This window comes from Clavelina lepadiformis, chromosome 3, assembly GCF_947623445.1.
Source record: "Clavelina lepadiformis chromosome 3, kaClaLepa1.1, whole genome shotgun sequence".
Lineage (NCBI taxonomy): Eukaryota > Metazoa > Chordata > Ascidiacea > Aplousobranchia > Clavelinidae > Clavelina > Clavelina lepadiformis.
In genome coordinates, this window is record NC_135242.1 from 8,661,997 (window position 1) to 9,173,380 (window position 511,384).

At 35.9% G+C, this 511,384-nt stretch overlaps 49 protein-coding genes, 3 long non-coding RNA genes and 1 other non-coding gene across 92 annotated transcripts; 28 read left to right on the forward strand and 25 right to left on the reverse strand.

The window, feature by feature from the left end:
• The first annotated feature begins 1,151 nt into the window (after positions 1–1,151).
• On the forward strand, positions 1,152–16,656 carry LOC143448256 (ecto-NOX disulfide-thiol exchanger 2-like). Of its 2 annotated transcripts, none has more exons than XM_076947899.1 (14): positions 1,152–1,735; positions 2,352–2,508; positions 2,586–2,681; positions 3,187–3,318; positions 3,775–3,978; positions 4,099–4,211; positions 4,396–4,492; positions 12,921–13,027; positions 13,396–13,441; positions 13,744–13,847; positions 14,743–14,842; positions 15,007–15,084; positions 15,761–15,846; positions 15,982–16,656. In XM_076947899.1, exons 1-14 carry the CDS (start codon positions 1,601–1,603, stop codon positions 16,102–16,104), a joined length of 1,578 nt encoding a protein of 525 aa, XP_076804014.1. In that variant the 5' UTR covers positions 1,152–1,600; the 3' UTR covers positions 16,105–16,656. The 2 variants fall into 2 exon arrangements, with proteins under 2 accessions (XP_076804014.1, XP_076804013.1); XM_076947898.1 differs by having other exon boundaries at positions 1,153–1,735; positions 15,004–15,084.
• LOC143448255 (actin-related protein 8-like) lies at positions 16,656–22,227 on the forward strand. Of its 2 annotated transcripts, XM_076947897.1 has the most exons (13): positions 16,656–16,797; positions 16,904–17,077; positions 17,172–17,354; positions 17,450–17,622; positions 17,788–17,890; positions 18,256–18,371; positions 18,563–18,692; positions 19,758–19,877; positions 19,966–20,109; positions 20,627–20,721; positions 20,805–20,914; positions 20,988–21,063; positions 21,987–22,227. In XM_076947897.1, the coding sequence occupies exons 1-12, from the start codon at positions 16,693–16,695 to the stop codon at positions 21,029–21,031; spliced, it is 1,497 nt and encodes a 498-aa protein (XP_076804012.1). In that variant the 5' UTR covers positions 16,656–16,692; the 3' UTR covers positions 21,032–21,063; positions 21,987–22,227. The 2 variants fall into 2 exon arrangements, with proteins under 2 accessions (XP_076804012.1, XP_076804011.1); XM_076947896.1 differs by having other exon boundaries at positions 20,805–21,063; positions 21,987–22,195.
• Positions 22,226–25,552, reverse strand: LOC143448258 (signal peptidase complex subunit 1-like). The gene is made up of 4 exons (XM_076947900.1): positions 25,434–25,552; positions 24,118–24,177; positions 22,621–22,707; positions 22,226–22,508 (listed from the first exon to the last, which is right to left on the reverse strand). The coding sequence occupies exons 1-4, from the start codon at positions 25,458–25,460 to the stop codon at positions 22,380–22,382; spliced, it is 303 nt and encodes a 100-aa protein (XP_076804015.1). The 5' UTR covers positions 25,461–25,552; the 3' UTR covers positions 22,226–22,379.
• A 4,492-nt stretch (positions 25,553–30,044) lies between these two features.
• LOC143450706 (uncharacterized) lies at positions 30,045–32,122 on the forward strand. The gene has a single exon (XM_076951358.1). The coding sequence runs from the start codon at positions 30,110–30,112 to the stop codon at positions 31,685–31,687; it is 1,578 nt and encodes a 525-aa protein (XP_076807473.1). The 5' UTR covers positions 30,045–30,109; the 3' UTR covers positions 31,688–32,122.
• Positions 32,123–33,218: 1,096 nt separating this feature from the next.
• LOC143449258 (myo-inositol 2-dehydrogenase-like) lies at positions 33,219–39,785 on the reverse strand. Its single transcript, XM_076949374.1, has 9 exons — positions 37,581–39,785; positions 37,385–37,508; positions 37,057–37,127; positions 36,203–36,311; positions 36,022–36,143; positions 35,214–35,300; positions 34,724–34,860; positions 33,862–34,021; positions 33,219–33,688 (listed from the first exon to the last, which is right to left on the reverse strand). Exons 1-9 carry the CDS (start codon positions 37,663–37,665, stop codon positions 33,543–33,545), a joined length of 1,041 nt encoding a protein of 346 aa, XP_076805489.1. The 5' UTR covers positions 37,666–39,785; the 3' UTR covers positions 33,219–33,542.
• Positions 39,786–40,747: 962 nt separating this feature from the next.
• On the reverse strand, positions 40,748–44,596 carry LOC143449257 (RNA polymerase II-associated protein 3-like). Its single transcript, XM_076949373.1, has 10 exons — positions 44,234–44,596; positions 43,825–43,950; positions 43,606–43,722; positions 43,135–43,262; positions 42,722–42,843; positions 42,457–42,530; positions 42,265–42,378; positions 41,713–42,194; positions 41,350–41,444; positions 40,748–41,157 (listed from the first exon to the last, which is right to left on the reverse strand). The coding sequence occupies exons 1-10, from the start codon at positions 44,381–44,383 to the stop codon at positions 41,078–41,080; spliced, it is 1,488 nt and encodes a 495-aa protein (XP_076805488.1). The 5' UTR covers positions 44,384–44,596; the 3' UTR covers positions 40,748–41,077.
• A 7,194-nt stretch (positions 44,597–51,790) lies between these two features.
• On the forward strand, positions 51,791–52,867 carry LOC143448204 (NADH-quinone oxidoreductase subunit B 1-like). Its single transcript, XM_076947817.1, has one exon. It carries the CDS (start codon positions 51,915–51,917, stop codon positions 52,653–52,655), a length of 741 nt encoding a protein of 246 aa, XP_076803932.1. The 5' UTR covers positions 51,791–51,914; the 3' UTR covers positions 52,656–52,867.
• A 398-nt stretch (positions 52,868–53,265) lies between these two features.
• On the reverse strand, positions 53,266–66,553 carry LOC143448203 (uncharacterized). 2 transcript variants are annotated; one of them, XM_076947814.1, is made up of 15 exons: positions 66,178–66,552; positions 65,780–65,938; positions 65,196–65,429; positions 64,906–65,063; positions 64,618–64,819; positions 58,592–58,691; positions 58,385–58,520; positions 58,245–58,313; positions 57,440–57,660; positions 56,691–57,346; positions 56,293–56,427; positions 55,977–56,068; positions 55,789–55,909; positions 55,336–55,488; positions 53,266–55,224 (listed from the first exon to the last, which is right to left on the reverse strand). In XM_076947814.1, exons 1-15 carry the CDS (start codon positions 66,307–66,309, stop codon positions 54,952–54,954), a joined length of 2,841 nt encoding a protein of 946 aa, XP_076803929.1. In that variant the 5' UTR covers positions 66,310–66,552; the 3' UTR covers positions 53,266–54,951. The 2 variants fall into 2 exon arrangements, with proteins under 2 accessions (XP_076803929.1, XP_076803930.1); XM_076947815.1 differs by lacking the exon at positions 58,245–58,313 and having other exon boundaries at positions 66,178–66,553.
• A 1,850-nt stretch (positions 66,554–68,403) lies between these two features.
• Positions 68,404–82,956, reverse strand: LOC143448438 (tetratricopeptide repeat protein 21B-like). The gene is made up of 32 exons (XM_076948196.1): positions 82,887–82,956; positions 81,382–81,511; positions 81,099–81,209; positions 80,718–80,884; positions 80,417–80,547; positions 80,015–80,167; positions 79,735–79,849; positions 78,695–78,763; positions 78,025–78,141; positions 77,609–77,797; positions 77,318–77,518; positions 77,067–77,196; positions 76,494–76,651; positions 75,937–76,078; positions 75,772–75,857; positions 75,627–75,686; positions 75,297–75,404; positions 75,086–75,156; positions 74,941–75,013; positions 74,599–74,709; positions 74,375–74,494; positions 74,141–74,284; positions 73,728–73,904; positions 73,452–73,565; positions 73,010–73,102; positions 72,355–72,500; positions 72,084–72,239; positions 70,698–70,872; positions 70,041–70,136; positions 69,833–69,961; positions 69,213–69,333; positions 68,404–69,076 (listed from the first exon to the last, which is right to left on the reverse strand). Exons 1-32 carry the CDS (start codon positions 82,911–82,913, stop codon positions 68,931–68,933), a joined length of 3,966 nt encoding a protein of 1,321 aa, XP_076804311.1. The 5' UTR covers positions 82,914–82,956; the 3' UTR covers positions 68,404–68,930.
• On the reverse strand, positions 82,953–88,168 carry LOC143448439 (calcipressin-3-like). Its single transcript, XM_076948198.1, has one exon. The coding sequence runs from the start codon at positions 84,892–84,894 to the stop codon at positions 84,280–84,282; it is 615 nt and encodes a 204-aa protein (XP_076804313.1). The 5' UTR covers positions 84,895–88,168; the 3' UTR covers positions 82,953–84,279.
• A 12,700-nt stretch (positions 88,169–100,868) lies between these two features.
• Positions 100,869–126,194, forward strand: LOC143450321 (uncharacterized). Of its 12 annotated transcripts, none has more exons than XM_076950808.1 (22): positions 100,869–101,973; positions 102,118–102,392; positions 102,556–102,728; positions 102,936–103,156; positions 103,588–103,745; positions 104,216–104,304; positions 104,389–104,659; positions 114,610–114,978; positions 115,879–115,950; positions 116,479–116,572; positions 116,680–116,882; positions 116,962–117,150; positions 117,357–117,491; positions 117,943–118,068; positions 118,170–120,843; positions 121,200–121,261; positions 121,326–121,549; positions 121,689–121,953; positions 122,152–122,251; positions 122,854–123,177; positions 123,482–123,682; positions 124,787–126,194. In XM_076950808.1, exons 1-22 carry the CDS (start codon positions 101,175–101,177, stop codon positions 125,596–125,598), a joined length of 7,836 nt encoding a protein of 2,611 aa, XP_076806923.1. In that variant the 5' UTR covers positions 100,869–101,174; the 3' UTR covers positions 125,599–126,194. The 12 variants fall into 12 exon arrangements, with proteins under 12 accessions (XP_076806923.1, XP_076806925.1, XP_076806924.1 ...); XM_076950810.1 differs by having other exon boundaries at positions 116,740–116,882; XM_076950809.1 differs by having other exon boundaries at positions 116,479–116,563.
• Positions 126,195–128,839: 2,645 nt separating this feature from the next.
• On the forward strand, positions 128,840–134,375 carry LOC143450555 (cholinesterase-like). Its single transcript, XM_076951154.1, has 8 exons — positions 128,840–128,970; positions 130,193–130,834; positions 130,947–131,140; positions 131,519–131,754; positions 131,829–131,980; positions 132,071–132,905; positions 133,011–133,204; positions 133,531–134,375. The coding sequence occupies exons 1-8, from the start codon at positions 128,895–128,897 to the stop codon at positions 133,653–133,655; spliced, it is 2,454 nt and encodes an 817-aa protein (XP_076807269.1). The 5' UTR covers positions 128,840–128,894; the 3' UTR covers positions 133,656–134,375.
• Positions 134,376–134,735: 360 nt separating this feature from the next.
• Positions 134,736–139,928, reverse strand: LOC143450549 (cilia- and flagella-associated protein 100-like). The gene is made up of 12 exons (XM_076951149.1): positions 139,632–139,928; positions 139,197–139,378; positions 137,770–137,956; positions 137,360–137,591; positions 137,125–137,236; positions 136,936–137,046; positions 136,796–136,862; positions 136,500–136,672; positions 136,189–136,340; positions 135,722–135,904; positions 135,350–135,599; positions 134,736–135,211 (listed from the first exon to the last, which is right to left on the reverse strand). The coding sequence occupies exons 1-12, from the start codon at positions 139,678–139,680 to the stop codon at positions 135,098–135,100; spliced, it is 1,812 nt and encodes a 603-aa protein (XP_076807264.1). The 5' UTR covers positions 139,681–139,928; the 3' UTR covers positions 134,736–135,097.
• A 2,252-nt stretch (positions 139,929–142,180) lies between these two features.
• On the forward strand, positions 142,181–148,461 carry LOC143449639 (transmembrane protein 26-like). Of its 2 annotated transcripts, none has more exons than XM_076949910.1 (9): positions 142,181–142,297; positions 144,932–145,077; positions 145,211–145,376; positions 145,565–145,688; positions 145,837–145,971; positions 146,085–146,216; positions 146,301–146,495; positions 147,156–147,354; positions 147,450–148,461. In XM_076949910.1, exons 2-9 carry the CDS (start codon positions 145,059–145,061, stop codon positions 147,845–147,847), a joined length of 1,368 nt encoding a protein of 455 aa, XP_076806025.1. In that variant the 5' UTR covers positions 142,181–142,297; positions 144,932–145,058; the 3' UTR covers positions 147,848–148,461. The 2 variants fall into 2 exon arrangements, with proteins under 2 accessions (XP_076806025.1, XP_076806024.1); XM_076949909.1 differs by lacking the exon at positions 142,181–142,297 and adding an exon at positions 144,633–144,827.
• Positions 148,462–148,692: 231 nt separating this feature from the next.
• LOC143450560 (uncharacterized) lies at positions 148,693–150,171 on the forward strand. The gene is made up of 5 exons (XM_076951159.1): positions 148,693–148,876; positions 149,247–149,374; positions 149,479–149,596; positions 149,666–149,793; positions 149,876–150,171. The coding sequence occupies exons 1-5, from the start codon at positions 148,842–148,844 to the stop codon at positions 149,938–149,940; spliced, it is 474 nt and encodes a 157-aa protein (XP_076807274.1). The 5' UTR covers positions 148,693–148,841; the 3' UTR covers positions 149,941–150,171.
• Positions 150,172–150,420: 249 nt separating this feature from the next.
• LOC143450559 (ankyrin repeat domain-containing protein 42-like) lies at positions 150,421–155,879 on the reverse strand. Its single transcript, XM_076951158.1, has 11 exons — positions 155,741–155,879; positions 153,948–154,114; positions 153,435–153,542; positions 153,169–153,288; positions 152,970–153,093; positions 152,636–152,848; positions 152,268–152,450; positions 151,814–152,038; positions 151,578–151,704; positions 151,350–151,497; positions 150,421–151,078 (listed from the first exon to the last, which is right to left on the reverse strand). The coding sequence occupies exons 1-11, from the start codon at positions 155,748–155,750 to the stop codon at positions 150,977–150,979; spliced, it is 1,527 nt and encodes a 508-aa protein (XP_076807273.1). The 5' UTR covers positions 155,751–155,879; the 3' UTR covers positions 150,421–150,976.
• A 1,244-nt stretch (positions 155,880–157,123) lies between these two features.
• LOC143449099 (acyl-coenzyme A diphosphatase NUDT19-like) lies at positions 157,124–159,674 on the forward strand. The gene is made up of 8 exons (XM_076949169.1): positions 157,124–157,330; positions 157,452–157,546; positions 157,725–157,975; positions 158,066–158,173; positions 158,271–158,436; positions 158,551–158,669; positions 158,828–158,919; positions 159,060–159,674. Exons 1-8 carry the CDS (start codon positions 157,198–157,200, stop codon positions 159,284–159,286), a joined length of 1,191 nt encoding a protein of 396 aa, XP_076805284.1. The 5' UTR covers positions 157,124–157,197; the 3' UTR covers positions 159,287–159,674.
• A 2,510-nt stretch (positions 159,675–162,184) lies between these two features.
• LOC143449644 (uncharacterized) lies at positions 162,185–167,655 on the forward strand. Of its 2 annotated transcripts, none has more exons than XM_076949916.1 (9): positions 162,185–163,314; positions 164,006–164,211; positions 164,354–164,524; positions 164,598–164,730; positions 164,922–165,401; positions 165,643–165,778; positions 166,180–166,299; positions 166,533–166,688; positions 167,073–167,655. In XM_076949916.1, the coding sequence occupies exons 1-9, from the start codon at positions 162,255–162,257 to the stop codon at positions 167,362–167,364; spliced, it is 2,754 nt and encodes a 917-aa protein (XP_076806031.1). In that variant the 5' UTR covers positions 162,185–162,254; the 3' UTR covers positions 167,365–167,655. The 2 variants fall into 2 exon arrangements, with proteins under 2 accessions (XP_076806031.1, XP_076806032.1); XM_076949917.1 differs by having other exon boundaries at positions 164,009–164,211.
• Positions 167,656–167,867: 212 nt separating this feature from the next.
• LOC143449645 (ATP synthase F(1) complex subunit gamma, mitochondrial-like) lies at positions 167,868–170,434 on the reverse strand. The gene is made up of 8 exons (XM_076949918.1): positions 170,322–170,434; positions 170,053–170,090; positions 169,714–169,845; positions 169,389–169,587; positions 169,139–169,285; positions 168,977–169,041; positions 168,236–168,391; positions 167,868–168,142 (listed from the first exon to the last, which is right to left on the reverse strand). Exons 1-8 carry the CDS (start codon positions 170,363–170,365, stop codon positions 168,042–168,044), a joined length of 882 nt encoding a protein of 293 aa, XP_076806033.1. The 5' UTR covers positions 170,366–170,434; the 3' UTR covers positions 167,868–168,041.
• A 7,742-nt stretch (positions 170,435–178,176) lies between these two features.
• LOC143450092 (metallo-beta-lactamase domain-containing protein 1-like) lies at positions 178,177–179,236 on the reverse strand. Its single transcript, XM_076950503.1, has one exon. It carries the CDS (start codon positions 178,854–178,856, stop codon positions 178,254–178,256), a length of 603 nt encoding a protein of 200 aa, XP_076806618.1. The 5' UTR covers positions 178,857–179,236; the 3' UTR covers positions 178,177–178,253.
• A 269-nt stretch (positions 179,237–179,505) lies between these two features.
• LOC143450091 (uncharacterized) lies at positions 179,506–182,093 on the reverse strand. Its single transcript, XM_076950502.1, has one exon. The coding sequence runs from the start codon at positions 181,423–181,425 to the stop codon at positions 179,785–179,787; it is 1,641 nt and encodes a 546-aa protein (XP_076806617.1). The 5' UTR covers positions 181,426–182,093; the 3' UTR covers positions 179,506–179,784.
• Positions 182,094–183,670: 1,577 nt separating this feature from the next.
• On the reverse strand, positions 183,671–210,175 carry LOC143450090 (disks large homolog 2-like). Of its 6 annotated transcripts, none has more exons than XM_076950497.1 (26): positions 210,020–210,175; positions 209,541–209,672; positions 209,233–209,384; positions 198,396–198,527; positions 197,545–197,586; positions 197,425–197,466; positions 197,213–197,337; positions 196,971–197,069; positions 196,368–196,483; positions 196,111–196,247; positions 195,602–195,908; positions 194,436–194,583; positions 194,076–194,232; positions 193,859–193,961; positions 187,912–188,073; positions 186,938–187,014; positions 186,716–186,841; positions 186,530–186,626; positions 186,345–186,389; positions 186,181–186,225; positions 185,903–186,004; positions 185,595–185,767; positions 185,392–185,501; positions 185,221–185,312; positions 184,993–185,129; positions 183,671–184,767 (listed from the first exon to the last, which is right to left on the reverse strand). In XM_076950497.1, the coding sequence occupies exons 1-25, from the start codon at positions 210,045–210,047 to the stop codon at positions 185,023–185,025; spliced, it is 2,856 nt and encodes a 951-aa protein (XP_076806612.1). In that variant the 5' UTR covers positions 210,048–210,175; the 3' UTR covers positions 183,671–184,767; positions 184,993–185,022. The 6 variants fall into 6 exon arrangements, with proteins under 6 accessions (XP_076806612.1, XP_076806610.1, XP_076806613.1 ...); XM_076950495.1 differs by having other exon boundaries at positions 194,436–194,586; XM_076950498.1 differs by lacking the exon at positions 198,396–198,527 and having other exon boundaries at positions 194,436–194,586.
• Positions 210,176–212,050: 1,875 nt separating this feature from the next.
• On the reverse strand, positions 212,051–221,287 carry LOC143449390 (uncharacterized). 2 transcript variants are annotated; one of them, XM_076949570.1, is made up of 22 exons: positions 220,969–221,287; positions 220,423–220,743; positions 220,127–220,207; positions 219,607–219,708; positions 219,409–219,494; positions 219,165–219,268; positions 218,965–219,090; positions 218,649–218,797; positions 218,273–218,455; positions 218,050–218,188; positions 217,108–217,224; positions 216,730–216,871; positions 216,433–216,510; positions 216,240–216,340; positions 216,053–216,160; positions 215,746–215,865; positions 215,084–215,590; positions 214,719–214,980; positions 214,534–214,637; positions 213,911–214,002; positions 213,468–213,791; positions 212,051–213,348 (listed from the first exon to the last, which is right to left on the reverse strand). In XM_076949570.1, exons 1-22 carry the CDS (start codon positions 221,164–221,166, stop codon positions 213,166–213,168), a joined length of 3,627 nt encoding a protein of 1,208 aa, XP_076805685.1. In that variant the 5' UTR covers positions 221,167–221,287; the 3' UTR covers positions 212,051–213,165. The 2 variants fall into 2 exon arrangements, with proteins under 2 accessions (XP_076805685.1, XP_076805684.1); XM_076949569.1 differs by having other exon boundaries at positions 218,965–219,096.
• A 2,129-nt stretch (positions 221,288–223,416) lies between these two features.
• On the forward strand, positions 223,417–231,462 carry LOC143448542 (kinesin light chain 1-like). The gene has a single exon (XM_076948341.1). It carries the CDS (start codon positions 228,394–228,396, stop codon positions 230,362–230,364), a length of 1,971 nt encoding a protein of 656 aa, XP_076804456.1. The 5' UTR covers positions 223,417–228,393; the 3' UTR covers positions 230,365–231,462.
• A 6,119-nt stretch (positions 231,463–237,581) lies between these two features.
• LOC143449743 (creatine kinase S-type, mitochondrial-like) lies at positions 237,582–241,338 on the forward strand. The gene is made up of 7 exons (XM_076950054.1): positions 237,582–237,902; positions 239,680–239,818; positions 240,025–240,261; positions 240,362–240,573; positions 240,659–240,730; positions 240,866–241,017; positions 241,134–241,338. Exons 1-7 carry the CDS (start codon positions 237,684–237,686, stop codon positions 241,336–241,338), a joined length of 1,236 nt encoding a protein of 411 aa, XP_076806169.1. The 5' UTR covers positions 237,582–237,683.
• Positions 241,339–241,454: 116 nt separating this feature from the next.
• On the reverse strand, positions 241,455–247,949 carry LOC143449744 (ceramide-1-phosphate transfer protein-like). Of its 3 annotated transcripts, XM_076950057.1 has the most exons (8): positions 247,895–247,949; positions 247,565–247,641; positions 247,311–247,390; positions 244,102–244,277; positions 243,806–243,986; positions 243,576–243,724; positions 242,406–242,582; positions 241,455–242,310 (listed from the first exon to the last, which is right to left on the reverse strand). In XM_076950057.1, the coding sequence occupies exons 2-8, from the start codon at positions 247,638–247,640 to the stop codon at positions 242,283–242,285; spliced, it is 867 nt and encodes a 288-aa protein (XP_076806172.1). In that variant the 5' UTR covers position 247,641; positions 247,895–247,949; the 3' UTR covers positions 241,455–242,282. The 3 variants fall into 3 exon arrangements, with proteins under 3 accessions (XP_076806172.1, XP_076806171.1, XP_076806173.1); XM_076950056.1 differs by lacking the exon at positions 247,895–247,949 and having other exon boundaries at positions 247,565–247,884; XM_076950058.1 differs by lacking the exons at positions 247,311–247,390; positions 247,565–247,641; positions 247,895–247,949 and adding an exon at positions 245,255–247,228.
• Positions 247,950–251,125: 3,176 nt separating this feature from the next.
• On the forward strand, positions 251,126–254,166 carry LOC143449745 (phosphoglycolate phosphatase-like). Of its 2 annotated transcripts, none has more exons than XM_076950060.1 (5): positions 251,126–251,462; positions 252,106–252,178; positions 252,468–252,578; positions 252,790–253,262; positions 253,447–254,166. In XM_076950060.1, exons 1-5 carry the CDS (start codon positions 251,432–251,434, stop codon positions 253,650–253,652), a joined length of 894 nt encoding a protein of 297 aa, XP_076806175.1. In that variant the 5' UTR covers positions 251,126–251,431; the 3' UTR covers positions 253,653–254,166. The 2 variants fall into 2 exon arrangements, with proteins under 2 accessions (XP_076806175.1, XP_076806174.1); XM_076950059.1 differs by having other exon boundaries at positions 251,129–251,462; positions 252,103–252,178.
• Positions 254,167–255,986: 1,820 nt separating this feature from the next.
• Positions 255,987–258,907, forward strand: LOC143449746 (phosphorylated carbohydrates phosphatase TM_1254-like). 2 transcript variants are annotated; one of them, XM_076950061.1, is made up of 6 exons: positions 255,987–257,012; positions 257,071–257,122; positions 257,381–257,447; positions 257,523–257,639; positions 257,967–258,439; positions 258,580–258,907. In XM_076950061.1, exons 2-6 carry the CDS (start codon positions 257,092–257,094, stop codon positions 258,780–258,782), a joined length of 891 nt encoding a protein of 296 aa, XP_076806176.1. In that variant the 5' UTR covers positions 255,987–257,012; positions 257,071–257,091; the 3' UTR covers positions 258,783–258,907. The 2 variants fall into 2 exon arrangements, with proteins under 2 accessions (XP_076806176.1, XP_076806177.1); XM_076950062.1 differs by having other exon boundaries at positions 255,994–257,122; positions 257,529–257,639; positions 258,580–258,904.
• A 1,627-nt stretch (positions 258,908–260,534) lies between these two features.
• LOC143449739 (choline dehydrogenase, mitochondrial-like) lies at positions 260,535–264,334 on the forward strand. Its single transcript, XM_076950050.1, has 11 exons — positions 260,535–260,724; positions 260,849–261,017; positions 261,113–261,372; positions 261,634–261,830; positions 262,343–262,502; positions 262,594–262,706; positions 262,789–262,962; positions 263,051–263,198; positions 263,319–263,425; positions 263,495–263,620; positions 263,821–264,334. Exons 1-11 carry the CDS (start codon positions 260,619–260,621, stop codon positions 264,004–264,006), a joined length of 1,746 nt encoding a protein of 581 aa, XP_076806165.1. The 5' UTR covers positions 260,535–260,618; the 3' UTR covers positions 264,007–264,334.
• LOC143449747 (small ribosomal subunit protein mS25-like) lies at positions 264,105–267,321 on the reverse strand. The gene is made up of 5 exons (XM_076950063.1): positions 267,173–267,321; positions 266,724–266,998; positions 265,195–265,301; positions 265,022–265,109; positions 264,105–264,594 (listed from the first exon to the last, which is right to left on the reverse strand). Exons 2-5 carry the CDS (start codon positions 266,945–266,947, stop codon positions 264,381–264,383), a joined length of 633 nt encoding a protein of 210 aa, XP_076806178.1. The 5' UTR covers positions 266,948–266,998; positions 267,173–267,321; the 3' UTR covers positions 264,105–264,380.
• On the forward strand, positions 266,031–266,185 carry LOC143450936 (5.8S ribosomal RNA). The gene has a single exon (XR_013114829.1). It is a non-coding gene; the product is annotated as a 5.8S ribosomal RNA (ribosomal RNA).
• A 1,992-nt stretch (positions 267,322–269,313) lies between the features above and the next one.
• On the forward strand, positions 269,314–273,962 carry LOC143449751 (uncharacterized). The gene is made up of 6 exons (XM_076950066.1): positions 269,314–269,939; positions 270,489–270,607; positions 270,934–271,041; positions 271,176–271,240; positions 273,027–273,107; positions 273,412–273,962. The coding sequence occupies exons 1-6, from the start codon at positions 269,861–269,863 to the stop codon at positions 273,476–273,478; spliced, it is 519 nt and encodes a 172-aa protein (XP_076806181.1). The 5' UTR covers positions 269,314–269,860; the 3' UTR covers positions 273,479–273,962.
• Positions 273,963–279,476: 5,514 nt separating this feature from the next.
• LOC143449742 (uncharacterized) lies at positions 279,477–292,204 on the forward strand. 2 transcript variants are annotated; one of them, XM_076950052.1, is made up of 8 exons: positions 279,477–279,662; positions 284,439–284,593; positions 284,821–285,304; positions 290,001–290,104; positions 290,193–290,494; positions 290,588–290,736; positions 290,940–291,069; positions 291,201–292,204. In XM_076950052.1, the coding sequence occupies exons 1-8, from the start codon at positions 279,555–279,557 to the stop codon at positions 291,329–291,331; spliced, it is 1,563 nt and encodes a 520-aa protein (XP_076806167.1). In that variant the 5' UTR covers positions 279,477–279,554; the 3' UTR covers positions 291,332–292,204. The 2 variants fall into 2 exon arrangements, with proteins under 2 accessions (XP_076806167.1, XP_076806168.1); XM_076950053.1 differs by lacking the exon at positions 279,477–279,662 and adding an exon at positions 282,801–282,884.
• Positions 292,205–292,247: 43 nt separating this feature from the next.
• LOC143449750 (ankyrin repeat domain-containing protein 49-like) lies at positions 292,248–295,835 on the reverse strand. Its single transcript, XM_076950065.1, has 4 exons — positions 295,639–295,835; positions 294,631–294,769; positions 294,170–294,266; positions 292,248–294,033 (listed from the first exon to the last, which is right to left on the reverse strand). The coding sequence occupies exons 1-4, from the start codon at positions 295,782–295,784 to the stop codon at positions 293,870–293,872; spliced, it is 546 nt and encodes a 181-aa protein (XP_076806180.1). The 5' UTR covers positions 295,785–295,835; the 3' UTR covers positions 292,248–293,869.
• Positions 295,836–296,804: 969 nt separating this feature from the next.
• On the forward strand, positions 296,805–304,276 carry LOC143449741 (RNA-binding protein RO60-like). Its single transcript, XM_076950051.1, has 13 exons — positions 296,805–296,863; positions 297,459–297,549; positions 297,801–297,987; positions 298,130–298,260; positions 298,362–298,566; positions 299,175–299,269; positions 300,155–300,289; positions 300,387–300,553; positions 300,767–300,884; positions 302,236–302,399; positions 303,106–303,172; positions 303,508–303,663; positions 303,897–304,276. The coding sequence occupies exons 1-13, from the start codon at positions 296,850–296,852 to the stop codon at positions 304,053–304,055; spliced, it is 1,689 nt and encodes a 562-aa protein (XP_076806166.1). The 5' UTR covers positions 296,805–296,849; the 3' UTR covers positions 304,056–304,276.
• Positions 304,277–306,031: 1,755 nt separating this feature from the next.
• On the forward strand, positions 306,032–313,025 carry LOC143449738 (mannan-binding lectin serine protease 2-like). Its single transcript, XM_076950049.1, has 15 exons — positions 306,032–306,389; positions 306,519–306,765; positions 306,877–307,054; positions 307,135–307,296; positions 308,016–308,119; positions 308,252–308,347; positions 308,469–308,622; positions 308,695–308,883; positions 308,974–309,088; positions 309,597–309,700; positions 310,554–310,722; positions 310,962–311,138; positions 311,247–311,400; positions 311,940–312,148; positions 312,730–313,025. The coding sequence occupies exons 1-15, from the start codon at positions 306,385–306,387 to the stop codon at positions 312,935–312,937; spliced, it is 2,271 nt and encodes a 756-aa protein (XP_076806164.1). The 5' UTR covers positions 306,032–306,384; the 3' UTR covers positions 312,938–313,025.
• Positions 313,026–313,609: 584 nt separating this feature from the next.
• Positions 313,610–315,858, forward strand: LOC143449749 (hematopoietic prostaglandin D synthase-like). Its single transcript, XM_076950064.1, has 4 exons — positions 313,610–313,788; positions 314,849–315,051; positions 315,354–315,449; positions 315,570–315,858. The coding sequence occupies exons 1-4, from the start codon at positions 313,656–313,658 to the stop codon at positions 315,732–315,734; spliced, it is 597 nt and encodes a 198-aa protein (XP_076806179.1). The 5' UTR covers positions 313,610–313,655; the 3' UTR covers positions 315,735–315,858.
• A 3,502-nt stretch (positions 315,859–319,360) lies between these two features.
• Positions 319,361–322,730, reverse strand: LOC143449753 (uncharacterized). The gene is made up of 3 exons (XR_013114612.1): positions 321,789–322,730; positions 320,458–320,581; positions 319,361–319,640 (listed from the first exon to the last, which is right to left on the reverse strand). It is a non-coding gene; the product is annotated as an uncharacterized LOC143449753 (long non-coding RNA).
• A 753-nt stretch (positions 322,731–323,483) lies between these two features.
• Positions 323,484–328,183, reverse strand: LOC143449752 (small ribosomal subunit protein uS14-like). Its single transcript, XM_076950068.1, has 3 exons — positions 328,048–328,183; positions 323,798–323,897; positions 323,484–323,576 (listed from the first exon to the last, which is right to left on the reverse strand). Exons 1-3 carry the CDS (start codon positions 328,107–328,109, stop codon positions 323,568–323,570), a joined length of 171 nt encoding a protein of 56 aa, XP_076806183.1. The 5' UTR covers positions 328,110–328,183; the 3' UTR covers positions 323,484–323,567.
• A 7,907-nt stretch (positions 328,184–336,090) lies between these two features.
• On the forward strand, positions 336,091–349,341 carry LOC143449737 (potassium voltage-gated channel protein Shal-like). Its single transcript, XM_076950048.1, has 7 exons — positions 336,091–336,349; positions 343,604–344,687; positions 344,848–345,010; positions 346,441–346,545; positions 346,721–346,813; positions 347,071–347,360; positions 348,102–349,341. The coding sequence occupies exons 1-7, from the start codon at positions 336,298–336,300 to the stop codon at positions 348,844–348,846; spliced, it is 2,532 nt and encodes an 843-aa protein (XP_076806163.1). The 5' UTR covers positions 336,091–336,297; the 3' UTR covers positions 348,847–349,341.
• Positions 349,342–354,938: 5,597 nt separating this feature from the next.
• Positions 354,939–363,986, forward strand: LOC143449736 (creatine kinase, flagellar-like). The gene is made up of 26 exons (XM_076950047.1): positions 354,939–355,057; positions 355,132–355,159; positions 355,358–355,494; positions 355,618–355,740; positions 356,005–356,162; positions 356,256–356,449; positions 356,582–356,822; positions 357,003–357,130; positions 357,279–357,364; positions 357,498–357,674; positions 357,788–357,905; positions 358,033–358,133; positions 358,298–358,407; positions 358,478–358,620; positions 358,732–358,855; positions 359,055–359,157; positions 359,222–359,363; positions 359,478–359,619; positions 359,726–359,843; positions 360,721–360,855; positions 361,346–361,550; positions 361,667–361,791; positions 362,179–362,317; positions 362,493–362,657; positions 363,002–363,103; positions 363,335–363,986. The coding sequence occupies exons 1-26, from the start codon at positions 355,021–355,023 to the stop codon at positions 363,456–363,458; spliced, it is 3,405 nt and encodes a 1,134-aa protein (XP_076806162.1). The 5' UTR covers positions 354,939–355,020; the 3' UTR covers positions 363,459–363,986.
• A 4,494-nt stretch (positions 363,987–368,480) lies between these two features.
• LOC143449339 (voltage-dependent calcium channel subunit alpha-2/delta-3-like) lies at positions 368,481–386,149 on the forward strand. The gene is made up of 29 exons (XM_076949494.1): positions 368,481–368,721; positions 368,832–368,913; positions 369,067–369,189; positions 369,262–369,370; positions 369,946–370,086; positions 372,928–373,126; positions 373,295–373,445; positions 377,253–377,327; positions 377,619–377,708; positions 377,930–378,043; positions 378,184–378,312; positions 378,513–378,608; positions 378,683–378,810; positions 378,945–379,067; positions 379,140–379,257; positions 379,352–379,519; positions 379,603–379,801; positions 380,004–380,103; positions 380,268–380,375; positions 380,453–380,616; positions 380,896–380,975; positions 381,189–381,263; positions 381,493–381,642; positions 381,873–381,925; positions 382,892–382,984; positions 383,091–383,183; positions 384,118–384,236; positions 384,401–384,480; positions 384,546–386,149. The coding sequence occupies exons 1-29, from the start codon at positions 368,564–368,566 to the stop codon at positions 384,744–384,746; spliced, it is 3,519 nt and encodes a 1,172-aa protein (XP_076805609.1). The 5' UTR covers positions 368,481–368,563; the 3' UTR covers positions 384,747–386,149.
• On the reverse strand, positions 373,570–376,648 carry LOC143450830 (uncharacterized). Its single transcript, XM_076951550.1, has 5 exons — positions 375,793–376,648; positions 375,023–375,683; positions 374,781–374,929; positions 374,562–374,680; positions 373,570–374,454 (listed from the first exon to the last, which is right to left on the reverse strand). Exons 1-5 carry the CDS (start codon positions 376,418–376,420, stop codon positions 373,774–373,776), a joined length of 2,238 nt encoding a protein of 745 aa, XP_076807665.1. The 5' UTR covers positions 376,421–376,648; the 3' UTR covers positions 373,570–373,773.
• Positions 386,150–386,233: 84 nt separating the features above from the next.
• LOC143448318 (uncharacterized) lies at positions 386,234–388,373 on the forward strand. The gene is made up of 3 exons (XR_013114451.1): positions 386,234–386,256; positions 387,727–387,910; positions 388,237–388,373. It is a non-coding gene; the product is annotated as an uncharacterized LOC143448318 (long non-coding RNA).
• Positions 388,210–416,368, reverse strand: LOC143448317 (uncharacterized). 5 transcript variants are annotated; one of them, XM_076948001.1, is made up of 72 exons: positions 416,044–416,368; positions 415,470–415,631; positions 414,951–415,116; positions 414,301–414,436; positions 413,091–413,345; positions 412,619–412,695; positions 412,417–412,536; positions 412,170–412,332; positions 411,834–411,969; positions 411,528–411,685; positions 411,294–411,403; positions 410,350–410,524; positions 409,605–409,803; positions 409,201–409,368; positions 408,803–409,053; positions 408,536–408,674; positions 408,225–408,413; positions 407,941–408,110; positions 407,757–407,847; positions 407,473–407,632; positions 407,054–407,195; positions 406,695–406,807; positions 406,390–406,547; positions 406,126–406,265; positions 405,620–406,016; positions 405,385–405,519; positions 405,129–405,289; positions 404,661–404,865; positions 404,252–404,427; positions 403,856–404,018; positions 403,579–403,777; positions 403,287–403,453; positions 402,920–403,100; positions 402,483–402,672; positions 402,280–402,351; positions 401,953–402,113; positions 401,515–401,693; positions 401,212–401,339; positions 400,917–401,104; positions 400,210–400,369; positions 399,832–399,946; positions 399,555–399,715; positions 399,319–399,435; positions 399,013–399,143; positions 398,815–398,911; positions 398,588–398,719; positions 398,184–398,513; positions 397,891–398,038; positions 397,708–397,815; positions 397,447–397,589; positions 397,319–397,369; positions 397,055–397,213; positions 396,841–396,954; positions 396,497–396,741; positions 396,174–396,378; positions 394,586–394,795; positions 394,210–394,510; positions 394,022–394,127; positions 393,198–393,339; positions 392,977–393,093; positions 392,634–392,893; positions 392,271–392,526; positions 391,526–392,138; positions 391,207–391,376; positions 390,925–391,004; positions 390,650–390,797; positions 390,425–390,529; positions 389,991–390,346; positions 389,690–389,889; positions 389,424–389,572; positions 388,817–389,050; positions 388,210–388,573 (listed from the first exon to the last, which is right to left on the reverse strand). In XM_076948001.1, the coding sequence occupies exons 1-72, from the start codon at positions 416,340–416,342 to the stop codon at positions 388,431–388,433; spliced, it is 12,585 nt and encodes a 4,194-aa protein (XP_076804116.1). In that variant the 5' UTR covers positions 416,343–416,368; the 3' UTR covers positions 388,210–388,430. The 5 variants fall into 5 exon arrangements, with proteins under 5 accessions (XP_076804116.1, XP_076804115.1, XP_076804117.1 ...); XM_076948000.1 differs by having other exon boundaries at positions 404,661–404,862; positions 408,225–408,416; XM_076948002.1 differs by having other exon boundaries at positions 396,497–396,702; positions 408,225–408,416.
• Positions 416,369–426,526: 10,158 nt separating this feature from the next.
• LOC143448507 (serine/threonine-protein kinase B-raf-like) lies at positions 426,527–442,945 on the reverse strand. 2 transcript variants are annotated; one of them, XM_076948284.1, is made up of 19 exons: positions 439,571–442,945; positions 438,289–438,390; positions 434,081–434,276; positions 433,870–433,982; positions 433,608–433,717; positions 433,329–433,446; positions 432,892–433,049; positions 432,208–432,277; positions 432,022–432,123; positions 431,502–431,526; positions 430,918–431,067; positions 429,999–430,093; positions 429,662–429,864; positions 428,571–428,747; positions 428,363–428,409; positions 428,139–428,266; positions 427,921–428,043; positions 427,674–427,808; positions 426,527–427,533 (listed from the first exon to the last, which is right to left on the reverse strand). In XM_076948284.1, exons 1-19 carry the CDS (start codon positions 439,655–439,657, stop codon positions 427,378–427,380), a joined length of 2,295 nt encoding a protein of 764 aa, XP_076804399.1. In that variant the 5' UTR covers positions 439,658–442,945; the 3' UTR covers positions 426,527–427,377. The 2 variants fall into 2 exon arrangements, with proteins under 2 accessions (XP_076804399.1, XP_076804400.1); XM_076948285.1 differs by lacking the exon at positions 430,918–431,067 and having other exon boundaries at positions 439,571–442,882.
• Positions 442,946–449,775: 6,830 nt separating this feature from the next.
• LOC143448501 (uncharacterized) lies at positions 449,776–468,450 on the forward strand. 6 transcript variants are annotated; one of them, XM_076948272.1, is made up of 26 exons: positions 449,776–449,963; positions 452,513–452,701; positions 456,371–456,482; positions 457,135–457,319; positions 457,402–457,561; positions 457,718–457,761; positions 457,914–457,966; positions 458,047–458,228; positions 458,541–458,659; positions 458,870–459,088; positions 459,267–459,371; positions 459,498–459,670; positions 459,769–459,982; positions 460,073–460,181; positions 460,360–460,663; positions 461,479–463,406; positions 463,605–463,679; positions 463,863–464,122; positions 464,599–464,745; positions 464,829–464,909; positions 465,057–465,138; positions 465,326–465,538; positions 465,679–465,818; positions 466,116–466,244; positions 466,577–466,765; positions 467,030–468,450. In XM_076948272.1, exons 2-26 carry the CDS (start codon positions 452,609–452,611, stop codon positions 468,026–468,028), a joined length of 6,315 nt encoding a protein of 2,104 aa, XP_076804387.1. In that variant the 5' UTR covers positions 449,776–449,963; positions 452,513–452,608; the 3' UTR covers positions 468,029–468,450. The 6 variants fall into 6 exon arrangements, with proteins under 6 accessions (XP_076804387.1, XP_076804390.1, XP_076804392.1 ...); XM_076948275.1 differs by having other exon boundaries at positions 465,341–465,538; XM_076948277.1 differs by having other exon boundaries at positions 449,777–449,963; positions 465,114–465,138.
• Positions 468,451–468,673: 223 nt separating this feature from the next.
• On the reverse strand, positions 468,674–473,137 carry LOC143448502 (uncharacterized). Its single transcript, XM_076948279.1, has 6 exons — positions 472,935–473,137; positions 472,641–472,718; positions 471,127–471,302; positions 470,691–470,832; positions 469,269–470,479; positions 468,674–469,175 (listed from the first exon to the last, which is right to left on the reverse strand). Exons 1-6 carry the CDS (start codon positions 472,990–472,992, stop codon positions 469,089–469,091), a joined length of 1,752 nt encoding a protein of 583 aa, XP_076804394.1. The 5' UTR covers positions 472,993–473,137; the 3' UTR covers positions 468,674–469,088.
• Positions 473,138–473,407: 270 nt separating this feature from the next.
• LOC143448651 (sphingosine-1-phosphate phosphatase 2-like) lies at positions 473,408–481,988 on the reverse strand. The gene is made up of 6 exons (XM_076948469.1): positions 481,424–481,988; positions 480,376–480,547; positions 479,991–480,080; positions 479,688–479,820; positions 478,992–479,112; positions 473,408–474,519 (listed from the first exon to the last, which is right to left on the reverse strand). Exons 1-6 carry the CDS (start codon positions 481,843–481,845, stop codon positions 474,225–474,227), a joined length of 1,233 nt encoding a protein of 410 aa, XP_076804584.1. The 5' UTR covers positions 481,846–481,988; the 3' UTR covers positions 473,408–474,224.
• A 1,452-nt stretch (positions 481,989–483,440) lies between these two features.
• Positions 483,441–486,103, forward strand: LOC143448650 (uncharacterized). Its single transcript, XM_076948468.1, has 2 exons — positions 483,441–484,081; positions 484,162–486,103. The coding sequence occupies exons 1-2, from the start codon at positions 483,781–483,783 to the stop codon at positions 485,532–485,534; spliced, it is 1,674 nt and encodes a 557-aa protein (XP_076804583.1). The 5' UTR covers positions 483,441–483,780; the 3' UTR covers positions 485,535–486,103.
• Positions 486,104–489,481: 3,378 nt separating this feature from the next.
• Positions 489,482–495,437, forward strand: LOC143449005 (solute carrier family 13 member 2-like). 3 transcript variants are annotated; one of them, XM_076949018.1, is made up of 16 exons: positions 489,482–489,621; positions 489,728–489,851; positions 490,760–490,888; positions 490,952–491,088; positions 491,174–491,294; positions 491,446–491,476; positions 492,599–492,655; positions 492,728–492,774; positions 492,906–493,039; positions 493,336–493,458; positions 493,565–493,651; positions 493,756–493,860; positions 494,247–494,487; positions 494,556–494,661; positions 494,790–494,983; positions 495,101–495,437. In XM_076949018.1, exons 3-16 carry the CDS (start codon positions 490,790–490,792, stop codon positions 495,272–495,274), a joined length of 1,656 nt encoding a protein of 551 aa, XP_076805133.1. In that variant the 5' UTR covers positions 489,482–489,621; positions 489,728–489,851; positions 490,760–490,789; the 3' UTR covers positions 495,275–495,437. The 3 variants fall into 3 exon arrangements, with proteins under 3 accessions (XP_076805133.1, XP_076805134.1, XP_076805132.1); XM_076949019.1 differs by lacking the exon at positions 489,482–489,621 and having other exon boundaries at positions 489,714–489,851; XM_076949017.1 differs by lacking the exons at positions 489,482–489,621; positions 489,728–489,851 and adding an exon at positions 490,369–490,537.
• LOC143449004 (tyrosine-protein phosphatase non-receptor type 11-like) lies at positions 495,266–502,166 on the reverse strand. Its single transcript, XM_076949016.1, has 15 exons — positions 502,024–502,166; positions 501,305–501,427; positions 500,975–501,169; positions 500,650–500,812; positions 500,300–500,521; positions 500,089–500,185; positions 499,489–499,568; positions 499,168–499,326; positions 498,594–498,725; positions 498,089–498,202; positions 497,815–497,920; positions 497,580–497,731; positions 496,776–496,862; positions 496,593–496,693; positions 495,266–496,411 (listed from the first exon to the last, which is right to left on the reverse strand). Exons 1-15 carry the CDS (start codon positions 502,041–502,043, stop codon positions 496,294–496,296), a joined length of 1,869 nt encoding a protein of 622 aa, XP_076805131.1. The 5' UTR covers positions 502,044–502,166; the 3' UTR covers positions 495,266–496,293.
• Positions 502,167–507,080: 4,914 nt separating this feature from the next.
• Positions 507,081–508,593, reverse strand: LOC143449621 (uncharacterized). The gene is made up of 2 exons (XR_013114596.1): positions 508,128–508,593; positions 507,081–507,978 (listed from the first exon to the last, which is right to left on the reverse strand). It is a non-coding gene; the product is annotated as an uncharacterized LOC143449621 (long non-coding RNA).
• Between the last annotated feature and the right edge of the window lie 2,791 nt (positions 508,594–511,384).

Below are 511,384 nucleotides of genomic sequence, written 5' to 3' on the forward strand. Positions count from 1 at the left end.
AAAACTTACAAACTCCTTTCAAATTGGTTGCCACTTTTTCACCGGAAAAATTGTGCGTTTAAAGCTATTTTTTACAGTTTCTTGTTAACATAACTTAAATGTTACAAAGTGACTATTTCACTGGCATTTGTTTACCGAAGTTGCTGAATTACAGTAAGGTGACCGTCAGATTTTCCGTGATATGTCCATTGCTCTTGTTTTCGACGAAGGGAAAAAGGCTGTGCAGTGGTGTCATGGTTATCGATGGTGCTCATGTGCTGGAGGTCTTGAGTTCGAATTTTCAGATCTTGCTAATGTTTGACTTCTTTATATGTTAAAATTTAATTTTGATTTAATTTAGTTAAGAGAGGTGAGAATTTAGGTCGGAAGGGGTTAGTTTTAACTTAATTTAGACTTTGGGTTAAATGTCAATTTAAGTTGAAAAATAGCGTATATTTCAATTCGCAACCTACCTTAATAATCTAATCATGAGAAATGAGAGTTTAGGTCTGAGGGATTAGTTTTAGGTTAAATTTTACTTTGGAAAAATTAGTATGTTGTTTTAAGTTGAAAATAGACCATTCTGGTGTTATTGTCTGGGTGGTAAGATTTTTTCAATCGCCAATAATTAACAATGGAAGATATCGACCCACTTTGATTCTTTTTTAATTTACAAGCGTTTTGGCCATTGGATTGTAAAGATTTCGTTCAGGTGAGTTGCAAATGAATTTTTACGCATAAGAAGAAAATTTGAGAATACGTTGCCTATTTATTTTTCAGTGGTTTCAATCCTACAAGCTGAACTAGTTCGATACAAAGTCATGTTACGTGATCAGTGTAGGATATGACGTAAAATGCATAAGAGTTTGCGTGGTATTTGCGGCGTATTTGAATGTAATAATTCGGTTTTTATTTACTTCTGTTTAATTATTTTAAGCTTTGCTTGACATGCCAATTGAAATTAGCCTGTGGCCGCACCACAGATTACACGGAAACTCTTGCGCATTTTACATCCCCTTCTCCGCTAACCACGAATCTAGACATTATATCGGACAAGTTCAGTGCGTAGGATTCAAACCAATGTAAAATAAGAACTAGGCAATATACTTTAAAAAAATTTTTATCACGTAAAGGAATTCATTTGCAACTCACCTGAGTGAAATCTTTACAATCCAATGCCCAGAATGCTTGTAATTGAAAAAGAATCAAACTGGGTTGACAATTTCCATTGTTAAGTATAGGTGGCGGCCGGCTGCCGTTTACCGAAGTAAGACAATACCAGTTGCATAACCGGCAATTAGGCGCTGCCTAAATGTTATAAGTAACCTAAACCTAACTTAGTATACTAATCTACATCTAACTCTAATAAAACCTTAAATAGCTAAAGTCAACTTTTTGCATGCCCATTTTCCTAACCTAACCACCTATCTTTAACAACAGGTTGCTCGACCTACATACTGTGAAATATTCATTTCGTCTTTTTCTACTAAAATTTTCTTGCATGGTACTTATGCTATTGTATAGGTATTTATGCTATACATCGATGTTGAGAAACAGAACTCAGTCAGTTTAGAAATTTATATTCTGAGTTTTTCAAGCAGACCATAAGCAAAGTTTGTGTATGAACAAATTCTTCCGTTTACTTAATAACATGGATCGCAGTTCTCGGTATGCTTCTAGGAAAAACAGGTTTGATGATTTTAGCTATAGTACCAACCGAAGTCCTGGAAATGATATGCAATCATATTCCAAAGATGTAAGTTTTCATGAATATCAGTCGTCACGTTAGCAATCTTTGTTCATATTGTTATGGTTTGACCTGTTCTTTTAAACAATTATGATACCTTTTAATTTCTAAAAATTTCTTTGAACCTATAATTAAAACTTTATTATAATTATGTTTACTTATTTATGACAAATATTGTTACAGTGGAAGCTCATTAGCTCAACTATGCATAGTTCAAGAGCTCAGAAAACTAAAGAGAACACTTAATTCAATAATTTGAATTATATGAAGTTTGCATAACTCCAACTTTAGACAACTCAGGAATTGAAACTGTATCTTAAATTATTTAATTAGTTTCTTCAACCTAGAGTTCAAGCTTTAATTGCATTTTATTGAACAAAGATTAAGCAGATTAAGTAAAGAATACTCAAATTTTCTTAATTTTTAAACTCAACTTTCAAATTTAAAGAATTTTTGCAAATTAAAAAACTGCAATATTTACAAGTATACTATTTATAAAAAATTCCCTAAAAGATTTATATACTAAGGATTTTATGGCATTAATCTCAACAGATTAAAAACCATGAAGGTTGTAAGAAATTAGCAAGAAATTAAATCTAATTAATCTTTTGTTTTCAATGAATAGAGAAGAATTTCAGTACTGCGTGATGATACCTCCAGGACCTTACAAACTGATGAGTACAGAAATAAACCACCTACTCCAATACAAGCAAACTACGATGATGATGATGATGGCACAATATATTTTTCGGATTGTGTTTTGCTTCCTCCAAACCTTGATGGTTTGCTGACTGTGTTTTTGTTGGAGTGACATAAATTTTTTTGTGTGTGATGATCTTCTTGTAAGGGCATTTTTTAGATAAAGCGATGGTACCTAAAACTCCTAAACCCAAAGGTTGCAAAACAATATACATTGGAGGAATTCCTGATGTTTTATGCAGAATACCACGTCGTTGTAAGCTTGCGTTGTTTAAAATTTATTAATAACAAATATATATAACAGGGAACTGTTAATCTTTTGTAGCATTCTAGTATACTGTTGCATAATTTTTTGACAGCAGCCAAAACTTTACGATATTTTGTTTGTATTGTAAGATTATTTCAAGATTCATGTAGCAGCGGCCATTATACAGTGCTGATTAAGGGTCAGCAGTGATTGTGTTTTTATGACATTTTACATAATATCGATTTTCTAATTTTAGGATCTTTTGACAATTTAATTTTAGGTAACTTTCATAGTTTTATTTGTATAACCACTGCAACAAAGAAAAGTAGAGGAACTATATCTAAGGATACGCAAGACTTGACTTTGAAAACCGAGAATGATTTTGATTGCGCTTCATTATTTTAGGTTTTGGTTTGGTCGAAACATTCCTTTTGTCTAAGTTGATTGTTGTGTATGATAATGTGTTACGGTAATATGCTAAATATAATCCCAAGTGCTGCTTTTTATGTTATAGTGGAAAATATTTTCAATGAAGTCTTTACTGCAAATGGAGGGGAAATCGAGACTGTGCGCCTCCATGGTAGAAGTTTTTGCCACATTCGTTTTATGGAAGAAGTCAGCATTGAAAAAGCAATGACTGTGTGTGGTGAGTTGTTTCTTCTTATAATTCAATATCCAGTAAAAGCTACTGCAGTATCTATGTTTAACACGTAATGCTTGGCTTTCAATTACTACTGGAAAGAGATTTGGGCCATCGTCATAAAAGTTTGCCAATCACTGTGTTAAATATTTCATTCACGGGTAATTGCAGAGACATAGTAATTTCAAATTGGGTTCAACTTTTTGAAACACCCTGTTTATGCTTATAAAGAAATGAAAAGTAATACTGCACCATACTGTGTTTTTATCAGATTACAAGTTAAAGTTTAATTTACAAAATCATGTGAGTTTGGGTTTAACTTTTTAAACAACTTGAGTTGTAAGAACATCAACAAGGCGCAGTTGTTTGATAATGTGATGCATGAACCACACAGTTTTATTAGGATTACATTATCAGTTTTTGACAGTAACAAACTTATGACATTAGTTTTATATATTTTAGGTTACTATATGGTGGTACAGCAAGGTTATGAACCCTCCATCAAATTCCGAGTTACGATTGATTACTCTGTATCCAAAGCTGATGCTGATGACTATGAGAAAAAAAACTTGATATCTAAAACGCTTAATGTGGAGCTAAAAGATTTGCCAAATATTCCTATTTTTACCAGTTCTTCATCAGACATTTTAATGGCTGACCTGAAAAGTATGATACTTATCATCATTTTCAATTAGTTTTTTGATCTTGTACTTGTAGGGTTTCTAATTATTCTTTATATCATTATGATCATTATATTCATAATGCTCATAGCTATCTGCTTTGCAGAGACAGAAAAATTGCATAATTCTGTAATTGTACTGCGGTACTGGATGGAAAAGTATCTAGATCGACACACCGCTGTTCGATTTTTCAATCTCCTACAAGTTAGTAGCAATCAGGTAATAAACAATGCAAAATAAAATTTGACATGTTGAGTACAAGCAGTTAGCATGAAGCACTGTATCGTTTTAAAGTGATCATTTTTTCCAAAATATAATATCGTGTTGTGTTATTTCACAAATTGGTGACTATTTCTATGTATTTCTTATAATATAAGGTTTATTTGGATTTGATATGTATTAGATACGGCAGTTTCAAAAAGAAAAGCAGCAAATGGAAGTAGATTGTAAAACTCTAGTCGATGGTCACTGTGCCAAAGTAGAAAAAATGAATAAAGACTGTAAGTTTTACTTATTTATATGACTACAAACGTATGTTGAGTTAGTTCTGTTGACTAATTAGCTTTGCATTTAACAGAGCATTAATTATATTATTTAATCAAGTACGTTTACCAGGTCAAGCAGATTTAAACGAATCAATTTTAAGTTTCAAATTTCAGTTTCTGTCATCAGATTTAAACATGAATAAATGCGATTCAAATCATGACCAGCAAAATGCTGTTTTTGTGGAAGATTTTTTGTGCTCAACTTGACTTTAAGGAAGCTTTTTGTTTTAATGTTTGTGTTTTTTTGTGTGCAAATAATTTTTATCACTTGGTTTATAATTCTTTCTTATGGTTATTAAGGTTGAAATAATAATTTTTTGACTTGTTTTTTTCAACAGGATAAAAAGTAAATTTGTATGAAGCAGTAAGTGTAGATATCTGCATCTTGGCTTCGCAATCATTAACCCATGATGTATTTCCGAGTGCATATGCAATAATAGTTGGTATAGGTACTTTTCAAAGTAGCGTAAGGATGGTTTTGAGAAAACCAGTAATGGATGTTTGACACATGCCGGCTAACGCCAACTGCCACTGTGTCACGCCATTTGGGCATTTGCCCTTTGAAATTTTCCTTTATCCTTCACTGCATGCTTTGAATTTTTTTGCCTATTTTTACAATTATCTTGTCTTTTTATGAGGCATGTGCAATAGGCACAGAAGGTAGTGCAATACACACAGTAGTAGAGTGCAAATGGATTATGTTACTTGGTCAATTCCTTTGAATACAGATTTTATTTTTGTTCTGTTGGTTATGTCTATCTGTGCTTGTAGTAGCGGAATTACTTCAGCCAAAGCCTGATGCGTGACTAGGTTTAAGTGCTGGCCATAAGGACTGGTTAGATGTTTCCCCCTGTCTTCTCTTGTGATGCTGGGGCAGCTCGTCATATTAAAGTCTGATCATCAAAGACTGATTTAGATCCAACAAATTCTCTTTGGACACCACCGACAGATTTTAGCTTAACCCTAGGACTACCACAGGGGTCAATTGACCCTTTTGCAATTTTATTTTTTATTTTAACAAGAAGTGTTTTCTGCTAGGAACCTCAAACTTTTTTACTTTTATTCTTTCTGGGTATTTGACACATCATCAACACGACAATCGAAAATTTTTTTCAAAACAGGTGTTTTGGAATGAAAAACGGTGAATTACCACAGGGGTCAATTGACCCCTAAGCCGAAAATATTCATTTGTTCAGTTACATTTCTAAACAACTTTTACACACAGGTGTACTACACGTTCCACAAACAAACTTTGAACAGTTAGAACATTGTACCCTTGTTTTGTTTGACTGGCATATTTTACATTTGGTTCTTTTATTGAGTGGTAATTCTTCTTCAGCATGTTCTCGTGTGCGTTTCAGATGAAAAACTTGGGGAACTGTACGTCTTCTGTTTTTCTCTGCTAGGCACAGCTTTTCACCCAGTTCGATAATAAAATCCCTTCTCTTTTTAATTGTTATTTGCACATCTTTGCATATTACGTATGCATCCAGTGTCACAATGCCCAACAAGTTGAAAAATGCATCAAGTGGCCATCTTCGATATGCTGCCTTAGTAGAGTAAGCGCGGAGCACTTCATCAGCGGTATCACCCTTACTAGCGTTGTAGTCTAGAATAGCCCTTGGTTTCTTCTTGGCTTTATCATCTACCTCCATAACATTGTGAAGTGAAGAAAGTAGATACACTACTTTATTCTTCTTCGCTTTATAACTGAGAAGCATAATATTTTCTTGGGAATGTGTGAAAACAAATTTTGAAGTGTACAGTGGCGTATTTTTTCCAAGCTGAACATCAGAGGGAATTTTTCGGCGATGGGATCTGATAGTGCCAATAATTGTAGTGTTTCTCTCAAGTAACTTCCTAGCAAGAGCCAATGATGTAAAGAAGTTGTCAGTAGTTACATTGAGCCCACAGTTCTTGTAAGCTTCCATCAACGACAATACCACATGCTCCCCAAGTCCACCTTCCCGGTCTTCTTTTTCAACAAAAGGAAAAGCTTGCAAAACGTAGTAGGTCGTAATATCGCACAACATCCAAAACTTTATACCAAATTTCGCTGGCTTTTGAGGCATGTACTGTATGAATGAGCATCTAAATGCTGATACGAATATAAATTGATACAGAGAGTACAGATATGGTAATTGTATGCAACAACAAGTATATGTAGCCTTACCTTGATCTGCAAGGGAAAAGTTGCTCATCGACTGTAACATGTGAATGAGGAAAATAAGACTTTTGGCAGTTGTCCATCACTGCATTCCACAAATCTCGAATTGCCGCAAACTTGTCAGTTGTCATTTTGTCAAACTTGTCATTTTGTGTTGGAAACTCAGTTGCCCAAATGGTACCATCACTACTGACTATCTTCTCTCTGTTTGGCGAAGTAGGGACATCATTTTCCGAACTACTTTCTTCTTGCACAACATCTTGCTCTATGTCAATCTCACGTATGCTTGGTTCTGGCTCATCAAAGTCTTCTTCATCTGAGTCTTCATCAACTCGAAGAATTCGAAGAACTTCTTGTGAATTATACCTTCTATCTGCTGTAAACCTAGACATAGTAGAAAACTGCACACTACAAATTACAATTTAGCATTTGCCCTAACAGTAGCAACAGCGTGAAAGTCTGAAACAAAAACCGGTGTCTCAGACTAATAGCTACAGAATGTCTGTAGAACACAGTAAAGGCCGCTATCTAACGCTCAACTATGAAATTTCAGATACTTGCTGGCTAGGACTGCTATAAGATTACCGGTATCTTTCAAGCAACTTTACAAGGCTATCAACTAGATTAGTTTCTTGCTGCTTGTTATCAATGACAAATTCCTTGTCTTCCGCAAAGTTTGCGCCGTCAAAAAGGCTCTGCATTTATCTCAAAATGACGATAAGCACTTCAAAAAACTAAGCAAATTATTTTAATACAGAGAACATTGACTTCACACAATGATATAGTTAGTGTCCCAAGCGAAACAATTAAAACAGCGTGAGGTCATTAAAGACAAAGGTAACAATGTCTAATCTAATTTCTATAAAAATATATGAGAAAAATGGTGATATTTCCTTAAAAAGCCTTCATATTAAACGCAAGGGTCAATTGACCCCTTTGGTAATTCTCGAAGTAAAAAATTTTGGTAGTTCTAGGGTTAATTGGGTTCTATAAAAAGTCCCTACTGTCTATATTATCTGTTTATTACAGAAAGAAGATCATGACAGGTAAAAATTTGAAAACGTTGGAATAAAAATAATAGCAGGTGAAATTAGATCTTCTGTCATGGCGTTTTTATTGAAACTGTTTGACCAGTTTTAAAGTTACAGCGATGAAGTTGATCAGTTGTTGGCATGAATACCCATCTTCCTACGTCTATTTTTGCAGGTTACATCTGCCACTTTATTCCTTTGGTTATTATCCATAGTTTATGACCTAAGGTGGAGTTGCAAATTAAAAACTTTCTGGTAAGATTTCATTTATGGTAAGACGATGTTGGAAAACTGTATTGACAACACATGAGTTTTTAATGTAGGAGTCCATTTTAATCTAGGAGGCACCTTAAAATAGTTCACTGTAATTACAAAACAATTACTCCATCTGCTTCGCTACATTTTTACATGTGGGATGTACCCTGAGCATTTATGAGAGACACAATATTTTAGTGTTTCTTACTTGTTTGAAAATAAATTTGTTTAAGTTGAAGCTAATTCAGATTAATTTTAAGTTTCACCTTCGACATTTGTGTTGACATCGTTGAAACATTTTTGCTTATGTTGCTGTTGCCCAAACATATGTAGGTTTTTTATGTATATTTTTCATCAGCATTTCTCACTGGCAGGTTGCACAGTCATTGGTATTGAAATACTTAGTGTTCAACATCCGCCATATAAAAGGGGATAAACTGCAAAAGGTTCCTCATTATATAATTTGTTGTCTGTTGAACCCAACTGTTGTTCAAATTTGTTTCAAGTTTGCTGTTTTATAACTTTTGTTGCTGCTTTGTGTGCATTGCTCTTGCTGGAAGAAGATTCCGGGGTCATGGTAATGTGTAAGCAAGTTAGTATGTTTGCTGCTTTCATAAATTGCCGTCGGAAAGTTGTTTCATTTTCAGGTGAAAATGGTTATGTTGTTAGTGTCATGAATGTCAAGAAAGTATTCGTAAAAGTAATATTAAGGCAGAACCTCAAGGCACAGATGTTGATGAAAATTTCTTGACATTTCTCATGTTATCATGAATATGAAGTTTTGATGCATGTAGGAGAAATCTCAAATGTTTAACATAACTACTTGTATGCAACTTCAACAGAAGCTTTTTCAATTCATACAATTTTTGGTAAGAGATCGTTTTGCACTTGTAGCCTGGAGGACTTTTTGGGTTTTGGAATCAGTTGTAAATTGTATATGAAGAGCAGAATTCTGAACACACCTTGCAAAGATTTGTGTGCTCAAAAGTGACATTTCATTTTTACTTGCAAATTTCCTCGAAGTTGTTTCTCTGGTAAAATGCTTGTCACACTTACAAGTTCTTCAGGCAACCCTTACGTACACTGCAAAGAAAAAAAATTATACTTCAAGTTGTATGAAATAAAGCCTTATGCAAATGATATCCAATGGCTTTATCTAACGCACATTTTGATTAATGAAACATATTGGCCAAATTATATGACAAAATTTTTCTTTCCAGTTAGCAACATATTACCTAACAATTGTTTACAAATTCTTCAAAGTCTCTCTTCATCAGACAGTGCCCAAGCTACTGCATATTATAGTATGTTTATTATTTACTTTACACGAAGTAACGACTATTTCTTGACTATCAGATACCACAAAACAAATGGTACAATGTACCTATAACAGTGAATATTTTGCCAGACAAAACTCCTTTGTTTAAGTCTCTTTTCTTTGTACTATTTTACCAGGCTGTGACACATTCTCACATTTTATGTCAGTCAAATGTGAGCTGAGTAAGAGCTGCTTTTGACTTAAGACTTGAAACATAAATAAAGCAGTTTTTAACTTTGCTAACACCAAGTTTTCTGCTGCAGCTTCGTGTTATACTATAGTTGCTGTACAAATATTTTAAGGTGAATAGCTATGCACCTCAAAAAGTTTTAAGCAACTGGAATTAAATCAAATTTATTTGTTGCCCCCATGCCCAACATATGAAATACAGACATCATTTAGTATTTTAATTTAAGAAGAAAAGTATACCGACGAAGTATACCTACAATGGAATAATCCCACTGCACAATAGGTAGCATTTCAAAAATTATGTTTTATCCAAAATCACTTTGTCTTTGGATAACTTCTTTGGAGTTTTGGTCAGTCAGTTTTGACATGAGTATTAACTAAAATTCAAAGAATTGCCACAATTTTGTGATTAGGATGAGTATAATGTGTTTTGGATTACATTAGTATGTTTGGATTAAGGTAGGTAGTAGGTACACGTCTTAAGCCATCTGAAAACATGATTGAATGATGTTACAGGAACTTTATAACTGTATGTTATTCACAAGGAAGAAAAGATTTTGTTGTACAGCAGGTTATGGATAAAACGGTTTGTAATCGCAGGTTTGTCAGGATACTTAGTTACAAACTTTTTTGTGTGAATCCATTTGGACTGTTTTATTGTTTGTTTACAGTTTTATCCCGTATGTCCAACTTTTTTGTGCATTTTGGTCAGAAATCTTTACACTTTGTCTATTTGGGTAAGTTAATAAACTGTGTTTTTTAGTTAACTTTGAAGATATGCTTATAATGCATAAGTTGTATACAGTGGATTTGTCTACTACTTTGTCTGATACTCAACAGAATCTTAGTGAAATATTTTTTAAATGCACCTTGATTTTGGTATGTAGCATTTGCCACCTTAAACATTAGATAGCGATGGGGCACTTGTTTTGGTTTTTTGTTCATGCAGTCATCTTTTTGCATGCAGATGTGCAAAGACACTTTTCAAGACTTTTCTCCACTTTTAGGATATACTTGTGCATTGGCTTATGTTGTTATGTTGTTTGCAATCAAAAATATTAGCTAGGCAGATATGGACCAGGGGCAGTTTAATTATACCTATAGTGTAAGCTTCTTAATGCAATATATTTTGGTTACCCTGACAACATTCAAACACAACTGATGGAAGTTAAGGTTGAAGCAGCTCAGCAACATTTCAGTTCTGTACTACAAATTTCGCGTTTGGGGAAGGTGGTGTCATTACAGAAGATTGTTAAACTTTTGTGCTACAATTATCATTTTTATCCAATGTGCAAAGCTTTCTTTTTGCTAAGAAAAGTAACATTTTCATCAACAACAATCTTATCGCTTCATTGAGGATTCATAACAAACAGGTAAAATTTTGAGCATAACCCCTAGCATTTGAGGATTTGTTTCATGCCAGTTTTACATACTGATATCACTGTACAGCTCCCAAGAAAAGATCTTAAGATGAAATACAATATGTTTAGTTGTAAGCTATCATGCTAATTGTCACAATTATTCTTACAGAATTCTTGTGAAGATCTGATGATATTATAATGTTATACTTGTTCTATTTCATATGTTTACCAACAAACGATGTGCTAGGTGTTGGCTTTCCTATTAGTTCGAATCATTATTTCTATTACTTCCAGATTACGCAAACCGTTACCATAGCGCACAATGCGTTCTCTTCATATTCAGTCTAGTTTTGCATTGATGTCGAAAACATCTGTTTTTAATGAGTTCTGAAATCCGAAGTTGTTTCGTTGTGAATCAATAATGCAACTATATTCATAAACAATGTCAGTTTGGTTTAAATGCTCAACTCGTCTATCAGATGTTAATGAACACACATTTTAACGGAGTCAGATTAACGAGTAATCAATTAACTATCATAACCAAACCACTAGTTGGCACACTACGTAAACAGCTACGTTATTTTGTAGCGCACAATTTTGCTCATGATTGCTTAGTCTGAATATTCATTATGAATACTGATATTTTTTAACTCTGGAAGTGTGTTAGCTTTGTTTTGCATTGAAGAGTTTGGTTTTTGGAACAACTTATATTGCTTATTTAAGATCGATTTACGATTTACTCTGTTTTCTGGGTCCTGCAAAACCAAAATGGTGTCAGCGTCCTTCCACCTTTACCACATGATAGCGAAACTTGAGCTTAAAGTTAGTATCAAGAGCATGTATGTATCCTTTCCAGTGTCCAATTACTGTGGGGTAACTGCCCCAGGTTGCTCTGACAGACTGAGCCGCTATGCAAGAACCTTACATCCCGGAGAGCTGGATGGAACGACTGGTGAAGTCTAGCTTGGGTGCTTGGAGATGTGTACATCCCAAACCATTGGACAATCTTCCCATCCTTCTGAGCCACTTTGTCTTGTGTTTATTGGGCAACAGAACCACTTGATCTTTTCAACTCAAAGGTTTTCACCTCAGTAAATAAGCAAGTCCAACAGCTAAAATCAAGGCACTCATTTTGCTCAGCTGTACTGCAACTATCAGAACAAACTGAAACGTCATACATCTGTGTTGCTCCTAACTGGAATATGGAGTGGCAGGAAAGGCTTCACCATCGATTCCCATCCCACCAGACTTTCATTGTTCAAGGTGGCTTTCTGCTCAACTTTGTACAAACGGGAACTAGCCAAGCTCTGCGACTTGTCAGTGTTACGCAGAAGGTAAAATTGCAGATCATGTTATATCCGAGTGTTTATCTACTATGCTCCCAATGAAAATACATGACCTGAGTTGTGGATGACAGCATGATCTAGTGGTTATTTAAATCATGCTCTGAAGTCAAGGTGGTCGGCTCATACGTTGAAGAACAATCATTATCCCCACTTTTTGGAAAAAAGTGTTATGTAAATTTTTCCAGTCTGAACACTAGTGGTAAGGCTTTTCCAAATTGGTTTAAAAAAAGGAATTGAATGTGTGTTTCACTCTGAGAAGATATGCAGACGCTCTTGTGCGAAGTTTCTAAACTCTTAAGTTATGCTTGTGTTTTGGGGTATTTTTTCATGCTGTTTTGCATTGAACATTGATTTGTCATGTGGATCAGGAAGAGTTTCCTTACATTTATAGCTAAAGTTTCCTTGCGCCAGGTGATGACATTCGTGCTTGTATATACGGTTATTATTGAAATTGATTGTGTTTGTCTAGTTGCAATACAAATGCGTTTTGACATGACCAGCTGAACATTTCTCCATAAGTCATTCAGGCTCTCAAGTTGAGGAAGAAATAGAAAAGCTCATTTCACAATATGGGTGGTAATGTTTTATGCAATACTGAAAACGGCAATAGATTTCAATATACAACGCTGAGGTTGTTATGTTTGAAAATGTTCATGCATTTGACATGAAGCCATTTCCTGCAAGTAATGTGAATATTTATTATTACCACTCCACAGTCAACCATTTAATGCAAGTCTATGAGCAAGCCCACAAACAGAAGAATTGGGATCTCTTTACAAAACCCCAGCGCAAATCTATTGATGGATGGCTATCTAGTGTAATGGTAGGTATGAAGATGATATTTTTAATGTTTCATGTAAAAGAACTGCCTTTTCAGTGGTGTTTACTTGAAAGGTTCTGATAAAAAGGTAAGTGTTAGAGTTGAATGGTGATACTCTCACCATTACTCTCAACACTCTCAACATAAGCTGTTTGACTGTGTCCTGAAACTGTTTTTTTCCATTAGCCAATAAGTAAGTTGTTATCTAATAGTCAACAACTTCATCGAAATATTGTTGTTACGGCTTGACTGAAAATTCATCCAGATGTATCTAGCCTTGAAATTTATATAATTAAAAATAAAAATTTCACTAAGCATTTTCATGATGAGATTTTTTGTGAAGATTATGCTAATACTAGATTTTTTCATAGGATGCAGTGAAAGCAAACAAAAGAGAAATTACATATCTTCAAAAAGGTGAGTAGAATGAGGAATTGTTTTCTTGGGGATCTGAACAAGCTGAACAATATCATAAGGTGACATAGTCCAACCAAATACTTGCTTAAAGCAAGATGTTAAGCCTAAATTAGTTAAACTCACACATAGATATGTTTTCTCCAAAACATTTTTTCCATTTTACTCTGCTTTACTGATGGTGACTTATTTTGTATGTCTGCAAGTTTGGACCTAAAGCAGATAAACAGATGATTTTAAATTGTATTAACTACAGTATGTTCTCTCCTCTACTTTGTCATTTTTGAAATATATTTGTCACCAAGATTGGAAAAGCAAGGACAAAATTGAAGAAGCTGATAGTTCAAAAGATAAAGCATCATCTGCGCAGATAACTGCCTTACAACAGAATGTGGCTTATATGCAGCAGGTAAGAAGGTGTACCTGTTTATTTTATGACATTATAGCACAAACCAAAAACCAACACATTATATGAATTAAACGTCAATATCACAATTTACTTTCAAAAGGGCAGTTAAATACAGTGGAGTCTTGTCCACTTTAATGGGATCCAAGAAATTGATTTCTTATAGATAGTGCTATAGTAATTTTTAAAAACCCCAATCTCAGGCGTAAAGTTTACAGAGATTTGTCAAACATCATCGCTTTTAGTCAACCTATGCATTTATATTGCCTGGTGAAATTAGGTATCAATCGGTTCTATTTTCCTGGGATTGTATAGATTAGCACAAAGTGCCCCCCTTTTACAAATTTCTTTCTGAAAACATCCTGATTGATTATTTAAACTTTGAACATTGTGCGAGCACAGTTGGTGTTTATAAATTTTATACTAGTCTATATTCCTAAAAAAATTTTCAACTTTGGTATCTATCCATTGAGTTTATGTAAAGCATTACTTAAATATACGTACCAAGGACACAGACTGTGTTTGTAACATAGTCAGCATCTGTAAAGATGTTTTCACTTAGATGTAAATCTTTTCATTTTTATGTGATAACATTTTTGCAAACTCAAATCTAAAAAAATGTATCACATAAAAATGAAAGATTGACATCTAAGTGAAAACATCTTTACATATGCTGGTATAAGGTACAGATAAGGTAAAAAGTTTGCGTTCATTGCATTCACATTTTAACAAAAGTTTGAATCCACTTTGGCAGGTTTTATCCACAGAACGACTGAAAACTAGTGGAATTTTGTATCTTTTTGTCACACGCAAGTTAGCATATAGCTGCTTAGTTTTGGCAGGAGTGATACTGTAACTCAACGACACCTTGAAATAAACTGTTGCGTTTCTTATTTAGCAAATTTGGGAAATGGCGAGGCAGCTTCAGACTAAAGAGGAAGAGCTGAAATCCAAGCAAACAGAAATAGAGAAACTGACCTCTAAAGTGGAAGAACTTGGTATTTTTAATTTTTTTTTTATATATTTAGACACGTAATAAATTTCAGTTATTAAATAAATTAAAAATGTTGATTGAAACATATCCCCAGTGGTTTAATATCACTGTTGGATGTTTTAATGAGGTTAAATTGAGATTTAAATAATTTTTTTTTATTTTCAGAAGATTTACCACCAAAGAAAAAAATTAAACAAGAAAATAACATCGAGACACAAGTTAATCCTGCTTCGGCAAAAGTGATTTGTAAGTACATTTGATGACCAGTGATCACATCGCTTTCAATAAAAATCCCATTTAGTTTGTTACTATAGATTGTTTGAAAGAGAAGTTAATTGTTTTTTTGTGCCATCTATATCTGGTAAAATAATCATAAGTAGTGGCCGAACATGTATAAACACAAAATGGAAGAAAAAAATAGATTGACTGTTGTAAGTTAACTTAACATCTTATTTTTTTTATTGTGGAAAACATTTAAGCAGTCTTTCTTAAGGCCTTTTGAGCTGTGTGTCCGACCTACAAAAGACATGTTTTACTCATAGAAATCATATGTTTTTTCTATGAAAACATTATGTTTCACATGATAATATGCGTTGTAAGCTGGTAAACATACTTATGTTTTACACCTTTTCTTGTTAGAATAAACCTTCTTTGAGACATATTTTAACTAACAGTTGGTTAGGACTAGCTGATAAAATCAATGATATAATACATTTATATAATATACCTAATATATTTTGTTGAGTTATTGTTATATTATATAGCTGCGGGAGTATTTTTCCATCCTGTACTTGCGTAAAGGAAACTACAAAATAAGCAGTCATACTTTGTCCGTTTTGTACTTAGATACTAATTAAAACAAACTAAAGTATTGTATATTTAGTTATTACTTTCAATATAGCACTACCCTTTTTTACGAAAGGTGCTTTGGCAATGCTTCTGCAAGTTTATCCCAATGGTGCAACTTTGGAGTGTATTGAGAGTTATCTAGAAGAATGCAATATCAATGTAAGATTTTTGCTCGCCCTATACTAGTTATAACGTACATTATATAGTGCATAAACCCAGTGCCTTTATACAGAGCAAATCTGGCACCTACAGTACCTAAACCTAGCTTGATGGTTTTTTCTCTTTCTTTGATAGATTAGCGTAGAAGATATGGAAGCAACCTTATTCCAACTGGGTGACCTTTTTCAAAAGCAAATTACTATATCGAGTGGCAAAACTATTGCAAGATGGAAATATATCATGTCAAAGGATCGATGAATGAACATATTTTAAATATGAATAACGTTTTGGCAAAATATCAACACAGAGTTGCCACATAATTGCATTGCATCGGTTCACAGGACAGTAGTTCTGGTTTTATGACGTTTTTATTCGGTCCACAAAAACATGCTTTTTGAACACGTATTTTGTTCTTAGCTGAATATGTACCTTGTGTTTGTGTGCAAATGGAGATGTTTTGTATTAATTTACTATGCAAATCTATTGCATGCAAAATTGTCAAGTAACATTACACTAATACTAATGCTCGTGCCATTGCAACTGAAAAGCTGCGTCATAAACTCTCGTTTTAGTGCGTTCTCTAGAAATTGCAAATTATGTATGTACACAAAACTGCAAAGTACTGTATTTTGATACATAATAATGATATTTTAAGAACGTAAAATACATCTAAACCAGTGAAAAGTGGTTACCATGCAACAAATTCTTTGCATGGTTTCCATGGTAATAGTTTCCATATGACAATATCTTTGAAAAGCTTTGTTTATCAGTCAGATTGTTTTTCTTTTTTAATGATTTTCTACTTATAGATTCTTGTCACATATGTAATTAGCTTATAATGTAACAATGATCTCACTAACAAACAACAATTCAGCCTCATCAAGCCCTGGTGACAAAGAAACAACAACATCTGCGGAGAGTGAAGTCAGCAGTGCAACATTAGATGTTGAGGTAAGTTTCCTTTTCAAAATTTTCTTCAGAAATGTAATGTATTTTATTGTTATAAATTATCATTGGTTGTTGACGTGTTGGTTGTCAAACAAAACTTTTTGTGTAGGCTATCACCCAGCAAGCAAACATGACCATTGTTATACATCCCGGCTCTTCACACCTCAGGATAGGCAGAGCATCTGACCCACAGCCAGTCATGATTCCTCATGTAATAGCATGGAGACATAAGAACCCTGGAACTCAAACTGCAAAACGAATGAAATTGATTAGGGAAGACAATGTAAGAACGTCCAAGTTGCTGTAATGACAGTTTTGAATTAAAGTTGTTACATTTCAATACAATAATTGTATGTAATACTAAAATTTTTTTATAGAAGCCAGATCTAAAAGATTTGAGGAAGATTGAAGATATGTTTTTCTTTACTGGTTGTCTTGAAAGTACAGCTGATGAGGTACGAAAGGAAAACAGCAAAAAGAAACCAGAGAAACTTCAAGAAGGATGTGGTTGGACATGGACTGATACTTCTCTGGCACCAAAATTTCTAATCGGAGATGATGTAAGATTTCACTTTTGAGTATTAAAATGAACCAAAATTTTCTTGTATAAACAGATTGAACGTTTTTATACGTTACATTCTAATTATTCTGGCAGGCCTTATACATTGATGAAGAAGACTGTTATGATTTATTTTGGCCAATAGTTAATGGGCAGCTAAACTTAAAATCAAAAAGTATTACAGCAGTTCTTGCTGACTTACAATGTCTGTGGACTAAGGCAATAGAGAATTTCTTAAGAATTCCTGTCAAAGATATTGGTAAGTACAGGTGGGTTCCCTGTTATTCTTGTGAGTTGTGACACTTTAAACCTTTCTTGATAGGCTGATATGATCATGTTGTCAATTTAACTGCAATACAAGCACACAGGCAGGTTATGAAACACTGAAGTGGCCGAAAATTGAAATTTTTTGTATCATTTTTGTTATCTGTTAGATGTATCCTGGTGATTCCAGACATATATAATCGTGAACACATCAAGAATCTGGTCAATCTACTGCTTGACCAAATGCAATTTTCAGCAATTATTATACACCAGGTAGTATCATATGGATAGTTTATTTGTAAGGTTTTGTTTTTAACCTTTGCAACACGTTTCCACAAGAAAGTTGATAATAGTAATATCTTAATAATAATGTAGTACATAAAGAAACAGTTAAGTTAAGATAACATAACACTTATCCGAAAGCTATGGATAGTCTTTTGCATGAGTTGAACTGTCAGTAACGATACTTACCCACTGACGTTGCGCTCATTTGTGAGCATATTCTGATTGATTCTTGGTTGAATTGTTCTGTTTTCGTAGCATATTCCAGTTGTAATATTTTATACAGTGATCAATCAAGTCTACCACTATACTGATTTTAACAAAGGTTTCTGCTGCTAAAATATAGTATTCTTTAGGAGTCTGTCTGTGCCACGTATGGGTGTGGGGTTGCAAACGCTTGTGTAGTTGATGTTGGCCATCAGAAAACCGCGGTATGTTGTGTAGAGGATGGATTTTCCCACTTTAATACCAGGTATTTGGTGCATGCTGTCTATAAAACATAGGTTGTATAGATCTGCAGCGTGTAATAAACACAAATATAACAATAAGCGTTACGAGTGCTCGATCATGTCATAGGCAAATTCCTCTCAATACACGAGTTTCTTAACTCTTCTGATATGCTATTTCTCAATTCTTTTCGACAAGAATCCATTTATTTTAAAGGCTATGCATGGACATCGGGGGTTGTGATATCACCGGTGTATTTGCTTGGATATTAATGCAGAATAACTTTCCTTATAAAGAGTGCAATGTTGAAAATAGAATGGATTTCCTTCTGCTGGAAGAATTAAAGGTTACACCATGTGCTTTACTTTTGCAGGCCTTTATTGAACACACTTTCCCGTTTTACAATGAAATGTTACGTTTTTGAAAATCTTAAAGTTTATGGCCTTGTATAAAAATTTATTGATAAAGCTGAAACCTTGGGTTGCAAAGATTAAACGGCAGATTATAATAACTACAACTGATATTTAGTTGGCATTATTGGCAGGTTCTTCCAAAATATAAAGGTTCGCTGGGATTGCTCGCTTAAGTCTCTTGGCTCACTTGAACTCGTTTTTAAATCTATTAGATTATTGCTTTACAGTTTTACTGTTGTAGTTATGTCTTCAACGATAAAAGAATTGTCAATGGATGGTTTTCAAGAGACCCTTATTAATAGTTTTACCAGCTCTAAGTAATGGACTTTGTTACTAAAGTGAGTACACGGAATTAAAGAACTATAGCAGGTTGAAAGTTTGGATTGCTTCAGTCAATCAAACAACTTCTCTTGCCCAGAGCCCAATGGTACACTATCCGCAAGGAGTTCAGGTTCTTTTATTGAAATGCCTAGGGTGAATAGGCCTTTGCTTAGTGTCAGCCAGCATGTGCGTGGAACACACTTAAAAATTGAATTGAGTATTTCACCGCATGTAGGTCACGATTAAAGATAAGCTGTTAGATTAGGAGAATGAGCATGCAAAAAAGTTGATTTGAGCTATTTAAGGTTTTATTGGATTTAGATTTTGTTATGTAACTATGTTGTAAAATTTAAGTTTGGTTACCAAGAAAATGTGAAAAATAGGTTCGAACGCACGAATTCTTTGGTGAAATAGCGGCAGCCTTTAAAACTAGTGACCATCAATGTAGTTGTTGTAGTTTCCATACAGCACTTAAATCATGGTATACAGCAACATCACATGGCAGTGTTTTCATAAAAGGCATCCTTTGTTGTTAACTTGTTATGTGCATTCATACGAGTGTCTTGCATACTCACTTGGTGCCGTCTGAATATTTTTCATAGATACCCTATATTATTTAAAAGAATTGATAAAACGTTACTTGCATAACCTACAGTGCTATTGTCATACAATTTTAGGAAACATTTTGCCATTTGGACGTGGACAGAATTGGACCAGAACCTCAAGAATTCAGTTTACGCAGACCTGGACAAATGTCGTTATTATATCCATTCACTCTTGGAGATGAAGCAATGCAGGTGACACACAACAACAGTTTAGTGCTTTAGCTGACTGAAACAAATCTTTCTAAAAACTCAACTTAATTACAGCATAAATTGTTTTTAGGCTCCCATCTCTTTATTTTTTCCCAAGTTATATGGCAAACAATGCCAATCGCTTTGTATTCATTTTCCCACAAAAAATATGGGTGCTTCTGACGACCCATTTGACGAGACATACTTAGCTTCAACGAGAACAAAACAAGAAGAGGTAAAAAATTGGTTGTGCAATAAGCTGTGGGCAGTCGTTACTTGGCAAAAATGTGCCGACGGTTCTGGTACTATTTAAGAAAAGTAGTTCGGTATCATACCTTGTCGGTACTCGGTACTTTTTTGTGTTAAAAATACTGCTGCAAATGCAATGTTTGCCGCTATTATGTCCCCGGTAAAGGTTACTCCAGGTCAAAACATATGTGACGTTAATCGCTTGCAATTTTACTTGACATTTGTAGATTAAAAAAGATCAATAGATTTTAAAATTAGTATTAAGGATTAATTAACATGTATTTTTGAAAACATGCTTGTTAAAATTTTGAAATTATCACGTGAAAAGTACCGAGACCGACTGAAATTTCTTGAAAAAAGTAATTCGGTACAGATTCTGTACTTTTTTTCAAAGTACCGCGGTACTGCCCACCTATGCCTGTGGAAAATGTGGTTTTCCATATGTATTAAAGTTGAATATTACTTCAATTTTTCTGCATTTTTAAGACAAATTGTTTTTAAAGGCTTGGGCAGTGAAAAAAGAAAAGGCTGCAGCAGCTCGAATTGAAGAAAAAATTGAAAGCAATGACCGAGATGAGATTTCAATGATGACTCACAAGTACACCATATTGTGATTGCAGGATCACTTTTTAAATTCCTTTGGTCCATTTTGTTACTATACTTCCTACTATGTTATTACAGAGAAAAGTTAGGAAGAAAATTTTCCATTCCAAAAGAATTCATTGGTCTTGATGATGCTATTGTGTGGAGCATTGAAAACAGTCCAGATTCATATGAAAACGAACTGAAAAGTAAAATGTATAGTTGCATATTAGTGGTTGGTGGTGGACTTGCTAATTTTGATGGTGTTGAGGATTATCTTAGGAAAAGGATTGAAGAAAAGATTCCTAAGTCTTCAAAGAGTTTAGTAGGACATGTAAAAGTTGTAACAAAGCCCAAGGTAAGTTACTCAACTTTTCAAAACAGTTAGTTCAAGGCTAAATTTTCCCAAAAATTTTCTTTTAACTGAGTTGATGAGCTTCCATTAATTATGCATAAGCTGCTCTTTAAAAACTGAAGCATAAGGGCGTATAAGTGCTATAATAAATTTATGAAGAGGAAATGTTCATTTGAATACCAAATAAAACATTAATAATGTTTTGTGGTTAATTAAATTTTGCCAAATATGTGTCACAATGCAAAATCTGCGTACGTTACAGCGGTGTTTGAATCAAGTATATGTAGAACAACTCGTACAGGTACAGTCATTTGTGTTTCTGTGCATGAAAGCTATCTTATATTTTGTATACTGGTGATGGTAAGCTACTGCTCTTAACAGTCAGGTACTGTATTTGCTGTAAAGACATATCTGTTTCGGTTTAGCATGTACTATTACTATTACCAATGATCTTCCTATGCCAAATATTAACGCACGAGCTGCAGCCCACACATTCAAGCCGTATGCTAGAAAAGGAGTGTTTCCATTTCTGTTACAACAGTAGATGGCCATGCCTCCCTATCTTAATTGGCAACGCACAGTCAAAATTCCGTAGTTTAATAAAAATCCTACTAACATTTTAGTAACTTATTTTATGCTTTGGCATTATTTGAGTGCAAGGAAGTTTCACGTGTGCGACATGGTTGAAGTCAAGTTATAAAAATCTTTACTTCGTACAAATTTGCAGTGCCCATTTTTCACCTGTTCTTGTCAAACTGTAAGTCTTGTTTTTTAAATGCAAACAACACTTCCAAATACCTCTATTGTCTATCAATACTTGATTCAGTGCCAGTGATTTTCAATTGTGACGTTGTTAAGTGCTATGTATTTTGGCAATAATTGCTTGGCATAGCAATAGCACTTTGAGCAACGTATTGAAATTTTAGGGACAAGATTCATCAATAATATCTTGGAAAGGAGGAACGGTTTTATCATCTCTTGATAACGCTCAAGAGCTGTGGATAAAGAGAAACCTATGGATGGAGCATGGGCTGCGACTGTTAAGGGAGAATTGTGCATTTATCTGGTAAAATGTTAACCAAAAACACTTTCGGTTAAATTTTCTTAGTACTTCAATTGAAACAACTCTCACAAGCGTAATCGTGAGTAATAAAGACACAACATATTCTTGTGGACAAATTTGAATAGTTCAGTAAGTAGTCAAGCTGTATTGGGTACTAAGGTGACTAAGTAAGTATTACAGTCTTATAAAGCCTGACAGGTATTCCACACTCTTGTAAGACAATATTGCACAGAAAAGCGCATATCAGGGAGTAAACTCAATTCTTTTTTTTTGCTGCTTTGGCAGTCTTGGAAGGAAGTGGTGAATAGGTTGTTGGTTCATCATCTGCAGGCTTTTGCCATTTAATAGGATCTTTTCTATAGAAGCCCCAAGGAGGCAGAGTCACCTATTTAAAAGTTTTTCTCCACGATAAGTAAGGCTGAAGTTAATATTAAAATACAAGAAGAAATTTGCTAAAACTAAATCTATAAGCTTCTTTTTGAATAAAACATACTTACTATAGCCGCCAAAACACAACCAGCACCAAGTATGTAAATGGAGTAAGAGAGCTTTTCACTTGCAAAGCCAATAACGAATCCAATTACCTGCAACAAGATCCAAATACCACCAAACTATTACTTTTTGGTTAGATGCTTAAAGTAGGGGTGTACTGAGGATTCAGTCCGAAACTTAATTTTAAGAAAAAGCAACTGGATTATTTCTGCAATCTAGTATTACAAGTGTTCATATCGCAAAAGTGAATGAAACAGTACCTATACACTGTGGCTTACATAAAGAAATGGATGGGATGAAGTAAAATATACTTAGTTGTAACTTACAATAGAAAGGTACGTAAATTTATGATATATGATACTTAGATTTCCTGTGCAGGCTTGTAGAAGTACCTTAATTATCAGTTTTTGGTTGAATCTTGAAATAAATTCGGCCGAAAACTGAATTTAGGCGTTTTTACCCGATTTGCCGTATCGAATATTCATTGCACCGCTACTTAAAAGCGTCCAACACATTAAATTGGTGTATCGTGCTACTTTGTTTCATTCCAGCATTTTTTATATTTTGACATTTAAACTGCCAGTGTGCATTTCTTAAACTGATTATTTGCACCTTTCTAACATAGGGTGCATTAATTCTGTGCCCTTTTCTCATAAAGTATGATTATATTTAAAAAGTTAGACATTGTTTAACAATCGTTATTTTATTGCTTTCGTAAACTTGATGACTAAAAAGCTTGGCGACCCAAGAGTTGGTGGTAATGACCAACAAATATACTTAACATCCCAATAAATACACATGGTCACCCATTCTTGGGTTACAATTAACGATGGGACCATAGTTTATATACTATAACATAGCAGGCTGACTGAGAATGGCAAAGTTGTTTTTGTCATGCATCAGTGGCAGACTCCCTTTGAGTTAGTCAATAACTTGAACAAGACTGTTTGTTTCCTTTTACTGTGAAGCTACCTAGTGGTCAAACTTGCACCAATTAAATAGAAAAACTAAATAGAATCATTTATGTTCACAAAACATTGGTTGGTAAAAAAAGTTGAAATTTTTGTTACTACAGATAGGTTAATTAGTCTCGTTTTGGACAAGGAAGAAAAGAAATTCAGTGGCGCAATTGCTAGCTATTGGGCCCGTATGCTCAAGGTTTCATATTTAGGTCCTGCCAATGTGTAACTACTTTTTTGGTCATATTTATTTTGGGGGTAATTTAGTCGTGAAAGGTGAAGTTTGGGTTGGATACAACTAGTTTTAAATAGGAGTTATTTCATTTTAAGTTGAAAATTAGCACTTAGTTCAATTCGCAGCCTAGTTTAGTTAGTTAGTCATGGGAGTGAGAGGGATTAGGTTAGGTTAATTTACTTACACTTTGAAAATATTAGTATAGATGTCATGTTTCAAGTTGAAAATTAGCAAATAGGCTTACGGTGCTAGTTGACCTAAAATGTATGGAAATCAGTTAATAATCCAATGTTATATGAAATACTCACCCCAAAAATGACAATAATTTTCTGAAATATTTGTTCAGCTAATTTTTGACCGGAATAGTCCTGTAATATAAAAATAGCAATAATTATATACTTATAATAAACTGGTTTATTTAATAGACTTATAGGATTAAACATCGATGTTGCAAGCAGTAATGCCAAAATTTCCCCCTTTGAACGATTTCTGGTCAGAAACAGCCAAACGTTTTTTTACGTAGCATAATAATGGTTGAATGATTAGGCTAGTTATATTGGTCATCACGGCAAGATGGCGGCTAAACCCAGACTGCAAACTATAGTAAGAGCACACCCGAGATTTTTCTCTAAAACGGCATTGCACACCAGGGCAAACCGGTGTCTCCAAATACAAGGAAAAAAACGGGAAACATTGATGGATGGGCTACTCATTGACGGGAAACATTGATGGGCTACTCAACTGGGGGACCGCGGTCCGAATGCGGACCTTTTCAGTGTTGAATCCGGACCTTATCTGTCTCAGCATTTACGCAAATGAAATCGTTCATCATTAGTTTTGTTATTCCTGCTTATTCAATTAATCAGCGAGTGTGTAAGTGGTAGCTCAAACTAGTCTTCTAGCGGTTTTTGTTAATAGGTCGTTTGTCAATCGGGGCAATCAATGAAGTCACAATGATATTTGTGACTTCATAAAGGACACGAGTTTTTTAACAAAACCAAATCCATTATCGTTGATTTGCAAAAACAAAAAAACAGCAGACAATAGCACAATTTCAAACAAAGCCTTGTTGACGTCACAATGCACAGCTGCGAGTCAGCGTTTTCAAACATGAACTTCATAAGGAATAAATTTCGCATCTGTATGACCAATGAAACCCTTCACCACTGCCTTTGACTCGCTCTCGCTACTTTATAACCAAGATTTAAAGAACTAGCAAGAAATAAGAAATGCCAAATCTCCCACTAGCTGTGACTAACAGAACAATAAATAAATTTCGCTTATTGCTTTTGCTAATACCACTTTACCGGATTTTGTATATACCGTATTTCATGTATTGTGCTAAAAAAATCCAGAGATTTTAAAATTAAATTAATACCCATCCAGAGAATTATATTATTTTATATATCGTATTTTAATACTTTTGTAAATGGACCTTTGCTAAAAATAGTTGAGTAGCCCTGGTATAGGGCCACAACTTGCCGGCACAAACACTGGGCAGCCTTAGGCTACAGGTCGCAGTGAACGCCAACTGCTTCCTTGCACAACGAACTGCCACTCTCTGCAGTCCGGCACTAAACCCAACATAGGCTAAAGTAATAAAAGTCTTCGATTCGATACTCACCATATGAACTGGTAAGCTTTCAAACATCTTGCTGAGTTAAAAAAGCCAACAACTACATCAATTTTACAACAACAACCAAGTGACCAACAGCAAGCAGTCAAAAGGAAAAGGACACATATGTTTATAGTTGAGATGTCTATGAAAAAATGGATTGATGTCAGTCAAGCTCTCATTTTAAATTTTGTACTTATACTTTCATTGCAGTCTACGATAAAATTAAACTTAATATAAACTCCGAAACATTCAAAAAAAAAATTGAATCAGTGTAACATACTCCCGTCAGAATTTGGTACATAATTAAACCTGAGCATGTAGTGCAGTGGTTCCCAACCGCGGCTCTTAGAGCCGCATGCGGCTCCAAGGTAGCTTTCTTGCGGCTCTCAATGACCCCTGAAAATCCCACAAAAAAATAAAAAATCTATTTGTAATAATTAGGGCGATTATTTTTTGACTTGTCAAAAAAAGTCAAAAATTGGTCAAAATTTATGGTCAAAATTGTTTACAAATGTTTCATTTTACATCTTACAGTTACACCTTGTAGCCTACTTTATACTGTTGTGAATGGTCCATTGTCTAATTATTGTGAATCATAAACCGCCTCCTGAATCCTAAACCACAATTTCGCCTCGCTTTGACAAAGTTGTTAAAGCTCAAAGCCAATGCCAAGTTGGACATTAAATTGATTTGTGTCATTTTTCTTGTTAGTGTTGCTATTCGTTGGTACATGATTTCATGCTTTAAAATTTGCGTTAAAATTACTTGAGTGATTTCATGCGGCTCCATACGTACTATGAAGTTTGAAATTCGGCCCCGACACCAAAATGGTTGGGAACCACTGATGTAGTGTATTATGGATATCACAACAGTTCCTCAGATCTAAATGAATTAGGATTCCCGATGTCCAAACTTACCGAAGTGCGCAGACGCACATTTTCTGCTGAGTCAAATCCTTTATCAGACAATGAATTTATTACGTCACAAATGAGGGATCAATATTTAGTAGGGGGTCGCTATTTGGTACTACACCGGATTCTCTAGATTGCTTGTTTTTCATGTGTTCCCTTAAGTTTACTGTTTATCAATAGTAAGCTTAATGTTCCAAACATACAATTATTTCTACGTAAATGGCTATATGTTTTTCTTTTAACTTCTCTGGTTCTGTAACAAAGGCAGAAACGTTTCCAGGTAAAACCATGTGAAACCTTGGGGTAGTGGGAAATTGCTTGTGCACAAGTCATACAGTACAACTACCACAACCATATGAAACATTAAAGTTTTCGTTGTTGTATTACTTGTGTGAAGTATTACACAACAAACATATCTGTCATAATGACCGCGTGCACAGGCGGCTGTAGCAATATGAGCGAGGACGATTGAAGATGATAATTCGTTTTTCTTCTGCTTCGATGGTATGAGTTCTTATTTCTCAAACGGCGTGACTACTGTATGTTGTTAGATGCTTAATTCTGTCTATACATATTACTAAATTATACAGTTCCCATTTTATTTATTATCAGACACAAAGGCTTCCACCTTTGGGCACACCTTACTGAATGTTACATTGTGCAGTAGTAACCAGTGAATTCGATAATGTAAAAAGGGGATAGATAGATTGCAAACATTACAACAGTATTTATATGGCACACCAGTTCAAGCGAGGTAATTTCATAGATATCTTATATATAACAACATATCTTATATACAACAACGTTGTTATATATAAGACATCTATGGGTAATTTATCTGGTGTCATTAAGGAGAATTCAAGTCCGGTCAACAAATGAATTACAAGATTTTATTACAAAACAACTCATGACTCGTGACGTAACCGTCACAACCTAATGGGAGAGCTTGAGCGTGAATCTGGGAAAGATTTTGTATCCTTAACGTAGAAGTAACATGAGATGTTTCATGAAATTTTATTATACGTTTTTGAACAAAATAGGAAATAAGATACGATCGCTCACTGTTCACCTCACTCTCCTTTAATCTTTCTCCATACTAACTAATAGTAACCTAGTAGGGCTATAGTTTGCGACAAATTTCGACTAGTCACATGTGAGTGCAAAGAGGCAGTAGAGTAATTTTTGACTTGTCCTAAGCACTCAATGAGGCATTATCATCAAGCACCCGATGACGACCCCACCCGACCTAGACCGATCGCCATCGGCAACCGTTAGTAACTGCCGTTGCACAGGCATAACTTGACGTGGAAAAACGCCTTTAAATACAAAATATTCACGTATAAACAATAACTTTTGGGTAAATAAATGTGGCGCCCTGCCACTGCCCAAAGGTTGGCCACTATCAAACGCTACACTAGAAATAAACACCTGCAGCTCGTGTGATGTAAATTTAACATAATTTAGTTCAAGATTAAGTTATTTTATAAATCTAATCTTTGGCTATAAATAGATTATATTATGTGTATTAGACTATTGCCTAACTTTTTTCATAATACAACATCATCATTTGTGCAGTGTTCAATCAACTTCAGTAGGATTTCTATGATCATTGGTAGCTATGGTTTCGTAAAAGCTTCTGAAGTCAAGGCGGGTAGGCCAGACCTATACCGGTACGCCTAAGTTGTAAGTTACAAGAACTACAATAAGCTAATAGAGTTTTAATATAAACTATCATGGTTTCTTATGGATGTTTAGCTGTGGAAAATGGGTTAATAGAGAATGATGGTCGGATTTGAAAGCTTGTATACTGTAGAGTGTAGATTAAGCGACTGATCAATCATTTTATTTTGGCTACTTCTACAGTAGAATTCGCCTATATCGACACTTCAAGGGGATGAAGAAAAAGTGTCGATATCGGCGAAGTTTCGATATCAACGAATCAAAATAAATTGTTCTTAAATTCCGGTTTTAGTTCAATGTAAGGGCCTGGTAAGGGTTAAATGTTCACTGTAATCAGCGCTGCCGTTTAATTTTATGTTTACGCGTACAGCCGTACACTACGGCAAACAAAGGTAGTTGTAGTTACACGTAATACGCACGCAGACGGTACTTATGCGGAGCAATATGGCGTTACTACAGTAAGGTTTAGTGCAGTATTTACTTCCTTGCCAAACCAAACACAGCTATCCCACATGACAATTTGTGGACACTGCTTAAGTCGTAATAAGTCATATTGACATTGTGATAATTATATCAATTAATGTAATATAAAATTGTATAAAACATACAATTCTCGTCCTTAAGTGTAGTATCAGTAAATTTTAACTCTACGTCACGACAGTTTCCTGTTTGAAGCTGCAACTTATGCGATCGTATTTTGTCATGCCTTTTTTCATGTGTATTTTGGCCTGCTGTAAAAAGTTGTACAGTCGCGTTAACAGTTACCAGTAACATAATACAGTTGAATATAGCTAAGTCTCAATGCTATAACATTAGCTGTTGGTAGAAATGTTGTTGATGTGCCAATGTTCTGTCTATATGTAATCGTTTAAAGAAGAAACAATATAATCAGTTTATACAATCATCATATTTGTGCTAAATACTAAAGAGTACAATTTAAGAGAAGCTCAGCTTCAACTTAGACAAATTTGCTTGTCAGCTTCACAAGACAATCAGCTTTTAGCTGAACAATCGAGTCTAGGGTTGATAAAGCAATTAACGACCTTGAGGCTCATGTATCATCGAGCGCAACAAACATTCAGACAATCGATAATTGTATTGGAGTGACTGGAATAATCAAGTTCAACAACAATAACCAATCATTCCATTACAACATCATAATTACGTCTTAATTACGACCAGGCAACCTAAACTGTCATACGATAACGTCATAAAGTCGTAAGTGGAATTACGTCCCGGAGTGAAAAAAAGAACTACAACTGTCGCTATATTCACTAAAAGTGTCGACACATGCGAATTGTCGATATAGCCAACAAGTCGAAGTCGATATAAGCGAATGCTACTGTATTTTACTGAAAAAAATCGTGCGTTCGAAGCTAGTTTTCACAGTTTTTAGTTAACCAACATAATAACCTATGATCTAATTTTAACTCTAATAAAACCTCAAATAGCTAAAACAAACTTTTTGCATAACCACTCTCTTAACCAAACCGCCTATATTTAGAAACAGGCTGTGTGACCTACTTACGGTGAAATAGACACTGTTTTATTTTTGGTCGTGTGTTATCTTTTTTCCCTTTTCTTAATTTTTTTATTATTCCAGTTTTTATGCTTAAATGTATTTGGTCGGCTGCTGACCTTTATCATTATACCACCACGGCATAGTTAACATCTTGCGTATTAAGCCAGCGCGGCTTTGTCACATTTTTACTGTCTGTTGATTGTGCTGGATGTTTTTGTCCTATTACACCGTAACAGTTTTTGAACCATTTTTTTTCACTCCCCGGAATCGAAAATTATTAAATAAATAAGTTCTATTAAAATTTAGTCAAGCCTTAAAACTTAATTCAGCACACTAGTGTTTTTTTCTTTATCATTGCAGAAATTTTTGCAATCCGCCACAATGTTCTATTTATCTGTTTACTACTATTAACAGAATACTATGCAACAAACTTTTGTTATTTCTGAGACTACCTTTCTGGTTTAATGACTTCTAACATTTTTTTAAATTTCAATATCTAGATGTTTAGATTTTAGCTTATATTTTGACTACAACTGATTTAGTATTCCTGTTATGAACAAGTACGCATTATGGCCCTATCAATACTTACACCACAACCATTTAATGAAGACAATAATCCTGAAGATCTGTTGGCATTTGGGCTGTTTGGTGATGAATATGAAAATTCTCTGAGGCCATCAATAGCTGATAACCTTCAAGTAGGGTTCCTTGCTTCAGATCAATTTACTCAAACTTATGACACTGAAATTTTGGACATTAAACATATGACCGAAACAGTGAAAACCCTTGTAGAAGATATGGCAAGAGCACAGCGTGACCTGCAGTTCAGCAAACAAGTGATGAAAGCTGCATTCGAACAGAAGTTGCAAAATAAAGCATTTGATTTATACACCAAAGTAAATGATAAGTTAAAAGACTTACAGAATATTCATGAAGAGCGGGTTGCTGTGGTTAGAAGAAGTTTCAAACAACAACTGCAAGATGCTTTAGTAAAAATGGCTGCTCAATATAAAAAATATTATGAAGATAAATTGGCTGGTAAATTGGTTCAGAATGATTCCTCAGGTTTAAAGAAGAAAATTTCAGCTCTGCATGCTGAACTTAGTCAAAATCAGTCCATTATACAAATGATGGAAATCCAAATGGAGAAACTTGAGTCTGAACTTCAAATTAAATCTGATGCAACAGAAATTTCAATTGATACAAGCGAAATTGATGCCTTGCAAGAAGAAAATTCCACACTAAAGTCAGAAGTAAATAAGTTGAATGAAAAGGTAGAAGATTTATCTGTGTCATTAGAATTTCGAGAAGAAAAAATAAAGCAGCTGGGATCAGAATTAATGGAAAGTAAAACTGAAACAGAAAATGAAAAACAATCTGCTCGTAGGTTGGCACACCAAGTAGAAGACATGAAAAAACAAGTGAGTGTTGAAAAATTGAATAATTTAAAGCAACTAGATCAGCAAAAACTAGCAATGGAACGCGACATGGCTTCAAAATTAGCTAATTCTGAAGCTCAAGCTGCTAATTCTGCAAGAGAAAGACAAAAGATGATGCAGCACATGGAAATTGAGATGGAAAGATGTCTTTTAGAGCAGCGAAAGAAGCATGAATTGCGATTAGCCGAAGTGATAGAAGAAGCCAAACGTAAAACTCGTGAAATTGAAGATTCCAAAACTCTGGGAAAACTGGCCGAGCAGCAAAAAGCTGAGATTCGAACACTTAGACAACGACTGGCTAAATCCCAAAAACAATGGGAAAAGAAATTCGCTATTCTAAGAGCAAGTTTACACGCATTAAAAGATGAAAGCTACATCCGGTTGCAGTTACAAAAACAAGCTGCAACTCTCAAATATGCCTCAATCAGTTATGGCCCGGAAGGGCCAATCCAGTCCTCAAGCCATACTCCAATGCTTGGGCCGGGGCCAACACAACAGAAACCCTATGTACCCGCACCCAAACCACTGCCTTCCATTAAAAGAGGGGGTCGTTTTTTGACTGGAAAGAAAACTAATACAATTCCAAGTGGTGTAGGAACAGAACCATTCAGTGGTGATGAAGATGATCAAGAGGAAATTGAAGAGAATTTCATTCCTTTACCTCCAAAGCCAAATGTTGGTGATTATATGCCTTCAATTACAAATTAGCAATACCTTAAAAAGTGTAAATCTACCTGATGGACACAAATATCTTACCTATATAGTAAAGCAAGAAAATTATTACCATTTTCTTTTACACATTTTTCATAAACTACTTTTTGTGTTCATTGTGTTGATGTAAATGTACACTATGCAGATGATAAGCATTGTTATTTCAAAAAAATAACGATATGAAATGTTTTTCGGGTGTTTTAGTGTATGTTTTTCTATTTGCCGCAAAGATAAGCCGTTTATTAGTGTTATAATTCAAGAGAGAGGTAATAAAAGTTTTGCTGATGGCTTAAAAATAAAATTCAACTAACCAGTAAAGTTATTAATTTTAACAATTTACTTTACCAGTAAATGACAAATGGATGTCTGATATGTGTGGCAATGTTGATTTCTGAAGTCTAGCTTTATAAAATGCTACAAGCATTAAAGATTTTTTTAAACTGAAGGTTACACCTTTTTGTCTTGCATATATGCCATAATATTTACCACAAAGAACAAATAAGAGGATTTGTGTATACACTGACCCCCCAAGAAATAACAGTATAAACCATTAGTCACTAATTCATTAACATAAATTAAATGTTGTACATTTCCTCGTGAAACTAATGTAGAAAACAGCTGACAACCTTTATCATTGCTAGCTAATAACTATGACTAGTTTAGGTAAGCTCAGCCTTATGAAGTGAAGTCTACGATATTTTAATACATCAGATAGATAGGCACGGGCTTAGTTCTGGAGAATCTTGTGAAAGTTAAGTGCAAAAATTTTAACTCTTTAATGTAGCAAAATATTAGTTTTATCCACCGGCAGTGGAAAAGCTATACTTTCTGTTTAAGTATCATGTATAAAACCCAATGAACAGAATTGGAACCATCATATTTTGGGTTTAGAACATTGCAGTATGTGCAATGTACAATGCTCATCGACAACTTAAGTTGTTACTTAGAGCGTATACAACTCTTGCAAACTTCTTGTGGGAGTTAAACATGATAAACAGAACAAAAGCATGTTGCCATTTACAATGCCATACGCAAGCAGTGGCGTAGCCATAAAAAAATTTGGGGGGGGGGGCAAATATTTCATGAGTTCAAGGGTACTACAAAGTGTTTTAAGACACCGCCACCTGATGTAGAAGCCTTTACACACAAAAATTGGGGGGGGGGGGCATGGCCCCTTTCGTCCCGACCTGACTACGCCTTTGTACGCAAGTACTATAATTATGTTAATTAACTTTTAACATTTTCATGATTTCATAAATCAAATTGAGAATATTAATATTGACTAAATGAAGTTGTCGTAAGGCGTTTCATCAAATACCTCATGCCTTAAATGTGGTCATATCTAGCTAGTTTAGTAAATTACGGGGTGTAGACACCAGGTCTGTTTTGCTTGCAAGCGAAACTTGTCGAACTATCACTGTCCAGCCAGGATGTGGTTCACTGACTCGGGTTGCAGGGGAAATTTGGATCTGGCAGAATGCCTCAGTGATGACAATTACTAAACACAGTTATTTTGACTAAAGAATTATTTTATTAAAAGTTGGTATACATTCATTTTACATATAAATTAGACTATCAAATGACTATGAACTAATGGCAAAAAGACATTGATTGATTTGTTTATAACTACACAACATTCATAGTGAACTTACTTGGCTAAAACAATTTACGAATTAAAAGCGAAAACACTTAAAGCAACTTAAACAGTAAATAATGCATATTAGTAATGAGCAACATGATTGAGTGCATTGCTGTTAGTGACAAATCATATGTGCGCTTTCAATAGAAAAATAAGTAAACACTGCAAATTAAGCCTGCTCTGATTTGTAAAACATTTGCCTGTTTTAGAAGTTTAAATGCCAATATTTGAAAATTTATGCTTTGTGTACTCTGAATAATTGATAACACATCCATTTTTGAAGGAATCCTCAGCTGCTTGACTCAAAATGGTTGCCTGCAGAGTATCCTTTGCTTTAATATCACATTCTTTTTCTTCACCTTTACAAGTACATGAAGTCCTGTTTATACCATCTCAAGCATTATTGTGTTCATATACTAAAATTTACATATCATACTACAGTACCTGAGTTTTGCAAAAAAGGAGCCAACTTACTTCTGACTTTATACCTCAAACATATTATGAAAATTTCTATGATAACTTATTAAATTACCCCTAATAAGTTTGAAAAAATGTTCCAATTCTAAACTGTAAGCAACAGTATATCTGTCATGAAACGAAAAAAATATATCGTCAGAACGCTGTCCTCCATTTAACATTAAGCCAGACTGGCGTGGATTGTCGCTCATCATGCTGCCTTTGTCACCGTATACCTAAACAACCAAAGTATTAGGGAATTAATGGAAAACAATAGCAGCAAACCCATAAAAAGTGTTTGGTTAAATACAAAGTCATATATTAACAGGAAGAGAGCAGAGTCAATGGTTAATTGCGCACTACTGTTCTAAACACATACGCAAATTACAATCTATAAATGATGTTTTAAATAGAAGATACACTCGGTAAAATATGGTATTACATTGTATGTGTTCCAAAATAACTTAAAGTAATTCTACATTTTTATTAAATTATACTTCATCCGCTTTGTCACATACATCCGTGAATCACTATACTGGAACAACATGTTAAATAGGAAAGCAAAAACTCAATTGACAAAAACGAAAGAAAAATATTTTAATAATGCCATGTTGTTTGTATCCCAAACATCCATCTGTGAAATAACCAGTTACATTGATCTGGGCTGATATTGATATTCACTCTTACAAAGAGAACTAGAAAAGTATTAGTACTAGTAGCATAAAGTTCCATTTTAGCTTAAAATATGCACTTATGAAATGGTTTGCTACTGTGCTACTGAAGCAATGTAATATGTATATATAGTATACATACATAAACATATATATTATATACGTAAAGAAACCTAAAGTAACTGTACTGTTGTTATTCTTTTATCGTTATAGACAGTGGCACTTTCTACAATGTATGTATTTTATAATTAGCAATATATACATCACCTGTACTGTTTGATGATATCCATAAACACATTCTCGGGATACGTCAATGTGTGCAATTACACCACTTGGAAATTGTAAAACAACAAATACTGTATCAACATCTTTAAGCTCAGCTATTTCAGGATCATGGCAATGTGCTTTATAAAAATTGATAATATTATCATAAACAATATGCAGTGTAGCTCCTAAATAATTTCCACCATAAAAAGCCAAATAACGTTTCAGTGAACATGCAGTTGTTTTTGTGCCTATACATCACCCACTTGCAAATCAAGCATCACAGGGATTGCACCCCCTGAATGTTAAGCTTTAAAAGAACCTATTTGGGAACGTTATTACATCTGTATTCTGTGCATTAGTGTATATTATGGTACCGTATCACACTTGCTTAAATTACCATATTATATAATAACCGTGACAGTCATAAGCAGCAAAATTCGGTTTCTTTTTGGATGTATTTTACCTAGTAGAATATTGTGCAACTACATACCTAAGGTATATACTGTTGATGGATTCTCTCCAGTTAAATATCGAAGCATGTCCATATCATGTACAATACAGTCATGGAAAATCCCACCTAAAAAGTATAAAATTATTAATTATGTCGGACATCAACTGGACAGAATACAGAGATTACTCTGTATGGCAGTGTCAACAAGATATCAAATTTAACTATGAATCCCAAAATGAGGCTGTTTCATAACTTGATAGAGAGCACTTAAATTTCTATGCAATCTTGCCAAGAAGCTATTTCTAACATATCAACAAAATATTTTGTAACAGCTATCAAAGTTAAGTAATGTGTTATAATTCAGTTTGGTAAACTACTGTAAATCAATCAACTCAATTTTACTTACAATAACTACAATATTTATGTTGCTTTTTCTTATTAGAATATTTAGTAAATATCGCACATATTATTCATGATATTTTTACTTCAAGAAAAATGGACAGAAAATCTCCAGCAAATTGCAAAAGTAAAAGCTTTATCACCTTTGTAATGAGAAATTCAATAATGGATTTTAACTGTTAAATTAACTTTAAACATGAATTAAATATAATATAAGATTTTTAACACAAATTAAATGTCTTTAGGACAATCACACAAAAAATTCCAAAATGAAGAGTTTATGTACAAATTGTTTCAAATTACTGCAATTAAAAGCTATATATACTGTACAATCATACAGCACCCATTTATACATCAAACTATACATTACAAAATCTGCTAAAATTATTTGGTCTACTATTGCTCTTAAAAAACTGCCAAGTGTGTTATTTCATGTAACACATAATACCAGATATTTTTAAATATGATAATGGAGGTCGTGGTGCATCTCTTGAGCAGATTTTTATACTGTGAAGTTTTCCAATATGACTCAAATTGGAATGCATTTTTCTTATTTGCGGGTCAAACCTCCTAAAATATAAAGAACAAGTGATATGTGAGAAATACAGTTTAACAGATACTAAAGGTACCTATTAAATGCACACAGCAAAACAAGACTTTTTGCTTCTGCTATTTTGTAGCATTTTACAGCAGCATCAAACTCGAATGAAAGCGGCTTCTCACACAAGACATGTTTTCCTAAATACATAAACTGGTATAAGTTCAGTTGTTCAAGCTCAGTAGTGTAGAAGTGGTTAAAATATAAATCTTAATTTATGGTATAGTATCAGAAACTTTGTACTGAGACGAAAGTAAGCTTGTGTTAGTGCAAGTACTTACAAACACACTTATTTTTTATTTGGTCCTTTTATTTTTACATCGTATTGTCCAACTTGAAAAATGTTCTTTAAGACCACTCAATAGGAGTAAGCATTATTTATGCTTTGCCCAGGTGTAGTGCCGTTAGATTTCAAACCCAAGTCACATCATTGTAAACCCAGTGGTCTACACACTTCTCTATCAAGTCTATCAGTATTCTGATACAATATCTACCCTGTACTTGTACATTTGTAATAAATAAGTACAATAGCACACATATTGCTGAAATAATCTCAGAACCATAAAAGTATTATACCAAAAAAATGGTTTATTTATATGCAAGTGTGCCCCTAAATAACTAAAGTTATGTGTGACAATTGTTTTTTGCAAAAGCCAAAAATCGTATTAAGAAGTGAGTGGTAAAAAAAGAATAGTCTAAAATCTTGTGACATAAGTGCAAAGACTGTGTGTTGATTGTTGCAACAATCAGCACTGCAAACCACAGGAACAATTCTGATAATTTTCCAGGTTAGGTGCAAAAAGTGTGTCACTGGCATTTCCACTGGAGAATTTAAATGTATATACCAAGCTAATAGATAAATGAATAACAGTTGTCAGTTGCAACCTGCTTCCAAAGTCTGCAGGACAAGCTTTTCATGTGTGTCCGTTGGGGTAGCAATGATAACTCCATCGACTCTAACAATATACAGTATATATAAGAATTAAAAATTTTGCCATATTTAAAAGTGAAAATCCTGTGAAAACACAGTTGTAAATTCGACGACAAAAAATTCAAGGAAACTGACAAACATCAATGTTGGAATAGTTTAACAAATTATTTTTAACTGGATAAGAGATAATACAGTAATATGAATCATTAAAATGTACCACATATGCTTTTAAAATTAGGCTTTGTTAGCATAGTGACTTTCCAAAAGAGCAGGACAAAATACCTCTCCTTATTAATTGTTTCCTTTGCATTATCAACATGAACTGCTTCTGTGGTTGTAAGGCCATGGTCACTGATAACTTTTTGTGCTTTTTGCAAATCCATTTCAATTATGTAAAGAAGCTCCACTAAACATTATAAATGATAAAAGAATAAGTAATAATTTGCTTTTTTGTTTAGTGTATAAAAACTAACATTACCTGTTCTGTTTTTTAAGATGTTGGAAAAATGTATCATTCCCATTCGACCCAAGCCACATAAGATTAAACCAATTTTTTTTGCCATTATTTTACTTGAGTATACAAGAACAAAAATAGTCACCTAGTTGCCTGCAAGACGAAAGGAATGACTAGTGGTAACTTTAGGTTTAACCTTTGTCCGACTGCATGGTTACAATTGTAAACTTTCCAATTTTAAATTAAAACAGTCTTTTTTCTAGAAACCTGAAATCTCTACAATTTTGTGTTAGATTATGCAGACTAAAATTTGGCAAAAAATCTTGACACATTACCGAGATTGAGGATCGAGTTGTTTTTACACCCTTCAGAAGCGGAATATTACACAAACCCCTAACACATTTTGTATCGAAATGACGCCAGAATACACAACACAAAGATAATTAATTTTTCGAATGTTGAGTGAAAAAGATTACAGAAATGATTTATTTGATACAGAAATATGAACTATAACTTAATTGAGGTGGTTTTAGTCCGTTTCACAAGTATACACGTTGTTTTTGTTACTGAGCGTTCGTCGCAAACAGGCTGAACGCAAGCCACGCAGCTTTTCATGGTCTTACGTCGTTTTCGTTTCTGGTGTCTGCAGACATAGCAGCTGCCAACAATCGGTGTAGCTCCATGACTTCCATGGGGTTCTTTGGAGTTAGTTGCTGTCCCTTCTGGTGGTGTCTCAGTGTGCCGTCCTAGCACCATTTCCACGGCAACTCGAATGAAACGGTTTCTTATCACCATCCGGTTGGTAGAGTGAGCTTCTACTGAAGGCATACATAGCTGTTTAAATTTCATGTTTCAGGTAAGCTATGGTATACATAGATCTTTCGGAAACTTTTTCCATTGGTCCTTTTTCCTGAACTCTAGGTTGTGTTCCCTGTAGATCGCTAAACCAGTGATGTCGATCATGTTATAGAAAAACGCCAAAGGTCAACACAATGTTTTCAACCTTTTTCATACCACGACCCTTTTTAACAGCCCAATGTAACTAACGACCCCCTTCCAAAAATTTTGACGCAGGCATATGTGATACATTTGTGTATGCGCAATAGCACAAAAAATATAATTTAAAATAACATAAATTATGATACCACTCTGTTGAAAAAAATACTCATTTATTGAATTGGCATTTATTAGCTGGCATTCTCGTAATAGTGATTGGTAATTAATTGTCATCTTCACGACCCCCAGCAAAAAGCCAAATGACCCACCCGGGTGTCGCAACCCCTTAGGTTGAAAACCACTGTGTTACAGCATAAGGGCACAATAAACATTTGCCACTTGTATCATAGTACGTAATATTAACTAAATTTTTGAACGTATCGATTGGGACAACTTTTTGACAAAAAAACTAAACATTTATAAAATATATGACTAAAACAAATTTGGCTCGACTCTTCAATCTTTCATAACGTCTTCGTAATTGCAATTTTAAGAGATGGCCAAAAGTTTATAAATATATACGGTTGGAAGCTTTGTCAACGTGTAGCCAATGACTTACGGCACATTTAAACAACCAATATAACTTTTTACCAAACTGGAATTCGGCTACAGGTTAAACGTAAGCCTATTTCTGATCCTATCGAATTGCCTGTAACTTTGTTTACTTGTAAGTAGCCTGCCAGAGAAATTGCCCATGTAGGCAACGTTGGACTAAAACAGTCAGGCCAATATGTTTGTAAAATCTCCTTTTACGAGTTCAATTATTAACATTATGATAGGTCTGAAAAAGAGAGCTTAAAGATAACAGGGGTAAACAAAGATTAAAGTAAACACACGATGGAGACATGTAGAAAGAGAAGAGAAAAAGTTTGCACAAACCTGCGGTTGAATGTAAATTTACTGACTAGCCTAAGCTATAGCTTACAGCCAAAATTTCCAGTTACTTTTACCACTATATGCTACTAGTAGGGGAGAGTGGGGCAAGATGATTACTTTTTTTACTTAAGTTGCATTAAAATCTTAAATTTCGAAGATTTTTTAAACATTTAAATGTGATGATAAACAATAATCTTTTATGTTTCTTTTGATACTCCATTTTATCACCTATTGAAAATACTTTGGAAGCTACACACGTTTAAAAAAAGTTAAATAAGGTGATCATCTTGCCCCACCCCTAGGGCAGGATGATCACAACATAATCAATGAAAACTAAAGAATGTTATTACAAACAAAAGATAAAAAACGTGATCGCACACTTAAACAACTGTATACAACTCCAAAATGTTTATAAATTTTTATTCAATCAGTTAATGCCATTGGGTTAAAGGGAGTCAGGTTGGCATTAAAATAAAGTTGATTACTTTTTCTTTGACTCCCGTTCATGAAGTGAGGGGAAGGCAATTTCAAGACAATGTCACAACCGGTGTCGCGCCAAATTTTGTTGGGCATTGTGTCGTAAAAATGTCGCATGACTCAGCGCAAGTGTTTCGATGTATAACCGTGTATTCCTGTAAAATAAAACACAGGATATAGCTTGGCACTCTGAAGGTTAACTTTATATTTTTCGACACGTGCTTTTGCAAGCATAAGCTTGCTTCTCAAGTCTACTGCGAAATCAACTAATGAATGCGCTAACAATCAACCCACTAGAATGACGTAACAATTACTTTCATATTTAACACAACGAAATAAGAACACGTATCACTCTCCCGCAACTTGGCTAAACAGACTAATCACAGAATGCTAATATTCGTGTAGTGCAATGTTAGCTGACTAAATGCCAAAGCGGGACTTTTTGGTTGACTTACCAGGACACAGCCTAAAAAACCAGGACTGTCCCGGCTAAAACGGGACGTATGGTAAGCCTAGGTTTAAGTCGTAGTCATTACCTAACTAAATAGCAACGTGGCCAACTTAACTTAAGGCATGGCAACGGCACACTTGCGCATTGCAGAAGTCTTGAAGCTGACCTTCCATACATGTAAGACGCACAAACAAAGAGCCCTAATTAGTGATGATTATGGAATGTTATTATGATAACCTTTATCCTCGAACAGAGTGAAGTCCTTGCACGAAAACACTCATCAACACAAAAACTTCCGGCCCACGTACAATACTTCCCTTCCACTATCTCATCAAATCTATTACTGCGAAATAAGTAAGTGGTTAGTCAACAAGCTCAGAGTCACACAAAGTCTAGCAAAGTAAAATTTTATCTTGTCAACAAGAAACAACAAAAACTAACAACGACATTCAAACATCATTTGCATTGTTTTGATTTAGAGGATGAGGTTGTTGAAATACATGATATGGTTGCGATCACATTGCGATGCACAAATTAATTTTGTGTTCTTTAACAATTATGAATACTGTACAATATAAATTATACATACAATCAAATTCAACAAAAAGAGATATGTACACACTGCAATGTCTCACTTTCTCACAAAAATAAAATATTACTACACAATATAAGTTCATTTTAGAGGCTTCTTGCCTGCATGAAGCAATAATCATTAGCGCCCTCATAATCCATATAACTTCTCCATTTGTAAACACCTCTCCGAATGCAAAGGATGAATTTTATCAAATAGTTCTTTGATTTCTAAAAAACAAATAAAAGATGGAAAAAACAAAAGCATGACATTATTTATCTCAGTACGTTTTGTATGATCATTGATCAACAACTGATTTAACCATTATGTTGATACTCCAGATTTCAGTAGTGCTTGTTTTATATCAGCCTATTTTAACCAATATTTCATTAATTAAATTCAGACATTAAATTCATGCGTACCTTTTCGATTGCTTGGTGAAAGGAACATAATTGCCATATCAAAGCGCTTCACAGATGTGAGATAAAACAGGAAATCAAGGATAAACTCTTCATTCCTACAAAAAATTTATTTTTCAGAAACAAACTAAGTACAAAGACTAACTCTTGTGACAGCTACACTACTACAGATCCAGCCTCAGATTATGACTTCGATCTGCTAAGTAATACAGTTGGTGCTAACATAACAAACTATTAATCCAGCCATAGTTCTGGTCACTTCATCACATGCAATTTCCTCAAACTGAAGCAAATTCAACCTATAGTCCATGAGTATTAACCAGTAACCACAAACTAAATTTCTTATTTTAATGTAAAATGACTCACCCAATTACATCTTCATTAAAGCTCTTCACAATATCTACAAGTATTTCAGTTTCCAGTTGATCTTTCAGTAAATTTCTAATGTTTTTAGGATCAAGTTGTTTCAAATATTCACATAACAACAAAGGATAAAAATGCAGTTTTTTAACATCAGCTTGAAATTGAAAACATGTTGTTGGCAGTGCTGGTATAGTTGGTTTAGCCTTTTGGCCCGGGAATGTTGGAGTAGTGGAAACGGTTTTGGAAGACTTTTCTTCATGACCGTTTGTCATGATTACCGATGAGTCTTTCTTATCATCAGTGTTATTGTTTGTATCAGCTAAGGATTTGTGCAAATCATCAGATTTATCATTTTCATCCAAGACAAGAATACTTGGATTAGTTTGAGGAGGTTGAGCTGTTTTTTGTGTGGTATCTTTTTCGCCATTTACCACCACATCCAGTTCGTGCCCTACTTCTTCAACTGGGATTCTTCTGAGTGGTTTCTAAAGTGTTCATAATAGTCAAAACTTAAAACTAACACAGCTTAGCAATGGTTGCTATTGGTTTATTTACCTTAGATTGTAAATGCAAAGGTTTATTCAGCGGTCGAACTAAGCACAAGTCAGATTTTGCTTCTTTCTTGGCTTGACTGGATTCTTCGGTTTGCTTAATTTTTGTCTTTTGTTTCTGAATAAATTTTCATTTAATAAAGAACGACATAAAAAACTTCACTTCACAGCTAATATTGAATACTTGATTACTAACTTGCTTTTTAATATTTTCTAGTTCCATTTTAGCCTGCTTGTTTTCTGGTTCCAATTTTAGCACATCATTGAAATCTTTAAGAAGTATTAAAAATAGAACATCCTATATTTTGGATTTATGCTAATCACTAATCAGCTATGATCCAGCGTCATCTTTTCTAGTAATATTCAAAAAATTATCAATAGAAGGTAAAGATTGCTCCTTGCAATTAAAAGATGAACAGAAAAAAACTGAAACTATTCATTAAACGAAACTGAATTTGTACCCTTAATTGCACTTTGAACTTTTCCAAGTGCATGGCGAGCTGCTCCTCTTCGAAGATACGCCTTTACATAAGCTGGATCCAATGAAAGAGACAACGTACAGTCTGCTTCGCTTTCAACATATCTTTAACAACAATAATAATTACACTTCTTAATAACATGTTAAACAAAATTGTTGGTGGCTGAAGTGTGTTAACCCAGTACAGTATATAGTAAAATAAAAAACAAGATATAGGTTGGGCACTCTGAAGGTTAAGTTTATTTTTAGAAGAATGTTGAAGAATCAAAAATAAAGTTAACCTTCAGAGTGCCAACCAATATCTCGTTTTTTTACTTTAAATAAAGTGTCATCTCATTAACCCTGGTATATTTTAAGTAGTACAGTACTTGAAACAAAGCAATACAATTTCCTCACTTTTGCAGTTTAAGATATGCCATGGCTCTGTTGGCTGGTAGTAGTGGATTGTCTGGGTCATACTGCATTCCTCTTGTATAGTGCTCTACGGATTTATTGTAGTTTCCTTTTTTGAAGTGATCATTTCCCTATAAATTAACTATATAGCGTTTTCACTTCATAAATTATTACTAATCTTGAATGAGAGTCATTCATATACGAAAACTTAACTTCCTTCTCAATCCTTACAAAGATTTGACAGTTGGGTGTAACAAATCTTGCCAAACAGAAAAGGCTTGACAAGTTTTTTTTTTCAAATTAACTTTAGGTTCTTACGTAATAACTAGATTATCTTAATAAATTGAGTAAGGCCTGCTTGAGCATTTTGTTCTTAGATTTAAAATTTTGTTTTGTACAAAACTTGTCTAACAACCACACAATAAAAGACACAGACAGAAAATTCTTTTGTGCAAGAATATTGATATATCTAACCTTCTCTTTCTCTTTAATTCCAATATCCCTCCTCTCATGATCCAATTTTTCACCATCTATTTTAGACTCTTGAAAATTCTCTTCATCATCAGTGTCCATCTGTTCTAACATTTTATCCTAATACAATGGAAACAAAAGCATGGTAATTTTACCGGTTTCACAAGTATGTTAGTTATGTTTTTCTGTAATTATCAGAGCACACATGTAAATATTATTTACCACATTAAGCTTATCCCATGCTTTAAAATCATAAGATCGAATTCTTTTTGGCTTCTCTTCAGCAGGTGTATCTTTTGGTTTAGGTTTTGCTTTTTTCTTACTCCGAATAGGTACTACCAACTTTTCCTTTTATAAAGAAAAATGTTATGTTAGATCAGCTGTCGGCTACCTTTTGCATGTCACGGGCCAAATCCAAATCTGTAATGATTTGGCAGGCCACACTTATTTCTAGCGACCAAACCCTTTCTAGTACTGACAGATTTAATTTCGGTAAACCAAATTAATAAGTTCTAAATTTAAATCAATATATGTTTGGCAAAATTCAGGCGTTTTGAAATTATAGAAGATGTTTAGGATAATACTAAAAATGAAAATATGTTATAAAATATGTATTATTTTGCATTCTAACATCATGCTTGGGCTTCATGCTATTAAAAGTCTTATCTTGCTTCTTTATATCCTCTTCCCATGCATCCAAGTCTTTTAAATAATCTTTTAGCTCTTCTGCATTTTCTCGAACTTCCATTTGCAGCTTTAGCAATTTTTCTTGTGAAGCCATCTTGTGGTATGACTTAAAATTGCAAAAGTGAAAAACAAAAATTCATAAAAAGTCAAGATGACCGGATTTGTCTCAGTGAAACTTTGATTGAAATCTTTTTACTATATCTTGCAATCTTCTGAGTTTAATCCAACAAATAATTTAGCCAATGCAAAATAATACTAGCAATGAATAGAGATTCGTAAATCAGTCTCACTACAAAGTAAAAAGATAAATGATGTTAAATAAAAGAGTCTTAATTTAAGTGATGATTTAAATGGGCAAATATGAAACACCGATGATTCATAGTACAAAGCAAAAAGCATACTCAGATTTTAACATGAATAGATGTTTTATAATACCGCATATCACATAAAATTGTGCTTAAAATTAACAATGCAAATTGAAATTTTCTGTAATAATAATGATTATAATTATCGTGATTCTCTAAAAATTAGAATGGGACTGAAACTCGTTTAAGACCAAAGGAATTAATTTCTGAATACTGCATTGAATACAGTCATTTATTTATTTTCTTTGGAAATTAATTCCTGTATCTAGGCTATCTTTGGACAGTCGTCATCAGAAGAAATCCAGTGGAGTAATGGTTAGCGATTGGGCCTGTCGTATGCTGGGGATTTTGGGCTTAAAACTTGCTAATTTTTGCTACGTTTTTGATCAAATATTTTCAAGGTAATTTAGTCATGAAAGGAGAGAGTTTGGGTTTGGAGGGAATAGTTTTCAATTAATTTAGATTTTGTAAAAAAGTTTGTCATTTTAAGTTGAAAAATTGCATTTATTTCAATTTGCAGCCTATCTTAGTAATTTAATCACGAGAAGTGAGATTTGGGTTAAAGAGGATTAGTTTTAGTTTAATTTGCACTATGGAAATATTTGTATGTCATCTTTAAGTTGAAAATTAGCATACATTTTAATTCACAAACTAGCATAATTGCTATTTATCGTATTTGCATTTTCCTAATTCTGCAAATTGCAGCTGGTAAAATAAGTGTCTACTTTACAAAGTAGGCAAATGCCAAATTTGTGTAAATGGATATATAACCGTTTACTTAACACAAGTAAATTTTTCCAAATTCGGTACCTGACAGCCGGTCACCAAAATTCTGTTTAACCGGTATCCGGTGAAGTGTAAGTACTGAAACGCTGATTAGGCATACGACTGCCAGTTATCGATTTTGGAAAAACCAACCGGCATTTTCCTAACCAGCATCTGGTAAAATAAATGTCTACTTCTCCGAAGCTGGTTACCAAAGTCAGAAAATACCAACTTCAGTATTTAACGACAATGAAGCAAGTCTGCGACTTGAAATACAAATATATGCTAATGTTCAACTAGAAATGACATATTTCTTCCAACCATTAAATTAAGATAATTAACTAACCTTTGCGTACCCAAATTCCCTGCTAGAAAGTTTGCTTTCAACAAACCAGATAAATGCGCCAAAAAATATAATGCCAAAATTTGCATGATGCCAATGTAATACTTATACTATTGTGCAAAACAGCAATTTTGTGAAAGGAAATTGGTGCAGAAACCAACTTTCTATGCTTTCTACCCACTTTAATTCTTTTTCAAATTACAAGCGATCTAGGCATTGGATTGTGAAGATTGCACTCAGGTGAGTAGCATATGAATTCCTTTACGCAATAAAAAAAATTTGAAAATATGTTGCCTAGTTCTTATTTTACAGCAGTTGCAATTCTACGCACTAGACTGACAACCCATGACCACTGAGCTTCCATCTCTCTCCAAAAAACAAAATTAATAAACCTATTGATGGGAAACTGTCGGTTAATGTAGTGCGATTTTTCAACTTCTGTAAAGAAATAGTCACTTCATATATTTTTTGTAGTTCAAGACAAGCTGTTAGGTTAGTGTTATTGTGTTATCAATAGTGGTGAAACTAAGCAGGAACACCGTTCCGAATTATTCCTGGTATGGCGTACCAGTACAAGTCTTTAACACCAAGGTGTCGCAAGTATTGAAAAGACTACTTAGCAAAATTTGTCTACAGTTATCAGTTGCATGAAATACGTTACAGTAACACAAAAACTTGGACTGATACTAGCTTATGACTGGTTTGACATATTTTGGAGCATTGGTTTTCAACCTGGGGGTCGTTGGCATTTTTTCTGGGGTCACCAGGCTTTTATAAAGTTGTTGATTTTTCTTAGGAAGTTTTTTAATTTTCTTCCATTTTAACTAAGATAATTTTAATTCATAATTGCCTTCAATTCCTTATCGAAAATGCAACATTTAGATGAAAGTTATTTGACAACAAAGATAATTGTATATACCAAAACTGCTTTAACGAAAAGTGAGAAAACGGTTTTTAATTTTGCTGCATATGGCATAGCTAACTGGTATTGGTGAGCATCAGCGAAGTACAGTTTTTCACGGTAAAAGTGTTTTAACTTCAGGGGTTTGGTGAGAATTTTTACGTGTTTAATAGTCACAGATGGTTAGAACATTTTAGACATTAACATTATTATATTAGCATTTAAGTAAACAACGCTTCACAACGATACATGACGAAAAGCAAAGTTATTATAATAAATATCAATAAATAATTTATTGTTTGTTACATTTGGTGTAACATTATGTTAGATTTCTTGAAGGGATTACTGGTCAAATTTAGTAGTTCAGAAAGGGTCGAAAAAGGTTGAAAACCACTGTTTTAGAGTGCCTCAGAGAGAAAAATGAGATCCAGACTCCAGAGCCATACATAAAAACATGGCTTGAAAAAGAAAGAACAGCTCACTCAACAAGTGGCATGACTCGTCTGCTCGTTAAAAGAGGATAATTACTATAGACTATAGGCTTACATATGATTATGAACGTTTGTGCTGGAAATCTTTCGAATAATATTTTTTGTTTTGAAAATGTATAATACAGAATGAGATAAAGTAGACTTAATCTTGACTGCGTTGTTACAGTTAGGGTTGGGATTTTGGGACGGGATTAACAAATTCCGGGATAGGCCTAATTTGCGTAAGAAAATTATTTTACTTGCACTGCTGGTTATCAATCATGAGGCACATACTGCAGCTGTGGCTGCAATCTAACGGCTTCCGCTTCAAATGCGACGACCCGAGAACTGTAAATGCTTAGCTTTTAATTATGAATCTTTTACTTTACTGAAGTATTAGTTTATGAAAAGCTTATAAAATCTCACTTCAGTACAACTTCTGCGAATCTAGCTTCTTCGGAACAGTAAGTGGCCTTTTACAACACAATCAAAAATCATTATTTCCAGCGGTTTACAGAAATCATTGATTTCTGTGCTATAGTTGATTATATTGGTGATACTGATAACTATGATGGATAACCATGGAACATTCTAACATTTTCTATTGTATGACTCGGCTGTTGTCAACGAATAATACTTGCTAATCAGCACTGTGGCAGAATCTTTTATTGCATTGTCGCCTAGGTTTCCAGATGAATCGAATTATTAACAGAAAAATGTTTGTTCAAATCTATGTGATATCAACATTCCTGACATTGGTTAATAACATTAAGAAAATCGAATATTACATCATTAACAAATTTTATTTTCATAAAAGTAGTAGAGTAGAGGAACCTCTGCCTTAGACCTTGATTGCCCTGCATTGATTACCCAACATCTTGGGTAATTACGAAACATCATATTTCTATGTAGAAACATAATGAAGCGTTAAGTTTTCTAACTCTGCGGTGTGAACTTGACCTTCTAAAACTTTCTTGTACCGAAATAGGAAAAGTCTTGCAACCCGTACCTAGCTTATAATCCTTTGTAAATGTTTTTTAAAGTTTAAATGTAAACTTTGCATGATTTCTGGAACACTTAAAATAAAGTACTGTTAAGTGTAGGCTACTAGCATACCCTGCGTTAGTCCCCTCCAACCTCCTGGTGTTTTGTTTGTCACCCTTATTAAGCTTAGGTCAGTATAATAGGTGCTCGTTATTTTATTGGGTAACATTTTCATTGTTCTCACCTCTGACTCTTCTGATTCATGGAGAGTGTATGGCATGTTGTTTGGCATAATTATCCTGGGAGGTAGACGTCGTTTCGGTCTGGCAGTCTGAAGTACGTTAAGTCACTCCACTATAGGCTAACACAGGTTAGGACCATCTAGTTATATCTGGTTACATGGCGTTTTGAAGAGTTTATTCACTATAGGTTTCGTTTATTTGTCGACTTGGTAGCCGAGTGGTTCGAGTGACGGCCTCCAACAAATATTGCTTGTGTTTCATGTGCGATACCCAGTGGTGCCATACCGTTGTAATGCCCTTGTGCAAGGCATTAGGCACACTTTCTCCTGTTCAGTGAACAGTTCTTTGTTATAAATGTGGCAAGGTGTTCAATTTTTGATACCCACTGGGCAGTGGCGCTATAATGCTCCTTGGCAAGGCATTAAAATCACTTGCTCCTGTTTATTCGACAGTTCTACATTCGGGCAATACTGCATAAAAAATCAAAAAAGAAACAATTTATAATGTGTGATGATCGGAATTTGCACAGATCCTAGCTCGGTTATCGAGGGAAGAGGAATCATCGTTGGGTTTAAGTCATACAATTAGCCTACTTGATCCTCAGTTCGAGAATAAAGGTTATCATATCGTATCCCACCACACTAAAACAGACCAGTATGTTTTTAGGAGTAAATTTGTGTTATTTCTACAGTGATATCAACCAGCTACAAGCGATTCAAACTAGGCAAAAAAGTGATTGTAGATATATTACGTAGTTATATAAACAGCATTAATTACAGCAGTACGACTATATTTTAAACAATAATAAATTTATACATGGGCCATTCCACCTGTGTTGTACGGGACATTTTTGGTAAACGTATGATAATAATCATGTTATGGTAGACTTATAGGGTAGGCCTACATGGTGTGGTATGTTATAATAATCTTTATCCTCCGACTGAGGAAAGTCTTTGCACGGCTTAAGCTCTGCGATGATTTCTCATTGTTCGTGCCCTGGTTACCAAGCTAACCTTTGTGCGAGGTCCGATTGTCACACGTTTTTTATTTTAGGTTTTGATTTTTGAAATAGTATTGCCCGAATATAATACTGTCGAATAAACAGGAGCAAATGATTTTAATACCTTGCCAAAGAGCATTACAGCGCCATTGCCCACTGGGTATCAAAAATTAAACATCTTGCCACATTTGTTGCGATGTCAGCACTCGAAACACTCGGCTACCAAGCTGGCTTGTGAAATTTCTGCAAAGTTTACTGTCAAAATCTGACTCTGATGCAATAGGCCTAGTAATGTATATAAACACACATTAAAAATATAATGTGATTGCTGAAATAATGTTGATTATTCCACTAAGATTTTTTAAAGGCTGATTAAAAATTTCATTACTTATAAGTTAGGAAAATAAATTAAAACTGCAAGTAAAATATAAATGCATACTTTAAATTCTGAGCTTTGGGTTTTGATTTTCAATTAAACCATTTAATCGCATAGTCAGCACCGAAATGAAAAGTTTTGTATACAGTAGAACTTGCATATAATGGACAAGTTGGGACCAGCGATATTCATCTGTTATATACGCATTTGACCCTCGGCACACCACGCAGGTTCGCTAGGTCCCACTGTATTACGTCTCTCACTCCAGAATTAATTACAAGACATTTTCAAGTCAGAAACAACATACTTAGATGTATTTTTTCTGTGCAATATTTCACTGTGAAAATGAAACTTCTTCATTTTGGCATACTGGTTAATACAGTACAGTACACACAATACAAGTGAAAGATTGAATCAAGCGTGAAGAATAACGCTAGCTTTCTTCTGTGACAATAGCAATCGTACTGTCAACAGTTGATTTCTTTGCAATGATGAATGGATTCGTTATATACAAGGAATTTTACATTGTTTTTCTCAAAGGAATTGGAGAATGTATGCATATCCGTTATACGCAAATTGAAATGCACTAAAAAGAATAGGAAACCATCCGGACTAGAATTTTCATCCGATGTATACGGTTATCCGTTATATGCGAGTTCTACTGTATGTTCAATTCTATTATTTTATTTTCATTGAGTTATACACGCGGTATAACCTGCATGTTTAGATAATAAAAAATTATATGTTTGTTGTAAATAATGGTAAAAACACATTTAGAAAAAGAAAGCAATGAAAATTTTAACTTTCAAACCAAAACCATAAACTACACCCATGTAGACTGTTTTTCCTTTTTTAGACGTACTTTTGTATGGGACTTGTCAGGGATGATCCCTCAGCCTGGCAATAGACTTTTTCAGAATTTTGCCTGCCAGTTCTTCTGGGTGCAGTTGTGAGAGAAAACAACAAAATCAGCTGGTTTCATGTCTATATTTCTAGGATTTTTATTTGATTAATTTTTATCAGTTTTACAGCATCTTGAAACCTTCTTTCGTGTGGCTGCTTCAAAGTTATTTGAAACAATTATATTATTGTTGTCGTGGTTAAAGTGAGGGGCAAGTCCAAAACAAGTAGCCTTAAATCAAAGAGTGATTGTCAGTAAATTTACTGGTGAAAGGATTTTTAATAATATGAAGTGGTTAAGCGGTTATTGCCAAAATTTTATCATTTGGCCAGCTATTATTGCGGAAAGTGTGGTCATTATGACATCACCATGTGAAAACAACACACTTATTAACTGAGGTTTGTATTAAGTATGACAGTAGTAGTAGGTTAGCTAACGGGTTTTGAGTTCTGGTTGGAATACGTCTCTGTAGGTAAGTGAATAGTAGCAGGTAATGGATATTTTCAGCATAGGAATGTCATAAATGACAGCACATGAACTGGTAAAGTATTCTAAATTCTACTGCAGTTACTAGTACCGAACTAGGCTAGAGCCCACAGCCAAGACTGAAATGACTGGAGGTTAGCATTTACATTAACCACTTCAAATACACCAGCAGTAGGCTAGGATAGGCTTATTTATGCAAAATGTTCTTGTTATACACTCAAGTACGATATAATTATACCTATTACTATTTACTTGTCAGATACATGAAACATTCCTACTGAGTCATCCCTAATATGTCTATGGTTGTGACCTAATGAGAGCTGCCATCTTCGTCATAACTAACCGATAAATTTGTGTTTTTTACAACTTATTTAAATGGATGTAACTGCTTAACCACTCATCTTAGTACAAATTCTTTCATCAGTATATTTGCTGACAACTACTCTGCTTTGATTTAAGATCAACTTGTTTTTGGACTTGCCTCTCACTTTAAATTGTCAATACATACACATATTGTTACATACTGTCTTGACAACTTGAGTATGTTAGCTTAAGTATACTGTAAAGTGAAAACTAGAAAAACTTTTCCTTTTTTTTGTTGTTGCTATGGTCAGTGACTCTATGGGATCACAAGGCTGAAGAGTTTTTAATATAACTTAGTCGATTTTGTTTTAGACTAGAGATAACAAAAGGAGGAAGCATATAAAAAATCTTTTGAAAATTAGGTGGGATTGGATAGGATCTTCATTTTGGTTAATGTAACATGTTTTAAGGCACAAGCGCATTACGAATATGTCTCTTTCACGTGCCACAAAAATCCTGTTGCCCAATTTATCTAAGTTCCAACCGCTAATCTGTGCACGTTTTATACATCCCTCTGATACTCTTCAAAGTGACAAACCAGCTGATAATGAGCCAGCTCAAGTTTTGCAACCTATTCGCAGTGAGATGGGAAATATCCGTAATGCTCCAAATAAAGGAGAATATATTGCAACAAGGTTAGATGATCTGGTGAACTATGTGAAAACTAATTCTCTGTGGCCTATGACGTTTGGATTGGCCTGTTGTGCAGTCGAGATGATGCATTTTGCAGCTCCAAGATATGACATGGATAGATTTGGTGTTGTGTTTCGAGCAAGCCCTCGTCAAGCTGACCTGATGATTGTGGCAGGCACTTTGACCAACAAAATGGCACCAGCTTTGAGAAAAGTTTACGATCAAATGCCAGATCCCAAGTGGGTGCTGTCAATGGGAAGCTGTGCGAATGGTGGTGGTTATTATCATTATTCCTACTCAGTTGTGCGTGGGTGCGATCGCGTTGTGCCTGTTGACATTTATGTTCCTGGCTGCCCCCCAACAGCGGAAGCTCTTCTGTATGGTATTTTGCAACTACAGAAAAAGATACGTCGTTCTCGAATGGCTTCATTTTGGTATCGGGAACATTCGCCAAAGATTGAGTCACGGCAAGAAGTCCTCAACAACTTGCTTTCATCAGAACCACCCAAACAAGCTCAGCAGGCATCTGGTCACTAACAAATAGCATTAATATACTGCTATAGTAATTTAAGGCATTACAGCATTGGATTTGCTAAGTAACTGTTGTTAATAAATAGTCTATTTATGAAATGTTTGAGTGAAATTTTTTCTGCATCAGATATTTTCATGGTTTGTTTGTTTTAACCTGTAACCTGATTGATGATCTTTACAACTTTTGAACAAATAAATTAAGGATTTTTCAAGTGAAACTTTTGTTGTTGTATCTTGCTTCAACAGAAGAAAATGAAAATGGTTTTGGTTAACACACACTTAACAGGGTGTGTAAAGGTTTTATGTACTTGAGAATATACAAAAACTGTCGGTCGTAATGATATTCAGAATTGCTTTAGCCATCAAGCATGCTATTGTTTTGAGAGAATTCTCTTAACTTATGTGGTATATATATGGTATAGTGCTTTTGCGACTGAATTTAACCTAATTTGTTACGGAAGGTTGGACAACAGAATCTTTGTTTCAGATATTTCAATGGAAAATAGATAAAGTATAGCTGACTAAACTACTTCAAATTACTTGTCTTTATATTAAAATCGGAATCAGCATTTATTTGACTTGTGTTTTAGTACACAAAGGACGGTCAAAAGAAGAGTAATGGTTTCAAATCATTTTATTATACAGTTTTAAAACAGTACAGTACTTAGATACGTTGACATTTGAGATCATGTGAACCTCTTCATACACAATATTTTTCAAAATGAACGGTGCAGAAAAAGTGAATCTTTAACAATATTTGTTTCTTTTCTGTTAGTAACTGTAAAGTTAACATAATTATCTCACAAGTATCCTTAAGAAGTATTGCAAATTAACATAAGCAAATAAAAAGTAAACACTCTGGGAGTTAACAAAAGCAGCACTATCTACAAGCGTCTTTCCAAAAGCACCATCAATGTAAGGAAAAGAATTTTCCTCTAGTCCAACCATGCCCCATAAAACAACATAACACATAAAGCAAGAATGGAACTTGACACAGAGACGCTGTTAGTGGTGAGGTTAGATATTTTAAGTTGAATAGTAAAGCAAACTTCAAACCAAGGTCGGTATCGTATTAACTTTGCTATGGCTAAAAAAATGACAAAGTTAAACGTGGTTTATCTATGCACACCTAAAAGGTCCATTACTACGGAGATATATTTCTGGCCTGACAACATACTGCTAAATTTACAACAGCGTATCAGTCAGATATATGGCACTACGATAAAGAGGTATTTATTTTAAGGTAATGAAGATAAAAGGACAGGCGTTAGTGAATTAATTATGTCACTGAACGCATCATAACTACGTGGGTGAAAAGGAAGAGCACAGTATTTATCCATCGGCAATCCCATTCAAAGCAGTTCTATACACTGCTAAATAAATTATGTATTCATATAACAAGAAAAGTTCACAGAGTATTTTATGGATAACGATACCAAACAAAGAACTCTGTATTAAGTGCTGCCAGTGTTCGTAAAGGTGTTATGTAGTACTGCCTGTGATACAGCTCTGAATTTCAGAATCATAAACAAGTATTCGCCAAAGTCATGCTTAAAAAAAAAACAGGAAAAGTATTGATAAAAAGCTATGTATGGAAATTTTGAAGCCCCATCACTGTAAATGTTATCGATCTTAGCAAAATGAGCATAAACTACCATCACACGTTGTATACCGCACAAATTTGTAACAGGAACAATACTGGAACAAAAAGTAAAACATTACGACGATTGAACTGCTGATGTAGACAAATTCTTAAAAACATAAACAGCATTTGACCACAATGATATTAGGAACGAAGATTAAAAACTACATATGTAAAACAGCGGCAATGGCAAGGTGCACATGCTGCTTCGCCGGTGATCCTTGCAGAGTTTATAAACGGTTTAAAACACATCCCTGTATAATTATCTTCGTGAAAAGGCAGTTAAGTGTCACTTGGAAACGTTAAAACGTAAATGATTTATAACTTAGAAGTATTAAAAGATAATATTTTGAGGTATATCGCTAACGACTTATAATTAAGTTTGCCGAAACGCAAACATAGAACTCGTATACGCAAGTAATGCGTTACATATAAAACCTACAGATATATACATCATTGCAGTGCAAATTAAAACAAAGTCGCAAATAGAACACACAGGGCCAAGTTCCACACAAAATGGCACAGCATATAGAATGGAAAAGTATTATTGCTGATGCAACATGTAGTATTTTGTCTTTGAATGGTGTATCCACAGTATCCGAACAATTTTCCGTTAATCGCCAGATATTGACGGTTTGTGTATTTGCATATTTACTTCTGCTATACAGAAGACATGTCTTGAATGCCACTGTCCTTCGATGACGGAAGATGCAAGCTACTGTGCGTTTTTGGAATGGTGGTGACATCAATGATATCATCATCACATTGGCCGACTGATGAGGCACTTGACGTCACAGATGTTGCCCGGCACATGGAGGAAGCGATGGTTTCAAGACTTTTCCTGCCGTTCATTGAAAGGCCATTTGGTTTACCACCATTTCCTTCATCAAGGAGATTTCTTGATCCGCGGATCATTGAAGACAATGCTCCATCCTGCGGCAAATTAATGTTACTTTAAAAACTGAAGCAGAAAAAAAAAACAGATTGGCTAAGAACTTTAATTAATTAATTTAGATATCAGAGAAAATGATTCTCTTTAGTCACCATTAGAAAAGGCATCCTGCCAGGTGAACCGAGTAACTCTTCCACTTTAGCCTCAGCCTCAGTTCGTTTCTCTCTTTCTTCGAAAACTTGTCCCTGTAGATGATCGAGCTTGGCTTCTTGATCTGCGATTAGCTTATTAAGCTTTTCAATTAACTGCAACAAAAAGTACAAGATTTAAAAACCGTATTGATTTTGAATAATTTTATTTTGTGTTCATCGATCAATTCTTTGTTCGCTTGTTCAAATTTTTACCGTCCGTCTACATATTTTAAGCGCTAGGGCCGGTAATAAAATTATTAATGTCTCTATTCTTCCAAAACATTCATACCAAATGTGCTGTTGTACAGATTCATTTTAATTTTACACTGATGAAAGACAGATGTAATATTCAGTATTTTGCATGCTACATTAGAGTACATCTGTGTTTGCGTTTACTAAAAGAAAATTAAGTACTTTATGTTGTGGATTTGTTGCATCAGTGCTTTCACAAGGAGACCTTTTTGGCTTTTCAAGTTGATTGCTAAACTCTGCCAATGCTTCGTTTGCTTCCTGAAGTCTTTGGTTGTGTTCATTTCTACAAATTTAACCATTAATAGAAAGAAAGACACAATGTAGAATGATAAAGATAAACCTAAAATTACCTCATCCTCTCCATTTCTAGTTTAACTTGTTCTTTGGCATCAGCTGATTCCTGCACAAGTAGCTTGTTGGTGATTTTTAAACATTCCATTTTCTAAAAAAAATACAAAAATCAGTTGGTGTAGTCTAGCACAGGTAGTTCAAATCAATATATTATATAGTAAAATAGTCGCCAATATGTTTATAAAGAATGTTTCAAACAATTTGATATTATTTGTATGTAAATAATACAATATCACATAAATGATATCAAAAACGTTTTGAACCACCTATATATTAGGTCTTTTTGTTATATTAAAAAAATAATAGTCTGCTTACACTTTCAATATCTCGCTTAACTCTCTCCTGAATGTCAAGTTTTTCTTCTGAGCGCGATTTCATTTTAACCACCTCATGCAGGAGTTGTTCCTTGGCTGCTTCGCTGCAATCGCTGTTCTCAAGCAAACTGTGGAACTATCAAAAAAACAAAAAAAGTATTAGATAACTTTGCCCATTCCAAGTTTAGCAAAGATAAATTTGTTGAAATTGCAGTATACTAAAAAATTTCATTGTAATCGAGTCTGTAAATATGACCGATGTTTTGTAAATAACTGTATTGATATTCTATGTGGCTTATTTCAAAATAGTAGGATGCTGATTGCATGGAATGCGAACCTAGTCTTTTTAAACAACAATCAAAACAAAGCAATTTAGAAACTGCCAAAACACACAATTACCATTTTTAACTCCTGAGTCCCTGCTGTACTGATTATAAATGAACTTGACCTGAACGACCACTTAAAATGTTTGTGTGAGTCTTCTAATGGAACAATATGGGGAAAGGTGATTAAATGGGGAACGCCGTTACTCATTATTGACAAGCCTCCTGTTAACTTATGCGACGAAGCACAAGGTATTGACTTGTCATCTTTATACGCTGACATCTTCGTGCATTTAGACTCTGTTGATAATGTTTCCAAAGAATTTGTACGTTTCACAGAACCCTGGGATTTGAATTTCTTATCCTTTACCGAAGAGGACAGTTCCAGCATTGCTGATGCAGCAGCAACGGCGTTGTTAATAGCAATCAGTGGAGGAACTTTATTGCAGTCCGTGTGATGCTTGGTAGAATCGTGACGATCAGTGGCTTCCACCACACTGTGTTCATGTTTGCTTTGTGCATATGGAACCTTAGCTGTTGCACCGCATGCCTTGGTCCTTTTGAGGCCGTTCTCGTTTGCACGACCAGGATCAGTCACGTGATGGTCAGAACTCAAGGCGTCTTTCTTGAAACTGTGTAACTCTGTCGGATGATGCGAGTCCTCACTCACGTGACGAACTGATAAATTCTCGGGAGATGTAATGGAGGACAGTGAACCTCTTAACGGCGGCTCTACAAACAATTATTTGCAAACTTCGTTTAAACCACCACATATTGAAATGAATTAAAACATTGTAGGACACCTGAGGTAGAAAAGTTAATTACCGTCTGATATTCTGGGTGAAAGATGTTTGTCAAAGTTTCTTCTGCCTGAGCTGGACTCGCCTTCTCCCTTTATGATATGCCTGTAGGAGTCTCTCTCCGCCGACTTCGAAGAGGTTTCTCTTCTTTCTTTCTCCATAACAATGCTGGCGGTTCTCTTTTGCTGTTCGGCTGGAGCCAAAGTTATGTTCGGAGCAACTTGGCTCTTTTGCAAAGCGTTGGCCCTGTTAAAACAATTATGTTTATCGTATTATTTTAATATTCGACAATAAATGTGCAGTACAACAAGTCAAATAAGGCTACGTAAGGGCTATTAGTTACGTGCCATATCTTCGGGAGTGTACGCTAAAACGAGAAGAGCCAAGGTCGTTGAAATAGCAGAGAGAAAAAACGAAGACTCGACAATTTATTCAGTTATCCTTGTTAATAGGCATGCGCTCTATCGGTCGCGTGCCTTTGTCTCGCTAGGCACTTCGGCGAATTCCATCAGAGCATGTCTTTTTTACTTACAGACAAACTACAACGCGCGAGACGTCAGCCAGAAAATAAAAGCAAAATGAGCAAAGAGATAAAATAAAGAAAATTAAAATGATCGAAGTTTAAGGAGCATTGCCGCGCTTAGATGAAGTGGACAAACATGATCGACCGCATTGGTAGGATTAAAGCAATTTTATTGCGCTCAGCAAAAGCGATCGGGTCACAACGGAGTGCCACAGCGCTCTTTTCGTCAATTCAAAACCGCATGCCAAAGGCTTTTGGGATGGCAACGTCTGAATAAACTGCAAGTAAATTAAAGCCAAATGCACACCATTCCACAGCGTCCTGTTGGGGAACGACCGCGGGTGGTCCGAACTGCAAATATCCAGGCAAGAGACGCCTGTAACATATGAAATTAAAATATTGATAGAATCCTTAAATGTTTGAGTATGTCTAGTACACTTTGCTTACCTTTCATGCATCATCGGTCCCAGAGCCTTCACAAGCGCTTCCTCGTGTGCCGCGAGATGGTCAGGTATGGATGGAATTCCTATGGGCAAAGTTGGGCTCCAAGGTTTAAACGCTGAAGGCCGAATTCCAAATGGAACTGGAAAGAAAGGCGAGCGTTAAATTGGCCGAAAACGTGTGACTAGATGTTCGTGAGCACGACACCCTTACATCCAAAATACATTGCAGCAGCTCTGTGTTGTGAAAGGAATGGTGTTTCATCGCGCTCATCTTTCAAACGCTTTATGTGCTGGGTCTCATAATCAGAACCCTGAAATAAATTTGTACTGAGTTAAAAAAATTTATTCAATATACTTCATTTAAAATTTTTATCTACTATAGACTGTTAAGTACAAAGCGCAATCGTGTTTGAGAAACCATGCGGACAAGATCCAACCATTTTGCTAATCTTTCCAAGTTAATTCACTAATATCACACGTACAGTATATCCCATCCACAGTTGACTATGACGCGTTTCAAAGGGGTGAGGTTAAGTGATCATTATCAAGCGGTGGCAGCACTTAAACTGGACAGGGTCATCGGGTGTGATTGATAACGGTCATTGAAAAACGGATACAATGACCAGCTACATGGAATGAGGTAGGAAGGTTAAAATACGGAACAGGAACGCGTCAGGGTAAAAACTAAATTCAGTTTGCTTGCATTTAAAGATTGGACAATACAACCAACCGAATCCAGCGATGTACACTCGCACGCAATTAAAACGTAACCGAATTTTGCAAATCCAGGCAAGCACGTTGACAAAATGAGTTTTCCAACGGATTCAATTAAAGATTCTTCATTTCTACGACGCAATATAATTATGTAACTGGAGGTTACAACAATAGTTTTCGTCCAAACGCGCCTGAGCCGAACTCAATACGAACTTAACTTATTAACTACTTTGTTAGACACGTAACAGCACACACACATACACAGCATGCGTGAGGCAAACAAACAAGAGGGTTTATATCAACCAGGCAAAGAACGCTAAACTCTGTTGCCGTCTGGTCAATTGACTGGGCATTGATGGCCGCTGTAAGAGTCGTAAGTGCTTTTTCACCAACGCTACTCGGGCTTTAAGAGCGTAGGTCTGTTTCTCTCGTTCGTCGGCTACCAAGAGCGCTCAAGCCTCTTTTTAATAAGGAAGCGACGTCCTAGTGTTTGCCCACCCATTGAATAAGCCTGTTGGCACACATATCCTATAAGGAAACCCAAAGCCAAGCTTATCGGCTGGCGTTCCCGTGCAAGGAAAGATGAAAAAGCAGATTAGAGACAAAAGCCGTTTATGCGTGATAATTATCAGCGTTTCATCACACACCGTTGTAGACCAGGCAGGTGAAAACTTTTGGCAAACTCCAATTTTGTTACGATGTTTGCTGTCCACTATTTACGTGCACTCAAACAAATTTTAACCAATCGTAGAGCGCAGCGAAACACACCTCCTCTGCTTTGTGTGCAATTATTACTTGCCTTGCGAAGTTAAGCGAACGAAACCAACCGTGGTCTATGTTCGTACCAACCTAAGTACACCAGATATTCTTTCAATATACACCTTTTGCAACATGAACAGTAAAGCTCGCAAGTGCAAGGATGAATTTTTCCGGTGTCGCATAAAAAGGAGACGTACCTAAACCTGCAGTGATCAAGCAAATGGAGAGTTCGCATCCCGTTAAAGGCCATCAAACGAAATAGATCAAAAAGAGCAAAGTTAAATACATAAAAACACATCTTGCAATTCTATGCCATGAAATTTGTTTGGTTGTATAGGTGTTTAACTGCAACGCACTCCACATATAAATGGTGATATAACTTTATCTCTTAAAATGTTTCTGATATTCTCACACCAGTTTCAATAAAACGAAATATTTCAGAAAAACCACTACCTCAGTTAAAACATCGTCACATGGGGCGCACAGGAGAATCTGACTGACAAACTATAGTAATCAATGACCTCGGATATGTGTTCAGTTATATGAAAGATACAACCGTATATGCACGTTTGTCAATATGAGCAACCGGATGTCCAATATAATTCGGTTAGGTCTTACCGATTACCAGATTACGTGACTACTCAGTATTTCGTATAGGCTAAAAATCCCAACAGCAAATGTCAGCGACCTGGAAACGCCAAACAAACTAAAAATGGAAACTGACTGCATTACGGAGTCTCAGGTATAGTATTGTGTTCGGCAGTTTAGGTGTCAAACAAATCGGTTCTTGTCAGTGATGTTTGACAAGGGTTTACATACAACATGTTAGTCATTTCTGTTACAACCTTTTTCAATTGTGTTGAACGCAGACGGCGGCGTCGGAAAAAGTTTCCTATGGGCAGCATTCACAAAGATTTAACATATTAGGGAAAGACGCGGTTCCGAGTTCTAATGTGAACTGACTTGTGAAGGAATTCGCAATAACCGTATCTGTGAATCACAGGTCAACCAGGATCAAAACCGCAGGGGAAATCGCCTCATGACCGAAATGGAAGCCAAAAGGCTACATCCGGTCATTTTGACGCGAATATAGCAAAAGTCTTAATGTTCCATGGGATTGTGGTATCCATGGCGTGGCCAGTTCTTACTCTCTGCGTGAGAAACGTCAATTAACAAACAATGGGCCATGTAGCGAAAAATATGGCATCACGCGACTCAACAGAAATGGACAAATATAGACGCAGACAAAACATGAAAACTCCAAGAATGATACGTTTAAGTTTAGATTTAGATTTACACAGAAATACCAAAATAGCTGAAAACAAAGCACGACGTAACATCACAAATATTCTGTTTCGTTACAAGTCGTGCAAAATATTTCGATTAAAATTATATAGGCCAACATTACTTTACATAAATCCCTCGTTTTATATTTTATGTTTGAATGTAAAGCGTGATTTGATTCTTGCAGTTAAGAAAGCGACATAAAAGATATGCCCGTCACATGACGATAAAAACTTACGTGGGTTGTTGTGGATCATATACGACCCTTAACCATCTGACTGGCTTTGTATACGTCACAACGTGACCGACAGTAATTGATTGATTACTTAACTTCTGAGGACTTATTTGCAGTTAACACGACACCCTAAAGCTGATTTCTCAGCGATCAAAAATGGCGTTGTGTTCAGAATGCAGATCTGGCGGAGGTGGATACAAACTATGACCGCAAAATACGTAAACGTGCCATTTTGAGACCTATAAAATCGAAGACTTCTGCAAAATATCGCGTTTTTATCTGCATCTAACAAGCTAAAATAGCCCGCTTGGTCATGCTAAGGAGTAAACATACAAAAGTTTGCGATAACTACGTCAAACCATTCACGTCTTATAGCGTCAACTACGGAAAGTGATGTTTTCCATTTCATTTCACGTAGCAAAAAGTGTACCGATTCATAAAAATTTGCCTTGACTGAAAAATAAAGATACAGCTAAGTTAGATGTTCATCTATTTGAATCGAAACTATACTATCTCATTTTGAAGTCGTTAAGGCATTAACAGATTGTCAGAAACCCAACAAAAAATTGGTTTTTATAAAATTGCTTACGTTTTTGCCCAATGTTATGAAAGTTAGGTTACCCTGAAAAACACAATACTCGAAATGGCAAAAGTGATATAACTTTTGAACTTTTTAGAATTTTTTTTAGTTTTATTCGAAAACACGTAATACGTAATACGATCACATATATCGTTTGAAATGTCAAGCTGTATAAAATATATTGTATAAGATTTAATTAAAGTCAGGCAGTCAGTAGTATTAGTACTATCAAAATACGGATGTACTGCACTATTCATGGTCAGCCAACTCTAGAAAGCAAAAGAACGTCTTTCAAATCAAACAAAAGCAATATTTAAAAACGCGTCTCAGTGGAAATAGATGCTGGTGAAGTCGTGATGGAACAAAACGAAGGACGTGTTCTATCTAACGAAGTTATACACGTTATAAGGCGGCGATTTTATTAACGAGCCAGTTGGTAAGGCCAACTGTCAATGTTGTTTGTCGACGGTTTGAACATAGCCAGCTGAACATTGCCAACGCATGCTAAAAGTATTTCGTATGGCCGTGCCTAGCTTGGGCAGTACTGATGCCTAAAGCCACGTCTAGATGAACATTTTACAGCGCATCGAAACCACACGGTTTGGATATAACAAGCTCAAATGTTTAGCCCGCAGCAGTTGAAATTGTAAATAGCAGAGAATTCTGCCACGCTTGATCAGTTTCTTTTATGAAAGTCTTCTATTACGGGGTTTGGACAACAAAGCATACATACGAACGACACAACAACCATAAAAAAGTATGAGCAAACACATGTACCACATAAGACTGTATTTCAAAAAAGTAGTTATCATACCAGATATTTCATAACAATTCCACTAACATGGCATAAACCTCAGTGAACTATAAAGACCAAAACGGTTTTTTGAACATAATTAAGGCTGGTAAAACGGGTGCCCATAATAAGATAACTGTATAAGACCAACAACATGTTGAGTTAACAACGGAAAACAAACGGACGTTATTATTTCGACGTAATTATTAAGGTTGTTTCAGTGATCAAGTTATTCTGTTATTGCTACAAAAACAGGTCTCCAGTAAAACCGCGACAAAGCAAAACGTTATACTTTACAGATCGTCGCGACGGCAACTTGGCGAGACTACCACCACCCTTGAAGTGTCAGATTCGTTTGTGGCTAGACGGTATATCGCATTGCTACTTAGGCGCCGTGTAAATGTCACAGGCAGTTGCTAATCTCGCCTTAGCTTTAGCGAATAATTATGTTCGGGGTTCAAACAAGGACCTCCAAACATCTTAAACGACAATAGCAGAACACAGAAATATTTGAAATTTCACTGCCGCCAATTCAAAATCAATATCATTCTTGCAAGGTAATAAACAGGAACAGCCTGGTCTGTTCTCCCATCCATGTTGTTTTCCCTTCCCCATGAAATTTTGCAGCAATTTTCGTCATTGCAGGTGTTGGTGTTGGTAATAGACCAATCGGAATCGGTATTATTCGCGGGTGTTAGGTCCGTAATATTTAGAAAAGTGCTTTAAACAGTGCGGCGGTTAGCTAGTAGTTGGTCAAGGTTGTAATTTTATCAGCAACCAATACTTCAAAAAAGATGGCGTGCTATAGCCTTGTTCATTCACCGCAAAACAAGCCACTAATCCCACGGTAAAGATTACTGAAAATTTCCACGAAAACAAGTAGAAAGACCCAATCCGGAATTTTCCTTTGGATAGGATAAACGTAAACCAAATGGAAGGAATTAAAACGAGTCCAAGTACGAGCTGTTTAGCATGCGCGGACATTTATGCATGCTTAACTGAAATGAACAACTTCCTTAAGATAAGATAAAAAACGACCATGTTTTTGATAAAACGGGAGTCCCTGTGCAGTGTGCATGCAGGTCTACAAGTCACGTTTGGACCTCAATTTTAGCGCGTCAAAAATCATGTTAAAGAATAATTCAATAGAAATTTGACCTAATCAGATTAAAAACGTGGTAATCACATTTAGGCTTACTATTCTATTCTATTCGCATTGAATACGCATGAGAAACCGCACAGTATCCGTTAAGATTAGGGTCACATGACCTAACCTGTGACAGTGTGAATTGCTAACGATTAGCGATCCCAGAAGCTATAGTCCGATATTGGTAATGGTAAACATTAATTGCTCCAATTCGTCATTCAACAACATTGGATTGAGGAAACAAATGTCGTTATGGCGTTATGACGTAAACAATAAGAAATTTCACTCACCGACATATGCGTTTGAAGACTATACTAGGTTCACATTCAGTCCAAAAGTTCAAATTTTTTAAAAATTCACATCACACGCCTGCTCAAAGTAAACGTTCGCGTCGATCAAAGCGTTCAAATTATAACGTTCGGATAAAACGCAGAAATAAGTTTAAAAAACAGCAAGTTGTGGTTGTGCAAATGGTTCCTCACAGAGTTCGCTACAGTTCAATCGCCGGATTTTGACAGCTTCTGTAAATCAGAGATCGCCTCGACAACAATTTTGTCAAAAGAAGACAACAATAAAATTGCACACCAGGAAACAGCATCCATGAAAAAGAATAGCTGTTTACCAATAGCTGCAGGAAGCAAGCGGTCTTCGCCGCCAATCAGAAGTAATAGATGCTGTGTGCGTGTGTCTGGGCATAACAAAGCTAGAAACAATAGCCTACTCACCAATCTTCTTTTGATAGATGTTGGTGAGCCATTGCTGTATGGTTCTGCATCAGGATTCGAAACATCAAACCTTGCTTTTAAGACATTTAAACTCTTCTCCAAATCTGGTCGTTTTACTGAGTCAGTCTCTTTGGGTAAAAGCAAGTAACTTCTCCAGTGGTCTGGGTCAAAACCCCAATGACATGTCCGCTTCTCCAAACCCCTAAAATTCACATAAATAAGAATTACCAGTTTTGACAAAAAAATCCTCCATATTTTAACCTTATCAAAATTGAAAACATTTTCAACCTGTGAGAGTGAGCGACAAATCTTTTTGGTGAAAATGTTATCCTACAATCCATACAGGCAATGCAAGTAGCATCAGGGGAGATATACAAATCGGGATAAAATATACCATCTCCTCTGCCGAAGCACTCATGGTAAACATGTATGCCTTTAGTAGTATCCTAGATATCGAACACAGCTAGGTTGACCAGAGCCATCGCATATTCAAGCAGTTTGTGTGCAAAAATTGTAGTAAGTACATTAAAATCTACAATATTTCACTTCAGATCTTGAACAACATTTAAATAACTTACATTATTCAAGTCATGTTTGGCATTCAAATGATATTCGACTCCGAGAGCTGAAACCAGGCGCTCGGCGTCTGTTTTAGTGATCAAACCACACTGCGTGGTATTGAATGGCAAAATTCTCAAAACCTTTAATATATCCAGTTGATCTGGACTACATCTACTGCAATATATATGCAGTTCAGCACAGGTTCGGTTGATTTCAGAGATGCTAAATTCCCTTAGCACAGTGGTCAATATCTACAAATGCAAGTAGTCATGGTAGCGAATGTCATAAATCATACTGAGGAGATTTCGCTTTTTGGCATTTTGATACTGAGAAAACATTTGCAAAATATTTTTCATTTTATTTTTAAATAAACTGCCATACTTATAGGTAGTATACCATATTCATACCACACAACAGGTAATAAGACAACTCAACTGGCCACATATGCTTGTGAAAAGATGAACAACTTCCAATTGCAAACAAGTACGAGTACAAGTAGGTAAAAGCATCAAATTTTCATTATATTGCAAACTGGTAATTCGTCAAACAACTATGTTTGATTTTGTAATTCATGCAACCAATATCAGCATCAAATTTGTACCTGTGGCAAACACAACCTCTTTTCACCACCAACAACAAAGCAAGATATCCTCTCGCCACCGAGTGTTGTTTCTGATCGCTGTGTCGAAGTATCGTTTGGCATCAGTAACGGAATTTGAATCAGGGGTCGCTGAGGAATGGGAGGCGACAATTTGTTTTCCTAATTGAAAAATATTGTCATAATGCAAAACTTCTTTGAAGTACCATACAAGAAATATAGAGATCATATATACATATACAGATAAATAATAATAACCTTTTTATTTATTAATTTTATATATAAAATCAACAATCATAAAGATTAAAAAAACTCAACCCACAATAGTCTACAGATATTTATTGCATATACCATTGTGGCATCATACAAACTTTATGTAGCAACTTAGATAAAAGGTCCACCTCAAATCGCAACTGTGCAGCAAGAGCTGGATAACCACTTGGGCCACTTAAACTGTCAGCACTGGTAAGCTGATAGCAGTTTAAGGTTGTTTTTAAACTTTCCGAGTAGGACTGACGACGCAAGTTTTCCATGGCTACATAAAATAACTTGTAGCCATATATCCACAAGGACAGACTCTAAAACTTTGTTTTCTTAATCATGCAAGTATCTTATTCACAGTTAAAGTTTCATGTACTTCAGGTCATCAACCGCAATGTAGGCTACAGCACATTACATGAATAAGCTTCAGGAAAATCAACACAAATTGCTGAGCTTTACAAAATCGAATGACATATACCGGTACTTTGCGACTTAGCTGTAGAAGAAAAATTATGTTATACAATCGTACTTGAATATTCAAACTAGGTTACACTGTAAGTTGTCCGAGTCTACAATCAAACTAATTACCGTATTATTAAAATTATCAGACCCTCTCTGGCACTATTTTTTGCACTCCAAACGCAGTAGGCCTTATTTATTCTCGGTGTTGGTAGCTACAGTACTAGGAGAGTGGTCTTAAATCCTACGAGACCTACCGAACTTATTAGCCTACGTATTTCCATAGACCTTTAACACTGGACACTACAAATACATAACTACAATTTTAACCTAATAAAATTTTAATGTGTTTGAAAGCCATCAACTACAGAAACATTTTTGCAGAATCTACGTTAACACACGACACCTTTCCAGTTCTCATTGAACATCACGCATTGCATGACACAACGGCAGATAGTCCGCTAACTGGCAAAAAAATACCATAGCGGTAATATATTGCTGTATACCCTTGAACCACAAACTACAAATATTTGCCTAAATATTTCTCTTTCCCCCTCCAAGTTGTTTACTGCTAGAAACGCGGCAAAGCGTGGCAGTTCCCGCAAAACAACGCACTAACCATTAATTACCATGCCTTGCTTTTCCTTGTTTTCGAACAGCGTATTGATTCCTACGTGGGAGCACCACTACGCTTTCATGCTATTCAACTACATAGCTAACGCAGCTCAGTTCATCTACAGCCAGTCGTATCGTGTATGCCAACGCATTAAACCTTCTCTACACACACTCGGGTAGTGTGCGTGTATGTGCACAAGTCGCGCAATTCCACGAGCGCGACGTCTAGACGCCGCGGTCAGACAACGTCTCTATCGTTGGTTTGGTCTTCTCTGCTGGTTGGTTCACTCCCTAAATATATGTATTTCCAGAATTATTTGTTTAAACTCAAGCGCTTTTGTTTTTCCTTTATTTTCTTCCCGAACTCAGAGTAAACAAGCTGCATTTGGATTGAGTGTTGTCATTGCTACTTTTTTCGCTTTGTTCATGATAACAGGTCGTTTATTAATGTTAGCTTTGACTGCAATATCCTATCTGTGACATTCCCCTGGAAAATACCACATTTTAAGACATAACGATCATTAACTTAATTCCGCTTAAAGTTAGCTACTTCGAAACCGGTTATTACACAAAATTTTCTTCACCAGCACTTTCCAAGCATATGAATATAATAGCAGTAGCTGACTGTCAAGCGCAAATATGCTTTCGTGCATTCTAATTGTTGCGTTGTAAATTGGTTTTTGCATAACGGTGAAGGCAAACCTATGTTCTTCTAACGGCTTCTTTTCTTGGGAATGTTATCAGATAGTAAAGTGTCACCCCGCTTTTTAGTTTCAACTTCAAGCCAATTTCACGGTATGGCAAGGAGTCAAATGTATAAGGGTTAAAAGTGAAACGAATAAAAGCAAAAGAAAGCTTACACGACTTACAGACGCCATCCACTCACTAATCGTGTGTAGGTCTAAGTGACCATTTCTGCGCAAAGCGGATGCACTGAGACTCAGTACGTCGTTCATTGCATTGTTATTGATGGTGTAAGCATTAAGCTGGAGGTATTTTGTATCTTTTGCGACCAAAGCTCGAAATCGTTACCTGCAACACTATGCGCACGATTTTCTAACTAAATTCAAAATTAATATATTTCGCAAGAAATTTTCCAATGCGTTGCGGCCTTTCTTCCTTGAAGGTGTTGACAAGTATCATGAACTCGTGGCAACATGACGTAAAATGTTTGTTGAAGTCTACTAAATAAAACTAAAATCACGTAAAGAAAATTCCTACAGGCTTATACAGGTCACCTTTTGCTACTTTCATTCGCAACGTTAATACCTCGACCTTTTCCAACACTTTCGTAATGTAACGGTTTATTACGTTAAGAAAAGCACCTACAAACCTACACATGGGGAACCTTCAAACAAATCAAAACAAAATACATTAAACAGATTTATAAAAATGAAAATTTGGTACTCGAAAAAAATGTATCAAATATACTAAAAATGATCACAGTAGGTTAATAAAAATTGCTAAAAGACATCAATAATATAGCGATTTCCTAAATTACAGTGAACTAAAAAAAAGACGAGTCTAACATACATAAATATCAGATAATAGTAATTATAGATTCTCTTAGCACAGCATCAATCGTAAAATTGCATTGACCGCAATACAGGCACCTTAAACCTATACATTCCACATTTCAAGAAGAAATAATTACCATTTAAACACCATATGTTGTGCTTGTGTATAACGTTGAATGCTAAAAAGTTAATTAACAACATACATCGGAAGACAAATATGACGGCAATGCCAGGACAGTGCACAGGTAATACACACGCCGTTGTTAAGGATTCGCGTCAAACATATTACCATGAAGGATATATTAGACTCTTATACCGGCACGCGCCTTATCGAGGATATCTTTTTTCATTCTCGGATAGTCGGGATGAAGTGCCAGCACTTTATGCGAAATATCTATGGCATCTATGTTGCGTTTCGCCTTCAAATAGTTGAACGCCAATTTGTAACCTAAAACAGAGATGGAAGTATTTACTTCGCCGACAGATAAAAATTACTTACTTGTGGGGGTTGGACCAACGCGTTTTTACAGAAACACACAAACTTATAGTAGGATTACTTAAGATTCAATATTGTCAGTTGTCACCTATTGCCGGGTTGGACTGATTGCTGTACTCCCATGCTTTCTCGTAGTTCAATGACGCATCTTTATAAGATTGCTCCTTTTCGTAAATGAAGCCCATGTATTCGTACGCAATACAGCAAGACTGTTGAAATAATAAGAAAAATCGTCAACCAACCCAAGAACAGCGGCCATTAACATTTCTGAAAGAGTGTTATCTGATGAACAACTTTCAAGTGGAAATCATGTGACGGTTAATACCAAGAACTGTATCTACAGCAAAGTGCTTGTAGAATGCGTTGTGCTTTATCACTTCAAAATAAACAAAAGGAAATGTTTACTTCAAAGCTACAGCGACCTTTCAAGATCGGAAATAAACAAGGCATAAGACTGCTGCCCGAAGAGCAATATTAAATATGGCGGCTTGGTCTTGTTTACCATCTTATGAAGCTCCGGAAGTCAGCTATGCTACGATTGCACTGGCTCGTTGTTGTGCAGTGAAAATTACGCAACTTGCATGCGCGTGTGCTATGTGTATTCTTAGAACCACCGGCTAATGATAGGCACGTGGATGGTTACGGTAACAGGTAAGTGAACACAAGGGACCAAGAGTAGGGCTTGACAATGCCATTCAATTTTTCTACCTTGTTTTGATCCAAGCATTTTTTAAGCAGTTCGGTTGCCATGTCGTATTTCCCGGCACTTATGTACATGTCAGCAAGCAGCAGCCAGGATTGTTCAAAGTACTCGGCTTCTTCCGATGTCCATTGCATCTGCAAAGTCCAGCAAGGTTATGAAATAAAACTTGTTGACAAAGCGCTTCGTCATGGCGAAACAATGCGCTAATTTTACCTTCGATAGTCGTTTTAACTGATTTCTGGCGCGCGGTATTTGCTTCAGTATCTGATAGGCAATCGCCATCCCAAGCAATGCCGGAACGTAGTCTTTCTGAATATCAAAACGTAATTTAATCATCTTTAAAAGTTTTCTAACGAATGGTACCTGTTAAAATAGCAACTATGACAGGCAACGTTGTGTTGGCCGTTTTGTTTTTCCAGCGTACCAAAACTTGCAAATATCCAGCGCAACATGTAAACAAATCATTTAACTGCATTTTGGTCATTGAACGTGCTTGAGGCTCGGAAAAATGAGCTTGACATTTTCAGATGATCAAGTATCAAATTTTAAGTTTATATCCACAGTTTCTAGTTAAAAAATATTTCTTCAAAGATTGAAGATTGAAAACTGTGCATAGGGAACGGTTTTGCAAACAACCAATCGGCGTCGGCAATTAAATCTAGTATTTTAGTAGAAGAGGGTTAGTGGAGCCGAAATGAGCCATATAACTTATGTTTTTCATCAGTTACACTTCTGTATTTAAAAAGTACGGGTCAAAGACTAATCCAAACAAAACTTATGTAGCAGTAATGGCAACCTTAGCAAACACATATACAGGCGTTCAACCTAAAGTAGCCATTAAGCTGTAAAGCCAGACATGAGTCAAGTCACCTTATTTTGACAAATGTCTAGAAAATTGGCCAAAGCTCTTTCAGCGTTCGGCTTGTGCTTGGTAGAGACCAGAACCATATTATCTAAAACTTGCGCCTTGAACGGGTCAGATGACTTGAATTCCTTCACAAGACGCTCGGCCGTCGATAAGGCGTTGCTGTCTTTTCCTGGCGTACTGCACAAACGCAATTCACGTTATGCGGATGAGTAACATGGATAACACACAATTGCAACATTGAAAATAAGATAGCTACAGGTATGCGCCCAATCAAAAAGTAAGAAATCAACAGCATGGGTTGCATGAACGACAATAAATATTATTAACGTAGATATTGTTAATAATTTCATATAAGAGCTCAATAAATGTGTTTCATTCATTCACCAGTGACACGGAAAGTTTAAGCACCATTATCATGCTCGGCATATACTTTTGATAAAGCAAAACGCGCAAAGTTCGCAGATTCTGATTAGCATGGATATCAAAATCTGTTATTCATAAATCTCACGAATTCAAACTATGTTCAGTTTGGGAAATCCCTATACAAGTAAAACATCAGTATACATCAGTAAAACCTGTCCAATAATTTAATATAAACTACATATACTGTCTAAAACCGCGGACAGCAAATTGATTTTCAGTGTAGCCTTATAAGCGTTGCCTGATGTAGATGGAAAACTGGCTTAAAAACAATTATAGGATTAAACATGAGCGACGTGGTAAAGGCCTTACAAAAATATCGAAATGTTGTATACATCAAATTAATCGAACCTCTATGTGTAAAACTAAATCTCAAGATACTGATATACAGGGTTTCTCAACCGGAGCACTACAGTCCCCTGGGGCCCATGAGGGTGTTCTACGGGGGCCACAAGCAGATGCATCACCAGTGAGCTATACTGTAGTAGTGGTAGTGGTAGTGGTAGTAGTAGTAGTAGGGGAAGAGATGCACGGGAGACACAACTTTGTCATGTTCTTGTGCTTGTTGTGCAAAATTAGCGGTACGAAGGCTACCGCACACGCAGTAGTGAAATAAAAAGTGTTTTGCAACGTACAATCTACATTTTTTATTGATGAGCAGGGACCATGGCTTTTGAGGGCACTGTAAGGGGGCCACGAACCGTGAAAGGTTGAGAACTACTGCCCTAAACTTTCGAAAGAATTTTAGAACGTATCATGACAATAGCAAATGAGGCTGCCAGGCCTAAAATTTTTCAAATGTCGTACATCGTTCACGAAAATCCCATTTATTGCACCATTTCATTAATTCTAGTTTGGTGATAGGAATATCAATCAATGTAGTCATTTGTTCCAACGAACTCGAGGCTATGTTGCCAATACTACATAAATAGCATAAATATTAAGACTGAATCTATATAAATTATCACCTTTCATTAATACTTTCGAAAACCTCTCCGCCCAAAGTTCGCTGATTTGGGTTGAGACAGATTCGAATCATGTTCTCCAAAGCTTTTTCTTTCCATTCCCCGTCGCAGCGGGCCCGGTTGAAAAGCTGCAAGGCTGTGTGTGGTTTACCGGAGTACCTGAGAAAGAATAGACTGCCGAAATATATAGCGCACAATGACACGAGCGGGTTGTAAGGGTTTTAACGGTTTCAAATCAACGACATACAATGTTTTATATGTCAACGCAACTAACCATTCATAAAGCCCTTTACAATATTGATAGCCGGCGTCCATAGCTGCCTTGCCCTCGCCAGCTTTTTCCTCCGCCAATTTGAGGAAACGAAGAGCGGCGTCGAGTTGTCCTCCCCGACGCAGAAGCCCTATCAAGCGAGCAAGCGCCTGCAGGAAATGCGTAGCAGTTAAAAGCTTGAATGCGTCACAAAGCCTTACGTTAATGTGTCGCAAAACCACAAAATAATTTAATCCAGTGGTCTCCTTGCTGAGGTCGCCAACCGTTGGGACGTGCAGCTGCATGAACCGAACGGAAGACTTGTTACGCGCCAGCAGCATACAGTGCTCAAAAGGAAGGTTATTACGTAATAAATTTCTCATGCTGTTGCCCTGCGGACGCCACTTTTACAACACTCTCTGTCATAATCATTTGCGAATAAAATAGCTGTTTACGTGCCAAAACAATAACTATTTCGGAAGTGTTTGATGTCACCAACATTTATCTTAGGTTATATTTGCGCATAAGGAAAGACTCTAGACAGGTATTATCACGCCGATTAAGCTTACGACAATCGACTAATCTTTAGGATAAACTCAGAACAAGGGCAACAAATAAAGAACGGCAGGCTACGACCAGCCATGTCTAAATAGTACTCAGGTTTTCAACGTGTATAAACCTCGTAATGCTCCGGCTTTGCTTCGAGCAGCTGTTCGTAATGGTATATTGCATCCTTGTACTGTTTCTTGCTGAACATAACGTCAGCCAGCATCTACATGAAAAAAATTAAGATCTGTGTAGGAATTTTACGTACAGGAGAACACGGAAATACACAACGTTAGTAAGTAAGCTATACAACACGCTGTTTAATGTTCACTTCAAGCGATGAAATTTTATGAAGTACTAAATTTCCTTCTTTTTGGAAGCATTATATACACGGAGTTGCATCATAACGAGGATAATAGCACTGGACTTTTGAAACAAAGCCGCATAAAACGCCCAATACCGCACAAACCAAATAATTTTTGAAACCTTGCATTTACAGTAGTTTTGCCGAAAATGATTGTTTATGACATGGTTTAGCAAAAAAATAAAAAGGGCCATAGCAATGGGTAACTTACCATGCTCGCTTGGTCTTGGTGATTGGTGGAAACGCGGAGGGCCTGCATGCAATATTGTTGACAAGAATCCAAGTCGCCCGTCTGCAAGTAAAGCTTGGCCAAATCCAGCATAGTCTACAAAATAGCGTATGCGAGAGATGTAGCCCGACATATACATTTTCATTTCTGCTTTGTTACAAAGTACAAGCTCAAGCAAAGTCCAAACGTAAACACCGATATTTAAGAAATGCTGCGCATGACGAATATACTCAATTTCAGTAGAAGACTAACACATACATCAACGTCATCTTCGCAATAGATTAGTGCCTCCTTGTGGTGAATAATTGCCTGCTGAAGATCATTAGAGTGTGTGTACGCATGGTTAGCGAGTTGGCTGCAGATGTTAGCCGTTAGTCGTTTCTGTGCAATAGCACCATCTGGCTGTTCCACCTGAACACGTTTCAAGACACGCGCCTGCAGACAAGAATTTTCAAGTTTATCATAAGCATCTTATGTTATTAATTATTACGCAATTCTTAGAAATACTGCAAAAATTGCTTCCACAGTTTGCATTTTAAAAATAACAATCATTATCTAAACATGTATCGAAACAAGGCTGATCAAGTTTGAGGCCAACTGATATTGACTGACAATAACTTAAGTTTATTTGATATTTGAAGATTTCCAAGAGTATATGATAGATATAGTACCTGCACTTCTCTAGCTTCCTTCAATGCTTGAAGTTCTTCTGCGTGGCGGCTGCTCTTCCGAAACAAGGTTGCTAAGAGCATAAATCGTCGCGTCTCATTCATCTGCACTTCAAGGTCACTGCCAACCTGTTGTTCTTCAGCTGCCTGATATGAAACACCATCAAAAAAAGTATCGATTTATCAGCCTGTAATGATACCAAGTCATTTTTGATCGTAGCACTTCAAGATTCTTGCCTGTTGTAAAACTCTTTCAGCTTTTGTATAGTTCTTCAGTTTCAACAGGAGATCAACAAGTTCAAAACGCAAATGCTTTTGCTGGCCATTGCTGATTGCAGTCTCATAATATGCTATTGCCTGAGCACATTATATTAATATTGTTAACAAATTGTGTCATCCAATTAATTAGCAACGATGCAAAAAGACAAAATTCCCAGCAAAAAAAGAAAATACTGCACAACCTTTTTGTAATCATGGGTTTTTATCATGGCTTGTCCAATTTTACTGGCCAATGCACCATCCTTTGGATTTTTTCTCAAAGCTTTCTCGTAAACTTCAATGGCTTTCTCAGGCTTAAAACAAAACACAGAATGTATTTTATTTATGTTATGTAGTTGACCTTGACTTTGCCAAAATATACAGTTCCAACTTCCACATACTCATTAGAATGCATGCTAATGTTAGACGTTACAATTAATTTAATCAATCATAGCAACTGATTATCACAGCAAAATAATTAAAAGCATACAACAGATTTCAATTGTAAACACATTACAAAAACATATCCAACTATTTTAAATTACCTCTTGAATACTAATATATGCGTCCCCCAACAACAAACAAGAGTGAGTTGAAGGCTGCTGTTCAACCAGTTCTCTGCAAAAGCATCTGTGTTAATATCTGGTTCCTCTCATAAAAGATTATGGATCAATTTCCTTAGAGTAATACCTGTAGCAGCTGGTAAACAATTTCTTGTCTTTGCGATGGTGAAGGTATATCTGGGCCATCTTTTCTTTTGCCTTTAGTATAATAATGCTACTCATATTGTGTAAGCAATGTAAGCTTAAAACTTACAAGTATAATCAGGGGTTGTCAAAATCCAAACAATGGCTCATAAATGAAACAAAACTTGAAAGTGTTTAAATACTACAAGCTTTACCTGAATGTAGTAAGGCTGGTCTGGCTTGATAGCTCTCAACATTGCAAGAGCTTGTTCAATATCACCACGATTGACAGCCAAATCAGCATTAGCAACTCGTACACGAATCTATGTAAAAGATTTTACTGGAGTATTTAGTGAATCACATTATCTACATCTACACTAATTGTTTTTAAAAGTTATAAAACATGCATGTAAAAAATCAATCAAAGAGAGAACGTTTATGAACTCTTTTTGTATATAACGCCAAGTTTGAAAAATTTTTTGCATTTTTGTTCCTGCATTCGCACTGCATAGTTTTGAAAATATTACATGATATGACAAACATACCTCTTCAGATGTTCCTTGGAAAACATTCATTGCATCTTGCATTACTTTTGCTGCCTCATGCTAAAGTTTTTGACAATACCATTCATTTTATTGTTGCAGTAAATATTTTGTTTCTAGGCTGAATACAAAACGGAAAAATACTTACATGTTCATCACTAGCTGTGTGAGCTTCTACCAGCTCCAGAAATATAGAAAGCCTATCATTGCTGTCAATTACAATAGGCTTTTTATCTGAAATGAAATAAATTTATTCACAGTATGCTGAAATATGGTATCACATACGCATACATATACTTGATTTCTGTCTTACTGTGTTTATGTGCAGCAGAAACTGGGCGTTTTACACCTGGCAGGGCAAAAGCCAATTTTAAAGTTTGTACACATTCTACCAACTTTCCACTTTGCTTCAGAGTTCTTGACTTTATCAAATAATACAGGGGATGGTCTCGGATCTAGAAGATTGCAAAAAAGAAACTTTTTCTAAAGTTGTCGTTAATAACAATGCAAAAATTGCATTTCTAGTATGTTGTTTCAAAAATCAATACAAGAGTGTATGTGTCACAAGCAAAGAATAAGCCTATGCCCACATAATCATATGAGCAAATAGCTATGCATACAAAGAACTTTCGTTTCTTCAATCATCATGAAATATGAGTAACAGCTTTATAGAGGATAAATTTTACCATTATGGCTTTTGTATTAAAAAAATATCATGACAGAAATAGATTATTATGTCTTTAATATTCTACATAGCAAAGGTTTCATTTGTACTGTCTAAATAAAACACTTCCATAAACGTTTTTAATTGCAAACAAAGTTTTTAATTTACAGTTTGAATTTGAAAACACTGTCATAATTTCAGCTCACCTCAAAGTTGAAACTCAGAGCAGTTTCCAAATACTGGGAGGTTATAGAGTTGTTGCCTTTATGAAAGTAGATTTGAGCCATAAGAAGGTGTGCATCACCATTTGTTTCATCTTGTTGAAGGCAATGTTTCAGTGAAGATGCCGCACCATCCATGTCCCCTGAAATAAATTCACACTAACTAAAACATAAACATTGTTGATATAAATTTGTAAACCAAAGATTTACTTTCCGGTATGTTACTGATGAGCAAAATGTCATAAGGTGGCAAACCCATGTAAAGGTTAAAGTTGTCAATACATTGGTTAATTGGATTATACAGGTTTTTTATTAGTGGTACAGGGCTGCAAATTACAAAATTTAATAAAAAGATGCCTTGATTTTTTACAGCAAAGTTTGCATTAATCAATTTCTGATAACATATTTCCTTACACATCAGACCGAACCTTTCATAATGTCATTACAAGAAGCGGACTTTGTTGCTGATATCTTGTTTAAGGGGCCCCCATTTTATTGGTTTGCACAACAATCCTTAGTTGTTGTAAAATTTATAACAGCCGATAACATATGTTTAACCTGAAAGAAATTTTGCTTTAGCCAGCAGGTAGGTTGCTTCCAACATTCCAGAGAATACTTTGCAGATAACATCAAGTATTTCAAGACATTTTGTAAGTGTTGGAGGTACAGTTTGACCACTTAAAACTGGCTGCAAAAACAGTCATGTTATGTGTGAACAGTTGTCTATCCATCACAATTACAATAACCAGTACCAATATGTAGCACTACAGGGCAGAGGTACGAAAGTATAAAGTACTCTTCAAATTCACCTGAGTCGGAGACATTTTGAAGAGTTGACGAACAATTTCCATGACTAAGTCTGGATTAAACTGGATAATCATGTCAGTGGTAAAGGTGGACTTCTCCAACATTTGTAGCTTGGTACTCCAAGAATTAAGTAAGTAATGCAGAGTTTCTTCCTGTGGCTTCCCAGATTCATGGGTAAGTACTGCTTTTAAGAATGATACTTCCTAAAAAGTAGCAAAATAAAATACTTTGAACCGACACACTATATACTGTGTATCCCAACAGTGTTGGAGTATAAATATTATGTTACTTACAGGGTCCATTTGTAGTTGAGTTAGAAATTCCAATTGATCTGAAATGTCTTGCAAAGCCGCAGGGTCATATTCTTTTTTTGCTTCATACTCAACTATCTGGCACCTTAACATTCCAACCAGTGCAGCCACACTGGTCTCATCAATGGCCATTGCAGAATTGAGGCACTTCACTGTATCTTTATATTTACCCTGCATGGGGAAAAGGTTATATTCAAAAATACTACTTGCTATCATGAAATATTGCATAATTAGTGAGGCTAAAAACACACAGGCTTCAGTTTCAAGGTTTACTGGATTACATTATTAGATATTTACATATCTCATTTTTCTACTGTAAATTCTCAATTTCATTCCAAGATTATGTAACAACAGTATATTAGGAAAATGAGTACTGAGTATCAAACGATTTAACACACCATGAGAAATAACTGATGAGCAAGTTCATTTGCATAAGATGCGTTTTCTGGTTTCAATGTAACTGCTCTTTCAACTAAAGTGTAGGTTTGTTTGAGAACAGACATATTACGACTGCACTGTAACAAAAATAGAACATCAGGTTATATATATGCATTTCTAAAATACAGTAAAACACATAATAACAAAATAAAAAGGTCATTCAGACATTTTGGGGATGTACAGATACTGGCAGTTTTATCTTAACTTGAAATCAAAGGAGACCATTTCACTGATGCTTTAAACTTGTCAATTAATAGAGAAAAATATTGCACATGCAAAGAATACACAGTATGATTATAGTTAAATATATACTATATTTAGTAATTTGTGTAAGAGCCTTTTTATTACTAGATCTTTTTGATTTCGCAATTTTCAAACAAGTGTGCGCACTCCTGATCTGAAACAACTACAATGAGTAATTCGCCTAGAATTACTCCATTTATATACCATGATTAGGTCAAACTAATTGCAAAAATGTCAACAACGAAGTCTTTCAGTGTAGTACAAGTCCATGCAGGGTAACTTCCATTGAAATATTAGCTCACAAGCAATTTAATATCGATGATTAAGCAAGAATTATACATAGGTAATAAAAAGTACCTTACGAAAAGTAACAAAACAAGCACTTACCACACGAGAAAATAGCTGACCAGATTTTAAATAAAGTTCAGCATTCTGTGGTTCAAATCTATCAATAACCTACAAATGAAAGCATGAAAATTAGGGATCCATGTAATTGCATGGTACATAAATAAGCATAATTAATTACGACTATGGTCATTTAATGACCATTATTCTGGTAATTAAAGACTAACTAGATATTCCAGAACTAATCAGGTGACTAAAAAACAAAAACATTATAGTCAAAGGTGGCAATTATTTATTAGACAATACTAAAAATCATTACATTTATTTTGACACGCTAAGCTCTCCAAACAACCGAAGCGTTGCGTGTAATAGAGCAGCTCCTATCATATATCTACAAGTAATTTAGAATAAAATTTGCCACTTTCCAACAAATATGGCATCACTGAATTTAAGGAAGATCCTACGAAAAGTAAGTTAAAAAGCACTACTAAATCAGGTTCTTAAAAATTGCTCTATAAGACTCCCTAATGCTTAGATAGCCTACATATTTTCTTTGTTTAACTTAACCAATTTTTTATTATAGCCTCTCGTTAAATAACCTATTTAGTTTTTGGCCTTTATATTTAAGCCATTTTTGCATATGTTTTAAGTAATTATGTTCAATATAACTGCAAACCACAAACTTGGTAGAGTAGTGGCTAAAATTCTATTTTTCTAAAATTGTGGCTAAAATGGCTAAAATTCCGTACATATTTTTTAAACAATTTTTTTAACTGAATTGCAGAATGTTTCAAATATCAACATATATTATACTGAAGAAAAGTGTTACATAGAAAAATTAACTTGAAAAAACAAAAGATTTTATAGCAATGGTACAAGTAGAAGTGCTGTTACATTCGAGCAAAATGCCAAGAATTATAAATCACAATGCTTTGAATTCTTTCACGTAGTACCCCACACTTGTAGCTGTCCAAAACTCTTTCCCACTGACTATACTAGGAACTATTTTGATTCCCTAATACCATCTCCGAGTACAGTAGTACCAAACTTAAAATGCCATGTGACATCAAAGTAAATATAACCTGGATCAATTCACTAATTCTGTTGACGGCATCCGAATATTTTCCTTCCCGAGCAATACAATACAAAGTTTGCATTTTCAATGCTTCTGGGTGATGTGAATTGATGGAAAGCAACCTTCACATAAAGGGAATAGTTAATGCAGTTAATATTCCAAAATCATTAAACCGGTAATAAATGTTTGCTATTCTGCAGTTTATTCAGTTATATTGCAAGTAACAACAAATGTTACTAACTCATAACTTTTCTGAAGTATCATAAAAATTATTTTAATTTTAACACCTTGACGTGGTATCAATAACTTGATCCCAAGCTTTATTTGCAAGATGGAGTCTAGTCAGCTCAACAAGTGCAGGACTAAACTTTGGATAACTGATTACAATTAAATTTATTGAATCCAGGACATGCCGAGTTCTTCCAAAGAATGCATATGCCCTAAAGCAGAGAAATTAACAGGTATATTATTAGTGGTAAAGAAATCTGCCGCATAATTTAAGACGTTTTAACAAGAAATTAAAAATTAAAACCTGCTGGACACAAGCCTAGGCTACATAAAATTTGAATTAACATATTCCATTTAAAAATTTATGTGCACACTTAACATACTACCTTGATATAGTATGGTATATACTATGTTTAGTAACAACTGTGCTATGTTCCATAGAAATATCAAATACAGCATACTTTGCTTTAGCCAAATATGCAAAAGGATCACGGTTGGCATCATTTAATGCTGGTTCCAACATTTTCACACCTTTCTTGATCACGTTATGGTTACCAGAGGTTATATCAATCCACGCTTTAAGGACAATACCCTACAAAAACATGTCATGGTCGATGGAGCATGGATCAAATATAGTGAAATGTAGCACCGTAAATATTAGTCATTTAGTGCTGTCCAAGAAACATGCTGATTTCAACTTCTTTCATTATTCAAGCTCAAAAAACGGTAGGCTAACCAGACTATAACACTGGAATAAAATACCTGTCTGAAGTCTGGAAAATTCCTAGCAAGCTGATCTGAGAGATCTTTTGGGCTACGTGAACCCCCAATAAGCCAAACAGTTAAACCAGCAAAGTAAAGTTCCATGTCAGTTGCATTCTTTCGCAGACTTTTGGCTTTTGATTCATATGATGAGATCATGCTATGATCTACAAAACAAGCTTTCAATTTATATGCAGACAAAATTGTAAATGTAAGTATAAACCAAGGAACTAACCAACCAACTAAGTATAACTGACCAAATGGGTCTATTGACTAAGTTTACGATGCTGCACATATTTAAACATTGAGGAATTATGCATCTGTCAGACTGACAAACCCTAGTCTATCATATTTCCAAGCACAAATCTCATTTAGATATACCAGAGCCTCCAGTCATTTCATGCGCTATTGAAAGAGCCAATGCAGCAGCAATTGAAACATTTTCTTTATCCGTAATGGGTTCAAGCTCTCTCATTCCTTCTTGAGTTCGACCTACATATGGATTTAAATAAATACCAGTAAAATATGAAACATGAAATAATGTGAAAATAGAATTTAATTTTGATGCGGGGTCAAATTATAACATCTTCCATTTCATGGCATTTAATGTAAAAGGCTTCAATTGAAAAAACGTGATTAAGCAAAAACAAAAAGTATATGACACCTTCTGCTAACATGCTTATTCCTTTGTAAAGTGTCAAAACTGGATCTGATCCAAACTTTCTGGTCGCATCCAACACAATCATTTGCACATGCCTGTAATATCCTTCCAGCATGTAATAATTAAGGTTAGCCTGTAAAAATAGTATACAAAAGAGATTAGTAGGAATACACTTTGATCTGATATTTAAGAAATACTGTAAACTGAGGTTTTCTTCACTCTTAAGATTAATCGTTTACAATTCAACACCACCAAATAATTTTACACATGGTAGAACTCGCCTAAGTCTCCGTTGGCTAACTTGCCACCTTCTTGCTACTATGACCAAAATAATTGGAATACGTAGTCAGAACACTTTGTCAGCATGATTACATCCTGGCTTAACTTAATCTGCTATGGCTACACTGCAGCCGTATCGTTCAGTTGTCTGCGATCCTTGTTAATGTAACACAACCTTATTGTACGTCACAATGTACATTTATGAAGGACCCAGAAACCTTGTCATTTTAAACCAGTTTTAGTTTTCCTTCTGTTATCAATGATACAGTCAGATGAAGCCGCCTTTCAAGAGATAACAGAATGACGATGAGAATGAAACTAGCTATAGGGCATAGAGAATATCATTTTTATAGGGCAGTTTTGCTTTTGCTATCAAGAGGAGTGTTGTTTTATGTCTTCAGAAAACCATCAACCAGGTTATGATTGTAGCAGCCTAGAGCTGTTAGATACGAGGTAGTGCCTGTTATGTAGATTTAGGCTAGGAGGCTATTCTACGTACAAAATTCTACGTACTCGACAAGCACTAAGTTTTAACCAAAACAATTTTCGGAGTGTTTAATCTAAATGCAAAATGCAATAAAAATTTAGATCTTGTTTTGTTTGCCTACGTCACCACTTTTTCTGTTCCCCTTAAGGTGGCGTCTTATGCAAATTCTACTGTATATACCAGGGGTGGCCAGACCTGCTTCATGCTCGAGCCGCATATAACAAATTCCAGTTTTAAAAGAGCCACAGCACAAACACAATAAAAAACATGAATTTATTCACTCACAACGAAGTGTAGCCATTGATTGACACAGCTTCAATCTGACAGTTTACTTAACTACAGTGTACAAGTTAGCACACTTCTGTACAATAATGTACTTTTTGGAGTGTAATTTGATTATTACTAACAATGAGTCCATTGTTCCTACATGTGATAGAACGCATTGTTTCATAATGGGACCGGGAAAATGCATGTCTAATTCAACAATGCTAATTCATTAAAGAGCCGCAGTTTGGCCATCCCTGGTATATACAATAAGATAAAAGGCAATTTCTAATAAAGTTAATTTTTATTAAATTTTCATTAAATGTTGTATGTCACAAATTTAATAAGCTACTTTTAAAAATGACTAATGGGGGCTTTAAAAAGCAGGAAAATTATATCAATATAAATATCTATTTTTATATACAGTACATCAGTACTAGTATATTCTATACATTGACACTAAACAGTCTATACTTACAAGGGTTTCCAAGTCATCAGAAGCCATTTCAGTTCACAATTTTCATACAATTTACCAAAAGCTAACTTCTAAAATGAAAAAACAGCACAAATAAATTACCAGAAAAGAAGAGTTTTGTAACACTATACGACTGTATAATACATAAATAATACACTGTGTCAAGGCCAGTGGAAACTATGCGAGCACCCTAGGCTATATCCATTTCACTTCCAATGCTGTTGTAAGTGCTTTCTGGAAATTTTATGTCGGCGTCTTAGGTAGTCTCTCAGGTCAGCTAATAGCAGTGCTAGTCCTGCACTGAGTCAAATAATGTGTACAAACGCCAATCCAAAAAAATAAATTAAACTTTATCACACAATCAATTTTAAACAATTAACAGATCTGAAACTAGTAATATAGTCCAAGCAAAATGGCAAGACTCGTATCCAAAATTAAAACCCCAAAATTTTTCAAAGCATGAAATAAAATGTAGGTAACCAGTTAAGTTAGAATTGAGTAATTGTTTAACCTTTTTATCTTTCTTACAAATTGATCTAGTCCGGCTACCACAAATGCTGTAAAACTTCAGTTACGTTTCCATTAACCACATTTGCAACTGAGACTTTTATATTTCAGCAAACAACACCTATTTCTACACAAATGTATTATGAGTTTATCATATTAGTATTTTTGTGTAAATTGGTGTCTATAAAGTATTAGTTCTTCACCAGCATTCAGTAAAATAATCAAATGATTCATAGTGTTAGTGAAACGATTAAACATGGTAATCCAAGATATTGGGGTAAAAAGTGGTTGTGATCCTGAATTAGTCACCTTACCAGGATTTGGCTGCATGTAAACAAAGGAATAATTCAGATTAGAAAAACGTGGTGGATCAACTAATAAGCTTCGTTATCAGCCCAGTTGTTAACTGACGTTCAAATGTATTTTACAAAGTTCTGCTTCCGCACTTAATGCAAACCACTGAAGTGGTGTATGAAAGTAACAACATCAGAACAGTTTATTTTTGCCATCATGTTGAAGCAGAAGGGTAGAATTTGCATTATTAGGTTACCTTATCATTACAGGCAATTTATACTTCTTTGTGGGTTGCAGTTATGTATGTTAAACTTTTGTTCCTTACAAAGCAATATAAAATTAAATGTGAAATCTTTTTTACACTTTATAAACGATGAAAGTATGAAATATAAAGCAAATTATAAATGGTTTGTCTGTCTATGGGTTGTGGTTTGACTCAGAGATTACATTGTGTTAAACCCACCTAAAGCTTTGTTATCAATATGTTCAGTGTTCATGCATACGCCATTGATAACATAACAATAAAAACGAATGCAAGAATGAAGTATTTCAAAAAACAAAAGTCAAAAAATATGCAAAAATTAAAAAATAATCATCAACAGCCTGGACGACGTGTTTGTGGAATTTTCACGAGTGTGGCTTTACCAGCCTGGTTCGAGTCTTCACAGACATGTACTACAACACTTGGAGTGCTGGCAGTGGCTTTGTGAAGTTCATGAGATTCGCCAGGTGCCAGTTCAACGAGAGATGACAGTAAATCAAAGTTAGTAGTAGGCTTATTTTCATGAATAGGTTCCCAACCTACTGGAGGTGATGCAGGTGGTGATATCAGAAACTGTTTTTCAGCTACAGGTGGCAGCAGAGTTGTTGGTGGAGCACCATTTTCTGCACTGGTAGTCTGAGCAAAATATATTTCCATTGCTTGATTTAAAAACTTTGTCATGTGAAGTGAGATTTTTGCTTGGGTAGCTTCTTGTGATGATTCATAGCTAATCCTAACACGACGAAAGCTTGGCAGATAAACAAACTGTGCTGGTCCAAAAGCATCAAATTGTTTTTCAAACTGTCTTTTTGCATTATCAAGCTTGAAGACATTTTCATGAATGTGACAAGCAAACAAAACTGTTGGCATTCCATTAAGTAACTCTGCCAGAAATGTATCATTTAATTCTTCATTGTCTGAGGGTTTACCATCATCAACAGTTTTCATCTTTTTAACCGAGAGGTACAAAAACCTATTGACAATTAATACATCATTAATTCATTCAATTAACATATCAGTATTAATATCATAAAGTAATTAACCACACGTAGTATTTCTGGAGCATCAAGAACCAATACTAATCACTAACAATTTAATAGATAAATCAAAAAACTAGAAATAAAACAACTTTAATTATTAACAGAAATTCAATAATATTTTGATTACTATTGGATCAACTACTGTGATCCAATTAACATGAGAGATACAATTATTTTTGTTACATCAGGATAGGTTAACAATGGTGCGAATTGTTTTTCGAAAAAGCCACATCCTAGCTAGAACTCTGGTTGGTGATCACGTGTCTGCGTGAATAAACTCCGCTTGACCTGACTTCCATGAAGGCCACTGTCCTTCTTTGCCAGAACAAATTGCAGACAAACAGTAGGATAAAACTCAAATTAAAACGTTTTATTCAAAGTAGTGAAACGTAAGACATTCTGTGACATTCTACCAGCACAAGCGTTTATATGATGATAATTATGCGTGAGGAATGCGAGAGGAATGCGTCGAGAAGTCCGAAAAGTTAAAGGGGTAATGCTATATGGCATGACTGTGTAGCTCTAAGTGACAAAAGCGAAATAAAATCTCTTAAAATATTTTTTCATTGGTTTTGTGCAATCCACCATTAACTTTGTATCGTCTTGAAAACGATTTGTTTTAAGATGATTGTTGCACACTTTTTAATGCATATAAATTTAACTTTACTGCCAACTTCCAGCTCTATATATATGTTTCTTTTTTATGCACACATTGCTAGTAAAATCTTAGGGACCAACGTGGCTGGTGAGTGGGGCTCTTTGACCTGGAGTAACCTGTAAGCTATAGCCTACATTCGCATACTCGCATTGTTGTGAGGTAGATAAGATTGAAAAAAAAAACATGTTTTGTTAATATTTTTAACTGTATTGGTTAGGTAACACTCCATTTGCTTGTATATGGAGCATTGCACAAACCCATAAAATCGGCAAGGAAGCCTTTAACTAGGCTAGGTTTAACTACAGTAACGTAATTGGTATGAAAAAGATGCCCGACAAACTAGTATGGTATGTGGTATCACAAACTTTATTCTCGGACTGAGGAAAGTCTTTCCACAACTTGAACTTGGCGATGATTCCTCATCGCTCTAGTTTTGGCTAGCGATCTTGTCTTTGTGCAAGTTCCGATAGATCCACAAATTTTTTATTATTTTTGTATTACCGGACCACTAAACAGAAGTAAGCGTAGTTCAAACCTTGCTCAAGGAACTTACAATAGTAGTGCAACCAGAAATCAAATCCAGTTCGGTATTTGGCCTTTGGTAGTTTAACCTGATGTAATGTGCGGTTAATGCAAAGCAAAACTCTCATGTAATGTTTCAAGACTACGTTAATTGTGTGGTAATTTGTTCCCGTATGGGTCGAATTGGAGTTACAAATGCTTACACATACACGAATTGTTTTACACAATGTTTAATTTCAAAAAGTAGTACCAAGAAAAAGCAAACAAATGATGAAAACGCCAGTCTGCCAAACATTTTATACTTTGGACTGTATCACATGCGGATGAGATTATCATGAACCAAGTGCAAACCATAGTCAAAAAGGTTGAAAAGCACTGATCTAAATTCTTTCATGACTTCCTTCCTTTATAAACGTTTGTGTTTTTAACAACATAGCAACCACAATCATTTTACTTTACGATTATCAGTTCGATTAGGTATACAGTGTTTACAATAGTTTTGCTAACAAAGCTTTTATTAGTTTTTCATCTGTTGGCCATTCTGGTGAGAGCATGTGCAATATCGAGATGTTCGCGCAACCTCCAACATCATATGGAATCAGATATGGCCTACATCATCTCATACTGGCATCACGCAACCATCGCAGACGGCCAGAATTTAAAAACTATATTCATATTCATTGAGCTATGATATTAGAATTAGGTTTCATAATTTCTCGTAATACAACTTCACACAAAATGATGTTTTTAGATACCTTTACCAACATATAGCTAGTTATATTAATAAACATTTTAAATTGTGTCAGGTGTATTGTGAAATACGTAAATTAGCATTACGTAACTAGAACTATGTTGGTTGTCCTTAGCTTTTCTACTGACACAAGTTTATAATATTTAACTCGCCCAATGCTATTGATGGTGTTTTGCAAAAAAATGGAACATTGAAAGCGCGATAAACAACCCATTTTTTTTCTCTGCCCTTAACTGCATTTACAGTGCTTGCAACGATCAGCTTTTTAACCAACGTCACTTCATACTTGCGATGTCACGCAATCACAGAATGCTGCAGGGTCCTACACTTATCTGTGTTGCAATTAACATACGAATAGTACTATGATCAATAGTGCGTGCTAATCCTCACTTGCTAATTGCAAAACTGCAGTGCTTGTAGCAACACATTGCATCAAAATAATGCAAGTAGCAAATGATATAATTATTACATTTTAAAGAGAACTGGAGTTTCATTCCATCTACAACAAATTACCGTACTAGGTAACATTGGCTGTGTACATTAAAAAAAGAAACCCAAAAATTAATCAGATAAATCTTGTAACACACTACAGTTCACATATTATATACTTGTTCATGAACCTTTGAGTATCTATTCAACCTTGTAATTAAATAAATAACTTCGCTACTCTAGCTTTTAGAAGTTGTGAATTAGGGGAGTCCCCTTTTTTAGAAATCTTAAAGTTTGATTGACCCGAAGAATTTCAAAACCTGATGCTTATGGTTAGCATTGAAAAAAAATCAGATTCTAATGTCCAGTAAAAAGTAAGTCAGGAAGGTTCCAAATTAACATAATACAAAAACTATTTACTACAAAGAACCAGCATGGCTACTAAAACTAAAAAACAATTGTAAATATCTTTGTTCGTATTTCTATAAATGTGGTGATTTAATTTGCTAAAACTGACATATATGCAATATTTATACACAGGTCAAAAATAAATGTTTTATATATATGCAGCTACCAAGAAATGCATTGTGCAGTTTGAGTTTCCAAAAGATTTTATAGGTTTACCAACTTCTAGGCATAAAAAGGCGAAATTAATGGTATTGCTAAGAAAATACTATTTTACCAAGCAAGTTTTCATAGTTCACAGCAGTCTGTCAGATTTGTAACATACATGGAATGTAGTTTTTAAGCTCATTATAATCTTACCAGTCTGGCAAACCAGTACCATTTAAAATGGCCACTCATAAATACAGTCGAATCCGCTTAATTCGGACACCGGATAACCCAGACAACCGCTTTATTCAGCCAAAATGCTCAGGAACGGAACAAAAGTAAAAATTGAACGTAAAAAACTCCTGTTAATTCGGACAATTCTCCGCTTAATTCGGACACAGGTTCGCAATTCCTATCGTTAGGTTATGACACAATAAACAGTACTTTGTTCGTTTTACCACAAGATGCAATTGCATTATGAGTGATTATGGTGAAACAATCACGATTCATGCTGTAACAATCGACAATGAACTCATATTAGGCCGTGCAGGCTTCATAGTCGCATAGTCATAGTGTTACACAGTAATATACAGTATTTGTTGAATCATTTGGTATCGAAATACTGTAAGCAATACAACTAACCTGAAGGTATAACTCTTGTGCGTTTTATGCGATCAGTGCCAATTACTGCAGCATAGCGCAGCTGCAATTCATTTATTACGCAACATTACAGTATTTTAAATGCGTTGTTTGCCTTTACGCATGACCATGAAACGAACAATTGATTTTCCGCTTAATTCGGACAAAGCCGTTTCTCCGCTTAATTCGGCCAAAAGTGAGCGGAAACAAAGTGTCCGAATTAAGCGGAGTCGACTGTATAACCAATAATTCACATGTCACTATCAGTAACTGATTGGGACATTTTTTTACCGATTTAAGCTTAAAATTACAGAAATGTAGTGTGCAGCTTATAACAATTGAACTTGCCTATAACAATAATTTGCTTATACCAGCACATATTTTTGATCCCCACAAAATCCCTATGATTTAAAATTCTCAAAGCAAAGTCATGCACACAAAAGGTTGGTGTGGCCTTGGTCTGCTGCTTATTTGCTGTCAAAAACTTTAGTAGATAGCATGGCAACAGCACTCATTAAATTTATATAGACTGTGCTTGCTGCATCCAAACGTGTACTTTAGGGAAAAGTGCGATCTCTAACAAAACAAGGACATGTTTTTATAGGCTCTAAGTTTGTCTCTTTACCGGGAAAATGGCGGTACTGGAAACTAATTGTACTGGAAAATGACAGTACTGGAAGATGATGGCAATCAGTGTTTCCTTTCCTAATTGAAAAATGTATGTAGGCCTATATACTGTATGTAAAATTATAATCTATTAATAATAATTAATGATTTACAATATATGTATTGCAATATTACTGTTTCCAGTCAATTTCTAAACTTATAGACTGAGTTTGTTGTTTGTAGGTTAGCAGCAGAAAGCATTAAAAAGTTGATCGCCAGCAAAATAAATTTTTTGATCTCAAAAGTCATACATTTTATAGTTTGGATGGAAATACTGATTGCACTGTAGAACAACTGTAAAAAACAAAAGATATCATATCATCCGCACATTAGCATATCGTTGATTCTTTCAATGCTTAGATTTTGAACCATAGTTTCCTAAGTCACGTAGCAAATTTTCGTCTTGTAGAGATAAAAAAACTTTGTTGTATGTGCATTGTTTTACATTTTACAGCATTTACATCCGTAAGTAACGCATGGTATTAGAACAAAACGTCTGCCGTCTGTGAAAACAACAAAATACACTACGCTTAAGGAGAAAGAAAGAAACAAAAAACGAAAGCAAAAGAAGGGGACAAGGAGAAAAAATGAGGAAAAATCTTGTACCAAAACCACTTATTGAAAAAGCGTACTGATTTCACTTTGTATCGATATCACTGGCTGACCGATATCACTGGCTGACTGATATCACTGGCTGACTGGTAACCTTTTTGGTGAGGTATGCGGTGGGCTAATCGTTTTCTTTGGACTGAGGAAAGTCTTTGCATTATTTAAACCTGGCAATGATTTCCCATCGCTCGGGCCACGGTTACTGATGAGCTATCCTTTGTGCAAAGTTCCGATTGTCATATATTTTGGTTATTATTTTGGTTTGTTTGGTTTATAATTTTTTATGTAGTAGTATGCTACTGCACGAATTTAAAACTGTTCACCAGGCCCACTGAACAGGAGCAAGTGTCGTTAATGCCTTGCTGAAGGGTATTACAACGGTGACGTTTTAGCACAAAATATACCGGTAGACCTAAACAATACAAAAAAACACTAGCCAGAATTAACTATCAGTCCTGTCTGCCTGTTCCAGAACCACAAACTAACGGGTCTAGTATATATACAGGGTTGCCATCGGTCTGGACTCAAAAATAAGAACGATTAGGAAACGAAAGAATAGCCTAGTACCTTAAACAGGAAAGTCAATCAATGTTCTTAAAAAAAAACTCAATTTTTTTTAATTTTGCTATCTATTTAGTACAAAATGGTATAGACTACCTGTGGTTTGTACATTTGTATAGGCCTATACTAGACCCAAACTGATGAATAACAGAAATGATTGACAAATTAGCCTAAAGTCGGACACCGACTGACATTAAAATAGGTCGGTAATTAACAGATGTTACTTTTTCAGGAATTGCAGAATTACGCGTCCAACAAGAACAAGCTGCCTCAAAACACAAGAAAGTCTGAAAGTAGCTTCAGCCTTCAGCCTTCAACTTTCAGTTTTCAACCAACAAATTGCCGCACAGCAGCAATTTCGCACTAGTGTTGGAATCTTAAAGGAACGGCATCACATAAAAATCTAATACCGAAGGGTTTGTATAAAAATCTTCTGAATCTGGACAACACTAATTTTCGGAAACTGAGGAATTACGGAATAATGCCAACACTAATTTACGAAAAGAGAGGAATTACAGTGTATTTTTTCAATGTTTGTAGTAATTGAAATCGCAAATATACGCGATATTATTTAGCATTTTAGCTTAACCTGTTAACTCCAAAAACTCGTTTTTGTCACAACGTGTTTTGTACTTTCTATAATCTTTAGAAAAAGTTTTTGTCGGTGCGATGACTTATTCATTGTAGCTTTTACAGAATAAGGAAATTGAGGAACGTGACACTAATTTACGGAAATACGAAGTAATTTTTTTCTATTTTTATACCAGAGTCGTAACTAAGTAATCAAACCATATCGTTCTTTATATCGTTGATCAAACTCAGTTACAAGTCAAGTCGAGTCTTTTGGTTAATAAAACTAGAGTCGATTAATATTCGAAACCAAGCCAAACTAAAAACAAAAACCCCTTTCCATCAACCAAAAACGTTTGGGATTATTACAAAATTTGCTTCATTTGGTTGCAACATACGCATTCATAGATAAATAAAATCATTTTAAGTTACACTTTAGTGCAGCTATATCCAACCGAAATACTTCAGTGGGCCAAAAATTACGTCTCTAGTTCAATTCGGGCCGCACATTGTTACCATGTATAACTTACACTATACTAACCACACAAGCACAGTACTAACAACACGCACAATAACGGACGTTATGACACTCGAGCAATTTGTACATGAATGAAGTAATAATCAACGGCACACTTTCATACATATTTCATACATTTCACATATAATACAACGAGACCAACACCAGGGCCGCAAATAAAACTTGAAAAGGGCCGCATGCGGCCCGCAGGTTGGACATAACTGCTTTAATGCGTTCTGACTAAAGAATAAAGATTCGTTTCACTTTAATGCTGAAACGTAATCAAAACGAGTTGACTCGAGTCAAGCCACTGACTCGAGTCATTATGACTTTGGTTTATAGTAATACAATTTGAAAATATACGCGGTATTATTTAGCTTAAGCCTCTTAACTATAAAAATATTTTTATCGCAATGCGTTTGGAACTTTCTGTAATCTTTAGAAAAGTTTCTGACGGTTTAGTGATTTATTTATTGTAGTTTTTACGGAATGAGGAAACTAAGGAACGTGAGAAATTACGGAATATGTTTTTAAGACAGCGTCACCGGCAGCCGGATACCGAAATTGGAAAAAGCTACTTCGGTAAACGGCTAGCCGGTTACGCCATTAATATTTTCTTACTTCGGTAAACGGCGGCCGGTGAAGTAGACACTCATTGCACTGGCGCCGATTACCGAAGTAGGAAAATACGAATGTACGGGAATCGGCAATTGCGCTAATCAGTGAATTGAAATGTATGCTAGTTTCAACTGAGAACCATGTTGGGGAGATAGGGGCTAGTTATAACATTTTTCAATGAAAACGACTCTGCAAAAAATAGTGACGTTTTAAGAAATTGGTTTTGGGCTCAAATTAAACTTTGGTCATTGCTGTGTAGTTGGCAATGCAATAAGTTGCGAAATGATGTATGGTTAATGAGTGACAAGTGTTTGAAAAATGTCAGTCGAGTGTTACATTTTACCCTGGGCCCGAGGTAAGTTGTAAAACGACTTAGGGTAAGTTGTAACAACAAAATAAAGTAAAAATATTTCATGTCTAATCACATTTTGAAGAAGTCAGAATGGTCAACCGAGTTATAAGCACCAACACAGAAAGGAAAAAGTAAACAACAATAAAAACGAAACGAACTGTCTACAACATAGAAAAGATGTTTGCTGGTAAAATGAATTTTACAGTAGTTTATAAGTCTACATGCATATAGCAAATTTTAAAGAAATTCTGAGATGACTGTGTAGTATATTACACTAGGCTATATATTAAATTCGATGCATTACCCCAGACCAGTGATTCCCAACCGCGGCTCCGAGCTAGCCTTCTTGCGGCTCTCATTGCCCCTGAAAATCCCACAAAAAATATAAAAAATCTATTTATAATAATTAGGGCGATTATTTTTTGACTTGTCAAAAAAGTCAAAAATTGGTCAAAATTTGTGTTATTTTTGTTGTTAGTTTTGCTATTCGTTGGTACATGTTTTCATGGTTCAGAATTTTAGTTATAATTAATTGAATGTTTTCATGCGGCTCCATACATACTCTAAAGTTTGAAATTCGGCCCCGACACCAAAAAAGGTTGGGAACCACTGCACCAGACGGTAGAAGAAGATGAAAAATTTGCCACGAACCAAGTGGGCGGAATGTTGTTGCCATTGTTCAATACCTTCCCGAGAATCTCACGAGAAAAAGACCCGTCAAAGTTACTTATCACTAGGGCCATTTTTATTTTGACCTAAAAAAAATTTTTTTTGACTTTATTTTTATCAAATTTTGACTTTATTTTGACCTAACAAAATTGCTTATTTGTAGAGGCCACAATTCTTCCTCCAGTTACCCAAACATAATATTTTGTCGATTTCAGACCCAAACGTAATATTTTGTCGAAAAGTCAAGGTGTTTTATGGATTATAAAAAGTGCGTCGTGTTTTTTGGTGTTAGATTTAGGTAGCTTGTGTTATTTTGTCCTTGTGAAAAGGGCACTTTGCCTCGATTTTCTCCGAATGGTAAATTCTAATAAACAGCAAATTAAACAGGGAAGAAGTAATGTAACCCCCTTCACGCGGCATAAGGATTAATTTATTTAAATACGAAACAATGAATAAACAATGGACAATTTGCGATAAAAGTTACTGCTGATCCAAGTGGGCATTGTGACTTATTTCCTGCTTTTATGGGTTAATATGGTTGAATTGTGTCGCATTCCTGATTTACAATGCTTCCACGAGGATTTTTACAAAAATTACTCTCAAGAAACACAAAAACTTTGTCAAAAGCCATAATTTGACAAATTTTGACTTTATTGTAAATTTTGACTTTATTTTGACCTATAAACTTCTTAGAAACAATCCCCTAGGTGCTGAAAACAATTTTATTCTTTGATTCGTGGTCAGACGAGGTCCTTAAGAATTTTTGACTTTATTGACTTTTGCGGGCCCTACTTATCACTTCAAATTTTTAGATATCTTTCCAAGAAATCAGCAATTACTTAATTAAGCAAAAAGGATTGAAGTAACTTAGTCTAAAACATTTTTAACCAACGTAAAGCATTTTAAGGAAAAGTCTTAAACTTGGGCGTAGTATATAGTACTTGTAGGCTAGTATTGTTGTTGTAGGCTTAACAGTTAATTTAAAGTTCCTTGGCTGCCTCTAAAACAAGCTCAGGAGAGTAGAGGTAAGCGTATAAACAATTAGACACAAAGTTATGGGGTTATGACGAATAACTTTCCGATTTCAATTACTACAAACATTGAAAGAAAATATTCCGTACATGATTCTGTAATTCCTCACTTTCCGTAAATTAGTCTCGCGTTTCTCAATTTGCTTATTCTGCAAATTGATGTTGTCCATTTTCATCGTGGCACATCCCTAATATACAGGAAGCAACTGATGAAATATATCGTCGTACGCTACAGTATAGAGTATAACTTAGACTAACCTACACCTTACAAAACATCATACGGATATAGAAAAAGTAAGAAATTCCAATCGAAAAATTTATCACGTTCCTCAGTTTCCTCATTTCCGTAAAAACTACAATAAAGAAATCATTGGACCGGCAAAAATATTTTTTATAGTTAACAGGCTAAGCTAAATAATACCGCGAAAACTTGTGAATTTAATTACTATTAAAATAGAAAAAAATGTTTCGTAATTTCTCACTTTCCGCAAAATAGTATCACGTTCCTCTGAGGTATGCTGCTCTGCGCCACACTCACAAGTCGCAGAGCTTGTCACTCTTCATTTATTGACTGTTGAGCGGAAACCCCCGACGCCAGTTCGCAAGCTACTGAGCCGTACCCAGGCCATCCTTGAGCAAGAAAGCCGTACCCAGGCCATCCGTTGGAGTGGTAGTCAGCGTCGGTGATGAAACAGTAAATTTTGGCAGCGCTTTCTTATCCTCCGAATTCTATTTATGGTCCGCCCGGGCAGCTGTACTGATGTCTGAGTTTTTGGCTTGTTCTAACAGTTACAGTTCGCGTGGTACAAATGGCAAATGGGTGTATAGATTTTAGTCGTCGGGCCTACTTATATTTTCTGAGGCAAATAACTTCGGGTGGAGCAGAGAATGGCTCGGTTGCCAATAGCAGTTTTAACAAAGACGGCTTGAGAGCCGAGTGGTTCGAGCGCTGGCCTCGCAACAAACATGGATTGTATTCTGTTTTCGACACACAGTTGCGCTATACTGATGTAATGCCATTGGGCAAGGAATTAACGACACTTGCATTCGGTTCAGTGGACCAAATGGACAGTTAGTGGCGAATTAATGCGGGGGGGATGGGGCTGAAACCTCTGGCCCACTGGCAAAAATTAACCCAATGGAATACGTACACCATTATAAAAAAAGCATGTTTACCACAATGTCAAACCTTCACTTGATTAACATAGGCTACTGTCACGCAGGCGGCGAAATGCAAACGTCAAACAAAACATGTAGTTCACAGTATGCAGTATTACAGTATAAAAACAAACGTATAATACTTACTTCTTCAGCTGTAGCTATATGAAATACATAGCTGTGTGAAATTTTCGCATTCGTTAAGGTGGCTAGAAAACTTGATCGGCCACAGTGCTGTACCGATTTGCAAACACGTGACGCCACCAATTGCAGAGTGCTACAGAGTCTTTATACACTTTTATCTATGTGAATTTTTATAAATGTATGTAGCGTCTCTGGTGCTGTTGTGGCTAGTCAGGTTTTTTGAACACGATGATGAGGCTTCACCTGAACCTTAGTAAAACTGCGTGTTCTTCTCGGGAAGCACAACTAACTTACTTCTTCACAGAAGTATGTTGGCCGACGAATAAAAAATGATAAAACTTTAATTACAAACTTATAAACGAATTGTAAAGAAAGGTACTGTAAAAAGTTGAAAACGCATGGATGTGTAATGAAAGTGGTATATGGTACCTTTGCCTGTAAGGTTTACCCACTTACACTACAAAGTCTGTTTCCTTGTGTATATCTTAACAGTGAACTTTGATAGACTTCAGCAATAATGACACAGGAATGACTACTGTATAATCTGATTATATTTGAAGCTTCTTTGAACGAATACATCAAGATAGAACATTGTGACAGCAACTGCATAAAGACATGTTGCGGCGTTGAACGTAGAAACCAAAAGAGACTGAATGAATCAAAATGCACGCACAGGGCAACAATCGATTACGTCACGCAGTGTTATGCTTCACTGATTCGATAGACGAGAATTCTATGTCGTACACAATTTTATATTATATTAAGTGATATATTTATCACAGATGTATAAAGAAAAGTAATCAAAGAAGGCATGCAAATTAAGGAGAAAATCAAGAACATTAAGGAAAATGTCCAAGACGTGGCGCTAGCAGCCACACTACCGAAAACTACCACAAAACTACTAGATATTCCCAAAAAACTACTATTTTATAGTAATCTATGGTGCAACTTAAAATAGCAGGCTGCGAGTGGTGACGTCACGAAAACTCACCATTGAAAATACACTTAAGAGAAATGGGTCTGCTTGAGTGATACTATGCCCTGCAAGATTGGTGGAGCTTTGTTACAACATTCTGAACTTAAAAGAGTTTTCGTACTCTTTCTTTCATATTCTGAACGGTGAGTAAAAGGCTCTACCATTAAATACCATACGCATTCAGATATATCTAAAATTTTAATTAATTTTACTTGAGCTACAAACCCTCAAGCAACGCCTGAAGTTCTCACTGTCCCCGTAATCTCCATGTTAGATACAGTGAAGTGTAAATAACAACACTCTCATAGAAATCTGAAAACGTAATGCTAATTCACCGTTTGGGAGTATGAACTTGGCTAGGTTGCTGCTAGCTAGATTTGTAGTTTGTAAAGTAAGATATGATTTTCATATAGGACAGCATGGATTAAAGATCGGATCGGAACGTTTTAATATCATTATTTTTTGTAGATCTTTCTTGTTTCAGGAAGTGCATTTAATTTCCAAAAATTCTTAACTAAAATCGTTGCATTTTATGAGGTGCTGTTGCGTAATGCGGAATTTTAAGAAACATACCGGTAGCGTACATTAGATTAGCCTATACATACCTAGAGCCTAAGCTTACAGGCTAGCCATTAGATTTACCAAGTCTAGTACTGAACTTACTGGTACGGTACCAGTAGCCTATCGTAGTAATGTGGGCTTAATAGCCTAGGCAGGCTATATTATTTCGATAAACCTAAAATTCTATGAATTCAACAAACCAGCATAAGATTTTGACGTCTACGATTGCATTCACTTCACTTGAGTGCTCGGCAATAGCAGAGTAGCGCATATTTAGACCGGAGAAATTAAAGTTTTACTGGTACTTTTAGCTTACATACGAAGTACCAGCGTACTATGTGCTCCCAGCAGAGAGGCTAGGCCTTTGCGGTTTGCGCAATAGAAAAAAAGTCTAGTGCAGAAGTGAAATTTTGTACTAGACCCAAAAAAAGACTAAGTCTAATATATAAGATAGGCCTAGACAGCCTTTTAGCAATTTGTGCGTTTTTTGCTATGGACTTTAGCCTAATCCATTTCTTTTTTCACACACTCTCAATGCCAAGCAAATGTTAATTTTTTTAAGCTGTATTATTTATTTAATTGATTGGCAATTTATAAATTCTCTCGTATATATCACGATCAAGTATAGGTCAAGGCTATATTGGATAATTGGCCAATTACTCCAGTAGTGTACATAGACCCTCTTCGAGTTATGGTCGAAATCTTGTTTTGGGTGGCAAGATTTTTTCAGTCGTCTATACTTAACAATGGAAAAGTTTGACCCACTTTGATTCGTTTTTAAATTGCTAACGTTCTGGTCATCGGCTTGCAAAGATTTCGCTCAGGTGGGCAGCATATGATTTTCTTTACACATTAAAGAAAGACTATCGGAAAAAGGTTGCCTAGTTTTTATTTTACAGTGGTTTGAAACCTACTTATTGGTTTTGTTTGAAATGAGGTTACATTACGTGGTCAGCGTAACATGCGAGGGGAAATGCATAAAGTTTGCATGGTATCTGCAGCATGTTACACATGTAATTTCACCTTACATTTCAAACAAAGTTTAAAAAATAGACTAGCAATAAATATAAAATGAATTACTTTTATTACATGCTCCACAGATACCATGCAATCTCTTACGCATTTCCCATTGCACGCTTTGCTGATCAGTTACCACATATCTAGACGTCATATCAATCAAGTCTAAAGTTTAGGATTCAAACCACTGTAAAATAAGAACTAGGAAACATATTTTCATTATTTTTTCCTTATTATGAAAAGAAATTCTTGTTTACTTATTTACGCATGTAATCATCATCTTTTGCACTTATTATGCAGATTTCTACCTCAAAAACAGTAAACTTTTCAACCTGAAGTATTCCGGTATAATAGACAACCGGCCAAAGTGAAAGTTTGGCACACACACGAAAGAGACTTACTAACGTGCTCACTTAACTTTTAGATATTCACGCCTATTTATAATAATAAAAAAAAAACAGATTAAATGGGATGCTTAAATGTTGATTTATTATGGATAAAAAATAATTAAGGTCTCAGTGCACACCATCACACTGAATATTTTGTCAGGACTACCGGCACTACATGGCTAACTGGTCTGCTTGTAATGGCTACAGAAATCGAGTAATGGTCTGTATGATAATTGATAATATTCAAGGCTGTTAGACTGTGAATCATTTACTATGTATCAAGCTACCAATTCAAACATCAGCTATATTGAAAATCACTTGAAAATAAACGAGAAGATTGTACCAAATCTTCAGATTAATGCTTATGATGTTCTAGCTTAGTTTGAGGTAGAGCTTTTATTACAGGAAAAGTTTGATGATCCTGGCCTGCGTTTATTTTAAGTTTACTATAGGTTGTGTTTCAGAAAAACATAGAAACAATAACTTATATATAAAGTTATAGAGAATTAAACTAACTGTGAGAAATAAACTTAACAATGCATTGACACTACTGACAACAAGTTTGCAGCAATAATGATAAGCAAAACAATACGACAGAGAATGTAGAAGACAAGGAGCATAAATTCAACTAATTAACCAATGCAAGGACAATCATTACTGATTTCCTTCAACTTACTGTTCTCAGGAGCACATGGTGACTTACAAAAAAATATAAACAATACAATACAATTGGAATTCTCTGGCTTTTTTCATTTATTAAGTTTTTTGTTTTTTTCTTGACAGTTTTTCATAAATTAGGTATGTGGCAATATAAATAATTAAGCTTGTACATAAGGTAAAATGTTTCAATCATCTATATATAGCACTACAAGAACATTATGCAGCTGCTCTTGCATTTGTCTAACAAGTTCAAAATTTTCAACCCTATAAATTTGTATTTAGGGATATACGGAATCTGGTTTTTTGGATTCGGTCCAAAACTGAATTTTTTGAAAAAAAAACACATTATTTTGGCCGAATCATACAATCTAGCATTGCAGTTATACATATCGTAATAGTAAACGAACAAGTGCCTACAAACCGCAGCCTATAAGATCAAAGAAACACGATCTAGGTGACTTATGCAATGAAAGAATTTTAAACCTTGTTTTAAGTATCTTAAATATTTCGTTTTTGGTCGAAAACCAAATTCTAACATTTTTACCCGATTCGGTCGCTGAAATTTCATTGCACCTCTACTTGTATCTTCAATTTTCTGTAGAGTGATTTGTACACAACCTGGAAAACTGCTTTAGACAAACTCATCTTGTTAACAAAATGTTGGTCAGTTTATGGCACCCTGCTTTTTTGCTGTTAGATTTTTAATGTACCTTGTTTAAAAATATATGCATTCAGAAAACATCTCTATTAGGAGATTGTGTAGTAACTCGTTTATTTGGAGGTAGATTTGTCAGCAGTGGCTGGTTAACTTTTTCATTGTCTGGTGATTATCATGTTATATACCAGGGGTGGGCAAACTTGTTCAATGAAAGAGTCACTTGCGGAAAAATATAAACACCAGCGAGCCGCAAAATCAGTAATGATTGTCAATTTGGTTATTATATTATTATTAATATTAGTAGTCATTTTGGGATATTACTTTTTAACTAGAAGACCCATAAAAAAACATGTCGGCGAGGCGCACTTTGACAACCTTTGCCATAGAGTATAGAATCTATACCTGAAAACAATGTCGGATTCTATGTCTAGTGTTACGTCATAAACGAAATGCTGGCCTAAATAAAGAAAAAATAGACAGAAACGTTCATAAACGGTACTCTTGGTAGCCTTTACAATTTTTTTGGAATTTTACGATTCGACTAGAAGAGCCACAAAAAACATGCCGGAGAGCCGCATGCGGCTCGCGAGCCGCAGTTTGCCCACCCCTGTTATATACTATTTCAAAACCTGCTTATGACCAAATCATATGGAGTAATAGCAATGAAGAGATTGTGTGTAAATGCTGCTTGTACAAGGAAGTCATATTATGTTTTGGCAGTTGTTTATTGAAACAGTAAAGTTAGAGAAATGTGTGACATTTCACTTTAAGCTTTTAGTTTAAAGGTCACAATTTCACAAAATTTCTTTGTGCAATTTTACTACCCTGTGACACATTCTCTCATTTTATATTAGCCATATGCAAGTCAGATAAGAATTGACATTCAGAATAGCATCTTTCCTTAAAAATGAATCGCATATAATCCACTCGTAATATCAAAAGACTAGGTATTTACAAATTTTTTCCCATAATGAAACAAATTGGAATGAGCATATTTTAAAAGATATCTAGCTTCTTTACAAAGCTGTGTACCTATTTCTGTGATTGAAAAATTTAATCTTAGACTATATTAGCTTTGTGCAAATGCCCATTTATAACTGTTATAGACAGGTTATGGCTTGACTAACCCTCTATTTTTGGTAGTTGAGTTAATTGCATGCCAACTACTAAATTTCTTCCTGTTTTTGTAACAGTTTGCTACTTTTACGTAATCAGATTGCATACTGTTTTGGCATTCTCATTTGCTTTTCTGTTTGGTACGGAAGAGTAAATGTTTTCAAAAAATGTGGGAGTATACTGTAAAATGGGTGCTAACACAAGTCTTGTCCATTAGAGACAAACTTTGTATTGAGCACAGGGAGGTGTTTGTGCCAAGGCCAAGGAATTGGGAGTGACTGACAGTTGACAAACTTCTCCAATTATTACACTGTGACTTTGTCTGAACAATCTGCAATAAACTGATATCTAGAACTTATTACTTTATGTACCATATAGTACCGATTTGTTGTGCCATGAGCAACGAAGCTATGGCTAAAAATGAATCACCAACTCAAACAACAGCTACAGTCAATGGATGTAGTAAGCATTCTAGTAGCGTCTCTCAGCAAGCTTCAATTTGCAACGAACCAGTGTCAACACTTAATGAAGATCAACCATTTCAGAAAACAAAAGAGATAAACTCGACAGAAAACGAGTTGTATCAGACAGGTCTAAATGCAGCAACTGAAACACACAGTGACGAACATTTTACTGGAAATGGTTTTAATACTGGTAATAATTATACCTTGAATAACTGTGCTTCTAAAAGTGATGGAACAGCTAATAATCAAGATCTAACTGTACCAGTATCCTCTTCCCACCTACACAATATTAATGAAATCTTTGTTACAAACAATGCTGTGCATGATGGTGATAGACCAACAGCTTTGCCTAAAGACAATGGCGAAAAGGTTTGGTCAACTGAAAATAGATTGCCTACAGAAAATAGTATCAATGCCAACATCCAGACTCCAAACACCGAGCAGTTGTTGTCAGTAGAAACTGAAAATTCAAAGAAAAACGCTGATGATGAAAAAAATCATGACATTGAAGAGAAGAAATTGTCATCAGAAGATATCGTTGGTGGTAACCCAAAGCGTGTCACCTTTGTTGATGTTCAAGAAACGTTTTCAACCAATATACTTGATTCAGCACCAAGTTTATCTGGCCATAGACCTAAACCTGAAACCCAAAACCTCGTGCAAGAAGCGCAGACATCCTCAAGAGATTTAACCAATGAAGGTTTTAAATTCTTTAAAAACTTTTTTAATATTAATTATTATATCAATTCTTTTTGTGTTTTAGAAATATATATATAATCTCATTTCAGTCATTTACAAAGGAGCTGCCTATTTGTTTTAAATTATTGGTTTTAAATCCTTTTAGATGAAAAAGAAAAGGTTGCAAGTAGTGATACTCTTGAAAGTGATCAAAAAGAAGTGGAAAGCTCACCGTTGATAACAGCAGAGCCTTCAGTTTCAACATTTTCAACGGAAACATTTGAAAAGAGTGAAGTGGAGGATGAAGGGAAGACAATTGGGGAGTCACCGGACTCAAGGTTTCTTAAATTTGATATAGAGCTGGGAAGGGGAAGTTTCAAGACTGTGTACAAAGGACTGGATACTGATACTGGAGTAGCTGTGGCGTGGTGTGAGCTGCAGGTAGGTTCATTGATATGCACCCTGTTTTAAATCATATCACTATTTAAGTTAGTTTACGTTATAATTATATAACTTACATGGATATTGGGCATTCTATGTTTAGTTTAGATACAGCTGATTGCACATTATCCAAAAGCACCAGTAACAATTTTTTCTTGTTAAGCATCACAAACTTTCAAAAAATGAACGACTGCGATTTCGCGAAGAAGCGGAAATGTTGAAAGGTCTGCAACATCCTAATATAGTTCGTTTTTATGATTCCTGGGACCAGTCACAAAAAGGAAAGAAGTGCATTATACTTGTTACGGAATTAATGACATCTGGAACATTGAAAACGTTAGTTTTCAATACATTCTTGTTTGTAGATATTGTACTAAACTTACTTACATCAAAAGTATTGTTTTTCCACCTAACACTTGCTTTTGTTGTGAATATTCCATTATTTTTTTTATCATTTTATATGGACTTTGGGTACACACAAGTAGGTTATCAGGGTATTATGGGATGCTATTATGTAGTAATGTACATCCTGTCGTTTTTCAGGTACTTAAAACGCTTCAAGTCAGTGAAACCTAAAGTGCTACGTAGCTGGTGCAGACAGATTTTAAAAGGGCTTAATTTTTTGCACACTCGCAACCCCCCCATTATTCATCGTGATTTAAAATGTGACAACATCTTTATCACTGGCCCTACAGGCTCAGTCAAAGTTGGCGATCTAGGGCTTGCCACATTAAAGAGAACATCATTTGCAAAAAGTGTAATAGGTTTGTGCCAAAATTTGATTTAAATAGAAATGTTGCCTAATAATGAAACATTGTTTAGTGTGTTATGAAGCTTAAGAGAAGTGTGTATCTGTCTAACATCTACATTACATAGATTGCATTATTTTTGAAGTCATAAAATTAGAAGTATCATGTGACAACATACCTATGTTTACAATCTCTTATATTTGCATCACATTTTAATTGTAACATAAATTTGGTTGTCTCTGATCACCTTAGTCTAGATGTTGGTGTGTGACTATGTTATAATTTATTACCAGTTAGAAGTTTAGTATCATTGTGACAGAAATGCAACTTGAATTGTAAACAGGTTTATCCTGTTATTCACATCTTAACGTATGCAGAAATGTGAAATGAAGGTGCCGATATATATTTCAGTATCATATATTTAAAGAGGAAATTCTGAATTTCAGGTACCCCAGAATTTATGGCTCCTGAAATGTATGAAGAACACTATGATGAAAGTGTCGATGTTTATGCGTTTGGAATGTGTATGTTGGAAATGATAACGGGGGAATATCCATATTCTGAGTGTAATAATGCTGGCCAAATTTATCGAAAAGTAACTCAGGTAAAAATGCATGTTGATTATGGAAAGTAACCAAATGTTTTTGGAAATCATGCAAAGTCTTGATTTGTTTGTATTTATTTAGGTTTTTTTTTCATTCCTCAAATGCAAACTGATTGTCTGTAGTGCTTTATCAAGTAGAATGGATACATTTTTGTCTTATTTTATTGTTATGTTGAAAGCTTTATTACATGAATGTCCACAAGTTACTAGTTCTATGTATATACTGTATCAAGTGCTGTATAATGAACAACTTATTGCACATTCCTTGCAGAGCTCTGAAAACCTGAAAAACACTCCTTTTCCCATTAGAATAGCTAGCATATATATCAAAATACATGGCATTTGACACATGCTGCAATAGATTGGTGAAACTTGTTTTCATTTTGACAATACAACCCAGAACACATGACCGCACTCATTATCTTGTCAACACAGGAGTGTTCTAGTTAAATAACTGTGTCACTGTTTAGGGTGTACCACCAGCCAACTATGATAAAGTGCAGGGTGAAGAGGAAAAATACATTATTTCAATATGCATCCATCGTGACAAAACAAAGAGGTTTTTATAACATTGAAACAAACCTGTTTATTTTTGTTATTTAGTGCAGAAAAGACTGACAAGTCCTTCTTACTCATTTCCTAGGTATACTGCACAGCAGCTGCTAAATGAACCTTTCTTCGTTGAAGTAACTGGGGTGAAAGTAGTACTGGCATCACAACCCGAATCAAATGCTGCTCCTGAGATGAAACAAGGAGATGCAGACTCTGGAGAATCGAGTCCAAGTGATACAGTTACTTTAAGATTGGTTGTTGAGGATGCCCAGAAACTCAAACAAAAACACAAAAATGATGAGGCTTTGGAGTTTGACTTTGATATCAACAAAGATATTCCGGTTGATGTGGCAAAAGAAATGGTATGGCCAAAATCCAATAGTATATACGCACCATAACCTTGCAAAACAAGTACATATTAAAATGGGCTATGATAAATAACTTGGTGCAAAAATCAATTTATTTTGATAATGTATGTTATGGTGTTATTAATTTGGTTTGCTGCCGTCTCCATAAGTTTACTGGTTTAAGTGTTATGTTGCACTTTGTACGGTATAGTGATGACTTGGTTGTAGTGCTAATCTGAAATTCTGAATAACTAAATATCCTCAGTTGCAGACCTCAGCAGTTTATGTATAACTGTGGTGTAGTTAGAGGTAGCCTTTTTGCATTAACCTACTTTTTGTTGTTGCTTTCAATATAAACCGATGCGGCAGTATGACGTCTTGTAGCTGTATGTGCGAACCGGCAACGGACTGTGGTAATATTTGCGCCTACCAATATTTCCAAGAATGGATTTAAGCGTTATCAATGCGATTCTTGAGTCATCGATTGTTTCTGGAAGATACGCCTAAACACTGGTTGCTCACCACAATCTGACATAAGCAGGTTTGTTGTGTATCATGGTTTGTCTTGTCGGGCAGGTTACCATGCGCTTCTCGTACTCACAGTCGCGGATGTGTATTTCTACAGTTATTCAGTCGGCGTTTCACACCACTGTTTATCAATATCAATAACGTTTGAAAACATATCATGGTTTGGTAACGACGTCGCACATAATTATGTGGATGCTTAGATCAGAATTGTCAAATGTTTAATACAGTTTTTGTTTGTAGCGTATGGTCACGCAAGAAATTTTTCATTTAGTTAACAGACATTTTGTTCGTACATTGGGTTTGACTTAGCCTTTAAAACCTGCATAACTTTTATCCGCGAAATGTTAGTGTTAAAAATTTTATGTACACAAATTTTGGTGGTTGAGAAAAAGTTACACTATTTTATTTTCCACCGCACAGACTTTGCAGCAGGCTGAACAACTTGGTTGATTAATTATTTTGGTCAAATAAATATTGGCCTTTGTTTCTGATTTACTAATACCATCCGTCTTCCTGTTTGAGATCTCATGCGTCATTTTTTGTTACTTTATAATGTTACCACCCAACGCAATGCATGCTTGATCCGGTTTGATGTTTTGCAAATTCTGATTATGAAACGCTTAAAAACTCTTAACCATGATTAGATTTGAGGAAATACTGCTTTGTAATTCCCAAGATGTTCTTTTCGAAGCCGGGTATGAAATTCAAACATTGTTAAAAACAAGTTCGAATTTAAACGCATTTATGATCCGCAGTTTAATCTCAAGCTTTTTGGATTAAACTATTTTAAGATATTAAATTCGTCCGCGGTAAAACATGTATGACACCCTTTCTTTGTCCGTATTTTTTTTGGCTAATTGCCACTGTTAATCTAACATGCCATTGGATCATGGCCGATCTTAAGACTGCGATTTTCTCTTAGCCTACGTCACAAGGGAGGTTATGATTTACTTAGCAATATCGATTGCTGATTAGAAAGTATTATTAGCTGATTAGGTTCCGCCGAGATACAGAATAAGCTGTCTGTTGTCCACAATGTTATCATCGGCCTTTCTTTGAGCTCGTCAATATGAAGGTAACTCACATGGGGCACTTTGCGCTACTTTAATATGACATTCCCACTGTGTCATCGATTGTATATTACTTTTTAAATGAACAAACATGCGAAAAAGACTTACAGTTTTCCAATTTTCGAAATGTACATATTGGTAATATGGTTTAGGGATGACTGTTGTTTTATAGTTGTTTGGCTTTCAAAACCTTAGCATCGCACACATTCAACCTTTCGATCATGCAACAGGTATTAGTTTTTAAACTGGATATATAAATTACATTAAGGTCCCCTGGAAAAAAACCGTATAGCAGCTACATGAGAACTAGTTAAGAGAGCAATGCACGCTCTCTAGTTTTGTTTGAATGCGGCGGAAATAATACAGCCCTGGTTGCCTTGCCCGCGACCGCAGCCAATTAAACGAACCCTTCTTTAAATAAACTATGATCAAGTCATATACAATAACTTCCGAGTTCTTCCTTTGATTCGTATTTCGTACCTCTATTTCTTAATCGTTAGGAGCCATATGCGCATTCAAATGATCCGCTTGTGCCGTCTGAATTCGAATCCACAAATGTCTCAGTCCATGACGTCTGATACGGAATAATGTGACGTTGGTTGCGAGCAAAGTCAGTGCCTTATGTGCCACAATTATAAAGGTGTTATAATTCTGAAATTACCCTTACCATGCGTTTTTTTTATCTCTCAACGTAGCAAATTACATAGTATGTGATTTTCGTATGCTGTATTCGACTAATATGTTCAAAACTCCAGTCGAATGTGACGCAGTAACGTTGCGTACATTCTGTTCTCCGCAAGTGTAGTTGCATGTCCCAAAATGCGCGACGTTATGTATAATTGTGTATAGGTGTCGGTATAGGCATTGTACAGGCGTATGGTAGCCCGCCCTGTATACTGTAAGCATCGGTAATCGAAATTGCAAGTGATTGCGATCCTATACCTGTAATTTAGATCGCTTAATTAGTTTAAAGTTGGATAAACTTTAAATAGCAAAAAAGTAGGGCAAGGTTGTACCCTCAAGGAGCTTTTCGTTGCTAGACGCAAATTGTGTCTGGTGTTGCCACATCAAAATATATCACTGCGCAACCAAGGTCGTACTCGCAGTCTCACTGACACGCGTACAAACTGTTTCTCGATATTTTTCGCAGCCATGCTACATTGACTATGCAGATTTCGTTCTGCGGTTTATTGTACTCAAGAAGTAAGTGGCCTTTTTGTTGTAGCTGTAAAACACATATTTCAGTCAGATTTTGCTACTGCATCACAAATCTGTTTGTGGTTTTCGTTGCCGGCCAGTATACCACTTTTTCCGAAATTATAATTCAACGATAGATATTTAATAATTGGATGCGGTTTTTATATCGTGCCGGGGTTGGTGAATTTACTGTACGAGAAGCTCGCAGTACATTATATAAAAGCATCGAGCTAATATTTGTGTCATAGAAATTCGCTTTCTTTGCGCTTGATCTGTAAAGTATGAAAACTTCGCATTGTGGTGTTTGGTTTAACCTGATTTACTTTCTCATTTGGTTGTTAAACAACAGTATGCATTGTCGGGATACTTCGGTGAAGGCATTGTACAAATATCTCCCTTCTTGCGTCTTTGTTGCGAAATCTATTTCTTGTAAAATATATTATAGTTTTATTATTACATTACCTTAGACTTTAGTTTCTAATTGAATTTTTTTGGGATACTTCTCTTGCCACATTGTTAAAGACATTATAGAAACACCTTTATACCTTGAAGACTGCAAATTACTTCACATGTAATTGTTATAACTTTGTCAAAAGCACCGTTGTAGAACGTTGGAAAGTTTCTCGTTTGAGTAAGGGTCCGAGTATAAGCGTTTTCGTAATGGTCGCCGGCCTCAATTACATGACTCACTCTTTGTTGATATGGAGTCACCCAAATAGATGTGTGTTAAACTTTACGGCCAAGTCTTAATACGATGAATATTTGAATAAGTCAAAAGCTAATCGGATGGTGAAGTATAACTTTACCCGTCTTGCTAGCAGCTACATGAACGCACGATTAATGGTGAAAGGAAACTAGATTAGCGGGAGACGCAAAGGAAATGATTTGCCCGTTATTTCACTGCGTCCTTCGTGCTATTGCGTATCATATCGGTTATGTGAACTTTGTAAAAGCGATGACCGATCAAATCGTGTTTATGCCGCCCTGGCCCACTGCATCCGGCCAACTTGCATGTTATTCATCCAGACACGCTACCTGTCATATCTGTCGCGTGACACTACCAAGTGACTCAGCAGGACACCGGTCAATGCGTTCATCGTTGCGAGTTGCGATATTTAAATCAGTTGGCCTGTGCGATAAATATAACATCGGACTTGATTCATGGTGCTGCAGGATTTGCTGAGATAATAAAAAACACGTAACAAGGGTGATTTTGCTTTGTTAGCAGCTAAGGTTATGTTAACGTTCCCATTGACGTAAGCGGTATATGTTGGGTTTAAATGTGTTTTAAATAACGTGAAGTCGAGCAAACCACTCTGATTTTTAACACCATACTGTAGCTGTCTGTAGGAACCAACTGTTTTTGGTTTTAAAGTTGGTAGTCATAAATTTTTTTATGTTATTTTTGTTGTCATGGCAACACACAATGAATTGCATAATGTCTTGCATTTGAAAACTATTCCGAGCGCGTTTCCCTTAAACAGTCTACAATAAGGCGACAAAACGAAAGCAATATAAAAACCCATATAAAGTACAGTAGCTGAAGAAATGGGCCTATGTGCAGAATAATCGCATTTGGCTCAATTGTGCACGTTTTGTCATGAATATTTTAAGCTGTATTGAGCAATAGCCGTTGGGAGTACGCCAGCTCATGAACCAAAAAATAATGGTGCATGTGTAATTTTGCATTACCAACCCGCATTTTGACAAAGGTTGGACAAAGGCTTTTTAATTGCCTGGGATTAAACTGGTATCTTTATGACGTTTACGTTTCAACTGCAACCTTTTTGTTTCTTTAACTAATGAAAACGATGCGCAGTTCCAGAAATTCGAAATATCGACTCTGTAGAACATTTCTGGTTTACCTCATTTCCGGTAGAACTTTGTTTTCACGTTATGGCCATGAGGGATGTGCTAGTATTAATGAGTAAAAGCATCATTTTAACGTACGGAGAAGAGTAATTTCCCTACAGCGAAGTGTCATAGCCCGTTCGTGTTTTTCTTGGTTCACTTCACGGTTAGTACTAGCTGGAATTTGCTCACATTGGTTAACGCCAGGGCGGACCTATATAGTAGGATCCCAGGTTGGGTAAATCCTAGACAACAACGAACTTAATTGTAAAGCCGGGCACCAAATTTTCGTCCTATATATTCAAGCCACGAATGCTTCGTTTGCTTTAAATACTCATCAGTTTCGTCACAATCATTACATCACATTATTCTCCCGAAGGAATTCGGTTTAATTTATGATCAACGATGTATACCGAGCACAAGTTATGTTAACTAGCTTGCACAATAATTCTACAGTAGATGACAGTTTGGTTTGAGCAAATTGATGATTTGCTTTGGGGGCTTAAGTAAATCACTTTTAGGTAATCGTAGCTGGTCGCTAGAATAAACATCAAAACTTGAACGCGAATGCTAGCTTCTTAGAATGGCTGTGTATGCTGACTTCATCCAAGCAGAAATTGTTTTAAATGGCATTACTTTGTTGAGTAGTTTTCCATCTTAATTATCAAGACATCGTGTCACTTTTATGTATATTCCAAACTGATTAAAATGACTTGTAAATTAATGACTGGCACTTTTAAAACTCTGTTTTGTGGTTAATGTGTAACTGAGCATTAAATGCTTCTGTTGCGAATAGTTTTCTATTAGCCTTAGTTTGTCAGCGTAATCTAAAAGGAAATGTCTACTGGCTTTAAACATCCTGTTGGGCCTGCCATATGACGCGTTAAAACTCGGAGAAGGTGGCACTTAACACTCCAGTTATGCAATTTCATACCGAATGTGTTGGGCGACTCCGTCGCCTAGTTTTTATCATTAAATTGAGCCCCACGTATTTTGTACCGCTCATTTCTAGCCCTGCTTTTAGAGCTATTACGTCACCTAAAATGGACGCTTCTTGTAAACGATTTTTAAATGGATGCTTCCTGCGCCAATCAGAAACGGCTGTTGTTTTGTTATTGGCAAAAACCGTTAGCCATCGAATCTACTGCATCACTCGTCAATTGTGTTCAAGTTATTCTGAACTACTATTGTTATATTAATCATCCTCTGTTGTGTGGCAGAAAGCTCGCCTGCGGCGAATGCAACAGTTCTTTCGTGAAAAATCTTTGGCTTGCTGTGCTTTCACAGGCGTTTTCTACTTGTTGTATCCACCTACTTTAAATTGTTTTCGGGTAACTCTTTGAGTGTGACTTGGACCAATGGCTGTTTCGTCTTCGTAACGCTTGAAACACACTACTTTGGTACTCGGTTGTGTAGTTGGGCAAAGCTAACTGGTGTGGTGTAGTAGGTATGCGAGTGTTACCATTTCGATCTTTTCATAGAAATTAGGTTTCCTTCCATTTGACGTAAGAAAGGTCTACCGGGATGTCGGATTTTAAAAAATTTTACGCATGACAGGATCAAGTGTTATTCCATTACGAGTTGTCAAAAATGTTAAATACATAACCCATTTACCAGTATTGAATTGTCCTATACTTCCTATATCCATCTAACTAGCATTATTAAGGAAAAAACCTTTTAGTCGCCGAAGATATGCATTTATCGTCTAAAATTACATACGTTTGTATTAATGGAAATGGCTTGAAACATCATATCACAACAAATGTCCATGAATACCGCTTTCAATTTCACTTTTAAGACAACATCGTTCGATAGGTGGTGAGTTAAATTTAGCCTTAACGTGATTTAAGCACAGAAATTTCAATCCCTATCGTCGGGTAGAATTTAGAATTTCTTCGCTGAAATGTCTAAAAAAAAATTTGCGAAAACCCATTTCATTTTCAATGCTTTGACGGTGTATTATTTGGTCGTCTGCGACCTCTGACTGGGTGGAAAAGTACCAGACTGGATCTGTTCTTTGGGTCGAATCTATTACATCACATTAAGCTATTCTTTTTCGTTTCCAGAGATGACGTAATTATGTGCGCGTTGTATTACCTGGGCATAATGATAGTAATTGTGTCACGAGAAGTATTTGTATACACCGTTTTTATATCAGTCACGTTTTATTCGTTTTTATTCGCATTATCACCATCACGTTTTATACACCGTTTTATTTGCATTGTATTGTCTCTTCGTGCATGTTCACGTGATGCTGTATTTTACTTATTTATTGGTACACGCGTTTTTAATCGATCTCTTGTGACGTTACCCCGAGGGCCAAATTAGTACTGTGTTTAGCGCCCCACGCTGATTCTATGATTGCGTGGAATTTGGGTAAGTGAGGTGTCGCGCTCGGCTGGACGAGTGGAGTTAGTCTACGTTTGGTTTTAATAAAGTGAAGACCCTTGTTTTTATCTAAGAAAGACTTGTAGAAATGAGACAGTCTGGCTATTCGACTAGCCGTTAAGCGGGGAGCTTACCTGGTAGAGAAAATTTGGTTACAATTGGCGAGCGCGCCAGGATCCCGCAGTCAACGAAACTATTCCCATAAACGTTTGGAAGTTTCACGATGTCCACCATCTATTTTGCTATTCCGCCGCCTAAATATGAGCCGAACGCAGATTTCCTAAGCTTTTTCCATCGCTTCGATACTTATTGCACGACGATTGAAGCGAATCCTGCTTTAAAGAAGCACCTTTTAATTAACAGCTTGGATGAAGATTTAAGCTGGGATGTACGAGGCAGAGACTTGTCGCTTTTCGACTTGGAGTATGATGAGTTGGTGAAAAGAGGTACCGAAGCGAGGCCGCCCGTTTGTTCTACGGAAAGTAACAAATGTCGAGTATTAAATGCAACTCAATTCGATGCCGACAGAGCAATACCTTCGTTGGCTTTCGCTGTACGAAAACGCATATGTGCGGTAGAAACTACTGAAACTCCCGCTCCCGAAGAGCAGGCTGCTGAGTCTACTCCAGCTGAAGAAGCTGCCGAAACTCCCGCTCACGAAGAGCAGGCCGCCGTGTCTGCTCCAGCTGAAGAAGCTGCCAAAATTCCCGCTCCCGAAGAGCAGGCTGCTGAGTCTACTCCAGCTGAAGAAGCTGCTGAAACTCCCGCTCCCGAAGAGCAGGCTGCTGAGTCTACTCCAGCTGAAGAAGCTGCTGAAACTCCCGCTCCCGAAGAGCAGGCCGCTGAGTCCACTCCAGCAGAACAAGCTACTGAAACTCCAGCTCCCGAAGAGCAGGCCGCTGAGTCCGCTCCAACAGAACAAGCTGCTGAAACTCCGGTTCCCGAAGAGCAGGCCGCTGGGTCCGCTCCAGCCGAGGAGGCTGCCGAAACCTCTCCAGAAGAGCTGGCCACTGAGTCAGCTCCAGCAGAACAAGCCGCTGAAACTCCGGCTCCCGAGGAGCAGGCCGCTGAGTCTGCTCCAGCCAGCAAGCAGCGTATTTGGGACGTGGGTTTGTTTCGGTGCAATCACGAGGTGAGCCAATCGAGTGATTTTTGTGCAGTGGAGTCGTCAGCGACACCAGGGGACGGGTGTTCAACAAGCTGGACGGTCGGTTTGGGTTGCGTGGTGCTCATCAACAACGGAGCGCCAGACGATTGACGGGGAGCTGCGAACGATGGTCGTTTGCTCGGATGTTGGATGGCTTTTCCGGGGACGAAAAAGAACTGAACGGGGGGGCGATGTCACGAGAAGTATTTGTATACACCGTTTTTATATCAGTCACGTTTTATTCGTTTTTATTCGCATTATCACCATCACGTTTTATACACCGTTTTATTTGCATTGTATTGTCTCTTCGTGCATGTTCACGTGATGCTGTATTTTACTTATTTATTGGTACACGCGTTTTTAATCGATCTCTTGTGACGTTACCCCGAGGGCCAAATTAGTACTGTGTTTAGCGCCCCACGCTGATTCTATGATTGCGTGGAATTTGGGTAAGTGAGGTGTCGCGCTCGGCTGGACGAGTGGAGTTAGTCTACGTTTGGTTTTAATAAAGTGAAGACCCTTGTTTTTATCTAAGAAAGACTTGTAGAAATGAGACAGTCTGGCTATTCGACTAGCCGTTAAGCGGGGAGCTTACCTGGTAGAGAAAATTTGGTTACAATTGCACACTTGAAATAGTTCTTGAAGACACTTAGACCTCGAGTACCCGGAACCTTGTCCAGGAACGTAATGTACACATTCCATGTTGCAGTTTACGAAATAAACCTGGGCTACATGCACGTCCTTTTAACAACTGGTCAAACATTTTTCAAGGCAAACATCGACCTAGCTAGCTGTTAAAGTCACGTTTCACTGTATGTTTAATGGATAGATTGTATGGAAAGGAGGGAATCTTATTGTGACGTGTTGTATCATGTCCATTGGATAAATGTAAATAGCAGCCAATGTGTGAGTTTGCCATTCAGTACGGTACCGTATTGTTTCTAAAAATTTAGTTCTTGAAAGACTAAAGACTTCTACCTAATAGTTGTTTTTTTAGCTTTTTAAAGCAATTCAAACGCTTGCTGTGATATAAAAACTTGTTTGTTGCATTCTGATTCAAAGCTGTTAGAACTCGCTTTTCAGTTTAGTATGTCTCTTTTTGTAATTGTTTAATATAATTCCGTTGGTTTGTACTTGATATATTCATGTAACTTTAGACATGAATCAAAAACAGAAATGAGCAAAGCCCCATAAGCAAAAGTAAAAATTTTTTTGACTACTGCGTTCACACACGCACACACACATGCGTCATGGTTATGTTGGCTATATGTCACAACATAATTGTAAAAATAGAGCAATAAATGGTTAGCCGATGCCTTCATGTGACATTTGCCAAAGACGAAGGGTACATTGTGCGTTGTATGCACTTAATGAAATGCATCGGAAACCTATTGTTCACACTGGGACTTGCTTAAATTTTAAAGACTGAACAACTAAGATGACAGGTGCTTTAATGTTGTTTACTTTTATACTCCTTCAAAAGACCTACGTATAATAGGTTTAATATTTGTGAAATTTTTCTTTATTAGGCTTTTAATAGTCAATGTTTAAAAACCTTGAAAGGTTGAAAATACCACAGTACCACATTGTATTCATGCGTTGTGTTGATTCATAACGCAAACAGATAAATACCTTTCGATTTTAAAACTTAATTTCTCCTGGTAAAGTTCTCTAATATAGTTGGGTGGGCTCAGTTGGTGAATAATATCTGATCTATATTTGGAAAGTTCTATTTAATATTGTAATGTTATTTTGGTACAAAATATATAATATATATTTAACAGGTACAAAATGGATTCTTGCATGATGATGACGTTAATCTTGTTGCGAAATGCATTACGGCGTGTCTCTCCAACATCAAGCGTGATAGGCGAAAAGAGGAAGAGAAACGCCAACAAGAACGGGAAAACATCGAACTTCAGCAACAAAGGCACCAGCAACAACAAATCCAACAACAACACATGCAGCAGCAATCACAACAACCAATTCTTTCACAGCCACAACAACAGAAGTTTCCTTTACAACAACAAAACCAGTTTCCAACTACACAGGTACTTCAGAACCCACCACATCAGCCAATTCAACAAATGCAGCCGCAACAGCAACAGAATGCAATGAATACCCATCAAGTACAGCATCCACAGTTTCAGCAGGTGAGGCAGCTTTAATTTGCAGTCTTTTATGCATCACTGTCGTCTGCCCATTCCTTGGGTACCTCTTTTGCCAACTTTGTGTATGTTTGTGCTTTTTCCCTGTGCGACTGAAGAGCATGCTTACTGGAGCTTACGAAATTAGTTTACTAATAATGTAAATGCTTCTAAAACTTGTGAAATATGTCCTAAAAATGTGTTATGAAAGTCAAGTAAGTATTTTTGTACTTATCGGCAGAGGTTTTGAGATATTGGTACTCACATAATTTTATAGCTGTGAAGGCAAATAAATGGTTTTGAAATTTTTCTGAACTATCATCTTTTTGTAATGTTTTGGAATCATTTTTGCATTCAAAAGCCTTTAGCTAGCTGCAATAACTATAAAGAGCATGTTTTTGGTGTTACATACCATTGAAAACCTTTGCCGGGCATGTCTTTTAAATGTCATATTCAAATTTTCGTGGCATCATTTTGACATAGTTGGCTAATGGCTTTTCAATCAGGAACAATACCTACTTTTCTCGGCCGAATATATTTTAAGATTGATATTGCTAATACTGTAGTTTACTGAATATGTTCTATGCTAAAATGACATGCAACAAATGCTTTCCAGTACAAACACCCAACGTTTTTACATTAACATACAAAAATTCGTATTTATTTGCTACCAAATTTACTCCCGAAAGTTTTTATTATATTCCATTAGTTGTAGCTGTTTGGCTGTTTTACAGCATGCCGTTTTGACATGAGTGAAATATTCGTGCTTCCATTATGACCCCTTTTGTGACCATAGCTTCTTTTTCTAAGTTTTCACTTTCAAGATACGATAAGAAATTAGTTAGGAAATAAATTATGTGCATGTATATGTTATGTACTTAGCGTGACATGCTTATTGTTGTGCAGCTAAACAACACACACGGCACTGGCTACGTCTCGGCGTGGTCGTCCAGTGTGCAAACCCAGCCAATCTATCAGGTAGACACGAGGCAGCATGTAGTTTCTGCACCTTTTATTCATAGTGATTTTTTACTTAACGCAGTTAAATCAATTTCTTTTAAATGCTGCATGTATTACTGTGGCAACTTTTTGTTGACTATTTCTGTTGTAGTAGCATACTTTATCATGTAAAGTTTTTGTAATGATGTACTGTACTTGGGTGCAGGATTTGTAGTAGCATTGTGGTGGGTATTGCGCTTTGAAATGTGCTTAGTTGTGCTTTCTACAATCACGTGAAAATCTTCCTAGGGTGAATTAAAAGTTTTTTTTGTATCACTCTTCCTAAAATACCAGTTGCTTACTGGTACTCACAAGGTTTTCTTGAAACTATGCAATAAACTAACATATCCATGTATTTCAGCATAAAATTGCAGAATAACAAAGACATTTGGATTATATGTGTTGTCACTGAAAGAATTGTACTCTACACAAAAAATTTAACACCTGTGTAAAACTCACCTTTAATTTGTATAGTGCAAAATTTATTTGGATTTTATTTTATTTCAGACAAGCCAACCTTCTACACTGCAGCCACTTTCTGAAGACTTAAATCTTGATAAATCCAACAATTCTGTATTGATGGTGTCAGCAGGTAATAAAGGTAGTTTCTCCATACTTTAGCACCTAGCTGAAGTAGAAAGAGATTTTTTCTGTTCTCCAGCTCATATATTTCTTAAGAAACAAAAAGAAACATTCTGCCACTTGTAGATTCTCAGCTGCCTTTAACATCAAATGAAGTTGAAAGTATTCAGCACACAAATCTTTCAGAGTCATCTGGAGAACAGTTAAAAGACAATTGCAACAATGGTGCAGGTGAACGATCGCGAAAAGATCATAGAGGTGACAAGAAACACCGACGCCCAACAAAAAATAGGAGTCGTCATGACAAAGTGCGAATTATTCTGATACAGGTAAAAACTTTTTTCGACTGCTTTGTTTTTTAAACAGTCTCACTGAAAAAGCTAACACAGTGTGTTCACACATCTATAGGTCGATGGCATAGACAACAAACCAAACACACCACCAGTGAATGATGGGGTGACTGGCGATGGGGAAAACAAGGATAATGAAAAGCGGGTAGCACCAAATGACGGAGCTGAAGAGGGACAGAATGATGAGGGTAAAAATGACGATGTGCAAACGCTCACTATTGAATGTCAACTTGAAAGTCAAGGCCAGGTATGCATTTTGATTTCCATGTAACTTTAATTTAATAATGATGTAATTGCAACCATTCCCTACTGAAGTTTTTAAGCTAAGTGTTTTATAGCAGTGGAAATGCAAGAAATATTTTCTAATTCAAAAAAATACAGTAACCGTATATATTCTTGACATTGTGGGGTATCTGTGTTGTGTATACAAAAACCATGCCGATTTTTGAACAGGAGGAACATATTTTTAAAGTCGATCTAAATATGGAAACGGCATCTGACACAGCAAACAGATTAATTACACAGAGCTTTCTACTGGAAGGAAATCGTGACAGTTTCACGGAACAGTTGACTATCATTTGCAACAAAGTAAATACTATGCAATTCATAACATTGCTTGCATCCCTGTCAAATTAATCTTAGGCCTTTTATCAGGTGAAAATCATTTATCATTGCATTAGTATGTATAATCTTGCAGCCTTATTACAATTGTTACCCGATAAAAATCAATAACAGAGCTATTTCCAAATGTAATCTGAAACGCTTACTATCAACAATACTGAAACTCAACACCTTTATTAATTCGCGCTTTCTGAATGGCTGGTTGGAGGTCAGTCGTTTCTGATTATAATCTCTTTAATCCACATGGAATGTAGCCTTATGAGCCTTCATGTGAATATTCGTAGCGTGGTGGAGATAGTAGTTAGATTGATTTAAAGCACTGTCAGGGAGAAACCGTGGGTTAAACTACATTAGAATGTGTGTACAGGTCGAATGTATCATTAATTCGAACTCTGCTAAGTATGAAATGTGTCTGCAGGTTCGTGTTGGTGAATTTGACGGTAAACCTCGTCTTACAATTAAAAATCTGAGCGAGATTGAAGAACATCAGTTTGAAGTCGAATGCCAGTTAACGACTTACAACCTCAAAACAGTCACATTTAAGGTAAGACGTTGTTGTCGTGTAATGTTCTGATAATATGTTAACGTTCGTTAAGTTGATAAAACCTTCACAAAGTTGTTGAAATTCAATTTCATGCTTTCTAGTTTATAATCGACGAAGATACACCCGATGAAATAGCGGACAAAATGAATCAAGCAAATTATCTAAAAGAAAAGCACAAAGAAGCTTTCAAAGAGGAAGTCAGGCTCGTTTGTATGAAAGCCAGAAAATTTATTGAAAGTGGCAACATGGACGTGGACAAATTGAAGCAGGAGATAAGCTGCTACGCCAATTCACCCCTTCTTCCGGTTTCCGAATCGGTTTCGGCCACCTCAATACCGGCAGCTGACACAAACGTAAAGGACGGGGACACTCCAGCACCAGCTGCTCGCATTGACGAAATCAACACAGCTGAAAATAACTCAGTTGCGGGTTCGCCCAGGTTAGAGTTGGGAAACGACATTTCACCCGACCAGCAACTAGAATCTGCTCTTGGTTCGCCCACATCTGCCATTCCGTCTCAAGCCAAAGGTGTTGCTGTTGACGTAACAGCGCCAAAGCAAAATACCGATCCTGCTTTAGTTATTGGTAATGGCAACCATACGCCCATCAGTCTGCCTTTACAACGCTCGCCGAGCGGATCTAGTGTAGCCAGCCTTTCAAGCATTGGCAGCGTTACCAGCGCAACCACGACCGGTTCGCAACAAATGAATCAGAATGTAACGATGCCGGGTACGTCTAGCTCGAATACAAGCGGTCAAAAGGCGGTTGGTCCAATATGCTACATAAAGGAATCTGGGTCTGTTATGACGAATTCGGTGAATAGTCAGTTTTCCAATGGCTCGTCATTCCAAGTCACGTTCGCGACACAAGCAAACGACATCGCGTTGTCGTCGTCATTACCGCAATCTGTTTTAAGTGGACAACTCCAACAACACGCACAGAACTACACGAAACCTATGCCGGGCTCAGCCCCACCTGCTCCTGTAGATGAAGCCTACGGCTTCCAAACAGACGGGAAAACGTTTGATGAAATGAAAAACAAAAGTGTGGCCCTAGAAACTATAACCACAGTGCCTGATAACAATACTGCCAGTGAGAGTGGTTATAACAGGGTGACCTCCTACGCGACAACTGACACCGTTTCAAGTTTACCAGACGGAGAATCCATGGCTGGTGAATATGCCATGGACACCAGTGCACCATCTGCAACCAAACCGTCAGTCCCATCGATACCAGTCTCTGTGGTAATTCCACCAAAAGATAAAAACAAAATGTTGAACACTGTCGATTTAGACAAACAACTCACTGCCATTTTATCCCAGCATGCTCAGTCTGCAGCAGGCAGCACAGAGGGGGCCGAAGGGGTGGCCGACCCTTCTCTTGTCGGGTACCCGGTTATGATCCCAGTTGCTGTGACAAACGTTGGCACCGATGTCCACACCAAAATCGAAGACCGAGAGTTACCGGCGTCTTCATCACCGGATGGTTTTATCAGTGGCGTTTCAAGCCACACAAGTCTTCCGGCTGATGAGGGCACAGAGAACACAGCAGTTGCACAAGCGATTCCGCTGTCATCCCTTTTAACGTCACAGGCTAACGACGTATCGGAAACTGCTGTCTTAGATGAATCTCAGGTGGCTGGTAGCACGGCAGTGCCAATAATGGTTGCGTTATCCTCGCCAGTAATTTCGTCACAGACTAATCCTGCTGTTCAAGATTTGAAAGTTGAAAGCTACGCACAAGACGCCGGCGAAAGTCCTCAACCAGTCAACGAACTTAACAAAATGTCCGATTCGGAAAGCGTCGCGGAGTCTGTATCTTCATATCAGTCAGAAGTTCCTCAACCATCTGCTGATATTATTCAAGAGGGAAGTGTCGGGCAGTTTGATGCCAGTTCAACTGAATGCATTTCATTGCCCGGGCTACAAGCCGCAGCCACCGCCGCACCTCCTGCTAATACCGGTTTAAGCCGCTTCCAGGTGACCAAGGTACCTGATGAGATCAGCGAGAATTTCACGCAAGCCATCGAAACGTCGCAGACCACGCCATTGAACATTTCCCAAACCGAACTTACCGTTGGGGATTTGAATCCTGCTGTGCAAAATGACGTCATCATGGAAGGCAGCCAGACCAATAATGAAGCACCTTCGGAAGACGGCGACCAATCACAGCATTCGTCTCGGTTTGTTGGTAGGTTTCAGATCATGCCAACGTCATTTAGCCAAGAGCAGGACGAGTTTATTGGAGATGTGCCGCCTGGTTCAAACCAGCGTCAGTTAAGTTTTGATTCTGACAAGCAGTCGACGCCAGCCAAAGCTTCCAAACCACGCGACGAGGATATATCACAAGAAAGCTTTTTGGAAACGTCGGAAATTTCTGAAACCTCGTATACGAGTGTTACGAACGCACAGCACCTTAGACAACTACCCCAGCAACAATTTCAGTACACAGTATCTCCGCTATATTTTCCGCAACCGTATATGAGCAATCAGTTGATGCAAAACATGCCGTACCATCATTACACCCAAACTTTGCCCACTCAAGGATACCCAGGACCGGATCCAAAGTTTGGCACGTTGGCATACGGCCAGTCTCTACCGTCAACACCCTCTGCCCATTACCAGCCGTTAATGGCCCAGTGTAATTCAAGCTTGCCCGATCAGAATGCGGCTAACCTTGCTGCTTTCCAGCAAAAGCTACAGCACACAGAAGCGGAAAGTCAGAGAAAGCGAACTCTGAGTAGCAATAGCGACCAGAGCTTGTCTTCCAATGCCGGTGAGTGTCAGAAAACTATCGAAACCTGTCCAATTAACGACAATAGCGCAATTGGGCGGCTTAGATTTTTGCATGAAAAATTTAATAATATTGATTGGCGCCGACGAAATCTCGTTTCTTATTTCATTTCTAAACAATCGAAAAATCAGTTTTAACTTGATTCTTGAAAAATTTCGTTTAGTAACAAACGCGTTTCTCTTTACGTTTAGCTTTAACATTCGCGATTGAAATCGGTTGTAAACGGATTGCCATAGTGTTCGGTTCAAAGCAGTACTATATTAGCTATTAATAGATACACTCTCCTGTCGTTCTGTCACCTCTCAGCATTGTGAATCAGTACTTTTTATCTGTTCAAGGTTCTGAACAAGGATTTCAACAAGACATGGTTATGGAAACCCATGAGCAGAAAAACAAGAACGTAAGCTTGGAAAACACTTGACCTTCCATCACTTGACAAATCACTAACGTCGGCTTTGTTTTAGGTCAGCCAAATTCGCCCATCCGAACCAGATCCGATGTCTCTTTCCAACAGAGCAGTGTCGGCCGCCGACCAACTACCAGGCGTCAGATCAATTCACTTGCAAGACAAACGCTTGACCACACTTAATTCACCGACACGATCTCAATATGGTGACCTCAGTGAAGATGATTTGTCCGGTGATAACCTCGAAGAAGAAGATATTGACTTCAAGAATCTTATTAAAAAGTGAGTTGTATTGTGTTGTAGTATATTGGGCAAGGTGTAGATCAGAACCTTCAAGTTGCTTGTCGCAGTGTCAAAAGCTGTTCAAGAGCACCATGCTTAATATTTCGTCTACAACTAAGATTGACGCTTTTTTAAACAGGCACCAACGTGAAATCGAGGCGCTCATACGCAAGCACAGATTTCAGCTTGACAAACTCCGAAAGTCGAAAAAGAAGCAACGCGTCAAGCTTCAAAAGCAAGCTATGGCGACAAACATGCAACAGTTTGTCGCGCTGAATGACGATAATTCTCGCGCGCAAAACTTCTCCGATTCACAGAAGATGGTCAATCCGTCTATCGCCAATGCACAAGCGCTTACCCGAGAAAGGTTGACCGGTGCGTATCCCGGGACTCCCCCACCCCAGGTAGAAATGACAATTGTCCAGTGTTAATAAATAAATAAATAAATAAATAAATAATAAATAAATAATTATACTTTAAACATTTCTAGGTATTTCTTTGTCTTAGAAATAACCGCCAAAACACTGCTAATTAGTTTTGTAATGGCGCTGCACTGCTTTCGACTTTGCTATAGCAATGAAACTTGTATTGTAATATTACAGCATTTTCAACAATTTCCGGTCACCGAACGTGGCCCACCAATACCAAAGCCTGTAGAGTTCGCAACACGATCTAAAGATCACACGAAAGAAGCCGTGCCAGGTAAGGATGTGCGCTACTGTTTGATCAATTTCATTGCCAATTAATCACATCCCACGTTTCTATCATTAACGTTCGTAGCTGGTGCAAGTGATTAAAAAATTTATCTTCACTAACTCGCGCACTTTTTGAGCACATGCTAACCATATTTAACTGTAAGCGATTCGCGTGGGAAGGCCGGCTGTCTATGTGAAGGTAATCATCGATATGAGGTTGTTCGTGTATGAAGTTAAGTGTTGGTCTTACAGTTTTATTTTTATTTTTCTCTTGCACCTTGCTGGTCATCGATGTGTGTCATGTTCGTGTTCGCTCTCATATCTCTTACTTCCCTTTATTTCTTTTCTTTCACTTCCCTCAACATCTAGAACATGATCGGAAGGTTTCCGCTTTTGATGTGAACTTCCATACTTTATTTGCGCTTCAAGAACACTGCAGAGAAATGCAGTTAGACGCTTACGACGACGAGTTGTCAGGACGTCGGCCAGTGCTTTCTCAAATACAGAAAAATGCTGTGTCATCCCAACCGTTTCTCACCCCCACTTCGGTGTCTTCTTCCACAGAGTTATCCCAAGATAGTAGATTCACTCCGTTCCGTATTTCATCAGATCTATCTCACCCGGGAAGAAGTAGTTTCTTTCCTCCTTCATTTAACCACCAGATGAGAAGACAGAGCGACATACCTCATCATGTACACTTCAGGGAGCCTGAATTTCAGAATGTGCAGCTTCCAAAAACAACCCCAAAGATCCAGGTACATGCTCCTGCTCCAGAATCACCTCGAAGGTGGAGTGATGCTGCATTGGGGTCATCAAGTTGCAGCACTCCGCTTAGATCTCATGACCGTTACCCGTCAAGCAATCCGATGCCCTTTCCCAAGGGTATGGAGGTTACTCGGAAGAGCGCATACCCGTCTTTGGATGAGCAATCTGGTATGCTTGGACCGTACTTTATGCTGCTCTGCTATTTCATCATCGCCAAAAAGCAATCTGTTCGCGAGATTTTTGTTTCGTGATGACGCTTTGTTTAATCAGTGCTGGCATGCGTTACGTTTGCAGTGGCTTTATTTCGTTGGCCGCTCAGTGACTTTCCTATAGTTTTATTTACTCCGTTTTGTCAAAGTTTGCTATCGTATCATATTTGACAACACGCACTGCGCAATTTCTGGCAGATTTGTTTATTTTCGTTCTGTGAAAGAAGTAGCACAAACCAAACATGCATTGTATGAACCAACAGGTGAAGTATTCTCTGCATCACACCCATCATACATGCTTAAACGGCCCTCGTCTTTAAAATTGCGCCGCCAGTCCGCTGTGGTGTCCACCATGGCCAAGCCAGTGCAAGAAACTGTCAGTACAAGGCCCTTGACTTGTGACCAGCCCTCGAGGAGATTGTTGTGGAATCGGCAATGGCGCTCGATTGACCAGAGCGAACAAGGTTGTCTGTAGACTCATCTTAGACAGCTTGATGCTTGCGGAATGACTCGTTGGGCTAATTCCAATTAAAAAGAGTTCTTCCAATAGAACGCTTGCGTTAGAAAAGTTTGGTAGCCTTTAGAATTTAGGTTACGTTGTAGTAATTACCTTGCACTTAAATACATTTTGCAGTGCATTGCGCTAGGTACCAAATTCTTTGAGTTTGCAAAGTGCATATTATAATCGTATTTTTGCTTGCTTTGCTATGTTTAACGTAAAGTTTTGATTGACTTTGCGGTTTTGGCCATGCTCTTATCGTGAATTTTCAAAGTGTTTGTTATCACTGAATGGCGTGCTGGCTGTTTCGTTTGTTTGATACTCTGCAAAGTTTTAGTATTAGAAACGCTTCCACGACTGTTCCATCTCTTAGTTTTGAATTTCTCGTAGCCTGTAGTGATAATTTGAAATGTTTTTCAGATGAACAATTTGAAATGTCCATTTCGAGATGGACTGAGTGACCTTTTTCTTTCTATACCCTGGTTAGCAGGTTTCTGGTTGGTCATACACTTTTTTCACTCATTTTGACGTCATGTCGGTCGGCAAATGCTCGTGTTGGCGAGACATTTCCGTCATGCTGACTAAGCACAGTTGCTGTTGATATCATCTTCCCCAGCTTCGTGTTAAAACATTCACTTAACAACAGTTACGATCCAACTTGCTTTCACCAGTTCTTCATACATTACCTGAAAACACTTTTCATTTTAAGCATGCATTGTAGAAAGTGCTAACATTGATTCACTTTATGTGTGACCACATTGCTGATGCAAAATACTTACTAATTGTGACGTGAGTTATGTTGCTTGTGGGCATGTACAATTTGTAATGAATCTACTTCATAATCTTTAAGTAATGCCGCGCAGCAGCATGTTTGCTACAGAGTAGTTGTTTTTATAGATACCTTAGTGAGATAATGGTGACGTTTCTTTGATTACAACGGTTATGCGCACGGCTTTACCTATACTAAGTGCCTATTCTTAGCTTAGATTCGATATGCAAGTAGACTACTGGCATTTTTATAATTTTGTAACATTCGTTCCAATACTTAAACATCCATATCGATTTTTAGATCGTGTGAAAGCAACGGTCGACCAACAAACTCCTGTTTACGCATTTGTCCCTCCTGGTTACCCACCTGCTGGCTATATGGGGATGACCCCTACAGGGACGCCTTTTCATCCTATGCTACGTTTTTCTCAGCCAGAGTCATTTTACAACCCTAGAGAATACTCAAACTCCAACATTCGCGAAAAAAATGACATTTGGAAACAATATGATCCCGGGATGCGACCCGGTAATATCCCGCAGGAAGAGGTGGAATACCCGTACAATAACGTTGTACATGAGATGATGCCTGATCATGGATCACGACAACTTGCGGATGGAAGCAATGATAAGAGCAAGCGTAGCGACAGCGGTTACGACACATCTCACTCTTCCAATCCTCCTCCAACACGAGACCAAACAAATGATGTGGAAACAAATCGAAGGCGCTCCACCAGTGGTGCGATGGCTGCTCCTTATCAACAGTACATGGTCCCGTTGACATACATGACATACCATGGCCCAGGGAGCTTCCGGCCATCTCACCCTGCCCAACAACCGATAGTTCTTCCTCAGCAGTGGGCGCATCAGTTCTTGCAGCAGCCCACTCTTTATCCTCAGATGGATGTGAGGAATCTTCAGCAACCTCCTCCTCAGACAATGGCGCAGAGCAATCCGACCAGTTCCTTCAGAAGCACATCAATTGAAAAGAGTGTCGAACCTGCTTCAACATCTTCCTCTGCTATGAGAATTGCCAGAGGGGGAGGAAAAGAGCTGCAAGAAGAGTGGGAGACATTCAGTAACGCATCCGAGCGTTCCATGCATCGACATTCATGATCTAGCGTGCAATCTATACAACAAGCCACTTCACTGCTACTTGAAGGTTTTCTTCACTCAAAGCCGATATGGATAGATCATACTTATGTGCGTTCATGTTTGCAATAACGCCCCCGTTTTATAAGTTATACCTATATCCGTGCGTTCTTGCATAACGTGCTCGTTTTGCGTTTAAAGTTACGTGTTTCCGTTCGAAGTCGCAATGGCAACAATGCAAATACAGCGTGAGAATAAGTAAATGCTTTTTTCATTTTTCTGGTGAGTTGAGAGAATTGTGGTGAAGTGTATATTCGACCCTTGACTAGTTTATTTCATGCTGTGGCGTCACTGTATTTATATCTATACTAATGTTACTATTATTTCTTACAATAGTATTTGCTTTCTATTTATTATGCACTTTCTCTATGTTGGTTTTTTTCTAATTAACCAGGCTTTAGACGTCGCCATATTTAATTGTATTGATGCACTGTAAGAAACTTTTCCGTTTCTATCCAGTAGTCGTGCATATTCTTTGTAAATCTCACTCACCAGAAAGTTACTCTGCAACTAGCTACGTTGGTTTCGTTTTTTGAAACATTGAAAGTTGTACAACCGTTTTCATTGTCTCGTTTAGGTAAAACGCAGTTGGTTGGAAGCACTAATTAGTGCCTTATAACTGTTAGCAGTATCCTAGTGACCAGTTAGATGTGAACTGCGATGCATGTAGCTGAAAATAAGGCCTGGTAAAGTACCGCGAGACCATATGTAGCTACATGTTGAGTTCAAAGACACATTCGCCAGGACAAAGTTATTAAAACATACAAGCATTTCGCGACATGCAATGATGATGACTGAGGCGTATCAAGCACACATTCTCGCCATGTAGACCGTGACGTTTATTGGAATAATAGCATTTAATTGATGCCATTAATGCTAGCATTGAGATACTTAAAGTTCGTTATATTGTTCCTGAAACATACCCGCTATACTTACGCTTTTAGTCTAACCTTAACTCTAGCAAGGTAACCTGTACTGCCTCAAACCCTACTATTTTTGCTTTTGTATTCGGTATTGAAGTCAATATTGATGAAGTTTATGTTGAAATATTTCTGAAAGGTAACCTTTTTGCTCCGTCTTAGGAGACCTGTTTTCTTAGAATGAACTTCAACCAATTACCGACATGGCGAACATGAATGCGAGTTTTGTTGCTGATTTTGATTGGGATTTCAGAATACCCTAGGTTTTCCGATTTCATACACAGAAAATTTGGTCACCTATATTTAGGATTGACCTATGAATCGTAAAACCGGCGCCTTTGCGTAGACCAGGGGTTCCCAACCGGTGGTACGCGTACCACTAGTGGTACGCGGGAGCTTTTCAGGTGGTACGCGAGCAGCTTTCCGTTGCATGCGATATACAGTATAGTAGTATAACAATTTAATTTTGAGTTGCTAAAATATGCGAACAACACTTTTATTTCTTTCCGTACTAAATTCTCTGCACTCAGTAAGCTACTTTTGTCGATCTTGCTCCCTGCTGTCATTGTTATTAATACAATGCTATTGTGCGAATATTGGATCAAATTAGTTGTTTTGAAAATAGTGGTACGTGTTGACAATCCGTGGTGGCTAAGTGGTACGAGAACATAAAAAGGTTGGGAACCCCTGGCGTAGACAATATCGCATATTACGTGATCCTTTTGTACTAATAACTATAGACAGGTTTAATCTTTGTCGCTTTCCAACTGGTAAAATTTACCCGTAGGAAGCCCACAGGGTCAGCCAAAACATCATGCTTTGTCATCTTTATAGGTTCCTTTTTTCGAAATCTTAAACTAGGATAGTAAAATTTTACTTTGTCTCTTCGTTCTTATTGTTTAGGCTATACTATGACAAATAATAATTCGTTGCTGTATTACTTGTGTGAAGTACTACACAACAAACATCTTCGCCATGAAGACCGCGTACACTGGCGGCCATTGTTACAATATGAGCAAGGACGTTTGAAGATAACTTGTTTTGCTTCTGCTTCGATGATATGAGTTCTCAAACGGCGTGACAATGCTGTTTAGTTGCTTAAATTCTGTCTATACGTATTACTAAATGATAAAGCTCCCATTTTATTTATTATATGTTAATTATCAGACACAAAGGGGCACGCCTTTGGGCAAAGCTCAAACTACATTGCACTTGGTAACAAGTGAAAGAGTAAAAAGGTAAAGGGAATATTGTAAACATTGCAACAGTATATATATGGCACAGCGGTTCAGGCGAAGTAATTTATCTTAACGTCATTAAGTAGAATTTAAGTTTGGTCAATAACTGAATTGCAAGATCCTAAAATAAAATTTCAGCATTTACAAAACGACCAATGACTCGTGACGTAACCGTCACAATGCCAAGCAACAGGGCATAGAGGTTAAACCTTAGCGACCTGGAAAATGAATAAACTGTATTATGTTAAAACTTTTAAAGCTAAACCACTAGCACTGTTACTAGGTGTTATTATCATGTACACGTACTTGCTAAAATTGATCAACTGTAGGTGAAAATGCTGAAAGCTTGTTAGTACCGAAGTTTATTTTATGTGGACTACAATGCCTGTTAGGACGAAATTTATAACTTATTTTTAAAAAGCAACATTCTGAATGATTGGAAAACTTTTTAAAGCTTAAGTTTTATTTTATGTAGGCTATAGTTTATTGTTTAAGCTAGCTTTGGACGGGGCGCGTGTTTATATCAACAGCAACGTAATATCGTTACCGGAATAATTTCAAAATAGCCTGAATAATTTCATAAAAGTTATAAGTTATTCTATTATTCCACATACTTGACTAAAAATAATCTTGACCTTGTTCCATACGGCGATGGTCTTATTCCATTTGTTTAAACATTTTTCCAATGTTGTTATTCCTTTGATGAAATTAATATGAGTGCTACTCTAAAAAGCATACAACAAAAGGATAGGTTTGACAGAACCAGAGCAAGTATTGAAAACACATGATAAAACTGTTTTAAGAAACCCACACTGAAAACGGTAATGTTTGCCCAGCGAACCAAAATAAGTGTTTAACGTTAATCAACTTCGTTTGCTGTGACTATAGGCTCTTACAAATTATGCTTAAATGCGAGATCATAAAGCAGTACGTTCTGGTTTAGTTTGATAAGGTTAAACAACTTTTAATTTCATTTCAGTGTTACCGAAGTATTCTATCGTTGCCGTCCGTCCTTTTTCAATCCCCTAGAGTTAATTTTGACATTTGTGAGGATTGATTGCTAAACACGATCAAGGAAAGGCACCACTGGCTTTTCTTGTCAATGAATTACCTACTGCACAACGTACATGTCCTTAACCCAGCCATCCTTCTGATTGGAAAATGTCAAATGTCATCAGGTCTGAATTTACTCTTAGTTTTCATACATTAGATTGCTACTAAAGCAATCAAGGTTTTATTTAATATAAAAGCACATCAGCAATGCGAGGATAGTTAGATGCATTCAAGTCAATTTTTTCACATAATACTAAAAGTTTGACTTACAGGAGCGTTGTTATAACAAGTCACTTGAGGGTTAGCGGTAATGATCCGTTGCATGCGAGAAGTCTAAGGTTAAGAAGTCAAGTATTTTCTGGTTGATTTAGATTACGTTGACTTGCCACCTGCATTTTTATGTCAAGGTTAATGCGATATCATTCTGTTTCCAAACAAACAAAAAATTGCGCATTCGTTACGGCTGTCAAGATAAACCTGAGCATGGCCGCCATTGTTAAATACAGCATTTTTACACTTCTGTTGCAGTTATAGTTGAACCGAAGGCCGGTTAATATTTCACAAAAATATAGCAAATGGAAAAGTATACTAGTGTTATGTATCTATATCTTACAGCTAAAACTGATGGTGAAGATTTTGAAAACAAAAAATTAGCAGCGGTCCATGAGTATTATGTAAAATAATAGCCTACATGAAATAAACGTAAACGTCTTGTATATAGGAAGTTTATTTAGCTGGTCAGGTTGGGTATATCTCAATACTCTTGTAAAAATCGATGTTTTGTTATTCATAGTTCGTTAATCCAGTATATAGCTATTATAGAGATGGGGTAGTGGCGTGAGTATTAGTAGTTTTGCCGCAAAAGTAAAGCTTCAACCTATCACGTTAAGTTGAAGTAAGTTAATGCTCGTGTCTTGTATTGATTGGGCAATGGGCATATTGATTTTATTTTCCCAATAAATGGCTTGCACTTGCACCAGATCTTAATTGAATTAAATCGATCACAAGTCCCTTTGGGACAGAAAATGATGCTTCCTGCATCTGCTTTTGTGCATTTATCAAGAAAAAAACCATTGAACAAAATTTCAAAAACCGCTGTGAATATAAAAAAGTTTGTGGGCAATTTTTTGCTATATAGCAAATATAGTTGATTTCCGTGGTGCAAATTGTTAGACCAGACATGATATTAAATAAAAAATCTAAAGCGCGTCTACCTGAAAACATTTAGTTGGAGAGCTTTTACCGAAAGTTCGAAGAATCGATGAAAATCATGTCAAAATCAAATTTAGTGGATTTAGTGAATCATCTTACCACCAGGCTTGAAAAAGTATCGCTTTACATTTGCAGTCTACGTTAGCAAGATGAAGTCAAAGATCTATCTACGCTTTGTTTTTGCACTTTTGGCATTGCTGCTTGCAATAGCGATATGCGTCGAATGTAAAAACTCACGCCAGAAAGATGAGAACAGCGAAGCACGTAGAGCTGTTAACTCAAAGGGACGTCTATCGTCAACTCGTGGCCATCAACGAAAACATCACAAGAAACGATTAAAACTGTCAACTTACCTGAGAGATGAAGGACTTCAAAGAGATGTCGCTTTACCACCTTCTTCGTTTGAGGGAAGTGGAGCCGGCACGTCTACGTCCTCTATATCTCACGTGAATAACAATGTACCACATATAAATTTTACCAAGCCAACTAATACCAAGAGCGCAAACAAAACCATTAAGTGGAATACATCGGACTCAAGTGCCTTGCGATATCACACCTTGACTATTAACCAAGGCAAAATCCGAGGTCGGGTAGAAGAGGTGCTGAATAAAGATGTAGGCATTTTTCTTGGGATCCAATTTGGAGATCCTCCAATTGGCGAGAAACGTTTCCTCCATCCTACTCCTTCTCACAGTTGGAATGATACAAAGGATGCTTTGCATTATCCACCAACATGCTTCCAGTGGGAAGACTTTTCTTTTGACAGCTATGAAAAAGGTAAAATTCTTTAGAATGAATTAGCTCAACGATTTGCTTATAATCACTTTTACTTGGGTGCAAGTTTTACTGCGTTTTTTTTAATAGTAATTAATACCCTTATTGATATTAGGGTTTAGAGGAACAAGAATGTGGAACCCCAATACAAAATTAGACGAAGATTGTTTGTATTTGAACGTTTGGGCGCCCATACCAATGGGGGAGGAGAAACTGGCGGTTATGGTGTGGATATATGGAGGAGGTTACTACAGCGGTACCTCTTCACTTGATGTGTATGATGGAAAATGGCTGGCTGCAACCCAAAACGTAAGTGTTTGCTAAACATTTTACCAAGTGAATAGTTGTGAGTGAAACCATTCATCCCAATCGATCTTAAAGATGGTTTGTCAAGACCAAGATGTGTAAATGTTTACTATTAACCTATGGGTAACCTCAGGCTCGTTTTAGCTTTTGCACACAACTGATGGGCCGCTAACTGTTCATTTGGGTGATTTTAGTGAATTGATTATATGTTTGAAGGTTTTCACGGTATATACTCGTTTAAGAAAACATTTAACGCAAGGTTGTTAAGCAAACATTTATCTCTTTCTATACTTTAGGTTACAAATTTCTCTTTTAAACGTGAACGTAAATGATTCAAATTTTAATCCAAATTATAGTGTAAAATGTTGATGCTGATTGTAGGTCATAGTGGTATCAATGAATTATCGTATCGGTGCTCTTGGGTTTCTTGCAACCGGAAGCAAAGATTTTCCGGGAAACGCTGGTTTATTTGATCAGCGTCTTGCCCTGCAATGGGTTCAGAACAACATACATGTGTTCGGAGGCGATCCCGCAAAAGTTACTTTATTTGGGGAAAGTGCTGGCGCTGCAAGCGTTGCTTTGCACGCAACTTCGGAGAGATCAAAAGGGCTCTTTAGGTAATTTGATTAAAAAACGACAGATTTACTGAAAACAGTGGACTTCGTTGACCCTATAAAGACAATATTTGCAGAAACATAATCCTTCAGAGCGCTTCCTCCTTGAGTCCATGGACGTTGCTGTCCAAGAAGGAAGCGAAGCGTCGGGCGGTTAAACTTGCAAGTTTATTTGGTTGCCTCGATGGCCAAGTTGGAATCACAACAAACAAGGAAAAAACATTTGAGTGTAAGATAAATCTTTAACAGTTTCATTATCAAAGAGCTTCGGACTTAAAGATTGTATTTTGTTTCCACATTGTTGTATTAAATTCTACAGTATGTCAAGATGACGGAGAGTTATACAAGATTTCGATTAACGCAACATGCATGCGTGAAGTTGACGCTAAGAAACTAGTCAATGATGAAATGATGTTGGAAGATTGGGGCATAGCTGGTTTTCCTAATGCGCCTGTGTTAGATGGTGATTTCGTTGAAAGTCATCCACACAACTTGGGAACTTCGTTGTTTGTCGATGAAAATATAAACATTTTAGCCGGTTTTAATGCGAACGAAGGAAATTATTTTCTGATCTATTCCGGACCTGGTTATGATTTTTCAACCGAAAGCAAAATTAATAAAAGCGATTTTGCTGCTGGAGTTGACAAGTCTTTGCGCAGTATAGACAATTATGACTGCGGTCAAAACGCCGCTAGAAATCTTTTGTCAACGGCGACTGATTTCAAATATACTGATGGCTTTAAGCCACTTGTTACAGCAAGAATGCAAAGCCAAAAATCAATTGATACGAAATCTAAAAACCAATCAAATGACTCGTTTGTTGATAGAGGCTTATCTGGAGAACTCTTTTACAGAAATCGCATAGATGACTTAGTGGGAGACCTAAATTTTGTTTGCCCAACTGTCGGTTTCCTGGACAAGATTTTGAAACAAGGAGCAGCTCAAAACAAAAATTACGGAGGAAAAATATTTCTTTACAATTTTGTTCAACGAAGCAGTCAAAATCCATGGCCAGAATGGATGGGAGTAATGCACGGATACGAGATCGAATTTGTCTTCGGATTGCCTCTTGACAATAAGCTGGGATACAGAAATAGTGAAAAACAACTAAGTCTAGCAATGATGGAGCGATGGGGCAACTTTGCAAAATTTGGGTATGTTTTAAAACAGAGTGAAATAATCATTGTAAATTCCAACTTATCACTATATGCTAGAGTTGTAATGAGCCTCGTTTGACAAGATATTTTGTGCCTTTGCAGAGACCCAAACGGGAATTTCCCTGATCCTGATGCAAGTTGGTTACCTTACAACAGTTTAACTAAGTCTATTTATTTGATGGGAGATGATGACGTTGCTAATTCTGCTTTCTCCATGTTTTCATCGCAATATATGGAGCAAGAAAGTCGGTGTGCATTCTGGAATGAATATGTACCAAACATGAAGAAAGAGATAGGTAGACTTAATATTCAAATACAGACATATACTCTACTGAAGTAACTAACTCTTAGGCAAGTAAAACGTTGCATGTGAAATTGGCCAAAAGTAAATATTATTTTAGTTAAGAGTAGTTTTGATTTGCTCATAACTTATTCAAATGCTGAGCCAATAATTCGTTTATATGAGATAATCTTATCTTCAATCCGTCATTTTCCAGAAAAGATTTTTGCTATTTTTTACCTAAACATGTTGACAATTGTTAACCCTTTTTATATTTTGCACACACCGTTAGCGTTATGTATACCGATAACTTACGTCTTGAATTATTTTTCAATACTGTAGATCAATTGCTGGTGAGCCCCTTCACGTGCAACGTTATGCAGCCACCTGGCGGTAAAGCTCCTGCAATGCGTGCGCCAAATGCGTTTGTATATTTCCTTGTTATTTCCATAGTTGCTCTATTTTAAATAAGAGATACCTTGGTCGACGCAAAAAAATCCAGGATTTGGCTTAGCGGCATTTGTTTAGGTAGTATAGGCTGTCTCTTGGAACACTGAAATTTTCATTTTACTCAATTCTGTATTTTAACTCTATATAACTTGTATTTGTCAGAATGTACATAACATGTATTTCCGCGTTCCGTGTAGGCTATTGAGTATTTGTCCATCTATTCTATGACTTTATCTGAGTATTATTTTCTTATTGATGGTGTTTAAAATAGTATTTGTAGTGAGTTTTTAAAAGCTTGAGCGATTGCAATTGAGATGTTTGAGAAGGCCATGGGCAGTAAATCAATGGTTATTTCTACAGTCTACAAAACTGAACGCTTTTAGAAACGAAGATCGATGCCGTGTTGTGGATTTACATTATTTGAATAATTCTTTATTCAAATGTACTTATGTTGGGTGTTCAACGTGCGTTTCAAAATTACTTTTATCCTACAGTTAACTTTGTTATTTGTATATCTGAATAACCTCTGATGATGGTGTGTGCTCATTATTATGCATTATCTTAAATTTAACTGTAGCCTACAAAAGTTTGTAGCTTTCATTTAGCGCCGCCGCTGAATTCCCGTTTCGGAAACTGATGGTAGAAAACTTAAAACAGGTTGAGAGCTATGTAGAATCCTACTTATTTGGTTATGTTTTAGTCAATAGATGACGTTCAGTAGTTATCGATTTGGTCACGTAAAACTTTGGCCGTAGCTGTGACCGGTATTAATTCAGATGTCGAAGTCAGTTATTTGCTCTGAAGTACACAGTGAATCTCACGTAAGGAAACCAAATGGATCTTTGCCACTTCTGAACCGATACATTATCCTTGCATTTGGATTGGATCACCTGAGACAAGCCGCCTAACTTAACGTTATAACGCCAATTAACATTCTCTTAAGAAACATTTTTTCAGATATATTCTTTTTATGTCTGATGACTTCTTCATGCACATCAGCCTACGTTACATTAATTTATCAAGGCACCATTTCGTTTTGTCGAATGGCTTGGTAATTGCAAAAGTATTTTGTTGGGGCAACTCTTCCAAAAAAGGCATAAATTGCTTATGGTATTATTTTCAGCAGTAATTTTAAACTTTTACTCGAAATTTAAAGCACAGTTCGCTTGAATCGCTAACAACAGTGGTAACAATCGCTAATAATAGTATAATACCATATTTGCCTCAATACCCAGAATGACATACTGTGGGTGAAATATCTGATTTGAAAGTACCGTTTATGTTTGGCATTAATTTATAGGACGATCACATTAGATAGAAAACCGATCGAACTTCATTTTAGCTCCCCAAATTAAGTCTTGCTCTGTGGTTATAAATACGTCCTTCGAATAGAAAGTCGGTAAAAGGCACTGATATGAGAGGTGAGAGCAGTAAAAACAAAAATATAGAAAGTGATAAGTTATGCGAAGAAGTATGCTTTTTCTTCCTCTTCTTTGTCCTGTCCTTCTTTCTTTTTACTCTCTTTATGTTTACGTTGTGGTGGTTCAGAACGAAACACCAGCCGCTTCCCAGCCTAATGAAAAAACAATATGTGTTAGTTTTGCAAAATTACAATATATAAGGTGTAACTTGTGGCCTGCCATTCTGCTAAAACCTATTTCGTATTTATTCACTCGCAGTTCAAGAGTTAGAAGACTAAAATCAAGCATACTTTCTTTTTCGGATCAGCTTTTGCTCTCTCGAGGGCCTTTCTCACTCTTTCCTCTTGATGTGCTCTCTGTGCGGCAAGTTTCTCCTCTCGCAGCCGCATTCTCCTTTCTTTTTCTTTTGCCTTCTCTGCCGCATCCACAAGTTCTGGTGGCATAACCTCGATGCTTTCAAAGAGGTCTTCCAGTTTATTTTCGATGGTTGTCAACATTTGAAGAGTGTTGATATTGGCCTCATTATCACCTATGCAGCCTCTACAGAAAAAGATAATCGAATAATAATCGAATCAAATGATCTTCTCAACCCACCAGAAAACAAAAGCATCTTATTTTATGAGGAGTGCAAAATAACCTTAATGTTACAGTGGATCATTTACCGATAAACTTCTTCCACTTTTTTATTTAGCAATCTAAGAGTCTTCTCTTGATCTTCAGCTTTGAACTCTCCATATGAGAACATCTTGCATTTGAGCTCAAGATCGTCAGCCTTTTCTTCTTCACGACGAATTGTTGACTTGAGCATCGATATCTGTGATTTCAATATGTCCGTTTCTCGATCCCTGTAGAGAGACAAATATAAAATTTGTTTTTCTGGGAAACTTTAAACACCTAACTTGTACTCTTGTTTAATGAGGAATCGGTGGTTAAATTTAGATGTGATTGATTGCTATGACAAAGAGTCGGGACCTAGACTAAAAATTCACTATAATTATCTTAGGTCAGTAGCAATGAACACGCGTAAATTAACATAATTCATCTTCATGACAAACCAAATGGAGAGATTAATCAATCTAGAAGCGTAAGTGTTTGGTATAACAAATAAAAGTAACTTCACAATACATACATTTTAAGTTTAGTTAATTTAATTGTTTGTTTCAATTCCTCCATTGCTTCTTCAGTTTCTTGGCTATTTGTAATCAAAGACAGATTTTGTTCTTCTAATTCTTGGAATATGTTTAACAATTGGGAAGGATCAGTAAAATATAGCTCAGGCTCCTAAAATTACAGGCTGGTGTAGGTAATTAACTGAAGTATACAGCATCTTTGCGATATCTATTCCTTGTAGTTACTATAACAGTACCACAAATAATAAATATTGAATATGCTGACCTCATTTGAGATTATCTACTTATTTTTTTTAAAGATAAATTTTACCTCATCACTATCTTCCTCATACACACTGCCTTCAACAGACCTGACGCTTTCAGAATCTGTGATACTTTTAGGAGTTGAGAGGGTTTTTCTTCCACTCATCCCACTTCTTAAAATACTGCTTCGAACTCTAGTGTGAGAAGATGTCACTCTACTAGAGCCTCGACTTTCAACATCTGATTAAACGTGATAGCATTAAGATAAAACGAAATGTACAAAAATTGCACGCAGAATTCTCAACGAGCAAAACCACATGAGTTGAAATTCAGCATAATTATGCACGTAGCAAAAGTGGTTACCTTTTCTGCTTGCTGTGGAGGCAACTGACTTTTTTTCAACATATTGAGCATGAGTCGGATGGAGTGCCTAAAAATATTGCTAAAGTGTTATTAAGCAATAAAATCATTGTCACATGAGAGATGAGGGTTCTTGGTCTTACCTGTTGTGCTTCCTTTTTAATCCGTCTTTTCTCTATTCTAATGTTTCTTTTTTCTTCTTTCCACTCGTTCGGAGTCAATTTTTCTAAGAATTCTTTGTAAAGCATATATTCCTGTAGGAAAAATTAACACATTTTATCTTGCAAAAGATTATATCAGCAAATGGTAACAATGCCGTAAATGTAAGATACCTTCAAAGTTTCCTCGTGTTTAGATATGTCACTTTTAATTGCCATCATAATGGCATTATTCTTTTTAATTTCCGCTACTTTCTCCAACTTTGCTTTCGTCTCCGCTTCAGCTCTACAAGAATTTTTCTGCATTATTTAACTTCATTAATAAAATAAATGCAACAGACTTTACAACATTTAAAGTACAAAATTATTTTATTTCAAGTGTTTAAGACGTTTAAACAACAGCACATACATTTTTATAGCTTCTACAGAATTCTTGTCATTTTCTTTTAAAAATTCATCAAACATTGCTGCATCTTCTTCAAGAAAATGTTCTGCCCTTTCCAGTTTCCTTTCTTCTGCGGCTGCAAGTTCTTCCAATTTTCTCATTTCATCTCTTTTCACTCGAAGAGAATACTGGACCAAAAACATCTCTCTCTTTTTGCTGACATATTCAGCTAAATCCTCCTTTTCTACATTTCGATCTGTTGCAGACACCAACAATTTAATGCCAATAGTATTTTACAAAACATGCAACTGAGCACAATAATATCACTTTTCAATTAAATAATTGGACACATTGCATTTTTAATCGTTTATTTTTTAATTCTGCACATCTTTAATTATTAATAATTATTCACCAAATAAGATTCAATTTATCACCTCTTGTAACTGCCATGGTCCATCCAGGATCATCCTTGAGTGCCATATCTTGCATCTCATCTGCTGCATCAGTATCAATTGCATCTGTGGCAAGCGCCGCTTTTCGCATTGATGCTGTTTTTGCATTAACTCGTGATGCGTATGTAGTTTTTTCATGAACATGCAAACTTCTTTGTCGATCTCTCTCCTAATTAATAAAAAAAAATTGTCATACAAAACGAAATTCAATCAAATTTTAAAAATATATTTGAGGCACATATTTCAAAGATTTTACAAGTAGTAAAATAAAATTTCTTGATCATGCAATAAACTTCTGCATGATCATATAGTCGAGTTCATCTCAACCCCTAAGTTGAGACTCAAAATTGGTTGACCAAAGGATAAAGGTGGGCAGCCATGTAAAATTCGTAATTCTTCTTTCATGGTTTAGAATTATGTTAAGCAATTATGGTAGCTTAAAATACAATATACACTAGGTAAGAGTGAAAAGTTGCAGTGTTTGAGTCATCATATTTTCTTTGTTTGTAACCAAATTATTATATAACAAAAAATCGGAATTGTTAAAACAGTAGTAAAAAACAGTAACAAGCCTCCAACTAAAAACCTAATTTTTGAAAAACATAACAAAGACATAATACCACACTGTCAGCAACATAGTGCAGTTTTCACAATGAGCAATAACAACACTTTTGCTTTATGTACAGTATTGCCATAACGTGCAGTTTACTTGTTTTGATTTGATTGTTGTTACTGTTACCTTCGTGACTATCTGATCTTCTGCACCAATATTAATCATTCTTTTAACAATTTATAGCAAAAATTAAGTAAATAAGAAGTTAACGTATTGATACAATTTGAATTAAACAAGACAAATAAACCAAATACATTTGTGTTTGTTTTCGGAGGTATCTGGCATTTCAAAGTTGCTTAGGAATACACGGCGTCTCAAAATTGAAACTTACAAAAAGAATTTTTATTCTAAATATGATGGCAACGAGTAGTACTGTATTTTTATGCGCTTGTGGTAACTTTGTGAGCAAAGACAACTTACTTCATACATGCTAAACGCAATTGTTTAATAAATGTTGTCGTGAGGTAGGTCGCTAAGTTTGTTGCACTTCGGTTGCAACTGTAAATGGTTGAGAAGCACTGATGTAGTCAGAATGAAGCATGATTCAGAATGATTCATTATTCATAAAACAAAAATTGCATGGGAACATGGCTTGATCCTTGCCTTTTTTCTTTCCCAAATTCAATTAATCAAAGGCAAAAAGTGGTCAATTAAAGATGTAAGTTAAAATAAACCATTCTAAGAATAAATCTAGAACCTAAAAACTCGCAATCATTTTGTTTGCAGATGTTTTGAGCTCAGTGAGAGAATGAGATAACTACCATTTCCCAACAAATTTCTCTTAAACTTTACTTACTTCTTTCTTTCTTTGCCTTTCTTTGTCTCTCAGCATGAAAATATCTTGGTCAGGAGGAACTTTAAATGGATTGTTATCGAGAGATTCATCATCAATTAGTGCATCTGCTGATTTACTGGATGACACCGACTTTGCTGACTGAGGAAATGTAACACGACCTGACTGTCTTGATACCACACCTCCTGAAATAAACAATTACAAAATGTTATTAAATAGCTGCAGCTATAATACATAATTCGAAACTTGATCTATGCAGGAGGAAAAGTGTTTGAGGTAAAACAATAATAAGTTATATATCTGCCTTTAATGTATTACAAGCATGTCAGAATTAGAACTAACATAATTCAATATAATAATAAATCATGCAATATACCTTATATTACAGGGTATACAATATAATTAATTGGAAAAGTCTAATGCTTAGTTACTTCCTACTTGAAGAAGTGGCTGAACCAGGTGATCTTCCACTGGATACCTCAGACATATTTGGTACTTAACAGCCTTTATAGTTTTTGCTAAATTTAACCTGTAACTGGAAAAACTGAAGATAGTGTAGTTAGCCTGAGGGGTGACATCAGTTTAAAGGTGTCAAATCTAATCCAGAAACATAGTACAGCAGTTGAAAAGTGATGATGGCTCAAATACTTCTTTCAGAGACAGCTGAAGGCTCAGTGTTACTTGTAAAACATATTGTAGCTAAATTACCACAAAGCTAAGAACGGTAAAATTGAAACATTAGCACCTAGTTTGCACGATGCAAAAGCTTGCTATTTACTAATTAGACATACTTTAATTTTAGATCTCATTTTAATCTAGCTTTATATTACAGGAGACATAAAATTACAGTTCATACAATTTGTAACCCATTTTAAAGAAGAATCTGATTAATTTTGTTTTTAAAACTCAAAAGTTCACATTATTATATAATTATAATTTGTCCCAGAATGTCCATTAAAACTATGTGTAAACTGTCTAAGGAAACGCTAACCTCAAAATCTGATTCAAAGTTTTGTTAACTTACTTCAGTGTTTTGTTAGCCCCGATGTTAAACTGTGCTCATTTTCTTAAAATTACTCAAACCACTAAACATGACAGAATAAAGCATCCACAGACATGTTTTTGGGCATATAAATAAATTTTGGGTGTAATGCAGAAGCACACAACTGAATGACAATACAACTAGAGTAATAGATGTGGTTGTACTCTTTTGAACAAAACCATAAATTTAGAAGTTTAATCATGCTGTCTAATAGTGAAAACAAAACGCCAAAACAGCACCCAGTTATTTTTTTGCAAATGTGTTCCATCGATAAAAGTATATTGATGGTTCCCTTAAGTTTTCAGTAATACTGTTATACACCGGTAAATAATTACACGGTATTATTATTGGTAAATACACCAATTGAGATTGTGATCATAGAATATCAGTATAATTCCAAATACATTTTTTATGCTTTTACAAACAAAATTTGTAGGTTATCGTTCAGTAGTTTTGCTGATTTTATTGGCATATAAATTGTTAGTAAATGATCAATGGGTTATAATCTATTTTTATTTAACTGTTTTAAAAAAACAAAATATCTAATAAGTCACATTATTTTGAACATAAAGCCGGCATCAAAACTATACTTAGGCCTATATCAAATAGTTGAAATTTGAAAATTGTTTAAAAGCAAAAGGCTTCAAGATTTTGGCATGGCAGCCTAGTGAACGTAAAATTTGAGATAAACCCGTTACGGTAAATTTTTTAATATGTTTGTTGCCTAGCCCAAGAAAAAAATCCTAAAACTCCGTGAAGATATAAAGGTTGTCAGCCCCGAACGAACGTTTAACTCTCTAAACATTATTTAGGCTATTTATAGGCTACCGTTCAGTGACACAAAAATAAACAGGAATGACAATTTTTCATTACATGTATTATGCAAGAAACGGGCTAACTATGAAACCTAGCCTAGTCCAGCTCACACAGTCCTGCAGTCACACTAAGACTCAAGACTTATCAAACCAGGCTTAGCTTGCTGCAACTCTCGGTATCCATAACAACAATTTCTCTCGCCAAAGGGAGCTCTTTGCATTAGTACTGTTAATAATTACAAAATGAAAGCCTAAGAAATAAAAATACCCCATTAAAAATTTCAACAAAGTTTTGCCAACAAAAGATAAACTACAGAGTTTGATTCAAAATGACAGTTAACAATTTCTGTAAAGCTAAAGCTGTAAATACTGATAGTATTTATGTACAACCAAACAACAAATGATATCACAAAATTAGCGGAAAAAAAGTAAAATTAAATTGTAGTGAGAGTGCTGGTGAAAGATGAAAAAATTATTAAAAGATAAGCAAAGCTTATCAGTTAAATTGGCCTTAATTCCATAGAATATTTAGAAACAGATCTTTTAATGCACTATACTTATTACCAACACGTTTGATTTTGTTTTACTTTAGCTACTGTGGCAACCCCAGATAGCTTAATTGCGATTTTTAGTGCACCTCAAGGGGAAAAAGTGAAGATGCACGTTATGAATAATAGATATTCAAATGCACTTTTTCGCTCAATGTCTTCGGATTTTTTTGTTGGTTTGTTTTTATCTTAATCTTGTTTTCTGCTTTTGCGTAAAATTAATCTAGAGACAGTAGTAGGCAACGAAGTAGGCTAATCTATAGATTATATCATGTCATGGCCGGATACAAGTGGCGAAATGGCGATGTATACCCTTGCATGCGCCTACTTTCACATGAAATATTCATTTAAATAGAAAGTCTTTATTTTCTTAAATAAGTTTTTTTTACGTTGATTGAAGCTTCGAAACTTACCACCTGTTCTATCAGTTCAGTTTATAATATCAAGTAGTGACAGGTGCTGGTGACAGGTGAAGTCCTCCGTAAAGATGTATTCTGTTGAATGCAATAAATTTTTCTTTACAAATGCTAATTGGATTTATTACAGTCAGCACTTTGTTTTCAATTTCATTTTAATTGATAACGTTTGCAGTAGGTTGAATTGAAATTTAAAACTGTAAGTTTCGTTAGCCTATGTTTTAATTTTTTGATAGTAAAATCATCAGCAGAAGGTCATCTTCCAATACATCAAAAATTAAAAGTAAGACACTATCTGATATGAACTTTCTGTAATTAGTGATCGAAGCATGCTACGATTTATGTTACTACCAATTTCTGTGTAAACTCTCTGAATTAATGTAGCCTAAGCCTATTTTGAGCTAAAATTAATGGAAAAGTTTTAACCTGTTTTATCATAACTTTTTTGAATTTAGCAATATTAAGGTTCAATAATACAAAATATTAATAAAGATAAACTGTTCGATACTAATCTACGCATATAGGGTGAGTTTATATTCAAATTCCAATGTCAATATATCATTCTCGGGCTTAATTACCGGGAAATTGTCAGATGTCACGTGTCAACAGGTATCAAACTCTTGCTAGTTCACGATGAACCCGCCGTACACCTCACTGTATTGGAATTTATTATTAACGTGTTTACTGATTGGTCGGTTTTTGATAATTGTTTTACAGTGTTGCCTACAGTGGGACAGGTTATGTGGTGTTCCCACTGTTGTCTTATTGGCGTTAACACCCATGACAGTATTCACATTAAATAACGCTTCAAATGCCTTATCTGTCTAGGACTCATTGCTCGAAAGCGTTTATGCCTATACCGATTTATGTTGTTATGGTTATTGGTTAATATAAGCAATATCTATTACAGCAGAAAACTTTCCAATATGCTGCATATTAAAATGTTTCAAAACATCGCAGAGCACGGCAACCGTGATGAGGAAACGTCAAATTATGAGTTTGTTATAACTATAATGATATTAGACCAATCATAGGGTGTCCATCGACGCCATTTCCCGTATTTGCAAGATTGTTTCTGAATTGTATATGATTAAGTGGCGATTAGATTTCAACATCTCATTCATAGTGATGCACAAATATTTCTGATTGTTGATGTAACAATTTATAAAATTAGCAAATATTTGACACTGGTGATTAATTTTTGTACCAGATTTCCCTCATTATCGACTCATTATCCTGAGTCAAATCAAGTCAGTCGATAAGTAGCCATTTGACTAGAGTAAAGTCGAGTCAACTATAAATACGATTTGAGCCTAGTTAAGCTACGTAATGAAGCACTTTGAGATGAAGTGGCACAACTTGCGCTTGGTCAGACTGATTCCCGTTTCTAAAAGCTCCCGTTTTTCAGCCAAATCAATGATTTATATGTTGTTGAAATATATGATATATATTTTTTTCGTAAAATATCCTATTTTTACAGAAAAAGTTTTGGCTGTTACCAGCACAGTAAACAACTATGAACTCGAGTCAAATCGAGTCATTTGAAGAAGTTGATTCGAGTTTGTTCAGTAGCTCTGCTGGTTAAGACAACACTTTCCCCAAGTTGGAAATCGGGATAATGCTGTTTTCCCTACATCATATACATTTTTGGCAATTTTCTTGTTAGATTACCAGATAGCTTTTTAAAATTGTAAAACCGCAATGATGTCTTTGTGGCCTTGTCTTTGCCATCAGTGAAGTAAAAGGCGGGTGAGTAGTGATATAATTGCCCAGGCCCAGGATTGGCGTGTAAACAGAAGCACTCAATCGCCATAAAAGCTGTGTCCTCGTTCTTGCAAACACTTCGTTCGTCGTAAATGTTTCATCACTTTCTTTAAATTTTAATCACTGATCGCTATTGGGCGTCGTAGAACGTTGTTACAATCTCATTGTCACGCGCGTGCCACTTCAACAAAAATTGCACGCTATGTTTGTTTTAAAAATTTCCTTCGCAAAATTTCAATTAAGCCTTTCAAGCAGACCTGTTTAAAATGCTGTTTAATTTTCCATGCAGTCACGCAATCACTCACAAGCATATTACAAATATAACGAATTACACAATTTCGTGGGGCGTAAATAAACATTGAAAAACGTGTGAAAATGATGGATTGAGAAAACCATGCGGGATATAATCAAAGTCTTTTTGATACATGCAAATGTGCAATTTCAATTTAACAAGGAAGATCTGACTCAACTGTGTCTGAGGTGTGACACAGAGGTAAAATTTTTGGAATAATCGCTTGGAAGAAGCTAACACGTGTAATTATACTCACTTAAATACATTACATTGTAAGTGCATTAGTCACTTGTGGAAGAAATTCATTAATTGACCTTAAGCAACTTTTAAACGTGACTGTGTCGATGCAAAATGCAAAATGTTTACGCAATTAAGTTTGATTACGAAACAGTTCATGTGGCATAAGGTAACGTATTAGATTATCATCACAGCAAATTCGCCATAAGAAAGATTTTTAATTTTGATGCAAATTGTTTCACATTTGCGACATAATCTGCTATAGGTCTACGTTTACTTATATTGCGGTTGTTTTGGTTTATCTAAGGTGCTGTTTTGCACATGCATGCATTGCTCTTTAGTCAGTGTAAGCTGAAAGCAGTTTTATGAATTATTAACTTCAATGAAAAAATACCAAAATATTTAGTACTTTTGATTGCTTAAATATACATGGTAAATGTGTTTCTCAACATCAATATACTGTAAAACCAGTAAGTGTCACTGTGTCAGGAGGAAAGACTTGATAAAATATGGAAAACGGGTGAGCTTAAATTTCATGAAAGACTAAATATAAGCCTATTACATCAAGCAGTAGTTCTAATTGTTTTTTAAATAATAAATAATAAAACCATAGTTTGTTTATAGGCAAAAGAATTCAGACATATTCATACCGGAGACAGAGGAACTTTCGGTTGATTCTAAGCAGAGCAAACCAACTTCCTCATCACGAAAGTGCATAAAAAAGCGGGACCCTTGCCACTGCTCTATCAAGATGAAGGACATTATACTAGGTTAAAAACAAAACTTTTTAATCTATTTGTAACCGTATAAGTAACAGCAAATTTTCTCCAATAAATTCTTAAGTATGAAAATCAGTATAGCTGTCATGAGATGTTGACTTACTATAAATTGTGTCTCGTTCAGCGCTGGTCACCCGAGCTTTATTTGCTGCACACGGTCTTGTAGGAATATGGCAAGCACAAAGCGAATGGAATGACGTAGCTTACTGGCTTCTTCTAGTTCCAGTTGGTGTCCTTGTACTGGAAGCTCTCTTTACAGTTGGAATTCGCGGGGGTGAAGAGTATAAGTGGTCCGTTTATATAATATATTTAATCCTGTAATTATTTCCGTATATAGCTCATGTGTAAATCTACAGCATAGGTAAATCTACGTTTCATAGGATTTGTTTTCTTATAAAAAAAAGTAAAAGTAGATATGATATGACGAAGAAAAGAAGAATTTAGCTATAAGATTATTTTAATCTGCTTTTGTTTTTAGGATAAGTCCGTGCGTTCTTATCTATCTCTGCGGCGTCGTACCTTCAATCTGGTTTCTTGAGTTAAAAAATTTCGAAACACGACAGGGTTATCATTACTGCAATGATCGATATTGGGGAAAATTGGTAAAAAGTAGTTGATATTTCACTAATATTTTTATACTCAAATGTGAACGTAAATCTGCATTATTACATCTGCAATTGATGAAAACGTACAGTATTGACAGAAACAAAGTGTATGCTCTTTGTATTGTGATTTGTAAATATTATACAGACTGAACCAGGATGTAAACGGGAATTTTCGCTTTATTCTGAATATGAAATCGACCAGTTCGTAATGAATAACACTTGGTTGCAAGACGCCTGCAAATCACAACTTCAGTATGTTTCCAAGAAGAATAACTCATCGGTAATACTTTTAATGTTCACCTGCAAATAGACATTTTCAATGTGGTAGACGATTATATAATCGGTCCAATAAAACAGATTAAATAAATTCAGATAAATGGCGTGTTTCTACAGCTGTTCACGACCAATTTCCCTACAACCATTCCCCTGTCTAAAGAGGCCACCATGGACCCGGGTCAAGATCAAGGAATTGGCGGGGAAGTGGTCAACTCTATTGAGAACGTAGCGAAAACGATAGACCAACTGGCAAGTGTGGTTGTTTTCTGGGCCACTTTTCACTTTAAAGTTAACTAAATGTGTAGAAATACTGACTTATTGGCCAAACTGTAGTTTGAAAACGTGAACGTGTTCAACGATCAAACATGGGTGCTTGTTCTTCATCAACTGTTACTTTTCATCCTGATTATCGGAAGATGGCTGCTACCGACAGGTGAAGGAATCTCGAGAGACGAGTTATCGCAACTTCTCCTCGTTTTTATCGGTGTCGGCGCCGACATTCTCGAGTTTGTCACGGAGACTGTGAAGGTATGCTTTTTGTAAATGTGATTTTTTTAAAACAAATTTAATTGGTTAATTATATAAAAATCATTCTATAGTGAAATTTTTGTAGTCTAAAACGAACATGATTCCTGCGACCGTGACTTGACTTTTGTTATTCCATACATACGTTATAATTTATTGCATCATCTAAATTCGTCAATTGTAGATGAAATCGACATACATACTATGTGATAACATTTGCACGTACTGGATGTGGGATATCATTCATTCCACTACCCATGTAGAAAATTCATTAAATTTTAATTACATTTGCCTGTATAATGTATATACTTTTCACGCACAAGCTTAGACATTCCCCTTGTTATCTTTTAAATTGCACTATACTCATGATTTAATTATTAATAATATTAATTATAAATTATATCATAACCTCATTACTCTCACTTTACTCATGAACAGTCATTCCTTAATTATTCAAAATGTCATTAGCTGAACTATATATAAAAACCACTGCTATTGAAATCCCATATATATCTTCACTTACTTTTTTCCTGGCCTGCGCTGGCTTACAAATTGATTTATCAGCCGTAAGTGTATTTCAAATTTATGGATTTTGATTGCGTCAAACATTCTACTGATATAGTTTCTCTCCATAACAATGTTTTTGGTTTTGCGCTCTAACAGGAAAGGGCAGTGCGATGTGACAAGGTTTTAGTTATCTGCATTATGGCGTTTTGGTCTTGGAGTACCTTACAATTCACACTAGTTCTTACGGCTGCCAAAGCTCGACGCACTCGCGCGGTCGGATTATACAGCGGAGCCGAAGACACCAGCAGGGTACCGTCACCCATAGTCGTAGTGGAAGAGGAAGTGGAAAAAGAAGGTCTGCTGATGAAATATCAGTTATCTCATCCTGTTGAAAATCGTTTGACGTTAACATTATGTTTTTTTCTATCTCTTTTGCTGTCTTTTAATCAGGAGCTTGCCGCAAGTTCTGGACCAACGTGGAAGTTTGGGGAATTCTATCAACGCTTATTCTTCAGGACGGGCCATTTTTGGCTGTGAGACTTTACATCATGATCGGCAGAAGAGTTATCCACCAGATGATAGTTTTCTTTACTTGCAAAAATTTCCTTGTTGTCGTCCTGCAATTCTATCGACTTGCCATCATCGCCACTGCTAAGCCAGAAGAGGAGGAAGAAGAGGACTTGCCACTCAATTTAAAACGAATGGATGCAGTTAATACATTAGCTATGGCCAAAGCAAGATTTATGCAAAATTCGGGCAAACCATCGAGGTCCGAATCTCCAAACAATCGAGGAAGAAAATCACCAAAAGTTGCTCCTGTAAATGGTACAGATCTGCCAGGGGCGTAATACTTCATTCAAAGTATGCAAACGAGTTAGAAATTATCGTTTAAATATCCAGTATCAAGTGGAAGCTGTGACATAAGCTAAACGATTGTATAATATTGCTAGGTTTTGAATCGACTTCATCATGACAAAAAAATAGAATAACAGGAAATAAAGATTAGGTAAAAGGATAATTAAACATTGAGGCACAATAAAGCTTGAAAATTCCCAAAAATAGCTGAACCACACTTTGCAGACATTTACCTTTTGGATGGGCTGAGGCTCAAGTTTATGCGATTACTGCTTTTATGGAACATTTACATCATAGTTAGTTTGCTTCAACGGATGCGATATTTGGAATAAAACTTTTGTAGCAGTTGTTAATGTTAATGTTAATAATGCATTATTAACATATACAAAAACTGTCACGCAGGGTAAAACATAGTAGACCTATAAAAAGCATTTTAAAATGTATTTTTCCACTGAACGAGCAATTTTCTTGAAATCTGTATAGAAACTGGGGTGTTGCATCCGATAGCGGCTTTATGGTGTGTAAATCATCCGTCAATATTGTGATATATTCTGCGTTAATATTCTTTGTGTATTACAATGAATTCTATAAAATATTTATATGTGGATTGGAATTGGTCGGATCTTTGAAGGAGCACCTTGTGATCTTCTACTGTATATTTGTGTTTAAAAATATGACATGAGTTATGAGTTTTGGGTTTCACCTACTCAACACGACCACAAGCCTATCGAAAGACTTCCTTTGTTCTCGACAAAAGGTTAACGTGTCCCGCGTCTTGTCAAGTGTTATTATACCCTTGAAAAAAATTAGCGAGGTTATTGTATGAACCAGCAGCGGCATCTAATCGTTCTGTGCCTCGTCAGTGCGTAGGGTCACATTCACGCAACAGCCGCTGGAGTAGAGTTGACTTTCTGGCCAGGCATTTCGTAGCACATTAGAATTGCTATAGTCTGACTGCAGCAAACTGTGTTGGCATTCTCAAGCAAAATGTCTTTGGAGACGCGAGTAATAGGCTCGAAAACGTAAGTAAAGAGAGAATAGAAAACATTGAAAAAAAGTTTTGTGAAACAAATATAGCCTAAAACATTGTAAAACGAAGAATCACTCCCAGGTTGTTTTCAAGGAATTTTAAGTTTTACGCTTTAATTCTTTTGTCTAGGCCTAGGGCCAACGCTATATTTTGTGCATCTTTGCGGTATAGTTTATTAAGTAAAAATGATTACTTTAACTAACAGATTAGCTTAACTATTGGTTGAAACATGGACCATGTTTTGACGCACTTGCAAAAAGAAAGCGCCCATGAAAATCAGCTTACAGGATTAAGATCAATTGGTTATATGTTAAAATTTAACATGCAGTTAACAGTTCAGTATTATGCTGATATCTTCGCAGATCTACAAAATGGTCGAAGTATGAACCAGTTTCAATGACACAGAGCAAAACAGATCATTGGGCTAAGATGAAGCACAAAGCGACAAATTTCGTCGTCAAAATGCCAGAAGCTGTGGTCATCACTAAACGTAAACGTGATTACAACATGTTTAACAGAATTGTTTTCATCTGTGATTGCAAAAATTTTTGATTTTGTCCTTTGCCAATTAACAAGCAATATTTTTAATTGCAGAGCTGCCACCTGATGCTACGCGATACAAAGTCAATGCAGACGGAACAATAATGCCACTGAAAGGTCCTGTCTTCGAAGATCAGCTCAACAACCAACTAGGAAACGAAAAGCCCGGAACGTAAGTTTGTAAAATCACGACTTTCTCAGCTTTGTATATTTCAACCTGGACCTTGGTTTACTGTCTTAGGTATCAGAAATTAAGACCAAAGCAATCAGTCTCCATTCCCAATAAGAAAAAATACAGGAACGAATTCAACGATCGTGCGCGCGAAGGTTTTCGGTATTGGCCGCTTTCAAGACCTAAACCAACCCTGTGTGAGTATTGACAACTCAAAATTAAGGTGTCAATCGAGATGAAACAGGCCACTGTATTTGAATAGAAACTATTTACACGCAGATGGCAAGTACGGAATGGGAAGCTACAAATCCGTTCTTGGATTGGGTGATGCGGTTAGAACATGAATTTTACGCCTACTTGTTGATAAACATTAAGAACCACACTGTAATTGACACCTGGCTTTGTTTGCATCAGCTTTTCTTTTTGACCTATTTAACTTTCTTCGTTTTATTGTCGCGCCCAATGAATTTTATTATTCGTTCTTAAGTAAAATGGGTGTGTACTATTTACCTTGCTTGATTGTAGACTATTGTATGCTCGTTGCTGTTTTAATAAATGCCTGCCGGATATCTAAACATGGATTATAGAAAATTTCAAAAACAAAAACTTCGGCATAAGGGTGTGTTACGGCACGGTTATGCGCACCAAATTCAACACACACCAACGTAACACCATTGTTGTTATGCCCTTGACCATTAACCGCGCTTGATTCTGATCGGTGATTCCGGCTCACAATGCCAAATTCGGGCAAGACAAATAAAAAAAACAAAAATGAGCAAAAAAACGTGTCTATCAGACATACAAGCAATTGAGATAACTGCTGCTCGAGCGATGAGTTCTATTTACTACCACTAATTTCACAAAACTGCATGATACGAGTAAAACACAGAGTCTACACAATGTTTGACAGAGCTAGTGCCCTTGTTTAAGGGAGGGTAAAGGGTAAAACCTTCCAGTAAAAACATAATCTATCAATCGTTGACAGCCAAACAAATTAACATCTTGGGTTAAAACAAGGTTTTAAAGTTTTACCTTAAAGAATGAACTTAATCAGCTATGAGCATAACATGACAGGAAACTAATAATAGTGCTCAAGTTTCCACTTTCCAATGGCAAACTGAATTTACAGCTAAAACTGAATTTACCTATAAACAAGTACACTTAACAGGGCGAGGTACAGGTGTGCACTGTGCAGGTAATGAAATTCATTCTGTGATACACCAGCGTGATTATGATATATCCAAAAAATAGTCAACATCAATTTTCATTAAATGTCTCATGGGCCTGTTTCTGCAATCAGACGGATGTAACAGGATTTTGTTCGTCCGGCGAACAAGGTTAGAGTCCATGCTTCAGATGTTCAGCAGATTATCCAGAACTTTAGTCAAACGTTCTCCTGATGAAAGTTCCACCTGATAAGTCTTTCTTCTTTTTACCCTTCTTTTTACGACGTGGTTTTTCAATGTTCATTTCAGCCAATGCCTAAAAATAAACATAATAACATGTAATGCAAAGGATCCTTCAATAAAACCAAAATTGTACAGGTAAGCAATAATTAGAATATATTAAATAAAATCTAAGAAATAAAACGTGCAATAGTTTAATATAAGATGGGTCGAGACATACAGTACAGCACAATAATTATAAAAGTATCTGCGAATCAGTTAGAAAGATACTTCAGGAGTTTAATTTACAACTTATTAGCATCTTCTGTTTCTGAGTATACAAAAAACGCCAATAATAAACTAATCACCCCATTAGCCTGCTGTAAAGCATAGGACAATTCTTCAATCTGTAAGTTTAAATGAGATGTTTCAGCTCTGTAATCATCGAGCTGAGACTCCAGCTTTTCTCTTCTTTCACGTTCAAATTCTAATTGAGTTTCTAGCTCTGAAATTGCTCTGTACAAAATGACAGATGTTGAAATACAATGCTTGCATGGTAAAGCATTGTTGAAAACAGATTGTACCAACGGTAACACCTCTTGCTCTCCTGTTCTTCTTCATGTTTCTGCCTGTCTTCAGCGAGTTCACCTCCGAGCTGGTGGAAATTTGATTTGGCAATTTCAAGAAGCCTTTCTAAATCTTCAATTTTTCGATATGCTCGACCTAATGACATAATCATATTAACCACACAAATAAAATGAAAAACAGCATTAACAAGTCGTGTCAACAAAAAGTTGTTTTTAAGGCTAATTTAGCATTCAAGTGAACTAACTTCTTGCTGCTTTTTTTGCTTTTTCATCTCTGGTGAATCCTCGGCTGTCACTGGAATCCCCAGCAAGTCCACACAAAGGATAATCTTCTTCATCACTGAAATTCGTGGAGGCAGTCTCATCAACATCGTCATGCTCCTCACCTCCGAGAAGTTTAACACAAGCGAGTTGAGCAAATCGTTTGGCGACCATGAGTGGAGTTTCGTTACTTGAATTCCTGATTTCCACTGTGACAGGAAGGAAGAGCTTGATAACTCGATGCATTATGATGTCACAAGTACCATGACTACTTAACATTTGTATAAAGGTTTATACAATTAAGTGCAAAGCATTAAATTCATCACTTGCAAATTTCACTGCATCATCTGCCTAAAAATCCTCAATGTTTAGAAACGGCACCACCAATAAAATTGATAGATGTTTGTAAATGTTAGTGCAATGAAGCTAAAAACTTACTATTGGCACCCATTTCCACAAGCCACTGTAAGACTTCAATGTGACCCTGGCCAGCCGCCTTGTGAGCAGGTGTTGACAGTTTTTCATCTCTTTCATTTATGTTGATCACTCCTTGTTCAACCAAGGTCCTCAAAGTGTATAGGTCACCTTTGTAAGCAGCCACGTGGGCAGGAAATGCCAAGTCTAAAAAAGGTAATTTTGCATAATTGAACACGAAAATTAAATCTTCCATGGAAAGTGAATTCCAAGAATTTCAAGTGAACATTTCATTACATGCTTGTGGCAAAACAATGTAGTGAAAAGTGCAAATCATGATCATATTTTAAAAATCATCAAGAAATTAAAAATTCTCAAGAGAAATAACTCACTTTCTTCATCTTGAGCATGTTCTTTTTCATATTCCAGATTATCAATAAACTCAACAACTGCACTTTTGTAAAATCGATGGGCAAGATCTTTTGGTGTCTCTCCATGGTCATTTCTGGCTGATAGCACATGATCAAAACTGGGTGCATTTGAGATCAAGAATTTTAAACATGGAAGGTGCCCTTCTTGTGCAGCTAGATGAGCTGGAGTGTTACCTGGAAAAATATAAATAACAAAAAATTTAGAAATAAACCAATTTAAAATTGTTTTTAGATGAAAGCGTAAACTAATGAACAATAATAAAAAGCATTGTTATTTATATTCAAACAACTTTACCTCCATTGTCAACATCATCTGCACTTGCTCCCCACTTACAAAGCATTTGCAAGCAGCCAAGTCGGCCTTGAAAGGCTGCACAATGTGTAGCTAGCCAGCCATTAAAATCAGCAGCCGTGACATCCTGAAGTTTAAAGCAAAATTTTGACTTTTGTTATATGAAAGCCAAACAATAGAAATATGAGGTTGTAAATTTTACCACTCCACAACGCAGAATTGTCTGCATGGTAAATGAATGGCCATGAGAAGCAGCAAGGTGAAGTGGCGTGCTGCCTCTATCGTCTTTGCTTGAAAGGTTGGCATTATTGTTACCCAATGCCTACAATAAATCATGGTCATTATTAACTAGCGACCTGACATTAAACTCCATTCTAAATGCTGATATTATAAAAATTAGTCACAGCATGTTAAAACTGATAAAAATATTCCCTGCTGGCTATTTTTTTCAACAAAACAAAACTTTACCTGCATGCAAGCATCCTGACCACGAATAGCAACAATGTGGGCAGGTGTCCAGCCCCTTGGAGTTACATCAGTTGTGTCAGCCCCATGCCATAAAAGCCAATGCAAACACTGTTGATAGAAAATACCTCAATAAGGCAAATCAAACGAAACATTATAAAAACCATGCAGGAAAAGAGTAAATTAATTAATTCTAATCCCAGTAAACTCATTCTGCGGCTTAAATCAGTTATTCCCTAATTTTGAAAAACAACTTCAACCAGTAAGTTGTGCCTATGGTGCATCAGGGGTCAGGTTTTCCATAAAAACGTAGTTTACTGCAACTTCAAACTTGAAAAAAATGCATTTATACACATTACATTGAAGACATTATAATGTCACAATGATATCAAGATATTATTATTTGACATTTTGTTTTTAATTTGTCATTTTGCCTTCAATTTATAAGTTTGCACAATGCTCCTCACAACAATCAATTATCAAGATACATCACTGGTTATTGTAATGTCTTCTTACCTCAAGGGCACCCACATAACACGCCCAATGTACTGGTGTAAATTTAGTTTCTGGTTCCACTTCATTAATCCCTGCTCCATTTTTCACCATCACCTCTAACTGGATTACATCACCATGACGTATCACCTCATGAATGCTTTTGTAGTTTGCTTGCTGCTTTTTAGCAACTGTACATCAAGCAAATGTGGGTTAACAATACTTATTATTAGCTCAAATTTACAACTTTTGTATAATAATAGATATTGTGATATCAATTTTAAAATGCTATTAGATATAGTAAACTAAAGCCTTGATTTAGTTTTAAACAGTTGTAAGCTGTAATAATCCAGATTAGAAAGTTTGCTGATTTTTATCCCAGGCTTCGCACTTAGCAAACTTTACAATCTGGGGGATAACTTTACAATCTGGTTTCAAAAATGGAAGTCACAAACAACCTTAGACTATTTCACCATAAGTAGATCAAGCAAGCCATAGTAAAAGATAAGCTGTGAGGTTAGGAGAATTGGTATGCAAAAGTCGATTTAAGCTGTTTAGGGTTTAATTGAAGTTGGATTTAGATTAGATGGTAGATTTAGGTAAGGTTTTAAAAGTTACTACGTTATATTAGTTATAACATTTAAGTTGGGTTAACAAGATACCATGAAAAATAGCTTTGAACGTACGATTTTTTTCAGTGAAATAATGACAGCTAAAAATATTTGATACTCTAAAATTCCCATCTCTATCAATGACCCACGGCAAACCAAGGAGGAGTAGCTAGCTAAAATTTCAAGTATTAAAAGCTTATCATCAGTTTTCCTTAAATAAATTTCAAGCAAAAGTTTAAAAGCTGTACTAGAGACCCTTTCCGAGTTACTGTCTGGGTGGCAAGATTTTTTTGATCGCTTATGCTTAGCAATAGAAAATGCTGACCCACTTTGTTTTTTTTGAAATTACAACTGTTTTGTGCATCGGATTGTAACGATTTTGCTCAGGTAAGTAGCATATGAATTCCTTTACGCAATACTAAAAAAGTTTGAAAAAATGTTGCCTAGATCTTACTTTACAGCGGTTTGAATCCTACAAACTGGACTTGTTGGGTATGACATCTGGATACTTGGTTAGCCAAGTATGAGACGTAAAATGCGTAAGAAATTTCGTGTTATCTGTGGCGCGTTAAATAGGATAATTTTGTTTGGCATGTCAAGCAAAGTTCAAAATAATCAACTAGAAGTAAATACAAACAGAATTGTTACATCGAAACGAGCCACAGATACCATGCAAACTGTTACACATTTTTTGTCGCATCGTACGCTGACCACGTAACATAAATTCATATCAAACAAGTTCAGTGTGTAGGATTCAAAGTGCTGTAGATTAAGAACTAGGAAACATATTTTCCAATTTTTTTCTTTATTGCGCAAAGAAATTCATATGCTACTTACCTGAGCAAAATTGTTACAATGTGATGCCCAGAACGCTTGAAATTTTAAAAAGAATCAAGGTGGGTCGACAATTTCCACTGTTAAGTATAGATGAAAGTGTTGCCACCCACCAAATATGACGCCCACAACTCGGAAAGGGTTTATTGGCTTTAACGATTTATTACTAATTGGCAATGATTACGGTAAGAGACCACTGCATAGCATGCACGTGTCCAGGCTTGGAGTTTTAGAAACGCGGTTAGGTCAATTTAGTACCCTACCTACAGACCTAAGGAACCTGCCTGACTCTTGCATAATTTAACTACATCAAACATCATTGACGTTTAGGTTTGCAATATACACTACAAAAGCATGCATTATTCAACTTACCGGTAGTCATTTTCACCTTAGAAAGCACCAGTTGATTGTCTCGCCTTTAAAATTCAAATACATATACTGTATGGGTTCCTCAAAACAATTTCTTTCAAAATGGATTTCATAAAAAATCCCCAACTGAGTTATTTACAAAATCAAGATATCTCTTTGGCAACCACACCTGGATTGAATGATATAAAGGGTAACACTAAATTGGATAATCCCGTTGTTAAGTAATGTTTTAGTAACCTTTAGTCAGATATAATCATCATTAAACTTAAAAACAAAAAAAAATCAAAAATACCTCAAATACACCGTAAAGTTTTAAAAATTGTTTATCTAAAACAAAATAAAACTGCAAACCTTGATCTACTGTTCTCTCATGTGAAAAGCTTTATCAAAAATAAACAAAGAAACTAATGAGCAATAAAGAAAATGACAAAAAAAGTAAATAAATAAAGTTATATAAAAAGGAATAAATTAATTTTAATTATTATTATTTAATAAATATGTTAACTGATGCATTAAAATTTTATTTTATACTATGTTTATACTGTAATAATTTATTGTTCAAAAAGAAATTTTAGTAATTTCAATAAAAAGGGAGTTCCCCTCTTACAAACCTGTCTTTGTCCAACTATTTCAGGACAACGTCCTGCTAGCCTATAGCTTACTATAGCCTACTCTGCAAGCAAGGACAGGCCTATGTCTATACTTTAAACAACTGTTGGTTTAAGACTGCGTAATATACCGTTAGGCCTACGCTATTTGCAGTTGCGTTATGTATCTTGAAATTTATTAATAAAAGGCAAGTTAATAGAAGTTGTTGAAGTTGTTAATTGGGTTGTGCGAGTGCATTTTACAATTAACTTTCGAAGTGACTGTTTCACCATTTGTAGATCACGCAGCATGTTGTTAAAGTTGGACGGTTAAGTTAGGTATGCAAAAAATTGTTTTTAGCAATTTAAGGTTTTGTTGGAGTTAGATTTAAAAGAGAAGGTAAATTTGGGTTAGGTTTCGGTTACTGTGTTATAAAATTTAAGTTAGGTTAAAATGAAACTGTGGAAAATAGCTTTGAGTGCACAATTTTTTCTGGTGGAATAGTGAAAGGGCCATTAATTTTATGTACATCCAGATAACGCATATCTCGTTAGTGCATGCGAATTTCACTAAATTGAAAAATGTATATTCTGATGTGCAATAGTAGTTTTATGTGTCATACAAAACTTCACATGTATGTCACTTTACCATGTGAAAGCCACAGGTGTTTTGCAAACCATGATTTACAACCAAAAAAAGAGATCAAGTTTGACAGATAAGCCAGCGGTTTATAAATATATAAATAATATAAAATTTTAAAACAAAGTTTGCAAAATTTTACTCCTGTTTTGTTGGCGTGTATTGTGTGAAAAAAATATTTTATAGTGATTTTTACTGAACACCCTCTTTAGAAAAAATATATAAATTCTGTTATGATATCTTCCATCAGAAAGTTTTCCACCAATATGATGCACAAAGCATCTACAACATGGTTCGATGCGAGTTCAGTAATTTTAACCACACCCCAAAATAGTTCCAAGCAGCTACAACAGGCAAAGACAAAAGGTTTGTTTATTATGCCAACGATTACTTTAAATTTTTTAAATAAAAGCTGTTTTGCATGATGCTTCAATTTGTTTGTGTGACTTTGACTACAAATCTTTATTGCAATGCACATTATTTGAAGACCCAGTGGATTTTTCTGTGGTGATGTTGAAGCGAAGTTCAACTAGCTCATTTTATCCAAACGCATATGTGTTTCCTGGTGGAAAAGTTGACGAGGTTCAGTCAGTATTGTTGCAGTTTTAAAGTGCCCTGGTTTAATGTGTTTGTTGAGTTTAATAGAATGAACAAAATGAATGTATATTTCCTTTTTTCTGTCTATACTTTTTTTGGAACTTGTGTCCAACTTATTAATATATCCATATATTTGTTTTATATTGAATTGTTATTTTTGCAGTCAGACTTTTCAAACAAATGGATTGAATTGTATCATTCACTCGATAAAGATTTTGTGAGTTTATTTGAAAGACTTCATGTAAATCAAAATGATGGTCATCGTTCTCCAATGTTTTTGAAACCATTACAAAAAAGCAACTTGCCCAATGAAGTTGCGTACAGAATTTGTGCAATTCGCGAAACATTTGAAGAAACTGGAATTCTTATCGCAAGGAAGACCTCCGAAGCGCTACGGTCAATGACATCAATGAGGTAATGTGCCTTAACCTTCAAACGCTTCTCAAAAAATTTTGATAGATTTTAGGTGTAAAATCTATATAATATTATAAATATGTTGTTTAGCATGTATGGTGAGCCACATGATTTTGCTCACTTTAATGATGCGGTGACTTGGAGAAAGCGCGTTCATAATGATGCCAGTCAACTTTTGCAGCTCTGCAGAGAACTTGAGTAAGCGAATCTAACATGAAGCTTAAAAAATACATAACTTTTGAAAGAATTTTTTTTTAAACTTTCTTCAAACTAAAATAAACTGAACTGAACACAGGTGTGTGCCAGATATATGGTCCTTACACGAGTGGAGTAATTGGTTGACACCAACTGCATTGATGGCTAAGTTTTCGAAAAGGTTTGACACAGTTTTTTACACCGCCTCACTCAGTAAAATCCCTGAGTACTATGAACATGACAACAAGGAAACTACTACAATCAGTGTGAGGGCAAGATTTGCTTTAATATGTCATGCTTGGTAGTTAATATAAAAAAAATTAATTGCTATAATTCCAAAGTACACACAATTTGTTTTTGCAAGTTGGCATTTTTTTCAGTTTGAAAGCTCCCATGAGGTGATATCTTCTTTTAAGCAAGGAAATATTACTCTTGGACCACCCCAGATTTATGAACTTTGTCGACTGATGAGATTTAAAAGTCATGCAGATTTTGCTAAGTAAAGTTGTTCCATTAATTCTTATCCGGTCATGCTGCGTGTTTTTAATTCGAAAATTGGAAAATGTTCTAATTGAAGTGAACAGTTAGTTCAGTGATTGACTTTGTTTGCCATGCGCACGGCCATTTGTGATATTAATATTTATTACTTCCACGCAGATTTGCTGCTGAGCGCGGCTTGCAAGGGATGTCTCGGTGCCTTCCTATTAGAGCAAACACAATCGATGGCTCTGCGTTAGCTCTATATCCCGGTGACATGCTATTTTGAATAAGCCCTGTACTGTTATTTGCGGCAAAACTGTTTCAAACGTAGCTTGCATTTAGTGGCAAAATGTTTCTGCCGACTCACAGATAATTATAAATATAATGTTGTACTGTCTTGTTTCCGTAGGAGACCAGTGGTACCCAGAAGACACTGATAAAGTGGGCAGAGTTGACGTGGATATGACATACGACAACTTCTTGAAGGTTGAACCGAGGCATCACAACCACATGCGATTTAAGAGTACAGATGATGCAGGAAGAAGAACGGACGTTGTTGTTACTTGTAATATGCCTTACCAACATATCAAACCAATACCAGAGACGATAATTTTTTCCAAAAAGTCAATGCTGTGATTATATAAGAAATTGAAATGTATTGATGTCATAGATCTAATTGCGTCAAGATCATGCCAACCAGAGCATTTTCATAATTACTCTGCTCAACACCTCGTCAATTTTCAAGCTGCTGTCATTTTGCAATTTTTTCAAATATTAAACCTTTAATTATTTAGTTAGAATATATCCGCGCAAATAATGGTTTGTATTTCGTATTTATATGTTTGATTTTTGTGTATGTATTGATTTACATCAACTTTCTCAATGATGCTTTGTATGTTCATTGTTAATTTAATCCAGAGATCACTGTTGTTGCAGCGATTGCATGTTCGAAATGGCATATAATTACTGTCATAACAAATATTTATTAAAATCGCAAAATATATTTGACAGAGTTTAGTTGTGATTTAATACTCGTAACGTTTGTTTCATGTAAGAAAAACCTGTAGGATCTGCATCAAGCAACCAAAACTAAAAGCGCCTAAAAATATTTGGTTGGTACACCAAACTTTTTTCTTCGTTTATACTTACACAAAGAGGATCATTGAATTATAGCAACCTACATAATTTTAGATGACTAGTTATTTCATGATAACCGATTTAACTCTTGATTCGATTTAAATGTTTACCTTTACCGTTTGGGAGTTTTGTGGAATACTGAATTACTGTCGTCAAACAGACTCAATGCAGTTAGTGCGTTGCAGTTTCTTTAATAGGCTACATTTTCTAAGAATGTCTAAAAGCTGCAATCAAAAGCTGATTTCCGCCCTTTTTTAGCTCATTGGTCAAAGACTAGGCTTACCATACGTCCCGTTTTAGCCGGGACAGTCCCGGTTTTTAGAGCTTTGTCCCGGTGAGTCAACCAAAAGTCCCACTTTGGCATTTAGTCAGCCAGCATTGCCGTACACTACGCGAATATTAGCATTCTGTGATTAGTCTGTTTAGCCAACTTGTTGAAGAGTGATGCCTGATGCGTGTTCTTGTTTCGTTGTGTTAAATATGAAACTAATTGTTACGCCATTGTAGCGGGTGATTGGTCCAGTAATGGGTTGAATGTTAGCGCATTCGCTAGTTCAGTAATAGTAGGCTAGGAGGAGGTGATCTTTTTGCAGTTAGGTTATTGAAAGAAATTATTTCGTACCGGTACTTGTTGCATTTCCTTGTGCAAAAACCATTTGAAAGCCCTTATAAATACTGACTTTTCCTGCTGTGATTTTTTGAGAAAACGAAGTCGAATAAAGACTTCTTCAAGAAAGTACTGCCTACAGAAAAGTATGATTGGGCGATTATGTAAATTTACAAATGCTTAAATATTGTTTTGTTTCCTAGTAAAATGCATTATTTTAGTTTTCCTTGGTGTCTTACTACTTTAGCTGTCCATGACGAAAGGAATGTAAAATAGGTCCATATTCCTAGAAAAATATGAACCGCATTTATTTGATAAGGGTGGTTGTTCTGAAGCGTCCCGGATTTCAAACACAAAAATATGGTATGCCTGTCAAAGACACGTCTTTTCCACCAATCCGTTGCGTGTTGCAGAACATGACAAGTTTTAATTAAAGGATATCAAATTTTAAAATAAGAATGCTAACATTGCTGAATAGTTTCATAGCAAGACAAAAAAATAGAGAGACATATGTTTATGCAAGTTTGGGTGATTTGAAACAGGTTTTGGCGCAATGGGCTTCCAGCTATTACCGGGGACATATTCATGTTATCATAACATCAACTCAATCACTGGAAGGAATTTGCTCTAACTTGGGCATTACGTGTGAACTTTATTGCATTGTTGCAGAGATAAAACATACGTTAAGTTAGTAACGTAACAAAAATCACTGAGGCCGACCTATACTTTCTGGTTACAAACCGGTGTTTATGTCAAAGAGATCATCAATTACTTTGTTACACATGTCGGGACATTTGCGTGCTTGTTGTGTATGAAATGAGTATTACTTCCTGTTTTTCCTTAAAAAACCTCATTAACATTGAGAATGGCAGTTAGCAAACTTGTAGTTGATACAGCGTGTTCTACTTCGCACATTGCTGCTACTCAAAACGAGTTGGTGTCAGGTAGCACAAGTCATGTAAAATAAGACTGTCGCAGACAGGGAATAGGCAAGAGGCGTCTGGAAAGTGAGTCATGCAAACAACCTCACAAAAGAGTTGTCCGCCAGTTGCGATATGCGAACGCTTTTGTTGGTGTATATATGGCTAAATGTCACTAGATTACATCAGACCGTCAGATTACTCAGCTAGAGTGAGTTCACATAAAAGGGCTACGAGAAATTTAAAGAAGAAAGGGCATTGTTGGTTTTTATGCGAAATGTTGCCAGTACTGCACTTGACGATACAGTCTTACAAAATCGTTCCTGTGGGGAATGCAACTTTGGCATTTCCAAAGGAAAGTAAAACTGCTGCATTGCATTACCGTCCATCAAAGTAAGGAAGCTTCCATCGTCACAAACAAAAACTGAAATTATCCAGTAGATTTTCTTTTCCAATTTGTATCGCTTGTTTTTGGTTAGCTGTCGCATTGCAGAAAAAAGTCTGTTGTTGGAAGGATACTTGAGAGTTTGCGCTATTTAATGCAGAACTTTTCAGATATTTTCTCCATAAAATTTTGGAAAGTTACTATGCTCCCAAAGAGAGAAAAAGATTGAAAATGTACCAAACGATCACTACGCCTAGACGCAGTTGCCATTTCCTTCAACAAGGTTGAATTCAGGGAACGCAGTTTCTACTAATTATTGGTAATTTTAAGGTGGTCTCGCACTCGAAGGCTATAAGTGCGAAGATGCTCGGGCAGCAGTAACGTCGATTCCACGAAAAGTAGTCGTCAAAAACCATTAAAGGTATTGCAAGTGGTACGGTCATGCATAAGTCTTCATGTAGATAATGTTAGACCGCTATTAGTACAGAGCCATATTTGCAATTTTTTTGGTATCTATTCCAGGAGTATTTACGGTATATAATTTTAATTGTTAATATGAAATTGGAGTTTAGTGTTATTCGTTTATTGAAAATGCGCCTCCAAGTATGTTGCATTGTACTACTGACTTTTATATCTCATGGTAATGCACTGAACACAATTCCAAATATCGTGGAAGAAAGCACCAAGTCGGAAGAAGCCTTTCCAGGCGAACTTAATCACCACCGATTTCAAGACAACTACTTTGATTCGCGGTTTGTCCAACCTCAGCATCCAACTACGGATACAAAATCATGTAAATTGAGCATTGACAAAAATTGCGAAAACGATGGACGCTGCAGTTATAGCCTCAAACTTCCTTCAATTGATATTAGTGGTACGTTGGCAAATATTATGAGTCCCGACGTTCAGTCCCGGACTGCTGCTCAACAATGTCAAGAACTTTCTGGGCATGTGAGAGAGGTTAGCGTTAAACAGACAGCATTAGCCGAACAAAGTACGGAAATGGGGACCAACCTAAACCAGAAAATTCAAAAACTTGAATCTGAGCTATCAAATCAGATATTTAACGTGAGCAAAACAATAACGGATATGCAAAAGGGTGTCTACAGACCAAACATTACATTTACAGACAATATTAAAAATCCGGAAATACATTTGTCTAATCAGAATAAGGAAGCGCAAGTGCATTATTTTAAAGTCATCGAGCAAAAGCTGGAGTCGTTAGAATTGCTTTTTAAAGCAAGCAAATTGAAAGACGCTGCCGACGTTGAAATCGCATCGGCCAAAATAACGCCAGGGTTTTTAAATTTCGAAACGGTTGATAAACAGGAGGAAGTTACTTTGAGTCCGGCTAGTGGCATCCATTTGCGGACGGAGGCAATCTATCTTCAAAAATCTTCCCACCCTGAAGAAAGCATACAACCAACATCGGAAGTTAAACAACCGACTGAACAAATTTTTAAGCAGATGATGCGATCTCAATCGGATCTGAATGATCGCATTAATCGTTTGGAGCAAAATCTCGCAAATGTGATTGGTGGACTTGAGCAAAAGCTTCTCTCAAGCATAAAATTTGGGTTTGATTTGTTACATGGCAAAAGCCCTGAAATTTCTGGTGAGTCAGTTTGTTTTATATCTAATCTACTAGTAATGTTTTAAAGTACATTGATATTGCGCTGTGATATTTATTGTTCAGCAAAAAGCGGTTGTTTTGTGCCCTATATATACGTGTTTTGTATTTGGTTTATATATTAACTGACGTTTTAATCTTTGTAAAATACTAACGTTGAAACTGCAGTTAATTAAGCCCTCTAAATAAAGGTCTTTTGCAAGAATTAAATTTACTGAATGATTTACATTGCAAAAATTAGCATATTTTTTCACATAGAGAAGTGTGATTGTTGCTGTACTTGTGTACGTGAACATTGTCAGCTGTGAAGGTCATAGAGGGAAAATGACGTTAGGGTTTTTAGAGCCTCGATTTGATAGACGCGGCGTCGACGCAAAATAGACATTGGTCAGATCGTGACCACACTTCGTAAATTAGCCTTACACGGGCTACTAGTTCGAGTTTTAAAATTCCACGATCGTCTACATTGGCGTCATGTCGCTCGTGCTTTGCATTCCATGCATGGTATAAAAGCTTGCAATTCCAATCACATAACGCAACACCATACGCTAATGGCAAAATTGTAGCATCACAATCGTAGTGCTACGTCCCCTTGTTGGTTAAATAAACGTCAGTTCTCATATACAGAATATGATTACGGGTCTTAATATTATTAATATTATTTTCTTCTTGCAAGCAGGTAACGTCGACAAGGTTTTAGAAAAGACGACGGTTTACGAAGACTCCACGACAAGCGCGTTAGATTCAGACGTAATATCAGCGACACCTGTTGAAAGTACTGCCGCTACAACAGCAGTTTCTACTCAATCTGCTACTCTTGCTGCATCCGCAACTGCAGCCAGTTCAACAGTAAACATTACGCCCACTGCCACCACCTCCGAGGTTAAGCTTAGTGCTTTCTATCGATTATAAACAATTTTGCTACACTTTGCTATTATTTGTTGTACTATAATTTGCTACACTTTTAATAAGCAGCGTATGTATTATTATGAAAATGATTTAACCTTTTGCCTTCTGTCATCAGGGAGGAGGCAGCTCGGAAGACATTGGTCCGGGATTAATGTTGTGCCGAACTTGTTGCGAACAAGTTTCTCTGGGAGAATATCTGAAAGCCCATGGGTCACGTCTTCCTTCATCTCTAGATGGAAGTGATGATTCGGACATGATGACGCGTGATCCCAGATTTAAGCCAGTGGTAAGGTGAACAAGGTCGTTTTAAACATATATGCATTCCATATGATGTTAAGCAGTAGAATGGTATAAAATAGAGCAATGCCACTGGAGACAACTACGACGATTCAGAATACGACACTGAGGCAGAGACAGACGAAGCAGAAGAAGTGATCAGCATAATACGAGGCGTCATCACCAATGAATATGAACAACACAGCACAAAAAAAGGTGAGAGAATTATTATCAACAAGCTATATTTAGTTAAAAAAATATTTGAAGTTAACAGACTGTGTAAAAATTTGTTGTTTCAATAAATTAAATCGAACAACTGTTCTGTTTGATTCGATTGTTTCTAAAACAAAACTTTTATGCTCCATATAAGAAACTTTCTTAATGGCATTGTGGGTATTTTTGTTCAGAAAAACTTGCCACCCAGATAGAAAATACACCGTTAAATGAAACAGTCAATGCGGAAATGATCATGGTTACCGCAGACAAGAAATCAAATATATTGACTTCCGTTGACAATATGATAAACAATGATGACCAGGTCGACAATGTGACCTGGGAAATGACTGTGGTTCCAAGGATGACTTCAGTTTTCCCTACAGTCACTTTTGATGAAATTACTTTGCCCAGCTCTGACATAACGGGCGTGGAAACAGTTACAAAAGTTACTTTGGAAGCCATCGACATTGGTTCTGGAGAAACGAATAATAGTGACTCATCATCAATCGTGATCAAATCAGACAAAAAGAAAGGCTCTGATTACATTGAAAGTTCTGGCGCAGGGTCGGTTTCTGAAAACAGTTTTTCACATAATAAAACCTTAGCATCTCCCGTTCTGACGACCTCACAGCCGCAGAAAATGGAGGAAAGTTTAACTACAATTGAAGCAGGTGATTGTTTATCTTATTTTTTTCACCATTAACTGTATGGAGCGAAAACTATACGATGCAACAGTACAAAACAGTTTAGCACAACTTGGTTAGTAATCATACAAACACAAAACGAAAATTTACTGCAATAAATTTAGGATGTTTGGAAATGTTGTATATGTCTATACATATTGACAAAACGTCGATATTAAATAAACGATATTTTTCTGAAGTTTTTCAAACCATAATTTTTCATTTCCAGACGATTGTGCGGAGCTATATTTGCAAGGAAAGAGAAACAGCGGCACATACACTATAAGTCCTCGAAAACGAGGTAAATGGCGTGTATTTTGCGACATGGACACAGACGGTGGTGGATGGACAGTCATACAAAGGAGGTTGTTTTGCTACTTCCATGAACTTTTGATTTACTTAGACTTATTTTAGAATTGCACAATAACTCAATTGTATATTGCATTAGATAAAACAATTTGACTTTAAGTAGTAAAGTCAATCACCAAAGCTGCCAAAAACTCAAAGGTCAGGCTCACACTTGACCACTAGCTCATCGGAAAAGTAATTCAACTAATATTTGTTTAATTTGTGCCGGTTGCTTTTTAAGTTCCAAAAACGGAAATAATCCAAACGTAATGTTATAACTGACTAACACATTCTTGCCGCCAATATAAGCCTACTGGTAGCCTATAAGATCCAGTGTTTGGAACCCTATTGCTCAGGGTATCGTTTTCCTGAGAGTATATGACGCGGAAATGAAATTAATTGCAGTTTGTATTTTAAGGTATAACGGAATGGTGAATTTTACGAGAAACTGGGCTGACTACAAAAATGGTTTCGGAAAGCCGGATGGAGAATACTGGCTTGGTCTTGACCGAATGCATTTTCTTACCACCACCAAAAAGTAATTAAAAATTAGAGTCTGTAATGTTATTATCTGTACTTACTTACACATTGTTTAGAATATTGTACATCTAAGATCCGAGTACAGGTCATAATAAATCAGTTGACAGATCCGTGAACTAACTTTGCTATTATTAAATTGCTTAGAAATGAAATCAAACAAAATTTTCATTGACGTGTACTGTAAGGTAATAGCCTACATACCTCTGAAATCTGGTCATTTCAATTATCTAGAACTCGCAGGCTATCTCTACGGATTGATTTAACCGACTGGGATGGCGTCGCTCATTATGCTCAATACGACGTATTCCGAGTCCGCAGCGAGTCAAGAAAATACCAGCTGATTGCACGAAAGTATTCTGGAACGGCTGGAGACGCGCTTAATCACGGGTTGGTGGTAGATTACTCAACGTTGGAATAATTCAAATCACATTACTAGAATTGAAAACGATTTCGGCATTTTTTTTCAATTCTGTTTAATTGGCTACTATTTTTAGAAATATAGCCCATAACCTTAACTTTCAAAAATATCCTATAAACTACAGAAATTATCGACTCACTTTGGTTCTTGATTTGCTGTATTATGTGTAGGCTATAATGGGGTATTTACGGTATAAGCGTATATACATCCTAAATTATTTCGGCAGCATTCCTAAAGCCATTATAAAATATCTTGATGCTGGGTTTCAACCCATTGAGATCTATTTTTGCGTTTTCCGTTGTATCAACGCGTTTACACAAAGTTAAAATCTTCATATTTTAAAATGTTTCCAGCGATAGCTACAACCACAACATGCAGTTCTTTACAACATATGACCGCGACAATGATCATTACAAAGCTGGCAACTGCGGAGAGTATTATCAGTCAGGTTGGTGGTTTAACGCATGTTTCGCTGCCAATCTCAACGGTCAATACCACAGAGGACCGTATAAAGGAGTTCAAAAGGCTATTTACTGGGGTACCTGGTACAAGTTGTCGAACCCCTTACGTAACCTCAGATACACTTTCAAGAAAGTTGACATGAAAGTGCGACCGGTTCGGTACAAGGCAAAGAGAAGAATGTGACCAACACTGAGCTCTATCATCATCTAGCGGTACTTCATTTACCTTAAATAAAATTGGAAAACAGACACCCACTTCGGTGGCATCGCAAAAAGTAGCATACATTTTAACAAATGAACATTCCTGTTTTTCAGAATACTCCAATAATTGGAGTATTTTCGAAATCCTTACTGTTACATTTTTGTGTTGAGATGTTATACTTGGTTTATCGCGCTTATACGAGCAGTATCTATAGTATTTAACTAAGCATATCTTTCCTGAATGTACTTCCTAATAAAAGCTTTGTAGAAATCATGCACTGTGCCATAATCATACTTGTAGGTCGTCTTTTAAAAAATCTACCGAAAACATGTCAATTTCATGACACAAACTAACATCATCACGAATCAATATACACTGCAATTTCATTATAACTGATCAAAAATTAGCTCTAGCCCCTGGGGGAAAATTAATGTAAGCTTCCCGTTATGGCATGGTATAAAATAGCACCATTCGGCACACCGCGCTAAATAGTATAGAACATTTATTGAACATCCCATGTAATTGGCAAATCAAAACCTGAACCTGAACTAAGAAATTTTTTTTAATAAGGTTCTCTAAAAGAATAATTTCTGATCAAAGTCAGTATTTGCCAGTTAGGAAACTTGCGAATGAAATTGATTGTTTCACCAATCGCTCTTCTACAAAGCTGTCATACCGGAAATGATTTCAGTTAACTCTGTTGTGATAACAGCTTGACGTGTGCGGTTGTAGAGCAATGCCATTCGGTCGATCATGTCACCTGTAAAGGAAACATTGTTCGTAAATGCAAACATCAGTACTCTAGGGCATTCACACACACAGAGTTAATGCAAAAACCAAGTGTCATACTTACCAGCGTTCTTAGTAGCACCATCCATGGATACCATTCTTGCACCCTGCTCACTGGTGTAGTTTTCCTTCATCGTGTAGTACAATGTGTTGGCCAGTTGAAATTCCTGGTAACTCTTGATCACATCATCATCAAGAGAGTCGTATACGCTCATGGAAGCTAAACAGTTCATGAGAACAAATACCATGATAGTTCCAAATGAAGAAGAAAAAATAAAAACAACTCGTGTATCACATGTCAGAGCTGTATTCAGCAACTGAAGCAGTGGTTCCCATCCTGGGGTCCACAAGGTGAAATTATAGAATTATAAGAGGCAGCGTTCTAATTGTGTGCTCTAGTTGCAGAAGGATAAATTTTGAGATACTGTTGAAGAAATTTAAGAGACTGTTTTAGTCTCCTGAAAACACTTTAAAATGACTGGGTAGAGGTAAATATACCTTCAGGATAGGGACCTACGCAATAGCAAAAGGACATTAAATGATGCAATTAGTATTCTAAGCAATAGTAAGTATCTGCGGTCATTTGAATACTAAATAATTTAATTAATGTGACCGACTTAAATAACTGGTACATGACCAAGATAGCACACAGATTACCACAGACTTGTGTTTAATTAATTAATTATTATCAGCATCTGTTCTATCTGTTGTAATGTATACTCCTGGTGACACTTTAATGATCCTTGAACTACAGTATACTGAAAAAGTAGATGTAACCAAAACAGAACTAAGTACAAAAGTTTACCAGATTGTGAAACCACTTCTGTTGAATAGACTGGTTGCTGCTTGATGATCTGAGACATGGCTGATCTATTGTTTACAGTAGTTTATTGAAAACATACCCACTTAAAATCTTTCTTAGTCTGTTTTTTAAAATTTAGTTACCAAGAATGATTCATTAACTCACTTAAACCAATTGTAGAAAACTCTGCCCTCTTGATAGTCATACCCACACCCCAACATCTGATCAGCTATTGCAGCAGCATCATTAAAAGTGGGTGGTACTCTACCAAGTTCCTTGCACTCCATAATTATAGAGCGTCCCACTGCAGTGCTTTGCAAATTACGTAACATTTTATTAGTTTCAATCAAAACTAAGCAACAAATAAATTCTTGTTCAAATTCAGCTCCCACAATATTGAATGAAGTAAAATTACCTTGAAAGAAATGCTTTAGCTTTTTCTCCTACTGTAATAACTTTTGTTTCTATTCCCTCTGGTACTTGCTCGAATTCTGCTTTTAGGGCACGACCAATGTTGGAATGAAGGGCACCACACAAACCTCTATCTGACGACACAGCAATAAAAAGCTGCTGCTTTTTCTCGTTGGGAGCAATTTCGGTTTTGTCATACATAGCTGCAATAACAAAAACAGCAGGTCATGTAAGAAAAATTATTTCTTTTGTTACTATACGAAGGATAATGCATCTGTTCTTTGGTTTCTTAGAGATCATTGTCGATACTGTCAAAAACAACAACTTACACAAAGCACCAACACCATACGCTCGAGCGGGAACGATCGCTTTTGACGCCTGCGCAAACTTGGCAGCAGATATCATCTTCATTGTCTTTGTGATCTTTTGAATATTTCTAACAGCTTTTAAACGAATTGCCACTGGAATCATAAAAAAGAATATACCACAAAGCTGCAACTGACAAGATGTTAACATTTACAAATTACAATTGACATACACAAATCCAGATCTATGACTGGTTATTTTCGTTTTTTTTAAGAAAATAATTAGCTGCTGTTATATTACACTTATGACTTATATACAGTATATATTTTAAATTGTGAATACTACAAAACATTTTAACTTACACTCTTTCAGTTTTCCGGAAGAATGTCGCACTTGGCAACTGCATAATTTAAAAATTATATTAGTATATAACATAAACACATCAGTATTCCTAAAAAGATTGCGTTTAAAATTTACAGGAAAACAAGTTCCTGTCTGGAATAAACAACATTAAAAATAAAGATGCTCCGCTCTTACTTTGGAGTTAAAAATTAGATTTTTCTTAAGACATGAAGCTTAACGACCCTATACAAATTAACTAACAAAATGTTTTCTTGAAAAGCAGACTTACCATTGTGGAGAATACAAGATAACCCTTGTAGTGACCTTCAACATGGCTACTATTTACAGTATTTTATAATAAAACAAACTGGGGTCACCTAAAAAAATAATTAAAATTTTAACATCTGAGAAAACATGGATGAAAACACTATCTTTTTTTAAAACTGACGAAGCAAAAATAATACCAATTGAAGCCACTTCAAAAAAGTAGCAATGCTTTTACAGTAATTATGAAATATTGACTATATCCCTTGCATACCATACGCGGGAATGAATATGCATATCATTTCAATTATTTCTCAGTGCAAGAGTAAATAACAATTCAGAGGTAATCTTTTAACCATCTTTTTAAATGTCTACATTTTATATCGTAGCCTATTTTTCTATTACACATCAACTAATGTAGGTTGCTATCGACAGCAATGCATTTTAACATAGATTTTTTTTCACACTGGCTCTACCATGAAACTCAGACACAGACAGAAAAAAGTGGCTAAAATAGCTTACAAAAAAGTCCAATTGGAAAACGTGCCAGTTTTCAATAAAAAATCGTGGGCGCAAAGTCACATTTCATCATGGTAAGCACTGACGCCTTAATTCTTTATTTATTATAAATTGTTATCAAGCAACAAACCTTGTCTGGTGTACTTTTTAATTTCATAAATCAGCGACAAAGGCTCTCTAAGTCATTTCTTTCGCGAGCTATTCTAGCTTTTGCACTGGACATCAAAATTTTATTTTAGGGTTGAAAAATACCTTTTCATGAGCTGGGGCACTTTAACACTATAAAACTAAAAAGTATTGTACGGTGCATGAAGGCTTAAAATTTGGACATACAGTTTAAAGAATCTTCTTAATACCTGCAAAAACTCAACGAAACTGGACGAAAACTTAATCTTCTCAATATTAATTTTCCAAGAAAATCGTCCATTCACTAGCTACTAGGAACTTCCATTAACTAGCTACACCAGTCTACTTCTCGTTTTTACGCAAGTTATAGTAATTCCATGGCGTATAGTGATTCCAATATATTAGGTTACAATAAATAGATTTTTATTTTTTTCCATTGACTGTGGGTGCCAAAAAAGATAATTCCTTTTCAGTTTTTTTTTCAGTATTAGCAGAGCTGGGCACGACCACGCTCGTTTTCTTTTAAGAGAGATGCTCTTTTTTCAAAATAGAAATAGAACCATGAGTGCGCTTCTTTTTAAAGGTTATTTGCCTGTCACTAATTTGCACAAACAAAATTGTGAACATAGAAACTGGATACAAATGGTTGACCGTTTTGAGACTAATTTTATGCACAATTTTGTTCAGTTTCAACGTCTACCATCAGTGAAAAAAAGAAACAGCGCGCGTGGATAATCAAAGAAACAGAAAACGAGAGCAAGGGAAGGAAAAGAGAAAAATATGGCACTCACTAAAAGCAGGTACAGCAGGTCCGAAATTGGTAGCGCACAATCAGAATGAAAATAAGTGATGGTCAAAGACCATCCAGAAACCATTTCTACAAATGAAGACCAAGTGACGGTCCAGAATCAACTTTACAAATGCAGCTTCAAATGACGATCTAGAATCAATTTTACATATGCAGATCCAAGTTCCAACGCAGGACCGTCACTTGGAACAGCATATGTAAAATTGATTCTGAACTGTCTTGGACCATCACTTTTATCTGCATCGGTAGTTATTGATTCTGGTCCATCACTCGGACCTGCATATATAAAAAATGATTCTGGACCATCACTTGGACCTGCATTTGTAAAATTGATTCTAGATCATTACTTGGACCTGCATATGTAAAATGGATTGTGGACTGTGTCAGACCGCCGCTTGGACTTGCATATGTAGAAATTGATCCTGGACCATCACTTGGATTTACATAAGTAAAATTGATTCCGGACCGTTATAATCTTCTATTTTCTATTTTTATTCCGATTGTGCGTTACAAATTTCGGACCTGAATCTGCAGACCTGCTTTTAATGAGTGCCAAAAATGTTGTATAGAAATCACTATTGAAAAAGCGTACCGATATCACTGGTAACCCAATGAAAAACTAAGTACACTGCAAAAAAGTACCAAATACTTAAAAAAGTTTTGACTAAACAAGACAGTTTAAAAGTATGTTATTCAGGATAAAATTCTGCATTTGATGGTATAAATTTTGATGTTATAATTGAGTTTAACTTGTTTTAGTTAGTTTGTATCAGCAGCATAGCATGTTTAATTGTACCGGTAGGCTACACTGGCTTCCCGACCCTAAAAGCAAATACAACTTAACCTAATTACTACATTCAGAAATTTCGACATAAACATACCTCAAACTTGATATGGGAGTGCAAAAGTAAAAGAGACTCCCGTGGAATAGTTCTGTAGATACCGGTACGGTACCAAAATTGGAAAATTACCAATAAATGGCAATAGTACCGATTGGCAATTGCTAGCCGTTTACTGAATTTGCTTTATCAAAATTCGATCACCTGCAGCGGGTAAAATAGTCGCTGCTATTTCAAGATTAAAAATTTACTGGTGAAATATCCTTCACCCTGTTTTTTTAAATTGACACCACAAACTTTTCCCTTGGCCTGCTGAGTGCTGAGCAGCTGCCCTACGTTGACCGGCAGAATATGCAATAGATTGTATAATAAATGAGTTAGAGGTTCCGAACTTTGAATTTGGTCGAATATTGTCAATCAATTTCATATTACTACACACTTGTAAAACTTAAAGTTTAATAAAACAAAAATTTAAATTAAAATAATTTTTATTTTCTTTATTAGTCCAAAATTTACCAAAAATATACTAAAGTTTAAACTGCTTTTTGAATCGTTTTTCCTATCATGCAATTTATTTTAATATATTCATGACCTCAAACATAGACATTACATTGGCACGTCAATGTAGTGTCTATGCCTCAAAAAAATAGTTTGTTGCAGCTTGTATGATCGTATCGTTTATTTTTCGTCATCGTCAGTGGCCAGTGAGGGAAAGAAAAAGAAAATGCTAACCATTATAACGTAGAAATATAACAGTTCAGTCAGGAGCCAACAACGGGGAAAAGCAGCAAAGCCCAAGGGCCTAAAACGTGCAAGAATGACATCAACAAAAGATAAAGACAATCAATGGTTAGCACGGCCACTAAACTTACAAATAACAATTTAAAAAAACGAAAAAAACAATTGTTACAGTTAAATTTGGACACTAATGCAATGTGGTAATTAAAATCTGGTAGTAGAAATATGCATCAGTAACATGGTAACGACAACAAACAATGAGTTGATTAAGATTAGTGCAGCTAGATGGTGAAAAGAAACCCCCACAAAAAGAAACCCCATCCCAAGGATTGGAGCACGATAGTAGGGCCGTCTGGTGGACTATGCTTATTGGATTACACATGTCAGAAATAAGATATTGAGAATGACCTTGTTGAGAATCCTTACAAACTTTAATTAATTGGATTCTCTCACCGTGATTGGTGTGGATGACACCCCGACAACCTAGGAATAAGAAAAACTCTGACGGAAATGTAGTCTAAGTAAAATGAAACACCAACAGACACCAACAAAAATTAAGGCAAGAGTAAAAAACGATATTACATTGGATCATCGGCAACCCTATCAATTTTCCAGCAAACGACGCTTAACAAGACCCATAAACTTCGCGTGGTGTTTCGTATATTCTCTGAGTCAGATAATGAATTCCACAATTTTGCACCAAAAAGTTTCGGGGATTGTTGGTTAATATTATTTCTACAAAAAGGCAGGAAGATATCATCTTTACCTCTTGTATCTATAGAATGGCACTGATTACTTATTCGCAGAACATTATTACAAGTTAGTCCATTTAAATGTTTATGTGTGATTGTGTAGGTTTCTAGTAAAAATAAATCATTCTTTGACAGTATACAAGGATTGCGGAAAGATTTCAAGTTTTTGTCATAATATGATTCAAAAATTTGTTACAAAGTCTTTGGACTCGATTCAGTAAGGTAATTTCCCCATGGTTTCTGATGGGGATACAATATCTAATAAGTGATTCTATAATAGAATGATACAGGGCAAGCAAGCACTCATAGTTTAAATAAGGTTTAATTTTCATGATTATACCTGAATTCATTTTAATTTTTTTGTAGCACAAATTTCATACGGTCTTTCCAAGATAAGTTTTCACTGATGTAGCCTAAATTCCGAGAAACTTGATTGTTTTATCTCTGTCAATGTTTTATCACTTTCAATGTTGACCATTAACCACCAGCGTAAGTGAAATGGGTGGGACAGGTTTAGCAGAAAAGATCATAAATTTAGTTTTGTTTACATTGGGTGATAATTTATTATCGACAAGCCAATCAGTAACTTTATTTCAGCATTTCCTAATTCAACCAGGTTGGCTACACATTTACCCTGTTTGAATAGGCTTGTATCGTCAACAAACATAATGGCTTCCATATGATTTCTGCACATAACGAAGTCATTAATATATAGTAGATGAGAAACGGCAATGACCCCAAAAGAGAACCCTGGGGTTCTCCATGTAGTAAGTTGCCAATGTTTGAAGACAAGGTATTATCGAACAAAATAATTTTTTTCCGATTATGCAGATAACTTTCCAACCAAGATAGTGCTAAACCTCTAATACCATAATGTTGTAATTTAAAAAGTAAGATGCTATGATCTATTGTGCCAAAGGCTTTTGAAAGATCCAGGAAAATACCCAATAGGCTACAGCATGTCTATTTTTAAAAGTCTTTTCTTTTAGCGCTATTGTTGCTTAAGCATTCCAATGATTTTTGCAGAAGCGAAATTGATTATCATAAAAAAAATTTTATCTCTCAAGAAACTTTATAACCTTAACGCATATTAATTTTTCAAGGTTTTTCGAAAAACAAGATAGCAAACTGATTGGTCGGTAATTTCATACTTCTTCAGGGTTCCCTTTCTAGGGCAAGTACCTTAGCAGGTTTTAACACTTCAGCGAATTTACGGGATGATAAAGGCAGATTAAATACATGAGCTAATATAATAAGAACATTATCAAGAGTTTCTTTTAGCAGCATAGAAGGAATCTCATCCATTCCTAAACTGGTTTTAGGTTTAACTTCAATATTTTTTTTAATCCCACGGGCACGTTGGATTGATCCAAATAGAACGTTTTGAGGGAAAATTTGGTACGAAACCTGTAGTTTGTAGAATTATTAAAATATCGCACTGTTAAAAAAGACAGAGATCGGAGTTTTGCGTTGCAGAACTTAAACTAAGCGCAAATATGGTCATGAGGCTAAAGCTACGGGTGTAGGCGTAACAACATGCTTTTAACAGCTAGGTTAGAGCAGTGATTCCAGCTTCCACGTCTGTAACCCATGCCCCCTTATTGGGGGCCAAAGAGAGCAAAATTTAGGAGGCCATAAACTGGGTGTAAGTGCACAAAAAAAATCTAAGGTTACTTGCTTTTTTTGAAAGAAAAGCAAAATTTTGTGCATTATACGCCATTTTAGACCACGCAAAATCAAAATTTTCCTGGAGAGCTTTTGTCCCAGAACCCCTATAGAGTTGATTGCTGCGTTTCCTGAACTTTTAGTTAACTGCAATAGTTTTCACGCAACTATGGCGAAGCTGTGCAGCTAAAGTATAATTTATAAGCTTTGCAAATTCAAATTATTGATTATGTAATTGTGTGTTTTATGCTAAGATGGTTGCCTTTATAATAGCCTACATTTAAATACTTGGAGTAATGTATTAGTATAGATTATAGAAGGTCGATTAGTTTGTGGCGTACAGTCCCACGTTTGTTTGGTAATCCGTGTCTTGTTTGCCGTGTTCTCAATGAAGAACACAGAAGTAGAAATTAAAGGTAAAAGACTACTTTATCTTTTAAAAAACAATTAATTTTAGGTTTGGGGTATTTGTGTGACACTGACCGCCACACTACTCCCCTGGCAGATAAGGCTTGGTAGAATACCAAGCTGAAAGTGAAAAATGTGTTTATAACTTTGGTAATAACATACGCAAAAGATAGAAATATATATATCTACAAAGGTGATGTTGTCTGAACTGTGTTAACCAGATATTGAAGTAAAATAAAAAACAAGGTATAGTTTGGCATTCTGAAGTTTAACTGTATTTATATTTTTCTACACAAGCTTTCGCAAACATTAAGCTTGCTTTCTCAGGTGTCCTGCGTTGGCCATTTCGTACATCTGAAGAAGCAAGCTTATGCTTGCGAAAGCTTGTGTAGAAAAATATAAATAAAGTTAACCTTCAGAATGCCAAACTATATCCTGTTTTTTTTTATTTATTTTACAAACATATATATGGTATACAAAAGCGCGTTACCGTATTAAGCCTTTAAAATGCAATGCTGGAGAATCCACGTGAAACACATTAGTGTGTAGGCTACTGTACGTCATTAACAAAACATATAAAAACAATACCAAAAGTCCCGTATACATGTACGGAGTTAACCCTATTCTAACTAGGCTTGGCTTCTCCCGCACACTGTCATATCAAAACGTGGCGTACAGTTGCATTGTTTGCTGTAGAAACTTGAAATTTGGTGACTTTTCCTAAAAAATGTTCAGCTATCTGTCCATGTTTGTTTGATAAAGTTGGATTTTGTAATTTTTAAGATATTGCGATATTTTCATAATTTTCCTCTGCTTTGCTCTGCTCTCCGCATTGAAGCGTATTACTCATTTACGCACCAATAACTCGACCAACTATTCTCTTTCGTTCTCTTCTCGCGGTCAGCTGGTTTTCCGCACAGCGGGTGCGCGGCGTAACAAGAAGAATTTATAGAAATGTGTCACTTTTAGAAATACTTAATTTACACTAAATTCACTTTCTTTAGTGTTACAATTATGATGTATACAGGAAGCCAGATGATTTTTCTACTAAACTGTAAAAATCCGATCAGTTTACGACGTACAGTTTTCTAGTAATTAACGATTGAAAATGTGTGTGCGGGGTCGGCCACACCTAGTTTTTTAGTAAACTCGCGAGCCTGGTTAGGATAGGGTTAATGCGTCGGCGTACGCATACAACTATAGTCGTGGGCTGAGAGTTAACAGGTGGTACGTGGCGACGCCCGAGAAGCGTTGTCAATGTCAGCAAGAAGATGAAGCAACCACTTGGCAAGTCGCTTGAAGATTGCGTTGACACGATTCTTGCGAGTGCAAGTGATACAAATCTTTCTCTAGTTGAGAAAATGCAAGTGACTTCTCCATCTGGGTTTTGTCGGTGTCTCAAGTGTGGCGCATAACGTAAACTTACGATATAATAACTAAAAGTTCTGACTCCTCGAGACGGCTGATCCTACCCAGAAAGCATACAGAATTCAGACCAACTTCAACATTCGGCAAATCAGAGACTATAAAATGACCTTCTCCGTAACATGTGCACATAGAAACTAACCGACGAAAACGAACGCAATTAAGAACACGGAAGGTGACACAGAAGTAGAAATTAAAGGTAGAGGTCCAAACATTTTTTAAAAAACAAATAATTTTAGGTGTTGAATATTTGTGTGGCACTGACCACCACGCAGTATTTCTTATTTTTTGATTTTCACCTCTGTGCAAATCGCTTTATGTATAACCTATATCGTCCTGTTCTACCTTCTTCCTCGTGAGAAAAGCCTGCATTTCCAGCTTGGAATTTTAATATAAATAAAAAAATTCAAAGTTCGCAGAGTTCTTTTTTCTATTTAGTTATTTAGACAAACTAAATAAAACTGCAAATCTGCTGCTCAGCTTTTTCCGGCACTACTGTGTAATTAAAATAGGCAAGGAATTTCGCGTGTAACTTATTTCTGTTAGAGAGTATTTGTAGTTGAACAAATAGTGTCTATTTTGCTAAAAAATCGAAACATACCCATTACGAGTATGGGTTTAATTAACGAACTAGCTATAGATATAGTTGAATAGGCAAGCCTTTGCGTAAAACTAAACTATTTTCGCACAGCAAACATGTTGCCATGCCCAGGAATGATATAATCCGCAATTGCAGTTATTCTGTTTCGACTTTGCTGCTGCAGTGATACGTTGTCACTCAGGGCTTGCCATATTGAAGGATCAGTCTGATCAAATTCATTTTCAAATATATCACCAGCCACTACGACTGTACCAAGCTTCGTTCCTTCCACAACCACAGACACATCAGCATTAGTATGGCCAGGGGTAGGTATAACGTAGATAGAGTTACTTATGGAATACCGGGCATTTGTTTCCTTGAAGTCAAAAGCTTCAAAAACATTTCCACAGAATATATCATATCCCACAATAAATTTGGCACGTGAGAATAAGTTTAAGTTTCCAACATGATCAGAATGGCCGTGAGTACAAACCACAATTTTTATATCGTCTGGTTTATATCCAGCTTTTGCAAGTTCATCAACAAGCTTTTTACCATTCCATGGTCCACTTGTATCTACCAATACTGGCCCAGCATCACTAATTATCAACGATACGGTGCAGTCTGCTGTGAAATGTTTTCCATCTTCTTGTTCACAGCAATAGCCACTCTGCAAAACTAACACTTCAGATTGACTCATGTTACCAATTTTAATATTATGCACATTGCTCTATTCACAAATTGAATATATTAGTAAAACAAAAATTAGCAGCACGAACATTTATTTTAACATCAGTATCTTCAAGGTAAAATATTAAGTTAGATGACGTTTAGTGTTGATCTGCAACACCAACAATCCAAACACTTTGCAGTATTTGTATCAAAGACATACAGTATATATGTTTCATGTGCCTCATCACTCTCTAGTGATCTAGTCACTTCGCAATAGCAAGTTGTGTGTGCTATGTCCGCATTGAGAGAAGTTTGTTAGGCATCTGGATAGAAAGTTTGAGATCTTAAATATATGATCTTCCACTATGCACAACCAGAAAGGTCTATGCAACAAAGTACACATTTAGAAGTCGAGCAGAAGTTGTGGTAAAATCTTTTCAATATGTTCCACCTCGCATACTGAGGCATCTTCATTTAGAGCTTGCTGGGCTGCTCTGCTGGCAGCTTCGGCGACAAAAACTCTTAAAAGTTCAGCAGACAATATTCCGGAAGCATCTTTACTTGACATTTTAATGGAGGAGGGATCAGCAAAATGCTTCTGAAATAACTGAACTACTAAGCTGGGTTTAAATGATGCCTTATCATTATCAGACATTTTTTGTAAGGTATATTGTAACCTGAATAAAAACAGCAAAGTTATGCATTAAAAAGTAAGACAAAATCACATGGAGTGAAAAATAATTTTGCATCTTACATAGGAAACACCACAAATATTTCTTTTAAACCCATATGCAAAATTGGCCACAAATACACAAATAATTTAACCAAATAAATAGAAAAAAATATGCATTTACATTAAATACAAATTCTGCAGTAGAAGTGGAACAGTGCTATATCTTTGTTAACCAAATACGTAGCATAAACAACAATATTTAATTTCTTGAAACAACATTTATTTATTGTGAGCTTTCATTTGTATAATATGGATAGGGAGCAGCATGCTGTTGTGACTGCGAGGTTGGGTTAAATGGTTTTGAATCTGCAATCGAAGTTTCCGGTTGAGGTCGATTTATGGTTGAGTACTGGCTAGACATAAGGGGTACAGATAGTCTGGCCTTGATGGCAAGCAACTGGTCTCTTCGATGGGTCATCTTTTCCACTGAGCTTTCTAGCTGGGTATTTTCTTCTCGGAGGGTGTGAAGCATTTTAAGCAATGAAGCTACTGGTGTGGATGTACCAAATTCTTGAAAAAACTGCATTAAATCAGTGGATTGCTGATCCATCAAATGTTCAATAGCAGTAAGCCCATCATGTTCTAGAGTTTGTCCAGTTGGTGTTGGCTTGGTGCTTCCAACGTCTGTGTGATCGGAAGGTTCTACACTTGAAGTTCCGAAGGAAGATAAAGATATGACACTATGTTTTGGGGCAACGGCATATCTCGTTTCATGAAGGATAGTATCTGCAGAAGCAGGTTTGAGTGTTTCCATTTTTTGTTGCCCAGCAATAGAATTAACATTCGGTTTGTTAGACTTTCTTGGCTTTGACACCTTTTTTGCACCAGGTTCTGCAGGATTTTTCAAAGTTTTACGTTTCTTTTTAATGACATCTTCCTTTTGAATAACTTGCTTAAGTTTAGCATCTTTTTTAATGTCGGGGAGGACAACTTCACCTCCTTGCTGGATTGCATGTGATGTACACTCTTCAACCTGTGATGGTAGAGTTGTTCCTAAAACAGGCAATGGTGTAATAGAGGAAATTGTCGTTGGAGTATCAACTGCCTTCAATGTTTCAGTGGATACTTCTTCACTACTCTTCCTTTCACATGCTTCAAGGGTAGTACTATTTATTGACTGGATTTGATTTTCAACTGATTCAACTTTGGTAACATAAACGCTTTCAACAGTTTTATTACTTTTTAGATTTTGGTCAGCTTGTTCAGGTAGAACATCAATCAATGTGCCTGATGATGAAGTAGGCAATTTGTACACTTGTGAACAAGCCAAACTTTTAAACGGGTTAGCCTTCTTGTGTTTAGAAAAGTGCTGACTACAATACCCACAATATTTTGTAGTATTACTACCACCAGCTTCTTCACAAAGAAGACCAGACATCTGTGCACAAGTCACATGGAAATTCTGTTTGCATCCACTTTTTGCACAGTTCATGCATGCTCCAAATGACTTCCTTGGACTGTTTTTTTCCTCACAAACATAACAAATCCTGTTGTACCTTTCATCTGGAATCTTCTCAAGTACAATTGGCTCCATACTAGAAACGTTGCCAAATTCAACTTCAGGTATATACAAAGCACACACTACATGTGCCCATTTTCCATTGTCAGTTTTCTTCATTGCTCCATCTTGGTGTGGACAGAGCACACATTGTAACTTTACCGATGAGTTCTTATGTACTTCACATCTACTGCAGTACCATGGTCCAGATGGCACGGTAACGATTCCATAACAAGCTTGGTGAACAGCAATTGTACATCCATGACCATCACAATACACCAACGGATTTTCGGCCCATCCTCTTTCATCCAAGCAAACGCAACAGCCACCCAACATGGGCTTGTCAGTGCTAGTATTTGCCGGCATTTTACCACTGCAACTAATGGCCTCAATACCCTTCACAAAACTAGACTCATGTTTAAGATGACTATACAAGTGTGCAATGCTGTAACAATAACCTCTTCAGTGATTCAGTGCAAAAAATTTATTTTAGTTACTTAACCTTTTATTTGAGTTAGATTTAGACTAAAGTAAAATTAGGTTTAAGTTTAGGTTACTCTGTTATAACATTTAAGTTAGGTTAACAAGAAACTGTGAAAAATAGCTTCGAATGCACGATTTTTCTTCTGGTGAAATAGTGGCATCCTTTATTTTAACTATATCCATGTGCATTGTGCACATCAGAAACTTCTCGCAAGCATGTCCTCTTCATTTCCCCTTTTTGTTTCGCTTTAGTTATTGATATTCTGTGATGTTGTTATGGTGTGTGTGTGTTTTTTTTGTTCTAGTTAATAATAATGCTGTCTATGTCAGCATTTATTAGGTTTGGTGACCGTGCTAACCTTCAATCGTTCTAGTACCCGGACTGCAGAGTATGGCCGTTATACCGCAAAAGCCTAAATTAATCCCCTCTGACCCAAAGTGTCACCTTTTATGACTAAATTAGATCAAAAATAAATTTAAACAAAAAAAACGAATTCAAACAATAGCAAGTTTTGAACCCGAGACCTCCAGCATATGAGCCCCACGGTACTACGACTAACGACTACGGCACTACGCCATAGACTTTCTTCTCCCTATATAAAATTAAACTGATAAACCTATCAGCAAAAATCTGTCGGTCGCCTTACTGTGATTCAGCAACTTCGGTTAACAGTGTCGATGAAATAGTTACTTTGAACTTCAAATCAGTTAAAAATTGAATGCACAGATGTTCTGTCCAAGTCATTAAGAGCAAAATAACGCACGTTAAGTGCAGCACTGAAGTTAATGAAAAGCAGTATTGCGCACCACTGTACCTTAGCCTAACATCTGAACAACTTGCACGTTTTAAGCTTCCGGGCTTGGTCACTTTTTTTCGTTCTTTGGTTGTTTGTGAGCATATTTCGTTGTTTTTTCGCTTGTTGTTAAAGAAAGTTTAGCACCTTTCTTTTTCCTTCCCACAGGCCACAGTCTATGGTGAAAAGTTAAAATCAACTTTAGGCCAACCTAATCCTAACCGCCTATTGTTAACAATTGAACAAGTTGCTGCGAGACTTAATTTCGATGAAATAGTCACTTTTTCTCTAGCATGCAGAACTTGGGAAGGGAAAGCTATTTGACGACAATTTGAGACGGGTTGTGGCAACAAAGTAATGTAATGGTGGCAGTCTTGAGCTACAGTTTTGCGCCACAGGCACTAAACTTTGGCGCATAGCTAGTTTAGCTACAACTGTTGTTATGGAGGAGGTAGAACATACAATAAAGACTTTGTACTATATATTCTCAGGTTGTTGTCATTCAATGCTAGAATAAAAACGGGATTGTAGTATCTAAGTCTATCTATAAGAGATAACAAATAAAAATAAGTAATACACCTTTTTCCACAGTATTTTACTTGTAATGTATTATATCTGCTAACCATAAAGTAAAGCAATATTCTATTTGTTCCCATTTCTATGCGAAATTCATCCACCAAATTCTATCTTTACGATAGAATAATGTCACTTTACATGTTGCAATATTAACCACCCATTTACCCAAGCATACCACTACTGTTAATACGATGCTTATGGTGCTGTAACATGGAGTTCTACCGCGGGCATAATTGTTTGAAATGCCCGAGATAGTGTGATAATTGTCATAACTAGCCTTTATTCCTACGGAATTCTCGTGCAGAACTGATGATATTATAATGTTATTAGTTTTTTATTTCGTGTGTTTAATAACTAGCGCTGTACTATATTTTGGCCTTGTCCAGTATACGCGACCCGGTTCTGATTATTTCCGAAATACGTCATTCGTACTACAGCGCTTAACGCGTTAGTTCTGATTTGCCAAGTCTGCTATGTATAGTCTACTTAATGCAGCTTTATTCTGTGCTCTGATAACTGTAACCGTTTCATTGAGAATCAATGAATGTATCAATATTCTAGACATTGACGACTTGGTTCTGGTACTGTGATGCTTAACTAGGCTATCAGGGGTTAATGAATGCGTTATCAATGAAGTCAAGATTAGCCAACAACCGATAATAATTAACAACAGTTCACAACCCCCAACAACACGCTTAGTTAGCATAATCCCTCATGTCTTCAACTAAAAGTAAAGCAACCTTACAGCACCCATATAATGTCGTATAGTCAAAGTTTATTTAGATTTAGACGAACGATTAAAGTAAAACTGCCCCAAATCTATGCTCTAGCACTGAAATAAATTTGAATTACCTAACATACAAAATTGTACACTGAAGAAAATGTAAACGCAGCAAAATGAGCACTTTCTTAACAATTACGTTTAAGCCACAAGATCTTGACAAGTTCGTGGCAGTGTTCACTACATTTCAGTTTTGTTGTTAGCACAATTAGCTGTATTAGTTATATTCATGATTTTGCTACTTAAAAATCACTTTTACCAGTGGTTTCCAACCAAGCCCAACAAACAAACAAACACCATATGAGTCTAGTCCCCCAAAGCCCATGACAAAAATGTTTGACGCTGCAAATACAGTGGCAACGTGAATGTCTCTATTTGGACCATAGTTACCAAGTGTTCCTAACAAAATAAAAAAATAAACAAAATACAAACATAAAACTCGTGCAGACTACAAGCTTACTATGGTAAATGGGGAAATAAACATGGGCAAAGTATAAAATATAAAGATTTGTCTTGGTCGCTCTTAGGATTTGACAAAGTTGGTCAATTCAGCGTATAACGGAGAAATATTGCATATAGAGCACCCTACTATACTCTCTTAGCCGAGCAGCAAAAAAATACAAAAAATTTTGTAACAAACCAAATGCAACATTATCAACCAAAAATTTGTATTATCTGCAAAACATGCTCATTAATCCCAGATCGCTGCGTTGAGTTGATCGCCTCAAATTAAAACAAAAAACAGAATCGATTTAAATATTCAATCAACTTAACATATTACAAGAAATACTGGCTGCTTTCAATAACAGAACATAGACATTTTCCACACTGGTACATCTCAGACTACACAAACACAACGCTGTGTAGCATTTCTCCCAGTTCAGGGATTAAGAGTCATACAAGTTGTGCCGCTGTTGGTCGCGCAAGGCTAAAGAATCTTCAGCGATGGAGCATTCTTCATGGCTCACAAGTACCTTACCGGGACAACAACGCGATAATTGTCAATTTAACACTAGCTGCGAGTCCGTCTCTCACGGGTAGGCTTAAACAGATATCTCACACCATTTGTGAGATCTGCAAAAAAATAAGTTAATGAGCTCGCAATATTACTGGCTAGCAAACTTAGCTTAGCTAAACTAACATGATCAGAAAATTACACGTTATATATTGTCAAGTTCATTGTACCATGCAAAATCATGTTGTGAGTATCTGTTATGGAATTCACAGGAGAACATGAAGCACAAACACAAAGTAACAAAAATAATTATGCGAATATGGATACGTTGGGCTAACACTTACTAGAAAAGCTTGAACTAACGGCAAGTCGCGTCATAAATTTTCACTTGCTGGCAACCACACCACAGAACCTGAATGTTCTTTTATTACTCCTTTTACGTTGTTGTAAACGTCATCTAAAGTCTCTCCCTGTACAATCGCTGCAAAGAAAATATTTTTTATTTAAGTACTCACTCAAAACTAGAGTTTGAGCTTTAAAATACTATCCAGTGCAATATCGAAACAACTAACCGGTGAAATATTCGCCGAATTCTTGTTCCTGTTTAGTCGCTTTCTCATAAATTTTACGCGCTTGCTCTTCCACGAGCCTTTTATTCAATTCGCTGAAAATTACAACATGAAAAAGCACTTGGCTTGAAAAAAGCATAACTTGGTGCACATATGGTGCATCACAGAACTTACATAAGCCATTCGATTGACTTGGGTCTAATGAAAATTGCGATTGGCCAAAGACCAGCCACTTGTAGTCTTTTAATGGCGTTTCCCGAGACGTCAAGAATGCAGTGTTTTCGCTACAGGGAAAAATAAGGAATTAAAATAGACTAATACGTATAACAAGTTTGGGACACTTTGATTATAACGAGATACCAAAATTAACTACTAACCTTTTCAGCGACGTCTTTGACTGACTGTACGCTGGTTCCGTATAGATTATCATTATACTGGCCAGCTTCTATAAAAAAATGACTTTGGATATCCAATTCCATTTTTTCGCGTGACGTGACAAAATGGTAATCCCGGCCCTCCACTTCGACATCCCGCTTCACTCTGGTTGTGTCTGTGGATCAAAGCAAATAAATCAGCTGTAGCACTCGAAGGATTGTGTCATTATAGCTTACTAAGCGTGGTCTTGCATCATAAATTAGACAACCAATGAAACCACAAGGATACGCAATCTTTATAAACTGCTTACGTGGCACGCAGGAACCGAATTTATCTGGATACTCTGCGATAAGATCATCGTTGATGCGATCTTTGAACGGTCCCAAGATGACAACTGGTCTGGTGTATTTGACTAAAATATGCAAGGATTGATCTATTATAACCCATCCTTTGTCATCATCCTTCACAACACTTAGTACAGTTTTAACATGAATATAAGATTGCGATTTCACTTATGTCATCCAACGCAGCTATAATAACCAGCATGTGCAGCAGTGAGCTCTGGTACATGGAGTCATTTCTACTTACGTTCTTTTTGCACTACGGTTTCGTATGACAGAATGATTTCTTCTTCTGCAAATTAAAACAATGGTTTAAACACGTGCGTGATAATATCAAGCAAGCGCTGTAGACACGTAAAGTATCATGTTAGAGCCAAATTTCTAATTTAGTGAAACGCCATGGTCACTTACTTAAGCTGGTCTCACTATCACTTCGATTTGCAGGAACAACATGATCTAAAAAGAATGAATGAGGATCACATGAAGGGCAAAACAACAATGACACAAGACCTGATCCGATCATTTTCCATAAAGCAGCAACATAAGCAAACATGTGCATTAACAGCAAGTAGCAAACAAAAAAAAATCAAACTTACTATCTTGGTCACTGGATTCGTCCAGATTTTCTTTGCTTTTATAAAATGGGAACTTTCTGCTAAACGTTGAGCTTTTCTTCCGTTTAACGTTTGAATCCTGATTAAACAAACAGTGTTTGGATATGAGATGACAAGCAAAAACAAACAGATTTCATCATGAAGGTAAACTCAAGAAACGATGCTTACTTTGCTGTCAATGACCGGCGGTTTGATTTGGGAAAACTTTACTTGTTTCAGTCTTGCCCGTTCTTTTCTTTCTACTCTTTGCTTGGCTGGTATTACACCAAATTCTTCACTATCTCGTCCATATTCCTGTTATGCAATATAATTACTGACAAATTCATGAGGCAGTATTACTTGTGTTTAGATGTTTAATTGTCAAAAATCAGTGATAAGAGTTCATCTTACCACTCTCCTTGCTTGCCACCATTCATCATCGCTTGCATTTATAACATGTAATATGTCACCATAGTGAAAGGACAAACCTGGATTTAGAAACAAGCCCAGTTAAAAAAGACATTGATATTGGTAAGCATTTATCGTACAAGCTCAAATTAAGAGTTTCATCGTCATAGTTCGAATAATAAAAAAACAACATTAGGTTTAGCAAACTTTAATCGAAGGAACAGGCTTTCATAATAAACAGTTTATAAAGAACACTAAATACTACAAAATATATACAGATTTCTGTGGGCAATATACCATAAGTAGGTAATTGACAATCTTTATAAATTTACCAAGCTTTTGTGAAAGCAAGCACCAGCCTTTGTGAACTAATTTGAAACTAAAAAGGCTTTTCAGGAATAGAATAGACTAGACTACAGAATTTGTATAGCTTCCAACCTTGTACAGAAATGTTACAATATTATTGACATAAAGGAAATGTAATAAAGATTGAATACAAAAAACGGGAAATGAAGGACGTGTGGCAAGAATGCAGTATTAAAATCTTTCCTGTACCATACACAGTGAGCTATTAAATGTTGTCTCACCAGGCTGAGGCTACGCAATGCAATAAGCACTAACACAGTCAGCTAAAAGGTTTGGTTTGTGCCGAAACTAGGTGATACAAACAAAAATTTAATTGTGATTAACCACACGATTATAAATCATTGACAGCACTGAGATGCCACATTGCTGATACATAGTAGTATCAATAATATCCTGTACAAATCTTATCATGAAACAAAAGCACATATCTTGCAGGAAATTCCTATCATGTTGGTCGCACAGTAAACGTTAATAGCATGAGATGTGGCATCAAAAATTACGCATTTTTTCAGAATCGGTGACAGTTTGATTTTAACCTAAACTTACCGTTACCAAATGTTTAACGATCAGTCAATTCAATCTTACAATTTATGCTCTATTACTGTAGTTACCTTTGCTAGGTAAACCAGAATCTCTGTAAGCATCATAATCAAAGAGAGCTCGAACATGAAGTGTCTTCTTTTGTGATGTCAACAAACTACCACCACTGCTTACAGATAACGTCATCATCTGTTCCCGAATCTCTTGGATCTTTTCCTCAAACCGATTGTATTCTAAAATTAAAAATAATGGAAAATATATCTAAATAGTTCTATATGGAGGATAATTTTTAGTGAGATGAATTTTACAAAAAACGCAAATTCATTGTTCCACTATGGCAATGGATAATCATAAATAAAGGCTAAAAAAGTAATGGGTAATCTGGCAATTACTGACTTTTCGACTGAGTTTATCACTGCACAAATAATATATCAAAACACACCTTTATGTAGAATGATGAAGTTGTTACTCAAAAAGTATATAACATTTGAAAGGTTGGTTATCTACTTATAATCATAATACTGCTACACAATGCACGTTTGTGTTGATTTTGCTATACCAACATGAATTATGCCTAAATCTGGCCAAAATAACAATTGTAAGATTACATATATCCACAGCTAACAAAACGAGAAGCATTGATGCAACTAAAAATTAATATAAGATTCCAAAACCTAATTACTGACTGCTATGCAATAAACTGGTATTAGGGGAATTCCTTGCTTTACATAGCTTAAGCAGAATAGTTTCTTGCATCATGTCATGTGTAAAACCTAAAGACTTGTTTTCCCGGAAACCAGAAACCAGCATCAATATGAATGCAAAAGTCTATTCCAACTGAATGCTTACATCCGCAGCCAGCTTGTTACATGATCACGGTGTAACTGCGAAAACCACATTTACCACTGCGATAAGCTCCTTACTGTTGCTGGTACTTTGAACGCAACCTCATTGCACTGTAATACGGCAAAACCTTTTGTAGCTCAAAACATCGGTGTATGTATGTGGCGATGCGAGGCGTATATCGACCTGACTTGGCATGTTACACTTGTCACGTGCCATTGAAAATAAACGGAAAACATAAATACTACAAATTGCTGGCTAGGCAATGAGCCTTGCTTCCTCCATTGCGTCCAATAATTTAAAACTTTCGCCCATAGTGCTATCTCCGCAGTGTTTGTTGACGAAGAGAAGTAGGGCAAGGCTCTTTGTAAAAGGCAAGTGCCTGGTCCTGCAGTGTTCAAATTAGAAGTACTGATAAGTGTGTGTGTGTGCGCAAGTGCGCTACACATTAGTTTGTTTCAAACACGCGCAGGGCCATGGGCACAAGCAACACAAAAACTATAATAGCATTCCGATCGCGTTCGTTCGTCGCCGCCTCTTCTATCTTTCGTTTTGTTTGTGCTTGAGCGAGCGCGTCCAATCACGAAGGCGCAAAATGACGAGAACGGATCGACTCCATTGACGTCGTTTTCGTTGGACGTGATAAGTAAGATTTAGCAGCATTAACCACTCAATCCTGAAAGTCACAACAAGCGGTATAGAGATAGAGATGTCAATTTTTTGATGTACAAAGGTTGTATGCAGGGGCGTTTTCGTATTAAATTACAATGGTTATTCATTTGCATAATGGCATTTATTTTCAACAATCGATGGGTAATCGGAATTCTATATCCCTAATTAACAAGGCTTAACCAAGTAAACGCGAAATTATTCAATGGATGAAAAAAAACAACGATCGATTCACAAACGTATCGTTTTCAACAACATAAATTCACAAAAGAAATAAACAAATTTTTACTACAGAGACTTTAAATTTTGGAAAAGTACCAAAAATATTGCGTACAGTCTAACTTCACTGCCGCACTAGCACACACAGGTTTGAGCAAAAATAAACTACAACTAGCTCAGAGAATTAAAAACGGGGGACATTGCACAAATGGTAAACTCAATAATTGATGAGGATGGAAAGTGGTTAACTGTCGATCTGTCATACTCCTTTGCCCGTGAAGTTTTATTACAAATTAAAGTTGACGAAACCATATGCAACTGCCGAATATAAGCGCCCATATTATTCAAGTCGAAAAAAAACTTCGTCCTTTTAATTTCTGACGATGATAGTAATTTTTTTTTATAAGGAACTCTTTAATAAAAACTGTAGAGTCATTTCTCTGTACAGCTAAGAAAATCGGACCTAATCAAAGTTACCAAACTTTTCTAGTTAGTTACTTGCGCAATCGGTTGTTTGTAGCTCTGGTTTTAAACTTTATGTATGTAGAATTGTATCTTGTATGACTATGTTCAAAACTTTGCAGCAAAGATCAATTCTGTAACCGGTCAATTTGACCATTGCTTGGTGAGTTTTGGTTTTAAGTAAAGTTCACGCGTTAAGAAATCAGGAATTTTGTAAGAAGGTTTTACCAGAAAAGCTCTGCCTAAACTAAGGAAGGTAAAAGCAAATACTAAAAGCGCCAACCCAAAGTCTCTTAAAAATGAGTGTAATCGGAAGAAAGCCTTCATACTCCAACATTAAGGTTGGTCTCAAAAACATGGACCCATAAATTAAACATCTAACGAGCTAGCAAAAAAAAACTAAGAGTGGAAACAAAATGCTGCTAATTAACAAACCACAATAAATTTTAGAGGTGTCGGACCAGCGTCAATGCAACAACCGTCAAACAACTTACCTTGCCCATTCTGAAGGTCGGAGGTAGTGGTAGATTCCTTGCCTGATGCGACAACATGATTTGTGGGTGACTTCCTTTTTTTTCGCCGGGATCGAGTAGACAATCGTGTCGTTAGTTTTCTGATAAACTGCCCTGTCCCTGGACGATTCTCTTTAGCAGCAGAATAGCTCTCGTTCGGATTGTTTTCGGCTGACGGCTCGTTTATAATTACACGTCCTTCCATATGTAAAAGTAACTTAAAGCAAATAAAACAGCACCTTGCTGCAATCTGTTAACAAAATACCACAGCTTTCTCATTAACAGATATGAATACAGTTGCTAATAGCTGATTTCAAAATTCTCACGGATAAGCTACCACACTACAAAAGGTCTCACATAAAAATCGGATAGCAAAAAAACACTTTACTTGTTTTGCTTCTGCTGACGTTTCATTCCAACTGGAGTAATCGCGATGCGCAGTTCTAATTTTTCACGCATTCATTAATGCGCATGGGCTTAATGAACGCGTCTAAACTATCTGACCTAGTTTTGTCTCATCACAGGCATAATGGTTCTCTTACTTCCAACTGACGACGGTTATATGTGCATTAAGCTGCTACTGCTATTACAGCAACGAGATATATGCCTACTTGAGCTGTAATGCTGAGCAATCTCATTAACAAAAGCAGTTCGGTCTGCAGCTTAACTGTGTAACTTCTCAGCTGGGGCCTGTAATTAATTGGACTGGCACAAACCATGGGGAAATTAAAAAAGGCTTAGCGATACAACGCTATCACCTTATCAGTTGCTGCTGCTGAGCTGTGAGTAGATAGGAACTGAAACTCCTTCTCGTTGGCTGACACTTTGCACTGCTTCTAAAAGCGTAGTAATTAATTTCACAATAGAATGTAAACAAACGTGGAAATGAGGCGAACCGTTCTTGTGATCGTTTTCTCACTCTAAATCTCAGTTGAAAATCTCACAAACAAACTTGCCTTCAATCAATTGGGCGTCTAATGCCGTTATAAATTTTGGTCATGCTACATAATAACGGCACGTTTATGACAACACGACAAAAACGTCATTCTTTATAAACTTAATCACAATCGAAGTGGGCATATTTCTGACTCAATGCGAAACGGAAAAATAATCAAAATTCCGCTGACGCGCGTGGTGAACAAATCAGGAAACTACCTATGACGCAATCTACACAAGATAGTCCGAAATCCCATTACTAATTCAATATCTTATGTTACTATTTAACTTACAGACTCATTCACTCAATATAAACCCAGTAATTTGATGATGCAATAAAACAAATATAAAACTGCAGTTTGACTCACGCAGCAACAGAGCAGAATCTAGTTCTAATAGATTTTTGTAGAAATTTTGCATACATGACTATTAAGAAATAAGTCAAAAAGATTGTCTTCTGCAGCGTTAATTATGTTCAATAAAAAGGAAAGGTCAAGTCCTTGTACAAGTCTTCTTGTTTTCATAAATACAGCTTGGGTCACTGAGTTATTCATCAAAAATTAGGCTGATTACAAGTGATGAGCAATGCAAAAGAGTGTACGGTGATTGCTGATTATGTAATAAGTTACAAACAGACATTGACGTCATTCACGCTAAGGCTAAAGCTTACTTTGAATACAAAATATAAATCACTGAATGCATGAAGACATGTCCGTTTCGAAGCTAAAACTTTGGTAAAATGCAACAAAAACTTTGTGAAGTTTTCCAAAATCCCACCTGCAGCACCTTCGTGTGAAATGTTTTAAGATCGACACGTAAAGCAGAGCTCTGCCAATTTCATTGCCAAGCAAAGAGAACGGTTGGAATTGAATTTGGAAGAAACTTTTCTCATGCCAATAAAGAAAGAAATCTCGTGGAACCATAATACACACAACAAAAACTGCCTCCAGGAAAATTGTGAAAATACGTGGAAAGTATTGGGAAAGGTTCGAGACGTATCACAAAGATAACGGAACTGATTACACTGTGTCTGAAGTACACTTGGCATTGAAAAGCGGTTTCATCGTATTCTTGCGTAGCTTTCTGATAAGTAGCCTGTGAAAAATCAGCTCTGCACTTTCATGTCATCGATTTCATGGCGAGTTCGTTAGCTCTTGACGGATGACCCTAGTCGTTATCTTTTTCCAAAATTCCAAACGCTAAAAATGCGTACACAATTTTTGTAAAACTGTTTAAAACATCATCATAAAATTTAGCAATGTTGCACGTTTTTTTTGGGGGAGACTACTACATTAGACATATACGTGTCTTTGGAATGTAAAAAAGGTTATGGCCACAAATGTCTTGAGACCGATTTGGGAGAAGGTTTGTGAAAGCGCTATTTCTGGATCCATCATAACTATGCTCCAGAAGGAAACAACCTTACTAAGTATTGCCACATTGTAATGTCTCGCATACCATCCTGGTCCCAAGTTAATGACCATCGTACAAGAAACCTAATTTCTGGCTGTGAAAGCCAGGACGAAGACTCTGGAAAATTCCGGAAAACACATTCTCTGGATACACATAAAGATGGAATGAAAAGTGCACAACACTACAGTAGTAGGGAATTACATATTTTTACTATTTCATGATAGTAAAAAGTTTATCTAGCAAGTACCATCAGTTTTGTGACACAGCTCCTGAACCGTGTTCAAGGCGAGAAACAAATCTGTTCATGTTTTTCCAAACGAAAGAAATGGTTGTCTTGCACTCGCAAATAATTATAATGTTGTGAAGTACGCAATGTCAAACAGGGAAATCAACATTGCTTGTTAAAGGGTCGCATTACAGAAAAAGGAAGCGTCAAATTTGAACTGGATTCTCATAACAAAATTAAGGACAAACTGTTTTGCCACGATTACTTTTCGTTCTATGCATAGTTTGCTTGCGACCAATCCATGCAGTTACCAGCACATAAAATACACTGTTTTAAAAGCACAAAATACGTCACATTTTCCGCTGAAAATGATAACATCACGACAGACATTTACAATAGCCAAAATATAACCTATCAGTGCTTCGTTTTTGCTCGTGCTCTTACCAAGAAATCTGGAAATATTGGTAAAAACGTTTTTAGAGAGGCCGATCTGAAACGGTTTGACAATTCCATAATAATCAAACGCTTTTCGAAATTCCAAATATAATGGTTAGACGGCAAAACTTCAAACGCACCCAAAGCACAACAACCGAAATGCAATATCAAACATATACCAAAGAATTGCGCCTACAGACTGTAATGACATAGACATTGCAAAATTTGCCATATGATTAATTATTATTAACCACTGCGAAAATGGCGAGTTTAAAATAACTCAATTAAGTAAAAAATACTTGCCTTCGGGTTTATACTGGGCTACGATGGTGACTTGTTTATCAGCGCTTTTCAAGGCATGAGCGGCTTCTTCGTGACTGGCTTTCGTTAAACCAATACCATTCACCTGTTTAATATAAACAATAGATAGGTTAAGGTATTGGCTATATAGATCAAAGTGTCCATAAGCGGAGCATAAACGCTATGATTTAAGAGTGATTTGTAAAAGTTACGTAATTACCGATAATAACTGATCGCCTTTGTGTAATTCCCCGCTAACGTCAGCTGTACCGCCAGCAAGTATGTACGATATGAAGATTCCTTCATTCCCATCACCACCCACTATGTTAAATCCTAACCCGGCGGTACCCTTGTTCAACGTCACCGCCCTGGGGTCTCTGCAATGTTATATGTGCATCAAAGACAAGTACAGACTCATTAGTCATTATTAAAAGTACTTCTAAAGCAGTTTACTGTGAATAGGGTATTTTGCGCAATACAACATTATGCTGAACAAAACTTGTTCAAATATGATCGTAGAACATGTTTTTGCGACGTTTCTGAGAGATAACAGCCCAGTAAGAAAACACAGTGTGCGAACCTCGTAATGTCTTCTTGCACGAGACCGCTTCCGTCGTGAGATGCGTTAAATATCATCATCCTTGGTGGAAGATCGCTGTTTTCCCCGTCACTGTGAAGTGAAACTTGTACGGATGGTTGCTGATAGCTTGGATATCCAGCACTGACGTCTACTGAAACGACAAAATAGAAGAAAACATGTTCGGGTAACTTTGACTCTGCCCTTACGACACAGCACCACACTGAAACGCTTTATCTATAGTTTTGTACACTCATCTGACTTGGTTAGTTTGCGCTCAATAATCCCTTCTGCAGCGACGACCAAATACAGCTTTCAACATATTATTATTTGGTCGACACCTGATTGATACCTCTGCATAATCGAGTCGATGATCATTCAATACATTTATCAATAATTCAAACATACACTTATACATGTAGGCCTATTACACCCAATACCAACATAGCGATTTATCAAGTAACTTTTCGTAGTGCAACAAAACTCGGCATAATCAAGCAAAAAGGTTACCAGGCGGCAGAAACTCATTGCTCATTACATTACAGACGCTTCAGCGGCAAATATTTTACTTAATATTGGTATCATCCTTCAAAGCCTAAATGTTCACATGTGTATGAGTGGCCATTTCGAGGAGTTTATTTGCTCGCAGTTCATTAAACTTAATGTTGACTTGGGTATAGGTTATCGACAGGAAATCAGCTTTACAAACGCAATAGCTGTTAAGTATTCTGTACAACAGGTAAACGTTTTACATCAGTTCTATGTTTAACAAACGTATCCACAGTTTATTACGTGCACAGAACGATAAATCGAAATGAGGTTACAAACCGCACCTACACAGGAGAACATAGAAGCGCCTCCGGTAAGGCGGGAGTAACCGCGGTCGAACATGAATAAGGCATGTCCTCATGAAATATACAGCGTCCATAACACAATTACCAATTTACAAGAGTTAACATGTAGCGATTGGTAATTCACCTTTGTTTTTTACAGGAGGTGCCATAACAGCTTACTACGTTTTACTCATGTCAAGCTTGCAAACGTAAAAGGAAAAAACACTGGTAATTACGTGGCGAAGAGGGTTTGGTAGACATGCGTATAACTTGTAAACAAACGGATTAGACGTATAAAAAAGAATTCTAGAATAGATCCGAACACCGCGGTGTTACCTTTGCGTTCTGCATCAAAACCAGGAGAACATCTCATGCCATCGACTGACCGCTGATCGTACATATCGTCCACAGCAGGAGGGAGCAAGACGGGCGGCACGTCTTGTGCAGCATAGTTTGTAGTAGAATTGATATAGTCCTTGCGTTCTAGGGACATTCCCACGCCATCGCTTTCTGCTGGACCAGGTGAAAGATACTGCGGAAAAGAAGGGTGGTGGCAGACGCGAAGCCTCACAACATTCGAAGTCGATTTTAGAATGGCGACGGCTTGTTCGTGCGTTACTTCGAACAGTGCTTTGCCATCCACCTACGTAACAAAAAATATGCATATGTTGTAAAACAGAGAAAACGAGCAAAAACGAACTAATAAAACGGCAAAGTAATGAAGAGTCGTTTCATTTTGAAGCAATCTGAAAGAAGAAAAGGTATGAAGGGTATATTTGATTAATTTGCCGTGCAAGCATTATCTTTTCCGGAAAATCTAATCATAAGATGTCTCATATACTCACCATGATAATCTTGTCACCGACTTGTAAAATTCCATCTGCTTCTGCCGCTCCGCCCTCGATAATTTTGGTCACAAAAATTCCATTATCGCCAGGTATATGCTGATTACCTGCACCACCAGCTATGCTAAACCCTAGGCCTAAGGAAAGATATAAAAGGTAAATGTGAACCATGCAATATCTTTTGTGTATGCAACACTTACTTTACTTAAGCCTCGTTTCGTTTCGGAAAAAGGAGCAAAATGCAAGTTATCGATTACCTTTTGTTCCTTTAGTCAGCAAGATATCGGTAAAGTTGTCGTGATAAGCTACATCTGGCATAATCTCGGAGGGGTTAATCATGACCGGTTGATCGATTATTCTCCTAATTTTCAACCTGGGATACAATCGAAACACATAATACCTCCGGTACGTGCTCTTAACACAGGACTGATCGCGAAACAAAACCCATTTTACAATGATTTCGCCTAATGATAATGACGACTTTATCCCTTCATTGGTATGTGAATTTGTAAACTATGTTTTTAAATATTTAATTTCAACAGTTAGTTGTTTGCATAACTTTCTTTGAAACGAATCAATAAAGATAATGCAAATTTGCAATTTCTGTCATTTCAAAAAGTTTTAACTGAAAATGTAATTTATTAATTCCATTGGCCCTTTGACGTTAATACTTATCTGATGTTGAAATGCGTTGATGTAAAATGAATGAGATTAGAAATATGTGACAAAAGTAATTTAATTAAGACAAACGCTATAATGTCCATCAACAGAAACTAAAAATAGCAACAGGTGTCAAAGGAAGCTGCATGCACAAGGTTAACAATAAATCCCCGTCAACACTGCAGGTCGATTGTACTTACTCGACTCTCGATCCGGCAAGTTTCAATGCGTTTACAGCATCAGCGTGACAGACATTGCTAGTATCGATTCCATTCACAGCCATTATCGCATCGTTCGCCCTAAGAAAATATTAAGGACATGTTCAGGAGGGGTTATTGCAATGTCGGAATAGATCAACTATGGTATGTTATTGTCACAATAAGATTTAAACGTTAATGTTCATGGAATAATTGAAAACGACGCTTTTACGGTGAAGGCTTACCTTAGTCTTCCGTCAGCGGCTGCCGCTCCACCGGCTATGATCTTGGTGATGTAAATGCTGACGTCATTAACATCAAGTGGATTGTCTCTTCCACCCGCGATAGAAAAACCCAATCCCGAAGTTCCCTGGTTAACGGGGGAAGAAGCAAGTTTTTCATGGGGATCAATCACAGCTAATTAACCTTAAACAATACGTGACTAGCAAATGCCTACCCTTTCGAGAATGACTTCGTCGTAGACATAAATCGGGGAAGCCTATAGAAAACATATAAACGAAAACTTATTAAAAAGAAAGTTTTCGAAAACCTCAGTGCAATGTTCAATACAACTTACCACCATATTTTCTGAATAAGGCGAATGGTCTTGGTTAGGTCTCTGCAAAAATAAACATGACGATTGAAAGCTGTGTGACAGTGAAGGATCAAACAACAAAACATACAAACAACATTAAAACAAGAAACGAAAAACTAGTCTTAATGGGAACCTACTACCAAGGGGAACATCAATAAGAAATTTCATTATTCCCCTAAGAAAATCGTGTAACTTTATTAATTGCGCCTTCAAACAAACAAAACTTTTGTAAACGTTCTTTAAGTTTTAAGGAATACGTTCTGAGTATATTTAAATAACAAGCTGTTGATATCGATACGTAGCCGTTGTAATAAATTAGCAACGACAGAAAGTCAAGAGTACAAGGAAAGAGATCTTCTATCTTCAACAAATTGGTATCGACTGGTTGTCTGTATGATACATCCAGTGCTTTGTCACATGCCATTTACAATTTCAACTAACTGAGAAAAAGGACATATGCCAATATTATTTAATAAATTGCATTGAATATGTAAATTATTATCGATAGCAGAATTCTATTGAGATACTTTCGACAAAATACTACGAGGGCATCTGGTAAAACGTCTCAGAAGGAACACTGAAGCAGAAAAATCTCAAAAACAAAAGATTTGTCTGACGAAATAAAAGTGAAAGACAAACCTAAAACAGTTTCTCCTTGAGACATAAGCTGACCAGATGGAGCATTTGCAGACCGAAAACATTTACTCAACTATTAAAAAACTAGGTTTGACAAAACAACGAGGCAAAAGTCGTCAACCATCATAAAAGGCTAAAAAGCACATACATAAGTTCGACAACGTTGAAAGCTTCATTACTATAAACAATATACGTACAGGTTGTCTGCATGACATTGACCGAGGTTGGCGATTAGATTGCGTAGGGGCTTTGACGTTCTTGAACGATTTCAGCGGGTCGCATGCACTATCTTCAACTTTTAGCTGTTCTTTTTCTTCATTGGAAGATTTCTATGGATAGAGACGATCTTTAAAAAAAACGAAACTCAACATCCAAAGATCAAATCAAACGTGGCACAACAAACCACCAAGCCAACAACAGGGAAGTTTTTACTAGATGAATGAAACCAACGCGACCACGACAAAACAAAGAAATCTCCTGTTCAAGCAATCAAATCAAACACAACCGCTGCAATCACTCAACCCATGGTAATTACCCACTAAGAAATTATTTAACTTACTTTGCAATTGAACGTGGAACTAAAAGTAGTCTGCTTGAACTTCATAGTACATGAACATAACATTTCAAAACAACGCCATTGAACCATAACAAGAACAAAAAATTGTTTTGGAGACTTCAATTTTAAGGTCCGTGAAATAACGTTGCAAAGTCCCCGGAGATGGCCACCATCAACCGGAAAGAATGTAGCATATCCCAATTTCAAGGACGGCTTTCAAAAATGACAGCAGGAACGAATCAAATTTGTAAAGGAACAAACCCACCATCTGTCAGATACTTGGGAGCTTAATAGAACAATGGAAAAGTTCTGTCTCGGATCGAATCACATCACTGAGAAGGCAGACAATTTAAACAGGTAAAAAATAGAACTTGCCTTTGTCTTTGTTCGCAGCGGTAAAATCAATGTAAGTCCACTGCTTGATATGATACTGAGAATGATACTAATATTTAAAAATATTTATGATACGGATAAGTTAGACGACCGGCTAGCTGTCGCAACGCCCTTTTAACAAAGTTAACCAACTGTGCAACAAACATTTATTACTAAGCGTTAGATTTAGTAAAAAATGTAAGCCATTGTTCGGCGGAGAAAATCTCTTGGAGAAGAAAGCTCTTAAAATATTTGAATCTTCCTCTGCCAAACATTGAATTTTTCTGTATATTAGGCTTGCTCATTTCCATATAACTACCTCAACTTTCACGAAGCTAAGGGTCGACGATATGCTTGAAACAGTTGTTTTGTATACCCTTGAAGACATTGCAATAGTTTCTTATATCATATCGCAAGCCACAAGCATCTACAAACACAAACCCTAAACCTGCAATCATGTCTCGATTAAATCTTTCTGCCGTAACATAAGAAGAAAATAATATCTGTTGCTTCCACATGGCTGCTTTGTTGTGACTGCTACCGGCTATATCATCGGTCAGATAGAAGTGAGTTTGTGCTAAGTTTCAACAATCGATCGAACTTAGCATAGCGGAGAACCATCGATTGCAACTAACCAGGCTAAATAATTGGGACCCTCGGGAAATAGCAACCGAGGAGACACAAATAGTCATTTTAGCTTTATCTTTCCACTTTCAAAAACGATTACGTGGCATTATATCAAAAATGAAAAAATCTTTCTCGGCATCGTTTAACTGAAAATTAAAGTAAAAATTGCCAAAACGGGCAGTGGAGTCGGAAGAAAATAAAACAACACTAAAGAACAACCACTAATTCCAAGCAACTTCCATTAGAAAAATCATCAGACAAAGTTATGTTAAAATAATTTATCAGCCAACAGCCAAGATTGAATTATACTATACAGCAGGTATTTGTACGTTAACGAGTACAAATACACCAACGGAGAGCTAGTTAAGGCTAATTTAAAGCAAAATGTTCCTGTTATACACTTAAGTACGCAAAAGTAATTATACTTATTACTACAGTATTTACTTGTCTGTCACAGCAAATATTCTATTCATACTTGATCCAAATACCTCAGTCATCCCTATTGTTTCTTTTCTTGTGACGTAATAAGAACGGCATCTCGTCATAATTCAGCGATGAATTTGCGTTTTTCCCGCTTACGTATTTATGGCAATAACTGCTTAACCCAGGGGTTCCCAACCGGTGGTACGCGTACCACTTGTGGTACGCGGGAGCTTTTCAGGTGGTACGCGAGCAGCTCTCCGTTGCATGCGATATACAGTATAGTAGTATAACAATTTAAATTTGAGTTGCTAAAATATGCGAAAAACACTTTTATTTCTTTCCGTACTAAATTCTCTGCACTCAGTTAGCTACTTTTGTCGATCTTGCTCCCTGCTGTCATTGTTATTAATACAATGCTGCTGTGCGAATATTGGATCAAATTAGTTGTTTTGAAAATAGTGGTACGTGTTGACAATCCGTGGTGGCTAAGTGGTACGAGAACATAAAAAGGTTGGGAACCCCTGGCTTAACCCCTATGTACGTAGGTGGTACTATAGTACCGGATTTCTGTATCAAATTACTTTTTTCAAGAAATTTCGGTTGGTCCCGGTACTCGGTACTTTTCACGTGATAATTTCAAAATTTTAACAAGTATGTTTTTAAAAATACATGTTACTTAATCCTTAATACCAATTTTAGCATCTGTTGATCTTTTTTAATCTAGAAATGTCAAGTAAAATTTCAAGCGATTAACATGTTTTGACCTGGAGTAACCTTTACCGGGGGCATTATAGCGGCAAACAATGTATTTGCAGCAGCGTTTTTTACACAAAAGGTACCGGTACCGAAACCGACAAAGTACTGAACTACTTTTTAAAAATAGTACCGAATACCGGTACTGTCGGTACATTTTTTGCTAAATTACGAGTACCGTTACCGACGGTACTTTCAAAGTACCGACTGCTTACTTCTGACTGTATATTAGTACAAATCGCCAGTACATTTACTGACAAGTACTTTTAGATTAATGGCCAACTTGTTTTTGGACTTGCCCCTTATTTTAATAAAGTCTACAAAAACTTGCTCGGGTCTACAGTTCAAATACCGCAACTTATCTGGTCAAAGGAATGCAACTTTTCTAACGTGGATGTCTCACAAGTAGACCTGACGTGTCTTTTTATTAGGAAAATTCCACGAAGATAGCTATCTTTTAATGGCTAATGGTACCAACTTGTAAATTGTATGCGAAACAATTCCGGTCTATGTTTGAACGCAGATATATTGGCTACTATGTACAACGTTCGCCGTGTGTATTTGTAGGAGACATTTCAGTTCTGAATGATTTCCCTTACGTGTTTTAAAAAAAGTCGGAGTGAATTATTGTTGATGCATACGAAGTACAAATTTGTAAATCTTGATGGTAGCATTTTTTGTTTTGTGTTATAAATTTTTTTTAAGGTTTTTCTGAAGACTAATCTCGAAACAAGCTACGTAACGCAAATATAGGATATTTTTACAACTTCCAAGTAACGTAACTATGTTACAAACTTTCGCTATTTTGACGCTATTATTTTTGTAAAAGCAAATAAGATGCTTTGGAAAACTTAACGTCATTGTGGTTTGCACTGTATTCAATGTTTACAAAGTAGCAGTGTTTAAGTTCGGAATCGCAAAAAATATGTCCACCGTTGCGCTATCTTTTGGTAGATTTTAATGACATTGCAAATTCTGGTTATGTTACGTATGCGGTTAAGACTACAGGTTGTGGCAAGACAAGAAATTGAAAGTAAACGCCAATGATTTCAAATGTTTTTCCGATTTAGAGATTTGTCCTCGCAATGAAACAAAAAATCTTCGATGGTGAACTGCAATGCAATGACTATATACACCAGGCATGCACAACATACGGCCTTTTCATGCGGCCCACGAGATATTCCGTGATTTCGCTCATTCATGCATTTTCTCCACGGTTACAGTTACATAATCAACGAATCCGATGCTTTACCGCCGCTAAGCGTTAAAAACAACTAGATACTGTAGTGCGAGAGGCAACCGTTTCTTGACAGTAACCATCTTCTCAACGATATCTCTTATTCAACGGTTAATCGGTCACATTATATAAAGTAGGCTACACGTTAGTTACAACAACGTTAGCACGCGGCCCGCGAAAAATATTTTTTCGCTAAAACGGCCCGTGTACTGTTTTGAGTTGTGCATGCCTGATATACACGAACAAAGTGCAGATGCCTTTTTCATATACTGTATTGGTGTTCAGTGACGTTTCTTCGAACATCTCTAGTACTTCCAAACCACATTCCAGAACCTTTGGGAGCGTTCCACAATGAGCATTGGTTGCATTCACTAAACTACGTTAACGCAAACGTAGCGCAGATGACATTATACAGCTGACAAGCTGGTAAAATAGGCATCAATACTGTATTTCAGATAGCAGTATATAAAATTTATACTATTCATAACGCTCATAGCGACACACTAGTGGTATTCGAGGTTGTTTTTGTGCGACAAGTAAGGCTGTTGAGCGCTGCATCACAATACAAGAGACTTGGTTCAAAAATCCCTCCCCATTACTGAAAAATGATAAGGCGCTGAATACAACGTGACTATAAAGAAAGAGTGGTTTCTAATTGAGACCTTCAACACAAGCTAGTTTCAAATGTGTGATTATTTTATTGAGATAAGTGAAGTTGGCAGATGTGCAAGCAATAATTCGGATATTACAATTTTATACCTTTAATATAGGACTCATGGTTAAAGGGCTTCTGTGGCATCCAAGATATGCCAAAATTTTAAAATACCAACAGGGTTGGAATAAGTTGAATAAATCAATAAAGTTAATAAAGGTGTATCTGTGCTCTTTGGACATGACACTGTTCAGGTATTGATACCTAGCTTGTATACAACCAACTCGAAAAAACTCTATGTTTAAAGCTTAATGATAAAAGGAAAATACATAACCAACAGCATAATGACAAAGGGTGCAGTTTACAACAATACACAACAACAGCGAAACAGAATCTGTGAAAAATACGACATCGTGCAAGCTTACCCTAGACGCACAAAGACAAGTCATGATTTCCATCTACTCGTATGGGACGCGCTCCACACTAAAATGTTGTTTTCTACACAAGTTGCTGCAACATGATAGTAGGCATACAATAAACGATATGTAGCTTTGAACTAAAATAACCGTTCGGTTATAATTCTAATAGTAGTTAACTACAGTATAACAAACAAATGGTATACGATGTACTATAGTAGTGCAAATAATAATGTACAAGTTTTAGATAAACTTTGGGAAATGAGGCACTATAGCCGAAAGACGCTGTGTCATTCATATTCCTGTGAAGAATAACACCAAAGATGTGCAATATTTCATACAAAGTATATAATTTGCAAAGTTACTTTCATTTCAAATTTACAAACTGCAAATTTTATACAACACTTGAAAATGAAAATCGTTTGCAATGATAGCTGATGACAGAGATTACTTATTTTTTGTCTATTTTTATGCACCTGCTGCACAATTATCTCCCCGGCCAGAGCCTCAATTAGATTTATCAGAAGTTTTCTTTTTAACACTTGTGTTTCACAACACTGTAACACCAAAGTAATTGGATAAGAAATTGATCTGAATCATGGTCATTTCTTAACAAAGATGCCCTGAACTAGTTTTAGGTTTGTTTGTATCTGTATCGATTAAGGATCCTGCAAAGAACAGCATCTGCAGAGTGCTATCGTTCTACGGTTTCTTTGCACCTTGATAAATAACAAGTTTGTAATTGAGTTGCTAATTTTTAAATACAATACCTTGCCACAAACCTTTCCTTTCGCTAATGCATTAGATCGATTGTCTGTAAACAAAAATCTTTAGCAACATGTTTTTCAGTATCAACACATATCCAACAAAAGCACTACGATTTTTAACAACAAAAACGACCTACGACGACTTCAATATAAATCATAAGTGCTTGACACATAATCAATGGAAACATCTAAGACTCTTTGAAAAACTGAATCAGTCCGTCAAAATCACAACCATGTCACCCCACGCTACCATGGAACAGTGAACAGAGACTGATTAGACTGAGAGCTCGATATGAAAACAGGCCGACCAGTAAGGCACATTTTATTCACACCGAGGTTATCTATGCAGTGTTTTCCGTAATCAAGTGAAGCTGAAAAAGCGGTGAACGTCACCCTGCTAATGGGCGAAGGGTTTAGAAGCTTTACCTGAAAATGCATTACCTCGGCAAAATTTGCCGATCAATAGTGATAAATAATGCATCAGATGACAGTGCCACTCTCACTACACATCAAACAATAGTGTACAAGTCAACTTCGACGTCAAATAGACACTGTCTTGGCACGAATATATGTCAATATTTTTTAAAATAATGTACTGGAATAGAAGTGATCCTTAAACAACAATCGGCACATGCAGCTGATGTCCACGCTTAAGCTTCTGTTGCAAAAGGCATAACATTTTCAGACGCCTAATCCAGTTGTAATATACGTAAATCATCATTAACAAATTACATTTTTGTGATCATGCAACCAAATGTGGACACACATTTCTATTACAGAAGAAACTAACACCTCAAGTGAGTTGTGGGCCAAATTTGATTTTGTAAAACGTTTTCTCATACCTTCACCAGGATTTCACCAACTTTTTACCACGTTCTATATGGCCATGGCGTGCGAGCGCACTCTAGCGTTTTACTTTGTGCGTTTTACAAGGAAAATTTACTAGAAAAAGTAAAAAGCCTTTTTCGAGCAATTTAGTTCAAATCAACCATAAAATACCGAATATGGTATAGCAATGGCCAGTGGGTAAACTATTTTAACCAAACACTACATGACGACCTAAAGTAATTCATGCTCACAATGCAAACCACACCTAAGACTACAACGCCAACGTGCTGTACAAGTAAGATGAATATAATTAACTGAGACACATTTATGTTCGTTGTCAGGTTACCTTCATTATCAAAAACAACTTAAGTAAAGATGTCGTCATCTACGACGTGTTTCATGTTTGACGTAAGCGTCTAAAAAAGTCGTAGTACATCAATACAATTTAGGAGAACGTAAAAGAACGTTAATTTTTTCTGGCTATTTCGGTAGATAGTGAAACGGTCAAGAAGTGGTGCGGCTACATGGAGACGCAGATTACGGTTGCCCAACAAACCATGAAACGACTTCTGCGTGATAATCCAAGCTGGCAACTGGGTGTGCCAGGAAAACAAAACTGAAAACGATGGACGTCGGCTTTGTTGCGCCTGATAAAAGAAAATGCGGAAATACTTGGCTATTACTGATGACTTCGTAGTAACTAAACAAATATTATTGCATTCATTGTTATCTACCCCGTCGTACAGAGTTTAAGCCTATTGCGAACAACAGATAGATATAATATCGGATGACAAGCGAAATGTAAACCTGTGACTATCGTTGAAAGCTTCAGGCGTCGCGATAAATACATAAATCTAAAAGCTATTTGATAGTGAAAGCGATGAACCATGGTTAAACACACACTCGAGGTAACAACAAAACAAACTCGCAAGATTTACATTGAACGGAGCCGACAGACGACATCTTTACTAACATGTCCCAGGCTTGGGTTTGTGGTGGATTCAATATGAAACAAAAGTAATTCATTCAAAACAAAAGATAAATGTAATCTGTACCCGATACGGAAAGATGTAATAATAATAGGAAAATCACGGGCATGTCTTACCCCAAAAAGTTTTTAAAATTACTGGATGTTAAATAACGAACGTTTCCCGCTTTACATGAATTGCAGTTTATATACGATTGTTTTGGTCATACACAGGAAGCCTTGTCGACGTGAAGCACTACAAATGTGTGTCGTAAAACGTAACCTTTATCGACAACCAATTTACACAAAAAGGTGTGTGAAACTCTTTGGGCGTTTAACAATTTCCGTAAATATTTTAAGAACCGGAAAAATGGAAACTATACAAAATTTCATTACACTCTTAAGAAAAAACGACTTTCAGCGGGCGAGATACAACATCTGTTTTCGATATTGCTGAAGCGCATTGCATTCCTAGCATGGTTTTAAAGGTTGCAAACGTCTCGTTTATGTATCATCTGTTATAATGATGACAGATTTTATCAGTGGGAAGGTTACAGAGTTATATCGTGCAATAAAGTCACATAATTCTTCTTCTCGTTCTCCCAACTATAAACTGGAGAACGTCAAAATAGCGGGAGTTTTGAACTAAGACGACAGACAATGGAAACTTTCGGGAGATAGAAAAGAGAGAGGCAGTTAAGCGCTGTGGTTATAACGGAAAGACTTATACGCACTTTAGGATGCTTGTCTGCAACATAATAAGGGTAAAGAGTAGCGACACCGAAATATCTCGCAAAAGCTTGTTGTGGACTGTGGTTATCATATACTCTTACACACCAATAACTTTAAGTAAAGACAAGTTGTGCTTTTTAGCCTAATCCAAATGGCAAGTCCGCGCGACTAATCTTGGTACAAGTAGCCTGACATATGCAACTGAACTTGGTCGTTTTGACAATGTTAGGAGTGGTATGTTAACCAAACTGGCGTTTGGTACTATAGTAGCGATGTTGCGCATCAGAATGCAAATTATACAAACTTGCTTTAAAAATGCCATATGGATTAGGGTAACCATAACTGAAAAGGCCAAATTCCTGACGGTATCAATGACCACCTTTCGCCAAACTAAACACGCGCTATACGGCATTTTACAGTAGCCTAATTTCTTACATCCTACCAATCCAAACGCTCATTTTTTCGGAAGACAGCATGACTGTAACAGAGGGGAAAATGCACAAAATTGTTACATTTGTTTAGTTCAACAACTGTCTGTTTTGTTAATATTAGACCTATTTTCCACTTAATTAAAATAAGAACAATTTTGCTACATTCACTACCTATAAGTTACGAAATACAAGGGTAGATCTAGTCACTATAAAGCAAACAGCAAAATTGGTTCCACAAAATACACTAGCTTAGTCCAATGACTTGAAAAATATATAGGCCAATTTGCATAATAATTATATACCAAATGAAAATTACTATGTCACAAAACAAAGTTAACTGAAAAATCACACTAGACCAGTGCTAGGGCGAGGCCTTTTAGCCCATAGGCCTAGAAGTGCGTAAAAATAAAATTTTCATTTTCACAACACGTGTACATTATTTCAAGTTTAACATAACTTACTTGATGTTAAAATTCTGGACATTACAGAGCTTTTTAAAATTATTCCCGGATACAGATTTCAAAACCCAAATTCCATACATGTCCAGCAAATTCCGGACGTATGGCAACTAGGGATGGGCGGATACGAACCCAAACCCGAATAGATTCGCCGAATATCACCTTTATGGAAGATTCGGGCGAACACAAACACCAACAATGGCGAACCCGAACACAATATTACTTATAAATTTACTGACTTTCGTAAAAAATGATGATCTAGTTTCCCGACAATGCTAAACTAGAGTCAGCAGTACTTAAATGAAGGTCGTTTTCCTAACGATTTTGCTTTTTCGATCGTTTTTTAAACACTATTTTTCGAAAGAAAGCGATTTGTTTATCGATTACGTCATTTTACAAGCAAGACTTGACAACTTTTGGAGGAAATTTTATCTTTTGGTTCTAATACGAATAGATTCGGGATTCGTTCGTGTCGACCTTCATGGTATTCGGGTTCGCACGAACCCGAATAATCTTCCTCGCGGCACATCCCTAATGGCAGCCCTAATATAGATAGCAAGTATATGTCACTAATAATTATATAACTTCCAAAGCACTTTGCAAGTTAAGTTTGCTTGAATTTGTTTTAATGCCACCTAACAAGATGGTATCCTTTGATGGGGAATCATTCATAAGCAAAGTTAACAGATTAGGATGCGATTCGAAAACACATGACACTACACCTATTAATTTGCTGTCACAAATCAAGAATCTTCTCCAACTGACAGATCCTTAAATTTGGATTCACATCACAAAGGGAAAATGCTATCAATTTACAGCTGTGTGCTATATAATATAACTCTCTACTTTATTTTGACAAACTAAATCCCTAAATGGTCTAGATATAAATGATTGAAATTTCAAGAATCTGTATTGCGCATGCAAACTGGTTTTACCATGTGTTTTTCAGGTTTCATGATTTCAAGTTTACCGCAAGCTATTGAAAGTAGTATCAAAACACGTTCAGCTATCACACGAAGAAAGGTTGTAGGAAATGTAAACTATGATGTATATCAAAGGATTGACGCCTTCCATTCAATATGTTTGGGACAAAATCTTACTATATTTAACAGCTTGTTATTATTCAAATTCACCTGAATAAAAAACATCACAACAAACAACTTTTAAACATAAACAATGATTTGTAAATCTACTGATTGCATATATGTATGAACGTAAAACAGATTAATAATATGATATTAGAAAAGCCTACTTCACAATTACTAAAATATATGTTTACATTAGTAATTATTTCTTACCAAAATAATAAATAATCATGCACTTCTAATTTTCAAAACAATTGCCATAGGCAATTATCATAAGGCTTTATTTAGGTAAGTGCCGAGGCAAAAATCACTCAAATTTGTACGACAACAAATAAATCATCTTAGCGCAGAAAAATTTCAAATCTGTACATGTCAGGGCCAAAAGAAAATGTCATCAATACCTTGTACTGCTTAAGTTGCAGTATACCAAAATTACTTAATTAAATAAATTTTACAGCAAGTTCTTGTCAAACTTACTAGTTTTAAAGGTAATAATGCATCTGAATTTTCCTGCGATAGTATTCATGTTCACAAAAATCTCACAATACAGTAGGTCATTTTCCACTATCCAGTGAAATTATTAGGGTTTGGGTTCTTATCTGCACATCACTATTAAGTTTATGTCAAAAAAATTAGGTTTAAGTACCACTTTGTCAGATAATGGACTAATAATATATATCATTGCATAAAACAACATATATACATAACGTTATTGGTGAAAATTATTAACCTGGACATTTGCATTATTGTTGTGCTGGAATGGAAAGCTGTTATGGAAATCAGAATCGTTACCGTGTTGCGGATGCTCTTCTAAAAGTTGATCTCTTTGATCAGCAGGAATTGCACATTCAATCAGCGTTAATTCATAATACTCTTGAATGTCTATTAGAAATATAAAATATATATACGGTACATATATAGTTGTTAACTTTAACTGATAGCACACATAGCAACTGAGACAAATAAAAGCTATAACAACTAAGGGGAACAATAAATCTTACACAAAATACATTTTTACACCTTACATAAAATATATACCAATTAAAGCATGGAAGAGTTCACTACGAAATATGACCATAACTTTTTCCAAGGCATCTCGTAAAGGTGTGTCCCCTGGTTTGTTGAGTTTTAGGTGATATTGTTCCAGTAAACTTAATGCTCGATCCGCATCTGAAACAATTTGTAAAATCATGAAACATAGAACCAAATACATTTAAACATGTAACATTATTGCTGTAACCAACAAAGGCCACCAATTCCTTTTACAAAAGAATACACAACTAGAAACCAAAAGGTTATGTTAGTACAAGGAAATGTAATTCTATGCACTACTTTGGATACAAGATGAAAGATCATTGGCTAAATCTTATTCAGGGAAATGCTAAATACAATCAAATAGCCTGATGATATCTATTTAATTTAAAAATAAAAATAGCTGAGTAAAACTGGTGTGTGCAAAATATAGCCGAGTAACAAACTAAAATTATAAACAAAGCATATTGCCAAACAAAGAATACCTTGTTTTTTCAGCGGCATTGTTATCATTTGTCTTTACAAATCCAGACTTCCAAACTCAAAAGCATTCCAAACAGTTTTTAGCTTCATTCTTTGTTATTGTACCGATAATGAACTACGATATTAAATCTGATAAAAATGCCACATTTAAAATAGGAGGGACTATGTAATAATAATTAATGTCAAACATACACATACACATACATCAATACTATAACATATCAACAAATTATAAAAAAATGACTTTCAAATTCATTGACATTTATATACATCACTGATTTGTTAAGTAAGATATAGGTTACAAATCTTAACAACTTAACGCAGGAAAAAAACTACCAAAAAGGCTTTAAAACACTGAGCTATTTTTAACTTATTTTGGTGAAACATTGGGAAAAGAAGTTCAAAAAAGTAACAACCTGGCAAAGGAAAATGATTATTGGTACAGGAAAGCAGTAACAATGAAAAGAAGGGTCTAGTGTAGAAGTGCATAACCACAAGATGCCTTTGCATACTAGACCACAGCTACTCAAACTGTGATATCATTTGGTAGTGCAATTCTGCACTAGACCTGAAAAGAACTTCTAACAACAAGAAGCATCTGAAAATGGTAAGATACCAGTATATAACCTACAGTCCAACCTTGAAAGTATGGCAATTTTCGACAATAATTCATGTATGCAAAGATGCACTGAAGCTTCATCTCTTTGTTTAAAATTTATTAGAAATTGGCGTAGACAACAACCAGCTTTTCTTTGTTTATAACAAATCGGTGTGCACGTTGATGAATCTACTGTGTGCAGCTGCTACACTTTCTATTATGGTCTATCAAAAACGAGGTGGGGAAGAAAGATCAACCTAACTGCTACTAGCCCGCGCCGATTAACAGGAAAAAGTGCTATAACCGAAAAGGCTTAAAACATGCTCAAAAATAAGGATCTAGCGTATAAGTGCACAACCAGATGACGTCACAATTTGAGTAGCTGGGGTCTAGTATACAAAAGCATCTTGTGGTTGTGCACCTGTATACTAGACCCAAAAATAATTAAGGTAATAATTGCTGGTAACAACTAGCCTAGCACGGCCACTAAACTACTTAAAGGCTAGTTACTCAAAATTTAAATAACTAGAATCAATTTTGGTTCGAGGAAGGCAGTATTGAAGCGCATATATCAGTGTTGAAGTGTAGCCTGCTAGGCCTAAGTGCAGTGCGCTAATGCATACAAACCCTGAAACTCAAATGCTTTGGGTAAATAGCCTATCTAAAACCTATATAAACTACGAACTAGACCAACGCAAAAATCTAATCAGATAGCTTCATAACATTCACAGGGAGTCTAAGCCTATAGCTTCCATCTAAAAACTGGTTGACAAGTTACGGTATTCACGGTCCATGGTAGAGTAGGCTACTATGTTACCGCTGTTGCTTAACATGCCGGACATCGTTCCGGAAATGTAGCAGGACTATGCCTGTAGATCACAGGAAACAAGAAGCACGACCTTCTCTACAGCATGGTGTATTAGGAATATTGTTGGCTCTTTTAAAGCCTAGAAATCATAAAGCTCACTAGTCACTAGAGTCTGTTCTTCCAAAATAGGCTAAAATAACCCGTCTGTCCAAGGTTTTCCACGGGCATCTACATTCTGAATTTCGGCCAAAGTCACAGTTGGCGAATTCTTTTGCATTTGGCGGTCACTCCCTCCAACGACCGCTAAATGTTGGCAGGAGACGAAGTTTTCCTGTCAACATGTTAGACACAATGTCTTAATTTTAATTAAACAAAGAATGTCGATCATGCTACGAACATCTCTGCCTTTGGAAACTACTAAATAAACTAAATGCGCTACATGAAGTTACGAGTTCATGAACAGAACTGACTCCATGGGAATGCCGTATGCGCCATAAGAGCATGGGTAAGATACAGCGGACTTTCCTACGCCATACGCTTTTTACAGAGTTATTTATTCGGTTACTCTCAAGATATTATTAATTGGAAGTAAATTTTGTCTTATGCTGGCTTTTACAGTACTAGTAATCAGGCTTTTCTCACTTTTATTATGGTTATGATCTTCACCATGTAAAGATATCTTGAACCATATAAGCTTTATGAAAATTGCTTTACAAAATAAAATAAAAAGCAATATAGCGCACAAGGGTAAGAAAAAGGAAGTTGTGGTAATATGTACAAAATGTTTCGGTGTTTGCAATAACCTATCCATTAATATTAATGACGGAACAATTTTTACGATAGCTAGCAATAAGCGCATGAAACTTTTAACTCATGCTCTGCTACAAAAAATACATAGCACGAGTAGGGAACAGAAGTGCATATGATTTGCCATTTGAGTGTGCCATCGTTCATAACGCAGATACTATTGCCGAACATTAAAAGCAAGATTAAGCTACATGATGTTAACCGCTTAATAAATGTGTATGGTGTATTCTTGCAGTGTCACTTCTTTCGTCGATGTACTATGCAAGAAATACCTTCTCAACAATGTGGCCTTGAAAATGCTCACGTGAATACCAAGAAAGCCATAGTAACATCGCTAAAGTCGTCTAATTACACACAGCAATCTTTGAGCGTCATGATTGCGCAATGGAATGGGGTATGTGACTTTTTCTTTACCCTTCGCATCACCAATGAAGGTCAACATCAGTTTGTCTTATGAAATGAATTATAGTTTCAAACATCAAAATAATGTAAGCCGTGTGCTAGATTAGTTAACCGAATGCAGTACTTTTGCGGGAATACTACAAAAGCATTAGGTTGAAAGTGGTAGCCTAACATCATCATTCACAAACATATTAAGTGCACTTGAAATTGAAGTACACAAATGAAAATAAATATAACACTCAAATTAGCCAGCAGTTTTCTAGCTAGCTATGTAAACCAACAACAGTACTGAGTTTGCACAATCACGTAGGAATATGCGCACTTAAATCGCATGCCACTGTTATTTTCTGGGTGGCCCGAGGTTCAGGAAGGGCACGATAAAGTTCTGGTCAGTTTGAAGCGAACCATGCTCATTCCAATTTCACAGGCCTATCTCTTCGTCGGAGATATTTTCTTCATCTTTTCAAAACATCCATAACATCCGGAACCCAGTTCCGTTTATAGAGGTGGAAAATCCAGAGGATATGAAAACATTAGCTCTTTTTCTTTTTAGATCCTCGAATTCCATTTGAGCTGCTTGATCGATTTGATTTTTGGTTTTCCCGCCCGGCTTCTACCAGGTTGGTTACCATAGTACGATGATCTAGCACTTTGACCAATATAGTTTTAGCTTCTTCAAGCTGCTCACGCATTACATTGCAGCGTTGAATGTTCGCCTGTAAATATGCTGGATGTTAGCCAGTGGTAATAAAAAGATGCGCAAGTACAAAATATTTTACAAAAGTTTGTATCCTCTAAACTTTATGAATTAGCACTGTACACATCACAAGTATACTTGAGCCATGTCCTCAATTTTGAGGATTTCTTCTCTAAAACGAGTTGCCTTTCTCTCCAATGGCGTTGATGGCGAGTCAGTAGAATTGGTAGTCCCCAAACACGAAGAAGGAAAAGTCTTTGAAAAAGATGAAGGAAGATTTAAGGTCTGAGAGGGGGTTGAAGCAAGTGCAGTCCCGGGTGATGAGGTGGTGATTCTATGGGCAGGAGACTGACACTTGGTTTCACACTGATCAACGCTATTTGTGAAAAGTGAACGAGCATGTTGTAAGAGACCCTCTTGAACTTTTTCCATTCGTTGTAGAGCGTCAGCATCTAAAAACGCCTGCAAAATAAAAAAAATATGCGAAAATGATATATTTACAACAATTTGTCAAGGAAATATACAGGATTAACGTTTCTCATGTAGTTACCAAGTTTAAAAAGCAGCAAGACAAAACTTACCAACTCTTCCAACTGAGCAGCAAACTGCAGAACTTTCCAACCTTTCAGATGTTTAGGATTGAAACGTTGATCATGCAAAGTCACCTTCTTATCTGGAAAAAAACATTTAAGGTATAAGTAATTTAGTACTTTAGTAACCTTGACAGTTTTACACTCTAGGTTCTTCTAAATGCCTAGTGTTCCCAGTGTTACTAGTGTTCCCAGTGTTACTAGTGTTCTCAGTGTTACTAGTGTTCTCAGTGTGCTAACACTGGATCTTTAGGAGGCTTATGGGTCAAAAAATAAGATTTTTCTGATTCTGTTCGACTATTACATAGGGCTTTAAAACTTGTTTAGATCAATCAGAAGGCGCGTTTCAAAGTTCTAGGTTCCATGGAAAATTTGGAGAGAAATTTGCACGAAAAAGTGAGGATATGTGATTTTTGCCATATTCCAGTATGAGATAGTATCAGGCAAGCCTAGTTCCAATGCAAAGTACCAGGGATCCCCATGGATTTTCGAAAAATTGCATTTTTAATAATTTTACTACATAATGAAATAAACAAAGAAATTGACCCTTTTTTGAAGCCTGTAGGGGAAATGTGACATTTTGAGTCTAGCCATTCTTACAAGTTGAATATTACCTTTAACTTTCACATCAGAATAATGAGTGAAATGATTAGCTATGGTTCTTGTTCGATGGCCACCCAGCAATGTAATGGCAGGTCTCTCACGTACCTTGACATATCTGAAACATATCAGAGTTGTAAATAGTTCAAAGAATCAAACAGTTAATAAAGCAATTTGCTTTCAAATGTAAAATTTCAACCTTATTCCGTTTTTATCCACATATTCAGTAGGTGAGATTTCAGCTGGCGACTCCTCCTTTTTAGATTCGGATGACAACTTTGATGTTTTAACAGCAGGTGAAGAGGATGAAGAATGCTTATGAGCCTTACCATCTCGAAGAACATCTTTAGAAGCTTTTAAGTCATTTAATGGAAGCGAAACAAACGGTTTCTCATCCTCACATTCATCTGCATCGTCAGTTGACATTTCGTCATCAACCACTTGATCAGCATCTGGCAGTTCTGAGCAAATCATACAAAGAAATATAGTAAACCCAATCAAAAAAATAGTACATAACTTTCTAACCTATATCTTCCCTATAAAACAAGCATTACTATTCTTCACCTTCTGCGATAACATGAGTCTGTTTTCTTGGCTTCTTTCTTGGTGACAATCCAATTGGTTCATCATTTGGTAGAATCTGACTTGAAACATGATTCGATCTGCGAGTAATTTGCCCTTCTCCGGCCTGAACGTTTTCAGACATGGCAATTTTATCATATTCCCGCTTGATGCCAACAGGTGGAATTATTGTTGGCCCTGGATCCATCTTGACATCTTTCTGTATGGCACAATCTCCCGGTCTATAGATCAATGATACATCAGACATGCCCTGTTGCATGATATTGCCATTGGACGAATAACTGCCTTGCTGATGCAACGGGGTAATTCGCTGTGGCGGAACTCCAACAAGAGGAACACCTGCACGTTGTTGCAAGGTGCCAGGCTTAGTAGCAGGAGGTGACACATGTAGCATTGATCGGTGGTTTCCTTTGTGCTCATTTCCATCTTGCAACTTGTTCACTGTTGCGTGGTATGGTGAAGGGAAAGGACGTTGAAGATGACTTGATGCTAGAATGGACAAATTCATTCAATTTAGTTTTTAAGTGTTCACAAGAATTGAATGAATGCAAATAATTTGCTGCTGATAGCTGTACAATTATTTTATGGCTGAAGAAACAACAATACATAATCACATAAGGTCAATCAATAGAAATATTTCATACCAGTTTCGGCTTTTATGTTAAATGGTGTGGGGTAGCCTGGCTCAGTTTTTATTGTTACATCACCAACAGTTTGCTGCACACGTCTCCCAACTTGCACGTTTGTTTTGTCTTTATCAACACCTTTAAAAAATTACATTTACACAATTATATATTCAATTGTGACTCAAAAGCTTTAGGGAAGCTTATTTTACCAGCTAAATGCCATATCTGTGGTATTTTTAACAAATACTTGAAAACTGAAACAAAAAGCTTGTTGTTATCAACAAACAAAGTCAACAGCACATTTCAAAACAAAACAAACCACTACCATGTAATTGAGAATATGACCCCGAATATTCTTTGGTAGAAGCATTGTTCGGCAACTTGGAGGCAGGTGGGAGCCCATTGCTTGTAACAAATGATTTTGGAAAGGAAACTGAAAATTAATATTATTTGTATAAGAGTTTAAGCCTTTGATGTTTATTTTCTTTTTCAAAAACGACCAAGTGACAAACCTTGGCCAGGAAGTGCAGGTTTGATTGGATAAAGCAATTCATGTGGCGGGTAACGAGCTTTTGTATTGCCACCAACTTGTGCTCCTTCAACATTGCTTGCTCTAACAAAAAAAAAAACACTTGACTAGATAATCGCAAAACCAAAAGTGTGCAGTATTCAAAATGCAATATGTTGAGAAAAAATATAATATACTTGCGCTCTGATGGCTTCAAAGGAGACATTCTTCCCACTGCATGTCCTTCAGGGGTAAAGTTCAACTTCTTGTTAATGCTGGAAATTCCACATAAACAAGTGTTTGAATTACATAGATGCGTGCATGCAAAAAGATTTCACCAAGTATCACTTTTTACAATAAATGATATAATATTTTGGCTTAAATCGTTTATTGAGATACATTCTTAACATTCAATCAAAACAAGAGAAACAATGAAGACCAGGTCATTATAAACTTTGATCCGAATTTGGTTATAACGAATAAATTTAGGTTACCCTGGGTCTATCCTGGCTTGCCTTCTAAGTATGGTGGGCTTGGGTGACATGTTGGGAACATGACTTGTGTTGATATGCGGTTGCACCAGACGTGTCTGTTCATTTCCTGCTAGAGTTGTGCCAACACTATGCAGCACTTGACCTGCCACATAAAAACAAATCAGATAATCATGTTGCAACATGCACTCGTGATGATGCAGATTTACATCTCACTGACGAGCAAGTGAGTTTGTTTAAATGAAAAATGTTAGCTGAGCAAAAAGTGTCAAAAGTTCCTATCCAGCTTCCTTTTTTAATGCAGTAAACTATAATGGCAAAGACAAAACTAGCATATAAGTGTAAAGCTGTTCTTAAGGTATACTAATAGTGAATGCTTACCCTGTGTGAATGCAACACTTGTATGGGTATTAGCAGGAACTCGTGAACCTTCCATAACCAGTACATTGGATGGATTGATCCGAATTGGATTTCCTTGCAGTGTTGAAGATGCAGTTACTAATAAATTTATTTTAATTCAAAAGTTCAATTTTGTTTAATTTGTATAAAAAAATGCTGAAGTAAACAAATTTAACAGCAAAATGCAAGAAGTTAAATGTGATGCACAGAATGAAGGGAGGAGCAAAATTGCCAGATAGCATGATTTTTATTCACTAGCAATCACTTTCAATGTGAATAAAGAGAGCACAACAATTTACTGTATGCTAATTTACAAGTAGCAGAATCGAAAGTTAAAAATAGAAATGTGGGTATAAAGGTAAAGCTAGAACAGGAAACTGGAAGTCATATAACATGAAATTGGAATGATTACACATCAGCGTCAATTTACAAAATACTTATAATTAAGGGTCTAGTATACAAGTGCACAACCAGATGACGTCGCAGTTTGAGTAGCTGGGGCCTAGTATACAAAGGCATTCTGTGGTTGTGCACTTGTATACTAGACCTATAATTAATTTAGTTAACATTGTTGTGTTGTCTCATTTGCACTAAGAATGATTGCCATAAGCCCATGTCAAATAAATATGCCCTTTGATGTTTAACTCTGTTGTTTGCGAATAACTAATATCAAAATTTAAAAAAATATGTGACTTCAAGAAGCATTCAAATTCAATAAATCTTAGGTATGTTATTGGAAATGTATATTTTACCATTGTAGATCACACTGTCCATTGTTAAAGGAAATGTTAGGTTAGATTTACAAAAATATAAAAAGTTATTTTAGGAATTTGGGTCTAAATGACTTTGTTACAAGTTTAAACTGAGGTTTAAAAACAAGAAAAATACTTTGAACAAACATTTTTTCTGTGAGACTTGCTTTACCTGGTAAATTCAACGAAGGTCTCATCTGACCTTGGGCAGTACCAACAAATGCAGGTGCTGCATTCTGGGGAGCAAATGCAGAATTTATATTCAAGTGATGTGGCCAATACATTATTTGCGCCTGTGATGGTGTCGATGTCTGCAAGCAACAAGTTGCAAGTGTTAACAGCACATATCATTTCTTCAATGCATAGAAACAATAAATTTAGCAAGCAACGCTTACTCGTGGCGTTGCCAGTGAGGTTACAACTGAGGTAACAGAGGCCGCCGGTTGGGTGGTTGTCACGGCAACACTGATTGGCTGTCTTGCGCTTGCAATTGGCTGATGGGCTTGGAACTCACTGGTGCGAACATGTGCAGATATGCCGCTTACTGATGGTTGTAAACTGTGAATTCTTGCCGGAGGCTGTAACATGTTTATTTTACACTAGAGGTCAACGAATTAAGTGCAGGATTAGACAAATATTTTCAAAGTAAGCAACTTTGCTCATATAAAAATACATAATTTAGGTTTTTGAGTCGGGTTTGTCTTTCAGGTAAAGCAAATCACCTAAATATTGTTAATTTATCATATTAAGATTCAAGTAGTGAAAACTTACTTGAGGGGTAAATACTTTGGTAACATTGACAGCACTTGTAGTAATTGTGGCTTTCGACAAATGACGTGTTGTAGCAGCAGAATAGGTAAATGCAGTTACTGATGTCACCACTGTTGAAGTTGCACTGGTAGTTAATGACACAGCCCGACCTAGCAAATACAATACAGCAATTGTGACAAAAAGGGATATAAATAGTCAAATACTCATTCCACAAGTTTTAAAAATAAATATCAAGAAATACAAAAATAGCAAATGAATAGGCACATAATACAATTTAATTAACAACAAAACGGACTGTAACATGCTGAGCACTTACTTGTTGATGTGGAGGTGCCAGTTTGAGAAGCAATAACCATTCTCTGCACTTTTGTTGCAGCAACAGTAGTTGTTGGTGCAGTAGACGTGTGTGAATGAGTCAATCCAACTTGGTACAGTGGTTTACCTGTTACTATTAAGGTAAGGTAATGTGTGGAGGATTTTATAAAATTTTTATTTCTGTGGATAAAAAAGTGATACCTTGAGAAGATGAGATTATACGGGCAGAATCCTGTTGACTAGTTGGTCTTGCTGGTATACTGATGCTAATTGTCGTTGTGGGTTGGTAGTGAATGCTGCTGGGGCTGCATAGAACAAATCAACAGTTATAACCTCAGGCAAGTTGAAATTCAGCATGTTGCTGAATTTCAAAATATAGTATCAACAAATCAATATTTATGATCAAAGTAATCAGCTAAAAGATTTAATAAAAAATGTATCATGCCGTTTAGAATTGCTTGAGTCTTGTGAGTTGCTTGAAACAGTTAGTGGCACAGGACGATTTGACTGTGGGGAATAAATAGGCCGAAGCTGTTAGAAAAATAAATCATGTGTAAAGATAGATGAGCAAGAACTTAATGCAGATAATGACTTAATGACAATATGTAGTTTAATAAAATGGAATAAATAATCTCTACTTTACCAGTACAGGTGGGCCACGATGTGTGGTTACAGACACTGGTTGTTTGTTACTAGAAATACTATTTCCAGGTTGTGGTTGGCTGGCTAATTGGTAAGGATAAGCCTGCAACAGTATAATACAACATTCTGACCAACTATAACAAAAGTTAAAAACTTGGTGCTTTAATTATTATTAAAAGCAGAAAAAAATTAATCATGTAGATTAATGTTTTTAATAATAATTGTCAATTGTCATACTTTCAACTGTGAACTGAGCAACTTCAGTTAAGCATTAAAACATATATATATACATTTATAAGTGATGATAGTCTGTTTTTACTGTAAAATTGAAATCAACCACAATTGAAATATTAACTGCAGTTTTATTGCTTATGATATGATATGTACATATACTTATTATACATAACAATACACATGTACTTCTATGTCTCCACAGAAAATTGAAATTGCTTTGGGCAATCTTTTAAAAATTAGATAAAGTTTCTAAAATTTCTAATTATCTATAATGGTAAAAATCATACCGCAGCATAACTTGGACGAATCTTTATTGTTGAGGGAGCAGGATTCCGCAAGCTAGGAGCCATTATAAGGGGCTGCCCAGCCTAGAATGTTACAAACAAGATTGGATAAATATTAAAGTAAAGTTGCTTGATGTGCATAATATGAATAAGAATATGAATTTCTTTGCATTTATATGTACTTTTTTGCAGAACAAACAATGAATTTAAAGATTTTAAAATGTTCAACAAATCTGGGAAAGAATCCTCAGAAAAATCTGGGAAAGAATCCTCAGAAAAATCTGCATCAAATATCTTACTTTTGCTGGTAAAAGTGGTGAGGCAACATGCTTTGGTGCAAATCCACCTCCTGGGTCAACCATTGCATTAGTAGCAGTCGTTCCTGCAGCAGAACATTGTCTTGATGCAATGTGAGACAACGAGGACGGCGGAAGTGGACGAACTGGAAGCTGATGCTTGCCATAATTTTTTGGAGCCTGTGCCACACTAGTGCGGGTTGAAGTGGGAATGCTTATTAAAGCTGCTCCTGACATGATCTGCTTTGGGGCAACACTTACTGTAATAGCACTGGTTGCAATAGACCCAGTTGTCAACTTAACCGGAGCAGCATTGCTTTCCGGCTAAAAAGAATATTTTAATATTAGTGAAAAGAAATAAAACAATATCAACATATATTTTTATAGTCTCGCAGAATCAATATTTGTTATGCATTTATTATTCACTATTTATTATCTAAAAATCTAATCACTAAAAGTAATAAATAATAAACTTCCCATTTAATCCAACTTTTTCAGCTTGTATTTTGTACAGAACAAAAATAGAGTAAAAATATGTAAGTGACATACAGTTATAAGCAGCTGTTGAGCAGGTGCTGTGGTTGCCATAGCAGCAATTGCCAGTTTACTTATGGATTGGTGGGTCACTTGGGACTGAGTCTTTTCACTAGTAAAAGAAACCTCAGCACCACCCTTATTTGTTGAAAATGAAGCAACTGGAAGAGATACAGATGCTTGTATGGAAGGCGATGTGTTTTGCACTGACATGCCCAAATTGTAATCCAAATGAAAACAAGTTAAACAAAACTGGTTACATAGAAAAACATTCCAAATCACATCATACTGATGTTCCCTACAACTCCTAAACACAGTATACTTAAGTATGCAAGCGTAATTTAGAAATATTTTGTATATTCATATATGTATACCAGGAATTTTGGATGATGTCTTTGAATACACTGGTCATATGATACTGGAACATTGAACAGAGAATGAAGCTAATGCAATCTCAACAAATGAAATTTCACTACTCTGTGACATTGAAAAGACTAAAAACAAGCAAATGTTTAGTCCAAAAAAGATTCATACACACTATATGTCATAACTCATAGGTATACTGTACTTTCTTTGCCTAAATGTCAACTTCTATTTTCTGAACTCAGTTTATTATAATAGACAAAGTATGCCTACTGTAATGAACAAACATAAATTATAAACTGAAAGAAACCAATACAAAATGGCTTTACAATCTCAAAAACTTTATAGAGATACAACTTACTACGCAGCGTCTGCGACAAAGTCTAACCTAAACTTCTGTATTAGATTTTCTGTAGTAATGATAGCTGCAATAATTTCTAACAACGAGGCCATATATGAAAATGGATGCAATAGAAAAGTAATATTAAGGTGTCAAAAGATATTTTTTTGGTAATAGTAAAACATTTAATGAAGAAATCCACTCGTTTTTTTAGTTTTTCGAAAAATAACCAACCAACCGTCATGCAAATGTGACAAATGTTAGAAAGTAAAGCAACTTTTTTGTAATCTACAGTCTACACAACCAGAAAGACATTTGTAGACCTCTCTCTAAAATGTGTATTTTAACGAAAGTCAATATATAGTGTCACTAAAAACAACATTTTTTTGAGGACAGGTGAACAGATATAGGCAATGTATCGAACCAACAAACAAAAGTTAATATTCTTCCATCCGCTGACGGACTTACCGTACATCTAAAGCCGATGAAAAACAGAATTTTGCTAATTTGTATAAACAGAAATGCAGACTATACAAAAAAAACTTTATAAGCTTGAACTGAACAAATTTCTAGTATAGTGCACAATCACGAGACACATCTGTATACCAAACCCCTACTATCTGATCATGTCATTACCATTGATAGTGCACTAGACCACAAACCTCATGTTATTTTCTCAAATACTATATGACTATCCAGGTAGAAAAGTTTGCAAATTGTGCGAGAGATATTTTAATCATTGCACTGTTTCATTTCATGCTTTTATAATTCTACACGGGGGATTTCTCCCATATGCATACAAAAAATCTTCCAATCAGATGACCTAATGAAGCGATTATTTTCACACTAGATTGCATTGTTTGGGATAGACAGTTGGGTTAAAAACAAGAAAGAAGTTTTAGTTTGTTAAAGTCATAGATTTGGGTTAGCTTAAGGTTAGTATGCAACATCTTTCAGGTGAGGTAGTTAGCCTGGGGTTAACAATTAGTGAGAAAAAATGTCTTGAATGCACAATTTCTGCTGATAAAATTTCTACCTAAAACTGGGACAAGGACCTGTAGGAGAAAAGGATATGTTAAGACGGTAGTGGGTATAGCCCTATCGCAATAAAAACTTAGATACTGCTGTTAAATATGCCCCAGTCAATACAACTATACTGTACCAGCAACGATCAATGCACAGCATACAGGAATAAGATGCTGGTAAACTTCACTTAGGCCAAATATGTAACCAAAAGTGTTTTATAACACTTAACGAAATATCAAAGACATACGTCTATATCTGCATTATCGTAAAAGATCGTAGCCACACAAACTGACTGACCGGTCTGCGGACAGCCTCGAGTTTCATATAGAGCCTTTCTACCTGTCTCAAACTGGTCTAGCCCACCGTATTTAAGAGAAATAACTAACCAGTAAACAATACGGAAGTGAATCTTAACTCAGTTTTAATTAATCACTTTCTCCTTATTACTTTTTATAACTTTTGGCAAATTTCTAAAGCTAAATGCAAAAATGTTCCATGAAAAATACACATAAAACTTGGCACAAATTGAAAATGGAGCACAACAACATGATAGTACAGTCGGGTCGTGTGCAAAAGGTCGTAACCCCTGTAAATTAATTCTCATTGGTTCACACTAGCGCAAAGCGCGTGGCCATCATTGGCTAACCAAAGGAGCTCGGTGAAATATGTTTTTCTTTATTTTGACGTCATAATAATTAAACCACGGAGGAGTAGGAGCTTGGTATTTCGTTTCTGGGTTTGAGATAGGCAGACATGAATAAAGCATACTAGATGTAGTGTACACTGAATTGGTAGGCTGGATACTGTTCACATACATGCGACAAATCGATTGCAAAGTCGTTTATGTTAATTTGCAAGGTTTAAATGTAATCTCTCTAGAAAAATATTAAGGATTTTAGCTTTGATTTAATGAAATACAAGGAAAATATCGGGGACAGTTTGGTGGCTTTGTCAACTTCGTTTCATGCACGTTTCGCAATAGGTCATGCTTCAATGATCAGACGGAAAACCATGTAAAGGGTGTTTTGACGTTGTCTACGTAGCGCGAACGTTGTTTTTAGTAATCGTACTATTCTTGGTTTAAATATTTTGTAAAACTGTGCGGTTTTGAATTCATTTACTGGTACAATATTGGATTAGTTTAACTGCACAATAAATTAAACCAATATTTATTCTCGTTTGTGGAATTAGCCCTGTTAAGTATTAATAAAATACTGAAATAAGTAGAATCGATATGCGTCGGCCAGCACTACTGTACTAGCAGTTAGTGACCACGCCTCACCGATTGTAACACTGTTTTAGAAATTTGTGGATTGTTGGTTTCTTTCTATACTGCAGTTTTGATTTGCTTTGGCTCTGTAACCAATCGATTTACTTCGGTCATCAGAAATACCTTTTTCAAAAAGCTTATAAAAATATGGGTGATTAGGTGATAGCAACTTTCCTCATAGGCTTTTCTAATCAAGTGTGTATTCAGAAAGGTTGTCACTATCTTACCGGAAAAAATCATACCTTCAAAGTTACTATTCATAGTTTCTTAACCCAACTTAAACGTTATAACATAGTAACCTAAATCTAATTCTTTTAATCTAAATTTAACTTCAATTAAACCCTAAATAACTTAAAACGACTAAATAAGATCGACCTAGCATGTACCCATTCACGTAACCAAACTTTAACAACAAGCTGCGTGACCTACTTAAGGCTGTGAGGTGAAATAGTTACTTTGGCTCGAAGATACTTGCATGACTAAGCAACATTTCATAAAGATCTTCATGCTAATTTTTCTCAGCATATGACCGTGGTGTTTTGCTTTATGTTATGATTTATTCTTTATACTTTACCTATATATAATTAATACTGTGTCATGACTTGTGGGCCATAGTGAAAAGCATGGCAACAGCATCTTTGAGATTTTTGAAGAGTGTGCTTGCCGCACCCAAAGTTTTCATATTTATCTTGGAAAAACGGAGCCCACAGGTTTATTTCGCACCCCGATTTTATCCATCTTGTACCCAGTCATCCTGATTTTGGCGGTTTTGCATCCCCGAGATCTTGTTTAAAAGTGCCATGTTTCCAGTCTTGCTTGTAGAGAACCACCGAGGAAACCTTTTCGAAGCCTCAACAATCAGTTATCCTTTACATCATTTGTGTTAGTGTTGGTAATTATGTCAAATGTCGTAACTTTTTACTGCGTTGTAACTTCTTCCGCTATTACCATAAACACTGAAGAGCACTTTTGCTCACAATTATTTTTTGACTTGTCAGAAGAAGTCAAAAATTCGTCAAATTTACAGCGTTAGGTCAAAAATTGTCAAAATTGTTAACAAAGTCAAAATTTTTTACTAAGGGAAAATTATTTACAAACTGCATTTTCGTGGTGTCATAGAGGTTGCACTATAGGTGACCTTGTCATTTTACATTGTACATCATGTACACCATGCCTACTTTATATAAATGGCCCATTGTCTACTTATTGTGAATCAGTTCTTGCTTCGGTTTTGCTTTAGATAGTTCAATAACTTCATGTATCTTTAGTTTAGACAAATGTATTGAACAGTTTTTGTTGGGTCTTAGTTGCAGTTTTTTTAGCAGTGATTTGTAATTAGCTCATTTCCCTTTTCAGAATAGGCTAAGTCTGTGTTCACATTTTTGCCCTTCTTTACTACAATAAATTTTAACTTTTTGTACAATAATGCGTAATTTAACTACTTGAGTTCTTCATATGTCAAAAAAAAGTTTTTTAATGTCAAAAGTTTCAATTTTTAGGTCAAAAACTTTCGTTTTTTAGGTCAAAAATAATCGCCCTACTGATAACCAAAACACTAAAACTGTATATATAAGACATTAATTAGTAATAAAATGTATGAGATGTTTTCAGTGTGATTGAAAGGTTACCTTCACAAAAGTTAGCATTGTGAAGGTCTCTCCTACTGGAAATTTTCCAAGTATGATGTGCCAGAAAGTTGGTGCAGACATTTTTTGATTGCATTGCCGTTTTGCCCTATATTTTACATTTAAAGTTGTTATCCGGCAAATATTGGCATTTCATTTATTGGCAAATATTGGCGCACTGAAAGCAAACTTTTCGTTAAGGTGCAGTTCGGAATTCATAATAAGACTTGGCTCGAAGTAACTGATATATCAATTAGTAGGCTAGCTAGCATGGATTCAAAGTCACAATGAAAGGATTCTGATTGTGGTTTACCCTATGATTGCAGTGCTACAGTTGGATCAAGGCTACTACTTCCTTGTTACATCATAAACATTTTAAAGTTGCCGATTGCATATCATACAACACGCACCAAATAAGATAAATTAACAATTTATCAAGTTAACAGTTATCGGATAGCAATTACGAAGTGTCATAACAAAATAAAGATGTGTTAAAATATGGCCTCAGGTGTTGTGTCATTGAATAAATCATTGATGGCATTTGAAATGATTTATTGTTGAATTTCTAAATTGCATTCATCTATTAACTTTCAATACTCATGTCGTTTACAACGAGACCACATTTTTTATCCTAACTTCTCGTTGGTAAAGCATCTCTGTTACTTCCCATTAAATAACTACAGTAGAACTTGCATATAACCGACAAGTCGGCACCAGCGATATTCATCCGTTATACACGATTTTCGTTATATACAGAATTTACCCTCGTCCCACCACTATGTCCCTATGTATTATATCTCCAGAGTTAATTACAAGATATTTTCAATTCAGAAACAACATGCTGTACAAACGTTTTTCATCAGATCGCTGAGAGTTTGTGGCGTAAATTTCTCTCCAATGTCACACCTTTTTATTGGGGTGTGAAGGGTTGTCTTCAACAAACTTCATAATTTTTAATTTTTCTTCATATATTCTGCTTTTTCTTTTTGGCATACTGGTTGATACAGTACAGTGCACGCAATTCAAGTGAAAGATCGAATCAAGTGTGAAGAATAACGCATGTTTTCTTCTGTGACAATAGCAATCAGACTGTCAACAATCGATTTCTTGCAATGATGAATGGATCCGTTAAATACGAGGTATTTTAAATTGTTTTTTCTCAAAGGGACTGGAGAATGCATCTGTTATATACGACAACGGATCCGTTATAACCGAGTCGAAATCCACTAAAAAGAATAGGTAACCATCCGGACAAGAATTTTCATATGATATATAGGGTTATCCGTTATATGCGAGTACTACTGTATTATTTTTATTAAGTTTTCATGTGTTGACATTGTAATAAAGAAGAATTAAACCATGCTAACATCCTCTTTTCTTGGAATCGTTTTTACATTCTTATGCTTATTAGTCAATCTGTCCCCTTTACATTTTGCTTCGTCCAAATTTTGATGCAAATTTCGGAAACCGTTTTTTACGATTGCCATTAGAAATGGATTTCTCAATTATTGTAACAGCGTATATATGTCAGTGTCGTATATTTCGAATACTGAACTATGATGTTATTGTAAATTTAAATAGCTACCTTAATCCCTTCGACAACAACATCTAAACCACCAATTTCGTTGAAGTAGGTTATTCTAGCCAAGATGTTTCACATAAGGACAGCATAACACTTTTAAGTTGTAACATCTTAATTTGCATCTCTTGTACCCTTTTTGCTTTGCAAATCATCCACCCTTCCCATTACTTTGTGTTAAACTGCCATTATAATGGGGTCCTCACCGAATTTCACTGAAAGTTTCAAACTTCCACATCCATACTTACATTATTAGGCAAGCTAATTTTCCAAAAAGTTTTTGCAGCTTGTTAGTCAAACCAAACAGCCTTAAAGTAAGGGGCAAATCTAAAACAAGTTGATCTTATATGAAAAAACGCTATTAAATTGCAAAAAGTTATTTTTTGGCCTTCATTGTGACGTTGATGAAGGCTTTTGTTATGTAATACTTATAGATTAGTCAAGTTGCTTGACAACATGCTGCTGCTGTTGTAGGTCATAAGGAGTTAAGTCTATGTCCAATTAGGCATGATATGAAGAAATTAGCAATGTGAAGCATTGAAACTGAATTAATTTTGATTGTTTTAAACATAAAGATCGTTTACATCCTTGAAGTTACGGTATCCTTTGGACTGCATAGGTTACGAGTCAAACCGGTACCGTACTGGTTGCGGTAGTGGGGCTATATAGGCTGTCACCTATAAAGCTATTGGCAGTTTGAGAAATTTATACAGCTGTAACAGATACATATGTTAGATACAGTAGGCATTGCTAAATTTATGAATTTGTGACTGTTCTCTGTGATTACCTATGACATTACAAGAGCCTTCATCTATGTCACAATTCAATGACAATTTTTCGATTTTCTTTTGCTTATAATTATTATCTAACCAAGAATTATTTTTCAAAACTATTTTATCAAAATATTCAGTGAGTAGTGTTGTTTTATATGAGATCAACTTGTTTATGGACTTCTTGTCTATAGACTATCCTCAGAATCTTGTTACATTTACCTGCCTATGGCTTGACAATGTTTGTTTGCTACAGTTCGCTTTTATGGATATATGTTGTTGACAAAGCTTACAAAAGTTTGGTTCCAGTAGACTGCTATTAAAAAGTTTTTTTGTTTGTAACTGACACATGAACTGAATAAATGATATAATATATATTTTACAAAAATGTACGTAATTTTGATATATTTACTAATTATAGATCTGTGCAAGTATGTTGTATATATAGTATATGTTACATATATAGCATGTTGCTTGTTGTTTCAGGTACAACACATATTTCACATGTTTACTGTTTTATTATAGCCAAAATGTCCAGTACCATTGTTCTGGATAGTAACTCTAACATCAATGATACTTTGTCAGAGCAAGATGCTACTGATGGGTTGGCATCCAGCAATCAAGATAACAGACTTCCCCATGATAGTATTATAACAAACACACGTGCTGTTATGCAAGGTTTAGAGCAATTGAAAAATGAACATAACTCCATTCTACATAGCCTATTAGCCACTTTAAATGCGATTCGGCGTGAAAAAGACGACGATGTTAATTTAGTTGAGGAAAAGTCAAACATAATTAAAAAATCTTTGGAAATGATTGAACTTGGTCTTGGTGAAGCGGAAATGATGGTATCGTTGTCATGTCATCTTAGTTCACTGGAATCTGAAAAGCAACGATCCAAAGCATTAATTAAACGCTTGTGTCAAGAGAATGCTTGGCTGCGTGATGAGCTTGCAAATACTCAACAAAAACTGCAAATGTCTGAGCAAAAGGTTGTACAGCTTGAGGAAGACAAAAATCATCTGGAATTTATGAAATCTATCAAAAAGTTTGATGAACCAGAAGAAGTTCAAACGTCTGATTCCTTTGCTAAGCAGGGAAGTGGAATGGATGACTTGTTTGGAGGCAACACCCCAGAAGATGAATCTGTTACAGTAGGAAGTGGAGTTCCAGCAGCATCATTGAATCAAATTAATTCAAGTTCTGTGGCCAGTGGAGGATATGAAATACCTGCTCGTCTGCGGACTTTGCATAACTTAGTCATTCAGTATGCTAGCCAAGGACGCTATGAAGTTGCTGTACCCTTGTGCAAACAAGCGTTGGAAGATTTAGAGAAGACTTCTGGCCATGACCATCCTGATGTTGCAACTATGCTTAACATACTTGCACTTGTCTACAGAGATCAAAACAAATACAAAGAAGCTGGAAACTTACTCAACGACGCTCTTGCCATTCGAGAGAAAACGTTGGGACCTGACCATCCTGCTGTGGCAGCCACTTTAAATAATTTAGCAGTCTTGTATGGTAAGCGTGGTAAATACAAGGAAGCGGAACCTCTTTGCAAACGGGCCCTGGAGATACGAGAAGCCGTGCTTGGAAAAGATCATCCTGACGTTGCAAAGCAGCTTAACAACCTTGCTCTTCTATGTCAAAATCAAAGCAAGTATGATGAAGTGGAAAAATATTATCAACGTGCTTTGCAAATCTATGAAACCAATCTTGGACCAGATGATCCTAATGTTGCCAAGACCAAAAATAACCTGGCATCAGCATACATGAAGCAAGGTAAATTTAAACAAGCGGAAACCCTTTACAAGCAAGTTTTAACCCAAGCACATGAAAAAGATTTCGGCAGTATTGATGAGAAAAATAAACCGATTTGGATGCATGCTGAAGAGAGAGAAGCTTCTGCATATACTGGTCAACAAAATGAAAACGCATCATATGGTGATTATGGTGGCTGGTATAAAGCAGCTAAGGTTGATAGCCCCACTGTCACGACCACATTAAAAAATTTAGGAGCTCTTTATCGCCGTCAAGGCAAATATGAAGCTGCACAAACATTGGAAAATTGTGCCTCACGCTCAAGCCGCCAACCAATGGTCCAAGGAAAATCTATGCCAGCTACTGATAAAACAAAAGATCAAAAAGCCCAATACAACAAGTCGCAAGATGGTGAAGAAGTCAAGGTGGAATGGAGTGGTGATGGAAGTGGCGCTCTTCGAAGAAGTGGTTCATTTAACAGGCTTCGTGCATCATTAAGGAGAAGCAGTGCAAAATTAGTGAGCAAAATCACAGGTGCTCCAGAAGACCTTAGTGCCCCACCAGCAAGTTCTCATATGAAGCGTGCTACTTCTCTTGGTGTTCTTAACTCCCAATTTCCCATGGACTCCCGTAGATCCTTGAGTCACTACCAACCTGCAGAGGCACCATAACTCCAGATCTTTGTTCACCAAGCTTAGCATATAAATATTTGAATATAAAACTCTAAACCAATCTCCCAATGGAGATTCTATTCTTGGCGTCAACTATTAGACAATGTTACTGCCTTATGGCTGCATGTTGTAGTTCTAGGTTTTGTGTAAAAAGTCTTTAAATTTTGCTTTAAAAATAAAATAAATTCGTTCCATTCCAATTACTGTAAAAGTTGTTACATGTTACAGGCTTCATGTTAGATTTTCATCTCAGTTTAAGTGTACCAAAAATCACCAAATAAAGAATTGACAAACTTTTTCATCAACAATTTTGAAATGTTTTATGTGGAACAAGCATGTAGTGTATAATGGTGCTATTTCTGTTTTATTTTGTTGCAAACTATGTAACACTGTTGATTGAGAGTGTTGAAAATAATTTAAATACGTATATTTATTTTTTTCATAATCTTTTTATTTTTTGAGTTACATTGGTACAGTACTATAATAGTACTTCCCATTGTTCCACATAAAGAACGGTCTCTTTAACATTGCCTGTTACTGGCAAGTTCTTCTTTCCACATAACCTAATCAATGCCGTGACTCGTAGTTTCATTTAATGAAATATGCATGAGCTTGTGCTCTTGTTACGTGCAGCTTCCTGTAAGCACTTTTGCTAGAAATGAAAACAGCAGTGCAGGCTGCCATCTATGACTGTTTTGCGTAAAAGTTTGCTAGTAAAGCAGCTAATGTGCAATGCGTTTTCAGACCATTTATGTAGAAAATTTTCAACTTAATCTTTTCAAATGTAATTATGGTAGTTATTTTAAATAGCATATGTGTTTTCATACCAAGTAGGAAATAATTTCAAAACTAATACGTTAATTGTAATCCTTTTGTTAAAAGTCTTAATTTTCTTGCCCAAAATTAATTTGTGGTTTTACTGTGTATTTAAAGTACCCTTCAAATGCACTCTCATCTTGTCATGCAATTATTGATATCAAGTAATCCGTTTTGCCAGCAATTGGTTATTTCTTTCCTACCTTCTATATATCGTTTTGTTCGACTATACAAACTGCTCATGTTGTGTGTTTGAATGTAGTAAATTATTGCTTGTTATTACTTGATTGCTTTTATTGTATCCGGACCACCTAGCCTTTGAAGATATTGGTATTGTTGTAAGCCCACCGCTCACATATCTGCCTAATTACTCACTTGAACGTGGTACAGTAAAGCCTTTTGGATGAAGCATATGTAATATGAACCAAATTAAGATTGTTTCTAATTGAGTCATATTTGACTGGGATGACCCTAAATTAAATCAAAGCACAGCCGTTTTTCTATAAACATGAGCTTCGAGCAATATTTCGTGAACAATTACAATAGTTTTAAGTCGATTTCACTTCATATTTTTATTTGCTGCATGGCCAAACGGCTGAATATGAGGCGCTATTCCGAAATGAAAAAAAATTAGGTGTAAGATAATTTTGATCTTTTCAATCGAAAGTTTATTTCAAGATGCGTTGGATTATAGTTTACGCTCAGTGAAAGGGGTATGCTGATAAATTATTAACGGCAGTGCGTAGCCTACTGGTTATGACGGTATGGGAAATTGATACTATCATGATCCCCACAACGGGGCAAAACGGCGATACTCTGCAAGAAATGCTTCACCTTCTGGACTTTTAAGTGATTAATTCTTCGATAGAGGGCAAATTCACTACATTTTCTCCCTAAAGTAATCCTGATCATACAAGGATTGCCTATAACATAACGCAGTCGCATCGCTCCCATTGGCCTATTGCCGGCCCTCGCTGTGGTGAAGTTTGCGAAAAGCGCGAAAGCTTTGATTTACGCCTCAAAAACGCGTTAAATGAAATGTATTCTTACATTTATACGTTCCTTTTGCTGGCGATTTATGGTGCACAAATTTGAAATGCACGATAGAACAATTTTTCTAACGCCGCATAGGCTACGACAATTTTGAAACACCGTATAACCTATACTTATGAAATGTCTTCCTTGGTTGTAGACTAGTTATAGATAAGATAAGTATAGCCTGACCAGCAACAAGAAAATGCAATGAACGGAAAGGAACAAGGGCAAAAAAATCTCTATTGCATGAAAAATTAGTTTGTGAGGGGGAAAGCTACTGTGTCACTTAGTACCGTGCTTCCCCTATCTGCTAGTGAGTGCAGCATTACGCACAAAGCCGTATTGAGACCGTGATGGGCCTAGGATAAAATGGTATCAAGGGGCTTAAACGGAATTTTGTCTCTACCATTTAATATAAGACAAAATGCGTATATAAAAATATTCAGTATTACCCCAAACGTGTAATAAAATTTCTTTACTTTTTATATTTTCAACCAATACTTTTTCTACAAATCATATTTAAAAATTTCAATTGCCATATTACAGTTTAATTAATTAATTATTATTAGTTTAGAAGTTGAACTGCGGCTTTACATTAGGGAAAGTACCTGTCAACGCAATTTTTCATTGTTTCTTTGTTAATTTATATTATTTGTTTTTCGCCATCTACTGTGGGGAGCGAAAAGTATGTTCCTAGCCTCGTTGAAGACTGGTCAAACAAATACGTTCAGCAAACAATCAACGAACGGGAAAAAAAAGCGGCAAAGCCTTGAGGGCTTAAAAAGTGCAATATGCAAATTACAGTGGTGCTACAAAGATGGAGCTTAGCACGGCCACTAAACCCAACGAATCGGAATAATTGGAATCAATTAATTACATTATTGGACGACATACATTATTTTTACAAACCAAGGTGTTTGTTTGTTAAATGTTTTGTATTCTGCTTAGCGGTCTACTTCAGAGTGAGTTTTTATATGTGAGCCTTTATTTAGCTGTTTTTTTAATCAAATATGATGCAACTAGCCTAGCTATCGGTGAAAGCCACGCCCACGATCCAAGTTTGGTTTAACAGAAAACAAATGATGTGAAAGATTTAAGATCCAAATAAAGTTAGTTTTGCAAAACAAATATGCCGTTTCAAAAATGCAAGTCAAACTAAGCCTAGTATAGGCTACACATGACACGAAATTTTTAAGTAGGTATCAGTTTAGGCTAAGCTATATTGAGGCTTAGGCCTTATTGAGTTGCTATTCTTAAGTTTAAATGTGATGTAAGAATGGGCCAGCCAAACATAGGCTGTGTCTATTTTTTTGCATTCTACAAGTATGACAGCAAATAGCAGTGGGTTGAGCAATAACGATTCATAGATATCCTGTTTATAAAACATTCGATAATGATTTTAAGGAAAACCATAAAATGGAAACGAAAACAGACGCTTTAACTCGAATGGGCAAGGATGCGAAAACGTCTAGGGCGGTTCGCTCTGTAGCAATCAGTGATATATCGCCAAGCAAACCGTGCAAAATCTCTTTTCAGGCCAAAGATGAAAAAGGCAGGCAGGGAAGAATAAATAAATCATAGACCTTTCGAAGTCGGTATAACATTTACTACCATAGAGTTTAAAAAGTATTTTTAGGTACTGCGATCTTCATTTTCGTTATGAAATTAATGTCCATAGCTCTAAAAATTGTGGTTTCTTTACTCGTAAGCAAACGTTTGACAATTAGGCTAACGTAACCGTTGCAGGCCTAGGCCTGTAATAGAACAACTGAGCTGTTAAAGGGAGCAACAGTATAAAAGGAATCAAAAAATTTCAGGAAACTATTATCAATTTTGCTTGGAAAATAGATTTTGAAAATTCCCTTTATCGATATATGAAGACACCGCTTTGAATTTTAATTGCAGTATTCAATTAAGAAGTTAGGACGTTGTATTCTCACGGTAATGGAACAATTTCTTATAAAGTTGCGAATAAAACAACAATTGAAAAACCATATATATGTCCCATATAATGTCAATAACTGTGAATAAGCAGTCACCTCGTCTAACACAATTGCGTATTTATTTTTAAAAATATGATTAAGGGATGAGAAAGTTTCACACAGCAACATATTTTGTACAATAGGAAATGAAGGTGCAAGATCAAGCTTGAAAAAGTTAATAGAAATAAATTACAGTTAACTTTTGAGATGTCACGTTCTATTCTACTATTGCTTTTATACTGCCTACTGTAAATTTCACGTTTATCTGTATTTGCATTTCGCTGTAGAGAACTTGCCTGACAGTATGTCAATCAAGTAAACATTTGACAAACGGACCATGTACCTACAGACGTTTGTGGTAAACTTGCTTATTTTTTATATAGACGTTCGTATTCAGGTAGGCCTATTTTTTCCAGTGGGCCTGGAGCTAGAGCCCCATTAGCCCCGCCTTAATCCTCTGTACTGATTTGTACTAATTATTATAGCTGTAAGCGACAAGGGGGACGTTACAGGTGCAATCCTATGCGGGCGCAATTCCGTGTGGTGCAATACCATGTTGGTGCAATCGGATGTGGTGGGAATTTATTGGATGCAATCACGCATGGTTAGAATTATAACTATGCAACCATCAGAGCCGGATTAACCCCGTACACTTAGAGGCCTTATAAGAACATAAAGATTGGTGTTTACATACAAATTGTAATGGAAAATTGAACAATTATAAACCTGAATATAACATTTACTTTATCAAATACCCTTAATTTGATAAAGTTATCTGCATGTAAGTACAAACTATCCAAAAGTAATTATTGTTTTCCCATTTTTTTAAACCTGTCTGGTACCTGATAAAATCCATATTGAGATAGTTTCGATTTATACTTGTTATAGGCCTATATGACTTTTATTATTATTTGCTTCACAAACAAACTGGTTATATTTTATTTCTTGGATTTTATTGCTTAAGTAAATTCGTAACAATACACACACAACATTCTTTCTATTCACACATAATTTATTTTTTAAGTTCAAAAACATTTCTTTTTACAGTATAAACATCTAAGTAAGGACTATTACGAAAACAGCTTACTTCTAATATGCGATCACAATGTGTTTTACTTATTTATATACAAATTAATAAGTTTTGAATTAAGATTGTAAAATGGTTTTAACGTCATTTAGTTTCTTACTTCAATGGTTTGTCCATGCAGCTATGATGCCGTGTGTCTGCCTAACCCTTGGGTGAGATTCAATCAATTAGGCCTAATCATTTTATTTTTCGTCAAAGCGCGGTGGGGACGAAAAAGTCCAGCCAGTTGTTATTAACATGCGCCAATGGACAGGAAAAGTGACAAAGTCGAGAAGACAAGATGTGCTCAAAAAATGGTAAAAATTGCTTGTAACACCTAGCATGACCACTAAACCTGTAATAGTTAGCCTAAACGTATAAAACGTAAGTTAAAAAAGCGAAGTTAAGCAGACGAGCAGGAGGTGTGTGTATAAGCAACAGATGGTCGAAAAGTGCTTCAATCCTGTACATCAGTGGATGGAAAAAGAACACTAACCGTAAAATAAACTCCATTTCGTGCAGGAGCCAGGTTTCTGGTGGCCATGACAATAATTGAAAGCGTTGTTGAAAAGCCCGAGTTTGCACACCAATGATGATCTTTGAAACATGTGATATTGCTGCTCGTTGCAAGATGGAATTTTCTCTGGTACATCGACAGTGATGTACGAAGATAGTTGCTAATGCCGCCCAATAGATGGTAGTGCTGAATGGAAGCTCCTCTATTTTCCGAAGCTGATGACGTAAGTGACGCTAGTGGTGAAGTGAATTCTCAATCCAGTAACTGGTTCCAGACTTTAATCTTGAAAATATAAAAAAGTGATCGGCAATAATCGCCGTAAATATCCAAAATAGTTATGAATTAAGTGTTGAAAATTTACAAGTTACCAATTAAATGAATAAACAGGTATCCATATCATTTTTTAGTTTGATTTGAAGTTTTTTGGTACCATCATCTCAGATGGCGCCGTCTATGGTCGTCTCCAAACTTAAAGATAACGGCACCAACTTGAGACGAAAAAAATGGCTCGGTTACAACTCTGCTTTAGCCTACCGTATGTTGAAATGCATTTCATAAGAAGTATTGTCAAATATTAGTTCTGTGCTTTTAGGTAAAAACAATGTAATTGTAATTTCTTTACAGACATAAAACTAGTCTTGGTAAATTATATTAAGTTATAGGCCTATACGGTGTAGATCCTTTTTCTCGGAATTCTTTGTTTAATTATCCGGAGGTTTTTCAGTTGGAGCCTAGACTCCAACTAAATGATTAGTTTTTAGATATTCAAAGTAGAAAGCTGTATACGTTTCGAAAATCTCTCAAAAAATCTTATAATATTCCATTTGAATAAATGAACCGTACGTTCAAGTATTGCAAAAAGTGCGTACGTGAGTATTTCAACAGCAAAGTTCACCTTCAGCGCTCTTAAGTCAACATAGTTTGTTTAAGGAGATATTAATATTAAATGTGTATCAACCAACTGCCAAACATTTACCCATGATACTGGTTTTATATCTTATAACAAGGTTGGAGCAGAAATATGCTCGGGCATTTCTAAGACAGATCGTTTTTGGAGAGCTGATCCTTCACTGCAGAGTGCAACTTTCATTATTGCGATCTTGTATAAATTGGGCAATATTTTAAGTATAACTTGTATATTTTTGTTATGTTTGAGGTGAACAAAGCAATCACTTTTAAGCTAAGCGTATTGATTTTCAAAAAATATGATATATATATAGGTAATGCCGTAAAAATGGCAATGGCAGCAAACAAGCTTTGGCGTGGTTTTATTTTGTCCAATGCCTTATTTGCGCCTAAATGCTAGTCTGCCAGTACGCAAACTAAGCTAAAAAAATAAATACAGATACTTTAGTTTGAATTTAGGCCCACTGATGAATAAATATACTACAATAGTTAGTTCAGATGCCGCTACACAGGAATATACGCTTTTTATGGTTGTTGTTGAACATTGTTAAGGTTTGTTACAACAAATTAAAAAGTCGTAATTTACCCAAGCAATGGTTTTTATTTGGCTGCACAGAGTACAGACTTCTGCAAATGCAAACAACACAAAAACACGTCACAAGTTGGACTTGATAAGTCACTGATTTTATAATATTATTAAAATGATAACTTTAGTTTAGGTAGGACTATGTTTGACAAACTGAACATAAAAATGGTGCTTTTTTGTTCGCGGTAGTGTAACCAATAACTTGTTGGTTGTTTTAAAAACCGGTCTTTGTTACGGTTTATTAAGAGTATGTTATGTAACAAAAGCTTACAATCAGACTGATTCTTCGTAATTTAATTGATAAGTATTGGAAGAATAAGCTACTGTTAAATATTGTCTTGTGTACCGATAAGCCATTTTGTTGCTAATAATTTAACTGAGTAGAGCTTTCCAAAGTGTTGCATTGTCATCATGTATTCAAAGAAAACTGCGATTTATGCTTTTGGAGCAACGGCACTGGGGCTGGGTGCTGCTGCTATATGGAATACCAAACAAAAGGCACACGCCAGGTTGCCACCAACAAGACTACTGAAATATCCTGCAAGTGCGGATTACCCAGATTTATCAAAGCACAACAACATCATGAAAGATAATTTAACTCCAGGCATCTACAGTAAATACCGCGATGTGGTAAGTTGCGCATAATAAATACTGTTGGTTGCTGACGGGGTCAACTTTTAAAATTTTGATAAACTTGTTATCAAAGCTGCTGTTACTGTCGAATTTTTTCTTAAGTTGTGTTTGCTACGACCCATTTAAAAGAACACCATATTTAAGCTACTTTTTTAAAAATTGAATTCCTGGACTCATGGAGAAATTTTTTACGATTTTTTTCGTAAGCGAGCTGGAACTTACGGCATTTATAGGCTAACTGCTGAAGTTGTTCGTCTCTTCAAGGCTGTTTCAACGGTAGCTACAGAGCCCTAGTTTGTAATAAAACTTTGAAAGAGACAAACTTGATGATATGCATTGGCAGTAAGCAGTTACAGAATACAGTTCCAATTGTGATAAACTATGATAATAATTGTCCAAAAGTTAAAGTGAGTGGCATGTCCCCCTGTCCCCTTGAAACGATGTCCCTGGGTAATGCCACTGGTTATGGTGAACAGACTGCATAATTGCGAGATCAGCGCTCTAACCACTCGGTTACCGAACTGACAATCCGAAATACAGAACCAATCCACGGAATCTTAAAATCCAACCCACTGAATGTCAAAATCAAATCCACCGTTGCATGAAGCTAAGCAGACGCCGCATATGAAAATACAAACCAACCAACAACCTTTGATCAATTCATAGAATACTATTAACAATGTTGCTGTTATTAGTATTATTCTATGATTAATTAGTCATATTGGTCGCGGTATATTCCAATTTGTGACTCAGTCAATATGTCCATGTACCCAATCACTCATTTCATTTGGTTACACTAAACAAATTTAATTTTCGGTGGATTGGGCTCCAGAGCTCGGAAGGTTGGATTTTGAAATCTCCATCGAGCATGGGTTGGGTCTGATGCCAACTGAAATAACTGCTGGTGTAGCAGGCTGGGTAAACCGGCAATTACCGCATGGCAGGTATATGTCGTACATATGACGTAAGAATATGTTCCAATTTCTGTGTCTTATGGCGACCAAAGCATTGTGATTTGTTTGACAGGGTTACGTGGTATGGAGAATATCGCTCGCATAGGTGTTCGAGATATGCGATGACTGCGCAGTTTCTTTGATATTAGAACAGTGTAAATGACCCACTGTTGGGTTTGGTGTAGTAACGGAATATTTATCTTTCGATTGATGGAAGCTTTAATTAGGCCCTTTACACGACTGATAGTCTGCAATGAATGTTCATCCCTTGAGTCTCGATTCCCCAGCTTGACTTTGGGAAAGTTTTGATGAACACACTTATTTTTAATTGTGTTCGTGATATTTTATAATGGTATTGCCGGAATTCGAAACTGCTCATTGAAACATAAATCAGGAGCAAACGTCGATAATGTTTTGTCCAAGGGTACAGTGCCGTATTCTTATTTAACGAATAACTTACCAGTAAACACGTTTTATTGTAAGAAACTCTTTTATAAGCTAACTGAATTGGTCTTAAAATCAAGAAAGGAGTTGATATTGTATTCGGCTCAAAAAGTTAGCAAGAAACTTCTCACATGGATTTTTCCAATATTCAGAAATTATAACCAACTTGCAAAACTCTAACGATTTTTAGACAAAGTTAAAAATGATGTAGCTTACGCACGGTATACTTTTAAAACTTGAATGCTATTGCAATGCAGTAAAATGATATAGATATCATGTAAATTAAGCAGATATGCTTAATTTACCTGTTGTGTTTGTTTACGTTTTTGCTTTGTGGTGGATTTGGAAAATTTAACCTTATTGTATAAATCTTTTAGCTTACACCAAATGGTTTTACTTTGGACCAATGCATTCAAACCGGTGTTGATAACCCAGGGCACCCATTTATAAAAATTGTCGGTCTTGTGGCGTGTGATGAAGAAAGTTACGAAACGTATAAGGACCTTTTCTACCCAGGTTTGTCCTTAACCTAAAGTCTCCCAGTACTGTAATTTAATTGATGAAACCTTAAACTTAAATCCGTCTCTTTATAACGTAATTTAAACAGTATTCACGAAAAGCGCTGTAGACTGAAAAGAAACTACTGTACTCAGATGAGAAGTACGCAATTCACTAAAAAAAGAATGCACGCATATTTTTACACGGGATGTTTGCTTCTGCAGTGATTAAGGACAGGCACAACGGTTACGACCCAACAAAACAAACCCACCCCATTGATCTAAATGCTGATAACATTCGAGGTGGAAAACTAGATGAGAAGTACGTTTTGTCATCTCGTGTGAGAACCGGTAGGGCAATTCGTGGTCTTCCTCACCCTCCGGTGTGCTCAAGAGCAGAACGTAGACAGGTTGAGAAAATTGCGATTGACTCGTTCAAAGAACTATCATCACGCTTGTCTGGTAAGCGCTCGTTACCTTGTCATAAACGCTTTAGTAATTGCAGTAGGTCGTGTACGATCATGTTAATTAAACGATACATCGCGCTTGTATGCATTTGCAGGTAAGTATTACTCTCTTGTAACAATGTCGGAGAAGGATCAAGACCAGCTAATTGCCGATCATTTCCTCTTTGATAAGCCCGTTTCACCTCTCCTGACTAGTGCTGGTATGGCTAGAGACTGGCCTGATGCACGCGGTATATTCCACAATGTCACAAAAGATTTTCTCGTGTGGGTAAACGAAGAAGATCATCTTCGTATTATTTCCATGGAGGTAAGAAGCTGGGATCATTGAGTTTTAACTGGCCTCTACGAAAGTGACGATATCGGTCAAAAAGTGTTTTTCTTTTTACTTACAGAAAGGTGGAAATATGAAGGCTGTATTCCGAAGGTTCTGTGATGGTGTTAATGAAATGGAGAAAAATGTGAAGGTTAGTCCGCTTAGTTAATATGTGACCTAAAGTCGACAAACTTATACCTATCTAAGTAATAGTTAACCGTGAATTCCGATAAGCAACGAGTCCATACTGTACGTAGTATTTTATCGTGTTAACTAAACTTTGTAGAGCAAGGGTTGGGATTTTCAAAAAACCGACAACTTGGGTTACATCCTAACATGCCCTTCCAACATCGGAAATGGGCTGAGATGTGGTGTCCACGTAAAGCTACCTAACGTCAGCAAGCACCCGCGATTCCAGGACATCTTAGATCAGCTTCGGTAACAACACCATATCGCACACGCTTTTGCATTACGTATTCGTTACCAGTTTCTTTTTGACTTATTACTTTTAATAACATCGCCAACAATGAAAAGCGGACATTAATTATTTCCAGGTTACAGAAGAGAGGTACTGGTGGCGTAGACACTGCCGCAGTTGGCGGGACCTTCGATATTTCCAATCTAGATAGATTAGGAAAATCAGAGGTTGAACTTGTGCAAGGTGTCATTGATGGTGTCACCCTCCTGGTCGACATGGAAAAACTCTTGGAGAAAAAGAAACCGATCACCAGCTTACTTAAAAGTGCAGGCGTTAATTAGAAGACGGGATTCAGTCCAAAAATTTCAGTTTTTAATTAATCATTTAATTGTATTTAAGGCGTAGGAAATTTAAATCTGCAATACTTCGTAAGTGTCTAAATAAAATTTATAGCAGCAATCAAATTTCGTCCATACACTATTCTACTGCATTTATAGACACTATGTTTAGTCACAACTCAAACTAACAATCTTGTCTTGAAGTGCATGACTTCAACACTTATTTGTTTGATCAACTGAATTTTTTAATGCCAGAAAGTAGGCTAACATCTTCAACGTTACAACGAATTGTTACGACAAAAGTAAAACAATGCATATAGTATGCAGCCATGGATAAATAATTGCGCGAAAATATTAGGCCAATATAGTAAAGCAATGATGAAAGTGCTTACAGCCTTGCACCCAAAAAAAAACAAATAATGACGTTTTATCAGTTACGTTCAACACTTATAATGAGTCTGATCGTTTCAAATCAATAAGATGTTAATTAGTTTAACTTTTCTTCTTATGCCAACTCACGCTTTTGGCAAAACAAAAGCAGTTTTAGTAAAAGATATTACGAAAATTACCTTGTCACTTGGCCCATTACAGTTTCTGCTAGAGATAGATTTTTTAAATTATTTAAAAAATTTCATGACATGAGGGAGAATAAAACAGTGGTAAAAGTTTTCATCTGAGCTTGCCCGTTGATGTTTTGCAAATGTTAAATTCCACAGTTTGCAAAGAAACAAAGCAAGTACGACATAGGATCCTACAAAAGCTAACATAGGGCATTTTTAACACAAGGAATATTGAAAGCAACATTTGGAGAGAACCTCACTAAAATAATCAAAAGATAACACTGACATGTGGTAATCTTTTCCAAAACAACAAACTGATACAACTACAAAATGTTATAAAACTTGAAGCAGACCCAGATTCCTGTCATCATCATGTATGTTTCATGATCATGGTATTTCCAATACTTCATATTTGCTAAAAGATTTCAAATTTGGTCAAGTACAGAGTATTACAATATATCACAATGTGTAATCAAAAGGATGTCTAATTTATTTAAACCATGTATCTACCTGTACAGTGCATGTGTGTATTCAAAAATTGCATCCATACTCTCAGAGCAAACTTGCATGGATTTTGCTAATTCTTCTTCGGACATGTCCTGACACAACTGTTTGATAAAAGCAGGCCGATCTGGCAACATATAGACAGCCAAACCTACAGCTTTCCTAACAATCCATGGATGGTACCTTGCAACACATAAACTGTGACTGTAAGTTGAATGCTTTTAATTTTGAAATAGTATGGGCAATTGAGCAATGATTATATAAGTAAAAAATTTATAAATCTACATCTACTACTAGTCTAGTGCACATCTGAATGCATACAGAAAATACAATTTTTCTAAGAATGCCAAATTTATGCCCTGCCATGTTTATCTCACATTTCTCACTAAAAGTGAGGGACAAGTCCAAAAACAAGTTACTCTTGTATGAAAGAATACTATTAACTGAACATTCTCATAAAACATTTTTTGAATTTGAAATAATTTGTGGTTAGGTAGTTATCGGCAATATCAGTCATAGGAGTTTAGCCTATGTCCAATTAGGTGTCATGTGAAAAAATTAGCAATGTGATGCATTATAACTGAATAATTTACAATTGTTTTGAATATAAAAAATCCGGCATCCCAATCATTTGTGTCCGTGAAGTTACGGTATCCTATGGACCACATGGGCTACCTGGAAAATTGGTACCGTACCGGTTGCCGTGGTTGGGCTGTAGACTGCCACCTATCACGCTATTGGCAGTTAGGGCAATCTATACAACTATAACAGATACATACGTGATATACAGCAGGTATTGCTAAATTTATGAAATTGCGAATGTTGTCTGTGATTACCTATGACATTACAAGAGCCTTCATTTATGTCACAATAAAGGTCAATTTTGCGATTTTCGTTTGCTTGTAATTATTTTTTAACCAAGAATTATTTTTCAAAACTATTTTACTACAATATTCAGTGAGTAGTGTTCTTTTATATAATATCAACATTTTGGATTTGCTCCTCACTTTAAGCTTATGATATGAATGAAACATAACCACCAATTATTACCAGTTTCAAAAAAAATTTACTCACTATAGAGTATAAACAGTATTTACTGTAATGAAGACATGGCCTGAGTATCTCATTGAAAAAAACAGCTGAACTAGACATAAATGCATAAAGAAAATTACTCACTCTGCCATTGGTGAGGCATGGTAAGCATTGTAACCCATAACCGATACTTTTCCTTCATCTTCATTACGAGCCAACTTTCCAATCAAAATTAAAAGAAATTTTAAAGCTCTATGAAGGCGAAGAAGAGTTCGAGATCCATATGCTTTCACCTAAATATATGAAAAACTACAAAACCTTTGTAACAGGCGCAGTGTTTCTGATAAAATGGGAGGTGGCAACTAGATATATACCTTTTTTGAAGGTGCTTCTTTGTAGTTTATCAAATTACTATTTTTTTCATACACAATCATTTTTTTAATAGTCTCATAATGGCTCGCATCAGCAGAATTTCGGAACGCACGTAATATTCCCACTTTGTCTACAACATCTGAGCTCACGAAAGAAAATGCTTTTCCCATTGAATTTAAAAACCTAATGTTTATCAATCATTTTAAAATTCAAAGCAAAAAATAGTTAGCTGCAACTTGCAAATTATGTATAGTCATTCATCATAAACAAACGTATATATATATTTAAATAAACTAACCTTATTAATTCATCCCAAGCAGCAAGGTAATGGTCCATATCAACATCTCTTGCATGCTTAGACTTGGCACATTCCTGAAACAGCACTGACATGTTGGCAGCTGAAAATGTATTTTTGCCTTTACTCGGACATTCATCATCCATGTTTGTTGTTTTGGAATCTAGCTGTGCTTCTTTCTAAATACCACAATTTTTCACATTATAACCCGGAAGAATTAAATTTACTACAAACAAACACTAACACACTACAAAGCAGCTGTTTTATAGCATAGCACAATAATTCTTTGCCTTGGATGTTTATAGTATAGTGTATACTTATCAATAACCATCTGAATTATTTCATCCAGCGTTTAACTTTTCATGGTTAAATTTGCTTGAAGTTTGAGTAAAGTAAGATTGAAGTTGTTTTAGGTTTAACCAGATACTCATTAAAATTTAGAGAGCATTGAAGATATAAGCTATTCTATGGAAACTAGGTCACACAGACCATTGTATAAAAGATAGGCAGTGAGGTTTGAAGAATCGAAATGCACCAAATTGATCTTAGTTATTTAAGGGTTTACTGAAGTTAGATTAAAAGGTAGATCTAGGTTACTATGTTATGACATTTAATTTTGGTTAACAAGAAACTATAAAAATAGCTTTAAACATAAAATTTTTCTGGTAAAACAGTGTTAGGCTCAAGGTTGGCAGCTAAAAATAACAACCTAGTAGGCCTAGGCCAGGGGTCGGCAACCTGCGGCTCCGGAGCCGCATGCGGCTCTTTCATCCTTCTGATGCGGCTCTTATTAATTTTATTGCTACAGTAGAAACAAACAGAAGAACACTCGCGTCTTTATCTCACTGAGCACATTATAGTAACTGAAAGCATAATCATTCTGGTTGTGACGTCATAATTAGTCGATTAACATAAAGGTTGTTTTTAGCAGTCTACTAGCAGCAGTTAGACTAACTTAGTTATTATATTTTCGTTTTATTGTGAAACTAGTTTTGCGGCTCCCAGTGATTTTTATTTTGTGGAATATCGGTTAAAATGGCTCTTTAAGTGCAAAAGGTTGCCGACCCCTGGCCTAGGCCTATGTCTCAGTGAGAAATGTATGTTTGACGGGGTCCTGTTAAGCTTTTGCATGACACACTTGATAGCACTGCCATACCTGAAAACTTGTACTTGGCTTTTTCTTAGAGGTCATTTGAGGTCTAAAAAGCTTACTTCCTAGCAAAGTTTCACACCAAGATCAATGTTAAGTGAATTAAATAGATATAATATAAGATAAAACCATGCCCACTTGAAAAACCCTTATAAAGACAATAATGGCAAGAAAAACATAAGTAAATGCTTTAATTTCTGCCCATAAAAGCAGTTATAGCAATAGACCCATTCCGAGTTTCTGTCTGTGTGGCAAGATTTTTTTGATCGCCTATACTTAATGGAAAGTGTTGACCCACTTTGATTCTTTTTTAAATTACAAGCGTTCTGGGCATCGGATTGTAATGATTTCACTCAGATAAGTAACATATAAATTCCTTCACACAATAAAAAAATTTGAAAAATGCTGCCTAGGCTAGTTCTTATTTTACAGCGCTTTCAATCCTACACACTGGGCTTGTTCGATGTGAAGTCATGTTACGTGGTCAACGTAGCATGCGATATAAAATACATAAGACTTTGCATGTTATCTGGGACACGTTTGAGTATAATAATTTGGTTTCTATTTAATTATTTTAAATTCTACCTGACATGCAAAACAAATTAGCCCATGTAACATGCCACAGATAACATGCAAACTCTTACGCATTTTACATCACATGTTTCACTGACCACATATCTAGAAGTCAGATCGAAAAAGTCCAGTGCGTTGGACTCAAACCGCTGTAAAATTTACTTTTCTATAACTAGCGAACATTGTTTGCCAGACCTGTTCGCTTGCTTGAATCAGGTTTTTCATGCGACAGTAAAGTTTGATCAGTGAAGCGTGCAATTTGTTAGTAAAAATTTCTACTTGCTTTGACCCTTATTTACATGATTTAAGAGGACACACTAAACGTCTGAAAGGCTAAAGGGGCTGAAAAGGCAAAAATTGAAAGCAATGTTATTAGGCCTATTTTCTTCGTTCCAACCTTTACAGCCTTTCAGGATTTTAATGAGATCTGATTTAATTTCTGGCGATGTGGAGAGTGTGTTGAAGTTTAGCTACAACACGGTACTGGCGTTGTTGGCGTACTAGGAGCTGAGGTATCAAATAAAGTACATTGTTAAAATTTACAAACGTCATTAACTTTGTTTTCAATAAAACTAGCTTTAGAATAACAATACGTGTACAAAATGATCACTCGCAATGAGAAAACAAGGTTATGACAACTTATTTAAATGTTTTGGAGATTCAGCACTAATGTAAGTTGGTGTTTAAGCCTATGTATGAAATCTCAATGTTCATTCAATTAGTGTATCAATCCTCTTCTAAGTCTGCCAATCCACGTCATTTATGTAAGTTGAGTTGACACGATCGAAGTGTTAAATTATTAGCTCATGAAATGGGCATATATTGGTAATGGCAACGCAGTTTGTTACGATAACAAGCTATAGCTACATCTACTAAATCTAACTAAAACAATTGCGTACCGTGATGAACTTAGCCTACATTCAGAGGAAAATTCTTGGTTTATCTAGCTTCCTATGCTAACAAACTGGGCTACCGGTACTAATAGATACCTTAGGCGTAGGCCTGCGCATGATATGCGTTAATGATAGTATAACACGAACTGTATTATGGTATTAGGCTACAAATACAGTTGCATAATTAAAATGATTAATTCGCTTCATAACAGAGCTCATTATTATCATTAATCCATAACTAAATAGAGTGTTTTTATTGATTACTCGTTGATTAAAATCGATCGATTTGTCATTGGTGTTGAACATTACATAAAATAGAGAAAAGTTGCTTTCTACAAGCTGAATCGGCCTTTCTTGTATTAACAACAGTTTAGGAAGTCTGGACTTTGCCCCCTTATCGGCAAAAATAAAATCGTTGACGTGAACACGTTGTGCAATTTAGTGCAGGAAGTCGTCACAGGTTGAAAGGCTATTAAAGACGACCATGGGTCTGCTGGTCGCTGGAACTCGTTAACATTTTTATCCAGATTTATCTGATAATAAGTTCTTTGACAATAATAGTAGTAAATAATGTCAACCTTACGCTAAAACCTTACTTCTCTTACTGCAGACATAAACTCTTCAACAGATTTTTCATTGGAATGAATCGTTTTGATATTTGTAGTATAGGGTCCACCTAACATGAAAACAAAAAGTAGTAATACAGTAATAAGATTGAACGTCTCGATCGCAACTGAGTAATTACAATAGTGTTTATACAAGTGCAGCAAGTACACGCCAATAGTTCACTAAGTGGGAAACATAAGGAGCATATCCTAGTTAACCTATCCCTTCTTATGCCATAATATACCTGAACAACGGAAAGCAGACAGAACGACTATTATGGCCAAAGTCCCAAGAATACAATATGCTATACTGTTCTTCATTCTACGCTTCAAAACAGAACACAATGAATATACTTGGAATGCGTTGAACATTCCCTGCATGCACCTTCTGGTCTGCACTTTTAGCCAATGCCTCACGTAAAAAGCCATGAAATTATTAATACAAACTTCGGTGAGGCAGTAAACAGGTCGCACATTTACCAACTCGTTTTCAACAAAATAATGATCAAAACTCTAGTCGATTGTTTACTCGTTGTTGCACACACACACAGTAAATACACACTTCACGTACTCACTGTTAAACTGAATGATTAAGCCTTGGGCGGCTGTCCTGCAAATGCTGCCAATGATTTCTCAGTGGCTGTTGTTGATCAGCGAGTGTGCACAAAAGCCCTTACGTTGCACGATTTAGTGGCAAGTAGCTATATCTACCGCAAACATGTCAACTAGATTTATTATTTAAAGCATGGAATCTTGAAAGGTTATTTGTAGATGCATTACCGGCTAACGGTTATTAAATCGACTAGCCTTCCGTACGTTTTTTTATCCTCACAGCAAATCAGCGATCTTATTTTCGTCATTTAAAATCCAAAACAGCGCTTTATGTTTTGCTGATGGAAATGAATCGATTTAACAAATTAAAAATAAAACAATTGAATTGCGGGGAACACAACCACCCTTACTGAAACATAGTTCAATTGTTTTCGGTTACGAAAATAACCTCCCCTCAACAGATGCCAATAGAATAGATATAAGCGTCCAGCTTGAAATAAAATTGCCTTACCGACACATAAAAACCTTCGCTAATCTACCAGGTTGTGTTTAATTTTATCATTCATCGTTCGCTAATCTACGGACTTATGTTGAGTTTTGTGTGTACTAAGCTGTTCCCTATCATGAACGTTGTGTGCTTATCTTCCAACTGTGCAAAAACGGTTGTTGACGGTCGTAACATAACGTTGACGGATTAGTTAACATAGTTTTACCCAACAAACCCACACATGTATAAAAGCGAAAAACGGTTTTTGTGGCTTCAGTCAAGTTTTAAAAAGTGACTTTTTCATCGTGCGTAGGTCAAGTGTCCTATTGTTAAAAATAGGCTTTTATGGTGAAGGCATACCAGCGGGAGTCATCAAACGTTTTTCAGAGCGGGCCAGGTAGCCGTGTGAAATGATTAGCGGGGTCAACACATACAACCTTCCTGTTTTAATGGATGTTTTATAGGGTAACTCTACACTGCCCGACCTTCAACCAGGGCAAAAACCCACTTTCTCGTTTATCGTACAGTTCCATGCAGTTTTATATTCGCCGCAATTGAAATTAGCCGAAGTAATAAACGAAAGAAGTTACTGAACTTCAATTTGGCCCGGTTCTGTAAAGTTTCTTCAAGCTTTTACTGTATTTTATGATGGAAACTGATTTTTTTTCGATAAAACAGAGCACCATGCAAAATCTGGTCCTAGAGGAAGCCGCCAAAGCATAAATGCATAGGTGTATTTCGTGCAAACGTATGCGTACACACATGTTTAACGTATGGGCAAGGCAAATTAATAAAAGGAGTGAAAGTGAAGATTGTAAAATTATTACGGAAAATCAACAAATTATGAATTACCAAATTACCAAACGTGAAATGTCTAAAATTGTATGACTGCATCAAGTGTATATTTCTATAACTTGGCAGTAGTTTCAAATCCGTTGTTATCGTTGTATAACGCGCGAAGAGTGAAGAGGGGATTTGTGTTGCAGATGAAGTACAGTGGCACACATGACACAATTTATTAAAGATTAAAAAGTGCATTGTAATATACCAAATTTGGCAGAAAATTTGCTGTAATAGGCTAGTAGCTTATAGCAACTTTTTACTGTACTATATTAACATGAAGGTCATTTGACCTATAGCATTCCACCCACAAAAACAATAAATGAAATAAGTTTTTGGAATCATCTGTGTAGTAGGCCTATGTCGAGGTCTGCAAACTTCAAAAAACTTTTAATTGCCGGGCTCTGTGAACAGGAAAAATGAAAAACACTAATGTAACTGCTCGGATCATTTATACTGTTGGTGGATCGATAAGTATGACATAATACTTACAATATGGTTGTATACCTCCCGAGGATTAATACACTGTACTGCAGGGCTACTCAACTATTCTTAGCAAAGGTCCAGTTACAAAAGTTCAAAATTTGCTTAGGTCCTTTATAACTTTCATGAAGTAACTTACAGTCATACAAATGTATTAAAATACGGTATATAATATAAGAATTCTCTGGATGGGTATTAATTTACCACTTACATACTCTGATTAATTGAATAAGCAGGAATAACAAAACTAATGATGAACGATTTCAATTGCGTAAGTACTGAGACAGATAAAGTCCGGATTCAACACTGAAAAGATCCGCCAGTTGAGTAGCCCTGCTATACTGTTTACTCATCAGTGTTATAAACTTGTAATGACACAAGTCATTGACTTGAATCCAGTCGACTCGAGTCACATTTTCTCACAACTCGACTTTGCTCATGACAAAGTCCAAAATGATTCAAATTCTGTTATGACAGTTGTCACGCTAAAAATTAAGCTTTAGGTAACAAAAATGGATCTTTTTTTAAAAATTAAATATCTCTGTAAAAAGTATAAATAGAACTAACTTGTAGACAGTCATGACGTTATGAGAATCAATTTAACACAACCCATAGTATGACCTCAGAAAAGCTTCTAAACGCTTTTACTTGAATTGACTCAAATCAAACTAAAATGAATCGGTTTCAGGCTTCCAACTTCGATTTTGTAACTGTACTAAGTTGAGGCGTTACAAACAAACCAATTTCGAAAAAAAGCCTTGGGGTGCTTTTTTCGATTAACGAAAAGCTGGTAAAAATCTCGATTCAAAAGATTTCCGTTGCGCACAGTTTATATGGTCTAATGACCACTGCAAATATTGTTTGACCATCAATGATGCATAGTAAAAACAAAGCAACGAACACAACCGTGAATGCTTGAAGCGTTATCATTGATTTGACTCTTTCGGGTGGTATAATATATCATCTTTCTGCTTCGATCGAAGTGTCACTAGATGTCAGCACTGATTTACATTTATTCGAAAGTTAAAATAAAATACTGTATTGTATACAGTATAGTTTGATTAGTGACGTCGCTGAATAACACTCATTTGAAAAAATTTCCTTGGAAAAAGCATAATTATATGAAGTTTAAGTGAAATTGTTGTGGTAAAATAGTTTTGAAGTTTTTATGAGCTTTGTCCTGCATTTTCTAAAATCTGTTATTACAGCAGAGTTCATATGATTCATATGAGAAAGGGGCTACTTAGAGAACTTACTTAGTGATTCATATAAGAACTAAGTGCATTTTTATAATTTTGTGACAGTTGTTTTCAAGCATGCTGCCTTGTGGAAGCTAAATGCCTATCGCTATATACTCACCAAAGTATAACTCGTTAAACGCTGTTTTTCAAATATTTGCTCACGATTCGAACTCGTATCAACGTACTGAGCACCCTATAAGTTAGTTTAGATGCACTTATCGCAATCGAGAATGACGCAGCTTTTTGTGCGCAGCTTTTTGTCCTAAGGCCATGCCACGATAGTAAGTTCAAATCGAAGTGTAGTTAGTGATTGCGGTTGCACAAAAAAACGACAAGAATCGAATAGGTGTGTATTTGTGTGTGCGCGCTGGTTAACGCAGCATGTTGATGAGCAGGTTAATTGGGTTGCCTATGTTAGAGCTTCAAGCTGTAAGAGTTACCTTCTCTCCATTTTAAGGCTAGTTTAACTTGCCCTGCAAAGCTTTGAGAGTTTTTAGGTCGACTGCAAAATGAGGTCAACTTTGGCGTCGCTTCTTAGCTGTAAGTATAGCCTACATTTTCATGGACACACTGGTGTAGGGGCACGGTTAATGCTGCCTGACTTGTAAGTTAAAATTTTACCATCATGTCAAATGTTTTCTTGCATAACTTGTAAACAGAGCAACGTCAAATTTAAAAGTAACAAGTTTTACCGATCATGTATTATCACCGTTACTTTATTTGTAGCTAAAAACTATTGTAAAACACATTTGCATTGCATTCCCATTACTTCCCGTTCGTCTTCATTTTTCTTCTTTCATCGCATTTTCTTGTTAGCGACTCAATGTATCGGCTATACACTGTAATAAGCGGTAACAAATAAACAATAGCTATACACTGTGTCTGTAACAACTATATAACCAAGGTAGCACATTTAGTAAGTGGATTGTACGGCGTTTCAAACTCTTTTCATACGACGTAACAAAATTGTACACCATAAAATGGGAGCTATTGCACGTATACAGATGAAGTTATTTTTCATTTGGAGACGCTTTAACCCGGTTTTTGAGTCGTAAAACCGAAAGTTTTTTGCACATTGTTAGCCGGGCAGACATTGGACACACTAGTTGCGTACTTTCTGAAATGTGCTGCTGTTTGGCATCGCTTACCAGTAATTAAAGTGCTTTTAATGTTTTATCAGCAGTTCTGAAGAATCATTCAAAGCTATCTGCGGCATCAATTCATACAACAAAAGCCTATGAAGCTACTGTTTTACGGTAACATACTATAGTAACTACAAACTACGTATAAGTAACATGTGTATTGCATTTAGAATGGTATTGCATCATTTAGCGTAGGAAATAAGAAATAGGATATTAAAGGCTTGGATCAAACAAACATATAGTTTAAACAAAAACTGTTTCATGGCGATAAAAACATAACTATAGACTAGAGTGATTACATTGATCAGGATTGTATTGCAAACAAATTCGCAGACAGAATATGTTTTGCAAATTAAAAATGAATGCATGATGCATAAGTTAAAATAATTGGCATTTGCTGCAGGCAAAGGAACCATCCAAATGAACCAATCAAGCTGGTTATCTTTGATAAAGATGGCACTCTTACCAGTTTTGATTCTATGTGGGCGCCATGGTGCAAAGAAGTTGCTAACCAGTTTGTGATAGCGCCATTTTATTTGCAAAATTTATTGATAAAGATCATGATGTTAACAATAGCGGAGAGATTCAAATGACTGACTTTACAATGTAGTCAACTAAGCGATTAATTTATTACATAATTCTTTGCAGCATAAAGAAAACACAAAACGGGAAGCGTGAATTGATTCATAAGTTTGCTCAGTTGCTTTTTAATTGTTTTTCCATAGACTTCAACAGAAAACCGGCTTTGATGTGTCCAATGAGGCTTACCGCTCTTTCAATTATGACCCAGTCACTGGAAAAATCGGCAAAGGTCCGTTGGCAGAAAACACCCATGCCCATGTTCATACTGATCTCGCAAGTATATTAAGCGAAAACTATCCATTTAGCTATGATGAGATATACAAAATTGTTTTTGATGTTTGCAAAAACTTGCAATCCATGAAGCCAGTCGTCGAGGCCACATGTGATGTCACGCCTGTGTTTTCTGCGCTGAAAGATTCCAACATCAAAATAGCTGTCTGCACTTCAGACAACAGGAAAAGTACTATGCATGCACTGGAAGATTTGAAAATAAGTCACTTTGTTGATTACGTCATTTGCGGTGACGACGAACATAACACACCAAAACCGGCCCCAGATAACGTCCATTTTATTTGCACCAAACTGGGAGTAGAAGAGAAGCACACCGCAATTATAGGTAAAGCAAATCTTTAATTAATTATTAAACCAGGCTTCCCACGCGACACTTTATCTGTCTCGACTCCCATTCCCACACCATTCTGTGCCAGTTTTGGGCTGTCCCATCCCACGGGAATACCGCTGTAACGTCCTTTTGTAGGTGATAACTAAATAATAATATTTCCTTTACATATGGTTTAAAGGTGATACGCCAACCGACACCGAAATGGGAAAAAGGAGTGGTCTCGGTTTGGTAATCGGAGTTCTTTCTGGAGTTGGCGACAAAAGTGATTTGATACCAGAAGCGGACGTAATTGTGCACAACGTTGAAAAAAGCTTGCCTCTGATTCTGAATCCAGATTTGCTCACTGAAACGAGCAACGGCATTAATAACATGGGTCAGAATTAAGTTTTCATTGGCGCTCGCAGTAAGAAAAGTTCATACTCTCTTCACTGTGTGCACGTACCTGCATCTAAATCTTTAATTAAGTATATGTAAATACCTTAGATTTAAAAGGGAAAATAACCTATAAGTTAATAAGGGGGATTCCAACATGCATAATTTTTTTGAAATGAAAAATAGGCATACACAAAGACTCGATATCAATGCTAAATAGGCCCTAACCTTTAACCTTCAACATATTGTTTAACCTGACGGGTTGGATACTAATCCAATGACGTTAATCGAAATTTTATGCTGTCTTTATTACTATCTTGGTGTTTCGGTATTTGCCCTTTCTCTTTATATTCATGTCATAACCTTTTTACAAACATCACTTTTTTGTAAAGACAGTCTAATAACCTTAGTTTAATATTTATTAAATAACGTATGTAAATTTGTTTGTAAACACTAGCAGAATAGCAAATGCGTATAATTCCACTGCTGTATTGAGCATAAACTTTAATAAACAAAGGCCACTTTTTTCCCTGTCAAAATACTAAACGCTCAAGATCAAGTTAAATACATGCAATGAACAAAAGTCGATGTGTTATATTTCTGAACAACCGTTGTTTGTATTAGTGTTAAAGTTTTTGCTTCCACTACTTCACCAGAAAAAACGTGCGTTCAAATCTATTTTTCACCGTGTTTTTTGGTAATCTAAGTTAAATGTTACAATATAGTAACCTAAACCTTATCTAAATCTACCTTCTAATCTAAATTTAACTCCAACAAAACTTTAAATAGCTAAAATCAACTTTTTGCATACCGATTGGACTATATCCTCACCGCCTATCTTTAACGACAGGCTGCATTATTTGTTTACGGTGAATTAGTCACTCTCTCAAGTTGTTCCGTTGCACATCAACTGACTAAGAAAATCTAATTTGGTGTAGTTTATTAAACGTTACTTTTGATTGTTTTAATTAATGGAAGTTTAGTTAAACAGCATTGGTATGTGATTAAGTATAAGCTTATTAAATTGATTTGCGACTTAATCTCTGATCTTTTGTTCTGCAATGGCTATGACGTGAAATATATTGATTCGCAGATTTATCGTGAGTTGAATCTTAGGGAAAAGAGCAACGCTTTCTTGTGACATTTCTGCAATGCTATTTAGTATAAGACATTCTTTGATTGCATTATTTTCTATGTTTATTTACCATTCATTCCAAATATCAAGCAATAGTTGGTGCAAAATGAATAAAAGAAACACTAAAAATGATTATTTGTTGGGTTTGAATAAAACGTCACTTTTTGCCATCACCCACCACAAGTATAGGCCTATACTATATCACCTTCAACCGATATCTTATATTCAGTAAATAAACCACAAACCGTACTTCCTCGATCATAAATCAGTTTTAAGCCGGATTAAGACCATGATTGGCCCAAGGCTAAAAGGTACCAGGGGTCAATACAGATTCTTTTCTATACCAAGTAAAATAAAATAAAGTGCATGCACAATATTCCCCCAAACATGTAATAAAAATTCACTATTCATTTAAATATCTAATCAACACAAAAACTTGAACTGTGGTTTTGCATTAGGGGAATTACCTTTCAACGTAAAATTTTGGTTGGTTGTGTTTGTGTTTGTTTGAAAGAACACTCACTTTGCATGTCTAACATAAGAATCCGATCAACACATGCGAAAATTTCACCCAGCTTAACGTATTTCATATATAGTTACACCCGAAACAAAGGATGATAGAAATAAATTAGAGTTGATCTTTGCTGTGTCGCCTTTATTGCACTATTGCTTTTGTTATTGATTTTACGTTTTATTTGCTTTCGCATTTCGCCGCATTTTGCAATACGCTAAAAAAGTCAAGATTTCACAATGAAAACACGTACCTATAATTTTTATTGTAAGAATGTACATCTACTGCACACAAAGTACAATATATTGTAGGCTACATGTTCAATTGTTCATTCCTGTTTGATCAACACCTTTTTACGGGAATGTAGGCCCACAATTTTTATGCAGGCATACGTATTCGGGTGAGCGTATTTTTACCATTGGGCTTGGGGCAGTATCTCCATCTGTTCTCGCCTTAATTTGCTACTCACCCACACACATGAGCAAAAGCTAGATTTTTCTTTCATTCCATTTCCATTTTTTCAGCTCGTAGTCACGGATGCGTAAATAAGTTGAAAAGAGTGAATTACGAGTAAATTTAATTCAAAAGTAGATTTGCATTTAGGTTTTGAGATTTTTGTGTTAGCAGTGCATTACAAAAGAAACGTTAAGAATAATTGTAAGCAGCCTTTCCATAAACTTCACAAAATAGATAACATAGCTACGGAACAACCGTAGCCTATACTTCAATTAACCGCTAACTTTCGCCCAGATTTGTTTCACTTTGTAATAAATTACAATTATGGATATATATACCTCACAATATATGACAAATTTGTCATAGTTTTAAGACAATATTTGTCTGGCTTTCACTACTTTCGATAAAATAGTTGCTTTTTATTTTTTACTTTGTTAGTTGTATAATTTCATGTTTAACGTATTGATAGACAATGATAATAATGTCTACTGATGTTTGATGTTTATGACGTATAGAGGTATAACAAATTGCAAATTAACAATAAAAAATATCAAGTAAAATTATGTGACTTTAGTAGCTATATGTTTGTATTACTCGCAAGGTATAAATTTCCTAGAACATATCGTAATATCCTGTTTCTCTAAACTGCCTGCAAACTATTTCCTGTCAAATGTTTACAGTTGCGTTTCGTGTTGCTTTCGAGCGTTTTTCGTTGTGACGTGTTTTCCTGGTGCTAATTGGTGCAGCTCTATATTACTATGGGTTAAAGACCAATGTATTCTTTGTCATTATCATTCTGCAATGACCCAGTCCTCAAGTCGTAGTTAATTTGGTTGTTTCGACACAGTGTTGCGTTTCACCAATGAAGAAACAATATAATCAAGATAAATCGAAGAGTACAATTTTTCTAATTGACGTCAAGCCTATTAGACACCAAATAGCGGCAGTTGTATGGGCAGTTGTATGGGATTCAACATCAAACTAATCTTGTAAGCGGTCGAGCTGGCGTAGGCAGTCAAATTACGAACAATTTACCACCCAAAAATGCTGTATCCCAACAGAGATTATAGTAGTGTGACGTTTTGCATCACGTGCCCCGCATTCAGCTGGCATTCGCGTGAACACCAATCGTACACGATTTGGAGACAATAACGCACGTGGATAACATCAGCTGTTACGTATTGAAACGCGTCTCCGTCATGCTTTTTTGTCGTAGCAGGATTTCCAACACAATTTCTTGTGCTTTGGTACAGAACACAGTCTAGTTTTGGTAAGTTCATGCAGGTATTTTAATTGATTCGTCTCGTTAGCCATCATTTAATTTAAAGGTGTGGTAAAGCTCTTCGAAGATGACGTCAAACTTGGCTTCGTTTCTAGGCGGTAAGTTCATGTATAGTGTACATGGATGCAATGGAAATAATAATTATGTTAAAAAGTTTGTGGTTGAATTTTACTTGCAGGTTTTGCCGTATTGCTAATAGTGACGTGTTTTGCGTTCTTTATTTAGATTAATTCAGAACAACTTAAACATAACCATCTTTTGCATAAACGTTGCGTATAAGCGCTTATCACTGTTGCTACATATATACACACTTACATGTATTTCATCTCTGTTTTACTATTGTTTCTGTTTGACAGTTTTTAAGAAGTACACCAAAGTATCCGAGAAAAGCGAAGCTAAATCTCATGGATCACAAGTTTTAAAGTAAAATGAAGGCTACATGTTACAATAATTATTGCTTCAAACTATTATCGCAAGTAACATATATGATTGTTATAGACTCAGGCCAAGGAATTCTTCAAATGCGCATATCAAGCTCGTTATCTTCGATAAAGATGGCACCCTTACCAGTTTTGATGCGATGTGGGCACCATGGTGCGAAGAGGTTGCTCAACAGTGAGTTTGTAGGCTAGTGATAAACCTGATTCTTCAGGACAGATCGTATTGGGATGCCAAGAGCTGATAATCGAGTAATATTTATGCTCTATAACGACATGTTTTAATATAACGCGTTCTGAACTCCCCGGGAGAATCTCGAAATTTGCTGCCTTATCTCGGCCGCCGTCTAATTTCCTGAACGGAAACAGCCACGCTGAAGCATTGTATATGTGAAAATACTTTTAGTGGTAGGACTTGCCCAAAAGTCGCTAATGTTATGATATGTCTAATCGCACATTTTCGATTTAAAAATTCTGTTTTCAATGAAATAATTATTTTCTTAAGGCTGCAGAAGAAAACCGGATTAGACGTTTCTAATGAAACATTTTGTTACTTCAACTACAACCCGAAAAAGAAGAAAATTGGAAAGGGCGCCTTGGCCGAAAAAACGCATCAAGAAATTCAAACTGAGCTGGCATGCATTTTAAGTAAAACCTATTTGTTCGACTACGAAGAAATTTACCAGATTATTGTGAAAGTGTGGGACAGCGTCCAGTCTATGAAGCCTCACGTGGACCCGACTTGTAATTTAATTCCGGTATTTAAAACACTGAAGGCATCTGACATCAAAATAGCGATTTGTACTTCTGACAACAGGAAGAACACACTGCAAGCTCTAAAAGCTTTAAATGTACGTCACTTTGTGGATTACATCATGTGTGGTGACGATGTACAAAGCACGCCAAAACCAGCCCCAGACAACGCTCATTTTATTTGTTCTAAAGTTGGGGTCACTGAGAAGCACACTGCTATGATAGGTAAAGTTGCTGATTGGCATTTATAGTTGTTTCATTTTAAAGACTTTCTGTACTTACATCAAGAGTCTTCTAATTTTTCTCTAATATTGTTTCCGTAATCATAACTAATGATTTAATGACACCTTATCGCTTATTTGCAGGTGACACGCCTGCAGACACACAAATGGGGAAAAGGAGTGGTCTCGGTTTGGTAATCGGAGTTCTTTCTGGAGTTGGCGACAAAAGTGATTTGTCCCCAGATGCTGACGTAATTGTGCACAACGTTGAAAAAAGCTTGCCTCTGATTTTGAATCCAGATTTACTTACTGATGCCAGTAATAGCATGAGCCTTTGCCTAGATTAATCCTATTATACACATTCGACTTTAGGAAAATTTACACATTCGTTTGTACTCTTTTCATATATAGTTTGTACTTTGTAAATAAATAGCTAGCAAATGTTGTAAATATCGATGTGCACATATCACGTTTATGTTTTACCAGCTTACCGTTAAACAGTTGCAGTGTCACAAAACGAGTTGCGAAAAAAATATTTTTAAACATACAAAACCAATACTGAAGCCCAAACAATCGAAAACATTTTATCAAACAAACGTTTCGGTCGATGCTACAAAAATTATCCATGTACCCGAAAACAATGATATACGACGAGAAGAAGTACATATTGCTATTGTACATATAAGTATTGCAGTAGAACAGGGCAAATGTGACTAACAAACAGGGTTGCCAACAAGATTATTTACCTCAAGGAGCGGTATTTGCCTCAAAACTGCGCAAATGTTGTTCTTGTAACGAGAAATTTCTTTAAACTTGAAATTCAACATTTTCAATTCAAAAAAAATAAAATTTTTGATCAAAAAATAACTTTTACGTAAAGTGTCGTAAACTACTGCAAGTTATTACGCAAAGTAGTGCGTAAACATTATAGCAAGCAATTAAGTTATTGTAAAACGCAATTTAAAAAAAAATTAAAGGAAGGGTGTATGTAAGGAATAAACTTATTTAAAAGTTTAAACTTTTGGTGCAGGAATTTCAATACGAGGATTTGCTCAAAATACTGCATTAAACTCTTTTATCATACATTGTGGTGGAAACAAAGGGTCAAAAATTCAGCTAGGTGACCGAGATAGTCAACCAGCAAATGCAGACTTAAAATTACTTTAAAAGTAGCACACAAAAGTTGCTATATATAGCTAATTTCGCCTGTTTGGTTAAATTAAAACGGTGGTCGGACGATGCAACCCACGGAAGATTCAACCCGTGGACGATGCAACCCACGGACGACCCAACCCACGGACCTTCCAACCCACGGACAAATAAACCCACGGAACATTAAACCTACGGACGATTTAACCCATTTACAAAAACGTCTATGCAGTTTGGAATCAGGCGTTTGTTATAGTACTCTATAGCAGAATTGAAATGGTTTCATTAGCCCATACAGGTTAGCCTACTGCGACAGAACACAATGACCACCTATTAAATCTCGGATAGCCTATCCATACTAGATTATGCAATGTCAGTACAGCAATATAATACACCTATACCACTGGTTACAAGTCCACATCGCCACCAGAATACTCTGTTCGTCAGTCAGTTGATTCGTCCGTGGGTTGAATCGTCCGCGGGTCGAATCCTTCGCGGGTTGAATCGTCCGCGGGTTGAATCGACCGAGAACCATTTAAAACAGTACTACAGTACAATTTCATTTGTACGTGCCCTACATTTTACAAACTTGTCCTCCTTTTCGGCAATGAAAATATGGTAACGCTATGTTTAAACTTCACTTGTTCCACTACCCTAATTCTGAATTGAACGCTTTACTTGCTTGTATAACTGATAAACACCCTGTTTAAACTTTTGTATTTGTACAAACGCTTTTTTTCTTTACTTTTCGTCTGACTCAGCCCTTGTTTTTGAAGCGCTTTTTCTTTTAAAATCGCTAACCCCCTTTAGTTCGTTGTTAATTATTGATCAATTATAAATGGTATTATCTAGTGGGCGCCTCTCTGTTGTACTTCGCAATGGTTAAGATCTAAAACTTGTACATTCACTTGAAAAAAAGAAAAACAGAAAACTAGAAGGATTTTGCACAAGGGTCAGCCGAAGACTTAAATACTTTACTATCATTTTAGAGTCATAGGCATTTAGCGATATCGTCGATTGAAATAATCACAAATATGCTGAGATATTTCAACATTGCTAAAACTGTACAATGTAAACGATTTTCCACTACCTCGATTAAAAAAAGGAGAGAAGACTTCAGCCATGTCATAATAGGGGCAGGTAAAGAATTTATACGATGAGAGCAGATTTTGCATTCAATTTTAGGGTATATGGTGCTTATTTATACCTACTTTCTAAAGTATTTGAACAATGGTCGTTAAATGAAGTAAAAAATTACATGCAGGTTCAGCGGGATGTGTTCTGGCACATCGTCTAACAGAAGACGCTAACCGAAAAGTTTTACTACTTGAGGCGGGACCGAAAGATAGAATGCTCAACTCTATACGACTGTCGTGGAAAATGCACATGCCAGCAGCGTTAACTTATAACTTATGTAATGATAATTACAACTGGTAAGCTTACCTATATCTTGATTCAGTAATACAGAGATGACTAAAAAATGTTTTGTAGAACATCTGAAGTAAGTAGATCGGAAACTTTGTCGCAGGTATTACCACACAACACCACAAAAACGCATGAACAATCGAGTAATATATTGGCCGCGAGGACGTGTATGGGGTGGATCGTCTTCTCTTAACGCCATGGTGTACGTAAGAGGACACGCTTACGACTATGACCGATGGGAGACCGAGGGCGCTACCGGCTGGCAATACGACAAGTGTTTACCGTACTTCAAAAAAGCCCAAACTCATTCTCGTGGTGGAGATACATACCGCGGCGGGAACGGTCCCCTGCATGTTACTGATGGTAGGTAATTGTAGGTATACGTTTTCTAACATAGCACCACCTGAGTTTGCCTTATGGTCTAAGTTAGGGGGTGTCTTAGTCTTGTCTACATCTGTACTTTTAATACGTTGTGATTAGTTTGAGCTTGTTTAAAGCGATACCGACCACTGAGATATCACGCCAGAAATATACATATGCAATATGTCATAAGATAAGTTATGAATAACAATAACATCATTATTTATATCTATAGATTTAACAATATAACCTTATCGGTAACAGGCTCTCAGGATAACCCTCTCTACCAAGCATTCACTGAAGCAGCCCATCAGGCGGGTTACCCCGTTACAAGTGATATGAACGGCTACCAGCAGGAAGGTGTTGGTCCTATGGATATGACAGTACATGATGGACAACGATGGAGCACAGCGACTGCATATCTTAGACCAGTGCTTAATCGTCCAAATTTGAAAACCAAGGTAGATTCAGCAAGGTTTTTAACAACGTATTTATAACCTGACATTTCAATGTATTTTTTCTAGATTAACGGTAACTCTACTCAGTTTACTGATTACTATAGACCGGGGTGTTCAAATGGCGGATCTCGATCCGGATCTTTTCAACTTTTTTTGTGGATCTTCCAATGTAGCCTTAAAACAATCTTGCAGCTGTAGCACACTTCACTTTTGACTTTTACAAAGTTATTAATATGTTGTAGGCCCTACAATGTAGGGTACATTTACTCAAATAAACCACCATAAAATTTAAAGCATGTCCAATATGTTTACTATTCATGTTTAGTGGATCATCACGCTGTCAGGTTTGGCTGTGGTGGATCATGTCAGAAATCATTTGAACACCCCTGCTATAGACTGTAAAATTTATTTTTTTTATGTTTTGAATTATATCATCAGTAGCAACAAATAGCCGCTATCCATGGATATGAACCTTTCTATATACAGAAACTAAATGGTATGCCTTTCTTCAAAAGGTCAAATGTATTACAACAAAACTTCTATTCGACGGAAAACGAGCAATCGGAGTAGAATACGTGGAAAATGGTGTTACAAAGCAAGCTTATTCCTCAAACGATATTATTTTGTCAGGGGGTGCAATCAATTCGCCACAACTACTCATGTTGTCAGGAATAGGTGACAAAGCAACACTGCAAATTCATACAATGCAAAAGAGATCTGAATTAGAGATTTTAGATGCCGTAAAAAATAACTGAGCCGTTTGCAGGTGACTCCGATGATTTAAAGAAGCTTGACATTCCCGTTGTGGCACACTTACCAGGTGTGGGAAAAAATTTGCAAGATCATTTGGAACTTTACATTCAGCAGAAATGTAGTAAGGTAGCAACAAGTAGCCTAATATTATAAATAAAACAAATAATTAAGCTATGGTGTAAGTCTTTATAGCGCTAATCTTTGACAGCCAATTACACTCTACAACGAACAACAACCGCTGCGTATGATTAGAATAGGAGTTGAATGGTTATGGAAACAAACTGGACCGTGCGCCACCACTCACTTGAATGCAGGTGGATTCATTCGGAGTAGACCGGGTCTAACCCATCCTGACATTCAGTTCCACTTTTTTCCAGCACAGGTGAACGCCTAACCATCACAACTTTCTAGAAATGACTTAGTAACACTTCATTTACATTTCCATGTTACCAAAAGCTTGGGTGTTGTAGGTCATAGACCATGGACGTAAGACACCAGAATATCAAGCGTTCCAAGCCCACGTTGGTACGCTGCGAGCAACCAGCAAAGGATGGTTGAAGATAAAATCACGCAATCCAGCAGAACATCCTATCATTGAACCGAATTATTTAGACACAGGTGATACAACGCAAATAATTTACAGTTTAATACAATTAAGAAAGGCCGTTTTTTGAAAAAATGTTGCAGTGTACATCTGTGTGTTTACCCTTTTTCAATTTGTTTTTATCTCTATAACAGAGATAGATCGATGGGAATTAAGGCAATGTGTCAAACTAACTAGGGAGATATTCCAACAGAAAGCGTTTGACGAGTTCCGCGCTGGAGAACTTCTTCCAGGAGATGAAGTAATTTAGAAAAAACTTTTCCTCGAGCAAAGTTAACAGTTCTTATATTCACTATTCGTTTACACGCAGGTTCAAACAGATGAGGAAATAGATGCCCATGTTCGTGCGAAAGCTGACACCGCCTATCACCCGTCCTGCACCTGCAAGATGGGCTCAGTCGATGACCCTATGTCCGTAGTGGACTCGGATGCAAAAGTAAATTGTGTGACTAGAAAATTTTTCAGTCAAAGCTATTACAAGATTTGAACTAGATTTTTTTTCCAATACCTAGCAGGATGTAAACAAGTTTTGGATTTCGTGATTGTTATTGAAGTAGTTATCAGTATTTTATCACTAAATATAAACTTAAAAGCATTATGTAAAATTCGAATTAAGCGCTACTATTATATATGTAGGTAATTGGCATGGATAACCTAAGGGTTGTGGATGCTTCCATCATGCCCAGTATCGTCAGCGGAAACTTAAACGCGCCGACAGTAATGATGGCAGAAAAATTGTCAGATACGATAAGGGGAAAGGAACCACTTGTCATGCCTGATACACCCGTGTATCGCCCCGAACGCCTCGATCGTCAACGATAAAACTTTTTCGAGGTTCAAAGAAGAAATCGTAAATTTCGTAGACTTTTGAAGTTGTAAATTATTGAGAAAAAAATTTTGTTTCTGCAAAATTGACAACATTAAAGTTTGCAAAAATTTATGAAAGCTTTGCATTAACATCACGCATTCCAACGGATATATTTTCGATTTCGATCTGTTGATGGCTACTTTTGATCGTGTATTCTATGAATGTAGAAAAAACGCAAAATGCAACAATGTGATTTGCTGATCTCAACCTTGATGCGTTTCTCCTAGACATGTGATTGTAAAGTACATACAGTGCATTCAACCACGTTAATAAATTCTGAAAGAACAGCTTGACAATGGCCAAAAATAAAGATAGGACCTTGAAAAGTTCAGTCATCTTCTTCTTTACCAAACGGATACTTTTTAGGGTTCATATTACGGGTCCTTCCAGTAATGTTCTTTTTCTTATTACTTGGTATTACTTCATTTTTGGATGAGCATTCGACTTGGCTCTGACACTCACAGATGCATTTCCGTTTATATTCTCGGCCAAAGTTTGCTGGATTGGGTTCAACGGCTTTAGACTGTATTTCGATAAGTTCTCTATAAGACAGTTAATAGTTGTGAGAAAGAAAGCGGAATATACAAGTGCTGCCAATACCAGAGATGAGATATACTGAGATGAAATCAAGGCAGAGTTTAAGAAAAGGACATACAAAAAACGTGTAATCCTCTGCCTAACCAAAATTTTTACATGCACTTAGAATCAAAAACTCTATTACAAATTTCACAAATATTCTATTTGCTGCATGTGCTATGAAACATGGTACTGTGCCATACAAATTCACCAAATATAATATGGTGTCAGTGGCCACAAACCATAAGATTTGGATTCATAATACTGTATTTACAAAATCACAGTAATATCTTAATGAGCTAGCATGGGATTAATTTCTTACCAAACTAACTATATATACTAGTGCCACAACTAAAACCTTAAACCTGTAAAGAGTTACTCAATTTTACTTACTTTGGTTTGCCAACAATCTTTTGAACGCGAGTCAGTATTTCAATTTGACTTTTGCCTTCCAAGTCAATATAAAATTTGTCACCATCATCTGTAATTATTAACAATACAACCGGTTTTAGGAAAGAGTCACATGCTAAACATGCTCAGTCATTTTCATTTCATTCTATACTTACCTGTGTAAAACGTAATAAAGGGTGTTGGGGTGAGATCCTTCATGCACAAAATCTGGACGTCAGGATTTTTGTACTGGAGTTGTGAAAAGTTTAATTCCACAAATTTCCTGAAAAAATTATTCTGTATATGTACCAAAAAAATGTATGCCGAATCAATGCTGTATATCTTACCATTCCAAAAATTTAGTGTGTAAATCTATCACAACAGAAAATGGTGATGTGATTTAGTTTACTGTTTTCGTAGCTCAAAACTCAAGCCTATTAAACATTTTTATAACAAAACATCATCAGTTGGTTATACAGTACTTCCTCGATTATCCGTACCTCGTTTAACCGGCATTCGATTATCCGGCCGAGTGATCAATGACTTTGGGAGGTCGTTTTACTTCGCATGATTGCACTTGCAACTATCATATGCGTGATATTACTCTGGTTTTTATTTTTCAATTGACGTTGAACCGCCGCCGTAGCTACTACCGATTGAATGGTTTAGTGAGGTCCTCCGATTGGACCCGGAGCGGCTGGCAACGGCCGAACCGGTGTCCGAAAAGACGATCTAACTTGATCATTTACAGGAAGTAAAAGTCGTAACAAGGTTTCCGTAGGTGAACCTGCGGAAGGATCATTATCGAAACGAACGGAGGCTCCCGCTCGAGCTGCGGCGGCGTCGCCAGGAAACCGGCCGCCTCTCGCGTTTGTCGAGGTCAAGAAGCGCCCGTTGAGGCGCTCGACAAGGCACAAGTCTTTCACGGGCGTCTAGTACTCCCGCGGTTTCAAGTGACGCTGGTGAGATCATCCGCTCGGCGCTCACATTCAAACCTGTGACTGCTTCGTAGAAGCTGTAACGCTGGATCACTCGGCTCGCGAGTCGATGAAGGACGCAGCTAGTTGCGTGAATTAGTGTGAATTGCAGGGACACATTGAGCATCGACGTTCTGAACGCGAATTGCGGCCTCGGGTTAATCCCGGGACCACGCCCGCCTCAGGGTCGTCTGTAAAGCAATCCCGGCGCACCCGTCGCCCGGGCGAATGCGTAGTCGGACGGAGACCTGTGTCTCCGCCGTCCCGTCGAAGTCAGCAAGGGTCCGGCACGCGATCGGATCGACGGCGGCGCGACGGCGACGACGCGCGGCGGATCGACCTCGAAGAGGTGTCCTCGTTTCGCCAAGTCGCCGTGATCGATCGCGAACGTCATCGATCCTCGGCACGTGTGACGTCTCTTACATTTCGGCCTGAGGTCGGACGAGACTACCCGCTGAATTTAAGCATATTACTAAGCGCCCGCGTCCTTCTGATCGAGGCTTCGTCCCATAGCGGGTGTCAGGCCCATGGCGTAATGATGTAAAAATACAAATTCAATTATCCGTTTTTTTTGCTTATCCGGTCAGATTTTTGAAAATATTGACCCAACTTGACCGGATAATCGAGGAAGTACTGTACCAATATAATAAAAAATACAGGCTACATAAACATATAAACTAAAACTTTTTTAAGGTAACAAATATATTATTACTTGATGTTTAAATTACCTTGCACCGTCATGTAGATGCTTATTACTTTCGTAATTTCCAAAATTTATCATCATAATTTGTATGCTGTCTCTTAGCATTATTCCCTGCTCGAGGTATTGCTTAGTACGAACGATAGGGTTCTTTCCTTGTAGCAAACCACGCATTGGGTTTGCTGCTCCATCTGTGGCCCTTTTAAACCCAATTGTTCGCCGAGCTAACAGTTGTACAGCCAACAAAACCATGTTTCACATTCCCGGTAAATTGTTAAGTGCTGAAGTTTTTAAAACAAATTCCTGCATTTTTAACAAAAGGATGGAAAAGGAAGTTTGAACAAGCAAATAATGATGCATTGTATACAATAACATTACTGTTTCAGAACTTGACTGAAAGTGATAAAAACACACAGTGGAAGGTAGACCTGTTACTGTTGTTAAATTAAAACCAAAATATAGATATGCCAAACTTACTTTTTACACTGCTGCTTGCATATTTAAATAAATGCACAAGTTTGGTTTTCCTATATCTAACAATGAGAAGTTGCAATTTTTTTCAAACTTTCATCAATTGTAAAATATTTAAGGGTTGAATCACAAATTACTCAGTGTGTAGCATAAGGCTGAGAGAACACACTAGAAAAAAATAAGGCACTTTTATCATTTATATACTGTTTTTCTAAATGACTATTTCACAGTAAATAGGTAATGCAGCCTGTTGTTAAAGATAGGCGGTTAGGTTAGGAGAATAGGAACATGCAAAAGGTTGATTTTAGCTGTTTAAGGTTTTATTGGAGTTAGATTTAAATTAGAAGGTAGATATAGGTTAGGTTCAAATTTAAGAAATTTACTAAAACGAAATTTAAATTTCTGATTGATTGAAGAACTTTGCTGAATTTTCTTTATAAAGAAAAGTAAGTATTTTCTACTGTGTTGTTGTAACAAAATGCTACACACAAAGTCAAAATCATTTGTAGTTTGATTTTTGTATGTTTCGCAATTGCCAGAATCAGAATTAACGTTGCGGATCATCGATGTTTAAACGGGTATAGGCCTATCACTCTGTCATGACACTGTTCGTTGATAAGTCTATCAGACGCCTTTCAAAATATTAAGATTCTACACAACGAGTAGGGTAGTGGTAGGCGATGTAAAGCCAGTTTTGTAATCAATCCAGTAATATTTTCTCATGACACATGTTAAAAGTACTAAATGCAGAGGTGGGCAGTCAATACTTAGTACCGTCGGTAACAGTATCTGTACTTGGCAAAAAATGTACCAATGGTTCCGGTATTCGATACTATTTTGAAAAAGTAGTTTGGTACTTTGTCGATACTTTTTGTGTGCAAGATGCTGAATGCAATGTTTGCCGCTATTATGTCAAAACATATGTGACGTTAATCGTTTGCAATTTAACTTGATATTTCTAGATTAAGAAGATCAACAAATGCTAAAATTAGTACAGTTTTAAGGATTAATTAACATGTATTTTTGAAAACATGCTTGTTAAAATTTTGAAATAATTATGTGAAAAGCACCGAGTACCGGGACCGACTAAAATGTCTTGAAAAAAGAAATTCTGTACAGAGATTCGGTACTTTTTCAAAAAGTACCGACGATAGTAATTCGATAATATAGTACCGCAGTACTGCCCACCTATGCCTAAATGACTCGACTTACGTCATGACAGATAGGCTATAACGGAAAAAGATTGCCTAGAGCTTCAGATAACAAAAACGGATATTTCTCTACAAAAACTACACCTCCTTGCAGGCTATAACAACTATCAACCAGAATATTTTGTAGACAGCCATGACGTTAGGTTATCAAACAGTTCAATCCTACGCATAACATGTCCTGGCGAGAAAAGTTAAGTTAAACGCATTGACTTTACTTGAATCGATTCACAACTCAAATTGACTCGAGTCAGAAAACATTACTTGGTTACTTACAACCCTGAGCAAGACATGGGCATAAGCGACTTTTTCCTTAACTTACGGTAGTCCTGTATCTTTTTTGCAATGAGCGTAATTCTAAAGCTGGCGCCAAGATATTTTAGCCTGACGCCATGCTGCGTTTTATACATGTGTGCTATCATTATGCAAGACAGGTTTTAATATTTTCAATCTGAGGTTATAAAAGTAGATGTGAATTATTATGAATTATGTTAACTTAGAGTAATTTTATTTATTTAAAAAATAATAGCTTTTTTGAGAAATTCTCATCTCAAATCACGTGACATGATCTTATTGCAGGTATGTAACGTCCGTAAGCCATTACTCGTTTTCAATTGCAATCATTATAGGGATCTCCCCTCATAAGAAACGTTACATTTTTGTACACTTTCCACCTACAGTCGTATGGCGATGCTTGTCTTCAAATACTGTAATAAATTTATCTTGACTCTGTGTTCAGCATTTAATGAAAGTTTTTTGAAGCACTTGCAATAATGTAGCTCGTTCTTTGGGTTTAGTGGCCATGCTAGGCCTAGTTGTTATCAGAAAATTTTTAGCCTCATGAGTATTTTCATGGACGTTTTAAGCCTTTTTGGCTTTGTCATTCAAAACTAGTAGTGATTTTCGTTCCTACCGCGAGAATGACTTGATTGATTGTACTTGATTGTACATATATATTGGTGCTTTGGTGGCAAGTTTACAAAAAATAGGCCAACATTGCTTATTTTATTTACTTACAACTTGATGTTCTAATATGGATTTAATTGCTGAGGTCCCACTTGGCTCGGTTACAGCTCACAGGCATGCATAGTTATCACACCTGTTGGTTTAAATGGCTTCACTATCTATCAGGCTTTTATCGTTGTCTTTAGGTTTATTTTTAAAATTGATAAACAGTATATGGATGTTGGGTTTTGTGGCCACTTTAATCATTACTCATGTTTATGAGTCAACTTACAAATCTTGCAGGTTTTAAGCCTTTGAGACTTTGCTGGTTTGTCTAGCTTGTTGTTTGTATGTACATTTATTTTTAGCTATATTGGAGAGCATTTTATTTTTTGCCACCACGTAAGCAATATTTTGTATATATGTTTGAAATTAATATAATAATTTGAATTATTTGGATAAGGACATCCCTAGGTGCAAGGTATTTTTTAAACTTTTCAAGCATTCTATAAAATTGTGTTTTTTTGTATTGCTTTGAAGTATGAAGAGGCACATACAGCATGACATAAAGAATGAGATTGGTAGATATGAGGCACTAGTGCAAGATCTTCAGCTGGAAGGTATGATAAGTATTCGGACTGCTTTGATTCCACTGTTACAATGTTAAGATTTGATTTTTGATGGAGCTTCTGGTAGATAGAAGTATAGAACTGAACCTTTTGAAAATTATAGGCCTACTTGTGTGTGTTTGGTGAACTGTGTTGTGTTACTTCTTTTCAAATGCATTTATTTGGTGTTATGTTGTGTTTATGTTACAGTCACTTTTGTCAAAATGTAAAATATTGACCATGAACTAACACAACAGTGTTTTCAAAGCCACATTTTTTTTTCACTTCATACTGCTAAGTTTGTAATAGTGCATGGAATCTATTTAGTCAATACTTTCTTTCACATTGCAAAAGGATAGCTCGCTGCATTCATCCTCCACCCACGCTTGGAAACTCAGCAGTCTGGTGCCCACTTACTTTGCCATTTGTAATGAACAAACATATAATTTGTATGATTTAAACTAAAAACTCTTTCTGCAAGATCTTTTTCTATTGTCTAAATCCATCTCTGTGATCATTTATATCATTCATGCAAAGTTTAATTTCAATGTTACTTTACAGTACCTGAACCAACACTTAATACACCTGATTACAATCAAATGTGGTCAGACAGAATGGTACGAAACATGCAACTTATATCAAACGTTTCCCCAAGCTTTGTCAGCACACAAAACAGTGAAGTGAGTAACCTGAGCATAACTATCTCAAGTTGTTGTTTGTAATATAGAACTGTCCCAGACCGAAAAGTTTGCAATTAGTGCCTGAGGCTTATTTATGTTGGAAAACATTGAAAAATGGAAAATATAAAACATTGGCCTGTGCCGCAGAATATACATACAAATGGTTTGAATAGGTTTGGCCCATAGGTGTGAATAAAGTTGAATCTGAGGTTAGAAGAACCATATTTCTTTCTGGATGCTGAATTATGTATGTAACGATTGAAAGAATGAAACCATTTGTTCTTGACACAATAGGTACGTATATGCTAATATTTCATTTCTTATAGTCAATTAAGTCACAAGAAGAAAAAGCTGCCATTTGCATTCAAAAATATTATCGTGGATATTTAGGACGAAGAATATACTTGAAACATCTGCAAGAGCAATTTGTGAAGGTATATGGTTTGGTTCTTTATCTATAATAAAACTTTATCTATAATAATGTATATATGAATAAAACCGTTGTTGTAGGTAGTGTTTGTGCACACAAATGACAAATATTAATCAATACAATGAGCATGTATTGTAGGAAGAAGAAGCAAGGAAACTTATTCAAATAAAACAAGTAGAGGAAGCTGAATTACTTATAGAGAAGTAACGTTGTTGAACATTAGTTTGCTATGTTAATGTAATTTCCTGTAAGTGTGAGATTGATAATAATTAAATAGCTGTAAAAATGGTCAACGTTGTAAGTATAATTGCTCAATTTTACAGCTCATTATTGTAGTGGCCAAAGTGCTGGCATTATGTGCCACTATGTGAGTTCGACACTAGGCGTGACTATTGCTATTATTACCTATCCTATTATTATTATGCTATTATTATCCTTCTAAAATTCATTAACGGAACTTGCTCGTATTCATTGGTCCTAGTAAACAGGACATTTGGGCAAAGCTCCAAGAAAATTAAAGAAAAAACCATTAACAAGTTATATCTATTAGACAATGTGCACAGACAGGCTTGGTAATCTAGTGATGAAAACGGCTCTAAATGATTTGGACACATGCTAAGTCACTGACAATGCAAGTACAAGTCAATTTGAATATACTCGAAGTCAAGTTCAAGTCATTATACATACCAAGTCACGAAAAAGTTAATTTTTTATACATTCCCTTTTATTTTACGTTGGTACAAGTGGAATAAATAATAAACCCTTACCCGTTCTATGATGACGAGAGTTAATTTGGATGGTGATTTGAGTAAAATCAACTGAACATTTCGTGCTACTACAAGTCAAATCTTTTAAAGACATGGTCACAATTGAAGTCATCTTTGATCATACCACACATGTGCGTTGGTGGAAAAGCAGGTTACGTTTTCATAAATTTTCAAAAAAACTAACACACATCATCTTCAGAGACAATATTTCCAGTCAAATATAAATGATAGATAAGACTCACAAGCATTTTGGTACCAGAATTGTGGACACGCGCGAATACAAAAAGCATACAACAAATTCGCCATTAAAAAAACACATGGAAACATGTAAAGGTGCAAAGAAAACCATATTAATCTCTAAGCTATTTTAAAACTCAGACTCCATAATACACTACCTTATCACGTCCACTGTTGGGCAATTTATCTCCTTGACATCTTCATTGTTTGTCTTCAATATCTCAAAACTTTTAACAACAACGCTGCAGACTCACGTTTATCATTATTATTTTTTTGTCTATTGTACGCTGATAGTCTATTTATTTATTTTATTACTTTTTTATTCTAGCTTTGTCGTACAACATTGCGTATATTTAAATGCCAAAATCAATTGTTTTTATTCATTCTCGCTTTGATAAAAAGTAATATGTTTTCGAAACATGTTATTTTTTTAATTAACAGATACCTGCTTTTATGGCCTTTTTGCACACAGAATATATAAATTTTTATACGAATGATGATTCTGTATAAATAAATATGAATACTAAAAGATATAATACATATATGTTATCCAGAAATTATAAATATATATTATGTAAATGTTTTAAAAATAGAAGTTAAACCCCGGTTGATAAACTTAACTTTTAACTACCGCTATTTCACTCCCGACTGCGCAAATTATTACCGTTGTTTAAACTGGGTGCTATCAGGGATAATGAATCATTAAATAGAGCCGATATGTTGTTTTCATTGGAAATCCATATATTTGCATGTAGTACACCGGTATATTTCTTTTACAATTTTAGGTAATTATAGGCATATGCTGAAACTTTAGCTTAATTGAATACATGCGCAATCAAAAAGATCTGAAATTTGAAAAAACTCAAGTTAGCTACACCAGCATTGACTATATTCCCATTGTTCTTTGCAGCAAATATTAACAAATCATTTTCTTTGCTCCAATGTTTCACAAAATTGTTTTAACCTGAAAAATTATTATTTTTAGCCACCAGCTGGAAGTGGACATTTCCGATGAGAGCATTGCATTAAAAAACCGAAAACTTCGCATGCAGTACTATGTAACCATGTAAGTGTATCAATTGCGTTTGCACTCCATATGCAGTTAAGGCGTTTGATATTATCTAAAATTAGATGTTTATTCTAAAATAATATTTCGTTAGTAACTTACTTATATCTCAAGTCTCAACGGCGTCGCCATTTCGTTTTCAACTTGTCCTTATCTAACATTTATTTTCTTGGTATGACAAGCTCTACTTACTGCATGTGCTTTCAGAATGTTTTTCTCGTGTTAGGTATGCAATGTACACCACTCGGTTATCAAATTTTATCATATCTAAAACTTTTATACAACAACCTTGTTCAATTAATAGAATTCAAAGGGCTTGGAGAAGATATCACGAAGCTCAGCTGTCTGGCAAGCAGAACGTACAGCTATGACCATTCTCTGCAGTTACACTCCATTTGTCTTCATGTTCATTACTCACTGCTTGCTGTTGTAACATGAGTTAGAGCAACAATGGTTGGTCCTCCTTGTATATAAGCATCAGTTTTTAATGCCGTGAATTGTGCAATACATACTTTTATTTACTGTATTTGAAATTCAATGCTTAATTTCAAACACAGAAGATATTCTACTGTTTAAAATATGTACATTCATCACCTTAAATGTTAATAGCGTGATTGGCAAGAGAGGCAGTGCCCTAGTAGACCATGCAATTGAAATTCATTCCACCTGAATTTTTTTTAATATTCTGTATATATCTATTATAAAAAACACGAAATTTTTATACTTTAATTTTACACTGTAGTTTGTATGGTATAGTTTTTAAAGCACTGTTTATGATTTTGCACCCAATTTGCTCTGTATTTTATCGTTGTTTTGAATTTTGAGTTACAAGTTATATACAAGCTGTACAAGTTGTTTTTATTTTCTCCATAAAATCATGTGGGCAACTTACAATTGGTTCTACTGTGTCATCAACAGTTCCACCTTCGGGCAAAGCTTACTGCATGTTACATTGCGCAGTAGTAACCAGCGAAATCGATCACGTGAAAAGGGAGGATTGCAAACATTACATCGGTATATATACGGCACATCAGTTCTAGCGAGGTAATTTATCTGAACGTCATTAAGGAGAATTCAAGTCCGGTCAACAATTGAATCGAAAAATCCCAAAATAAAATTTCAGCATTTCGAAAACAACTCATGACTCGTAACGTAACCGTCACAGTTTCATCTATGTACTCGATCCTACTAAAAATTGTGCAGTTAGTGCAGTTAAAATAAAAACTAAAGTCACAAGTCTACGCCGTACGTTTACCCTCAAATGCTGTGATGCGCTGGTTAGGGCTATGTCACTTGACTGAATAACTGTGCATAACAACTAATCAGCACGCGGCACTTAATGCAATAAATCTTATAAGACAAAAATTTATAAAGTTTGAAAGCGAGTTCGTGGCAGCCTATTTTTATCAACTTAAATGGTTAAATACCATAAAGTTGCAAACAAAGCAATTAGAGCAGGAAATATATAATTTATTAAAGATGCACGAGAACAAACATGTACGAAAAATGAAGTGTAAATGCAGAGAATGATCATAGCTGTTTGTTCCGTTTGTCAGACACCTGAGCTTCGTAATATCTTCTCCAAGATTCACGAAGCATTTTTTATTAAGCAATTGAATCCAACCCTTCACAAACAAGCCTATGAAAATTGTTCATCATTTTTATTTAAGGTTTATAACTCTGCGTATTCCACGCCCGTATTTACTTGCGTTTCACTATTTCCACCGTTATCCGATTAGTCATTGCTATTTTTCGCACCTTGCCTCTCGCAATGTCTGCTATCACCACAACGTGTTATTTTGAACAATGCGTTTGCACCTATTAATTATCGTTTACTGTATGGTCTTGTCTGTTTTCCCAATTTCACCTACTTTTTCCTTACAGCTACTTCCGTACGGAGTCGCTATAAATATTTACACAACTTTGATTTTAACATTTACATCTATTTCTTACACTGTTGAAGGACATATGTTCATGTCCGAAACATGTTAGTTCTCGTACATTGTAAAAATTATATCTGATATGTAAAAAGGTAATAAATTATATGTTTCCTGCGCTAATTACTTTCTTTGCAAATTTATGGTATTTATAGTCGACTTTTACTCTTACTACGTTATATTAAATGGTTAAATTCTTTATGGATGGAAAACGACGAGGTGTATAAAATTATCAAGACAGTGTAAACTTTCTTCTTAGATTTTCCAGTTTAAATCCAAAAAAACTGAGTTTTGCGCAGATAGGTTACCCGTTGTAGCCTACCTGGAAAAATATGTTTTAGTTGTAGCATATAATTAACACCGTACTCGCACTAATACTACAACATATGTCTGATAAAATTATAGCAGTTGCCTCTGTCCAACCCAGATAGAAAATCAACTTATGAAATTCTTATCATCATAGAGTTAGTTCTGCGTGTAACTGTTGGTTTAAAAATGAAAAGAATTTCCCTTCAATTTTCAAAAACTTCTGATGAAAACGACAATACAGTAATCGTTTAAATTTTCCCAATTAAGTTAGGTTCTTTAAACTGTTTTTAGAGAGATGCAATATCTTTTATAGAGTTACTGCTGTTATACTTATTAAAGTAGAGACCGTCAAAATAGTAACTTTACGACATCAATAAAATATTGCTACAGCCGAAAGTAGAGGTAGTGCAAAATTTGAGATAAAAAATAATATTTGTTTGTTAAAATTACCACAGCTTGATGTTTTAATCACATCTTTTAACGATCTCAAGATGTATTACAGTCAATGGAAGAAAAACGTTATTACTTTGTTAAGGTTATATCATTGTTAAAATCTGTTTGACTTTATTAAACCTGTTTAAAATACGTATCAGGTTTTCTTTTGTCATACCATGACCGTGGCTATATCGGAAAAGGCGCATATGTCGAAACGAAAAATAAAAAAGATCAACAACTGCTAAAATTAGTATTAAGAATTAATTAACATGTATATTTGAAAACCAACTTGTTACAATTTTGAAATTATCACGTGAAAAGTATTGAGTACCGGGACCGACTGAAATTTCTTGAAAGAAGTAATTCGGTATAGAGATTTGGTACTATTTTTCAAAAGTACCGATGATACTGGTAACCGGTACTGCAAAAGTACCGCGGTACAGTAATTCGGTACTATAGTACCGCCCCATATGTTGCTGACCATAGGTGTACCGGTGGACCAAGATTTAAATTATACATTAGTATGGTGTGTATCGTATCATGACTTGAGGAAGGGGCATGATTGATAGCTAGTAAATTAGTCATTGGTCCAAATTTAAACCTACAAATGAAAGTTGTTGAACAAACAGCGTATTGTATCGTAAATACTCCTCACAAATGTATTGCATGAGATAGGCTACGATTTATGATCATAAAACCGACCACGAGTTTCACTTTGTTGTACCATAGACTCACATTGCACAAGTTTACTGCAGTTGCCGCCTGAGAAAAAAATTCTCTATCCGGTATCTCGGTATTAATGCTACAGACTGTAAGCGCATGATGCAGTGCGACAATCGTTGTTATTTTCATGCAATAGTTGATATCCCGTTGTGGTCTTATTGCGAGTTATAGTATTTAATAATGTCGTCTAATGTCTAGATCAGTGTTTCCAAGCGGGGTGCCGCGAGATTTCAGCCTAAAAGATTTGCAGCGTAATCATATAATCACAAATAATTATGTTTTGTTTCAGCAAAAAAAGATTGTGAACAACTGGTCTAGACTATAGAGTCTAGAATATAATCTTTTGCATGCCACATAAACTTACGATCCTCTTAGTTGAAAAATTCTATGGATGTATTGTCTTGGCATTTTATTGTTATTCAACGCTACAGACTACAGTCAGAGTCAGTATCAGCCAAGCCTTAAAGACTTACGTTATTACTTCCTACATTTTTATCTCTCCACAGTGCTAGTGGAGCAGTAATTTTTGTCATGAGAATTCGTATGTACTCAAGTTGTTTATTCCAACTTAAATCATTCTATAGTACTGTTAAGCGTTGTTTGGCGAAATCACGGCAAATCAGTTTTGCAGAAGCGTTTGCCGAACCTCTGCACAGACATAAAGAAACGCATATGGTCACGCACACTATAGATAGAGTACAACTAAGTTATTTGTATAAATTTTTTTAGAAATAAAGCCTTGTCAGTTAGCCATTCAGCAATTATCATACTTAAAACGTCATGTTGCACGTTTATTTGGATATACTTATTACGTACAGGTTCATGGGCAATCAACAGAGGGAGTTTTCTGTACTGTTTTGCCTTGCGACAAATTTCAGTCTTTTAGTGTAAAATCTATAATATAGGTAAGTATATCAGAAACCAAAACTGTGTGGCAAAGGTGGTTTGGAAATAATAGTATACAAATATATCGATTAAAGAAGTGTTGTAATGCAAAATGTAAGGATAAGTGCCCGCGAAAGACGCATAACGTGATTTTTTCGGCATTCGATAACAGGATGCACTGGCTGATAATAATTGCATCATTAGCTCTTTAAGGCCATCAAATGATGATGGATCTGTCCTGAAAGTTTGGTAACAAGAAGCAAAAAAGATCCACTCCTATACTCAGTCTAATTTGGCCAACATATAAGTTCTGGACTACAGCACGTGGATTTTCGTATTTTGAATCTTTGCACTGGGAAATAACCAGTGTCATAATTGTGCTATTATTCAGTGGTGCGCAATTTATGGTGCTCCGCAACCATTCTTACTTGTGTATCGTGCGTATGAGTGATATTACCCCATAACATTTTCAAACATTCTCACACGCTGTTCAAACTTGTGACAAGTCCATAGTCCAACCTGCTGACTTGGTACTGTCTTATTTACTTAGCGCAGTATGTTTTTCCTGTAATCTTTTCACTTTTACAATTAACTATTAATGACATGTTATATAATATATAGGTTCCGCGTAACAGATTTTAACAAACAAACAAGTGAGGAAACTGCATTGTAATTATAGAATATAGACGAACCCACAGTAGTCTATATATGTATAATCGACTAGTAGCCTATATAACCGATTTAAAATGTAAAATCCATGCTAATGATATGGCAAAAGTGCATGTAATTTCCTATCTGGTACGGTGAAGTAGTTTTAGCTAAGGGGAAATTTGTGTGATTACCCCAGAGGTAATATTTCAATAAAATGCCATTTAGGTTGACAGTAAAGTGTCTTATTTAGCAAATCAAAAAAGAATTAGAATGTTGGCAGGCTATGATCGTAATTTGGGTGAGTTATATTCATTTCAGTCTAATTGGACGACGCTGGAGTTGATATTACTTTTCAGAAATATTTCGTCCACATATGGCTTACAGTTAACACTTGCATGTTACATATATGCTAATAATTAACAGCAAATTTCATGCGGTTGCCTCACATTGAAACGTAAGACGGTTGCCATGAAAGAGGGCAACTGCGCAAGTGCTACCATAAGCTCACCGCGTACTCACAGTACAGTATATAGATTATATAAATCAAGCTGCCTCTGCTGCAGACTGGTTTGCAAAGTCTGTTGATATCAAATGAAAGACAACCTGCTGACGCTATAAAAAGTGGGCCGTGAAGAAATTGTGCCAGCAGCTCAGTGGTGCGTTTTTACGCGTGAGGACGATGTGAAATCTATTAAATGAAGTCAAAGGAAGCAATATGCCTCCGTAAAATGACTTTCGCATTAGCAAATAAAAATAAGTCAATATACCAGTTAGAATGTTAGTACAATTAGAATCATAGGGTATCTAAATATCTGGATTCGGGATAAGAATGGGGCAAAGCGTGTCTTTTTCTAGTTGGGCTAACCATGCTAACGGCGAATTATCGCTGTTTACTGTATGCTGTATAGCCTTTGATTTATGATACGCAAAGCAACAAGTCAGTACAGCTAAAAAGGACGTAGATTATTTAGATATTAAATTATAGGCTTAACAGCATGGCGAAGATTGCAGAACACGTGCTGTTCTGTTGTCCGTATGTAGCCTAGTTAAGTTACAGCATAATAATTACCAGATTAGCGAAAACGTTCATAAAACTATCTATACCATATATGTTTTAAAATTACCCTTCTAAAACAGGAACAAAGAACATTAGTGAATAGCTTTTCATGAACTTTGATCTTATTCCTGTTTACGTAACCAGGCAAGTAAAGCACCCTTGATATGAACACGAGTACGACAAAATTAACATGAAACTATATACCATTCGGACGAAACTAATACTTGAAAGCATCTACCCCAACTGGGCTTCGTCATCTGCTTTGGCTTAAGTTTTGTTTACTTGGCTTCGTATCTTGTAAACAACGTTACAGCAAATAACAAGTACTTTCTTCAGTTTACGGTTTTACCTATTACGGTATTGGTATAGGACTATAGGGCATAGGCTAAAGTCTGCAGTCTGTTTAAAATGTTTTAGTCAACAATAACTGCATAAGAAATCTGGATGTAAATGTGTGAAATGAAACTGCCACCTGAAATGAGCCAGCCACGTTCCAGTTCTAAGAGGAGATTTTCATATCTAACCAAACTAATTGATGACGGAGACATTCCTTTGGAGGTAAGATGAAGTTACAAAACAATATAGCCAACTAACTATATTACGGTATAGTAACAGAAGATGTATAATAAATTGCATATAGACTCTAGCTTTGTTGACAAGACATTTTAATGTTTGCAGTTTTAACTTTGTCCAGGTTACACATCATTAATCGGATACATATACGAACGCTTCTATTTGCTTTTTGTCTGTTTTTCAATAACGTTTATGCCTATCTATATTTTGACCTTAATTTATGTCCATTTTAACAATGGTGAAAGAGTCACTTTGTTTTAAATTACTTGTACAACTTTTGAACACATTGTTGTAGCGACTTGCATGCCACTACATTTTTGAAAAGTACCACAATCACAAAGTATACGCCCGCTGAGTAAAGTAGGCTATATGATTTGCGAAATCATTTCTTCTGTAGAAGTTAGCTGCATCTTTGTGTGTGGCATTAATGAGTAGCAGCTAGCGAGCCCAACCGCTACCCTGTTCTAGATGAAAATGTTTTGGTCTGTTTCTATTGATCAGAGTGTTCTAGAGTCTAGACAACTGCTGCTGCTTACTACACTAAAGAGTGGTTGTCACTAGATAACAATAAAAACTTCTACACGTGCCGCACAAATCCTTCAGTTCGGCCTCGGGTTGGACATGGTTGATTTAGACCGCAGCCTTGATAACAAAAGGTATAGGTTATAGCTTACAAACATGCCATGCGAAGAATTTATGACTAATTTTATGACAAGAAACTTAAAATTTTGTATAAAGTCGTTATTTTGAAATTGATAAATGCAATATAGGCCTATGCAGCTACAGTTAGTCCTTAATGATTTTTAGGAACTCTGTTTTGTAGCGCTACTATCTGTTAAAAAGCGATTGTAGGAAATTTTTATTGTAATAATTTTCTTCGAAAAACTAAATGCGACAAATTAAGTGATCAAATTTTTAATTAGATTACTTTGTTAGTCTATTTCGTAATAAAGTTATAATTTGCGTTTCATTTTGCTCTGTTGCGACTCCGCCAAAAAGAACTCCCATAAGACTAAGACGTCAAAAATTTCACAAGATAAATATGTTTTAACCTTGTCGCTACAATTTACATAACTTTACATTTCCTATGTTGCGTGCAATTAATTGTGCTGCACCCTACATGATTAACCTATAAGTCTAATGCACTAAGAAAGGGCTTCTGAAGCGTGTAGTCTACATACAGTCGAATCCGCTTAATTCGGACACTTTGGTTCCGCTCACTTTTGGCCGAATTAAGCGGAGAAACGGCTTTGTCCGAATTAAGCGGAACATCAGTTGTTCGTTTCATGGTCATGCATAAAGGCAAAAACGCATTTAAAATACTGTAGTGTTGCGTAATAAATGAATTGCAGCTGCGCTATACTGCAGTAACTGGCACTGATCGCATAAAACGTCTTCGTTTACTTTAGTGAGCAATTTCAATTTTCGTGCTAAACTTCTGTACAATTTTGTCCTACAAGATGGACGCAATTGTACCCAAGTAAAAGCGACTATGAAGCTGGCACGGCGTTATATGAGTTCATTGTCGATTGTTACTGCATGGATCGTCATTGTTTCACCATAATCACTCATAATGCAATTGCATCTTGTCTTAAAACGAACGAAGTACTGTTTATTGTGTCATAACCTAACGATGGAATTGCGAACCTGTGTCCGAATTAAGCGGAGAATTGTCCGAATTAACAGGATTTTTATACGTTCAATTTTTACTTTTGTTCCGTTCCTGAGCATTTTGGCCGAATAAAGCGGTTGTCCGGGTTATCCGGTGTCCGAATTAAGCGGATTCGACTGTATTTTGTAATGTTTAAGCGCCATCACATCATTTATATCAGGGTTTCCCAAACGTTTTCGGCCACGGACTTATGAATCTGTTTTTCTCGGACCCCAGTCTTATGTCGAGTTAAGTTTTTCTGCGCAACCAGCGTGGAAGTATAATACAAAAGATAAAATTAAAAACATTGGATCATGTTCATTAACAAAACTAATGATGAACGATTTCATTTGCGTAAATACTGAGACAGATGAGGTCCGGATTCAACACTGAAATGGTCCGCATTCGGACCGCGGTCCGCCAGTTGAGTAGCCCTGATATAGAATGTTCATAGTATTAGTCAAGCCTAATTGTTAGGTCTGAAAATTAAAAGCTTCCTTACAATAATCAAATTGCAATTCCAAACTTGCGCAAATGAAGAGAAAGCAACCTGCCAATATACCGTAGATCGATTGCCCAGCCCCATGAGCCCTTTTTAGTTACGGGCCTTCCTATCACGTCTTAAAGTATGCAGGTTTTTTTTAGGAAATGCGCAGAGTTGTAATAACTCAAGTCACTTTTGCAAAGACTTGAATTGACTCGAGACCCATTCGATGAAATTGCATATATGACTTGAGTCAGTTGTGTCAAATGACTCGACTTAACTGGAATCACTTCCTCCAAAAGACTTGACTTGCGACTCGAGTTTGATGACTTGGTTACGACTCTGGGAATTTCCATATGGAGTCGAAATTTTCGTCACGCTCAAGATACGAATTGTTACAATATAATGGCAACTTTAGCATTAAATATATACCTAATTATTGGATTAATTTAAATAAAATTAGTATTTTTGTTTTCAGTTAGGAAAGCACTCTTAAATCAAGCAATAAAAATATTTCCTTTTAACAATAATAATAATCGTTCTATTTAGAGACCATGTGTAAAATAGTGTAATATCCTACGAACTAAACGAGTCGTTTTTCATTAGACAAGCTTAACGATATACCACAAGAAAGATCGCTTCGCATATGTGCAAACAAACGTAGTGTAGTGCGAGAACTTAGAAATCGTGATACCAGTTTCATTTCATTATCTGTGCAACCATAGATAACATACGTATATATAAAATATATGTACATAGATGGTATACATAGATTAGTATGTATTAATGGTCTGTGCACCCATAAATAGTTTATATGTATATGTACATAGACACATATATTTTTATATATTATCTACGATGCACTAATTAAAATAAAGCGTTACTTCTAAACCTCACATTTTGAAACCGAGATTTCTATGGACTTACAAGCGTCTCCGTGACAAACAATAAAGAACTAAGAAGCGTATTTTCCCTTTCTTGCTCTTACTAGTCTTAGGTAAAACAGGTCTTTTACCTGAAGGAGTTGGGACATTTGTCATGGTAGTCGGTGAATGTATCTTTCAATCTTCGGGTAGGGTGAAAACCGCTGATAAGACTGATTTCGTTTTGATAGGCTAGTTCTGTCATTGGACGGTTGGCTGTTTGAATTTCTACACGACTTGATAATTCCCCTAATTGACAGATTGACGATGTCGCAATAAAAAAGGAACTTGGTTGCAGCCAACGCCAACTTGCTATATATCTTGTTACATGCACATATTGCTAACTTCAACTATTAGGGCTACCAAATCAAGAGGCTGGTATAAGTACCTATCTTTATTCTGTATCATTTTTATTCTAAATTGTAACCTGTCTAGACCGATAACTTTGCACAGAGCTCTCGGAATATCAGCGTTCTTAAAAATTCTAAGTGCCTACCTTATTCTGTGACAAACTAAAAAATGTGTAGTCTGCAGCATAGCATGTATAGTGATATTTAACCAAGCTGTGTCTTGCTTTGTTTGTTGCTTAGTAATAATGGGATGCATTATAACACTTTTGTCATTTTTTTGTCTTATGTGCATGTCATATGACACATTTTTTGTTTAGCCACTTTGCTGGAAGGTAAATATTTTGGTAAAAATGACACCTATTACGGCTCATATTTAGGCACAGCCTATGTGTCACAATATAATTAAGGATATTATGGGCCTACATCATATATATCTTTTTGTCTTAAATTACGCTTGTGAACAAAATTTTATAACGATAATACTTCAGATGAATGTATTTTATTCAGATGAATCCACTAAATTTTTCAATATGAAGTTATGTGTACAAAGGATAGAACATTTGCATATAGAGCATTTGCTATATAGTGGTGTTTATGCAGCCAGATTTGTCTTGTTTGCTTATTAGTGGAATATCAACTTGGATCTTAAAATCTGGGGATACACGTTGACAATCCTGCCTTTTTTTAACAGTGTGTGCCACATTTGTAATGTAATAAAATCCACCACCTCGTTGTTATTGCCAGATTGATAAGCTTTTGTTAAATTATGATATGCAAACTTTTGCCATTAGACCCCATTTCAACTGAATATTTAGGTTGTTTTGTCTTTAGTGATATCAATTAAAGACAGTTAGTTTGATAGTTCAGCAGGTTCAAACTATAAAATTAGGTGACAAAATGTACAGGCTAATACTATGTGGATACTGTAGTATATACGTTAAAACTTCAAAGTGAATTTTAAACATTCAGTATACTAACCACACCCAAAAATATTACCAAAGATACTGTATGTGCGTTTTAGGCAGTTTTTAATCCAGTTTCAAATTAAACTTGGAATTTTTATGAACCAACACACTTCTATTATATATATATGAATTGTGATATTATAATTTACCAAAGTTATTGGAAAATGGTTGTAAGCTTAGATAACTAAGAGTCTGTTGGGTTAGATTTTGTGGTACCAATGCCAACAAACTGGATTGAAATACAGAAGATATTGTAGACAAAACAGGAATCGTTTTTCATAGAATATATTTGTATTTGAAATTATTATCTATATATACTAACAATTTTGAAATATGTTTGATTTGTAGTATAGCCTATATCATATAATGCTTTTGCAAATTATTTTAGGAACTACACACTTTAAGGATACCAAATAATCAGAAAAATGAAGCCATGGATGTGTATAGACATATGAATTCTACCACCAAGCATTTTGGAAATATGATAAAAAGCAGTGAAAAAACATCAGAGTTTCAGAGTGATGCGTATTTAGAGTACAGAAGGTTAGTAATACTGCTAGTCATATATAGTCATTTCTTGTTTTGATACAAATTAATTTAATTTTTGTCTTCCATTTACATAATTGATAATGTAAAAATAAGACTGACTCATGATTTGTTCCATTTTATTGTGTTCCATGTCAAGAGCATAAATATCAGTAGTAAACATTAGTTTACGTTCAGTAATAATATCCTAAACTTTTATATATAAAAACATGTATGTTTCTCAGGCGGGTGTTTCAACAACTCGCTGCAGAATATGAAAGAGAAAAACGCCAACAAGAGCAAGAAAATGAGGACGAGGATCCAAACTTAAATAATGACGATGACTTGTTACATTCCTCATGCTATCAAAACCAAAATGACGACTTGAAATGCACTGTTGAAACCCAGCCCTCTTGGGATGATTCTGATTTAAAATCAGAGACATACATCACATCACCTGTTCACTCTTATTCAAGCCATACACTGCCATGGCAGAAGAATAGCATCCATAAATCTGACCTTACTTTCGATGATCAGCACCGTAGGTCAACAAATGAGTTAAACTCCAAAGAAACTTCAGTGCCTTTGATGAACTGGGCATCATTTGAAGAACAAATTAAACGAAAATCAGGGCAAGCTGAATCCAATGAATCTATACAAAGTAATACTGATTCTCAGGAGGTTTTTCCTACTGCAAAGCAATGGAAAGGCCACAAAAATTCCTTTCAGGTGACCTTACAATAAGGTTAATTTTATAATTCTGGTAACAGCAACATTCCTGTGTTGCAGTGAAATTTGTATCATGTTATGACAATTTTCATGTACAGTCAATCCCACTTAATAGCGCGTCGGTTTATAGAGCTAAGCATTTTATTAGAGTAGTTTTCACTGATACAGAACAAACGATGATTTTCTTTTTATTAATTCATTGCTTATTAGAGTAACTTGACACCTGTCAAGTTTAGAAGTTAAAGGGTGGCTCTTGCTGTTCTTTGATCGCGTTTATAGCAGCTTGATGTGTAGCGAAATGAGTTTAGTTTGAAGAGGCCTCAAAGAGAGGTCACTGCTGGCGAAGCAAGATCACCCTGTGCATTACGTTGCCAAAAGCAAAGTCAAACAGTCAAAAATTGTCTAATTCGTTTTCCCTAAAACCTGCATAGGGGCAGGATGGTAAAATAAATCAGAATAAAAATGCCCTGATATCGAAACGTTTGTAACTTTTTTTATACATCCATATTCATTTCTCGTTGTATAATAAAAACCGCTTATTAGAGCAGGTTTTGCCATTCCAGGGGTGCTCCATTAAGTGGTGTTTATTGTACAGATTTTCTCGTTAAGGCGTATTATTTAATTTTAATTAATTTAGAATTAAATCTGTGATTGATATTTACTTTAGCTTGTTCAAATTTCTTTAGCTGCGAGTTAATGTTTTACTTTTTCTGATATTCCAACTTAACCATGTTCTGCTATGTTTGCCACCAGGCATAATTTCAATAACAAAAGGTGCTCAGCTGGTGAATTAATTCTTTTAGGAACCAATTCGGTTCAATTCGATTCATAAAAGAATTAATTCACTAGCTGAGTACCTTGTTTTATTAACCATGTTCTGTTGGTTAAAGATAGCTTATAAGCCATCATATCATAAATAATTATATTTATGAATTTCATAAAAGTTAGTAGATACTGATACTGTAATTTTATTTAATAATAATAATAATTAATGTGTATTATTTGTACTGTAGAAAAAAACTGTTTAGATTGTTGCTTAGAAATTAGTCCAAGGTTAAAGTGTGCATAAATGCTGGTATAGATACACATACAAATTTGCATGTAAGTTTTAAAATCTAATTACGACTCTGCATTGGAGAGATTGATATTTTTGGAAATTCATGTAAGGGTAAAATTGTCATGGGCCGTTTACTGAATTATTAATTGCTTACGTAAGGCAGCTTATTCGTGCTGCTCAAATTTTGCTTCTTTTAAAGTTGAAATCATTTCCATAAACTGAAGTAGCGTTTATTGTTGCGCCTTCCAGAAATGTAATAAGCAATTTTTAGTATATCTTTAAAGAATCTTTTTTATTAGTGCCAAGCTTTAAAGCAGCGTTTCTCAAATCATTGGTTGTGACGCAAATTTGAGCCGCCTAGTTTGTACTCTTCGGTTACGGCTTGCGATGATACTGCAGAAGCGGTCATAGCTGCCTTCGCATCTAAATAGGTTGCAGTTACTATTTTGATGTGGCAGGCATTGTGTGAGACGATTTTACAAATAATTTTGTGTCGAAACATGTTTTGGATACGTGCGTCGTATATTTAAGTGAGAGCGGTGACGTGATAACAGTCGAGTAAGATTAGCCTAAAAGTTAAGTGTGAGGGTTGTAGAATCTTTCTATTGAAGACCATCTTAATGATGAGATGCTGCGTATAAGGTTTTCCTGGCTCTGGACGTTTTAAGTAATTGTGTGTGTTAAAAATCAGTTTCCTGCTCAAACCGTTTTAACTTGGGTGTTTCAGGCGAAGCGTGTGGTCACGTTGACCGCAGGAAAGTGAAATAAATTTAATGGGCTCCTTTTGTTCATACTAATTTTTAGAATTTTATATCACTAAATTGTTTGTATTCGATCGCCACTTGAATTCGTGTGTCAGTGGTACGTCAGTTGCTTCGTTGAAACTTTTGTATTTGCACAATCTTCCCGTTCCCTTTTTGCTTCAAAAATCTCTCTTATTCACAGCGATATTTTTGCAAATGTTGCAAGCATTTCGCACAATGAAGTAAGTAGGTCGTTGTTTAGAACAAAACATTTGCATAAGTAGGTTGCCACACGTTCCACAATAAGGGCATCGACATGCATTAAAAATTACGAAGTGACTATTTCACTGCATGTAGAAGGTCACGCAGCCTGTTGTTAAAGATAAGCGGTTCGGTTAGGAGAATGGATATGCAAAACGTTGATATTAGTTACTGAATGTTTGGGGTTGGATTTAAATTAAAAGGTAGATTTAGATGTTATAACATTCACGTTAGGTTAACAAGAAACTGAACGCACAACGCACGCATTTGAAATAACGGCAGCTAAAAACTTATCCTTGCCAAACATTCATGCCAATGTGGTATGTCGCATGAACAGCATTACGTAATTGCTTGTGATCGAGTGAATTAGCTTGTGTATGTAAGGTATGGAGTGAAGTGTTTTCCGCTTGTAATTGTTTCTTCTTGTATATATTTGACTATTTATCACTACGCAGTATATTTCACTATTTATCACTACGCTTTCTGATTCGGTCGATGTCTAGAGACCAGAAAGTTATTAAATAGAAAAATGTGTTCAGTTTTCGTTTAAAACGATCACCCACAAATGTCTGGCCAAGCGGAAACAAGGTTCGTCTTATTTAAACAACTTTCCTATTTGATCATCGTATGTCTGTGATTTGTCTCTTGGTATTTACAGAATCATTTTGGTGTAGGACACGTCCTGAGTTTTCAACTGTAAACTAAAAACTTTGTGGTAACGGTTGTTCCTTTCACCTGAGTCCTGTGCGAGCGTAAATGTCTACTTTTGGTTAAAATGCTGTTTTAACCAAGAGACATGGAGGCAACTGTGATAACTAACGTTAAAGTGAACTTAATACCATTTCGGTAATAGTAATCTTAAGTTATATACTGTATGTAATATAATTTGAAAACTCAGGAAGCAGACAGTGGGTAGCCCTTTGAGTTTGTCTGGGTTGGTAGGTTTTAAATTACATGTCTGGATTCTTTGCCAGAATCTGGATTCCCTAAGATCAATCTTTACCTGTAAAGTTGTAATTGTGTGCTTTTTGAACAAAAATGTGAAAAAGTTTATTAGTATAATTTTAGATTAAGTTCTACAACTCCAAAAATATAAATTCATATGACTCAACTTTTGTTAGAAATAACGGCTGAACAAATTACAGTGATTGATTTCATTTGGTGATTAAACGTTGGGGATTTTGCATGTCAGCAGTGAAACATCTCTTCAAGACTGTATTGTTAGTGTGGATTCCTTATATATAACATGTACTTAACTTATGTTATATCAGCATTAAGATACTTCATCAAGGCCAGGATGGGATGGTCAAGTGGACCATTGCGATTTTTAGCGAATTTTGTATGTGATTAATGTCGCAAATCTCAATATCAGTCCACTTATAGTCTAGTGTTATACTGGTATATGCTGACTTACAAACGTTTTGTTTACTTGTTTCACTAGGATTGCATGGTTTGCATATCTAACCCAAATTTAAAGTTTAACTTACAAACAAACAACTTTTGACCTTTGATTTGTCTCAAGAGTAACAATTGCTCACTGAGGCGGAGAAAGAAGAGTGGTGACCTCCTTTATCAGTAGCTTTTGTTTTTCTCTTTATTGATTTGTGCTACCATTGGATTTCATAAATTGCTTGTAAAACTGGGCCTTCCCTCTCTCCTATCATACTGGGAGGTTGTGCAGCTGATAACTTCTAGGGAATGCCTGGTGGTTGGAAATTGGAATTCAGTTTTTCTTTTTGCGGGCAGCAGGGGAAGGAAGTTTAACGGTGTATACTGATCGATGTTCAAACTGTAGTTTTGCGCAAGGCATTGTTTAGTATGAAGTATGTAAAAATTTGCCTGTTGTATAATTGCAGCATTTATTAAGCAACTGTGTTATTTAATAATGCTTCCAAACATGACTGAAGTTGAGGTTCAACTTACTTCAGCAAATTCAAGGTCAGATTCTAAAAGCTCATTGATTTGGGAATATCAAGATTACCTAACAAACCTGTCTAATGCAACTCTAACTTTGCGGGAACTGTTGATATACTTTCGTCAGATTGATAAACTCAAAAGTAAACAAGTGAAAGTAGAATCAGACAGTGTATTTTCAGAAAGTGAAACTGAGTTTTTAGAGAGTTCACTATTTTTATTTGATAATAATGGGAGTGACAGTACAAGTCTTTCTTGCACATCAAGCACCACATCAAAAGCTTCGGCCTACGGAAGAAAGCAAAAAAATCCCTTGTCACTTAGGGAGGTAGATGATAACTGTGTCATTTTTGTGACTAGTTCAGTAGTTTGATTGATTGAATGAATAATAACAATACTATATACAATGTATTTTTAGTTGGTCATTAGGGCACAAGGTTGCCTTGCCTTCATTACATTTGGCATTTAACCACATTAGTTTAGATACGCCTAGCATGGCTTACCTATATAATATAGCTAACTAAATAAGGTTACTTGTACAGGGTAAAATCAGGCCATTGGCTTAAAAGCAGATTAAAATTTTTCACATTGCATTGATTATTTCACACACACCCTTTACTTTAATAAATTACGATGATGAAATATTCCCTTGGTAATTATAAGTTCATTGTCCATTTAAATTAACCATGCTTAAGTTGCTGACCATTGTCTCAATTCACAGAAACAAAAGATGGAAAGGGAGGCAATTCGTCAAAAGCTTTCAATGGAGAACAATGATCATGAAGAATTTAAGTATGGTGCTGATAAACCATGGTACCAGCCAAGGTTAGTTATATACTTTCCCATACATTCCCTTGGGTAAATACCAGTTAAGGTCATAAAATGCTGTCAATTTACATTCTTGCACAAACAGATTTGAAAGGTCTTATTCAGCGAACAACCAAAGCCTGCAAATATGTTACATCAATGAATCCTGTTCATCAGGAAGTGATGATGAAGTTTCCAAGCTTGAAAAAAGTGACAGCAGCAGAAACAGTTCATTCTCACCTGCATCACCGATGGGATTTGGATCCCCTAGGCTATACGGGAAGCGTTACATGAAGCAACATCGATCGTCGGATGTTTCGTCTCACTCCTCATCAACGTCGTCGTTAACAATGCCCTCACCATCCATGGCAAGCGACAGTACTATTATAAGCCATAACCACCATCAAGGTAAATGTCAATCGTTTCGTTTCATCATTCAATCTTTTTTGTTATTGCTAGAGACAGTATGTTTGATAAAAATAACCATAACTGTGATTTCAGATCTACGAAGTGGACGATCTAAACAAGAAGAATTGGAAATGGAAGCTAGATTTCAACTTGCTCAGGCTCACCAGCGAGCAAAACTTCAAGCAGAAGAAGATCGTCAAAAAAGCCGAACTCAAGACAAATCTTCACTCGCTCATCGCCTAGTACGTGCTTTGCCAAGACCATGGCAATAATTTTTTTGACCGGCTTATTATACTATCGGTAGCATGCACTTTATTCTCCGCTGCTTTTTTTCTTCAACGCTTGGAATTACCGTGGGAATGTAGTATCAAATTTTCTTGCGCAGTCTATACATCTTTGGTGCTCAGTAATGCTGTGGTGGTAAATGTGTCATCATATTTGACAGCTAAGTGTAACCCTGACGGATGACATCAATGCCAAGATGAAGTCCTACTCCCTTTCAAGGCAAGATTGCCAGCGTATGACGTTGGGACAGCTTCAACTTATTCTCAACGACATGCACTCGAAAAAACAAGGTAATATTATATTGGACTTTATGTATAATATAATCATGTTCTAAGCCTGCTAGCTGCTATCTTATAACAAGTGGCCATGACTGAGTTGGTGCAATTGTGCAACACTAACGTTTTGTTCATGTTGTAATTAGGTTTAAACGACAAGTTAATGGGCCTTCTGCTCGCTCGAGATGACCTTCAAACTGAACAAGACGCCAAATTGGTGGATGTTGAAGATGCAAAGGCTGTTATGAACGCCGTAGGACCTGAAACTACAGTTTAACTACTTCAAAATTTTTTGTACTTGTTTTAAATTTTCAAAATCTACTTCCTTAAAATTTGCTAGTTAAAAATAGTTAAATGTTGACTAATTTAAATCGCGTGCAGTTTATTTCCTCGCCATGGATAGTTGGTCTGTGATTACTGTTTCATTTTGCAGCATGTTTTACATTTGGTTTTCACCTCACTACATTTTCCCGTTGAAGATCTGATCATTTGCGACCTAAGCTCTTTATCCCTTGTCTGCGTGCAAACAGTGCACGGTACCTGCGCTTTTCATCCATAGTATAGTTGCTTGTGACAGGCCAGCTCCTTTTTTATTCGAAGCAATCATCGAAGCCACACCATTTTACAGTTTTGTGCCAATGTAGCATTTTGTTACGACCATCACCATGTATGATTTCTTGTAGTATTTTTGCTTATTTTTTACTCATGCTGCATGCACTTTCGTGGTTGTTTTATGAATGATCGCTAAACAATTTTTAGACCTGAACTATGTGCGACGACATACGTAATTGGCCAGAAATGACCTAGTTTTTATCAGTCTCATCATTTCTACTTGCTCTTCGCTTATCCGCCGTTTTATATCTTAATACTTAATACAAGTGTTATACGTCGTGTTGTTTGTCTTACTCCTGTTAATAATTTAGTTGCAAATCCATTCAACGTTGCATTTTCCGATCAATTTACAAGTGCTCCAGATTTGCTATCAAGCATATCGTACAGCATAACAACTAACGCAATATACTATAGGCTACCTGAGGATTTCTTTTAACAAACTCGACTTTGGTAATTTGGATTGGACATTCTTAATCCATTGATGAATTTTTGTCTTGCCTCTAGTTTGCCATTACGAAATAAAATTCTAAGACTTGTGGTATTTTGTTCTTATCAGAGCGCTTTTTGATTACAAATAAATATGAAATGAGCGTCATTTATTGGCACATTCAAAACATAGTGTTAGATTATATTCTTTGCTTCGGCATTTTGAATGTATACAGAATGGTATCAATGGTGGTCAGTTAATTCAATCAACGAACGATCCAACCCGCTGAATTAACATTTCAATATGAATTACAACAAACTTTGAACAACACAGAATAATAATGGCAAGGTTTTGAAATGGTGTTAGCTAAGTCATACATGTTGTTAGCTATTACCCAGAAATTGGGTAGTTTAGCACCCCACCATCATTTCCACGTAAGACCACAGTGAGTCTATACATTTTATTAACTTAAAACTACAGTAGATTACTAGAGCGATCAAACATGCTTCGCTCCACCACAGAAAACAATATTGTACTATACTATTAACCGACTATTTTATTTTGTATTAATAATGCCTGCGATCTTTATGGTTTTATCATCTTATGATTAGCAGCTCAAACCAGGGAGTCTAGTTTTGAAGATGGAACAATCATTAGTTGTTTTCGTGTGAAAGTTTTGAACGTCTCAATTCTTTTGTCAACTTTAATTAATTATTAGATCAAATCTGGTGTTTACAGTGGCATTCAGGTTTACGATTGGCCCACTTCACGGTATTCGCTTTCTGTACTGTAACATTTTGGCATGCTTTGCGGCCCACCTGAAGTAGCTCGCTGAGAAGTGTTGATCTAATTCTAATCGATTAATCAAAAAATACATTTTACCCTTGTCACAAGAGTGCTACGTCGTTTAAAATTTATTATAAATTAAATTGAAACGTGAACCCAGTGAGATGAACTGACATGGAACCGTATCAATGCATACGAGCGCATGACAACGTCCGAAAAAATGGAGTAAAAGTGAAAAAGTGTTTATGTTATTGGGATTTCATGCTTAAAAACAGATGGTCACAGAGTTGGTACCGTGTGTATGGAACGCCACAAACGAACCATCAACTCACTTAAAATAGCATGTGCGTTGTGCAGAGTTAAGATTAAACTTGTGAGACGACCACTATTTACCCAGTATCCGTATAAACATGTAACGCCATCTACCGGCACAAATATCTTATTTGCTAAAATGCCATGGAATTAATTTTTCATTAGATCTTTTGCTTACAGACTAACCCATCCTTTATCAGAAAGGAAATATTTACGACATAATGACGCACAATACATTGTATATTAACAATGTATAACTCAGAAATAAATTGCGTTTCACTGATAACATGAAACCAAATACACAGCACGAAGGCAAGTGAAATGAAGTGGGGATTACCATCTCTGACAGTTGGCTCCACATATTTTGGACAAATAAAAACTCAAAAATCTTTGGGCTAGTCTTTGTAAGTGTCTTTACTACTATACAATATACATATGTTTTTGCTAATTCAAAAAAATGCGGTGTGTATTTCTCAGTAAAAATAAATGTCTGTACAAACCTACAGAGTTATCATGTTAATATCAGCTAAAACGTTGGCAAAGCAAATAACAAGGATTCCATGGCTGGTAAGAAATAAAATTAAAACAACTTTCTCTGCGAAAAGGAAAGGTGGGAAGTTTTAGAAACTCAGGGCAATGACCAGAATGTTTTGTTTATCCAGGGTCATTGATTTTGCATTAAAATTCATTGACATGCTTCTCTACAATTTCAAAAAGTGAACTGAAGGAATTAAACCTCTTAGACAAGTCCAGTGCTGTATCACCTGCATTCGACTTTATATGGACATCAATATCCTTGCAGTGCAGTAGTAAAACCATTATGTCACGGGTAGTCTTTTCAGCTGCGTGAATCACAATAAAATATTCATCACAATAAAATCATTTTTATATCTGTACAAAGTAAGGAAATAATTTTCTTATATAGTTGAAGCAATGCTTTGCGGGTTATGTAAAACAGCAACAATTTTTTTTGCTTACCAGCAGCAACATGTAATGGTGATAGGTTTCCATTTGAAAGGGCATTTATGTCTGCTCCATTGTCAATTAGGACCTTGGCAATCTCAGTTTCATTCCACTATTTCAGGTTTATGTAAGAGTGCATATGGTGACAATAAGGTTTATATCGAGTTATGTACTTAATACTAGCCATTAGCTCACACACCTTGATATGACACGACATGAAAATACAAACTAAAAATGCATGGCCACCTCACGCTTACTAATGGCTATCGGTATTACTCTTGTAAAACAGTATTTAATACAATAATTAAATATTCTTAAAAAACTTAAAGTCAATGCAGTAAAAAAGTAGTTAATTCTTCATATAAAATAAAGTATTAAATTTTAAAAATGTGCTGAATTTACAATAAATATAATAGTCAAAGATTAATAATTAATTAGTGCAATTGGTAAAATTGAACACACAAAACAGCACTTACCCTACAGGCACTATGCAATGGTGTCCAACCATCTATTGTGCGAGCATGAACGTTAGCATTTTTGCTCAGGAGAAATTTAGCTATTTCAACATAACCTTCTGAGCAAGCTTTATGCAAAGCCGTATAACCATCACCATCACTGTAACAGAAAAAGAAACCAGCATAAAAATAACACTTTGTGACAAACATAAAACGTATATATTATAAATTTTATCAGACACAGATAATAAAGCCCAACAGGCAATAGCTATTAAGTGCACAAATATAGGTGCATTGCAAAATACATGGCTTTATGTTTGTATTAAAATTTGGGTTTAACACCTATCACAGTATTTACCAGGTTAAGTAACCAACTTCAATCTAAGCGGCTAGTCAAATACATTTGGCAGGTGTGCACTAAACAACTGTTATCACAATTGTTTGTTCATTTATGCTTACAGTACTTTATGTTGCCTTATATTTTGTGTTAGGTTACTAAAGAAAAGAAAACTTTTTCGGTATAGTATAGTAACAGAACCTGTGGCCTAAAAAATTGTTTTTGCTGCTTACGTAAAATTAAAGGTAACTCGCTGTTTTAAACATGATTTGTTCTGTTTTGACATTCATAACTACCGGTAATAAAGTTGAATCAAGAATTTGTGATAAATGTTTGTACAATCATGCAAAATGCGAACTTAAACAGGCGCATACTTAAGAGGTTACTGTTTGCATAAAAGTTGATTTATGAAAGTGACACATATAACATATATGATATAAGTGGAAAATGAAGACAAATATTTAAGCAAATCTAATGCAACAATCCATATTTTCAAACATTCTTATCACTAACTAATTTTTTACAAATGCTAACCGTTAAGTACAGTATATAACATAATTAATAACATAATACTTCCTGGTATAAAGAAACTTCAAGGCACAAGAACAAAATAGTAGGTTGTATATACATATATCTGTCATATTTTCAAATTTCTTATTATTTCAATTAATTGAAGCTATAATACTTTCCACCTGAAACTTATGACGCTTTTATCTTGCTGCAAAATTTCTTTCACCACATCTAACTTTCCCTTTGAAGTGGCCCAGAGAAAACGATCAGGTAAACTTGAAGGCTCTTCCACATCATATTCTTCATCTGACGTATCACCACTCCACATAACAAAGCAAGACTTAGGTGACCTTAAACTGTATTGACATTAATAAATTTTACATTACAATATTATGGCAAAGTAAAAATATTTCTGGAAGAGGTGCCATCGTAGAAACTATTTAAATAAATGCAGGGGTCTACAAGTGCACAACCAGATGACGTCACAATTTAAGTAGCTTTGGTCTAGTATACAAATGCATCCTGTGGTTGTGCACTTGTATAATAGATTCAAATGTTGTTTTCCTGGCTTCTTTTAAACCTGATCTTTAACACCCACTCGAACATTCAGTAACAGTTTACAATTAGCATATTATGCTGGGATGGAAATAGCATAAAGAAAACTGAGATATCGTAAAATAACACACCAAATACATGAAACTCTCTGAAACACCACACTTCAATGTTCTCATAAATAGCTACGATTACTATTTAAAGAAAATAGGCCTACGCTGACTGTAAAATATTTAGTTAACAGTGATTCAACATATGCTCATGAATGCAATACTATTTCACAATTACATGGGAAATTAAAGTTGGTCATTAAAAAGGATGCACTTGGTCTTTCTCATGAAATTATCAAAAAACCTCACATATATGCACATCGCCCAACTCTTCTTGTTCATATCTAGCAAATGAAGTTCAATTGCTTTCGATTTGAATGCTACCAGCCAACAATGATAAAACAATAAAACAAGCCCACTTTTTTATTTTTAGTTTTGTGAACACAGGACGGGTACATTTAAGTCCGTACGCTTGAAAACAGATATACAAATGAAATTTCACTAAAAATTTAAAATTGGTTTCGCACTAAAACGCTCCAGCGCTTTCTCTTGAACTAAACTATTTTGGGAAATTTATTTTTGTATGTTTATCCAGCCATTTTTGTATGTTAGTTCGACACAGCGTTATGGTTACTAACCGTCCTAAAATGTTTCAACATACGGTATGTGGAATTAATTGAAATCTACGTTGGTAGTTCCCCTACGTCGAAAGGCAAGTTTCGACAACAGTTCTAGCTCAGTTTATTAGAAACTAGACTGGACCAAGTTCAGGAATCAGGAAGGCGGAGGCAATGATTGGCGAAAGGTAATTAAAATCTACTCCTATTTAAGACAATGCGAGTTTACCAACGCTGCAAATCTGAGTGCAGCAAGCTGTCCGTGGACAGGATTAGGGATACGCTATCCTTGCAGGCTGCAGCCGTTGCGCATCAAGCACGTTAGCAAGTCTGCAGGTGGTAGCCTAATCATTATTTCACCGGAAACAATTGTACGTTTGAATCTCTTTTTAAACTCGTGTAGTAGGCCTAACTTTCAAATTCAACTGGAAGTGCCAAGTTCATAAAACTTCAATTCATTTGACAAAACATCAAGTAATAAAATAATAGCATAAAATCTGGGCTTCTTCACAAAAACATGAGCGTGACAACGAGCTTTTTGGGCAAGATACAACCTTAATTATGACTTGGTTAAGTTTAGTATGGAAATTATTATTCTTGGACATACAAAACTCTTTGAACAAATTAAATTCTGTCACGATTTGTCATTGCTCGAGCCCACGCTACCAAGCTTGTATTCATGCATTTTCTGACAAAACACTTTTTATCCTTTTTAAAAATGTTTTTGCGTTTTTCTTTAAATGTTGCATGGCAGTTTTGTTAAAAGATTTTTGCTGAATAAAGGATGTTGAACCGAACTGTTTTTGCTCCCGTGAAACTTCAAGTAGAAAATGAAATTCAACTGGATGCACCTGGAGCTTCAGAACGATTTTCTGTATGTATTGAATTTCATATATTTTCCTTACCTATGGCTTGACAATTCTGTTGATTGAAATATGAATCATCATATATAACTTCTAAACGTTTTGGATTGTTTTTTTAAATTGTTTTATTCTTTTACGCTTGCAGTGATGTGACTTAATATATTATTTTGAATTGGGTTGGAGTGTCATACTGAGCTGAAGTGTTTGGTTCTGGTTTTAAGGGGTGCAGGTTTGTTTAAAGATGCAAATTTATTTTCTACAGGATATGGAAAATCACCATGACATTTCTAGCTTTAAACGATTTTTACATTTGGGTATTGAAAAAGGGGTTTATAAGTCTGCTATGTCTCACACATATCCCACTACCTTGGAACAGTCGTTTACCACAAAACTAACTAGAAATGGTAATGGTGCAGAATTAATCAACATTATTAAATCCACATGCAAAGGTATGTAACGGTTGTGTTGATGTTTTTATGATAAGGAAAGCATTTGTCATTTTCCTTCTGTAAAATCTGTGCAACCTTCCTGATACTAAAATTTGCAATTCAGATAAACATGGTGAAGTTTTGTTTTGCTAATTTATTGCAGATCCTTCATTTTGTCAAAGTGCGGGTGTTTATGCATTAGCGGTTTGTGACACTTCTAGCAATGCTTTAGTTGTAAATAAAGCACATAAGCTTTTGAACGTTGTTTGTACAACACCTCATGCCATCCTTCAGGTAAATTTGTACTTTGCATAACAAAAAGTATTCACAATCCTCGTGATACACACTGAGTGCCAATAATTGGTTAAATGTGATTATGTCAATTTTGTATTCAGTTTGTTGCTGCTTGTGAACGTCTAACAAAGAAACCCTTTAATACTACTGGATGGGGTAGATCTCGGCGTAGTGCCATTCAGCAGTGGTACTCAAACAAACCATCATCTGAAATTGCTTATGCAGTTACCAGCTGCAAAACATATCAACATTGGAGCCATAAAGATTTGCTGAAGCTGTGTCACATAAACCCTTCCAACGACCTATGTATGTAGAAATATTTGAAATTTTTGAAATATTAATTATTATTAATATTTTAAAATGAGAAATGCCAGAATGTATTTACGTTCTATGGTAATATTATGTATATACTACATTTTGTAGGATACCAGTAGACAGTTACTGGTTTGATAAAAGATTCCATTGGATGTAGCATTGTGTGCTGCAGCTATGTCCTAATAATGGCCCAGTCAACTTGCAGCCTAGTGGAAGGATTTTTGTGATTTTTTGTAGTTAAAAGTTAAAGTTGTTTGTTATACCAGCATGGTACAATCGCAGTTAGTTTAAATTTTGATAAGCAGCAAAAAATTGTAAAGAAAAACTCTGGCCAATTGCAAGTGACATAAACAGACCAATTTTATTCTGCATCGATGCATTGACTTGCTTTATTGAAACCTTTTATTCGTGTACACAGAGCTACAGAGCTGCTTGGTTTAATTCGAAAAATTATTTTGATTTACTGACTTGTTTTTCTATTAAACTTATGTTTAACTTGATTATGTGTAACAATTCATGCGACCCTAACTAAAAAGTGTTTTTCTTTTTGACTCAGTAAATTCTAACTCTAATATTATGATCAAGTGTTTGTATTTTAGGTTGTGATATTCTGTGCAGTTATATTATGAAAGGATTTTCAAAGACAAAAGATCGGTTCTCCAAGGAAGTGTGTGATACACCTGATGCTCAAGAGGTGTGGAATGTTTTGTTTTTTGTAAGAAAATTAATTTGATAAAAATCTCTGGAAACATTAGCCATTAGCATTCACTATCTTGAATGTTCAAATTTTCAACAATATCATACACCATTTTGAGTAATTACCTCAAATTAAGTAGCATCTGTTAGCTCGGTAGCAGAAAGGTTAAAGTTCCAGGCTTGCATTATTGCAAACTGTAAACCATACTCAGCTTTGCTGTCATTGTAAAGTCCTTGAGCAAGACATTAATGATTCTTGCTCCTGTTCAATGGTTTAGGTAAACAGTCTCAAATTTGATCAAAATTGTACAAAAACGAAAAACCAAATAACATACGTCTAGTGACAAATGTACACTGACAAGCTTGGCAATGGGAGTTTAAGCGATGAATGCTCATTGCATCATCGTTGCTCAATGCATGGCAGCAAAATTTTTCATTCATCCATGCAAAAATTTCATTCACCCTTTCATTGATCACTGAACCATTCTTCCAGGAAAGAAACACTGGGTTATAACATGATACTATCACTAAACAGGTTACTTTGTTTCAAAAATTAGTATTCGAATAGCCATTGAGAACACAAAAGCTTTTGGTAAATGATCTTTATTGTAAGAAATGTTGTCCCTACTTAAGCTGAGCCACAAATTTAGATCGTCATTTCTATTTTAAGTCGAAAAAATTTATAGGTAATGTTGTATTCAGTTTTGCTATTGTTAGTATTCAAGTTTGCCTGAACCTTCCACCCAAGGGATATCAGCTGAATCCATTTGAATTCACATCTCTAGTAATTTTGCTTCACTGTTTGCAATAGCTAAGCAATCAACTCCATTTACAAAGTTTACCATCTATCTGTCATATGTGTATAACTTTATTTTTTCTTAAGCTATTTGATTTGCTGGAGGCTGTTCGTAGAGTTAAACTGTCTAAGCCAGAGGAAGTAGTTGCAACTGCAAGTCTTATTTCAAAATATAAAATGGCTTGGGGTCATGTACCATGTCATCTTCAAAATGACCAGATGGTAATCGTTGATGTTATTCTACTATTTGATACCATTACTATTGTAACTTTTTATCTATGATCTGAAAAGTATTTTTAATTCCTTAATTGGTTAATAGCTTTGGAGAAAGCTTCTCTCAGAAATTTCCTTACCAGTTTTGCTCCAAAATTTACCAAGAATTCATGCAAAGAAAATGGTAGAAAAGGAAGACTTGTGGAGTAAAGTATTGCTGCAACGTCTGCTGAATGTCAACGATATTCAACAGTCAGGAATACATCCTTGCTGGTAACACATAGCAGTACCAATATCATGATTAATTAAATTATCTATGTTTAATAAAAGTTGGTTGTAGTTTTTATCAGTATAGACTGCATTTAAGATAACCTGTTTTAAAAAGCATTGCCTAAAACTTAATTATCATGAATATTAATAAATATATGCACACACTTAACCATTAAATATATGTTAAAAATGTCTAAACTGTAACTTTGGTTTTAGTTGGTTGTACCACCACCATGAGTACAAACTTGGAAAAAAGATTAAGAAGAAATATCGGTGGGAACCAGATGCTGAAGTACTTTCTGCATTGGAAGTAGCCTTTTATATTTCCCTGAAGGTAAAATGCTCATTATTAAGTAGGTTGTGGTCATTCTTTGAATATGACTTTGCGTATTTTCATTTTGTAATCTTTTTTTCCTTTCACAATCTTGCCAAACCTAGTGTAGAATTATCATTCTTGTTTGCTTAATAAAAATATTTACTGGTACTAAATTATTAACCAATGTGAATTCTTTCATCACAATTGTAGTGAACTTCTAAAAAAAGCTAAAAGACTTTTTACCCATTTTGGGCCAGACAATCAATTAAACTCTAACTAAGGACAACTTTGTGTAGATTACAAAATAAAAAGTTTTTTATGTTTTTGTGATACTTTTTTATTTGTGTCAATTAAAAAACATGTAGCATCTAAATCTGTGTTTCTCCACCTTTTTTTTTTATCTCAGGCCCCACTTTAAATTCAACAAAATTGTTCGCCCACTATCAGTGGCGTATTTAGGATTGCGTTTAAGCCAAGGGTTGGCCAAACAATTTTAAAAAGCTGAATCTAAAATTCCAACATTTGCCCACCACACTCCTCGCCCAAGATGCAGGGCTTTGTGCGTCAAAAACGGCTTTAGACTGCTTTGAAATGAAATGTATATCTCACATTTATACGTACAAAAGCTAGCTTTTTATGATGTACAATTTTGAAACGCCGTATACCTGTATATTGTACGTTTTTCACATTATAGCCAATAAATGGTTGTAAACAAGGGAATGCGATAAACAAAAAGAAATAAAGATGCAAAAAACCTATGGCCTCCAAACATTTCGTTCATAAGGGCATCTAAAACAATTGGGTTCATGAGCGATGGGGGTGATTTTTCTCCTATTGAACATGTATTGTTGCATTCTCGCTCATTTTCATAGTGAAAGTTGCAAAAAGTGATTACATATTTCTTCGTTAAATTTGAATTTATAAACTTCACCAAAATTTTGCCAAGCCTCAACAAAATTCCACCAGGCCTCATCGGTGGGATGTGCAAGAAACTCTGCTCTAAATGATAAACTAATTCAGAATACATGTTAGTGTAGAATATTGTTTATAATTATAAATTTATGACGTTATAAATCCCAATTTTATGCAAATGAGCACAAACGAAAACTAATTATATACTATATGTGCTACCGGTACTGTACTGCTAAATGTGTATGTTATGATAAGATGTAAAATGCATTTACAGTTATGTTTGTTTGTAGTTTTTCCATTTAATTATGTATAACTTACTGTGCTTATTTATGTATTTATTTTTTGCCTTTATTTTTACTAATTCTGAAAATACACATTGCTCATAAAACGATTATTACATTTGCAGTCATACACAAGTAGTCACAATTTAAAAAAAAACACTTTGATTTATCTTTAGGGTGTCCGCCCAACACAGAAAAGAATTTTTGTGACCGTCAGTACTTCGATGAAAGGAAAGGTACTGCACTGGAATCAGGTGCCCTGCCAGACTTTTGCAGTTGCCTTTTGTTTGGCCATGGCGCAAACAGAACCACATGCTCAAATATATCCTTTTGCCAAAAAGTATGTTTTGATGTTCGCTGACTTGTTTTTAATCCCTGCAGTTATAGTTTTCATTTAAAATGTTTTTGCTTGTAAAAGTTTGTTTTAGCAATTTCTTTTTTGTGCTATAATAGCAATATGTTAAAACAGTAGAATCCACCTTAGTCGTCAGTTCGCATAAGTCATCATTCGGTTGAAATTCTATTGTTTTCTGTGTTGTATCAAGTTCGGTTCAGTTGTATTCCTCTGTTCGCCCAACGTGCTACCATTTTCGCTACTTAATTATGAGTGGAATAATTTTCTTAAGTTAGTTAGACATCTGAAAATTTTGCCAGCGTGATTACCATGTCAACGTTTAATCTGCTACGACTACACATCAGTTGTTTTGCCTAGCTATCTCCGACCGTTAGTTATGGGGCACATCATTATTTTGTCATTTTACACTGTTTTTATCTGTGCGATGCAAAAAAGCAACAGAAAAATCGCCTCAGTTTTAGACAATATTGTATTTTGAAAGTTTAAATGATAAATGAACAAAACATTATTGTACAGCAACCCAAAAACTGCTTTCTTATTGCTGCTTTAATTTCTCAAATGTTCAACTTTCACACAAGTAAAAGGTTCTCAAGTTTGTATAGGCTTGTGCTTATTAACTACATCACATTACTGACTGTAAGATCTTCTGCTAACAAATCTTTGATCAACTTATGCTGGATTTTTTATCTAGGTGGTCCGAAATTGAAATAAAAGAGGACATGCTGTCTGTTGCTCAATCAAAATTTGAAAAGATACCGGTAATGCATGCATTGTATGATGATGTGACACATGACCTTACTTTAAAACAAACTTTATAATAGTGGAAAATGTTTCAAACAATTGTTATAAAGCTTGTTTTACAAACAACCTGTATTTGCACTGTTCTTTTTTAGTAAAATATATTTTTGTCCATATCTTTATACATGGCTGAATTTTATCAAATTTTTGTATTTATTATTACCAGTATTCTAATAATATGATGAGTCTCATTCTCAGTAAATATTTAGGAAATCACGAAAAATGAAATGTATTTAAAAATTTCCTTTTAACTATATTGAAGGAAACAAACCTTATACTGTTTAAATTACTTTAGGTGCAGTATGGTTCACCGGACTTAGCAAGACCGCTTATTCGCGCAAAAAAGGATAAGAAAGAAATTGACACTTTCATAGTAATCACTGATGACAAGGTGGCCAAACCTACCGGTAATAAAACAACAACGCTGGATGCTCTTGCGCAATATCGTGAGGTAAACCATTTTTCCGATGACATGGTGCTGTGCTACGATGATACAATATCCAACTGGCGTTGACATATCGTTTACAATGGGTCATTTGTAATACTTTAACTCCCCAGTAACAGTGTTATGGTATTGTTATATTTATATATATTACAGTGTGCCCGCGAGAAGTGAGCTTTTCAATACAGTAATAGCAGTAATTATAATCCAGTTAATCAATGGGTTGCTTCTGTTTTCAATAGGTTATGAAAATTCCTGCTCGTCTGATAGTGCTAGCACTATCCAGTGAAAAAGATCTGATACCTTTGGAACTTCGTCAGGATAATGGGGTACTTTCTATTTCCGGTTTCAATGAAAGAGTTCCAAACATTATACATGATTTTATTCTTGAAAAATTTTAGTTATGTTCAATGTGCAATTGTGCATGTGTACAAAACTAGAGTAATATCTTTTTCATGCAAAACATGATCTGCGGCAGTACTGATTTGAAGCTTAATTAGGATTCGGCTTTAATCTAACCAATGTTATGTTTTGCGATTGCTGGTAACATTTAGTAATAACTTTTGTTGAGCGTTTATGATTCTATTGATATAAAGTCTGGAAGTAGAATTTCCAAGTTCTATCTTCGTTTATCTTGTGTTGTGTCGATGTGGATGGGAAAATTGGACATCTGACCTCTTTGGAGTCCTGAATCACTTTTTATTATTCTTATTACCTATAAGTTGGCGGTAGATGTGCCATTTACGCGTTTTGTGATTGGCCGCCATTACTTCGCTTCTACTACTTGTCTAGGTTTCGCCCAGGAGGTGCTGTGTTAGTAGGCTTACCATACGTCCCGTTTTAGCCGGGACAGTCCCCCTTTTTAACGTCTTGTCCCGGCGTCCCGATCGGTCGGCCAAACGTCCCGGTTTGGCATTCAGTCAGCCAGCATAGGCATACCGCATAGAAGCCATACACGAACATTAGCATATTCTTATTATTGTTTTTGCTGTGTAGCGCACCGGTACTTCTTGAAGAAGAATTCGTGATCTTTTTTGTTATTTATTTCATTGTATTCGATAAAAATGTTATTGTGACGTCATATGTCGAAAGCGTCCCGCTTTTAAGCCACAAAATTATGGTAAGCCTATGTGTTAGCCTTCTTAAAACATTGTCCACCCGATTCTTGGACAGATTGCATGTATCCTAGATAATCGAGTTGATGTTAGGGTTCAATTGAAAGTGTTCGGAATTCAGAAAATGTGGGAAAATACGAAGAATGTTCCAACACAACAAAGGTGCACGTCCAGCAAACACCGTTGGAAACACCTATTGTTAAGCTTTAATTTATTAGAAATTTAAATAATATCAGAATTATACACAAATTAAACTGTATTATTGTATATATTATAGCTGTATGCGTTGAAATTAAAATTACAACAACGGTAACATTGCGTGTTTCCTGCCTATTCCGTAGTCGCTCCGAATAAACCTGGCAACATCACTTGCCTATTCGGTGCGTTTTCTAAATAACAATCTTTTTTCATATTTATAGATGGAAAATTTTGCAAAAAAATCTATTAGGCCTACTACAAAAATGTTATTCAAACTAAAGTAACTCTTCGGGCTGTTGGTCTTATAGCAAAGTCTTCTTTTTGGGCAGAAACCTAAAAAATAAGATTCCAATGAAATCAACGTAATAATACAAACAAAGCAATTGATATAATTTAATGGTAAAGAATTAAGACATGAGAATATCAACCCTCAGACTTTGGAAAGTCTTTGAACTACTTCAGTTCAACATTGATTTCTCTCCGCTAGAGCCCCGGCTACCGAGCTTGAGCCAAACCCTTATACTGCCCATGAACGTAGGGTGGGAGTCAATATGTAATCGATGCGTTAGTTTTTTTGTTATATTTCCCAATCTTTCTATAGCCTAGAATCTAGACGATATGTATGTGTTATAACTACTTTGGTCTTTAAGATAGCGTTCTCGTTTTATACATGATCACTGCCATGCAATTTTCCACAGAAATGCATAAAATAAACCTGTTTCAAAACACTAATGGCTTGTAGTAGCGTATTTCCCCTACAGTTTTTGCCCAAGAATAGATGCACAAACCTTGTCTTAAGCAAGCATGTGCATGTCTCTTCTCAAAATAAAATGCCCATTTCAGTGACTTTGCAATCATTTGCGCGTCCACATAATGGCATTCTTTTACTATAGAATCTTGAGAAAATTTAATCTACTGCGTGTCAGGCCGCAGCTTTTGCATCGTGATATGCCTGTGATTTCCTTTAGGTTTTGTGTTATAGTGACAGGCCTAGCCTTCAACAATTTTGTTTTGTTTGGATCACTGCTAAGTTATTTGGCAAACAGAAGTTATTCTTAAGAAGAGCGTCGCAGTGCTTATCGAAGTAGTCGACCTTCAGTAGCACCGGAAACTCCTTGAGGAATAATGTTTACCGCTTAAGCAACTGCTTTACTTCAGTCTCGATTGCCTGAGCTGTTTTCGATAAACCCAGATCGGAAAATGACGTGTACAATAAGGAGAATAAATTACTTCTCTGTGCTTGGTTAGGCAGGACTCAATGGCGCGTAAAATCTTTTGTACTTGAAACGTTTAGCATCATCTCACCATTCGCAGTTCAAACTTTGCTTTTTCAGCCAGAATTCTGCTTTATTTACGAATTTTACTGTTTTTAACCAACGAATGATATTTTACCAAGGTGAATTGGAAAATCATAGCGATGAGGTATTTTATGTAATTTTTGTAGTTGTAATTCTACAATAGGCTGTTGTAGTTTTATTTCTGCTTAGAGCCTTACATATTTAAGGTTTGCCAGCCCATCACCTGAAATCTATGTATTTGTTTTTAATGTAGATTCCTTTTGTTTCTTCTGACGTTGAGTCACGTTTCATGGTGTTTTGGGGTGATACGGCTTAGTGATGAGTATGGTCAGTTCAGAAGCCCCGCCTCTCTTGGGGAAACATATTTAGATAACCAAGATATAACATGGGAAATTACAGCGGATCCAGGATATCAAGTGGTGGTTTATTTTTCGATTTTCGACCTTGAAGACTCCTATGATGAAGAAATGGGAGGGTCATGTGCCTATGACTTTTTAGAGGTAACTTTCACCTGCCTTATGCAAATAGCTTATCAATAAATATGATTAGACCCTTACATTTCTATCTGTTGAAGTGTGTATAACAATGATAACAACAAAGTCCCTTGACAGATTGAAGATTTCGGGGTCAGGAAAAAATATTGCGGTAACTATCAAACTTATCCATATGACGCTCCTCATCGCCAACAACGCTTTCGCTCCAAAGGCAATATAATGAGAGTCAGATTTGTTTCGGACTATTCCAATGAAGGTCAAATATGGGGTTTCCGTGCACATTATGTGATTGAAGGTAAATCGTCAGGAAATGTAAAAACAACTGTATTCAAATATGGTAAAGTATTGTGCTTACATGCTTAAATGTTTTCGAAGATGCGGACGAATGCGCACAAATGACTTATGACGTCCGCCATGCTTTCGAAGACTGGGACGAAATGATCTACTGCAATCACTACTGTATCAACGTTCCAGGCTCGTATTATTGCACTTGTCGCCCAGGCTTTCAGTTGCACGAAAACCATCACACTTGTAGAGGTAAAAGAAGTTTAATAAATTAGCGGACAGATTTTATTTTTGGACAAGTTTTTACCATTATTACAGTCATAGTTATAGATCTACACCTATTAGGGCTGGGAACTTATATGTCAAACTAACGTAAAATCTGCAAGGAAACTTAACCGGCGAAATTCAAAGTTTACACTTGATGTGTCGCAAGGAATAATGAATATATTTATTCACTGATGAGGGCTAGAGTGATGTAATTTGTTTAATTGTTATTATCATCAAAATATGCTATGCGATAAAAAAACAAAGTTTGCCCAAAACGTTTTGTTCACTGCTTTGACGTCATTCGGGAAAATCCAGAAATTCTTTTCACGTCACGGTTTGATTACTCACGTAGAAAACTGTTTTCTGTGTATAGGTGTAGAAAAACATAAACAAGCTACTGGTTACATACCTGATACAATAAACATTTGCTGTCTTTATTTATGTGTAATAGTAGACTATCAACGTATACATTTATCACCTACATGGTACAAGTTATTAATGACATATATGCACTTGAGTATGAATCACTATACTGAAGGCGACTGTTTTCTTTCACCAATTATTACGAACCTTGTGATAGAGAAAATAATCACAAAACAAGAGTGTTTATGACCTTACGTATAGAAAACAAAATCATCAACATTTCACCGAAGTAATTCATTTCTAGTAACTTGCTGTAATGTGGTCAATATGTTGCTTAATAGCTTCCTGTGAAAACCAAGTACTAACCGAAGAAAGTGGGATTATTACTAGTCCAGATTATCCGGCGCCATATTCCCGACTCACCGACTGCGACTGGACCATTCAGGTTTACAATATATATTTTTTCGAATAACAAAAAAGCATAAAATGCACATAACTTGATTTAATTTACTTTTAGCTGTATTGATCACATTTAACAACTGCTCACATTGCATGCATCATTATATGTGACATGCAGGTTCGTGCAGGAATGAGTCTCAATATCATGTTTGAGCCGGTATTCGACATCGAACTTCACCCCGACTATAGTGATTGTCCGTATGATTACTTAAAGGTATATTTTGTCACTTACCGTGTTGAACATTTACCATCAATTCTAGCCGTTTAATTGTACATGTAAAACTACATAAGTGGTTAAACTGGGGTACAGGCTTTTATATTTGTTCAACATAAAGGTTACAATCAATGAAGAAGAACAAAAATTTTGTGGCACAGAAGTACCGTTTAGTGGAGATTTTTATCCAACTAACGCGCGAGAAGTTCGACTGGATTTTCATACCGACAATGCTGTCGAAAAAGCTGGATTTAAGATAACATACAATACTACAAGTAAATAGACACTTTTAGCTACATTTATAAAATCAGTTCATAGTTTGGTAATGTAACTTTTTTATTTTAAAGGAATAAAGTGTCTCGAAACAAGAACAGCTCCACTCAATGGTTTTATAACAAATGAGAAACTAAGTGGAATTTATGAGTTCGAAGACGAAATTCGGTTTAGTTGTAATCCAGGCTATAAATTGGTTGGCGAATCCATAATAACTTGTCAAAATAATGGAGTGTGGAATCATGATAATCCAGTTTGCGAAAGTACGAAATCTAACCGTTTTAGTTGCAGTTTTAGATTTTTGTTATGTTGGTATTACAATACACGCAAAAACATTAAGGTAACTGTTTCAGTAAAATCTTGCGGAGCGCCAGGGCATCTTACAAATGTGCCGTATGCTCACATCGTTGATTTCGACACAAAACGATTTACTTACGCTGAACAACTGTCAATCGAGTGTAATAACTGGTGAGTTTAAACGTTTGTTGGTTGAGTAGTTGCTTGGTAGTAGGATTTGCTTGCTTTTCGGTTTTGCTTTGTATGTATAAGACTATCTGAAATCTAAGATTAAGACTACTAACTTAGGGTAAGTTGTTAAAAAAGTATTAAAGTCAAAGAAGAGAATGGCAAGGAAACTGTAATTTGGTTTTGCCTATCTTTGCTGAGTACAGGTTGCAAACTCATATCTAATAGCACTATCAAACGATTGCGGTACAATAATCAAACGAAGTCACAGGAAATTATATGTGCGACTGTGCTGTAATGTAATGTAAAAATGTTTGAAGTACAGCGCAGTATCATCTTAGTTGCTAGTTTAGATTGATTTCTAGTTCCAATAGTGTTCCTTAAAATAAAAATTCAGAATTACATTTTAAGTCGATTTTTTGTTAGGTCAATAAAGTCAAATTTTGAAATTTTAAAGTCAACTTTTTCAAAGTCATAAGATCTTGCCCTTGTATTAAGTTTATATTTGTAGGTATGAATTGGTTTCCGGTGTTACGGAGTGGATTTGCAATGCAGATGCGAACTGGGTGCCCGAAACAGAAACAGGAGAAAACAACATACCAGTCTGCAAGCCAAGTGAGTTTGTTGGTTTTTCCGTTCTGAAAACAACATACCGGTATTTGTCTTTGTATGAGAAACATAGCTTGAAGCTGAAATTAATTTTGCCCTTTTGCACAATATTTATATTTTTGTACATTGTATAGCTTAACTTAGTGCTTAACTTTTAAAATCATGATAACTTTGCTTTCAACTGAAGTCCAAAGTAATAGTGGACACGGGATAGTTTTTGGGAATACAACTACAATTAAATTAACTAAAGCATATTACACACCGTAAACCAGCATGCACGATAGAACCGAATATACTAAACAGAGAAGTTTCTCAAGATCAAACTGGCCTGATATCTTCTAATGCGAAGTTTCTTACTTTTTCGAAATGAGGTCTTGGTAGATTTTTTTTATAAAAATAAGAAATGGAGTGTTAGGCAGATGTGCAGGAAAAACTAGTGTTTGTATTGATCTGCAATACCACATAATAGGCCACTGTATAGATTATTTCGTACGGCATTGCTGATTCTAAATCTGTAACAGGCGTGGTACAATTTCCAAACATAATTGTCTTCATATTAAAAGCTGTATAGATGGTTAGCTACACTCTAAAAGTGGTTGGCTGCTTACCGATTTGTAATGGTGTTTATAAACATTTTCGTATCAAACGACCTGAAAAATAATGCATTGCAATTGGTCGTGTTCTAGTTATTTAAGTTTTCCTTTTCGACATGTATTGCTATACATTAGAATATTCACAATAAACCAGAAACAGCGTTAAAAAATAAAGAAATGCTATGTACCTTCACAATCAAAAGAGAGAAAGAAGCAAGTTTTGCTGATAAAGTTTTGATTTTCAACAAAATTGTCTTTACTTGTAGTTTGCGGCCGGAAAAATGGCGCCGATCGAACACTTGTTGGGCAGCATATCTCTGGTGGCACTCTAGCCGCAAAGAACGAGTGGCCTTGGGTTGCATTTATCAACTTTGCCAGGAATCCTAATGTTGCTACTAACTTTTTCACATGCGGTGGTTTTCTAATCAGTCCACAGTAGGTCATTAGGTTAATAAGTAGGCCTATTTCTATAAAATAAACAAAGCAACATGCACTCAGGTTATTATGAAATGCATAAAATTTCTTATTTAAATTAAAAAATTCTAATTTTTTCACAAGTTTTTGATTTAATTTCGGTCTATTTTATATATAGTTTTGCTTATTATTATTATTGTACAATATGTAATTTTGTTTGTGGTAGCATGTGTACACATCGCATACTTTTTTGGTTAAAGGTACATATTAACCGCCGCTCACTGCATCACACGATCCCACGTTGAATACCCCCCGGATGGCTTGATTTGGACCAACCTAACTCATGTCTGGTTAGGTGCTCATGACCGTCGAACAGATCAAGAGGAGTATTACAAGAAACAAAAAGACCCCGAATACAACAAAAAGACTCCGGCAAGGTAACCTACCTTTAACAAAATTGCACTTCTAAAGTTACGTATATTGTTACTGTTATATCACTGCTATACACAAATAGACATTTTTTTATTTTAAAATACTTTACACAGACCTGTAGCTATAAGCAATATTATACGCCACCCCTCTTACCACCATTCTTCGTGGGATTTCGACATAGCGCTGTTAAGACTTGCTGAAACTGTGATTATGGATGATTATGTTAGACCGGTTTGCCTACCATCACTTAATGAAGATTTTGATCTGGTAAGCTGAAATCAAATTTACCACTTAGTCCTAAACCTAAACTGATCGTTAATTAAGTATCCAAAATTAGGACTTGTTGGGCATATACAATGGTTAAAATTTACCCTTTTTTGTTAAAACTTTGTTGTTTATACAAACTCAGACTTGAACCTAAACAAATTGTTTAAACCTAGCTTAAAAGCATATTAAACGTCTCTTTTATATACTAATGTTTAAAAAAATTGTGCACTGCACAATATATATTAGGGTTTTTTGGTAGAAGCCCCCAAAACGTGCAGTCTTGCTAAATTTGCTTGGATCACTTGAACCACTTCAATTTCTTAATTAAACCGCTTGAATCCGATCTTGGACTCAATGTTTTGGACCACTTTCATGAGTCTTGCAAACAAAAAGAGTTTATAAGCAATGCAATCGAAGTTGTTCTCGCGATCAAAGTCAACCTAAATTTTGAAGGTTTTAACGGTCTTAGCGGTCCTCCTATAAAAGTCATTTATTTTGAGGTATTTTGAATGTAAATAATAGGGAGATATTTTTCGTAGCTAAATCCAGGTGGATCTAGTGGTGAGGTTGCTGGCTGGGGTGTACATGACGCTCGTGGTAGACCATCAGTTGTACTTCGTCAGGCGGAATTGCCGACTGTCACCAACGCAGACTGTTATGCAAGTTTCCAACGGAAAGCCAGAAACTTGGGTGTTACCCTTGGTTCTAAAGTCCATTTAACAGAAAACATGTTCTGCGCCGGGTTCGAGTATGTACATGCCCTAAGGAAATTCTAAGTTCAAAATTAGTGTTTGCATTCAAATTATAAAGTGCATTAAATTAATTATGCTATGTTTTACTTTTATTGAGTGTCGTAAATATGTCTGGACTGAAAATATAGTAAAAGTGATGACCATTGCGATTTATATTAACAAATTATATCATTCTCTCAGTGTAATATTTAAATTCTGTAGGTTTGCTCTCAATGGCTTACTTATGGCTTATAGATAGTGCAAGGGCAACAGAAGTTTGCTATGAAGTGAAGTTACTGATAATTACGTATAGTTAACACACGTACGCATGTTTAAACTCAACTGTGAACTTCACTGTTTTCAATAACAACTGCGTGTTGACTTCAAACATGTGTTGATATATAAACTCCGTATTAAATATTTTATTTTAAAACAAAACTTGTTTTAACGTAACCTTTTGCACTTTTAATTTATCTCCAACGTTCTGCCTTTAAAAGTTTGTTAAAATCGCAACCACTTTGGTATGTAAAATGCAGCTTAACCGGCAACGAAAGTTATTACTGCCTAAAGTTTACACTTGACTCATTGATGTTCATAGGTCGGGATCGCGCAGCTCCACTTGTCAGGGTGATTCTGGTGGAGCTTTTATGTCGCAGAAAAACTCCACCCAGAAATATTACGCTTTGGGTCTGGTATCGTTTGGAATTGCTCGAGGAAGTTGTGGCTTGTCTGTATCATACTCTGGATTCACCCGAATCACGCATGGCTTCGAACAGTGGATCAAAGAAAATTCTGACCTTGAATAATTTCTGAGTTTTGTTGATAGTGGCAACCAATATGTATCCTGTACTGAATGTTATTGCTTGATAAATACACATGTACTTGCAACGAAAATTTCATTTACATGTCAATACTGTACTAGATGAAAATTGCGATATATCGGTCAAAAAGTCAATGCTAAAACCTTACAGGAAAAAACACATGCTTTCAAGTAAACACGTTACAGTGGTTATACAGAAACAGATGTACAGGATCTGTTGGATCACGAAAAAAATTCGTGAGTTATTATTTCACCATAAGTATTTTGCCGAGTATATTAATTACACGCCAACTGTTTCAGCCGGAGGGAATCATTGAAGCGTGGCCGTAGCACGAAATGTGTAAAGAGTGACTTTTTCCTGACAACACAAACTACTAGTAGCCAAGTGAAAAAAGGAGTTAATACCACGATTATAGCAGTTAAGTCGCCAAACCATAGTTCGGTTCAAACTTTGTGGGCAAAAGACTGGTTGTTGCGAAAGAACTTTTCACTATGCCTTTTCATGCTGATAACGCATATGTAGAAACGCACTCGAATGGCTGAATAGGCTCTGCGCTTGAAATGTTAGGCTCAGTAGCTCAAAGGTGCCTAGAGTTGTGTTATATGTGAAAGTCAAGCGGTTCTTTACAGCAAGAATTAACTTGAAGCAATTAATATTTTAAACATTATACTGTAGTTAAATAGGTGGTAATCATTTAAGAAACATGCCGAAGTACAAGCTATACTACTTTCCGCTAAAAGGACGCGGAGAAATCATTCGCTTACTATTTGCTTATGCCAACGTTGAATATGAAGATGTTCGCATTCCTTTCGATGAATGGCCAACTAAAAAAAACGGTAACGTAGATACCTGACGATTGCCACTTTGTTAGATTGGAATGTACACTTGCTATATACAGTGGGACCTCGTTAATCCGGACCCCGAACAACCGGAATCCCCGCTATCCGACACAAAACTGCCGGGAACGGATTTCTTCCTATGCATTTTACCCCTTTAATCCGGAAACCCCGCTGTCCGACTCCGACACAAAAGTTTTGGAACAAATGTGCTAAATCAATAGCAATAAAATCCGATAAACCGGATTATTAACAGTTAAGCGAAAATGATTCACGATTGTCCTAATACACTATGTACACTGGGTAGTTAGTTGACGAAACAATAGCCGATTATCTACGCATAATAACGTTGCGGTCTTTATTGATTCAAAAGTACAGTACTGTACAGCATTGCGCTTTGTAAAAAATTTTAGCCGCACAGCTTTTTAGTCATACTATGAAATACTGTACAGTATTTTAGAAACGAAAAAATAAATTGTTCATCAACAGTAGCAAACAACACTTCCGCGGTCGCAAAAAAATACGTACAGTACATCGGTTGAGTGCGGCAATCTATTGAAGACATACTGCTGCAACTCAATCGTGCTATCAGCTTTTGATATCGCATTGCGCAAAGATTGGAAACAGGTCAAAGAAAGTTCAAGACTGCTGGTCCCGCCGGAATGCTTCGCCATTCAAGAGCGGTTGTCAAACCGATTTGCGGCCGCATGTTCGTCACTTGGAGAGCATTCGTCTTTAATACAGTGGTTCTGGGGTTCGACACTGGGTCGGATCATACAAAAAATATAATTTTATTTTAGTTGCTGTCCAGCCAGAAAGTCGGTACTTAGAATTGGAGTAAGGTGCATACTGCGTTTTGAACACGGTGCTGCATTTGCAAGATTGATTGATTTTTTACTTTCCGATAATCCGGATACCCCGCTAAACCGACATTTTTTGACGAAACGAAGTGGTCCGGATTAACGAGGTCTCACTGGTATACAAATATATTTAGATATTACTCAGTTTCCAAAATGTCTAAAAGTATTGGACTTGTTTAAATCCATTTTCTTTTTATTAGATTTTCCCTTTAAACAACTACCAGTTTTGGACGTGGATGGAAAGCGTTATAGCCAAAGTCACGCTATAGAGCGGTTCTTGGCACGAGAGTTTAGTCTAGTTGGCAAAAACTCTTCTACTTTAGCTAAAGCCGATGAATTTGGCGAAGCAATGCAAGACGTGATGATGAAATTGCCTTGGACTGAGAAGGACGAAGAAACGAAGGTAACCTGACTTATATTTTACCACTGTATTAAGTTTTTTTTTTCAGTGATGACTTGATGTAAGCTGGGATTAACGATTAACATTTCCGCCGCGATGGCGAGACAGTTGAATTCCACGTTTAGTCATCTTTGGTAATAGAAGTACTAAAACTTCAATTATAGGCTACTAGCTAGGTCAATTAGTTAAACAAATTGCATAACACTTGTACAAAGTTTTTTGAAAACACAAAAATTGGTTTACTTTAGGTTATTGAATAGTGAACATCTGTTTTCTTTAACGTTAAAGATTTCATATGTTTATAGGAAAGACTTATGAAACAAGCTCTTACTGAAACTATACCACCTGCTTTGGAGATAATCGAGAACAATTTCACCAATGGAGATTATTATGCCGGAGAGGTAAACGGCATTGAACAAAAGTGTTTTTGGTTGTTATTATATACTTTAAAACTGTGTTTTGGTAACCATCCCAATTCTTGTATATGTGAATGAATTTTAACAAGATACCGCGATTTTCAGCTAACTTTTACCGACATCGGATTTGCAAGTTGTGCTGACCATTTGCTTTCGTTGGATTCAAGTGTACTGGATGGGACTCCAAAACTGAAAGCACTTTTTGAGCGAATTTGGGCAATACCAAGCATTGCTAGTTGGGTTAAAAAACGTCCAAAAACTGCTATGTAGCTACACTACACTATACCTCTTAAAATTCAACAGTGCACGTGTTGAATGCTAAGTGTGTCAAAGTCAAGTCATTCTTTATGCAAGACATTTGTTGTCTATGCTAAAGTAAAAAAACAGAAAACTATGTTGTACAAGCAGCAGAATGTAAATCATCTAGGCCTATATTAATCTATACTGACAGCCAAATATATAAGAGAAGGTCCGAAAATCGCCGCGACGAAGTTAAAGTGTGCCCAATGACGCAACTGCAGAATGTTAAGTGTTGCTGGAAATTCTTTGCCTTAATCCATGAAGTGGCCTACTGTGTTTATCTCAGTAATACAAAAATTATTCAATATCGCGTAAATAAGTTTCAGTCAATAATACAGTAATTATAATTCTCAGGTTATGCCCAGATTTAAATTTTTACAAATTCTAACATGATTATGGTGTAGGCTACTATCTTCGATTAAACATGATAACGTTCCAAATGCCGAGGCTCAATGGACAAGTCGGTCGCCATACTACAATAACCAAGAGCAGAACATATAGCCGAGAAATAGGATTAAAACAAGGTGTGGCCCATTTGCAAAACTCAAAATAAAATACAGAATATCGCAGAGGGGGTGACCATTATAGGATGGGGCAAAACCGGTAGGCTATAAAACAACGTTTTGTGTTATAAGCTTATTTATCCTCGATTGAGGAAAATCTTTGCACGACTTAAAACTCGTCGATGATTTCTCATCGCTCGGAACCCAGTTACCGGGATAGTTTACATGACGACTACAGCATAAAAAACAGGTTTTTTTAGAATAGTGACCTTCAGGAGGGTGCGCACATTTTTTCCATATGTAGGTATAGGTTATGCATTCAGAGAAAAGCTGATAAAAACACGGGTTTTTGAAATTTAAACTCTCGAAATATAACTATAACTCAGAGTTATAATGACTCGAGTCAGTAACTCGACCTGAGTCCGATTCGATGCAGTCAGTTTTATTTTACATACAAGGAAGCCGTTCCACCGTGTCGTGAACACATTTTAGGAGTAAAAACCATGGGCGCCCGTAGAATATTTTCAAATCGGCTCAAACACTTACTGGCAAATTATTGTGGATAATTTTAAAACGCCGCATAAAATAATTTTATAACTTCGTATAACAAGCCTATTTTATGTTTTGCAAAGATCGGCCAAGTTTTTAATAAACAAAGCTGGCGTTGCGAAAGGACTGTATTCCTTACAACGTTATACATCATTGATCGCAGTAGGCAAGCATGGAAAACACCGAATGTAAAACAGTGGAATGCAAGGAATAGTGACATAGGATACTGTACTGCTACGAAGACTGGATATAATATTAATGAAACATGACAGTGATGAGTGAACATACAAAACAAAAGCACATGTAATACTACACAGCAAAGGGTGCGCATCATCTACTGTGATGAGTAACATGCATTTACTAAAACGCTCAGGCAGTGACAAATTCGTTGTATCGAGTTGGGATCCTTATCTGCCATCCATTTCGTATCGCTTGTCAAATAACCATTTGTGTTATCAGATTCTCTGCTTGTGTATCGCATTCCTCAATTGCTGCACAGTTGATAAGTGACATTTATAAAGCAGTGTGCTTGAGTATACACTAGTAATTAATCACTAGTAGAGGACAAACAATAATTTTGGTTGGGTCTTTATATTGTTTAACATGAAGCAAAGAGTAATTTTTGTTTGAAAAGAAGATGTTTTAATCAGTGGCGTAGCCTATTTTAAATTGCGTTTAGGAAACGACAGCAACCGTTTTTAAAAACTGATTCCTACGTTTTTTCACCTATCACCCAAAATTTTGGATTGTTGCCCTTGAAAAACACTTTACAGCGTCTCGAAATGAAATATATTCTCATATTTGACGTACAATAGCTGCCAATTTGTAGTTTACAATTTTGTAACGTTGTATACAACCATTTTTAACGCCGTATTCCCGCCTATTACATGTTTTCCAATTATGGTGAAAGCCGAAACGTTGTCGTATGCAATCTAAAAATTGGGTTCGTAAGGAGTCATGGTCCAATGGGCTCCCCTACATTCTATAGCAGTTTTAATTTTTAAGTGTTATTACGCAGTGAAGCCTCTACTGATAGTATAGAATTTTTGCTTAGGTTATCCAGAAAAAATCAATTACATAGAAGAAGTAAAGTCATCCAAAACATAATAATTATTACGAATGACGTATCCAGTCAGTGGTGGGAATATGGTTCTGAAACCAACACGGTGACAGCCTGAAAGCATTCAAGTATAAGAAGCGTAGCCTATTTTCATGAAACACAACTGGAAAATGGTACGCACGTGCGTATACGCTGCGGGCACCTATGAAAACCATTGAATATTTCAAGAGCCAAGTCCAGTGGTGGAATTCAGCCTGTTCTTGGAAGTTTAATGACCCCCGCGTCCGATTGTTAACAAGCGTATGTATAGGTCCATGTGTATATCAGCCCCGAGTCAATATAGCATGCTGCCAGTGAGAGAACCGGATGTTAAAATATTTGAGTCCCGCCATTGGTTAAGTCCCTAAATAGTAATCGATGCCAGGGCTTGTTTATTGGTGGATCATTTTGACCTGGACATTGTAAATGTAGCTCATGAGCCCAACAATTTAGGAGATTCCAGAAGTTTTTCCGGTGGAATATAGACAACTTACAACCAGTGGTGGGATTCAAATATTTTAACATCTTGTTCTCTCAGTAGCAGCATGCCATATTTACCCTAGGCCGATATAAGATTGGCCTACACATACGCGTTAACAACCGGTCCGCTGAGGTCATTAAAATTCCAAGAACGGGTTCACACGGACTGGCAGAATCCCTCGACTGCCTACAACCAAAGGGTGTTTTTCTGTAAGTGTTAAAAAGAATAAAGAAAGCGACTGGATGGTTATACATTGAGCGATGGTTCAAGGTTATGGATCTGCTTTCGATGGTTGTCTTATAATTTTGACGTGCCGTTGATAAATATAATACGTCCCGAGATACATAAGTGTTTCCCTCAGTTGTTAAAACGATCACTTACAAGCATGTCTAAACGTGTCACAAATTTTCATTCATATCACTTCGTTATTAGTGATTATTTCATTAATGCCTTTTTTCTGTTCTAGTCAGTTGAAACTTCCATAGTTGTAAACTACAATCGACGACCTTAATTCTACAAGAAACTGAGTTTTATTCTGTAGTACACTTCAAAGTATTGTCAATTTAATGAAGAAATGGAATCAGAAGAAATCAACACTAAATTCGCATTTACTGGTAACAACCGGGTTGGCATTCGAGTCAACAATCAAGGCTCATCTTCACCGAAATGAAAGTGGGTAAGCAACTCAAACAAATATAAACTTGTTTGATCAATACAGCACGCATTAAACTTAGGACTTTCTGGCTGTGCAAAGTAGTTACTCAAGGTGCTACAACTTGTAGATGGCCGGACAAACTACAAAACCGTCATCCAGTTACAGGTTACGTATGACCACCTGGTTCACCCTCCAAGACAGCTTATGGCTTTTTCAGAAGTAAGGTTTGACTTGCTATTCCTTTCCAAACGAAAATAACTCACAAGTAAACTAAACCTACCACTGATTATAACTAAACAAAAAATCGTGTTCATTCTTCCACAGTGTAATGATTTTGTGCAAGCGAAAGTAGTTACACACAAACCGCAAGACTAATTCTTTTTAGTGTGCTCATGGACAATCATTGCAAAACCAATGCTAAAATTAGGAAAAAAACATTGTAGGATTAAATCCAAATCTTTGCTATTTGAGGAAAATCGGTAGAGATCTGACCCTATTCCAGGGGTATGAGTCGAAATCCTACTTTGCTTATCCTCCTTTTTCGATGTTTAAGGTGGTGTCCATGTTCTATTGCTGTTGCAAAACCAGTCTAAACAAAATATTTAAGCATATTTCAGTTACTAAAATTGGCTGGAAAGGCATTAAGGCATATTGATGATTGAGTTATGTTTACACACACAGGTAACATGATTGAAATAGTCAGAAAATATGCCGCCAAGTATCCGTCATGACTTTCTCAGCCGGTAATTCCAAAATTTCATCACACCATTCAAAGCAGTTACCAGAATTATGCAGGACGCACAAGGTAATCAACAATATTTTGGTCCACTGATTCCTTTGGGACTGCACCCACTTAAAATTTAGATACATGCTCGATCGAATATCTTATTATTTTGATAAATCATCAACAGGGTTGTAAGAAAATAATTTCCTCTAACAGTTAAAAAATCTTACGACACAAGAAATTATGTCCATGCGTGCAATACCATGGTTATCCTGGTACGCTAATACAGTACGCTTTTTAACTATGTCAGGGATGCCAAACACATTTCAGTCCAGGAGCCACAGAGACCTTTTTAACAGCAAACCACTCAAATTGTGATCTTAAATTACTGTAGTATATGATGAGTAAAAAATGTTTCTTTTTGTTTTCGGTTAGTGGTAACTTTAACAATACGAAAGCATTGTAGTTACAACAAAAACTTTCATGATTGCGTTTCTGTAATCTTTAACATTTGGCAAAATCATCTGTGCACCACATGCTTGACACCCCTGATCTAACCAAATGCATGCATGATGCAAAAACTATGTTTAAAGTTTGACTAAGCAGTTCCTAAGTTCATATAAAAGAATATCCAAATACTTAAGCATGAAGCTGTTCCAACAACGACCTACTGTAAACTTACCTTTCCAAGCAGCGAAACGTCCAAGAGAGCTATTGCTGTTTACTAACGGTGATGATAAACAAATACCTTTTTCAACGCAATATTTGTTTGGGTAAGTATTGTGCTACACTACTCTTTCTTGCACCTGAAAGAAAAAAATGCTTTGTGTCAATACAAAGTTGTCTATTGTAATATGTTTCAAGAAATATACACAGCAGTCAGAAAATAAGCCGCAAATTTTCTGTCATAACCAATCAGACGGTAATTCCACATTTTCATCATCCTGCTTGTGTTTAACTGACTAGAACTAAAATTCTCCATGTAGAAATTTACTTGCATGGAGAGGCTATATATATGGCTTAGTAGTCATAAACATTACACATATACAGTGAGACCTCGTTAATCCGGACCACTTCGTTTCGTCAAAAAATGTCGGTTTAGCGGGGTATCCGGATTATCGGAAAGTAAAAAATCAATCAATCTTGCAAATGCAGTACCGTGTGCAAAACGCAGTATGCACCTTACTCCAATTCTAAGTACCAACTTTCTGGCTGGACAGCAACTAAAATAAAATTATATTTTTTGTATGATCCGACCCAGTGTCGAACCCCAGAACCACCGTATTTAACACGAATGCTCTAAGCCAGAAGTGACGAACATGCGGTCGCAAATCGGTTTTACAACCGCTCTTGCATGGCGAAGCATTCCGGCGGGACCAGCAGTCTTGAACTTTCTTTGACCTGTTTCCAATCTTTGCGCAATGCGATATCAAAAGCTGATAGCACGATTGAGTTGCAGTAGTATGTCTTCAATAGATTGCCGCACTCAACCGATGTAATGTACGTATATTTTTTGCGACCGAGGAAGCGTTGTTTGTTACTGTTGATGAACAATTTATTTTTTCGTTTCTAAAATACTGTACAGTATTTCATAGTAGGCTATGACTAAAAAGCTGTGCGGCTAAAATTTTTTACAAAGCGCAATGCTGTACAGTACTGTACTTTTGAATCAATAAAGACCGCAACGTTATTATGCGTAGATATTCGGCTATTGTTTCGTCAACTAACTACATAGTGTATTAGAACAATCGTGAATCATTTTCGCTTAACTGTTAATAATCCGGTTTATCGAATTTTATTGCTATTGATTTAGCACATTTGTTCCAAAACTTTCGTGTCGGAGTCGGACAGCGGGGTTTCCGGATTAAAGGGGTAAAATGCATAGGAAGAAATCCGTTCCCGGCAGTTTTGTGTCGGATAACGGGGATTCCGGTTGTTCGGGGTCCGGATTAACGAGGTCCCACTGTATACTGCAACTCTAATGCAAGATTTACTAACAAGAGCAAATCTTACCTGCCTATTATTACACCTGACTTCTTTCAAATGTACCTGCAAAAGCATAGAAAAGTAAATTCCTTTATCTTATTAAAAAATTAAAGCGGTTAAGCATCCATGTTCTATTGCTGTTGCAAAACCAGTCTAAACAAAATATTTAAGCATATTTCAGTTACTAAAATTGGCTGGAAAGGGATTAAGGCATATTGATGATTGAGTTGTGTTTACACACACAGGTAACATGATTGAAATAGTCAGAATATATGCCGCCAAGTATCCGTCATGACTTTCTCAGCCGGTAATTCCAAAATTTCATCACACCATTCAAAGCAGTTACCAGAATTATGCAGGACGCACAAGGTAAGTTATAATAGTATTTGGGTCCATTGATTCCCTTGGGATTGCACCCACTTGAAATTTAGATACATGCTCGATCGAATAACTTATTGTTTTGATAAATCATAAACAGGATTGTAAGAAAATAATTTCCTCTAACAGTTAAAAAATCTTACGACACAAGAAATTATGTCCATGGGTGCAATACCATGGTTATCCTGGTACGCTAATGCAGTGCGCTTTTTAACTATGTCAGGGATGCCAAAACACATTTCAGTTCATGAGCAACACAGACCTTTTTAACAGCAAACCACTCAACTTGTGATCTTAAATAACTGTAGTAAATGATGAGCGTCAGTCAAGAAAGTTTCTTTTTGTTTTCAGTTAGTGGTAACTTTAACAATACGAAAGCATTGTAGTTACAACAAAAACTTTCATCATAGCGTTTATGTAATCTTCAACATTTATTAAAATCATCTGTACACCACATGTTTGACATCCCTGATCTAATCAAATGTTTACATTACGCAAAAACTATGTTTAAAGCTTGACTAAGCAGCTCCTAAGTTCATATACAAAAATATGCAAACACCAAAGCATGAAGCTGTTCCAACAACGACCTAAACTTACCTTTCCAAGCAGCGAAACGTCCAAGAGAGCTATTGCTGTTTACTAACGGTGATGATAAACAAATACCTTTTTCAACGCAATATTTGTTTGGGTAAGTATTGTGCTACACTACTCTTTCTTGCACCTGAAAGAAAAAAATTGCTTTGTGTCAATACAAAGTTGTCTATTGTAATATGTTTCAAGAAATATACACAGCAGTCAGAAAATAAGCCGCAAATTTTCTGTCATAACCAATCAGACGGTAATTCCACATTTTCATCATCCTGCTTGTGTTTAACTGACTAGAACTAAAATTGTCATGTACAGATTTACTTGCATGGAGAAGCTACATATGACTTAGTAGTCATAAACATTACACATATATTCTGCAACTTTAGTATAAGATTTAATATTAAGAGCAAATCTTACCTGCCTATTATTACACCTGACTTCTTGCAAATGTACCTGCAAAAAGCACAGAAAAATAAATGCCTTTATCTTCCTAAAAAATTAAAAATATTAAATGGTCAAGCACAGCTTCAAAATAATACTCACCTACTTGATTTTTGCAGATGATGGAAAGATCAGCTTACACAGGACACAATTTTTTTAGCCGCTTTTAATTATTTATTGGCAAATCACAATGATACTATTTGAGTTCGCGTTTTAAGCAGTCCACAAATATCTAGCAAACCTCAGAACTAACTTTTGTGTTAACTACATTCAATTTTCATCTATTCTAAAGGAAGGCAAATTCAGACAACCAGAAACAGTTACTAGTTTATTTGCAGTACTGTAACAGATTCATGACTGTTTAAAGATAAGCTTTTATAGGTCACTTGAAAATCCCATTTAATCCAACTGAAAACAAAAATTAGAGCATTAAATAGAAATAATTGAAAGTATATAAATGATTAACACACATTGTAACACATACATAACTGGCTAACTGTATATGTCAATAGCTGATCAAAAATGGTACCAATACCATGATCGCATGACATTTTTTGTTGCTTCTTTGCATATTTCCATTTGTACACGCATTAATTTAATATCTATGTTACTGCATTTTAAACACTAACCTTTTGAAAGCCAATGTCCTTGGCAAATTCTCTGAAGCACTGACGAGAAATGTTCAATCCATATTTTCTGATGAGACCATGACGATTACCAGTAATACGACTGAAAAATTAGAATTCAGAGTTTTGAAACAAAAATCGTATTAAATTTGTTGAGCAAATATGTTCCAAATACTGTAACATAAGATTATTAATAAATATACAAAAAATTAAGATCTGTGTGCATGCTCTTATAAACAATGCATTACTTTTTTGTAAATGAAGTAATTTTCCTTAGAACAGCGGTTTTTAAACTGATTTGGACTGATGCATAAGTAGAAAAGCATCAGGAAGCAGAAAAAGTATAGCTTAAACAACAAATTTTAAATATTATTGAAGTCTGTCCTGGGGATAGAGACATGTTGATTACTTGAACTGTAAGTATTTCTGATGACGGAGAGGTTGATCACATCAGCGACTATGCTTCCTCAGATACTTCAGTCGAAAGTGATAGTGAAGATGTTTCGTTGACAGCTGCCACAAGTTCTTTTCTCTCTCGAAACAAATCCGTATGCTGGTCTTCCAGTCCTGTAGGACATTCCGGTGGCAGAGCTCCTGCTCGCAACATCATCCATGCAACACCAGGCCTATCACGGTTTGCCAACAGGCAACGTGGTTCCGTTGTGGACTCATTTATGCTGTTTCTACGTCAACCACTCATAGAAACAATTTGTAAATGGACCAATGCAGAAGGAGAAGTTGTGTACAACAAGGAAAGAAACATGTGGAAGCTAAAGAGTTCAAGAGTTTTATTGGCATGGTAATACTTATTGGAGTTTATAAATCAGCAAATGAAAATGCAACCCAATTTTGGAGTAAAGATGATGGCAGACCAATTTTCAACAAAATCATGAGTCGTGGAAGGTTTCAGCCAATACTGAGAGTTCTTAGGTTTAATGATGCAGAAAAAAGAAGAAATAGATCTTCGGACAAACTTCAACCAATCAGAGAAGTGCTGATTAGCTCCTATGCTTCAGAGGCCGATGCCCATTCTGGCAGTATATACCCTCTAAACCAGGTAAATACGGTATCAAAATTTGGACCATCTGTGATTCGAATACATATTATGCTTGGAAAATGCAGGTATACTTGGGAAAAAATGATAACGCTCCCCGAGAAGTCAATCGCACAAGAGTTCTCGACATGACAAAGGAGATTGAAAAATCTGGACGAAATATTACGTGCGACAACTTTTTTACCAATCTTTCACTGGCACGAACACTTTTGGACAAAAAACTAACCATCGTTGGAACACTAAGAAGAAACAAACCAGAAATTCCGCTTCAATTTACAATGGCAAAAGGTAGGGAGGCCAAATTATTTGGGTTTCAAGATGATGCCATGATAGCCTGTGTTGTGCTGATGCTGTCAACTAAACATTTCCAGCCAGATGTTAATGCAAGTTCTTCAGACAGAAAGCCGGAAGTTATATTGTACTATAACTCCACCAAAGGAGGTGTCGATATCTTGGACCGGATGGTGATAACGTACACCTGCAAGAGGATGACAAGAAGATGGCCTGTTGCACTCTTCTACAATATGATCGACGTCAGTGCTGTAAATGCCTTTATTGTATGGCTGGAGTTAAATGGTGAAAGCCCAAGCATCAGTGTGAAGAAGAGACGAAATTTCCTTCTAGAGCTTGCTGGCGTGAACACCCAACCTGACCCCTCGAAAGGTTTCAGTTTCTTCTGCATCAGCACAAAAAAGAAGCAACAAAGATGATCTTGACAATCCTCCCAAAACTAAAACGACAGCGCTTATAGCCTTTGTGACAGAAAAAAGGACAAGAAGACTAGTTTGGTTTGCTATATGTGCAAGAAGCACGTTTGCTCGGGACACTCCAAGACAATTTGACGTCCATGTGGCTAGTGCTGTTGCATTGAACATTGCTATCTTGCAAGTGTTATTTGTTACTGTGCTGTTGGTGTTGATTGTTAATTTTTTTCATTCTTTTACTGATGTTCGTTTATTCTAATGCTTATGCATCTTTTGTTGGAATGTGTGATTGTACTATTTGCAAGAGTACTTCAAAATGATATTAGTTTAGAAGTAGTTCAAAATTTCATAAGGATTTTAACTGATCAAGCATGTATCGTATATGCGAAAGCTTATACCAAAACTAATAAAAATGACAGTTTAAAGTATTATTTTGCTATCCTGCATGAAATGCAAGCATATACAGCAAAATTAAAACAATGTAGAATGGGGTCAATCAAATTGACCCCATTGGTTCACAACATTAGTTTTTTTCATGGGATAGATACATGTTGATTACTTGAACTTAAAGTATTTCTAAGTCTTTGAGGTGTGTTTGTGAGCGCCAGCATCTTTTTCATTAACTGGGCAGGAAGTTTTTTGGAAAATATTAATTTTGTCAAAAACAATATTGTAATATATTTTGGCCTTTTTTTATGGGTAATGACTATGTACTATTTTCTGTGAGCTTTCACTGTGCCAAATTTTAAGTCCAGTAACAATATATCAAAAGTTGGTTAATTCATGTTGTATATTTTCCTGTTACACCGAAAAAAAAAACTGCGTCAATCTGAAACTACTATTTTCCTTCCTTGCAAATGAGTGAGCTTGCTCATGAACCTTTCTGCAAAACCGGGAATTTTGCATGGAGGAAAGTTAATTGCGCATATGACAGTTTGACTTAAGCTGCAAAAAAACAAATACTTGGTCACGTCATAACACCAATTATTATAATCTGACAAAATTATGACACAGTATTGCATAAAAGCAACTTGTATTTTTATAGCGCTCAAACAAAAAAGGCAGCAAGTTATAGCAGTTAACAAATGCTTGGTCTTTTAGTTGTTTGTACAGTATGCTGTTGCATAATGCTTCAACCATTTTTAAAAACAGAAAACAATGCAATTCCGTTCAATTTTATTCTCTGCACTTAATTGGACCAATATGCCAGTTTTGATTTTGTCCGATCAAGCTGGGCTGACGACAATTTTTAACTTTGTGACCTTTCTGAGCGGCTTAAGAAAATTAACCATAATAGAAAAGTGAGGCAGCCCCACGCACAAGATTTATCAATATGCCTACTGTAAAGTACGGCAGATTTGGACGGGAAATTGTGCAATTGTGAAAGCAAGACACTATCTGCATGTTCATAATTTTGGTATCTCTTTGGTACAAAATGGTATCGTAAAGGTGACAAAATGCCCAAAATACGAACCTCCGCCCTAAAAATAAGGACGAAAGTGAAAATAAGGACATTTCTTAGAAAAAAGGACAAACATATTTTCTAAGACACGGACCTTTAAAATAAGGACAAATCTTAGAAATAAGGACGGTATGGCAACCCTGCTTATATCTTTATTTATCATAAATTCGCTTTCAAATAACTAACTTTTATTTATTGTAAATCAAAGTGAAAATAAGTTTGTAGTGTACATTGATGAACTTTGTGCATGCAGCTGTCACACTTTTCATTAAGAACCGAGTGCTTGCAAATTTGCTTTTATTTTAACACTGATTTATAACAAAGAAAAGTTGTTTGAATGCTAAATTATGATAAATCAAACCAAGAGCAAAGTTTTGTAACTTTAGAACCACGTTGTATTTTGACCAGTAGGTGGTAAATAGCTAAACTTACTTATAAATTTTATCAGTCAGTTCCCTACTTTAAAGTTCTCTTTCAATGCACCAGATAAATGAGATCCGTCAATACAGCGTAATACTTCTAATACAGCCCAGAATATGGGGCAATTCTCAGATCAGACTAACTTTCATTAGGGCCCTCAAATGATGAGTACGGAAAAATCCAAAGAAAATTCAAGTGAGTTAAGACGCAAATTTTAGCATGATGCCGTATGATAAATCCTTAATTCGTTGTTCATTTATTACTAAATATAATGTGCGGACTGCAGGTTGTTGAAGATCGTTTGTGCAGACGCTACACTTTCCTCTACGGTTGGTTTTAACAAGGTAAGCTACACTGTTTTTAAATTTTGCCCTGGACCTGAAATTAAATATCAGAATGCTAGAAATTTAAAAAAGAACCAACGTGGGCTAATAATTTTTATTGTTAAGTAGTGCACGTGCGATCGAAAAAATCTTACCACCTGAAACAAGATGGCAGCCGTATCTCGGAAAGCAAAGGGTCTATTCAGTTAAGTGGTCTACTAGCAAACTTTCATGTTATCCTAGAACAAACTCAGCAGTTTCTTTTCGAAATAAAACAAACTATTTCTTACCAAAAACGGGAACCGCGGCCGTATTTTCGCGGATGAGAATTCCAAATATTTTGGTGACCCATCTTCAAGCGCGTTCTATGACCAAAGAAAGAACTAACGCAACTCACGCCAATAACTGTCGACTAGAAAAACTCTACCACCAGCGGCGGACGAGACTTTAATAACACTATTAATAATTATTTGAAAGGATAACGAAAAATGGTAACGAAACTAACGAAAAATGACTACTGTATTAGAAAAATAATTATTTTTAATACGGCTGCTTCAGTAGCATCTTCGAAATTTCTTTAAAAAAAAATTAACTTAAAAAATAAACTTGCATTACGCATTTAACAGTAACTTGTTAATTGATTTAGAAGCCTTCGGTAATGACGCAACATCACCTACGACTTACAACTTTTTTTGGTTAGCAATAAAAGTCAAACTTTGTAATCTGCAAGAAACGAAAATGATAAAGTTACCCCCTACAGTTTTCTCAAGATGAAATTTAACCAAAAGTACTTTTACTTGCAAACTCTGTTTCCCGCATAAAATGTTCGTGTTATTAAACATCTTGCTTTTTTTACATATTTTCTTTCTCACAGCCTATTCTAAAACCTGCTCGTAAACGAAGATAATTTCGATGTGTCACAGCCTAATTTACCTACTAAAGCGATAATAGGCTGATCTTTATACTAAATAATTTGATATATTTGAACTCTATAACTTGCTTTTCGATAAAAGTTTATTTTAAAAGATTGGTGCTAGATAGGCGGAGTCGTAACCAAAACAGCGGGTACTATTGTTGAATAGCAGCCTGTTACTCATTGGTCCTCAGTGACTGACTGGCTGCTGTTGATGATGTAACACCAGGCTCGCTACTGGTGTAGCAATAAATAGCAGTTTAGATTTTCATATAATTATAATTTATAAGTGGATGGCTGTTGTGGACATTTTTCCAAGAAAAGTGTAAATAATTTTTAAAAAAGAATATATTTAAAGATTGGTCGAGTGGGTAAGGATAGAGTTATTTATGTTCATTGTTTACGTCTTGATTACCCTTGGGTTTGGTATAAACAAACAGTGTGTATACGTCATAGTTGGCGAATCTACTTTTCATCGCAAGTAGGCCTACCGTAGTAAGGAAAATAGAGGCATGATTTTCTAATGGCACTATTATACTTTTTATTTGATTTGTACTCTTTATCTTGTAATATACTTGTGGGCGTCATCATTGTGCTCTCTCTTGGCCACAGAAACGGGATTCCAGTACCTTGGATATAGTTTCTTTTGTGTGGTTATCTTTAACCATCTATTTGTTGTGCACTTAAGATTGTCATATTAATCGAACCAACGATATAACCAACGTTCTTTATATCGTTGATCGAACCAAGTCACTATAGTTTTTCTTTCGTTAGTACCCGTGTCTTATAATGTTGGGGAACATTTCCTCTACGTCTTCCAACTGGTTCCACGACAATTAACCGTGGGAAATGGACCACGAACAAACTAACCGGGGACAACTGACCGTGACGTAAATTGACCGCGAACAAACTAACCGGGAACAAACTGACCGTGACGTAAATTGACCTAGACCTAGAACCAACTGACCGGAATGAAAATTGACCGGAAGGTAAATTGACCGTGCAAGTGCTGAATTATTGTGTTTAAGTTGATGGTAGTATATTATATGTAAAGTAAATGTTTGTTTGTAATTATTTCCTTTTTTTAACAAAATTTATTTTTATTTCAATACAAATTGAAACATTTATTTGAATAAACAAAAAGACTTCCGGAAATACGAGTAATACATTAAAAGAACTTCGCTGCAAAACACATATGACCATACACTACTACACATTTGATCGCCGGCCAATTTGTTGCCGATCAGTTGATGAAGACCAATTGTCGGCGGTTAATTTGTTCACGGTCAATTGACGTGATCCTCTTCCAACTATGTAGTTGTTTTTTTATTTGTGTTATTTTGACGTTATCTTTGTTAAACTTAGGAAGAATTTGGTGGGTTTGGTTGCCATGCAACATTTTATAGCACAATTCTGCTATTGTTATCTTGCATGTTTTAAGCCCTTGGGCTTTGCCACTTTTTTCTGCTCGTTAATTATTGGTGAGTACGTGTTTTACTGTGCTACAATTACAACAGTTAGCACCTTCCTTTTCTCTCCGCACAATTGATTGCAAAAAGTAAATAATCCATTACAGTAAGCTCTTTCGTTTTCCGCATCAACTAAAACCAGAGTTGAGAGTTCTATTCCAGCAAACCCATTCTACTGTTCATTCCGAAATGAACAGCGCCAACTGGTGTTACAACAGCAGCCTGTCAATTAATTATGACTAGAGATCAACAACAAGATGTAATTTAAAACAGCAGGCTGCTGTACAGCAATAACACACAGTACTCTTTAAATCAGGGTTGTACAAACTTAACAATTTAACAAGTTAACAATTACCACTAAATGCTTGGAAAAATAATTTGCACCTGAAGAGTGTGAAGTTGAACAGTTGTATGTAAACCAAATTGAAATAAAATTTGTTAGATTTAAACTTTCAACGTTTGTTTCATATTTCTTTATCTTTGATACAAAGTTACGAATAAGCTCGATGATGGCCGCGGACCAATAATGAACAGGTGCCGGGCCGTAGTTTGGACATCCCTGATCTAAATCACTAATATGATTAGCAAATACATGACGTCACCAAAAGCAAAGTGCTATATCGACCAGCAAGAGATTTCTCCTTATTTTCAAGGAGTAACTCTGAGAAAATATTGTTGTTTTTATTTCTAAGAAATGTTCTTAGTTTTTACTTGTACCCTTCTTTTGTCTTATTTTTAGCAATACTGTAGTGTACAAGAATTTTTAGCCCAGTTTTTTTCATTATTTTTGTGACATCAAAAAAAAAGATACCGCAAATACCACATAAAAGAGCAGAGGGTTTAGCATTGCTGCAGCCAGCTATGGAAAGCTAGTTTGTATTGATGATTTTCTCGGCTAACAATTCACTATAGCCGAAATTAATTGACATCGGTCAAAACATTGCTCCATCATTTTGTTTCTTTTTGGTAGGAAAACCTTAATTTGTTTCCAAACGTCCTTATTTTCTATCCCAATTGGATGGTAAGCCTGGCTGTATGCATAGGCGTGATAACTTATTCTTCTTCATCAGCCGAAGTCTTATCTTCCTTGTGGCTTTGCCTGATCAGTAATTAAGCTATGAGTCTAACTCTATTTTTCAGTTGATTCGGTGACCCAGCAGCCAGTGGCGCAATGGGTCTAAAAATGTGGGACGCCTGGCGATAAACGGAGCCCACAAATACACTGTCGTTTAATTTGTAATTATGAACATTACCAACTACGCATATGCTGGCCAATGGGTCACAGACGCTTAGTTTTAGCTGCATCATTTCAGAAAGGCAAGTTTCATGTCATATTCCAAGTTCTGGTTTATCTAGTTTAAATTTTTCGGTTAATAAATAAACGCTATGACGAAAATAAAGCAAGGAGAATTTAGAATCGTAAAGCAGCGCTTGAAAATGTATTACTTAAAACTGTTAATTAGTCAAGAGTGTAGGCTATGTTCCTGCCTCGATCAGAACCAGTCTGTCACGATAGAAAGACTGTATTTAATGGAGATATCTCTGTGGAATAAAGATATCTCTTTCAAAAACCTGTCAAGTTGAACCGAAATAAACCAAACTTAACAATGAACAGGTCAAAGTTTTGTTACGAATTTTTAGTTAAATGCAGTGAAGACGAGAATTACAAATTTTTGCCGTTTGCAAGCTGGCACCCTGGCCAACGGTTAGAGCGCCTGCATAGCTCGTACGAGATGCAATCCAGGTTCAATTGCCACGTGCGCTTTTCCATTGTAATACACCTGTACAAGACATGAAATACTCTAGCTCCTGTTCACTAGTCTTGATGCCCAGGAATCAAACGATTTAAGCCGTGCCATAGCTTTCTTCAGTCCGAAAATAAAGATTGTATTACTAATTCCATATCATTGTATGTCTACAATGTCAGCATTCTCTATGTAACTATATTAGCTTAAGCACTTTTACTTACTTTTTTCTCCGGATCTGAATTCTGTAGCTGCAAATTCCATTACCAACCGTTGCGTTGCTTGGTAAAAAAAGTCACCGGCCTATTCAGGTGGTTAGTTAACGTTTGGTCTGTGGTGTTTCTGCAAGAATAAGCTGGCAAATGACAAACTGATAAAATTTGAAATTACTAGGCTGCCTAAAAATTTAATATAGGTTACATAACTGAATCATTTATCTCTGGCCATTTGTAATACTTCGCGTTATTGGTCCGGTATTTCCTATAGGCTACAAGCAGGCTCTACACCTAAACACTTAAAAAAGCGTAAGGGAAACTATTCAGAATAATTCTATAACGGTACCTTACAAGGCGAAACTTATCTACGGTATCTAAGACTAAATGACAACCTATATAATAAGCCATTGTACAATAAACCTTTACCTAGGCTATGTAGGTCCATTCATATCTATAAAGTTAAGCCTTATCTGTCTTGTAAGCTAGCCTAATTAATCTAAGTCGTAGTGTGTCTAATCGGATTTCCAACGACGGCTGGGTGGTGGTGTGATGGTAGTAGCACGGGCTCACAATAAAGTGACCATGGTTCGATAGTCGATACCCATAGCGGTACTACCGTTGTAATGGCTTTGATCAAGGCATGAATAAGACTAACGCTTGCTTCTGTTTTGTGGTAGCCATCAATGCTTCAAAATTCAAGGATTAAGAGAAAAAAATAGAAAATGTGTGTACTGTCATACTGTTTCTATCAGAACTTGCACAGACACAAGCTCGATAAACCGGACTAGGGTGATGACTGATGAAGATTCATTACCGAGTGTAAATCGGCGTTTCCTTAGTTCTTGGATAAAGTTCCTGATACCATACCAAAGAGATTCTGATACCACATATTGCACTATTCAAGTATAGGCTAATTTTGCGTAGAACAGCCTGCTAAATTTACAGCATAGAACAGAAATATTCACCTATTTTCTTCATTACATGGGAGCTATGGGAGTAGCGTTACTTAGGTTGAATTATTATAAGTGCGTGCGTGTGATGTATAATATACTGTCCGGTATTACCGGATAATTAATATACTAATAGTATTACCGTCTTTGAGATTTCTTGCTCTTTTTAGGCTTACGGTTTACGGATTTACTTTGAACGTAGGCTATTCTCATATGGAGTTCTCTACTGTTAATGTCAATTTTGTGTATTGTTAATTTGATGAATAATTAGGCAACGAAAAAATGAATAAACTGCATGAATTTATTATGGAACAGTTAAACACAAGCTGATAGGTATTTGCGATTGTACAATTAATCGAACAGTGGCCGTGAAAAATGATGTCAAGCGACTCAAGCCCCGCTACAGGATAGCCACGATTGCACAGATCATCCGCCAGACGCTCATGGTAAGCAAGTTACCAATTAATTATATGAGCAAAATTAATTTCCAAAAGCCTGTATTGCACTATCATTAACATTTTTCGTGTAGACCTCTTTATGGTGCTTGGTATATTAAGATAGGAAATTTCCAGTAAGCATATCTTTGCATTTTGCTGAACAGCATATGCATCAACTAACCCTGGTTGTTTGTTCAATTTGTCTATTACTGCATAAGCTGTTGGAATTCGGACCAGTTAATGCCATAAAGAAACTCGGCAACACCGCAGACTAATAGCGGTTAATTTATTTTTATTCGCATTTTTCATTTGTTTTTCTTTTCGTCATTTTTCTTTTGTTGTTTTTTTGAAAATGGGCTGTTGATGTAATCGTAGGATAATTACAAGTATTACAGTAGTGGGATTTTAAACTAAATGCATGCCTAAAATATGAGTCTTACTCATCTACCCTTCCTGCTAAAATTGGGATATGCCATAAATCATGGCAGCCTCTTACACGCAAAGCGCCCCTTGCAACAGTTGGGCTATCGATTTCCGACATACTCATTCGCTACTGGAACTAGTTTATGACAATAGATATACGTCAAAATTTCAAGCGCCCAATTCGCGCAGTTGTTCATGACAAACCACAAGCTTCAATATTTCGTTTGCCGTTTATAAGTCGCTGTAGTTCAATTTTGATGCATTAAGTTGCGTTATGGACTGTCCTCTGGGAATAATTACCCACAAACGTCGCATGCGTAGGCTTCCTGCAGTGATGGTTGTTTCGTAAGGCAGTACGGTGATAGTTTTGATTTAATTTCATGCGGTCGATAGCAAAAATGCTTATGACTAATGGATACGTTTTCAAGCACAATTGAACCTACAGCAAACGTTTAGACGAAAACTAATACAGAATGCAAAAACAAGTCTTCCGTGGAATTGTGGAATAATTTTTGTGTGCTATAATAACCTAAATTTAAATTGAAACATGCGTAAACTAAGACCTAGAAAAAATGCTCCTTTGCGTTGCTCCGAGAATAACAATTATTTTATCTGTGTCTGCGATTGTTCTACTTCAACAAGACGAGTTGCGTTAAGTCAACCATGAACCTTTTTCTCTTTTCCCTCAATCGTTTGCGTCAAGACGCTTTCACGTTTTGGTTATATTTATTCCTTCAGGCAGACTGGTACAATGGCTAATCATAGCAGGTAGAGTTGAGTCAGCACTGTATCTCCAACAAGCGAAACTTTTAAAAATAGGCAATACACTTTTAGGTTTACTTGTACCCTGGATTGCATCAGATCCAAATTTTTTTATGGTGTCGTGAGGTTAAGTTACATTACCGTTTTTGTATTTGTATCTAATGAAAGTGATGTCAATGCGTTATGATTTCAAGAGCACAAACATTCAGTTAAACTTTGGATGTATGTATAGTGTATCTTTTTAACACTGTCGTGTACATGATCTATAGAACGCCTTAGATAATTGCATTATTTGACAGAAAATTCATCCTTTTTTATAATAAATCACGTTTTGAAAAGGAACTTGCTGCCAAGCGCTAAGGATACATTACAATTTTGCTTTGCAATACCAGCCAAAAGTAAAAAGGGTATTGTTATACTGTGTCTGACTTAGTCAAATTTAACTGCAACTTTTTTATTTAACTTTCAGATTAGTAAGACCGTTCATACAAGAAAGATGTATGTATTCAGGTATTTAGTTCCAAGGCTGATAGTTAATTATTTCAACTCGTGATCTTATTTAAACCGATTTTGACTTAGCGGTTTCTCAGCCGATGTTACATGCTTTTTTGTACTCACGCAAGAATAGGAGAGATTTTTTAACTTTTAAAAGGTTCGCTGAAGCCACCAAAATGTATAAACACTATCTTGCCTGCATGTACAGTATATATGAAACAGCTATCAATTACGTTATCAACTGAACTAGATATATTTGTAGTTGTTGAGTAATGACTGCTCTTTTCTAACTTGCGTTCACGCAAAACGCAAGATTTACGCTGAGTTTTTTGAATATTCCACTTGTTATAACGATTAACGCAGCTTTGGAGTTAAGACGAAAAAATAACTCCCAACATTGCGTAAAAGCAACTTTATTTAGCAATGTCTCCCCGCCTAATAGCGTTTTTTTAAATAGCAATATATATTTATTAACATATTTACGTCCTAAATAAAGTAGGTTAAAGTTAGGAAAATGTAACCTGTAATTCTTGCTTTTGTTTGCAATACTACAGACCCACTACGCGTTTAATACAAACAGGCCATTCGCCAATAATAAATTCCACAACCGAGCTCGCAAAAGAAGTCGCTGTCTAGATCTTGACAGCACAGTCGCCATACAAAACAAACAAATCTATAGCGATGAAGTATAGGATGTTGGAAAGAAAGCAGTTAGGTTATGTCATGTGTCGCACAAAAAGAATATTTTCTACTTACGAAAGTGTAAAACAGCTCTTTTTTAAAAAAAAAAGCTGTTCTTACTATGGTGAAAGAAATAGCTGTTTTTACTATGACGTGTATACCCTTACATATTACTACAAAGCATTATACTGCAAAGCAGTAAGAAAAATGAAATGAACTACAGTATACTATTTGTGTAGCAGGTTTGAGAGTCTGTCTTAGATGGGTGTCAATCAATTGCTGTATCAAACAAACCGTAATACAGATTTTGAATTGTCTGTATAACCACGACGTATAGTGATTATATGCTTTGAACGTGAAGAAAGCGCTACACACTAAATGTAGCACGTTCAAGTTCAGTTGTACCAACTGCACAAACAAAGCTGCCAAGATTTTTAAACAGGGACAAATATGGCTACCGCTGTTGCGACCTGGTTATCCGTAGCAGGTGCAACGGCAATAGGTAAGACGTTTTTTAATTGCATTTGTGGTACATAGCTTTGTTAAAGTCTTGTGGTTAAAACACAGAAATGACTGAAGAATGTAGATTATAATTATTATTATCGACCTTGGCTTTATAGAGTTGATTACTGGCTTTTGACATATCTCTACTTTGGGCACACAAAGGTGCTTGTGCATTGGTCCGATTTAGATGTTCTATATAATCTATATAATCTATGCAACGCGTTATTGCTTGAAATAGCTGGCGTGTGGCATTTACAGCCCTGGGTTGTCCACTGAAAATGTTTGTTTAGCTATTGTATATTACGTCCTTTTCCACAGAGTATTTTATACACTTTCCATTTTTAATTAGGTCGCGGAAAATTAAGTCGTATATAATTTATTGTTCACATATTTTTCGGCCCGGTCGCTAATGAACATCGTTAATAAAGTTCCTATATGCTTGGTCAAAGCGGAATATATAGCGCGAAAAACGTACATATATTGTATAAGATGTCTCTTAATTTGTAAGTTACTGAACGGAAGTATGCAGTTGTCTAGTTTGTTTTAAATTTAATTAATAGTAGTTGTCCAGTTAATTAATTGCTGTGTTTTACTAATAGAAATTTACTAAGGTAGACAAAACATTGTTAAGAAGTTTTACATCAGGCTGACAACGTAGACTTAAGTTATAACACCTATACAGGGAAAAAATAAAAATTCATTTGATTTAGCCAATACAAAGGAACTTAAATGTAGATATGTAACTTTTGAAGCAACCTTATTAATTTCCAAAAACGGCATGAATATATCGTTAAAGAAGTCGACATTCGTTGCAGTTTTACAAAAACGTTGGAAGCTATCAATGTTAGGAAATAATGTTTCCTCGTACAAGTTAAACGCGATGGTACCTCTTCCTCCTAAAGCATAAGCAGGTATGGCGATCATCCAATAATTGTTTCATAAAGTTTATGTTTTCACTTCTGTTACACGATGCAAGTATAGGCCGTGTTCAGAGTGAAACATACCTACACGAAAGTATGCTCTCTTTTAAGAGCTTTTGATCTCATTTTGCCAACCATAATTTTTCATCACTCAGTACCTTGTATATGCACATGACCGAGAACCTATTTTACTGTTACATATATTCACTTGATTAGCGCGAAACAGTGGGAGTTGAACCTGATACTTTGATAAATTTTCGAAACATTTTTTGCTTGCACAATGTTTATGCGTTTGTTTTTTTTATATCCATAAAATGAGCTTTTAACAGATTGTGTATAGAGTAGAGTAGTAAGTAGACTATGGACCTATAGTTATATATCAATTATTATTATTATCTATTATTTTCATTTTCATTCCTCTTAAACTCGTATATCCAACTTCAAAACGCGTTAGTATAAAGTAATTAAAATAGGAAGTTTGATTAATTAAACTCCATCGTTTATAATATTAACGATGGCTGAATTCCCTTTTAAGCGCTGAATTCCCTTGTCATACAGTATATATTTAAAATCGAAAATGTGACAATGTACGCTCTGCATCTCGTTTAATCTCTTAAGGCGGGTCCAATCACTTTTCTATGTGAACTATGACCCCTTTAGCAAAGTATACAAAAAGCTAGCACGGTGCGCTTGCAGAAGTGCGTCTTGGTGGTAAAATACCATCGGTAGTTGTAATCTCCCGTCTGCAATGAATTATTGATTGTTCCGAAGTGAGGAATCTATCAAATTAGAGCACATATTCACACTAATTATTCTGTAACCTATGTGCTTGAAACATTGATTAATTTCCTTTGAATAAGGTCCCGGTCACGGTTTATGTTGATCATCAGTTCTTCACTGAAATCACCTGCTTCCAGTTATGATGAAGCATAGCAGGCCATATCCAGTTACTCATCGCAAGAAATAAGATTTTATATTGAATTAGGTCAATTGAGAAATGACGTTAAACATATTCATTAAAGTAGTTTGCATTTGGCATGAGTTGTAATTATATTTAAGTAAAACTTTGTTTAACAAGTCAACTATAGATGATAAATAGCCTACCACTTGTTACTTGTTAGTATTTCTTGCATTGTTTTTATGTTAAAAAATGTACTGTAAGGCGGACGCTATAACAGAAACTACAGTAGGGCGTAGGCTATCTTTTGTAACATAGAATCCCAGTTATAATCAGCATTAAATTTGTTTATGGATACATTACGCATGGCATATATAACTGGTGGTAAGTTAAACGTTGCAATCCCACTAACAAAAACGTTTTATTTAATATTTTGAATAACAATTAATCATTTTTAGACTTTCCAGCAATCTTGGTATAAAAGGCAAAGTTCGATGATGTTACTTTTTTCTTAGACGCTATCATGTAAAAGAATACAGGCTTGGAGAAAATTATAAAAGCATTTATGAATAATTTAATGAGACGAGCATACCCTACTTTTCACTGTTAACGTTTCGACTCTGTCATGCTACAAGAACAAGTCCAAACGATTTTTATCATCTATGTGTTTTCCCGATTTACTTAATGCTGGCGTCGGTTTTCATTTTCATTGTATTTGACTCCTTCCAGTTTTTCGAAAATCTAATTGTTTTTATCTTAGTTTTATCTAAAGGGTTTTTTGCAACAAATAGTCAGTCCACACTTGCTATAAAAATAGCTCACGTTGCCAGTTAGTGCTCGATGCAAATCTTTCTATATGCTTCTTTGTGCTCGTATGTTTCCAGCAAGCAGAAAAATTTTGATAGGGGGGATGAAACCGATTTTTTCAATACTCACTTGCTTATTATTCTGTATACTTGAATGAACCGTCAAAAATATTTGAAATGAAGGAATTTTTAAGAGCGGAATTTTCGTGTTAATAGGATCAAGCAATTGCAACTTTAACTGCGGTCGACCCCAGATAATGTGACTCTATTTTACTGTAATTGGAGCCTCTTAAATTATTCAAAGCAATTCGCCCTTGTATTCGCCATAAGTATAACCATGATTTAGTTTCTTGGAAAAAGAGGGCTCATTAACGTAATTATCTTGAGGTACGATGAGAACACAATCAATTTTTTTGTAGTGATGACGTTCGTTTTTTTTCTGCAATTCTGCCACAGGCTTCATAAACATGTGCTTATCACGTTTGGGTGCATTTTGTCATTTTCTCTACCCCTTTGCTACATGTTAACTTGCAAGAATAACGTTTACAAGCAAATTTAGCTGGATTTTTTTGTGAAATTTTAAGCATATGCTAAGCATAATAGGTAGCCACGTTTATTCACATGCGCGCTAATGTAGGTCTACAGTATCTCTATCTATGCAACGACACGTGCTTTTCTACTAATTTCTTTCACATATTCTTCTGTATAGATTTTGCGTTTGCATTGCGTTCTTTATTCTCATACTTCTTTACTTTCTAAATAGATTTGATAATTTGAGCATGTTAGGCAAAGTATACGTTAAGCATATAGCTTGCACCTCAAAAACTGCTATAACCCACTAACTAAGACTCCTTCAAAGTTTATATGTTTCCAAAAAATACATGTATTGCAGACGTGTACAAAAATCAAACAAAAATTAAAACCCGATTTTACTAAATTGTTTATACAATACTATAGTCGATTTGTCTGCTTCGTGATGCGGACAAAGTTAAAAAAGTTTCGACTATAGAACGTCGGTTTCGTAACGAAATGATTCAAGTTTGATGCACTGCAGCGGTCCAAGGACGAAATATTATTATATTGTCACTTTAAATAAGGTAATACCGCATAAACATAGGAACAGATTCAACTCACGGACAAATCAACCCAGGACAATTTACAGCAGTAACTCAGCACGACCCAACCAGCATCTATGAGTTGAATAGTCTTTGGGTTAATTATCTTAGGTTAAGTTATACGCTGGCTGAATTGTTCTGGGCTTACTCGTCCCGAGTTGATTCGTCCGTGGGACAATTTCGTCCTCCATGGGTGTCTTGTGCAATTATCCATCAATGCTTTCCAAAAAGTAAACTTGAGTTCTTTAAACATTGATTTGTGTGATTAAAATTTTATAAGCATAATGTAGCCTACAGGCCTATTGCGTATCTATATCTATTGCGTATATTTTGTTGTCGTTATTTGCTGGTGGGCTATGGCAAACTCCTCTACTTTCTTTGCCACAAAGCTATATAGTATATGACTTGTCGCCCTCCTCTCATGCATCTCTTTTGTCACCAACTGGGTAACGATAACATTGGGGAAGAGACCCACGAGCGGAGTGAACGGGCTGATCGGTAGAAGATTGTTTAAAATACTTCGTGCATTGAGGCATGAGTTTGAGAAGTCGATGGTGTTGACGGATTTCATCCACCGCGCATTAAGCCTCCGCAGAAGAGTACTGTATAGGCTACTTTGTTACAAGCAACTCTTTTATAGAGAGACACTAACAAGTCCCAGCACGTCGAGTAATTAGTACAATGGTCGCGTGGGATGTTCTTCCCGCAAGTATTAGGGCGTTGCGGAAATATATATAAAATCAAATGCCAACCTGATACCGAATCTTTTATATTGATAAAGATGTAGCCTTTCTAAAGTTTCTTCACTTCACTGGTATGCTTGAGGCTAATATCCTGAAGTTTACATGCAGTGATAAGCAAGAGTCTATGTTGTAACTGTGGAAACTTCTCAAGCACATAAATGTTGTCAGCATCAATGTTAGCAAATATTAAGTTCACAAATTAGGTTAGGGTCTGTATCTGTACCCGATCATTTGAAAAAGAAAGTGGTATCATCCTTGGGTTCGACGGAAGGACCAAGTTGTTATTTGGCTGCCCAAAAAATCTATATTTTATTGACCAAGCTAGCGAGAAGTTCGAAAGAGCTAGCTTATCTGTCTAGATGCAGTAAATCACTTGAAGGAAGATGATTAAAGCCCGATGTCTGTCGGCGGGATGCTCGATGACAGCTCTTAAAGTTATACCCTGGGGGTTTAGCCGCGATATTGTTGGACAACGGTACTTGTTGTTTCGCCCCTGTAACGGTGATTATCTTGTTGTTTGCACTTGAACATTTCAGGTGGAGTCTATAAAGTGGCAAGCTTTGCTTCGCACAATTCTTGTAGATATATGCTACTATATAGTACGAGAAGGTTTTCCCCACCAGACGACGGAATCTCTAAATTAGATGTGGAAGCAGGAATCGATCAGCCACTGGGTCGTGTTGTCGTCAAGAACGCACAGGCTCTGTGCTCCGCGTCCAATCACACATTATATCTTATATTCGTTTTTCGGGTCTGCATGGATCATTTATGCACGTCAGCATACGGATCGAGCACTGGGAGATATTGACGTGCATAAGTGAATTATATGACCCGTATTTTAAAAACCTGAAGTCTTTTTTTCAACCCATATAGAAATTCCTTGTTTTTCTCAAAACGTATTCATCAATCATCATGGAAAATCAATGGTAGAAAATCTTTTCTTTTTGATAAAATTCTGTTTTTTCTGCCGTTTTGTGGAATAGTTTAATGGAAGCGGTGAAGAAGTTTTTATCATTGGTGAAAAATGTTTGTTTTAATTAGGTGGCACAACATCTCCATCGATCCATCGACTTACTTGCTGACCATAGTTATAGCATACATAGGCTTACCTGATTATCGTTTTATCAAAAATTTTATAGAAATTTCTATCTCCACGTTGCCTGAGACACACCAGGATGAAAGCTTAAGGGCGTAAATTCGTACATCTGTTAAAAGACAATTAACCAGAACAAAAATCCTGGGATTGAACAAACTCTCATTATATAGCTATGCTATAAATTTGATATTAAAACGTTCCGTTTCTGTACATAGACTACACGCGGTGAAAGTTTGTACCAAAGATTATACATCGATGGAATGAAGCAATTGATACTGTTTGAATGACAGACCGTATTCTTTGACAGACGGTTGCTGTGTGGCTGCTGCTAATATTTTGGAAGTAATTGTTTGTCCTGTTTGCTCAGTGGCCTTGAAGCAAGCGACTTTTGACCTCATTGTGCACTGTGCAGTGCACAACGTTATGGTATTTTTTATCTGTATATTGATTTTTGTTTCGCCAGTGTATGCCACTCGACCTTGAATACATGAATTTTCACTGGTCTTCTTGGTATGAAGAGGTACCCAGCCGAACACATATAATCGAGCTTGCTATATACAACATCGCACTTTGCATTATTCATGTCGTTTCCGATTTTTGCGCTAAGGGCGGTTGTTGCTTACCTATAGCTTCGTGAAGATTGTAAAGTCACTGTTGTAGTGCGAAGTAAACCCAGTAATCCACATAATTTAAAAAACGGAGAAAATGTGCACACTATGACTTGAATCATGTCAACATGCAGTACTAAAACTTCCCAACATGGGTTTGCAATTAACAAAGGCAAAATTAGTTGCACTGTTTATTGCATTATATGTAGAATATAAGCCATCGCCTTGCATTATATTCATTATTTTTATTATAGCCCACTCGATGAAATGGAATTACTGATTTTGAAAGATGGTTTGATTTAGTCATTCTAAAAGGTGCAATTATAATAATAAAAAATAACCTTCCAAAGTGTGGCAAACTTGCAAGAACTTCATCTTAATTAATTAATTAAACGACTGTTTTATGCTAACTTTTGTGATTGAGGCAGATGTTATTGCATTGTTCTTGAAGCTCTCTCACTGCAGTCAAACTGTTCATCTTTAAATACGTTTCACGCGCCCTCAGACCGCTGCGGGGTTTAAAGCGATTTACTGGGAAGTTCAAATTCCCTCTCAATCAATGATTACCAAGCGCATTTATAATTCATGAAACATTGTCTCTCAGTACTTTGTTAAAGCATTATTTTTTGTTGTTGGTTTTCTGACAAAGCAAATGCGCGAAATGTTGCTCCCTTTGGGATTTCAAAACAGCGATGACAGGAGATTATTTTTACCGGCCAACTTCCGATGTGATGACAAGATACTACTGACAATAATTCGCTTGAAGAAATGTGTAAACAAAGTTTTACCGAAACATTTAGTGCTTCACGTGACACCACGCCTAATTTTTATTCTGTTTTGTCACAACTCAATGGATCATTGCCAAACAAAATTCAAACCACAAACCGGAACGCACGCACTGGGTTGATATGGATTTTGTTTGATATTATGATCGTGTGCTGTTGCAAATGTCGGACAACCTCTAACACGGCTTAGCAGAAATCCGTTTTTATACGTATATGAGCTTTGCTTCAGTCAGAAATTTCATTCTAAAATAACATCAAAACTCGTATATTCTGTGTTGCAGGTTGGGCTCCGATTGCAACAAAAAAACTGCCGCCGATGCCTTTGAGTTACCGCAAGACCAAAGACGAAATTATCACGTTAAACGTGAGTGGACAACGCTTTCAGACCTGGAAGCATTCGTTAGAGAAGTTTCCCGATACTATGTTAGGCGGTGTGGAGAAAGAGTTTTTCTATGATGAGCAACACAAGGAATATTTCTTCGATCGGGACCCGGAAATATTCCGCCATATACTTGCATTTTATCGTACCGGAAAAATGCACTACCCTCGTACCGAGTGTATCAGTACAATAGACGACGAACTCGCCTTTTTCGGTATAATGCCGGAGATGATTGCAGATTGCTGTTACGAAGACTATCGCGATCGAAAACGCGAAAACGAAGAGAGACTGATCGATGATAATCCTCCCGAAAGAAGCGGAGGCCCTCTAAGTCCCGGTGCCAGCATAGTTCCGCCTGCTAGAAAGTCTCTTCGAAAACGGATGTGGCATGCTTTTGAAAATCCTCATTCCAGCACTCCAGCATTGGTATTCTATTACGTGACCGGATTTTTTATAGCCGTTTCAGTGTTGGCAAATATTGTTGAAACGATGCAATACGGTACAGAACCCGGGTCGAGGAAGATCTTGACGTTCGGTGAAAGGTATCAACTTGTATTTGCATGCCTGGACACTGCCTGCGTCATGATATTCACAGTGGAATATTTCATGAGACTTTTTGCGGCGCCGAATCGTTTCAAATTTTTACGTTCCGTAATGAGCATTATCGACGTGGTAGCCATATTGCCCTACTATATTGGGCTTATTATAACGAATAATGAGGATGTTAGCGGGGCCTTCGTCACCCTTCGTGTTTTCCGCGTGTTCCGAATTTTCAAATTTTCTCGCCACTCTCAGGGATTAAGAATTCTAGGCTACACGCTGAAGAGTTGCGCAAGTGAACTTGGTTTTCTTTTGTTCTCGCTTACAATGGCCGTCATTATTTTCGCTACTGTGATGTATTACGCCGAGAAAGGAGTCATTGGCACGACCTTTACAAGCATTCCTGCCGCGTTTTGGTACACCATTGTCACAATGACAACACTGGGGTATGTTTTATTAATAGATGTGCGGTTTTATGTTTTTGTTTGTGCATTCTTTTATCTGCTACCAAATATAGGGATATAAATTTTACCTGAGGCAGAAGTAGGCGTGTTCAGAGAACTGTACAACAAAAAAATGTTGTAATGAAATATGTTTAATTGGCAGATACGGTGACATGGTTCCGAAAACAGTTGCCGGTAGGCTGTTTGGTAGTATATGCTCTCTCAGCGGAGTGCTTGTCATTGCTCTACCAGTTCCAGTGATAGTGAGTAACTTTGGTCGAATCTACAGTCAGAACCAACGGCAAGATAAACGAAGAGCTCAAAAGGTATACTCGTTTTATATATATAGCTCGACACTTCCATGTGTTGGCTTAAGTCACATCTATTTTTAAAAAGAAAACCATTTATCGATTTGCACCTATAAAGCTTTCATTAAATTAAGCCTGTTCATTTAAATTTCTCTTAATTAAATTGCGATGAAGAAAATCTCTGATATTGGTAGCTGAGTTATAAATAAACAATCAACTGTTGGGAAATCAAAGAGCATTAACTGATGGCAAATTTAGCACGCATACATATATTCAGATTAATTGACCGAGTGTTGTCGTGTTACTTAGCTTGTAAATCGTAAGTCTCTTATGGGTCGGTTCGCATTTATATTGAGTAGTTATTAACGAACTACACAGATTGTCAAACCTTGGCGCTAATGGGACGTGGGAAATTGGATCGATATAGCCTCTCTTTGCGCTGCCCCTCCCTAATTGTTACTGGCATATGAAAATGCAATAACCATTGAAATACTTAGTAAATATACAGTTTTCTGCACTGTTCAAAAATCTCACAGAGTTTTTTTTGCAAGACGTGAAAAAAATCTTGTCTCGTTTTTACTTGCCTAAATTAGCCTTTTAAGATTTTATTTTAGTATCTGAAGAGAATTTTAACACAAAGTCAAAAATTTTTTTACTGCTGGCAATGTTAACAAGCAGAAAGGGCGCCCATATTCTACTTTGATCGAAATGATAAGATCAATACCGGAAAGAAATCAATGAAATAGAATAAAACTATCTCCGGATGGAGTAAGATCCCAAACGCCACAGGGCATTAAGTAAAGTATTAAATAGATACCGATTAATTATTGCTTTGATGGAATTATTTAGGCCACTTTGAACTCCATTAATGAAGTTATTCTGTTCTTGACAAAAAAACGTGTCTAAATCTATACACTCTTTTTCTTATCGGATTAAAACAAATATAGTCTACGACAGTGGTTCTCAACCGGTGGTCCGCGGACCCCTGGGGGTCCGCGAAACGTTTTCAGTTGATCCGTGGTCCGTAGGCTTGAACATTTGCTTAATTGCCTATTGTGATGGGACAATACAAAAGCTTATTGAGATTTATCACCCGCAGGGAAGGCCTATTGTGATGCACTAGATTGCGGATTATACGAGAAGACAGCTGGATACAGTGATTTTAAGTAAAAATATCCGCATAGTTTGATGTTATTTTGAATGAATAGCGCAGTTGTGCACCAAGACTATTAAGTAAAACTAAGCAAAGAAACATTTAAGTGCAGTCTCAGAACCCTTAGTTTGCTTAAACTTCAGGGGTCCGCCACTGCTTTGACAGCAGCAAAAGGGGTCCGCCAAGATCAGAAGGTTGAGAACCACTGGTCTACGACCTTTGATAAACTTTTTATTCTTTCTGCATCATCACCAACTTTCAGTTTCGTCACAACTTTATTGATTATTCTCAACAGAAGGCACGCTTAGCAAGAATAAAAGCTGGAAAACAGACAGGACTTTCAACTTATTGCCAAGCAAGAAACAAACAAAACTTCGACGACGACAGTCCTAGTAACTCGGTACCAGCAAACTTCGTACAGTATATAAATTTGATCGCATGGATGTGGTGAATTGTGACTTTGAGAAGACAAATTTTTTAGTTTTCTATCCTTACCTGTATGTAAGGTAATTAATTGCTCAGGTGCTATGCCGTTTTACCAAGCGCGAGGAGCTTACACTGTTGTTTAATTATAGAGCGCAAGTTCTTCACGCAATTTGAAGAATTCAAATAACAACGCATTTCAGGTGGAGCACTTCCACCTCTTGCATTGTCTCGAACGGGCCACGGTAAAGTGTGTTAAGATTTCAACAGCTATGTGAGATTGCTACCTAAAACTGTTATGTCTCTATTTTGTTGCTGACCCAAATAGTGGCCCAAATATGATTCTTCTTTCATCGAAAGATGTTTGCTTGTTTCTATGCTCATTATTTTGTGTATTTTTCTTCTTTTAATGTAAGTTTATCTTAATCGTTTTTTCTCTAATTCCCGGAGACTCTCAGAAAATGCATGGGAACAAGTGCTAAATTTGTCCATTACTTTGTAGGATCACGACATCGTTGAAAGTAAAGGCTACAACTCATCTGCTGCAGTTGCGATAAAATCACCAACGGGTAATGAGCAAGAAGACGTACATCTTATATCATCCGAAATCACTATGCCTACCAAGAAGAATCTCGCAGTCCTGCAAAAACAAGAGTCTGATCTCGGAGTTATCGTAACTCTTCCAGATGCAGATAGTGAAGGACGTTCGTTACATTCAAGGTCATCAGACCGCAGCAGAAGCCGTTGTAAAATTGGCACCACTTCATCGCAACCAAAAGTGCATGTTCGCAGGCTAGTTCACGCTTTGCTTCTCACTAAATTTATTTAACGTGATAGATTTGGCTACGGCAAACATTTGATCACTTTACTATATAAACTATATTTCCCAGTATGTAAGGGTTTGGTATACGTTCGCGAAGACGGGGCTTTTACGGTATACGTTGAGACGGTTTGATATGAAGATCGACCACGTAATTTACGTCTGTATTCCCCCGCCACCTATTTTGAACATATGGACGCAAGCTGCTGTGCGTTAAAAGCGTATAAATCAATTACGTTCATTATCTGTTTAGATCCTGTTAAAGATTTTCAACGCAAGAAAGAAATTCGTTCAGTGCACTCTCTTTTCCTAACTGTGTAGTGTATACCTATTACCATTATCATTGTAAAATTCTTATAAGCTATATGAGTTATAAGCGAATTTCTTCTTGTTGTTTTTTTATCACCCAAGGTACCGTTATACTTGAAGTAACTCAGCCATATACCTACACGGTAGTAACCACATCACACTATAGAGGTAGCAGGCTAAAAATGAAAGCTTGCCGGTTTAGTTTCAAAGTTTTCGATTAATTTTGAGAGTTTCAGTTAGTTAGGGCATCACTATACTGAATAGAATCGAAGAATGTGCCAAAGAGTTCTATAGTTAAGATTCGTATTACGGGGATCGCATTACACCGGCATTGGGCTTAAAGTATAGGGACCCGACGGTGTGACGACAACGGAAGGAATTTATACTGTTTGTTTTTATTGCAGTGACGACAGAGATGGCGTCGGAACAACCAGTTCTATTTACAGAAAGCAGTCCCACATGCACGACTCTCTCAACGCTTTTTACCCCGACCCTCCGACTTATATGCAATATATAGACGGAGATGCAACGCGAGTGGCAGATTGTGACTCCGATATGAACCTCCATCCCTGTGTACCGGCCATTAGTCAACTAGATGATATTGAAGGGCGGTCTCTTGACGCCGATTACAGTTCGGCAACGACAGCATTAGCTAATTACAGTTCATCTACTCGCTCCCCTCATATTGACACCTTAACGGTTCCCATGACAACGTTTTCTTCATCCGATGCCTCATCATTTACGTCAGGGGTAAGTGGAGAAATCTCCCCCGACAACAGCCACTATGTTGGAAGCGAGGACCACGATCAAGTAGCAACAGACATTCTCCCGCAATGTTGCAATCCAAATAAACACAAAGGAAACCACCAGCTCTCTGGTACATACCGCGCCATAGATAGTGGCCCTAAGCATAACATCAAAGATCCGGGAATACATAACCAGCGTACTGGTTCATATCAAACACCAACTAATAAACGAGGGACACACCTTGACGCGCCTGTTGTTGCTTGCATTATGCCGGCAACCAGTAAAAGCGCGCAGATAGAACAGAAAACCGACCTGCTTGAAAACAACGAAAATATCCCACGTGACATACCTGAAAGTACAGATTGCGATAAACTTGGAACGTTCACAATGTCTGCTATGTGAGGTGATTAAAAGTCACCGGACCTGACTTGACTTTTGTAAATGATTTGCTTTGTTATTTAATGTCAAATGGTCTTTTGTTTGAAAAATCAAAGAAAATCAGTTCTTTGTTTTTGGCGAAATGGCTTTATTTACAAAATTGCGACAACGTTGCAGTCATGTTGTGAAATAGACAGCCGAATGTATAACCCACGGTTGCTGCATGTAGCCCATGTCATGTTGTACAAATGGAAATGTTTACTGCCGTTTATTTTTATGTATATTTATTACCGAGATAAGTTGCAATTATCGTATACTTATTTTTCACGGGTGAAATTGTCGTGAAATACTGTTTTAAAACGTTATAGTTGGTTTAGTTTTGGTAAAAAGGTGGCATTTGATGTTAGTGGTTTTTATATTGATGGTTCTATTGCACTTGCGGCTTTAAGGCAAATGAGTCGTATTAAAGAAATGAACCAGGCAGGTTCAACAAACTCATAATAAAAAGATAAACAGTAATGATACCTAAAGCTATACCTAAAAGCTTTAACCGAAAATTCTGTTTAACCAATAACAGAGATTGTAAGGCTAATTATTATCAAACGTGCCGTGTACAGTACGCAGCGTTGCATTTGCAGCTACTATTGTATATATTTGAGCGATATATTCCGTTTCAAATTACAGTTGCAGGGTAGGCTACGCACAAATGACTTGTCAGCGCTAAGCCTAACCATAAAATCATAACTTTTGTAGACAGACAGTCAGACTATATTATAGTTGTTAGTGCGTTATAGATATGATGATGAGTGCGTTGTAGAGACAATGAAAAGATTTGTATTGCTTCGTAAAATTTGGTTTCAATCACAACACAATACGACATCAGCTAATTTCACAACTTGTGTAACGTGGTGGCTCTGTTTGGCTTTTGACATCGATAGCAGTTGGCTTCTCTCCTGCAGCAAAGAAAAAATAGAAAGGAGTAACTGTAACATGCCCATTGGACGAGTAACATGTGAAAAGCTGTGAGTACATAGCAAAATGGTAAGTAACATCGCTGTTAACTGATTCACATAGGGAGAAAATTGATCTATACAAAATATGCATGTGCTTTAGAAAAATAGTATTTTAATGGAAAACTTCTGTTGTTTCATTATTTGCCAATAGAAGCTGTGTGTACACTTGCTAGTTGCTACATACACTGTAGTGTACCCTTTATGGAATTCTTATGTCACCACTCATCGCCTATATATAACACTCAATCTTACAGTTCGTTTATTTTTGTAAACCTATCACTTACATGCGCAAGTAGGTCTATATAGGCTATGAATATAACCAGTTTATAATTCTAAAAGTTTTATTTCACGGTTTGTGTCAGTTAAATGGTTTCATTTATTTTTACTACATCGATACTTACGTGTACATTTCGCGAGATCATAGCCTATACTTTGACGTCATACGTTTGGACTCGGGTCAGATTCTTATGAACGCCATAGGCTATAGTCAAAAACATGGATACATGAGAACCCATTATATCTTTATACTTTTACACCCCAAATAAAATATTGTTTAAAGGCAAGATTTTTTATGCATGACTTACTATTGTTATGTTTGATGCATGATGATGTTGTTCATCATTGAAGCGTCGTATGCGACTTGCTGGTGTCAACAGGTTCCAAAGTTTTCTCTGTTTCCATACCATACAGAAATTGTAACGTCGCGTTAGAATTTAAAATACTTATTTCCATTTTTACAATGCAACTTTTGCTGACCAATTTTGTGGTTGTGGTCACTTTCATATTTTGCGAGTTTACGCTATAAAAGGCTTCTTCAGTGTTTCCCAACCTGAGTGCCTCAGCAGAAAAGGGTGCCGTGAGATTTCAAACAAAATAAGAGATTTGCAGCGTAGTTTTTTAATTAAAATTGATATCAAACAATTTTGTTTAACTACTTTGTTTTGTTTTAAAAGCCCCGAAGTAGATCTTTTTGTTTCTTTCTGCGTTATCTGTAACTGACTTGTTCATAAACAAAAAAAAATTGATAAGCAATTTTCGGTGCTGGAAAATTTGTTTTTATGAAAAAAGGTGCCGCAAACCAAAGAAAGTTGAGAATCACTAAGCTATAGGTAGGGTTGCCATCGGTCTGGACTCAAAAATAAGAACGAACAGGAAACGAAAGACGAATACCACCTTAAACAGTTCACAACAGGAGAAAGCAACCAATGTTCCTAAAAAAAAAAACGAGACACTATCTGCATGTTCTTAATTTTTGTATCTCTTTGGTACAAAATGGTATACTAAAGGTGTCAAAATGCCCAAAATACGGACCTTTGCCCTAAAAATAAGACGAAAATAAAGACGCAAGTGAAAATAAGTATATTTCTTAGAAAAAAAGGACAAAAATATTTTCTAAGACACGGACCTTCAAAATAAGGACAAATCTTAGAAATAAGGACGGTATGGCAACCCTGGCTATAGGCCTATATAGGTTGCTCACGCTACCGGATCAACAGATTCACTCACTGCGAAAAAAATCTTTTAATTATAGAAACAGTGATTATGATTCATTAATCCTGATCGTTGATATGCCGTAAAAAACGTCTATATACCCCATGATGAAACTCCCAACACTCAGCAATAAATTTGCAAAGATAAATTCTTCGGAAGCCGAATTAGCAACACACTTTCGGGGTTGAAAAAAAGCCGAAATAAAATACTTTAGTCGAAAAAGGAAACTTTGTTTGAATTGTATTGAAATTTCCACGTGAAAGTAGCCTAATCTAGGCTACGTCCTGGTGATTTTGACGTAACGTTATAAAGGTTGAGTGGTCAGATTTTAGGGTCGGATTGAGGCTTCGCCGTTGATGCTTCAGTCAGCAATGAGAGTGTTGGTATGTGCTAATTGTCATAATTAACCCTTATTCCTACGGAATTCTTTTGCAGATCTGATGATATTATAATGTTATTAGTGTTTTATTTCGTGTGTTTTACAGCAAACGCTGTACTATATTTTGACTGTGTCTAGACTAAGCAACACATTATCACTTCTGAATTACGTCATTCGTTACCAATGCTCTATGCGCTATGTCAATGATGCTCAATGCTCTATGTCAGTCTGATATCGACAGTCTACTCGCTCTACCGAATGCGGCTTTATTTTGTGCTCTGAAAACAGTACCGGTAACCGTTTCGTTGAGAAACAATGATATATCAATATACAAGATATAGACAGTTTGGTTTTGGTACTGTGATGCTCAACTAGGCGGCTATCAGGCGTTAATGAACGCGCTATCAATGGAGTCAGATTAACCAACAATCGATCAAGCAATAATTAACAACAATCAACCCTAACAACACGTTTAGTTAGCACAGGTAAATAAACAGTCAGACCGCTTGTCAGAAAAATGTTTTCTTCTAGTTCTTTTTGACGTACATAAAATTCTCCACAAGATGTGAAAAATTGACTGACTGAGCCTTTCCTGCCCCAAAATTTCAACTAACAACATATCGGACTCGTTCATTATTTACAATTTTCCTTACATACTGATGACGTATATAAAAACCAATCTTGCAGTAAAGTAAGTTGGCGTCAAGGAAATAGGCCTACACCCCAGCGGTTACATGGGTGACCAAGTGATATTTTTAATTGGGACGCCATTGATCAAATTTCAAAACGAAACAAAGCTTGTTGCTAGCTTTCGGACTACGATTTTTACATTTTTTTGCTTACTACGTTTACAAAGGTTAGAATAAAGGAACCGAGTTTATTCCACCATTAAGTATGTCATGTAGGCTACTTCATTGTTAAAGATAGACGATTAGGTTAAGAAACTGAGTAGGCTACATGCAAAAATAATTAAATTTAGCTACTTACGGTCAGAGGTAATTTGCAGTAATTTAAGAGGTAATTTACAGTAATTCGGTACTATAGTACCGCGGTACTGTCCACCTTTGCTTACGGTTAATTCTAAGATAGATTTAGATTGGAAAGTAGAATTGGGTTGAGTCTACGTTACTATCATACAACATGTGAGATTAACATGAACCATAGCTTCGATAATACGCTATAGGCTACTTAGCATAGGTGGGCAGTACCGCGGTACTATAGTACCAAATTACTGTACTGCTATACTTTTTCAGTACCAATACCGGTACAGGAGGTACTTTTGAAAAAAAGTACCGAATCTTTGTACTGAATTACTTTTTTCAAGGAAATTCAGTCGGTCCTGGTACTCGGTACTTGTCACGTGATAATTTCAAAATTTTAACAAGTTTGTTTTCAAAAATACATGTTAATTAATCCTTAATTCTAATTTTAGCGTCTGTTGATCTTTTTTAATCTAGAAATGTCACGTAAAATTGCAAGCGATTTACGTCACATATGTTTTGACCTGGAGTAACCTTTACCGACAGCATAACAGCGGCAAACATTGCATTTGCAGCAGCATCTTTTACACAAAAAATACCGGTACCGAGTGCCGACAAAGTACCGAACCACTTTTTTAAAATAGTACCGAATCCCCGAACCGTCGGTACATTTTTTTCAAGTATCGGTACCGGTACCGACGGTACTTTCAAAGTACCGACTGCTCTGAGAGCCTACTTCCTGAAATGTTAACGACCTTATGGACTTACAACAATAAGCTCTGGAATAAAAAGGACCCAGTTCCGTCTTTATATGAATACTGAGATACACATAAAAATTAGAAAAGTTTTTAATTTTTTTTAGGCTGTTATCAAATACGTATAACTTGTTGACTATTGTCGATGTACTTGTATCAATTGAAAGTCTTTGTCGCTTGAAAAAGTTTATATTATTTTTATGTTTTTGTTGTTGATTCAAAGGATGTGAAAACGGTTGTTATAGAAACGTTTACCTGCTAAAAACTAAAAATTGCCAGTCTGTTAAACGTTGCCTCATTCTGATTTGTCTGAAGCAAGGTTAAAACGAAGTTTATGTCAACTATTGCTATCAGAAAAGATGGTCAAACATTAAGCGTTCAATGATAATTTTTATGTTTTCCTTTTAAAATTTAGGTTATTTAGTTAGCCTATCTATAGGCTAGTATCCGAAATGTAACCTCAGTCCTTCAGTTTAATATTAAGTTTGTAAGTAGGCCTATAACCATCAACTTTTTACATAGTTTTTCTTAGTTTTTTACCTAATTTAACCACTTACGTTTAACAATGGGCTGTGTGACCTACTTATGTTGAAATTTTCAACTTCTCAGATGAAAAAATCCCTAAGCGGCACGGTAGGTAAGCTAATAACAAAATATTGCATATCGGTAATTTGTAGTAATTGTATCGTTTATTTTTCGTCATTAATTTCATAGTGCGAAAATTATGATGCTAACCGTCATAGTTATAACGAAATAAAGAACATATGATAAAAGAACTTAAATAGAAAATGTTGAAATATCTTTGTTTCTTGTTTTCCTTACTACCTTAGACAAAATTGCAAGAAATTTAGAGTGTATTTAAATTGAACTTATTGCAATTAAATTATACATTTTTAAAAATTTGTGTTTAAATTTTACACACTCCAAAATCTGCCAGTGTAAAATTTGCACTTGGTTTTGCGTATTTTAATCAGAAAGGGGGCCTAGATTCCAGTCTGGGAAAATATCTTGTATCAGGCCACAAAATCAAGACTAACATTGAGGTGTGCATGGCATTTTATCTTTCTGAAGATTGTATATATATCTAAACTTGAGCATAAAATATTTTGTCAAATCATGCAATGAGATACTGAGAATTGGATCTTACAAAGTGCACAATATGGTTATAAATCCTCATGTAATACATCCCGATTTAATAAAATACGTTGTTGAGATGCTCTTGGACAAAGCATTAATAGTGCACTTTCCTGTATGCTGAATTCTAAAAAACAGTAGATCTAAAAAAAGAGCAAAGTAATTCAAAATCTAACCAAATATATATCAATTTGAAAAAAATCACTGAAATGAGTAGTTACACTAACATGTTTCCAATCTAGCTGTATTAGTGTAGTATCAGGTAGCCCAAAGTAGTGACCAATATTTAATAAGTCACGTGAAGATTGATATTGTTCTAATTGATTAAGATTAAAATTTCGTACTTTACTAAACTATTTTATAGTAGGCCTGTCAACTACTAAATTAATAGGTTTCTGGAATGTTTTAACTGTATTTTGGAATTCGAATTCTTACTAAACTCCAAGATGGGATGTGGATCATCAACAGAGAGCATGCCAGCAGGTTAGAAATTTTTTTAATTATCTGTTTCAGGACTTATTTTTCTAAGTTATTAATTTGTATTATTTGCTTTGCAGGTGCTCCTGCTTCAGTCAAAGTTTCTGGGTAAAATTATTTTTATCATGATGAGCAGAAAGATTGTACACTTATGGATTTGTATTATTTATTGCAGTTGAATTGCTTAAAATAAACTTTTTTGTAACATATAGAAGTAAATTAGTACATTACTGCAAAATTTGCTATTTAAAGCATAACATACTGTATTTTAGGTAATACAAATATGCAGCAACTTTTTTTATCTAGTACAAAGTTGAGCAACTATCCTGATTTATCAAAGCATAACAATCATATGGCAAAATGCTTGAATGCAAAGCTTTACAATGAACTGGCTAATAAAATAACACCTGGTGGAGTAACTTTAGATCAGTGTATCCAAACAGGTAATTTTTTTTCAACAATTGGATTTTGATATCAAATGCATCAGCATGAAATTTACAAAACTTGCTGATAATTATTCAGCACTAAAAATTGAAACATCTCAATTTACGAAAATAATTGTTTAGGTGTTGACAATCCTGGCCACCCTTTTATTATGACTGTTGGAGCTGTTGCTGGGGATGAAGAAAGTTATGAGGTTTTCGCTCCACTTTTTGATAAAATAATTAGTGCAAGACATGGTGGATATGGTAAGCAAAAGTTTTTGTACATTTACTGTACAAGTTTTATAAAATGCTCTTCAAGTGTGTTATTTACTGTAGAGTGTAGACTGTAGAGGTAATATTGTTGTCAAAATTGTGTTATTGGATAAAATACAGTGCTTGTAATTTATGTATGTACTGCCTGTACATTTGGCATTGCTTGCCTTATCTAAATATTTTATAAAATAAATTCAAGTACATATTCCAGTGGTTATAGATAGCAATAATTACATTTGTATTGAAAATCTTCAGCAAAGGATCAGTTGCATCCAACTGACTTAAATCCTGATCATCTGGTTGGTGGGGACAATTTAGACCCTAAGTATGTTTTGTCTTCACGTGTTAGGACGGGCCGTAGCATTTCTGGTTATAAGCTACCGCCATGTTGTGATCGAGCTGAACGTAGAGAGGTTTGTTAATCAAAATCCTGTTTTGCTTTGTGTAGTCTGTTCTGTTTTTGGTTTAAACACATTCAAAAAAACTTTTATTTCGTGGTGTCGCAGGTGGAAAAGATTTTGGTTGGTGCTCTTAGTTCCTTAAGTGGTCCATTTCATGGAAAATATTATCCTTTGACTGGTATGACAGAGGAAACCCAAGACAAACTTATTGACGATCATTTTTTGTTTGACAAACCAGTTTCTCCACTTCTACTTGCATCTAGGATGGCAAGAGATTGGCCAGAGAGCAGAGGGATTTGGTTAGTGGTGTCTTCAGATTCTGCTGGCTTTTATTCAAAAATAAACTTGTTGGTACAACCAAGAAAAACTTCAGTGTTGACATAAAAAGTTGTTAGTGACTTTGATAATTAATTTACAAATATCTCCTGAAGGCACAATGAAGAGAAAAATTTCTTGGTCTGGGTGAATGAAGAAGACCATAGTCGAGTTATTTCCATGGAGAAGGGAGGAAATATGAGACGAGTTTTCACTCGCTTTTGTGAAGGTCTCAAAAATGTTGAAAATGCCATGACCAAGAAAGGAGGGAGCTTTATGTGGAATGAACATCTTGGCTATATTCTTACCTGCCCATCTAACCTTGGAACTGGACTACGTGCCGGAGTTCATCTCAAGGTTTGTGATGTTCTTGTTAACCTGTACGTGTCAGGCATTTAGTTATTTAGGTATTTAGTCTTGCATTGAATGTTTGGTAAGGTATGGGTGTGACATAGGCACATGTGTCGGTGAGTATTTGAGTTAAATATAAGTTTAAGAGTATGTTTACAACATGCCATTTGCTTATTCTTGTTGTAGATACCTCTCATGAGCAAGAACCCTAAGTTTGAGGACCTGTTGAAGGAACTTCGTTTGCAGAAAAGAGGTACCGGTGGTGTTGATACTGCATCAACAGATGGAACCTTTGACATTTCCAACTCAGACAGGTGCCAAATGTTCATTTATTTCTCACTGTGTGGAAATTCCTTTTTGTCGTAGTTGTTTTTAACAATAACAGCAAGCAAACATGCAAAACGACAAAGAAAATAAAGTAAAAACATGATTAAGTAGCCTTATGCTTTTCTATAAAATTAGGCTTGGATCATCAGAAGTTGATCAAGTGCAGTGTGTAGTTGATGGCGTCAATCTCCTTATACAAATGGAAAAGAGACTGGAAGCAGGTTAATTGTGAAAAGTAGTGTTGGGATTTGGTAATCAAATAGCAAAGCATTCTAGGAACTTTGGCTGACTTCCAACACAGTAAATACTATTTAAAGACAACTTTTTCTAACGTTTCTTTTCACAACTTATAAGGGCAAGGAATTGATGATTTGTGGCCAACCAAAGCGGCAGAGGCTGAAGATGAAAACTACCCAGACCTTTCTGAACATAACAATTGGATGGCTAAGTGTCTCACGCCTGCAATCTTTTCAAAGCTGAAGGACAGGAAAACATCTAGTGGTTGCACTTTTGACAAGTGTATTCAGACTGGTAAATAAACTTGAAAATTAACCACTTAATGGTTAGCTTAATGACACAGATTGAATGATTAATCAAGTTCAAGTTTACCTTTTCTTACTCCTGTATATTTTGTATTACTCTAGGTGTTGATAATCCTGGCCATCCGTTCATCATGACAGTGGGATTAGTGGCAGGTGATGAGGAATGCTATTCAACATTTTCTGAGCTTTTTGATCCAGTCATTAGAGGAAGACATGGAGGGTATGTTTATTGCAGCACTTAAAATTATATTTCAAAAGAAATTGACATCTGCTGCATTTTGTCTTTTAGAAGTTTAGAAGAAATTTTAGTTAAACATAGTAACAAATAAAAGTTGTATGAAATACAGCTATCCAGCAAATGGCAGACACAAAACCGACCTTGATGCATCTCGAATTACTGGAGGGAACTTTGATCCAAAATATGTCCTTTCCTCTAGAGTAAGAACAGGTATCTTCTGAATTTTTGCTTGTTTTTTTTATTGAATGACTTGTTGAGCTTCTTTGTTTGTTTATTTTACTATTCTGTAATTGATATTTTATAACTATTCTCTAAAGAGAAGATTTCTTAAACAACTGTAACATGATACAAAAGTTAAAACACTTTCTCTGTAGGGCGTAGCATTCGTGGATTGTCACTTCCTCCTTGGTGTTCAAGAGCTGAGCGAAGAAAGGTGGAAAAAGTTGTGTCTGATGCACTTTCTGCATTGGATGGGCCATTGAAAGTTAGTTGGAGTTTGGGTTCTTGTGAGCAAAATGAGGCATTGTCAACCTTTAAATGTTTGTTTTTGGTAGGGTACCTATTACCCACTCAGTGGAATGACTGCTGAAACGCAAGACCAGCTGATTGCCGATCATTTCCTCTTTGATAAGCCCGTTTCACCTCTCCTGACTAGTGCTGGCATGGCTAGAGACTGGCCTGATGCACGTGGGATATGGTTAGTAACAATACAACGTGTTTAAACCAGTGTTGCCCACTTTTAAAATCGTGTCATAACATTCCATTCGGAATTGTATCATCAGTGGTACATAACATATCTTTCTTTAAGGCACAATGACGTGAAGGACTTTTTGGTTTGGGTAAATGAAGAAGATCACATGAGGATCATATCGATGGAAAAAGGAGGAAATATGAAGGCAGTCTTCGAAAGGTTTTGTGATGGATTGCAAAAGGTATTAGAACAACATATGCCGAGATGATGCTAAAAATTTTAATTTGAAGGTTAAAATAATTGGGTATTATAGAGCAGTTTGATGGTTTGTTTTTATCTTCTATTGATCCTGGGTAAACCCTTTTATCCTTTTTTAGGTTGCAAAACTATTGTGAGTTTTTTACAAAACCAGATAATATAATTATTTTTAATGTAACCAGGTGGAGGGCCTCATAAAGTCAAAAGGTGAAGAGTTTATGTGGAATGAGCATCTTGGATACATTTTGACTTGCCCTTCTAATCTTGGCACTGGCTTGAGGGGAGGTATGCACAGAGAGATAGATTTCTAGTTTGATAAATAATTTTATATAAATAAATGTTTTTGAAGGTGTGCATCTTAAAATTCCTTTGTTGAGCAAGCACGCCAAGTTTTCAGAAATATTGAATGCTCTTAACCTGCAAAAGCGAGGAACTGGTGGTGTCGATACTGCGTCAACGGATGGCACATTTGATATCTCCAACTCAGATAGGTGCTGAAATATTTAAATTTTACTGGAATATTAAGACACGTCATTGTATACAATTTAAATTACGATGTTGAAATGAATTTCATATTTTCATTATTTTATATCAAAATTTTATAGGCTAGGCTCATCAGAGGTGGAACAAGTACAATGTGTTATAGATGGGGTTGAGTTGCTGATTGAAATGGAAAAACTTCTTGAAAATAAGAAGTCCATTGACAAATTGATCCCAAAACCAAAGACCAAGGCTAAACAAGAGAAAGTAAGTACAGGGACAGATGGTCATTCTGGTTAGTGTGACAAGGACATAAGCGGTACCTGTCTAATTTTAATGGAATAAATTTCGTATAAAAGAAATTTTTTTACAGCCTCAACCTGTCTTATCATCTGACAACTTCCCTGATCTGTCCAAGCACAGCAACTGGATGGCAAAATGTTTGACAAAAGATACTTATGAAAAACTGAAAGATAAAACCACTGACTCAGGTTTGCCTTGAAAGACAGTTTGAATTTTTTCGTGTATGTAGAGTAATTTCCCCATTAAGCACGCAGTAGAAAAACTGCACCGTTCATTGCCGAACTTAACCCTAACATTTTCTTTCCTGTAGCTTAATACAATTAACAGTAGGCAACATGCACTGTAATAATTTAGATTCCAGAACATTTCCTGTTGTTAAATGAGAATATGCAAAGACCGCCACGCCAAAATAATTCCCACAGTTGTATAAGAGATAGCAGTGCAAAAAAGATTTGTCAGGAACTTGACATTTTTTAATAATTTTTGAGAGTATGAGTTAATTTGGACATTAGTAATGCATACAATGAGAAGATGCCCAAATTTTATCTAAAAAAAACTTTTGAACAAAAACTGGATCAACTTCACTGCGGTTGGTAAAAGACAAGCGATCACTTGGTTAGCAGTCCTCCACTTGCTTAACCAAAATGTGAAGTAAAACCACAGTCAGCTTGCGTGTGGTATATTAACACAGAAATTTGTTTTCCTCGCAGTTGGGCAACATGAATCTTCTTCAAATAGGATTTTAGCTGTTTTTTTTATTACAAAGTTTGGATGTTTCAAGCTTTGAGATTAAGATTGTTATTGTTGTATATAACAGAACCATAGTTGTGTTAACAAAGTATGCTACCGCTAGATAAAGTAGCACTAGCCACTCGGATTCAAGTCATGTCTTAATCGGGAGATAACAGTGTTTGGTATTATTAGTTAATGAATATGGTATGTACATGATTATTATTTGTACTGTTGTCAGGGCAACGACTTGTTTGCTAGTTCAAAACAGATTTAACAAAAGGACCTGAGGAAAAACTCTTATCAGTAAAGATAAATACATTTTACCATTGTCAGGTTGTACTTTGGATTCTTGCATTCAAACTGGTGTTGACAATCCCGGCCATCCATTCATTTTCATTGTTGGTCTCACTGCTGGAGATGAAGAATGCTATACTGTTTTCAAAGACCTGTTTGAACCTGTCATTTCCAGTTAGTAGTTTTGACAGTTTATTACCTCATCCCATCAATAGCAACATAATTTATTTTAGTTGGTTTATTGGTCTAGCACTCTAGCCAATAGACCAAACCAACTAAAGGGCAACAAGGAGGCCTTAAGTTTATTTGCTATGCTCCATTTGCTGGTTTTGGCTTTCATGCACACTTCCTGCGGTTTGCTAGGAGGAAGTGTTATTTTATTATAACAATAACAGAATAATTACATCGAAAGAGGAATTCTGATCATCTTCTCCTAAAGTTTTTACTTAATATGCCATTAGTTTTATTCCATCCAGCGATGGTCTCATTCCAGTATTTATAGTTTTGTTCGATTAAGGAAATTATTTTGAACGCCCACTTGTTATTTGACAGCAGTGTAAACCATCCATAAATGAGATTAAGTCTTTGTGCATAAAACAATAGAGATATAATAATGTTACTTTAAATACAAGTTCGAAAGCAATTAACATGAAAATCTTTTCAGAGCGGCACAATGGTTATCCAGAGGATGGTGTTCACATCACAGATCTGGATTCGAGCAAGCTCCGAGGTGGCGACTTTGACGAAAACTTTGTTCTTTCGTCTCGGGTGCGCACTGGTCGCAGTATTCGTGGATACTCTCTTCCGCCCTGGTGCAATCGCTTGGAAAGAAGGGCTGTGGAGAAGACCTCTGTTGACGCTTTGTCAAAGTATGATGTTTTCCCGCCTTCTTTTCTATTTTTTTATAAAAACTTGTTAAATTCACACTGTGGAGACAAAAAATCTCTGCATTAGTTGACTTAAACGCCATGGTTTGTTTATTTAGTTTGACTGGAGAACTGCAAGGAAAATATTATCCACTGGCCAAGATGACTGATGAAGAGCAAGAGCATCTCATTGCAGATCACCTCCTCTTTGACAAACCAGTGTCACCTTTGCTTACCAGCTCAGGTATCTTTTTGTTTCACCACTGAAGCAATGCCATGCTTAACAACAGGTGTTGGTGATGCATATTTTAAAATAATAAACATGATTATTTGATCATGAATGCATCATCATCATCATCATGCAAACTTACAAAAACAATACTTTAAATCTGAGTGAGATTAAATACTTGTGCATCAGTGCATGTGATTTACTTTCAAGATCATCTTATAAATTCTAATACTGTATGATTTATATCCAGTTCTTTTTCAATTTTAGTTTTTTAAGATTTGGGACATATATGTTTTTAAATCTGTAAACAGATTTCACGTATGTCCTTTAACAAGCAGAATTTTTATTTTTCAAAAGGAGGCAATTTTAAAACCATCCTATTGTATTTTCAACATCATGCAGGAATGGCTCGTGATTGGCCGGACGCCAGGGGAATTTTCCACAACGACATGAAGAACTTCTTGGTATGGGTGAACGAAGAAGACCACCTGCGGCTTATATCAATGCAGAAAGGTGGAAACATGAAGGCTGTATTCGAGAGGTAGCTATCAATACACTAACCGACTTGTGGGTATAAAATGCAGAGTCACACATTTGTGAGAATTTGTATTGCCAGATACCATATAGTTTCAACTGTTTTGTCCAATGATGCTCGTTTGATCTTTTCCGCCGTGTTAACCCGCTCACTATAAACAAAAGTCGCATTTCATTTCAAGGTTTTGTAAAGGGGTCAGTGAGGTCGAGGCTCAGCTGAAGAGAAAGAGGACGCAATACATGTGGAACGAACACCTCGGCTACATACTAACCTGTCCTTCAAATCTCGGCACTGGCTTGCGCGGTGGAGTGCATGTCAAGCTTCCACTTCTCTCCAAGGACAAAAGGTGATACTTTACGATTCTACTGATACACGATACATTCGTTATGAGATAACAATGGTCGTATACGTTTCCTGAGCGTTCCTAATCAAGGGGATCTTCTTTCGAATGACAATTTACACGATAACGCTTACCGACAAATCCTTTTAACTTACAAGACACCACATTTAAATAACTCAATGCGTGCTTTCCTTTGGAGATATGATGTACCGAATACCGAAACATGTGCATTAGTAAATTATCCTTTTTTGATAAGCAGCTAGCTAGCTATGAAGCTAGTGCTCGGTTGTATTTGAATCGTTGTATTTGTGCAAAACATATCATCCGTTAAAAGTTATTATCCTGTTAAGGTTTGACCAAATCCTGGCAGACCTTCGGCTGCAAAAGCGTGGAACCGGAGGTGTGGACACCGCCTCTTCAGATGGAACATTCGATATTTCCAATCTGGACAGGTAATTGTGGACAAAATGTATAAGACGACGTTGGTTAACTTTTTATCTTCTTACGCATTCTACTAGTATTACCAGCTTTAACGCTTCTTGAGAAAAGTATTAATTTGGCGCCACAGGTTGCAACAAAGTCACAAGTGGCGTGTTGTGTTTCAAAGCTAATGGTTATCAAATCCTCCCATGAATACTGTTTTTACTGGGTTCATTTTTCAATTCTGTTCAATCTGTCTTTAGACTTGGCTCCTCCGAAGTACAGCAAGTCCAGTGCGTCGTGGACGGCGTTGAGCTCCTCATCCAAATGGAAAAAAAGTTAATGGCTGGTGAAGATATTGATGCAATCCTTCCATCAAAGAATTAATCTGTGTGTGACTGTGATTGTTGAAGTTAAGCTTTACTTTTAGCTTGTTTTAATTTTTTAACGTTTTATCAAGACCCCAATCTTAATTCATTTAAAGCCATTTTATTTCCATTGATTGTAAAGAGATTTCTTTAAATTTACTTCCAAGAAATTTAGTTTACTTTAAAAATTGTTTTATCATAAACCCTAACATGTAAGCCAATGTTTAATCCAAAATTTTTTTAGACTATTTTTGTACCCATTCTGTTGATTTTGTCTTTTAAAACCTATAGGTATATACACTGTTTTATGACTTGTTTTTAAGTTAAAATGGTCGAAGAAAGTCGTTATTGTAGTGCAAGCTTATTGCCCATATCTTGATATGTTAAGTGTTAATTTTACGGTCGATTGATTGGTTGAAGTTTTTGCACGTTTATTGCCAGACCGCTATGTGTTATGGTTTAAAATAGTCATGCCTAATTCGTTGTCTTAATTAAAGCGCTACAATGTTTTTTTCAACATAAATAAATATGTGTGGTACTGCTTGGATTGATAAACTTATGTGGTGGTAAAGACACAATATTTTGTAGCGCGTGTCTTAAAGCATTTAAGCAACACTGAAAGTGGGAAAAGTTAAAGCTTTGACAGAAATTGGTCATAAAATGTAATTTGGCCCGATAAACGAAATGGTCTCCATGGGCTATAGGCACTCGAGCCGGATGACCAATATTTTCCAGGATTAATTTATTGAGTAGAGGCAGCCTTAAAACTTCATCAATTCTCAAGGAAACGGCTCCTTTCAACCCATTTGTAGCCTATTTACAGAAAGTCAATGGTGAGTCTTTTGGGGAAACAGACAATGCCTTGGTTTAAATTATTAATGATTTCATTTTTAGGCACAGTCTGTCGTTCAGTACTTATTCTGTTAAAAGTGCGTCGTAGTTAACTAGATCGTGCTATGTAGAGCTAAGCTGGAATTTTTCTTTTGTGATGCCAGAAGCGTTATATAAGAAGAACAGAAGAAAAGTAGAATAAAAAGAGATTGGCTGTGAGCATTTCACCAGTAAATTCGTACGTTGTTATCATAACTTGATTGTTATAACTTAGTAATCTAAACTTTACTCAAAGTTCTCTTCAATTTAGCTCTTTAAATTTCTGAAGTCAATTTGTATACATAGCCTATCTGTTCCCTGATCTTGAACTATAGGGTTGGTGACCTACTTACGGTGAAATAGTCACTTACAAAAACGTTATCTCTTAATGAAATGTCCAGAGATAAGTGGTAATGAACCTTTTCGATTTAGAAAATGAAGTTACTTTTGGCTAGATACGCAATTATTATACTGTACTTAATGTAACGTAGGCCTATGACTATTTATTGAAGCTTGTAGAAACTACGTTTGAAAGAATTGGAAAATTTTATGAAATTTCTCGGTTTCTAATTGAAAATTTTAAATTAAAGTGCAATTTTAGAAACAGCCCATCGAATTAGAGCTACAAAATTTGATTTAAGAAAGAGCGATAGGCTAATCTTGATAAAGCGCCATCACGTAATATAAAGCAATAACCAAAACTATTGATGTGTGGTGCAGTTAGCAAGATGAACGCTTAGAATCCGATTTGTACTGTATTGCAAATGCTGGAATTGCCAACATATCGCTCAACTCAGTACAGTGATACTATAAGCTGTAATGTAATTTGCTGATAAACAACAAAATGGTTTAGATTCACAACTGATTTTATTTATGTTACAACAGTCATAGGCTATTACATGGGTATTGAGATCGTCTTTTGCTGTAGGGTGGTTCAAAACTGCGAGCATGAAGGGCCACATTAAAGTTTGAGGAGAACATTGCGGGCCGCAAGTAGGGGAAACTGCAATGTTAGCAAAGGTCTGAGGTTGCTGTTCTAATCGACTAGATGCTTTGCTACACGACTAACATCGTATTTTTTGATGCTTTCTACTTGCTTGCGACTGTGCTTGCAACAAAAAGCTAAAATCATCCCATGTGTATATCGTCACACAATACTGTACGGTGACGTTAGCTGTAAAAAGGCGTGATCACCCCATCATAATCACATATTGACTTGCACTTGAATTATTATGTGCAACTTATTTCAGGCTGTATGGCTAATGCAAGTTTTTTAAATAAAAGCAGGTGAATTTTAACAACTGCAGATTTTACAAATGCTGCCCTCGTGCCAGAGTTTGGACCACCTGTTTTGCTCTATTGACGCCAGGTTTTTATTGAAGTACGGGTCAGGTGCAAAAAAGGCAGATCTTATCAAACAACAGTTGCCAAAAAGTAATTATAATAGACATTGCCATTATGACATCAGGATGTGCAATCAACATGCTCGATGGCTGGTATTCGAATCAAGTTGGTTAAATGGTTTTATGCTAGCAGATATAGCTAAAGCGTTATGAGTAGAATACGACTTTGCAGGTAGGCAATTAGTAGCAGACTTGCAGTTGAGTAGCTAACGTTAATTTTCAGTCAAATAGTCACTTTCTTTTACACTTATAGTGTTAAATTGAGCGTCTGCACAGGCCAAACCTTTTCTTCATAAAATCCATGGAAGGCGTAGTTTCGAAGTGGTGTTTAACTGGACAATTGGAGAACTAAGCAACATATTTAACATACAGTAGTTCTACCATGCGTCACTAGATGCAATTAAGGACCAGAGGTGGGCAGTCGGTTTTTTGAAAGTACCGTTAGTAGCGGTACCGATACTTTTTGTACAGCGGATCCTGTTGCAAGTGCAATTTTTTCCGATATTATGACCCCGTTAAAGGTTTCTTCTGGTCAAGAAATATGTGAGCTCACTCTTTGCGACTTTGTTAGATAGTTGCAGATTGAAAAAGAACAAAAATCGCTAAAATTGGCACTAAGTTTTAATTAAAATGAAATTTTAGAAAACATACTTCTCAAAAGTTTGAAGTTTCTATTTTAAAAGTACCGAGTACCAGGACCGACTTATATTTCTAAAAAAAAGTAATTCGGTACATGGATTTGATTCGATGGTACCGGTATCGGTACTGAAAAAACACCGCGGAACAGTAATTCGATGTTTATAGTACCGCGGTACTGCCCACCTCTGTTAAAGACTATACATAATTTTAAGCACTTTCTTCAATGTTCTGTGTGTTGCAATTACTGTATTTAGTGCTAATTACAGGTAAAGTACATTCAGTCAATTACGCAATACTGTATTTGTGTTGTGTAGGCTATGGCAATCGCATTTATTGTAAAGATGTGTTTAACTACTACAGAACAGCATTGCTCTATGTGTAGTCTGGTCTAGTCTATAGTTCAAGAGTCAATACGCTAGTCGGGTCGTGAGATTTTTATTTTGGGTCGCTAGAAAACCGCTAAACTTATGCAGCTTGGTTACATTCCAAATTTTTAAGAGAGTGACTATTGCAACGAAAATAGTTAACGCAGCCCATAGTTAAAGATAGGTTATAAATTATAAATTTAAGTCAGGCTTAGGTTACTATGTTATAACATTTAAGTTAGGTTAACAAGAAACTGTGAAAAAGAGCTTTGAACGCACAATTTTGCTGATGAAATAGTGGCAGCCAATTTTTAATCTGCTATCACTACGTGATACAGTTGTTTCCACTATGTGTCTAAGATGCTCACTCACAGTTACATAGCATAAGACAGCACCGTAGTGTATCACAAACTTCGTTCATATAACCCTATTACTTCCTCACTTAACACTGTTTTTTTTATCAGTTTTACGGTAGTGTTTCCCTTCAGTTAGTTAGCTGTCTGACGATGCAGGTGAAGCAGCTACAAGCTAAGAAGATGCCAAGACGGTTAGCTGTGGAGACCAGCTATGCGCAACGCGTGCATTGACCAAAAGCAATTCGCAGCCTACTGTTAATATTGGGCAAGTTTTTGGAAAATAAAGCAGTCCGAAGTCTCGATTTTATTTAATAATGCATCTCGACTGCTTACGAAACCTTTGCATTGCAAGATTATAGGACTTTTTGGGGGTTGTGTTTAAAAGTAATTGCCGACTTTTTGGCTAGTCTAGTCGACCTGGACTAGAGCCATGAAATAATCATGCGCGAGTTGGAAAAACCAAGACGTCGGCTTTAGTGTCACAGGAGGTGCTGCTTGTTGAGTTTACCGTGTTCTCAGCCGATTTTGCATTAACGGTAATAAGTGGCGATTTAATTAACCAAGGCACCTATAGGCCAGCAGCAGAACAACAAATTCGGATGCTAAAAATACAATTAATAATTTAATTATTTCAGCACAGAAAAATGTAGCAACATAGTTTGTTTTGGTAGAAATGTATTTCTATGTTCAAAATCTATTTCGGTTTTCACAGCATTAATCTTATCGTGCCAATCAGGTATCTATCAAAATAAGCCTTTCTTCACTTAGAAATGCAATACAGATAGAATAGAATATGGATTTAGAAAGCGGAATCTAGATTTATTAACCGAGGATTTATAAAGTTTTTAAACGGGAAAATTCCGCCCCCAAGCAAATTAAATTTTAATAAACGGATGGATTTAGTATCCATGGATTTATTAAGCTGCTTCCATTGCATGGTGGTGCCGCTATCCAGTCCCTCAGCTGCAAATTAACTTTCGGAAAATAACTGAATTGAGCATATGTTTGGCGTATGGGTTGTTCTGCTGTCTGTCATACTCTTTTATGTTAGGTACAAAACGAACTCTTCAAGTTTTCAATTTAATTATTTCACAACAAGCTGTCTTCTTGTCATGTTAGTAACTTCTTTCTCAAGTAACTTTGAAACAAATAAGTATGAAATTGAACTGAACATCGTTTTTTCAGTTTTTGCTGTTGTGCATTTTCGTTCATCTCTGACTTCAGGTTTTTCAATTTGTCACTCCGACCTTGGGCGCCTTGACCCAATATCCGCTCGTTTTCACCTCACGGAGTTCTTGATGATAACGAGCGTGGTCCGCACCTTCTGTAGTACAATCTCTTTTTATATTAGTAATGCTTTACGCTATACTTCATACCTTAACAGAAGCCTACGTTCAAAGTATGGGTTAATAGGTTAGATTCATCAGACTTCAACTTACTATACAACTTCGCCTAATTGTAATTTTTAAATGTGCTCGTCTGTTTGAAAACATGGTCATGAGTATTGCTGGATGGAAAGCAGAATCTTGCTGTTTTGGTCCGCAGCTTTTTACTCAGCACATGATCTTTATTACAACAGTGCTTATTACCGTTGCAATAATGATACCCGGATCTATTGCCATAGTCGAGGAACCTTTACTGTCGAAAACGTAAGTCGGTTGCTAGATTTTATGGTTTACATATAAGACAGGATATTTGCAAGCAAATTGTAGTGAATTGCCTGAGACATTTACCGCTTTTGTGCTTGAATGTTATATAGGAACCAGGATTTAGCAGAAGAATTTGGTTTACTTTTAAGTGGGAAAATGTCACAATTTACTGGATACTTTGCAATGGAGGAGGTCAGATGCACTTTCACATTTGTATTAGAATTAGATATAGATGTTTATTTCAAAGGTAGGTCCTGCACCTTCGAGGCCAAAATTGAGCTCGCTAACCTCCTACCTGAACAAGGTGATCGCAGCCATACTGACAGTGACATCATGTTTGTACAGATGTACAACCAGAGGCACGCTGCCAAAGAGTTCTCAATTCACAAGTTAAACGGATCGAGACTGGCTGAAAATTTTGCAAACGAATTGGAAGAGATGTTGAAGAAAAGAAAGAAGGCAGTGCAGGTTCGAAGTTGGCCGAAAAGTTTGCCTAGTTTTGCCTCTGTTATCCAGCGAAACATCTTAATATCCTTGTAGAAATTGGTTGAAGTTGCGGAAGCTGAAGCTAAAAACTTTAACTGGTCCTCAATACCAGAACCAAATTATAACAACATTATGTACATCAACCAGAAGGATGAAAATGAAGGTAACTTTAAACTTTGTCAAATTACCTAAAACTGTATAGGCATACAGTAGAAGTTGAGAAGTTCGTTAACTTAAACTTGAACGGGCCAATTAAATTACTTTGGGTTATCCAAAGTTTCTAAAATTAAAACAATGAAGACGTCGCAGGGGGAAATAATGATGCACTTTTAGCAACCAATTAATGCGCTTGTACGATTCATAAGCAGGGTCACATTGCTGACCTAAGCACATATCTCACCTAATTTAGTTACTTTAATTGGTTTTTAAGCTACACTTTCTTTTTTACAGTTGCATATATGCGTAGCCTTATAACCTTTTAATTAAATTATTCGAGGTCGTGCTTTAAGTCATCCGAAATATTGAATTATCTGAGCATGAGTTAACGAGCTTTCACCGTATGTATGTATATATATATATATTTAAATAATAATAAGAAGAAACGTGTTATTCTACAGCCAAAATGGCATACTATGGTTTTGCAAACTCGTGAATAAAACGTCTTTAAGTGCTTCACGCTGATAAATTGTTTGTTTAAGTTATTATATCGCACTACCACATTCTTTTGTATCTTTTCAGAGCAATGCATATCACAGCAATTCGACGAGTATTACGAAAATTTCTACCGCCCTATGGAATTTGAATATAGTTTAAAGTTTGGAAGAAGGGTGAATAAAACAGAGTCCATTGTACAAGTGCCATTCCCCGTCTACAGTAAAGGCAAGTTTTGTTGGTGGTTTTTACGATAGGGCTGTACCGAATCGTACTTTTTGGTTTCGGTGCGAAACCGAATTTTTGAAAAAAGAAACGGAAGGTTTTCGACCAAATCGTGCAATCCATAGTATAGCAAGTATTCATATTGTAAAAGTGAACGAAATAGTGCTTATGTATCACGGTTCAAAGGAAATACGATATAACGCATAGCCTACTTATAGTTTAGCTTGCAACAGAAAAGTACGTAGACGACATGCTTAGATTTTCTGTAACAATCACATCCGCTGTTGATATACGAGTTTTCCAGCAATAAAGGAACTTTCAAACAGGTTTTAAGAAGTATCTTAATTCTTAATATTCAATTTTCCGCTGAATCTCGAAAGAAATTGTGCCCTAAGTCGAATTTTATGCTGTTTTTGGTGATTCGGCAGAATTAATTCAGCCTGCTGAATATTAGGTGTACCTTATGTTTTTACAGCTGTGTTTGGTCCAGTTGCTGGTTTGCGTACGGTTACGTAAATACAGATAAATTATTTAACGGAATGCCACAAAAACGTTTGAAATGCAACGTAGCTGCTTGCCGCATTGCAAGTATGTATGTAGCAGCAAAAGCGCCATGTTATTTATGTAGAGGTGTCCACATTTTTATGCGAAGGTTCTCAGTGGATTAACCAGTGATTTATAGCGGGCCACTATTGGCGTTATACTTTATTTACTGGTAATAGTTATAAGACTCAAATAGACATATATAGTTACGTTGTTTTAAAAACAAACTGCATGCGCTCATAAACCTAACTCATTGGTCAGAATATTTCACGGCATTCACCGAAATCTTTGCAATGAAATATACCAATAGTTTGACCATTGGTTTTCAGACCAAAACTACTTGGCTAGCCAAGACAGAAACCAAACTTAGTGACAAAATGAAAGGCCTAAAACGAAATGATTTCGGACGTAAAACTGACTGGTTGATCATTCGTTGTATAATCACATTGTATAATACAAGGCAAGTTTGTAACATGCAAGCATCTTGTTTAGAAAAGCAGTATATTTGTTGCGCACCTCTATAGCGCTTCACCCACGAAGACCATCTATGAAAGCATTGTAGATCGATTTAAAAATTTAACGATTTTTAGCCTCAATCCAACAAACTTTCCCCTCTTACGGCTAGTCACTATAGTCAAACCTACGATTTCCCAAATGCCTTCATTTGTCGAGAGAATAAAAACAACACTTTTGTTTATTTCGTATAAAACCTCCATAATTCGGTCACAACTTTATTTAAAATCACTTCTCGCAATCGTTGCCATCACTCAAATGAATGAAAGTAAAATCAACCAAAAAGCAGCACGCAGTCCGTGAAGCTAATTAAGAGTTGCAATGAAACGTTTCTTGCCGCGAGGTGGGAAGGCGAAGGGGTTCGAGACAATGCCATACATTACATTGATTACGCAATTAATAATACGTGAGACTTCAAATCAAAACTTAAACACGTGATTAAAAATAAAGAGTAATTTTTAACTGTACGCATTCTAGAAGTTATATCGGTACAAAAAGGCGCAAAAGTGAAAAGTCAAACCTATTACGACCCAATCAACATGCGTGGGTTGAATTGTCCCTGGCTTTGATCGTACGTTGGTTGCATTGGCTTTAACTTTACTCGTCTCGGGTTGAATCGACCGTGGATTGATTTGATAAACACTTTACGTTGGAGGCAAGTTTTGTGAGATGAAAACATTTAAAGTATAGCGCAGTATCACACTTAGCCTACTTGCCTTATAGTTATGAGTTGGTAAAATCAACAAAACTGTTTATAAATACAAATGCTCACTGCAAATATATACTGTGTTTGATGTTTGATTTTCCAAAAACATTTTTCTACCACAAAACCTGCATCCATATATCCATCATATATGGCAACACTTAGGCTATGTGTTAGCTATTATTTCGGACTTAGGCTATATCATTGAGTTATACGTGGTACAAACTGCTGAGGTAATAGGAAGTTATATGCTTTCTGAAAAATACACTTTAAAAATTAAAAAACAGCAATTTCAAATTTTAGCCAAAAAAACATAAACTGTATTGATACAGGAAAATAGCATAAAGTTTGTTTTGTACGCCCCGTACAATATTTTTTGACTCTTACAGCACAGTTTTGCATGTATTGCTGTTTTGCACAGTAAAAATTATTATTTTATTGCGAGAATTGATTAAACAAGTTTATTAACTTGATTAAACTAGTTTATTATTTTATTGCGAGAATTGATTAAAATTGCATACGTAGAAACGTTGAGTGTTGGGCTGTGAACTATTCAAACGACTCAATTAGATCCTTCTGTATATTTCATTAAAAGTTTTAGCAAACTATAATCACGTTTTTGTGCCTGTACGGGACACAATTTTTAAAACTGTTTTGAGATTTTTGACATGACAACCTCAAATTCAAGATATTGCAATAGTCTAGAGTTCTTCAAATTGTAGAGGTAAAGGTAAGATACTTGCTTTGCTTGTTTTTGAATACTAACTTTATGTGTGATAATTCCCCAAAAGTAATGGTAAATTTTTTGTTCTTCAACTGGTCCCCAAAAATATTAGTTAAAACATACGAAATTTACCTATCAGTATGTTTTTTCAGAATTCTAGCTTGTATCATACCAATTAAGCCTATAACGTTTTTGTTTATTTGAGTTAGCTTCAAATTTTTTGTTTTTCCACTTTTCCGTGGAATCGCCCATTTTGCCTATTCTTGACCAGTACATGCTACAAACTACAATAATGTTTTCGATTGTTTCCGTTGTTTGCTTAATTATTCTTCACATTAAACCAATTGTAACTGTTTTAAAGGCACCGAACTTACAAGATCAGTAGAATGGTCCAAAGTGTTAAATGATCAGTTTAAGAAGAATTATGCGAATAACCCTTCTTTGAAATGGCAATATTTCGGTTCAACAACGGGTTTTGTGAGAATTTATCCTGGTTTTCAGTGGGCCTTGTTCAATTGCGACGGAACGCCAAACATATATGACTGTCGAACTAGGCAATGGTAAGCATGAAAATTGTAAGAGACAAGAAATATTGCGACTTACTTCATACAAAAACTCTTCACAAAGGTATTGTAATTATTATCTGAACCTGTATATTGTATAAGGAAGATTTCATGTGTATATACATAATATAGCAAAGTTAATAATGCTTGTTTTTGTTGCTTAAGGTATACACAATCAGCTACTTACACAAAGGATATGTTGATTCTTCTGGATACAAGCGGCAGCATGTCCGGGTTCAAAATGCATATTGCGAGAGATGCCATTTTTGCAATGATGAATATGCTGGGAGATAACGATTTTTTCAATGTGCTGACAGTAAGCGAATTATTTTTTCAAATTTTTTACCATTTTCAATCGCCTGCTATTCCAATAACCGTTATACCACACTAACGTCTTTAAATCGCCAAAGTGGTCATCAAAACGATTTTATTTGTTAGCATGTTTTATTTGCAAAGAAGTATAAAACGTTATTGATTAATTATCGAGGCCACATACACACTTTGCTATCAAATCACGTTCAAAATAGTAGCAAAACTGGCAACATACCAGCTGTCTTTTTATTTGATATAGTGATAAAACTCGTTCATTGAAAAGTAACGCTTTCTTTAAATAACTTTTCTTGAAGAATGACGAAACTTATAGATTAATCCTTGTCAAGAAGTTTACTGCTTCCATATGTTTGAAGACGTTCTTTTAGTTGGTTTGTGGAAGTGTTAGTTACGAATGCAGAGAGCTTGAGCATTGTAGGCAATTTTGGATTGTTCTGAAAAGTCACTGTTTCCAGAGATTTTTGGTTTTTAAAAATTTTCTTTGGAATAGCGATTAGAGAATTGTTGCCAAAATTAACGATTGCTAAAGCCGGATTGAAGTCAAAAATACTGCCAGGGATGGAAGTCAACTTATTGCCTTCGAGCTTAATGACTCTTAGACGGGTACATTTTCTAAAAAGCTTTGGTGGAATTGATTTTAATAAATTATGATCTAGATATGCCTCAGTCAGGGCAATATTAAATGAAAAAGTGCTTGGTGGTAAAGATTCTAAACGATTGTATGACAGGTTAATTCGAGTTAGTAAAATACAATTTACAAAACTTCTCTTGGATAGTCTTTCTATGAGGTTTCTTTGTAGATTTAAATGTTGTAGTTTTTCTTGTTTTCTAAACGTCGTCCTGGAAATAGAAGAGAGGCGATTGTTTTCCAACGAGATGTATTCCATGAGCTTGTTGTGACGAAACGTATTCCTGTGAACCCTCGTCAAATTGTTGTTAATAATTAGGAGTTTGCGGAGGCGAAAGCTCCGGGCAAGTGTGTCCGGATGAATAATCTATAACAAAGTACAGCTTTTGCACACGTTATAAAACCAAGGTCAAAAAGTGCATTAGAAACAAATTCATTTATCTCAAGTGATTAACAAAGCAGTAATTCACAAACCTCCAAATGGGTTTGGTTTAGAACTAATTCTTCTAATAAAGTTAAATGACGCAAAATCTCCTTCAGTTTAACCGATTCGTCAATGTTGGTTGATAACAAATGCCATCTTTTACTGGAACCTATGAGACAATGTTTTGTGGACCTGTATCATGCTAAGACTGCATTATGATGCATATTTCAAGAAAATTTGACAAGGCATAAAACACGGGTGAGTTGTACCTGGAATCCTAACCTCATCAAGGAATCTTCTCAATGAGTAAGTCGTTGAGGTTTCTTGAATGAATCCAGGTGAACAAAATGTCAGTTCCATTCCTTTTTCCCACTTGCAACCATTGAGGATGGTCGTTTGAGGTTCTTTACATGCACTTCTGCATGATCAGGGTACAAAACTTTAAGCGGCCTTACAGTAAGCCAACAAATGAATTTTTTAGATTGTAAGCAATCCAGGCTCTGTTACTCACCGTTCATTTTTCCATCCCCGTGCACACATACAAAGTGGGGACACCGCTTCTAAGTTTTTGTTAAAATCGCCAAGCGCAGAAAAGCAATTATAACGAGAATGTAGCGTTACGTTATAATCAGGATCTGAACAATATTTGCGCTTCCACTTAATGGCTAACCATTTCTCGACGTGATTGAGAAACGAATGAGTCAGACGTACAGCTGAAAGCTCTAATATACTCTTTGAGGAACTGTAAGCAGTAACATGAGTGATGAGACCGCTTACACGTTCAGAAAACGTACGGTTCGGGTTATAAACCACAACTGCACTTCCTATGAGCCTGCCTGGGTTTCTTGTGTCGTTCCCGATTATCGTGAGACATATTTTATGTTTTTCAAGATGAATTAGTTTTCCCACCTTAGTGATAGTCGTTTTGTCTTTCATGTCAGAAAAAGCTGGTCTTGAAAGTTTCAAATGATGGATTAAAACAGTTTTGTTTCGAATTGCATGAGTAGAAACCGGTTTAACCACAAATGCCTCAGTCTTAGACATGTTCAACTTGGCCATGTTTTGCGAACGAAGTCGCAGTGCGGCTATGTCGTATCTGCAGTCCATGCATTCCATGAAGTCCTTAGAAATGAGAGTCGTTTTGCTGTTCAAAGGCAAGACGAGTTTTCTTTCTTAAATCATAAATAATAGAGATTACTTTTACGAGTTATATAACATAAGGACATTTATTTGTTTGTTCGTTTGATTTACAACACCATAAATATTCAATTGATTGCTCACCTCCGTGGTAAAGATTCACAAAATACGATCTGAATTCTTTAGTGACTTTGTTGATCTGGGAATCAGAATGAATGAAGCAAGTTGGAGTGTTCTCATTAACGACGGTGTTATTATCCATAAAAATTTGACATTTTACTTGAAAATCCACCAAACATTTTCCTGATGTCAAAATGGCATAAACCCTTTTTCCTTCAACAAGAATTTTCACGAAAACCCCTGAACATTCGGTGTTACCAGCTTCAATCCTGACCAGAGCTTGCCTTCTGCTAGTGTTTGACAAAATGGATGAATCTTTTTCAGTATGACTTTGAAATTTGATTCTGTCATCTTCACCTTTAACTCCTAGTTGGTAATTCTCATTTTTTTGGTTTAAGGGGCAAGACATATGTGTATGTTTCTGACACACTTGGCAGCGTCTTGTAATTTGCTTGCAATAATGTTTGTAACATAGTCCCAGATCTTTGCAGAGAAAAACGTTGGGATCGCGAATGAAATGAGAAATTTTCAGACATTCTTGCGTTTTCAAGTTTGGCTTTACAAACGTTCCAGTAACAAATGAAATCAACACCGCAACAAAAAGTGCACTAGAATTTATCTTATGTTCAACTGACATAATCTTCGTTGCCATTCTGCCAGTTTGGAAAAAATTACAATTCCTTCATCATATATTCTTCCTTGCGCTTATCGGTTCTGGCAACTGCCACTACAAGGCGGCTTGTGTAAGCAACTCTTGTTTCTGTCAGTCAGTTGTAAATGGCTCATTGACGTATCTTTGCGCCGCTTATCCTGATAGTTGTTCACGATGATAACTTTCTCTTGGCAAATTTGCTAAGTAAACTTGCGCGAGCGATTGTTGTTGCCTTGCACACTTAACAAATATACTCCGTGCCAGGAACGTCTGGTGATTCTTTCTTCTAACCTCGTTTTGTTTTCAAACCAGTTCTAGGAATTTTGAACGCGAGCGTATGTATGACCTAAGCGTCCTTATCGGTATATTGTTTACTGAGCAAACTCTACGACACATAAATCTGTGAAGCCTGTATTACGCTGGTTTTCCAAAAATGTCTTATTTATATTGTCAAAATATATTTTGAAACAAAATTATTTTTAAAATAACGAAGTGTGGTTTTCACGCGGTGGGAGGTCGATGGCTGTACAAAATAACGAATAAGTTAGTAGAAATCTTCATCATACCAAATCGATGCTTTATGGTGACTGGTAACAACCGGCTTTACGTGGAATAAGGGCTTGTATGTTTTACATTTATTGAAACACAATTTTTGAACTGGGTTCTAAGGATTTAAAATAGTTCAATCGTCGGAACATTTTTCTCTTTGTTTTCATAACAACATATAATGTAGCAGATTTCAAGGGTATGGGTGTAGTAATTAGGGTAGTAAATTATATATATATATAGTATAGTAAATTGCATGTTTTAACATGTGTTTGTTTTCTTGCAGTTTGGCGAAAAAACTAAACCCGTAAACAAGTGCTTCAATAACACCATGATACAAACCAACTGGATAAATAAACAGGTAATCCACTGCTTGTAACTGTTATTTTTAGTTCAAACTTAGTTTGATTTGAAGTTTGCTGCTAAGCTTTGATTTAATAATGACAAAGTACAATGTGAAAGGATGGTCCATTAAGTACTGTATATCAGTTATTTCATGCTAAAACATTTGGCTTTGGAAAAACCTTGCATTCCGCTGTTATTTTGAGATCTTTAGCTTAGGGCAATTTTAGAAATTGCAATATAGCCTAACCGGGTGGCTCATGTTTAATTTTTAAACTTGATTAATGTCATGTAATTATGTGTTTTGCAGATAGTTCTAGAAAGTCTGGCAAAAATCAAACCATGGGGCGTCGCTGACTTCGACGTCGCCCTTGAAACAGCACTTACTTTAATGAAGGATGTAAGTACTCATGCGTGTTACCTGTGATCCATGTGTTTGTGATGTGACTTAGCTATGCGTGTGAGACCACTGATGTGGCTGTATAGATGCAAAATTACCCATTAAAATTTATATTTAACTAGGACATTTTCAGTGCTATTTCACAATGTTCTACATAGTTGGCTTTTAATTAAATTGTCTCTCTATGAGGTCTTTGCGTAAAGTTCAAGTTTACTTTTTAGTTTCACAGACGAGATGAAGGCAGCAATTGCGGTTCAATTTTGATGATTGTTAGCGATGGAGCGCCCGAAAATTTTGAATACATTTTTGAAAAACATCGCAGTAGTGATTTTCAGGTTAATTTCATTCTATAGCGAAGAACCTATAGCGCATTTTCAATGCAATGACTTTTTTCAACCGATACCCAGTAGCGTACATTGTTCTGATTTTTCACTTTAGATATAGATATTCTGGTCTAACGACCTAATGATTACAGATAAGAGTATTTTCCTATCTGGTTGGATATGAAAAAGGCGATCTCGCGCCCCTACGACAAATGGCATGCAATAACCATGGTTACTTTACTCAACTGCGAAGCCGTAATGGTGTCGATGAACAAGTGCTGGTACTTATACCGTACTTGCCTTGTACAGTATTGTCTAGCACTCTAGCTGTTTGATGCTCGTTTGATAAATTTAAAAGATGAAAAAAAATTCGTTTTCTTCGTACTATTTATGCAGTGATCGCTATTTTTGTAATTTTGATCTATTTAGTAAATTTTAAATATCCTTAGCACAGTGTTGTAACTACTTGCGCTCTTTTCAGCTTCATACAACCGTTTTAAATCGGCCACTTGCATTTGACCACGACCATCACGTGATTTGGACTAAAGCATACTACAGCGCCAAAACCGACGATATGGTATTGAAGTTGTCAAGCATGCTCGTGAAAAAATCATAACGAATTTTTGCTATGAAATTTTTTGTGTCAAGTAGGAGTCAAGCCTTGTATCAACGGTTGCAATTCCCGTCTACAGGAATATAAATGGAACATCGAATTTACTTGGCATTATGGCCACAGACGTTCCGGTTGATGACATTTTAGACTCTATTCCTGTGAACAAGTAAAGCTACTTTCCTATCTAAAAATGCTGACGTATAAAGTTTAGTTAAATTAAATATTAAAAATGACATAATAAATTAAGTAATGTTTTATGTTGTTTACCAATGTTAATAGTCATAATTTACAATTATATAGAATTGGCGTCAACGGCTATATATATTTGATCACGAACAATGGCCATACCTTAATTCATCCGAGATTTAAACCAAAGTACAAAAATGAATTTGGATTGGAAGCGGTGAAACCTAATTATGACAAGTTAGTCTAAAATGTCACGGTTATAGGTTTGTTTTGAACTCGGACATATATTTTATTTCAGTTTCTTTTTAGTGTAGATATTGACAGCTTGGAAAACAGTACAGCTAGCGAGCAAGTTCGTGCTGGAATGCTCAACCGAGAGACAGGATCAGTGCAAGCTGATAGGATTGTAACGCCTCTGGCTGACATGGTATTGTGTATAACAACTACTTCTCCGGGTATCTCGAGTAATATTAAAACAGCTTATTAGCTATTGACTTTGGTTACGTTTTTACTTCAAACAGACTAGAGTCCTGATGGCGAGCGGAACTTACTATTATGTTCCGATCCGAGACACTCCTTTCCTCTTGTCCGTGGTTTTACCTTCCGGATACGGACACAGAAAAGTAAATTATTCCAACGATTTAAAAACGCGATACGATGCAAGCTACGATGAAAACTCTTGTAATGAAGTAAGATGCTTTGTGCTTTGGATGCTTTTTGGTTGAAGTTTATACCTGGATTTTTGTTAAAACCTGTCTTTGATATAATATAGGCTTTAAAGCTGCTTATGAAGAACTATGCCATTAGCATCAGTCGGACTGCTGCAATATGCTCCGTGTTATATAGCAGAATAGAGATTGCGGAACCATGGAGTTATTGCCGTTTCAACAACCAGGACACGGTTGTCGAGATGTCGCAGTTGGATATGTTTAAAGCATTTGTCACCGATAAACATAACAACACAATATCGTGTACGGAGAAACTTGACACCGATTAACATTTTAGTATTTCTGCACACTCTGCAGTTATTTAAACTTGGCTATCTGCGAGATCTATAAGACTATAACAATATAGACTATACTTCTACGTGTAGCGAATCTAACCCTGTTAATTATTTACAAGTGCGTTTCTTCTCAGACGTCACATCTTTTTAAAGAAACTTTTTGTATGCAGGCAATGAGGAAATGGTTAAAGGAGTTTTATTTGACGCTTATCTGATGGCCACGATGAAGGCCATCTGGTCGGAATATCGCCGGTTTCGCAATACATCAAGGTTATTGCTCATCCTTAGAAATTCCATTATGCTTTGAATGGCTTTTATTTAGGGTCATTTATTTATCGTGATCATTGTAACTTTAAAATCTTCGACAGAATATAGCATGACATCTCATGGCATTAAAGCACCGCGTATTCTTTAAACATATACTTTTTACACAGAGCGGGAGTAATATTGTCGTTTATGATATCCAAAAGCGGGGTACTAATAGATTACTGGCATGAAGAACAACACGCGTCATATATGAAAACTCGCAAGGCCGTATTCAAGTACGTATAATGACCTATTTTAGATTTGCATACTTTTTTCCAGTTCTTTGCATTAATTTTCAGTCAAATGTTTACAGATTCTCGAGGGTAAACTTTCCAGAGGTTTACAGGAGAACAGTGGTACAACCACCGGATGATTGGTTGTATTCTTTGCCCAGCAACGACACATCTTCTGCGAAACGTCCTGGTGGCGTTATCGCTGCTACCAAAGCTATACGGCTGAACAACGCCGTTCTCGGTGGTACGAATAAATTATTGTTGTATAGCAAATGTAAAGTTGGCAAAATTGTACACATAGTTCTTTAATTTAATGATGATTTTATATTTTCGACTGTTGATCTGTGTAATTTTACCATTATTCTACGTGTTATCAATATATTTATTTTCAATTTAGCATTACTTGAACTTCAAAAATTGCTATTAAATTTTTGAATTGATCAAACTACTGCAATGGATCAGTATGTCTTTTGTTTGTTCCAAATAAGTTAGTAAAGTTTACTAATTATTACCTTAAATACAGTTGCAGGTTTGCTGTTTAAATACAACAAATTTAATGAAAATTATCGGGACTTAGAAAATCTTAGCGAAAACTGCGGAAAGGTATTGCTGTCTGAAACTATTTGGAAAATTAAAATATTAGCTGTATTGCTATATAGGTTAATATTAAAAATGGGTTTTAACCACTTGTATAGAGTTATTTACCGTTTTTCATTTTTTAATTAGCTCTGCTTTGTATACTGTAAATGCTCAACCAATATCCAATTACATTTATACGCCAGCAGCAAGAATAAGCAAATATGTATTTTTTTCTAGAATGGTAAAAATTTGTACGACTGTTACTTGATCGATGAAAATGCAATTATTCTTTACGCCGACAGCGATAGTCAAGTAAGATGTACTATAACGCAAGATATCTTATAAATTAGAGTTATAGCCAATATATTTTTATGTAATAAGTTTATGTAAACATATCGGTTTCGATTTTATCATAAGTCACTTTCATTTTCCATAACTACCAGGTTTAGAATTTTTCAGAACTTATTGTCTTATGTATGTAACGTTAATGGAGATTCGGCAATAACCTCAGCTTGAACCTTTCTTACGGTCATTCATGTAGGTTGGTAAATACCTGGGGTTGGTCAACGGTGGAGTTGTGAAGAGATGCATTGAAAAGGGAATCTTCATTGTTGTTAACTTGGTGGACTCCAACGCTGTTTGCAAAAAGGAGCTCCCATCAAAAAAATCTTCAGCCTGTTTCCGCGCATCAGTAAGTTGATCATAATGCCTGCGTTTGTCACTGATTTCGCTAAAAATCGATGTTGTACTGTATCAATATTTAATAATTAATTAGACACACCAAATAATAATAAAAGTTATTTTGACAACTTTTGATTAACTTGATCGTATGGAGTGACAATGCACATTTAAAAGCAATAAAAGTGTAAATAATTAAAATATGCCTAATTGTTTGACGGTAAACTGTTTTTTATTTTCCAGCCGTTTTATGCTATATGGAATAATGGCATGCGATTGATCAAGTACATTTGTCAGTAAGTCTCTCATTTTGGTTTTTGGTATGGTATATGGTATCACATTCTTTATTTTCGGCCTGAAGAAAAGTATTTGCACGAGTTAAATTCGAGCACTGGTTACCAAGTTTTTCTTTGTACAGGTTCTGATTGATACACATTTTTCGCATTTTTATCATTAAATATTTTATTGCTGGGATTTGGAATTGTCCTGTTCACCAGGATCACCCAACAGGAGCAAGCGTCACTCATACCTTGCTCAAAGGCTTTACAACGGTAGCGTCCGTGGAAATCAAACCCTGGTTGCATTATTTTATACGAACCAGGCGCTCTAATCGCATCGTCACCGAGCGCCTGCGCTTTTGTTTCTTTCCGTGCTGGTGAACCCCCAGCAGGTGTGCCACGGGTGGCACCCAGAGCCATTTTTGTGGGCACGTATACGCCGTCTCTTGAACGCATAGTTGGAATAACGCGTGAACACATGGGCTACGTTCTCTTTCAGTTCCAGGCATGCATATGTTTGCGTGAACGACCTATATGTAAATTTAAAATATACAAACTGTACATACACTTTCGTGCAATTCTTTGCAAATTCTGGGATCCGTTACACATGCGCATAGAAGCACTTCTTATATATCTTAAATATATATCTTAATCCAAGTCATCACCCTCCCCAAAACATTTTATGGATAATTAAAGACATAAACAAGTAACCAACTTCTTTTGCAAATATGATACTGTATTTAACATCAAACTGAAAGAAAACAGTCGGAAGATCCGTGAACTTTTACTGCTGTTATTGCTAAACACGAGTCCTTTTTTAACTGTCCATGCTTAATTATTGTCGGCACTTTGCGGTAAATAAAAGGGTTTAGGTTGCAGTTCGGACACGTGGACTATAAATGCTTTGCCATTGCCACCACTGCCGTACAAGTAGCACGAATAAAAAATCAAAGGTTTCTTTCTAATACTTTAATGATTTAATAGGTTACTGATCAATTTGGCGACTTTCAACTGGATGGGGATATTTTTTACCTGTTCCCCCACCGAAAGCGCATCAACAAAAGCACCTAAGTATAGGTAAAAGTTACCACCTAACAATACCTTACAAGCATAAGGCATGGCACAAAAATATTTAGAAGTAACGTTATACTTATTCTATTATTTACATATTTGCATTACTCAGGACATGCGAACGAAAATACGAAGTAGCTCTTGTTAACAGGAGTAAAGTGCCGTATGTTGGAGTAGAGTTATGTCAGGATGGTTGTACGCCAGGGTAATTATGTCTGGTCCGACTTTCTTAACGTGACATATATGGTGCATACTGCATATCGTAAATTACGTTTAGTATATTGCGTGTTGTATATGAAGATATCTATGTTCACAAACAACCTGTAAAAGTAAACGTACGAGGTATTTAAGAAAAGTTCCAGGACTGCCGTCACAAAAGATCTATTTCAAACTACAAACTACAAGTTACCGCCTTCAATGTAATCCTCCTGGTGTCTAATGCACTTTCCCATTCTTCTCTGCCACGCTTGCATGCATTCCTGGAAGGATTTTTCCGGGATTCTTCGTAGCTCTGTCGTCACGGCTTTTTTGTGTAGTGTGGGCAGGTGCGTTGTCATGGTAAAGCGCCCACCTGTTGCCTCTTCTTGCGCACTGAACGAATTAAACGCTGCAGCATCTCTTTGTAGACATGCTGGTTGATCATTTGGTCTTGTGGCAAGAACTTGCAGTGGACGATGCCCTTCACATCGAAGAATTCGATCAACATGAGTTGTGGTAGGACACCTCGTGGGTGCTTCACCATGACAATACACCTGCCCACACGGCCCTGCGAGTATCCAAGATTTCCTGGCCTAGAAGAACATCATTGTGCACGAGCAACCTCCCTACTCGCCCGACCTGGCTCCATATAATTTTAGGGGGTCATTAAGCTCAAGGGGGTCATTTAGGAAACCGGTTTTGAAGATGTGCACGACATCAAATAGGATGTGACGACAGAGCTACGGAGAATCCCGGAAGAATCCTTCCAGGAATGCATGCAAGCGTGGCAGAGAAGGATGTGAAAGTGCATTAGACTGCAGGAGGATTACATTGAAGGGATAACTTGTAGTTTGGGTTTGAAATAGATCTTTTGTGACACCATTCCTGGAACTTTTTTGACATACCCCGTATACTTAAGATTAACTTGGCTCAAATTACAGGGAATTTGGAATTTATTCAGTGAACAAGAGCAATATGTTTTTGGTGGTATTTTTGAAACGTCCTTACTGGCAACTTCCCGATAAAAGCAGTAATCTTATTTCAGGAGAAGAAATTATTTATATCCTTTTGCACTTTGCTTGCCGGACATATCTAACAATTTCTAATTGAAACGTTTTAATGTCTTCTTAACAACGTACTGTTTTTACATCTTTGTTTGAAGCTCAATCTATAGCACATTCTTGTATTAAGATTTGTTAAATCTTAACTATAAACTGATTATACATTCTGAAGGAAATTGCGAAAAGTTGCGCTCTTCCAAACTAAGAAAAAAACCAAAAGCATGCAGAATTCGTAACCCTCAAGTAAGTCTTGATAGTGACGTTCGTTTTAAAGAAGATTCTATGTTTTATATGCTTGTCTGTTTCAGGAATCAGAAATAGGCTTTTCTTGTGGGGGTTCAGCGCCTAGGATATCTTCGTTTATTTTCGGGAGAGTGATGAATTCTAATGACCCAAGAATATACTATTGCGCTAGGGTCTTGTTCCTGACTTTTCATATGTTGATTGTTTCGATGTGTGCTTCGTTGTCCGAAAGTTTTCTGTTTTATGAACCACTTACTGGCTCATGACATCAGTTGTGTCTAGAGTCTACAACAGGTGTGTCCAACCTTTTTGGCCAAAGAGCCACATGCGATGATTGATGAATTGCGCGGGCCACTTGAGTGTTTAATGCTAATTTCTAATTAAATCCCTCACACCAAAATTCTAACCTTACAAGAAATAAATTGTGATGCAATAAAATTAACTTGAACAGTTGTGCATCCCTGCACTAGAGACTATAGTATATTATCTATCTATTGCTCTCTCATCTATTATCTCTACTATCTATTGCTCTATTGTATAGACCAGTGGTTCCCAACCGCGGCTCCAAGGTAGCTTTCTTGCGGCTCTCAATGACCCCTGAAAATCCCACAAAAAAATAAAAAATCTATTGGCAACAATTAGGGCGATTAGTTTTTGAGTTGTCAAAAATTGGTCAAAATTTATAGCGTTAGGTCAAAATTGTTTACAAATTTTTCATTTTACATCTTACAGTTACACCTTGTAGCCTACTTTATACTGCTGTGAATGTTCCATTGTCTACTTATTGTGAATCATAAAACGCCTCCTGAATCCTAAACCACAATTGCGCCTCGATTTGACAAAGTTGTTAAAGCTCAAAGCCAATGCCAAGTTGGACATTAAATTGATTTGTGTTATTTTTCTTGTTAGTGTTGCTATTCGTTGGAACATGATTTCATGCTTTAAAATCTTCGTTATAATTACTTGAGTCTTTTCATGCGGCTCCATACGTACTATGAAGTTTGAAATTCGGCCCCGACACCAAAAAAGGTTGGGAACCACTGGTATAGACTATAGACTATAGAGCAATAGACAAAGAAACCCAACAATAAATGCCAATTTCTCGAAGGGTAAGTTCGCCATAAATTACATAGGCGATTCAGTTGATAAGTCATTTCGAAAATAATCGCGCTGGCCACTCAGAACCTTCCCGCGGGCCACGGGTTGGACACCCCTGGTCTAGACGAACATCATGTTGCGAATATATAATGAGGCATGTAGGTTATGCAAATTGGGAAAAAATGACCTTTGAGGAGCAGAAGAAACCTGCAACAAATGTGTTAGGTTAACAGTTCACTGCATATCCGCTCAGAATAATAGTACAGAAATGTCATATTTTTTTGTTCCAGGAGTGTAGTTGATTTTTTTTTGTAAATGTTATAGGCCTACTTAGTTGTTATGTGGTCTGCTTACAAGGCTGTTTTCTCTGGCAAATTAGTTGTCTTTTTATGGATGACTGCGGCATTGTTGTACAGTAATTATTATCTTTAGGTTAAATACTATTGGCTATCTAAATGAAGTTTGTTTCTTTCAACTGGGCTGGGTGCAATTGCGCGTGTTTACAAGTTCAAGGAAACCATTTTCCTAACTGGCGCATTTTCGTATGAACAATACAGTTCATTGAGTTCAAGCGTCTGGGCAGCTTTTACCTGTGGGAGTGACAAACAGATTTTCAAAATGTGCCAGCAATGTCGTTTCATGCTCATGCAACGTTGATTTGTTAAAGTTAACAATAAGGTAAACTATACAGTGCTAAAGATTTAATGTATTGAGTAAACAGTCATGCATACAAAGGCATTGCATTTCCTACATGATTTATCAAACTTTATCAACTGTTTTGATATAACCAAAGTTTCCAATTTAAGCAGTGAGTGACGAACAATGGCGTTGACAGTGAGCATTTCTTCAACCTTTGCAAAGCAGAAATTAAACTACTGACAAACAGTATCATATAAATTGCTTTCGTTTTGTGTGTCTGACGCGTGATAAGTAAGGTCTGGACCCAAAGTATCGGTACAAATAACAAAAGGCCTAAAGTTTAGCCCAGCTACCGGCCCTAAACACATTTGTAAATTGCTCAGCTGCATGTAAATTTTGAAACACAGGGCATGTATGACCAGTCAAGCCATAATTAGCTGATATGTACCGTATACCTAAAAGTTTACGCCTGCCTAGCAAACAGTCACAGCTCACAGGCCATACATAGCCTAAATTGTTAACAACAACCTACCAAGAAACATTTTCGGAAAAAATAAACCTTTCCATTTTGCACTCTTGTTTCAGTCCAAGTAAGTTTAATTATTAATTTTATGAACAGCTTGAGGTGTTATAACGTAATAGAATTCTAACACCATTTCGAAATTAAAAGCTAAAGATGTATAACTGAGTACTTGAATGTGTTACCTGAGTTGAAGGATTATTTTTGTCATAAGACTCGTGGGAACACTTAACCAACAGTGTTGTTAATCAAAAGTTAAATTTAGTTAATGGTATATAAAACTACGGCCAAATCTGATTGCAATAATTATAATAAAAATTGTAAATTATAAGCTTAATGTTAGGTTAAACCAGAGGCGGGGATATTTTTCCTTGTTGACGGCGCATTACAGTTAGTCCACGACTTAAAAAGTTTTCACAGACTGCGAGAAAGATTATTCGGGTTCGTGCGAACCCGAATATCATGAAGGTCGACACGAACGAATCCCGAATCTATTCGTATTAGAACCAAACAATAAAATTTCCTCCAAAAGTTGTCCAGTCTTACTTTTAAAATGACATAATCGATAAACAAATCGCTTTCTTTCGAAAAACAGTGTTTAAAAAATAATCGAAAAAGTAAAATCGTTAGGAAAACGACCTTCATTGTAAGTACTGCTGACTCTAGTTTAGCATTATCGGGAAACTAGATCATCATTTTTTACGAAAGTCAGTAAATTTATAAGTAATATTGTATTCTTCGGGTTCGCCATTGTTGGTATTCGTGTTCGCCCGGATCTTCCATAAAGGCGATATTCGATGAATCTATTCAGGTTTGGGTTCGTATCGGCCCATCCCTACATACTGTATATACTGTTTAATCAAATAGTTTGTAGTGTAGTGATAACATGACGTAATAATACATCAATTATTTTGTAACAACGACACTTAAACAGCTTTCCAAAATACAGACACTTTTCCCCTTTACGCATCATACTATTGGTTTGGCAGTATACCATCCGTTGTCACTGGTACGGTAGTACCAACTCCGGAATGATTTGGAGAATGGTGCAACTTCTAATATGCGTCGTATTCATTTTAATCTTTGAGATTCTACATGCCGTCTTTGACAAAGGTAGTTATGTTCTTATGGAGATCTCTAATTTTGTTCTACAATTTATACGAGAAATAGCAGGTAAGTAAGTAATCATGGTGTGTAACTATGCCTATTATTGTCGTTTTTTTCAGCAAAGTATTTTTAGTTCTTTGTAATTGAACTTTGCAAATTTTACTCATACCACATCAATTAGATATAAACTTTGAAGACTACAACTTTGTTGAGTGTCTGAAGTATATGCTTTTGTCTTAAATTTTTTCTCTTAGTCCTTATCTTTGCGCGGTATCCAGCCCTTTGAGATTGTAAAATGTCGTAAAATGTAAGGTACTCAATTCTTACTGTTCCTGAACACTGAATTAAAATGACATTACTCTCAATGCAGCAAACATTGCAATATTTTTCAGATGAAACACTGTCCTTAAAAGTAAATGCTGATCGAAAGAAATCATGCGAATCCATCGAGAAGGAACCAGAAATACAAAATCAAAAGTGCCCGTTGTCAATTAGCTCAGTACCATATTCACGAGATCACACGTCAATAACATCCGATTACAGTATGTCATAAAATGCAGAATCGTATAAATAAATCTCGCGGAACTCAAAGATCGCCAATAGAAGATTTTATGAAAAATCTTCCATTTACTCGCCTTTCGGCAACTCCATCATTGCTGAGAAGTTGTATTGTTGCCTCACTGGCTGGAATGGTAACGTTAAACTTCCCTGCATTTCCAGAGTATATACCTGAAAGACACAATGCAAACATGAAAATAATGAAAAATATATTTGCCTTTTCCATGCAATTGTTTCCATGTCCTACTGCAAATAAATTCATATGGTGAAAATGAGCATGTGAGTTACTCACAGTTGCAACTACAGAAGACAATAGCATAGGGTAAGACAAAAGATCAACTTGCAAAACACCAACTCTAATAGCCTGCTTTGATTCTAAAAGTGCTGGTTTCTATTAAATGCTTTTTGCCGTACCATGAACAGTTCTGCTGCTACCAACTCCGCTATATACAAACATTTTATCGAGGGGAGATGTAATAAAGTCAATGAACTGGATAGTTATTTCCGTTGGTGGAGAAACGTTTCTTCTTCTCGAATTATGTAAAATCATCCAAAGACAGTCACCATTTCCAGCATATGGCAGTGGATAATTGCGACTAAGCAAGGGGCCCTGAGTGGCTCCCACATATAAGCTTCTTCCTTCACATCCTAAAAACAGAAAAGGGATTGGTGTTTCCCATTTTGCCTTTTCGTTTTGTGTTTTTCAAGACGCCCTAAAACTTATAAACTATCTGCACATCTTATTAGAAGTACCACTAGGGCAAGTCATCTCATGCTGACTTTCTTTGCAGCTACAACAAATCAAGCACGCTGGTGTAATCACTAATCACGAGGCATATTTCTTGTTACATTAATATAGCGACATGATTAAAGTATATATAGTCTTGAAAATAAGTGGCATTTGGGCCAATCCTTTAACAGAAATTTGCTCATACGTAGTACGTTGCTTTGTTGTATTACTGCTATATAGATTTTGGGTCCACAAAAGCCTTTCAATATGGGCAATTGCGTTGAAATTTACCTGATGGACAGTCCAATTCGTCTGAAAGGTCTAAGCAATCAAGCTCACCATCGCATACTTTGTGTGGTGATATGCATTTATTCCTGTCACACTTATGAAGATTTGTGCATAGACCTACGTCTTCTGTGTAGTAATTGAAGTGATGATTTCTGCGTTAAAACAAGACCTGTTGAAATTAAGAAGCTTAACTTATAAAAATAAGACAGCTGTCTGCCTTCAATATGCCCTTTTCAGAACTCATTTTATTTCATCATTTTGTTGCTCACCCAACATCTTTTAAATGTTTTCGTCCAATTGCAGGTAATAGTGACAAAGTGATTGGCTTATTGGGAATCGAAACAAAGTAATGCGGACCATTTGACCAGTTATTATGCTGTTTTTCTGCGCCTGATGTCACCTGCATAAATCCTTGATCCAAAACCGGATTAGTATTCATTTTTGGGATACGAAATATAGCCACTTTACCCTAAAATATAAATGTTTTATGAAGTCGTTTATCATTCTACGATACCCTAAGGAAAAACATGTGCGAATTGCGATAAAAGAAAATAAATCACATCTTTATACCTCAGGTGGATTAATAGTCCAGTGGCAGCTTTTTATTTGTCTTCCCTCTACTTTATTAAATCGGATTGTTTTCAGTTCTTGTTCTGTCCCATTTATCCAAGCAAATTTCGTCTTATCTGCATCAGTCTTGTTAAACTCGAATACTTGTTTCGGAATCCAGACATTACCCTCTTTTAAGCTTGAGTAATAGCGGTTAAAAGGGTCAAGATCGGGATCGTATGCACATCCAGACAGACAGTCCATTTCATCAGCGTAGCTGGCTGAGCAATCAATTGTACCATCGCATTTCTTCGACAATGGAAGACATTCACTTTTATCGGATTGTGGGGCATAACAAGAAAACTGTCCAGGACAGGCTAAATAATTGCCGTAGATTATTATATGAAAAGAACCTTTGTAGCAATTGCTTTCTTCATCGAACATAAAATACTCACAATCACTTAAGGACTTATCAATCCACTTGTTAAGTGCCGGTGTCATTTTTGTTAAATAATCCATTCCGATTGGAATTCCTAATGTTGGCTTATAAAACGTCGAACCTGAGAAAAAACCACGCTGCGATCACAGTACGTGTGAAATACTTGATTTCCGTAGTAATTAATCCACATACTTTGCTGCGTTTGACGCAGTAAGCTATAACATCATCAGATTTATTTTACCTTCTGTTTCCTTGTTGGATATGTCATCAAATATAGCTGTATAATTTGGATTCAATACGTTCCGACGAAAATTTATCAAGTTATACAATCCTGCTATGAACCACCGATTATCATGTTGTCGGCAAAACAACATAGATCCTTGATCATTCTAAAATAAAGTAATCCGCATTAATTTAAACGAAAATTTCCTTTTGGTTTAACCTACATGCACATTTGCATTTTCAATTTGATTCAACAACATTTTGAACAAGCTCCTTTAAATAGTACAAAGTTACCTTGAAAGCAGCAATTCGTTTGCTTTCATATCCAATTTTAATCAAGTCTCGTGTTGGATGCAAGTTGAATGTGTTTGGGTCTGTTTGTTAAAAAAGTAAATAACACGTAGAGGCTTGCAACCAAAGCCTTTTCTGTCGGTTGCCAAAGTAGACCATATTCAGGCCTTCAAGGTGTCCGCAAAGACTTTAGCCATTTTAAACCAGACTATGTGTGGTTTAAAACTTTTAACACTTTCATTAAAGACAGCTTTTATTAAAAGTAAAAGCATGCTGCTTACTTACTATTTGGGGGCTGCTCCGCAATTCTTATACCATCAAGACAAACATTTCTTTTATTCGCATCATCGTAAGCTTCACAAAAAAGGAACGGCGAAGTAACCTCAGCAGCTGTCACGGCAACGGAATAATGACGCAAACTCCAAACCAATCGCCTATCCTCTTCTTCGGTCGAACTAAGTAGAACATATATCACGATGACAAAAACGAGGTGATATTGAATATTGTTTGTGCTCAATGCGCACTTACTTTAACAAGGTTGACCAGCATGTAATGCTGTCTGCGTAATTACACATAGGAATATCGTATGTCACTTGCTACTTACCCTATGTAAATGGGGGAATGGCCGACGCTATAGCAAGTTGCCCGGTTCGGTAACGAATATGCGTCACTTTCAAATAGCGACGGAAAACGCGAGCTTTCAGATGGAAGAACAAAACTACCAGTCAGCTTTTGATGTTTAACCGTGATCATCGCCGATGGTGTTTCTTCTTTAGTAACTTCCAAACAAGCCGAAGATCGCCCTGTGGTGCCGTTGAAATCGTCTGCGCTGTAAGTACCATCATATACTACGTACTGTTCTTCTCCAACAGGAGGTCCAATATCATCGGTGACGGCAACGCTGGGAAGATTGTTTTGCGCAAGGATGCTATTGTCAGGTTCAAGCTTCAGAAGTGCAATATCACGAGCAATCCTGTTGGCATCTGCTCGAACGTCTTCTACGTTTAGTTCTCCCTTGGAGTTGGCTCCAGCCTCACTGGAATTCGCGTATTCTTGCTGAATTTCGTATTCTGGATGAACAATCCATCTTGCAACACGCCATGCCGATCTGCCACTTTCTACCGTGTCATGAGTCAAAGGACTTACAACGGCATAGGAAAAGGTGTTAGATTCTTCATCAGCAACATCAGGGGTGCTTTCTGATAGATTATCAAACTCTAAAAATAGTAGAGTTTGCATAAGTTTAATATCTACAAAACAATGTTTATGTACGATATTCCAGTAGAGGTTGTAGGTGCATAAAAAAAGGATTTTTATCTAAATGTGTTATCATAACCAAACTGCAGTACCAGCTAAACCCATTTCGTCATCTTCAGGGTTTTCTTTATCTTTATTTAAAACTGAGTACGCAGAATATAAGGATGGATTCAGGATGCAATGAGCGGGCACGAGAGCCCACATTGGACGAATGAAAACTACACTGCAGAGAAATGTGTATCCAGTTAACTCTTGGGGAGCTTGACTAGAGTCTTCTAGCGACACAAAGTGATTCTTGGCAACGTAAAGGCCAGCAACCCACGGCCAAGTACTTGGCTCCGACGCAACCTGAATATGACATTGATTTGTTTAATTAATTATTTGAAACGGCAGTATACTGTATATTAAAGATGATTTATTGTATCAATACCATTGAATTCAGTGGTAACTTTTACCGGGTATGGAGACGTTTCTTCAAGCGCATTTTGGTTTTCAGTGAAGCCACAGCTATCTTGAAGTAAACCCACAAACTTAGGTTCTTCTGATATAGTGTCGTTATCACAAAATGCTTCGTCGGCTCCTCCAAAACAATCAGCAATTCCATCGCACAAAATATCAGCAACTCGGGTAATATTCGATGATCTGACTCGACATCTGTCTATAATTTCTGGCGAGCAAACTGCATCTACTCCTTGAGACCTGTCATTTTCGAGTTCTGAAGCAACAGAAAAGTAGGTAAATGCAAACAATAAATTACGATTTAAACGTTTCACAATTAAGTTTTTAGAGCAAATTTACCGGCAGCACATAGCCTGCGAATCGAAGAAAAACACAGTCGCTCGTCAGCGCCACTATTGCAGTCCGCTTTTCCGTCACATTCAAATTCTTTCGGAATACAATGTTCTGCTACATTTTCTGAAAAACGATGATTTGCTTAAATAGTTATTATTTGATTTATGCAGCGATTTCATGATGAAGCAAACAATGCGGTAAAAAAATACTCGAACATATAACATTACCTGTATCAAGTTCCGCGGTTGAACATTTGAATAAGCCGCCATCCTTCCTGCAAGTTGCCTGGCATTCTCCTTCTGTTATTCGAACTTCATCAATAGCAATATCAGACCGAAAACCCGGTCCTCTTACTCCTTCGAATACGATCTGTTAATTGGAACGGAGGGTAGAAAATGTTAGCAAAGTGCTTTATTATTTATTAAATTATTTATTTACTATTTATTTATTATATAATAACCGCAGGAAACTGAACGCTAAACACATCTAATTGCGAGAGCAAACCACGCCCCAAGAGAATCGAATGTTATATAAGGAAGTTGCAGAGGGGCTTGCATACACATTGGCAACTGCTCAATATACCAATTCACACAAATTTAAAAGCAAAACGGGAAGCAGAAAGGGTAATAAGCTGAGTTATTAAAACGTTTAAGATAGACGTGACGTGAATGCTTCAACTTTGGACTAATTTGAACAGGACAATTTTCACGATTTTACATTTGTAAGTTATAGAGAGTAAATTGAAAAGTTAACCTTATTAATAATGCCAACGTAATAACACGAAACCAAACAACAAAAAAGGTAAAAGTATAAAAGCTAAATCATTCAAACGTATATGGAAGTCGTAGGAAATTGCTTACGCTTTATGTGAAACATTACGTGTTTATTGTACATGGAATGATACGCTTTCTTTTATGTTTTATTTTACTTACATTAGCTATACAGTAGGTGATGGTGATTGCAAACAGAGGCATTAAATCTAAGTATTTATTGTTATCAACCAAAACATAATGCTATAAGTACATTTATCTCAAAGTCTCTTCTAGCACACCTGAAAATCGTTGAAGGGATAGAAAGTGATGGCAGCTTCCACCCAAGGTTTTTCTCTAACACTCCTCTGTTCTCCTGATTTGCTCCACAGCAAATAACGCTGTGTTCTAACAAAAATCATGAAAAAAATCACTAAAAATGATATGTTAGCAAAATTTCTATAAGATAATAGCATTATGTTTAACTTACGGCACGGTAGTGTTTGAGGTTTTCATTTCTTTGAAAGCAATTCCAGCTCCAAACTTGTAAACAAGTGCTTGGGTGGAAACAACTGATTCAATGCCGTCAGCTTCAAAAGTGGAACTCAAATGTTCTCGTTCCATTGACAAGTCGACAAAAATATTAAGAAATCCTGTATTTGAGCCGTACATGTCATAGGAAAATCGCAGACAGACTGGGATATCTGGACGCCCAAAGATTCTAGGTGACATCAACGCTGCTTTTTCACCAGGTTTTCTGGGCCGTGAAGCTTCAATGAATACGTAACTTCCTACCAAGCTAAATTAGGTTAGTGTCAAAGAGCTTGGCCCGTGTACAGTATGATTTCTATAGGCGTTATGCTCACCTGTGCCGTCAAACGAAGCATCGTAAGGGGGGCCTGTCCCTTCTGAAGGTGTTGTTAGCACATTTCTAGTCCATGTGAACTGTGCATCAAGATCATGGATGAAGCCACAGAGATGATGAGAAAAGTTGCAGTGAAATAAAGTGTGCTCCACGTCCCCGATATTTTTCTTTGATTGCGATATAGGTCTTGCTGTGACGATTGCGCTGAATCCTATATATATTTAAAAATAATATTTTAGTAAAGTGGGGTTAAGACCAAATTCCATTATTTCCAAATCACTGTGAATTTGGTTCCCTTTTTAATTATTCAGTTACTTATACAAGTTCAGTTGGGATATATGTTAAATCACTTATAGTAAAAGCTATGACTTAAAAGAAATCCATAACAAAACCCTGTAAATTCGACTATGTTAAAAAAACTCGTGTAAAATGAAAATTATGTAATTTTCATAGGGATTTGTGTAACTTACCAAAATTGTTTAATAAATAAACCTAAAAGAAAGCAATTATATTAAATGTTATGCAATTGAAGCTCTATTTTGCTTAATGAACTTTAAGGAAAAAAGTCAGCATTACAGTATATTAAATAATGTATTTCATTTTTATTGAACATATTTAAATTGTTTTAAATTTCGTTTAACTTGCATGGTTTCATTCTATTTTTAATGATTTATTAGAAATTAACATCAATTTATATTATAGATACACCGATAAACAAAGTAACTGATAAGTTAAGCCTTAATTAAAACATTGCATGTGTTTTGAGAATACTAGTAATTTATATGTCATAACAATTATATCAATGGCCGATTATTTATTTAAGTTATTACTTGATCTTAAAACTGATATCATATAATCGAAAAATTAGCCGATAAGGCAAATTACCGATCAACTATCTGTCATGGCCTTAATCGGGCAATCTTAACTTATATAAAATTGTACGAATTTGTTACAGTTACAAAAACATTTTTTTTTGTAATTTTTGTAAATTTATATTAATTAATTTCAAGTTGTTTGAACTTATATCCAATTTTACTTAAATTTTTCTAAATTAGTTTGAGTTTTCATAAATGTAGTTCAATTTTTAAAAACACTACTTAGCTTTATATAAACTTGCTGGAATTTGTTTGAGTTTAAATCGTTTGATTTTTACGAGTTTATTTAAATTAACACAATTGACAGAAATCCAAGTTGATTTATCTAAATTTAGTTGAATTTATTCAGATTTTCATTACTTTTTGCCAGTCATATTGATTTGTTTGAATTTGCATAAATTTATTCAACTTCACACGAATTCTTATGAGTGTATTTTAAATCATAACTTTTACAATAAGTAGAAGGTGATGTCAAGTAGCCTATTTGAACTGTAAATATAAGCAGGTAAATAAGCAACCAAGAAACCAGTAACAAACTTCAACTGCAAACAAGTAACTAAATAAGTAATCAGCGATTAAGGAAACGGATAACCAGCTTATTTACAAAGGTTTAATTCAAAAAGGAAATTATATGCAGCGCTTATGCTATAACACACACGTATATCGTATACTTCAGTCTGGATAATGGTATTAAATAAAAAGTAGTTCGTTTACCTGGCATGTTAACCAAACTATCGGAATGGAACACAACAGTCAAACTTTGACCACTGCTTTTCTGCGGGGGAATGGAAGCGTTGTAAAAGCCGCAAAATGTAGACAATTTTATTCCTCTGGTGTGCGGACCATCAAACACAGTTACCGCATCATACGTACATTCAGCATGTGACTCGATGTCAACAATAGAAAACTCCAAAAGCACCTAAATCAGAGCGGTGTTATTAGCATGTGGTGAAACAGAACACGCAAAAAAATGAAGTATCAAAGATAACAGCAATTAATTTCTTGCCGACGTCGTCTCAAATCACATCGTAACACACCTGGTAATCAGGCCAGGTTGTAAACGTCCACACGCATCTTGAATTAGAATTGTAGTTGCCAGGATAGTTTGGCGAAGTGATACGCAACGTTGCTTCTGCTCCATCAACAGGAGTAACAGTGTGCGGACATGACGAAAAGACGATTGAAAACGAGCTGTTGACAAGAGTGGGCGGTGTAGACTTTGGTAACGATGTTCTTGAGGAAACTGTCGGTTGTGAAGAACTAGTTAGATGGGAAACGTTTGCTGGAAAACATTCGACACTAAATGTTAGTAACTAAATAGTTTATAGTAAAATTGCTCTTATAGTTACATATTGCCTACATATTTAGGTTTACAATTTACCCAACGTTTGTGGAGGAGCTGTGGTGGTCTGGGTATTCAGAATATTTGGCAAAATGCTTGGATGACCGAAAAAAGATGTTTGTACGTGGTTTTGCGCTGTTCTTTTTATGCGATCTAGCCGATAAAAATCATAATTGTTGGCTAGTTGGTTGAACATGTGTTTAGATAAATTAGCAAGAACTAAGCAAGAAATGTCTGAAATTTTATGACATACGGGATACATCTTGGGAAATGAAAAGTGTTCTGTTACTAGTGACGTCATATGTACTCTCATCCAGGTTATAGAGAGTGTCGTAATGCATATAAAATCCTTCTCCGTTGGTGATTTCGCCAGAAGCAGTGAAAGCAAGGGAGATTCCCTCATGATTAGAATCTGAATGTTACAGCGATACTGACAATGACAAGTCAAAATGAGCAAATTTAAAACATAAATATTAATAATTTAAAACTTCAATGTTTTGCATAAGCTCTGGCTTACCATCATAAAAGAGATGGAGCTTAAGTTTATCGTTGCTTTGGCTGGAAGAATCTAAATTTGCAGTGTTTTGAATAATGATGCAATCAACTTTTAGATATGTCAGTTATTTTTAAAACCAAAAAACAAACCATCAACTGCTATATAAGGAAAAATCCAGAGTGGGTCGTCACATCGATTTGCGGTGATGAATGTGGCGATTTCTTTAGTTAAACCATCATTAGGGATGTTGTAGATGAGTTCGTTTAGTTTGCACCAGTCAACATTTCTGCATCTGCGTTGAACAGCGAATTAATGATTGCCCTTTGTGATTATGCTCCAGGGAAATAAATGTAATGCGTAAACGCAACATATATGATGAGTAACACGTTGATATCTTTTAGACTACCAACCTCATTAAAAAACTACACTGCAAAATAGAAGCAGTTGCATGTAATGCTTGGAAAATTGTGTAAGTTTTTTGAGCGCAGGGATCCTTTGAAAACTTTGTAAAGTAATCACTACAAAGAAGGCAAACATTCTGTTAAACAAAAAAAAATATTGGTTTTCGTAAATTTGTTTTTTCATCCCCTTACTGGCACAAAGGAGTTCTTAGTATTTGGACAATGACGTCTTCCAAGCTCGGGGGGTTAACACTTTGTGTCCGGTGGCTACTTGATCGATTAGGAGTACCAGCATCGCTTTTGGTAGCATTAAGCATGTTGTTATGAAGAAACCCGCGATCTGAAGTACAGAACAATAAATTAAAAACAAACAAAAAATCTACGAGTTATGTTTAGTTTGATACTATAATAATAATGATAAAGATTGTCAGTGTAGCTTATGACTGCAATTTAGATTCAAGAAATTGTTCAATTTTGGCTTTTACCTATTACAGCTCTACCAGATATTCTGTACAATGGTTCCTTGGAATCGTCAAACTGTCCTCTGTAAAGACTGAGCTGATCTACGGTGTTATAGTAATCAATTGTTATTAAAATCCATTTAGAGGAATTTCCTACATCTTTCGATCTGCCTGATGGGTTAAGGTACCACATGCAGGCCATATGCTGAGGAGAAGAGGAATGAAATGGAAATCCAGGGCTAACAATGACCCCGCTTGAACTTTTCAGGACAAAGCTGCATTCTTCACTAATTTGAAGCGAATCTAATCCATTCAACAAATCTTTTTCATCATTTCCCATCATCATGTCACCAGCTGTAAATAATGTGAAATATCTTTTAATATTATGACTCAGCCAGGACTTACCAATCTCAAATATAAAAAGTCACCTGATTTTAATTTAACATCCAAGTCAAGGTTATGCCATGAGCTTCCGCTCCAATAATTCCACTCATGACCAAGTTCAGACGGATTGGCAGAAGTGTCGTTTATGTACAACCAATTTCCTGATGGGGAGACCCCTTTAAAGAATAGCTTTAATAAGCATACATTTGAAGGACAAGGTGAAGCGATTGCTTTGACAGAAAACTGACAGAAAGAATGATTTTCAACTCACTGTCAGATAACTTGCTAATGATTCTCCATTGACCGCCCGCTATATGATAAAAGAGTTGATAGCCCTTACTGGATAGGTTTGGGTCTTTGAGGGAAGTCTGGTTATTAAAAAAACTGTAACTATTAAAATGTTCCAACTTATGCTGAAATGAAATGTCATAGTTTTTCTGTTTACTATATTTCAACAACTTGTACTTACCGAATAATACATCGGTCTATAACCAACCATGTGTCCGCTAAATATAAAGAGCCCAAGCATTTCTTTGGCTCCAGATAAAGAAGGAGTCGGTGTTGTAATTGAGGGGAGAATATGTATTGGTTGGGTGGGACCTTTAAATTAGAACGTTATAAATAGAACGTTATACCAAGCTTATAGTAATACTAAAATAAAAGTTTCCAACAAAGCTATCAGGATTATGTATTAGATTTAATAACATATGGAATACGGAAAAAAACTGGACAGACCAAACAAAACATAATAAACGTAAGCGTCATTTAACCTTACCGGTATAATTGTGCGGTTCCCCGGAAATATTCCAAAGTGCGTAAAATCCCAAGTCGCCTTCTCCATCATAGGATATAAAAGCGACTTCTAAACTTGTATCATTCGTCTCGTACGTACCTGCGATACATTTATGAAGCTTATTAAAATCATTAATTATGTTATCAGCATCGTGTATCGCTTTCTTGCGTAGTTGCCACCAATCAGTTACCATTAGTTATTTAACTAGTGTCTCTTACGTTCGTGAGAACTTAAGGATCCGGAAAGGCTAGCATTAAGCGTGCTGAATCCCACTCTCGTGTAAAATACATCAACCGTCGTGTTTTCCACATCAGTGAGAAAAGTGTCAAAGTGCAGACGAATAGTTTGGCCAGGAGACGCCAGAATCCGGTACAAACAACTACAAAACATCCTTTTTTATAAATTTTCAATGCTTAGCTACTAACCGCCAGCTACAACGAGCTCTTCTAAGTTAAAAAACTGCTTGGTTAATTAGATAGACTTAATGTCAATTACAAATGATTTGACAAGTAGTTATCTGGCCATCCGGGTGTGGCAAAACTACCACTTGTTTGGCTCGAGTAAGTTCCTCCGCATGTGCCAGGTCGACGGTAGTCCGGAACAGTCAAATCTAAATTACATACAGTTGTGTATTCGGCTGACCCCATTTAGTAACGAAACTTAGGCCTACCTCATCCAATTGCAAAAACAGGCGGAATAAAGTGTGTTTCTATATAATATCAAAGCAAAACACAGCAAATACATTACAAAATTATAAAAATTACCATAAAGATTCAAATATTTGTAAACAATTGGGATTATTGTAGGGTTCTTCGCTTTACAATTGGCATACATAAATTCTAACATTAAACAATAAAAATCAAAAATGTTTACTCAGATCCGTATGCAGGCTAATCCAATCAATGAAATACTGGACTTCAGAAAATACATCTGGTTTTCTTCGAAGGGCACAACCCATGCTCCAGCTGATGACCCCAGCGAGATACCACCTTCTTTCATCGGTTTCACACAACAATGGACCACCACTGTCACCCTTAATGCAGAGAAATGCTCAAGATTTATTTGATTTTGCATTAACCAGTAATTATTTCCTACAGCAGATGTTAAGGTTGACGTGTGTATATACTGTACATTACGGCTCACTCAAAACCAAACTATACTGGAGCAGTTTTGATAATCTTACGTATAACTTCAATAAAATCAGAGGAAATGGATAAGATTCCCTCACCAATAGACGTACGTTTCATAATAAAACGCGAAACCCACGTTAAACAATTAGGCTTCTATTACCACAGTGGGGTATTTAGTGCCGCAAAAACATGATGTTGCACTAAAATCAGCGTACTACAGTATAGACGGCGTTCAGCGTCAATCAAGCGTGAACAAATCAAATAGTAACAAAGCTTAAAAAGTTCAGTTGAAGCGAAAATTATTAACGAAAGTAAATATTAACTTGCTGCCCAAAAACGCATACGCCAATTATTATGCATGCTGCCAACGGTTAATTAGGAATACAAACCAACAATGGCGAAAATAACTTTCTCCACAGTATCCTAGACATTCATCAACACTTAGCTTACATGACAAAATCCTATTCCACCGGTGTTTGGGTACCCAGCGCATATCATACGCGGTGAAACATAACCATCATACCAGCCCTTATCGCAATCTTCATGAGCTAATATCGGAGTGATGGCATCATACAATAGGAAAGTGTTAGATCCATTCTCTTTCAGGCGCCCATATCCAGCCACATAACACTTGTCTCCTGTCAAATTGTCAATTATAAGCCTACATTAAGTAACATTATACACAGGAACAATAAGCACTGTAAAAAGCTCGTTGTTGAATTTGTACATACTCTATGCTGCATACCTGGTCTAAACCTACGGTTACCATCGGGAATACAGGCAGTGTTGGTATAACGAGACAATCGAACGGGTGTTTGCAGCTCTAGAATAGCTATATCCCAGTCAGGTATGAGAGCTGTCCGGTCGTAATTGCTGTAAAAATGAAGATCATCCGAACAAAATGTATTTAAGTGTTTGTGTAAAATCTATATACATGCCAGCTTCCTTGAGCTAACGACCAGAAGAGGCAAAATCTCAAGCTATAACAATGGAAAGCAAATGATTGAAAAAGGCAAATCATAATCCATAAACGCTAAAACAAGCTTACTCGTGCAAAATTCCTCGTTTTACAAAGTACTTTCTGTGCCCTTCATCAAGAGGGTCTAGATCATTGGCGCCAGTTACCACGGTAAAGTCAGTGGGCGAGTCGTAATCGAAGCAATGAGCTACTGTCAAAACGTGTCGATTCGTAATGAGTGTTCCACCGCATTTATGTAAACCATCAACCTGAACAAAATCCAAAATGTTTTAGCTCAGGGTCCAGCGGTATAAGCAAATTACGGTCCGCGGGCTACATCCGGCCCGGCGAAGGGATACTGTCCGAACCGCGCAAAACTTTCAGAAAGTTTGAAGTTTGCTTAGTTCGTTAAATGTGTATTTTTGGGGCCTGGCAAAATCCAAACTAGTTTCCTCACCGATATCGCTACGTCAGAATAGCCACTGTATCAACAAAAAGCAAACGAAATGACTGCTTGGCACAATTTACCTGTAGGGAAGCCATCCAGGGCCAGCGTGCTCTATCGGACATGTTTCCTCCTACAATTCTCAGAATAGGTTTGTTAAGGTCACTTCTCGGTCGTATGCCACATTCATAAGGAATGCAATCCGCCACCCAGGCTTTGCCCGAAGAGCAAACTGACCCGTCACCTAATGACAGAGAAAAGGTCGCGTTTAAGTCGATGTTTGTCAACTACTAAGATACTTTATCAGCATAACCTCACAAATAACATTATCGTTTGTATATACTTTGGCAGAAATGTGCCAGCTATACGCTCATTTATATGAAAATAATAACTAAAATGATTTTACTTGCCTGTTTTTGGAAAGGAATTTCCTTCAAAAACTTCATCGTTAAAACTTATGTGGGCTTGGACGTATGACGGGTCTAGCGAAATATGAATTTACGGCTGTTAGCAAAACTTTAGTATTTTTAAGAGATAAAAAATAAGGGAAACCTTCAACCAAAATATCATCAAAGTTATGTGGGAGTAATTGTCATTAATGTAACAAACTCACAGCCGCTTATATTTTGATGTAATCTGTACAGTGTGGAGCCTTGAAAGTCATGTGGAATCGTAACAAATTTTAAAGGTAATTTTGCTTCTGAGAAACCAACTTGCTGACACGCAACATCCGCCATCTCTGTCGTGATATGATCACCACATAACACTGAAAAGTTTGGTGTGAGCCTTCGGACCTCTAAAACCTTCAAGGGTGAAATATGTTGTAATTATCATTGCTGTGTGTAGTAATTATTGTAATTATTGCAAAATGAAATATGTAATTAATATATGCAATTTTTGTAATTATTGCTGTGGGTAGTAACTTAAAGCCTATACCGTAAAGGTTATACTAAATGTAAAATACAATTTTGCAAGTTATTTTAGGGCAATTCCAGAATGATTCAGCTTTCAGTAATAAACTATTTTGCACTTGGATTCCAAATCTCGCACATTTTCTCCCATAATTTGGCTTATTCTAGTGCAGTTGTTTTCGTCGCTTTCGTCAGGACAACCAATGATTCCATCGCAGAAGTAATTGTCGGTTACACAGAAACTGTCAGAGCATTTTGTGCGGCAATGATCTTTGTTGACTTGCTCAATTGCAATATCCACTGAGGGCATAGTCACGCGGCTAATAATATTGCAACATTCCAGTTGATTAGCGATAAATATTCCCGATAGAATATAAGAAAGCTTTTCCTCGCAAATTTTTAGTTTTTACAAAATGGTTTACCTCACACAAATTACAATTATTTAACAATATACTGTACATATTGTTTTAGGTTAAGATCTGGAAAAAATCATACAAAGCACTTACCCAGAAAATGTTAATACTATTGTAGCTTCGGAGTCCTCAACAATGTATTTTGATGGGTTTTTGAAATTGTTTTTCGTTACCAGCAGTTGTTGGCCGGGAAAGTTATCCAATGATAAACTGCTTAATATTGGTTCTCTGGAAGTGGACAAACCTTGATAGATGTTCAGCTAAAACACAAAGAAAAAATATACTTCCTTCATGTTACCCTACAATAGTTATAGGTTACCATACTACAGTTATACGTCACCTGCATGAGGAGTTATATAGCATTTAAAAATAAACTTAATCCCACCTTAAATGCACTGTTCCCTCCTTGATTGCTAATTGCTCCTACTTGGACTAAGATGTTTTTGTTACGGTGTCCATGGATTCTCCAAATACATCTGTTATCAATTGGAAAACGCTTATCAGTGGCATTAACCAGCACAGAATTGCGCTCAAAAATATCGGCCACCGTACCGCAATAAGATGGACAGCCAATTTCGTCAGACCTGAAGCAAACAAACCGAAAACAAAAATTTTAAATCGAAAAATTGTTGGAAAAGAAATGAAAATCATAGAAATCATACCAATCGCCGCAGTCATTTAATCCATCACATAAGTGATGTGGTTTGACACAAACATTGTTACGGCAACGGATACGGTTGTTGCAAAACATTTCCGACTCTCCTGGGCACGGTTTAGTTTCAATCGAAACAGCGTTGGCCCATATCAAGGATAATCCATGAAACTCTGAGAACGAAAAGAATGTTTTACCAAAACGACTACACAAGGTGCGGAAAAATGTTTCACTGCATGATGCATTGACTTAACAATATATGCAATACTAATTAGTATATTTTCTTTAACAAATGCTGGTGAAACGTGGTAGACAACTTGTGACAGATTCTTGTACAAACATTTTTGAACTTTTCGAAGCAATGGTTTTATTAAAGAAACCACAGTCACGGTTATTAGATTATTACCTAAAATAAATGCGCCAGCATTGCCCAACCAATTTGTTGAATTAATTTCTGTCTTCATAACCAACCATGGTCTAACATTCGACATGCCATTGAGTTGGTAAGATGAAACCAGCGAAAACTCGTCGGATAAAACGTTACGAAGAATGACACTTAAATTTCCATCGTCGGCTTTTTGCCTGTGTAAAAATTGTGCTATTAAACTTTTTCCTTCGTTGCATTTACGCATTTACACATTTTCGCATTTACGCATTTACGCATTTACGCATTTACGCATTTACGCATTTATGCATTTACGCATTTACGCATTTACGCATTTACGCATTTTCACAGTACTTTGAAGATGCAAACGCATTCAATTGCAAAGTTGCACGATGACGCGCTGATGACAAGGTTGTTGCGTAGCTTATACCTGTAGTGTATACTGAAGCAGTAGTGAGGATACGAGTGGCTGATTCCTGGTAGCAATGCTTTCAGTACAGGCTGCGTTTGATGCATAGTAGAATCTCCACTGTAAGTTAACATGACGGCAGGTTCATTCAGAGAGTCGATGATTACCGGGTCGAATTTTTGACGTGCGTATAATTTATTCACTGGAACGTAATCCACTTCGTCTACTAAAACACAATCATTTCAAGACCATGTACTGTAAAGAAAGTATAGTTAGCAATATTTGTTAGCAATATATTTCATATACAAAATACGATTAACTCGCTTTAAAGCAGAGGTGACAAACATGTGGCCCGCAAATCAATTTGACAGTTTGCATGGTGAAGCATTCCGGCGAGAATGACAAAGCATTCCCCTGCTTTAAAGTATGCCTATTTGCTTCAACCACCGCGGAATAACTTTCATTTGTAACGCGACTCTTTCCACTTACTTCCTTCTACAAAGAATACGCACTCTTGGTTTAAAGGTTTCTCAAAAGTACAAGTGTACGCTTGCGGCCTGAAGCAAGCCCCCTCCTTTAACTCAACATCATCAACGGCAATGTACCCGATAAACCCTTCTGAACTTTGGGCGGTAAAGACCAAATCGTATCTAACAAGAAAAAAGTATTAAGTAAGTTAGACTGAGAATAAACCATTAACTTCACTTTAATTTTCTATTAAATACTCAGCAGTAAGTAAACTTACTTCACATCCGGGACTGGAATGGTGACTGTTGCATTCTGCCATTCTTCGCCTTGGTCCTTTTTCACTGTCCATATAACGAATAGATTGTTGATGCTGACTTTCAAGGAGCCTACATTGCTACCAGTCAAGTGATACCTTCATAAAATTAACCCCAGTCACAAATTCTTCAGTTACTACAAGGATGTATGATTGTTACTATATGATCAAGAAATATCGTGCTTAAAATATCAATTACCTAAAGCTGAGACACCAGTAAATGGGAGACGGTAGAGGTTTGGGATTTACAATTCTACGGATTGGTTGCAGCGTGCTGGTGGCACTTAGCAAATCGGATGCATTGAAAGGAAATGATGGCACCATTGGAAGAGTGAAACCTTTTTGAGGAGCCTTTTCTTTCGTACTTTTATAAACTGAGATCTTGAAATTTGCTGAGCCTTTGATACCGGCATCAAAGTATAAAAAATAATTTTGCTGCTTTTCTTGACGTTTGGCTGGGTCGTTTGCAATTACCGATGTGGGTATATGTAGGTCACACCGATAGTAACTTGGCGAAAATAGCTTTGATGGATCATAAAAAACTCCCGGGGGTTGCACAGGTTCAAACCAGCTGCTTCTGGCATAAGCAAGTGGGTCTAAAATCAATAAAGTGCATGGTGTAACAACGTTTGGAATACCACGATTGTTTCATGTGAGTCACGAAAGAATAAAATCACCCACAATTTTATAATCATAGAAACAAACCTTGGCAAGTTCTGAATTCACCGACTTCGCTTGCAAGGTCATTGGAACCGACAAATTCGCAATGATCGTCGCCATTTCCCGACGTGTCAGCAATATTTCGAAATTTACCGTGCAAACTTTCGCTCAAAAAGATTTTATATCTAAAAATGGTATTATTCGTTTCATTCAATTCCACTCATTTTAATTTCATTCATTCCAAGATCTTTTAATTTTGTTTACTTAAACGCCAACTTTGAAAATCCAGATTATTTCAACACGTCTTACTTGTTACTTTCGCAGACCACTACACCGGCAAATTTCGGGCTTCCATAGGAAGACAGTTCTCTAACCAGTCTTGTTCCATTACATTCATTGCAGCCCGACTTGTTGTCCGATGCAAAGTTAAAGTAAAACCATTCGTGGCCCAACATATCTAAAGGTCTCTGAATATTTATGTTACAGGTATAATTATCAAAAGGTAAATCTTAAAGTTTTCGAAGCATTGCATTTATTTTGTTGGCAGGTTTTTTTGATAAGTCCTCATCTATATATAATAATTAATATATATATAGACATACAAACAAGTTTACCGTCAGTTCTGGGACCGTATCCCTGTTAATGTTTTCGTCAATTGGAAATGGTTCTGTTGTCCAAGGCTTGTTAGGGCCTGACCAAACAGTCCAGTCTTTCGTATCCATGGCGCCTAATATTTTCAAAGCTGTATAGCTAGTATTCGCACAGGATAGAATTTGGTAACGCAAAATAAAGCAATTACCCTAATAGTCGGATATTTGAATTAGCATGTTTAGTAGATTTTGAAATAAGAAAATGTCTGCTTAAACGCGAAAAGGTGTTTGGTTAAAGCAAATGGTGCGTTATAATTCACAGACGTTTTTCTTACTTCATTTCCTCATTTAAAGTAGTTTTTACTAAACAAAAAGATATATACCTTGTTCAAACCCACAAAGAAGATCATCAGATTCTTGAAAAGAGCATTTTTTGCTGATGTCACACAAACCGTCTTCAATGACAACATCATCAAGAGCAATATCACTCCGATAATCTTTTCCTCGAACAGCTTCAAATAAAACCTGGGCAAAGATAACGTATTAAAGTATGAACCTATGTTAGTTTATCGTCCTAGATTCTTAATAGTGTAAATCCAAGTCACAACAATTTACCAAGTGGTTGCAATTGTAATGATAAAAGCAGACAGGTTCCTAGTAGAACATTTATTATTAACGTGTTGACTAGTTACTGACTAATAAAAAATGTTCTACTATGAACCCGCCTGCTCTTTTCATCACAATTGCAACCACATAGTATTCGAAATCAACATCAAGTCTTTCTAAGTCATAGCAATTTTACCTGATATAGTCCATGTCGCTTGACGGACACTTGAGCAAACTTCCAGAAAATACCTTGGTTACCGGATTTGCGCCATAGTTCCTCAGGCTGACTGCTGTTTTGCAAGCGGTGGTTTAACGTCAATGAACCAATGTGAACACCAAACATGTGGTAGTAAAATCTACGCAAAAGATAACTTCATATAAACACAACCAAATCAGGTGAATGTTGCCAAACGTTTAGCTCGCTTTTCATGAGCGATGTCGTTGTGCACTACATTAGAAAAAAATTGTGTTATAACTTGCTTTATGCATACAGGTCTTGCCAACCATACTGATTCCATTATAGCTACTGCTCCTTCGTCTTGATCAGTTGCTTCAGCATATACGTATGAACCTACAGATAACGATCAATCAATTTATATCGATCAACACACTGGCGTCTTTTTGCGACAGTTTCTTAAAGTTAGGAATGAAATTTATAACTAACTATTTATTCGAATTTTAGTATGATCTAAAACGGGTCCGGTTGAGTTCGATGGTGTGTGTCTATGCCATATCTTCCAATCAAAATCGTCATCAGAACTTTGCTTCCAGAGACATAAATTTTCTTCAAATTGGCATGTTTGCTTCTGGACTGGACAGTCAATTTCGTCGGAGCTGCATAAACGTGAAACATTGAAATCAAAGATGGAAAAATACATATCGGATCTTACAACATGGTAGAGCATAGTGATATTATCGTGCGCTAGACTGACAAGAAAAAAGTCTTACCCATCTCGACAGTCAATCCTTCCGTCGCAGACTGTTATGCTGGGAATGTATTTATCGCTTCCATTACAGGAGAAGAATTCTTCAACATTGTGTGGTTCAACATTTGAGACCGAGCATTCGAACTCATCTTCGCCGTTAGGACAATCTGACTTGCCGTCGCACCAAAGCAGGGAGTTTATGCAAGTGCCACTTCTAGGTGAAAAGTTTAAACATTATCTCAGATATTTGTTTGGCTCAGTACCGTGTCGATTTCAAAACGCTTAATCGCCTTTGAAATGAAATTTATATAATTTACTATAATGAGTGGTTACCGGTAAGAACACAGCTTTTCCCACGAAGAACACTGCCCGGTACAGTATGATTTCGATAGGCTAGTTGATATACAAACCTCATCACACATACCGCCATTAGCGCATGGAAATGTAATGGCTTCGTTGCGGTGAAGAACACCTGATCAATCAGTGATATATTTACTATATTTACCGTAATTATGTTTGAGATATTATTCAGATTAAATTTATGCAGTCACGTAGCACGGAGGCTAGTAACGCAGTTGCACTTAATATGAGTTTACATACTGTGCTCAAATGCAGTGTAGTCGAAAGCACTGATTCCTGCAATGGCGCTCACGTTTAAACCTCTTTGTATCGTTTCGAATGCCATTCGAGAATCGGAAATATTGGAAATCGGCAACATTATTTCACCTATCGATTTGCTTTCGGAATAAGCTACAAATAAAGTCTCGCCAAATGTTGTGACGAAAGAAATCTCCCCGATTTCTCCTAAGGGTACCTGGTCAGGCGAACTAGTTTGTCGAGAACCGTCAAATCTTCACAGAACAAATAAAAGATAGTTTGTAAAAAGGAGATAACAAAAACATTGGATAACAAAATACTGTTAACTAGTCTATAACGCAGTCGTCAAATAGAAATAGGAGGTACAGTTGGTAAATCACTGAAGTATTTCGTAAAGTTACCCTATGAATTCCAATTGATTAGTCGCTAAGTTGATCCAGTATAGACGATCTGTCGACATGGAATATGTGATATCGTATGTATAAACATTATTTACAAGAACTTTTCTGGAGCCCCCGTCTAAGTCACTGCATTCAATTCTTCCGGCCAAGTCAGCCCAGTACAATTTTCTTTACAAAAATAAAAACAGCTAATCACAATTACACACTTTGATCTTTGTTATTAACTGACTGCAGTTTTGTTTTGCAATAGCAAGGCCTAATTTGTTAATCAGTGTAACTATATAATCTGTTATAAATATTTACTATACAAAAATTTCTTTGACTGTAATCAACTCGAAATCTGCTGCTTTAGTTAAAATTATCTTTAACAAACAAGGTATGAATAACCGTACAAAAGAATATACCGTTTTATAGGATCAATGGCGAGACTAATTGGTGTTAGTTTCCCGCCCCTGATTAAGTGGCGATTTGCTCGAAGTACAGGGTCTCTAGAGCTCTTGCTTAAATGTAATTTAACTACTCCAATCGCCCCACTGCCAATATCGCTAAAATAGATGTTGCCGTCGTATAAGTCAGCTACTAAGCCGACCGGTTGCAACAGACCTGGATAAAACAACTTTGTTAATTTCCGATGAATGGTTTATCTCAGGCACCTTTCATGATTATTCAAGGTATGACAGCAATTGTCTTAGTTGATAACACATGACTTTAGACAAACAATAAAAAGCATAAAGTGGAAGATTATAAAATTTAAAAACAGTAAACTAGAATGCCAAATTGGAGAATAACAAACATGAACTTTCCGAACGGTGACATACTACATTATACAATTCAGAAACAGCAAGGTATTAACAAATGTGAATAAATAATACTTAGTATAAACGGGGATGAGTAATTCAAAATATATAAACAGCAGCTTTCAACGGTTCTTTTGCTACAAGAATTATTTGCTATTCGAATTATTCGGTTTTCTTTTGCTATAGCTTGTAATGTTCTAGTTAGAAAAGTTAATGTATAATGTTTTCCCAAGTATATAGCACAATTTGATTTATTACGTGTTTTGTTGGAAATTTCACATTTATTTTGTATTTTCTTCGTTTCGGAGCATATATCTGCTGGGCACCAATTGCATAAAAGTTATATACTTACCGTCAACTATTGTTGTAGTCAACTTTGTTGCAAGAGATGTTAACTTTATTTCTCTAGTCGATCGCTCAATCCAAACAATATATTCCTTCCAGGGTTCTGAGTTAGCCATAACACCATTACTCAGATGTCGAATGTAAATTGTGTTAACGACTCCTGAGGTTACCGACAAAAGTTTCTGTGAAAAACAGTCCAATGTTTCATTGAGTAATGTAGCATATGCTTTCCAAATAGTTATCCTAAGTAAACGGGTGCATGCCGAAAAGTATGTAACATATACAATTTACCACAAACGGAAGATGTGAATAACAAAAAATAAGAATTTACAAAAACATACAGGGAATAAGTTTTTTTAAATTATCGATGAATCTTGCACCATCAGTGAACAAGTTACGATGCTGAGTACATAAGCTGTAAGTACGATACATACTTTTTTTAAAAGTGAAATGTTCCGGGTTTTCCAAAAAAAAAAACGGAACTAACTAATTTACATATACAAATCAAATAGCTATTTCGCAATGTGGTGTATAGCGCAAGAGCAGATGCGCGGCTATACCAATATTTTGGGGTATAACCGACTTGCGGTTTTAGTTCAAGGAATGTTTTGTTTGGATTTTCGGACAAGTTTTCACTAATCACATAAAACTTAACATTAAGGATAGCGAGGTCAAAATGTCAAATGATTATTTCCGCGATGAGTAAAGTGATTATAACTTGACATGAATATTAAAGACGAACGCGTTTGAAATACTGTTTATGTAATTTCAAGAAATTACAAAAAGCTCAAATAACTTTTTAATTAGCTATAGAGATTAAAATTAATATCGATTGTAGCGTTTCCAAAGAAGGTTTGCCAAAATATTGTGATCTAATTGTCTTTTAGAATAATCTAGCAACATCTATACTCTATAGAGTGTTCGAGCTTAGAAATGATGCTCCTCATTCACCTTTATCGTCCTTTTTCTTGGCATGGTATTTTTCAAAGAAATGTCCCAACAATAAATTCCGTCAGTAGTAGACAACAAAACCGCCGATAGTGATACCTTGCTATTTACAGCTAATGAAAAAATATGTAAATTTTTTATACCTATGTACTGTATATCCAGTAAAATTTGCCTATAACTACAACAATGTCACTTAACATTACGGATATCTTTGGTAAACTATAATCAAGAAGCTACCTTTGGAATCTGAAGGGCTAAAGTAAAAGGTTGTCGGCTTTTTGCTCATTACATTTTCACTCTTGGAATAAATATTTATCCGATAAAGCAGAAGCTTAGAAAAATCATTGAGGGAGAAATTGAAAATGCCTTGTTCAGATACGGGATCCAATGTCATTCTAGTAATGTAAAAAAGTTTAGTTTGCTTAGTGCCTGCGTGGTGAAATATTACGTATGTCAAGAGTTACACAAGGAACATGTATAATTTAGCGGAGATTAAAATGATTAAGTAATTAGGTTCAAATTTAAGACGTCTGCCAAGCCTACATGTGAACGACTCGTCCTTGGGAAGAAATTATCTCCACAACAAAGGAATCATATTCGCTGTTTTGTGGCGAAGACCATAAAAGAAGGTTTTGATTAGACACGCTTTGAAACAAAATGTTTGGAGGCGGCAGGGGCGCTAAAATGACATGACAATATTTGATCTAGTATTGTACAGAAATTCTAATAAGAAAATTATCGTATAGCTTAGACACTAATCAAATTGCAGAGTTACGATAACGAACCGTATGCGGCCATAATGTCTCCACATTCACACTATTAACTATAGCAAAATACGCTTAAAGTTTAATGAATTCAGCCAAATAAAATAAAACCTACGTGGTGTTACATATGCCCTATAGACTTTGCTGTAATTTTGCCTCAGTGTCCTTGTTGTAATAATGATGGTATAGTTTGTGCCTGGTCTAGCACGCGCGAACACCCTTCGTGCAGTGCTTTCGGGCAAGTTTATTAGATACGGAAGAGGAGGAATTGTGCGAACCTGCATGAGATTTACAACGTATTTATTTGAGTATAAATGACAAACTAGCCTCTTGTTTCTACTGTACAGTACAAATTACAATACCGTATAAAAGAAACTTCTTGTGGAATCAACTTTCCAATTTACGTCTATTATAGTCATGCTGGTCGATGATAAACAATCAAAAGGAGTGAGTTCCGTTCCCTCTTGGACGTTGTACAAAATCTGAGCATAATTTAGGGAATCAAACGAGGGTAAAATTGTTGCAATCAAGATTTTCCGTTAAGTTTTCATCTGGTTCTCATACCTCTAACTCAGCTTGCAGCTGACATGGGTCAGATGTTATTAAACTGGACGTTGATAATTCTGATAGCAAGGAAGGAGCTTAAAAACACAAACTCTTTGTTCAGTTATGTTTTCTCAGGAAGGCTTTCTGGCTTCCATACTTAAAAGTGCAGCAAACGGTTGGCGGGTGAACGTTAACATACACCAAGACAGAACTGGCGTAATTGTAGTTTCCCATATATGCCCACAAGACATAAAAAGTGTCTGTTGTAAAGGTTGTATATCGCACTTTGTAAGAGCATTGTGCACTTCAATGAAGATGGAGTTAAAATTATTATTTCTAAGGAAAGGTTATAGATTGCTTATTTGAGTTCTCTTCCGAGAAAAGGAAGAAACACCTCCCTTATGTTCTGATGTCTTAAGAAAATTTCCCCAATTTACATATATCACGTCGTCTCAGTCTTTATCTAAAATATGTGCACGCAAAAATTCACCTGTGCTATAAACAAAACTTGTAGGGCGAGCCATTCCTTCCAGGAAAACTGGTCGTAATGTGATCTTATAAGTCGTAGCTGGCCGGAGACCGCTGAGAGTAATGTTGTTTGCATTCCTCGTGGCGACATGTCCGTGGTTCGGAAAATGATTCACGACAAATGTGGTTGGCTGCGGTGATATTTTCTTCCATATCAAAGTTATTGAGAATGACGTGGACAACACATCAGATAGTTCAATCGACGAGTTGTTATCAACTACGATAAATTTTTGTAGGTTTTATTATACAAACACATACATTGGTACAAATTTTAAGAGAAGCTACTTTTAACATCTATAAATCATATAACTCATAGTATCGGTATAATAGGTATGTGAGGAAAAATGTATAGGTAAAAAGTATTACACGAAGTGTTTTTCATTTTCCGATAAATTAGCTATTGTATACTGTAATTCATGCGCAAAACGGTATTTATTACAACGTGACTATTTCATTGTATAAGTATGCCACGCAGCCCATAGTTACAGATAGGCGGTTAAATTAGGAGAATGGGCAAGGTATACCAAAAGTCGATTTAAATTATTTAGGGTTTAATTGAAGTTACATTTATAGATTGGAGCTTGCTTTACACGAAACTGTGAGAAGTAAGTTTGAACGTACAATTTTTCCGCTGAAACAGCGACAGCCAAATTATTATTTTTGCTGGAATGTTGGGTTATCCGCAATTACGCTAAAGTTCAATACATTACTTGAAATAACGATAACAAAAAAGGTTAACTGTTTTAAAGTAACTTTTAGTACAATGTATATGGTGTGTGTATTTCGGGCGCAGATCAATGCATAACATTACAAAACGTTGTAACTTAAAAAAGTTTTGACAAACGTGATTTTTCAGAAACTCTAAACGCTTTCTCGTTTCTTATCCTATACTCGGATCAACATCGCATTATAATTTATATACATTTTTTAGACATTTTCAACCGATGACGTCATCAGTTTACGTGTTGCGGATTGCATCAGTTAAAACAACTGATTTTGTCAAAAAGGAAAAACCCGTCAAACATGATTCATAAACCTATGAAATAAGCTCGTAGCCTTAAAAATTTCTTTCTATCGAAACGAAAAAAAATGATGTTCTATACAATATGTTAAAAACTTGGATTTTTTCAAGTTTTTTGCTTTATTGAAAGTTATTTGCTTGATAGTTTTACCTCCACTATTTGACTTCCTCAATAACCTTGAGGATGCAGGAAGAAAATTGCTAACTTCTTCACACAACACTGCAGTTACGTCTTGGCTGTCCCTCGGAGATAAATGGGAATTCTTATTGAAGACAAAGAGATTGTCCTGAGGAGATTAAAGGGAGTAATCTCATTTACGATACAATGAATCGCTTATGTACCATAAACTCTTTCTTAGAGTAGTCTAGAGATTTTTCTTCAATTTTAGCTCAGGACTATTTCTCTTAGCTTAAAGGACAATTGGTTATATATATGAAACACAGAAGTAAGTAGAAAAACATGCGATTTTAATAAAATGATGGAAAACTAAAACTTTTAATTACAGATGGTTCAGAATTCCTTGAACTATAAAAAAATCTATATTCATTAAACAAAACACAATGCTATCAGCAAAGGGAAATTTTTATACTTTGGTGATAAATTAAACGTTAAACTTCTCTTGAACGTTATAAAGAATGTTAAATTGTAGGTTTATTCTGATCTACTTGAAGTCATTTGGCACTCATTAAAAAACTAATTCATATACGGTATAGGCTACACACTGATTCCATTGAGATTGAGTAATGTTACAACTAATTCCACTATCTTTCGTTGTAGTGAATTTTAATAAGTATACATACCTTTAACGGACTTGAGGCAATTTTTGCATATCCAATTGCTTCTCCTATGCCATCAGACAATACAATAACTCGCACGTTCTTTTCGTGAAAAATTGGTGCCAATGTCGTCAAGAAATTTAAAAAGTCCGAATCTTTTTCGTCGATTACCAACAAGGCGACCAAAGGTCTATACGAATACAAATAACTTCAATTTTTTTCGTAAGCGTGTTACAGTCTTAATCACAAAATACGTGTAAAACAATGCAATTAAATTAAGGTATAGGAATGAAATGAAATAATTTATGAAATAGTTTTCCAAAAGCTTGAAGCTGAACTGACAAAGAATTGAAATGCATTTATAAAAAGCAAAAATATAGTCAACAACAAAAAAGCATTTTACAACAATTAAAGTTGAAGAAATTATATTATGGAAAATAATTCTGATGTTTACGGTCTTCAGAGTTTGGTGAATACTTTCTCTGCAAGTCATATTGATAAGGACAATGAAAAGGGACAGATTTGACAAGAGCAATTGCTGACCTCAATATAGAACTTTTGAAAAATGATTGCCGTATGTAATGAACGGTGTTGGCCAATAACAAGATATTCCTCTCATCAACCTTTGTAGCATTTAATACATGAAATACACAGTGATCGCATAAGTTTTCGTCAAAGTAGGATACCGAGCGATGACGAAGGAAGCTGCAGTAAAAAAGAGATCAGGTACAAAAGTATCGTTCACTTATGCGAAATATTCTAAGATATAAAGCATAATAATAACCGCGATTTAAAATAGGTTTTTAACTGCTTGAGGCAAAACATTTTCCTGTGACGATGCACGTGTTTCATCATAACGTGGAGGATATATCATTCGCATACAATAAGGTTATGTAAAACAAATTGATTCCATAAATAACTCCAGGAAACAAGCGAGTTACAAAATTTCGTCATGAATTTGCTTTACCTCGAACATACTTTCGAGTTAAATGGATCTTACTAATATAATATTTATACCACTTAAGGCGTATCATGTAAAGATTTATCAACAAGTTTATAAAAGGAGTGATTAATGCTTTTGCTTTAAATTCCTGCACAGCGTAAACTCATATCTTACGCAAAAATTTCAATTCTGCTGGTTTGCAAGTTCGAAACTACATTAGATGTTAATTGTCTAACGTAGTTATAACTCGCAGATCTGTTCTTTGTAAGAGAAGCATCCACAAACAACAGTATTTCCAGTTCTTCATTGCTAAAACAATCAGTGAGAGTCCAGTTTAATCCAAGACGGTGAGTTTCCGAAAGCAATTCCGATGGTTCCGTGGTTACAAAGACATTGAGACTACCAGCTAGTAATAGCAACTTAGCAACTAGCAAAACATGATTTTCGCCCCAAATTTTAGTAAAACTATGCATTTCTGTAAAATAACGTTTGATGCTGATGGCAATTAGGTGCTCTAATGCAGAAAGTTGACTGAAGTGGTGACTTAATATTGCTAGTGGTAAGAGGTAACCACTATAAGATAGCATAATTCTTAAAAACTATACTTTGACCACAGAGGCAATCGGTGTGTATAAATAAAATGCAAATGTTAGTCAGTTTCTATTGTAGACCGAAATCAGAGATGTATGATCGATACATTGTGTTTATAAAAAGAAGTGTAATATTAAAAAAAACGTAAAATCCAGTAATGCATGTTAGCAATGTTATGCTTTAGCGTTTAAACACGCCGCAAGACAATACCTGAATGACTGTAGTTCGTCATCTCAGCCATTCGAAACAGCAGTTTAAAAAGTTCTGTTCATCTTTGATATGACAATCACTGAATGAGATTAACGTATTTCATCATACATGCTTCCTAACCCAATTTGTTTACTTAAGCAATATTCTTTGAGATTGCTAATTCTATACGGCTGTATACTAAAAGTTAACGAAAACTTGTCTAAATCGCAGCCTGACGACTAAATTAATAAGTAAAGCTCTTCCACGTAGAACTGTGGTCATAAAAACGACAGGATCTCTTTGAGTATTAAACCTTGAAATTTCACCATTGCCATTGGTAGTTTTGCTTCAAAAGTGTTTTGCTAATTGATATTTGAAGTGAGACTGTAACAAGATTTGCTTCTTACATCGACTCTTTTCTTAAAGAAACGCCTCAAGTCATTTTATAAAGTTGTCATCTCAGAGAAAACGCTTGCGAGATAATTGTCTTGGTCCTTTTTTAATAAAATGAGTTTAGAGCGCTGCCAACTTATTTCAGGGATGCCAACTCGGAAAGTGATTTTGTCTATTAGAAGTGTGTATCAGAGAAATCGTTGAATAAACAACGCCTCATTCACAAGAAATGCTTGTCGAATCTCTTTGAAATGTCTTCTTTTAAGCAAGACAAGACAACAGCACAAGGCAAGCTGCAGTCATTTTCAATCTATTTTCTAAAAACGATAAGAATAAGCTGATTCCGAAAATGTGAACGAAATTTCTCTAGCTTTTTTCATTTACGAGTTATTGGCAAAATCAACTTCAAAAAAACTGTGTTGGGAGCCGATGTGACGTCACCGGGGTTGTTGGTGTTCGAGAGCATGCTTCAAGCGCATATCAGATCAATGGAAAGTTGCTGTTGCTAGACTCGTTTCGGCGAATTTAGTGGTCGTGCATAATAAAACTGTCGAAACTATATACAGTTTTATTAGGCCTATTTGGTTTTAATGATGTTCATAATTGCAAACTTTTAGGTCCTACCAAAACTAAGTAATGCGCGGAATAAAAAACTCCAGCTCAATTTGCAGACTTTCCAACCTGGAGCATGACATCTATGAAAAAGAAGCAACTTTACCCTACAATTTAAAACACTTTCTCATTCAACTGTTGGGTCTAGTGCAACGTGACGTCACAAATTGAGAAGCAGAGGTTTAGTATACGAAGTAACTAATATTACAAAAGGTTCTACACTTGACCGTGAGTTTGAGCCTATCTGCCCGCTATTCTAGCTAGTGGCTATCTTTTCACTCACAGTACTGCCACCTGACAACCACATCAACCTTATTTTCAGTCATTCCGGCAACTCTTAACACTAGAAGGACGGCAATTTTCGTATACCTAGAAGGACGGAGTGCGTCAATTGACGCAAAAGGTCAAAACGGCGCAAATCTAACATTTTTTGTTGAGAAAACTGTGCTGTTGCTTCGAAAAAACTACTTCTATCGCATGTCCGCTATGTCCATTTTAATTAACAAAAGCAATCGCATTGAAAATACAAGCCGTCGTGCCTAAACACTTCTGTTTCACGTAACTCCTTTTTCTTCTTGCACTCTTTCGGGACTTCTCTCCTGTTCTGGCGCATTGTCCCTACGAGGCTGCACTTCTTTTCCGCAAGTCGCAACGCCAGGTCAAGTGAGGTGAAAAAATTATCGCAAGTGACGTTGTAACCTCCTTGAAAAAGCGGAGCCATGAGTTTCAGTACAACGTCGGTGGGCACACTCCCTTGGGGGCTCCTTGCGTCATCTTTTCCAACGTAAGGAAAACCGTTGAATAAATATTTGTTTTCGACGTCAACTGTCAGCCAGAACTTTAGACCAAACTTGTCTGGTTTATTGGCCATATATTGGATGAACTTGCAGCGTGCCTTACACGGCAATAGTTGCTCATCCACAGTTATCTTCCACTGTGGAATGAGTGCTTTTTGGCAGATTGATATAAAACTGTTCCAAAGTTGTGAAGCGAGTGCAAATTTATCATGCAATAGATTCCTACGCCTTTCCGTCTTCAGATCGAAGCGAAGGAATCGTATGAGCTCCAGAAACCTGTCTCTTGCCATGGTTTGGGAAAACATCGGATATTCCCACGAATTGCCCCACAAACTCTTCACAAGGAAATTGCGCCCTCCTGTCACGCCACGAGCAACCACCGACCCGACAAATTTATCTAATTTATCTAACTAAGAAACTCTTACTACACTTACGCTTCGATAAACTTCAAAAATTCCGATATTAGGCTGCGCTTGTGACGAAACTACTCTGTTTTGCGGAAAAATCGACTTGCATAGTTTGTCAACACGTTTGTTACACCCCTGTGCTAGCAGCTGTGACCTAATTCGATAAACCTGTAATTATCAGCAGAAACAAAACATTGCTCTCTATTGCGAGAACTGGTTTTTGTAGTGTGAAGTAACAATGCGTCAATTGACGCGCCCCGTCCTTCTAGGTAGTGACCACGTTAATTATCCCTACCGGTAAAATAAAAACTTCATATTCATGGGTTAGTTACCTAACACTAATGTAGGAAAAGTCAGGAAATATCACGGTTGTGCGACGCCCCACTTAAAAGTTATAGATGCACTTAGGTTGAAAATGCGTCAATTGACGCGCCCCGTCCTTCTAGTGTTAAACAACATTTTGTTAGATTTGGTAAGACCTAAAAGTTTGCATTTATGAACATCATTGAAACCAAATAGGCCTAATAAAACTAACGAACGAACATTATAACAATGCTGAAAGTCAAATAGGCCTAATAAAACCGTATATAGTTTGAGGACTAGGCTTAGTCTATAGCCTACCTAGAGCAGCCAAGGCCACACAATGCACATACAGATAACACTGTTTAATTAAAAACGTGTCTTATAATTAATTAGTCAATCATCCATTACTGAAAAAATATGAAAAAACTGTCCATCACGACCATGAAATTTGCCGAAACAAGCCTTGCACCAGCAACTTTCCATTGATATGATATGCGCTTGAAGTATACTCGAAAACCAACAACCCTGGTGTTGTCACATACGCTCTCCGCACAGTTTTTAGAAAACGGTTTTGCCAATAACTCGTTAAGGACAAATCTAGAGAAATTTCAATTATATTTTCGGAATTAGCGTATCTTTTTCCTGTTTTAGAAAGTAGGTTGAAAATGACTTTAGTTCCCTTTGAAGATCACCGGTACACCTTATTTCAAACAGGTAAAAACAAGCTGCATCATTTAAATTTATTTCTCATTGGCGTATACTGTAAACATTTTCGCTTTGGTTGTGTCAAGCGTTCTAGTATCTTTAGTTTCTACACTTTTATTGTATGAGATTATGGTTTCACCATAAACTTAGACAAGCAATCAAACAGCGTGTGGACGTGTTCCATACAAACCTATAATTGTTATATCCCGCAAAGATTGTAACCATAAACGATCCATATTTATGAATGCTTAAGAATTTGTGTTTCTCTCTCGTGTTACAACTTCAACTTGAAACTGTAAAACGTACATACAAACGCGGCAATTATATTTCGCTACACACGCCACCTACAAACGCTCAATGTCTCAATGTCACTGCAGATTTTTCGACGGTTAAAATCGAGTGGATTTGTTACCGGTCGTTTTGCAACTAACAAAGGTGCGGGTGTGAATTTACCAGAAACAAGAATACAGAGAGACTCTTTTACCATAAATAGGACACGTAGCCTGTTGTTAAAAATAGACGGTGAGGTAAGGAGAATAGGTATGCACAAAGTCGATTTTAGTTGTTTAAGGTTTTGGTAGAGATATGTTTTGATTAGAAGGTAGAAACAAGCTAAATCTAGGTTACTATGTTATAACAATTAAGTTAGGTTAACAAAAAACTATGTAAAATAGCTTTGAATGCACGATTTTTTTCCAAGTTGGTAAATTCCAATTTCCACAGCATCGACTATTTCAGCCATTCGATAAACCAGCTTGCCTTAAAGGTTGCCGATCCCAATGCGGACGTAGCATGACAAAACAATTTCTCTGAAAAAAGGAAAATGAAGTTTTTTTTCCAACTTAAATCTTGACAAGCCAATAGTAGTTGATAGCTTGTCCTTTCTATAAGAAAAGGTTGCATGTTAACGTTGTTTGCTTGACCGTCTTTGTCTGATGTGATCTGGACACCATCTCAGAAACTCAACTCCTCGACATTCCATCACCATCATCCGAGTAGACATCACTGATTTGCAATTTCTTCTTCGCCGCTTTGTTCTTCTTTCGTTTGTCTTTCCGCTTTCAGGTTTTCTAGGACTTTGTTTTTGTTTTTCTTTTCCATGATTCTACTCCAGTCGGAGGGGTCCAGTAAGATGGATAGAGAACTAGCAAGCGATTTAGCTTCTTCTACTTCTTTTTCTGTTTGTGTTCTTTCCTTTGCTGCTTTGCGAGTCCAATCTTCTTCTCGATTTCGATTTGGCTTTGCAAAACTTCAGGTCGTTCTTATCTGTTGTAAACTTCCAGCTCACGTTGCCATCCGTCATGTTCTCCAATCGGCGACAATCCATTGAATCTCCGATCAGCTCAGATCCGAATAGTAACCGTCATCAAATTCGTTTGAGTTTGTTATCGATGACTGTATGCTGGGTTTCGATGAAGTGATGCCGCTCTTTCCATGCTTTGCTGCAGATGAATAACGTACTTAACCAACATCTTCAATGCCAGTTTCATCTGAATCAAAAAAAGGCGCGATTCTTCATTTTTTCTGCTCATGTTGTCGACAAATAAGTTCAACGCTATACAAAGCAGGATATATTTTTGTAATAAAAGTTTCCTATATTGAAAAGGAGAAAAACTGTTTATAGGAAAAGCTCTTAGACAAGTTGGACCTTCTTTTTAACTCATTTTAAAAATAAGATTATAAATCTACATCACACAACAATTTATTGCATATCGCATAATACATACAGTAGTATTGATACATTGATTGAATAGATCAAGCATTTTCTCCGCATGAAAACTTACATTTTCCGTGCAAAACTATGTTTACATTTAGACTTTGGCAAGCTGACAGACTAACTTGCAGAAAAGTGCATTTATTTCCTTACACCTATACGTAATTAAATTTTAGATAACTGACCTGTTCACATGCATAAGCCTAGCGCTTGTAACTAACTAACCCTCTGCTTTCTCATGCAGTTTCACTCTGCCCGGCCATAACGGAAAATAAAATACCGTAATTGGTCGAGGATATAGCATAATAAATCTATGTACAATTTTCAGCGTTTCCGTAAATTGCTTGTCTATATCTAGTTCATGTAAACTATGAAAAGGAGAGGTAACAGCACACACCCCTGACGGCGTCCAACATCCACAGACAAAGGTTTCGACTTAACGCTGTTCAAACGGACACAAACTTTAGGGAAATTGTACAGTGATTTAATGGCTACTAGTAAGCTACCATCAGTACCGTACTCCTGCAGCACTCCCCTGAGCTTATTTCGAGAAACTCGATCATACGCTTTTTCGAGTTCAACGAAGCAGGCATAGACATGTTTTGCGTATTACTAAGACTTTTCGAAAATTTACTTAAGAGTAAAAATTTGATCCGTTGTGCTCCGAACAGGACATAAAACACACTGTGTGTCCTCAAGTTGTGACTCAACTATTTCAGGGCATCGTTTTTCAAGACATTTGGCCTACATCTAACCAACTAGACTAAGCAGAGCAATGGTCCGATAATAATTAGAACACTCCTTGTCACCTTTCTTGTGTATTGGGTTGATAGAACCCATTTGCAAATCTTTTGGTGTTTTACCTGGACTCTATGCCACTTGAAACACACGGTTCCGCCAGAGGATTCCTCTTCTGTCCATGGCCTTCAACATTTCAGGTCGGATTTCATCACTCCCAGCCTCCTTGCAAGCTTTCAGATATCTGACAGCTTGGGTAACTTTGGCCTCGGTGGGATTATTTTTTTCTCCAAAACATATCGCTTGTGTATCAGTTGTTGTTTCTGCCACCGAGTTCAATAGATCTTAAAAGTATTCTCTCCATCTATCATGGATATCATCCTCTTTGGTGAGGAGGCCACCCTGTTAGTTCTTAACACACTTTGCAGCTTAATATCTTTTGCCCGGCAGTCTGCAAACGGTTTACCAGAATATTTTATTAGTCGATCTATTGTCTGACTCCAACTTTTATATGAATTCTTTCCAGGTTTGCTCTTTGGGCTGTTTCACTGCCAGTGCTGCAGCTTTTCGCGCTTCAATGTACCGAGATCGGCAAAGCAGACGAAGGCCTGTCATGGAGTCAGGCTATTGTAGACCGCCTTGTTTGCTCGAATAGCTCCTTCAAACCTTCGGTGCTCTGGGGTTCTTTTCTCACTATTCCTCGCCACACCGAGCCGTTTCCGCCCGCAAGCACTAGAAGATGCCAGGACCACGGATTTGGACAGCGTCCATTCCACCTCAATGTCTTCCATGCATTCTTAAAGTTCCTTGAAATAAGCTGATATGTTGCCAGCAAAAGTTTTTCGTACATCTTTGTCATGCTTAGGTTTCCCACTTTATTCTATAAGATCAGTTGGTTCTATAAAGTCTTGGGGTCCAAGAGATGCAAGTTGCAGACAACCAGATGGTAAACGATAGATAGCTCAGTTCCCTGTTTAAATCGAACGTCTACCACAGAAAAAAAGACAGCTGAAACGATACAAAAATCTATCAACGACCTCTGTTGTTCACTATCCTTGTACTGTACATCTCTCATCATCATCTTTCTCTCTCTCTCTCTCTCTGGTGTTCATCTTTCTGTTGTAAAAAAGTGATACAAAAAATCCATCAACGACGGCTGTTGTGCACTATCTTTGTACTGTACAAAGTACACTTGTGCACATCTCTCTGTTGGAAAAAACTCTTCATAACGCTAAGCACATTGTTGTTACAACATATGCTGGAAGAGACACCTTCCATATTCGTTAATTCCTGCATCACCATGCCTTCCAATCACATTCTTCCTGGCCTTCCATGTACGGTATACATAAAATTTTTCAGTATTATGAAAGCAGGAAATTGACTTTCAAAATTATACACTTGTGATGAACAAAGTCCAAAATCTGGTATAATGGCTATAAAATGCGTATTTCATTTTGAAGTACAATCCTGCTTTTATAACTAAATACGACAGAAAAATGCTTTTGAAGATGCTTGCTGATGTCACATTTAATAGAGTATTAAACAAAAAATATTTTATATTTGTCACAGCCAACAAATCCAACTTTTTCAACATTCTCGATCGGTTTGGAGGAATTCCCAAATTCAGCGATTTTAACTGAAAAGTTTGGAGCTCACGAGCGGGATCAGAAAGTTAAAATTTTTCAAATTTTTTTTTGCAAATTTAGTTTTAGTTGATACAGAATAATCTATTTAACTTGAACTTTTTAAACATGACCTGAATATGAAGAATCCTAATGTACGGTAATCAGTTCCAACATATGCATTGAAGTTTTTCAATTGTGTGAGTTGAAGTTGAAATTGAAGTGTGAGTTCATTGGATGCCTGAAGAACAGAGAAGTGTTGCAAAAATTATTTTGCTGCTTGACACAAATCCATTTCAGAAACGAACAGTGAACTTTGTATACCTATTCGGTGCATTACTAATCACAACACTTACCGGTAATTTCAACCTATACAATAGGCTATAAAGCTTTATTTCTGTTTTTCCTTAACGTATAACATGCATAAATATAAAAAACACTATTCTCGCCGATTGTGATTCCACTTATTCTACCTTCAGCCGCATAAAGACTAACTTTGCTACGCCAAGAGCGCTCACTTCCATTTAATCTGCCACAAGTTGGGTCCATTACTGGCGGATCGAGAAAGTTTCAATATAGTTTCACTTTTTGAAACCGTTTGCACCCACATGCAATTGCAGGATTTGCAGCCGAATGGAATTGCACCTATAAGGTATACGAAATACCATCCGATGAGATTCCACCCACACGGAATCAGAGGGCGTACCTAGAGTTTTAGAGCCAGAGAACAAATGCAACATTTGCTCCAACGCTTGTCAAAATAAATGAGATAAACGAACACTGAAGGAGCAAACTATAATGGAATTTGCTTAAGTTCCACGTTTAACCACCAGGTCGCCCGTCCAAAAAGTGCGAAGCGCAAATTATGCAATAAATTCTAACTTTCAGTCATACAATAGTAGTTGGCAGTTTATAGTGTACAATTTTGAAACGCCGTATAGAACGATTTTGGTGCCGTGTAACCTGCCTGTTAGGCTAAATATGTTTTACGAAATCATTTAAATGTTATCCATGGTACGTACGTAACGTATTTCCTATTAATTTTATCTATTTCAGTACTTGTTTCTTGCAGTCCAAAAGTCCGAACGTGTGCAGTTGTGTGTGGGTGCGATCCTGTGTGGTTACAAATCTGTTTGGGTGCAATTCCGTGTGGTTGCAATTCGATTTGGGTGCAATCCCGTGTGGGTGCAATTCCACGTGGGTGCAATCCTGTACGGGTGCAATCAAAGATTACTAAGTACTACAGTACACTACAGTAATCCCGTGTAGGTGCAATCACTATGAAACCGCTTTTATTACAATAATCTTACCCTAGTTTGAATTGGTGGAATTTTTCGGTAAATAAACGTATTCCAACCAGGTCGGGGCATTCTATAATCATTAACCTGAAACGTTTTGGTCTAAACTCTAAACTAAAAGTTAATGAAAATCAACGAAACGAGATTATTTCGGCAAGCGCATTTTTTAACTGAGGTTGTTCATGGGGTTAGTTCGGATACCAATAATATTTACTATCCGGTTATTTCTGTTTCAGCTAACCAGTTAACCGTATAATAAACGATAAGCACAAAGCAACCTTTTTATGCTAATTTCTAGTAAAGCATAATGTGTCGATTGTAAAAACGTTTAAGTGTGACGTAGTTTTTCTGGAAAAAACAAATATATGTCCGAAATTTCACAAATTCTTAATGTTTAATTAGTATTTTTGTTTTATTATAATTTATTTTTAAACTTAGTAAATTCAGAAGCGTGCAATCGATTTTAAACAGCTTTCTTTAAAAAACCGCCCAGTCCTCACCTTCCAATGCATCTATTGAAGTGTTAATGCCTTGAGAATAACTTATAATTCTACTTGCACATTTTGATCGATTGGTGTATTGTTTGTGACATAATTAATAGAACGAATTCTTTCAACATTTAACGTTTCAAGACCACTTCTGTACTGCTAAACTGCCCGTTTCTGAAAACAGGAGAGTTCAAAATTTGTTAAAAGGCATAAAAACGCACTAACAACGTTATGCACTTGTTATCTGGCCGACCAAATTTTATCCGGATATCAAATAGCTAAAATTGCCTCAGTTAATCGGTTAACCTCGACCTTTTTTGACTTACGACACCCTGCAAACAACCAAAAGATTTGGCGGCACCCACAGTCAAACCAAAAAGTTTCTGCATTAAATAGAAATAATTTTCGCAACCGTTTTCCTGGACTAGTGTGCAACAACTTGCGAAACGTAAATGGCACCCCGGTTGAGAACCACTGGGTTAACGGTTAACCGATGTACAGATAGTCCAAGCCTAGTTGTTCATGATTAATGTAGGTTGATAATTTTGAAGTTCAGGTGGAACGCTAAAGTTATAAAGGGTTTAATATGCAGCAACATATTTCACCTCTGCAATTTGCAGAAATATGAAAACTTTCACTCACTGGCACATTCACTGCCAGACGCGACTCAACTACTCGCAAAAAAATTAACAAGACTGAAAAAGGATAAGGTTAAAACTTAATGCACAACCTTAGTCAGGCAAAGCGTTGCATACGTGGGCCTAAGACGTAAAATATGTGTGAGGTAATCAGACCAACACTTCCAAGAAGCAAACACTTGTACAGTTTTTATTGTAGCAAAACGTAGCAATGATCTATATTTCAACAATTAGTAACAACGCTTACGTCATCAAAACCGGCAAATAGCACATAACAGAAGAAACACGAGCAGTATGTGCAATCTGTAGCACTACCGCGTATTATACCAAGAAAATTTGGGAAGTATTTATTCTATTCGCTGAAACATTGAGCACAGTTTAGATAAAAATTTTCAATAACAAATCACAACCTCATACGTACATTGCTTTGATACCTTTACAATGTCCGACAAAATATAAGCAAAACTATTATGTTATTGCACGCAAACCATCTTGGACGCTACCAACTCACGTAAATTTAACTAGGAGTGCTTCAAAAATCGTTCACAATTACGCAATACCTCTGTTTTACTCCCTAAGAAGCATTGAGCAAATTAACATGTTGTGATCGAATATTGAACGATCTTGCACTAGAAAAGTCTGTGTATCGTAACCACAGTAACCAATCGGCGTAAAAAATACAACGCAACATACGTTTTAACATGATAAGCATGAATGTTAAGCGCATTTGTAAATATTAAAGTGTACTAAGATAAAACACTACAAACGAAATTTCAAGGTAACAAGGCGTAATAAGTACGAAACCTTGTAACATATAGCTTTACGCAGGACCTGGTCGCGTGGTTATAGTGGAGATCGAAGCAAGGGATTTCTTACAGACACAATTGACACTGATAAGAGAGAATTGTAGAAAAACATCTGTAAACAGAAATTCACTTGATAATAAAATGTAGCCGCTTAACCGAAGAGGGGCAGCGCAAATAAAATCTAACTACAAAGTTCCGATTGACACACTAGCTAATAAATGTAAATGAATTTTGTGTCATTGGAGTCTTTGGTACAAAGTAATCTTCAACATTAGTTCCAGATCTGTTAATAAACCCTGGGTCGGATTGACTTCTGCAAATGCGGGGCAGTGCGCGATAGATGTCGTCCAACTCGTTCCATATCTGCAAGCAGGAAGGTCATGGTGAAAAGTTTACAATCGCCACTTGAACGTTAAGAATTTAATACTTGTTTCATAAGTCTTATCCTTTTAGATTTAGATAAGGTAAAGGTTGAAACTGATACTTGTATGTGTACGTGATACCTCAGGGAAAAGAGGGCGTTCGTCCCGGTTCTTCTTTATGCAATTGAGAATCAACTTCCTGCAAGCACGGGGAGTGTCCAATCGCAGGAAGTCCATGTTTGGTGTGAGGAAACCCCGGCCAACTTGGAAGAGAATCTTGAAAAGTAAAAGCTTTTTTATCGAACAGAGAAACATTTGTTTATGATAATGCCTTGCGTAAAATAGTTGTCAATACCAATACCAAGGTTTGAAGAGAAAATTCACTCACCATATCCCTGTTCCCAATGTGGCTGTAAGGCAGGGTACTGCTGGTTAATTCATATATTACAACACCAAAGGCGTACACGTCTGATTGGAATGTGTATGGGTTACCGTCTTGCATTCGAATCACCTGCAAAAACGTTAATGCAAGCCGTTGTAAACAATATAACCTTTACTCAAATGTACGTATAAAATTTTCTCGTTCATCACAAGCTAGAAGCATACCTCGGGAGCCATCCAAAGTATGGACCCTGTTGGTTGCATAAGCTGTTCAGACCCGGACCAACGCGATTTGACAGTTGCTAGGCCGAAGTCACCAATTTTAACTGTATAATCTTCTAGTAAAAATATATCTACAGCCGCAGTTAAATAAATAGCAAATAACAGAAATGATAAATGAATTAAATAATATAGCTACAAAAGAGGTAAATACAGTCAGTAAAGGATACTATTGGATTTCATATCACGATGGATGATGTTTTTGGCATGGAGATACCTACAACAGCGCAAATTAAAGCCCATATAACTCACACATTTACCAATATGTGAAAAAAAAGCTTCGTACAAAAAATTAAAAAAATATAGACGCTGATATGAATATAAACAATCTTGACTGGTATACGTAATCAATTCGTGGTTTTAGTATATCAAACATACTCCATCCCCTGTGCTGTCTGTCGGGCAATTTCGATTGTCTGCAGCATATCAAACTTTGTATCCAGAACGTGAAGATGGCGATATAGACTGGAGCCGTCGCACCATTGTGTCACAATACACAACTGCTTCTTTATTGTATAGCCCATGAAGAGTAGAATGTTGACATGGCGGGTTTTTCTAAACGAAGTCACCATTTCATTGAAAGTATTGCTTTCGTAGGCTATAATTTCAAGTCAAATACAGTATAGGATAGGGGAAAACCTTCCATAACGTTCAGAAATATATCGGCAACACCTTGCATTTATATTTGATAAACGGATTAATAAAGGTGCAAAGGAAAACGTGTAGTTAGCTTTTTGATAGCTACGCTAAAACTACTTAGAGATTGAACTTTGGATCCACGAAATTAAAAATTCTACTTCAGATTGTGTTCACGAAAACCACAAACTAACCAACATAAACAAAGCTACCTTCAGTTAAATTTCATGGTAAAAATAACACCTAGAACCAACATTACAATCTAGAACAATGTTTGATGTCTGATGTAAAACTTTATGTCTTGTTAAAATTGCCCATGGTTATCTCAGGATGCTTGCCTAAAAAGTTCCAATGAAAAGGTATTTCTTTTGCGCGTTATCGTTATCAATAGCTATTATCACTGTGCATAAATCAATGCATAGCTAATGTATAATGTGAATGCAGGTACAAATACATGAGAAACAAAAGAAATAATGGCCTAAAGCTATTGGAAAATGCAGCTTCATTTTTAGGCATAGTGGAGTGGAAGCAACAATCTATGCTGACGTTTGTAAAAATTTCTTATGAAGTAATTCACACAAAAAAGGCAACAGGTCTGTTTTCATTGAAATTTTGATGCAATGCTTACCAAATTCAAGGGAGTAAAAATTAGCTTAATGGCGTCAAGGGCAATGAAATCAGTCAAGTGTGAGTTTAATTCAACTTATTTCATAGTCTTTTATAAGAACTGTTTATAACATAGAGCAGATATTGCAGAGGAGCGATCCAATAACTTTTAACTAACTTTCCACATGTTTTGAATAGAATAGTTGAGCAAGGAAAATAGACAATACCTTAACACAGCCACTTCGTTTTTGAACTCTTGAAGTTGTGATGGAGTTGGATTGGATACATTCAACACCTTGACAGCAACAATACCATGCCACCGACATCTATACACTATTCCATATGATCCTGATCCAATCTTTTCTCCCCATTCGATTTCATCTTCTGGAACCTCCCAGTCTTCATTTGAATCTCGTCTGGATGAGTGTACCTGGATAAAAATTTTGCTTTAATGTAATTTTGCTAAAAAGATCCTTCTCTAAAAATTTCTCTTAAGGTATCATGGTGTTCATGACTAGTACAACAAAACAAAAATGTAAAACCCATCAAAACATGTTCGCTTACCCTAGCCCGATGGGATGATGGCCTATATTCAACCATTGGAGCAGGAAGACTTGCTACAGTGGAGTTTGGCATAACTGCTGCATTTTGCTGAAATCCTGAAGTACACAATAAGATGTCATATAGGTGTAATCTGGCCACAAATGACAGCAGAAAATATACATAATTATAAGATTATGGCAGCACTTATAAATAACTATTAATAAAGCACATGCTCACAAATGATATAAAATATAAATCAGTAAATGAACTAAGATAGTAAAGATTGCCATTCAACAACATAAACAGAGTAAAATGCACAATAACTTTATATAATTACCTTTAAGATAGAAAATAAAAATGTGTTTAATTCATATTTGTTACAACAAATAATATTATTCGCAATCCATTGTAAGCATATTATAATATTCTAATAGTAAGTTGATAATTGTTACGAAAAGTTAATACTGCTAGTGAAAAATGTTCAACATCTTAGCATCACTTAAAAATGCCTATGAAGTTACAGTTTACAATGTATCCCAGACAATATTAGTACCAATAAATAAACTTAAAACAACATAGGGATGTCAAATTTAAGTAAAAAGCGCACAGACAAAAAATACCATATTTTACCATAACAGAAATGAATTAAAGGTGCCAAAGACAATGTAAAACAATGTCCTGGTTAATGGAAAATTACCAATTTATTAGAAGGCAAATTATTATTTTCGTTATCTTTCTACAAGAAAGCAGATATCAGCATAAAACGTCTAGAAGTTAAAATTGGCAACATAGGACTTCTACAGCAATGCAATCAACCAAACATTAACAAAGAAAATATATGAGTTAACCACATCGCTTTATCAGGCTAGTCAATGATTGCAGAATTAATATACTTTCATTGGGAATTAAGAAAGATTATTTTCATCAAGTATCGTGCTACCTCCAACTTTGCGTGATGAGCGTTTCGCACCAACACTCAGTCCAGCTTTATTAACAAGCTCTAAAGAGCCAGTGCGAATCAAAACACACAGCGAGTCATCTTGTTTAACTTTTTCTTGAACATATGCAACACTCTTTGCAGGTTGCCCCTCTGATGAAAGTTTTATTAAACATATTAAATGCTCTTGTGTCACTATTCATAATTATGACAGCTAGTGTGGTTTAAAGGCATTGTGCAACTTTTGTGGCGAAGGCTTCAATAAAAACTACCTATCATATGGATGATGATTTTGTTTCAATAATATTTTCATGTCAAATCATGCATATCAAACGAGTGTTATGAAACTTTTGCAAACAAATCCCATTGTACCCAATTAATACTGCATTATTCATGTTTAAAAACAAAACGCTAGCTTTAAAAAGTGTATATTTTGTGTGAGATCGTGTATACCATCTGCATAGCTCTCATTAGCTGTTTATTGTTTTTGGGCCACAGTGTGGACTATAATTTATAGCCTTTACAGACAAACCCATCCAACAGCATTTACAACACAACTTAACAGGTTCACTGTAAATGTAGCTTACCATGACCAGATCCATAATTGTAGTCCTGCACAAAACAAAAATAACAGTTAAAAATGTTATGCTTAGTTGAATTCTTCCCACATAAAATAATGTAGTGTGCGTAAGACATCATGTATTGTTATAATATACTTGCATGTAATTATAACAGTGTTTCTTGAAGCATAACATTATTTTACATTAATATAACATATATAATTAGTGCATAATTCATAACATACAAAATATAAAACAACATAAATATAACAAACAAAATTTCTATATGATGTACAAAACATAACATTATCAGGATATATTTTTAATTCTTTTAATATCTTCAAAAAAAGAACACACATACATTCAAAAACATAAGAAATCATTTACATTTACTGAATGGAAAGATATCCAGTAATTTTAATCATAGAGTTGATCTTAAAAACAACTGGAATGAATGCTTGGAAATTTCACGAAAACCAGATAAAATCATTTTAAAAATCTAAGATAGCGTCAAAGCAATTAAGTTTAGAAAAACATCTTGTTTTACCCCTGGCCTTGCAGAAGTTTCATGCGGTGTAATGGTGTGAATAATAAGGCTGGGTTGTGATGTAGATCGTGGACGATACAGTGGTTGGAATTGGTCACCATTCTAATGAAGTAAGAAACGCTTAAAAATCCAGGTTAAATACCACTAGTTCAGTGGAAAATTGACCAAGCAACAGAAATAGCTTACCCCTGACGACCACTGTTCAGTGGGAGTGATTGGGGAATCTGGAGACGGTGTCTGTGGACGAATTTTCTCCCTAAAATTTCAATAATCCATTCTTAAGTTTTAAAACAGTCAAACAAAACCAAGCAATACACTGATTTCTGCATGTCACAAGTTCTGAAAATGCCATGACAGTAATTCAGCAATTGTAGCCACAAATGCCATGTAAGCTTAATTGCTCCACTTACCAACCTCCAAAAATACCCAATAAGGTAAACTGAGCAATTACTTGCATAAATAATCAAATACAGCCAGCAAAGGTATGTGTGGCTTTACTAAGTATAGCGCACTGCTTGTATAAAAATAACCTTGCCTGCAGGATTAATGGTCTGCATTTATCATTTGCCTTGCGAGTTATTTAAAGATAAATTTTTTAAACATGGTTACCTTATCTGTTTACATGTATTATAAACATTTTCTAGCCACACTGCATTGCCCAGCAGATTTTAAGCATCCGTAAGTTCATCTAAAATTACGCAACCACAACATTACATCAACATATTTCAGGAGTTAAGCATCTCAAGCTCCAACTTTGAGTACAAATTGACACAAAGCAAAGCTTGTTTTTTTTTGAACAATTAAATAATAATTGCAGTTGTCATTTCTTCAAGAAGCAATTGATACAAAGTAATTATTTGCAAAACTTACTCTAAAATCATCATCTGTCCACGTGTAATGCAGAAGTCTGGGACCTCATGAACACACTTTTGGTGCAATTTAAAACCACACATTTTACATGTAACACCTTGGAAAAGAATCTTTGTACATCGATCACAGTATGTCAATGAAAAGTACGTTTTCCGAACCTGCAAAAAATTTATCTGAAAACAGCATAATTAACACAGATATAGTGGAAGCTCATTTACCTTGAGGCTGAAGGACCCACTAAGTTACTTCCAGTTATCATAAGTTGGTATGACTAGTATTAGTATGTTGCTATTTTGCAATGACCTGTTAAGTTACTTTGACTTATCTGAAAGTTTGAGTTAAGCAAGGTTTAGTAAAAGAGCTTCCACTTTCCACTGTATACATCACGCTAAAAGTTACAACTTGTAGTGTGGCACTGACATTGATGATAATCTTACAAAATTGTGGTTAGCTTGCAAAATTCGAGTGGATTTATTGAAGGTTTTGTTCTCAGTCCTCAGTTCTAATTCGACACCAGCAAGTTCACCAGAATCAATGTTCCAGTCCACCTGTTCACTGAGCATGAAAAAAAATAACTAACCTCAATACTTTTTATATACTAGTTTAGTATGCCTATTCCTTCGGTACGATTCCATAAACACAATAAGAGAGTAAGTACCGGTAGTACATCTTTAACATGTTCTTATTCTACATGATCTACAGCAGGAAAAACTTACTCAGTACCAAATTTGTACACACTACATTGGTCGGCCTTATCACGCAAACTCTTCAATCTAGCAGAGGTGAAAACAACAGGTTTCAGAAGTTTTCCTGGCACAGCACTGACCTAGCAATCATAGTAAATATCAAAATAGATTTAACCTAACAAGTAATTTGAATATACGACAATGCAAAACTAAACAAATTTACAATCACAACTTAACTTATAAACTAACATGCGACAAACTCTGCTTGACCTGTAACCAAAATAACGCTTACTGTAGTTTTCCCGTTAGGCAAATATATACGAATCCAGCCAATAGGTTTGTCACTGCCTCCTTTTGCTGTTGCTATACTTGTTTGGTTGGGTGAATGAGGAGAATCTGTAGCACCTGAGGACAAACATGACCATGTCATGTTAAACTTAAGTTGTTTTATTTGTAAAACCTGTGACAGCGTTAAGTAAAACAAAACAAGCATTTAAATTTACTAGGACGTTGTCCATTTGATTGACTTGACAAAGGCGTTGGAAAGAACATTTGATTGTGAGAATTTATCATTTTTGCACGAGTAGATGGAGTGGGTTCCGGTAAATGGCGTTCATCTTGCTCTTGCTCCAAAATGTCATTTAAATCCTCCAGCTGTTTTTGATGCTCTGCCAATCGATCAGTCATTTCACGATATTCCTGTTTTCAAACAATCCAGCAATATTACTTACATACCTCACTGAATAAACTTATCAATAGACAATATCTATGCATCAGAATCATCAGTTCTTTATTGTGTTGTATTTTTGATGAAAAGTTTCAGCTACCAATGAGCCAGTAAAATGCAAAGACGGCTGTAGAAGCTTTTGTGTAACTATGGACTGAATAACAAATGAATTTTTCTCATCATTTTGGTGAAATCTTAAATTTGTTCAAATAAAACCCCACTTAGTATGATGAGACTTCGGATATCACAACAAATTTTTCTTTTTCTGGAAAACATTTTTATTCACTCCATTCACTGCTTAATTGCATTTGGATGCTACTTAGTTTCATGGATGTCACCATTCAATCTTGATTTTGCTTTTTCTGCATGTGTGCTGCATGTTTCTTGCATATGCGCCATGTGACAGTTGGGGTCACAACACAGCCGATTATTTTTTCTTCTCAGGAAGTAGTTATTAATAGTTTTGCGTTTTTAGCATAAAATATGCAGTTAAAATGCAAATGAACAAATTATGTTTTGTTCCTGAGGCAACCATGTCAAGTGGCTTCTACTGTATGTATGTACAAATTAAGCCACATAATTTTACCCGAGTTGAACTGGTACACATAGCACAAGTTATTCATGGTTTATATGATGTAAACATAATTCGTTTGTAAAGTTTATATTTATTTCAGCATCTTCATACACCTCAACTCAAGCAAATTCCAATAATTCAAACAAGGACCATAAACTAGCTGATGCTGTAAACATATGATGCATATGCAGTAAGCAATGTGTTAAACATTTAGCCCTCGTGCCTTAAACGACCCCTGTTTTTCAGAACACTTGAGCGGGTTGCTAACAAATTTGTTCATAAAAAATGGTATCATTGGTATTGACTTAAACGCATTCAGAAATGCTAAATTACTTCAAGAGTTAAAAAAAAGCTATTTTTGCGAATCTCTGGTGTGACGTAACAAGTCCTAATACTAATCACTTCTATGTAACACAGCGAAATGCAACATGAGCATTGAACAAAAACAAGATAATCATGCACAAAAATTCATTATTGAAAGTGCCAACAAAACCAAAACTTCCAAAGGCCTTTTTGTAGGAAATTTAATGTTCGTATATATTTGAGGTAAGTTATACCATATATTTAGCAAAAATTAACTGTAAAAAAACAAAAAATACAGTACAATTTGCCTAAATCACCATCTTAAGGGGAGTAAAAAAACTGGCAACTAAGTCAAACAATACATTAACGTGGTCAACACAAACTTGGAAGTTTCACAACGAACTGTAAAAGAAGGGTAAAATGACAAATGTTGCCATGTTGCCATAAACGCCCATTGTGGTGCAGAACAGAATTGTATTACAACTTACATTACTAGCTAAACAGGCGGTTAGGCAACACAACTACAGTTAATCGTAGCAGTTTAAAAGTTTGTAATGAAATTTGTAAACTTCAGGACATCTGGCTAACTTAGGCGAACTATTCCACTCATGATTAGAAAAAACAAATAGACGAAGACAAGTTAGTCGAATTTGATAATACAGAAAACAATTGGATCTCAATTGGATTATAAAGCTGGACACGAGTGTAATGTGCTGCTTGTAATGTGACATAATTATTAAAAATTAATGACCAAACGCTGATTTGCAAAACAAAATCCTTGACTTTCAGTAAGAAAAGTCGACTCTAGTTTAGCTTAGCTAGGAAAATATATCATCATTTTTAACAAAGTCGAAAAATTTATAAGTATTATTGTATTCAAGTTTGGCATTGTAAGTATAATTTATGTTGGCCGAAATTTTCCACAAAGGCGATATTCGGCAAATCTATTCGGGTTTGGTTTCGTATTGGCACATCCCTAGTATTTTAGAGCGGGAATGCTGATCTCAATTATGTTTTGAAAACCTTTGCAACTTCCGTCTCTGGTCCACTCTTGCTTGTAGAAATTTCTCTCTTTGTTGAGGATTTTTAGTTAATATATTTGGGTTGGTTAGCCTGTCATTAGCTTCACTTCTCTTTCTGCAGCATCAATCAAAAATTTCACCAGGCAAACAGAAGACCACCTAGGCTAGACGAACTGATTTGAAAGAGCCTCATTCTTCCACTACTTTGCCTAGCCATTCATGCATCAGACTTGGGTAATAAAAAATAAACCATAAATCTTGCCCAATAAATTCTGCACATGTTGTGATATACCTTATTCTTTTTGTTGTGGCAGGTATTCTTCAACTGAATTTATTCAGCTGTTGCAAAGAAAAGAGCTGTCTAGCTGTCTTTTGTTCAATGCCATCTATAAAAAAGTCTCTGAGATTTGAAAAAAACTTGCATATTTTGCTCTCAGGCACTAGTTGTTGCACAGTTTTTGAAAGCAAAAGTCACCATTACCTAAAAACACATTATTATACTATATTGTGTGGTCAGGTTGAGTTTGTGACAAAAGCGATAATTATTTTCTTATAAGCCTGTGTTCTTGCGTTTATCGTGTGCTGCGTATAGAACTTTTCAGCATTATGAAATCAGCAAATAGGGTTTTAGAACTATACACTTGGGATGAACAAAATCCAAAATCTGGTATACTGGCTATAAAATGTGCAATTCTTGTTGAAGTAAAATCCTACTTTTATAACTAAATACGACAAAAAAATGCTTAAAAAGATGTTTACTGATGTCACATTTAAAGGAAGAGTATTAAACAAAAAATGTTTTAGATTTGTCACAGCGCTACAAATCCAAGTTGCTCAACATTTTCGGTTTGGAGTAATTTCTAAATTTAGCAATTTTTTAAGTAAAAACTTTGGGGCTCTTGAGCGGGGTCAAAAAGTTAAAATTTTCAAAAATTTTTCTTTACAAATTCAGTTTTGGTTAATACAGAATGAGATTAGTCTATTTAACTTGAAGTTTTTAAACATGACCTGAATATGAAGAACCCTACAGTTCATTCAACAGCATATACTTTACAAATATTAAGCAAAAACAACGTATTGTTAATTGTTAAACAACAAAAAATGTGTTGCATTTGTCTTGAAATATATCAAATGCTACATTCCCAGAGGTGGGCAATCAGTACTTGGAAAGTATTGTCGGTAGCGGTACCAGTACTTGGCAAAAAATGTACCGACGGTTCCGGTATTCAGTACTATTTATAAAAAGGAATTCGGTACTTTGCCGGTACTGGAACTTTTTGAACAGCAAATCCTGTTGCAAGTACAATTTTTGTCGATATTATGACCCCACTAAAGATCACTTCAGGTCAAAAAATATACAAACTCACTCTTTGCGACTTTATTAGACATTTGCATATGAAAAAAGAACGAAAAGCACTAAAATTGGCATTAAGTTTTAATTAAAACAAAGTTGTAAAAACATACTTCTCAAAACCTTGAAGTAATCATTTTAAAAGTACAAGTACCAGGACCGATTTATATTTCTTGAAAAAAGTAATTTGGTACAGGGATTCAGTACTTTTTCCTGGAAGTTTGACACTGACAGTACCATTTTTGATACTGAAAAAAGTAAGCGGTACAGTAATTTGGCACTATAGTACCGCAGTACTACCCCTCTCAGTATATTCCTATATATGACAAGCAGTATCACATAATATGCTGGAGACACAAACAAGCTATAAAGTTATTTATAAACAGCTCTACTGAAAATGTGCCACTGTTTTCTGGATATGCTTTTAAAATCTCCTGAGAACATCTTTCTTTAAAGATATTAAATAGCATGATCATTAAACACCAAAGTTTTGAACAAAGAGCCAAGGCAATACATACAATATACGCAAAAATACTAGGTAGTTTTAATTAATATGATTTTGTATTCAAACATGTGACAAAAGTGACAAACTTACAATGTACACTATAATTAGTATATATCCTATCTTTGAAAACCATAACTTAACAATTGGATATAAGCAAGCAATCCATGAAGATCATTCCATAACTTTACTTTTAAATACTGGTAACTTAAAACATACATGTGTATGTTACCTCTAGATAAATGGACGGAGGGTTGCTCTTTCCACCAAATTCTTGATTAAGTCTTGTGATGGATGCTTTAGTAAGATTGATAATTTGCTCAAGATTGCATATCTAAAAATATTTTACAATTAATAATTAGTCGGGATGTACCAAACTGTTTTATTTGTTTTCGGTCCAAAACCGAATTTTCAGGAAAAGGAACCAAATTATTTTGGCCAAATCATGCAATGAACTATTGCAAGCATTCGTATCGTAAAAGTAACCAAAACATTGCCAATACACCGCAGTTTACATAATTAAGGAAATATGGTATGCTTAGTTGCAATTTGCAACAGTAAGGTACGTAAAAGACATACTTAGATTTCCTGTTATAACATGCAACAGCAATTACATTCGCTATTGTTATAGTTTTCCTGTAATGAAGGAACTTTCAAGCAGATTTTTAGAAGTATATATATCTTATTCGATTTTTGGTTGGTCTGAATTTGAGCATTTTCACCTAATGTCGAAATGTCTGTGCACCTCTTATAACTATATGAAATCACTAAATGACACTTACATCATATGTTACAAATTATTTGTGTAAGCTGCAGTTGAACAAAATAAATATGCTCTTTAGACAAGAGTGAGTAATGCTACAATAACTGAGAAACCACAGTTGGGAATGTTTCAATATTTGTTACAATTGCATATTAGTTTAAAACAATTTAGCAGTTATCAAATCAAATGCCTAAATTTAACAGTTGTTTATAACTTGTTACTAACTATTGTACAGATTATTATTATTATGTATTGTATAAAAAGGAATTTTAGATTCATTTCTTCAGTCCTCACAGAAATCTGCAATATTTTTTATCGGCAAATAAAGAAAAAAATGGGTTTAACTTAGTCCTGAAACAATAGAGCAGACTACTTAGAAACACAATGTCTTCAATATTATTAAAGCAAAACTTGTAATAACTAAGTTCTGGTTTTATTGTTGGCCATTTTGGTACAGCCCTGCACACGCATCTTGCCATATAAATTAATCTATTTGCAAATTGTTCACTCCATTTTTTCATGTCAGTTATGCAACATGATAGTGACAATCGGATATTATAACCAAAATGGTCTGGCCACAAGGTGGTCATACTAAGCAGAGTCTACTGTAAATGTTTTAATGAAGCAATAGGAAGAGAATTTACTCCACAACAATTGCAATCTACAGGTCACCAACAAAACACTATGCGTATAACATTACATACAAAATTAATAGCAAATTGCTATCATAATAAGAGAAAGTCTCACTTACATCTTCCTCCAATTTCTTCTTGTGAGTTCTTCTCTGCTCCATTCCATACCTATTATCACCCTGTGTTCGAGCTGCGAGAGCAGCCATTTTAGTAGTACCTTAGTTGTTTCACAAATGTTGCATTTACAAACCAACAAAGAAACTAAGATTTAAGGAATACCTGGGGATATGCAATATTGGCCAATTTAACCACTGGTATATACAGTAGCCTTTTAATATTGGTAATATTATGAGTTATGAAACCAATCAACATCAGGGCGGTGAATAATTTCATCACTAAATTTACTAAAAATGTCTGAATACTTCAATCAGAAGTTTTTGTCTTAGCATGACTCCATTCAATGATGGCCATAAACCAATATTTATATATACTTTTTGGTCAAGCGAGAATCTAAATCCTTAAATCAAAATTAGTATGGGTGCCCAATCGCTCATCAATAGTGTACATTCATCAATACCACAAAACTAGTTCTTTGTGAAAATCTTGCAGAAATAACCACATGATAAGGTAGTTTTTGTACATTGGAGGTAGCTTTTTTGTGCATACATCCCTTTCAAAGCTTGAAATTTTTACAAAAAGGACAAACACTATCAAACTAATGCTACTATGCTTCTTGAATACAAAATTGAGCAGCTGATATCTTTTCGTGAGGAATACTCTTTCAAATAAGAGAATATGAAAGCAGTGACATGGCAGCTTAGATTCTGGGTATATGTGCACAAAATATTAGGCTGCGCATTTTGTTTTCAACAACTCAAACAGTAACAAGATAAGTATTAATCTGTATGAAGTATATCTGTATGATCTATATTTTATCCAGCAAGTCTTCCTTTGGGGAAAGGCAAGGTAAGTTGCCATATGGTATATTTCAATCAATTCAATCATTTTATTTTTCGTCAAAAGTGTGGTGGGGCTGAAAAATCAAACTAGTTGCTACTAGCATGTGCCAATGAATGGGAAAAAGTGATAAAGCCGAAAAGGCTTAAAACATGCTAAAAAATAATTAAGGTAATAATTGCTGGTAACAACTAGCACGGCCACTAAACCCATAATTACTTAAATCCACAAAACATAAGTCGAAAAAAAGCAATATTAAGCAGACGAGCAGGTGTTGTGTTCAAGCAACATATGATTAAAAATCACTTTAATGCTGTACATCAGTGGATGGGAAAAGAAAACCCACTGTAAAAAAAACCTCATATCGGGCAGTAGCCCGGCTTCTGGTGGCCGTAACACTAATGAAGTGCGTTGTTGATGAGCCTAAGTTTGTACAGCACATGAATGATAATTAATCTTGGTGATAATATTGCTGCTCGTTGCAACATGGAATTTTCTCTGGTACATCAAGAATGATGTATGGAGAAAGATGCCAATGCAGACCAACAAACGGTGGAGTTGAAAGGAAACCTCTCTTGTTATGAACCTGAAGACTCAAGTGTTGCTGGTGGTGACTTCTCAGTCCAGTAACTGGCTCCAGTCATTAACCTTGGAAATATGTAAAAGCAGTCTGCAGTAATTGAAGTAAGTATACAAAATAGTTATGAATTGAGTGTTGAACAAATTTACAAGTTACTTAATAAATAAACAGATTGACATATAATTTTCTTAGTCTGAACAAAGTTTTCCAGCACCATCATCTTATCAAAGTGCTGTATCAAAACTTGTCATGCGCATGCGGGATGCTTACTGACATGTTTAAAGTTTGGCAACAACAAATTTGGTGACAGGTGGTTGGGAAAAGCATTAACTATTTTCAAGTTGAAAAAAGAGTGTATTAAAAATTCTGTAAAACCTACACATCAACAGAGGAAAACAAATGGAAAAGTTAGTAGTATGTATATGACAGTGCTCGGTGCTGAAGTGCAGATTTACACAGTGCATATTTATACAAATAAGAAACAAAAATAGTACAAAACATTGTCACGTTCAGTCATGCAAGTGTGATGATAAAGTAAAATATTTTTTTTAATTTTTTATAAAAAATTGTCTTATTTTCTAGAAGTTTCAAATAATTAGGCTGAGAATTCCAAATTTTTATTCCCATATATCGAATGGTTTGTTGAGTTAAGAATATACTGTAGAAGTGAAGGCAATAATTGTTTCAATTCCTTAGCAAATTTCATATCTCAATGAATTTATTCAGAAAAAATTTGAAAATAATGAAGGAGGCAATTGATGTTTGGCTTTGAACATGATGGTGCATATTTCACTATCAAATAAGCTATTTATAGATAGAAAATTGGAGTCCTTCAAGGGATTTGAATAAACTCTGGTTTTATAATGACATATTAGCTCAGCATGCTAGTTGTATATTTTCTGAATATGTTTCACATCAAATTGGTGGCCATGCTTCCAAACTGGGATACAGTAATGTGAATGACTTTCTACGAAAGTGTGATATTAAGGCATCTGTGCGGCTTTCTATTTAAATAAGGTTTAATTTTCCAGGTCATTGCTAAGCTAGTTCTTTACGTAGTAAATAATTCATATGTGGCTTCCAAGATAGACTTTTAATCAAATTTATTCCTAAGATCATGATTTCCTTAACCTCTTGAGTTGTAAATCATTAGCGGTTTAGTACGATCATAACTTGTTGAAGAGGTTGAATAGATCATATACTGTATTTTGTTAAAGTCTATATTCAAAGATAATTTGTTAGGTGAGAACCAGTTGGATATGTGTTTCAAGTCATTATTTGCTTGAGTTATTATATTTTTACAGTGGCATATAACATGGTTTGAAATCATTTATAACTTTATTCTTTGAGAAGATGTTTACATAAACACTGAAACTAGTTCAATAATCGTTTTAAAATTCTTTATGACCACGTTCTTCACTGTACAAAACTACAACGATCAGCATCAAAATTTTCGCTCCACACAAAAATGGCTATAGTGGAAAGTATGGCAGCTGTACCTTCAACATTATTCCTAGACTGTGCTTGGTACATCAAAATAGCAACTTAAGGGAAAAAAGCGATTTTTAAAGAAGTGACATTTACTTTTGTTCTCCCATATTCATCATTCTTAAGCAAAACTGTCTCGTTTTTGTTAGATATCACACCTTTCAGCAGAAAATAAGGGCTACAGGATTTTGTGTTTAGGCAAGTGTTCATTGCAGAATGCAAAATGCACGTAGGGAACCCAAATTTTAGACGTCTTGCAAAGCATACTCAAATTCTGGCCGACCTGCACTGCAAAATCTCATGGAAAGTGCAATACTTTCTAGCCTAAGTCAATAGCAAAAAATTAATGATACAAAAGTTACTATACACATTTCAGGTCTAGTACAGAAGTGCACAACCGCGTGATACATTTCTTACTAGGCCTAGACCTCTGTTATCCAAATTGTGACATCATTTGGTTGTGCACTTCTGCACTAGATCCCACATTTCGTTCTACACCGTAAAGTACTTGCACATAACCTGTATAACATATGTTACAATGATATGTACAATGCGCCAGTCTATATACAGCAATATGTAAAAGCCTATAAAATTAGTTATTTTAATCTAACTATTACCGAACAACAATGATGTTACTTACTTTTTGCTTTCCCTATAATATTACTTTGTGCTAGCCTAAATGTAGTCTACTTCTAGCCTGGCTCAAACCCAAGGTTACGCCAGCTGTACTCTTCCAGCTCAATTATTCGGTGTGAGATGGCATCTACTGATTGTGGCGTCTAAATAAACACGTCAATCAAGTGTGAAAATAAAAAAGGTAGAAAATATCAAAATAATATATTGAAATTAACAAAATATGTCTCAATCCAAGTTAAGCTAAAAGAAACGTTGTTTACATAAACTAACACCCAATTTTACTCGTAATGATTGCGAGTAGGATGAAACAAAATAAAATCTACGTAAAACAAGTTCCAATAAAACGTATATAAATATTTTTATTCCACTAACATTCTACTTTGTAGATATGTAAAAGTTTTTCATATTACTAGCACTTTACTCATACTCAAGCGATTTGGTTAGGTCTTAGGACTTTCAATTCGGCCTATTTTTTATTTATTTATTTGCAAATCATATTCATTGTCCCGCCTCCATAAAAGAAGTCGAGTCAACTTTCTTGAAGGAAGTTGTGACGGAAAAAATAAACCTTTAGCTTGGAAAATTGTATATTTCTCCAAAAAATTACTTCGCTGAAAGAAAGTATAATTTTAATCAACCAGAATAATTTTAGCGTTATGATATAACCAGTTTAACAACGCCAAATGGGACGTCAAAAACGTTTTTAAAGCTAGAATCATTGACCTGACTTGACTCGAGTCTCAGTTTAAATAACCTCAACTTGACTCGAGTCGGAAAAAAAATTATTTGTTTACAACTAAGATATAGGAAAAGAAATTAAGTTTTCAATAGCACGCAAGAACTATAGAATTAGTTTCTTTTAGTCGATTATTTTAATGAAAAAACACTTTTGTCTTATAACCACCTCTTCAAATTATACGACACCCTTGTTCTTATAATTAAAACCTCAAAGGCCTTGTCGCTACAGTGATAAAATAAGTTACAATAACTGGATAAGCTTACTTTCATAATAAGACTTTCCACAAAAATATTCGAGAAAACATAGCATGTTCCCCAACCGGACAGCCAGCATAACCAACTATTTTAAGTAGGCTATAAGGGAAACGAAAATTCTTCACATTAATCTGAAGTTATTTAACAGTTGAAATCCAGATGTGCGTATTCATGCTCTTATACTACTGTCCATTTCGTTTTTTTCTGCAAAGTGTTTCCCTTGCGAAATACCAAGTAGCCTAATCAGCAAAAAACATTTTAGAGATTGGAGTTGTGTGGTGGTCTTGTAATAAAAGCGCATTTTGCAGCATATAGAAACTGAAATTTTATTTTAGGTATTTTGTACGTAAGCCTACAAGTCAGGCTATTTTTGAGTTTGAGATAACATTTCTGGATGGGTATTCCCCAAGATCCGTTCTTGAATATCAGCCACAAAGTTAAATTTGCATATGAACACAAGCAGCTGTAGGCCTGTCACTTGTTCTGAGTTCGACGTCTTTATCCAATTGCTTTGGTGTAATTAAATAGAAGGCGCATGCATCTTGGTTGCATCAAAGTTGAATGCTTCATTTGATATAGTTATTTGCAGTCCTGATCCTGCAATTTTGTCAGTTATTTTTGGAATAACGTTTCTTTGACGGTTTTCAGCAATCATAATGGTGATTGGTGAGCATTTTCCTGAAGGCGGTAGAAAGCAGAACCAAAGCTCTCAGTCTCTTGGATGGCCGTAGTCCCGCATCAGTTTGTCTTCATGTCTGTCAACAAATATGTCAATAAAAACTAGTAAGCTGAAGTTATTGTCGGCTCGGTAGCAGAGTGGTTCGAGCGTTGGCCTCGCAAAGCAGCTCGTGTTCCGCATCCGATACCCAGTAGCACTCTCGTAGCAATGCACTTGGGTAAGGCAATAACGACACTTTCTCCTGTCCAGTGGACCTGGTGGACAGTTCTAAATTCGGACAATAAAAATTTAAAAAAAAAAAACAAGATAAAAAAATGTGTGACAATTGGAGATTGCACAAATACTAGCTCAGTAACCGGTTGGGACTCGAGCGATGAGGAATCATCGATGTCATCGCCGGGCTTAAGTCGTGCAAAAACTTTCTTCAGATCGTGGAAAAAGATTATTATTATATTCCATACCATTGACATCTGAGAAAATGTTAATCTATAAGAAATTATGAATGTTGTTAAAACATTAGGCCTACAACACTATCTAACATTTCACACATAGACTACTTCTTACAGTTCTGTAGTAAACTGTATAAAAGATAGGCAATATTTTGTATTTCTTACTCATTGTAGATATTTACTGTAAGTCAATATTGTATTCTACTTTTTTGTTTCTAGAATCGTCGTATAGATTATTTCCTTGTTGTTGTGCTTTGATGTAAAATTTACGAACAAATCAATTCCTTCAATTGACAACACCAGCAGGACTTTCAAAAAAAACGTGCATGCCAACTAACTAAAAATGGGCTAACTAAAAATGGAGCAGTAAGGTAAATGAGTGTAACCACATACGAAAAGAAGCTCAACAAAATCAAATTGTCATACAATGAGGTTTAAAAAATTTAACCAACTTATTTGATGAGCCATGAAACCATGTTTTATTCACTGCGGTAAGGTATTTCTCTGATCACTATACGTACTACAGTTTAATACTGTCAAAACCTTCATGATTATAATAAATTAGGGAAAGGCTAGGAGTACAGTGTTTTCATCGTATAAAATGCCAGATAGTTTTTATTCAACTTTTTTCCCTCCAACCTGTACCAATCACAGGATTTAACGTAGATAGTTTTAATCAAACAAACATAAACAAATCGAACAATCACGAAGAAAAATATTTTTGTCAAAAACGTTTGTCCCACTGTGTTCCATAACGAGAAACATGAAAACAGGGCATGGGGTGCACTTGGACATTGTTAAAAATGTTAACAGAGGACAGTTCAAAGTCATATTTGATGCAGGCATTTAGTCGATTTGTGATGTCGTAATTTTGGAGCGATTGCAGAACGTTATTTATATCTTCCTCTATAGTACAGATGCAAAGTCAGGGATGAATGGGAAGGAATTCTTTTAGTTGAACCTTTTCTTAATTTTTTAACCTCAAAATCGCCTTCTTCATCTTTTCCATAGCTTACCAACGAATTAATGTTAATCTATGTCATCATGTGAACATCCTATATTTCCTAAAATTACTACTTTACCTCTTTCAAGCGATATCTGCACATTGATTTCATCACATTAATCCTTTTCCAGCAAGGCAGGATGAGGTTAGTTTAAATTAAATGATTCAAATAAATATACATAGGCGACAAACTATTAAAGACATCGAAAGCTGAAGAGGTAAACGAAATGTATCATTGAAAGAAATAGGAAAGGACTACCGAGCCGATCATTGAGAATCATCGACATTTGAAAGCGATTTTCGTTTTAGTATCTATCGTAGTTGCAGCGACAAGCGGGTTGCTACAGATCTAAAATATTATAATGAACAATTTACTTTAAATTACAAAGCAAAGAAGTCATTAATTTGAACGATTTAGAGTACAAAGGAACAAATCTGTTAATATGTGATTTTTCAGTTCGAGCAATATTTCTGCCTGGTTTGGATGATTTTGTTTGTTGGACGAATTGTTAATCGATGGGTTGGTTTGTTTTCACGGTTCTATTTTTCACAAACTTCTGAGTGTTGGCGGGCCTATTATTGTAAGTGTCCTTAGTTCTTAAGCCCCATCAGATCCGCTACTGACCTTTGAGAGTTATTTGTACTACGTGTACCGTCTTTAACTCTCTACACTACGCATGAAGTCTCAACGCATCTGGCAACTTTTTTAGCAGAACATGTCTTATACAAGCGCATTCAAAGTAATAGGAGATAATATTATTACAAATAACCATCCTGTATAGAATGCATTTAATTTGATTTCGGAAGTTTATTTATTTCATTTTCCAGATATTAGCTGCTCCCGGAAATGGCTACGGTAAACCGAACATGCAGTATTCGGAATATTGTTGATCATGAAAAGGCGCTGTTCTGAACAACGCTGGGCTTCTCCATTTTAGTGAGATTATGCTATATACAGGGTTACCATCGGTCTCAACTCTAAAATAAGGACGACTAGGAAACAAAAGACGAATACCACCTTAAACAGTGCGCAACAGGAGAAAGCAACCAATGTTCCAAAAAAACAAGTCACTATCTGCATGATCTTAATTTTGGTATCTCTTTGGTACAAAATGGTATGCTAAAGGTGTCAAAATGCCCAAAATACGAACCTCTGCCCTAAAAATAAGGACGAAAATAAGGACAATTCTTAGAAAAAAAGGACAAACATATTTTCTAAGACACGGACCTTTAAAATAAGGACAAATCTTAGAAATAAGGACGGTATGGCAACCCTGGCTATATTCCTAGACCGCAAATAGAAACGTAAGGCTATTTATAGCAAATAAAGAAAGCATGTTGACATAAGACAATTAAGCAAATTTTGGGAAAAACAAGTTTAAACAAAAAGACTCAAAATTTTCTACGTGAAGAAACAATTCTCATCATCAGTTGAACGCCCCTTATACGAGTGAACACCTTTTGTGGTCCACAAACACTGCAAAATCTTCATTGTTTAAGCAACTGCTTCAAGGTCAAGCTGAAAACCTAAACACGCAGGCTTGATATCTTTAAAACAAGTTCAGATGCTTCGACTGTCCTTTGTAGACAGCAACTATCAGTTAATATTTAACATCATATATAGAATTTAACCAGGTTCTAAGATATGATATGATATTATCTACTAACAGAGCCTTGAGCAAAGACAGAACTGCATTTTGTTTCAACTTAGACACAGTTAACTAAAAACATTCAGAAACTGATTACACCTTTTTAAATCTAATCATTTTAAGTCTGTTGTTTTTGAACAATATTGTATATTATTTCTGATGACAGAGTGAGCTATTTTTTTCGATCATATATTTGGTGGGCCAAAAGCTACCTTTCGTAATGTTAACGGCTAATGTTCTTAAAGTGATGAGTAGAATAACACGACTCAATAACATGAACGCTTACGCTAATTTCTTGTCTGCAATACGATCATTTGTACGTTGACCTGCAAGGCTATTAGGCTATGCAGTAGGCCCTATTATTTGCATAAAATATTCTTTTTATGAAGTTTTTTTTTTAAAAAAGATTATTTTGCCTTTTTCGCGTACTGATATTTGATTCCACATAAGTTGTCATATTTAATTGCTTATTGCGTTTATCAAAACATCTTGCGCTGACAGCGAAGTTTCGTTGCTTGTGGAGTTCGCATTGGTTTCCTTAAACGCTGCGTTGGGTTTTTTTCGTTACTCATTATAAGGTTGAGCTTTGCGGATTTAAGATTGAGTGTTTTGTTTTCACTCGTGTCTCCAACATTCCATGCTCTGCAATCTGCATGTAGCTTGTTAATTCTAAAGCCAACTAATTCTTGTGATGATGGTTTGTAAGTTATAGCCAGTGGTGAGATGCAAATATTTTAACATCCGCTTCTCTCACTAGCAGCGTGCCATTTTGACCCGGGGCCAATATATATATATACCTAGACATACGCTTGTTAACAACCGGTTCGCACGAACCGGCTGAATCCCACCACTGGTTATAGCCTTCATTTATTTCTGGGAGATTGAATACCAATTTTTAAACACAATAAATCACCCCTCGTGCGTATTGAAAACAAACTGCACTAACACTTTGGTTGCACTAACCGCAGCAGAAATAGTTCTGGTACGACTTGGAGCTAAAACAGTTCACTGGATGTTGTGCATGTATTCTAATACAAAGAAAATTGTTTTAGCTTAGCGGTACTAAACTTTCACTTTGAAAAACCGAACTGTTCAGAGAAAAGAGGCGTCATAGTTATTGTAATTTATGTGTTTGATGGTAGATATTATACCCAACTTGAATGCGACTATAAGCCATAGTTGGCTAGTCTGCTGAGTAAACGCGAAAAATGATACACACAAATCCAAACATGTAGGAAACAGAATCTGCATATTTTGCTTTTTATGCTTGGCTGCCGTTCAGTCAACACAACTCATGACCTCATCAAAAACGTTATAGGCCTCGTTTCCTTTTAGGCCTAGGGCAAAAAGCAGTTGCCATAGGCTGCTGAACAAAATGGCCTGAATTTTATCGGTCATTTGTAAAGGTACAGTATATACTTTCGGTATAAAATGAAGCTCCAATTCTTTGTGGACAAAATTATCATGCACAGCACTTCCAACAATTGTGCAAACAGAATTTTGATTTATACGCCATGTAGGCTACAGTATTTCTGGCGTGTAATTTTCTGAGCCAACCTGACTGGAGTAAACGTAAAGCAAACAATCGGTTGCTAAACGGTGTAAAGGAAATTTACAATTCAATGTATTTTTGTCTGAGATATAACGAAGATGAACAATCTAGATTCTAGAACGATTCCTTCGCTATGGGCCATTATTTTCAGCATCACATTTTGGAGACATTTTTAGTGTTATTGCCACAACCAAGCCCCAGTATTGCTTGTTAGACGAATTTAATTATAGGCTACCTTCATGTTTTGTTCCTAGCCGCCTCGGGCCTAAATTGCGGCTGTGGAAATTGTTTGCCGTTTTTCAAATCGATAGTTTTGCGTCGATTTGTGTTGCAGCAGTTCTTGTTACAGACGCATTTTTAAGGTCTATGCAGTATAGAGAAAGAACAAATTGCTTATTCATGTTGTACCGTGAAATTTCATAATAGGCCTATAACATTACCGTATCTGATCCAAGTTTGGCCAATCACCAAGTGTTTGATATTATTTTCTGATATGATGTTGCGCAAGCCTTCATAAAAAAGAGTTGTAAGTAGATTTGCTAATATTATCAATCTTGCTGAAAATAATGCGACAATCACAATCACAAAAAGTTATAAATGTAATTGTTGTAGCGTTAATGTTTCTTATCTGCAACATTGCATTAATGAAATATATATTTTTGCTGTGGGAATGATTCATTTTTATAGCATTAGTAGTTTCCAGTTTTCTGCTTTTCCGTTTCTTTTGTGCTCGGAATCTTTCTGTACCCACAAGAGAACACGCTTTAGCAGCGCACACACACACACGACAACGTACTTCTAATAGTCCTTACAGCAAGCACATATCAGGGCTTGTTCAATAGTTTTCGCTCGCCAACCAATCCAACCTTACCCAAGCGAAACGTCTGAGAAGCAGAGCGTACATTTACTATGCTTGCGTTATACAGCGCCCGAAACTTTCGCTGAAAACTAGTTGACGGCACAAAGATCACATAAGGCGGCGGTAATTCGCACATATAATACCTGTGGCATACAAGCATAAGGGCGGAAGTGGTGACTAACATCAAGATTCCAAGCAAAACAAAGTCGTGACTGAAATAAACCTTTGGTGAACGTACTGGACATAAAGCGATGCTCCGCCAGACGGATTCCGTTTGTACGTTGACGGTGCTCGCTTCAAGCGCCATGTTGAAATCAAGCATATTCAAGCGCAGTTATGTATGTTAACAGCGAAAAAAGGCGTGTGCGTCTATAAAGGTTCTAGTAGTTGATCAGCATTGTGCGTTCGTCTGAGTAGCACGATAGAGTGTTTTGTCAGTGATTGTGACGTTGGTGAAAGAAGTCACCCGCTTACTGAATAATCCGTGTCAGTATGGGAGGCAGTAATTGTAGTGAAATGCAATGACACTGCAAGCCTAACCATGCAAACTTATTTTCTGACATTCGTTCAGTTTTAGATATATGTTCATGTAGCTCATGAGAATATGGATCTCTAATTATTGTTTTGTACGCCAAAACTCTCAGAGTTATAAATTGTGCAGTTGTGGGACAGTATATGCATTGGTATCCTTTGAAACAGCAAATTTCTGATCATAGACTACAACATCAATATGCTCTTTTCACAGTGTTTGTTTATAAAAATTTAAGTTTATTGCGAGTTTCCTTTCGCAGTTAAAACGGAAACTGAAAGTGCATGATGCTTGCGCACTTTGCTTTTATGCGTTAAGGATTCTTTTATGTAGAGAAATAACGTAACTGAAGTGCACGCGCACCATGTAGGTAGCAGACGATCGATTATAAGCCACATGAGTGGGTCTTACAACGTTCTGTAGATTGCTCGTGTTTGCTTAAGGCGAATTATTTTTACTACTGACGTGTCGCACCAAACATAGTATAGTACGATCTGGAATTTCAAGATGTTTTCTCTGAGGCAGAGAATCCCCTAGCTTTAATTAGTTGTAGTTAACAAGTCACAGAAGTTTGATTCCTGTGCTATAGATTTTATTTAGTTCACTTACAATGAAAGCTCTATTTAATTTCATTTTCGCCTAGAGCGCCTAGTTGCGACTGGAGTGGAGTTATGTCTGTTATTCAGCCAGTAGTTTTAAATAGTTCGTAAGGCGTATTTTTCATCGTTAAGATTCTATTTGGAAACGCAAATCTACTTTCGGAAAAGCTTATTGTGCAGATTTTATCAAATGAAACGCATCGGAACATGTAGTTGTACTTATTTGCGGAAGCTATACAGTGAATTGTACCCTTCCCAAATTACTGTAAAAGTGCTAATATAAAAATTCTGGCCTTGTCAGGCCTCAGTTTGACGTATACAGACGCTCACCCCATGTCGCTTGTGGGCGGTTGTATCCAGTTACAGAGGTTGAGGCTACTGCATGAGGTTTTATCGCGAAGTTTTCAATAGTTGTAAGTTGTTTTCTAATCGATAGAATATTTTACAAGAATGGCTCGTCAGCATTTGAAATATTTTACTTATAAAATCTGAAATGACTTCCTGTGAGCGTGTATTAGCGTAGATATAATGAGGTTTTCGGTATCCGTGTACCGTATACTAACGTATAGCCCATGCATTGAGTTTAATAAGGAACTTTAGGTTGAATATGATTTGAAAGTGTTTATCAGCACCAGAAAATTTTATGTATGTCGCATTCCAAACTAGCACCACACAAAACAGACAGTGCAAAGTTACAAACAATTAAAATACCGGTACTGTATCTAAGTTTTACTTTGTTATATATATACAACATAAGAGTTTCTTTAAAAAATTAGAGAGTTATACAGGAAAGAGCGCGTTTTGCCTTTTCAACACACCATTGATGCTTTTTGTCGATGATTAAGCACAATAACAGACCTAATGGGTCAACAACGTCTATTTGTGATTTTGGATATTTCCTTGCTTAGAGCTAAATTTGTTACTTTGTTTTAAGCACGAAAAGCAGCTGGCTACTTTTTTTACAAACTTTCAAACAAATGTGTGACGATTTTTCGCTTGACTTTTTTCAAATTTCATTTGATTTAGGCCCAATAGTAGGCTATTACTTAGAGATATTTTCGTAGTAAAACATGTTCCATCACCACCAGGTTTTCACGACTTTCAAAGCATTGCATGCAGTGAGCGAACATTGAATAAGTTTTTGCCATTTGATGTAAACCCACTGATTGATCTCCCTGGAGACTATGAGCTTGGCACAAAATCATGACGAAACTTTCGCCAAAGAGATTGATTCACCGCATTCTGAAGCCTTGACTACGAACACAAGACCTTTGGAGGTATGGTCCGAGTACTGTACTAACTTTGTATGTCGGCAGTGAAGCTGATAATTTAGTTACGTAGTTTTTTTGAGTGGTGGCGCTTGCACTACACAAAGGCTGGTATTCTGTACCTTAGTTGGAATTGAGTGACCAAATGACGTGGAATATTTTTTTGACAGATCCAATTACTGAAACCAGAAATTGTATCCCCAATTTTTATTGCTACTAACATATTGTGAACATCGTAACCTCCTGCAGTAATCACCACAAACATAGTAATTCAAGGGTTACAAAATCAAGTTGCAAAAACGTATATTTGTAGCCTGAATGTCGAATTCGAACACTCTGTGGACCATAATTTAGCTCTTCCAAATAACCAAAACGGATTGAGACAAAAAGTTTTGTGAGCAGTGCATTTAAAAAAAATTAAATTTTCTATAAAGCAATTGAAAGCCTGGGGTGACCGTAACGTCAGAGGCTGGGGAAACATTGACGGAGCACCACATCCCGAAATATTTAGGCTGTATTTTGAGACTGTGTATTAACCGAGGTACTTGCTTAGTTGCTTGCTTATGTTGGTCACTGTCTAGCGTGTTTAGTAGGGTGAAAAAAGTTAAGCTTGTTTGCAGACGCATGGGAAGTAAATTAAATAATGCATTTAATTTATAGAAAACATAAATTATACAACACTCATTTTAGAAGAAAATTTTGGTTGGAACTTAAAACTTATAGTTTTACTTTCTTAAATTGAGCGTCAGTTTTACAGCAAGCCCAGCAAGGCTTTCTTAACTTAACAAAAAAATTTCGCTGTATACCATGGTTGATGCGAAAGAGGAGAATCGGTCAGTTTTCGTTTGCAAAATGACGAAATTGAAAACTAATTTCGAAGTTTTCAGCAAAACTGTAAATTTTTATGCATATTATATTTAAACCAGATAACACAACTACAGGCTAGTGGTACAACATTCAGAGCAGATAACAGAATATGCAAGTTACAAACAAAAAAGTTTCCTAGTGTTTAGTTGCATGGCCCGATGCATTCCGATATTAGTTTTCTCATTCCTTGCCAAAGATTTTATGAAAATTAAAATGTAAACTACAAAAATCGGAGTAGATTGAAGAACTCCGTTTTGGTTTTCATAACTATATGAAGACCAAAAATAGCTTTTTTAACAACCTCCAAACATAATATTCTAGAAGACAACCAGTTTTTGACGTGAAAATAAGGTATAACGTAACGGGTTGTTGGAGACGCATTTTTTCTAATCTAGTACAGAATAATATGGCCATGGGAATAAGTTCGAAATGGCCTGAATAATTCCATCACAAAATAAGTTTACATCTCCTATACCCACGCATTATTAATTCAATGCGTTATTGGTCATATTCTAACATTTACGTTTAATTCTATAACATTTTATCCTATAGTGTGATTTTCTTGTCCCACTGAGGACATTAATTTAAAAGCCTCATGTATAACAGCAACGCGGTAGTAACCTTAATTTACAAAAAAACTAAAATTATAAGTTTCAAAATCAGCGTTATGGAGATTTTCCACCAGCTTTAATAGTGAAATGTTAACTTGCTCCTATGAGGTTGTTCGGATTCGTTACCGTTCACAATTTTGAAGACCTCCTGTTCTCTATACCTATGATGATGAAACCAGTTTGAAACCTAACCGGACGAGATAGTTATAATGGGCATAATAAAGCTGTTTTAACAGATGCCGTGACAACGAAGCTGAATATGTTTGGCTTCTTGTTTTCTCTTTTTCCCAATCCACTTTATTTTTGAACGTCTGCCAAGTTTAAATCCTATTTGGCACTGGAGCAGCAACATTACTGATCCAGCATTGACTTAAAGCAATGCTGTTTGTACGTTTTGCACTTTTTTGCTATGCTTCTTTAAAGCACAGAGTTAATGTATACAGAGACCAGCTTGAATGCAATAGTTCGGTCATTTAACACGTTTTTTGCCTGTTTGATGGGTGAAATTGGGAAAAATTGTAATAGTTTTTTTTTGTGATAAATTATTTCATTCTAACTTGCCTATAAACTTACTCAGCAACAAACAATTTTTGTGATAACGAAACAATGTAGCGTTTATCGCCTGTTGTTATGGTAATAACTCTGAGTTAATTTTTTAGTGGATCATGTTTCTCTGTTCTCTTGAAATGCACATCCTAACCCTTCCTAAGATTCTTCCAAAGTATTTGTAACCTAATTCTAGGTTGATATGAAATACGCGCTGACATATAAAATAATGCATTTTGCAAGACCATAATAATTTCGAGTTAAGTTCGTCTGTCATTATAACAGCGCGCGATTGAGTGTAGGTCGACTCGGCGGTGGAGCAATTGGTCCGCCTGTCTCGTGAATATGTCGGTTAGGTTCGATTCCCAGTTGCACTACCGTGGAAATATCCTCCTCGACAACGTTAGTGGTGGTCCTGAATTCCTTGTGAACAGTCCCAAATTTGGGTAATAGCCTACAACAAAAATCCCAAAAAAAAACAAATAAAAATGTATACTCATGTCGTCACTTGCCCAAAGACAAGCTCGGTAGGAGGAATCAGGACTAGAGCGGTGAATATTCATCGTCGAGTTTAAGTGTGTGAAGACTTTGCTCAGTCCGACTATAAAAAAAGATAGTCATACCGCAGGTGCTTACATTTAGATCAATAGATGCTATCAATGCTTACAATGCTATCAATAGATGCGTCAACGTCTGTAAAAAATATCGCTGATTTATAGCTTGCTGAGAAGTTCCGTAGTGACTTTTCAGTCTAAGAAAATAGACCTCTTTCAGACGTGATTTCCTGTACGGATCACGAAGATTTTGCGACAGTACATTAGGGGTGAGGGATTTTTCGAACAATCCGGAACCGCATGAATTGAACGTTGAATCGCCATAGGCAAAGACCATAGAGGTTTGATGTATGGGAATGTGCTGAATCAAAGACAGCCCTGAAAATTGGCCATCTTTGATTTTCGCTCGAATCCGAATCTTGCAGATTCGGGCTGGAGCTTTGATTTTGCATAAAATGAGAAATGCACAGCAAAACGTTCAAGTTTTCGATTTTATGGTTGCGAGTAATTTAAATAACTTCGTTTAAGCGAAAACCAGGTTAATTGTTTTCATTCCAACAAGAGGTTAAGTTTAAGCTTGCTCTCCTTGCTCGTCGGGTATTTTGCAATATAAAGCGAACTGAGCAAAGTTAGCAAATTCGGAATCGCATAAATATCTCACAAACCACGAACCTTTTTTTACTTTGGCACATCCTTAATTACGTATTACACGTCTGTACCACCAGCCCACGATCGGCACTACACCCCCGACAACGCAGTGTTCAGAATTAAAGTAAAGAGTATTTTGTCGCACATTTAAAAGAAAACTTATTTATGGGTGACAACTTTCGCTTTGTTATTGCTACGTTATATCGGTGCAAACATTAAATCTATGGGCCGTTCATCTCCTGAAATGTTTTTCTTTTCAAAGCGGCCAAAGATTTCTTCTGCAACAACTTAAAATGCAAAAATCATTTCTAATATAGTATATCCATGTTCCACAATGCTTTTATTATTATACAGCTACCTTTATCAAAAGCAAATGAATTGTATGCATTTTTGATTTAACATTTTAGGTTAAATTTGCAATTTTTCAAACGTATCTTTGTTTGTTTTTGCAGACCGATAAAAATAAACTTGGATTTTCAAGTTCAAAAGACACTGAGTCAGCTTCGTCATCGTCTCAAAATGATCAATTATCACCTAATAATAGCAAAGCGGATAATATTTCTGGTGAGTAGTCTATTCTCTGCAATTGTTAGCAAGTTTTGTTGTGTCAATCAGAGTTGTAACCAAGTCATCAAACTCGAGTCGCAAGTCAAGCTGAGTCATTTACCTTTTCATAGTCAAATCGAGTCTTTTGGTATAGGTGACTCGAGTCAAGTCAAGTCATTTGCTAAAGAAGACTCGAGTCAATTGATATTCGAAACCAAGTTGAACAGAAAGCAAAAATACGATTTCTATCGACCAGAGACATTTGGGTTTATTACAAATTTTGCTCCATTTGGTATCACTTTACACGTTCCTAGACAAATAAAATCATTTTAAGTTACACTTTAATGTGTTTGGACCAATAAATAGAGATAATAGATTTACCTTAATGCTTTAATGAAATCAAAAAGAACCGGCTCTAGTTGAGCCATTTCACATATTGACCCGAGTCAAGCCGTTTATGTACTTTCTTATTAAAGGGCTGGAGTTAAGGCAAGTCTTTGGAAAAAGTCGAACTTGAGTCGAGTCATTACTCTGGTCTCAATACTTGAAATCTTTGTGTTGTAGTATTAAAGATAATTAATAAAAATAAATAAATTATACTTAAAATTAAGGTATAAATTACACCTATTAATTTATAGATAAATTTAAGATTGTGTTTTTGATACCAAAGATTTCTCACCATTTGGAATCTCTGAAGCGCAAGCCAGTTCTGTTAGTGAGGTTGCTAATACTAATTCAAACACTGAGGTTAAAACAAAGCTTGTGCGTTTCAAAAGAAAACCATCAAGATACAAGGATTGTCTTCTGGAAGTACCCACAAAGCTAACGACCTTCAAAAAATTGGCACCATATTCAGTCAGTGTTTTGCTACTTGTAAATATATATCAGGAACATTTGACTGATACTTTATTTTGATTACTTTTGGTAATTCTGTTAGCATTGTTGCGTAAAGGGCTTGAGGATACAGCTGAAGAAAAATAAAGCAAATAAATCTGGCCTGCCCACGGGTAATAATAACTCCAAGAATAAACCTTCCAACCAAAAAGTTAAGAAATCTTCAACACCATCAACGCCAGTATTTTGTGCTGAAACTGAAGGTGATTTGGTAGTCATTAGCATTATGACCAACATGAAAGAAATTCACTAAAAATTTCATCAAAATATTTAAAAAAATTATGTTCTGGATAATTAGAATCTTGCTGTAATATTAACCAAAATTCCTGTTTTATTTCAAATATTTGCTTGTTATTTAGGACCAAGTGTATCTTTTGATGAAGAAGGCAACTTCAGATTTAAGGTATGGATTAAACAGTTAGTCAAGGGTAAATTAGATTTAGTACAATTAATTTATTGAATACTGTAACTTTACTATTTATCTTTTTACTCGATTTTTTTTTCAACTGTGCAGTTCTAATCTTTTTTTATCCAAGTTTTGTTGGCTTAAAACAGGTTTGCAAGGAGCATACTGTTAAAACAAAGTCAAACGGAATGACATCATTCAAGTAAGCAAATTTTGTTTTTGTTTGTGGAGTCAGTTGCAATTTCTTTAGCATATTTAATAATTTTTTGCAACTTTATACAGGTGTGATGTTTGTGATATTCTATTTCCACGCTCATTCAGTCTTCGTCGACATTATGAAAGAATTCATATTAACCCAAGATTTATTAAAAACAAAGGAAAGAAAGACCAAGAAATTGTTGATAAATTATTAGCAGAAGAAAACGTGTCTGATCATCATTCTAAAAGCTTTCCCACAAGTACAGGTGCGCTCATTTAAATATTTCAATAGCAATTGTACATTGTTTTACAGATATCAAGTGCTGTGTTTTCTTTTTAATGACCGACTAGAAAAACACTGGTTTGGTGTGAAATTGTGAGATTAATAATTTATATTTAATAAATATCAATTTGTATAATAACTTGTTGTTTTTATTTTAAATCACAACTTTTTTTCTTAAAATCTACTCTAATATTCTATATATATACTCTTCTTATGTTATGATTAATTTGTTACTTTACATTTTTTGGCGTTCATAGGCAACTGAATATATTTTTCAGTGATATATTTTATACAGAGAAACGTTCATCTCCAGATGCTTCAGAAGACTCCTCATATTTTTTATATGCCTGCAAACTCTGTACAAGGCAACATATCTTTTTCAAAGCAAGGCATGAACTGAGACTACATCATCAAGTATGTTAATTATTTTGTGATTCTTGTTTATTAGATTGCATATTTTCTAATTTACTTATTAACAAATATAAGTCATATCTTTAGCTACCATGCTTCTATGGAACCTTTCATGAGCACTAGTGATATCTATGCAACTTAAAAGATGTTGAACGTCTGTAAAGTGGGATTATCATTTAGTTTTTAGTATTTCTTTTATTTCATAATTTTCAGGAAAAGCACAGTACAGTTATGCCGAAAGTATTTGATGCATTTAAATGTGAGTCATGTGATCGCTGTTACTCTACTCGCCATGAGCTTCAGAGACATAAGCGTAGCCATTCTGGTGAAAGGCCATACGCATGTAGGTTTTGTGCTAAGCGCTTTCCAACTTCAACAAATGCTAGAAGGCATGAGCGAACCCACACTGGTGATCGTCCTCATATTTGTAAAGTATGTCCTATTTAAAAAGTCTCTCAATTATTTTACTAGATATATAATCAGCATGAATAAATGCTGGATCAGTCAGCAAGTTTCTTTGTTATGCTACTACAACCATATTTTTTATTTTAAATTTTTTTATGATAAATGTTGGTGAAAATCTACTCACAATTGTTGACTGGACTTTCAGGTGTGCAACAAAGGGTTTATCCAGAAAACAGATATGGTGAAACATTTAAGAGCTATTCACAAAATGAAAGTTACCAAAACCAAAGCTGAAAGAGCTGGAAAGAAGGTCAGCTGAACTAGCAGTTATCTTCTTCACTTGTAAATCAATTGCAGGAAAATATCACAGTTGCCCTTGGCGAAATAAATAAATTCAAATAAAACAATCTGTTAATTTTTTTTGTAATGTTTTTAGGTTGCATCTCTGACAGTTCATAGAAAACCTATTACCACCATACCTCACCAGCCCCAAAAAGATAGAAATAAGTTTGAGGAAAACATAGATTTTGCTGCATATTTGAAATTAGATCAATTTGAAAAAGGAAGTTTAATGGGTGGAACCACAATGGAAGTTGTGTCACAAAGCAAGTGAGTGAAAAGAAAAGGATTTTGATTTCATCAAGACAGAATTTTTCCAGGGTTTCTACTTTTTAAGATCTCCATTATAATTTTTTGTCACTGATTAGTATCGCCAAGAAGAAAGAAGATATTTGCAAACAGTCTACTGTTCAGAATGCATCTGATGGGAATCTTGACAGCAAACCTGTTTCTGAAAATAATGTTGCGGTTGGTGCAGATGGCCGTCCAGCTCGATCACAGAAATGTGCCGAATGCTCTAAATCTTTTACCAGCCAAGTGAATTTACGCAGACATTTCAGACTGAAGCACGAGAGAAATCAGGTAAAACAAGTGATTCAAAAATCAAATGACTCACTTATGGATTATGTAATTTGTATGACACTTCATTTCCCATGATATTTCTCTGAAAAGGTTATTCGCTCTGCACTGCCGGTCAGTATGGTGGTTGACAAGTACAAAATACAAGATGACGCTGAAAGAGATTCAGTTATGAATGGAAATGTTGCAAATCACTCATGTGGTAATTTTTTGCAATCCTTTGTAGCTGCATCATATACTGTATGATATATTTCATTTTAGAAGGTTCTGTAAAACTACTAACGATACTACCACCATAACGATGCATTGGTGAAAATTAATGGCTTCTTATCGGAAACTTTTGTGACTGTGAGCATAGCTAAAGAATTTTAATATTTTAGGTAAAGAGGCAAAAGACATACAATCGCTTGCAGTGGATAATCCGATAGGAAAATCAGGATCAAAAGCAGCTGTTGGTAGTACAGAAGCTACTACGGCTTTAACAAGTAAAGATAATGAACCTATTGATAAAAATGAATCCTCAAACGCAACTTCACTCTGTGTGCCTCCACAATCTCCACCAAGCAAAAACGTTTCAATCGAGTTAGATCGACAAGGAAAATTTGAGAATGTAAAACAAACCAAAAGACAATGGTCAAAGTTGGGTAAAATACTGGAACGCCTATCAAACAAAAACAAAAGCAGGTTAGTTCATTGATCTTGCTGTAGCATTTTATGATGAGTAAAACTGCTAAAAATATGTAACACTGATTTGATCGTTAAAATTACCATTAAAAATATACATAAAACCATTAAAAATACATAAACCTTATATCTCTTTTCTTTATGTATTGCATGTTTGCTATGTTGTTGGCCACGTTATTTTTTTATTAAAATCAGCACAAAAATGATGAAAAAAATATACAGCACCAAGTATTGTTTCGAGCTTAACCAGTGTCAAAACTCTAATGACATTAAAATTTAGTCTTGTAATCTTAGCAAGGATACATTGGTAAAAGGTCTGTAAAACAAACTGCATGTTAAATTTGGAATGGAAGACAAATTTTCATAAGGTTATGAGCTTATTTTGTTAGGTTTAAACTCTATTTCGAGACTTAAAATTTTGTGAAATAAAATAATTTGTGCACTTTTTTATAAAAGCCGCTCAAAACGGTAAGTAAGTAAAAGCCATAACTTATATTGGAAGAAATACCATTATGATCTTTTCTTTTAATTTAATTTTTTTAATAGCATATTTCTCTTGTATTTATCTAGACTCTGGGTTTGGTAGCCATGCTAGCCCACCATTTTTACAACACTGCTATATTCTTACATGTAGTCTGATTGAAGCTCTTGGGGCTTTGGAGCATTTATCCATTGCTTAATTTTCTGCAAGAATGTTTTCATTGTATTATAATACTTTGTATTTAACTTTCACTTTCCACAGTTAGCGGCAAAAAATTATCAATGCAATAATGTTTTTACTTTAGCTGCTTTTATATATTAAATTTGTATTTTAGTGATGAAAATGTTGCTCAATGTTCTAAAACTTCACATGTAAAGCCAAATGACCAAAGAGCTGTATCCTCACATCGCAGGAAGCAACTGGTGCCATCTCGACCATTTACGGAGGATTTTGACAAGAATGTCGTGCTGAGCACTAATTCAAAATATAAACTTCTTCCCACAAAATCTTTTGATTCACAGAAGCATGACACACGATTTTCATCAAAAGAGAAAAACCTTGCTTATCCTAGGCGATCTTCTTTGCGCAAATCTATTGCTGAAGCCATACCAGTAAATTCTATGGCTGATGTTCAAATGCCTAGCAAATTGGATCCACTGAAACAGATACAAAGATTTTGTGAACTTAATCCTATCCAACCTTTTTCTGGAAATACACAGCTAGAAACATCACCATATAAGAAAAGTTTTCCAGGCAAAACATTTACTCCTCAAGAAAGGTCTGGAATTTACACAATAGCAGATTTTAAATCAGACCGTCAAATTATCGAGCACAAAGGCAATTTGCATAAAGCGATCTATCCAAGGTCTCCGTATTTAGGAAATATTCCTGTGTCTAATCCATCTGGCTCAAAATCATTTTTAGATGAATGCTGGACGTCCAAAATGAACTACATTGAAAATGCTTCTGCTAAATCGTTGGTTGGTCAAAAGAGTTATGTGGCTAACAAGCACTTGCCACACACTTCATTTAGTGATCGCTATCCTTCCAAAATGTTTCTCCCCTGTTCACCGTCTGTTACAGCAGAAAACATCAATCATTCACCTGCACCTCCAACCACTCTGGATGTTAAGAGAAAGGGTTATGTTGCTTATGCTGATGCACCTTTAGATTTAAGACATCCAAGCAGAAAACCTTTAACAGACTACGTAGTGACACAGAATGGTGTTTTAGATTTTAGCAAAAAAACCAGACAAAATCTTGTTCATGCTGAAAAAACACAAAATTGTCTACAAGAGGACACCGGTTTTCATGATCCCATCACAACAATAGCCGAAAATGTAAAAAGTCCCTCAATAAATGGTTTTACTCCAGAGAGATACAATGTGCCTGCCCCAGGCAATACTGACAAAATAAATTATGGGGGTTTCAATAGTGGCCACATTGGCTACAACTTTCCAGGTGCTCAGCCATGCAGTAGACCTTCATTAAAGTTCCATAATGTAGAGTTTAATAAAGGTCGCCAGGTTCTTGGTGCAGGTACTGCTGGTAGACCTGCAACAAAATACAACCCTAACGTGCAATGGAATACTAACATGCCTTCACATTATTTGTCCAGAAACAATACTGCATATGTTAATGATGGAAAAAAAATCAACGTTGCGTCTTCATATGCTCATGAACATAGGCATATTGGCAGAAATGGAAATCATACCTATGGGGGATATCCACGGCTCGATAAACCTTCTGTGAGTCATAAGCATATTCAACATGAACATGGGTTTAGACGACATAGACACAATTATCATTGTTCACATTATGGTCATGCACGTGCATCTTTCTTGCCACCAAAACATTTTCCTTCTAATTATTCACGTCGAAAGAATTATGCATCATCTTCCACCCATCTGGCAACTGACCATACCAATAACTATCTTGGGTATAAACCAATCTTCAGTCAAAAGCAAAAGAAAAGGAGTAAAGAATGCAAAAGGGCTGCACGTGACCTTCTATCAACTGAAAAAAGTAACTTTAATGGTAGAAATGCAGGCTCTTCCCAAATTTTCTCGATGACGATTAGTAGTGGGCAAACAGAAGAAGATGTCATGAAAAGATGCATCGAAAAAGCACAAAATGAGCTGAAATTGCACTCTGCCAGTAGTTATTCCAAAGTAGAAAATAATATGCCAGAAAAAGCAAAACAAGAATGTGTTCTTCTCGAATATTCTTCAGTTTCAACCTCATCTTTGCCACAGCTCTATGGTATGTGTTGTTCCCTCATTATATGTGAATAAGTTTGTGCTGAATTATCGCATATCATTCTTGTTGAGTTTGACCACTAGTTTTTGTCCTATTTGATACGTACAGCTGTCATACATCATTATAGTATTTTAGACATGCACTTTTTCAATACTATCTGTTTGTAAAAAGGTATTTTAACAGTATTTGCACAATTACTAGATACAGATGTGGAGCATTCTCATGTATCAGTTAATAGCCCATTGTTACCCTTCACACCTCCAAGATATATCTCAGGTTTGTAAATGAATTGCATACTAATGATATCATTTAATGATGCATCACTTGTTTGCCGTTGTCTTGATAATCTGAACAAAATAATGCAAAGTGTTTGTTGTGAGCTTTATATTGACAAAGAAAGTAACAATAATCACTGTATGTTATAAAGACAAGATTGTTTCATTGCTTCCTTATTCTTAGACAATAAAGAATCAGCTCCTGATACACCAGCATCTCTTAATCGGAGCAAATTAACAATGACTCCTGGGTTTGATACTAATGGAGATGATTCAAGTCATGAAGGTGAAGCAGGTCCAGATACTATGAAGTCTGATTCTTTTTCTAAGTTAGAAACCCATAGTAATGACGCATCAGATGAAGTAGCATCAAATGCTTTTATTAATTGTGAATATAATGAAGACAAAGGCTGCTCTACAGAACATCCAAATACGTTAAAGACTGTAAGTTGTCTTATTTTAAATTACTTTGAAAACTTAGTTCAGTGTGAGTATTGGGTGATTACCTATTTGTTAAAATGTGTGTTTTGTTTCTTGTTCACATAATTCTGTGGTTCTTTTACTAGAAATAGATTGTTGTTAAATGTTTGTTACTAGTGTAAATGCTCCATATAAGTTTATCTTTATTGAGGGTTAACAGATCAGCTGTTTCTAGTGTTTGGGTTTATCAGCCTTAATAAATTTAGTATCACCAGATTAAAATGAGAAATTCAATATTCAACACAGCTGATTAATCAAATGAATAATTACTTTCCATTTCATTGAATTTCAAAATTCCATGAAATATCCTACATCCAGTTTGGAACTGCTGCAATAAGACAAAGTTGTTCCCTTAAATTAAAGACACTCTTGTTGAATTTAGTACTGCGCTTTCATTCTCCATCATAATTTATCTTTAAAATTATTTATTATTTTAAAAGGATTCACACCCATTTACTCCTGGCAATGGACAAGAAAACATTGAATATCAGGATACAAAATATGATGCACAGACATGGTCTGTGACGCAAGCACAAAACAATCACTCTGAAGATAAATATGTTAAAGAATTAAAATCAAATGAACCGGTATGCAATTAAGATTTCCAAAAATAGAATCAGTTGTCAGAAAACGAAGGTTAAATATGATGATTCTGAATTTATTTTTATAGCTAAAATTAAACCCAGAAAGGCCTAAAGAATGTAAAGTAGGGAACGCTGTTATCAAGAAAGATGATGACAATGAATCAATGGTATGTATTTGTAAAGTATTTGCTATAAATGAAAGTTTGTTTTTCCTGCAAGTTGAATTAATTCATGCAGGTTTTAACATATGAAAATGAAATGTTCTTATTTGTTACAAATTCATGAGTGCAACTATTTACAACTAATGAATCCAGAATCTTCATAACCCTAAGTTAATTGACCAACGTTTGTTGTTGTTATACAATCAACAGGTGCAGTGCAACACAGCTTTGCCAGGTAAGAAGATGCTAGTAACAGCGTAGAAAAGTATTGTAGTACCTGGTACTCTAGGTAGATTTATTGTTTTTGTATGCATTATGATTTCATATGCTTTGCCTTTGTGGATGTTTTTATGAGAATGGTTATGCTTTTAGCATGAGTATGTAATTTTATTGGTGTTATGAACTCCACGTTTCTAATGCAGATATGTTGATTAAAGAAACCAACTTGTCAACGGCATTAAATGAGCCAGCTATAAAGGAAACAAACTTGTGCAAAGGAAGTTTACCTTGCGAAGAGAACATGCGCGAAACAGATAGAGACAGAGTAGCCTCAGATCCAGATCCATCAGATCCAGATCCATCAGATCCAGATCCATCAGATCCAGATCCATCAGATCCAGATCCATCAGATCCAGGTGATTGATAAAGATTATTGTCGATCAAACATGAAGGTTTCTACATTGCCTATTCAATATTTAATAACTGTTATTTACCTGAGTCTTGGTTTTGCGTTGTTTTTGCTTTGTTTGTATTAGTTATCTGTGTTGTGATACAGATGGAGATAAGGAAGACATTTTGTCATCACCTCATTTCAATCAGCTAACTGTAAGTGACAGCAAGCCAAACAACAGTGAAGAACTAGAAACTCCACGAAAATTTGTACAGAAACTTAAACTGAGAGCTGTAAAGTCTCAGGTATGGGAATAATGGGTAATGTGGTTTTCTCTTTCCCTGCATTTTAATAATGCTTTTAACAAATTTATGCCGTTTTTGTTTTTTTTTATCTATCGTTTAACTATAATCAGAAGTTAAAGCTACTTAAGTTGGTGTATAAAGACTAAGAAGAATGAAGAATACAGTTGAAAAACTGTTGAAATATGAAATAGGGGTTTTAAAACCCTCCACAAAATTAACTAGTGTTTCGTTTTCCTGTCTGCCATTTGGCTCCCCGGATGAGATTAGCAGACTAAACTATAGTATATGGTTTTACAGGAGAAAGATGGAGCATTTGCTAAGCAGTGGACCTTAGTCGGAATGAATCAAAACATTGCAAACAACGACCCACTGTCTCCTATTTTAGAAAATAGTGAAATCTTCTCAGATACGATGTTGAAGACAAAGGTCTTTCTTTTTTACATTGCTGTAGTTAGTGTAGTAGATACAGTAGTAATTACACATGCTGTAGTAATTAACATGACTTTCTAAGGTGGTTACTGGCCTATTTCACAGGGAAAAATTGTACGTTCAAGCTTTTGCGGTTTCTTATTAACTTAAGTTAAAAGTTACAACAAAGCAACCTAACTTAAATGATTTAATCTATCTTCAATTTAACTCAAAATAGCTATATTCAGATTTCTGCCAACCTTACTTAACGGTCACTTTTTTGTTAAGTTTTATCTTATTATTGGTATAGGTGCTATATGACTTGTAGTAAATTGTTTTACAAAAAACAGTTGAAAGATCGTTCTGGTGATTCTGAAGCCAGTGATGAAAATGAGGAAAAATTTGAAGCTGGGTCAAAGCTTCAATCACTGCCAACTCTCTCTGGTCCACAAGTTCAATTTGAAAGTTTGACAAAAGAGAAAAATGTACAAGAAATAAAAGAAAACGCTGATAAAACCAACGATGTAAAATTATCTCAGGTATATTGTTGACAAAAATGTCTAGCTTTAGTGTTGTTCACATTCTAATATTAAGAATTAAAGTAGTTTATCGAAGAAGTTTAATGTATAAGCGGTGAAGTTGTTTATAGAGTAATTCCAGACTGATAATATAGCTTTCATAGTTGTTCAAGGTAATTTTTTGTTTGAAATTTAAGTGGATGTTTTTACTTAACAAACTCAAGTTTATTGCAATCAATCTAGGTTCCTATGATACTTTATGCCTACAAATTATCTGTCGCACAGGGTGTAGATCTGGATGATATACATGCGTCACCCAAACCAGATGAAAAGCGAAAATCGAAACGCATAAAAACACGTCAAGCCGCCAATGCGGAAAAGGAAAAACAAGCATGCAAGAAACGGTCATTTGTTATTGAGCTTTCAGATGACGATATTTGCGCTGCAGTAAATGCTTTAGATACAAACCTAGCATGTAGTTTGCACGAAAAAAGTGTCAAACAAGAAACATGCACCAATAGCGACAAAGATTTGCTGCCAGGAGAAAAAGGGAGTAAAACTACAGATTTACATCAAGGTTCCCCTTTGACGCAGGTTTCAGCCTCAACAAAATTCGATTTAAAAACTGTGGATTCTTTGCAGCTTGACGGGATTGATTTACTGACAATCGATTTTCCAGAAGTTCAAAACACCGTTGATACTTTTGATTGTAAATCAAAAAGTGAACATATGTCTCTAATGGAGTTTCAGAACGACCATCAAAAACAGGTGACTCTTGCAACCAATAATGGGAAAAGTCTCATTAAACCCAAGGATGACCTCGTTGAAACGAATCAGGAATCATACTTTGTTGATATTGTTCCACCAATGCGAGATCACACATACGCGATAAGTGAAAGGAAACTTCGAAAACAGTCAGATAATCCCCGGCTGAAAGATAATATAGATAGCCCAAACTTGCGAATGCAAACAAGGTCTTTTGTATGTGATCGCACCAAAGTCAAAGCTAGTAAATCAAATATCAACCCAGAGTCTAGTCATATGGTTAAACCTACAAGAAGAACTTTTACAGTAAAAGGAATGAGACGACCTTTAGGGCTCCCAGCTTCCACCAAATGCAGCGGATTTAGCAATTTACCAAGGAAAGTGGAAACGCAGCACATGCTGCCACCAGTTCCTAGTGAACAGAAAAGATCTCAGTCGAGCATGGGAAAATGCGAACCGCCACCAAAGAGACGATCCATCAGGCAGTACTCAAAAAACTTTGTGGTAACATCTGGGTAAACTCATAAAGGTTACTAAGAACTTTGACAAGTTTGGTTATTTAGGTTGCACAATCCACCTCTCTGGAGTCTTTTAACGCTGTTATTTATTCCACACAAAACTCCCTGCCTTTTTCATTCAGTGCACTGCCAACACTAACATTTATGTTTTACTTGCTTACGATCACTGCTGTAAACCACAACGTATAACTTCCATAGTATTAATTAATCATTTTTGTTTAGAAAGTTAACTAACTTGGTATTTTTTCAGTAGTATACACAGTATGCTGTATATGCCGTTTCAGTGCAAATTTTTACTTTATTCTCCTTTCCCGAAATCCTCATATGCACATTGTACACATAATTCAAGCTGTAAGAATATGCTTTTGGTGCTCCGCCTGGTTGTACATAAATTTTGTAGGCTAATACATTATGCCGCATGGATTTCAGAAGGGCTAACTTTGCTAAATCAGCTTCGATAGATCTATCAATTTATCAAATCAATTTATGTGGTGGAGCATTGATGGTAGCAGCCGTAGAGTTAAGATTTGAAAGTCATTTTCGGGCTTAGGTTTGAAAAAAACATTCGGGCCCGAATTAACGCTCACACTTAGCCACTTTCTTTACACGAGTGTGCATGCGCGGATGTTGTCAAACAAACTTCCCGGAGAGACTAAAGCACAACTTGTAGAAAATGATGACATCAAAAGATGACTCTGATTCATTCGGTATATATAACTTTCGGGCATGTATTTGAAAAAATGGGGTTCAAGTTAAAATATAAATCACGATTACACCTCAGCGAAGTACATACGCACTTAATCCAGGTAAAGTTTTTTTCAGGAAAACAAATTAAATTTTAGTATCATTGTTTTTGTACTGCAGACGTGCGAATTTTCATCGTTTTGTGAGATATTGTTCTCAAAACGTGATGTAAGACATGTCAGTTTACACAGCGCACTTAAACAGAGGTAGATGAGCTTAAAGGAAGTGAAAGTGATGCGTACTGACGTGCATTTCTCTTACACATCAACAAGTCAAATGCGCGGTAAATAAAATCAACCAATTTTTGGTTCATGCCTTCACAGATTCGTGTGACTTTTACGGCTCTGTTGTCCGGACGTTGACGGACTCAAACTTTTGGTCCCATCTTCCGTTGGTGGATCAACCTATAAAAACACAATTTAACTTTAAATAGATAATATTTGGATTTGCTCGAAAAGCATAAACAGAATTTGGCTATATAGGCCTATACATCTTACCGTTATTGTGGGCACCTGTTGTGGGGTCCGGTCAGCATTTGTTTTTATCGTCGTCTGTGGTCCAAATAAATCTGTAGGATTGTGCTTTATGAAATATCTGTGACCGTTGTTTTGTATTGTGGCCGAAGGTGAATGATATTTCTTATTTGTGAAAAATAATCGCACAGACGTCAGCAAAGAAAAGTTTCTGTGCGAGTTTATTGTTACATTTTCGTGATTTATGGTGTTGTCTTTATATTCTATTCGCAACGCTGATGACGTACGCGTTGCATCGCTTTTGCTGCGTCGATGAACGCTAGGGCTGTCCAGCTTATGTTGAGGATGAAGTCCACTTATAAGATCGTGGTTGCTCATTCTTCGTCTCCTTCTACTAATGACGTCACTGGAATGCGGCAGGAATTTGGCTTGAACTTCGGCTGAGCTGCGTCTAAAACTGTCCCCAAATTTTCGCGAGATGATTTGATTATTTTGGGGGTTCAGGCTTGAAGAAACATTTCTTTTGTCATCAAAATTATATGAAAGTTGGTTGTAAAACCGTACTATACTATCAAGTTTATTTTCGCTGGTTGAATTTGTTATTTCCGACACTTTGTAACTAATCGTGTTTGCTTTCTTCGCCCTCATGGCTGCAGTGCGCTCCTTCAGCTCTCTATGCAATTTCATGCTGGTGGCTGTGCGTGGGGATGTGAGGGGTGAAAGGGGCTCGTTCGAAAGTGTGTCGACATAATAGGACGGAATAAACGTTCCAGCAGCTTTTTCAGGCTTGCATTTAGTGACGCTATAATTTCCTTCTTGGGAGTCACTACGCACGAAGTACTTGTCGGCATATTTGGAATGAAAAAATTCGTTGATGTGCATGTAACTCTCAGCAAATGAAAATGACCGTTCTTCTATTCTATTTGGAGTATATTCCGTTTGGTCTTCTTTGTTTAAACGTTGGGATATCAAAGCTTCGTGTGGATTAGCGATGTAATTGAACGATACACGAGTTGAAGTGAGTACACCATAATCGTCCGTTATACTTTCATGCTCACTCAAAGTTAAATTAGAATCCATTGACCTTTGTCGCTTGATCAGTCCTTGTTTCTTGCTTTGCTTGCCACGAAAACGCTTTAACTTTTTGCTTGCTTGTTCGGAACCAAGTGTTGAGCATAACCAGGTGAAAGCTTCGTTCAACCCGTTTCCAGTCGTAGCCGATACCATATGTACGTCTAATTAAAAAAAGGTTTTGTTAATATCATTAGGAATAATAACAAATTAGCAACTGCGATTCAGATCTAAACAAACGTCTGTTATAAGTTATATATAGTAAACATCACGAAAAAGAGAAATTTTAATTATATGCGATTTGTGAAGATAATGGCAAATTAATTATCTATATATGCTATTAACTCGACTACATCACAGCTTGTTTCCACTTACTATATTTACGAGCTTTACAGATACCGTGGAGATCAAGACGAAGTTTCAAATCTTCGGCTTTTACACTGTACCGAAGAATGTCAGTCTTGTTTACGATCACTAAAAGGGGAACTTTTTTCCTTTCTGGTCGGGTCATAAAATCCTGTCAAGGCAAATCAAATAATGAAGTAAGCTAGATAGGCTATATAATAAGTATAAGCGAAGTCTCCAAAAAAAAGCGCTTTAGCGCCTTGGCATTTTGCTCCATTTCTGCAGGTGGCTTGAGGTTTACTACAATTATTCGTTACGTAGTTATTATGACTGAATTATTATTATCAACCTTCAACAATTATCATTTTCAATTGAGCACACAAACATAAGATTAGAAGAGGACAACGGGCTTTGCTTTTTAAGATACTTTTCGGCTTTTACAGCAAAAAATAATTAGACCTCTTACAGTAAGTAGCGTTTTGTTTTCTTCTATTCTTTGAACATCGCTACAATCCATGACATATATTATTGCAGATGCAGTAAGGAGATAATGTTTCCATAAAGGTACAATCTTTTTGTCTCCTCCCACATCCATTACATCCAGTTCAATGTCATCGAAAGGTAACACTTCCATGTTAAACCCTAAATTAATATCATAAAAATATAAAGATAGTTCAATGTAGAGCAGCTTAGTTTTCGAAACAAAATTGACTGCGTTAAGAAAAATTAATACAATTTATTAAAAGTTTTTGCAAAAATTTTATGGTAAATTGTGGTTGCAAATTGCGCATTGTTGGGAAGTCTGTTCTGAGTTCTAGCTAGAAAATTTGTTCAATTAACTTGGTCAACCAAAGTGGCCTTCTACTCTTATGTCAAACTGACGGCCTGACGGCTCTGTTACAACCTTGAGAGCAAATGAAATCTGGTATTCTGACATTTTAAGCTATTAATTTTTATTTTTATTTTATTTTTTTATTATTTTATTATTTATTATTTTTAATGTTATATTTTTAAGAAAAAAATCACAATTAGACCTTTAGAAAGATGCTGTTTGATTGTCGTTTTAACTCAACCAGATTTGGTGAGACAAAAACTTTTTTGTTTTACAAATGTAGTTACTTCGATTCATTTTAATAAATTGAAGCGACCATAAAAGTAAGGTTTTACAAAAACAACTTTGCAATAACGTAAGTGGGTTTGTAGATCAGGCAGCATGCCATAGTGCATGCACAGTCGTCATATTTACGCGGCACTTATATATACAATATTAAAAAGTGTGTGTGATTCATTCTACAGATAGGTGACGGTAGATTTCCTGGGTTTGTTTGTCCCTTACAAAAACACCACTGCTGTGCGTAATTACGTCACCGATAAGTATCTCAAATTAACTTCTAACCTTGTTCCTGCAAGTAGGCCTAGTATATACCACAAACCAACATTGGGATTTGAAACTATTTCGTTTTAACTCGTCGATAATACAGCAAAAGGATGTAATTGGCTGCCAATTTTTATTTGCAAACCTGTATTACTTCATCTTGAAGAATTTTTTTCTGAGGATTTCAATAGGCAGAAAATTAATGAATCAACTCACCTCAACTAGTTAACACTGAGTTCATAAGCACTTATTAGTGTTGGATATATTTTAACAAGAAATTATGTTGTGGAACCAGATGAACGAAACTGCAAATTAGCTTTCTCTGTATCGTAACGAAACCTTAGTAGTATATATTTCCTTGTAACAACAACTGTATAACTATCAGTAACTGTAAACCAGCTACCGTGCAGGTCATACAGGTACTGCATCCAATTGAACAGTACTAGCAATCGTAACTCACTAAACAACTGTGAAGAAGCACTTTACTTGCGTCATTTTACTCCAATTTGTTTTGTATAGGTCCTGGTATTTAGTTATTCGTTAAATCATTATATCTTTGATGGCAATCGACATCCACGCCCAGAATATTTGAATTTACGACTTACCGAATGTTGGAGCAGAAATTATCTTCTTACCAGCTAAAACCTTGTACAATATTGTTGTTTTCCCGGTATTATCCAGACCTGTTTCATCAAAAAAGAAATTACGAATTTCGCACATTCTCGTTTCGTTCGTTTATTCCAGAAACAGGATATTTCCTTTTTACATGCTGTGTGCAGCTCATCCGTAAGGCAAAACAAAAATTCAAAACACGACTAAATTACAACAACACATAAGTAAATTCAATAAAAATCTTTCTCAGCAACTTTGAGAAGAATCTATTCTTGAATGAAACGTACCAAGCATAAGGACTGCAACTCTTCGTTTTTGCAGTAATCTACCCATCATTGAACCCATCTTCACCTACACTGCCCTGACTGAAACAACCAGCTCAGACCCACTGCCATTGTGTTTTAAAAGCAACTTTTGTTTTATTCCGTCAACGATATGCCATAAGACAAGCGACGACGCTCACGGTTTCTCACAACTAGTGTTCCGCTTTCTCCGCAATAACAATGGTGGATTGATTTAATAAGCACGAGCTATTGATTGCTGTAAGTTAAATAGGAAACAGTTATGACGAGCGCATGATTATTCACAACACAGAGTCTCCTAATTGAGCTTATGAGGAATTTGCCCTAATGGGTGGTTGGCCCGTATGTTTCTATAGTTGTGTAATCGTCCTGTTATATCAATATAATTAGTAATTACTTCGCGTATTCTTTGATAGCAATAACCAGACGAGAAAGGTGAAATATATTTACAACCAAGATTATATTGCATGTCATGGATGCTCCACAAACACACTTCAACTTTTATTCATTTCAACACTGCAGGTACAATGTCAGTTGTCATACATGAGAAGCTAGTGCATCTCTAACAATGCTCTTTACGGCAATATACCAGCCCTGGTACAAAAAATTCAAGTTCAACCACATCGGTGAACTAGAGAAGAAATTCTTTTCCAGCTCACACAAAGCGACAATAAAACAAGACTGAGTGACAAAACATAAAATATTAAATCAAATATATACAGTTGTACACATTAAAAATACGGTCGTTACACATGATTCATTATACATCATTATCATGGTAGTTGCATGGCGTGATAGCAAATAATTTCATAGCAAAAAAATGCATATTAATACAAAAATTACTTTACTTTGCAAAAAATAGTAAACTTTCTGCAACAAATGCATCAGGATATCATCTGCATTTCACTGGTAACAATGAATGAGGCTTCCGATTAAGTAATTAGTATAACAATGTAGTATAATACACCATAATAGGATGTATAAATGTCATATTCACAGTACACCCATAATCAACATTTTTGCTGCAAATATTTTATTAAAATTAAAAGAACAAACCAAACGTGATGAGTATACTAATTACTAAGTATACTAAGATAAGCTACAGTATACTGATCAAGTGATCATACTCCACGTGGCATCTCATGTATCTCACAAAACAGTATCTAAGGGTGTCAACAGAATTGCATAACTACTGATAAAAGGCTTCAATAAGGCATAGAAGTGGCCGTTTATGCACAATTAACCTGGTACAAATATTTATAAAGTCTGGTCGGCTTAATGAGTGAGATTGATATAATCAAAAAAAATGGGGATTAGTGCCAGAGCAAAGAAACCCACAAAGGCATAAGTAACAAATTTGTAAGTGATTTCCACATCCTTGCGTTGTCGTGCCTGTCTATCATTCTTGGACACACCAACAGCATGACAAATCAAGAACAGACTCACGGTTTTAACAACCATTCGGACCATGAATAAAATGACGAGCCCTAATATTGTTCGCAGCGCACTTCTTCCCAAACTTGCAAATGTAGGGCAAGCGAAAGTGTATGGGAGCTCTCCCGTGGGCCCGCTGAAAAAAAACTATATCCTCAGCACTAGCTACGGTTTTAAACAGTGTATTACCAGGGATGGGATCCATGGGTTTGCCAAATTCATTGTTAATTCAGTCAAAACTTGCTGATTAACGTTTGAAAAAATTTTAATATGGGTAAAAAGAATCCATTTTTATTGCTTGATTTGATACAAGATGTGTTCTTGGTAGTTATTTAACTGTTCTTTAGTGAATAAGTTGAGAGGCAGTTGTTGGTCAATTCTTCAATTGTTTACCAATTGTACACTGTGTAGTATCATCATCATGCTACTATAACTGTACACTATCATCATGCTACTATAACTTCCGACTTATAGATAACTAGTCCAATCCGATCTAATTGAAAGTTTTCTTATATTAGAAACTTACTTGTTGTTAGAAGAGACGACGGGTCATTCCATGTCAAATCACCCAAAAAAAAGTGAAATCTTAACCCCTACCTTTTCGATTTTGCTGAAATTTGGTATGTAGGGAGGTCTTAGCATAATTAGCACAAATCTAAAATATTAGCTCAATCGGACCAGTGGTTTTAGAGATATAGGCCTTCGAATTTTCGAATTTTTGCAAAAACGGACGCGGTCGCCAAATTTTAGGCCCTGATATTTTGGTAACCGGTGGACCAATTCTGATGAAACTGGTGTCATTGGAAAGGTAATTTCACAAGGAATCCAAATCTGTCATTCTTTTCTTGATAGGAGCAAGTTAAATGTGTGTGACCTTTTGACCTATTGTTTGACCTTGAATTTGACCTTGTGGATCACGTGACCTTGAAATTAAATTAAGTGCAAATTATACCCCAAGATGTTACCTACAACATATAAAAAATCCAGAGATGTAATATTTTTGGTTTATTAATAAAATATACTTTAGTGGGCATGCCTGACCATAAAATGACCATTTTGAACCTTCTAATGCATAATATACACAATATGTTTACACTTTAACAGTACAGGAGATATGTGAGAGTTTATCCAGACCTTAACAGCTTGCGAGCGGAGTGGATCACTAGCAATCCATTCGTTCAGCAGACTAGTTAGTCTAAAAGAAGCCAGCTTTGTTTGTGAGGTTGCTGTTGCTGAAAAAATGTTGCGATCCGACGAATAAACATCCGGGGAAATCTAGGACTAAATCATTACGTGTTGTTAGTTTGGATATGTTTGAGAAACTAAGTGATCCTCCATGTGTTGTAGTATCTGGTGTTAAAGTGTGTTTAGAGTGTTTAATGATTCTTCAAAGGAAAATCAATTCAATCAAAACAAGATGAAACCGAAGAAACGCGTGCAATGCACATGGATGTCGACAATAGTTCACCTGAAAATGTGAATAGCTCGTTTGTCAATCTCAATACAACATTAGTTGATCTTGATGAAACCCCAATTAAAACCGCTCACATGCCAACTTCCACTAAAATAACTAAAGGTAAACAAAAACTTGCATCAGCAACCCGGACATTGAAGAGGAAGCTAGAACTTTCGTACAAAGTTCCGTTATACAGTTCAGATTCTGATGATCAAAAATGCGCAAAGGATTACCAACGTTACCAAAGCATAATGACACAGTTAAAAGAAAAGTTTGTACAGTCTCAGAGCTACCAAGAACGAGTACAGATACTAACATTGTCACCATTTACAATAGATAGAACTATGAAGGAATTTGGAGCTACTAACTACCTAGTGAAGAAAAGTCGTGATGTGAAGAAGCAAAAGGGGATTTTGGGAATATGTGATAAGAACAAGGGCAAAACGCTGTCAGAAGAACTTAAAAATGATGTCTGTGGTTTTTATGAATGTGATGAAAATAGTCGAATGTGTCCTGGAATGAAAGATTCGGTTAGTGTTCGAAATAAGAATGGTGAGAAAGTTCAACATCAGAAGCGACTGGTATTATCCAATCTTAAGGAACTGCATTCTTCCTGGAAAGAAACTTATCCCAAAAAGAAGATTGGATTCTCGTCTTTCGCGGCTTTGCGTCCCAAGTGGTGTGTACTTGCTGGATCATCAGGAACTCACTCTGTCTGTGTCTGCAAGTATCACCAGAACCCTAAGTTGATGGCAGAAGGGTGTTTGAAATCTTCTGTTCGTGACCTTATGAAATTCTGTGTGTGCTCTACAGAGAACGAAAAGTGTATGATGGGTCACTGTAAGGACTGCCTTGGTCGTGAAGGGCTCATCGATCACCTTAAAAACTGTGAAGAACTGAACGATGTTGAGGACGTGACATACCAGCAATGGATTAGCACCGATCGCACGAAACTTACCACTATTACGGAATCAAAAGAAGACTTCATAGATAACTTTTCCTCGCAGCTATTAAAACTCACCCGCCACAGTTTCACCGCAAAATCTCAAAGTACATACATGAAGGACCTTAAATCATCAATGAAACCATTGGAAGAGATTATTCTACAGGGGGATTTCGCTGAAAATTACTCATATGTTGTTCAGGATGAGATCCAAAGTTTTCATTGGGAAAATAAACAAGCCACACTGCATCCATTCGTTGCCTACTGCAAACTCAATGATGAAGATAGTACGTTAGAACACCGGAACATTTGTGTAGTAAGTGACGTAAAGGAACATTCAACCTCGACTGTGTATGCTTTCCAGCAAGTGGTGATTGAGTACATTAAGAAGGAGTTCCCAGTAGTAAAGAAAGTCCACTACTTCACGGATGGCTGTGGTGGGCAATATAAAAACAAACATAACTTCATCAATCTTTGCAACCACCAGAAGGACTTTGGCCTGGACGCCGAATGGAACTTCTTTGCCACATCCCATGGCAAAAGTCCTTGTGATGGTATTGGCGGAACTGTAAAGAGACTCCTGACCAAAGCAAGTCTCCAGAGACCCTACACGGATCCGATTCTGACAATAGAAGCCATCATAGAATTCTGTGTTGAAAGGATTCCAGGAATCAAATTCTTCAATGTCCCACCCGAAGAAGTGACAAAAGTTGACACAGACTTAAGAAATTGATTCGATATTGCTACAACTATTAAAGGAACTCTTCAGTTTCACAGATTTGTACCACTTTCGCAAACGCATCTTTCGGTGTATAAATTGAGTACACAAGTGGATCCTCCTGTTGTGGTAGCCGCCACAGCGGATGCCGAACATGACAGAATATCGGAAGTGCTGATTGACATTGAGATTGCCGAACAGAACTATGTCTGCTGTCTTTATGACAATGAACCATGGATTGGCCTGGTGGAGGATATTTCAGACGAGCATGGGGACTACAGTATAAAGTTCATGCATCCCCATGGACCCGCCAAGCTCTTTCATTGGCCTAGAGATGAAGACAAATGTTGGCTTGACAAGAAGAGCATCCTTTGTGTCATCAACACACCATCTCTTACACTTTCCACTCAAATGTACAGCATCGGCAAGCCTGACAATGTTAAAATAACTGGACTATGCAAAAAATGGAAATGTTAACTTCAGGAGTATTATCATATTGTTAATAGCCTACTTTTACATTGATTTGTATAGCCTAAGATGTAAGTTTGCATTATTTTAATGAAAAGCATCGTGAAGGCCTGATTAATTAGTTAAAATATGTCAATTAATATGAGCAAAGCCTGTTATAGTGTTAATACAATATGACATCATACTTTGAATAAGGATTATAAGTTTTGGATTTGTACTAAACTATGGCATATCTCCTGTAGTGTATTTGTGTACATTAATGCATTAGAAGGTTCAAAATGGTCATTTTATGGTCAGGCATGCCCACTAAAGTGTATTTTATTAATAAACCAAAAATATTACATCTCTGGATTTTTTATATGTTGTAGGTAACATCTTGGGGTATAATTTGCACTTAATTTAATTTCAAGGTCACGTGATCCACAAGGTCAAATTCAAGGTCAAACAATAGGTCAAAAGGTCACACACATTTAACTTGCTCCTATCAAGAAAAGAATGACAGATTTGGATTCCTTGTGAAATTACCTTTCCAATGACACCAGTTTCATCAGAATTGGTCCACCGGTTACCAAAATATCAGGGCCTAAAACTTGGCGGCCGCGTCCGTTTTTGCAAAAATTCTAAAATTCGAAGGCCTATATCTCTAAAACCACTGGTCCGATTGACCTAATATTTTAGATTTGTGCTAATTATGCTAAGACCTCCCTACATACCAAATTTCAGCAAAATCGAAGAGGTAGGGGTTAAACCCATTGGGTGATTTGACATGGAATGACCCCGACTTAAAATGCTAAACCCATTGTAAAAAGTTATTAATCCCATCACTGGGTCACATCACAACTTCTATATATACATACCTTTTTGATAATACTGTTATATTTTTAGACAATCAATTTAAAGCAAGTTCCCATATGATCTTAGACGATTTTTAATTTAAGAAGTGCTATGATATATAAATTTGATAAATGTAGTAGTAGTGTTACTTTACAGATAATTTAAATTAAAAGTACAAAACAAACTTACAAGTAGATGCCATACTGATAAAGGAACCATGAGGCACAGTGAATTCCTGCACCCGCAGCAAGTATTATCACAGTGTCACCTCTACTTGTGCTGTAGTGTTCAGTTCCAGGGTAAAATACACCTGCAAAAGTATTATCATATATGCTATTTTGGTGCTGTAGTTGTTTGTCGATTAACAATCGGTATTTACAGATGAGTTCAAATTTAGCTAATGTGCTGGTTAGCTAATGACATGGACTTTGATTGTTATTTGTTAGTTTTATGTAGCAAGGCAAAGGTGGTCGGTCCACCAGCATTAGCTATTGATAAAGCAAATATTCATCAAGTAATGAAAGAATACGCATTTTAATGTGAGAAGATAAACTCGAGGCACACAATACATCAACGAGCTCTTCTGACAAAAAATGTAAAACAATAATTTTTGAAAAGGTGGCAGTTGCTATTTGCAGAGATATAGGCCAATACAATCTGCTGTTCATTTTAGTCAATACAATTTACTCAATTTTGCTAGGAACTGATTTTTTCTTATGAAAAATCTACAACATTATAATTAACAATATCTTGGTTGCTACAAAAGATCAAATAGATCAGCATAAGCACATACATAGAAAATAAATACTATCAAAGTAGTGAAAGTAACACTAATTCGATTAAATGTTTGTACTATTCCATTTTTACTAGTACTGGTATATATACCCAATAAAAAATGTGAAATGATGATGATCCAAGGTGCAAACGTTGAAGTCATAGTGTATTCCTCAACCATATCCATAAACGGCCATCCAAGCCAAAGATAAGTTGCAGCCAAAGATATTCCAGCCAGTACATCCTACAAGAAACATCATGAAAATTTAATAGTTGTTTTTACTTAAAAAGTAACTCAGATAAGAAGTCCATTTGAAATAAAAACGTAATGAGTTAATATTGTACATTTGAATGGTTGTTTTGGCACCAGACATTAGAGGCATTTTTCCATATATTTTATCAGTAACTTTTTACCATGATTGAATGCATTCCAACATAAAGTCTGCTACAAGCCACCAGTAAACACCAGCTACATGCGAGAATTACTCCGATCTCCAGTGGAAACTGGCAAAGAAAAATACTTTGAGTTGCAAGTATGCAGTTAATACTGCAACAAATACAAGGTAGATACAGACAGATTTTTACCTATCAATTATGGCAATTGCATTTAACAGAAAATTTATTTCATGTGAAATATGACATAGCTCAGTTCTATTTGTTCCTGTAAGGCTATAACCTGCCAGTAAGGTTGGATGTTATCACTATCTTAGTCAGTGAGTACAAAATGGTGATATATAATTGGCAGAATCAAAGATTGCACAACCAAATCCATTTGGTGCTCACTTAGTGTTCGACTTACATCATATCTGTTGTACATAGCCATCAACATAGAGAATGGAAAAGTAGTTCCAGCCACAGCATGTGTGGAAGGAAGGCCGTATTCTGCTGCAACTCTAGTTTCAAGCTTGAAGACAGGGGGCCATGTAGGTCTCGGCCACTGAAGAATATCCTTTAAAGCTTGACCAATGTACCTGAAATTTAAATAAAATTACTGCTTGAAAATATAAGGCAGGGGTGAAGAAAGTGTGGCCTTCAGGTCACATGCAATCTCTTCAAGAACTTTCAAGAAATTCATGCAGCCTATTAACCATCTGTTTTCATGCAAATATATTTGTCTTCCGAGGTTGATATTTTTTCCCAATTTCCGAACGGAGAGCCTATTAATCCATCTTAAAATCAACAATGCTGTAACTTAATATGTAAAGTTTTAAACCTGCATGGGGAATGCAAGTTTCCATGCAGCTGAAATTCTTGACAAGTCCCACAAAGGTAGGGGACATTTAACCAAATGTAGGTTAAAAATAAGGCTAAGAACAATTGCTTCCAAATCGGTTTTTAAAGCACTTTATAACGCTGCATAGGTTACAAAACTAATAATTTTGTGTTGATCAACTTCTTAGTCAAACTTTTTGAGTGCGAAACACATTTTCCACGCAGAAAAAACTTAACAGTCAGGGCTGTAACCAAATACTCCTGTTATTAGTTCATGCTCGTTGTAGTCATTAAATCCTATTAATATACAAACTTTGCAATACTTTGTTTATGCAGCCAAAGGTATTTCCAGTGAACTGAAATGCGACTGACAACTAATAAAAGATTTCCCACCCCTAGTCTAGTATAAGACACATTGCAAAATTTTGGCATTGTCCCAATTTCACATATTTTCTCAAATTAACAAAATACCCAATAAATACAGCACTAACTCAAGTCAGAAAACTATACAATCCTTTCCTTCAAGTGGCTTAAACCACACAATACTAATGATTAGTAAAGACTAATTCAAAACAACTTACATTTTCTATTACAAGTTTGCAGAAACGTTTAAATCGAAAGCTCTATATACTTACATAGTAACCACCCAAACAACCACCATCTTTCGACCAATGAAAGGATCAAAATTCCAAAAAATGCAAGGGACAAATGTGATGTAAAATATCTCATGTCCTAGAGTGGAGCCAAATTTAAACAGATAGTACAAAAACCAGTTGGTTATAACGTATGTCTTTTCATATTGTTTGGGAGTAAGCTTCGGTGTTTCAGTCGTTTTTTTGGTTTCAAAGCAAGTTTTAGTGGATTTGTAATGTAAATCTGCTGCCCCATTGTCAAAACATTGGTGCGTTTCTTCGCAGCAATTATTGACCAAGTTTTCATCTTCATTTGTAATCCTGCCATAAGTTGATGTGTTTTCCTTCACCCCACAAAACTCTTGAAACGCTCGGACTTTTTGAAAGTCCATCAAATAATCCGTTAATTCTGTCAACAGTTTCATTTTTACACCAGAGATTAAGAGTTTCCACCAGGCCAAATTGCTACAAATTAGTCCAGTGCAACGCCCTTTTGCAATATCTCACTTTCTTCCTGTATAGTACCGCTTAGCGAAATCACGATGACGATACGAATAGCTGCCAAAAATAAATACCTCGTCACGTTTCAGTGCACGCGCGCATGACCTAACGCTAGAATAATTCTTTTTCTCTTTTGAAAAACAACAGAATAATATCGCCCTCTTGCTCTTAACCGCTTTTCATCGCTGTGCTTTAAAGAATTGTTGCGCGGGGAATGCAACCAATGTAGCATACATGATTGCGTCGCGATAACGTGCATAGTTGCATTTCCAGTTATATTTTGTTTAGCGGGCTCTCACAACAGGTATTAACCTGAAAAATTAACTATAATTGGAAGCAGCTTTTCTAGAAAGTTGAGCAACGTTGACGTAAGTTAAAAGCTATCTAAACTAACTCTTATTTGCTTTCTACTATCACTTCAGTGAGGGAAATTTTCAACAAAGGAACTGACGCAAACCCATTCAGATCCCAGCCACCCTAATACGGTTTCACGCAATGTTTCTTGATGTGGGACGTAGCACACTTTTGCTGGAGCCTGGAAAATTCAGCAAGAATACAACTGTACCTACTCACTAGCGTATTTCGACCCCAATTTCTGGTACAATTAACTTTTTTACGTCTTCCTTCTTTTTTGTTTGTCGTAATTTCTTCTTTGGGAATCCTTATCCGCTGTAAGCATTGTAATACAGTATTAATTAAAGGTTGTGTGAAAGCTCCACACAGAAACTGGGCCGTAGCTACATTGAGGCAAATGAAGCACTTGCCTCCGTCAATTTTCTGGAATTCTAGCACAAAACATTTTTAGTGGTAAACTACCGTTAACGACATGCTTAACTGCAGATATATGATGAATGATGACATATTTGTCTCCGTAACAATTTTACCCTGGCTACGGCCACGATAACTGTTATAAGACTACAGTAACTTATAATCATAATCAAGAACATAACGAAAAATAATGGATTAATTGATTGATTGGTTGATAACTGACTGATAATTGTCAAACACGGCTGGTTGTTTACCTACATGTCGTTCTATTTGTCAAGCATATTGAGAGAAAATTTGCGATGGCCTAGGCCTACTTTCAAATAAAGAAATTGCGCATTGTAATTTTGATAAGGATTTGTTTATTGTTTATCCGAATTACACAAGCAATTTTAGATTTTTCACAATAGATGTTGAAAAGAAATATGTTACAAAGCTCATTATGTCAGGAGTACCCCATACAAGCCAGTAAGTTATACAGTTTATTCGCAATACAGGTTTTTTTTATCAAAAAAACTTAACTAATTCTAGCAAAACATAGCCTATAACAGGGGTGTCCACTGTCCAACCTTTTTTGGCCAAAGGGCCACATGCGATTTACGAATGATTGCACGGGCCACGTGAGTGTTTACTGCTAATTTCTAATTAAAACCCTCACACCAAAATTCTAATTTCAGAAATAAATTGTGATGCAACAAAATTAACTTGAACAGTTGTGCACCCCTGCACTAGAGACTATAGTATATTACACTGTGCTGCGTTAATTTTTAGGTTACTAAAGTATTGACGGTTCTTAGTGTACTTTTTGATGCTGAATCCAAAACTGTTATCCGTTTTCTTCAATCAGGTCTAGTTTTTTTGCAAATTGCATTTGAAATTTTTGACAACTTCAGCTTTCAGCGTTTGCGATTGAGATTTGTGGTCTCATAAAAATGATTTAGCTTTTGAATTAAGTTTTGATGAAACTTGAGTGACATCACAATGAGAAGAACATAACGAATGCACCTGGTGCTTGAAAAGTTAAACTTCTGAACTTGTTTTTACAGGCTAGTTTAGTGTGCAGTTTAGATGATTTGTTTTTACAGTACTGTACAATGAGAAAGTGCAAAAACGATCCAGACAGGTTCTGTTACATATGTGGCAAGGTCACCCTGCGCAGTCGCCAAGCAAAAATTACGCAGTTTGTTAAGAAAGCATATTATGCGTATTTTGGAGTAAAACTAGGCGATCAGGACAAGGCATTTGCTCCGCACATATGTTGTAAAGCCTGCGTTGAAAACTTGAGATTATGGAGCCTAAAGAAAATAAAGAGCCTTCCTTTTGGTATTCCTATGGTATGGAGAGAAGGAAAAGACCATGTCACTGATTGTTATTTTTGCATGACCAACTTACAAGGTATGCTGATACTTGCACTGTATGGAGGCATTTTCATTAATTGCTTGATTTAAGAGTAAAAGTGTTCTTTTTCATTTTAGGAATAAACCGGAAGAACAAACAACATGTGAAGTACCCTGATGTTTCTTCAGCCATGAAACCAGTACCACATGGCCCTGGTATTCCTGTTCCAGAACCACCTGGAGAAATAAGTGAAATGGAGTGTTCTTCATCTGCAGAGAGCAAAGCAAGTGAACAAGACACATGGGATGCAGAGCAAAGTACAAGCCAACCGAAGCCTCTTACACAGCCTGAGCTGAATGACCTAACACGAGATTTAAATCTCACCAAAGAATCCGCTCAGCTCCTAGGATCACGACTACGTGAGAACAACTTGCTAGCTCCATGCACCACATATTTCTGGTATCGGTATAGAGATAAAGAGTTTAGAAAATATTTCAATTATGACGAAGACCATTCCTTAGTATACTGTCAAGATGTTTCAGGATTAATATTAGCTTTGGGCATAGTCTACAGTTCGGCAGAATGGCGATTGTTTTTGGACTCATCTGTAAAGAGTTTGAAGGTAGTATTACTACACAATGGCAATAAGATTGGTTCTGTTCCTGTTGGACATTCAGTGAAGCTCACTGAATGCTATGAAGACATGAAATTCCTTTTGAAATCTCTTCAGTATAGCCAACACAAATGGAAAATATGTGGAGACTTAAAAATGATTTCAATACTTCTTGGGTTACAGGCCGGTTACACTAAACATCCATGTTTTTTGTGTCTGTGGGACTCGAGGGCTGATGATCGCCACTACACACAAATTAGCTGGCCACCCAGAACAAGTTTTACACCTGGTTTTAAAAATGTCAAATTTGCTTACTTAGTTGATCCACAAAATATTCTTTTGCCACCTCTCCACATTAAACTTGGTCTCATGAAAAACTATACCAAAGCACTTGATAAGGATGGCCCAACCTTCAAGTTCTTACAAATGAAATTTCCCCGTATCTCTGAAGCGAAGCTACGAGCAGGAGTCTTTGATGGGCCACAGATCCGTGAGCTGATGAAAGACGAAGGTTTTACTGCACACATGAGTGCAGTAGAAAAAAGAGCATGGACAGGATTTCGAGCAGTAATTTCAAACTTCCTTGGAAAGCATAGAAGCCCTGATTATGAAGCACAGGTTAAAGAGCTGCTTGAAAGTGTTCAATCCCTTGGAGCCCGGATGTCTGTAAAAATGCACTTTCTGAGTTCGCATTTAGATTACTTTCCTGACAACTGTGGTGACTACAGCGAAGAACAGGGAGAGAGATTCCACCAAGACCTTCGCCATATGGAAGAAAGGTACCAAGGATACTGGGATGTAAACATGCTTGCAGATTACTGTTGGTGCTTAAAAAGAGATCTTCCCAATACCACACATAGAAGAAAATCTTTGAAGCGACACTTTTTGTCAGCATAAATCATTTGTATTTATATTGTTATTGCATTTAACGTCGTAATATCATCATGTGCCGCACAACGCTTTCTGTGTTAAGCTATTTCGAACACTTCATTTTTATTTCACACATTGATGTTGGCAAGTATTTCACATTTAAAACACATTTGTGATGTGAAGTGTTTACGTGTCTATAGTGTAACATATTAACTTCTACTTTTAAGTTGAGCGCCGTTGAACAAAATTATGCGTTAGGAAGCTTTCTTGGTTAGTTGTAAGTGCCTTTATTTCAACTGTGTCATTATATTTTTTTAGTATTTAAAATGGCTGTCATTGCAAAAACCTTACATTCAAATAAAAATACCATCTTGCGAAAATTGACAACATGCATGACCAATTAAGCTACCCCAGAAATTAGTTTCTTTGTGCACAATAATGACCAAAGCTAGCATAATTAAATATGTGATAGAAAAAAAACTTGACCTGATTGAAAAAAACTGGTTGCATTTTTGAGTTCAGCGCAAAAAATCGATTCAGAAACAGTTAAAACATCTTTGACCTATGAAAAAAAATTTTCAAACGCAGCACAGTGTTATCTATCTATTGCTATAAGTTATTATCTCTATTATCTATTATCTCTACTATCTATTGCTAGCAATAGAGCAATAGACAAAGAAAGCAAACAATAAATGCCAATTTCTCGGAATGTAAGTTCGCCATAAATTACATATGCGATTCAGTTGATAATGTAAGTCATTTCGAAAAATACCGCGCGGGCCACTCAGAACCTTCCCGCGGGCCACGGGTTGGACACCCTTGACCTATAGTAACGAGCGGATTATACGATGTTACACAATCGCTGTATGCTGTACGGTGTTTCAATATTGTAGTGTTGAAAAAGTGTTGTATTGTAGCGTTGTCAAAATTGTTTGCAAAATTTTCAAGGTTGTGTTCAAAGCGCCATAAATTCGTAGCTACTATAGCCTACGTGTACAGTATAACTATGACAATACATTTCATTTCGAGGCGTTTTAAGTGGTTTTGAGGTGTAAATAGGGTAACTTTCGGGTTCCGCTTTTTTGTTAGAGGAGAGCACATACTTTGTGATTAAAGCTGAACCTGACAAAATTAGTTCCTCAAATAGTCGAATCCCAAACAGATCTATGACAGCCAGCGTCATGCGCAAAGTTCTCTTTGAACTTTGAGTGACAATATAAATATAGATCTTAAATGAAACTTGCAATAAATATAACCTTAATGCTTAGAAAATGGGTACGTAACGTGCACAGCAGTCAGTGTAGCGATGTACAGTACCGAATCATGGCGGAGTGTAAGATCTTTCGGAGAGCAAAAGAAAGGAGTGGTACAAAAAGGTTGAGAAACACCGCTTTGGCCTTAAATTTATCTCTGCTAAGTAAGTAAACAAAACTTGATTATCCCTTTGCATGACATACTTTCGGTCAAATTATAAATCCCAATTAATTTCGTAAAACAATGGTTTGAAAAGTTCTAAATGCAGGCCTACTCATAATAAGAATACTCAGAATACTCATAATAAGAATAAGAATACTCATAATAACTTTTTTATTATGCTATAAATGAATATTATAAGTACATTAAATATACAAAAGATAACTACTAACTAGCCTATTATTTTCTTTGTTGAATGCACTTTTTTTGACTACTGGTATCCCGCCACTGTCTGTTATTTTGCAAAAGATACTAAAATCTATTTCCTGATAGAATCTGCATGACTGCAGACTAAAATTAAAAATGCTCTGCGGTCTCTTTTCTCTACTGAGCACCGTCATTGCTGTCAACTGTGAGAACCATTTTTTCATTAATATTTCAAACACTTCTCATCCAGTCCATCCTACATAACTGTATGCGTTGAAACTTTGATAAACAGTCATGCAGTATAGTTCTGTCATCAAAAAGCGGGCAATACAAGATTGGCCTGCCAAGGGGTAAGCCTATCGCCCGTTACGATGAAATTTACAATATTAATCAATAGATAAGATATCGAGCATTATGTGTGTAAAGCTTTGGATTCAACACACATTCAAGCTCGCTTTAGCCCAAAGGTTCAAACGATTCGATCCTACATAAAATGTAATACACCTGTGGGCAAACTTGGTTAACCTAAATGTGCGTGCGCAATTCATCTATACCGTATCCTCCGTTTTTTACCAAAGCATAAACATTTATTTCCACAATGCATTTGTTGACCCATATATCTAGGCCTACTGTAATTACATTTTGCGTTAATCCAATACATTCCATACCAAGAACTTGGAGAATTTTGGACAAAACTTACTTGTGCGATGAAGGTCAGACAAAGTAAGTTTATTGAACATAAATTCTCCACATTTTTCAACATGGAATGTTTATATTCAAATAGGCCTATCTCGCGTTAGAATCGTTTCAGTTGGAACGTATTACGCACAATTAAGAAGATTACTGTACGGTATAATTTAGCAGTGAGATTATGACCACTTGTTATTCGACATAAATTATTTCGACTTTGTGTTGAGTGTAACCTCCAGCATAATGTTGTCGAGTAGACCCAGACCACAGTATAATATTTACAATCTCATCATAAACACATATCGATTTTGAATAGGTGAAATTTAGCTTATAGTAAGAAATATCCGGCCTAATATACGAAAAGCCTTCCCGGCACGTACTACCACTGGCAGATAAATTAATAGAAACTTGGGAAAGACTCTTTTTGCATGTTCATGATTGATAGGTAATTTGATATTATTATAATCTCGTTTCCAGCGAATGCTTCCTATGAATTTAAAACTCAGGATCTAAGTTATAAATCATGTCAATGAAAGTTTCATATAAAGATAACACAGCTTTTCTTGAACGGGAAAAATATGAGGTTTGGGTCTGCAGAAACTTGGTAATTGCTTAGAAAAAAAGCTTAGAATCGTTACGTTAAATTCATAATAAGCAAGAGTAAAAGAATGCTGCCAATTTGTGTTTTGTTTGAACGAGACTCCATAAGGTTCAGGGTGGGGTCCTACAAAATTTTACCGCGAGCCACAAAGTTTGCTTATATGCGAGGGTCGGAGTTTATTGAATAAAAATACGTGATGCTTTAGATCGCAATCGAGCTGATTATGGAAAGTAGATTGGGTCACAAAACATATGTCAAAAACGCAGATTATAAAATTTACCGATCATATCCAAGTCACCTCGTTATTAATGTGATGCTTGGTTATGTAATGGGCTTTTTATTCACCTGGATGTTTACTTTTTATTTTTTGTCGGCACAATTAATTGAATTAATGTAAATTTCCAAATCAGCCCATGGATGTGATGCCATTGCCGCCAGCCAGAAGCTTGGTTAAACATTCTTATTGGCTATCACTGGAATAACATTCTTATTGATTAGGCTACTATCATTTTCACAAGAAACGTTTGATCGGAGCTGTTTGTAACTTGACCTTCTCAAGTTTGGGCACAAATCTGAAACAGAGTGACTATTTCACCGTAAGTAGGTCACGCATTCCGTTGTTAAAGATAGGTGGTTGTATAGGTTAGTAGAATGATTATGCAAAAAGTCGATTTAAGTTATTTACGATTTAATTGAAGTTAGATTTAGATTAGAAGAAAGATTTAGGTTAGGTTAAGGTTACTATATATGTTGTAGCATTTGGTTAGGTTAACAAAAAACCATGAAAAATAGTTTTAAACGTACAATTTTTCCAGTTAAATAGAGACAGCCAATCTTACTGCAGGGGTTCTCCACTTTTTTTGTTCCTCACACCTCTAGAAAATTTCTGATTAGTTGTCGCATCCAGTGCTTTTGAGAAAAAAGGACCAAACGTTTTAATTTAAGTTGGGGCCTACATGTGTATCAGAACACACATGCAGCCTTCAACTAACAAAAATTTGTTAACATTGATTTGTTCCAATACAAAAGTTTCTTGACATTTCAGAAAGAGGTTTGTACACTTTCATTTAAAAACGAGCAATTCATTCTTTGGTAATGTCAGGAATTTCTGCAAAGTTCTCGGTAATGCATTAAAGAGGTATCTTGATGTATTACTTCCTTTAATCCTTTAATCGATCTAACCGAGTGAGCCTGCTGACACCGGTAAGTAACTAAGTATAGTTTACTACAGTATTATGCAAGGTTCATTATAAACTCAATGCTAAAACAAAGGCAATAGTAAAAAGAAGTAACGTTTTTTTCGATCCAGTGGTTTTTGCATTTGAGAGAACGGAGGAAAAAAATTCTTTGAAACTGTCCCAACTTGATTTTGCAATTGTTGATGAGGTTGCGTAAATTGCAAGCCAGAAAACAGAAATGAAAACTACTTACTGGTAAGAACTGGTTTGTTACGAAGAGATTTGCATTCCTAGTACTAGTTTTGTGGGATCAGTCATTTAATTTTAACCACCATAAGAGTAAAGGTGCAATTACAGTTGCGCTTGCAAAATCGTCAAGCGCTAATTTATTACCAAAGAGCAGCAATGAACGAAAACACAGACGTGTAGGCACCAGAATTCTATATTGCATGAAATCTTAGTATCAGCTTTATACGAGTATGTTCACTCGTATAGTTTGTCTGATAAATGAGGTTCTTTTGCACTTGAAGGCACACAAATAGCCTACTGTGTCTTAAAGTTAGCTGTAAGTAGATCTCGCCAAGCGTATTGTATTTAGCTCGAGGACTAGGAATTTGTACTTGACTCGAGTAGTTTTTTGTGGTGGAGTAAGCTAGTAGAGCATAACAATAAGCTTTAACTTATAAATGATAACAATGTTGAGTTACAGTATATCTCAGCGTATAAGTTTGTACTTTATATCCTATATTGGCGTAACTAATGTCTTTTTATATAAATGACTTTTCTGCAGTAAACGTTACCCCGAGTAGGTCATTCAAAGATCATAGGCAAAAATGGGGTTTAGAAACGTGTTACGATTAACTTGGAAGTTTCGTAATAGCTTGGTGATTATTTTTACGCCAATTCTGTTGTTGCCACTTCCACTGGTTGCACAAACATCGGTTAGTAGTAAAATTCTGTTATTGACTTGAGACTGTTCTTCGATTGCTCTGGTACCGTGAGTTTCATGCTTGCATACTTCTCGTTCTACTCGACAGGAAATTCGTTAAGCTTGATTGCGGCCAGCAAGGCCAGGCGGCCAAGTAGCTGTGGCGAAAACCATAACATAACATTGCTATCCCGTGCTCAGTAAATTATGAGTAAACTTCCAATTTTATGCATAGGTCGCAAAATGCGCTTACGCATTGTGTCTCATGGCAATTTATTGGACAACAGAAGCATGCCCACTTGCTGTTACATCCTTACTTCCAGTTGTTTTGTTTCCTATTTTAGGTATTCAAACTGCAGACAAGGTGGGTGGTATAGCATTAATTTGATAACCTCAAAGACGTAGACTGACTCAATATATGCTATAGGTGTCGATGTCTTACATGAGGCAACTCAATTTTTTGTTCATGGGTGGCTTGATTATTGCCGTAGCCATCGAAGAGTGGAATCTTCACCGCAGGATTGCTTTAAAAGTTCTCTTACTAATTGGCGCTAAACCATGCTGGTATAGAATTGTATCCTTCATTCAACTCTGACGGTCATAAGGTGTGAAATACAGTTAAAAGGTCACTGAAAAAGTTCTACTGCAGGGTGTTACTGGGGTTTATGTCGGTTACCGCCCTTTTATCGATGTGGATAAGCAACACTGCAACAACCGCCATGATGATTCCAATAGCGATGGCAGTTCATAAGCAAATGACAAAAATTCAGGTTTGGGTTTTGCATTATTTTGTCAGCCAGTTAAGTTAGTTCTTACTTGTTAGTATAAAGACTTTGCTGGTTATTGATTAGGTGATTGTGTTTGTTGTTGTAGTTTTCGTCTCATATTTAGCAACCTTTGTAACGTTTAGTTTTATTCAAGGTGAATAATAGCAGAGAAGACGAGTTACAAGGTATGAAATTATGTCTATTTACACAACACTCTTTTAGTTAATGACATTTTTCATGAAGCAAAAATGTTGAAACACAACAGCCAAACAATAGCAAACATGGTTATTATACAGACGTTTTGGTCTATCCTGCAATCATTGTCTAAAAATCTACATTTGACGTCGTTATTAGTAGGACTTTCTATATAACTATAGTTCCTATAAAAGTTATTTTTCTTGGGCGTCACTATTACACCAGAAAAAAATCGTCCGTACGAAGTTGTTTTCACAATTTCTTACTAACCTAACTTAAATGTTGTAACATAGTAAGCAAACCCTACCTTCTGATTTTAATTTATAACTTGAATTAAACCCGGTGTAGGCTAGCTAATACCTTTTTTTTCGAAGTGACTATTTCCCCGTATGTAGGTCACGCAACCTGTTGTTAGAGGTAGGCGGTTAGGTCAGGTCATTAGGAGAATGAGTATGCAGAAAGTTGATCTTGGCTATTTAAGCTTTTATTGGAGTTAGATTTAGATTTACCCAACCTTCTATCTTTATCAACGGGCTACGTGACTTACGTAAGTTGAAATAATCATTTTCTTTTTTCTTTCCACTGCTCTCCTATATCTCACCGTATAGCCGTTTGAACAACCTACATTGAGATTTATGTTTGTTGCATCGACTCATGATAAATATGTTTTCTCTGTTTTTTTGGCTCTTTGTGTTCGTTCTTTATTTATTTGATTTTGTATGTGTTTTATTACAATATCTTGCAGGAGTTTTTCGAAACTAAAACTGACTTTTAGTTAAAATATCATTGGCTCCATAGCTAAGTCTGTTCCGCAAAATTATACGTATACAAATTAAATGTCCTGCAGCCCTGCTCTGTATCTGATATATAAAGGTTGCGTTTATTGTATAAGACGTATAAAATTTAATCTCGTAATAATTTGTTCTTCATAAATGAAATATAATCAACTATTTTTTCTTGGAAGGTTTAAATGGCAACAGCATTTTTATGATAAACATATGATACTGTTTTGACAATTTCAACGACGTGGTATAGGAGCAAGCCGAAGTAATTAGCAATGGTTTTTGTATAGCCTATTAATAAGAAGCAAAATATTTATGTTTTTGACGCAGAAAATTCCCCATTGAATCCCGAATATGAGGAAAACGAGGCCATGGAAACGAGTGACGGTAAGTTATATTATGTTTTAATCAGTAAATATGATCTATATACTTCCATATACTTCTATATCTTTAAAACAGATAAGGTCACGGCGGTGAAAGTAGTCATTCAGAATGATTCTAGCAAGGTAACAAACATGAATTTTGTCACGTATACACGCTTAGTTTTGTAGTAATTTACTGTATTTTTTTCAAAACGCGAATAACAACAAGCCGATTTCAGATATTGCTTAATTAAGTGGAACCAATTGTTTTCCAGAACACCAATAACCTAGATGTCAATCTGCGCAAGGCAATGCTGCTCTGCGTTGCGTATGCAGCAAATATCGGAGGTTTTGCGACTCTCATTGGTACGCCTGCCAACCTTATTTTGCCTGGGGTCATGGAATCTGTGTAAGCAAATATAGTGTAACATAAATTTCACAACTATAGAAAATAGTATGACTTTGGGCATGCATTTCACTTTCGGTTGATGCTAAGCGTTGTATTTATATGCTAACGGTATGTATATAGCAGAGTATATCATAGACTATAACAACGTAAAGTGGCGTTGGGTTAACTTTGGTACTTTGAAAACAATAGTATTTATTGTATAATGCTCGTTATTGGGTTTTGCTGAGTACATTTTTCTCAGAAACGATCCTATGTTGTCTTGATTTCGGTTACACGCTTTTACTGTATCCTCTCAGATATGGCGAAGGCGCCTCAGACAGCGTGGATTTTGTGTCATGGCTAGGATTCAGCTTTCCTGTTTCGATCACATGTCTGGTAGTTACTTGGTTTTGGCTACAAATAAGGTTTACAGGTTTGAGGTAAAAAAGACTGGGTCGAAGATGGATACTCCTTTTTAATTAGACCGATTTTTTCATTCTTTCGGTGGCTTTTGCCTAACTCTAATGTTTCTTTATTGATTTTCAGAAATCTCTGGGCGAAAGGAGATGTTGCCACCAACAAACGTGTTTCCGATTATCTCAAAAAATCTTATGAGGAGTTGGGCCCAATTAAGTAATCGTGTGACCATAAACATCCAAAAAGATAAAGAAATTAAGTTAAAAAAGATAAATCATATAATCCTAAGTATTTACAATAATCTTTTGTATTGTTTTAAGATTTGGAGAATTTGCTGTGCTTGGGCATTTTTTGTTTTTGGCAATTCTCTGGCTGACAAGAGATCCAAAAGTTGTTGATGGATGGATGGATGCTTTGGGTTTAAGGTAGATATTAATTAACTGTTGGCCTAATTCGTTAAATTTCTGCATATTTAAACTTTGTTTGCTAACTTTGTTTTCTATTATCTATTCATATTGCCGGGGGTATTTGCGTTTTTCCAGTTATATATCGTTGCACAACGTTAATACCACACAAAATATTTTGCTTTAGGTTAGATACAAAAGTGTTAATAGTCTTATTAATATTTATATTGTCTTATTGCATGTCTTATTCTTATTTATTAGTAAGTTAATAGTTACGACAAACTGTTGATTGAATATTATTAAAATATTTTATAAAATGTTTAATGAACCAAATTTCTCTCGGCAATAAAAATTTCAATTCTGACACATTTTGCAGCTTCCGAACGTAACTTGTTTCTTTATTACAGCCTCGTCAAAGATTCAACGTGTGCCATGCTAGTTAGTTTTAGCCTTTTTGTATTTCCTTCTAAAAACCCACTTCAATATTGGCGTAAAATATGTTGTACGAAATGTGTAAATCAGGAGGCAGATGTTGATGACCACAAGCCATCTTCTCCTTTGTTGAAATGGAAAACCGCCCAAGCTCGACTCGCATGGGACGTCGTGCTCTTGTTGGGTGCTGGGTTTGCCTTGGCAAGGGCATGCGAGGTAGGCTAAATTTTTGGGTTATGAGGTGATTAGTGTTCCACCGCTTACCTTCACCATTTATTGCAAAGGACTCGAAACTTACTGACTGGGTTGGTGATAAAATGTCAGGGCTAACGGAAATTTCCCCAGCAGCTTTTGCCGTCATCGTTTCAATTACTGTGTCCCTGCTGACAGGTATCAATTTTAACGGAGTCTTTTTTACCATATGACAGTCAGAATTACAGTAAGTGAAAAGGCGCTGAGGTTCTTTCTTGGAAATAGTGGTTATTTCCAACCTGCCGTTATCTATCTTTTCTTTCCAGAGTTCACGAGCAACGTTAGCACGGCCAGTATATTTTTACCCGTAGCTTGTAAATTGGCTTCCCATGCTGGTATTCACCCCTTGTACATCGCCGTTCCTGCCACAATATCCTGCTCCTTTGCTTTTTCGCTCCCGGTTGCGACTCCACCAAATGCTATCGCATTTTCTTACGGATCGTTGCGAGTCCGTGACTTGGTAATTACAAAAACAAATATTTTCTGTGAGTCTGGTTGGGCGAATAGGCCCAATAGTCGCAGCAACTGGATATTTTTGCACAAGTTTCTTCTAGGATCAAAGGTATTATTTTATCAGGTCACAACAGGGCTGGTGCTCAATTTCATCTGCATTGGAATACTCAACATGTTCCTCAATATCACAGGCATCCCAATTTTTCAGTTAAATGCTCCATCGAGTCTACTTCTCAAGTCGACCGTGGAAAGTACTGTTCAAGATAATCATACCATGATAACTGGCAGGAACATTTGATACTGCAAGTTTTTATTAAGTGCACTGAAAGAGGATTACATCAAGAGTGTATAGGCATCGAAAATAATCTTTGATAACGATATAACATATTTTTAAACGGAAATAGCTTACCGGTATAAATATTTACCATGTAAGAAAAGTCAATAAAAGGCGTTAGTAACCACTCAAGTAATGAAATATACATTTCATGAAGCCACTACAAAGGTACTTCTAACAAAAAGATTATTTCATGTAATTCATGGAAACGTACCAATATATATACTTGGTCAAACAATATAGAATTCCTACACCATATTACCTCTTTGAAACTGTCAGCAGTACCTCAGCATTCGTTTTAAGAGTATATGCACCTAAAAATGAGTTTTCACAAAAACATTCCGCACTGAAATACAGTTATACACATTGATCTAATAAGACAGAAAATGAACAGAAACCAGAAATTCCTGCGATGTAGAAAACATTTTTAGCATAAAAAAAAACAAAAAACGCTCATTTAGGATACTAGAGAAGCAATTGTGAAGAGTTTAAATAAATAAAAAAAATTGTCGAAAATAAAATGCAAAATTTGATTATCAGAGCAACTTCAATCCACATTTGAGAGTCACACTTAAAGCAAACTACCAAGCGGTCTAATGCCAAAATCTAGAAAAAACCTAGAGTAGGAAATTAGTCAAAAACATTAGCAGTATTTAAGCTGGATATCATTGTAAAGGGATCAGACGCAAATCTTGCAACACCACATCTTAGCATTTCATTCAGCCTTCTGTCATTATGTAGACTAACAGAATGTTCCAAGTCTCACACATGTCACCTATTTACAAAATTTTCACCACCTTACTATGTCGCGAAAGGAAAGTGATGAAAAGCATTATGGTACGTGCTCAACTTGTTGCGAGGTCCCAACGCCAAGGCTTTGTACCAATCAAACATGATTGTAGGAGTTGGAATGAGAAGGATGGGAGAATAAAGCCATCTCAGAACGAAAAGTGCAGCTGAACAAGAGCGGCCAATCACCGCCATCACCTGCGTGGGGCAAGCTGCGGCGTGTGAGGGGCACTTCGAGAGCTGTAAACATTATTTGTGTTTTCATAAATCGCTCCTCTACTTGAGAGGTTAGGTGTTCCAGGGTGACTCGTCCTAAAATGCAACGAAAGAAAAATTATCAGAGTCTGCCACATAATCAAGCTGCACCATTTATAAACTTGTACAATTAATAGATAGAAAAAATCTGCTTTTGTGTCACATTTAGCAAAAAATGCCAAAGACTATAACTGAGGCTGATGTTAAGATTAATGTCGAAAATGTTACTGTTACTCACAAAGAACTAGACCGTGAACCAGCAGATGTCGGAGTTGTTGGAAGTGAATGAAGCATTACACCACCTGGTGAAGGGGGTAAGGAACCAAACGGTGAACGCATCTACATTCATCAAATTAATTGCAAAATTAACACTGATCATTAATTTGATACAATGCAAACAAAACATAAAAAGAGAATTTACTTTGGCAAGTGCAGCCACTGGGTCACCTCCCACTGCTTCCGACGTCTGTCTGGTGTTGATGTACTCTCTTCCTTTTCCTTTGTTCATCTGAAGAAAATTAGATTACTTAGATTGATGCACACTAGTACAAATATCAAATTTTAACATAACACAATAAAGTGGACATGGCACTAAAAATGTACACAATCAGTGCCTGCCAGATTTCCTGAAAGATATATTATGTAGACTGTAGAGTCTATATTGTAGACCAACGGTGTCCGAACGTTTAGAGCTCACAAGCTACATTTGCAATGATCGGTCAATAAAGAAGCTCATATATAAATTGCTAAATGTAGTCTATTTAGTTATTTAGAGACTTTACTCATGAAATATTTAACGGTTTTGACTCATAAAATGTTTAAGGCACAGTGGAATGGCTTACTGTTTGTACAAATAAAAAAAAACTGGTAGTAAGTAAAAATCCTAACAATTTTTTTATTGCCATGCAGTCAACTCGATGTATGTTTGTGATCTTTGTGTGTACGATCGATCTTTGTGATCGACGTATTGGGCACCTCTGACGTAGACAAAATAAAGTAGATGCGCCACTACAAATATGACTATTGGGCTTTCATGAAGTTAAAACAGGTGCTCCAAAATGAAACTACTCCTGGCAGTAAAACCATTATTGCAAAGAAAAACATGGGTAAAAAGCAGAATTTTGATCTTCAGTTGTTTGAATTCATGTTGTTAGCATGAACAATCTACCTTTTTACTTCCAACTTTTCTGAACTTAACATTGTTTAACTAATTATATAAAATTACCTGTTCAGCTTCCATGCGCTTTGTTAACGTTTCTATGTGATGTTTAACAGCAACATACACAAACTGATACTGAGCTTCGGTTTGCACCATACCGGATCTTTGACTTCGAACCATCTGTATGGTTTTCTGAATATCAATTTCGCAATCCAAACCTGAGTTAAAAATAACATAAAGGTTCAGGAGATTTTCTTTGTGGTCTCACAGCATATCACTATGACTTAAACGGACCACGCACCTTGTTGCCTAATGATGTCCAATATTATGTCAATTACAATGAATGTCCCAGAGCGACCAATTCCTGCACTACAATGAACAACGACAGGTCCACAGTGAAGCGTTCGCTGAAAAATGTAATATAACACGGTTAAAATGTGTGAGATGATGAAGTATATATTGCTTTACCAAAATATTAACAAAAGTTCTACGCAGAAAGTTGTCAGCCGACTTTGACAATGTTTTTAGAAATATTGCTATAATTAAACGGTTTCCTAATCAGAAAGGCAACCTACATAGCACTCATTGATGTCATGCAAAAAATTGAGGACTCCACCAGGATCACTTGGCACGCCATGATCTGGCCATACTTTGAAGTGATAGTGATAGACAATTCGTTCATTTGCAGTCTAAAATATTTTCATGTATGAATTTACATACTGGGTCACAGATTTGATAAAAATATCTTACAGTAATAGAACTGTATGGTCATACTTAGCTATAACTAAATAAATGTCACCAAATTCTTAGTGAAGTATTGTATGATAGTCATACAATATAATAAAAATACTGAAGTAATCACATGAAGATAAGAATAGGATAGTCGTTCAAAAATTACTATATATTTAACAAGACTATTTAATAGAGCTCAATTATAACTATAACATGAATACGATTTTTAACATCACAAACATACACATTCCCTATGTTAAGAAAAAAAAACGCTGAGTTAATTCAAAGTAGTTTTTAGACCAAAATGTGTCAATAAACCATATTGCCAAGGTTGTGAAAATTTATTACATCGCTGTTCTTTGATAATTTGAACTCTCTCAAAGTGTAATCGCGAGACTCGTTCTCTTTCATGTTTTGTACAGTGTAATTTCCAAATTCTTTTGATTCTCCTGGAGCAGGCCAGTATCTGATGCACTTGCTCTATAATGAAACACCATAAACGTAAAACTGTTTATATGTAAAAAAACTGTTGAAGTTATAATTAACTCTCTTGATAACACCTTACAACGAATGAAAAAATAGCGTGAGTTTTACTGTAGCATAGATCAGTAGCATTAAAAGCATTTCAAATTGTCGTTAGTGCTACCCAGCGAAATTGATAAACAGTTAACACTGGTAATGCTGACCAAGATTGTAAGCACTGGATATTTAGAGGCGCTGGTTTTTAGCACACTCAAATATGGATAGCACAAACAACTTGCAAAATTATACCAAAAACACCAGTGAAAGAATAAAATTTAAAATGAGCACGCTGTAGGCGCAGACAATGCTTTGATATGAGAAAGGATAAAGCTTTTTAATGAATGAGTAAGAATATACTGTGCCCGACAAAACATTACAATTTGTTGCATATTGTTCATACCCTCCCTCGCTCTACTTCTTTTGTTGTCATGACTATAACGCGGGAATTTTCTTGATATACCATCCTCCAGAAGTCAGGTACCGTGTGAGGAAGACAACCTTGAGTTGAAATGTAAACTTTACTCTTCCACAATCCTCCTCCAAGTTCTTCCATATCCGACTGAGAGTTATAGATGTGTGTACAAAATTTAATCAAATACACTATTTAATGTGTAAAATTACAACACACAAAAATACAATTGATCAAGAGATTAGCACACTGTGCATCAATTTCAAACACTTTACACAACATCACAAGGTTACATACTCTTCGAATTGTTACCTTTATGTAATTCGCATTGATATAATCGGAACCTGAAACTGATGTGTCCACATCTTTTAAAATGACTCGGGTATGATCGACTGTTAAAAAGAAAGAATGTAGAAGTCATTAATTTAATGGTGAAAACAAAATCATACTAAAAACATTGTTGTGTATTTTAACAGATACTAAAGCCACTTTAAATTATATCCTTCAAAGAAAATGAAAAAATTCACAAAATATCACTTTTCTGAGTTTAAACTGACAAGATTAAGTCAGCTTAAAATTAAACTTAAACACAATGGCAAGATACCGAAATGTTACTAAATCTCAGACAGGATAACAGGTTAAAATTTATCAATCAAATGACTCAACACTCCTACAGTCAGACATATCATTAAACATTACATATTCTAATATGGACATGATAATCATTACCTCCAGCTTCAATTAAGACTAGCATACTATAATTTCGAAAAATAATGGTATGTCAAACACCATGAAGTTACCATTAAAAAGATTTTATATTTAAATCAGGTATCTCTGCAAAAAATTTTGTATTTTAAAGAAAACCAGCGTGATTTATGTTAAACTCTAGTACATGCAAAAGACGGTACTTACAAGGCAATATGTTCTTATAACGATTTTTTTGTTTGTTTTCTGGTTTTGCCCCCTCTTTTCGGCTGAACAAGTGTTTGCATTCTTGCTGTTGTAAGGTCTGCAAAATAAATTTTAAGAAATTTCAGTTGCTCATTATTCAGAACTTTAGAAAACCGAACATAACACAAAACACAGTACAATTATTCGAACAACATGTTCATCTAACAAGTACTTCAAATTCTTCCCAAAATCCAGCTTTGCTCGTATCAGACTGGTGAAGTTCTTTGACCCTCTTATCAATCATTGCAGCATTTATGCGAGTAACATTATATGGCTGCTTCAAGTATACGACACTTCCTGTGCTTTCCACCATAGCATTATGTTTATAATGGTCAATAAGCTCTGATAGGGAATCAAACTTTTGACCACCACCAATGTCATATCTATCATTTTCCTAAAACAACGTGTATGCGTTAAATAAAAAAGCAATGATGCTCGATTGATGACACAACAGTCAGCTCTTCGTATTGCTGAATTTCATGCAAAATATATCATCTAATGTCTTAAGAAGCAAATACTTACACTACGCCTTATCATGATGTGTATGATTTTGTCATCACACCGAACAGACAAAACAAAATCCCCGGGTTTACTTAAACTTTGTCGAACAAGAAAGCTGCCATTTTTCCCTCTTTCCATTAGAAGTGCTTCTGCTTGTCGGCCTGATGTGTGGCCATGAAACCACCTAACAAAGTTACTATTCAAAGCAAATGACCAAAAAAAAGTTGCCAAATGGCTCACATAAAATCCCAAAATTGATTTTAATAAACAAATAAACGATTATACGTAAACAAAATATTAAGACAAATTTAGGAATTTAATTTGAAACAGTTTACGAACTTGGTACCTTTCTGATGTTGGGTCCGCACAGTTCAATGGGAACTTTAACTCGATGACTTCTCCGTTAATTTCTCTCAGTTGGCCATGTTTTTCAGTATAAAACTGCACAAGCTCAGCAAGCGTAGCAAATTTTTCACCACCATAGAGATCGTAAAAGTCACCAGTATTTTGAATTTTTATGTGGGTCACTTCTTCTCCGCGCCTAAGTAGGTAAAAAATAAAGTCATTGAAATACAACATTGAAAATGTAAAAGTGCACAAATTTCAATTTAAGTCATCCTGGTGTTTTTATGACGTTTTAAGATGTAGAAAATTACACAGAAGTCTTGATAAATACCTGACAGATAAGGTGAAGTCGCCAGGATTACTTTTACTAGGCCTAGCAAGAAAGCTTCCATGGATGCCACGATCAAGCAAGAGAGTTTCGGCATCACCACCATTGATATTTGGATGAAACCATCTGCAAGAAAAAAGTTAAAATCAAAACAATATCGGTATAAATTCATAAATTCATCCTTTTGTTACAAAATAATTTTATTTCAGAATTTCGGCGGAAAAACACAAGCCAGATTCTCTTAATACTCACAAATAGGAAATGTTGGCAGGACCCTGTTAGTACTGTAAAATCTGTTAAACCCACAACCATAAGTACAAACTGAGAAAGTACAGTACCTTGCAATTTCTACTTTGCAAAAAAAATAAACAGCAAAAATTTTGCAATTGTGCTGTACTGCAACAAGTTTATACTTCGAAGCAGTTGATCAACATAGTTTCACTCCAAAAACTGTCTAATAGCAAAACGGACAATTTTGGAAATTGCATCATAATAATAGTTGCATGTAAAAGTATGGTGTTATCATCATCAAAGTTATCATTTTTGAAAGAGTTTTTTATGTCTGACTGTGATTACAAAACACAACTGACAATGCAAAACCACAAGCCTCAATTAAATTTTATAATCACCAAATTCGTAATGGCATGAAAAACTGGCAAATCCTCAAGATGTTAAAACAAAATTTATAAATGAATAGTACTACAATTAAACAATAAAATTACCTTCGTGATGTTGATCCCATTTAGATATGCAGATTATTTGCAAATGTTATGAGCAAATTTCAAAATGTAATAAGTACACTACCAAATGCAGGTACCCAGTAATTTTTAACTGAAATAAATGAAGATCAATTCAGAACAGAGTTATGATCGGTTGTTTGCCTCAACTAAGCTTAGCCTTATTTGATGAATTTAATTCACTACAGTACGGCACAAACTTCCTCCTAATTTCTGTCATAATTCCAAGTAAAGTAATGTAGTGTATATATATATCAAACAGCTAATATGTGTTTGTATAAGTGTTTTTCAAACACTAATATACAAACAAAACACTTACATTACTTTCAAACTTATCAATTCAATAATTTTGTATATAAACTTTATTTAAGCCACGGAACTCTGTGCTTAGACAGAGTAGTTTATCTAGAATATAAATATTACATGTTTACTAATTTATTAACGTAAAAAGTAAAAGCGCCAACTGATTGTAACCTAATACGATCTGACGAGGAATGCAGACAGGGGCGGTTCCGATAAGCGGGGTCCTAAAATTTTGCAAGTTTACATAATGCTATTATACTACTGCAGCAGCATCTAACATTACGCCTATACACCTAGCAAAAAACCATGCATCAACAGTTTTTACAAAACTTGTCAAATCTCTTACTATCACTCATACTTGTTCATAGCAGTTCATCAGACACTTAGTTGATATATTTTGCTATTTCTACAGATTTCATGACCTTACAGAAAGATGGTGCAATGACGCTTGCTCCCTACACTTTTATAAGCACAAGGTTTATATGTAAGAAATTTATGAGCCACGCAATGTATCATAAAAATGCCATTCACTTAGCTCTTGAAATTTGGAATTTAATCTTCGCACTTCAGTACAAAGTAAACAACAATAGTGAAAGCCAGATGCAAATATAAAAATGAGAAAATTTAATATTTTTTAACAATAAGTTTCTATAACTGTCTGCAAATTCACAAAACCATCTGTGCTGAGATAACAAGTGAATATGAATGTAGGTGTCTGATTCACCAGACACCTACAGTACTAAAAATCACAACATACTGTACAGCCTCAGAACATCAAGCATCATTGATGAGTTTTATTTGCATACAAAGCAAATGGAGTGTTAAGTATACTATGAAATTCCAATTGGAAGCTGTTTTTCGTGAAAAAAAATTGTGCATATGAAGCTAGTTTTTATAGTATCTTCTTAACCTAACTTAAATGTTATAACATAGCAACCTAAATCTCATCCCAATAAAACCTTAAATAGCTAAGGTCAACTTTTTTGCATAAGCTACCCATTCTCCTAACCTAACAGCCCATTTTTAACAGGCTGCGTGACTTACATTATTACGGTAAAATTGTCACTTTGTTTTCTTAATCAAATCTGCACATTTATTCAGATGTAACCCACCAAGACGTATCACTACAGCCACACACACCAATCTTCAAGTATAGTTTTTTTCTAAACACCAATGTATACTTTTCTTGGAAATATCCACATCAACCACTCAATTAGTTGAAAACTAACAAAATGACTACATATTGCACCAGCATCCATTTACCGTAGTTGCAAAATTGCAAGAAGCAGATTTTTGTTAATAGTTTTGGTTGAGGGAAAAAAGTAGTCCGGTGGCACTATGATTATCATAGCGTTTGGGTATGTATGTTGTAGGTTTTGGATTCAAATCATGCTTATTTTAGATATTTTTGGTCCAATCTATTTTTAAGATTGTAAATTAGCCATGAGGTGAGAACGGTCGGATGGGATTAGTTGTAAACTATTTTTAGGGTTTGGAAAAATATTATGTCCTCAAGTTAAAAATAACAAGTACTGATAGAGTTTATTTTAATTCACAGCTTAGCTTAGACTGCTCAGTTATAATTTATTTATGAGAAGTGACAGTTTGGATCAGATGAAAATAGGTAGGCATAGGCTAATTAGTTTTATAGGTTAATTGACACTTAAAAAAATTAGTACTGCCATGTCATTTTAAGTTAAAAATCAGCATAGTAACTGTTGTAAAATAAGTGGATACTTCACCGGCCGCCAATTACCGAAATAGTAAAATACCAATTGGGTAACTGAATACCTTTATCGAAGTGGCTTTGTCAAATTTAGTAACCGGCAGCTGGCGAAATAGATGCTGTCTAATCTTTATTCTTGGACTGAGTAAAATCTTTGCACGACTCAAATTGGCCCGAAATTCGTCATCGTTCGAACGGTTACTGAGCTAGGTATAGTATTTTTGCAAGCTGAACGTTCCGATGGACACACACGCTTTTTATTTGCTTTTATGGTAGTTTTGCCGGTACGGTACGTCAGGTCTAGTGCCAAAATCCACAACCACATGACGTCACAGTTTGAGTACTTGGGTCCAGTATACAAATGCATCCTGAGTGTTGGAAGCTCCTGCACTTGACCTAGTAGGTCCTATTGTATTGGCTAGGGTTACCGGTATTGCCCGAATTCGGAACAATTCGTGCCAAGCACAAAGACCCAGGTCTCATACTATTTCACCTTCCGACTTGTCTAGCTTGAATCGGAAGAAATAATGAGGAAATAGAAAGAAAGTATGACGTAATAGAAAAAAATTAAGACGCTATAATTCCTCAATACTCAATCCTGATATGTGGCAGGTTGCAGGTAGGGGAATGCAAAAGCAAAGAACTATGAACAGGAACGGACCCTGGACGGAAGCAAGTGTAGATAACACTTGCTTGTCAATTAAGTTAATGACTCGAACCTTTCGATGTCAGCCGATTACACCTATTCCATAACTCCCCTTCCTTTTACAGTTTTCGCACCCGCTTGCTCCTTCACCATTCAAATGCTCAAACAACAACCCACAAACAAACCTGGAGGGTGCCTCCAAAATATACGGTTTACTTGCTTGGAGGCCCGCTGAGGTGTGAAATCACTATAGAATTTATCAAAGAAATCATAGATCTTTTTCTAAGTTATGTCATGTGTTAACTACATTGTGCATTCTGCAATGCGCCTTCTTGGTTAGTGCACCAATGCTTTTGAATTCATTGGAAGTAAGCTTGCACTACTGTACAACTTTTAAAAACGTTTCCAATTTTCAGTCTTGTCCCTCACGAGTTCTGCCATACACTGTGATATCATCAAGATAAGCAAACGTACTTTTACAATTGTAGGTCAAAATTATACCGTTTACCAATTTCTTAGGAATCAAGGCAAATTGTTGTTAAGGTCGAATGAAATTCGATTGAACTGTTACAGTTGAACATTAACTTCAAAATCGGTTAAGGCTTTTTTCATTCGGTAATAATTATACTTGATGATAGGCGTTTTTAAGTCTAAACTAGAATACCAATGATAACGAGCAACGTTAGAATTCGAACAACGTTTTGCAAGTTAGAAGTGGATAAGCATCCAAGAAGATGAGTTTGTTGATTGTCTTATTGTGGTCAACACGCATTCGCTTCTTTCTCTTTTCAATTGGTAAACCGGCCCAGGTAAATTACTTGACTCGATTGTGTTATCTTTCAACAACTGAGAGACTTAGACAGAAATGGATTCTTTGTATTGCTTAGAGCTTAGAATATTGTCTAAGTTTTGTTGTTGACAATCATCAGACATTTGTACAGCTTAGACTACAGGTTTTAAAAAATACAAACGTACATATTTTAGTATTAACCATTGATGCTTTTTTAGCAAGATCAATAGTCTGATCACGGTCATGTTGAATTGTCTTCAAAAGTTTGAATTTACATGATCTGAATTAAAAAATGCATAAAATTTTGATTTAAAAAAAATGACTTGAGATTTGTTTGTGCATTTTTTTCAGTTTATGGCTTCATAAATTTTGCTCTATGGCACCCAAGATCTCACACCATTTATTTCTTTGTTGCTATCGAGCGCCAAATACTTTGGCTTCTTGTTCTTGGCAAGATATATTACTGTAATTGACATGAGCGTTTGAACATCAAGCTATATGAAAGTAATCTCAAAGCAAGAGGGGACCAATTCACATGGAGGTTAAAATTACACAACCCTCTCCTATTTTAAATAGACTACAGATCATGGCTTACACTTCATTAGCATGAACTAGTGAATGATTCCTGTCCTGAAAAAGTGCGGCTATAGTTAAAAATAATATTCGTATACAATAATTGTTTTTGTGAGCGCGTAAGTTGAACAAAATGTGATGAACAAGATCGCTATTTACTGCAGACCTTCTTCATGGTAGGCTTCATTCAGTGGTAGAATTCAAATATTTTAACATCCGGTTCTATCACTAGCAGCATGTCATAATGACCCGGGACCAATATATATAGACCTATACATACGCTTGTTTACAACCGGTTCGCGAAAGTCATTAAAATTCCAAGAACCGGTTTGCACCAACCGGCTGCATCCCACCACTGGTTTCATTCAATATGCTGATGATGCCAATTTCACCTCCGACTCAGTAGAAGCTTTGCACACATGACCTAACATCTGCGAGTAATTGTTATAACGAATAAAAGAACATTACGCTATATATATTTTGTTGAGCTGTTCCTGATCCGATTTTTTAAAATCCGGGCTTAAAGTTTCCGTTTGGAGCCGCTTCGCCCATTATGGGCAAACTGAAAAACTTTGGATGACCTCAAAAAGCGCTTAAAATGCCTTCCAAGGAAATTAAATATTATAAATACAAATCATTTTAATAAATAAATAAATAATTAATACTTGACAAACATTATCATATTTATACGTACAATAGCTGCCACTTTTTGGTGTTACGCTTTTTGCCATGTAAAAGTACCAAATCAAGTATTTTAAAATCAATCAAGTAGGCCTACTGGGAAATTAGTACTCGAGTACCACAAAAAGGTACTCGAGTCAAGTACTTTACTCGAGTAAAGCAGCTCTAATCAAGAGCAGCCCAATGGCAGTATGGGAAATGGTGGTGGATTGGTTTTAGACTGGCCTGAGCCAAGTCTACTGTTTGACTCCGAGCTAATGATTGTCTTTGACTCCGTTGCGTTTACTGTCTCTATATTGCTTCTTAAATCAACACCAACTTCATAAAGTTTAGTTGTTATATTGTCCGAATAAGTTGTATCGAATTAGCAATATTTACACCATGATCCCACTTTCATAATAATTCAGTAATAACTTCAATTCAGCAGAACAAGGGAAATAACTCAGAGAAGAGAGAATTTCCAAGAGCCGAGAGAAGTACTAGCAAGTCCTGAAGGGACAAGCCCTTGCAGAGCCTCGCCGGCCAGAGCTTCCAGGGGGTTGATTTGAACCAAGCTTAACGTTTTATATCATACACGTCAGCCAATCAGCTAACGCCATGTTATTATTACACTGCTACCCTAAAACCACGTATCGCATACATTCTACGTCATCTAAACGTTTTATCAAGTACACTTCAAACTTTACGCCGTGAAAACAATGCTATTTGAAATACTCCAATCTGCGTCAATATGTCGGTTAGAATTTCTTTGTTTGAATAAGAGCTTAGCATGAATACGAAGCTTTTGCAAACATCACATTATCTAAACTGGAGAAAAATACAAAATCAAAACTTATGCAATGCCAATTTATATAATTATTGCAATTATGAAATTGTCCGAACGCCACAGCAGAGTAGTCACTATACTAGGACTCAACATCGCCCAAGAAACGAAAACCAATGTCTTTCTTGTGGTAGAAAGTGACAGAGTGCACTTCTGACTTTGGTCTCAGAAGTCACATGAAATGGGCTTCAACGCAGCCATCCTGTCTTTTTTCAAATAAGCTTTGAACACACCAGGCTAGTGAAATTGGGTAGATAAGGTCGTTTTTAATATACAGTATTCTAAATCACAACAAGCATAGTATGACGACGGACACTAACAGTTTCATCTTCTGCCTGGTGGGCCAAAGGATCTTTTGGAAACTTTGTCCGGCAGAGACCAAATCTTGCGGCACAAGTCTGTTTCGAGGTTTTGTCCAGATTAGAATTGAGTAATAAGCTAAGTAGTGTGACCAAGATTAAATCTGAGCAAAATAGTTTTTTGAAAAAGTCACACTACTTTTAAAAAATGCCGCCAGCTATCGGATAACAATAGCGATTGGACTCACCTGCCACTTGATAATATCCAAAGAGATGCGGATGACTCACACATCGGTAGATATTACCAATGGTCGAGTATATTCACTAATAACCTGCGTAGACTTTGCCTTTGTGGTGCCTTCTTAAAGTGACAGTGGCAAGCAGGAACTACATAACTACAAGTTAACGTCATATTCACTTGACACACACCACGTGCACACATGTCACATGAACAATTCGACCGCGATGTGATGTTTGTGTTTTTTGAGTGAGCATTTTTTTGTCTTCATTGTTGAGGGATTATTACAAGTTATGAGGCTATGGTGTTATCAGTCTTTGAAAGCCTGCATGCTTAACAGGAGGAAGACTAGTGTAGCGGTTGAGGAAATGGGGTCGGTTTTTTACGTTTTCGTATTTCGCTGAGCAAACCTGAGTGTTAAAGATTACGTAACAATCCTTCAATGGACTGGACCTATAGGCTACTCGAACCTGATAGTCAACGTGTAGTGTAAATGTAGACCCTGCATGTGTACACGTGTGTAAAGTACACTGACATAAAAATTTGAGCAGCAGGGGTCTAGTAGTAAGTGCTTTCCAACCATTTTAAATTTGCGGCCCACTTTTGCTGACAATTTGTTTTTAGCCCTCGATAATTTTGATGACTAAAGTTTACATACGTGTATGTGACAGTTATTTTTAGTCAAATAGCCTAGTATACAGACATAGACTAACCTATTAAACACAATTTTTTTAAATACGTTTACAATAGCCCCCAGGTTAAAGGTCTCAAATTGAAATTGCCCCGAGGGCCAAATGACGACTTTTATTATTTAACCCAAGGGCCGCAATCCGAACTTGTTTGTAGGCAAAAGTCAACTTTGAACAGATAGCACAATAAACATATAATGCTGTATAAATGTTAATACAATTTTTAAATTACTTTATTTGCTACATCATATTTTTGTCTGGCTACTTTGCTGACAGCTTTTGTAGGTTTTTTTTTTCAAGGGTGAATTGTTTTCTATTTTAATATTTCAAAATTCATTGCAGGCCACACGAAATGTTCTTGATAGCTGCATGCTTGAGACTGATCAACGTGCATACCTAAATTTTCATGCTCAAACCAGTGATTGAAGTAAGTCCTAATGGTCGTGACACAAGTCAAATCCCTAACAGCGGAAGTCCAAGTCGATTCATTTAATAACGTTCTTAAGTCAAGTCAGTAACGTTTATCAAGTCCAATTCTTAACACATGACCTGTAGCCATTTACGGTTTATTTTTCGTTTTAAATCGATAATAATAAACCGCTTTCTGAATACTACAACTAACATAAATATAAGCATAAAATCTGATTTTGTCCATTTGTAATACTTTCGCACATTCAATAGAGTGTATTGCATAGTGGTTTTTAAATATAATCTTTCAGAAATATTACTGATTTACAACGATTTCAAAGAATAATTTGTTTTGGTACTTGAGTCAAGTCAATCAAAATTTTCACGTTAACGTGAGTCACGTCGAGTTTTTTTAAGCACTAAAATAAGTCAAGTCTTTCCAAAAGCCTGACTCGAGTCCACAGTGGAAAGTAAGGCTAATGCTCCCTCAAAGTTTTAAAGATTGCGCTGGCTGTACCCAAACATTTAACATTTACCTCTCGAAAACGGACCCCACAGGCTCTGTGTTTTCACTATCAGATTGCAAAACGCACCATTTTGCACCGGCCGCATCGATTTTGGTTGTTCTGCACCCCGAGTTTCGTCGAAAAGTGCCGTACTTTCCAATCTGGACTCAAGTCTTTCCATGTCTGGCTCACGCTGACCTGTAATAAGTAAAAACTTAAGACTTTAGCACAGGGGTGTCAAACTCAATCGCACCAGGGGCCAAAACTCAAAACTTATTTAACGCCGCGGGCCGAAAGGATAAAACTTGATTGAACGTTTCGTGACACAAAACATGAATTGGAACAGGCAGCGAAACAACACCAAATTTTTGATGTTTTTGACGATTTTTTGACTGGGTTTTTTTTGATTATTCTTCTCTTACATCATTATATTTCATTTATCTCCTTTCAAAGCATTAAAGAATTAACAAACAATAAAGAAAAAAGCAGCCCAAATTACAAGCATTAGAATAAATCTATTTATTCTAACGTATGGTGGGCAACTGCTGTATTGTGCGATTTGTTATAATCTTGTTTCTTGCTTGAAAAAACTAAATTATACTGTACAATGATCTCGCGGGCCGGAAATAGTTCAATGTATGAAATAGCATTGAGGGCCAAGTTTTATTGTAAAACGGGCCGGATGTGGCCCGCGGGCCGGGAGTTTGACATGTGTGCTTTAGCACTTGCTATTACATCAACATTTGAACACATGATTTCTTGTTGAAAAACTGATATACTTACTAGTTGGGCATTTATGTTCACTTTACTGGTTGGCAAGCGCTGGGCAAACATTTAGTGTATCACTTCTGCTCTAGTCTCCTCCAATGTTACGGCATAGTGCGTAATTGTAGCTTATAATGTAAATCTGACTTTAGTAAAAATTTATATATGGTAGCCAAAATCAACTTTTTGCTTATCCTCATTCTCCTCACCTAGCCACCTATCATTAACAAAGGCTGTGTGACCTGCTTATAATGAAACAGGTTCATTTCATTTAGAAAACGCAATTTGAGTAAATGCATCGAAACCATCAGCTAACGTATAGGCCCAATTTTCACCACTGCAGTCGGTAAAATATTTTGACTCGGTGGAATTTACTTTTAGTCAGTGGGCCTGGTGAACAGTTACTTGGGCAATATGACAAAAAATCAAAAACCAAATGAAAATTATGTGTCAATCAGAACTGGCACAAAAGGCAAGCTCGATAACTGGGTCTAAAGCAATGAGGAATCACTGCCGAGTTTAAGACGTGCAAAGACTTTCATCAGTCCGAGGACAAAGATTGTGATGCCATGATTATGATGCCAAACAAAATTATTGGTATGATTGGTTAAACTGCTGGGCTCGCAGTAATGTGGTTTGTATTCGATACCAAATGGCGCTATAATTGTAATATCCTTGGCTCCTGCTCAGTGGTCCTGAGCTAGTCGTTGAGCAATGAATAATCTTGGCCAAGCTTAAGTTGTAAATAGCCTTTACTCAGTCCAAGGATAACGAATGCAGTATAGGTAAAATTGTCTGTTTATACTAAATTGATCAGCAAATATATGCCAGTTGAAATGTTTTCAAACCTTATACATAATTATGCATGGACAGTTGATTGGTAGAAATTGAGTTTAACA

Coding starts and splice junctions, on each gene's coding strand:
- LOC143448256 (XM_076947898.1), top strand. CDS start 1,601: ATGAACAAATTCTTCCGTTTACTTAATAACATGGATCGCAGTTCTCGG. Junction 13,028..13,395: donor GATGGCTATCTAGTGTAATG/GTAGGTATGAAG, acceptor ATTTTTTCATAG/GATGCAGTGAAAGCAAACAA. Junction 15,847..15,981: donor TAGAAGAATGCAATATCAAT/GTAAGATTTTTG, acceptor TTTCTTTGATAG/ATTAGCGTAGAAGATATGGA.
- LOC143448255 (XM_076947896.1), top strand. CDS start 16,693: ATGATCTCACTAACAAACAACAATTCAGCCTCATCAAGCCCTGGTGAC. Junction 20,110..20,626: donor CGAGAACAAAACAAGAAGAG/GTAAAAAATTGG, acceptor TTGTTTTTAAAG/GCTTGGGCAGTGAAAAAAGA. Junction 21,064..21,986: donor AAGTTGTAACAAAGCCCAAG/GTAAGTTACTCA, acceptor TTGAAATTTTAG/GGACAAGATTCATCAATAAT.
- LOC143448258 (XM_076947900.1), bottom strand. CDS start 25,460: ATGTTTGAAAGCTTACCAGTTCATATG. Junction 22,708..24,117: donor AAATTATTGTCATTTTTGGG/GTGAGTATTTCA, acceptor ATCTTGTTGCAG/GTAATTGGATTCGTTATTGG. Junction 22,509..22,620: donor GTTGTGTTTTGGCGGCTATA/GTAAGTATGTTT, acceptor ACTTTTAAATAG/GTGACTCTGCCTCCTTGGGG.
- LOC143450706 (XM_076951358.1), top strand. CDS start 30,110: ATGGCCCTATCAATACTTACACCACAACCATTTAATGAAGACAATAAT.
- LOC143449258 (XM_076949374.1), bottom strand. CDS start 37,665: ATGGCAAAAAAAATTGGTTTAATCTTATGTGGCTTGGGTCGAATGGGA. Junction 35,301..36,021: donor ATCATATTTAAAAATATCTG/GTATTATGTGTT, acceptor TATACTTTTTAG/GTGGGATTTTCCATGACTGT. Junction 34,022..34,723: donor GATATCATCAAACAGTACAG/GTGATGTATATA, acceptor TTGGTTGTTTAG/GTATACGGTGACAAAGGCAG.
- LOC143449257 (XM_076949373.1), bottom strand. CDS start 44,383: ATGGCTTCACAAGAAAAATTGCTAAAGCTGCAAATGGAAGTTCGAGAA. Junction 43,263..43,605: donor GAATTAAAGAGAAAGAGAAG/GTTAGATATATC, acceptor GTTAATTTATAG/GGAAATGATCACTTCAAAAA. Junction 41,445..41,712: donor TTTAATGAAGATGTAATTGG/GTGAGTCATTTT, acceptor AATTTTTTGTAG/GAATGAAGAGTTTATCCTTG.
- LOC143448204 (XM_076947817.1), top strand. CDS start 51,915: ATGTCTCTTTCACGTGCCACAAAAATCCTGTTGCCCAATTTATCTAAG.
- LOC143448203 (XM_076947814.1), bottom strand. CDS start 66,309: ATGGAAAACTTGCGTCGTCAGTCCTACTCGGAAAGTTTAAAAACAACC. Junction 64,820..64,905: donor TTTGTCGCTCACTCTCACAG/GTTGAAAATGTT, acceptor TGTGAATTTTAG/GGGTTTGGAGAAGCGGACAT. Junction 56,069..56,292: donor TTAAGCGAGATATTGAAAGT/GTAAGCAGACTA, acceptor TATTTTTTTTAG/AAAATGGAATGTTTAAAAAT.
- LOC143448438 (XM_076948196.1), bottom strand. CDS start 82,913: ATGGCTTCTGATGACTTGGAAACCCTT. Junction 80,168..80,416: donor GCATATTTGGCTAAAGCAAA/GTATGCTGTATT, acceptor TCTCTGCTTTAG/GGCATATGCATTCTTTGGAA. Junction 74,285..74,374: donor CTGAAAGAGTTTTACAACAG/GCAAGAATCTTG, acceptor GTTTCATATCAG/GCAGCTGAAGAACAACAGGT.
- LOC143448439 (XM_076948198.1), bottom strand. CDS start 84,894: ATGAAAACTGTTGATGATGGTAAACCCTCAGACAATGAAGAATTAAAT.
- LOC143450321 (XM_076950808.1), top strand. CDS start 101,175: ATGTACCATATAGTACCGATTTGTTGTGCCATGAGCAACGAAGCTATG. Junction 102,393..102,555: donor TGGCGTGGTGTGAGCTGCAG/GTAGGTTCATTG, acceptor TTTCTTGTTAAG/CATCACAAACTTTCAAAAAA. Junction 104,305..104,388: donor CATCGTGACAAAACAAAGAG/GTTTTTATAACA, acceptor CTCATTTCCTAG/GTATACTGCACAGCAGCTGC.
- LOC143450555 (XM_076951154.1), top strand. CDS start 128,895: ATGAATTACCTACTGCACAACGTACATGTCCTTAACCCAGCCATCCTT. Junction 130,835..130,946: donor TTTTGACAGCTATGAAAAAG/GTAAAATTCTTT, acceptor TATTGATATTAG/GGTTTAGAGGAACAAGAATG. Junction 132,906..133,010: donor GGCAACTTTGCAAAATTTGG/GTATGTTTTAAA, acceptor GTGCCTTTGCAG/AGACCCAAACGGGAATTTCC.
- LOC143450549 (XM_076951149.1), bottom strand. CDS start 139,680: ATGTCTGAGGTATCCAGTGGAAGATCACCTGGTTCAGCCACTTCTTCA. Junction 136,673..136,795: donor CTCCACAGCAAGCAGAAAAG/GTAACCACTTTT, acceptor ACGTTTAATCAG/ATGTTGAAAGTCGAGGCTCT. Junction 135,905..136,188: donor AAATTAACTAAACTTAAAAT/GTATGTATTGTG, acceptor GTCTCTCTACAG/GGATCGAGAAACGGACATAT.
- LOC143449639 (XM_076949909.1), top strand. Junction 145,377..145,564: donor GGGGGTGAAGAGTATAAGTG/GTCCGTTTATAT, acceptor TTTTGTTTTTAG/GATAAGTCCGTGCGTTCTTA. Junction 147,355..147,449: donor AGAGGAAGTGGAAAAAGAAG/GTCTGCTGATGA, acceptor TCTTTTAATCAG/GAGCTTGCCGCAAGTTCTGG.
- LOC143450560 (XM_076951159.1), top strand. CDS start 148,842: ATGTCTTTGGAGACGCGAGTAATAGGCTCGAAAAC. Junction 149,375..149,478: donor AGCTGTGGTCATCACTAAAC/GTAAACGTGATT, acceptor TTTTAATTGCAG/AGCTGCCACCTGATGCTACG. Junction 149,794..149,875: donor AAGACCTAAACCAACCCTGT/GTGAGTATTGAC, acceptor ATTTACACGCAG/ATGGCAAGTACGGAATGGGA.
- LOC143450559 (XM_076951158.1), bottom strand. Junction 153,289..153,434: donor GTCAGGATGCTTGCATGCAG/GTAAAGTTTTGT, acceptor GATTTATTGTAG/GCATTGGGTAACAATAATGC. Junction 152,039..152,267: donor TGTGGAAATGGGTGCCAATA/GTAAGTTTTTAG, acceptor TTCCTGTCACAG/TGGAAATCAGGAATTCAAGT.
- LOC143449099 (XM_076949169.1), top strand. CDS start 157,198: ATGATATCTTCCATCAGAAAGTTTTCCACCAATATGATGCACAAAGCA. Junction 157,331..157,451: donor ACAACAGGCAAAGACAAAAG/GTTTGTTTATTA, acceptor CATTATTTGAAG/ACCCAGTGGATTTTTCTGTG. Junction 158,437..158,550: donor AGGAAACTACTACAATCAGT/GTGAGGGCAAGA, acceptor CATTTTTTTCAG/TTTGAAAGCTCCCATGAGGT.
- LOC143449644 (XM_076949916.1), top strand. CDS start 162,255: ATGAAATTGGAGTTTAGTGTTATTCGTTTATTGAAAATGCGCCTCCAA. Junction 163,315..164,005: donor CAAAAGCCCTGAAATTTCTG/GTGAGTCAGTTT, acceptor TCTTCTTGCAAG/CAGGTAACGTCGACAAGGTT. Junction 164,212..164,353: donor CCACTGCCACCACCTCCGAG/GTTAAGCTTAGT, acceptor TTCTGTCATCAG/GGAGGAGGCAGCTCGGAAGA.
- LOC143449645 (XM_076949918.1), bottom strand. CDS start 170,365: ATGTTGAAGGTCACTACAAGGGTTATCTTGTATTCTCCACAATG. Junction 169,588..169,713: donor GTATGGTGTTGGTGCTTTGT/GTAAGTTGTTGT, acceptor TTGTTATTGCAG/CTATGTATGACAAAACCGAA. Junction 168,143..168,235: donor TGGTGCTACTAAGAACGCTG/GTAAGTATGACA, acceptor TTTCCTTTACAG/GTGACATGATCGACCGAATG.
- LOC143450092 (XM_076950503.1), bottom strand. CDS start 178,856: ATGAGTCAATCTGAAGTGTTAGTTTTGCAGAGTGGCTATTGCTGTGAA.
- LOC143450091 (XM_076950502.1), bottom strand. CDS start 181,425: ATGCCGGCAAATACTAGCACTGACAAGCCCATGTTGGGTGGCTGTTGC.
- LOC143450090 (XM_076950495.1), bottom strand. CDS start 210,047: ATGATAACAATGCCGCTGAAAAAACAAG. Junction 197,070..197,212: donor GCCGCTGACGGAAGACTAAG/GTAAGCCTTCAC, acceptor ATATTTTCTTAG/GGCGAACGATGCGATAATGG. Junction 193,962..194,075: donor AAGGCGATCAGTTATTATCG/GTAATTACGTAA, acceptor TATATTAAACAG/GTGAATGGTATTGGTTTAAC.
- LOC143449390 (XM_076949569.1), bottom strand. CDS start 221,166: ATGTCAGTGCAAAACACATCGCCTTCCATACAAGCATCTGTATCTCTT. Junction 218,798..218,964: donor TGGCACCTCCACATCAACAA/GTAAGTGCTCAG, acceptor TGTATTTGCTAG/GTCGGGCTGTGTCATTAACT. Junction 218,189..218,272: donor CCTCACTGGCAACGCCACGA/GTAAGCGTTGCT, acceptor TGTTGCTTGCAG/ACATCGACACCATCACAGGC.
- LOC143448542 (XM_076948341.1), top strand. CDS start 228,394: ATGTTGCTTGTTGTTTCAGGTACAACACATATTTCACATGTTTACTGT.
- LOC143449743 (XM_076950054.1), top strand. CDS start 237,684: ATGTATTCAAAGAAAACTGCGATTTATGCTTTTGGAGCAACGGCACTG. Junction 240,574..240,658: donor TTCGTATTATTTCCATGGAG/GTAAGAAGCTGG, acceptor TTTTACTTACAG/AAAGGTGGAAATATGAAGGC. Junction 240,731..240,865: donor AAATGGAGAAAAATGTGAAG/GTTAGTCCGCTT, acceptor TAAACTTTGTAG/AGCAAGGGTTGGGATTTTCA.
- LOC143449744 (XM_076950056.1), bottom strand. CDS start 247,748: ATGGCTTTTTACGTGAGGCATTGGCTAAAAGTGCAGACCAGAAGGTGC. Junction 243,987..244,101: donor GCTTGGGATGAATTAATAAG/GTTAGTTTATTT, acceptor GATAAACATTAG/GTTTTTAAATTCAATGGGAA. Junction 243,725..243,805: donor AAGAAGCACCTTCAAAAAAG/GTATATATCTAG, acceptor TCATATATTTAG/GTGAAAGCATATGGATCTCG.
- LOC143449745 (XM_076950059.1), top strand. CDS start 251,432: ATGAGGTCAACTTTGGCGTCGCTTCTTAGCT. Junction 252,179..252,467: donor TATGAAGCTACTGTTTTACG/GTAACATACTAT, acceptor CATTTGCTGCAG/GCAAAGGAACCATCCAAATG. Junction 253,263..253,446: donor GAAGCACACCGCAATTATAG/GTAAAGCAAATC, acceptor TATGGTTTAAAG/GTGATACGCCAACCGACACC.
- LOC143449746 (XM_076950061.1), top strand. CDS start 257,092: ATGACGTCAAACTTGGCTTCGTTTCTAGGCG. Junction 257,448..257,522: donor CATGGATCACAAGTTTTAAA/GTAAAATGAAGG, acceptor TGATTGTTATAG/ACTCAGGCCAAGGAATTCTT. Junction 257,640..257,966: donor TGCGAAGAGGTTGCTCAACA/GTGAGTTTGTAG, acceptor TATTTTCTTAAG/GCTGCAGAAGAAAACCGGAT.
- LOC143449739 (XM_076950050.1), top strand. CDS start 260,619: ATGCTGAGATATTTCAACATTGCTAAAACTGTACAATGTAAACGATTT. Junction 261,018..261,112: donor TGTAATGATAATTACAACTG/GTAAGCTTACCT, acceptor ACTTTGTCGCAG/GTATTACCACACAACACCAC. Junction 263,621..263,820: donor TAGTGGACTCGGATGCAAAA/GTAAATTGTGTG, acceptor TTATATATGTAG/GTAATTGGCATGGATAACCT.
- LOC143449747 (XM_076950063.1), bottom strand. CDS start 266,947: ATGGTTTTGTTGGCTGTACAACTGTTAGCTCGGCGAACAATTGGGTTT. Junction 265,302..266,723: donor CATCTACATGACGGTGCAAG/GTAATTTAAACA, acceptor TAATTTTTTCAG/GAAATTTGTGGAATTAAACT. Junction 265,110..265,194: donor CTTTATTACGTTTTACACAG/GTAAGTATAGAA, acceptor TAATAATTACAG/ATGATGGTGACAAATTTTAT.
- LOC143449751 (XM_076950066.1), top strand. CDS start 269,861: ATGAAGAGGCACATACAGCATGACATAAAGAATGAGATTGGTAGATAT. Junction 269,940..270,488: donor GCAAGATCTTCAGCTGGAAG/GTATGATAAGTA, acceptor GTTACTTTACAG/TACCTGAACCAACACTTAAT. Junction 270,608..270,933: donor TCAGCACACAAAACAGTGAA/GTGAGTAACCTG, acceptor CATTTCTTATAG/TCAATTAAGTCACAAGAAGA.
- LOC143449742 (XM_076950052.1), top strand. CDS start 279,555: ATGTGTGAAATGAAACTGCCACCTGAAATGAGCCAGCCACGTTCCAGT. Junction 279,663..284,438: donor ACGGAGACATTCCTTTGGAG/GTAAGATGAAGT, acceptor AAATTATTTTAG/GAACTACACACTTTAAGGAT. Junction 285,305..290,000: donor GCCACAAAAATTCCTTTCAG/GTGACCTTACAA, acceptor CTCAATTCACAG/AAACAAAAGATGGAAAGGGA.
- LOC143449750 (XM_076950065.1), bottom strand. CDS start 295,784: ATGTGGAGTGGTGATACGTCAGATGAAGAATATGATGTGGAAGAGCCT. Junction 294,770..295,638: donor AAAAGCGTCATAAGTTTCAG/GTGGAAAGTATT, acceptor TTTCTGTTACAG/TGATGGTGATGGTTATACGG. Junction 294,034..294,169: donor ACCATTACATGTTGCTGCTG/GTAAGCAAAAAA, acceptor TGATTCACGCAG/CTGAAAAGACTACCCGTGAC.
- LOC143449741 (XM_076950051.1), top strand. Junction 298,261..298,361: donor CACCTCATGCCATCCTTCAG/GTAAATTTGTAC, acceptor TTTTGTATTCAG/TTTGTTGCTGCTTGTGAACG. Junction 303,664..303,896: donor CTCTTGCGCAATATCGTGAG/GTAAACCATTTT, acceptor TGTTTTCAATAG/GTTATGAAAATTCCTGCTCG.
- LOC143449738 (XM_076950049.1), top strand. Junction 311,139..311,246: donor AACAAAAAGACTCCGGCAAG/GTAACCTACCTT, acceptor TACTTTACACAG/ACCTGTAGCTATAAGCAATA. Junction 311,401..311,939: donor TTAATGAAGATTTTGATCTG/GTAAGCTGAAAT, acceptor TATTTTTCGTAG/CTAAATCCAGGTGGATCTAG.
- LOC143449749 (XM_076950064.1), top strand. CDS start 313,656: ATGCCGAAGTACAAGCTATACTACTTTCCGCTAAAAGGACGCGGAGAA. Junction 313,789..314,848: donor ATGGCCAACTAAAAAAAACG/GTAACGTAGATA, acceptor TCTTTTTATTAG/ATTTTCCCTTTAAACAACTA. Junction 315,052..315,353: donor AGAAGGACGAAGAAACGAAG/GTAACCTGACTT, acceptor ATATGTTTATAG/GAAAGACTTATGAAACAAGC.
- LOC143449752 (XM_076950068.1), bottom strand. CDS start 328,109: ATGGGTCACCAAAATATTTGGAATTCTCATCCGCGAAAATACGGCCGC. Junction 323,898..328,047: donor GGCCGCGGTTCCCGTTTTTG/GTAAGAAATAGT, acceptor CTAATTTTTCAG/TCGTATTACTGGTAATCGTC.
- LOC143449737 (XM_076950048.1), top strand. CDS start 336,298: ATGGCTACCGCTGTTGCGACCTGGTTATCCGTAGCAGGTGCAACGGCA. Junction 346,814..347,070: donor ATTGTCTCGAACGGGCCACG/GTAAAGTGTGTT, acceptor ATTACTTTGTAG/GATCACGACATCGTTGAAAG. Junction 347,361..348,101: donor CCAAAAGTGCATGTTCGCAG/GCTAGTTCACGC, acceptor TTTTTATTGCAG/TGACGACAGAGATGGCGTCG.
- LOC143449736 (XM_076950047.1), top strand. CDS start 355,021: ATGGGATGTGGATCATCAACAGAGAGCATGCCAGCAG. Junction 356,450..356,581: donor CCAGAGAGCAGAGGGATTTG/GTTAGTGGTGTC, acceptor TATCTCCTGAAG/GCACAATGAAGAGAAAAATT. Junction 357,906..358,032: donor ATTAGAGGAAGACATGGAGG/GTATGTTTATTG, acceptor TATGAAATACAG/CTATCCAGCAAATGGCAGAC.
- LOC143449339 (XM_076949494.1), top strand. CDS start 368,564: ATGGTCATGAGTATTGCTGGATGGAAAGCAGAATCTTGCTGTTTTGGT. Junction 369,190..369,261: donor AAAGAAAGAAGGCAGTGCAG/GTTCGAAGTTGG, acceptor ATATCCTTGTAG/AAATTGGTTGAAGTTGCGGA. Junction 379,258..379,351: donor TAACGCCTCTGGCTGACATG/GTATTGTGTATA, acceptor TACTTCAAACAG/ACTAGAGTCCTGATGGCGAG.
- LOC143450830 (XM_076951550.1), bottom strand. CDS start 376,420: ATGGCAACGAAGATTATGTCAGTTGAACATAAGATAAATTCTAGTGCA. Junction 375,684..375,792: donor TGTGAATCTTTACCACGGAG/GTGAGCAATCAA, acceptor TTATGATTTAAG/AAAGAAAACTCGTCTTGCCT. Junction 374,930..375,022: donor CGGGGATGGAAAAATGAACG/GTGAGTAACAGA, acceptor CTGATCATGCAG/AAGTGCATGTAAAGAACCTC.
- LOC143448317 (XM_076947998.1), bottom strand. CDS start 416,342: ATGCATAGTTTTACTAAAATTTGGGGCGAAAATCATGTTTTGCTAGTT. Junction 411,404..411,527: donor TAGCCCTTCAGATTCCAAAG/GTAGCTTCTTGA, acceptor TTTTTTCATTAG/CTGTAAATAGCAAGGTATCA. Junction 407,848..407,940: donor TACTAAAATTCGAATAAATA/GTTAGTTATAAA, acceptor CGTTATCTGTAG/GTTCATACGTATATGCTGAA.
- LOC143448507 (XM_076948284.1), bottom strand. CDS start 439,657: ATGGCTGCTCTCGCAGCTCGAACACAGGGTGATAATAGGTATGGAATG. Junction 431,068..431,501: donor CAATTATGGATCTGGTCATG/GTAAGCTACATT, acceptor AACTTTCATCAG/AGGGGCAACCTGCAAAGAGT. Junction 428,410..428,570: donor CAGACAGCACAGGGGATGGA/GTATGTTTGATA, acceptor GCGCTGTTGTAG/GTATCTCCATGCCAAAAACA.
- LOC143448501 (XM_076948272.1), top strand. CDS start 452,609: ATGAGCTTGGCACAAAATCATGACGAAACTTTCGCCAAAGAGATTGAT. Junction 460,182..460,359: donor TGTTGCAAATCACTCATGTG/GTAATTTTTTGC, acceptor TTAATATTTTAG/GTAAAGAGGCAAAAGACATA. Junction 464,746..464,828: donor AATTAAAATCAAATGAACCG/GTATGCAATTAA, acceptor TTATTTTTATAG/CTAAAATTAAACCCAGAAAG.
- LOC143448502 (XM_076948279.1), bottom strand. CDS start 472,992: ATGGGTTCAATGATGGGTAGATTACTGCAAAAACGAAGAGTTGCAGTC. Junction 472,719..472,934: donor AGTTGCAGTCCTTATGCTTG/GTACGTTTCATT, acceptor TTGATGAAACAG/GTCTGGATAATACCGGGAAA. Junction 470,833..471,126: donor AAAACAAAACGCTACTTACT/GTAAGAGGTCTA, acceptor TTGCCTTGACAG/GATTTTATGACCCGACCAGA.
- LOC143448651 (XM_076948469.1), bottom strand. CDS start 481,845: ATGAAACTGTTGACAGAATTAACGGATTATTTGATGGACTTTCAAAAA. Junction 480,548..481,423: donor GTTGTTTGGGTGGTTACTAT/GTAAGTATATAG, acceptor TTTAAATTTCAG/GTACATTGGTCAAGCTTTAA. Junction 479,821..479,990: donor TTGGAATGCATTCAATCATG/GTAAAAAGTTAC, acceptor TGTTTCTTGTAG/GATGTACTGGCTGGAATATC.
- LOC143448650 (XM_076948468.1), top strand. CDS start 483,781: ATGAGAAAGTGCAAAAACGATCCAGACAGGTTCTGTTACATATGTGGC. Junction 484,082..484,161: donor TTGCATGACCAACTTACAAG/GTATGCTGATAC, acceptor TTTTCATTTTAG/GAATAAACCGGAAGAACAAA.
- LOC143449005 (XM_076949017.1), top strand. CDS start 490,430: ATGGGGTTTAGAAACGTGTTACGATTAACTTGGAAGTTTCGTAATAGC. Junction 491,089..491,173: donor ATTGGCGCTAAACCATGCTG/GTATAGAATTGT, acceptor GTTCTACTGCAG/GGTGTTACTGGGGTTTATGT. Junction 492,656..492,727: donor GGCCATGGAAACGAGTGACG/GTAAGTTATATT, acceptor TCTTTAAAACAG/ATAAGGTCACGGCGGTGAAA.
- LOC143449004 (XM_076949016.1), bottom strand. CDS start 502,043: ATGGGATCAACATCACGAAG. Junction 500,522..500,649: donor ACATCATGATAAGGCGTAGT/GTAAGTATTTGC, acceptor ACGTTGTTTTAG/GAAAATGATAGATATGACAT. Junction 496,412..496,592: donor GGTTCACGGTCTAGTTCTTT/GTGAGTAACAGT, acceptor GTTGCATTTTAG/GACGAGTCACCCTGGAACAC.